This window comes from Rhipicephalus sanguineus, chromosome 6 (assembly GCF_013339695.2).
Source record: "Rhipicephalus sanguineus isolate Rsan-2018 chromosome 6, BIME_Rsan_1.4, whole genome shotgun sequence".
Classification (NCBI taxonomy): domain Eukaryota; kingdom Metazoa; phylum Arthropoda; class Arachnida; order Ixodida; family Ixodidae; genus Rhipicephalus; species Rhipicephalus sanguineus.
The window spans coordinates 165479455-165891739 of NC_051181.1; the positions used below are offsets into that span (position 1 = coordinate 165479455).

General features: G+C 46.8%; 4 protein-coding genes across 9 annotated transcripts in view; all 4 read right to left on the minus strand.

Moving 5' to 3' along the window:
• Positions 1-105798, minus strand: part of LOC119396995 (uncharacterized) — a 125704-nt gene extending 19906 nt beyond the window's left edge. For both annotated transcript variants that reach the window (XM_049417296.1, XM_037664400.2), the window contains exons 1-30: positions 105613-105798; positions 64483-64665; positions 62098-62238; positions 53459-53641; positions 52682-52825; positions 45351-45533; positions 42767-42898; positions 35788-35970; positions 34254-34385; positions 33091-33276; positions 32264-32395; positions 31462-31644; positions 30354-30485; positions 29365-29550; positions 24426-24557; positions 23814-23999; positions 22356-22496; positions 21503-21685; positions 20471-20608; positions 19140-19322; positions 18946-19077; positions 17868-18050; positions 16506-16646; positions 14233-14424; positions 12026-12163; positions 10542-10730; positions 6984-7115; positions 2761-2943; positions 622-762; positions 250-432 (exon numbers count right to left, since the gene is read on the minus strand). In XM_049417296.1, coding sequence (XP_049273253.1) covers positions 250-432; positions 622-762; positions 2761-2943; positions 6984-7115; positions 10542-10730; positions 12026-12163; positions 14233-14424; positions 16506-16646; positions 17868-18050; positions 18946-19077; positions 19140-19322; positions 20471-20608; positions 21503-21685; positions 22356-22496; positions 23814-23999; positions 24426-24557; positions 29365-29550; positions 30354-30485; positions 31462-31644; positions 32264-32395; positions 33091-33276; positions 34254-34385; positions 35788-35970; positions 42767-42898; positions 45351-45533; positions 52682-52825; positions 53459-53641; positions 62098-62238; positions 64483-64665; positions 105613-105784 — 4849 coding nt within the window. In that variant the 5' untranslated portion in view covers positions 105785-105798. The remainder of the gene's footprint in view (positions 1-249; positions 433-621; positions 763-2760; positions 2944-6983; positions 7116-10541; positions 10731-12025; positions 12164-14232; positions 14425-16505; positions 16647-17867; positions 18051-18945; positions 19078-19139; positions 19323-20470; positions 20609-21502; positions 21686-22355; positions 22497-23813; positions 24000-24425; positions 24558-29364; positions 29551-30353; positions 30486-31461; positions 31645-32263; positions 32396-33090; positions 33277-34253; positions 34386-35787; positions 35971-42766; positions 42899-45350; positions 45534-52681; positions 52826-53458; positions 53642-62097; positions 62239-64482; positions 64666-105612) is intronic.
• Positions 105799-137005: 31207 nt separating this feature from the next.
• LOC119396996 (sequestosome-1) lies at positions 137006-162986 on the minus strand. Its single transcript, XM_037664403.1, has 7 exons — positions 162756-162986; positions 159598-159757; positions 155665-155969; positions 149124-149307; positions 146310-146560; positions 140956-141067; positions 137006-137375 (listed from the first exon to the last, which is right to left on the minus strand). Exons 2-7 carry the CDS (start codon positions 159746-159748, stop codon positions 137245-137247), a joined length of 1134 nt encoding a protein of 377 aa, XP_037520331.1. The 5' UTR covers positions 159749-159757; positions 162756-162986; the 3' UTR covers positions 137006-137244.
• A 12406-nt stretch (positions 162987-175392) lies between these two features.
• On the minus strand, positions 175393-176962 carry LOC119396997 (uncharacterized). Of its 4 annotated transcripts, none has more exons than XM_037664407.2 (2): positions 176887-176962; positions 175393-176435 (listed from the first exon to the last, which is right to left on the minus strand). In XM_037664407.2, the coding sequence occupies exon 2, from the start codon at positions 176415-176417 to the stop codon at positions 175815-175817; it is 603 nt and encodes a 200-aa protein (XP_037520335.1). In that variant the 5' UTR covers positions 176418-176435; positions 176887-176962; the 3' UTR covers positions 175393-175814. The 4 variants fall into 4 exon arrangements, with proteins under 4 accessions (XP_037520335.1, XP_037520332.1, XP_037520334.1 ...); XM_037664404.2 differs by lacking the exon at positions 176887-176962 and adding an exon at positions 176725-176861; XM_037664406.2 differs by lacking the exon at positions 176887-176962 and adding an exon at positions 176705-176726.
• Positions 176963-187366: 10404 nt separating this feature from the next.
• On the minus strand, positions 187367-383042 carry LOC119396998 (unconventional myosin-VI). 2 transcript variants are annotated; one of them, XM_037664409.2, is made up of 27 exons: positions 382844-383042; positions 357605-357729; positions 343439-343508; positions 341913-341986; positions 341673-341802; positions 340458-340622; positions 325168-325265; positions 319971-320135; positions 302820-302985; positions 288546-288789; positions 283753-283910; positions 278107-278198; positions 277976-278048; positions 277695-277918; positions 273670-273958; positions 263335-263465; positions 256674-256881; positions 246772-246862; positions 242786-242936; positions 239758-239969; positions 225766-225835; positions 208457-208506; positions 208284-208391; positions 208128-208216; positions 201822-201953; positions 199226-199402; positions 187367-188435 (listed from the first exon to the last, which is right to left on the minus strand). In XM_037664409.2, exons 2-27 carry the CDS (start codon positions 357722-357724, stop codon positions 188284-188286), a joined length of 3639 nt encoding a protein of 1212 aa, XP_037520337.1. In that variant the 5' UTR covers positions 357725-357729; positions 382844-383042; the 3' UTR covers positions 187367-188283. The 2 variants fall into 2 exon arrangements, with proteins under 2 accessions (XP_037520337.1, XP_037520336.1); XM_037664408.1 differs by lacking the exon at positions 382844-383042 and adding an exon at positions 382591-382630.
• Between the last annotated feature and the right edge of the window lie 29243 nt (positions 383043-412285).

A 412285-nucleotide genomic window follows, 5' to 3' on the forward strand; every position in this document is an offset into this window, starting at 1 on the left:
TAACGCATAGCTCAGCCGCGCGAGCGTCGCGCCCAAACTTGAGCTTGGGTTCGTACTTCAGTTTTGGCTAGAGGCACTCATGAGCTTGTTCGTCCACTTGTGTTTATTAGTGTACAGCATATGCACGAGGATTAACAGCAAACCCAAGGCGAGCCCGTCTACATGTATCATTTCTTTGAGTGTATGTGGCACGTACTCCATTGTACATAGGCGCTGGGGCATCTCTATTTTGACAAGCTGTGAGCTTACCGTCGTAAACGACAGGGGTCTTCTTCCGAAAGTAGACCAGTGTCGGGAATGTCGACACACCGAACTGCATCGCTGCTTCGAAGTCGTTTACCTTCACGAAGTCAATGCCGAACACGTCAGCTTCATCGTCAATGTTTTCGAGCTCTTTAAGAACCTTATCGCAGTCCTCGCAGTCTTCTTCATCTGAAGCAAAAAAGAAATATAAAGGTCATCGTGTGAGCGCTAAACCCTTAGTTTGTGCCCTGAATGATCTGCATACAAATAAACCATCACATCGTCATGGCCCTGTTTTCAGAGTAAAACAAAATTTCGCGCAAGACGACCAGGGCCGCAACATATGACTCGTGAGACTGGGCAGGACATGCAACTTACAGAAGAGCACGGCCAGGAAAGGCGAGTCTTCGACCAGCTTGTCGAGCATCCTCCGATTGACGGCTTCTATTTCGTCAGCCAGTTCCCGGTTGTCGTCGTCAATGAGCCATTCGAGCACGGCCTCTTCATTCTTGATGTCACCTGGGCCACAAAGTATGTTTTGTTTTTTCAAGGACAACGCCATAGTGCGTGCATGCGCGCGCGTATACGCACTAGGCTTCGTTTGTTGGTGATTGACGAAATTTAAAATTGATTTGCAATGACTGTCACTGCGCAGACGGTGTTCCGTCAAGCCCCTGACTGCACTTGCACTTAGGCTTCTCTACCATGCGGCCTTTGTCCTGCAGTGGACATAAAATAGCTTGATGATGATGGTGAAGCACTGGCGTAGCCGGGGGGAGCAAAATATTTAAATTGTGCATGTGCATACATACACGCACTCATACAAACGCACGCACGAACATGCGTAAAGCATGGCTGACCCCCTCCCGAAAGAAATTTTTGCCTACGCCCCTATGACGAACGGTGCGTGGAACAAGACATTAAATCAGCACAATCACGTCAAACATCGCTCATGGCTTGGCAGTACACTAAGCATTTATATTTTGTACGAAGAAGGTGCAAGCGCGCTTAAATGATTAAGAGGCTGCGCTTGCAGGAGCAACGGAAACACGTCACCCTACTGGAAGCAGCTAGCTTGCAGTAGAACTGTACCAGCGCTCTATGTTGCGCAAGCTGCGCTCGCTGTGTTCCATCCTCTCCAGTGCCAATTCACTGGGTTACGCACGTGGACGGGTGTATAAGAGCCACGCTCTAAAACATGTTCCATACCAGACGCAGCGCATGCACGTTCCCAGTAAATAAGACACCAGAAGAAACAGACAGGATGTCATTAAATTTGAGTTTATCCTAATTTATGTAGGCAATTTTTTTTAACGGCGAAGCTGTTCTAGCTCGGCGTAAAATGTATGTCGTGACCCAAAAACGTCGCATCGCGCTGCCTAGCAAACATCCGCGTCGCAACTGGGCAACACCTGGCGTAGCCGCGCATGCGCAGAGCCAAGCCACACCTACCGACGGAGACACCGCGTGCAACCTTAGTTCCGCCGCGCCGAAGCTGGTCTGACGCAGGCCGCGCGTGCGCAGAGCCGGGTTTCACCGCGCCTAACGTTGCCTCGCAACCGGTAACACCGCAGCTGGCCTCGCATAACTGCGCATGCGCAGAGCTAAGAGAGGGAAGGACGGTGGGCTCAGGGACAGCGATTTCAACGACAACTTGTAGGTTTGGACGAGTCGGTTCATCTTGTGAATAACTTAAAGCAGCGCGAAAAAACGAGCACAACGAAGGAACACACACAACAGGGCCAGCGCTGGACTGCCAACTGAATTTTTATTGAAGATTCACCATTTGTACCTACGTCAAAAAAAAAAAATGCCTTGTCACAAAAAACGCCAGCATTAATCAAAGACGGTGGGCATGCGTATTGCTATACAGACAAGTGTTTTTCGGGAAAACATCTCTCCTGAGTGACGCCGCGCTGACACACTTCAGCTTTACTAATATAATATGCTTCCACGATTCCTCTTTCTTTTTTGGATTTTCCATACATCAAGAATCTGGTGTCTCCGAACTTGGGTGTAGTACATGTGCATTTTTTATGGTGAATATCGAGAGCCTAGGGGCACCAAAATGCCTGATAAGTGTATTGGGAGGCATTAAAGCTATTTCGGACGTGGCTATGACGATTTGACCTCTTGAGCGGAACAAAAAAGCATGAATTCGTTTTTTCGGACTGGCCGATTTTTCGGACGATTTCGCGGTCCCTAGGGAGTCCGAAAAATCGGACGTTGACTGTATATTGAATTATCACGTATCGCCAGCAAGTTCGACATTGCTGCGGAGGTGATCACGGTTACGTAAGAATTAATAGCCGCGTTGCTAAACGAGCGGTGCAGCCACACCAACGACAACAACAACAGCAATAATAATAATAATAATAATAATAATAATAATAATAATAATAATAATAATAATAATAATAATAATAATAATAATAATAATAATAATAATGTCAAAAGGACAGGATTCTCCTGCCATGTTGACGTTTTTTCTGAGTAACAATCAGAAAAGGCACCCACCGTCATATATCAATGGGTTGGCGTTGCGGAAGTAAACCAGAGCAGGAAATGTTTTGATGCCGTATCGCTTGGCCAAGGACGGGTCCTGAATTTTGACCATGTGAATGCCGTACAAGTCGGCGTCGTCGTCAATGTTCTCCAGCTCGTGCAGGGCTTGGTCACAAGCTTTGCAGTTGGGCTTGTCTGTCGACAAACGAACAAAAGAAGTCACAGTTTCGCCGAAGGGCGAAGCAATGAAAGCGACAAACTGGAGGTAAGGCTAGCAGCTAGCTCTTTTATCGTCAGCGCTCAACAAAGTGCTCGCTTCGGGAAATGCAGCCGCTGCGGCGAGCGTGCTTCTGTTGCTTCAACGCAAGCGCAGACCACGCGAGCCCGTGGCCATGGAGCAGCCGCTGTGCCCAGTGACAGACAAAGAACATTACGGAGAAGCAGCTCACGGGATCCACCCTTCCTTAAGCGATGTCTATTTTATCACTGGGCACAAATATTCTTTCTCATTTTAATGCGACGCGCTCTTCAGTAGCCATAGCTACTGTAATATACCGAGTCATCACCCACCCCTCCGTCAACTAAAATTCATTAAAAAGTTGGGTAAGCCATTTCTCGGAAACAAACAAACAAACAAGGAAAAGAAACGCCAGAATATATGCATTTTTCTGTGCATCGAGCGTGGCTTGACAAGAGATACACTCAACAGCACTTAAGTTTGTTCCATGACGCCGGTACCAATCGATGACATTCACTTTCTTCCCGAGTCTGCAGCTGTTCCCCATTGGGTATAAAAAGGCAGCAACACGACTGGTAGCGACAGACACAGCGGGAATACGGACTGCAATACTGTAACTAAAACTAGACTAATTTCGAATGAAAGCACCAGCTGTTGCACAAAACTGCAAGTATACCCATGGGTGCGCGAAGCTTCTGTCTGTCTCCTCTTTCGCTGTCATTCATATTTTTTTGCTGCGGTCGCGACTTCCTGAAGGGTACTTGTCGCACGTTGCGAGAGCCCGGGTTTACGTTCTGTAAGGGAGGCCGAGAGAGAGAGAGAGAGCTAAACATTTCAATGAAAAGCTGGAGATGTTTGCCTGGCTGTTCGCAGGGGAGGCCGATGACTCGGTTGTACTTATACAGTCGATGTTTTGCCTGAAGCGGGGGTGGGCGATCACTCGAGTGTGACGGTATAGTCGGATACAACTTTTTAGAAGTCTGCGGCATTTCCTCCTCAAAGGTGGATGCACACAAGCTTGCACCGATGGGCGTCCACTCCAGACTGACGTCATGGGCCAGGCGGCCAGTGACCCCGCCTTCCGACTATACGGGCTTCTGTCTCGAGAGCAGTATATCAGTAGAACTGCCATCGGTCACAACCCTTCACCATATTGATGTCTACCCGACGGCACACCGCTCGTGACACAGGAGCCGGAAAGACTAAAAGACACATGGCTGATCCATCCGTCATAGCAATCGGTATAACACGAAAGTGGAACGTGTCTTCACAGAAGTAGTTGATTGTTTATAGTGCGTTGATATATGAAAGCTAGTATAATGCCTATTGGTGTTTGGTAGGCATAGCACCACTTGATGTGGACGCACCCACGTTGCGCCTAGTGACACATCTCCGTCCCGACGACTAACACCCATAATCATGATTTAACCTTTGCGGTAGCAGAACTTCTTAACATATACCTAGACACCGCATATGGTGAATCCCACGCAAAGATGGCAGAAACAAGCACATAATAAACACTGGTACTCGGTATGCACTCCTTCAAAGCGTCGTGAAACGCGAAGAGAAATGCGACGCGCGTCGTGTCTTCCCTCTAGCCCGGCCGTGATTTCTCACAAGGCGAGCGGGGAACGCGATGTGACAGACAAGCGAGCATCAGACAGCTATTTTTTAATATGGATGAATGCTATGAGCGAGGCTTGGGCTAAAACCACCACGTTGCAGCGTGTTAAAACGTTGACAAAATTACACTTGCCCTATTGGAAACACGCCGAATGAGACGGTCGAAGCAACGACGCGTTTCCGTAGCTAATCGCGGAAGCCACGCATTACTTCACTCTCCCACTTCGAGACGGCGACATCAAGCCGCTAACAAGAGCACTGTGAGAGGAAAGTGTGAGAGATAAAAGACGCGTTCGTGCAGCCTCCTTCATGGTTTTGACGTGGCGCAGTGGATTGAACGCCCGCCAGCCATCGTCGTGGACCGAGGATCGTCGCGGCAACGGAGCATTTTAACACGAAAGTGTTTTATGCCGGGGTCCACCAAGTACATCCGTCACGGATATGACGTTGATAAAATGGACGCCAACGGGCGAGAAAGAAAAAAAAAACCAAGAAAAAGATCCCCCGATGGGAATCGAACCCACGATGTTGCGGCCGCGACGGCAAGCGCCCGACGCTCCACCCACTAAGCTAACTCGGCAGATGCTGGACACGGCGCGAACGCACCTTATATCTTTCACACATTCTCTTTCGCACGGTCCTTTCTGTTGGCGGTGTAGGTAGGCGGCGCGGAGAGGGGCGGTTCCGCCGTCTGTGAGAGGTGAAAAGAAGTAATGCTTCACGATCGACACTTACTAGCGCTCCCTCCGAGATTGCTTGCGATATCGGAGGTCATGGTTACAGCGTCTCGATACCAGCGAGGTACACTGGCCGCGCTGGCGTCGCCGAGGCACCCTTGACGCAGTTAGTTGGTTACGTTCTTTCTTTGCCTTTCGCTTCGTGTTAGCGTGCGTCGGCTCATCGGAGTAGTGCAGATTCCGCATGCACCAACGGGATTTCTCCGCCGCCGACTCCTTCGATTGCGAGAGCACTGACTAACAAAACTGCTGCAATACGCGTTGCAGAAAGGACGCGATTTCGACAGGCGAATGTCGTGCCTTGGTGGAGCGAGACTAGCGCCTGCGAGACAGAGCACAGCGGGACGCACGCGTTTGCGGCTCAGGCTACGAACCTCTATGCATGAGCGCAGGCGTCGGTCACCCATTGCTAGAAAGCGCACACCGTGCCGTTTCTCTCCTTAATTGACGACGCTTTGAAGAAGTGCATACCGGGTACCAATGTTGATTATGAGCTTGTTGATATCATCCTTACGCGGGATTCACGATTTGCTGTGCCCAAATATATGCTCACAACGTCAGCTACCACAACGGTTTAATCATGATCATGGGCGTTAGTCGCCGCGATAGAGACATGCCGTCAACATGGGTGAATCCACGTGAAAACGGTGCTGCAGCTGCCAAACACGAATAGACATTGTACAAGCTCTCATATATCACTACACAATAAGCATTACTTCTGCGAAGACACGTTTCACTTTCGTGTTATACCGATTCCTATGACGGAGGGATCAGCCATGTTTTTTTTACTGCTTTTTCTTTGCCATCTGATCGTGTTCATTTTGCTCACTTATTTCCGTGACAAAAATACGTCATGAAAGTTTTGGTGGACCCTGACATAAAACACTTTCGTGTTAAAAAAAAGAACTGTGCATAAAACAAGGGATAGAGTGTTACTTATTTGTTGCTTGCAATGATTTGCGTTACATACGTAACTTGTTTTCTAAACGCCGCCACACACCATGCACGGAGGTCATCATGCAATAATAGCATGCAGGTCTGTGTCTAGAAAGAACGCTGACGAAAAACAGCGGTATCTGCGGGAAAACGCGTAAAGGGGTATTCAGACGGGGGATAAATGCTCGGGGGATAAAGGCGGAGCCTAGTGACGTCAGCTCGCGAGGAGAAGTCTCCACAAATTCCCCCCACTCACACGGACGAGGCGAACGGAGGGGGAGACCAGTGTTACTGGACTACTCTGGTGGCTTGCACCACCCGTTTGACGAGCTGCTGACGACGAGCTGCAGACGACCATGCAGCTGCAGACTGTACACCCGCTGCCGCTCTCTGCAGGAGCAAGTGCAACAATGTGGCCAAACAAGAGCTCGAAATTTCGCTATATCCCCCACCAACGGGGGATTGTTTGTCCTTTCAGGGAAAAGGTCCCCGTCTCCCCCGAGGAGGCGCGGAGGGGGGGGGGGGTCACGCTTACTCGCTAATCCGTGGCGTCGCGGTCACGTGATCCGCAATCCCCTCGTCTCCCCCGAGCATTTCTCCCCCGTCTGAATACCCCTTAAGGAAACCTTATGCATGACCGGCAGATATTCATGATGTTCTCAGGCAAAAACACGGGCCCGCTCACACAGCGGCCAACTCACAGAAGAAAACGGCCAAGTACTGCGTTTCCTCAATGAGCCGATCCATCATGTCACGGTTCACAGTTTCAATTGTGTCTTCTGATTTTTGCAAAACGAGCCACTGGAGCACTTCCTCTTCGGCGCTGAGGTCACCTGCAAATCGCCAACAGAAAGGCGACGCACAAATGAGAGAAGATCTCTTCTACTTCCGCATCACCCTACGGGGGATTTGGGGGAGCCAAGTTTCATCCACGCACTGGACGAGTCCAAAAGAATGAATGAAAATTAAGCGATGGCGTGCTGCTCACAATGCCCTGCCTCTGCTCCCCGGATTTCAGGGGGTAAAGGTGGGAAGCAAACAGTTCTTGCAACAGTTCTACACCAGGGCTCCTCGGCCGCCATTATCGTCAAAAAACTGCGTGACCATAACCCATAACATAACATTGAGGGTACAGGCCCGTCTCAGTGAACGTGTGGGGTTAACTTGCCCCCCCTCCTCCCCAGATGACACATGCCCTGAAGTTGGCAATAAGAAAAAAGTTAACCAACAAGTTTTTGATAATTATTTCAGTGTACCTTTAGTAGAGGAGCGGCAAGGCATTTCCGCCTCGACGTAGAATTCGTGTGAGACGACGAGAGGTGTCTATTACGTCATATCATTTCTATATATATATATATATATATATATATATATATATGATGCTTTGCAAAAAGACCCTTTACAGGCTTGATGTCGGGAAGGAACCACAACATATGTAATGTAATGTGATAGAAGAGTAAAAAAATTGGCCGCGTATCTGCGTGCTTCGCTGCAAATGTCGTGTAAAGACGATAGAAGAGGCGCTGTGTGAGATATGGACGCCATCTGGCAATACGTCGGGAAACATGAGTGCTGTGTTGCGTGCTGGTAGTCCCGGCGCAGCAGCAGGCGAAGACCGGCGGTGACCAACGCGACCGGCGGGGACGCCAGCCAGCCCGAAAACGCGGTTTGGCGCGAAGCGCTGAAGCAGAGAAACGTCCGCACTCAACGAGTACTCTCCACACACTCTTTTATTTACACGTCGCCTGGGTAAAACAGGAACGCCAGAGCGGCACCCACAACCGGCAGCCTGAAGGCCGCCCACAACGCTGCTTTTTCATTTTTTAAATATTTTTTTTCACCTTCTTGGCCTTCTCAAAACTAAAGTTTTTCAACACCAACCCATGGCATTCGTACAGTGCAACAGAACCGAAACCGAAACACAACAATGAGCTCGTGCGAAGGGCGCGGAGGAAGGCAAATTTCAGCGCAGTCGCATTTTCAGCTTTGTTGAAGCAGCGCTCACTAGACGACGACGAAGTAAAAGAAGGCACAGGACAGGCGCTGCCTGTCCTGTGCCTTCTTTTACTTCGTCGTCGTCTAGTGAGCGCTGTTTCAACAAAGATGAACGCATACCAACTCGCTCAAGCTTCCATTCTTATGCATTTTCAGCGCAGCTTAAGAAACTAGGGTCCTTAAAATTACGTATGTATACATTTTCTATTAAAGGAACACGCCACCTAATGCTTACCTAGTGATGTTGCACCTCAGATATGCATGATATTTACTTTTTGATCGACAACGTTCACAAGTATGAACAGCCGTACCAGTTCAAGACGGCTGGCCCTTGGGCAAGTGGTTCAACTTTGGCCGAGTGGCTGAATCGAGGGACGTGCCGACAAACAGAAAGACAGACAGAAAGACAGACCAAAATTTCTGCGTTTAAGTTCCCCAAGAAAGACTATCGTCTTTAATAACAACCAGGAGTCACACAACGCGAATTCTGTAACCAGGCGTCACACAAAGCGAATTGCGCAACGGGAGGGTTGTTGAATGCTTCCAACCCATTACAAAAGGATCTGCCATTAATTCTTCATCGTCATCAGCCACAGGATCAACAAAGTGAACATAATGTCTTACAGGTATTTAGTGGGTACCACGGTTTTCCACAGAATGACGAAAAATTGCACAGTGGCTGCTTCCCTACTTCACAAAAATTATGATGATTTGTAGCGTAGTGGGTTTCTCGAAGTGCACTTCTATTGGTTGCCAAGGAAGCCCATAAGGCTCCCATGGTCCATTTGCTCAGGGTCTCAATAAAGTTAATTCCCTCTCTCTATCACTTTCTCACGTTAACGTATGTTATAAAGCGTGGCGGGAGAGTTCAATAAAGACCGGGCGTCACACAATGCGAATTACGTGACTAGTGGGTCTTTTAAAGCTTCCAACGCATCACAAAGGGCTCATCCATAACTCTTAATCATCATCAAACGTCGCATCAATAAAGTGCACATGATGAATAACAGATGGTACCTCGCTTCTCCTCAGAATGACGAATAATGTCGTGGTGGTTGCTTCCCAACTTCACAAAAATTATGATTTGTGGCGTAGTGGGTAAGTCGCGGTGGTTGCTTCTCATCTTCACAAAAATTATGATTTGTGGCGCAGTAGGTACGTTGCTAGTGTACTTGACTTAGTAGCCACAAGAGAGTTTATAACGGGCTCTAGAAATGCCGCTCTTCCAGCTTTCGCTGTGAATGGGCTGCGCTATCCGCGCAGGCCTGGCGTTTTTTGCATGGCGTTGTATGGAAGTGTGCGGCGTCTTTTGTTGATAGGACGGTTGGAGTGTCTACAGTGCGATAAAACATGTTTCGGAAAAAAGCTACGGTAATGTAAGGGGCAGTCTTTCTACGAAACAACAGTTAGGTGAGGAAATATTATCGACGTTACCAACACCATTCCATCGATAGCTGATGGGCAGTGTAAAAGCTGCACAGAGCAGCAACGGTTGCCAAAGTCGTATTCGTAAGACAAGATATATACAAAAAAGTCAGTGTCGGTTTATCTGTAACGGCGATAAGAATACGACGGCACGACGTAGGTTGACCGACCGGGTCGAACGTGATAATCTGTCTGGACCTCTACAGTTCTGGGTCGCGTGACCTGAGCAGAAACGACACGTATGACGTCATATGCCACCGCCGTACAATTTGAATGGAAGGCAAGGTTCTGCCTGACGGTGCATAAATACCGCTATATTTTACCGGTGTCAGTGGTTGGCCCGTGTCACTGAGGGGCCTACGGCGTGCCGCTTCGCTGTCACTAGTTCGTCAGCATCACTGCTGCTAGAGCCAGAGTCTACAGCGACGTGTCGTTCTGACAATGGCGTCGTGCATGACGCTTCTGTTCAAGTCACGTGGCCCTAAGCTGTTGAGGTGCAAACATACTCTCCCGGGGTTGAATTGGCCAACAGTGCCGACAGTGCTGGTTGGAGCCTTCGCAAGTCAATCCACGACAGTAGCGTGAAGAGAAATTTTCTTCGCGGGGGTGGGGTGTTCAACCACACTTTATGTATGTTCGTGCGTGCGTTTGTATGCATGCGCGTATATATACACCCATGCAAAATCAAAAAGTCCTGCAGAAACCCTCACCATCCCTGAGCAGGGTATGCACGGCGGTAGTGTAAATCGTTGGGAATAACTTGAACATTGTTAAAATCGTTTCTGAAGCTTTATAAGTACGAGGGTTCGCTAGCAGATGTATAAACTGACACGACTTACCTTCGTACACATTCGGTATTTGGTTCTCGAAATAGACGAGCGCTGGCATTTCCTTGACGCCGTACTCCTGGGCCATCGCAATGTCGGTTGTCTTGACGAACTGGATGCCGTGCCGGTCGGTGTCGTCGTCAATATTTTCCAGCTCTTCCAGTATGGTCTTGCACTCCTCACATTCGGACCCTTCCGAATCTGCGAATACAACGAGATATCAGTGCTGCCTTGGACGTAGAAAACGTCATTAACGTCGTGTGTCATAGAGGCCTTCGATTTGTTCCGCACTGGTTGTAACATGAGTTTTTAACTGTCTCTACTTCTTACGTTAACAGAAAAAAAGTCACAGTTTCGCCTCAAGGCCGAAGCAATGAATGCGATAGCAAGAAACTAATGCTATACGAAGTGAGGCTCGCCAATGGATACTCTCAGTTTGAACAGCGCTCCTGTTGCAAAGGCGGCCGAAGCAGCGAAGGAAACTAGCGTGCTTCAAGTGTCGAGCTGTGACACTTGATAGTTCGCGCTCATCTTCTGTTTGTTCGTTTAGCGGCGTCCCTTGAGCTCGAGTGACTTTCGTACGCTCCGTAACATGAGCGCGGACATCATGGTGAAAGCTCGAAACTTCCCTCTTCCCCTCACCACGAGAAAACCGCGCGAGCAGACAGCGGAAAGGCAAGGTTCTCCCTGCGCAAATATAAGAAGTGAGCGAGCTCGACGACGACTTTTAAATGCGCCCGTCGCGCTCCTCGCGCCATCTCGCTGGTAACGAAGAAACACTTATAAGCTCCTGCCGTCTCAGAGTCCTGCCAGCGGTAAAGGGTGTGTATATAACGCTCGCCGTTAGCTACTAGAAGGGTCTGCGCTTTCTGGCGTAGTGTTTAGCGCCACGCTCTGCGGAACGAGAGGTCGCTGGTTCGATACCGCGCTTCGGAAGCATTTTTCTGAATTATTTTTCTTTGGGACTTTGATATATATATACATACTTATACATATATGGTGCATGACGGCGGCGACGGCGACGGCAAAATCCAGCCGAGACTGTCCATATAACTGCTATCGCAATAGAAAAAAAGAACACGACGCAAGAAGAGCCGCAAATGAGTGTACTTCTTCCTCCATTCCATGGCGGTTTCATAGGAGGTACGGATGTCCTGACTGTACAAGCTCAGTATGGGCGCCGACGCACCATACTCAGCGTTAGGTATCAGCCAAATGCTGACAGCCCTCCCACTCTTCCTTTTTTCGAAAAAAAAATACTGTATCTGTCCTGCATTTATTTGTTTTTGGTTTCATTTTGCATATCACTGAAAATATCTTGCCATCAGACTCAATATTCCCATGTGGCTGACTGGTTTCTGCGTGCACATTCTTTGCTACTGCGTTAGTATTCAGCCTCGTCTCTAAAGAGTAACACGAATCGTAGAGCCTCCCCATGTGAAGTCCTTCATACATCTGACTATTGCTCTCTCATGGTGGATGGGTAAAGCACTCACAGAATAAAACCGCCAGATACTTGGCCGCCTTGATAAGCTTTTTCAGCCCTTCTCCGTCTACTTCTTCGATGATTTCACTTCCAGGGTTCTTCTGCAGTAGAATCCACTCGAGGATATGCTCGCCGTTCTTGAAATCACCTTGAAGACAAAACACACGATGGCATGCTCGCTTAACTTCCGAACGATGCCTTCTTTATCCTTTTCGTTTGCCACGTCTCATAACGACAGCTTAGGGACCGCAAGCAGCACCCTTGTTGGGACGTTAAAAAAGCTAGAGTGCACATCATGCAATGCGCAAAACTGGGACGTGCATCCGAAGTGAAGAGGGGAAGTTACAGATTCGCTTAGATTTCGTGCATGTTGCAAGACAAGTAGGAGATGGGGTTACCCGCTCCGTGTGCTTCCTGTAACGTCATGCTTTGCAGCGAGTATATGCTCATAAATAAACTTCAGCTCTTTCCTAGTAGCATGCTTCAACTAGGCTTGGCATTCACGTTTGGCCGCGTCATATCGAGGAAGCGTACAAGGGGAGAAAAGTAAAATTCCCGCAGATTGTGGGAACTGATGCCGTATGGTTTGGCTTTGTGCCTAGCGTTACTAGGCGGATCGACGTATATGAGTGCATTGAGTAGTAGTTGCGTGAATATCGTGGGCTTACTAGACACGTCGACTACAATGCGACGCCTATAAAGGTAGCTTATGGTGCAACATACCATCGGCACTCACGTTACAGCACAGGAACCAGTTTTATCGAAAAGAAATGCACGCTACGGTGCACCGATGCGTATATCGTAAGTAGCGTTCGCTGGTGTGTTCCAGTCATCGCAGGACATAATCAACGCTTATCACATTGTTGCAAGGGCAGATCACCAACACTAAAACCACGAGTGATGGTTATCACCACAACTGCTGATCCAATACATTTGTTCAACGTGGTTTTTCGCAGCGGTGTCGTTGCAGCACGTCTGTCTGTGGTTGTCTGCTCGTGTGCCGTATGTCTTTCTCTAGCTCAAGCCAGGAAAAGCACCCGCCGCGGTGGTCTACTGGTTATGGTGCTTGACCGCTGATCCAAAGGTCGCGTGATAGAATATCGGCCGCGGCCGCCGCATTTCGATGGGAGTAAAATGATAGAGGCCCGTGTGCTTAGATTTAGGTGCACGTTAAAGAACTCCAGGTGGTCGAAATTTCTAGAGCCCTCGAATACGGCGCCTCTCATAACCATATCCCTGGTTCTGGGACGTAACACCCCGACATATGTAACCCACGCAAAGTGTGTGCTTATGAAATTTACACTGACTATTTTGGCTGTTCCTGGGTTGATACGGACTGTAAAGATTAACATTTAATCTTGTGTGGCGCATGCCCGCATGCGCCGGGCTATGGTATGCGGAGTTGCACCACACGTAACGGGGAAGGGGTCTCATGACGTGAATGACAGGCACATCATGTTACTCAGATTGTGACCTGTAATTGCCCTTCGTCTACACTCACCCAGGCGTAGGCGGTTAGATAGATAGATAGATAGATAGATAGATAGATAGATAGATAGATAGATAGATAGATAGATAGATAGATAGATAGATAGATAGATAGATAGATAGATAGATAGATAGATAGATAGATAGATAGATAGATAGATAGATAGATAGATAGATAGATAGATAGATAGATAGATAGATAGATAGATAGATAGATAGATAGAATACTTCGCATTTATTGAGAGCATGCGCCATGCCGTTTGCATGTGTACTCACGCAGTTGGGCGGGGTGGTAACGTTTAACCCGGCATCGAGCTTTTGCTGGTGCAGTCCCTTTGAGAGCCTCATTTCTTGTGTTCCTTTCACACCCGCTTTGTGCAAAACACTTTTGAAACCTCGACTGAAGTCTCTGGCCCGACCACACTGCCTCGTGCATTTCATGCGGCACCTCACGTTTCATTGTTCTTTTCCAAGGCGCCAGATAGCTGCCTCTTCTTTACATGGCGAGCGTTCGGGCTAAAATATAGCGCCGTGTATGCTAAGTGCGTGCAATATGTACAATGTGTGGTAGTGCCGTGAGAGCATTAAAGTTGTTTCATCTCGCCTCCGTCGAAATGCGTTGCGTTGCACCACCGAACCCGATAAGAATGGCGGTTTACTTTTCTCCTCTGTGCGGCATGCAGCTACTGTATGCGTGCACACCGTCATCACCGGAGGAGAGCCACCGACCGGCGTAGATGACGGGCTCCTTGTCGTCGCTGCGGAAGAACAGGATGGCCGGGATGGCGAACACGCCGTACTTCTTCGCCAGCGCCATGTCGTCGATCTTCACCATGTTGATGCCGTGCGCGTCCGCGTCGTCGTCGATCTTCTCCAGCTCCTCGAGAACCTTCACGCACTGCTTGCAGCCCGTCTTGCTGTCTGCGTGTCGCACCACAGAGGGATCCTCACTTTGTGTCCGCGCTACAACCACTCCCATCGCTGTGCTTCATAAATGCCTATCGTATACGCTATCGTTAAAAATGAAAGTGAGGCGGGCACTGTTTTTATAAGCTAAGTGACCAATGGCCACTCCTCCTTCCCTCTTATTTCTTTCAATTCCCCCAGCGTAGGGTAGCAAACCGGACGCGCATCTGGTTGAACTTCCTGCCTTTATTCTTCATCCTATTACGGGAAATATATCGATTCCATACACTTCCATAAGAATCGTGTGGAAAACACGGAATTATTGGAATGACACACTGAACGCTTTAGTAGGGTATAAATGCCGTCCGGTAGGCCTCTGCTGCTGAGGATGAGCAAAAACGCTCGCCCCTTTGTGTGGCCTCTATTGAAGCTATTGCCAAACGCCAAGCATACGTGCGTCTCTTATAGCCCGTTTGCTGCGGTGAGACGCTTAACGACATCGATCGATAAATACTATGAATGCGTCATCTTTCTAAAAGCGAACACGCGATCACGTGAGGAGCGTGAAAACAAAATGAGATACTTTTCTAACGCGTTTCTTTTTTTTTTGGGAGGTGGGGGGTGTCAGGCTCGCAGATTACGGTGACTGATTAGGAAGCGCCGAATTTGAATGTTCTCGCACAGAGAGCCACAGTGTGTGACCGCAGTCGTCACATTCTCTAATGGGACTGTTTTCTCTCCATCTGCGATCGTCACCACCACCTTTATAATTCAAGACCCCTTCAAGGACCCTTGGCGTCGAGATTATTTCTTCCTAAGATACATATGCAAAATACAAAGGTAACGGTTAGTAGCCTAGCGAAAGAGCAAGAGTTCATGATTGGCAGCCAGCCTCTGGAGTGTGCACAAGAACGTGTACACCTACATAGGGCAATTAGTGACAAAGGGGCCTGCTCATGAAAAGTAAATCCACCGAAGAATAAGGATGGACCGGAGCGCTTCCGGCAGACGTTCCGAAATAATGACAGGCTCTCCACCGCCGTCCCCGAAGTGTACAACCATCGTATACTGCCAGTACTAATCCAACATTGGGGCGGTTGGAGGATAACAAGGAAAATCAAGAATAAGTGAAGAAACACGCGGCGGGCGATGGAACGAAAAGTGAGAGCAGAGTGAATAAGAGTAGCTGACATTCTATCTGACATCAAGGAGAAAAAGTGGACCTGGGCGGGCCACGTATTGCAAAGGACAGATAGCCGTTGGTCACTTAGAGCTACGGAATGGCTACCAGGGGTTGGGAGACGTAGCCGAGGACGGCAAAGGGTTGGATGGAGCCATAGACGTGCGCAGGTTTCCCCATCAGGGGGGGGGGGGGCGAAGGTTCATCGCAGCGCCCCCACCTCCTGCTAAGTCAATGTACGAGGCAGATTTCGCCCCCTCCTCCCTCTTAGGTGACTAGGGGTGTCAATATATGGGGCACATTTTGCGACCCCCCTCTTAGGTGACTAGGGGGGGCGCCCCCCCCTGTCCCCCCCCCCCCAGTGCGCACGCCTATGGATGGAGCGACGAAGTCAGGAAGTTCGCAGGCATAAAATGCAACCAGCTCGCACAGGATGGGATAAATTGGGGATCGTTGGCAGGGGCCTTCGTCCTGTTGCGGACATGACTGAAAACGATGACGATGAATTCTGACTCCTAACTGCGGCTCAAAGCACAGAACTTATTGTTCGCATTTTTTGTTATCTTAGGAATGGCGATGAATATTGTATGACACGACTTTGAGGCACCGGCTAGATCTTAAGATGCTGGTAAAATGCCGGATTTATATAGCTGAAAAAAAAAATTGAGGAGCACATAAACTTGCACCCCTCTGTGTTATTTTCTTTAGAACTGTACTAGTAGTCGTAAAATTAACAATAGATAAATAAAACCTTGCAAGTATGCGCTTCCGCAAGTTATTATTTGCGCTGATTTCTTTTGCACGATCAGGAGGTATTTTCTGACATCTCATAGAGTTAAATCGAGAAAGAGACACGCTGTGTCGCGATCGATTTCGAAGCCATTTCAGTTTCAAAATACTGCGGAAACCACCTTACAGAAGAACACGGTGAGGTACTCAGACTTCGCCAGGATCCTTTCGAACATTCGTTTGTTCACTCTCTCAATGGCATCGTCCATTTCCATGTTTTCTGGATTAGTGAGCCACTCCAGCACTTCCTCTTCGTCGAAAAGATCGCCTGTTGATTGAACAAAACACACACACACACTGTTCAGCGAATATGTAGAAAAGTCAGTTTCGCCGCAATGGCGAATCAATGAATCCGATAACAACAAATTGTAATATTATACGAACTAAGGCTAGCAGCTAACTCCTTTACCGTCCTATCTGACGTAGCTCAACAAAACTCTGGCGTAAGGGAACGCGGCCGCTGCTGCGAGCGAAGTGACCTTCCTGTTGTCTATCACTTCAACGCCAACTGGGCGGTGAGAACATAGCACGTACAAAGGTATGAGCCGTCTGTTAATTCCTGTCAGGACAGGGCACGCGCGGCCGTGCCCGGCACAGCAATGTACGCAGTTGCCGAAGCCAAGCAGCTCCTCCCTCCCCCAGCTCCCCGAGTGGCCTTTCACGCGACGGCCGGCACGTTTCATCCCCGCTTGTTCAGCGATCGTCGGCTGCCCTCGCACGCTTTCACTCGCACAGAGAAGATAGGATGCGCGAGATTATCGATTTTTAATTTATCCGGAACGTCACGGCGATGGCATAAAGGCGCCTGTAGTGTCTATATAATTACTCTTGCAATAATACGTGCTGTGCCTGTATAGGGCAAATATTATAAAGGCAACGTGCGCTCTGCTTCTGGGGCAGCCCCCCATTACAGAATTACATGGAAGCTCACCTTTCTCTTACGACCCGTGTATCTAATAATTACACGTGCGATTTGTCAACAGAGCTTGCAGGCGCAGCACACGTCTACTGACAGGAAAGAGCTCAAGTGTAAGATCTTCTCCATTCAATGAAATAACAAAACAAATTCCGAACAGTTGTTTTAAAAATCTTGCCTGTGTACATGAGTATACGAATGACTCGGCTCGCAAGGTTTTCCGTGCTTGTGATTGTCCAGCCCTTTAACCGCCGTTTGGTTCGTTCTAGCTTGGTGGAGCGTTATTGCGCAATGCGTATACGTTGTAACACCTGAACTCTATACAGACGTTGCTTCTTATTTGGTAGTATAACGAGTACAGCTGCAGGTGCAATACTCCATGTGAGATTTATTTCGCTTCATAGCACGTAGCTTTACTATAGCCACACCCTGTCCGAAATGAAGGAGCAGAGAGCTTGCGCTCGGCACCTGTCCTACACAATGAGGTTTGAAAAAAAAAATCTGGAGTGGAAGTTATGAGTCGAAAGTGAAGCCATCTTACTAGAGGCAGGATAAAACGTTAGCGTGCCTCACCGGTGAACTTCAGGTGTTTGCCGTGTCGGAAGTAGGCCAGTCCCGGCGGGTTCCGAATGCCGTACTTTTTGGCCATCAAGTTGTCCTGCATCTTGACCAGGTGCACCTCGTAGTCGCTGCAGTCATCGTCAATGTTTTCCAAGTGCAACAGCATCTCCTTGCTCTCGTCGTCATCTTCCAGATCTTTGAACAGAAATGCATTCGCACGTTTTGCTACAGTTAACACATGCCTTTGCGGCGGGCGGCCATCGATCAGTAACGCATGCCGTCCGCGAAGCATACGAGGAGACAACAATAGACCGATGCATTGGACGCAATAGAGGAAAGAAGCTAAAGAATCTATGTCTTGGAAGTCAACAGTACGGCTCATGCTGCTTGAAGTAAACCGTGCAGTCGTCAGCAAGCTTAACTCGAACGCTCCGCAGCGTGACCTGGACTGGTTTGACTGATGCCAGCCGCGAAGTCCTGGGCGCTGTTCTCGAGATAATACAACGGTATGCTTGGATAGTACGGCGGCATGCATTGGTAACATGTCGGCGACAGAACCCAAAGCTATGCGGCGCTAGCATCAATCAAACCGTCCCAGGACACGCTACGGAGCGTTCGAGTTAGGCTTAATTGCTCACGACTGTACGTGTTATTCAACTGGATTTGAGCAATTCGTGAAACGCATGAGCAGCATGCAGGTACGGAACAGCACATTGATCGTCGCTTGCGCGGCCTCTGACCGGACACGCGTAAAATTGATTAAAAGCAAAAACAGGCTTTTAATTAGTCTGCTGAAGTTGACATGTCTCAGCTCTGTCCTAACTTCTGGGCGAGTTTATTCCAGAAGGTGAATTATTAAATGTGCATTTAAAAGTCTGTTATTTCCATTGTGTCAGCCTTTACAATTACGGTGGACCTTCTATCACACACACACACACACACACACACACACACACACACACACACACACACACACACACACACACACACACACACACACACACACACACACACACACACACACACACACACACACACACACACACACACACACACACACACGCAAAAAATTTAAGCAATCATGGCTTACAAAAGAACACAGCCAAATAGTCGGTGTCGGCGATCATCTTGTTGAGCATGTCCCGGTTGATGTTCTCGATGGTGTCCTCGTTCTTCTGCTGGACCAGCCACTCCAGCACGTTCTCCTCCTTGGTCAGATCGCCTGCACAGCAGACAGAAATGTCATACGAGAGAGGCCATCGCAGAGTGCTTACAACCACGCACCCACGTAGATGCTGGGTGAGCCGTGCTCGAAGTACACCAGGGACGGGTACTCGGACACGCCCAGTTCCTTGGCGTACGCCTCGTCGTCTATCTTGACGAAGTAGATGCCCTGCTTGTCGGTGTCGTCGTCGATGTTCTCCAGTTCCTCCAGCACCTTGTCACACTCGGGACACTCGTCCGAGACTGTTGGAGACAAAGAATTTGCGGCGTGCGACGAAACCAGCAGAACGGTAAGAGTAACCAGCTTGACATAATCAAATACCGCCCTGTTGCAAATGGCCTCATATCCATCCGTCACGCTCACGGGCGAACCCAGAGGAGAGATTCGGATGTCCTGACCTCCCTTAATTTTTTAGTGTATAAGCTGACTAGGGGTGATGAAGCCCCATACTCAGCTTTAGGTATCAGATTTCTCATAAACTCGAGGACGAGGGTTTGATTCCTGGTCATGGTGGCATATTTCGATGGGGTTTAACTAAATGCAAGAACAACCGTGTACAGTATACTCGCGAATTGAACCGCGAATTTTTTTGTTTTTTTTAGCATGACGACTGCAATGAGCGATTTCTCGTGATAACAGCGTCATGTCGCTGCAAATATGGCCACTGAAGTTAATGTTGGCTCGGATGTAAGTGTTCGAGTCAGAATTACGCCGATATGATACGAACTGCAGGCTCTGGAAACGGAGGTACGTCCATTACTTAGCTTTAAATTTGCGCGGTTCAATCCGTGAGTACTCAGGTGCACGTTAAAGAACACCAGGTGGTAAGAAGTACTCCAGAGTCTCTCAGTACGGCGTACTGCATAAATATATCGTGTTTTAGCACGTAACACCCCATAATCAATCAGTCAATCAACCCACGTAATATCCACGTGGCAGTGTTGTAGTATTTTAATTGCTTAATTGCTTACGCATTCAGTCTTGCATATGTAGGTATTCTGCTAACAGTTACTCCGATCAACACAGCAACAAAAGTTTCACTATATAAAGAAATCGACAAGATTTGCACGGCCAGCTTGAGAAACTCGCCTGAAATATCCATGCAAGCGTGCCTTATTCCGCCGGGCCCGTGTACAGAACCAGATTTGTCGGATTTTCGTGTACCGACATTTTCACGCGCAGAAATAAGGCATTGTCTTCCAGACGACTCTGAGCCATTTATGAAGAAATGCCACTCTTTCTTTTTTTAATAAGCGATTATTACGATATTGACAACACACTTTGTCACGACTTGGAGACTGCTTGCATTAGCGCTCATATAACGATCGACAAAGATATCGCACGCAAGAATGCTACGGTTCGCGAAGTAAACATTTAAAGGTGCACTTACAGAAGAAGACGGCGACGCTCTCCATGTCCTGCAAAAGCATTTCCAGCATCCTGCGATCCACGAGCTCGATCTCATCATCGGACCTCTCCTTCATTTCAGTCAGCCACTTGAGCACTTGGTCTTCGTCCTTGAGGTTTCCTGCAGAAGAAAAGGCGCTATTCTATCCCAGGGACAACGCTTTCGTGTCATTTTTGGGAATTTCAATAAACGGGCTTATAGCGGAAAATATGCTCAGTAGAAGTAAATGAGAACGCATGCGAAGCTCGTAGTCGCGAGGATGGCTGTGCGAACATTTTTTTACGTCACCAGCTACCGTTCGCTCTGCGGCAATGGTTTCAGCCTGTATATTTTGCGCATCATTTGTATCGCCGCTTTCCTAACTTTTTGTCGATGTGTGCTAAGAAAGCTTAGACGTGTGGTGCGCTACCCGGGTCATGACTGATAGCCCTGAGAAAACGCGGTGCAAGCATTTTCATGTGTCACAGCTCGCGGGACAGAGCGCCTTGTAACAGCGAAGCAGTGTAAAGCCGAGGTAAATACCTGGGGATCCGTCGTCCGTACTTTCTAGCCCAGCTGCGAGAGCGAAGGCTGACGAGAGGGAGAGCATAAGTGTGTACGAGTTGCCTTAGGGGCGCGTGGTGGGTACTTGGCCAATTCAAAAAAAAAAAAAGGAAGAAAAAGGAAAAGGGCGCGTAGTGGGCACTTGGCAACTGTACTTGCAGTAGACATTCTAGGGTAGTTTCAAACGCTACGAACACAATAATCATTTTAATAGATGCAAAACTTATTATTGAAGCTGGTGTTTGTATAGCGTGAGTGCGGCATCCGTATCGCGGAAAGAACTGCTGTGTCTGAATGCGACTGCGGACCGATGAAATGTGCCAGCTATCCGCTATATACAAATAGCGAATTTTTCCGATTAAACACTGTTGGAAGTAGCGTCCCGTGTGTGTCTCTCTCTCTTTGCCCCGCCTTTCGCCTCGCAGCATGTAAGCCGTGAGTGCAAATCACGGTAGGTGCATTGTCGCTCACCATCGTAGTACTGAGGAAACTTCTTCTTGAAGAACACCAGGGCAGGCAGCGAAATAATCTCGTAAGCCTTGGCTATCTTCGGGTCGGTGACCTTGACGAAGTCGATGTCCAGTGCCTCTGCTTCGTCATCGATGTTCTCGAGCTCGGCAAGAACCTTGTCGCATTCCGCACACTTGGGCTTAGCTGCGTCGTGATAAATGATCGCTAGTGACATGCGTACAATAGCTTGCATGTTGAATCGCAGTGTGTAGTCGAGTCATTAATCAGTCGCACGTTACAAAAATAAACGATTTCACACATGCGCTCTCGACATCGTTAGTTAATATGGTCGGCTGCTGCACATTATACGGCGAATAAGAGCGCAGACAATAAAAGGCGTCAGCGAAACGAAGAAGACAGGAAGAGACAATGAGACGTACGTCCTTGTTTCTTCTTGTCTTCTTCGTTTCGTTGACGCCTTTTATTCACTGCTCAAATGCACCAACTGGCCCAACAAAAAGTTTTAGTTAAGAGTGCAGACAACGGTACCGGCTGGGGAAGTGACGGTTATTGACACTGCTGAAAAAGAAATTTTTCCAGCGAGTGCATGCTCTGAACGCTTAATTATCGCCCCTTTTGTGCTTAACAATGTGCCCCACACACATCGCATATTGCCCACACGCTGTAAAAAAGATTCCCATAGTCAAAATCACTGAGCTTGGTTGGTAATCCATTTCAATTACTTCTCATTCGAGCGTGATCAAGAATGACGTCATTCCCACATCGTACCCAGTATTTTGACGGAGCACCGCGCTAATTATCTGCAGGGAGGCCAACCCTGAACCGCGCAGTCATTACACCCCGCGACACTCACTGAAGAAAACTGCCACGTAATCGCTGGTGCTAAGCAGTTTCTCCAACATCTTCTGGTTGACGCTCTCTATTTGGTCCGGAATGTCCAACGTCTCCTCGCTTGTCATCCACTTCAGGATCTCATCTTCGTCCATAAGGTCCCCTGCACAAAAGAGCCGTGCGTCTCTTAGCTCAGCTTCGAACGCCGTCTTCGCTGACGAGGACGCCACTATGAATGAATGCACAAAGATACAGAAGACCATTCGGACCGACATGGCTTCGCTACGAGGAGCACCACTATCTTCAGAACACCTGACAACAATTAAGTACGGACACCGTCGTCGAAAGTTTGTAAAATCAGACGTTTCGGCTCGGGACCTTCTTCACAAAAAATATAAATGCGGGAATCGTCCGGTTATTTTTGCTTTAAGATGTGACGTAGGCAAAGTGCGTACACGTGTGGAAAAACTGCCGTCAATGCGGCAACCGCGCATACTAAGGGTATGCGCGGTTGCCTGGATTGTTAAACTCAAGAAGAAACCGAGCAAGTCCGGTTTTTTTTTCTCGTTTTTTTTTTAAACATTTTCAGCGGAGCTGTTATAAGCTATAGTTTCCAGGAGATCGCTGCGTGCGTAGACCAATAACTCGATTGAGCACTTAAACTGCGCTGGGGACGAGACACCAGCCTAACAACTCATTTATTGAAAGCACACAAACTTGCCTACTGGACCTAAGAAAATCAACGTGAAGAGATACACCGATGGTTCGCTCACGCGCCTATCTCGTTATCCACGAGGCCTCCAAGATGCCCTTGGGTCCTTCGCTCTTACTGCTGCCCTTATGAACGCTGCAACTTGGGAACCGAAATGTCATGTTTCACCGAAGCTTTTTTCAAGTCGCTGAAAAGACCTGTAGTGCAAGATCTATTGTCCACGCTCTTAAACATCTTTTCTTTAGTATGTATTAATGCCTACTCCGTGGATTTGCATATCTGGAGCCCATACTGAGCTTTATGAAACTCGAGTCTTGTATGTAAGGCACCTTCGAAAATTTTTGGAAAGAACCGGCGAAACGGATATCGGGCGGCAGTCCGATAATACATCCTTAGCACCCACTTCATAGATTGGTCAAACGACTTTCAGATTCGAAGGAAAGCTGCCACTCTATAACCTCTGTGAAAGAGTATTATTAGCTTTTATTTCATCAACAGCTGCACACATCAGAGATCTTTGAACTTCATAAGGAGTTGCAGGGGTAAGAAATAGTGAGTGCGGTAGCGTCTGCAATGGGTGAATCTTTTCCACCACAGGTTGTACTTATGTAGTCACCAGCGTTAACAAAATATTCATTCATGCCTGTTAGTGCTTCGGCATCTGTTTAATAATTTGCAAAAGCAGCGATATCGAACGGTGAGCCTTTCGCCTGACATCGCCATCTTGTCTAATTACACATTCTCATAGGCTGCTCAAACTGAGCCCACCTTTGTAATGAACAGGCTGTCCATTCCTGAACAAAACGATTGCCGGAAGGCGGGTCACTCCGGCCTGTTTTTTGGCCAACTTTGTGTCATCGGTAGTCACGATAATAATGCCGTGGTCGTCGGATTCGTCGTCAATTTTTTCCAGCTCAGCCAGGATTTTCGGGCACTCCTTGCAGTTGTCGGGCGCTGCGAAAAGAATTGAAAACGGATGTCTCTAAATGAGATATACTGCTCTGCAAGTCGCAACCCTTGGATGGCGTCTTTTGTACCAACATTTACAAGCGTCACAGGCATTGCGTCTTTTCATGTGTGCGACATTTCACCACTGACGCGACAGTTGCCAAGTGACAACGACTGGCGCAGTGGAACACGCCAAACATTTCTGCCTTCGGCACCAGTCGCTTGCAAAGGTTGTCATCACTAGGGGAAGAGTGTTTTAACAAATCTTAACGAAAGGTTTTATTATCGTCGTCATCATAATATGAATCCTTAGCTGCATGCCATGACACCTAATGTAAGTATCATGCGACTGCTTTAAAGGCAGGGACCGGTGCAAGTTTTGTATATATGACCAAAATATCAAAGCAAGAAGCACTGTGGAACGGAACGTACCGAAGAATACCATGACGTATTCTTTTTGGCGTAGCAACATTTCGAGTATTTCTTCGGTGACCTCCTCAATGGTATCCTCTGACTTTTGGTGTAGGACCCACTTCAGGACTTCCTCTTCATCTTTCAGGTTGCCTGCAAGTAATCGATAGCACTGTATTTATTTAACAGCATATGCGTGCCTATAGCAACAAAGTGGCAGCGACGGCCGTCCATGCAAACCACCTTCGCTTGAGACACACATTACTATCGTAGACGGAAGAGTGTCGCCGCCGACAGGATTGATCCACGCACACGTTAAACTCCAGAGAGACACTGCCACTCTCTTTAATTTCGCTGTACCTGTTGATAGGAAACCAAGGTCAAAGTTTCATTCTGTGACGATGACGTCAGTCACATCAGTGAGCATGAATGTTTTTTTTTTATTTGGGTTGCAAGAGTTCAGTGATAGTTTTTGAAGCTTGCCAAGTTCATTCGGCTGGTCCTCTAAAATGCAATGCATCTTTACTAACGAAACATAAAGTGGGACGTCAGAATGCATGGCGTCACGTCACTGGTGCGAAAACTTTAAGGTGCCGTCGCCATTCGTTTTATGTCTTTTCTGGCTTACCAGATCTCCCCTGGTACTGAATGCTTTTCTCTTTTTTTTTGGCACTTGAGAAAAGTAAATTATGCGTACAGATCGACTTGTTTTTCCTTTCATTGTCTCTCTAAGCAAAAGTTACACGGCAAGAGAAGTGAGACAACAGGTGAAGGCCGAAGAGTGGAAAGGGCACGATTTTGCCGCGCCACACTTCGGCAAAAAGCGGATAAATCGGTTATCGAGTAAAAAAACAATACTTCGTTTCGAAAACAGTTATCACGAATCCACGTGTGCGCCTTCAACAGCTTCGTCACAGACTTTGAAGACAATTCCGTGGGAAACTTAGCTGTAAAATGCTTATCCCTGAAAAGAAGAAAATTACGAGGGGCGCCCTACAAATAAAACTCCAGGCCTGCGCGGCGCACGCAGCACAGTCGCAATGTTAGTCGGAGGAGCGGCCTTCTGAGATCCCATTGTAGGCTCTCTTAGTGCACTTGCTGCAGGCACAGTTGCGAAATATCCACTACGTCGCGATTCATGATAATTTAGCGAAGTAGCGAAGTATCCACTACGCGTATGTAAGGCACCGATACAGCGGCGCATGTTGTTAATGATGTGGCTGCTGCTGATGATGATGATAAATTATAGCTGAGCCCTTTGTAATGCGTGAGCATTTTTAAACAGCAAATCGCTACGGAATTCACACTGTGTGACTCCTGGTGCGATTCTACACTTTTGCCACGCAATATTTGCCTAACTGCTAACGCGACTCCTCGCCCGACGTGACACGGTCTGAGGCAAATTCATGCCCTGGCGTGGCTATGTGGTAGAATACTTGGCTACCACTAATTGTGTGCGATAGCTGCGACAGACACCGGCGGCGACAACGGACGACATCGCCTCCAAGATCGGCTGTTGTTGTAAGCTCATAACAACTTGCGCTGCACAAGAGTTGGCTAAACGTTCAAATACAACATTTTGTCAATGCAATATTTTGTGCCTACATGTGCTCACTGAAAGTGTGCAATACTAAGCTTTTTGCGTGCAGAAAGCATTTGTTTGTATACCGGGACAGACAGCAGCGGTCAAACTATTCCAGTGAGTGAGTCAGTACCTACATATAGTTGTATAAGAGCAGTTTTTACTGCGTAAGCTGTTATGTTGATGACGATGTCGTACGCCGCCACCACCAGCGTGTCCGTCGCAGCAAAAAGATGGCTGATCCCTCTGTCATAGGAATCGGTATGACGCGAAAGTGAAACGTGTCGTCACAGTAGTAGTTAATTGCTTTAGTGCATTAGTATATCAGAGTTTGTATAATGCCTATTGTTTGGCAGATGTAGCACAGCCTGATGTGGAAGCACTCACGTTGATGCCTAGTGGCACATCTTCGTATCGGCGACTAACGCCCATGATCATGATTTAACTCATACTTTATGTATGTTCGTGCGTGCGTCTGTATGTGTGCGTGTCTATATACGCAAGCAAAATTGAAAATTGAGAGGGTTTGAACCCCCCCTCCCCTTGGCTACGCCCCTGCCTTACGGTAGCTGAAGTTCTTAACATATACGTGGACACCGAATATGGTGAATCCCGCGCAAATATGGCATCAACAAGCACATAATAAACACTGATACTCGATATGCACTCCTCCAAAGCGTCGTGAAACGCGAAGAGAAACGCTACGCGCGTCGTGTCTTCCCTCTAGCGTGGCAGTTAATTCTCACAGGGCGAGCGGGGAACGCGGTGCGACAGCAAGGCGAGCGTCGGAGAGCTATTTTAAATGCGAATGCATTTCTTAGTCGGGGGTTGTCCTGCGTCCCTGGCCGGCGTGCGCGCAGGTGTTATCTCTCCGCGCGCGCTCCTCCTCGCCCCTAGCAACAGCTGCGCCGCGCCTAGCAACCGGAGCAGGTGGTGAGCGGCGGAGGGTAAGGGAGAGGAGGAGCGCGCGGGCGTGTGATGGCGCTCGCATTGCGGAGCAGCGGAGGGTAAGGGAGAGGAGGATTGTACCCGGTGAGGGCGCTCGCATCGCGGAGCTCGCTCGGCGGAGAGAGAGCTCGGGCGCTCCTCCTCTCCGCGCTGGGACCTATATATATCATGCAGGGAGCGCGCACTTTGGTGTCTTGATAGCGATGGAAGTCGGTGAAGTCGAATCTCTCGCGGCAACGATACCAGTAGGACGAAGTGTAACACAATGCAACTCGAGCATTACGCCTCTACGGGCACACTCTCGTCTCTCTTCATTAATTAATCGCACACTCATCGGGTGCACCCAAATGCATTCGCATTTTCTCACGATCCCCTTCGGGGAGGTGCGGCTTTTTTTTTATATGGATGGATGCTGTGAGCGAGGCTTGGGCTAAACCCACCACCTCGCAGTGTGTTAAACGAAATTACACTTCTATTGGAAACGCCCCGAATGGGACGGTCGCAGCAACGGCGCGTTTTTTTTTGTTTTTTTTTCGCGCCTGTGGCACACATGTCACCACCCCGTTACAAAGGGGACGCGCATAGCATCCATCCATCCATGCACTGTGAGGGGAAAGTGTGAAAGATAAAAGGCGCGTGCATGTAGCCTCCGTTATGTATAAAGAAGAAAAGATAAGTTTGGTGGTAGCTCAGTGGGCTAAACGCCCGCCAGCCATCGTCGCGGACCGAGAGGTCATGGGGTTCGACTCCTGTCAACGGAACTTTTTCTTATAGTTCTTTTTTTCTTTGCCATTTGATGGCATTCATTTTGCTTCATGAAAATCTTGGTGGAGCCGGGCATAAAACACTTTCGTTGTTAAAATACAGGGCTTGAGCCGGGATCTAATCCAGTCATTATCCGTGGTAGGCGAGTATTCTGCCGCAGAACCACACCAGCTTTTTATTATTATTATTATTATTACAGGCAAGCAGAAAAGCACAATCTACTACAATTTACGTTCCAGGGAACAAAGAATCCATTGGCCCTTTGCCATGTCTTCACAGGAAGAGCAGATGTGTGCAGTTTAAAGAAGAAATCTTCTTTGTTTCCGGAAGCACGCACATCTGTTCGCTATTTAATACATCAGAGGACTGAGATTTTCCAAACGTAGTTCAACTAGTGGCATTGGAAAGCAGGGACGTAGCCAGGTATTTTTTTCCGGGAGGGGGGAGGGTGTTTCAACCATATACTTTATGCATGTTCGTGTGTGCGTTTGTGCGTGTTCGTGTATATATACACATTCGAAATTGAAAATTTTCGGGGGGCTTGAACCCCCCTCCTCCCTCCGGCTAGGCTAATGTTGCAAAGCAAACATCAATCACGTTCCGCATCAGCTCCTTGCCGCTTGCGCTAAATTTGTTCCCAAATGATCTCCGTTCAAGACACAATAATATGTGCTAAAAAAAACGGTAGTTTTCTCTAGAGATGGAGTACATTCTTGATCTTTCACTACATGGGTATCAAAAATAAAATTTCCCTGCCGTATTATTTTCGCAATCAAAATGTTCACTAACCTAGTACCCAAGCCAGTGCTTGAAACTGCTTCGGAAAAGCACCCTACATGTAGAGAAGTCATGTCGGGCGAGGAGTCACGTTAGAAGCTGCGCAAGTATATTGCGTGGCAGAAGCGTAGAATCGCACGAGGCCTAACACCGTGTGAATCCGCCTCTTTGACGATGCCACGGCGCATGCTCCCTTTCCCTAGCGGAAAAGTCGCGAAACACCGCCCTTTGATCTCGGAGCCTTTCTTTCTGGCGATACCGGTTATCCCGACCCTTACCACAATGGCAGAGGGGAGCACAGAAAAATGAAAAAGGCGGATTGCGCAACGTGTGAGTGATGTAAAGCTGCCCGCCCATCACAAAGGGCTCAACCATAATTCATCACAACACTAACAAAGTGTGCAGCTTCGTAAGTGCACGTATTGCCTTACAGGCGCGTAGTGGGTACTTCGCAACGTAAGTTTAGAATCAGAAAGCACACCTGACAGCATATAGATAACTGTGTACACATTGAAATACTACATTCTATGATCTGTACTTGCAGTAAGAGCCGTAAGAGAGCTTACAACGGGATCTTAGACGGCCGCTCTTCCAGCTTACGCAGGCCTGAATTTTTTTTTCGTGCAGGCAAACACATTAATCGCTTATTTATGGACCAATTTTCTTCGTTAAACAGTTCTCTCTGTGATTCTGTGCTGTTCCACATGCTCGTCTCATTTGCCTGTGCCGCCTGTTCAAAGACTTGAAGGGCCCGAATGACGCCCATGGTGCGTTCTGTCATTTAACAGCATTTTTTTTTTATTTCCAGTGGGTAGCAAAACAGAGCTGGGTGCAGCGCGAGATTTGTTCTCCCAATTGATTGAAGCGCCTTCGAGCGTGCAGACGCACCTTCGTAGACATTTGGGATTTTGTCCTCGAAGTACACGATGGCGGGCAGCTCGTCCAGAATGCCAAAGTCCTTGGCCACGCTGTCGTCGTCGATCTTGACGAAAGGGATCTTGTGCTTGTCCAGGTCGTCGTCGATGTTCTCCAGCTCAGCGAGCACCTCGGCACTCCCCTTGTGGTCTTTGTCATCTGCAGGGGCAATTGCGCGATGCCGCTCATACGACGTAGGTGCGTATCAATCAGTTTATGAATGAGGATCGCATTTTCGCTTTGGGCAGCTCCTGGGATACGTCACTGCCTTTCTCTTTAAGTACTCAACAAGTAGCCCTTTGTTCACCGCTTGTGACGCACGAAGGAAAGCTAAGACATGTGAACAAAATCGCGTACAATAAAAACGAGACATATTTGTTTACCTGGCACTGCACCGTGGACGACCCTGCTCTATTCAGGCGTCATGTTCAATGCGGCTAAAGAGAGGTGTTTAAGTTCACAATTGCCGGAAGTAAATAAAAATTGACCTGGATCGCATTTATCGAATAACCAGCGAACGAACAAAATTATGGTACCATGAGGTTAGCATGGAACGAGCGCAAATCATGTCACGCTGTACAAATGAAGGACAGGCTTACGTTTATGCGGAGGCTACATATTTCGAAGCTGCAATTATCTTCTTAGATCTGGACAGCGCTTCGTGCCTGACACGCATAATGCAACTTAACAGCTCTGCTCAATTCCGAGCTCTGCTTTCCGAAAGCTTCTTTTAAAGTGTACAATTTCACACAAGCTGTAGTTTAGTGTCAAATATACAGAGTATAACACTGCTTAATGAATGAGCTGCAACGGCAATTGTACGGGAGTTAGCTTCCCCCAATGCATTCACTCACAAAAAACCGCATTTCATAAGTCATGTCCACTTTTGCTGCTGCAAGAGGACTCTAGACGTGTCGTCTGTTCACGTGCTCTTGATGAGAACAAAGTGCACACGAACTCACAGAACAAGACCACCAGGAAAGGATTTTCGTCGATAAGCTCGAACAGCATCTTCTCGGTGATCTCCTCGATTTCTTCGGACTCTTTTTGCTTGATAAACCAGGCCAGGACTTTGTCTTCATCCATCAAGTCTCCTGAAAAATAAAATGTGCGTCATTCGCAGGATTGTTTATGGCCAATATACGCAAGCAAAAGACACCGCTGCGCGAGATCACTGTAGGTATTGTTAATAGATGAAGAGTAATGCTATTTTTGCGGCATATACAGGGGAAGGCAGTCGGTGCATGAAAGCGAGAGCAAACTTGAATTACGACCTCCGAGCGAAGACCTCCCATTCCAGCGAACGCGCCAAAATACTCTCCAGTTTGTTTCCGACGGACAAAAAAAAATAACGGTCCTTTTAGCGCAGCGCGGCACACATACATCGCGATCTCGCAGCATGCTAGGCCTTCGGATTAAACGTGGCCCCCTGGCATGCAGCAGCATACACCGACCACATCACGGACATTGCAAGTTCCGAAGAGTTGTTCGAATGCACTTGTGCCGCTGCTTAGTAAAGCGGTTCTGTCTGACCGGGGTGCATTCGATGGAGGCTGAGGCCCGTGTGCTTAGACTTAGGTGAACGTTAAAGAACCCCAGGTGGTCGAAATTTTCGGAGCCCTCCACTACGGCGTCCCTCATAATCATATTGTGATTTTGCGGCGTAAAACCTCAACAATTACTATTGCTCTTGCATGGACCTTTCCATGGGCGTGCGCAGGGTTCCGCATTAGGGGGGGCAAAGGTTCGTCGCAGCGCCCCCCCACCCTACTAAGTCAATGTATGGGGCAGATTTTGCGCCCCCCCCCCTCTTAGGCTACTAGAAGGGTCAATGTACGGGGCAGATTTCGCGCCCCCCCTCTTAGGTGATTAGGGGGGGGGGGCGCCTCCCCTGCCCCCCCTGTGCGCACGCCTATGGGCCTCTCTAAACCCAGCGGCTGCTGACCACTTGTCCAAAAGCAAAGTAATGAAGATCCTCCAAGCTGTTTTAATCGCAACCAGAAAACATACTTCTTTCCTGGGGTGCACTCGTGTTTCGACCGTAATTTGTTCTCATTCGCCAAATCTTACCGTCGTATAAATTGGGTATCTCGTTGTCGTAGAAGACGAGTTTTGGAAAACTTTCGATTCCGTGCTTGTCGGCTGCTTCGGGGTCGTTTGTCTTGAGGAACACGATGTCGTGCTCGTCTGCCTCGTCGTCGATGTTCTCCAACTCGGTCAGGATCTTCTCGGACTTCTTGTCCTTCTCTTGGTCTGCAACGGTGAACCGTGGCTGCTTTCAAATGTCACCGCTCATATAATCTTAGGCGTCGAAAGAGATCACTACTGGACATCTGCGTAATCTGCTTTGTGCACAATTGACGAATGCGAATAGGTTAGCGAACTGAGGAAGTTGGCATTGATTCATAAATCATTCGTGAGCAAAAATTCAGATATTCTTTTAATTAACGAACATTATAAAAGCTAGCAAGCCATTTCGTACTATGATGTCCCATGTCTCATGCAACATTGCTTCCTTGATGTCTGGAATTATGAATAAGGAAACTCAATTAACTACAGGCACCTTCCATCAGCTTTTGTTGAGCGCCCTTGACACAATTTCGTCTTTTCAAAAGTACGCAACAATTACGGTCGAATTACCTGAGAATTTCTTGACGTGAATGCTAATAATGCGTATCTTTATTCTTTCCACTCGCCTGAAAAGAAGTCACTATAGTGCAATAAAGCAGTTAGTTTATTTTTTTTTCTATTGCAATTGTTGCCAATGTGGCAAAAAAATTGCCTTCTTTAACAAGCATATTGATTAGGGTCCCATATTGTTGGGTTCCAGAATGTGTTTAAACGCGAAATGGCATTGAAAATGTAAGCTCACAGAAGAGCACGGCGACGTGCGGGTGCTTCTCGATGAGCGAGTCGAGGATCTTGTCGCTCACTTCCTCGATGGCGTCCGACTTCATCTGGTGCAGCAGCCACTCGATCACTTCCTCCTCCTTCGTCAGGTCGCCTGTTTCAGGCACATTTACAGTAGAAACTCGTTATAACGAAGTAGCATCAAACGCAGGAAAAGCTTCGCTATATGCACTCGAGACCGGGCAGCACGCATGTGCGCCCTTTTATGTCATATCCAGACGAATCGAGCCATCTTCAAATTACGCGAAGCACAGGCGCTGGGTTGTTGTCCAGCTTTGCGCAGCTGGCCACTTTTTTGCCCCTTGGGGGATTGAAGCAATGAATCAATTTAGACCGATAAAGTATTTATGAAAACTCTACTGTCGTTAAATTCCCCATCATAGGTTCATTAATATATGAGAAAGTTACGGTCAACGTTTCTCTTTTTTTTTAATTTCGCGCAAAAATCTCTCGGATTTCACGGATTATGGTCACATCGGCTCTACATGGTTTCCTCTGACCCCGTCGAACAACAACGTACTTGGTTTTTGCCGATTAAGAAGTATATGTAGGCCCCAGTAGACGCCGTCAAAACCTATGACGTCACGACGGGTTAGGTCGCGAAGAAAACGCGGGGAAAGAAAATGCAGGTGGCGACGCCACCTGCATTTTCTTTCTCCGCGTTTTCTCACTTACCAAGCGTCTCCGCGCTGCCTTTGGTCTGTGAAAGGCTAATAGCGCGAGAAAAGTGGCCCCCTTATAACTGCCCGGTTTGGATAAAAGAACGAGACAATGGCATAGGATGCTCGCCTTCGTAGATGTTCGGTATCTCCTTCTCGAAGTAGACGAGCAGGGGCAGCTCGTCATCGATGCCGTAACTGCGGGCCACCTCGTCGTCGTCGATCTTGATAAAGGGCAGGTCGTGCGCGTCGGCGTCGTCATCGATGTTCTCGAGCTCCTTGAGCACCTCTCGGCTCTTCGAGTCGTCCTTGTCGTCTGAAAAATGAACAGGGCCTTCCAATAGTTTTTGAACATCCGCAAGACTTTACTATACGGGTTTTTTCACGTGCGGGAATTGAGGCTTGCCCGTCGCCATTGCGCGGTTTTTTCGCCTATTTCTGCCGTCCACATGTCCGATCATGACTCTCCCCTCCTCCGCGGTCCTACGGTGCTGGGCGAGCGGTGGTGACGTTAGCCTCCCTCACCCGGAGCCGGATCTCGACTATGGCGCCGCGTGCGTGCCCTGGACATCGTAGGGTAAGCACATGTTTTTCTTCCCGTCCTTCGGCTCCTTTGTTTTTGGGGTTCGCTCGGACGGAGTTCGCTAACGATGCCTTGCGCCAGCGGCGAGCGCTTACCTTACGTTGTTCCTTCCGGACGCTTGGCCGAAGAGCGGTGCAGTGTGGTCATACTACGCCGAGCCGCACTTATCGAAAGCCAACGCGAACGGAGTTTGCCTTCCCTCGAGCGATCGGGCCCAGTGGTCGTTGATACTGAGGGTACGTAGCATGGTCGCGAGGAACCTTTTCTCTTAGCGGTGTGTCGCTGTGAGCCAATGCCCACGGAGACCTGCTAGCGGCGCCCATTGTTCTGTATTTCCGCCAGTGGCGTGGTTAAGCCTCTTTGCTTTTCCCGCCGCCTTTGGGAGCAGGCGTGGTACGTTTTCTTGTGGTGATGCCGCAGGCCATAAAGTGTTGCGGATTCTCGAGAGCTGTACCTTGCGGCGCTGCGCTCGGCGCCTTTGTCGCCCGAACGCACGTGTGCAGCGGCGCGCTAGTTCACGCGAGGCGACGGCAAACGCGGCCCTGTGGCTCGCTAAGGCCAAACGCACGCTAGTGGCCGTACCCCGGTGAGGTACTTGCACACTACAACCGAAAGCAGCGGAGACGAACCAACGTGTCGGCTACACGGGATCCACTGGAAGTCCCTCACAAGCTGTCTAACTGGCACTATATATATAAAGCAGCACTTACAGAAGAGCACCGCCAGGAAATTGGACTTCTTGATGAGCGTCTCCAGCACCTCAGGAGTGACATCTTCGATCTCGTCGGACTCCTTTTGCTTCAAAAGCCACTCCAGAACCTGCTCCTCCTTCGTCAAGTCACCTGCGCAATGTATCCAATGGCGAACGGACAGACACAAATCGTCACGAACGCCATGGAATTTTATGATAACATTACAAAGATGCGGACACTCGTCAATTGAAGCAGCGCGCAAAATGAGCGGAACCTGCAGAGCCCCTTTGAAATGTGAAGGCGCTTGCGCTTGACGGCAACAAAACTCGCCTCTAGGTACACACTGTCGCCTCCTTGTAGCGCAAAGAATATATGCACTTTTGTAATTTGATGTAAACCTGTCTCAAATTTCAAAACTTGTCCCCCCAGCACTTTTCAAAGTATACTCTTCACTATAGGAGTTTACTGCCTCAAGAATCGCTTGCGCATCTTGCATTTTATTTCACTTAATTCGTGCGCCATACAATAAAAAAAAAACGCCAGGCCTGCGCGGAGCACGCAGCAAAGTCACAGCGAAAGCTGGAAGAGCGGCCTTTCCAGAGGTCGTTGGAAACTCTCTTGGGACAACTAATACAAGTACCCTTGTAAGGTACCCACCCCGCCATAAATCATCATAATTTTTGTCAAGTAGGGAAGCAACCACTATGCCATTATTCGTCATTCTGCGGAGAAGTGATGTACCCGCTACACATTTGCGAGGAATTAAGTGCACTCTCTTTATGCTGCGGCATGATGGCGCCGAAGAATTATGGCTGGGAAGTATTATGGGTGGGAAGCATTCAACGACCCACTCTTGCGCAATTCGCATTGTGTGACGACTGGTTGTTATTTTACTCTTCTGCCACGCTATATAACATATGCGAACGCGATTCCTTGCGGACATGACGCCAGCATAGGGACTTCTTGCGACGGAGTTTGAAGCACCGGCGTGGCTCGGTGGTAATACTCAGCTGGGTTCCGAGTATTACCACCGAGTTCAAGTCCCATCCGATAACTGGATATTTTTTCTCATTTCAATTTTTATCATTTTGCGCGATAGCGGTTGCGGACACCGGCGACGGCAAACAACTACGGCACAAAAACCGGCTGTTGTGATCTCCTAACAGCTTTCGCTGTAAAAGAGTGTCCCACACTCGCCGTCATGGCTACGAGCTGCGCTGACTAACACTTGCATGTTTACATGCACAAAAATACCCGATAAAGCGGATGGGAGGACGACCGCCGCTGTAGCTCACTTGGTTCGGTCCCTGCCGGCAGAAGGTTGTCTTTTCGTCAACTTTAATGTCTTCACTTTTGTATCGTAATTACTACAAATAACGTCCCCTACAGCTTCCTTGGCTCCATTGCTGGTTGGTTTTCATTAAGGTTGTGTCTAACGAAGAAAAACAAGCCCTCAATTTTCCTTTCTTTCGTTCAATTATATATTAAGTTGTAGCTTTACTGCTTCATGCAAAGCTATACTGTTTACGAGGCCTGTCACTTGGCAACCCACCGGAATAGAAGTTTGGTATCGAGTCCTCGAAGTACACAAGCTGCGGCACGGCGTCGATGCCGTACTCCTTGATGACGTCCTCGTCGTCAATCTTCACGAAGGCTACGTCGTGCGAGTCCAACTCGTCGTCGATGTTCTCCAGCTCCTTGAGCACCTTCTCGCATTTGGCGTCGCCTTTCTTATCTGCGGACGCACCGAGGAAGAGAGGAGGACAAACAGGTGAACAGCTCTCGCGTCGTCGCATAAAAGTACATAGCGTCACAAGACAGACACGAAGGCTTCACGACCCAATGTGCTTCATCGGGCTGTCACTGAAGCCCACGCATAGAAAAAATTCTCTTCATCAGGAGGCGCTTTTAAATGCGAAGCATTTCTTAGCGAACCTTTGGCACTCTGAGCGTTTCTATCTATCTATCTATCTATCTATCTATCTATCTATCTATCTATCTATCTATCTATCTATCTATCTATCTATCTATCTATCTATCTATCTATCTATCTATCTATCTATCTATCTATCTGTCTGTCTGTCTGTCTGTCTGTCTGTCTGTCTGTCTGTCTGTCTGTCCGTCTATCTATCTATCTATCTATCTATCTATCTATCTATCTATCTATCTATCTATCTATCTATCTATCTATCTATCTATCTATCTATCTATCTATCTATCTATCTATCTATCTATCTATCTATCTATCTAGCCGCCTACGTCTGGGTGCTCTCACGGTCGCCTTTTTAAGACCAAAATTGGCTGGAGGGTACGAGCATTTGACGAATATGATTGTCCGGTCATGACATGAATAACGTGAAAATCCTGTCGCGTACGTCGTCAAACCCTTTCCACTAGGCACGTGTGGCACATACCCGTTTGCCACGGGCCACGGTGTACGGGTGTGCGCCACAGGTGATTGACAGTTTATATCTACCCAGGAGCGGCGAGAACAGACATTGGTAACTTAAATGCTAGAACGTTAAGGAAAACCAACTTCGGTAGCGTTGACTCGACGAATGGAAAAAATGAAAATTAGGACCCCAGCAAGAATCGAACCCAAGCATTCTGCTTGGCAATCAGCAGGGGCGTAGCCAAGGGGGGAGGGGGGGGGTTGGGGGGGGGGGGGTTCAACCCCCCCCCCCCGGGAAATTTTCAGTTTTGCTTGCGTATATATACACGCACGAACATACATAAAGTATGGTTGAACCCCCCCCCCCCCCGAAAAAAATTTCTGGCTACGGCCCTGCACGCCAGGTCTGTAAACTGGTTGGGAAAAACAGCCTACGCAGCCGTAATATCGGTGCAACGTCAATTGTGGTTGCGGTGCTTGCTATCTAATTTTACAAGAAAGCAATAAACACTACATGATACTCCTACGATATGTACTTCTACGATACATGCGTCATATCAGATTAGTGTCTGTGGTTCTAGTGTTGGGTACGCTTTTGTAGCAGTCTAATAAACATTACGTTTTTCTTCCTATTATTCAGCAAGCTATATTGAAGCATTGCCCGACCCCGGAGGAATACATTACCGAAAGTTACATATGATATCCACATCACCGCACCGTAAAGTGCACTTCGTCCGCCAGAACGACGCAGTGTCCTCTTCATTTCTTACGAGGCTGGGCGATGGCCTCATGCTGACCTAGGATGATGCCAGATTGATTGACAGCCGCTTTGTAGACTAGACTACGTAGGCCACATACGCCCAGGTAGTCTACGAATACGACAAGCACCATGCACTTATGTTGGTCTACGTAGCACTATCCAGGCCTACCAGCCTCGATGGCCTGTACCTCACCAACTCGAAGGGCGGCTTCAGGTTCCGACATGTCACCGGCTCTATCGACACACAATTTGTCGACGAAATGACCGAGGCATCCACGAATTCCAACAGCTGCACTATACCCCAAATCTCACTACACATGGACCCCTCGTCACCACCATCACGACCGGATCCTATAACAAGTCATGACCAGCTGCTGGTGCTCACTGATCACGGTGATGATGCCCTTGTTCAAGAACTGTAAAGAACGTCTTCCACACATGCACACGGGTTCATGAAACGTGCGTGCGTTCTGGGGACACGTATAAGCACTACATATCAGCTTACCGCTTCTGGTGTTGGTAATACCCACGTTGCCATTGGCAGCGTTACCCAACCGTAAACAACTGGTTATATAACACATATGCGGCTCTTCAACATATATGTGTGTGTATAAAATTTATACAAATCTTTAGCGTCATTTTCTAACGTGTCGCTCTGTAAAAAAAAAGAAAACAATACGCCACAGTCACCTTCCTGCCGCATGCTTCGCATAACATCGACTCCCACGGTATACGTGGGATCTGCCGAGTTTTTTTAAGTGCGAAGCATTTCTTAGCGAACCTTTAGCACTTTGAGCGTTTCTATCTATCTATCTATCTATCTATCTATCTATCTATCTATCTATCTATCTATCTATCTATCTATCTATCTATCTATCTATCTATCTATCTATCTATCTATCTATCTATCTATCTATCTATCTATCTATCTGTCTGTCTGTCTGTCTGTCTGTCTGTCTGTCTGTCTGTCTGTCTATCTATCTATCTATCTATCTATCTATCTATCTATCTATCTATCTATCTATCTATCTATCTATCTATCTATCTATCTATCTATCTATCTATCTATCTATCTATCTATCTATCTATCTATCTATCTATCTATCTATCTATCTAGCCGCCTACGTCTGGGTGCTCTCATGCTCGCCTCCTTAACTTGGTGTAGACTAATATTGGCATAGGAGGGTAAGAGGATTTGACGAATGCGACTTTCGGGTCATGACATGAATCCTATCAAGCACATCGTCAAACTCTTTCCTTCAAACACGTCTGGCACATGCCCGTCTACCATGGGCCGCGGTGTACGGGTATGCGCGACAGGTGATTGACAGTTTATATCTACCCAGGAACGTCGAGAATAGACATTGGTCATTTAAATGCGAGAGCGTTAAGAAAAACCGACATCGGCAGCATTGACCCGACGAATGGAAAGAATAAAGATTAGGATCCCAGCAGCAATCGAACCCAAGAAGCAATCAGGTATTCTACCACAGAGCCACACCAGGTCTATAAACTGGTTTGGAAATACAGCCTATGCAGGCGTAATGTCGGTGCAACGTCGATTGTAGTTGTGGTGCTGGCTATCTAATTTTACAAGAAAGCAATAAACACTACATATGTACTCCAACGATACAGGCGTCATATCAGATTAACGTCTGTGTTGGCTCCGCTTTTATAGCACTCTAATTACGATTACACTTGTATTCCTATGATTCAGCAAGCTATATTGAAGCATTGCTCGACCCCGGAGGAATACATTAATGAAAGTTATGTATGATATTCACATGATTGCCCCATAAAGTGTACTTAGTTTCGATAATACTGACGTATCTACTAACGTGAGGGCTGACGTTACTTTGCACCATAAGTTACCCTTTGAACGCCAGTGTTGTCGACGTGCCTGGTAAGCCCACGATGTGCTCACAGCTACTACACTTACAAAAACACGTCGATCCACCTCGTACCGCTTGGCTCAAAGCCATAAAATACAGCATAAAAGTACTCGCTGACTGCTTCGCATGAAACTGATTCCCACAACGCGTGGGATCTCCCGAATTTTCCTAGTATAATAAAGAGGTGAGACACGCCCTCGACAAGAGAAACTGTAATATCAGACAGTAGGCCTAGCCAGCGCGAACAGCAACAACGTTCAGCACGAGCACTTTCTGCTTAGCGCTGACGATCCGACTGCCTAGCTCTTCAGGGTGCACTTCTTCTTCATCACACTAGTATATAGCTGCTCCCCTGACCAGGACTCCTCGTCGATATAGATAGAACGCACTGGCATTCACTTACAGGCAGCTGTATCTTTCCAGCTGTATCACATAGGTTATAAAACGAACAGGAAAAGCCTTGCGGCGGCTACATTTTAAAAGGATACGGACAGGATGTTTTTTAAGTTCTTCATTTCAATGCCCCTATATGAACCTCCTAGACCTCTATAACTCGAGAAAGTCACTGCCAAGCCTCAGAGCGCGATAAGTTATTATAACTTATCTACACCAGCATGGTTTCGTTTCGCTGAGGTAATCATGTCATGACGCCGGTTACGTGGTAGCAGGGGATGGCGATGTTTTCTCTTGTGCTCGCTCGAACGCTTGCTACTGATTCTGCGGATATGTGCGGCAGACTAGCAGACAATTGAACGAACCGAAGTCGTAATCCCTTGCTCCCACGTGACCAGCGTTATGACGTCACGACACCTACCTGGAAACGAAACTAAAGCTGGCTGTAGAAAAGCTTGTTTAGTAATCTACTTAGGGTGGCTTGCCAGTGTTTATTCTACGGTTCTCATAATCGAGCTTTCAGTTCAAGCAGAAAGTTAACAGTCGGAAACATTGTCAGTACTCCCTTAAAAGGAGCTGTTTATACTTTTCTTCGTTATCTTGCTTAGAGATGTTTGACTTCTCTTCCACCTTTTCACGAAATGTATCTTGCGCACAGTCAAACCTATGTCTAAGAAATCTGAGCACTAACTCGCCCAAAAATAAGTTCTTCTGGAATTTCTTCGTTATCGGTGAGGAGATGGATGAAAGGCCGATCTCTCACACGGTGCCTGCTTGGACCGGTGGGGAATTCTGTAGTTTTAGATTTCAGCTAGCGCACAGGACATTTTCACACGCTGGTTTCTGTACGCAAGCTCTGGCTGCTCCATCCTCTCTGTTTTATCTTTCACCTAGACTTGACTGTACACGCGTTTCCCCGTAGTTACGAGTCTTACGCAATCAAATGGAACAGATTCACACGAGCTTTCTTTTCTTTTAATACGAAAGTGATGCCGGGGTCCACCAAGACTTAAGTGGCCGAAAAAATGCACATGATCGGATGGCAAATAAAAACTTTAAAGAAAACAGTTCCATCAACGGGTGTCGAACCCATGACGTCTCAGTCCGCGACAACATATGCCGGACACGCTATCCACTGCGCCACCGTCACACACACTAAAATACTTACAAACGCGCCTATTATATCTCACACTTTCCTCCCGCAGTGCTCTTGGTAGGCGGGGTGGTGCCAGGATAGTTAGCTAGTTGTCAGGACAGTTAGACAGTGGGCTATCCCAGTATGATATAAAACTTTGAGATCAAATGAACTCCTTCGTCCTGCGTAGTTTTTTTTTGTTTGTTTTTTTGCGCTCCAATTTTTATATCATAATGGGGTGGTGTCGTCGTCCGGGAGCGGTAGAGTGAAGTAATGCATCATGACCGTGGCCTTCGCGATTAGCTCCTGCAACGCGTCGTTGCTACGCGGCCATCCCATGCGGCGCGTTTACAATAGCATAAATGCAATTTTGCCTTAATAGACCGCGAGATGGCGGCCTTAGCCCAAGCCTCGGCCTCGCTCACAGCATCCATCCATATTAAAAATAGCTCTGCGACACGCGCCTGCACCGCGTTCCCCGCTTTCGCTCACCCCGAGAAAAATCTCGGCCGCGCTAGAGGAGAGACACGACGCGCGTTGCGTTTCCTTCTAGTCCGACCGTGGCGTTCTGTTTACTCTTTGACATACCGCCGGATGGTGGCATTAGCCCAACTTCATCCAATCAGCGACGATCTTCTGGCTTTCACACCGCTTTCTCTGATTACGCTCTCACCCTCAACTACTACAGCTACCACAAGAGTTTGTTTAATCATTGAATATGGACATTAATTGTCGGGATGGAGATATGCCACCAACCGTCAACTTGGGTGCATCCACGTCAAACGGTGCAATAGCCACCAATAGACATTGAGCAAGCTCTCTTATAGCAGTGTGCAGTAAACATTCAACTACATCTGTAAGGACACATTTTACTTTCGTGTTATACCGATTCCAATAACGGAGGGATCAGCCATGTTTTTTTTTGTTTTGTTTTTTTCTACCCACGGGCGTCTCACAATAACTTAACAGAACTTTCGGTGTGCACTCAAGTGTTTATGAAATCCTATTGGCCTTGATACCCATTTCGCGTAGCTATACTATCCACGCCCCCTCGAGTTCACAAGTGACTAATGAAAGTGGGAGCACTGCACCGCCGGAGACATGTGATTACCGCCATGTCTTAGGTGTGCGAAGTCCCAAACTCTCTGATTTCACGCTCACCCATACGATCCTCGGACCGAATAAGCCGCTGTTCGAGAATTGCTATAATTTTCAAATACATTTCTAATATTTCATATCGTCGCCTTTACACGGTCAAGCATGAATTCGAATCGAACCCTAACTAGGTTTTCTGTTTGGGGTCCCCTATACTAAAACTTTCTGACAGCGCAGTGCCATAATTATTACCGGCGTGAGGGTGGCTTATGAATGCGCTTAGGGAAAAGTTTATATCTCAGATGCTTAAGCAGCCACGTTCAGGTGCTTAAGCGCAGCGCTGCTGTTTCACGATCGAGGCCTGATCAGAAGGCAACGTTTATCTTATAATGCTTACAAGCGAAAATCTCTTAACTGTGCCAGTTGCAGAACCTTCTGTAGTAAGAGAGTCTCTATGTATCACAGGCCGATTAAAGCACTCAGGTTATGCGAACACTCCCATAAACTCTGTTGCAAAAAGAAACTAAGAAACGGTGAAAAAAAATTATTTATGGATTACGTGGTTGCGAAACTAAGCGAGGACAGAAGAAAAGACATGAAAGCACACAGACGGCGCCTTTTCTTGCATCCTCGTTTATTCGTGCTACCAAATAATTCAGAAATGCCATACCAACGAGCCCGCTTTGGGAAAAGAAACTATGTTACGTTTAATATTTGTATAGGTTAAATGCTTCTCGTGAAATTGGTTTCCTTACGAAGACAATCTTTTATGAGGGAGCTCAGCAAGTGGTACGGCAAAGTGGCCAGACTCGTGAGAGGGCGCTACGCGGGGCAGTATTAGACTGACTGAGAGTTAGAACCTACAAAAAAGTACCGCGAGATAGTCAGCCTTCTGGACGAGCTCGTCGAACACGTCCTCGGACACGTCCTCGATCTCGTCCTTCATCTTCTGCTCCACCAGCCAGCTCAGCACTTTCTCCTCGTTGGTCAAGTCCCCTGGAGAGAAGAACCGGTTCACCCAAACGACGGCACTCACTTCTACTCATGCTTACTGCCGGATGCTGATGTGTGTCATCGAGTCAAATATGTGTTCATCTGTCCGCGATCACGGTAACTGGTTCACACCATTATCCATAAACTGTTTGCAGCACTTTGACAAAGTGCTCGCGCGGCTAAGATTGATTTTTAATGAGAGCAGCATTCTGGGCAAGCTGGTAATCCATTACATTCATTATTTTTATATTTATATTTTTATTCCCTGTACACACATGCGCAGTCTATACTGTTTCAATATATGTAAACCGGTTCAGCGGCACAGTAAATTTAGATGAAAGTTCGCGCTGCGTGCGTACGTCTTCTCTTTCGCCCCTGTTTTTTTTTTTTATGCAATAATATTGCAGTAAAAGATCGATTATATCTAAAGGCGAGATACGTCCACCCACCCGAGTCAGTTAATTGCTCAAGGCTTTCGGCTTCCCGTTGAGTACAAAAAACGTCACATTATATGTAAGGTTACGTCTGCCTGCGCAATAATAGACAGTTTTAGTGGGGCGTACGCAGCCTGCGTCCGCAAAAATACCACGGTCGCGCAACTAAAACTCTATCATTACATGTTAGACCGTCATATTGAGTGCGGAAAGCATTAAAAAAAAAAACGGTGGAGCTCAAATATTTATCTACGCTACTGGCTTATTGTTACCGGCGTTTACTTTTTTTGAAGAAGCTTCACCGCAATTTGATGCGCTATTTAACTCTTTTGTGACCGTGGGAAAATCGGCCACATTTTGTATGTTTTAGTAATTATTTTTTGCTATGACTAATATAATAGCTATAGTGTAATATTACATATCAATATGAATCTAAGTGATTGTACTTTTTAATGATGTTACTTTGAAAAATTGATATTAAGATATAATATGCACGAATATTTATGAAAAAGTAGATTTACTGAACATTGCATAGAACATTTTTAATGTTATGCCCCCATAATGAAAGAAAAAAAAGAACGAAAAATAATCTGAGATATACAAAATATTCACTCAACAGCTTTCTATATTAGACGTAGGTTTTGATGACTTATCTCATAAAACGTGTGAGTTACAATTTTTTTGTCTGCCCTGTGAAAACTGCATTATTCCATCAGGTTACACGGTTATATTTTTGCCGTCTAAAATGTTTTAAACACAGCAACACAATAAGCATAACTGAGAAGAGGAATAAATTTGCTATTGAGCCATAGGTATTTTAGCAAATTATGCTAAATAGCAGCACAGAAAAAAAATTTTGATGCCAAAAGGTAGCACTGAACACGGCACCAAAACATCCTAAAGCATGGCTTCTCCATACACAATAAAATATTATACACCTGTAAGCTACAAAAAATGTCTTCACATTTTAATGCCTGACATTATCGAAACTGGTGGAAACGTGTCTGAAACCTCTAAGATGTAAAACAATTTGTTTTTCTAAGGTTGGTGTGCCGCTGGGCAAAACAGGCGTTACAACTGGCATTTATTCAGTCGTCAAGTTTCTTGTCCTCTTAGCACTTTTTGTATTTTCTCCGCTTCGTCAATGGGTAGGACTTGTTCTGAGTGTACTTGTCTTGGGGAGGTGCAGTCGTGGAAGCTCGACGATGCCCGTATAGATCAGCAGGCAAATGAAATTCACCATCTCTGCGGCCGTGACCATTTCCCAAGAACCATCATCTTTTTCTTAAGAATGCTTCTACAGGATTTGCAACCACGCACACTCATTTTTGTTAACACAAATCCTGTTTATTACCTCCGCTGTGAAAAAGATGCCCAAGACGCCGATTTCCCTTGTGACACATATCTCTTCACTGCGCAACGCTTCTCTGAGGTCACGGCCGGATAACCTTCTTGGGCTGAACATTATTACTCTCTACTGGCTCAAGATGATGTCACCAAAGTTTTACCATATACTGTTTAGACACTACAATTAAAAGATACAATAGTGCCAACATCTTCACGACATTTCAATCGGGGTAAAAATCAATGTGCCAGAAAGCGTAACGTACTGATCAACACCTGACTACGATCCGGGCTCGTTCTACAATTTTTATCATCCGAACTATATTTCCATGATTTGACATCGTCCTTGGAGTCACTTCTGCTTGAAACAGCAGAAAAATAGCTTGGGGACGCAATTCTCCAAGGATCAACATTTCTGAGAGGGTCTCGCTACCGTTTCGTCTGCCATTTTCGCGAACGAACCAAGCGAACCGCTATCTGTGAGTCGCTACTAAAAATCGCTGCCGCTCGGGAAAAAAACAAACTATGCAGGAAACGAAACATTAGGGCTTACAGAATGTACTAAATGGTGCAACCAGTTGGTAGGAGTGCCCGTACTTTTAAATTCTCGTTCCGCCATTACGGTAAATTCAAGTGTGCAAAGAAGGTTGTCGGGGTAGGAAAGTATACCCCCTCACCTTTGAACACAGTGGGCACCTCGTTCTCGAAAAATATCAGGACGGGCAGTGTGTCCCAGCCGTACTTGTTGGCAAACTCCACGTCGTCTGTCTTGACGAACGGGATGCCGTGCTGGTCGGCATCGTCGTCGATCGCCTCCAGCTCCTCCAGGATCTTCTTGCTCTTCGCGTCGTTCGCGTCATCTGCAGGTACAAGTGCCATTCATTTCTCAAGGTGGCTAAATATTGGCACAATTTATGAGAACCTCGCAGTCTATTCTTTCGGGAGCACAGGCCACAAGTGAAAATCGTTATTCACGAATCATGTCTATCTAACACTTGCTGAGGAAAACGGAAGAGCTGAAGGGAAATTGAAACGCATGCTTAGAAATAAGGCGGGTGCACTCATTGTAAAGGTGAAATGGGACAAAAGGGTAAGTGAACACTGTGCGCAAGATTCTATGACATATCCGAAGACGTGCGCTCAGTAAAAGCAAACTTGGAGCGTTGGCGTAACGGTGCACCATGCTGAATGATGCGAAGATGTTGCGGCAGCCCATATCGAAGATAACAGATGAACAAGGAATCATAGCTTTGCACAACTGGTTCGTCATATGACTGATTCATACGAGGTTAAGAGGAAGGTAGAGGCTTGGAGTACACCTGTGCGCCGGTCCCAACATCACCGGTGGCGGCGCGCCGGTGTTTGCACCTCCGGCGGCGGCGTGGCGGCGTGGCGGAAAGGGGGGTGGGGGGGTGGGGGGTATAGATTGGAGCGAGTTGGTGGGAAGAGAAATTTTACCCTTGAATTTTGAACGAAAATCTCTTTTACCGAAAGGGCGAAGCAGTGAATGCGATAGCAACATGCCGCACTGCAGGGGCGTAGCCAGAAATTTTTTTCGGGGGGGGTTCAACCATACTTTATGTATGTTCGTGCGTGCGTTTGTATGTGCGCGTGTATATATACGCAAGCAAAACTGAAAAATTTCGGGGGGGGTTTGAACCCCCCCAACCCCCCCCCCCCCTTGGCTACGCCCCTGCCGCACTGTTATATGAATGAGGCCGTCAGCTAACTGTCTTTGATCCCATCTCGCGTAACTCTACAAAACGCTGGTGTGTGGGAATACGGCCGCTCCCGGGAGATAAGCAGTTTTCGTGCAGTTTGTCGTATGAGTAGTCACAGCACGAAGCGTTGAGATCACAGCGCGTAGAAGGGCATACGGGCCGTTTGCTGATGTCTGCCGAGATACCGAGCGCTCACCACCGCGCCCTTTTCACCGCCCCCGGATGGCGGTGAAAAAGTTTGTCCGTTGGAAGAATCAAAATTACACCATCTCCTACTAAAGGGAACCATGAGGGAATGCGAAGCAGCATTGGGGGTGCACACCAAGTTTCCGTTCACGTTCACTCGGCGTTCCCGTTAGTGTGTGCGGTTTGTATTTAGTGTTTGTGTCATCATTACGTAGCGAGCCCTGCGCTGCTGCTGCTCCGCGACGATCTCGATCTCGTCAGAGGTTGGAGTGCTCCTACAACTGGCGCCGACGTTGACGTTACAACTCATCTGAACGGGAGCGAAGCGAGAATGACGGAAGCCGACCGAGCGCACGCGCTTATATGAAATGGAGGAGGGAGAGGAGAGAGTGGGTTACAGGCTGTATTTGGCTGCAGCGCGGCTGCATCGCACGGGAGGAGAGGCTGCGCCGCGGCTGCAGCGTGGGGGAGGAGAGGAGAGAAGGCGACCGACCACCTGCAAAAGGAGGAGAGTGGGAGAGAGAGTAGGCGCATGCGCAGTAGAGCGCGGACGCCACCGGATCAAGCTCGCTCATAAGATGCTTCGCATCTAATAATCCGGCGCCTTTTCCAGTGGTTTTGTTCTCGCCTTCATTGTCCTTCTTGCAGGCGATATCTCCTCGCCACATATTTCTTCATAAACACGCGTACAATGTCAGCTATCACTAAGCGTTGAGCCTATCAGTATTTCGCGCTGTCGGCTACACCCTGTTATCTCCGCTTGCGCAATCGGAAATGTACAAAATGGAGCCAAATCAGTTGATCGCGCACGATAGTCGCACGAGAAAGGAAGAAGGGATGGGTGACTGCATGGCAAAGCAGGGTGGAAGACAATTCACAACTGATATTTCTCGTATATGGACCAATCGAGAGCATGTGCCCTTATAATGTCATGTGAATCACCGTTCTGACGTCACGATGTGTGCCAAAAAGACGAGAAACGCCAAGAAAGAATAATGCGCTCGATTTTGTATTTCCAGAGGCTGTTTTGGGGCCCTTTAAAAAAAGAGGGCGTGCAAAACACGGACACAAGAGAGTGATCAAGACACCACAAACGCCGCTGACAACTGAAAAATCGTACAGCGGCGGAAAAGAAGGTAGACACAAATACTTATGTGCGCATCCCCAGGCAAGAGGCGATACCTAGGTGCGCGTGGTGGTCTTCGTGAGAGAACTGTTCACTCTCTTGACTTATCTCTTTGCGAATGAGTTCTGCGGAACCCCGCAAGGTGGAGGAAGGGTTAATTCAGTGTATAGAAATATCTAAAATAGAAAATAGGCCCTTGTACGTGGCTTTTCTAGACATTACTGGGGCGTACGACAACGTTAATCAGGAAATTTTGTGGGATATATTGAAAGAAATGGGCACAGGCGACGACTGTATACAGCTTTTGAGGGAGATATACCGAGAAAATACAGTTTGCATAGAATGGGAAGGAATATGTAGCAAAGAGAACGTTGCTATTAGTAAGGGGCTGAGACAGGGATGTCCTTTGTCCCCGCTGCTATTCATGTTGTACATGGTGAGTATGGAAAAAGCGCCAGAAGGTAGCAACATTGGTTTTAATCTGTCATACAAACAGGGCGGCGTGATGATTGAGCAGAAGCTTCCAGGTTTATTTTATGCAGACGGTATTGTCTTATTTGCGGACAGTGGAGATGAGATACAGCGGCTGGCGGATATATGCGGAAGGGAAGGTGAAGCTCTTGGACTAGGATTTAGTGTAACGAAGTGTGGATTGATGGTATTCAATGATCTCTATGATCAGGCGGTGTCACTACAAGGCCAAGAAATACCGAGGGTAAGCGAATACAAGTACCTCAGAGTATGGGTAAATAAGAGTGATAGATACATGGAGGTACAGGAAAGAGCCTCGGCAGTAAAAGGAAAGAGGAATGCTGCAATAATGAAGCACAGAGCATTGTGGGGATACAAGAGGTACGAGCTGCTTTGAGGTTTGTGGAAAGGTGCAATGGTTCCGGGGCTTACATTTCGGAACTCACTGGTGTGCATGAGGTCAGAGGTGCATTCGGGGCGGATGTTAATCAAAGGACTGTGGGACGACTCGCGTTGGGCGCTCACGGGAAGACGACAAATGAGGCTGTAACGGGCGATATGGGATGGGCAGGTTTTGAGGCGAGGGAAGCTCAGAGCAAAATAAGGCTCGAAGAGAGGCTAAGGAAAATGAAAGAGAGTAGATGGGCAGACAAGGTGTTCCGGTATTTGTATCGAAAGAGCGTGGACACACAGTGGAGAAAAAAGAACTAGGAGACTCACTGGTAAATATACGGCTGGTAGTGTAAGCAATATGTCAACAAAGAGCGTTAAGCGAAAAGTCAGAGAGGCGGAGAGGATTTACTGGACGGCAGCTATGGAGAAAAAGCGGCTCTGAATAACTACCGAAAAGGCAAAAACGAAATAAGGAAGGAGGCATTTTACTGATAACTCAAGGGGAAGCGCTTTACTGTTTGAAGCGAGATCGGGTTGCCTTAGAACGCGAGTTATAAAGCGAGATTCAGTAAAGAAGAACAACAATGCACATGCTGCGGGGAAGATAAAGAAACGGAGGAGCATGTTCTGATTGAATGTGGAGATATCCACCCAGGTGTACGTTTGGGCACGAGCCTACATGAAGCCTTGGGTTTTAGGGACAACAATGGAAAGCTGAACACACCCGCGATTGAAATAAGTAAGAGATGGTTAGAGTATTGGTGACAGAAAATTAGCGAGAAAGGACAAAAATAAATATTGGGGGAAAAAAATAAGGACATTCTGCCGTAAAGGGCAGAGAACTGAGCTGAGAATTTACGTTTTTTTTTTCCTGTAGTAAGATATATTTAATCGAAGTAGTAGAGGCATTAGACCAACATTAAAAAAAAGAAGGAAAAAAGGAAAAAATATTTTTTTGTGGAGCCTTGTGGCACACTTCTCCCGCCCCGTTATAAAGGGGACGCTCATAGCATCCATCCATCCATCCATCTATCCAGAAAATAGACAACCACCCGTTTGCAGCACGAAGCCACTAGGAAATCCACACGGATTTCTCAGAAATAAAACCTCTTAATTGCCGATTTCTTAGAAATCCGTGTGGATTTTTTGTGGCTTCGTGCTACAAACGGGTGGTTGTCTATTTTCTCTTTCTTGACTTCTCTCTTGCGTCCGTGTTTGCATGTCGTGTCTTTTTAGCATGTATACCCAACTAGCTCAGCTATCTGTTATTGTAAGTTCTTCATTGATTTTGCTTCTGTATTTATTTATCCGTTTGCTCGAGTAAAAACGAAAGGAAAAAAGTGTAATAACGCATCGATATATATTACCTATCTATTTTATTCATCTATGCTCAGTGCACTAGGTCCAAGGCTCCACGAATATGCTAACCAGCGAGTTGGGTCGGCGGACCTTCAAGGCCGGAGGACGCCACAGCGTTGAGGTCAGGCAATACCCGTGAGACTTCTGGAGGAGAGAAAGATACGACATCGTCCGGGTAGCTATTCTCGATGTGTCCATCTAAAGATGTCCATCTATTTCCGCAGAGCGCATTCAGTTACTCGAAAAAGAGGTGAACCGTGATATCACATCACTCTTGACCACGCCGACCCACCGAACACGCCAGCGCATTCCCAGTGTTAGAAAAAAAAAAAAGGTGGACGATATGTACAGAAACAGGAACTTGTCAAGTCTGAACTTGCATATGAATGTGTCCCAGATGTTTGAGAATAATGCAGGGAATGCGTACCGACATTCACAGGTGTGTTAGACGGGCGGACGCATTAAACCTAATTCGATGGCTGACGCGATCAGAGTTCATGCACGGCCTCCGAGATGTGCGCCCAAAAGCGGATCTCTGGGGCCTGCGTTCGTTGCGTTGAAGCGCATTCCGTCCCTCTCATTCGTGTCGATAGTTGTGAAAGCTTCGTGGCGTCGTAGAGACGTTGCAGAAGAAGTACCGGAAACAAAGGGCGCACTGCTCGCCGAGCTCCCGCCATTCAGTGGCGGCTGAAATGAACAGTCCATTACGTGGACACATCTAGAAGAGCTCCCCGGGGAAGTGACGTATTTCATGTCCAGATTCCCCTTTCATGTTAAAAGAAAAGACAAACGGCGGCGCGCCGCAATTATTGCGCGGCGGCGGCGGCGGCGGCGGCGTGATCCCTCTTGGGACTTCGGCGGCGGCGCGAGCAAAAACAGGCGGCGGCGGCGCACAGGTCTAGCTTGGAGTGATGAAATGGCGCCGAGCAAGAAATGTCGCTGTAACCAACGTTTCGACAAGGGAACCTGTTATCGCGATAGCAATTATACAGACATTCCAGGTGCATTTTTGCCGTCCACGTCGGCGTCGACGTGAGATTCCGTATAAAGTCTAAATGTACATCGCTCCGCGCGCCGTTCTGTGTTCGAGTGCGAGCGTGCGAGAATGGCCGACGATCGCGGTTCAAGAGGAGAGGAAACACCCCGGCCGTCTGCCGTCGCGCGAGAGGCCCATGGGGGTCCCGTAAGTTGGGCCGCGTGGCTTCAGCAGGAACTGCGTACTTTGACGGGCCGGGTGCGGTCACGCACGCCCTGTGTTGACAGGGATCAGCAGAAGGCTTTTGTACCTTTGTACGAGATGTGCTCTCACTAGAGACCAGATTTTAGGCAAATTCCTATTAGGGGCGAAGCTCCTAAAGCCGTGGCTCTGTCCCTCCTAGCTCGTACGTGACCGCCTATGCCGCGCGTATGTGCCAGTGGTGATGGCAACGAAGCAGCGCGAGTGTTCTTGGCCCAGCGCAGGGACGAAGAAGACGTTGCAGTTCTTTCTCTGATCGATAAAGCGTGTTTTTTTGTCGTGCTCCGTGTCCTCGTCGATCCCACGTCGTTACACTGGTGGAGGTGCGGGGTAAGCTTCATGCTTGGCACTCCATCGCGGAGCCGACAATCGAGCCCGGAATCGCCACCACGCGTCGAAACACCGGTCCACCGATTCAGTCGCCGTCTGCTAGTCGCCGTCATGACCGTGTACCTCGCACCCAACCTGTCTATCGGGGACGTCAAGTCGTTTATAGACGCTGCGTTACGTGACTACAACAACAAGTACAAGAACCGTCCATTTTTGCTGGTTGGGGACTTCAACGTGGACCTCATTGCCAATGACTCGATCGTGCAGCACATGCTTTCCAAATACGCACTCAGATGTATCCGTATGCAACCTACTACGATCCGAGGGACGTGCATAGACTTAGTGTTTGCAAACTTCCCAGTGCAGCCAGTACAAGAACCTCTCGCTTCATTTCACGGACCATAAAGCCGTCATAATGAAGGGACCTCGCAATCCAGCCGCCATGACAACGACGAAATGGAAAGAACAAACGAAGAAACGAAACAACAAACGAACAAGAACAAAATAAAAGTTGATTTTGTATAATATACGCACAGTCACGTCTTTCTAATGATGTAATGGGCTAACTTTCACGGGAGAGTTACGGTTTACCGATGATCTCTCCCTCTCGAGCTTCGCCCACTTATCATCATTCATTCCGTTGATATGGCGTGATTTTTTTTTTTTTGTTCCTTGCGCTTCTATCGCCCCACTTTTATATGAGCATGAATTAGAGGTTAAGAAGGTTTTTTATAGTGTTTTCATAGTGCCTACAAATGCCTATTCTTGGCGTTTGTGCCTAAATGCCTATAAGTGCCTAGAAATGCCTATTTTCAAAATCGGGGCCTGTATGAACACTATTTATCCTCAAGTTTCGCTTTCGAGTGCAGTTTGAGACCATTATTCATGTTACCGGGCAACACTGACTGCACGGAACTCTATGGGGTTCAACCCTCTATGGGGTTCAACCTAGTCCTCTAGTTCAGCCAACTTCCGGAAAACAACTGCTAGCAGCAGTGAAATGGAACGCGCTGGCCATCATACGCCGCTGCGCTGACATGGCGCGAGCGGTTGGCGAATGCCAAACCGCTCGCGCCACATGTTTATGTCCCATAACACCGACCGCATGTTCATGCCCCATAACGTGCGACCACGTTGCTGTCGTTGCTAGCATTCGGATGAATGCGCTATTTTGTAGAGACTCACATACGAAGACGGCCAGTATGTCAGTCTTCTCGATGAGCGCATTCATGTCGTCCGCAGAAACCTCCTCGATTATGTCCGTGTCGTCACCAGTGTCCATGAACTGCTGCAGCCACTTGAGCACGTCCTCCTCGTTCCTTAGGTCACCTGTGACAAGCACGATCGCAACGTTTACGCAAAAGTGTCGCCTTTTGAATTTCATTGTATCAGCCTATATTATTTCTACTGCAGAACGAACGCCTCTCCCAATGATCTCCAGTTTAGCCTATCCTGTGATTCCGTTTTATGCCGGCAAGCTTCTTAACTACGTCACTCCATATTTAGCCCACGGCCGTCGTCGGCTACGTCTCCCACTCCGTTGGTATCCATTCCGTTGCTCTAACTGACCACCTGTCCTACGCGCCACTTTATACCGGCCCCCCAGGTTCCCTCCTTTCGCTTAATGTCAACTGGAATGTCGGCTAATATGGGAACATGTGTGCAACGAGGACAAATGTGCCACGCGAGCTAACACAAAGCCACTGATTGTGCTGTCATCGCTAGTCGGAAGCTACGCTACTAACGCACGGTCCTTGTTTTATGAAAACTGTTTGTGGTATACGTTAACAACGTAAAAGAACTCGTACTGGCATGTTATGACACCGCATAGAACTGCATGGCGCCAGCTGACCGTGAATGGCTCTTAACGTGAAGTGCTTTGGGAAGAAAGCTGAGACATTATAGCGCCACAGCTGAATTCAGGGATTCGGTCTATAGGGACATGCTGGTGGTGTGGCTCACCGTCGTAGAGTAGCGGGATGGTCTTTCGGTAGTAGACCAGCGCCGGCAGCTGGTCTAGGCCGAACTCCTCAGCCACCTCGGTCTCGGAGATCTTCACGAAGCCGATTCCCAGTGCGTCCGCCTCGTCGTCAATGTTCTCGAGTTCTGCGAGCACCGCCTCGGACTCCTTGTGCTTTTGCTTGTCTGCACAGAGACACATGCAGCTGAGACTGTGCGCAGGCGTACGCTGATACCTCATGGCGGCGCACGTCTTTAGCCGATAGAGACCAAGGACAGCAGCGATACATTTCGGCGAGTTGTTCGCACATGCACTTAGTGGGAGTGTGCAAGCCGTTCTTAATTCATCGCTCTAGTCACACGGCTGATTGAGATAGTGTAGTCGGTAAAGCACGTCGTGAAAAACGCAAATGAACGGTTAGTCAAAACCCGCACAAAGAAGGCGTTGTTTGCCCGAATAATGTGCAGGCAAATTGACCTTTCTTTTATGATTATTGATAATTACTTTTCAAAACAAAAACTGAGGACCGTGACGGGAGTAGCCGTGCTGATACCGAGCACGCCGCCGCGCGAGAACTGCCACGTAAAACCCCTTGATATTGCCACGTGCGTTTATTGCTTTATTTTGATGTATTCGGGTTTCACCCACTGACTGTTAGCAACGCTCGGCGCAGACCACGCCGCGATGTTTGAGAAGCTTCGAGATTGTTTGAGATAATTTTGTTAGGATTACGCGCAAGACGCGAATAGTCAAGTTTATTCGAGAGCTTACGCGAGCACCAGCGATAACGCTGAAAGGTTCGATTGTATGTATAAGAGACGACGCGTTCCACCGATGGACAGATATTACTCGACGGCCGACACTGTTCTTGCCGCTATCAGTGTGCAGTTCGAACTGCTTGTAGTTTGACATTTCATTTTCCAGGCACAAGTTCGCCCAAATAAAGAGTTCCATATTTCCGAGTCCTGTGGGAGCCTTCTTCACCGTCACGGCCACGTGACAATATATTTGCTGTAGAAAGAAAACCGTTGCAATGTTTTGTTAATTACGCCGCGGTAAGGCCTATTCATTATCGCTAATTGTAATCGATTGTCTGTAATATTATGATAATAATTATCTCAAACAAGCTCACGCTGTCATGCTTGTGCCTCTTGTGCCACATCATGGTTTTTCTTACGCATCTGATGTCGGTGTACGGGAAGTATCACGACTCGACTCACGTCTACACCGACGGCTCCGTCCTACCGAGCAGTTCAACACCGGCGGTCGTGATTCCAACGATCGCCGCAACTATCAAGTTCAGGACGGCTCACCCAACAACATCGACGGCAGCAGAGCTCACAGCGCTTCGCGCCGCGCTGCTTTTCATTAACGACCAAATGAGAAAAAGGTGGACGATTTTCTGCGACTCCAAGGCGGCACTGCAGTCTCTACTGTCGACTTTACGCCGCGGTCTGCACGAGCAGTTGGTATTTGAGACTGTCGAGATGTTCCACCACCTAACCGAGAAAGGACACCGCATTACATTTCAATGGCTACCAAGTCACTGTGGCATTATCGGCAATGAACGGGCCGATCAAGCTGCCCGTTCAGCCCATACAGAGGACCGCGACCTGTCGATACCTCTTTCTAGGACAGACGCTGCTCGGAAGCTCCGCATGCTCGCTCGCCAATGCACCATGTCAAATTGGAATGAGCCACATTTCATGCATGCACGACTACACTCCTTTGATCCCACGTTAAGCCTTCGACTGCCATCAAGACTTCGCCGAGGTGACGCTACCGTTCTGTGTAGATTATGACTGGGCGTCGCGTTTACCCATGCGTATGCATTCCGCATGGGGATGGCCGACACCACCGCCTGTGAACACTGCGGCGACGAAGAAACAATTCGGCATGTTCTGTGTGACTGTCCGGAGTATAGCACACAGAGACAATCTCTTTGTCATGCTTTCAACAAGTTGGACGACCAGCCCCTATCAGAAGAAAGACTACTACGCCATCGTCCGGACATAACGTCGCAGAAGGCTTTACAAGCACTACTAGCCTTCCTGCGATCCACTGGCCTGTCAGAGCGCCTCTGAGCGGAACGCTCTCGTGTGTGTGTGGTTGTGATCGTTTTTTTTTTCCTCCTTATTTTCTCTCTCTCGCTTTCAACCCCCTATTCCCCAACCCCAGTGCAGGGTAGCATACCGGATACAAACTTCTGGTTAACCTCCCTGCCTTCCTCTGCTCTTTCTCTCTCTGATGTCGGTAGTCTTCGTATGCAAAACGAAGGCCATAACTTGGCGTTAAAGGCCAACTCCGGCGATTTTTCGAGGTCCACGGATCTCAATAAAATTCGCTGGGTACGTTCCTTTTCACGTTCCCGTTATATATACCAAATTACAAGCTGGAGACATACGCAGATTCATTGCAAATGAATTTTATTGATTGCCCCGACTCTCCCCACCTCGCTTCCCAAAATTATTGGCAACATTGGGCGCGTGACATCATTTTTGTTAAGCGGAAGTGACGGAACCGGGGGGCCCCTAGAGCGTCTGCTATCCGCAAGGCAACAATCGCGAGTGTTTGGCGAGCGCTTCGTTGGCTGGGCGTGTGAATTTCAGTTCCTTGTGGTAATGCGTGCGATGGGTGGCAAGTGGTGTCGCGTTGTGGGCTGCACACGATTCCCCGTTGGCAGTCATGAAACACTTGCACCTAACGAATACCCTGCGTCTCTATATTAGTGTTTTAGCTAGCAATGCCGGTTTACCGCACGGAAAGTACGGTAATACCGTACCGGCTAAAGAATGCACATGCGTGAACACCACGGAAACAATTCCCGTAGCATATACAGGGTGCACCGTGACCGGGCCTATATCGGTATACGGTGAGCTCGCATCGTGCGAAACAACGTAACCTAATGGTGCGAAAGGTGGCTCATACTTGGCTTATATTACATTCCTTCGGCCGTACCAACGCGATGTCGAACGCCGCTATTGCCAAACTTATACACTCTTCCCATAGCAATATTAAGAAGCTTTAGTTAGTCCGCGAACTTCTCAGCGATAGTATTTTACCCGATCACGGCCCCACAAACTTGAGCTCCCTGGACAGGTGGTGCCATCTGGCGGTGGAACGTGTAACCAGGCAAGCAAAGAGCTAAACAGGTGAATTCCACTTCATCGAAGAGGAATGGCAATTACAGTTGGCCTCCAAATGCGTCGGAATCGCAGCTGTCATTTTCCGACAGCTCAGCTTGTGCACGTGACACGGTCAGTCACACACAAGATTTCCGACGGAGTCACTTTTCAAATGAGCGTCTGCTCTTCGCCGCTTTCATACTACGCGCTGGCGGGACCGGCGTGCCTTGCATGATTTCCGGTTTTGTAACCACTTATACGTCACGCGAAGATAGTATGCCCGGTTGGGTTTCGGTGTTGCGCTTTTTTGCTTATTTAAAATTATTCTCCAATTTGCCGAGTGTTTCTGCTATCGGACCCGTGACAGGAGCGTCTCAGGAATATAAAAGCACCATTACTTTGACATGGCCGAAAAATCGCCAGAGTTGGCCTTTAACGCTCCCTGATACACTCGAAGGGTGACATTAAAACTTGTGGGGATTGAGGCTTGCCCGTCGCCATTGCGCGGGTTTTTCGCCTATTTCTGCCATCCTCATGTCCGATCATGCCGCTCCCCTCCTCCGCCGTTCTACGGCGCTGGGCGAGCGGGGGTGACGTTAACCTCCCTCACCCTGGCGCCGGATCTCGACGGTGGCGCCGCGTTCGTCTCGCGTGCTCGCGAGACGTTTTGCGCGGCGGGAGAGACCCTCTCTGGACCTCGTAGGGTAAGCACGCATTTTCTTTCCTGTCCGTCGGCACCACGTTGGGCGCCAGTGTAGTGTGCACGTATCTCACAGGAGTACGGCCACTAGCGTGGGTTCGGACTTAGCGAGCCACAGGGCCGCGTCTGCCGTCGCCGCGCGTGCACTAGCGCGCCGCTGCACACATACGTTCCAGCGCAAACAAGGCGCCGAGCGTAGCGCGGCAAGTACACAGTACTGCTCTCGAAATCCGCAACACTTCATTGCCTGCGGCAACACCACAAACGCAGTACAACGCCCGCTCCCAAAGGCGGCGGGAGAAGCAAAACAGGCTTAGTCACGCCACGGGCGAAAGTACAACACAAAGGGTGCCGCTAGCACGTCTCCGCGGGCAAAATGGCTCACGGCGACACGCCGCTGAGGGAAACGGACCCTCGCGACTACGCTGCGTACTCTTACGATCTGCGACCACAGGGCCCGATCGCTCGAGCAAGGGCAAACTCCGCTCGCGTTGGCTTCGATAGGTACGGTTTCGGCGTAGTATGACCACGCACGAATGCACCGCACCGCTCTTCAGCCTAGCGTTCGGAAAGGACAACGCAAGGTAAGCGCTCGCCGCTGGCGCAAGGCACCGTTAGCGAACTCCGTCCGAGCGAGCCAAAACAAAGGAGCCGACGGACGGGAAAGAAAATGCGTGCTTACCCTACGAGGTCCAGAGAGGGTCTGCTCCCCCGCCGCGCAAAACGTCTCGAGACTCGAACGCGGCGCCACCGTCGCGATCCGGCGCCGGGGTGAGGGGGTTTAACGTCACCCCCGCTCGCCCAGCGCCGTAGGACGGCGGAGGAGGGGAGCGGCATGATCGGACATGAGGATGGCAGAAATAGGCGAAAAACCCGCGCACTGACGACGGGCAAGCCTCAATCCCCACCAACTATACTCCTTTCTTCACAGATAAACGATGGTTGAATAACTGTACATAATACAAATGCGCTGCAGTGCGCGACGCTCCTCAAGGGACAAGGTCACGCCGAAGGCCCTCATCGAAACGTTCACTCCACCATCGTCGTCCTGTCTCGTGTCTGCTGCGGGACGAAGGCCACTCCCGCCCACCCAGTCCGATGTGATGCCTCCGTCGCTCCAAATCCCGTGGTATTCCTGGGAGTGACACTCACCGGGCTGCGTGCACCCGATAAAGACGACGGGAGGGCTCCGCTATCCGCCTCGTGCGCTGCTGCTTTGAGTTTTACTGCTGGCGCCACCAACGGTGAACGGTGGCGAAAGGTGGATACGCGCGGCTCATAGAAGCCGTGGGCGAAGCGCCCGTTACTCGCCGTTTTTCTATTCATTTTTCATTCTGGTTTGATATTTGTACTGCCGACGCTGCTCCACTAGACAACCATGCGGTTTGTTACGTCGATTGTTCTATATTATTTGTTTTAAAATGACAGGCCCGTTTTTTTATGCGTGCGCGCGATACACTGCGTACGTTTCTTACGTGCATGTGTCCAAGTTGTTTGCGTGATCTGTTAACACAGATGAAACAAAAACTGTTGCAGTACAAAACAGCATTCTTGTTTTATTGAACACCCCAAACAGTACAACAATGACTATTACGGCTGTATGCCTGCTTAAGAAACGCACAAAAGACACGCGTTTTAAATGCGAATGCATTTCTTAGTCGGGCTATGTAAGGCATCCGGCGTTGTCCGCGGCGCCCTCTCCCATAGCAACAGCTGCGGGCGCGCGCGCTTATCCTCGCCCCTAGCAACCGGAGCATGTGATGCGAGAGAGTGTAGGAGAGGGTAGGTGCAGTGCTTCGCCGCTCCTTCTCTCGCCGTTCGCTCTCTCTCCTCCCTGCGCCCCACTCTCCCGTCCGCTCGCGCCTCACTCTCGACCGTTCGCTGGCTGGGCGCCTCTCAAGAATATCCGGAAATGTGTGCTCCAGACGCCGCTGTGAAACGCCAACGCCGAGCCGAGAACGCTGGCGTCCCACTATACCGTCCGCTCGCGCCTCACTCTCGACCGTTCGCTGGCTGGGCGCCTCTCAAGGCGATGGCAGAAGTCGGTGAAGGCGAATGTCTGACGGCAACGGCACCCTCTCTCGGCGCAAGAAATGCATTCGCATTTCCTCACGATTCCCTTCGGGGAGGTGGGGGCATTTTTTTATCTTCGCCCAACACTCGTAGCACTCAACTAGGCCAAGAAAACCAAAATCTAACTTGCTGAACGTTTTTACAGCAGTCAGACAGCTGCATAATAATGCGTGAACGTACTTTAGCAAATGACCAACAAACATTCACACAGCGTTTTTTTTTCTTTTTTGTTCACAGACCGTGTTAACATATGAGAAAGTTCTAACTGCATTGCAATCACATATTTCGGAATATCTAATCACTTTCACCATTGAAGCCACAATCCTCTAACACATGCGCTTTAAATTGAGCATGGCATTACTCAGACTTATATAGGAAATGCGCACGCGTGGCATTACTCACATTTATATAGGAAATGCGCACGCGTGTAATGTATCTCGTATGCTAGATTCTCCTTTGGTACGTGCAGCTCAACATAAAATGCGATTCTAGAAATAATGTTCGTGGAGTAGCGAGCATATAGAAGGGCAACTACTTACAGCTTCACTTACCTTTGCAAAAACGGTACTCCAATTGCAATTCAATATTAACCGACGCAACAACGATAACAACACTTGTTGCACACAGGCGTACCAGGTTGACGCGCGAGGCCAAGCGCGGTATTTTAAGAAGCACAATTGTGCGCGTACAGTACGCTAGAATATTCTGGCACAATGTCGTCAAGCTTGCAGTCACTTTAGCGGTTCCCACGATGTAGCACCAGTTGACGTCCTCGCGTCATCAAACTGCTACGACGCCGAGAACTACACACAGCTGACTTGGAAAAACGCGGTCTTGCAGGAGGCCATCTTGTCCAGCAACCAACGGACAAAAGTCCACAACTGAGGCGTCTGAAACATTGCCGTTGATGAGATGGCAGCTGAACGAAATCAGGGCTCATCGTCCGACGTGTGGCCACCGCCTTAACACAATATTAACGTTGCAACGTTCAAGGAAGACGCGACGAAAGCGACGAGCCCAGCCGGTCTTGTCGGGTGCGCTACTGCACAGTGCACAGCGCGCGCTCTCACGGCCACCGAAAGAAATAAAAGAAAGTGGAGAGAGGGGTCACCTTGGAGCATGGCATATCGGTGGAAGCAAGAGGATGTGTTGCGTCGTCGGTGCGACGTATTGTCGAGAGATGGCGCTAGTTTGTTTTTGCGCAACGGAATCGCAAACTTCATTCAAAATGCATGGGATCCTATGAAGGGTTGGGAGAGCTTGCAACCGCCTGAGCCGAGCGGTGGCGCCACCGTACCGATGCACGAGGCGGATACTCAACTGGTATATAGAGCATCGGGCACGCTGTCCCAAGGTTGTCTTTTCGTCCACTTAAATTTCTTTACATTTATATGATAATTACTACAATACATTTAAAAAATCACAGCATATCCACGGGGTGAATGATGATGAGTGGGGCGAAGCTACGGAGGGAATCATCTGTAAACCGTGAAACTCTTCCGTGAAATGCGCCCAGTACATAATATAAAGAGTGTGAAACATCGTGTATATATTAAACATCAAACTTTTATTGTACTGTTGGTTTACGTGGTCCCTTCATTATCACTTGTGATCGGTGAAATGCAAGGAAGAAGTCCGCTCCCGAGCGAAAGAGCGCCGAGAGCGACCGCATTCCCCGCTCGCCCTGTGCGAATTAAAGGCAAGGCTAGAGGGAAGACAGGACGCGCGTTCCACGACGCGAGGTCGGTAGCATGCCCAACGAAAGCCAACGGAACGCGATCGTGCAAGTGCTCCGGCTTCTCATCGCCTCATGGTTCCATTTAGCGTCCCAAAACCAAATATATTGCTCAAGGTGTGCCTTGCGTTTTTCGTAGAAATAATTTCTTTGTCATGTACATTAAGACGAAAAGTTGAAAGCTCACTAGAGTGTATCGCCCGCAAAGTATGTCTTTTAGTGTGATTTAACTCTCGTACGGCAGGGTCCTCGCGCCGTTGCCGGTCCACCTCGCCCGTTGACGATCGGGCGAGGTGGCTACATACAACTACTACTACTACACTTTAAGAAAAACATCTGGCGTTCTTTCGTTCTGCTTTTACAAAACATCTGGCGTCTTTCGTTGGTTTATTTCATCAATCAACGGCGTTTTGAACAAAATTTTTATTGTTTAATCACGCACAGGAGAAATCTCACCAGGCACTACCTTGGAGGTAAACAATGGCTGCTAATGGGAATGAGAGACAGAAGAAGTCGGCTTTTAGCTAACACTTACACTTCTACTTCTACTAACGTTTCCTACTGGAACATGCCAATGGCTGCTAATGGGGAATGAGAGACAGAAGAATTCGGCTTTTAGTTAACGCGCACGCTGCGAATTTTTTATTGTTCAACAACGCACAGGAGAAATCTCCCACCGGCACCACCTTGGAGGTCAAAGCGTAAGACTTGTTACGGACTACTACGACGACGACGACGACTACGAGGGACGAACGGGTGCCGCCTTAAGGAGCTTCGCCCCTAAAATACTACAAATGACGTCCCCTAAACCTTCCCTGGCTTTACTGACTGTTTTCATTAAGGCTGTGTCATAACAAAGAAACACGAGCCCTCAGTTTGCCTTTCATATTTAGCCAGGCGCACATACGCCTTCAAGTCGTCTTGGGCAAGGGCATAAGGGACTCCTGCAATTCTCTAATTTTTCTTTGAGCGATAAAAATATAGCCAGCCGGAAAAGAGAAAACTCACAAAAGAGGACGGCCAGGTATTGACTCTCCTTGATGAGGCTCTCTAGAATCTTTCCGTTGACCTCTTCTATCCGGTCCGGCAGCTCCATGGCCTCCAAGTTTGTTAGCCAGTCGAGCACTTTCTCTTCGTCCATCAGGTCACCTGCACGCGAAACGCGCATCAGTAAGGACTGTGCTTCGATCGAGGCACGCCTCCATCTCCTGTCTCTACAGCACTGTGGCGTCAGCAAATCTGCAGTACCGACCTCGGTGGTGCGAAGCTGGCACGAACTGCTTGTGAATGATTTATACACTCCCGTCCACGATGCAGCAGTCTTGTCGGATAAGATATATGTACGCCCTTATTTTCGGAGGTCCGCCGTGCTTACAAACGAGACCACTTCGTAGACTGTTATGCAGTGTAAAACACTCGTGGTTTACATTACTTATATAATGCTACGGCGCTGCACGGTATTTCGGAGGGGTGTGGGGGCGTTCACTGGGCGCTAAAGTTAACTTGCAGAGCAAGGAACGGTGCAAAAGCAAAGAAATGCACTGGACGATTGTTTTCCGTTGCCCCATTTTGTTTTATTTCCTTTATTCTGTCTTTACTTCTCGGTTCGCAGATTATTGGTAGCTGTTTTTTTTTTTTCTTTCCTTCCTTCGGCTGAACAAGGGGCTGGGACAGAATGGGAAGCTTATTTTAATAAATCACTTTCTTTTTCACTTCGTCAACACGCTCGGCTCTCTCTGAATGCACACCTCAAGAGGAGGAAGAGAAAAGAGATTCGCTCTATCTCGGCCATAAGTCGCGCGTGGCCGCCGTACTAGCAATACCATTGAGCAACTCGAACTGTCGCTTGTTGGATGAGCGGTTCTGACATGATAATCACGCTGCTGCACTGCATGTGCGTGCGTATGTGTTCACTGTGTTCGGGGTTACTTATTTTGATTGAATAAATGGCGACTTCTTCGATATTGCATGCAAGTAGAGATGGCATCCGGTCAAATAAACAGAAATCGCTCTCAGCCTGTTCGCTGTGGAACTGTTTACAGAAAGCGACAAAATGAAAAAAAAAGAGAGAGAGAGAAAACGGATCAACAAATACGTAAGTCTGCCCACTATCCAATGATGTGGGACTGTACACTCACTGTATAGGCGGCAGTCGGGCTTAAGGAAAACAAGATACGCACCGGCGGTTGGTTTAAACACTCGAGGCGTCTGTTGAACCAGCGCTAAGCGACCGTTTAGTCTGGACAAGGTAAAGTCAGTAAACTTGCGCCACTGAGGTTTACGTATGCAGAAAGCGTGCCAGTGGTACGATGAAAATACAAAACAGACATCGCAATCAAACTTCGAGGGAGATAGTGGAGACCTTTTACATTAACAAGCAAAAATAAAAGTGTGTTAGCCACCCCTCTGTTGCCTTGCTTGAGAAAGAAATTTTGCTGTCGTCGTCTGTACGTTAAGGGATGGGATCACGAGTGCCATGTGAGCGTTTGACGAGTTTTCTTTTTTTTTTTTTTTTACCTGATCGCGCAGATCGGAGGGTTGTTAAGCGACGGTTTTCGAAAAAATGAACCAGTTGTTAGATTGCGCTCGTAATGTGCATCTCGCCTTTGTCTCCGTGTGCTTGCGCGAATCCGTGAAGATGAATATATTCCAACTAGGCCGACTTGCAGTATCGCTATTGTGTGCTTTCCTCATGATGAAACCCTGGGATTTCCTGTACATCAGCGTGTAAACTCTCGGACCTCGTTATAACGACGCGTGGTATGAGAAATAAATGAGATGGAAACCTCATTGCATGAACCTCATTACATGAGGAGTGCTGCGGTGCTGAAATCTATTGAAGAAGACTGATGGCAGTTCTGGAGTGGACGTGGTCTGTGCAGTTTAGCTCTCGAGACGCTATATGTACAGCAGGTGGTGCTGAACGTTTTTGTATGAACAAGCTGGGGATAAATCGCATTCGAATGGTTGATAGAACTAGTTATCTGGACCTAATCAGGTTTCTTGTAATAATATTAAATCTGGATTTTTTTCAACAATGAGACACGATAAATCTGTGGAAGCTGAATATATATATATATATGCTGAGAGAGTGTAAAAGAAGTTGCGATGAAAAAATTCGCGCTACATTACGACGAAAAGCTAAGGTTTTAAGGCTTCTGAGTGTTCTTGAGAAGACCTTATAGTCGTAATTACGAGGGATAACTCTGGCGGCAAACTGATTAATGTGTGCTGCTAACGTTTGCTTGTTGAAGTTGTGCTTGTAGCGGTACGTGTGAAACTTGTTCTCAATAGCATTTTCGTCCCGTTTAGCCTGAATAGCGCAAAGCTGTCCAGATCAGTCGAATCGTGCATGGCAATAGCAAAAGGATGCTGGTTAAAGGACAGCCTTGCCTTCGTAGACAGTGGGCTCCTTGTTCCGGAAGTAGACGAGCGACGGGAACTTGGTGATGCCGAGTTTCTTTGCCGTCGGCCGATCGCTGTTCTTGACGAAAGCCACGCCGAACTTCTCCGCTTCGTCGTTGATGTGCTCCAACTCGGCCAGGATGGCATCGCAATTTTTGCATATCTTCGTATCTGTCGGCAGAAAAGGAACGTTTTGAAATGTAAGAGAGAACCTATAATGGACTTAACGCCAGGGCCACATGTTCCCTAAATATACAAACACAGACACAAATGCAGTAAACCGGACTTGTTCGAGCGAGACGTTTTAGTATGCGGGGAAGATGGCTGTCATTGGAATCCCGGAATTCTCCATTCTGACTCACCTATAGTGACTTTTCTGCGCTCAACGTTACACCACGTCTGCTAGCAGCAAGCCGGTCGGACGTATGCGCCTTTCGTTGTGGATTTCAGGCATCGTGTCAGCTTATATAATGCATTCAGCGCTACAATGCTGCGACCTTTTGCTACAAACACGAAACTGCCAAACCTGCGATATGTGGGGATTTTTCTTTTTGCAGCCTGTTTTACATTGCTCGTGACAGCATGCTCGGTATTATATTGCAGCCGAATTAATATCAAATGAGGAGTGCATTTGGCTGCGAAAACAATGAAACGATACGCATGCACCGTCAACGCTCACCATGCTCGGTGGCGAAGCGAAGGCAACGTTCTGAATGCTGGAGTGCAGACGAACGTTGTAACTTCACTAGCGCTCATGATGAGCTAATGCAGTGCACGTCAAGCTAAGGTTAAGGCTTTATATGTGTCATGCGAAGGTGTCCTTGAACGAGATCAAGGCGTGATATCGAAACGGGCGCAAAAAACATCACGTGTACGAAACAGAAGAAATATACCTCTTTGGCCTACCCCGCCATCCTCTAGATATGGTGTGGTCACCCGTAGAGGTATGCAACGGCGGAGGACGCTCGACAAGTACAGCCGGAGACACGACGAACCAAATGTCTCTCAAATGGCGTTTCAGTCCATCGCTTTCGCCCTCGAGTCGTCTTAGGGATAGTGTAAGAGACCCTCGGAATGTTTTGACATGTCTAAAGTAGGAGTGCGCGAATATTCGAAACGTTGAGCGTTCGATTCGATTCGTAAGGCACTTTTACTATTCGACACATTCGAACACCACAAAACTTGAGAACAATGATTAAATTCAGCACGAAGAATGATATAACTGTGCTAAATTTCACAATGTTTGATGCACAAATAGGCAACTTAGTTTCATCTGCCACATTAACCCAAAACAAAGAAAAACGTGATGAATATTTAAGCAGCAGCATAAGCTTGGACGTCGGCTATATGCTAATGACTGAAAACTGAGAAGCCCCATGTGGTGCCTCTAAGGCAGTGACATGCAGCAACCATTTGTGGGAAGCCTGTCAATAAAACAACGCCATATAGTGACGCATATAACGCCGAATTCCGTCATGTTGTCAAATTCGCCATCTTGTCAACTCTGATTGGCCCGTAGGGCTGCGACAGACTCTATGATTGGCTTAATATGCCGCTATTACGGAACTTGACAGTATGGCGAAATTGGACGGTGTCCATGATAGCGCCCGGATCGCGGTGGTTGCCGGAAATTACTTTGATGAATGGGCCTGATACGAGTTATTGTTCTGCACGAATTCGAAAGGTGCACGACGTTTCATAGGAGAGTATATTTCCATTCCGCTCATAATCGAGAAGGAAGCCATACAAGCTTTTCAAAAAGAATCCTTTCTGGGCAATCCATATCACGAAAGCAATAAAAACAAATGAGTTGTATTGCCGTTTGTTTTTCGCTGGTAGCGTACCGTCATTTCTACCTTAGCATGCTGAAAGAGATGACGCGCGCTTCTTTTGCGTGTTACGTTTCTTTGGAAAGAAAAGGCGTCCCTGCTTCGGGACAATATTTAATACGGTAAGGGATAAGGCAGCAGTACAGAAGTGCTTTGGTTTGGGCAATATGTTGTGACATCTGCAAAGACGAAGACGCGAGGAAACAGGACCAGTGCTGGTCCTGTGTGCGCATTGTTTTTTTATGTGTTCGTCTTCGTGCGGTTTAACTTTGCAGAAGCAGTGCAATCCGCGTCGCTGAAAGATGAAAGAAAGGCCTGCCCACATGCGCACCCTCCTGGCGGAGCCAGCGGTGCGATCCTTCGTCGCCTCGAAGGCTCGGCGCATTCACGCCTGGACGAGCTCACGCCGTTTCGGGTGACTGCGCCGCCTTTAATGAGAGAGCCTCACTGTGAGCTGCCACCAAGGGAGCTGACGGTGCAGTTTTACAGGATGCAGTGAACTGAATATAAAATGTTTTCTGATGCACTGTAAGTTATGCGCAGTCATTTCATCCACGCGCCGCACATTAGACTCGCAGTCGTGCGCGGATCGCAGCGACATAGCGCCTTTTCGGTCGACAACTGAGAAATACGTGGCGCTAATCACCTCACCGTTTTCACGGAAAGCTTTTCGTAACGCTGGAATTATTACTCCAGTTTAGTGCGGTAAAGCCAGCTTTGAGCACGTCTTGGGGACGTGCCTTGCAGTGAGGCTTAAATGGCGTAATGCGCCATGTCCTACTAGGGCGATACGTTCCATCGAAAGCGCGTTTGAACAAGCGTCGGAAAGGTTGTGCATCCGAGCACACCAGCCGTCTTGATTCGGAAGGAGAGTTGCTGCACGTTAGCGTGAGTTCGTTTTTATTGCGATAGCAATTATATGGACAGTCTCGGCTGGCTTTTGCCGCCGCCGTCGTGCACCGTATATATATATATATATATATATATATATATATATATATATATATATATATATATATATAAGTAAAAGTCCCAAAGAAGAATAATTCAGAAAAATGCTTCCGAAGCGCGGAATCGAACCAGCGACCTCTCTCTCCGCAGCGCGTGGCTCTAACCACTACGCCACAAAGCGCAGATCCTTCAGGTAGCTAACGGCGAGCGTTATATACACACCCTTTACCGCTGGCAGGACTCAGAGACGGCAGGCGCTTATAAGCGTTTCTTCATTACCAGCGAGATGGCGCGAGCAGCGCAACGGGCGCATTTAAAAGTCGTCGGCCAGCTCGCTCGCTTCGTCTAATATTTAGCAGGGAGAACCTTGCCCTTCCGCTGTCTGCTCGCGCGGTAGTTGCTGCCGGGGGACCGCTTTTCTTGCTATTACATTCATTGCTTCGCCCTTGCGGCGAAAGTGTGACTTTTTCTCCAATAGTTGACAGCGCCGTGTGTCCTTTGTTCGTATCTAGTCATGATGTTGCAGCCATGTCCTATATTTAATTGAGTAGAACGGAACGTTTCTGCGAGTTGGCGTGTATTCAGTTTTTGGTTTAAAGCAAAGAACGAGTTGCGAGATTAAGTACCTTTCCTTTGTGACTTCGTCGATTCTGAGCGCCGGAATCCACTAGGAAATAAGCATGTCCTTTTAGCTCACTTATTAAAAAATTAACACCTTAAGACCTTTAATATTCATTGTAATCACGGCAACATTACGTTCCGGTAACCTTCTTCCGTAATGAATAGTATCCATGCATGCATTATCCAGGACCGTATGTATGTATGTATGTATGTATGTATGTATGTATGTATGTATGTATGTATGTATGTATGTATGTATGTATGTATGTATGTATGTATGTATGTATGTATGTATGTATGTATGTATGTATGTATGTATGTATGTATGTGTGATTTCCTTGATGGATAAAATCTTGAATACTCAGGTTCTTGGACCTGAGCACTCGTGTTAAGCACTCCTGTTGGACTTATTCGCAAGATCACTCAAGCCACTCTTGGTCAAGAACGGGATCGCTTTGTCATGTTTGGGTTTGGCTCTGTGCAGATCATGCCCTCACATGGTGCACGATGCCTTCTCTAACCAAATTAGCCGACATAGGCTGTCAAACTACACTGATGAAATTTGAGGCCGCCTAAGCTTTTGAAGAAGTTAAAATTAGAACGTATAGGCCCAGCCTGTCGCCCATTCACCGCACTTCCCATCGCTTGAGGGCCGGTTTTGTATTTTTCTCAGCGAAACATAAGCAAGGCGGTGTCTGCGCAGCTGTAGATAGGAAGAGTGAAGGTTTGACCATATCGAATGGATTAATCGCCGTGACAAGGCTGTTGACTGCGATAAAGGTGTTGTCTACGAGGTCTCTTTGCGGTAAATCGTACATTGGCCATACTCGCAGGTGTGTCAACAACCGCCTGATGAATCATGGAGCTTCATTAAAAGGACAGCCCTCACCTAATCAATCATTACGATGCAGAGACTGCACGTGCAAACCACTGCTGTCGGACACGAAGATTTTATGGAGGCATCACGACCGGACAACACCGGAGCATTCTTCGTTCGCAAGTCGGGCGACACGAGGCCACCAGTGCCGTTGCATGATTCCCAGATTGTCCATCTGGCTACGGATATTTAGGTCACATTTTTATTGTTTGATATGGTGCTTATATTTCCATTTATTCTGCTATTAAAAGCTCAGTTAGAATCGCGCCGTGTCGTCTACTCCTTCTCGTCCTTCATTTCTTGCGCTTTTCCGGCATGGATATCCAATTTGCCCACTATTCAGTTATTTCACGATATGTTGACATCTATGTCATTCATATCATGACACATATGACGTGCATGTCATGTCATTCATGTCGTGGCATGTCGTTCATTACCGCTTGTTGGTCATGCATGCAGGCTAATTCTCGTATATATCAACGAAACGAGAAGCAGCGCAGGACAGTGAAAGAGACGGAGGAAGCGCTGTCTCTTTCCGATGCCCGTGATGGTATATAGGGCGCAGCACAGCCTGAGCTGCTTTTGCGCCATTAAACCCCAACTAACCAACCAACCACGATAATGAAATGACCACGACGATTTCCCGACGCGTGCATCATGTCATATGTGTCACTCATGTCATGATATACACAATATTAATGAGCACTCACAGACAATAATGCCAAGGAAAGTATAGGGGATGTCATTAGTAGTAAATGTAATGTAAATGTGAAGAAAGAAAAGTGGACGAAAAGATAACTTGCCGCGGGCAGGGCAAGTTATCTTTTCGTCCACTTTTCTTTCTTCACATTCACATTACATTTACTACTAATGACATCCCCTATACTTTCCTTGGCATTATTGTCTGTTAGTGCTCATTAATATTGTGTATAACAAAGAAAAACGAGCCCTCAAAATTTACTCCTTCCTTCCTGTCATGATATAGATCACAGGCATGTTATGAATTTTCATGTCGTGACATGTCATCCATCTATGTCCCGCACGCAGGCCATGTGATGCACTGTCTGGTATATATTCAAGGTAGTGAAACCACGGATAGATAGATAGATAGATAGATAGATAGATAGATAGATAGATAGATAGATAGATAGATAGATAGATAGATAGATAGATAGATAGATAGATAGATAGATAGATAGATAGATAGATAGATAGATAGATAGATAGATAGATAGATAGATAGATAGATAGATAGATAGATAGATAGATAGATAGATAGATAGATAGATAGATAGATAGATAGATAGATAGATAGATAGATAGATAGATAGATAGATAGATAGATAGATAGATAGATAGATAGATAGATAGATAGATAGATAGATAGATAGATAGATAGATAGATAGATAGATAGATAGATAGATAGATAGATAGATAGATAGATAGATAGATAGATAGATAGATGCTGTCAAAGTGTATTTGGTTCGTTAATAAATGTTTCGTATTAAAGAGGAGGGTTCACCTGTAAACCAAGAGCCTGAAACTGACAACGTGCTAGCGAGCGCAAAAGGCATAGCGACCTTCAAGCGAGACACAAAAAAAGGTGCGAGTGTGCCCGTTTCCTTAAGTTTAACGATCCGCCATGCATCGTCATTTGATGTCCTGCCACGAAAGCGCGCGAACACCGCCTAGAACGGGACAAGCTTTTTCTTCGCGCACGCATTTTTATTAAGCGTCCAAACTGTACACTGTATAGGAGACAGTGCCTTAACGGCCACAAAAAAGAAAGAAAAGATCACCCGAAGAAGAAAGTTAATGAAATTACTTTTTTTCTTTTGCTGCGGTAAAAGGATATATTGCCTTGCTCGACACACGTAATATATGATTATTTCTTCAGACAGCGTCTAAATGAAAACGAACTACTCCCGAAGGTGTAAACGTGCAGGTCAACAACAATGCAGTGAAAGACCCTCGCTGCGTCGCACAGTATTTGCTTAGAAGAGAGTGACCGAAAGGAAGCGCCCCGAGGATAAACCACTGAATTCAGTCGTCGGAAAGCAAGAAACGAGGAAACTCAGCTTCCAGTCGGTGCGAGGCAGAAACGGGACATCCGAACGTCGTGATAAACAGCGCAGAACTTTTCCGAAATTATGCATCTCATCAACTACCAGTACAAGCTGCCATTCGTCCCATATGAAACATACAATTTCAAACTGCTCAAAAATGAGTGTAGGTGTGTGTCGTTCGCGTTTTGAAAAACAAGTTATTGAGCTTCTTAACTTTTCTGGGCACTCAAGTACCCGTCTGCTTGTTCTGGAAATCAACGTTTATTTCATTTTCCCTCTGTACCAATTCTTTTTCCATGTGAACCATTGTTTACACAGCTCTCAAAGTAGTTCCATGTGGCATCTCATTCTGCTCTTTCATTTCAATCGCTTTTTGCCGACCTCAAAAGCCATTAACGCTTGTAAGCCTCGATTACGCCTCCACATGGCAGCATTGAATCTTTCGCGAAACAACGAAGGCTCTGTTTTTATAGCAAGTTGTATTCCTGCAAGTGATGTCCGCTCTCTCGTCGACCACGCAGCGTCGCCCATTCGATTGCAGCCTGTTGGACGCTCGTGTCTTCGAGCAGTATCCATGTTTCTTGTGCATTTCTCGAATACTCGTCTGTATTTTTTATTGCTGTAACAATTATGTGGACGCTCCAGGCGCATTTCTGCTGTGCCTTCGCCATGAGGTTTCGTATAAGTCCGAGTTGCGATAACATCGCCCCGCGCGTGGCATTTTCTCGAGCTATTGCCTGTCCATCGAAAGCCTATTGATAGTCCAGCCGCACATTTTTATATACAAAATCGTACTCACTGAGAGGCCCATAAACAATGAGATGTGCAGCGTAACCGACCTCCGGATCGGTTCCTCTATTCTAGGCACAATAAAGTTTCACTAAATCAATCAATCAATCCCGCGAGGCACTTGGTGATGGGAGTAAACCGTTGCTGAAGCGTCAGACGATGACGACCTGCCTCCGCGGTGGCTCGGTGCGATGCGTCCCTTCGCAATGTGTCTTTCATTTCCGTAGCAAAATGAAATGAATGATGAAACGAGGTGTGTTTTGTGCACTCTTCCGCCATACGAACGTTTGGTTATGTCTATAGACGAGCGACATCACCGAAGGGTTCGTTCTGTACTGCGGCAGCCACTCCGTGCTGAGAAAAGTGCTGACGTGCCTGTGTGGGCTGCATTGATTGGGGACGGAAGCGCCGTTCGCCGAGGACGCTGATTACGTTGCGAGGGAGACCTGAAATAGCCCCGCGGAGAAGCGGCTGCTCGCAGGAAGCTCGTTTAGTCACCGTCCCTGCAAGTCTGCTGTGAAAGGAGCCACATTCGCTTGCTTATTTCTCACTCTTTCTCCATCAGCGCGCTCGTTATTTTTTGTTTAGCCTTTCATACCACCCAGCGGCCATTTAGTTAGCTATTCAACTACTTCAGCATCAGCGGATAGTAGTGCGAAAGGCAAGCCAGCAAGGAAAAAGAAAGGCCAGCACCACGCCTGGGAAATCTGAGTAAACAGCGTCGCTGGCAAGCAAGCGCCACCACCGATCGGCTTCTTTTGTCCCTTTCTATATTGCCCGTTTCTTCTTCTTGATTTCAACGATGATATCCTTAACCCCCGTTTGCTCCCTGACCCACTCTGCTCTCTTCCTGTCTCTTAAGGTTACACCTATCATTTTCCTTTCCATCGCTCGCTGCGTCGTCCTCAATTTAAGTTGAACCCTCTTTGTAAGTCTCCAGGTTTCTGCTCCGTAGGTAAGTACCGGTAAGATGCAGCTGTTATATACCTTCCTCTTGAGGGATAGTGGTAGACAACCATTCATGATTTGATAATGCTTGCCGAATGAGCCCTATCCCATTCTTATTTTTCTAGTTATTTCACTCCCATGGTTCGGCTCCGCGGTTACTACCTGTCCTAAGTAGACGTACTCCTTTACAACTTCCAGTGTCTCGCCACCTATCACAAAGCGCTGTTCTCTGCCAAAATTGTCCGACATTACTTTAGTTTTATGCATATTAATTCTCAGACCTACTCCTCTACTTTCCGTATCCAGTTCAGTAATCATGAGCTGTAATTCGTCCCCGCGTTACTCATCAATGCAATGTCATCAGCGAACCTCAGGTTACTGAGATACTCTCCGTTAACTCTTATCCCTAATTCTTCCCAATCTAGGAACCTGAAAACCTCCTGTAAGCACGCGTTCAATAGCATTGGAGAGATCGTGTCTCCCTGCCGTACGCCCTTCTTTATTGGGATTTTGTCGCTTTCTTTATGGAGGACTATAGTAGCTGCGGATCCGCTGTAGATTTCTTCCATTATGTTTATATAGGCTCCGTCAATGCCCTGATTCCGCAGTGCCTGCATGACTGCTGATGCCTCCACCGAATCAAATGCCTTCTCGTAATCTATGAAGGCTATGTATAGGGGTTGGTTGTATTCCGCGCATTTCTCTATCACCTGATTGATAGTATGAATATGGTCTATTGTTGAGAAGCCTGTACGAAATCCTGCCTGGTCCTTTGGTTGATTGAACTGTAATGTCGTATTAATTCTGTTAGCAATTACTTTTGTACATAGCTTGTAGACAACGGACAGTAAGCTGATGGGCCTGCAATTTTTCAGGTCCTTGACGTCCCCTTTCTTATGGATCAAGAAGAAATGGATATGGGCCGGGCACGTAGCACGTCGGCAGGATAACCGATGGTCATTAAGGGTAACTGACTGGATTCCAAGAGATGGCAAACGCGTGAGGGGGAGACAGAAAATTAGGTGGGTAGATGAGATTAAGAAGTTTGTAGGTATAACGTGGCAGCAGAAAGCACAGGACCGGGTTGATTGGCGGAACATGGGAGAGGCCTTTGCCCTGCAGTTGGCGTAGACAGGCTGATGATGATGATGATGATGATGATGATGATGATGATTTTCCTTGGACAGCTGTACCGCTGCATGTTGAACCCCGGCTGCATAGTCTGGTCGCCTGGTCCACCTAGTCTTCTCAAACGTTGCAGGGTGCTATCACTTTAGAGTAATGGTAGGAAAGAAGATGACTCTTAAGGGCTCGTTTTCTTTGTTAGACACAATATTAATGAGAACTAACAGACAATAACGCCAAGGAAAGTATAGGGGGTGTTATCTGTAGTATTTAGAATATAAACTTGCCGTCGGTCCCTGCCGGCGGCAAGTTATCTTTTCGTCCACTTTACTTTCTTCACATTTATATTGATTTATATCTTCACATTATAAAGAGCACGGTGTTAACACCGTGCTCTTTACCGAATGACTTCACACTACATAAAATACAACAAGCCCCGAATACACCTCATTGCCAAGTGTGCGGTTCCATACCGACTCTATCCCACACATACTGGCACTGCCCCAGAGCCAACACGCCACAACGCCATTCACTCTGCTCTAACGTACTTACATGGGAGGCCTGGGTTGCGAATCTGGGCGAAACCACCTCCTCGTGGGCAACTCTCCTTAACCACATACTAACCATCTTAGGGGAGGTCAGTACAGCCTCAACCTAGAGCCCAGACCCGGACTTGGGTTTCGAAAATAAAAGTTTTTTTTTCTCTCTCTTCTCTCTCCTCAGCGTCTGAGGTGAAAACGTAAGGAGCGCGCGCATCTGCTGGCAGAGGAGCACGCGAGCGCGAGCGTCTGTTGGTGGTTTAGTGGCCTGGCGTTCTTGTCCACGGAGACGGAACCGTTGCGGAGTATATAGCTTCGCTGTAGTATCTATGAGACATGTTAAAAAAAAATTCACCATCTCACACTATAGGGAACCATGTGGGGATGCGAAGGAGCGTATGGGTCGACTTAAAGTTCCGTTCATCACGGGCACCTTGGCCGATGTTAACGCGTCGTTGCATGTGCAGCACACCATGAATTCAGTGTGGTTGCTGTTGCTGTTACTCGTCCCGAACTCTTGTTGGAGCACGCCACGCGGGTTCATCGCGCGGCTGCAGAATCTCGTTCGCCGACGCCTTCACATGATTACTGGGACAGTGTAAGGGGGAGAGGACACAGCGTCTTACCCAGCCCCTTACACAGGCCCGAACGCGCTAGCGCGTGCCAGCACACGTGGTTTTTGTCTGCGTTACGCCAAGCTAGGAAAGCATACGGCAGCCCGGGCCCCTAAAGTGCTCTGCACGTATCATCATGAAGGCGGTTGAAGAGCAAGACAAAGAAGACTTCTCCTTGGCGCGAGCGCGCGCTCAATATGTTACTGATGGCTATGGTAGGTTTTATAAAGCGGACGGTCGCCAATGGAACTACGGACAAAGCCCAGCGCAAAAGCTGCTTCGCATCTAAAACAAGGCGTGCAAACACGGTCACATGTAGAGAGCAAATCGGCGTTTGTGGTGTCTTGACTTCTCTCTTGTGTCGGTGTTCGCGCGCCCTGTCACTTTAACATTAATACCTACCAACTAGCTCAGCTGCCTGTTATTCTATGAGTCACCCTTAACAATACGCTTTCATGGAACAATCAAATAACATTTGCGCCTCCGCCTTCACAAAAGTATGCCTTTTAAGGTTCGGACTTATGAAAGCCCCTTCCGATGTAAAATTGCTCACGAAATTCGTCACGAAATTGCGTCACGAAATTTGGCGCTGTGTGACGTCATGATGACATCGTGTGATGGCAAGTTTTCTTCAGCTCACCTGGTTTTGCACTGCCTCCGTGATCGGTCGCCGATCACGGAGGCAGCGCAGAGAGGCGATGTCATGAGATGGCGTCACTATGACGTCACAAAATTTGGCTATCTGTGACGTCATGTGGTGACTTCATCACGTGTTGATTTTTTGCATCTATCGTGTTCACGCCGCCGACGGTCAATTTTCGAGTTTGATGAGGCATCTAAGGCTTTCGCCTTAACAATGTGAAGTAAGCGGTTAGCAGAGCCCGAATCGGAAAGTGAGCTTAGCATGATATAAACTAATCGTGATACGTGCTCGTAAGCCCGGACGATTGCAGCACGAATGCAATAACGTGCACTGGACCGTCAGAGCAACACATGGACGCGATGGCACTACGTTCAATAATGTGGCCTGCTGCAACGACCTCGTCGCCTTCAGCGAGACACCTGACACTGTCCCCAACATGGTTAAGAAGGGTGCTCAAAAGCAAGGGCACTGGAAACGAAAAAGATAACTCTTATTAGCCTCACAACAGGCGACAGGCGCATATTTTGCGGTCTGATCAAGCACATGCTTTTCGCATCGATGCATTTACGAAATATAGCGATTCACGTTACGAATTTCCGTTGCAAAAAGCAAAGAATAAGATTTTGATAGGTTACTCACCGTCGTCGTCAACTTCCATCGTAAGTTCGCGAAGCACGAACGCCGCGTACAAATGCTGCTGAAGCTGCCACGGCTGACCGACATCCACACTTCGGGGTTTCGTCCGTTCGCCGCTAGGCGCCGACTCAGTTCGATCTCGCGGCCAATTGCTACCTCTCCCTAATTGGACGTAAGCAGGGATATATGCATGCATAGGATGGAATCCATACACAAGAACGGATATCACTATAGTCTCGAAATAATATAGCGAAAAGCGATCAGATTTATATTTAACCAGTTTTCGAGATTCGATCCCCCCCCCCCCCCGAATTTATGAATATTAACAACATCCAACCACTCCAGCTAGCTTAGAAGAAAGAAGAAGATGCTAGAACTCGTTAAACTACTTTGCATTAAGAATTTATCCTTATATCTATCTCTATATCGACAGATATTAACCAGAACTCAACGCAATGCTGGACATGGTGCATTAAACCCTTACTCTGAAAGAATGAACACAGTATTTTTTTTCCTCGTACTACAACCGAATGTAATCTTATGGCATCCTAATCTCTCATTAATGTTGCTTTCTTTTGCCAAGCATATTCAATGACTGTGGCATTTGTCGCTCTTCCTGCTTGGATTGTGTGTCCGCAGTGTTCGATAAATGAATAAACGTAAATGAATAAATCGGTTCTGCAAGCGCTTTTGTTTTCAGAGGCGAGCGTGTCGTGTTCCATGATCGCGCTGAGCAGCTATTGTTCCCTGCAGAACCGCAGATAGTGCGCAAAGAAGTGTATTCTGACTTGTGTCCGAGAAAATGGATATACACGGTGAAGTTTGTGACGTGGGAAGATCTATCACGCATAACAAAGCACGCAACAGGAAGAGAAGAATGAAGACAGTTGTATTTAAAGCGCGACGATTGGCAATTTGCAAGTGTCCTGCTGAGCGAACATCTTGCTTGAACGCTTCCGTTACGTGTGAACACTTCGGTTGTGTGAATATTTGTAATTTGTGAACTCTTGTCATGGGTGGACATTTGTTGGTAATGGGACTAAGCACGCGAGTGTTCGCCCATGTGCCCGTTTGTACACTTTTGTGATTGTACGCTACTTCACGAAAACAAGTAGCGTTATGTCAGAGAATAGTAGGAGTAGCCGGCACCACACATGAACTCTCATTAAACACATTTCATTAAAAAAAAAGAGTGAAGACACATAGGACAACGATCGAATGGCTTTCTGTCCAGAAGTGTTGCGATTAGGATCTAAAGAGTCGGATAACGAATAAAACGATTTTCGGAAACAGCGCGGTTGTGTGATAAAGCCCGTCCTGCCACGTGGGCTGCTCGCTGCGGGTGCCTCGCTGACTCGTTTTGAGCTCAGCCGTGCTATAAATAAACCGACTCCCTCGCCTTTCCGCGGCAGAAAAAGCGCGAGAGGGCCCTCTTGTTTTACGTCCGACAACCGGGCCACCGGAGCGCGCCCCAGCCCAGACCCCTTGCCGTGTATATATAGATGTATAGACTTTTTTCTTTCTTTTCATTCACCCCGTCTTGCCGCTGTCGTCAGATGTTACGAGGTGGCTTATTCTTGCCAACCGCAGGCGCGGCAAGTCAGCCATCAACGGAGGGAACGTAGATTCGGCTCGCATTCCCTCTCCCTCTGGCGAAATTTTACTCGTTTTTATTTTTCATTTTACTCATTACGTTTTCACTCATCCCCGTATCTCTCGCTGCTTGTGTTTCGCTGCTTTACTTCTCACTGAAAGGAAGGCAACCACCTTAATTGGCGTTCGTTCCGGAGTCTAATTATATTACCGAAATGGTGTATATCGCACATAATACGCTTTTTTTTAAATATTATTTCCAGTCAGACCTTAGTTCCTTTGGCATGTACCTTATTCGTCTGACTGATGTCACTTCATATTCCGACATAACGTTGCATGTCAAGCGAGGGCTGTCACCAGCTTCGTGGCCAGCCGCACTATGCTACTTTATTTCATCATTGTCCTCTTCGGTGAAACTTGGATCACAAATGACAGTCGGGCGCCTTGGAGTGGAATAAACCACGAAAAGGCCAGCAAGGAGCAAGCTTTTCCTTCGTCTCTTCTTTGCAAAGAAGCTGCCTACATCTAGCGTATCCGCGGCAGGAAACTGCTAGCGGGCCACAGAAACTGGGCAAGCCCCACTGCTCAGCACTGGCCCACTAAAAATGAACAAGTCGACCGCGGGCAAAAACGTGTGTGCCGTAGACATTAGACAAATCCTTCTGCTCACCACTTGTCCACTAAACTAAGAAAGACCTTAATGAACCGACGTGTGTTTTACTGCCAAAATGATTTTCCTCGTCGCTAATAATATCGGCACTAATTCACTCCTCATTTATGGTGACTACGCGACGATAAACGCTCAAAGGTCGGAGACACATAAGCAAACGTTTAATGGAAGCGGCTTCGCTCGTCAATCATCTTCACGGAATGCCGATGATTAGTTTTTTTATCAGACGGTGAAACTTGGTCCCCGCTAATAGAGAACCCTGCGCACGCACTCCACAATTATTATTCCGTGCTTCATTGCGCATCTATCAGTCCCACTAGCAATGCTGTTGTTTAGATAAATGCACGCATTCCGTAGTGCGGTGCTAACTTCTGTTCAGTGACTCCCGAGACAATCGGCTTTTTGCGAGCACGTCTTTATGAGGGAAAAAGCCAACGCGACGACGTTCCGCCTATTAGCTAGCAGCTTATATGCCACTAACTGAAGCTAGTCCTGCCCTAAGCGACGCGCTATTATCTCATGGTTTCGCAACTATGACTAGTCTTCAGATGAACTTGAGTTTGGCCTAGTTTGTATATACTGAGTGACCGCTAAAAATGACAGAGGGCGAAACTAATTATAGTTCTATACACAGAGCTGCTCCCGTCCTCTCCGGAGTAAGGAGTCCTTCCGAAAAATCAGGTGTTTTCTATACTATCACACTAGCGTCATCCGATAATAACCATTGCCCAGCATATATATATATATGTACAGGAGCGTGTATGCACAAGAGTAATGCCGCCCTCTTCTTGGTCAGGCCACACTGGTAGGAAGAGTTGCCAATGAATTGTTCGCAGGCAAACGTTCCGTATTAATTCCGCTGAGCCACGGACATGTCTCGCACGAAGACGCTACGTCAATATGAGTGCATGGTTGTCATGGCGATGCACTGCATTTCGCGCGCACAATATACTACACAAAATGGTCATTTCATTCTCTTCCGCTATAGTCTTCGTCCGCGGCTTCTCGCCTCTATCTCTCCACGATCAACGCATTCATTCGTTCCGGAGCTCAAAACATGGTGCACGAAGCGCGAAAGGTCGATTCCTTGGCTAATTCGTTTGCAAAGCAACAGTTTCAGGATGGAACACAGTTAGATGCATACGTGACATGCTAACTTTTATTTACAGCCGTAATCACACTTGTCTAGAACGGTCGCGCGTGGCTGTGGACGCTGGTGTGGCCCGCAGCTACTACCTTAGGTTAGCTTCTGCGCGTGCTTGTATTCATAGGCGTGCGAAAAGGGGGGGGGGGGGGGCGGCCACCCCCTCTGTTCACCTAAGAGGGGGCGCAAAGTCAGCCCCACACATTGACGTAATAGGGAGGGAGGGCGCTGCGACTCGGGGGAGGGGGGGCGCAATGTCAGCGCCATACATTGACATAATTGGGGGGGGGGGGCTGCAACGAACCTTCGCCCCCCCCCCCCCCGAAGGGGACCCTGCGCACGCCTATGCTTGAATTATAGCACAAGGATGCGGTATGACTATGTCTGGTATCGTTACGGCGCTGGTCTTCGCACGTTTCTGCAAAAACGGCAACGGAGACGGCCGACTGGGCGCTCTAGACAAGTGTGATTCCGACTGTACGCACTATAAAGCACGTCTTACAGGTCGTCTGCGATCGTGGAGCTTGTTACGATCAGCAGCGAACCACTGGCGTCGCATTAATAGCTTGCACGTGACGTCATGAACGCAGCTTCATAACATACTGGTACTCGTATACATGGCAGCTTTGATGACGTCATAATCCTGCTTCCATAGGCGTGCGCAGGGTTCACCATTAGGGGGGGCGAAGGTTCATCGCAGCGCCCCCCCACCCTACTAAGTCCATGTATGGGGCAGATTTTGCGCCCCCCCTCTTGGGGTGCCTAGGGGGGGGCGCCCGCCCCCCTGCCCCCCCTGTGCGCACGCCTATGCCTGCTTCTATGTGATAACGACGCGGCCAGAACGTTGTTGGCTTCTGTGCATGAATAACGAGAGAACCTGCATGTGACATTCTGATAACATTACAGTGACATCACAAACTTCGTGCCCTACCATGCTGGTACACCAATTAATATGGGTGGCCGATTGAGCTAGTCGGTATTCCATACCCGAAAAGCGCAAAAAAGGGGGCCGTAGACAAGTGTACTTCCAGCTGAGGTTAATGCATGAAGAACGATGAAACCTCACATATTTCAAAAAGGCACTTTCACGCGAAAGCATATAAAGACCAGTGTGGAATACATAATCACCTAACCATGAAATGAGAACAGACGTGCGGATAATAGTGTCAGGCTAAGCCGTTGTGGCGCCTATCACACTAGCCGACTCCTTCGAAAAAGTTCAGTTCCTTGCCAGTTAATGGAACGGAAGGTTTACTCGCACATGCGCACTCTTCCCGTTTACAGTGATGCTACGGAGGACTTCTGATTTGGAGCAATTTTTGGAGCAGCAAAATTTTCATTTTGGAGCACTTTGGAGCAGCAAGAATTTCCTTTTTGAAGCACTTTGGAGCCGGTAATTTTGCATCTGGGAGCACCCTGGAGCAGGTAATTTCACATGTTGGAGTACATTGGAGAGCAAGTTGCATTTACATCCAGACATTAGAATAATTATTGTAGGGCTGTTATGATTGGCTATACTCGGCGACAACTTTTCTTGACAGCACTGTGGAAGCTACAGAACCAAAGCGCATGCCTGCTACCGCGCCAAAAAATAGTACTTCAGTTTACTGATAATTCTCCATTTGCCTTGCTGAAATAAATGCTGATTTATTTATTATGAGACTCAAACAGTTGCGGGAAGTCGTAAATAAAATACAGTTATTGTTCACTTTGCAAGAATGCTTTCCTTTTCTTTCCATTTCTTAGAGAGCACCACCTTTTCAGCACGCCCGTTTTCCAAAGTAAACATGGCGTCCATGACGTAGTGGGTCATTGTGCGGCCGCAAACGCGCTGTTGAGTTCTCCAAGAAATATATACTCGCATTATGACTCGAAAATGTACACTGAACAATCGAAATGCCGCCCCGTTGACGTTTTTCGTGTATATGTTTTTTTTAACCGCGAGCGAGCAAAACCGAAATCAGCCGCAAGCTGCCGTACTACTTGGGGAGCAACACGAATGTGCGGAAGCCCCGCCTCCGTAGCCTCCGCTCCGCTGACAAGATAAGTTGTCGCCGAGTATAGATACAGATATCGATTGGTTGCGGTGAAAAAAGTTGGGGCGGCTACGCATTAGTGGTGCGAAGACTCGGGAAGCAGCGGAGCTGGTGGCGTTCCGCTCCTCCTTTTGCTCCTCCCAACCCTGACTTCCTTTTCCCACCCCTTGCTGCAGTATACAAGACTATGCTCTCCCCTCACCCTCACATCCCGCCTTACCCACACTTCCCTTTCCAGAATAGTGCTAAGCCGGGCTGGTTGGTAAGCGTTCATAGTAATGTTCAGAAACAGAAGTGACAGACATTGTAGCGGCACGCGTGTAGTTATTAGTGAACATTGCCTTAATAACATGCCATGAACCACTAGAAACGAGCTACGAGCAGCGTTTCTGGAACAGCCGATGAATCGCCGCCACACTTGATCGTCCCCGATTGGCCTCGAAGTCACGAGGCTCTGCGGAGATTGCACTTTGCCGTCGATCCGACTGTTACAGAAGCTGCATCGACACCGTGCACGGCGTCATGGCTGAATTAATCAGGATCGACGCACATGCAAGCACTGTTTCGTTTGCGGAATAATCTTTGGTCCGTGATTGTAACTTTTGTGGCCTCAAGATCATGCTTCACATATTTTGACGCGCCGGCAGAGCGAATGCGGGTGATGGACACAGTCAGGCCCGAGGCTCTGGCGCAGTTTGACGCAATTTAAGTAGATTTTATCAAGATGGCTCAGTAAATCCAATTTGGCGCTGAGGTGGAATCACTGCGTTTCATTTCAGGAGATTGTTTGTGTCCCTATTTTTCGCGCTTTTTTCGTCGATGTACAACAATATGGAGGTTTCAGTGACGTCAATGCAGGCTGCTGTTCCGTTTTATTCAACCAGCGCGGAAGCGGCGCTTTCTCTCTATACCGTGTTTCGTTAGAGTGCTGTCATGTTCGCTGCCATGATGTGTGAGGGGGTTCGTCAAGCTGCTGCCTACGCAGCTTTTATCCCGTCTTGCCCGCCACACCTTGTACATGCACGGTACTTGTTGTGGTAGATGAATAGACTGAAAACGAAACAGGCATGGGGGGGGGGGGGGGGCAATGGGGGCTTGTTGGTATTGCATGATACTTGATGGTAGTCTGCCATGGCTCCATCACCACAACACAGGGCTAGTGTTGTGCCTGGTGTGCCTTTCTTGTGTCCTTAGCCTTAGCCTGCGGTACCACCAAGTACCTAAAGGCGGAACCGCATTTTTTCGCGAGCGAAAGACGCGACGTGCAGAGAACGCCCGCGTTGCAGTGGTCGCAAGTGCACCCGCACAAAAAGAAAGAAGCGCGTCTTGGCGACAAGAGAAGGCTTGCGCACTCCCTCCTTGACGTCACAAACCTTGCCCGACGGATAGGAACGCTGGAACACTGCGATGGTGTTCGTCAAAAAAACGCCCGCGTCCCTGCAAGCACGCGTCAATCGCGCCTGAAATCGCGCCATGCGGTTCCACCAAAGGCCTGAACACACGTACGCGTTGCAGCGTGTGACTTTTTGATGCGGCGCCACGTCAAAAAGTCACGCTCTGACACGCTGCAACGCGTACGTGTGTTCAGGCCTTAGGGGACCGTTGTGCCGCTGCAAGCCGTGGAAGCCGTTGTGAGAAGTCTGTCATCGCTTCATTTTTGCATCCACTGATATATGCTTGCCTTCTATCGGATTCGGCCTAGTGGGGGGAGGAGGGATGCGCTGCAGTGAAGCTTGACTCCCCCTAAAGGAAAACTGAATCAGAGGCTGGGTCCGAGCTAGTTGGTACATTGACATTATGAAACCGTTAAGCGCACAAAGACGGGAACAAGAAAACGACACACAGAGCACTACTTCCAACTGATATTTACTGCGACACAAAAACGCCATATATGTATTCTCTTCACTCTTGAAATGGTAACTGCTCATGTTTGAGAACTGGGCTATCAGTTTCTCTCTTATTTCTACGCTCTCCTTTTATCCTTTTTCGCGCTAACAATAACAGGCTTTGTTAGCGCGCGCATGGGAACTGGGCGACACAGAAAGAGCACTTGAATCACGCAAGATTCCCTTAACAACGATCATAAAGACGCTCGCAAAGGCAAAATAAACAGGGTGAAAAGGTGACGTACGAGAAATGAACAAGGGTGTAACAAAAGCTGGCCAGCATAAATGAACAGGAATGAAAAACAAAAGCGGGGAAACAATGGAGGTCGTCAAAAGGTAAAACGGTATAAAAACAGAAGTCGTAAGAAGGTAAAACAGTATAAAAAGGTAAAAAAATGGGACCTTCAAAGGGTTAAAACCTAAAACGTAAGAGCAAAATTCAGTAAAATTCACTGGTTTTGCAAAAACGCCAGCTCTTTCTTCGAAAGCGATACAGAAGGCATGCTAACACAAGTGGGTCCGAGCTGTTCTATATATGATGCCTCGTGAATTTCCCGAGCAATCTGGTCTCGGTATTTCCTGATCACGACAGTCTGCTCAAGAAAGGCAGAACACCCGCAAGTTGCACAATGTAAGGCCATGTTGCAGCCTGACTTTTGCTTCAAATTGTTGGCATGTTCTCGTAAGCGATCACTGATACATCGGCCAGTTTGGCCGATGTAAACACGTCCGCATGAGAGCGGGACCTTGTACACGACTCCGCATTTGCAGGACACAAACCGCGTGGCGTGTTTCTTGCTGCATATGTCAGGCTTTCCGTTGCTCACGTTCACACGCTTGCACAGGCCTCCAAGTTTGTTGGGGGCGGAGAACACCACCTTGACACCTGCGCGTCCTGCTGCCTTCTTTATCCTATGGGGCACTTGGTGTACGTACGGAATAACAGCAGTTTTTGTCCTGTCGGAGTTTTTCCGAGACACATCACTGGTTTTCTTGAGCTTGCGCAACAGGGTTTCAGCAAGGTCGCATAGAAGAAACTCGGGAAATCCAGCTACTTTTAGTCGATTGATTGACGCCCAGTTTCGATTGACGCCAGGTCGATTGACGCCCGGTTTGTTCACAGATTCACGAAACATGCAAAGTCGTACTGTTTCTTTCCAACCAACGCGTTGACAAAAGGGCTAGCACAGCCTAACTAGGGAGCCGCTGCTGGTTTGTCGTCTGCTAACCCTCCTCCTGACATCCGCTTGGTCGTCCTGTCTCCTTCCTACCTGTCTGTTGTGGGTTTTTTTTTTTTTTTTCGCGCTTTTTAAAGATGAACTTGAACCAACCCTCCCAACTGTCCCTGCTAATCCGCTTGGTGACGTGACAGTCTATGGGCATTGCGAATGGTGCGCTTTAGATGACAGCATGATGGCGCCGCGAGGACGAACGTGCAAAGGATATACGGACGAACGCAGGAACCCGCCATTTTTGTTCGCGCGCAAGGAAATATAGTCGGCGCACCTTTCTGGCGGTGTCACGTAAACTTACGCAAATTAATTAAAACAGTCTGTTGCTAAATCATGTCTTCTGCCAGAGTCGAGCGCTCTTAGCTCGTGTTGGAATAATATGCCTAACCAATGTATACTGCGTGGCTGTTTCTCTGTGGCCGCACAACGACATCGCTGGGCTTGCGCGGTCGTTAATCGGGTGCCGCTTCCAGCGCGAGCTGAACTACCATTATCGTTAGGCCTAGCTCACACAGCAGGTCTCGACGCATTGTCCCTTCGATCGGTGCTTTGTAGTCTCGTGCGGCGCCATTCAAGTCCCACCTGCGGTTTAACGCTAGGAACATCCGTCTGTGCAGCGCGCGGGAGCAGCGGTAAATGGGGCAGCGTGTTCGCAGCTCCACGGGTAAACAAGATGAGCGGTTTTCAATCTTGTAACCGCATTGCACGCACTAGCCGTGCGATACTTAAGAATAAAATATTAACTCGAACCAAAATGGAAAAGATATGTGCAGATCCAACGCACGTATACGAACGTATACGTGCGTATACCGCCCCCTTTGCCACACAAGAGGAGGGGCTGATGAGGAAGCCTGCTCACGCCTATGGTCACGAGGACGACGGCGAAGCGCTTCGCTTTTCCAGGGACACGCAGACACAAATTGTTACATTTAGGGATGCCGTACTCCTTGAGGCGTTTGTTGCGGAGGATTCGGGGAGTAACTATTTTGTGTTAACGTGACCCTCTAGAGAGACATTGGTTCTCAGGCTCTGACGAAAAACTCGATGTTTCATAGAAGATAGGCCCGATGTCCCTGACGAAGGACGAGCATGGTGCTGTCATCTGCAAAGAGCGCATAGTGTTTTCTCGCTTCCTCGCGAAGGCAACATGCCTACAATCCCCACGAGCATGTCTCACGAGCGACGAAAAAGGCATGCTGATTTCGATCATTGATAACGGTTCTGATTGAAACCTTATGCCGTATGCTTAGAATATCTATTGTTTACAGTACATTTCAGCACAGTCTTTTGACTAGCTTTCTGGCACACACTGAAGTAAACGTCCCGGTATGTGTGTATCGGGTCCTTTAAGTTCTTGATTGATTCCACATAATGAAGATATTTTAGTAAACGCACGCAGCTTAGATATTAAAACAATCCTGTTGTTTACTTCAGGTCGATTCATAAGCGAGGTTCAGGAGGTAATGCCATCAATTTTTCATGGTGCTAACTTGCGCATATCTAACTCGGAAGAGGAAGATAATTATGCGTATGTGGGGCATGTTTTTCAGACACCTCGAAATTGTTGTCACTGAAATCGCAGTTGGTTGATTGTATGAATACAAAAAAGCGGGGCAGCTCCGCACTAGACTGCTGCGGAGCTGGTGGCCTTGTCTTTCTCTCTCTCGGCCTTTCTTCCATCTCCCTCTCTGTATTTCTCTTTTTATTTCTGCCTTTCGTTCTCTCTTTTTGCTCCCTCCCCCTTTCCCACCCCCTTGCTGTACTGCGCTATGCACGGCTATGCTGTGCTCTGCTAGCCGCTCGCCTTCGGATGGTCTGTACGCGGGTTCGCCTCGGGAAGAAATTTCTTTCCCTTAGAATTTCTCTCTTCCTTTCTCTCTCTCTCTCTGCACTCGTTCTCTCGCCCATCAGAGTTATTGCATCATCCCGCACCGGAGAAATGTGTTTTGGGAGCGAAGCAGAAGATGAAGAGAAGGACGAAAAGAGCACGTGCCGGTTCATGATGATGTTTTTCTGGTGACGCCGCACAGACAACGGATAGCTACAACAGCGTCACTGTTCAGTTTCCCAAATCGACCCTGATGAAAGACTTGGAGGTCTGGGAGCGGCACTCGCACCGGTTCTTGGGTAAACTTGCGTAAACTGGGCAAACTAGTGTAAATAGACAGTGCGCCCATTCTGTCGCATATGACGCTCCAAGGTATAAAACCTTTAGCTTACATCTTTTACAGCGAAAGCTGTTATGAGATCATTTCACCGGCCGTTTTTGGCGCCGTAGTTGTCCGCCGCCGCCGCCGCCGTTGTCCGTAACCAATATCGCTCGAAATAAGAAAAAAAAACGAAATAAGAAAAAAATTCCAGGATGGAACGAGGTTCGAACCTAGGCCCTCTGCGTGGGAGCCCAGTATTCAACCTCTGAGCCATTCCGGTGCTTGGAACTGCTATGCAAAAAGGTCCTATACAGACTTCATGTCGGGAAGGAACCACATTAGCATATGCAATATAGCGTGGTAGAGAGTAAAATAAGCACCAAGCGTCGCGCAACGCGTCGCACAACGCGAATTCTGTAACCAGGCGTCACACAATGCTAATTGCGCAATGAGTAGGTTGTTGAATGCTTCCAACCCATTACAAAAGACTCTGCCATAATTCTTCATCGTTGTCAGGCACAGCATCAACAAAGTCCACATAATGCCTTACATGCGTTTAGCAGGTACCACGGCTCTTCGTAGAATGACGAAAAATGGCCCAGTGCCTGCTGCCCTACTTCTCAAACATTACAATGATTTATAGCGTAGTGGGTTCCTCGCAAGTGCACTTGTAGTGGTTGCCAAGGAAGCCCATAAGCACATGATCCATTTCCTCGGGGTCTCAGATAAATTACAGTGATTTAGAGCGTAGTGGGTTTCTCGCAAGTGCACTTGTATTGGTTGCCAAGGAAGCCCATAAGCGGATGTTCCATTTCCTCGGGGTCTCAGTAAAATTACAATGATTTAGAGCGTAGTGGGTTCCTCGCAAGTGCACTTGTATTGGTTGCCAATGAAGCCCATCAGGGCATGATCCATTTCCTCGGGGTCTCAGTAAAATTACAATGATTTAGAGCGTAGTGGGTCCCTCGCAAGTGCATTTGTATTGGTTGCCATAGAATCCCATAAGCGCATGATCCATTTACTTGGGGTCTCAGTAAAGTTCTTCACCCCACCCCGTCTCTCTCCCACGGCAACGTATGTTATACAGCATGACGGGAGAGGGAAATAGTAACCGGGCGTCACCCAATGCAAATTACTTAACTGGTGGGCCGTTTAAAGCTTCCAACCCATTACAAAGGGCTGAGCCATAATTCTTCATCATCATCAGTCGTCGCGTCAACAAAGTGCACACAATGCCTTACAGACGTGCGGCTGGTGCCTCGCTTCTCCGCAGAATGACGAATAATGGCTTAGCAGGTGCTTCCCAACTTCACAAAAATTGTGATTTATGGCGTAGTGGGTATCTTTCTAGTGTGCTTGTATTGTAGCCCCAAGAGAGCTGACAACGCGCTCTAGAAACGCCGCTCTTCCAGCTTTCGCTGTGACTGTGCTGCGGTTTCAGCGCAGGCCTGGCGTTTTTTACATTGCATTTTTTTTTTAATTTTTAGTAGAGAGGGTCATCGGTGGTCTGGAAGATCGCACTCGGTGCTCGTGCCACCAGAAAAAGTTCTCACATTTCTCTGAGGAGGTTTAAAGGGGAAAGAAAGCCTTCCTTCAAATAGCGCGCTTGCGTACAGCCACGGACTCCTGTCATTCTCTGTATGAACTTGATTGATCGGACATGTGCACAAATTGAAACGCGTAAGGGAAACAAATACGTCATGTCAGTGCGAATAACATAACGGCGACTGGGTAAACGTTGTGAAAACGCGCCAAGCGTCCTAGCTTGCACGAATGAAATGACTGAAGAAACCATCGGCGCTCGAAAAAAAAAAAAAAAAACACACATTCTGAACGCGTATGCTTACATGCGGGCACGGTGCAAGAGCATGTATCTTACACCGTGCACGTGGGACACGTTATAGTTATCCTGGTGGTGGGGGTCTTAGCGTTAGGGCAACGCCTCTTCTATTTCCTTCTCTGGCTAGAGCATGGGGCTTCCAGACTCAGAGTTGAGATCCTGCCGTCGGAACATTTTATTTACGCCAAACAAGAGTGCTAAGGGCTTAAATGTAAACGTTTCGACAGAAATCTGTCTGGCTGGGTAGAAGATTTAGGAAGTTGAAATGACTCCAGCCACAGTTAGAAGAGAGCTCGACGTTGTCTGGACTTGTGCAAAGTGCCCGTTACAATACAGAATGAGTTAATATCGTCCCAGCTTGTGTGATAATACTACAGCTTGTGTGATAATACTACGCCAGAACATTTGTGCTCCTGGAGTTGAGCCAGCGCAATTCAGTCCCGCGTCGGTGGCGTCAACACGAGCGATGCAAAAAATCATCACGTGATGAGGTCATCAAATTGGGATCGACTGAGAAGCTTTCGCCTTCGAGTCGTGTTGGGTGAATGCATAAAGGACGCTGCGAGTATTTACACGAATGTGCGCACGCAGTGAGAACACACGTCCACCATGCACGGATACAAACGAGCCAGTTCGCTAATTATGACCAAACGCAGCAGGAGCGTGCTGCCGCTCTGCAAAACAGGCGTATTGTTAAAGCGGCACGTCACGCGCGGCTTAAATTTAGGCGCCGCCAGACGGAGCGTGAAGGCTGGCGTCGCTTGTGTCGTCGACACTCAGCACAAACGAGTCCCGCTCTGCTGGCTCTTCTGCAAGATGACTGTCTGCGACGCTGTCTTCAATGTAGAGGTCGTTCGTTGCTAACCAAAGACAACAGTAAATACAGTGACAGATTTCCAACAAGAATAATTTAACAAAAGAAAACAATGTCATCCACCCGTTTTGTAGCTGCAAGAAAATCTGTACGGATATCCTTGCAGCTTCGCGCTGCATCACAAGCTTTCCCTTCCAGCAAGAACTCTATACTTCGCCTTGCGGGTTTGTGCAGAACTGAGCGTTTTAGCCTTACTTTTGAGCGGCCTTTTCTACACTACACTGTGTTTTGTAGAGCTGTACAAACAGCAAAATTTTGAGTGCGAAGCAAACTCAACTATTAAAATGTGAGTGCGAGTCGAATCGAATATTTTTCGAATAGTTGTCGAATACTTGTCGAATATTTTTCGAATACTTCGAAGCGAAGTTACAGAAAAATGTTGCAGGGGATCCCTAAGCATATTCTTATGAGATAGCAACATGAAAGCGTTCCTCTTGGCTAGTCGGTGAAGCGCTGGAGGGTGGTGTTCCTTAGTTGTCTTATCAAGAACGAGGTGATGCAGAGGCCGAATTGCATTTACTCACACGATTTGTTGCAACCTACGTGATGCCGACAACACTTTACACGCGAAAGTAGAAGACGCCGTTTCCTCTTTCAACTTCTGCGGAGGCCCAACTGCATAAGGGCGTGCCCCACTTCGAGTCCGGAGTTCCTAATCTGCCCCATAGAGGTTAAAGTATAAGAATATCTGAAACGCTGAAACTCTTCGGCGTCCGTTTTTTTTTTTTAGATTTTCTGCCCAAATTTCCTGTCCTAAACGGCATTAATTAAAGCCCCCACCTGTGCCGCGTCTATAATCTCGTCGGTTCGAACCAGCGCTTTCGCAAGTCGATCTGCTTGCGGAGAGTCCGAAAGGCAGCTTTGTCTCAATGCCGAATGTGATGGGGTGAAGCATATTGAAACTCTGAAGGGGCCACTGTAACGGCGCAGTGCGGCGATGTCTTTGTGGATAAGCACCGGAAATTCACGGAGGCGCGATAGCAGCAGGCGGCAAACGCGCTCAACCTTTATGATAAGCTTCTTCAGCTAACTGCTGTGCAGTTCATGTGGCCTAGCGCAGTGGTATGCGTATACCCGAACGCGCCGCGCCGCTGTTAGCGACTTAGCGGTCTCTTTGAGCGAGACCGCTAAGTGCGCCGCACAGACGCGTTGCCTTCACGAACGAAAGCAGCTCGCCATCGCCGCGCCCGTGCGCGAGCAGGAACGGAGTGGGCATCACGAACACTTTCATGACAAACGCGTGCGTAGGATACAGCAAGTGCCCCGGCAGTGACGGCGTCAGCTTAGTTGGCGATGTGCTGCACACAACTAGGAACGATCGGCTTCACGCAGCAGCAAATGCTGCGTATAGGGAACCCAAGCTCAAGTTTGGGCGCGACGCTCGCACGGCCGAGCAATGCATCACTGGGGGCAAACGCTGCCCGCGACGGCCGTATTTGGCAGCGGCGGCAGCAAGGACACGTGTGCGCATGCGCTCCTCATTCGTCCCGAGCACTGCTTGTCAGCAAATTACATTGTGATGCACCACAGGTGTAAACCGAGAGCTCTGCGCGTGCGCGGAAGCGGGGACGGCAGCGTTGTGGCCGTGGACATTCCCACTTGCGATAAGAGCAGGCTCGACGTTGCTTTGGATCGTTCACGTGCGCATCGGGGAAAGCGGGACGTCCGCCACAGTCTTTGTGCTCCGCGTCATTGTTTCCAAACGCTCCATGGCGAGAGAGAGTCTATTCCGCGCTTTGCTGGTATTAGCGGCGCTCATCACGAGACGCAAATTTGCAATTGGCGGTTGGCACGTAGTTAAGCGGTGTTCGCGGCAGGTACCGAATGTATTCACGAGAGGCTGAGCTCGCACCAAAAGGCCTGATGAGTGTACTGGGAGGCATTAAAGCGTGGCCGGAAGTTCGAATACTTCGAATAGTCAAATTCCGGCGCGAATCTAATTGAATAGCAAACACTATTCGAAAAATACTCGAAAGTTGGAATATTCGCACACCCCTAGTGTTCTGTTTTTCTTGCGGGCCATATGTTTGCGCGCATGTCCGTACAAAGTTACAAAGTTGCTCATTTTTTCGTAAGTCTGCGCCCGGCATGTACAGTGCATCTGCTTCTGCCATTGAGCATAGCTTTAAGGCGAAAAGCCTTAAGTAACTCACCATACAGTGCCTTAACGCGGAAAGGGAGCGTCATGGGAGAGCCAGGGCGATGGTGGCCCAAGTTATGCAACGCCAGAGGAGGAACACGAAATGGGGTGTGACGAGCCAAACAACTCTGACGCGACGTTTCAAGTGCAAGAGATCCTCGCAATTTTTTTTATTAAAGGTCGACGTTATTCTTTCGTGTCTTTACCTATGCTAGGTCGATGTTATGACGAGACCCAACTCTACAATAGCGTCAGCCAGTTTTTGTGTAACACCTGTTTAACCCTTGCGCAGAGAGAAATGGTGGTGCCATTAAGAATTGACGAAGCCTCCCAAATGGGCCATCGCTACAGCACTCTATGGTGCGCCATGAAGAATAGTTCAAGGAACAGCGCCGCCAAAAACGACACTGTCGTTCTTCGCGCTGTTCCTTGAAGCAGGTGGGACATGAAAGGAACAACGCGGCGCGCTGTTTTCATCACGCTCTGGCCTTGGTGGCAATCAAAAGATGCTAGGATGGATGTATCATGGACGACTCCGGTGGCTTTTTATCACCATCCAGGCTACAACCGCTTGAAAGAGGATGCTGCGTGTTCGCGTTTCTTTCCATCCCCACTGTACAACCAACAAGCCTAACTATCAGCACTTTCGTAAAATAAGGCATGGACAGGTAGAGAACCCTGTATTAAAATGCAATAAAAAAACGAAGAAGCGGCAAGTGATCCAGTAAATCGCTGTGCCCATTCGTCTAAGGCTTAACACTGGGACAATGTGCGTAGCTTAAAAAAATTGCAGCAGGAAATGACTGGTATCACTTATGATTGAATATGCGAAGAGAAGAACTGTGACTTGACGACACTCCGTGAGTGTGATGAAAAAAAGTAATATTCAAAGAGCCCTTGCCCTATCGGAAAAATGGGGGCAAGCGGAGCTTGGCGTGTGCCTGCGTGCTTGACGTCCTCCTCCTTTCTTTCTTTCTTTCTTTCTTTCTTTCTTTCTTTCTTTCTTTCTTATTTATTTATTTATTTATTTATTTATTTATTTATTTATTTATTTATTTATTTATTTATTTATTTATTTATTTCGCATTGCGCAATGCTCTCTCCCAACTATTTGTTTCCTACATGCCGGGAATTGAACCTTCATCCATGTGCTTAGGAAAGCAACACTTCAGTTGCTACAGGCAACAATGGCGTTCATGCGTTCATACCCAGACAAAAAAGAAACGCGTGAAATGACAAGACAGAAACGCTGGTCACTGAGAGAGCGTCCATGAATGGAAAACCCTTCGAGGCCCGCGTTTTTCTGCACGCTCGCCGGTGCCGGGTTTTTCGCGTCGCCGCCACCGAAATCTGTGAGTTATAACACGCTTTCCTTGAAAAGGTAAAAAAACTCCAGGCATGCGCGGAACGTATACAGCACAGTCACAGCGCAAGCTGGAGGAGCGGGCTTCATCGAGCCCGTAATCAACTCTCTTGGGACGAGTACTGCAATGCGAGGTGCCCAATACGCAATACGAGCCCATAGTCAACTCTCTTAGGACGAGTACTGCTATGCGAGGTGCCCACTACGCAATACGAGCCCGTAGTCAACTCTCTTAGGACGAGTACTGCTATGCGAGGTGCCCACTACGCAATACGAGCCCATAGTCAACTCTCTTAGGACGAGTACTGCTATGCGAGGTGCCCACTACGCAATACGAGCCCATAGTCAACTCTCTTAAGACGAGTACTGCAAGTAAGGTTGCGAGGTGCCCACTACGCAATAAACCATCCCATTTTACGAAGTAGCGAAGCACCCACTACGCGTTCCTAAGGCGCACCTGCGTAGCTGCACACTTTGTTGTTGCTGTGCTGGATGATGAAGAAGAGTTATTGCTGAGCCATTTGTAATGGGAGAGAGAGAGAGGGGGGGGGTTTATTTACAGAAAGGCAGAGAGGTCGGCCTGAGCGATAGCATGCTCTTCTAGCCTGCTACTCTACACCGGGGGATGGGAAAGGGGAGAAAAAAAAGAGTGATGGATGACGATGGTAAGTAAGGGAGGTGAGTATGTACAGTCCCGTCAAGGTGACGCAGTGCTATAGCCGCTCATCCAGTCCAAGTGGCCTGTAGGAAAGCTGTGACCGCTCGTACGACCACAGTTCTACTGTTGGCGTCAGGCCAAGGGCCCAACACAACCTCATCAGTTAAGGGTATATTATGCAATCCTTCAGTAGCGGAAATCGATTTGTGTCGTTCGCATGCGTATGCTGGGCAGGTACAAAATATGTGCTAGAGTGTTTCTGGCACTTGGACAAATGGGATCCGGAAATGAGGTGCTGCATGCCTCGTAAATTAAAACGACACAACACAAGTATAATTCACCGAATTCGTCTTGGTGTGGCCTTCACAAGTCGTTATGCACATATCATCGACTGCAGTGGCACCGGTAATGGGTGGGAAGCTGTAAGCAACCCACTTGTTACGCAATTCACAACGTGTGACGCCTGGATCGATTCTACTCTGCTGCCACGCAATATTACATCAGTTAACGCCATTCCTCGCCATGCACGACGCTTGGATAGGGTATTTTTCAGGAAATGTTTTGAGCAATGGCGTGGCTCTGCTGTAGAACGCTTGCTTGCCACGCGGAATGCCTGGGTTCTAGTCCGCCTCGAACGCTGGTTTTCTCTTCTATTGTGCGCGATAGCTGCGACGGACAACGGACATCAGAGTTCAGCCTTGATTCTGTGACAGTGTCATCGTCTGTGATGACTGTTTCCAGCATTTCTTTTTTTTTTGGGGGGGGGGGGGGGGGAATTCGAGCCCTATATAGCATGACACTCATCGTGTGAAACGTTGGGCTTCTTGACGGCGAATGGCTGGTCGGGGAACGATGGGAAAGTGGAAGACCAGCGTTGCGAGTTGATGGCTACTTTGTTAGTTGTACGACTGAATCAGATTCAGCGTCATAAACAAACTGCTTGTCGTCTATGAGGAGTTCGTCAAAGTGGATTTTGTACTGAGAACAAGTTTGTACACCAAACGAATGTAACTTCTTTCGGGCTGCGAGCACGCACGCAGAGTAATTCTGTCGAACCGCAAAAGAGGAGCCTTTAAGTTCGGAAGCTACTTGAAGGATGGCGGTTTTATGTTTAAAACGTGCGAATTTGGCGATTACCGGTCGATTTTTGTTTTTCTGGAAGCGGCCTAATCTGTCTGCGCGCTCTAAATCAGCCGCTGCAATGGAAATGTTTAGCTTCTCCGATAAGAATCAGGTTGCACGCAATTCTGATTGCGCCCTGATTTCGTTGTTTGCAACGCCTCTGTCGGTTTTCCGCATCGTCACATCTGCTTTTAATGGGGAGACAAGATGAGCGACACAATCGCTTGCGCCAGAAGAAGGTTGTGAGTGCAACTCTTTTTTCGAAGATTCCAACTCGAGCACAAAGTGCACTGAACGAAGCGTCGCTGTTTGTTTGGGGAGTAGTGCGGGTTCATTGAGCTTTGGGATAAGTGTAGTGCTTTCGAAATAGAAACAGAGCCGGAGTCAGGACCGGGCTTCAATTCTACGTCGCCTGCTAGTACAAGCAGAAGTGACACAATATGAAAAGGTATCAGGAGCGCAATAAATTGCGACAGCTGTCAGTCGACACCTTAAATTGAGGACGACGCAGCGAGCCGTGGAAAGGAAAATTATAGGTGTAGCCTCAAGAAGAGAGCAGAGTGGGTCAGGGAACAAACGGGTGCTAAGGACGTCTTAGTCGAAATCAAGAAAAAGAAATGGGCATAGACGGGGCACACAGACTTAAGCCACATGTTTAAGTCTGCTCTAGTGGTCATGTGGGAGGAAATCCTCTGAGCCTGGAAGGTCAGGCACTTCGCCGTTTCGAACGTTTATTCCTCACGCATGCCTGAGAGAGAGAGAAAAAAAAAGCTCTCTCTCTGTCGAGCGACGTGTCCGAGACAGGCCAGCAGCAGCGGTGACCGTGGCGGAGCAATGTCCTCGACGGCGCGCACGGTAACCAAAAACCGCGGGCTGGCGACGCGGTGCCCGCCGTGGCTGACTCAGTGGGCCGCTTCCTAAACGGGTGCGCCAAGCTGCAGCGGCTCCTTCACTCTGGCGCCAACACGGTGCGCTGCGACACCGCGCTGTCCTTAGACGCCGCGTTTTGCTTATTACTCACAAAGCGCTGAGGGAATCGATGCGGGTGTACGGGTATAATAACATATATGAAGAGGCAGCTAGATTTGCTGCACATACAAGCGATGTAGAAAGAAAGAAAGAAAGAAAGAAAGAAAGAAAGAAAGAAAGAAAGAAAGAAAGAAAGAAAGAAAGAAAGAAAGAAAGAAAGAAAGAAAGAAAGAAAGAAAGAAAGAAAGAAAGAAAGAAAGAAAGAAAGAAAGAAAGAAAGAAAGAAAGAAAGAAAGAAAGAAAGAAATAATCTTTCTATTGAGCCTAATAATCTCAGCCCATTTATATCGCAGCGTGTTTAGTGAAGTCATCCGAAAAATTATAGGAAATTAAGATACTTTGTTTTGGTTCTTGCTGGATGAATATAGGACGATAAATTCTTCGAACAGAGGTTATAGTTTAAGCGTATTTCGTCACTTGGAGCCAGCCCATAGCGTGCATATGCACCACGTCTCGGTACAGTCGATTACAATTCATTACTTTGCCAAGTTCCTCTCTACAGCGGCCTCGCGGCCAGTATGGCCGCGAGATCGACCTATGGGTGCCATCGCCGTCGCCGCATTAGTGTGGATAGGCGGTCGGGAGCGCTTATACAAATGCACAAAGCGGTGCTTCGTTGTGAGTGGTTTGAGCCAATTATCGGCGAATAAAGTGCGTTGACTGCAGCTTACTGGTTACACTCTTCATTGTTGAATCGATGCACGAAGATCATCCAACGTTACTATTACTAGTTGAGAGAAGCGGAATCTGCCGATGAACGGGATGCTCGCCCTGGATGACAGTCTGTGCTTACGCACTATATGACGTTTTTTTGCTGTTTTCTCTGTACGTGTTTAGCTTGTGTTCTGTGTACTACGCACTGCTGTAGCACGACTGAACTACTTAAGTATTTACTTCTTGTTCATTTGTATGCCGGCCCATATTCCTGTGCACTGAGTTCAACAGCACTGTTCGCGCGGATACGCCTACGCATTTTTTTTATTGTTCAGTTTTCCATAAAATCTAGGACAGCTGATAAGTTTAGTCAGGAAAGCTACGTGGTTGACAGCGCTTTAGCGCCACGTAGACGTTCAACGCATACGCACTTGTTCTTGCTCCAGTAACAGAATGAAAAGGTAAGAGTTTAGCACAGAGCTTTCATCGATTGATTACGTGCACCACAGGTCCGGTTATTTTATGTAATAAGTGTTTTTTTTTTTTCAGACTGATAATGTCCGCTGCCTTCCATCAATTTATAACAACTCCACACAAACGCTCAAGATAATGTAAAAAAAATGATGAGGTTGTGCGTGAAATTATACGACATAAATGTAAGGCACGCCGTCGGGATTAATTTTGAACATCTGGGTTCTTCAAATCTGGGTACCTAAATGTAAGCACACGGGTGGTTCTGCATAAATTTCGCCCCAAGTTAAAATTGCGCGAGGCAACTCCGTTTTATCACTGCCGTGTCATTCCATTAATTGTCTGTTTTTTTAGGGGACAGTTTGAGTACCGAAGTGTCAGACTTCACTTGATAGAAATATTTCGCTGTAGTGGGACCACGACCGTACAATAAAAGGACATCTTTAAGCGCACCTAAAGCTCAACGCGTAACCGATGAACTACAGTGCCGCAGTTTTACACCTAACAACAACGCGAAAGTGCATGGCCTAGAGCCTCGTTTTTGTTTACCACCGAGTCGGTAAAACGTTGCATTCACACATTATTTAATGCTCCTCATGCTTGGGACTATGCCAAGCGCACTTTACAATGTGCTTGGACCAGAATGTGCACCAACACTGATATGATCCTGGCGAACGAAGGGTACGACTCCAATACACAGCCCTCTCGAAAGTCGCACTCAATGATCTTATTGCAATGCGTATGCAGCCGAGCAAGCCCATTTGCTTCTGTACACCATATTAGGTATACGTACAAGCAGTTAAACTCCCGCTAACATAACAGAACAAACCGCCCTTAGAGAACGTGCATGATGTACGCGCACATGCAAACACGACGTGGCTAGCAGACGACGCAAGGAGCTATCCACACTAGGCGCGCTTCAGCCAGTAGCCGCCAGGCGGCGACTCCGCTCGATCTCGCGGCCAATATAATACGTTGCCGATGCAATTCCTGAAGGCCTGGAATGCAACAAGGGAAGGCAAAAATCTGGCACCGACCGACAGTGGCGTAGCCAGGGGGGAACACCGGGCCCGTGCCCCCTCCCCCCTCCTCTCCCGATTTTTTTTTTTTTGCCATGGCATACAGAGCTCAAAATGGCACTCGATCACATCTGCCTGCCCAACCCCCCACCCCCCCTTCATATCAAGGTGGTGCCCCCCCCCCCCCGCGCGCGAGAAAACTTTCTGGCTACGCCCCTGCCGATTGATCGCGATGGTAAAAAATCGTCAGAGCAAAGACAGCTTTGCCAATTCTCTGCATTTAGTTTTGCCTACATTGTTTCCCACGGTTTTTCTTTATTTCTTTCTTCTTTTTTGCAATGTTTCCGAAGCACGCAATGGTAGGAGCCGGCAGCATGACCTAACCAAAATAACCTCGTGCGTGAATTTCGCATTACTTTATTGTTATTGATAACTTCATGACACAAATTATTACGCGAGAGAAGATGAGTAGCCGGAGCCACACCCAGACAGCAACCTCTCCTTAAATACATTTAATAAAAAAATTAGTAAACCAAATCAAGGCATATAACGACGCCTATATAGCACTGCGCAGAGGAAAGCAAAGAGTTGCCACACGCTTACGCAGCTTTGTGGCGTTTCTTCACTTCCAGGCATAATATGTGCGGAGGTATATGGTCTGGAATGCATTCCAGTAGCGACCGTTGAACGTTATCCCTCGGGCTGTTGCACCGTCGTCAAATGCATATGTGCCCGAAAAGCACCGGCGTTTGACCTTGGGTATTCATTTGTCTGAAAACGCGTCTTGGCGGTGTCTCATTACTATATCATTGTCAGCTCGCATCGTGGAAACAGGACGACGATGGGCCCTCGGGCCGCTCTAGGTGGCCGGGCACTTGTGTGCTTCGGAGGAGGAGGAGAGGTTGAGGAAAGGAAAAGGCGCAACTTCTGCAACCCTAATCGGGAGCATTGCTCAGCGCTTCGGCGACCCAAAACTTTGCTGTGCACAAGGTGTGCACCAAAAACCCCTCGGAGCGCCTCGCAACCGCTAATGCCACAGCTGCGCCGCACCCGAGTCCGGCACGTGCTCTTTTCGTCCTCTTCTTCTACTTCGCTGTCAACACACGTGCGCCGATTGCTCCAGCGCGGGATGCAATGACTCTGATGGGTGAGACAACGAGTACGGAGAGAGAGAAAAAGACAGAGAAATGCTAGGGGGAAAAGAAATTCTTCGCGAGGCGATATTCGAACCAGCGTGTACCCACAATGCGAAGGCGAGCGTCTTAACCACTCGGCTATCCAGGCACGTTGGCAGAGCCTTATACGGTATACTATGGCAAGGGGAGTGAGGATGAGGAGGGGAGAGCGTAGCATAGAAAGAAAGTGGAAGAGATGACTGCAGAGAACGAAAGACAGGAAGGAAAGGAAGGAGAGATAATCAAGGAAAGAAAAAGAGAGCGACAGAAAGACATAAAAATACCGAGAAAGAGAGAGGGAGAAATATAAACAAACTGAGGCAAAAAAGAAGACGCAAGAAACAGAGAGAAGAGAGAAAGAAAAAGAGGAATAAAGAGAGAAAAAATTTGCAAAACTTAGCAAAACAGCGACCTTCAGGAGGTGCCCATAAGCTCCGCTCTCTCTTTAGCATTGCGCTTCCAGTGCAAGCTACGCTAATTTTCTTTTTCTATTTTTTTTGTACATTCGCATTTCTCTACATTCGCCGGCGCCGGGTTTCTCGCAAAAGATGCCGCCGCCACTGAAATCTGTAAGTCATAGAAGCTTCGCTTAAAAAGGAAAACATGAGAAACGCCGGCCAAAATGAAGATGTCTAAAAACACTAAGACGTTTCAGCTTCAGTACGATAATGTTTTTAAACCTCTCTTCATTTTGGTCGGCGCTTCTGACGTTTTTCTTTTGTCATCGTAAAAACGCTATTGTCTTGCATTGCACTGTCGGATGTTATGGGCAGCGAAAACGCCTTCCATCGATCGAGTCAAGGCACGCGCGCAGCGTGGATTCTGGCGCTTTCTGAAGATGTGCGGCTTTTCAAACATCGCTTTCTTTCTATCCTGTCCCGGGGAGTACTGACAGGATTTTGAGGCGTCGAAAAAGCTCCATCGAGGCAGACGCGCCTGCAGCCACGCGCCACACAGCGTCCTCGTTCCTCTTGCGGCCGTCCCCATAGTATGTAAATGAAAGCCGCGAGAATCGACATATCTGCTCGGTCCAGAAACACTCGACTGTGTATGTCGTTTGCATAATTCTGTCCCGAGTGAGGTTATGTTGTCGAGGGTTCCGCTCCTTTGCCGCGTGGAATCTAATGACACAAGACGTGCCTTCCTTGATTGACGATCTTTACGAAGTCGTTTTAGCTTTTTGGTTAATAATCGTCTCCATTGTGTGATGGAGCACATCGATTATCACCGGTCGCATCCGCAGACGCTTCGAAACATAGTGTCGGCATTACAAGTTCGTTTCTTCCGTGTTGCTTGTGTCAGCAGGTGTCCGTGGACTGCAGCAAAGCTGTACGTTGTTCCGACTCTTCGAATAAGTGTATTTGAAAGAGCGAACTGTAAGGGGCTGCCATAGGTGTGCCAGTGTTTGCAATATGTGCTATAATTAGGCGTTTATGGGAAACCTGCAAGGTTTTGTCAACCGCGCTTTGGAACTGCAACAAGACGCGTCTTGTCAAAAATATGGAAGGTATCAACACGAAATATCGTATTGAGCAGCCCAATCTTTAGATTGTGTACAGTGAAGGACATAAAACATCGCGCAAATTGGCCAAAACGGTGCTTTTTATGCGCTTGTAGAAATGTTAGCGCGGTTTCTGTTTGCTATAGCGAAGCGCATAGATATCGAACGTGGCAGAAACGAAGCTTGTGCTCTGGAACACATGCTAGAGAAATTCCAAATTGTGGGGACATCATAATTTTCAGAAAGGTACGCTATGAAAAGGTTTTTTCAAGCTGCTTGCGAAAAAAAAAAAAAACTTCACGTTTCACCGTTAGACCTTTCTAACGCGAAAATGAGACACGATTGAAGTAAACCGTTAAATGAATTTTTTTTCCCAAGTGCTAAAGCAATGATTTAGGAACAAGAGCTTGCGCGATCAACGCCTCCAGCGCACAGTGGTTCGTGGCTCTTTTTTTTTCTCTCCTTCTCTTCTCCTTGAGATTTGATGCTAAAATTTCGTCAAGGACATCGCGTTAAAGAATGCGTTATGTTTTAAGGACACTTGTGGAAACGCAATGAAGGGAAATTTCTGCAGCGAGTAAATACAGCTTAAACATTTAAAGGCAAGAGGAATGCTGACGAAGGAGTGGCATGGTGCACTCACGGGGACTGCTGGTATCATCGTCGTCATCCTCATGTGACCACCGTGCGAGCACCTGTGCAGGTTCTCAACCCTATAGTAATTCATTTGAAAGCTGCGTGTTGTGACCTGCGCTTTCTTTCTGTTTCGGTCTCAGAACAGCCAGTTTCCGTTGCCCCCTTGCATCGCTGGTCTGCTCTGTGGCGGCGTCCATGCTTTCGGGTCGCAGTAGTGAAGGCAGCACCGCGATGTTCGGCGACACGGCGTGTGCTTGGGGAATACGAGCGGCGCGTGTCATGTGATCTGGATGTGTATACATTCAACGAAGCTTTAGCGTAATGGAGTTACTACAGTGCGGGGCTCAATGCAACCTGGTTCACTTTCTGTCCCATACAGCACATGCTGTTAATTGAATTCAGTGCTTTATTTATATTTCAATGAGTAGTGAAAGAAGGGAGCAGTCACAAAAAGCTACTGCTGTGAGTGGCTTAACAAGGTGTGGCCAAGCGAAGCATCCGAAGGCTAAATAAGAGAGCGGCTCAGCGAAAACAAAACGCGCAGCATGCATGTCGTTTTCGAGTACGGGCGAGCCACGCGGTCAGGGTCGGCGCCGTTCCACAAAAAGAGCGTGTTCCCGACAGCATGCCACGATTAATTTGGACAGCGCGGGCGTCAATGTATTGCTTACTTGTCATGCGCGCACTTTTCATCCGCTGACATTTATCTGATAACATCACTCGCTGCCTCCACGCAGCAAGCGGCGCTGCTACACTGCAAGGCCCAAACATCGGTACCTTTCGTCATACGTCGTCATGCATGGTCGTCACATCGCTACCTTCACTGCATTTCACTGCAACAGCGAACTTTTGTGCCGAAGAAAACGTTCGTCCTTCAGTCTAGACCAAGGCATCGCACCTGATGTGCCTGATCGCATGCCTAATTACTAATTTAGGCAAACAATGAATTTAGAAATAAGGTGGCTGGAAGAACACAAAAAATGTGTTTTTGCGAAAGTTCTCGAAACTTGACCGCAACGCCACACACAATGACCAAATAAAAATGATTACGCGTAACGTGCCAGGAATGTAAACAGTAAAATATTCGACCGCTTTGTCTTATATACAAGAAGTTCCGAGGTGCTATTACCGATATCTCCATGTCTATATAAATGCACTACGCTTTAGATGGAAATAAAGTTACCTATACGTCACAAGCAAGAACAACTTATTCATCTAATCCTCACTAATATTTCTGGTCTATAATTATCGTTTAAATATACCCTGAAACTGCCCTAGAATCGTCAAAGTGTCCAGTTTGTCGTACAGTGGGTGAATGCACTTATTTTAGATAGAGGCAGGCGAGCAAGGACAAGGTGGAGACCTTCAGTACGCGAAAATGTTACTGTAGCAGCAAACCAGTGCACAGTCAGAATCCGCTGCATGTGTTTTTCTACGCCCAAGCTCGGCTTGTCACGTGTACCGGCTCATTGTCGCTGTCTTCATTTGATTCGCTGTATAATATAAAATATGAACATTTTCGTGCCGATCACTTCCCTTAAGATTCTCCCAGGATCTTCAAGTAATAACTGGACTCGACAACGGCGGCAATTCGGGCTACCTCTTTGTTCATCATCGTCTAGAACAATATGTAAATAAGAGACGAACAAGTGAGTCCCTTTTAATAAATGTGTTTCAGGCTCAGATATGTTGGTGCCTGTGTGTGACTACGGTTGCTCCCCTTCTCTTGCATGATAGCTGCCATCGTAATGTTGTCAACAATCACAAAAATATGCAAATAAACAAACAAACTAACATTCACACCCTCAGTGCTACAATGAAAAATGTTCGCGACACAGGAGAGTTCACATAGCATCGCAGTTCACATAGAAGTCCACAATGTAGCCAAGAATACCGGTTAATAATAACAATGCGAGCAATATTTTCTTTATCTCATTTAGTACCTCCGTGATATTTCTAATTCCTCTATAAATTGTACTAATGCGCGACTCGCCACGGTGGTCCAGTGGTCATGGTGCTCGACTACTGACCGGAAGGTCGCAGGATCGAATCCCGGCCGCGGCGGCCGCATTTCGGTGGAGTCGGATTGCTAGAGGCCCGTGTGCTTAGATTTAGGTGCACGCTAGAGAACACCAGGTGGTCGAAATTTCCGGAGCCCTCCACTACGGCGTCCCTCATTATCATATCGTGGTTTTGGGACGTAAAATCCTAACAATTACATAGATGTATATAAATGTACTAATGCGCGCGCAGCGTTGTTTTGAAAGTTTCCTGATTGCCATGGGCCCAAAACTTTGCTGATGATAGTGACCGCCTATCTAAACCACGTAGCCTTTCCGAAATTTATTACGGGGAGTATCAATTTTTAAAGTGCTGAAGAAGGTGTCTTGTTCAGCACACGATCATTGTTAGCTTTTGTTACCCTCTACAAAAAGCTCTCAGTGTAAGCGACCCTGTTCCAGACGACCGCTGGGCACAGAATGCCAGCGTCTTATGCTGGCATCTGGCGACGACGAGCAGTTCCCGCGAAACTGTATAAGGTGCGCTTGGGAAGCTTGAAGCGCCGCCAGAACGGACTCTGACACCGCTCTTAAGCTTCGTGCAGGTTATTGGGCAACCCGGGCGATCATCGCTGCCTGTATACGACGGGCAAGGAGAGGAAAAAAAGGACGCTGTACTCGAGCTGCACAGACCGCAGAGAAAAGCCAGTGTTTACCAGAGCCCATCGAGATTTTCGGACCGTCGTGTCGCCTTATTTTTAGAGCGCTCCCTGCTCGACGGCACAGTTTCGCCGCTGGGACCCGGCGTGAGCAGGGCCCAGGAGGAGGCATTCCTTTTAGAATGGCGCATGCCCGGTGGTCGCTCTCGAACGCCCCGTCCTGGAAGTGCTCGCCTCTACCGAAACCGAACGCAGAACGTTGCATCGACACGGGGCGACCAGCCACGTAAGGTGTCGCGCTGCTAAGCTCAAGGACGTTGCTTCGATTCCCTGCAACCGCATTTCGAGGGAGGCGAAACGCAAAGAACACCCATGCGCTTGTATTTAGGCGCACGGTAAAAGGACACCGGGTGGTCGAAATCAATACGTAGTCCCCCCACCATTCCCCATAATTGCGGGTTTGGCACGTGAAATAGTTACTCTTACTAGAAGAGCTGGGTATGGATGCCAGCACGTCACGCTTTACTAAAAAAACTGGCTGTTAGTGAACTTGTGGAGAGCCTATAGTGATGGCTGCGTAAAGTGGCTCGTAGTCTCCGTATGTTATTCATCTTTTAAAGTGCGCTGTATCTGGCTAACGGGCCAGGTCCACCATAAGCCGCTATATAACGGATCATAAATGTGATGCTTCGCCGAGAAAAAAAATGGAGCGCCTCTTAATGCCTACTACCGATTGCCGAGAAAAATACCGGGGATCTTAAGTTAGCAGAAACGAAAGGTAGCGCAATCTCATTCGTCTAGTCTCAGTTTTTCGTTTCTAGATCAGCCCAACACCCGATATCCTTCAGGTCCCATTAAGAGGCTCGACATTATCAACACGGGTGACCTTATTTATCAAACGCAATTTACAAAAGCCGTAATCGAATCGTTAAACACTTAAGGTCCAAAACTTACACGATAAAATTATGTGTATTAATCAAAAGCCGCAGTGCAGCTGTTGGTACCACGCTCACTCCGTCATATTAAGCCTTCCCCTAATATCTTGTTCGTCCGCAATAACCAAGCATTGGTTACAGTCAAGTTGTATAAGAAGCAAGAAAAGGTGCCCTTTGTGACAGGCGCTACCGGCGCGCAAATTTGAACGCATAATCTTCTGCGAACTCTCACAATGCTACGATTCAATATTGGCCTACAGTACCCGAAGGAACGATTCACGCCGAGAACAAAAGTCGAATGCAGTGTAAGCAAGCGGTTTGTAAGAAAGAAGTGGACACGTAAAATGAAATCCTGCACTATTGTGCAAGGTTTCGGCGAAGGGTAGCTCGTCGTTAAATGAAGCAAAAAAAAATATAGACAAACTGAACCCTCTAGGAATTCTACGCGACAACGACAAATCTATGGACGGCTTTCGCTTTGGTATTTAAATGTGATCACCTTAGCGCAGCGGTTGCTCTTCAGTAAATACCGCGTAAGCCCGCGCCAATAATGGAGAACTAACTCGCGCTAATTTTAACCACGTCGTAATGGGAACTGACGGAGCCAGAGCATTCGCCGGAGCAGTGGCCGTGCAGGCACGTACGGCACCGTAACCGGGTCAGCCACCACGATGTAACCAAATGCCACTCACAGAAAAAGACGGCGAGGTATTCCTCAGTCTGCAGAAGACTCTCGAGCTGTTTGCCGCTCACGTCCTCGATGACGTCCGAGTCGGCGGTCTGCTTCGCTTTCTTGGCCCCGCTCGAGTGTTCCGGGAGGAGCAGGAGCAGGAGCGCCAGGCTCAGGAGCACGCGCCCAGCCATCTTCCCGCGCGCGACTGCCGGCCGCGACGGCTCCGCTCCTTCCCCCGCCCTCCCCTCGCGCCGCCTGGTGCTTTTTCTTTTTTTTTAGTGGCCGTACTCTGTTCGCAGCAGCCGGTGGGACTTTCCCCGCAGATGCAAAGGTGCAAGGGACTTTATCCCAGCCGAGTTGCGTGTCGCCGCCAAGCTCTTCGAGATGCGTGTGCGCGAAAGCTCTAGGGCTTCTTAAAGGGACGCTGAACAGAAAAGGCGATTCTTCTCGTATTAGTAAATTGCAATTTAACAATGCCGAAACCGCCACTTTCACCGCAAGAAGCGAGAAAAAGAAAATGCGCGTGGCGAGGCCGCCTTCAAGTTCCCGCACTAGCTAGACGTGACGTGATAGATTCTGACGGTGTCTGCTAGAGCCACGATGTGTTCCTGTGAACCCAAAATAATAACATAGGAAGTTTCAGAAATTTTCACTGAATGTGGCCAGAACATGCAAAAAGGCTTTGAAATTCATGCCGTCACGGCACGTTCACATGCTGAAGTTTCGGCGTGAAATCCAAAACTGAAACTTCGACCTTGAGCCTATGATGGCCAGATTAATGACAATAGAGTTCCGAAAAACAAACTCATCTGTCTTTAACGTTTCAGATTAAGGTTTTGATGATAGTGTTGGAGGAGACTTGGGTGTGCGTTCGCTCTCATCTCATCGAAGCGGGGAGAGGCGAAACAAACCCAGCACCCGGAATGCGACATCATGCACATTCAAAGCAAGCGATGGGAGTTTGTGCGAAACCGCTCTCCCCGTTGATCAAGTTCACACCTCGAATCTTATCGCAGAAAATACGCTTACATGCCCGGTATAACAAGCTCTCGTGACAATGTTTCACCGCTTCGTCACTCTATCAAAGCGCAAATTTTGCGATCCCTGTACGGGAACGCCCTGAACGTTTTCTTACACTAAGTTCTGTTTTGTCAGTGGACGCTTTCCGAACCATCCTGGAGTGTTTTTGCGACGTATAAAGAGAAAAATCAGCGACACCGACGGATTCCGTATGTCCATGTGATGTACTTTTCATTCGTATGTCGAAAAGAAATTATCCAACGTGTTTTTCCCTAGGATCATGTTAGTTCAAGTCCAATAGGCTTAATCTAGAATTTTTAAAAAATCAATATTGAAATTGGTATCCGAATATACCCAACCCAACTTGTCGGAACAAACCCTCTTATTTCTGCCTGCGCCAAACAGTTTGAAAATCCCACTTCTCCTCATAAAGACGATTACAGCGGTGAAGCTCGCTTCTGGGGCACTGACAGTAGTGACGCGCATATAGAGGCCATAGTGAAGCAGCAGGAGAAGCACCGCGTGTATTCGCGTGCTGCCGCGAGAGAGCTCCTCCTCTGTTCGGCGGCGACCGATGATCTTTCATGTCCGCGCTGGGGACAACGTGACAGATATCGTGGCGAACGCAATTATGCACTGAAACAACAAATTCTTCCTAAATATGCAACAAAATCATGTAGCATCAATAGCAGCATGCCTTTAAAGAGAGCTCCAAAGCAAATTTGGTAATGGAAGTTGACAGGTTTTATAAATGTAGTATTTGAACGAACGAACTATTTTTAAAAGTATGTTTATTAGCGTAGGAGCGACAAGAAACTGAAACGTCCTGTTAGGATGCCGAGGGAAGGGAAGCTTCGGCGCCAACGAAAACGCTCTCCCACTAAGGTGGCCACCATACTCCCACTTCTTTCGTGTACGCCGCCATCGCCGAGGGGCCGCGTCTCCGTTTCGCATTGGACGATTACCGGAAGTCACGTGCCACGGTCGCCGTGACGCAGTGCGTGTTGCGTAGGGCAGGTATGCGTGCGTAGTCAGTCGAAGCGCGGCTCCCTCGAGAGGAATGACCTTGTGCTTGACCATGCAGCCTTTTCTACACGATCGCCACCGAGTACCGCACTCGTTTGCAATGCCCTCTTTTTAAATGCATTCAGCTATATTGGCATACATCTACAGTCATCGTCGGTGCTTTAGTTAACACAAACTTTCTCAAGGAGAAGTTCTCGCGAAATATTAAGCCAATTTATGCCACTAAAACGAATGAAAGAACAAACAAAAGCGTGCGTGTTCCTCTTTGAAACACACGTGTAGAAGGATTCTGCTGTTGTTCGCACCGGCGCTTCGTAATTTTTCTATTAAACTATTATTGCGATAGCGTTATATGGACACTCCAGGCGTGCAGTTTTGCCGTCGCCATGATGTTCTGGATAAAGTCCACATCGAGAACATCGCCCCGCGCGTGGAATGTTTTGCGTGCGAGTGAAAGCGTGCGAGGGCTGCAGACGACCGCGCCGAGAGGAAAGGCGCACAGGAAGGCGGTGGGGGCTGCGTGGCTCTGGGAGAAAATGCGTGCTTTGACCGACAAATAGGGTGTGCCGTATCTTTACAGGGAATCAGCAGACGGATCATACCTTTGTGTACGTGCTGTGTTCTCATCGCAAAATTTGCGTTGAAGCTATGGACAGCAAGAAGGTCACTTCGCTCGCTGCAGAGGCCACGTTTCTTAACAGAGTAAGCATGCCAGCCTTATTTCGTATGACATTCCAATTTTTTGCTATCACATTCATTGCTTCGCCCTTGCGGCGAAACTCTGACCTTTTAGAAGCTGCGGTACAGCAGTTCGTGAATGACCTATAACTTGATGGTGGAGTAAACCAATGTTTGCATTTGGGCTTTGTCGTGGACCCATTTCATCCAACCATGCATACATTGAATGGAACCGTGTCTGGTGTGGATATCAACAGCGTATTACTTGTCCAGTAAACGTATTAAGCCTTGCATACTTAAGTTGGACTCTTTATTAATATATAATAGCCTGCTAGTGCCTATTTGCACGACCATCTAACGTCACTCACGTGTAATAAAAAAATTCAACCTTGCCTTCATTTAACGGCATCGGTTAATTAATTCCGTTAAGCACGATATTGCATCACGCATACCATCTATTAGTTTCAGATAAATTGGTTTGTTTTTAGATAAAAGTTCACTTGTGATTGGTTAATGTTTACTGATCACAATAAAATTTTAAACATATGTTCTCTTCGGTACTATGGTAATACATACCGGACAATACGGCTGCAAGTCATTTAGTTTTTTTTTTTTACAACCTGAACTTTACCGAACAAAGTGAACCGGTAGACGCAGGATGAACCACTGCGGCTTAAGCGGTCAGCGAAGGCATTATGCGATTCCTCGTCGTCACTACGTTTTAAGTGAATATAAACACACACACACACACACACAGAAGCATCAAACAGACGCGCGTGCGAAGCAACTTTATTAACGTTTCGCTCGGGGCCGGAGCGAAACGTTAATGAAGTTGCTTCGCACGCGCGTCTGTTTGATGTTTCTGTGAATATTTCATCGGACCTAGAAACCCTTTGTTGTTTTGGTGTGTGTGTGTGTGTATATATATATATATATATATATATATATATATATATATATATATATATATATATATATATATATATATATATATATATATATATATATATATATATACCCTCTTGAGGCCCGAGTAAGTTTGTGGCCAAACAGGTGAAATCAAAACACATTTTTGGGAAAGGAACAACACTCGCCTATAACAAACTTTTCCATTTGCTCGCGAAAAGCACTCATTTGTTGTGAAAGAGCTTCGAGCAGTTTCGCGCAGATGTGGTGCAAAGAAAGATGTTTAACGTGATGCACCGGAACTTTGTTCGCTGAGAACATCCTGAGTTTCGGCACCTCGAGGAGGATCCCTAGTTCCCAAGCTCTGGCATGTGGCTTGCTGGTTCTCGGTTCAGGAGGTAGGGGCGCGACCTTGGCTTCCAGCAGCTTCCGTAGTGACTCATTGTCAAATTCTGCACCACACCTGTCTTTCGACAACAGGTATGACAATTCCAAGTCCAAGGTGTCATTGCTGGTCATTGCCTCAAGAACATGTTTCTTTCTCACTGATTCCTAGGTGAAACAGACGCCAAAGCTTAATGCCATAGGGTAACCAACCGCATTAGATTGGCAAACATACCCAGGAAAAAGCGCATATTGAGACCGAGTGTGCATTATAATGCGCATTTGAAGAAAACAGCTTGTAATAACAAAAATACTCGCCCTTAGGTGTTACATGACGTGCGGAAATCATTCCTAAACCCTTCCTTGGTAGACTTAAACAACAGTTAAGAAATATGACTCAATGATTATTGAGCAACTTGTGAATTACTTGGACGCCGTCAGTAGAACGTCGAAGACTAGAATGACGCCATGTTTCAAAGCGGGAAAACGTGGCTTCCACTGCTTCCTGTATTACTGACCAGATGTCACCACATGATAGAGAATGCGATTGCACTAAGAAAGTTGGCTGTAATGGTGGCGCGAATTTCGAAAACCCCCGGCCGCGGTGGCCGCATTTTCGATGGAGGCGAAAATGTTTGAGGCCCGTGTACTTAGATTTATGTGCACGTTGAAGAATCCCAGGTGGTCGAAATTTCCGGAGCCCTCCACTACGGCGTCTCTTATAGTCATATCATGGTTTTGGGTTAAACCCCAGATATTATTATTAATTTCAAAAACCGGGAAAGAACATATGTGCATTGCAATGCACGCGGGGTCTGAAGAGGATATGTAAAATGCCACGTGCGCTTCTTTTGTTATTTTTATGTAACAAGTCCGTCGCACGCGTACACGCTGGGAACGTCGCACGCGTCCGTCGCACGCGTACACGCTGGGAACGTCGCACGCGTCCGTCGCACGCGTACACGCTGGGAACGTCGCACGCGTCCGTCGCACGCGTACCCGTCGCACGCGTTCCCAGACATTAAGGACTTATTCTATTCTTTGTCGCAGTCTGGCGTGCTTTCCTGTGTTCAAGATTGTATAGGGTCATTCCAAGTGAAACGCCCCAGCCGAAAATTCGACGACCAGCGCTTCTATTGAAAAAAATTCAGCTAGTGTGAGAGTGATTTTAGTAAAGAATTTTCGTTCAGAAAAATTATCTGGTCACGTGACCGCCCTTTGAATGTTCTGGCGAGAAGGCAAAGTTTGGTGGGAATAAATTATGCGTATTCAACCTTCAAACTGGGTACAATGGCACAGTGTGTTTTAAAGAATTCTATTGTCGTTGTTCTTTCACGTGACGTCACAAGAAAAACGATGTTAATTTTCCGGCTTAAATAGGCTTAGCAAAGAAGCAAGAAAACGTGAAAATTCAGACAATTTTCGTAAAACCGGTGGCAGTGTTTCATTCGCAAAAATTTTATAGCTCTTTTACCAGTCAACTTACTATCTGCTAAAAAATATTTTCAACCTTTGTAAACAAGCATTTATTGAGAAAAATGCTTGCAAAGTTGACAAAAAAATGACTTTTTTAAAGGGGCCCTGCAACACCTTTCTTAGTTATATTAGAATAGTCTCATTATTGACGTATGACTCTTCACGAGTCATATGCCGCAAAAATTTTTCGAATCCGTCAAGTCTAAGTGGTGTTACCAAATTACAGAGATCACGTTCCGCAGCTTTCTCGCTCAACTCAACGCAGCGAGCGCGCGGAAAGCTGCGCGCTTCGTGAAGGGAGGGAGGGCGGAGGTGCGAGGAGGCGACGTCAGCGCCGGCGGCATTTTTTTTTCTTCATTTTTTTCTCTCTGGCGTCTCGGCGCAACCACGTGGTCTGTGGCGCCACTTCCGGTCGGCTCGCGCGGTCGTCGTCGAGCGGCGGAGCCCATGGCTAGAGTGACCTAGAATAGGGGGAGTGTCCAAAGCGCCGGCTCCCGCGTGGGCCTTTTGCCGTGAACTACCGCGCCGCGCCGCTGCTGCGCCGGACCCGTGGGCTTTCCGCGCTCGGGAAGCGCGCGGAAAGCGAGGGGCGTCTGCTACGCGCTGTAGTTTTTTGCGCCGCGGTTCCACACAGGGCACTTGAAGTCTACTTAACTTTTATAATGCGGTGCGGAATGGAGCTTATTCATCTTTAAGCGTTGTGTTAGTGCTGGGGCAATAACAGAATGCAAAAAATAATGTGTCAAGCGGCATCACCGTGGCCTAGTTCCGGTCACAAAGTTCGAGAACGTTGTGCGTGTGTAAAAACGCTAAAAATGGACACGCACAAGCAAAGAACGAAAAAAAAAACCCTATTCGCACGAGTAATCGGGCAATAGCATCACGCATGCACGAATTAGGAGTAATAAAAAAAGTAAATTGAACGCGCAGTCAGCTGAAATACTTGCGCGCAGTGACTTCACGAGCTTTTTACTCATAGTCGCCACTGGTTTGCTAGCCATATGCAAACCGCTTTATTTGACAGTTCATTAGACTCCACAAGCTCTTTATTATGTACGGAGCACACCGGGAAGACGCAAGGGAAACAAAAAAAAGATTAAAAAGAGTAGAGACGGCCATACGACCGCAATGCTGTTGGCTTATTTTTGTTTCTGAGATAGTGTACAACAAGGCGCGCCGTGCGCAAACATTTTAAAGAAAGCAATGCTAGGTAAACTAACCTTATTCCACAAGTTTTTGCATAAAAGGCGTAATATAGAAAATGCTTTACAGATATCCAGATATCATGAAACAAAGTTCCAAATGCCCCCATTCTTGCTGTACAAGCTGCCTGAACGAAAATACGGTAAGAAATAAATACATATTATATATATATATATATATATATATATATATAATATATATATTATCGCATGTTGCATTGGATCCCTGAACGTCAGTATGAAACGTTCGCGCGAGATGCATGCATTGCTTCAAGGCATCACGGCTTCACCATACGAAATGAAAACAGTTTCAAACAACTCATTCTCAACTTCAGATGTTTTCACGGTTCTCGGAGGTTAGCGTTCGCCCGGTTCAGAGAGTTTACGATAAGATGTGTACGAGTAGTTACATAAAATACAATTGTTTCTGCGGCAGTTGAGTGCGCGCCAACAGGGCACCCAACCACAATTTCCCGCTTTTTCCTGATGACGTCAATATAGCGCCCAACACAATTTCGTGCTGAAGCTCCGGAGTACTCAAATAGCGAGTCTGCTCATCTCTTCAATAAATATAAAGAGATGACCAGACGGGTAAAGCACGCCTCTTTTGTCCCGCAGGCGCGTGCAATCAGGTGCTCTGCTAGTGAGGATCACGTTTGTTTTCGGGCGATCGCTCGTAACATGAAGTGAGGCATACACGATGTTGCACTGTTATCGTTTCATTTTCTTTGGTTTGTCTCTTTTTTAACGCTAAACCTTAGATGCCTCATCAAACACTAAAATTGACCGTCGGCGTCCCGCGTAGCCAACACGAGTGATGCACAAAATCATCACGCGATGACGTCGACTGAACTTGTGACGTCATATATGAGGACGCCATCACATGACATGGTCGCTTTCCATTGCCTCCGTGATCGGCCCCCGATGTAGGCAATGTAAAAGCAGGTGAGGTGCAGAAAGCTTGCAATGCCTTCGATCCTGTGGGCACTCCGAAACCACGTTATGTGCAGAAAGCTTTCGGGAGGGGCGAGGGAGTATCAGTGCATCCACTGACGAAAAAGATGGCTTTCGTTTTCGAGTCATCTCCGGCGAATTGATAAGGGACCATGTTTTTTTTTTCATGTAATTTTTTCGCATAAATTTTACCTACGTCAGTTCTTCAATATGCATATGGGTAAGTCTAACATGTTGACATCTATATTGGTGACCACCACGTTTTTTATAACCTGACGGAAACAAATGGTCAGACCACACATCGTCAGAATTATTTCTGGCTGAACGCTGGTTTGCGCGCTATGCACCATATTATTATTGTTAGTCGTTACGCAAATGGCAAGCATGTCAAGTTAGTGATGCCATGACCTATCGGTCGTCCGTGTCTGTTTCGTCCGTCGTCTTAGAAAAAATTTTGCGCAAGAAGTAGTGACTATCGGTCGTGTTGGGCATACGTACATTCGTCCCCTCCGCAAGTGAACGAGACGCGAGTTACGCGAGTAATTTTTTACTTTTGGTACCGCGGCCCCGCCGACTGACACATTCGGCTTCGCATGAAATCGCTTGAAACAGCAGAGCGCCGGAGGCAGCCTTGTAAAAGAAATCGAATGCACGAAATAATAGATAGGATATGAAGGGTGCAAACGCGTTAGCATTCATGAGCTAGTTACTACGTGCATATGTGCTACGTTGTTCTGGTTATGTCCAGTTTATTCTCTCCTGCAGCAAGTTTACGTTCGTCATTCCACACGGAGGTAAGCTAAGCGCCTTTTCTTACGATGAAGTGCGCGCAGGATGCATTCCTCAAACAGTCGCGGAAGTGTGGACCAATGCGGTGACAAACCAGCTGCAAGGATATATACAAAAACCCCGTTTCACAACACACAAACGCGTTCTTTGTGTGATGAGTCGCTGCAGTATTATGTTGCAGTGACGCAGTATTAAATGTTGCCCAAATTTTCCCAATTTTAGCTAATAGCGGCCAAAATATCACGCGCGTAGCAGACGCTCGCCGCTTTGACGCGGCTTCCGCCGCGGAGAAAGCCCACGGGTCCGGCACGGCAGCGCCGCAGCGCGGAAGTTCACCGCAAAAGGCCCTCGCTCCTCCCATGTATTCGCGCGGCGCTTTGGACACTCCCCCTATTCTAGGTCACTCTACCCATGGCAGTGGCACCGTGTATCGCGCGTGCTTGAAAACTGCGAGTCGGTTTGGTAATGTTGGGTGTGCACCTCGAACTGCCGTAGTGTTTTCGTCGCTCTGCCAACCATGGACGCAAACTTGCGTGCGCGTTTGGAACGAATGACAGCTGAGATGGGTTTCGACCCACACTCCGATACACGCGCTTGAATCGTATTCAACACGGGGAAGCTGCGTGCACCCTTCTCCCAGTGGCGGTACTTCGATGCTGTTTGCTCTTCGAATGCGGGCGCACAGCGAGTGCGGGCTGACAACAAAGAACTAAAGACCAGAAGAAAGGATCGTGGGGCATCGGGCCGGTGCGGACCCATCCCCCGGCTGTCTGCAGCTACCGTGAAAATGCGAGTCTGCTTGGTTGCTGTGTCGCGGTTTCTCGGGAACCTGAGACTACGGGGAGGATACGCCGAGGTACGGCTCGATGACATACTGAACAGACAGCGAACGGGACTCTCGCCATACAGCGAACACAGGTATCCTAAGCTAGCCGGCGCCAGCATTGTTATCGGAGAAATGCTGCACCGCTGCCTCGGTCGGTCGTGAGAACGTGCCGACGATGCAGTTTCCAGCTGACGAGGCAACACTCGAACGGCTGCGACTCTCAACGGCAACCGGCAATGGTCAAAAGCACAGAAATATTCACGATTTCGGCACTGCACATGGTGAAGAAAACGCAACCACGCAACTACGAGTAGACGAGCTGTCGGTGAGACCGGAAGTGCTAATATTAATGTTTGTTCGGTGTTTTAACGGCATAGCACAATATAAACATACATATTATCTACTTATTGAACTCAAAATTAACAACTAAGGTAGTAATGAGGGTGTTATCGTGATTATAACATCAGCCAATGGTGGAACTGCCGACAATCGCGTCATATAGTGCGGACTAATACATCATTTGTCGAGAGAAGAGGGAGCGATTTTCAGCTGACTTTGAGAATTTATTGTAAATTCCAGGCCGCTCGCTTCGCTATAATATTTGGCTCGCGTGTTCTCGGGAGCCTCGACTACCGATTGGCAGCGCTTTTTGACCCTGCTCAAAAAGTGTTGCAAGGCCCCTTTAAGCACTGAGGGCCTCGCGATAAAATTATAAGAGAGGGTTCTTTATATGCTCCAACGTCTTCTCTTGTGACTTGGAAATTTTTATTCCTATAAACTTTGTTTAAAGCGAAAAAATAATTTTTGATGTCCATAACTGATATCAGTGGTATATAGGCAGTACCGATGTCTGTCTTTACAGAACGCGTGCTTGCAGAACGCGTGCTTTTTCTCGGCGATATTTTTGGGCTTGCATAAGGACTCCATTAGTTTTTCAAGCAAGCTCTGGCAGCGGGATGTCGCATCAGTGTATATATATATCGAAACTAGCTTACTTTTGTGCCTTCATTACTGGCTTTCTTGGCAATAGGGCAAGTCAGGCAGACGAGCAAAGCATGGGCATTAGCGTTTGGCATTGGTGTTTATTGGCTGACGCTGCTTCATTTTATGCCACACTGATGCGCTGATGCGTGAATCACATGATTCCTTGCTCTCGGGTGTTTCCCACTAGCACAGGAACAGCGTTTCATGGTTTACCAACACTTGCAAAAGGAAATTATGGCTTCAAAACGTAAATTTCTTGTCGTTCAGGCCTTTTGCTTTCAGATGTACCGTCATCTGTTCGCATTTTCTACACCTTAATCGTTACTGTCAAAGTAGGCTACCTTGTCATTCCCACCGGCTTTCTCACTTGAAGTTCACGAGTGTTGGAGAATGATGTAATCCCACATGAAGTGCTAAAAGAGTAATAACAGTATCTATAGGGTTTTACATGCCATGGTTTTACCAAGACATGATTATGAGGCACGCCATAGTGGAGGGCTCCGGAAATTTCGAACATCTGGTGTTCTTTAACATGCACTGACATCACACAATACACGGCCTCTAGCATTTTACCTCCATCGAAACGCAACCGCCCGTCCATCGAACCCGCGACCTTCGAGTCAGCAGCCGAGCACCGTAACCGATACACCACCGCGGCGGACAGTGTTGAAAGAGTAGGCGGTTCGAAATGGTACAGTTCCCTTTGACAGAGATCACCATGGCGAATCTGTGAGCGAGCTGGGTTCTCTTTTCTTGAATTGTGGAATGTGGCACCCAAATCACTGTAACACCCTTGCATTACTTTTGGCCTCGCCAAACAAATCACGTGGTATATGAATCTGACCACCATCCTTCGTAGACTTGCTCTTGCTGCCAGACGTTTCAGTGGGCCGCCAACATCGTCGCATGCGCTTTTGCCATGTGAAGTGGCAAATAAGTTCTACTCTGCTGATAGGTTGTGGTCCTCGTCGTGGTAGCAAAGGTTCAAAAAGTTATTTCTGTTTTAAGTGTGTAGCCCTTTAGGGGCCCGGCTTGTCGTTCATCTAATGTCTCATGCCTCATGGTCCCACAGTGGTCAATACAGACCTAAAACAAGGCTGGCAATGCTCAAAAGCAGTGCAAATAGGCTAACAAGGTCTAAAATAATATGAACTACAGAACTAACCAAGAATAAATCGCAATAATTTACCTAAAATCATGGGAAACGCTTCTGTTTGCCAGTGCCTACCAGCGACATTGGTTGTGGACATCAAAAATTATTTTTTCGCTTTAAACAAAGTTTATAGGAATAAAAATTTCCACATCACAAGAGAATATGTTGGAGCATATAAAGAACCCTCTCACATATTTTTATCGCGAAGGCCTCAATGCTTGATTTACGAGTGAATCTCCCGCAAAAGTCTTTTTTTTTTTGTCGAATTTGCAAGCATTTTTCTCAATAAACGCTTATTTTTAGCAGATACCACGTTGGCTGGTAAAATACCTAATCAATTTTTGCGGCTGAAACATTGCCGCCAGTTTTACGAAAATTGTCTGAATTTTCACGTTTTCTTGCTTCTGTGCTAAGCCTATTTAAACCGGCAATTAATATATGGTTTTATTTGTGACGTCACTTGAAAGAACAATGACAATAGGATGGTTTAAACATAATGTGCCATTGTACCCAGTTTCAAGGGTGAATACGCATAATATATTCCCACCCAACTTTTCCTTCTCGCCGGAATATTCAAGCCGTCACGTGAGCAGATAATTTTTCTGAACGAAAATACTTCACTCAAGAATCTCTCACACAGTTATCTTCTAGCTCAATTTTTTTCAATAGAAGCGCTGGTCGTCGAATTTTCGGCTGGGGCGTTTCACTTGGAATGACCCATAAATAGATACGGTAACTTAGCGTCTAGCAACGGTTTTTCGTAACTTCTTGGTCATAACCTCCGATCTACATTTATACACTGGGATGGTCAGTCATATCTGCAAAGAGACGGAGTATGTATAGATAAACTCGTGTATAGCCCCCGTCCTCAGTGATTTGTTCTTAGCCCAATTAGACAGGAGCCTCAGCGGCCGCCTCGCTGATTTTAAAGTTTTTAGATACGTGGACGAGCTCCGACTTCTTGGAATCGCTAGCCAATAACTTGCTAACCCTTGTACGCTCAGGCCTAGCGCCGCTAGAAATAAACAATGAAATGCCATCAAATGACAGTATTAGATTTCTTGATATCAGACTTTCATTTAGTGACAAGCGGGTGTACTGGAAGTACGAGCCTCGTGCTAACAAACCATTGCTCCCCTATGGCTCCGCCCATTCAAAACTAGTTAAGAGGGGCATCGTCAAATTATGCCTTTCTAATGGTGTAAAAAATGTTGGAGCATGTTTACTGGCCCTTTAACGGCATCAAGCTCTCGTCACATTTGGCCGCAACCCGGTTAATTCGGACGATCCTTGGAGCGCGCCCAGCGCCGCAAATGTACGATGCAACAGAGTGAGAACCGCCTCCGCAGTCAACCATGACGAGGTTGCGATGCCCGCATCGCTATCTTCATCAGTTAGTGACCACGACAGCACATTTTGTCCACATGTGGATCCGGAACTCAGCAGCTTCGTTTTAACTTGATGCAATGCGCGCGCAATGTCACAAAACGCAAACATGGCCGAAGCTGTTGAAGAGCTTTCAGCCGCGGTCGGCATGCTGGCACAAAACTCGTTTGCTACATGGCGGTGGACGAGCTAGCAGTTGCCGGCCATTTTACCTGCCAAAGAACTATCGTCAGTGCGTGTGGTGGTGGTGGTGGTGGTGGTGACGGTACGTAATAACATGTGGGATAGAACCGGTTCAGAGCACGTCTGGCGCCGTTGTCGCATTGTAAATGAAGTCGCAGGATGACGAATATTGCGGCTTTTACACTGCTCCGATGCAAAATAAGTACAGGATTTTCGTAATCATCAACGAAATGAAAATGCATTGATGTAATGGACACCAGTTTATTGTTTTCCTGATGCTTTCGATAATTAGGCATTCGGTTAATTCGGACATTTTTTTCGGCACCGTGAAATCTGAATTAACGAGATTTTACAGTGTATATATATATATATATATATATATATATATATATATATATATATATATATATATATATATATATATATATATATATATATATATATATATATATATATATATATATATATATATATATATCGGGGGTTTCAAGAAATGTGCCCAAAATCCTAAAAAATCAGGAAAATGCGACGCTGGCTGCCTTCACAGTTGCTTTTTCTGTAGCGGCAGGCATCTTGAGATGGTTAAAGTCTTCATTTGGGAGAGTAAAATATAAATTAACTTTTCAAATCGTGGAGTTAGGCGGGCATGTGAAATAGGAGAATTGAAATTATTTATGCGAAGAAACCATTGCAGCTTTGAGATTTCGAAAAAGCGGCCTCTATCAATTATTCTGGTGTAATAAAATTCAGCCGAATTCAACGGCAAAACCGAAACCGAAGCACCGATGAGCGCAAAAACCAGACGACCAGAATGACGTCACTGTTCAAGATAATGATTACAGAGTTCTTCCACGTTCGTTAACGCATGTGCGCCATGCGTGCTATAATTGCAAGTGCAGTCGTTGATGGTTGCTCATTCTGACGTCTCAGAAGAATATGGCAGTTGCGCTCTTCCGCGCTTCGGTTTTGCCGCTGAATTTGGGTGAACTTCATTACGTCGCATTACCTGTCGACTGCCCCATTGTAAAGAAGAGAGGACCGAGACAACGCCCGTACGCTGCTCTATTCTCTGACCTTCCTTGTTCCCTTCTTCGCGCGAGCCGATCGAGCACGCGTGAGTGCCAGAGTCCCGGTTTCGCTTTTTTGTCATTACATATATATATATATATATATATATATATATATATATATATATATATATATATATATATATATATATATATATATATATATATATATATATATATATATATATATATATATATATGCGCGTAAGCGCTGGAATCGCAATTCGCTAACAGTTCAAAAGCACATGCTTAAAGGGGCCATGACACCCAATTCTCGATCATAACCTGTGTTATGTAGATTACTCCTTGTGCATTCACAAATAAGCTTGCGAAATTTTAGCGCATTTGGTCGAGAACTTAATTTATAATCGAATATTTTTATAAGCACGCGAGCGGCCCGAGAGTCAGGCAACACCATACTCGGGGACAACTTTCTGCGGCAATGAAGGGAAAGCTACGGGGGCGGAGCGTCTGCACATGTTACGCGAAGTATTTCGGTTTGGCGCGCGTCGCGTAACGCCGTGGAAAGTGATGGCTAGCGTTGCATCCATCAAGGTACGGGTAAAAGGCGCGACTTTTTCACGCACGCAAAAACGCAAAGTGACAACGTATAAAGTAAAAGAAATACAAATATCTCGCTTGTGTGCGCTGCGTTCCGTCTCAAAAAGCTACATGTAGAAAATGAAGGAGTATTTTATGTATCTCACGCAGAAAATACGGACGCAATTGTGGGACTACATTCATTAGCGGTAGGATACGTGCATTGTGGCTCTGTAGCTTTCCCTTCATTGCCACAGGCAGTTGTCCCCGAGTATAGTGCACTCGCGAGCCGTGACGTAACAAGCAGCTAGCTGTGCAAGCGCCCAAGCTCAAGTTTGAGGCGCGACGACAGCGCCGCGCTGCGGCTCTGTCGGGAAGCTCTGGAGTGCATGCGCGGCCGACTCAGCCCCTTTCACGGTAGCGGTAGCGCACGTGTTCTTCTGTCGGTGCAGGTAACTGGGGGGGCCGTCAGCTCGGCACGTTGAACCGAGAGGCTTGCTGTGCGAAGATGCGCATTTCCGCGATGGCAGAAGCGACCCCGCGGAAGCGCAAGCGAGGTCCGAAGTACTGCTGTGTCGTGGCCTGCCACAACAGTGCAGACAACACCAAGGCACACGATTCACGTGTGAAACTGTATCGGTTCCCGGGCGTGTCGCACGAGAAATAAAGGCGGCAAGCGTGGATAGCTGACAGCGCTGTCTCACCTTCTATTTTGGCTGTCTGAGTTCATCGCTTTCGTTCGTTTCGACTATCTGAATCGGTACGTAACGCGGCGCATGCACGCAGCGACTACAGTAATTACTCGCTGTCTTCTCGCATTGTGAAAGTCCAGTTACGGTTGTAGGTGAAGCAACTTTGTGTTTTGATTACCCGTGTTCGTGAGACCTACCCGTCGTTTTTGAACGTTCACACTCGCATTATACCGTTAGCGTTGCGCGGTTGGTTGAATTCAACTGAACTCGGCACATTAGGCAGTTTTAGAATAGCGTACGCAAAGCTTGTAATAAAGATTTTAGTTGTATCAAAATCTTGCGTTTTATTACAACCAGCACATTTGAGCGATATGCAGGAGGGCTCTGCTTGGTGATGATTAAAGGGGTCATGAAGCACCCCTTGGGCTTGTTGTGAACTGTGTGGGAATTCAGGCGTCCGCAACCATTTGCTCGACGCCATCTTCCCTTGGAGAATTCTCGTGTCTCTCTCCTCTCGACCGGACGGGTGGCAGCTGGTCATAAATCGCCGTCACTTTGCTGCCACCCCGCCCTCGAAGGTTAAACACGGTGTCCCATTGGCCCAATTTTGGCGGGATTCGGACCTTGCGTGCGCTCGCCTAGGAGCGGGGGCGCGCGACGACGTTCGAGGCGAGACAGACCACTTGGGGACCTCGAAGGGTGCGTACGCGTTTTGGCCGCTCCAGCCGGCGGCGATTCTTTGTTCTTCTTCTTCGTCGCCGGCCGGCGGTTACGTCGTTTTGTCGGGGCCCCGGCCTCAGCGGGCGCGCGCTACCCTCCGCGGTCTCGAAGTCCCGAGGCAGCGCCTCGCGATCGTGCACTGTATACGTTTCTTTCAAGTGTTGCTTTGTCTGTTCTGTTTCTTCTGCTCTGGGGTGCGAGATCGCGGGAGCGCTGGCCGAAGGGTAGGTCGGCTCTCCAAACCTGGTTTCTTTGTTTGTTTTATAGGTGTGCCATTCGCGGCCACATTTGGTAACTTGTATTAGCTAATTGGTGTCATGTGTAATTGTCATTCGCGATTGATTCTGGTGTAAAACAATTGATCTCTTTGTAGTCCCAGGAATAAACCACTAATTTGGAGAGTGTCGCCTAGGGTCTCCCTCGCTGCGTGCGACGGCTCGCCGTCCCTTCGCGGTGACGGCCGAGTTCTCGCGCGCAGCAGTTCGAACGGTACACGGCGCGGGTCGAACGAGGACGCGGCAACCTGCATGAAGCTCCCAGTGCTCGAACCCGCGGTGGTGTTTGGCGCGTACGGCTATAGTATACAGTGAGGACCGTGCGCGCCGGGATTGAGCGAGGACACCACAAATGCTCAGCCAAGTATTTGCAGTCGTGCGCGCCGCGTAAAGCCCAAACCCCATATGCGCGAAAATGCACGCGACAGCGACGAGCGATGCTATGAGCGACGAAACGAGCCGTTCGCGCGACGTGTCGCGTGGTCGATTTCGCGCGATCGCTCGGTTTTTCAGATTTGGAATCCGTCGCTCGTCGCCCGGAAGTGCTGTGCTCAAGCAGCCAATAGCAAAACACCGGAACAAGATGCATCAGTGACGTACTGCTGATTGTCGCCGCTTTCTTATCGACGCGCATCAACAACAACGTACAAACAATTCATCAGCATGGCCAACGGCGACGAGCGCAACGTTGACGTTGTTGAACGCGAACGTGCCCTCAGGGACGGGAACTACACAAGTCCCGCGCCGTCTGCGACGCGGCTTGGCGGCACGTAGCAGCAGTGATGGGATCGAAAAAAAAATGCCGCAAGACAATGATAAACATTTTATGTACCATTAAGCAACAAAACATCGTATTTTACATTGCATACCGCTGACTACGGGCCACTTTTGGCACGAGTAAACGCCCTCATGCCAGCAACAGTGGAGATCGCTCGCTGAAGCAGTCGCGTGAATGGGGTTTGCCCATCCAAGCGACCGCTTGCGCGAAGACGATCTACGTCGCGTCGCTCGTCGCTGTCGCGTGCATTTTCGCGTATATGGGGTTTGGCCTTAAAGGCTACAAGGGGAGCGCGAAGTTTTCTCAGGCGCCCTCTTTTCAGAGGCCGGTTCTCACTCTCGTTGGTGGGCGGGGCGTCTGCCGGTTGACGTCGCGTACCTGCTTCTCCGCGTCGCAAAAGACATAGCATCCTCATTGGCCGATAGCCGACATAAATCGAGAGCGGCGTTCGGATCAGGTGCGCTTCTTGCCACGAAGTGCCGCCACTTGCCGGCGCCGCACTCCTCAGTCTGCTAACTTCACACTGGCGTTCCATGACGCGCGCTGACGTAACTTCTTTCCCCCTTGCCATCCCTCCCTGTGTAGCTCCAGTGCGCTCGTCGTGACAAGAAACGAGAGAAAGCGCTGAGAGCGTGCGCCAAACCACCGTAACTCCGCTCATTCTTGACGGATTCGAGAAATTTTTGCGGCAATCGATTCGGGAGGCAGTAAACTCCGATACTGAGGTCATTAGATCATTATTTAGAAAAGTGGTTCATGACCCCTTTAAAGACAAAGTCACTGCTGAGGGTACAAGCCCATAGGCTTCATGAAGGTAATTTATTCGCTGGGCAAAAAGTATGACGACATCGCTTGAAAATGGCAGGTATTATAGACATCTGCTGGAGATAATCCTCATCTGCTTTCCTCTGCAGCACACTCAGAGCACAACCACGTCTTCTGTATTGGAGCGCGCTTGATTCCCAGGATGCTGTAGTGAAGCCATTTATATTTGCATTGCCTCCCATCGCACGCTAGCATTTTACCGGCTTCAGGTCCTCCACAGTAGCAGAAGGATTCTGCATCACTTCTCTTTGCAGGGTCCACAGTCCCCTTTCTTGAGAAGTACTGTGCAAAGAGCTCTGGTAAGATAACGTGGGTAAAGAATTTCTTTGACAGTGGCAGCACAATGAAAAAAGGTGTCATCTCTAGGCACTTTCGATGTGAAGAAATGTAAGGGACCATACCACAAAACCACAGTACGCAGCCTCACACACAGTTATTTGCGTCTGGATTTGGTAATAATAGCTGTGGGCCCGTTTTAACTGCAGATTTTCACTGGAATATTTGAGGCAAAAGTCTGCTTTACTGCATGCTGCCTGAAGCCCAGCAGTAACCAGAGTCAATGGGCACATTATTTCAACAGTGCCCTTACCGCAGCAAGTGCATTGTACCAAGGCATCTGGGCTTGCAGCCAAGAATGGATTTTCTGTGCATAGCCAGACAGCTGTCTTGGGATACGAGAAATCGAGGTGGCGCTGTTTCCTTTTCTCAACATAGCTGCACAAGGCATCACTTTCGTGTTGCGATCCCCACGTTGAGAAAACTATTATTTAATCTCCAACCAAAGTTACAAAAACAGGTAAGAACCCGACGTTTCGGAACCGGCTTGGTTCCTTCCTCAGGGGGGACTGCGGCGACTTTGCAGAAGCGTCTTGAAAGCGCTCTCGCAGCGGTCAATGACCCCACGCATTACCGCGGAGCGAAGCCCATGCGCATACACCGGGGGAGGGTTCCGAGGGAACGGTTGATGTTTTGAGTGGTTCGCTGAATGTGCCACGACTCCAGTAGTAATCTCCTCCTCCACTTGGTTTCACTTTCAAGGATGGCCGTTCCGTTGAAGTCTATTTTGTGGTCAAACGTCTCGGCGTGTTCGGCGATGGTGCTGCGCTCTTTGTTGAATTTCCGGACGTTGTTGACTTGTTGTCCAATTCGTTCGTGAAGGTTTTTGGTCTCGCCGATGTACAATGAGGGGCACTCGGCGCACGGTATTCGCCCTGTCCTTTGTTGGTCGGTCTTTCGGGTGGGGAAGGAAGCGGCCCAGCGTGCATGAAGGCACATGCGCGATGTGCACACCTTTTCTGAAAATCCGGGCCAACGCCTCACTGGCTCCCTGGACGTATGGGACCGACACGCGTTTTGGAGAGCTGCCCGTCAATGCTGGCTGGGAGTTGCGTAACCTCTTTTTCTCTGCGCGGCGGGCGACGGATCGAATGAAATTTTTCGGACATCCGTTTTTTCTGAGGTCCGCAATTACGCGAGCCTCTTCTTTCCGGCGTTCCGTGCCAGTGGAGCATATCTTTTTGGCTCTCTGAAGTGGTCACAACGGAGGCCTTGTGGGTGGAGGGATGGGACGAATCATATTGAAGGTATCGGCCGGTGTGCGTCGGCTTCCTGTAAAGAGCTCCAAGTCCCTGCCCCTTCTTGCCACCTGGACGTCGAGAAAGGGGGGGGGGGGGTGCGGTCGCGTTCACACTCGACCGTGAACTGTATGGCTGGGTGAACGGAACTTAGGTGCTGTCTGAAGTTTTCAATTTCAGATGTCTTCATGACACAAAAGCAATCGTCCATGTGGCGAAGAAAGAGCTTGGGTCGCGGCGAGAAGGAGCCGAGTGCTTTTCCTTCTATATGCTCCATGGTCAGGTTTGCCATTGTGACAGAGATGGAGGCTCCCATTGCGGTTCGACTGTTTTGCCTGAAAATCGTTCCTTTGTAGGAAAAATACGTGCTGGACAGGCAGAATTCCAGTAGGCCTTCCGGTTGTCGCAACTCCGTGAACTCTGTGCTTCTCGGCTAACCGCTGTAGTTGCCGTGCCGGCCCGTGCTCGTACGAATCGTGCCGGTATGGACCCTGTGTTGCGCGCACGCCTTCAAAGGATCACAAACATGATGGACCCGTACGGTGACACGTGTCACGTCTTTTCGTTTTCCCTGTCGGTGCTTTTGCAGCCAAGCGCCGCACACTGATGCGTGAAAGCCATCGCAAAACACTGTTGTATTCAGACAGCTAGGCTAACTCTGCTGGTACGCTAGCGATTTGGCAGTTGCCGATTCGCAAGCGCGCACAACACGACAAAGAAGAGCAAGGAGCGCGGGCAGCTGCTTGCACACTAACCGGAAGTCGTAGGTTCTTATTCGACTAATCGCAGCATCGCCTGCATACTGCATAACAGATTTAACACGTAACACACGTCACTAGACAGACCGGAAGGGCCCGGAGAGAAGAAATTGCTTCTTGGAATTCGTGGCGCGCCCGCGGCTTGTAATGCAGCCACGTGTGGCATCGTTGATCGTGACGGCATTCTGCACACGATGCGCGTGTTTACTTGAAATGTTTGAAAAAATATCGGGTGGTGGTTTAGGGGCCCTTTAACCCCTTGAGGGTTTTCGCCGTACATGTACGGCAGAAGCTTCCTGGTACCAAAGGGTTTTCGTCGTACATGTACGGCATAGCGTTTATTTTTAAAACGCGCGCCTTTTTCGATCATTTCTCTCGCTTGGCCTGTACTTCCACACTTCGGGAATACGTGGAATTTTTTTCAAGCGCCGATGGATCTCCGTTGTTGCTTTTTTTATGCTTTGCAAAACGGCGCGCCGGCTATCGCTTGCGCAACCGAGCGCACCCGCGGAGTGGTTGGTTTCAAACGCGCGCCTTCTTCGATCATTTCTCTTGCTTGAAATGTGCTGCCACGCTTCGGGAATACGTGGAATTTTTTAGGGGCGAAGCTCCTTAAGGCGGCACCCGTTCGTCCCTCGTAGTCGTAGTAGTCGTAGTGCGTAACCAGTCGTAACGCTAGTACCAGATCTTGACCTCCAAGGTGGTGCCGGTGGGAGATTTTTCCTGTGCGTTGTTGAACAATAAAAAATTCGCAGCGTGCGCGTTAACTAAAAGCCGAATTCTTCTGTCTCTCATTCCCCATTAGCAGCCATTGGCATGTTCCAGTAGGAAACGTTAGTAGAAGTAGAAGTGTAAGTGTTAGCTAAAAGCCGACTTCTTCTGTCTCTCATTCCCATTAGCAGCCATTGTTTACCTCCAAGGTAGTGCCTAATGAGATTTCTCCTGTGCGTGATTAAACAATAAAAATTTTGTTCAAAACGCCGTTGATTGATGAAATAAACCAACGAAAGACGCCAGATGTTTTGTAAAAGCAAACGAAAGAACGCCAGATGTTTCTAAAGCAAAACGAAAAGACGCCAGCTGCTTAACGAAAGACGCCAGATGTTTTCTAAAGCAATGGTTTTCTAAACAATGAAAATTCACAGCGTACATGTAAAATTAAAGTGAGCTGCAAGTCGTCATAACTCATCGAACCTTTAGTATAAACGCGCCCGATCTCACGTCGGTGATGATGTACTGGGCAGAATTCACGGAAGATTCACGGTTTACCGATGAACCTCCGCAGCTTCGCCCACTCATCATCATTCACTCCGTGGATATGCTGTGATTTTTTTTTAACACGAAAGTGTTTTATGCCGGGGTCCACCAAGTACATCCGTCACGGATATGACGTTGATAAAATGGACGCCAACGGGTGAGAAAGCAAAAACCAAGAAAAAGATACCCCGCTGGGAATCGAACCCACTACGCTGCGGCCGCGACGGCAAGCGCCCGACGCCCTACCGATTAAGCTAATACGGGAGACGCTAGACACGGCGCGAACGCGCCTTATATCTTTCACACATTCTCTTTCGCGGCGGGCGGAGCGGGGCGGTGCCGCCGTCTGTGAGATGTGAAAAGAAGTAATGTTTCACGATCGACACTTACTAGCGCTTACTCCGAGATTGCACGCGATATCGGAGGTCATGGTTAAAGCGTCTCGATACCAGAGAGGTACACTGGCCGCGCTGGCGTCGCCGAGGACACCTTGACGCAGTTACGTTCTTTGCCTTGGCTTCGTGTTAGCGTGCGTCGGCTCATCGGAGTAGTGCAGCTTCCACGTGGACCAACGGGATTTCTCCGCCGCCGCCGACTGCTTCAATTGCGAGAGCACCGGCTAACAAAACTGCTGCAATATGCGTTGCAGAAAGGACGCGATTTCGACGGGCGATTGTCGTGCCTTGGTGGAGCGAGAGCAGCGCCTGCGAGACAGAGGCCAGCGGGACGCATGCGTTTGCGGACGAACCTCTACTGCCTCTACCTCCCGTGTTGCTGAAGCGCAGTGTGTGTTATGTATGCGTGAGCACAGGCGTCGGCTACCCATTACTAGAAAGCACACACCGTGCCGTTTCTCTCCTTAATTGACGACGCTTTGAAGAAGTGCATACCGGGTACCAGTGTTGATTATGAGCTTGCTGATATCATCCTTACGCGGGATTCACGATTCGCTGTGTCTAAATATCTGTTCACACCGTCAGCTACCACAACGGTTTAATCATGATCATGGGCGTTAGTCTTCGCAATAGAGACATGCTGTCAACACGGGTGCATCCACGTCAAACGGTGCTATAGCTGCCAAACACGAATAGACATTGTACAAGCTCTCATATATCACTACACAATAAGCACTACTTCTGTGAAGACACGTTTCACTTTCGTGTTATACAGATTCCTATGACGGAGGGATCAGCCATGTTATTTTTTTAATGCGCCGATGTCTCTCTTTGTTTTTGTTTTTTTTTTTTTGCTTTCCAAAGCCGCGCGGCGGCGTTCAGTTGCGCATCGGAACGCGCGCACGCGGTGCGGCTGGTTTCGATTTCGTCCTTCGCGTGGTTTTCGCTTCTTGCGCCCGCAAGAAGCGAAATTGCACCCCGGGGCGCGATTACATCTGTTTCCGTGCGGCGCTAAATTACACAAACGCCGCCGCCGTGATTGCGTTTCCTGTTTTGGGGTCTCGGAAAAACTAACTACGTCTTGTTGGCGATAAGGCGAAGGATTACTGTAGATTTTTCACTCGTTTTGCTTTCCGGACGGGCGCACAACCATAGTTTTCTTCCGTGCGCTCACTGACGCAGTTCGCTTACGCTATGGAAGCGCGCGCCGGTTGCTCTGCTGCCGGTGAGTCGAGCAGCTAGCGATTCTTCCAGTGCGGACTATTCCCCAAATGCCGAATCAGAATCTGATTAATTGGATATCAGTTTGTCAGACAACGGTTTTTTGAAGAGTTTAAGACTTCGATGACGATCATGGAGCGACATCTGAAAAGCGTGTACGGCGAGCCATGCTTCAATGACTATCACACGCTGAAAAGTTTTTAGTGTTAGAGCACGAACATTTTTAACTGGAAAAGTACTCTGGTGCGCTTATTTTTGTATGTCTGGGAGCTATGTTTAATACAATGCATAATTTTTATTTATAAAAAGCTGTTCAGTTTTTTTTTTTCAGGACTTTGCTTGACTTTACTACGAATAAACCATGTGTATGTGACAACAAAAATGATTTTTTTTGCCACTTTGCGGTCACGAAAAAGCATTTTAGACAATTTTTTTCTTAAATAGAATCGTCTGAAGAATTTATTTCAGCAATAAAATAATTACACATTTTTGGACTGGATTTCGCGAAAACATTCGACCCTCAAAGGGTTAAGGTACAGTGGCTAGAATAGGGGAAGTGTGGTGAGCGGCAAGCGGCGCCTACGGAGCGCATTGAAGCCGCCGCGAGGGAACCGCGAGGGGGCGCGCGCAGTCGTTTATACGTTGCTTGCACGCTGACCGGCGGTGAGTAGCGCACGCTCGTCTTCGTTTCTTTTTGTAATCTGACATTTCTTCGCGGTGCTAAGGATGCAAGCCAGGAGCTAGAAGCACTGCTGGACAATGGCAAAGTTGAAGAAGCTTCTAACATGATAAAGAAGGCTGCAAAACTCCCTGACCATGACTACCCTGAAAAGCATGAGCGACTCGCGGCTAGTCTTTTTCATAGCAGGTTATGTTGCAAGCAAAACAATCCTGAAGACTGCGTGTAAGGAATGCTTAGACGAGCTCCTCGTTCCACCAGACGAAGCTAAGGAAAACCTAGCGATGTTCACCAAGTTCGGCGACAACGGAGGCCTCCTTTACCCTTCGGAGAAGCTGTTCTCGTTTGTTGACGCCCTTGAAATCACTTTTTCAATGTGGTTTAGTTACAACGAGCTGCACAGCGACAGCTTGGAAGAGCTGGTCTCCTGCTTGCAAAAAAAAACGACGTCACACAGGGCTGCGCAACACGTTGTCCGAGCCTACCAAGCAGGTGACAACGTTTTTTCTGCTCACCCGCTTGCATTTCTACACGAAGGCTCTAAACAAGGAGAGAGCGTCTTCCCGTGAAAAGAAGAAGCGCCTGAAGCACAGGCGCGTCACTTAGGTTTACAGCCCAAGGCAGATAACGTCCTGTGATGTGCTTGTGGACTATAAAACGTTTTTTTCCTGGATAAAAACAAAAGATACGTGCCAGCTCATATGCATCGCGCTCAGCAACATCGATGAGCTAGAATGTATTGTTGTGTACCGATAATGAGTCACCATTCCTAATGTGTTGTGAGACCAATGTGTAGAAAATAAAATGTTTTCTTCCGAGTTACCACTCGGAATTCTTGTGTTTCCATTTGGTTATGTGTTAGCAGAAGTAGAGTGGCTATAGCGAGTCATATATATTGTTACGAATGATGGGTGTTTATTTACAGACGAAAGCTTGAAGAGATGATGGTTCACCGAGGTAGCCGTCAAGATGTTGCAAATAATGGCTCACAACTGAGTTTGTCGTTCTCTTTACAACCCCTTTGGTCCCATCGCTAAAATACTTCAGTGGCGTCGCGCGCTCACTTGGAGTTCCAGAAGCTAGCATAATTACTCCGTCGCCATTTGAATCCATGCACGACCAACAATACTATTTAAAAAGTCAAAGTTTCGCCGCAAGGGCGAAGCAATGAATGCGATAGCAAGGAACTAATGCTATACGAAGTGAGGCTCGCCAATGGATACTCTCAGTTTGAACAGCGCTTCTGTTGCAAAGGCGGCCGAAGCAGCGAAGGAAACTAGCGTGCTTCAAGTGCCGAGCTGTGACACTTGATAGTTCGCGCTCATCTTCTGTTTGTTCGTTTAGCGGCGTCCCTGAGCTCGATTGACATTCGTACGCGCCGTAACATGAGCGCGGACATCACGGTGAAAGCGTGAAACATTCCTCTACCCCTCGCCACGAGAAAACCGCGCGAGCAGACAGCGGAAGGGCAAGCTTCTCCCATGCGCAAATATAAGAAGAAGCGAGCGAGCTCGCCGACGACTTTTAAATGCGTCCGTCGGGCTCCTAGCGCCACCTCGCTGGTAATGAAGAAATGCCTATTATCGCCTACTGTCTCCGAGTCCGTCCAGCGCTAAGTGGTGTGTATATAACGCTCGCCGTTAGCTACGTGGAGGATCTGCGTTTCGTGGCGTAGTGGATAGCGCCGCTCGCTGCGGAGCAAGAGGTCCCTGGTTCGATTCCGCGCTTTGGAAGCATTTTTCTGAATTATTTTTCTTTGGGGCCTTTATATATATATACATACTTATACATATACGGTGCATGACGGCGACGGCGACGGCAAAATCCAGCCGAGAGTGTCCATATAATTGCTATCGCAATAAAAGTTGCGCACTGCCTGCGCGTGCGGATGATTCCAGTCCCCGCGCAGCGCATTTGCCTCCGCGGCCGACGTGCAAGCGTGTGCCAGCGCCACCTGGCGGCTTCCTTCCAAGGCGGCACGCGCTAGCCGGCGCGTTCATCACACTTCCCCTATTCTAGCCACTGTAGTTAAGGTCCGTAAGCGCGGAACAACATGCTTTTTGATTCCCCACGAGCGCGGCGCGAAGGCGCTTGGCTGCGACGTCACGATGACACGGTGTCACGGACTGCGATTTTTGCGACCCGGCGTCACGGCGAATTAACGGGCGCCGCTCGTCCCCGCTGACCGGCGGGAACCGCGTACTCTTGAAGGGAGCCGGGAAGTGCTGAATGGGTTGTCCTTCTTCGAACGTCGCCGCGGACGATTGATCCTTTGTACCTACGGCGGCGGCGGCAGGATCTTGCAAAGGCCGCGAGGTACTCCGAACAAGCTTTTGACTTCAAGACGCTCCGGCTGAGAGCCAAGCAAACTGACCGTTCCCACGGGAAAAACTTCTGGTGGACAAGCCGTATGGCAGCACCCCAACAGATTGTCACCCTCGCTCAGTTGAGGACCCTCTCCTAATTAAAAGGGGGTGTGGTCAGTGTAATTTTAGGGCGGAGTTTCGAACGATGAAACGCGCATGATTGGACCCAGGAAGAGGTCCCTTGTTCCCCCAGGAAAAGGATGAGGGGACACGAGGATGATTTAAGCGCAGGATTTGGCCCTGCTAAGCAGTCTAGTCGCTTACCAACATGGTGTAGAAGCAGATCAACAAGTATCCCTTCTGGAAGTTTTTAGTGTGGCTCTGTATCGGCTGGCCACCTAAACTTAGCCGTTCGTTTAGTTGTGACGAGAAATTAACGTCCGCATCGTAGACATCGGAGCTTCCTCTCGGGTTAGCTCAACCTGCCCGAGATCGCCTTCAAGCACTAGCCTCCCGGAAACACCAGCGTTGCAACACCACCGACATCGCAGTCGTGCCAGAACTCCGACGACTTCTCGCATCCGATCGTCGTGGACGCAACGCTGCCGGTCATCACACGTATGCCTTCACCTGTTTATCTCTTCGGACTTTCGCATCAATAGTTTTAGTGTTTGTTAGTTTTTGTGTAGTTCGTAATCATTCTCTCTCCTGTATCTGATTTATTGAGTTGTATGTAGTTGTTAGTTTGTAATAAGTGCTGTATTAGAGTTCTTGTGCCGCCATATCCTTAGAGTAAAGTATTTTTGTTTTGTTTTTCCACGTCTCTGATCTCTTCACTGTCTCTGCTTGCGTGCGGAACGAACTAACCTGCTGTCATTCCCGTCGCCGACTTCGCGCCGGCGACGCTGGTGGCAGCTTGTAACAAAACTGGCGTCCGCGACGAGGACGTTCCGTACAAGAGTGTGAACGAGAACCGTGCGGACACCGTAGCGATAGATCCGCGCAGTTGAAGCGGTTGCGTCCTGCATGCGTATTATGAGCGCACTGTTTTTAGAATGGTAATATAGTGATACTTTGTAGTATTGAGGTAATGGATTTTGATAAGTGGATCGCGTACGGCAAACAGTTAGGCCTCGAGGGCGCCGAACTGAGACAATGGATTAAGGAGCAGCAGGAACAGGCGCAGGCGTTAGCTAGAGAAGAGCGGGCACTGGCCCGGGAGGAAAAGGAGAGAGAACGGGAGGAAAAGCACAGGAAGAGGATGCAAGTATTAGACGACGAGTGTGAAAGATTGAAACGCGAGTGGGAACGACTGGAACGCGAGCTAGACAGAAAGCAGCGGAGTGATGAATCCGTAGATGTAGCGCACGAAAGGTGCGAGGAACAGTCGAGTGCGGTGCAATTCAGAGCCGCAGAGAAGGCTAGCACGAGCGAAGGTAGCAGCATGTTCAAGAATGAACCAAGGTTGGAAGCTGCGAAAGATGCTGCGCTAAGAGGAGAGGCCGCCGAAGACCACTGTAAGCGCGACGAGGTGCTGTGTCAGTGGAACGCTACAGAAACAGCTAATACAGTTGTGGAAAATCTGGCCCAAACACCAAGTGAGTGTGTCGCGGCGCTGGATCTTGCATGCGGTGTCCAAGGTGAATTCGACCCGCTAGGCAAGAATGCCAGAGCAAGGTCAGGAGATGGCGCCAAAGTACAGAGTACTGATTACAATGCAGTTGTGGACAGCTCCCAGGCGCGCGACCTAGGTTGTTTCTCAGAGGAAAGCAGCTGCATTGTTCCTAAGCGCGTTAAGCTGTCCGCCAGTCTGCCGGGCAAAGAAGACGATGACTTGTTCGTCAGTCATTTAGACTGTGCGGGCGAGAAAGCTAACGAGAGCTTCGAGAAAGTTGATGAGCATCAGCTGCAAGCGGGATGCTCGAAGGTGAGCCCCAAGAAGAGGCATAGACGCAAGCGGCGCCGTAGAGCGCGCAGGGCAGCAAAGAGCACTACACGTGTAAAGAAAGGCTCGAAACGTTGGAGCATTGTAGGCGGAGTGAGGCGTTTGTCATCTTTGACAAGATTGTTTTCCACGCGTCTGCGCCGCCAGACGAAAAGAAAAAGGAAAGCGGGTTGTGCGCCAATGCAGCCAGCGGGAAGGGGTCGGCTCTCCCGCCGTTCTATCCACCGCACCTTTGATGGGGCACGGGAGTGCGGAATCCGTGGTTCCCAAGAAGTAGCCCAACGAGGGGAAGAACGCAGGCCTCCAGCGAAAAGCTTGGTGGGCTTCGGAGGCGAAGCGAATGGGTTTCGCGATTGTTGTAGTCCCCGTCCCACAAGAAAGGCCCAGAGGGGGCGACCGCCGCGTGTACGTCTCAGAGGTGAACGACAGCCGTAAACGTTTGGAAAGAAGGTGGCTATCGGATTCGTTGCTTTGTTTTGAACTTATGTTTTAATTGTTTATTTTGGTTTTGGCATGTTTCCTTTGGTGTATCGGCTCCCAGATATTGTTTGGGTAACTAGTTTTGAGGTTTTGTTTATTTCTTAAGCGTTGTATGTTTTTCTTCTGGAGAAAAGCGTTGTGCAGTTGCATCACGATACGCATCGGACACAAGTCTAGGAGCAGTGCTCATGCAGGCCCACGAAGGCAAGCTCCACCCCACAGCTTATGCCAGCCGAAAGCTGCTTCCACGGGAGGCTGCCTATAGTACCGTCGAACGCGAATGTCTCGCGTTGGTATGGGGAATTCAGAAATTCTCCATGTACTTGTATGGAGTACATTTTTGTGTCCAGACAGATCACCAGCCACTGAGTTATATCCAACAGGCAAAACAGCTGAACGCTCGAGTACTTCGGTGGAGTTTACTACTCCAAGAGTACCAGTTCACCATTACGCATATTAAGGGCAGTGAAAACGTGGGAGCCGATTACTTGAGCCGGATATAGTTCTTTGAGGTCTGGGGAGCATGTTATCATTTTTTTTTTCCTTTCGTCGTTGTTATATTTTTGTATGTGCGTATTTCATTGTATAAGAAGTGTATCTTGAGTTAATATTTTTGCTTGGTGCACCGGTTGTTCTTACATGTTGTAATGCACATGGAAGGATTTCACTAATGTAGAGGAGCGCAATTGTTCCGTTTTGTTTCGCAGTATACATTCGTGCAGTGTATTCTGTATTGATGGGTGCCGTGTACGGCTATTTCTTTTCTTGTTTGTATGGCGCATTGACATTGTTGTGTGTAACTGAAGCTGGTACTCTAATAATTGTTTTTGTTGTTAACTTGATGCACTCTGCCTATTATCTTGTGTAAGAGAAGGACACTCCTTATTTCTCCATTGTTGGTGGGGTTTCCGTTCCTTGTTGTCGAAAAATTGCCCTCCGTGTGAGCAAATGTTATGAATAACATTCTGAAAGTGGGGGGCAATGTCACGGACTGCGATTTTTGCGACCCGGCGTCACGGCGAATTAACGGGCGCCGCTCGTCCCCGCTGACCGGCGGGAACCGCGTACTCTTGAAAGGGCCGGGAAGTGCTGAATGGGTTGTCCTTCTTCGAACGTCGCCGCGGACGATTGATCCTTTGTACCTACGGCGGCGGCGGCAGGATCTTGCAAAGGCCGCGAGGTACTCCGAACAAGCTTTTGACTTCAAGACGCTCCGGCTGAGAGCCAAGCAAACTGACCGTTCCCACGGGAAAAACTTCTGGTGGACAAGCCGTATGGCAGCACCCCAACAGATTGTCACCCTCGCTCAGTTGAGGACCCTCTCCTAATTAAAAGGGGGTGTGGTCAGTGTAATTTTAGGGCGGAGTTTCGAACGATGAAACGCGCATGATTGGACCCAGGAAGAGGTCCCTTGTTCCCCCAGGAAAAGGATGAGGGGACACGAGGATGATTTAAGCGCAGGATTTGGCCCTGCTAAGCAGTCTAGTCGCTTACCAACATGGTGTAGAAGCAGATCAACAAGTATCCCTTCTGGAAGTTTTTAGTGTGGCTCTGTATCGGCTGGCCACCTAAACTTAGCCGTTCGTTTAGTTGTGACGAGAAATTAACGTCCGCATCGTAGACATCGGAGCTTCCTCTCGGGTTAGCTCAACCTGCCCGAGATCGCCTTCAAGCACTAGCCTCCCGGAAACACCAGCGTTGCAACACCACCGACATCGCAGTCGTGCCAGAACTCCGACGACTTCTCGCATCCGATCGTCGTGGACGCAACGCTGCCGGACATCACACGTATGCCTTCACCTGTTTATCTCTTCGGACTTTCGCATCAATAGTTTTAGTGTTTGTTAGTTTTTGTGTAGTTCGTAATCATTCTCTCTCCTGTATCTGATTTATTGAGTTGTATGTAGTTGTTAGTTTGTAATAAGTGCTGTATTAGTTCTTGTGCCGCCATATCCTTAGAGTAAAGTATTTTTGTTTTGTTTTTCCACGTCTCTGATCTCTTCACTGTCTCTGCTTGCGTGCGGAACGAACTAACCTGCTGTCATTCCCGTCGCCGACTTCGCGCCGGCGACGCTGGTGGCAGCTTGTAACACACGGCAACGCCACTGGCTGGAGGGGGTCCTCTGACGGCTAAAAGCCACCTTTTTCTTGACTTGCGCCAGAGCATAATAAACTTTTCAGTCTTCCTGCTTAGATGTTTGTTACATGTATCAAAGCTTTTTGTGTGTTTCATGGATAGAAGGCAATCTTATACACTGATGGTCTTGAAGGTGGCCGCTTGCCAAATATTCATGTATTGCTGTTGGAGCTCCAAGCAGGTTCGCCCCTCTTGTCACTCTAGCAGCTGCTATACTTATCGCTAGCAGTCTTCCCGTGTCAATTCACTGTCCGGCCTCAGTCCCCAAGAAAACCATACCAGATGTAATAACTGAAGCCAATTACAGAAGGCAAATATATGATGTTCGTGCCGAGGGTGCCAGTCAGTGTGAACCCTGGTGACACGTGCTCGCACAGTGACTTGGTGCTAGGAGAATCCATTTGTGTGAGAAAGTCTGGCGCATTAACCATGTACACCACTGCTGCCACTGGCGTGCCACAGTTCTCAGAGATGAGCTGGCTCAAGGCCAGCACAATGCTCGAGATGGGGGTAAGGGGAGGCACCTCGATCCCCACATTTTGTACGACAGAAGCACAAATTCCACAAGGCATCCAGACCCTCTCTAACAATTCAGCCTTTACTGGCTGCCCAGACACTCCCCACCTTGTTGCACACACATGTCACCTGTAGAAAACTGACTGTAGAGCGGGGAGGCAAAGACAAGGTTGCAGGTGCACACTCCATTCTCCTTTATTCTTGTAAAACTGAACTGATGACGTATCTGTTTTGTGATCTCTAAAGTCCTTTCGAAACACCACCAATATGGAAGCACTGCTCACCAAGAGAATATAAAACATTTTTATTTGCACTTTACATATGCTTGTCAGAGATGTCTCTACATGATACAGTGGAACCCCAGTTATGCAACTTTGAGGGGAGCACAATACCGCCATAAAATCGAAAAATTAAGAATACTGGCAGTGACACTTTGGGCATGCACATAAGACACTACCAAGAACTCTACCGAAGTAATGATAGGAAAAAAAATTTAATCCAACCACGGCTCCAGTGGCCTCATTTGGGGGAGGGATGCAGTGACTCGAGGACTGCTCCAATGTCTCCATGCTTGACTTCAAGCAGCTGACGCAGCCAACCGCCCTCATTGTTGAATCCCATGGCCAGCATCTGGCCCAAGGCAATGTCCACTGCATTACCAAATGTTCCACAACATGGCTAGAACCAGCACAAATATGTGCAAAACACACAGCAGCAACATGGCTAGAACCATACAAACTTAGCCCATGCCAAAGCACACTTTCTTTAACGACTCCTGTAAAGAGACATCCGTGTGATGGTGCAAAATGTGTTGCACACTTCAATGTCCTCCTGCCTTGAGTGAAGCAGCAAGCATGCTACTCTTGACTAAAGGTGTTGGAAACGTCCTGTCATGGACCTATAAATGGCAAAAACAAATGACTATTTGGTGCAATCTATCTGCCATTACAAATCACCGGGTCTCCACATGCAAAGCTACCGGCGACCGACAATGCTTTCTTTCTATAAGCCATGCGTGTAGTAAAGTGAGATCTTGTTACTACAAATGCAACATTAAACAACTTTTTAGATTAAACTTTTTTTTCATTTGCACACCAACGTATCATAAAGCACTACAAATATATAGCACTGCACCGCCAACTTTTGTATGTCTTCTAAGGTAACATCATTCACTTACTGAAATGTTCGTGCACCATATTTTTGGTTGTTATGTAATGAAGACAGACTAAGCAAGCAAAATGTTGGTGGTACTTATTCAACCTGGATTTTGACTGCTTGGCGTTCCTTGATTATCCATGTCAATCACGCGTGGAGGTGCTGGACGTGCTTTTTGAACAATTACACCTCGCTACCGATTGTCTTCCCAGAAAGAAAAAGGTACCCCAAAAAAGCCTCAAAATAAAAGCATGCACATTTACATAAAATAAAGCCAGCCTTTCCTGCCACTGCAATGGCCTTAAAGGGACACTAAAGCAAATAACAACTTATGTCAGAGTGAAAGGTCAATGTATGAGAGTGTCTCAAAAGGTCAACAGCATCAACAACAGTGCTCTAGTACAATCAACTGCCGATTTTTCGGACGCACGATCTTCCCAACATGCTCGAAAATTCGGACGCTTTCGCGGCACCGTCACCAGTCCCATAGACGTCAATGTATAAGAACGTCCGAAATTTCAGACGCTGAAACTTTTCGGCGTCCAATTTTTCGGACTTTCTGCCCAAATTGCGGGTCCAAAAGGCATTAAGACCCCACCTCTGCCGTGTCTATCATCTCGTAGGTTCGAACCAGCGCTTTCGCGAGTTGATCTGTTTGCTACAGTAGCAGAGTCCGAAAGGCAGCTTTGCCGCAATGCCGAAGTGTTATGGGGTGAAGCAGACCAGAAATTCAAAGGGGCCGCTATCAAAGTGCCGTGGGGAAATGTCGTTGCAGAAAAGCAGCGGAAATGCATGGAGGCGTGATGGCGGCAGGCGGCAAACGCGCCAGTATGACTTAATCGCTGACAACCCTTACGATAAGCATCTTAAGTTAACTGCTCGGTAGTGCATGTGGCCTAGCGCAGTTGCATGCGTGCTGCACGCATTCAAAAAGCCAGAACCCAAACGCGCCGCGCCGCCATTCGTGCTGCCTCTTTGTGTGAGACCACTAAGTGCGCCGCACAGATGCGTTGCCTTTATGAACGAACGAAACCAGCTCGCCATTGCCGTGCCCGTGTGCGGTCAGGAACGGAGTGGGCATCACGAACCATTTCATGACAAATGCGTGCTTACGGTGCAGCAACAGTACAGTGACGGCGTCAGCTTATTTGGCGATGTGCTGCTCACAACTAGAAACGATAGGCTTCACACGGCAGCAAATGCTGCGTATCGGCGGAGATTCGGCGATGTGTGTGCGAGTTTTTACGTGCGCACAAGCATTGGGGAAAGCCGGACGAGTCGTCCGCTCGTCCGAGTCGTCCGCTCGTCCGCCACAGTCTTTGTGTTCCGCGTCATCGTTTCCAAACGCTCCATGCGAGAGAGCAGTAATCTATTCTGCGCTTTGCTGGTATCAGCGGTGCTCATCACGAGACACAAATTTGCAAGTGGCGGTTGGCACGTAGTTAAGCGGGATGCGCGGCAGGTACTGAATGTATTTGCGAGAGCCTGAGTGTGCACCAAAATGCTTGATAAGTGTACTGGGAGGCATTAAAGCTATTTCGGACGTGGCTGTGGCGATTTGACCACTTGAGCGGAATAAAAAAGCACAAATTCATTTTTTCGGACAGCTCGATTTTTTGGACAATTTCGCGGTCCCTAGGGAGTAAGAACTATCGGACGTTGACTGTAATCGAGAAATTAAGGTAAATGTAACACACGATGTGCACCACGAGTGGGACATTTTGGAAATGATCCCGATGACTTCAAAGAGTCCCGAGTATAATTAACCACTACTAATCAAACTAGCTGCAATAAAAAAAAGAACCTTCCGTGCATCACAAGACATAATAAAATGCTGCTTGTTTGTTTCTGTTTGATTCATGGAAAAAAGAACCTCTTGGCGCTCCCATGGGAAACGGCGCGAGTGGTTCAAAAGTTCCGCTTTCGCCGAGCTGCGCGTCTCAGTGGTAGTTTCAGTATCGCGTACTGCTGCGTGTGCTTGGCTCTCACTATTTTTGCCCTGTCGATACTCTACTTCTGCTGCAGCTGGCCAAGCTAAGCTCAGTTACAGTGAACTATACAGTTTTGGAGTGGCCCGTGGCTGCGTCTTGGCAAGCTTGACGGCCGCTGTTGCGCAAGAAACCGTAGCTTCGGCGACCGGGCAGTAAAGGCGGGCAACGTTGGGCACCGCAACTGCAACGTCAGAAGGTCCGTTCGGGTGATTTGAAGTGCGCTAACGCCATGCAGACTACTAAAACGTGATTTTCTTTCAAAATAAGCATTTCCTTGACATGAAACAAGCCCTACGAGGTTTCTGCAACGCTATTGCAACAATCAACGTCGACTTAATATTTGCCTTTAGTGTCCCTTTAACGTCATGCGTTCCTGGCTGCCTTTCCAAACATGAATGACTGTCCTATCATGATCCCATAGTGCCCTGTGAAACGTAAGCTGTGGGTGCAAGAAAAGACGTACAATGGTGAGCCAGGCAGGATGCTGGAAATGCTAGCCCTCTTACAGCAATGATGGGAAGAGGCATTCATATGAAAAGCCCACACTTGGGTGTGGGCTTTTCTTACAAAAGACAACAAGGGTCTGAAAAGCAGTAACCGGTGCGATAGTTGGTGCGACATTCTAGGAGGACCGCCAATGAATAACTACACCAACAAAAGCAACCTGTGTACCCTTGTTCCGTCTGTCGGTGAGGTTATTCGTTGACAATTCTCTGCTCTTGACCCTAGACTGAGCTGCAAAAGTCAGCTTCACAACACAGTGGCGATGTCTGCAACATATCTCAAAGAAACATACCACGAGTGAAAGGGGCCACTGTCACAGGGCTCCCAATACAGTCGAACCCCTTTATAAGAGACAGTGATGTAAGAGACAAGGGGTATAAGAGACACCAGTGTGCCAACAATTGAAACATGGGTTGAGCAGAAAATGAGAACATGGTACCCTGCTTATAAAAGACACCTCACATAAGGGACAAGAATTGCTCCCCAGTGCTTGTCTCTTACAAAGGGGTTCAACTGTAGTACATGTGAGCACAAAGATGCCTATCAAGTTTACTGGCATCAGACCAAACTTTGCTCTCACCAGGGTTGTCTCCAGCCTGAGCAGCCAGGCTCACGGGACGAGGGAGGTCATCACCCAGATGGGAGTCCCGCAGTGCATTCAATAGAGTCCAGCCAGAGGGCACCTCAACCTCCTGCATCAGAGTGGTTTCCCAGAATGCCGTGCTAAAGTATTTACAGTAAAAGCTCGTTTATTCGACACTCGATGATTTGGAAATTCGAATAATTCAGGCGTGTCCTCTGGTCTCAGCCAGCATATGCGTTGTTTAAGGGGCCCCTAAACCACCCAGGCGTGCAAGTCTTCAACAAGCATGTAGCCACAAGAATTTTTTGATATGTTGCCATGCAGTAATACCTTGTTCACTCGAAGTAGTAAAAACCAGAAAAAATTTCGAAATAAGCAAAGTTGCGCAAATTCCATTGAGAAGTCCAGTTCTATCTAAAAACATTATCACTAATGACGAGTTTCTTAACGGGAGCGCCTAATTCGCTCTTTGTTAAGGTTTTAAAGAAAAATGACATACCAGAGCTATCAACCAGCCGTGTTTTTCGGCACTGCCTTTTTACTGAGTGCAGAAAGACCTAGTAAGGCTGGTCTGCCTCTCAGTAACACTTGCATTTTGCAAAGCTTTCTCGAGTTACTTAACACATCGCATGTGGCGATCGTCCGCGCCGTTGCACTCAACTTTATTTAGTTTATTTCGCATCAAGCAAAGCATGTTTCTTGTTTCGGCTGATGTCGTCACTCCTTGAGTAGCTGCGTCGACACTGCCGCGATCACCGTGCGTGACGCCACATTGTTTCGCTTAAGAAAATGGTCAAAGCAGCCGATGTTGCAGGAGAGATCGGTGTAGCCCACCGTTAAGTCCAGAGAATTGGCCTTCTCTAAGGGGCTCCTCTCGCACGATGCAGCCACACAATCAGCGCCATTTTGATGTCCAGAAACTTCGAGCCTCGAATCTGCTTCTTTGATAAGGGCGATCTTTCTTTGCAGCATCAGTGACTTGCTTTGCTTTGGCGGCGTTATCCTCACCACATCGCACAGCCAATGAAAAAAAACACGGTTGATCCCTCCGTCATAGGAATCGGAATAACACGAAAGTAAAGCGTGCCCTTACAGAAGTAACTGAATGCTTACTGTACATTGATATAAGAGAGTTTGCACAATGTATATTGATGTCTGGCAGCTAATGGTGCCTTTTAACGTGTATGCACCCACTTTGATGATTGGTGGTACATCTCCATCCCGACGACTAACGTCCATGTTAAATGATTAAACAAACCCTTGTGGTAGCTGTAGTAGTTAACGGTGAAAGCGTAATCAGAGAACGAGGTGTGATAGCCAGAAGAGCGTCGCATATTGGACGCAGAACTTGGTCGCCATCCCGCGGCATGTTAAAATGTGATTGAAAACCACGGCCGGACTAGAGGGAAACGCAAAGCGCGTCCTGCCACCCCAGTAGCCCGGCCGCGATTTTTCTCAGGGCGAGCGCGTGAGCATGGAACGCGGTGTTACAGCTAGGTGAGGTAGGCGCGCGTCGCAGAGCAATTTTGGTTTGTATTAGCGTGATGCTGAGCGAGGCCGACGCTTTTACGACGCTTGGGCAAAGGTCGCCACCTCGCGGTATGTTAATGCATTGACAAAATTCAACTTCTATTGAAAACGCGCCGAATGGGACGGACGCGTAACGCGTTGCAGGTGCTAGTCGTGGAGGCCACAGCAATGACAAATTACTTTACCTTACCGCCCCCAGAAGTCACCACCACCCAGCCGACCGGGAGAGTGGTAGATATAAAAGGCGCGTTCGTAAGGCATCCAGAGTGCCCGGCATCTGTTGTCGCGGACCGAGCGGTCGTGGGTTCGATGCCCGTTGCCAGTACCTTTTTTTCTTTGCCATCCGATTGTGTATATTTTTTCGATGTCGTTTCCGTGATGGAAATACGTCACTGAAGTCTTGGTGAACCCCGGCATAAAACACTTTCGTGTTAAAATCCGTGCCAACATGCCTTGCGTAAATAAAATACTTTTGCAGGGCCTGCCTCTGTGCACGTCTACAGCGTGACATGATGTGACACAGGGTTGCTTGACAAAGTTGTTATGCCGCTAGGTTCCGACTTGACATTCGGGAACAGTGTCAGCTTTGTCATAAGTGCGCCGGCCTCATGCGAACCTTATGAAACGTACGAAATTTGCCGCTTGTATCTCGTGAAACGGTTCGGCAGCGAAGCTTTTGTTCCACTCTCAGTCAAGATTTCGAGATAATGAAAGTGGGCACCGAAATACTTCGAGTAAAAGGCAATAAATATATTGCACCTATGGAAAATCGTTCGGTACCGTGGAAAATTTCAACTTAGCTGATTTTTCGAGACATTCGAGTTTGAGTTAACGAGGGTATTACTGTAATTGCGAAGTTGCACATGTTTGATGATCCGCTTTTTCCTGCGCTATGCTCCGTTCGTCGGCTCGTCTCTCCTCCTGGCAGAGTGCTCCTTCTCACATGTGAGGAGGAAGAGCGGTGAGTGCGCGTACAAGCAAGCATATAACAGGTTCTTTTTGTGGATGACATTATCCAACACGAATGTTGACATCAAAGCCAATGCTGGGGATACCGAAAGGGCCGGAGAGGACACTGGATTATTTGTTATTTACTGGTGCATCCGCAGCCCATAGCACTTTCGCGTTCAGCATTGTTGACCGTGATGGCCTTCTGAACTCTATGCACGCATTTACTGGAAATGTTAAAAAAGCATCAGAGGTGGTTTAGCAGCCCTTTAAGTGTCTGGTAGTGGCACTCACACATGTTTATATGCCCTCCTTGAGTTGGCACTGTGTTTTGCATGCTGCCGAAGTGGATTTCGGAGGTCACATAGAAAGAAGGTCACCGTGAAATCCCGAGCAAGCCCTCCCCCCCCCCTACGGTGAAAGATAATCCAAGTAAGGTGGATAATTGGGCAAGTTGGTAAATCTTCATCTTAACACAGTGCACACACACGAACACAGCGCTCGTGTCGTCGTTTCCTTATTCTTCTGTGTTCGTGTGTGTGTGCGCTGTGTTAAGATGAAGATAATCCAACAAGATTTGGAGGGGGGGCCTTGCTTGGTCAAGGATCAGAATTCAAGGTGGTGGCGGAAGAGCCACTAAGAATAAAGAATGCACCCCCGTGCTTCTAACGAAATACTTTATTGAATAAGTGTTCGTTAAATGTTTTTATTTCCCCTCGAGGGGCGAATAATAATGGCAGGAACGAAGGGTGGTGTGCACTTGCACGGTCATTGGTGTATATTTCAAATCTCCCAAAAAAGGGAGGGGGGCGCTTGCTTGGGATTTTACGGTAGTTGAGATCTGCTCCGCGAGGTGCCGCGACAATTCCAGCTGCTCACAATGTTTCAATGAACTCAATTAATTTTCATTAATTATGCTGACAGTTATTTGGACCTTTAAGTAAAGCTATGCCCTGATATTGTATTGCCACACACGTTTCTTGCTTTATTTTGGTTATTCGGGTCTCACCCGCAAAAACTGTTAGCAATGCTTGGCGCAGACCGCACCGCAATGTTTGGGAAGCTTCGTGATTGTTTGAGATCATTCTGTTAAGATTACATGCAGGATGTGAATAGTCGAGTTTATTCGAGAGCTTGTGTGAGCACCAGTGATAACGTTGGAAGGTTTGATGACTGATGTCTAAAAGATGACGCATTCCACCGATCAGATTACTTGATGGCTGACGACTGTTCTCGTCGCCATCAGTGCACAGTGTGAATTGCTTGTACAGTAGACTCCCGTTAAGACGAACTCGTAGGGACCGCGGTCATCTGTTCGTCTTATCAGGAGTTCGGCTTATCAGAAGTGCCCCCATAAAGAGACATGCTAACATGCCAACTGCATCCAAATATGTTACTTGAAAACACTGACTGGAGTAGTCTTACAATGGGGGCAAAAAGACAAGAAAAAGCATTTATTTGGCTCATCTAGGTAAAAACTATGCCTTCAAGCAGAGTATTTACATGAATCGTACGAGCACCTGATTTCGCGGGTTCAAAAATTTAAAAATTCATTAAGATACTGCTACCATTTTAATGATAAAACTGTAGTATGCTCATATGTTGACGATTACAAAAAAAGAAAGAGAGGGAGAGAAGCACAATTTTCTTTCAAATAATGTAAATTTGTTGTCCTGGCAGTTCCTTTTCTTCTGTGAGCCTGTTTTGCTGGCTCTAAGATCACTTCTGGACACGCCTCGGTCGCATGCTGTTGCCTTGACAAAGTCATGATACGCTGAGTTGCTTAAAAGAAAGTCTGCAAGGTTTTATTCGAGGTCCGGATATTTTCTCGTTTTCGGCCCGTCGTAATTTTTCCTGATCGACGTGCAGCTGAAGATATCCCATTGTGCTACTCACGGTCACCAGCCTCGCGCACACGAAAAAGACGACGCAGCTATATTCAGTGTACAAAACAGCCTCCCCTTGTCGTGCATTTCCATAATCAAAATGGCTCTTCACAATTTGCACTTCACTGGGAACAGATACAACGCACACAGGTCCTACACCAACCAACGCGAACCGACCACAAAATGTGGCCGACATTGTGTGATGGCAATGACAATGCATCTGATCCCTCTGGCAAACGGTACTCGATTGTAATGCACACACAATTTTTGTTTCCGTTGTCGCTTTTTCTTTATTTATTTTTCCTTCACTCCCCTTGCTTTTGTCCCTCAGACCACAGTGGAGGGGTCCCAAGCTCCTGTGTTTTTCTGTTTCCTTTGTACTTCAGCTGGCAAACCGGAAGGGGAATACAAAAAGACGGGGTTGTAAATGCCCCTACTCTTTTTGTTGCTTTCTTTGCTGTCAAAGGCCCCACCTCCCCCACTTTGCTCTAGGAAGCGCTTTTTCCTTTTTGCTTTTTCTTGGTCGCCTGAATGTCCCACCAAGACTGCAGTGATCGTTTCGCAGAATCGCCAGCGTTGTCGATCACCGCGAAAGTTCGTCTTAACAGAAGAGTACAGTTGGGCGGCGAATTTCTTTTTTGCATTGAGTCTATGGGAAACCAAACAAACGGTTCTCTGTTGTTCGGCATAAGCGAGAATTCGTCTTAACAGAGTTCGTCTTAACGGGAGTTCACTGTACTTTTACTTTCCACTTGCCGGGCGCAAGTTCACCCAAATTAAGAGTTCCATATTTCCCAGTCTTGCTGCAGTCTTCTTCACCGTCACAACCACATGACAATATGTATCCAATATAACACTTAACTCGAACCAGAAGCATCAATTTTTACTTTTAACAGACTTTTTCTGAATATTGGAAAAAGTGGCAGCACTTGGAGGAGAAACAAAAGTGCCACTCAAAATGCAGCTAAATGCAGTTGAGCCACCCACCGCTGCAGGCTCAGAAGCCCTGGGTGCTTCCTCCTGGGCTTCCCCACTGTTGGTCTCGGCCATTGTGAATGGTCCCCCCAGCACACTGCTGTTGGCCACTGCTTGAACAGGTCTCTGTGGCTCTGCAGCATGGCTCTCGCCAGTGGCCGCTGATGTGTCCATGGGCTCTGTGGCACTGTCCTTCTTGGGCTGCTGCTCTGGTGGTGGTGAAGTGTTGCTGGCCATGTCGTTCAGCACATCGACTGTGATGCCTGCAGCAGTTGCAGCAGTAGTGAGCAAATTTGACCATTCTAGGGACAATCAGTCTTAAAAGGCACACCGCACAAATCACAGAAAGCGAAAAAGGGTGAAATTTTATAGCGCAATCAGCAAAGGTCAGAAACTTCCTCATACTGACTGGCACAAACAAAAGAACTTTGTAGCTGCTATGTTTTCTTTTTTATGCTGCTATGTTATTTTTTACCAGTCCCAGCGTAGCTCCCATACGACCCAATGCATGGGGGAACCTGCTGTTACATTGCAACTGAAGGGTAGTATGACACATCACAACACAACCTCCATCCTGCCCCCATGCACATAAAACTACTAGCATATAAATCGCTCGTCAGATTGAGTACGCATCCACCAATTGGAGCCCGCAACGGTCCTACCTTGCCTCTGCCCTGGAAGCAGTCCATTCCACCTATCATCACCAAGTCTTTGGAAGCACAATCCGGCTTCTCTAATCTCTCTCTTCACCATCGCATTGCCACGCTGTCTTTATTATAGAAATTTCTTGCAGTGATCTCGGCCATCCGCCTTACATCGTTCCCCTTACCCTCACTGCGGCAGACATGAACCTCAAGTGTCATGCCCTACGTGTCCACACCACTCCATTTTCCTATTCATTTTTTTCCCATGCAGCATCAGATTGGAACGGCCTTTCCCACAACATTGCCGCTATCCCTATTCTCATAGGCATATGCAGGATCACTCTTCAGGGGGGCTGAAGGTTCATCGCAGCACCCCCCTACCCTATTAAGTCAATGCATTCGGCAGACTGTTGCTGGAGGTGCCTTGTCACACCATTTTCTTGAGAGTCATCATGGTGGTCGTGCAAATGTCCTGCGAGTGCTTATTTTTTACCCACCTCCAACAGTCGTTGCCAATGGAATTGAACAGATTTCTGTGGATGGCTCACCTCCGCCATTCTACCTGTCAATGAGATCACGGATGTCTGTGCAGAGAGATCAAGTTTAGGAACAGCTAGATCAGGGCCCTATTCTCAGATTTTGGAAGTAGTTTCACTTTTTCAAGGTGTTCAGCCGTACACTCGCCGCAGTGGCCTATGCTGACCGGGCACTGTGCCAACCATGCAAGAACATTATCACTTGGAGCTGCCTACACACACGGCAATAACCTTGCAAAAAGTGAAAGTACTGCCACGGGTGGTCACTTGAAAACACCACAGTAGGCGCTGATGCCACTGTCTGCATCAGTCATAGAGGCACTAATATTATTTCGCAGAAATGCAAGTTCTGATGATGGCAAGGGCCATATGCTGCTGCTACAGGTGCTTGAACAATGCCTTGTTCTGAATGGCCATGAAAAAAAAAAGCACCAGCTGCATGGTTTCTTTTCAGCGAAAGCCCCCCAATTTAAAATTGCGTGCATTTAACTGAGACTCATTTCTCCATTTTTCTCACTTCTCAACTATTGCGTTTCCTGGCTTTTAGCATTCCCAATTCCTCATGGTCCCTTGAAAAAGGTATCACTGTTGGTACTACAATAAACTAGCACAGTTTTAACACACCAGCCACTTTGGGAAAGGTTTCCATCATGACTGCTTACCGTATTTACTCAATTCTAACGCTCTCTCAAATCTAACACGCAACCTTAACACACCAACCCCTCTGGCAAAGGCTTTCATCTGGACGCCCGCCGACGCCTGTTCTAACGGGAGTTTCACCTCCTAAATATTTCTTCCTCCATGGCCCAGGTTCATTTCTTTCGCTTGACGTCAACAAGGATATCTGCTGCCCGTTTGTTCCCTGACCCATTCTGCCGTCCTCCGGTCTCTTAATGTTACGCCAATCATTCTTCGTTCCATTGTACACTGTGTAGCACTCAACATTTTCTCTAGTTGCTTTGTTATCCTCCATGTTTCAGCCACATATGTTAGAACTAGCAGTATGCAATGATTGTATACTTTTCACTTTAATGACAGTGGCAGATTTACCGTAAGCACTACTAGTTCGGACGTAATGAGAAATAGACTAACAATGAGGAATTTGGCCAAAGCTTTGATAAAGAGACTTTGCCAGGGCTCTATATTATTGCTGCCACATGGAAGACAAGTCCCCTAGTCGAAATGTTGGCAACCACATCAATCTTCCCAGAGTTTGATCTCGTTTAGTTCAGACACAGTATCCCAGCAATGTTTTATTATTACTTAAACACACCATTTGCACTAGTCGCAGAGCGATTACCGTGGCTGATTTCATCAGAAGGCCCCAAGTGGCTCAGTGCATGCCGAGCTGATGAGCCCATGTTTGCTTGTGACTCAAGTTGAAAGGCAAAATGATGGCACATATAGCAGTTCCTCCATCCACAGCTGCCTGATAGGAGCTTTGTAGTGCTGGCATTTGGGAGTTGATGGAATAACACCTCATAGCTTTCCCACCTGGTGCAGGATGGCCGGGAAGAATACCCTCGAGAATGCACTGTTCCTCAGATACCAGAACAGCTCGTCAAGCAAGCAGAAGCAGCTTTGCTGGCACACATCCAATGGTTCTTAACATGGCCATTGTTCATATTGTCGATAAAGGAGCTCACCAAGAGGTTCAAGAAAGTTGGCCACAGTGTCTCCAATGCCACGCAGGATCTCTTGGTACTGCTGTTTCTGGTCTGGCCTGTGTGCCATGCGATGGGAACCTCCTTGGACTGGGCAGCCTCCTCTTCGAGGGTTGCCACAATGGCGCCACAAGCGCTTCCAGCCAGGAAATGACCACACAGGACGCTGAAAAACAAGGGCACTACTTAAAGGGGCCCTTCGTTATGCAATGGAACTTGTTGCATGCCCAATAGAAAGCATTCTCCGACAAAATTTTTCCGAAGTGGTTCATTACAAGCAGAGATAAAAATTATTTTGAAATGGCGCACAACCATGATGTGAGAAGGCGAGCTTGCCACTTGCCATCTCACCATCGCAATCCAAACTCCTTCCTGGCATTCTCCCATACCGGAGGATCACAAGATCTTCCTTTCCCTGGAGTTTATGCTGCAGTAGAGAGCCTCGATGCCTTCCTTGCCCCCTGCTCCATGCGGCAGGTGAGGAAGACATCGAGGCCCTCTTTGCTGCGCGTCGCAGCACCTTCATCAACGTAGACACACTCGGTGTTGTATGTTATTGCCCCATCTTAGAGCATGGCACCCACAAGGAGAAAGGCAAACGATGTTCAGTTTGAAATTTGAACTCTTTCTGCAGCACGTAGCAATGCAACTCTAGACACGATTGTGAGCGTGCAATGTCAGCATTGCACTTGCCAGCTCAAAATGGCCCGACTTGATGAGAGGCCCATTTACCAGAATAACAACAATGCATTCAATCATAGGTTTGATGGTACATGTCTTAACACCAGTACTAGTTTCAAAATTTGTTGCAAGTGTTGCAAGTGGCTGTGCATTGAGTAATTACTGGTTTCAATTTATAAATTGCAATGTGCCTCCTAAAGTAGCAACCAATTTATGAAGTTGACTAGTGAAATTTGCTTTATGAGAAATTTCAGTTACTTGCAATATTAATGTCTGCCTTTACAAGCAATCCATCTCAGAGATTGAAGCTGTGCTATCTACCACAGGACTATGTATACAACCTATTCTAAAACACGTCTTACACATATACGGGCAGAATCCTACTCCACAAATGCTCAATGTCTTCACATAAAATACAGAAAAGAAGGGACACTACACAGTATTTGTTGCAGTGCTATGGGTTACGTATACAACCTTGTGGGGATTCGAGGCACACCCGTAGCCTTTCCGCGGGGATTTGCCGTCTGCTAACCCATTTTCTCCCCGTTCCCTCCCGCAGCAGCAACGTGGCGCCATCTTGCGCCATGCGCCGCCGAGTTCTCGTGGTGGTGCTGTACGTGATCTCGGAACTCGCGAGATTCAGTGCACGCTGGGACGGATCTCTCTCTTGCTCCTGGGCCAGCGAACGGTGAGGTCACGTTTTCCTTGCACTCCGACGTCCCCTTTGGGAATCGCCGGACTGTAGCCTGCCTGGGTGCCTTGGCATCCTTGGCGGGAGTGTCTACCGTTGCGCTAGCTTCTGTTCCGTACACTAAGCCAAAGGCGGTGCCAAGTGTTCATGCGTGGTCGTACCATGCTGAGCCGCACTTGCCGGAGGCCCATGTGTGCGGAGATTTGTCCTAACTCCCACGACCAGGCCCAGTGGTCATCGCGATAGTGTGCAGCATAGCCGCTCAGTACCGTTTCCAGAGCGGCGTGTCAAAGCTTGCCATTGCGAGCTGCGACATGCTTCGCGGAACCCCTTTGTGTATTCCGTCCGCCTGCGGGGGCCCTTTGCTCCCTGTGTCCCGGGAGTGGACGTTGTGCTTCGTTTGGGTGCCGCCGAAAAGCAAATAAAGTGTTTGTGTGTTGTATTTGATTGAACACTGTGTTTCTGTCGCGCGGCGTTCGGCGCCCTCGTTAGCTGAACGCGCGCTGAGCGGTGCGCGTACGTAAGCAGGCAACGGCACACGCGGCCCTGTGGCTCGCTAAGCCTGAACCCGCGGTGGTTTCTACTCCGGTGAGTTTTGAGGCTACCACAACCTACTCTAAAGCACATCTTACACATACACAGCGCGTCTACTAAATTTCGCAACTGGCGTCATCGAAAATTAATGCAGAAGTGATTTGCCCCGATTGGCTGTTAATCTTCAATATATGATCCTCCTTGTTGTATACAAGCAATAGCACGGCTGTACAGTTTCTGGATTCCTTTCTGAAAGTCCTGTTGCCCGACAGAGTTGAGTTCCTTCATCACTACCCTTTGGATGTTCGAAAGTGAGTCGAAATGTTTTCCTTTCAATGTCATTTTGACTTTTGGAAAAAGAAAATAGTCCACCGGGGCATGGTCAGGTGAATAAGGTGGATGGTTGAAACACGTCACCTGTTTCTTTGCCAAAAAACACGTCACCTGTTTCTTTGCCAAAAATGTCTGTACTTCAATTCTGTGGCACGGTGCATTCATGCAACTAGAAGCAGTCACGCGAATGAACGATTGCCGGCTAGAACCGTTGCATTCTCTGCAGCAAGCGTGCTAAAATGTCTTTGTACGTTGTACCATTGACAGTTTGTCCTCCTAAAATTAATTCTTTATGCATAACACCTCACCAGTCAAAAAGCACCGCAAGCATTGTCTTCACACGCGACTTCTGGATGCGAAGTTTTTTATGGTTGTGGGGAATCCTTCCCCACCCATGCCCCCAGGCTTGATTGTCTCTTCATAGCAGGATCGTATGCATGGAAGAGTTATTCATCACCAGTTATAATTTTTTAAACCATTCTAGGTCTTTTTTGGCCAGTTGAACCAACTCTTGACACGAAGATACCCGGTATTCTTTTTGCTCAGTTATCAGACTGGGAGGCACAAATTTGGATCAAATCTTCCTCTTTTCTAGATCTTGTTCCACAATCTTCCTGACAGTATCCTTGCTTATGTTTAGGTCCTTCACTATCATCCTCAGGGACTGACAGCAGTTTTCAGACAGCCTTTCCCGACTTTTTCAGCATTTTCATCAGTTCAAACGATTATCGGACGGCCAGGCCTAAGGTCGTCCCGTGACCGCCTTCGACCCTCAAGAAGCCGTCGATACCATGCAAAAATGTTCACTTGAGAAAGAGCATCATTGTTGCAAGCAGTCTGAATCATGTCCATGGTCTCTGTGGCTGTTTTGCCAAGTTCTACGCAAAACTTCATGGCTTCTCTCTGCTCCACTTTGCTATCCATGATGAACAAACGAAACACTGTTCACTGAAATCACTGTAACTACAAAATTCCGACCACAACTTCGCGAATTCTTCGCACAATGTACAGCACACTCTCCACTAAAGGCTACAGACAATAACCGCTTGGTGTCTTCATTGGCTATCTTGCAGCGTTGCCAGTCTCGAAACTTAGTAGACACACTGTGTATACAGGCAGAATCCTACTCCACAAATGCTCCATGTCTTCACATAAAATACAGAAAATCAGTATACGTTGCAGTGCACACATGTATAGAGATGCTGGCATGGACAGAAGGGCAGAACACCAAATCTTAGAAACGAGACAAAATTGAGCTAGTTGGTCATCATAATAGATTGTAGGGTGCGCAAACAGGGATGTATGAGAAGAGCACAAGACAGCACCAAATCCTACTTCAATCGGCCGTTACCCTCCAGGTTTGTGTGCGGACTGTGCTAAATGATTAGCAAGTTGTCTCCAGCTGAGCACTGCATAAATTAGCGCCCCTGCACCTTTCTATGGGAGTGACGGTAGAGTGATAGGACAGCACTGCAATGAGAAAACATGCTCTAAAGATAAGTGCATTGTCCACTGAAACATTTCCTGATAACCTTCACTTTCCGTCAGAATCGCTAGCCCCATCGTACAGGTCGCTCACCACTTCGTCATCTTGCTCACACAAGTGGTCGCCCTCGCTGCCGTCCAGCGCATTTGCAATTCCAGTCTTCTTAAAACTCTTTGCGATCAAATCAGCTGGCAGCGAGCGCCATGCGTTCAAGATTCAGGAGCACACCAGCTCGACGGACGGCCTTTTAATCTTGCCGGTCGGCGTCAGGGACAGTCGGCGTCAGGGTTGGCCCATGGAGGGCACATCCATGGGCCATCCAGACTGTATACAACTGGTGCACACTGTCTTTGAACGGCTTGTTTCACACAAACATCAAGGGGCTGCAGCACCGAAGTGAGTCGACCTGAAATGATGGCAATCTTGATGCGCAGCTCCTTCAGTTCCCCGGCATAAGCTTTCTCCCAGGTGGCCGCGAAAACTGTCGAGCACAAGGAGAGACGGGAGAAGCAGGGCGCCAGGGCACCGCCTCCAGACTGTCCAGACCCAATCAGCCAACATCCATCCTTTCTCTTGGGCTCGCACATGTATGCCTGCTGGGAAGCTGGCACGGTTTTCCGTTTGAAGATAACGTATGGTGGCAACTTTCTGCCATCTGGCGTGATAGCCAGCATTACCGTGAAACACTGCTTCTCAATGCCTGTCGTTTTAACAAACACGCTGCACGCTCCTCTCTCATTGACCGTCCTGCTCATTGGCATGTCGAAACTGATGGCCGTCTGGTCCGCGTTCCCGATTTGCGAGAGAAAAAATTCTTGGTCCCACCGCAGGCGTATCACGAACTAGTGAAAGTCCACTACCTTTTTTTCGTAGCAATGAGGCAGTCGCTGACAGAGTGATTGTGCCTCAAGCACAGTCTGTTGCGCCACATAAAGCGTGTCGTCCACCCATTAGTCGCTTTGAAAGCGGTGGTCGCGAGGCCATGCTTCGTGGCTGTGTCTCGCACAAAAAGCATGCTCTCTTTAAATTTATGAATATTTATTAGACCAGCTGAAACTTTTCCTGTGTACAGAAAACACTCGACTGGTTCCATGCTTAGGTGTTAAGCATGGAGGATTAATGCTCAGGCAGTGTGCCTTGGCACCATTATCAACTGTTAAACGTTGTTAAACTGCGCGAAAAGACCAGGACAAGCAAGAAAACACAGAGAACACCACAAGTGCAGAGCTATGTGGTGTTCTCTGCGCTTGTAGTGTTCTCTGTGTTTTCTTGCTTATGTCCTCGTCTTTTCGCGCAGTTTAAAACAACGTCTAACAGCAATGAACTGACTAGCCCGCCCGCCAGAACGTATTACTCCAGTACAGTCGCCGACCGTTTATTCGGACTCGGCGGGAACCACCGAAAAGTCCGAATAATCGGGAGTCCGAAAAAAAGGATTCACCAGACAAAAGCACTTTTATTGGCCCGGCGCCCGGAAAAAACTTGTCAGTGCGTGTCTCTAGACATGTATGCTTACGCGCGACCAAGTCGGCCTGTATTTCAGCCAATGTTTGACCAACCCTGCGGCTCGGCAATAGCACTGCAACAGCCCACGCTAAATATGCATTTGATGGGGAGGTGCGTCATCACGGCAGTCACAGTCCACATGCGCTGGTTCGAGTACCTGACGGATGATCTCATCGCCCAACTCGGCGAAAACTCCCAAGCAACTTTCACCTGGTGAATATGTAGTCGCCGCTTTTTTCGCCATCGTCAGGGCCTCGTAGTTGCCGCGTTTCTTTAGTTCCGACGACGCACATGGAACGGGCGGCATCGGAGCAACACCTCTCACGCCAAGCAACAAGGGAGTGAGACAAAGCTCGGGACGCAGATCAGGCCTAGTCACAGAAACATCTGACAACGCAAATCCTCACACGCCAAAAGGAAACGACGTTGGGCTAGTTGATGTTGCAGCGCTTCTGTTGTCGTACTCTCTTTGTCCGAATTAGGATCCGCGTCGTACTCGTACGCGCTGTCATTCGCCTCAAACGCCGCACCGAGCCGATTCCAATCTTGGCTTGGCCTGCTGTTTGGCCGTGGTAGCCGGTCAATGGATACTTGACTGGCTAAAGCCAAAAGGCAGCCGTTACATGTAGCCAAACAAACATAGCCTTCGAGATTGGTAATTTCCGCATGGATTTTTGACACTGGCACGATCTCCAGTTATAGCCAGTGCAACATTTTAGTGCTGGCAACGTAGCAAAAATATTGTAAACATTGCTGACAGCTTGTCAAGGCGTTCAACGTCGCACTCGACCAGCCAGCTGGAGTCCGAAAAATCGAACGGCGGGCTGTGGGGCATCCGAATTTTCGGTCGTGAGTTTACATTACTTCAATAGGACGAGTGGCGGTGCCGCGAAGGTGTCCGAATAAACGAGCATGTCCGAATTTTCAGCGTCCGAATAAACGGTCGGCGACTGTATTATCAAGCAAGCACTGCAAATTCTGTCCTAAGCACTACCAATGTCATCCTATTTCACTCATCTAAATTACAAGCGCTCAACTATGTTGACAAGGAAAACTTTCTGCCACCAACTTGCACTGGTTTTTGTAGCTTCATGCTACATCTGGATGGATGGCTCCTTTTCATGACCCTGAGTAACAACACGAGCACATTTGCACTCATGCTGGCGCACAGCTTCGTGCCTCAAATTCAAGATGTACTGCTAAGCTAATTTTACGTGGAGATCCCAAAGGGCTGTACCTTCGTGTTGTCACACAAGAGATGCAACACCTCAGGGAGGAAGCAAGAAACTTACAATGCCAGGGTTGACAAGCTTGAGCAAGTCATGCTCCTCGTGCACCTTCCTTCCATGGCATGGCCCACAGAGGTCGTAGTTTTCACACTGCAGGCACTTGTAACGCACGCCACGAATCTCCTGGTCACAAACGTCACAAACAACTCCAGCGTGAAGCCCCTGCGTCGATGTGCTGGGAACAGCTCCACCTCGCTTCGTCTGGTCAGTGATGGTCACAGAAATCCTCAACAGGCCATCTTTCATGTTCTGCACAGCCTGCGCCAGTTCTGCATCACTGGACATGACAATCTCGTCTCCCTCTGAATCTGCAATAAACCAATGCAGTGCCTTTCAATACAAGAAGGAATCAGTACAAGCAGCACTGCATACACCGACAACAATTCTCTATTATACGGATCACAGCACGTATAGGGCATGAAAAGAGCGATTGGGCATCAATCTCTTTTTTTTTTTTCAGCACCCAATAAAATAAGTAGCCTATATCGAAAAGCGAACTGTGGCAATTTTGTGTGAGAAATATGCACCAAGGAGCACACAAAACCATTTGTTCATAGGTGAGAATGAAGTGGTCTATGAGATTCCATTATGTTATAGACTCGTAGTACGTGGGACAGAACTGTCTCAATGATTGCCTCCGTGTAAATTATTATATTTTAAACACAAATGCAAAATGACACTAATGGTTTCAGAGGGCCACCATGAGGTGATTTGCGATAAATCTCTGCAAGAGGTGATTGACCAGTGGCATTACTGGGAAAGAATGAAATGCATTCCCTCACGTCATCTGATCAGGTCTTGAAGGCTGTAACTTCAGTTCCTGTGCACCAATTTTTATAATTCTTTTTGTGCTTGCCAACAGTATTCAATACCACACACACTCTACTGCAACAGAAGGCGTTAAAAAAAAAACCCCTTTGCAGCACCCTTTTCATGTCTTGTTAAGTAATTCAACTAAGTAACAGGCTATTGCATGACATGCTTGCAAAACAAATGCCGTGCCATCAGGCCCACATGCAGACTACTTTCAGTCTGCAATTTAAAAATTAGCAACTTCTGAAAAACTTCAGCTCGAGCCATATGTAAACTGCAAGAGTGACGTTATCTGGGACATGATATTGTACACGCTCTATGATCGAATGGAATGTAAGGTCACGAATGAAAAGGAGCAAACAGCGAGGTGAAGGCGAAGCCCCCCCAGAAGAATGCGTCACATTTTGATTGTCTGCTGGGGGACCGCAACTTAATATCAATATTTGGGGGCATTTGCTTTTCAAAGTTTGAAATGGAAGAGTGCGATGTAACAATTTATTTGTGTTAATGTCTTCATTGGGTGCTAGGTGGTGGTGCCACAATTTGAAGAGACGTTTGTGGGGGTGCTGGTCATTCCCCTGTAAAGTCGTTCGCGCCTCGTGGAGCATGCGCGTCTCGCATATTAGTTGCAGTTAGGTTTAATGGGCACCGAGTGCGAGGTGGCACTGTGCTCGCGCAATGTAGGCTTAGTGCGGTGGCAGCGGCAGCGCCGCCTGGCGGAAGAGAGGTTAGGCCGGCACGCAGAAAACAGCAGTGAGGCTCTTTGGGGTTTGGCGGGTGCATGGGGACGATACTGCGGCTCGTTTCCCGTGGACCTCTTGTAGTGAGTCGAACGTAGGTGACGCCGCATTCGAGGTACCTTGTGTATGCGTTATGTTGCTTGGGTTTGTTATGTTTTTCATGTATTGTATTGGCATTGTAAGGTTACTTAGCGTGTTACTAGTTATGTATTAGATTCAGCTGGCGAACTCGTCCTTTGTAAAAGCGTTTAATAAATGTACACATGTTTGTTGCCCGACAGCGTGACTGTCTCCGTGTGTTTCAAGAGAGGCCTATCTTCAGACCCCACACATTTGGTGGTGGTGCCTGGTGGCCATTTTCACAAATTGTTCGTGCAGGATTGGATTAAGGCAGACACAAAGCAGGCTAATTCACTTCTCCGGCCCGAGCGCTTACGTTTTCATCAAATTGAAGTCATCTGGAGACCACTGTGTAGCTCTTGTATCGGACGGAATGGCGTCTCCATCCGTTCTTTGCCTAGCAGACAACAAAATGACTGACAGCACTAAATCTTCCGGTTACTGTTCTCACATCTGACTGTCAGACGTGTACGCAGGAGCCTCGACCAATCCCGTGTAGTGCGATAGAATGTTCTATCACAGAACGTGTACAAGGTCGCGCCCCTGGGCAACAATTAATCAATTTTAATCAAGCCTTTAGTATATAAGAGAACGGTTTAAGACTTAGCGACTGCTGTCACAAAGTAAGATCTAAAAATGAATGCACACGTTCACAACTTTAAAGGGGTACTGACACCTTTTTTCGAAGGCGAGTTTAATCTGCCATACATATCTCCTATATGCAGAGATGGCTCTGAGCAAGTGTGAAGCTCAGCAAATGCTGATAAGATATTTTAATTTGATATTAATGTCAATTTTTCCACGGCGCACCTACTGACATCGACACTAGCTTGACGTCAGGCTACAGTACAAATTCTGGTGACTTCACGCAGCAGTATGGCTTGTTGTGATGACGTTAGGTACCAAAACTTCCAAGATGGCCGCTTGTACGTCATCAAAACTTCCAAAATGGCTGCTCGTGCGTGGAAACGTCACTCCATATTGTGCGAGCACGTGACGAGAAGCTCATACCGTGTTGTGACGTCAGGGTACAGTAGGAACCGAAACTAGCTTTTAAAAACATACTGTAATTACTTTTTCAGGGCACACTCACGCTTAGCGCTACCTTTTCTAGGCACTTGAGGGCTTGAACTTTCATTTGGCGCAAAAAAACGACAACTGAAAATATTCGTGTCAGTACCCCTTTAATAGGACAGACAACTGCTCAGAACATGAATTGAGATAACCCCACAAATGGAAAGATTGGTTATCTTATTGGCTAAAAGAAACCCTGTTTTTCTCATTAAAAGTGGATTTATATTTTTATTTCTTCACAAAAGTCGCAAAAAATGACGGCTGGCACCCTATGCATAAAAAAAACGGATGCATATGATGACTATCATGCAACCTTTTACTCATATACGCGGTTAACAGTTTCTACCATATGATCCCTCTCATGTGAGCTTTAACGGGTGTACGCGGTTAATGGTTTCTATATTAGTGTTGAAATACAATACACTTTTTTATTATAATCTCATCTAACTTAAAAGATAGGCTTTAAAAGATAAGAAAAGCACCGCCTTTGTTTGACGTAAGATCTGATGCTCATGAGTGGCAGCAAGTTGTTAGCTGAGGGACTGGCGGCACCTGCCAACAAGTTGAAGAAGTACCAGGAGCGCCTGGCTCACGAGTTGGTAAAGGTACTTCACGTGATGACGAGCATTCGGAAAACTTAATTCTACCTGCTTCTTATGTTCAAAAATGAGTGAAAATGTCAAAATGAAGGAGGTTAAGCATACAGTCGCACTCATTCCTGTGAAAGCAGGTCGTTGAGCGTAATGACCAGTTTGCGAGGAGGGCTACTGGCATCGCTATAGCTTCTCAGCATTGCTGGAGGAGGAACCTTTTTTTTAGAGGCTTCTCAGACCGAAAAATTCTGCTTACACAATATCGACGTGCTTTTGGAATCAACCACTGCAGGTTTAACCACTACCGAGGGGAAGTTTTTCGTTGCACCATAAAAAACTGGGTCGAGAAAAATGGGTTGTCAGTCCCTTTAATAAAAACAAGATACCACTCTGTAAACTTTACTGATGCCTAAAGTAGATGAAACTAGGAGAGCTTGGATACAGGACTTCTCACATACAGTAGATTCTGTGCAAATGGTAAAATAATACATTTTGCCCACTTATCAGATGTATTTACAGAACACGGTGCTTTCAATTTCCTTTTAATTTACTAATGTCCAGAAACCACCCTGCAAGGCACTTGTCAATGTACGTACCCCTCCAGGAAAGAGTGAACTGCCTGTTGCCAGCCAAGGCTGGAAAGGCAGACTGGATTCTCTCGTGAAGAGTGTGATAGTCCCGCAGGTCCTCGATGACAAATCGGCGGATCTCTCCATCTTCCAGATAAGCCTTGATCGTCACTGCCATGATGCACACCTGCAATTAACACCCAACTACTGGCTAAAGTAAGCTTTTACCTTAACCCACGACACCTTGCGATCACCTTCTGAGTGAACCCCTATTCTTAGCAATAAAAGCTAGCTTTACATGGCTGAAGAACATGCGAGCTGCTCACAAAGGTTATTGAAGCATGGCAACCTAGATGGCTGTACAAAGTCATGAAATCTGCCCCTGTATAAACGCTAAGAGTTTACTAAAACTACAAAATGAGTATGAGAAGTAAGGTGAGCTACGTACGTAAAATAGACTGTGATAACAGCTGAAACAAAACTTGGTAGCAGTAGCTCTTTGGTAGGTGGCACTAATGACCTAAGACAGGATTGACAGCCACATGATACAATACAGTGGTAGCAGCATTCGAGGAATTGCTGAACGACTTCCAGGATGTCCGCATGTTCAAAAACTCTAAAACCGACTTCCTGTCAAAAATAGGGTCCTTTCCAAGAATCAATGAAAAGGGATGAATTACCTTTCTTGAAGATTCAGCTTTCATGCAAGACATGGAGGGCAGTCTATAGTTGGCCATATTTACCCCAATTAAGAAGTTCATTAACGGTAAACACTGTGCAATATATGGCTCACCTATTCAAGTAAACAAAAAATTAGCTCAGTCTGACATATTTTTGTTGGTGGCCAGTTTCCAATGTGTTCTTTAATAAGGTGAAGCTAATTTGAAGTTCCTGCGTAAAAATGGCTTTAGGTCTAAGGAAGAAAATGCTATAGAAGAGTAGCTAGCTTTTGCTGCAGTACATGTGGCCATCTCATCTGCGAGCACGTTGCCTTAATTATCATCATCAGCCTGATTAAGGCCTCTCCCAATAATCTTCAATTTGCATGAGCTGATTCCGTTTTGTTCCTGCGAATTTCTTAATTTCCACACTGCACAAAACTCCCGCGCCAGCCTCAGCTGCATTTTCCATCTCTCGACATCCATTCTGCTCTCTCCCTATCTCTCAATATTATCCATAGAAGTAAGCAATGCGAAAAGCAAGACGACACACACAGGGAGGAATGACAAGAACAAGCGCTGACTTTCAACTAAGCTTTTTTAATCAGAAGTAAAACATATATACATCACACCGCCGAACGGTGCATGCACAAGAAAAATTTTTAGACCATTTTTTTCTTCCCTCGCTCAAAAACCAAAGCACACACATGACACATGCTTCATGTTATTCCAAGATATGAAATTTCCTTGTCATGTTGTGTCACCGATGCCTGACTGACACATGATGGTGACAGTTTGGAGATGTGTGCGGCCTCAACAAGTTCACATGCTTTCTGGCTTTTGTGTTTGTACAAAATGGATGTAGAACCAAAAACAGGAGTACACCTAAAATGGCGGCAATGCAGTGATAAATGTGAACTTGCCGGGCCTTTCAAGGAATTGTAATGCTCCATTAATCGCACATTAAGGCACCTCCCTGTCTGCCCCACATAAACGCGGTTACATGACACAGGGATTGTGCATTGAATAAACGCTGGAGCAGCTTTGTCCACGATGTTTATTCAGAAGCAGGGCATCTAGATTTCATAGAAACTGGGATTTAAAGCGGATGAGACATCTTCAAAGAGAAGAGCTTCTTTCTTTTTCTTTCATACCTTTTCAGTGCTCTTTCTTGTTACCTATGCCATTTTTTTCTCCTTTTACCTCTTACTTTTGTACTTTTTTTAAACCTTTTGTCGCATGTTTAGCGAACATGCACTTGTGAATATTTACTAATTCCCATGCAAACAGGTGCTTGGACGAAGAAGGACAAGATCGGAGAGAGCCGAAAATCCTTGAGTGCAACACAAACGTCGCCTGGGGAACTGCTTCAAAATGGAGATGCCTTATCACTACAGTGTTCGGTTGTCACAAACACGGCACTCGAAAAAGTAGTTTTTTATGTCCGCCTGTTTTTCTGCACAGCGATTGACCGTGACGTCGTCTGGGTTGCCACCTTACTACCAGAAAAAAAAAAAAAAAACCGGCTATTCGGGGCAGGGGGAGTACTGTACAAGTTTTAAGATAGATTTACCAGCGCAAAAAGACGAAACAGTTAAGAATGTGTTTGTGTGTTCCTTAAGTGTTTCGTCTTTTTGCGCTGGTAAATCTATCTTAATCATGAACCAACTCGCTCAAGCAGCAGTTTTAGCACTGTACAAGTGGTTGAATTTATGCTGAAAAAAAAAAAAAAAAGACGTCATGTTCACTTATTGACACGCAATGTCATCTATTGTAACATTGTTTGCCGAATCAGAAGTCAAAATAATGTACATGTACAAAAAAAAGCTAACCAACCACTCTGTTGGCATAAAAATAAATGCCGTCTACATATGTGCTGTCCATTTGGGACGCAAAGGTCCAGCAATTATGTCGTCCTCGGCCAGGAGTACGCTCTCGTTCTCAGGGGCCGATCTCTAATTTTTCGGAACAGATATTGACGTAATTTTCACTGCTTCGTAGGCGGAGAATTTACGCTCATGATGCAAGCACGTAACCACTGATGTTGATTTCCCGATCTAGTTAAATTATCGGTATAACTGGAAGGGTCCATTATTACCTCCGAGTCTTTAGGGGCACAATATAGAAATTGATTGAAAATTGCCTGAGAGTTTTGGTGCCGGAATATCTGGTATTTTCGAATTTGCTGAATTCACGCTTATAAAAAGAAATAATAATCGCGATGGAATGGCCAATAAACCGGCCAATGATGGCCGGTCTTAGGGTCCGTCGTACACAGGCCCAAAGCCATCGACACGACAGCAAACGACTGCGTGCTAACTGCGCAAATCAAGACACCACACAAGAGATCGAGCGCCGTTTCTCTCTCATTGTCTGCGTCCAGATATGCGCATTTAGCAGTAAGCCAGTAGAACATCTAGAAGCAGACGAGCTTATACTGAGCTTAAATTGGGTTAGATATGGACGACGACGAACTGTGTCGCGCACGGGAAGCGAAAGCTGAAGCAAGGCCTAAAAGATGCTTACTTGAGGTTTGCGACGACGTCCAAGATGTAGTACTCCAAAGCGACGGCGGGTGCTCCTCGGTGGTTTATATGGTATATATATGCTCGCTCTCAAATGACTTGCACTAGTTCAAATGTTCTCGACGATTCTATCGGCTACTTCCCTATGCCCCGCTTGGCCCCACTGCAAGGAGTCACCATTTTGTTAGTAAACATTGGTCCTTTCTCGTCATGTGATCAGTTTCCTTGCTGTGATTGGTCAAGAGCACTCGTCAAAGGGCATAGAGGAGGGGAGGAAGCATTCATACGATGAGTGCGAGGAGCACGTAGCGGAGAGAAAGAGTGGGCGATGATTTCATCTCGGTGTTGCACGAGAGAATGTAATCGGAGTTGTCGGAGTCGCGAATGTGACTCACTACTGGTTGAACGCTGATGCAACGTCGCACTTTGGTTCGCGATGGAACAGGACAAAGCTCCTGTTCACGTTTGCCCAAGCTTTTCTCTCTCATCAGATCCTGCTGACAAGGGAAACATAAAAATCGACGCGGTTTATGCCATACGGATGTACACACACCCCACCTTACACCTTTCTTAGCTCACGGTCACGAAACTTCGTGGCAGCGGTAGCTTACCATTGTTCATTTTGAAGTTTTTCGAAGAAATTCTGCTGGCGACCCTGATGTGCACGACATATACGTTGTAACTACGAAATGGTGCACGCCATTCTCTTTCCAATGTACTTAATTGTATTTATGGACCGGTCATCTGCATGACTTGAAGAAACACGTCGGGTTTTCTTTCAAAATAGACCATATTGAAGCCTTGGAAATGTGCAGTGGGTCGTCCTCCCAGCACCCTCTAGTGGGTCGCTCTCTTCGGCTCCTTTCGGAGAGAACACAGCTCGTGCAGAGAGTCGGTCCCCGTCTTGATCGACTGTCGCTGTCGTGCATCGTCACCGAGTGCCCGCCAATAAGCGTCTTTACAATTTGGCGGAGAGTGCTGTGCCCTTTAAAGGGACACTAAAGGCAAATATTAAGTCGACGTTGATTGTTGAAATAGCGGTCCAGAAACCTCGTAGTGCTACCTTTATGCTAAGAAAGTGGTTATTTTGAAATAAAATCACGTTTTAGTGGTCCGCTTCGCGTTAGCGCACTTCAAATCACCCGCCTGAAAGTGGTATTTCGCACGTCACTGTTGCCGTGCCCAACTCGCGAAGCGAGGGCGAAGCCACGATTAGTTTTCCGTGCCCGAAGGGCGCTGAGGGCCTTCACTGAGCAACAGGAAACTAATGTAGTCACAAAACCAGCGAGTTTCTATGTTGAAACCTCGAAGCATAGCGTCAGTGACACGGTATTCACGGACTTCTCGACGCAACATGGCAATTCAGCCCCGACACTTCTTCTTACCAGCGCGGATGCACGGACGTCTAGGATGCACGCGATTTCGTGCGACCATAGGGAGAGGACAAACGAAACCTGTTTTTCACCTCGCGGGTGTAGCACTCCATATGGTCACCAGCACCCTATTCCGCTCGTCCGCTTTCAGACCGCCATCACCGACGTTTTGGCCGCCCTGCCGTTCGTAAGCTGCAAGCCGAACAGCGTTTACGTGAACGAGCCCAGCAGTCCGGCGAGTATTTCACGAGTTACATTGAAGACGACCTCGACTTGTGCAAGAAAGCCAACGCGACCATGTCTGAGTCCGACAAGATCGGGAACGTTTTGAAAGGCAGTGCATCGACGGACCATGCTTGCCTCGGGCCATCAAACCCTCGCACTGGTGGCAGAGGTCTCAGCACACGACTGTGCCAAAAGCTACAAGGAGCTGCGCCGGCAGCGGCTGATGACGCGTCGACCTCCATCACGCGACGCCGATCTCGCTGGCTTCCCAACTGAAAAAACGACCTCGACTCTATGCTGGCGCATGGCCGACCTGGCCGGCCATGGCCCGGGCTTGCGAATAGAGTTTGGCCGATGTTGGGCTTGGTCATAGCTTGGTTAATGGCCTTACACCGGCCAACCTTTGGCTGCTAACATAGGCCCAAGGCCGTAGAGCCGTGAGCCGACCTTGTAGACATCAGGTGGTGCACAGCTGGGTTAAATAATCTTGTGCGAATAATCTAGTGCAATCTAGTGACAGCCGGCGCTGAACGCTCAAACAAGAAATTTTTGCTTACCGAGAAATAATGCGTGCGGTGTAGGAAAAAAATTTGCACCTACAGATCTAATGTAATGTCGGCTTGTCACTGGCTCATAGTTCCGCCTGGCCAACGTGGTAGGTATCAAAGCATGGCCCTACTACGGAGGACTACGTTTGGTCGCCCGAGCATTGGGTGCCGACTCTATCCCTATCATTTGCCGATCTTTGGCTGAACGTTTCGGCCAACTAATAACCAGCATAATTGGTTGCCAATCAGGGCCCCACATAGGCTGCCATTGGTCGGCCGACAATACCGGTTGCCGAGCGCTGCGCAGTTGTTTACCAGCCATTGGCCGTCGACCAATTTCAGTTGGGTTGTCGGCCACTTCGAACCACTCTGTCTTACTCGCCGAGATCAAGTCATTCGTGCACGAGGAAATTGCCCGCCAGTTCTCACTACTGGCCTCCACAGCATGTTGAACAGCCGTCGACCACACTGCTGCCTCCCCTACGCCAGGCTATTGAGCAGGAAATCGCGGAGGTCATGCCGCGGAATACCACCGGCCCCCTCCAGTTATGCGCAAGTTGTAGCAAGGCCGCCCCCAGCGCCCCCTGTGGTGCCCCCGCTAACTTACGCTGGAGGCGTCGCCAGGCCACAGCCAGTGCCCAAAGTATTCACCTGACTGCAGTGTGCACAGCCCGTGTCATCATTCAGGACGCTCTGTATGCCTTCGAATTCATCATAATTTCTTCATGCTCTCACGATGTCATCCTGGGATGGGATTTTCTCGCCTGCCATGACGCCGTAATTCGTTGCGCACCAGCTGAAATAGAGCTTTCACCATTCTCAGATTTGACGCCGGCGAACAGTCCACCAGCTGCTACCAAGGTACTTGTCAAAGACGACACCACAGTTCCTGCAAACTCTTCAACGGCTGTGTCAGTCTGTTGCACCGGTCCTGCCCACACCGTTGCACTCCTTTCCCCATCTGACCGCGTTTTCACTAGGAAAGGCTTGCTGGTGCCATTTGCGACTGTGCAGGTCACTCAGGGTGACCGATATTTTTGTTACGAACCCATCCCCATACATTGTTACGTTGGTGCAAGGGGAATGTCTCGGCAGAGCGGAAGCCCTCGAAGACGCACAAGTTATAGACGCACTGGGTGACGCACTGCACCAGCTCCCGTCCGCTCAGTGCTGTTTCCACATCTGATTCGTCACCCGCTTATGTATTTGGTTCCTCGATTGCTGACAACCTTACGTTGGTCGAGCGTTCCCAGCTTCTATGCCTGTTGGAAGAATTTCATTCTTCGTTCGATGTCGTGCAAACTTCTTTTGGCCGCACCATCTGCTGTCACGCATTCGCATCGACACTGGCGCCCAATGTGGGGCCTTTACAGCGCAAGGGCACCGAAGAGAAAGCACAAGGGCTGGTTTACTCCATACCACGTGCCGATCGTGATGCTTCTTACGTGAGGGAAACAAAGAACTTCCCCGAGAGGCTGCGACAGCATAAAAACGACGTCCGGCAGTTCGAGTGACAAAGGAGTACACTCACTGAGCACAGCGTGGTGAACGACCACTGCATCGAATTTCGACAACTCTCGCGTTGTCGACCTAAGAGGCCAATTCGTATAAGCGGCTTTTTATGGAATCCTGGCCCATCCAGGTGACAGCCGGTAACGTCAACCGGTATACAGGGGCACTGCCGATCAAGAGTCTGAATGGGCGTGACCCCACGGCAGGAAGAAAACCCTGAAAAAGAATGCGAGTGGGACGCAAAACGTCAGATTTTTTCTTGTAACGTAAAAAAAAATTCTTTTTACGCACTACCTTGGTTGGCGTCCCCTGTTTTAACCAAAGCCCACTAATACCGCTGTCACACAAACATAGGTCGGCAAACTCACTCATGAGTCGACTCACTCAGACTCAGGTCAAGCTGTGAGTCTGAGTTTGAGTGAGTCCGGCTGAGTAATATGTTGGTGAGTCCGAGTCCGATTGAGTCCGGCTGAGAAAAGGTTTAGAGAGTCTGAGTCCGAGCGAGTCCGGTTGAGGGAAATTTTGATGAGTCTGAGTCCGAGTGAGCCCTCGGAGCAATATATATTACTTGAGTGAGTCTGAGTGAGCTCCAATTTTTTTGCCGACCTATGCACACGAACAGCCTTAACCACGGTTAAGCCAACTACAGTTACGGCTAACCACGGTTACAGGTAGCTACATGGCAGATATAACCGCAATTAGTCTCCTAACCGTGGTTATTGCAAACGAGTGACTCCACGAGAGATCGACACGGATTCAAAAATGAATATTTTAGATTTGATTATTTTATATTTTATGCACATACCACCCAGTAGCCCGAAAACAAACTTAGTTTTCTTATTAACTACATAATTTACGAGGAAAAAAAATATCGAGCATATTCAATACGAAAGGACCAATATCATTACCTGTCATTCTGGAAAGTTCACGACGATGTAGAACACAAATATTACAGTTACAAAGCAGACATTTTGTGCATGAAATGCGTGTGCAACAAAGTAAAGTAACGTTTGAAACTGGTAGAGCAAAGAAAACTATTTTTGAAAAATGTCTAAATATGCGACTTTTTATTATAGTTGCTACATAATAGTCGCTATGAAGCTGACAAGACTTATCAACTTTGCTTTGAAAATAAATTTTCCTTCTTTCTATCTGCAACTGCAGCTAAGTTTCTGGTTATTGAACTCCTGAGCGAGCGAGGCTGATCTTGAACGCCCTCACATAAATGCTCGCAATTTTTGTGGTAACTATACAGGTTAAAGTGAACAAAAAATGTTGATGCACAGATATTTTTTTTCCGTGACTAGGCCTTTAAAGCATTTCTTTACTACTACAAAATTTGCGCATCTATTTTGCTAGTAGAAGCATGCCATCAGAACTACTGTAAATTTCTTGAGAGTTCAGTGATGCTTTCTTTGCGGATAGCGTTCATGATTGAATCTCATATTGTGCATAATGTCACATTCAGAAAAATGGCTTCACCATGCGCCAGAGTCAGAAGCCATATCACGTGTAACTCCACAGGCAACTTTAAGCCACTATAACGTTGCTAAGGTCTGGTACATTTGTGCAAATAATTCTCGTTAAATCAGCATTTTGGGTAATCGTTGTTTGGGTTAAAAGTTTTATGTGAAACATAAATCTGACATTAAAAAAAATTATATTGTGGGTTCCTGCAGCAAAGAGACATTGATTAAAATTTATGATTGCAGAGTAATGGCAGAGGTAACGTGCGTTACTTTTTTTTCTGTAACGGTAACGGTAACGCATTACATTTGTTTGTAGGTAACGTAGGGCGGTAACGCGTTCCTTTTTTTATAGTGTAACGAGTACCCGTATAGTTACTTTTTTTCTGTAACGCCTACAACACTGAGCACTAAGAACTGTGTTTCTAGTTGATAAGTGTAGCGTAAAACGTACTCTTGCTCAGTACTGATAAGCAAAATCCATACAACCACGTTTCACTTTGTTTTGCCAGGGACAAGAACCATCTCGGCTGACTTGAGTGTATCATTTGAAATAGAGTCTATTTTGAAATGGGCAGGAGTGCCATCTCGATGTGGCTACAGCACACATGAGCAGATTCTTGTCAAACGGGCCTTGCAACATTGCTTTACTACTTTCTATTGCACTGGAGAGTGTGAAGTATAACGCTGTGATGAATGCAAAAGGAATCATACAAATCAGTGGATGAGAACTCAAGTTGTTAGTCTTCAAAGTTGAACATCTGAGCAGATGACAAAAGAGCGTTTCCTTTTGGATTTTACTCTGCCAGTGACTTCACTGCCCAGTTGTGTCCAGTCACCGCGTGGCTCTTATATGGAAACACCAGAAGTAGGGTGGCTAGTAGTGATGCAAAACTATCGGCAAATTGACTATCGATAGTATCGATACTTTTTTCTGAACTATTGTTAGTGTAAAGAAACTATCGATAATGCTACTATCAACAAAATATCCATAGTATTATCGATAGCACAGTCAATAGTACTGTCAGTATTACTACCGACATTACTATCAATAGTGCTGTGAATAATTATGCTGTTGCTGGCCGCAGGCACGTAGGCAAGGGGGGGGCCCGGGGGGCCCGGGCCCACCCCCGAAATTCGTCCAGCCTTATATTCCCGGGCAACTTTTTTTTTTCTTTTTGCCATGAAAAGACTTTCATTCGAATAATTAGGCCTTGGGCCCCCCCCCCGAAAAAAAATCCTGGCTACGTGCCTGGCTGGCCGGCGATATTGCCAAAAAGCATTTGTGATAGCCTACTATCAGCAATACTCAGTTTACTTAATTTATGAGCAATTTTTTGGCGAAATAAAAATGATTTCAACAGTGAAAATGCAAGAATATGTCCATCAATAAATTCATATTCAAAAGTAACCACTTACACCATACAATTAGCAAACCTAGTTCTTGATATTCCTATTTTGAAATCACAAAATGCAATATAATTTGAAGCCTCACAGTACCGTCAAATGTAACGATCTAGTTTCCTGTTCACCTGAATAATTCAACCTAATTGTCATGTGTCAGCCAAAAATTCTGGTGAAGGAGCGCAAGCATGTGAACTTTCTTACATTTCAGCCTAATAATATCTGGGGTTTAGCGTCTCAAAACCACGATATGATTATGAGAGACGCCGTAGTGGAGGGCTCCGGAAATTTCGACCACCTGGGGTTCTTTAACATGCACCTAAATTAAGTACACAGGCCTCAAACATTTTCGCCTCCATCGAAAATGCAGCCGCCGCAGCCGGGATTCAATCCCACGACCTTCGGTTCAGCAGTCGAGCGCCATAACCACTAAACCACCGTGGCGGGGCGCATTTCAGCCTGCTCCTCCTGCTACCACATACTTGGGGAACCAAGTTTATGCTGCAAAGAGTTCGCGCGGTTGATTTTATACTTTCAGTAGTATCGCCAAACTTACTATCGATAGATTTTTTTTTCCATCGATAGTACGATAGTGAGTGAACCATCAATAGTTCTGCATCACTAGTGGCTAGCCACCCTACCAGAAGTCTTGCCTCATGGTGGCCATTGTACAGCACACCTGGTGTCGTGCTGAAATTGTTTTCAAAATATGATATTTAAAAACAAATATTCTTGTATCTGACAATGTACAAAGAATGTTTTATCATTTTTAGCGCAAGATAGCATGGCCAACCTGGGACCATACGAATGTCAGGTGCAACTTGGTGTGAAGCCAATGCACAGCCATGGCTTCACTGTCACAGAACCAAACATCACTTTTGATGCCAAAAATATCTCTTGTGTGTAGTCTGAGAAAAAGTTAATTTCTTCATTAAAATAAAATTACAACTGCTTTGTTTTCAGCATTCCTAGTTGAGTAACGATATAGCCACATCTCACAGTAACACAAGTGGTGAAAACAACAGGCTTAATTTGTATCACAGGGCCCCTCCTTCTGTGCTGCTTGTTGAGAGCGTATCTAAAAAATGGAGTTATCAGTAGTACATGGTTGGCAAAGCATCATTACTCAAATCTAAACCATAAGTCTTGAATGAATAAGCTTTCTAGTGCAGGCAAACGACTCTAAAGATCTGTCATAGACAGCTCTCTCTGATAGGCACCACCATCTCACCCTACAATGAAACTCCTTGCATGCGTTTGCAGCTGAACACTATATTTTGAAACTAGTGCACATATTTCTCGTTCATGTAGATGGATTGGTGAGCTTTAGTACTAAGCATGTAGCATCCATTATGGCATTGCATATGTAAGAATGCCTCATGTTTCACATAGTGTGCATGTGCAGAACTGATAATTTTTAAATTATCTTTACAGCATGATTCACCCAAACTGATCAGTGACGGCGATTGCTTACTTGATCGTTGCATTTAGATGCATCCGGCGGTGCCTTGTGTCATGATGGTTCTGTGGCATAGTTTCATCCACAATAAATATGGGTGTACTTTAATCACTAACCTCATACGTCAGAGCAGCTTACCTTTCATAACTGGAGTCATCGGTGGACTGACATGTCATGTAGCCAATGTTTAGCATGTTTGACCAGGAACTGTGTTTCTGGCTTGTTTAAACTTTTTTTAAATAATAAACTATCACCACATCTCATGTTTCACCTTTACCACCAGACAGGGACACTCCCTTGCTACAACTCCACTTACTGCACTTGTCTAGAGCTTCAAGTATCAACGTTTTTTCCCCAGAACTATAGTGTAATGGAATAAGCTGCCTGATAAATTGGTGACGCAGGACTCGTCACCACACTTAAAAACATACCTTCGTTGAAAGCACGGCTGGTGTGTTTGGTTGTTTGACTTGACCATTGCTGTTGCTCGCCTTGTTGTTTTGTTTTTTAAGTGCATGTGTAAAGGAACTTATTGAGCACAGTTCCTGCTTTTTGTTTTATTCTGTATACCTACACACTAAGATCTTCTATAGGACTGCTGTATTCATAAATGAATAAACAGAGACTGGGCAGCTGGGTACTAGTTGCGCGAAGACTGAGAAAAGAGCGGAGCTGGTGGCCTTTCCCTCACTTCCTTTTCCCACCTCCTTGCTGTGCTATACTATGCATGGCTATGCTATGCTTTTTTTCTTTTGCTCTCTCTGTTTCTACTTGTTTCTCTCTTTCTTTTTCTCGTTCTCGCACCCATTGCAACGCAATCATATGGTTCCCATAAACGCTTGTTCTGCTAGTGTGCCTGGATAGCCGAGTGGTTACGACGCTCCCCTTTGGATTGTGGGTTTAGCATCCAAAGGTTAGCATCCCGCCTCGCCAAGAAATTTAGAATATTAGAATTAAGAATTTCTCTTTCCTCTCTCTGTACTCATTCTCTCGTCCATCAGTTAATGCATCCCATGCCAGACGAGTCGGCCCATGTGTTCAGGGAGCAAAGCAGAAGATGAAGAAGAGGACAAAGAGAGTGCATGCTGGTTCATTAATGAGAAGTAAATTGGGAGAATGGCCAGTGAATCAACGGTGGATAAACAGGATGATGATGATAATTTGTGTGCAACTAATGGGGCTTCTCTGAGCTTAACCAGCTCTGCTGTTAAAATACTTCACCAATACAGCTTTGGTAATGTTCTTTTCTTGGCAAAGAGTAAGGGAGTAGTTTGCCATTGCTTCCTTCTTTGCTGAGCCTTTAAAGGGACCGACAACTGATTTTTCTCGACACAATTTTTTACGGCGCGACAGGAAGCTCACCCTTCGTAGCGTTTGTAGTTGCAGTGGTTTATCTGAAAAGCACGTAGGTATTTTATAAGCAGTATTTTTCTATCTGAAAGGCTCCAAACACGCATGGAGGCTTGCTCCAGCAACGCTGAGAATTGACAGCGATGCCGCTAGCCCTTGTGAAAGCTGTCGTTGTTCTGCTTTTGCAGGAGTTACTGTAACTATGCTTAACCACCTTTATTTTGAGCTTTCCAACCATTTTTGAAAATAGCCAGCTGTTACAATGAGATGTGTGGCTTTATACACCTTCCCGGTATTTGTACAGCGTTGTGTGCGCCTGCGCCCAAGGTTGCCTGCGCCTGTGTCATGGATGGCTTGTCCCGGCGTCGTTACTCTCTCGATACACTAGCCAAGCCAAGTAATCGAAAACGTAACTGTGCATATGCACGGCCGCACCGAGTAGCAGCGCGCGTCATTTCTGAGACGAAGTGTAGGTAGCAAAACTATGTTGTCCAAAATCTTAGCGACCTGGAAACTGCGTGCACGGTTGCATGAGCACGCTGAAAAGTTGCTCAAGACGCGCTGACGAGCATGGGATCATTACGTCACGCGAAGGCAGCGCCACTTTAATGCATACTACTAACGCAGGCCTATATGTACATTTTATGGAGTAATACCTTTTAATGTAAAGAAACAAACAATATTTCAATACTAACAAAAAAATCGCCGACCGCGTAGAGCAATCAACGGTCACGTGGCCGTCTTCATCGAATCATTCATGTTTTTGCCGCCAGAGGCGCCACAGGTCATTTTTCGTGACTTTCAATTGAGAAATAAAAATATAAATCCACCTCTCACGAAATAAACAGGGTTGTTTTGAGTCAGTGCGACGGACAATCTTTACATCAGTGGAGTCAACTCATTTCATATTCTGGGTAGTTGTCGGTCCCTTTAAAGCAGTGCCTGTGAATAATGTCACTCAGTACTTAACAGTATGTGCACAGAACAACCACTTGGTCTGGCGCAGCCAGCCGGTTGCTCCATGCAGCCAAGAATACACTCTATCGCGTAATCTGTGGCAGTTCAAAGGAGCCGATGATGGCTGGTTGTTTCATGTGCGCTGTCTTCACCAACACTCCCGGATCACCGTGCATCTCTCGTCATCTAAAGGAATTGGGGGGCCAGTCTTCACTGAATATGAGCAGTTACTGTAGGGTAGCTTCGTGGCCCTACACAAAGGGCACTTGCTGCATGGCTGTGGCCAATACAGTTATGCATGTTACCAACTAGCAAAAAACTGGATAGGAGGAGGCACACAAGGATGTCCTTGTGTGCATAGCATGCAATGCAAATGGTAGCAATGCCATGTGCAAAGCATCCTGACAAAGCCAGTCAAGATGCTACACCAAAAAGCCCACATTGCTATTCTCGTTAAGAAACACTTCATATGCCACATGTGGCACCTTCATACTTCATTCCGTTCACCTGAAAATTCATCAGGAATAAACTAAGCCTTCCACCATTAACCTCCGTTATGGACGAGATTCTTCCCGCATCTGCATATTCAACGAATGCATTTAGTGACACATTCAATTGTTGGTACAACTCTTTTGTTCTAATGGTAAGTTAGCAACTATGTGCTTTTGGCAGATTGGAAGATGCAGTCATTCACACTGTTCTGGTAAAAGCTGCAGGGCTTGAACAACAGTTCCCAACACATTGCAGCCCCAGTGGAATTTTGGCAGTTCCATCCACTGGCCCGTTTTGTCCAAAAATCAGATGGTGCTAAGTTAACGCAGAAATGATGTCATTGATGAAACAGAAGGACCATGACAGTGTGACAGAAATACAGCAAAAAATAAATGACAGGCAAGGACTGAAAATTATTTCGTATATTCAACAGGGAAGTGAGCTGAACATAATAAAGAAATCCTTCATGGCTGTGCAAACATCCATAGGATGCTTTCACTCATCCTTTCTTCTTGCGTTTTCAAGTGTTCCTTTGTTTCGGGGAAAGATATTCAGATAGGTAGACAAATTTTCTTTACTAAAGGACCAGTAAATAACAATATCCATGCATACCGCATTATTCTTGGAACCAGCAGAAATGCCACACCCAACGATTTTATTTTTACCTGCACACTTATGCCACACCTTCAATGGGCGTTCTGTGCTGCCAGCGACTCAGATTCTTTGCGATTTCAGGTTGAGTTCTTAGAATTTTCCTAGCATTTGCTTACCAGATATACTTGTGCATATATATGTGCTATGAATGTAACAACAGGGCATATATAAACCGCGCATGTTCACTGCAGAGCAAGTGAGTGCCCTCTTATTCTGCAGTTCCTACATAAAACTTAAACACGCCAGTGCATAGGCATCTCTAAAGCACATTGACATTTACTGACATTGGCATTTTACTGCACATACATTACATTTAGCCAATCAGTATGTGCGTGCTCACATTTCTTCCTCTGGTGCACAAGCATCATATATATTTACAGGTCAATGTGACACAAGGGATACAGACAGCTGCAGCACATAAACATAGCCACTGCACAAGATGAAAGTAAACACAGCTATGCTCTTAGTTGTATAGCATTTATTTAACTGCCTCACGAAATATGTTTCGGACTACATCTGCATGTTTATGTAATTTTTTACCATACAATTCATTTTCATCAAATTATGAAATCATACACCACAAAAGCTAATAAAAATTTTTCCTCTAAATTTGTCTGACATCTTTTACCAAAATACTTTGCTTTTTAACTTCATTTTGCAAGGCCGACTACTGCACATTCATTTCTATATTCAGTTATTCTTTATAATGCCGATTTTTTTGCCACCATTACTATCAGCACAAAGTTCGGCACGAGGCACCCTTAGTATTTATATGCAGAAGGATGATCAATATGCAGCTGTGGATTTCTTGGTCAGCTAAAATTAAGGCAGCTCTTTGTGAGAAGACAGTAGTCTAATAAGTCTGCTAATCCTGCAGCAAGTATAAAAAACGAAGGACAATACTTTACTTTGGCTGACGCAACAAACAGCTCATGAAAACAGTCATTTTGCAAGCATACTTGTGGTCATGATGCCAGTGTAAACATCTGAACAAAAATTGAAGAAATGCACAATGGTGCAGAGGGTTTCTTCGAAGCCATTCCCTAGGTGGTTTTACATTAAACTTTTTCAAGCAAGACCAATGCTTGAAGGAAATCTCAACTATTTAGAAAGGGCTCCACGTTGCCAAAATTACTAAACATGCACAAAGCATGGGATCTCGAAAGAGAAGTTTTTTTGCTTCTTATTTGTGCAGTCGGATTGAAGGTTTAAATTGTCACCACCTGTGGTCATTGGTCTAGATAAGGTGAAGTGAGCACAACAGAGTACTGTGCCAACACTTTTATTCCTTCAGCTTGGGTGAAATTAAAGGGAAACATCCCAGAACAGTGAGAAAAATGCGGCCGCAGCAGCACTATGTAAGGCCATCATGCTGCAGCAACCACCGTTCAGGTACAGAGAGCCCTTTGTATGCTTGACCCCAAGCAGTTCTGTTCATTGACCAACTTAATTACCTGCAAAGCTCGATCAAATGCTGCAAAAAGTAACAAATAAATAAATAAATAGCCTAACCACCTATGTCAAAAAGTGCGTTCCAGAGGTTTAGAAATTCTGAAACCAAGAACACCACGCATCGTAAAAAAACATTTTTTCATCTGAAACAGCCCCGACTTTGTGGTGCTAGCTGAAATGAAGATTGCTTATTTTACGTGACACTGTTTCAATGTCTGCCCTGGTCCCACATGCCTTGGCACCGCACACTTCCAGGTCGTCCAGTGACTTCGACCGGACAATGCCTGCAGCAGCCACAGTCAACTTGGACGGACTGCCTGGGCTAGACTTGTTCGTGCCGTCACACGAAGCTTCTTTTGTCCTCAGCATTTCCATTAGCCTTTGCCGCCACGGGTAGTCGTACGGCTGGTAAAAGTACTGTCGCCTGCGAAGGGCCCGAACACGAGGACGCCGTAAGGTCAGGAGTGGCACAGTCTCCGAAGGGGGACTCTCTGGACTTGACGCAGCCACGAATGAGAAGTCTGCAATGTAGGCAGAATTCATGGCTAGCACACAAAGCCCCGAATGGTTTGGGCCAGAGTCACTACTGTGGGAAAGCTTTTCGAGCAGATAGTCCTGTCGCGAGTCTGTGACCGCACTCAGCATTCCCAGTTCGTGCAAAGACGCATCCAAGGCATCTGACGAGGTGCTCACTACTGATGCAGGCTGCCGTGCTATCGGGCAGCAGTAGCAGCCACGACTATTCGTTTCATGATGCAGAATGCTTGCCATTTTCTTGGAATAAACATTCTGAAAGAAAGGGAACACAAGTAAACGTTTTGTACAACAACAACCTTGCTCAATGGAAGTTAATATGTTTCTAGTTTAAATTTTGAGCAAGACTAGACAAGTGAAGTGGCTTTCCAGCCATGAGGGACATCCACCGCCAAGAGAGGAAGCATGCTCAAAATTATTCACATGCAGTTCTCAGCGCCACTTGAACATGTGCAGCAACCGTTCGCATGAGCCCAGAAATCGCAAGATGTGCGTACGCAACATATCATCGTTTGCAGGCTTACGATGTTAAGGTGTAGCGTACCAATAGTGATCACGGCGTTGGGAAGCCATTGCCATGGGCATAGCCATGGGACACACGGCATCCAATGGCATCCAACGAGCATGTGGAATTGACTTTAAAATAACAGTTGCGTATCGGAAAAATAGAAAATGGCATGGAAATATAAAAGGAAACGCTCCGCACCTATTCGACTTCAAGCCGACCAGCAGAAATTTAACAAAATATTAGAGGTGGGAGACCCCCTTGCATCGTCGGAGAAATCAGGCAGTGATGGCCTCCAAGATTGCATCCGCGCGCACACCGCTGACTCGATCTCGAAGGCCACAAGTAGCGCAAGTGGCGCAAGGCACACTGTAGCATAGGCGCAAGTAAAGCCCCTCCATGAGTTTTCCGCCAGTCAGTAGACGTGATGGAGGGGCTTTAGGCGCAAGGTCCTCGGCGAGTTTCATAATATTACACACTAGAGGAAAATCTGGCGCTGCGACGCTGTTTTGAGTAGAGTTACTGTATATGTTAGTAGCATATACAGTAATTCTAGTTTTGAGCAAGGTCTTTAGTTTTGAGTAGAGTTATATCATATATGCTTGCAGTAACTCTAGTTTTGAATACAAGTATCCCGCGTGGGCCTTTTGCGGTGAACTCCCGCGCCGCGCCGCAGCTGCGCCGGACGCGAGTTTGTAATATGCAGAGCGCTCAACGCATGGCAACGGCAGCGGCGCGCTATTGGCTGCGCGCACACAGGGACGCCGCTCCGGACTTCCGCCTAGCAACGGCTGCCACGACGAGACGACGCCGCTCTCCTTCTCGGGGTGCCTTTCGCGGGAATTTTAAACGGTGAACGCGGCCGCCGGGCCCCGTGGAATTTTCGTCGCCGCTTGTGAACTGCTACTACTGCTCTCGCGTTGACCGAAGACGCCGTCGTCGCCGTAGGGTTCGACTGTGCTTTGTGCATTTTGTTTTGTTATAACGGTCAACACGTTCGCCCATGAACATTTGTGTTGTCGCCACTGTCTTGGCGCTGCAGCAAGACGCGATCGGCCGTTGTGTTCTACTGTGCGTTTCTTTTTTTCTTTTTTTAACAGTGAACACGCTCGCCCTTGAATATCTGTGCTGTCTGCTGTGTCTTTTGAGCCCTCGCGTTGTCGCAAGACATAATCGTTGTTGTGTTGGACTGATTGCGTTTGTTTATTTTTTTAACACTGAACACGCTTTCACGTGAATATATGTGTTGTCGCCAGTGTTTTTTTGTGATCTCGCGTTGTCGCAAGACGTGATCGCCGTGGGTTCGAGTGTGCCTTGTGTTTTTTTAATTTTTTTTTTTCGCTGCTGTTCTTGCCAACGCATTTCGCAGAGCCCTGCAACGCCGGTGTTGTACGGCTATGACCACGGAAAACAGCGCATGTGAGACGTCGGCGCGCCGCGCGATCGAATGCGTTGAAGACAATGACAGTTCATCGCCTGACGTTGACGTGGTTCGGGCGAACATCACTGATGAACAAGACGCCTGCAGCTGTGTAGAAGGTTAAGACAAACAGATCGTGGGTTGTAGATTTCGTGAAGTCAACATCAAGGTGTGAAAGGTAATACAAAAATGGTGTTTCATAACTACAAAATAACTTGCAGCATCTTCTGTGGTGATTTAATTGGCGATAATGTCCAATGATGAGCTGTCTCAATTAGGTCGTAGTATGTGCACTTGAGCCGTCTCAGTTAGGTCGTATTAGCTGTGCTCGTTCTACTGCCTTAATTGAATTTTGTGTGTATTTCTTTTTTAGTAAACTGGCAATGTCAATCTGGCTCCCAATCTCTGGCCGATGCAACCTTGGGTCCTTGCTGGTTGTTGTTTGTAATTTATCTATATTCTGTCAGTCCAGGTGCTGGCAATTCTTTCCAACTGAGCTTCAGTCAATCCTTCTAAGGTGTTATGTATGCCCAGATGCGTTAATCTCTCTATGCTGGTGCTTTCGAGCAAGCCTAGGGTCTGCTTAAAAGCTTTCCCTTACGAACATATTGATTTTGTCCTTTTCTGTCTTGTTCCATTTAAGCCTAAGAATGCTAGCCTCCTTCATTCCGTGATACTTGTTTGTGATTCTCCTGATCAGCCAGTTGCCTTAGTGACCTTAGTCACTATTTTTATAAGAGTATTGCTGTTATTTCCCTTCGACTCAATTTTGAGTACAAGGACCCTATAACTTGTTCAATGATGGGGATGCCCCCCACGTTTTTCGTGCAAGTCTGTATCTCTGGGCCACCTGCTGGTTAAGTATGGGTCTGTAAAGGAGTTCTGATTTCTCTGGTGAAAATTCAAGCCTAGTGCCTGTGAGGTAGACTTCCACTTTATCTACCACTTCCTGTAATTTCTGTTCTATTTACCCATCACTGCCTTGCGAGATCCATATGGCAACATCATCCGTGTATACGGAGCAATTGATTCCTTCGATGTCTTCACGTTTTTCTGACAATCCTGTCATAATGAGATTAAGAGCATGAGCGATATCATGGAGCCCTGAGGTGTAACTAAACTGTCCATGCTCCTCACCTCAGACTCGAGTTCCCCCATGTTGAAGGTAACATTCCTATTCGTTAGGAAGTATCGGTTGTAATTGTATGATCTTTCTCCCAGGTTTAAGTTGGTGACCTAAGTGAGTGGGGCCAAATGTGCAGGTTTGTGGAATACTTTCGTGAGATCCAACCATAATGTAGCTCTGGTTCACATTGCGTTCTGATTATTTTCCCATCCTATGGTACCTACGCCATATGATAGGAAAATAACTAGAACACAATTACTTATGTGGCTGCGGCAATTTTCGATTTTGTTTCGCCAACCGCTTACGCCACGTATAAAGAGGGCCAAGTGCACACATAATACAACTTAATTGAGACGGCTCATCATTGGACATTATCCCCAAAACAAGAAGTTAAATCATCACAGAAGATGCTGCAAGTTATTTTTGAAGTTATGAAACATAATTTTTGTATTACCTTTCACACCTTGCTGTTGACTTGACGAAGTCCACAACCCACGATGTGCTCGTTTTCAAGCCGTAATCTTGTACCCAGCTGCAGGCGTCTTGTGCATCACTGATGTTCGCCCGAAGCACGTCAACGTCCGGCGACGAACTCTCACTGTCTTTAACGCATTCGATCGCGCGGCGCGCCGACGTCTCACATGCGCTGTTTTCAGTACTCATGGCCGTCCAACACCGGCGTTGCAGGGCTGTGATATGCGTTGGAAAGAACAGCCTCGAAAAAAAATAATAAAAGACAACAAACGCACACTCTAACAAAGCAAAATGTACAAAGCACAGTCGAATCCTACGGCGACGGCGGCGTCTTCGGTCAGCGCGAGAGCAGGCAAAAACTTTCTTTAGGTTGGACGACACAAAATCAAGACGTCCGCTCTGTTTGAACGCTTCACGAAGACTGCTTTATTTGTTCACTATTTACAGTGCTCTCGTGGAGAGGGAAAATGAAAAGGAGAATAGAAATAGAGAAACAACAAGCACAGTCCAAAAGAGTTTTCTCTGCACCCCGCACGTGCAACAGACTTGAAGAACAGAGGGAGAAAAGGCCTTCCCTGTGTTTTGGGTTACGGTCCCTGTGGCTTTCACTGTTCTTTCACGGGGTGGAGGTGTAGGTCGTAAAACGACGATGTCAAGAACGTTCCCCGCTCTTGCCGTACGCGTCGTCGCCTCCAAACTGCGGGCCGCTGCGGTTGCAACCCCGAAAACGCGCCCCCCCCCCCCGAGTTGCCCTTCTTCCTTCTTTTGGCCGCGGGGTCTCCCAATTAAAGCTGCCCCGAAGTGGGGGCTGCTTCCAAACATTGCGAAAATAAAAGGCGAAAGCACAGGCGGCGACGAAAATTCCACGGGCCCCGGAGGCGCACGTTCACCGTTTAAAATTCCCGCGAAAGGCATCCCGAGAACGAGAGTGCATCGTCGCGTCGGCGAGGGCGAGGCGGCCGTTGCTAGGCGGAAGTCCGCGACGGCGTCCCTGTGTGCGCGCAGCCAATAGCGCGCCACGGCCGTTGCCATGCGTTGAGCGCTCTGCATATTACAAATGCGCGCGCCGGACCCGTGGGCTTTCCGCGCTCGGGAAGCGTGCGGAAAGCGAGGGGCGTCTGCTACACGCTGTAGTTTTTTGCGCCGATTTTCCACACAGGGCACTTGAAGTCTACTTAACCTTTTTAATGCGGCGCGGAATGAAGATTATCCATCTTTAAGCGTTGTGTTAGTGCTGGAGCAACAACAGAATGCAAAAAATCATGTGTCAAGCGGCATCAGCTGTGCTTTATTTTGCAAAAAATGTCTATTCTTGATCTTCTCGTAAACCAAGACGTTTATAGCCGTCCTGTAACCGTTTCGAGGCGTCTTTTAGAGGTTTCGTGTTACATGGGTTGTAGACTTCGTGAAGTCAGTTATAATAGCAAGGTGTGAAAGGTAATGCAAAAATGATGTTTCATAACTTCAAAAATAACTTGCGGCATCTTCTGTGGTGATTTAACTCCATGCTGTGGGGATAATGTCCAATGATGAGCCGTCTCAATTAGGTCGTATTATGTGTGCACTTGAGCCGTCTCAATTAGGTCGTATTAGCTGTGCTCGTTCTACTGCCCGAATTGAATTTTGTGTGTATTTCTTTTTTAGTCAATTTGCAATGTCAATCTGGCTCCCAATCTCTGGCCGATACAACCTTGGGTCATTGCTGGTTATTGTTTGTAATTTATCTATATTTTGTCAGTCCAGGTGCTGGCAATTCTTTCCAACTGAGCTTAATCTTCTAAGGTGTTATGCATGTCCAGGTGCGTTAATCTCTCTATGCTGGTGCTTTTGGTTAAGCCTAGGGCCTGCTTAAAAGCTTTTCTTACGAACATATTGATTTTGTCCTTTTCTGTCTTGTTCCATTTAAGCCTAACAATGCTAGCCTCCTTCATTCCGTGATACTTGTGTTTGTGATTCTCCTGAGCAGCCAGTTGCCTTAGTGACCTTAGTCACTATTTTTATAAGAGTATTGCTGTTAGTTCGCTTCGACTCAATGTTGAGTACAAGGACCCTAACTTGTTCAATGATGGGGATGCCCCCACGTTTTTCGTGCAAGTCTGTATCTCCTCGCACTCTCTCTCCATGATGTATATATATCTCTTGGGCCACCTGCTGTTAAGTATGGGTCTGTAAAGGAGTTCTGATTTCTCTGGTGAAAATTCAAGCCTTGTGCCTGTGAGCTAGACTTCCACTTTATCTTTCACTTACTGTAACTTCTGTTCTATTTACCCATCACTGCCCTGCGAAATCCATATGGCAACATCATCCGTGTATACAGAGCGATTGATTCCTTCGATGTCTTCACGTTTTTCTGACAATCCTGTCATAATGAGATTAAGAGCATGAGCGATATCATGGAGCCCTGAGGTGTAACTAAACTGTCCATGCTCCTCACCTCAGACTCGAGTTCCCCCATGTTGAAGGTAACCTTCCTATTCGTTAGGAAGTATCGGATGTAATTGTATGATCTTTCTCCTAGGTTTAAATTGATGACCTAAGTGAGTACGGCCAAATGTGCAGGTTTGTGGAATACTTTCGTGAGATCCAACCATAATATAGCTCTGGTTCACATTGCGTTTTGATTGCTCTGATTATTTTCCCATCCTATGGTACCTACGCCATAAGATATGAAAATAACTAGAACACAATTACTGCGGCACTTTTTCGATTTTGTTTCGCCAACCACTTACGCCACGTACTAAGGGGGGCCAAGTGCACACATAATACGACCTAATTGAGACGGCACATCATTGGACATTATCCCCAAAGCATGAAGTTAAATCACCACAGAAGATGCCGCAAGTTATTTTTGAAGTTATGAAACATAATTTTTGTATTACCTTTCACACCTTGCTATTATAATTGACTTCACGAAGTCTACAACCCACGATGTGTTTGTCTTCAAACCGTAATCTTCTACCCAGCTGCAGGCGTCTTGTTCATCATTGATGTTCGCCCGAACTACGTCAACGTCAGGCGATGAACTGTCATTGTCTTCGACGCATTCGATCGCGCGGCGCGCCGACGTCTCACATGCGCTGTTTTCCGTGGTCATAGCCGTACAACACCGGCGTTGCAGGGATGCGAAATGCATTGGCAAGAACAGCCGCGAAAGAAAAATAATAAAAACACAACGCACACTCGAACCCACGGCGATCACGTCTTGCGACAACGCGAGATCACAAAAAACACTGGCGACAACACATATATTCGAGTGAAAGTGTGTTCAGCGTTAAAAAAAAAATAAAAGCAATCAGTCCAACACAACAACGATTGTGTCTTGCGACAACGCGAGGGCTCAAAAGGACACAGCAGACAGCACAGATATTCAAGGGCGAGCGTGTTCACTGTTAAAAAAAGAAAAAAGGAACGCACAGGTAGAACACAACGGCCGATCGCGTCTTGCGGCAGCGCCAAGGCACAAAAAGACAGTGGCGACAACGCAAATGTTCATGGGCGAATGTGTTCAGCGTTATAACAAAACAAAATGCACAAAGCACAGTCGAACCCTACGGCGACGACGGTGTCTTCGGTCAACGCGAGAGCAGTAGCAGTTCACAAGCACAGGCGGCGACGAAAATTCCACGGGCGCCCGGCGGCCGCGTTTCACCGTTTAAAATTCCCGCGAAAAGCACCCCGAGAAGGAGAGCGCAGAAGGAGAGCGTCGTGGCGGCCGTTGCTGGGCGGAAGTCCGCAGCGGCGTTCCTGTGTGCGCGCAGCCAATAGCGCGCCGCTGCCGTTGCCATGCGTTGAGCGCTCTGCATATTACAAAATTACAACACGCGACTTCGCAATCGCGGTGTCGCGGAACGCGAGAAGCAATGAAGTTTGCCCGGCACCACGCTCAACTGCCGTGAATTGCAAGTCGTGCAATCCGGAGAAAGAAAGTGCAAATCCCTGCTGTTCCGCTTATTCTTGACGTATTCGAAAAATATTTTTTTTAAAGGGACCGACAACTGATTTTTCTCGACCGTTTTTTATGGCGCGACAGGAAGCTCACCCTTCGTAGCGTTCGTAGCTGCAGTGGTTTATCCGAAAAGCACGTAGTTATTTTATAAGCAGTATTTTTCGGTCTGAAATCCTCCAAACACGCATGGAGGCTTGCTCCAGCAACGCTGAGAATTGTTAGCGATGCCGCTAGCCCTTATGAAAGCTGTCGTTGTTCTGCTTTCGCAGGAGTTACTGCAAGTATGCTTAACCACCTTTTGAGTTTTCCAACCATTTTTGAAAATAGCAAGCTGTTACAATGAGATGTGTGGCTTTATACACCTTTCCGGTATTTGTAGAGCGTTGTGTGCGCCTGCGCCCAAGGTTGCCTGCGCCTGTGTCATGGATGGCTTGTCCCGGCGGGAGAGTATTTCGGCCGCGCGTTAAAAAAGTGCGGCCGGTGCGGCCCTCTGGCGGGGGTCTGGCCGTTGCCAGGCGAGCGAGACCGGCGAGACGGAGACGCGTAGACGCGGTGGCTGCGGTGGCTCCGGCCATCGTATCGATAGTATGCGCTCCCCTTCTGCGGTAGTGTTATGTTATTTCGGCAGAGTAAAAAGCTGGGCTTGGTGTTCCCTGACTACTGTGCGATGGAGTTAGGAGAGGCCAGGATAGACGCACATCATTATCTTTGTTTATTGCTAGCGTGCATGCTTGTTCTTGACATCCGACCGTCAGTTCGTACGTGTTGCATATCGTGCTTTAATTGTGGTGTTAATTCTAATGCGGCCGGACTGCTCGCACTGAGCTTACAAGAGTGTCCCCTACCTCTAGGCCGCACACCTTGATTTAACAGCACTAACATTGTTTCATTTCGTTGTTGCTGCAAGTATAAATTCTGAGTGAACAATTAGCAGTACAAAAGCGTGCACTGTCGGCGCAGAGCATTACGACGTTCGGCGACGAGTATGGCGAGTACGAACAAGGTTCTGTCTTCGGGAGAAGAAGCGGCGCGGCGGGAAATATGATGGGAATTCGCTAGAGCATATGGGCCCAACGATGACGGGCCGACCCCGAGTTTCGAGTGAGAGAGGCGTGTCGCCGCAACTGCACGACAAAACTCGTCGGGAAGAGAGACGTCGGCCGCCCAGCAACGAAGGGAATCCGATCCTGACTGCGAGTGGCCAAAGCAGGAGCTCACGGACCGTTTAGCGGCGTCATATTACCATCGCTGTATCGAGAGCTAAAATAGTACTTAGTAAAAAACGCACCCCAAAGCCAAGGAAAAGGCACCAGCTCCGCAGTTTCATCAGTCTTCGCGACGCCAAGTCAGTGAAGCTGTGCTAAATTTTACCCTTGAATGTTGCATTTGTGCGCTGTGACGTGCAGCTCATGCAGTCACTGCTTCATCGCAATGCCCATTGAATACGTTGTAATACCAAAGGAAGCATGGCACTGCCGCAGAACCCAACGACGGTCGGAGTGCCGCCGCGGCCGCGTCTTCGTCGTCTAGGCAACCGCGACCGCCGCGCGCGGAGCAGCTCTGTGTACCACGTGACTTTTTTAACGCGCGGCCGAAATACTCTCCCTGTCCCGGCGTCGTCACTCTCTCGATACACGAGCCAAGCCAAGTAATCGAAAACGTAACTGTGCATATGCACGGCCGCACCGAGTAGCAGCAGCGCGCGTCATTTCTGAGACGAAGTGTAGGCAGCAAAACTATGTCGCTCCAAAATCTTAGCGACCTGGAAACTGCGTGCACGGTTGAATTAGCACGCTGAAAAGTTGCTCAAGACGCGCTGACGAGCATGGGATCATTACGTCACGCGAAGGCAGCGCCACTTTAATGCATACTACTAACGCAGGCCTATATGTACATCATTATGGAGTAATACCTTTTAATATAAAGAAACGAACAATGTTTCAATACTAACAAAAAAATCGTCGACCGCGTACAGCAATCAACGGTCACGTGGCCGTCTTCATCGGATCATTAATGTTCTTGCCGCCAGAGGCGCCACAGGTCATTTTTCGCGACTTTCAATTAATAAATAAAAATATAAATCCATCTCTCACGAAAAAAAAAAAAAAAGGGTTGGTTTGAGACAGTGCAACGGACAATCTTTACATCAGTGGAGTCAACTCATTTCATATTCTGGGCAGTTGTCAGTCCCTTTAAAGCCAATCGATTCGTCAGGCGATAAAAACAGACACTGAGGTCAATCGATGATTACATATAAAAGTGGCTAGAAACCCTTTTAAAGTCTAGCTCCATCGAATGGAGGGGGGGGGGGGGGGCTCTTAGCGATTTGGGCAAAGGAGGATGGAGAGAGAGAAAAAGTGGCTTATAATAGAAGCTTTCGAGCCAGAACAAAAAATACAGAATGAAATTAAATAGAAAATAACACAATGTAGTGCAACAATTTCCTCCTGCAGGGGGCAACGACAAAAATAGACAGGTTTTAAATGGCTATGCTGCCTTTTTTTTTTTAGGGAGGCTGGAAACTTTCTTTGTGAAGCTTGGTGAGTAGAGGCCGTTTCCCACTGTTCTTGAGTAGCCTTGGAGCCAAGTGGTCAGGGCTGGACCGAGCCAGGGAAGAAGCCGAGTTTTCCTTCAAAACTTTGTGTAGCGCTGCTCACTTTTATTGTGCTCAGCCTCCGGCTACGATGATTGCTAAAATTATGGTGGAATTTTTAAAACAATAGAGAAAAAAATGTTCTGAACACCATTGAGGAGGAGAACAAAATATGGTTGCCCACCTTAGATTCACGTAGTCCCTACATTGTAGTGAGGGGTGTCTCAGAGCTCTGAACAACACCCCCTCTGAACAACCCACAATTTTGCTGTTATGTATTATTATGCATTAATTTTTTCAGCTTAACTGAGGAGGTGGCAATACACCGTGAATTTTAACTTCTCAGTTGCACACTAAGACATAACCCCTTTTTTACCAATCTGAGATTGCGAGCTTTGTAGTGCACGTAGGGAATCACTGCCACACTCCTGCGGTCATCCCGGCCTCTGTCTAACATTAAGCCCTGCAACACTTTTCCAAGCAACCACCAAATGGTAAGTCATTAAAGGGGTTTATTGCCCCACGAATCGACCACAGCAATGGAGATTTGTCGCACGCTGTAATTGCTTTCTGTCGTCCTGACGAGCTGGCTGGAAGCTCAACAGGGAGGGATGGCACGGGGGTAAGAAGTTGCGTCACGCGCGCATCATGACCTTGAGCACTTTTTTTTTTCTTCGAACGCGCTGCTTACTTTCAGTGTGATCGCGAACCGTGTGCGGGCATGTGGTGGCCTCCAGCGGCGGGCTCTGTAACTATGCAGCTCACGATGCTCAAACCAGCCAATGGCTGTGAATTTGGGTATAGGGTGTGGTCATTTGGTTATATGGCATCATTTGTAGAAAGACGAGGGAACAATTTCTAGTTGACTTTGGAAATTAATTGTAAATTCCAGGCTGTGTGCTGCTCTATAATGTTTAGCTCGCGTGTTCTCAGGAGCCTCAACTACCGATCGACAGCATTTTCTGACCATGCTGAAAAAGTGTTGCAGGGCTCATTTAATGCCTCCTTTCATATGCATCTTGGTAACACACAGTATCCGGGCCTCAGGCATTCCACCTCCATTGAAGTGTGACTGCTGTGACTGGGAAATCTAGCTCTGAAAGTCCACACACACACAGATCATACATCCAACAGTTCTTTATTTTGGTCACACTCGGAGTGAGTCCGTGCTGACTGAGGAAGCACACCCTTCGTGCATTTCTTCCACTCAGTGATGGCAGCTCTTATGTGACAACATGTTGAACATTACACAAGAGGCAGTAGCAAGGCCACGCAGTACTAAAGCATTAACGGGGTGTCACTTAAGAAATGCACAAATAAATGTGGGAAAACAAAGGGGACCACCACCACAACCGAGTACAACAGGAGCATGTGCATGCATACATATCCTTATTAAAGACTATAATCAAATAATCAATTGCCCTAGTAATTAAGCGACATAGCACCGAGATTCAAAACGTCATAAAATTGTTGCAACAAATTACCGAGCTTAAACTTAGGCATTTAAATTAACGACTTCTTGAAAGCACTGAAGTTAAAGGAGCGCACTTAAGGGTGTTAGCTGCGCAGTAAGCTACCGGCAAAAGGGAAAAAGAAAACAGCAGTGCTGCTGTTCCTCACAAATGGGGGAGGGGTGGGAGAACACAACAAGACTTCCATAGCTCAAGGGTGGTATGGATACCCTGTCAATTTTGGCTGAGTGATTCGTTATCTGGTACCTGGCAAATACAAACAGCCCACAAAGAAAAAGGTTATGCACTAACATAGACAAAAAAAAAAAGAAAATACTGCATTCATGCAAGCAGTAAACCACTGCTTTTCTTTTTCAAGCACTGGAAGCAACGAGAAAAGTAGTGCTGAAACCAAATGTTCAACACTTCAGTGGCCTACAAACTGCTCTGAGCTATCCAAGCTGTTCTATCAAGACAAGCAAGAGAAGACATGAGATCAAAAAAATAACTACACACAACCTTATAAATAACATGTTTGATCTTTCAACTGCTGCCACCAAGCTTGCCCTAGTGACGACAGATGCCGCTCTACCGCTGCCTTGTGGACAGCGGAACATAGACTGGCCCGCCATGCTTTGCCCACTCGGCATCAAACTCGTGCTCCAGGATCTCAGCTCCTCGTTTCCGAGCCAGGCCGGTCTCTTCAAGCTTGAGTTCACACATTTGCATGTCATCACGCCCTGGACAGAATGATGGTGGACAAAACAATTGAAGACAGAGCCTTAAAGGGGCCCCACATCACTTCTCGAACATCCTGAGAAAATGCTGCCAAGGCTCAGGTGAACATGTGAGCCAAATATTATAAAAATTATTTGAGCGCAAACACACGGCACTTTTACATACGCACACACCCACACACTCAAGCACCAAACACGTACAACGCTCATTCTTTCTTTTGTACCAAACTAGCCCTGTTCTTTTACAAATATTATAACACTGCACGCTGCAAGGAATTTAAAATTACGTCTCAAAGACAACTAGAAAATGCTCACTCTTTTCTTAGCAAATTCTGATAGACTGGCCCGGCTACGTCGTAGTTGGAGACACATGGCCCTTGGCTGATTTGAGCATTCCTGTGCTGCATAGTTACCGCAGCTACTACGGAGTGCCGCCATGTACCCCCCCCCCCCTTCCCTATAGTGCCACAACTACACACTACAATATTCATCATCATTTATTAACACTTAAAGGCCTATACAAGACATTACATAAAGGGGGGGGGGGGGAAACAAATAAATATCATAAGGACATGTCATGATACAAATGCAGTGATTGAAGAATAACAGTTAAAGTAAGTATACAGCAGACAGTGTTGAATATAATAGATAAAGTAAATTGGGTAATAGTGCACTCTTGACAATAGTGCACTCCTGATTACTCTGAAAGTGAGCCAATCTGTTCAAAGAAAAAACGAAAAGAAAGTGCTCAAGGTCACGAAAGGTGCTGAAGTAGCTTGTGAGATCTAAGAGAGAGCTGGTCACGGAAGACGCAGTTTGTACCTCAGTGTAATGAACACATGGACATTTGTTGGCACCTTTTACACAATGGTGAGCCTGCCAGCCGAATCTTACAAAGAACTAAAGCAATATGACAAATAACTAGAATGCCCATATAACACACACAAACAACATAACACATACAATATACTGCCAATGTGGCATCGTCAACGTTTGACTCACCACGGGAGTCCGCGGGATCGAGGCGCGAAATTGCTGCCCCAGACCTCCTGTGAGAAATGATCATCGTTCCACAGTACCTAACTCCAAGGAGGTGGCGGCACTGATGCCACCGCGGCAGCACAGCGCCAACTCTGCCGACTATGCTAAGACGTGTGGGCACCATGAGGTGAAAATGACTTTACAGGGGGTGCTAGCCTTTTAGTCATCCCCCTCCCCTCCTGTGTAGCTTTCAGCGTGCTCATTCAGCATGCAATCAGAAGCTGTACAGCCTAGGAAATTCAAAATTCCAGAAAGAAAAAATCCCTGCCATCAGCTCAATTTTCGTGAGGGCACATATCCCCATTTCTCTCACATGCTGACGTAATGCAGAGCTGCCAAGAACAGAGCTTGAAGCACTTGCATAGCAGAAGTTAGCACCCCGTTGCATTGAAATGTATCAATCATGCAATAAACACAATCACAGACTCCAAGTAAAACAGTGGGACAACAACAACGCGCCGAGGAGATGAGAAGCGTTCCCCTTGTAAACAACACTCACGAATGTACAGCATGCACAAAACAAGATTGTTAATGACAAGTGGCAGCTTCCATGTCGAGATACAGCTCATGTGCACGCTTCTATAGGAAAGAGGATTACTTTTAGAGCTCGTTTTTCTTTGTTAGACACAATATTCTCATTAATATTGTGTCTAACACAGCTACTTCTGCGTCACTGGGGTGACACCATTACTCAGTGTACAGTTCGTACAGCATGCGTGAACACGGCACTGCCTGCACGTGTTCCGTTACAACTACTAGCCGGGTTTCAGACTGTTGATGTCTTGAATGCACATCCTTCAAGGCTTGAATGAAGATCCCTAAAGGACATCCCTAAAGAATGGTCTACCGAGTCACAGACAGAAGTAGTGAGCAAAGCAAAGAGGCTGCCCTCTCGGAAGGAGTGACGTGTTTGAAAAAGAGTATTGGGTCAATCCCTGTCTCAAAGATACCCTTAGTGAAGATTTCAAGAGCCCTTGAGGAACATCACCTCATTGTTGTACAGGATGACAAAGAATGTGGGCATTCCGTTCTGCCTAAGGCAATGTTTCAAGACAAGGCAGGCTGTGCCATTGGTAAAAATGTCAAACAAGTAACCTTTGACCCAAAGAAGCAGAAAAAGAAAGCGATAGATATGCTGCAAGACCTTGGAAGCCTTGCAATTCAAGTAAAGAAAGAACGAAAGGGCTTCCTCGACGTCTTTTTCACCCTAAAGACTCACAAGCCATGGGCACTATTTTGTGCCATTGTTTCAGAAAATGGCTCTTTGCAACGCCTCATCGCCCGCTGCCTCCAAAAGCATCTGCAACTGCTGGTGAGTGGTGATCCCTTTTTGATAAAGAATTCTTCAGACATTGTTAAATTCTTTGGTGAACTGTGTGGGTGTGCTATCACTCCTTGTAAAGCCGTTTGCGCCTCATGGCGCACGCGCGTCTCGCGGATGTCCCGCAGTTAGGTTAAATGGCCGCCGAGGGAGATGTGTCGTTGTGCTCGCGTGGGTTAGGGTTAGCGCAGTGCACGGGCAGCGCCGCAGCAGGGAGGTTAGGTCGCCGTATAGAAAACAGGAGCGACACTCATTGGGGTTAGGCGGCATACGCAGGCGGACATCTCCCACAATGGGTCCATGGGGATGATACCACGGCCTGCTTCCCGTGGGCCCCTCGTGGTGAGTCGAACGTTGGCGACGCCGCATTTGCGGTTCATTGCGTGTGTGATGTTTCCTGTGTATTGATTGGCAATGTATAAGGTTATTTAGCAAGTTAACTAGTTGTGTATCAGATTTGGCAGGCGAGCTCACCGTATGTAAAAGCAGAGGTAAATAAATGTACACATGTTGTTGCATGACCGTGTGAACTGTGTCTGTGTTCAGAGAACGGCGATCTCTTCAGACCCCACAACTGTCACCTGGTTCAAAATAGGTGTTTTTCTGTTGACACAGAGGACTTGCTTTATTCTGTACCTTGCATTATTCTGTGAAAGAGATTAGATGGTGTACAGCACAAGTACAAGGTCCAAGAAAGGGTTACTTCCAGTTAACAGTGTGCATTCCAGGATTTTCACGTAGAATACCTGACTGCCACTCAGAATGCTTGGGTTCGATTCCTGCTGGGGTGTTAAATTTTATTCTTTGCATTCGTCGGATCAACGCTGCCGGTGTTTGGTTTTCTTAATGCCCTCGCGTTTAAATTACCAATGTCCGTTCTTGCCGTTCCTGGGTAGATATAAACTGTCAATCACCTGTGGCGCATACCCGTACACCACGGACCATGGTAAACTGGTATGTGCCACACAAGTCTGGTGGAAAGGGTTTGACTACGTACGCGACAGGATTTTCACGTTATTCATGTCATGACCAGACAGTTATATTCGTCCAATCTTCTTACCCTCCCATGCCAATTTTGGTCTACACCAAGCTAAGAAGGCGATCACGAGAGCACCCAGACGTAGATTGATAGATAGATAGATAGACAGATAGATAGATAGATAGATAGATAGATAGATAGAGAGATATAGATAGAGATAGATAGATAGATAGATAGATAGATAGATAGATAGATAGATAGATAGATAGATAGATAGATAGATAGATAGATAGATAGAAAGAAGCACTCAAAGTGCTTTGGGTTCGCTAAGAAATGCTTCGCATTTAAAAGCTGCAGTTCCTTGACCTGAAGTTGCTTTTTAAGGATGACCATATAGGTATGTGGGCAGTACAGTCCAAGAAAGGGTTACTTCCATTTAACATTGCGCATTCCAAACTTGTAAAAATTGCATGAATTGCCTTCATTCTGCCCTAAAGAAGACGCGTGTCCGCTCGTTGGATGAAAGCTTCGGCACCCAGATGGCGCGGCAGGAAGAAGCCGGGTATACGGCGGTGCTTATCACCGCAGTTTCAGAGGCTTTGCTTCGAAGGATTAAGTGCCCGGACTTAAAAATTAGCCATGACAAGCAAAAGCGGCCCGTAAATGTCATTCCATATATTTATCAATTGTCACACAACATCCAGAAGATTGCCTCGAAGCACGGTGTTCAAATTGTGTTTTCTGCACCATGGAAATTGTCAAAAATATGTGCAATGACAAGATAAGCTGCCACAGTGCACAACAAAGCAAAACAGATTCACAGTGTGTGTGGCAAATGTGGTGTATGAGATTCCCTTGAGTTGCGGTCGCCGATACATTGGCCAAATAGGAAGGTGCTTCAATGAGTGCGCCAAGGAGCATAACCTGAATGTACGAAACAAGTCCGGAGGCTTTTTAGCAGAACATTGCAAGATGTGCGGCTGCTCACCAGGATTTCCCGCTACAAAGTTTTTAAGGAAATCAAATGACAGGACGGAGTGTGAAATTATTGAAGCTTTTTTTATTAACCAATCCTCTGACAACTGTATAAGCAGGCCTTCTGTTTTATTGAATGACGCCAATATCGAGTTTCTTGATAGTTTTATTTTGTTTCATCATTGGAAATGTTCATTACTTTTCCATTTCTTCATGCATCTGCGTGTTCATTGAACATACAACTGTGTGCTTTGTGATAATGCCTTTAGCTGTGAGATTTAGAAAACAGTTATTGATAAGCGTGCATTCTTTGGTTTTGTTACTTTGTTACCTTGGTCAAATGGTTCTTGAAAAAAGAAAAAAATCATGCTGTTGGTGTATCTTGCTTGATAAACTCCGTACAACCATTTCTATTTGATGACTGATGTGTCATTTGTCAAGTTTATGCGCATATATAAGGCTATCTTGGTGTAAAATAAATTCAGTTGCAACTCAGCGCTGGTGTGTGTTCTCAGTCCCTTGTCTTAGTCGCACTGTGCTTCCTATAGCTATTAACATCCCTAAAGCCATGCTACTCTAAAAAGCATGTCATGTCCAAAATGTTAAAGAATTGACTCAGCGGACAGATGCAAGGTTGCTGAGGCCGGTGGGTTTACTAAACGAGGACCAATGTCACGTCGAATACCTGTCAATATAAATAGTAAATAAGGGTTTTTATCTGCCAGATTTCCTTGGCTTTATCCAGCTTTCCTGTATCGAAGCTCTCTGGAAACAAATGTGTCCTTGACGCAGTTGACAAATGCAGAGTAGACATCTAGGTGGCAAGTGTAAACATGCCGTGGCACTTGCCAATTGTAAGCGAGTCATCCGAGAGCACAGGTGTGCCGAATGTAAGGAAAGAATGCCGGAAAAGCCCAAAGATAGGCTGGGGGAAAAAAAGGGGGAAAAAAAAGAGAGAGAGAGAGAGAGACTTACTGGTATTGTTAAGCTACGTTGCACAGATTAAACTTAGCTTTGTGCCTTCAGCTAGAAATGTAAGTGGCACTGGAATTCGAATGCTTTGTCTGTGCTGGTTCAAATATCTGCTGATGTGTGAAGTCCCCATCACAGTGGCTGTAAAACCGGTGCGAGCTGGCTGTCCTAGCCTCCTTGTAAACAAAAACACAAAAGTTTTTGGGAAGCAAGCAGACTATGTGGTGCTCTTCAGAGGTCTCAGTATCGCTGTTTTGTTGTGGGCTCCCAGCCTGTTCTATCAACGCTGTGCGTTATAAATAAGAACGAAAATTGAAAAACGTCCCCGCAGTTACTGATCAGCAAGGCAACACACTGCGAATTGGAAGTGGAAGCCTTGCAGTGACTGCACTGAAAGTACGGCTGATCTGGCAAGTTCTCCACGTCCTGCACAACTGACCATGCCCTCAGTCAAACACAAAAGACTTCTTATTTGTCACGACAGACGAGCTGAATCCAACGTGGACGTCTCTTCTTTGGCTGAACTTTTGAGAAGTGGTAAGACTTTGTTCGAGGTGAATCATTGGAAATATTGTGGCTCCCGGAGCACAAAAAGTCATGCTGCTACAACGTGGGACCATGAAATGATCACGGAAACACATTCGTTCAGCAAAAAGTGAGCAAAATTGCAAGCAAGCTGGTGCGAAGATTGCTGCCGCTAAAGACGCCCTCGTCAGTGCAGAGTTACAAGCGCAGGGTGCCTATAGGACAGCCTGCCACGTTTTACAGTTGCACAGCTTCACTTCTTTCTTTATGATAGTATCTACAAACAACTGCCAATTTTTCGGTCATGCCTGAAAATTTGGATGGTTTCACGGCACTGCCACAAGTCCCATAGAGTCAATGTATAAGAATGTCTTAAATTTTGGACTTTTTACACAAATTGCAGGTCTGAAATGGCAATAATTGTAGCCGCCACTGCTGCCGTCTCGCAGGCTCTAACCAGCCCTTTTGTCAGTCGGTCGGCTTGCGGATTCCAAAAAATCAGCTTTCCCGCAATGCCAAAATGTTATTCAGTTAAGCGTATCGAGAACCTGAAGGGGCCGCAGCCATGGCGCAGTGCGGCAATGCCTTTACGGATAACCATTGGAAATGCATGAAAGCATGATGGCAGCAAACGCGCTAGGACGATTTGATTGCTGACAACTCTACTGTGATAAGCATCTTCAGCATACTGCTTGGTGGCACATGTGGCCTAGCACAGCTGTAAGCATAATGCATGCTTTTAATGGGCGGTGCATTGCCATTCACTGCGGCTTCTTGTGCGAGACTGCTAAGTGCACCACATGCTTCCAGGAAAGGAAGCAGCTCGCCATTGCCCATGTGCTCTCGGCAGTGGCGTGGCATGATGAACACTCCTGACAAATGTGTGCATGTGGCACAGCAAGTGCCCAGCAGTGACGGCATGTGCTTAGAAGGCAACGTGCTGAGTTTCAATGAAGCGGCAGAGATTTTCGTAGAGTAGCACATCATTTACATGTGCGCATGCATTGGGGAAGCAGCAAGAGTCATCTGCTGTCCCGCCAGAGCCTTTGTGTTCCGTATTATCATTTCAGAATGTTCCTTGGTATGGCAACTGTGCGAGAGAGCCGAAATTTTTTCTGTGCTGCAGCGGTGTTCATCACGAGACACAATTTTCAAATGGCAGTTGGCACATAGGTAACGTGTTAGCAACCAAAATAATGCAACTGTTTTTTATGTAGGATGGTGGATGACATCCTTGACTTCAATCAGAGGGATTTAAAAAAAGAAACTAAAGCGGGGTGCCCGGCAGGTACCCTATTTACTCGAATCTAAGCCAATGTTTTTTTCGAAAAAACAATGTGCGAAAGTGGGGGGGGGGGTGGGGTCGGCTTAGATTCGAGTACCATGATTAAGTTTTTTTTTCTGGCTTCGCGAATTTTGGGGGTCGGCCTAGAATCGAGGGCGGCCTAGATTCGAGTAAATACGGTAAAATGTATTCATGAGAGCCTATGCAAGCACCAAAATGCCTGACAAGTATACTGGCAGGTGGTGACTTGACCACTTGAGCGAAGCAAAAAAGCATGAATTCATTTTCTTGGACTGCCCGATTTTTTGGAAGACTTTTCGCAGCCCCTAGAGAGTTCGAAAAATCGAATGTTGACTGTATTATTTTAATATAAAAATTACAGCAAACAAAAATAAAACCGAATCTCAAGCAAAACTGTGTGGAAGTAAAATGGTCATCTGCAACATTGTTCTTAACCAATTATGGAAGAGTGCTAGATGACATCACTTACATAGGAAATCATTGTGGTGTGTGCCACTATGCGACATAGTGACTTCTTCGCGTGAAAGTACTAAACATTTTTACATCAATGTGGCACTGACCCATCTCCAATTATACTTCTACCAGAGTCCTTCGATGCTTTTCTGGTCACGAAACTCCACCTGCAGTTTCATACAGGGCAGAGGTGGCCACTAGGGTCGCCGCGGTCAACGCGGGGGTGTTCGTGCACGCGTACTGCGCTCGGCTGAATGCTGTGCCGGTTCGAGGCAATGGTTTAACCTGCACCAAACCACAATATTTCAACTACCACTCATACTTCACCTGACATACGACGTGTCAGTAATGTAAAAAACTTACTTTCGTATTTTTATTTTTTAAATATCAAGGCTGCGATGGATACAGTCGTGCCGATGCAGCAATATTACCTGTATATGTTGTTCCAGCGAGGTTCCCTACCTCAGGCAGTGGAGCACAAGAGTATTTATTCAGGCACTGGGATATTTACCTAGACTTGTGACACTACACAAGCCTTACAAACCCACCAACTCGCAAACTGAAGTCTCGTAGCGGGAGTTGAGCCAGCGCCGATCGCGCTATTTACAAGCAGGCCGTCTACGCAGCGGGAGTTTGACACAGCCGCATTACAAAAAAGGAAAGCTCTACGATTCCTGTGTTTACAGTTTATAAAAGCTAACTTCCCTCCGCTGCAGCCTACCTCACAGAGCTTCGGCAACACTTGAAGATCGGGAGTGACGAAGCTTCCGCAAGGTATAACGTCCGTGTGCTGCTGTGAACACCAGCTGATCTCTAGGACCCAACCTAGCCTAACTCCGAGTTTGTAACCACATTTTGTCCATTTTCTACGAGTAACTTTGACATATTTCATGTTACGTGGACATTGCACGAGAGAAAGTGTGTCGCACTTTACATTGTGCAGCGTCGCAAAGGCACTCGGGTATCTCCAATCTTTGTGCTCACAATAACAACATGCGTAACAACCTTCACAAATAACAACGTGCGTTACATTGACTGCTTAGATGGACTACATCTGCACCGCATGATGCAACGATTTTCTTAATGAAGACTGCACAGGGGAGACTTGATTAACTGAAACGAAACTGCGTTTCGCTAATCTACAGAAAATAAGAACATGTGTTCACAAGCAGAGCTCTAATGCACTTTCAAATTATTCAGAACGTGGAAAACGTAACAAAGGGCAAAACACCCTAGAAACGTGTCAAGCTGAGGAAACACTAACGCTCTTTGTGTCCATACTTCACTATAATTGCTTATTTCAATGCACATGTTTGAGAACATCCCACTGTCGAGCCACTAATTTACAGTAAGCAAAGCAAGAATGCTACGATTGAAAGAGAAAGATAGAAAGACTTTTATTAGAAAAATACCTCAGAAAACAGAAAGCTACAAGCGACAGTTTCCTAGCGCAGCGTAGGGAAACTCTCTGCACGGCCAGTACATGGAGGGAGCAAGCTAATGCAAGAAACAAGGAAAACTCTGAAGTAACAATTAAAAAAAAAAGCTTAGTTGACATTCAGTGAATAAAAATAGAAAAAAAAATGCTTTTTTTAACAACGGCAAACAAGGAACAATGCAGAGCATTTAATAAGCTGGTAAGAACATAAAAAACTATTCAAAAAAGACAGGGCGTGCAAACACAGACACAAGAAAGAAGTCACTGACACCACAAATGCCACCCACAAACGGCGTACGTGGTGTCGTGACTTCTTTCTTGTGTCCGTGTTTGCATGCCGTGTCTTTTTAGAATGAATACTTACCAACTAGCTCAGCTCTCTGTTATTCTAAAAAACTAGCAAGCTGCAAAAGAAACAGCGCCGGCCCGCAACTTTGCCTTCTCGCGTTGCAAAGACACATTTTTTCCATTCACTATGAAGTCGTCCGTTCAAATAACGTCGGTGGCATCAAAATGTTTCTTGCACACTCTAACGTGTTCAGAATCGAAATTAAATCCGCCAGCTTCCTGTCGCGGTATTGCACGTTTCTATTCATCCCTCTCATCGCTGTCCCTCGGCAAACTATAAACAAGGACACATTTCCGCTCGTACCTCTGTAGCCGGAGCAACAAACTGGTACACAAAAGTCTTCGGCATCAGTCACTCACGTACACCATCTGTGTCTTCGCACACACTTCCCACACCCATCAGTCACACAAATTAAGAAACAACGAAGAAAACTGAACGCCAATGCTACCGGATTCGTGGGCCCCTAGCTCTCCCTACGCAGTGAAGCTCTCTTCAATGCCCCCCGCGCTCTCCCAGCGCTGCCGCGTGGTAGCTGCGGCTACATAGCAAGCTCTCCCCATAGCGTTACGGAGGAGTTTCGTGACCAGAAAAGCATTGAAGGACTCTGCTTCTACATAACCCACAAATAAAAAAACGGGGTTACAGGACCCCTTTAAAACAAGCAAGCAAAGGAAGCTTTGTGGACGACTGTTTTAACAAACTGTGCCCCTAGTCTTGGTCTGGAACTCTTGAACTTCATTAGGTGGTCATCGTGCCACCTGGCTTACCACAGGGCACGCAGACGGCAGTGTGAGGACGAATTCATTGACAACCACTAAGACATCAAATATGTTCTACATTTCAGTTCTGTAAAAGCCATAAAGGTGGCTACAAGTTCGCTGTCATTTATTATGATTTGCTTCTGCTCTATAGTGCTGAAAAAAAGAATTTCTCCTATGCTTCTCTTGCATTGATGTTTGTTGTGTTCACAAAATGCGTGAGCAGGTTTCTTCAATATGAGAGTTGCGAAACTCCCCATAAGGCTCCATGTATCAGAATCCCGACACGTCATTGGCCGAAATCACAAGGGTGTGCTGACTGTGGAATGTGCCCAAAGTGTAAAAACAAGCTAATAAATGGCATTTTTGTGTGGCTGAATGCACAAGCCACCAAGCGGTACCGCATTAATGAAGTGAGCTGTGCATTTATGCTTATGGCTTACACTGTGCAGAAGATACTGCGGCCATAAAAGTATTTGACCTTTCTTGCAAGCACTCGTAATTTTTGTTGCGGCAAATTATACAATGACAGAGAAGATTCGGCACTTGTGGTGATGTGGTGTTTTGTGTTTTCACTCACAGATGGCACTATGGGGGCCTGCAAGTTTGTCCATGGGCATGTTTAAGTTTCCAAATTCCACTGGTATGATTCAAGTGGTGCTTGAAGATGTCTCACCAGCTATGAGCAGAACGGGCGGCCTGCCTGGGTGCAGCTCCATCTGCCGAGCAATGTACTGACCATCAAAGTGAGCAAACCAGAGGCCACTGCTGCTTCCGTCTTTACGGAAAGGGATGCGGAAGTAACGCTGACGATTCTCCTCGCTTGACACATGGGGTCCTGGCGAGACGGAGCCTGCAATAGCCCGACATTTTCAAATGCAAGAAGGCAACATTTCCAGCCAAGAGAGCATTTAAAAAATGGGCTGACCTGTGGTTCCTTGGGAAACAAGCAAGTTTTTGATAAACAAAGACCAACTGCTAATGGGAGCCCCATTTCCACTACTGCTATGCCCAATGATGTAGGACGTCCACCCCACACACATAGTATTCAACCACTCACCATAAAACCAAACAAACATTGCAGCACGTTGAAAGGTGGCATAAAACGCTACCTACACTCAAACCTCGTTATAACAAAGTCGCATCTGCCATGAAAATAACTTCGTTATATCTGAACATTCGTTATAAACGTTTATTTGTAACACTGTATCTATGACAAGACTATTCTTCATTTACTTCGTTATAACCGATAATTTGTTATATCCGTGTTTGTTATATTGAGGTTTGAGTGTATTGATAACCCACCGTGGCCACTTACATTGAAGACAGAGGTGGCCTTATCTCACAGGTGTGACATAACATGCGTCAGTGGATGGAGCTTCGTCAGCTCACTACCCTTATTCTGGTGCACTTCAATAGGGCTCACTTACTCACATGGCGTAAGCATGCCTTACTGCACAGTGGTTAGTTTCTCTGCTAACAGTACTTTTCACCATAACAGACAAATGTGCTGTGGTGAAGCTCATTAAAATTCATTATTACAGTGTGTGAATAACATCCCTGCTGTGACAAGCCATCTGTATTTTGAACAACATTGCTTGCCCAGTTTCCTCTATGACTGGCACTGAGATTAAGTGCCCTGATTGATGGCATCTGCCATAACAGTGCCATTTCACTGGCATGAATATTTCCGATGCAGCCTATCACAGGCCAGCACACCTCCACATATCAAATAGGGATCTGAACGGGAGATTGATATACTGTGATGATGTGCATGAGCGGTGTAGAGGAAGTAGAAGACGACGACGACGAAGGTGACACGCAGCACCTGCGGCACGTGGCAGCATGTGGGAGACTGAACCAATGAGCACCATCCACTGGTGTTGGCGAAAAAGAAGAACGGTGGAGCACGTCAGACGTGGCTGGGAGAAGATGGCATCCAGGGCGCGGGAGTAGCGGCCTGCCGAGTTCCTGGCTCAAGGTCACTGCAGGCTCCCACCTGGACGCACACACTACGTCAGGATTCTCCTCATAGCCTAGCGTTGGCGCAACGACGTGCAACCCAGGCGAAACCAGCGTCTCCAGGACGACGACTGAGCTTTGGCTGGCGAACGCCGAAAGGGCGTCCGGCCATTGCCCTTCACCGTGTCAGCGTCTTCTACTGTCACCACTCGTGCAGTGCCAGTGTGTCCTGTACCGTTGCCACCCCCACGTCAGCCTCTTCTCCACGGCGTCTGCGCCTTTACATACCGAACATTTAAAGACTGCATTCTAACTGATCATCCCTGCTCGAGTTTGCGCTTTATAGCTATGTGTATGCTCGTTCCCTCTTTCTTTTGTGTGCCTTGTACTGCCTTTCCTTACGCTATTTTTCTTTGTGCTCTGTAAATATAATGAGTTCGTCTTGTGTGTGAACGAAAGGTTTCGTTTCTTTCTATGACTATTAAGGCATTGCTTTCTTTCTCTAAAGCGAAGCGGCCTAGCTTCGTGACATATACGCAGTGAAATGATACCCTCTTGTTTAGGATGGATGCTAAAGCTGTTGCAAATAATTCAATGAATGTATCCAGATTTGACTGCCACAATGAAGCTTTGGTACTAGCTTAGCAGTTTACCCATGTGACCACAGAGATGAGCAAGCTGTTGTAAAGTGCGGCACACTTACTAGTACTTATCTAACCACATTTCTTATATATCACATGTCCCAATTTTCCGTGAATATTGCAATTTTGGGATGCTTACAAGTGGCAATGCAATTACAGAAATGACACTGCACTGTGACACACATGTCTGAGCAAGAGACAAATTTCTTACTCTGTGCACCTTACAGTAGTGCAAGCTGTACTCAATGCATCACACAAGATGCTTCCAGGCACAGCAGCACGGCGTGAATCTTGCTTCCAGAAACATGCCTCGGCTGGCTAGAAACTTAGCTAAATATCTACCATGACCAAATAAGTTTGACAGGAAGCCATCTATCTATCATTGTAAAAACAACACGGCTGTTTTCAAAGTACCAACATAATAAACAAAATACTAATTTGTAGCTGCTACATTAGTTTCATGCCAACACATGCTGCACTACTACATAAACATAATGAAGATAAATTCTCATGAAAGACATTGACATGCAATGACAGGATAAGGCAGTCTGGCCATTAGTTCTGTAGCAAAAATAGAGAACTTGGTACAACAAAGATTGGTTGCATTTAAGCCCGAAAAAGATATGCCAGGAAACACGGTAATTGTTAGAAGAAACTGGATTGGTGTACCTCCATTCTGGAGTGAAACTGGAACTCTGCTCTGTGGGGCATCAGCCTTCTTGGAATTTTTGCTCTTCCATGCATGGTACACTTTAAGCCTCCTGTGGAACTCTTCACGGCAGGCTGCCAGAAGCTCCAGGTCTAAAAAATACAAGGCTTGTTTATTATTGATTAGAATGCACCCTGGGCAATGCAATGCTTGAATGAGGATTAAAAATAACATGACATAAGTAATGCTATACCTCGAGTTTGCAGACAGCAAACAGTCAATACTGGGAGCATGCAGACGTCTTATTGAATACAAACAAATATAAAGTGGTAAAATGATATCACTGAATTTTCACACACCTAACATCTAGGCTGCAAATTGTATACTTGCCCAAAGCCCACTTGAGTTCTGGCAGAAGTGACCTTGCACCATCTCTTTATGTAAATGCATCACAAGCAGACTTGTGTGAAAGCGACTGATCACATTTTTTCATATTTTTGTAAAGGATTTTTTTTTTACTTGGACGTTTTAACTTAAAAATGTTTTCTGTGATTGATTACATGCGACTAGTAGTTATTTAGTGAGAAGAGAAGCTGTAACAGGATATGCAGCTTTCAGCATTTGCCTTCGGCATGAATTACAATAACCTGTCTGCCCGCAGTATTATAAAGCGGCAGCCTCGTAAATGCTTTGATGGGAGTCATTCAGTCAAGAACTTTTAATCATCCGTCCTGAGGAGTTTAAGCCGCCGGGGGATACAGGGGGGACACCCTAGCAGCCGCTACCGTAGGCGACGCCCGAGTCGGGGCGGGAACGTGATGGCGTTCCGCCAGTTCTTGGGCCCTCTGGACTGCCTTGAGTTGTTGGTGGAGCGCGGAGCTCCTGAGTGCCTCTTCCCAGTCGGACTCACTGGTGGGAGGTCCCTGAGGTAACGCGGGACATTGCCATAGCATGTGCGAGAGTGAACAATAAAGTTCTCTGCAATCTGGGCATTGGGGAGTGATGTCTGTGTTGTAATGGCTCAGTCGGCCCCGTGATGGGTACGATCTCGTTTGTAGCATGCGAAAGGCTACTGCTTGCGCACGTTCGAGCTTTGCGTGTGGTAATGGGTATTGGCTTCTGTTGTTGCGGTAGTGAGAGGTGATTTCGTGGAAGGTTAGTAAGTGGTCGTTAAACTGTATGTCTGGGCCCAGCTCTTCGGTGGCTGATTGATGGTCGCGGCGGGTGAGCTCTCGCGCTTGGTCATGAGCCGTTTCGTTGAGGTTGGCTTGTTGGGAGTGGACGTCTTTGCCCATGTGGGCAGGGAACCAAGAGAGGTAGTGCGAGCCCGTGTGCTTTCGTGTTTGTAAAATGTGGGCTGCTTCACGCGCGATGTTGCCGGTTTCGTAAGCCCGAATGGCGGCGCGGGAGTCTGTGAAGACGCTGGTGTGCAAGGGGTCGGCCATCGCTAAAGCTATGGCGCTCGTTGCTAGCCTAACCGAGGCGGCTGAGCGTAGGGCTCCATCACCATCTACTACTGCGAGTGCAAAGGTGGAGGAGTTGCCGTATTGCGCCGCATCGACGAATACGGTAGAGCCGCAATTCGCGGCGGTACGGTCGAGGATAGCGCGAGCGCATGCCAGGCGTCTGCCTTTATTGGGGGTGGACGTTTCGCGGGAATGGGGTTACCACGTAGGTATCTCGGACATCTCTCGGGAGGGTTACTGCACGTTCAAGGTAGGGGTGTGAGGACGTGCCGGCTTCGTGTAGTAGTCGACGGCCTGCCTTGGAGGAGGAGCGGCGGACCACTTGGGCTGTGGTCTGAGCTTCGATCACTTCATCGATGTCGTTGTGCATACCTAGTTCAGTCGAGATGGGAGGTACTCGTGTTTTGGGGTAGGCTGAGGACTTGTTTAATGCTTTTGCGCATGAGTGCGTTGAGTTTAGTCTTTTCCACCTTTGTCCAGTTGTGAGCAGAGGCGACGTAAATGATGTGGCTCATTAAGAACGTGTGGTATATGCGCAGGAGGTTGGCCTCACCGAGGCCTTGCCTGCGACCCGAGGCTCGCTAGATGAGTCGGAGCATGTTTTCCGTTTTAGTTGCGATATGTGTTAATGTGAGAACCTCCGTATTTGTTTCCTTACCTTAGTAGCAGGTCACACAGCCTCTGACTGCATTCGGCCTCTTGGAATTTCTGTTTTGATATGACAACTGCCAACTAGTGTTCTACAAACTCGCTGCCTGTGCCACAGTATATGTGACAGCGATAATTTGTGGCATTGAGGAAGAACATTGTGTGGAGACTACGTACATGCAACCCTTCAAGCAACACAAGTGCATCTCCACATGTTACGAAAAAGGTTCTATGTTGCACTTTTTTTGTCTTTTGTGCAAGTGGTTGATGTTTATTCATACCTAAAAGGGACCGCGATACCAAAATTTTAGGCTTGTGCGAATAGTAAATTCTAGGTCCGAAGCGAATTCGAAGCGAATTCGAATAGTTGATATCACATATTATAAAGAAAAATGGGCATATTTGTCATGACCCAACTAACCAGCGCAATATTTTTAAAGTTGAAACAAGGCATATGCGTATGTCATTCTTTTTGGTTCAAAGGGAAGTGGAAGCAACTTTGAGTAATAGCAGCATTTGACTTTCGGTAGAATGCAAGTGATAACCTGTAAGATATGTTACGCTTTAAAATTTACTATACTTGGAGCATATAAGTCGGTATAACAAGTTTCTAAACTTAAAAAATGATGAATTGATGTGAAGGTAATACAGTAAAACCTCATTAATTTGAACTCTGTTATTTCGAAATCTCGCATAATTAGAAGGATTTCTTTGGCTCCGTATTTTGCAATGTAAATCTGAGTGGATAATTTGAAGCGGCAGTGAGTACCAGCCCGGTTAATTCAAAAACTTTGGGTGCCATGTGCCAATTCCCCGATCCCGATTTAGCCGCAAATCCGCAGAAACGATGGCCCTTAGGAGCCACAAGGCAGTGCAGTGTAGCGATACTAATGAGTGACAAGTGAAGCATCCCAGCCTCGCTGCTGCCAGCGCAAGAAAAAAATCTAAACAAAAGGCGGTCTCGGGGTCAACTGAAATGCGCGCCTGCGAAAAAAGACGTGCTTCACTGCAACACAGCGGTGACACGCGGGGAGCATGACGCATGCTTCTCTCAACGTCAGCGCGTCATGATTTACCCATTCTTTCTGGGAAAATAGAGAAATTAATAAAGGGCGGTCTGACGGAATTCGCGATGTATGCGAACCTCCGAATGGCGGTTGTTCCGGCAATTTGTGCACTTGCACTGCTGGCGGAATACTTGCCTGCAACGCCTACTTCGAAAACTCGGTTCGAAAACTTCAATGATCATCTTTTACACCCAGAACACATAGCGAATTCCGTCACACTGGTCATTATTAAATTCTTTATCTCACCAGAAAGAATGGGCGAATGGTCGCATCATGACGCGCTGACGCTGCCAGGAGCAGGTGACATGCTGCCCGCGTGTCACCACTGTGTTGCAGCGAAGCACGCCTTTTTCGCAGGCGCGCATTTCAGTTGACCACGAGACCGTTTTTTTTCCTCTTTCTTTTTTTTTCTTGCGCTGGCAGCAGCGAGGCCCGCCGTTTCCCGGTTTAGCGGCAATATTGGGACCAGGTATTGCGGGAAGACATTACCCTCGTAGCCGCAAACTAGCAGGAACAGCAAACGACCACCTCTGATTACTTCCAGTAATTCAAAGTTCCTTTAATCCCGCTTTTTGTATGTTTCGTTAATTCGAAACCCTGCTTAATTAGATTTTTCACAGTCCCAGTGACTTTTAATTAACGAGGTTTTACTGTATGTTCATTTAAACTTGAAGTGGAGCTTCGCGGCAGTGCGGATTTCTCCTGGAAAGGTGTATTCACGGTAAAGCACACCTCCACTGCAGTGAAACCACCTTTACAAATGTTACATACGGTTTATATGTCTATTCGTTCATTTCGAATACTTGGAAATTTCCTAGAATTTAAATTCGTTTCGAAGCGAATTCGAATATTCGCACAAGCCTACAAAACTTCCAAGTTGAATTAAGCATTACGACTTGACCCATACACATCCTGCAACCAGTTGGCAAAGTTTGAGAGCATTCAATGGGGTAGAAAACTGGTATATGAACTTTTTTATTGTCACATATGGCAACCATGAGCAGTGACGGAATCACCCCCGAGAAACGACTCCGTTTGGTCAGATTTCAAAGGCCATAGTTTTGTTTCTGGAAATAACTTCCAGAAACAGGAAGTTATTTCAAGGGCTGAGAAAACGCCATGGCTCCCATGCAGAATTTTGATGTTTAATGTGCATCTCAGCAGTGTGCTGCAGTATTTTACTGTGTGAAGAAATCGCGGAACCTTTTCCTGCCATTGGTTACAACAGCATGTGGAAGAAATACATCCAGTGTGGCATCGCACAGTTTCACAGCAGCTGGCACAGCAGTAGGTCCTTATCTTTCTGATGCCACACAGTGCATTAAAAAAAAGGTTGCTGTCGGTGGGAGGAGCTCAGAGGCAGTGTTTTCTAATTTTGAGTTAATGTGCTCTTAGAGTCCAGTTTATTACATGACTAACTATACTGGGCCTTCTACTACAGTTTCATTGACAAAGTGAGATTAGCAGGGTGACCATTTCATGACTCCTTTAATGACCTGTGCACGCGGCATTATGGTGGAGATCTCTGGGACAATACATGAGACTGTCAGACTGCATGGTTTTTCTAAGTGTGAGCTGTTCCATTTCATGCAAGAGAATATCAAAAATGACTTTTTGTGCGAGTAGGCAAAGGAATGCTTGGCACATAAATCTGAATCAAAGTAAAGTGCAGTTGAAACAGCTTTTAATAATATTCAAGTGCCACAAAAATTATATTGTTATGACTGATAAAACAAGGTTGCACTAAAAAATAAAGAAAGAAAACAAAGGAACAAAAGGTCTCGTTTCTATAATGGCAATGTGGCCAGTACTTTCCACACTCATGCTCCTATCATGTGCAGCAGGCTTTGACTGCTAGACAGGGCCCTTGGCAGCACTATCTCCCCTCTCTCCCAATGTCATTGTGTGCATGGTCAGATAGTGCACATTTACAGCATCCTTCTTAAAGGGGTGGTGCCACCAAATTTGTGGCTTGCGCGTTCTTTGCTGTAAGCGTTTCCTATAGCTCCAGGAAGCATGATGCATGCACCAAAATTCACGTATTCTCGCTAAATAATTTAATATCACCTTTTTATTTGGACAACTTTCGGTTTCGGTTTCTGGGCGCCGAGGTTGGGCAGTGACGTAGAAGTGTAGGAGGCGTGGTCGCGTGACCACACAAGGCTGTGACGCACATGACCAGGAAGCGATCGAAACTCGGCGAGTGATGTAGCAACCGATGCTTTGCCGGTACTATAGTGAACTAGAATGTATTCTAGTTCACTACAGCCGGTACGTACGTTGCGGATTGGCGGAGGTCCGGAGGTAACTCACGTTACTACAGCAGATTTGGTGTGACGTCACTACAACTTTCGTTGCCCATCCTACAGATCTACGTCAGTGTTGGCGCACTAGTGATGGGTTTCGATCGGGAGAATGAGCATTTAGGTACACTTTGGAAGTGAATTAAAATATATTCTAACCGTTTGCTGTGTCCGACCCTTCGTGTGGAATGTCCTTGCATACAAAGGAAACCCACAACAGGCTTCTTATAGCCTCGAAATTTGATGGCACCACCCCTTTAAAGCACCTGTCCTATTCAGCTCACATGCACAGCTTGTGGCTCGTGGAGCGCAATAGAATCATTCGTACAGAATGTTGTCGTCATTGTCCAGTAGTGTTTCGAGGGGCAGAAAGGAGACAGGGGCATAAGGTTATGGGTGTGGAAAAGGCTGGAGAACTAGCTCTATACTAAGTGGTGCAACGGCACCACTTCTGGCATGTGCACGTGCATACATATTCTTTCCCAGCATTTCTGGCTTTACTTTTTTCTTTTTGTGTAGAGACACAGCAGAGCCAGATTTAATTGTTAACACTGATAATAATGTAGCATAGCAACATTGTAGTAAACAGTTTATATCACACCAGATGACATTCAATAACTCACAATTTCACTGTCAAGTGGCTGCTCATTGATATGTCCAATTTAGTGTTAACACTGGGATCGTTATAAGTGGATTTGACTGCAATTGCTTACGCTTAAGTAGTTAATAACTGCTTTCATGAAGTTGTAATCGGTAGCTGCAATCAATTTCATTTTTGCTGTCACATGTACAAGTCTGGTTACAAGCAGTGGTTCATACTCATGCGAAAATCTTGTACTTACCGCATGATGTGTTGATGACATCCCGTAGCTCAGAATACTTCCACTTTGACAAGTCAAACTTGCCTTCCGATTTAGCCCTGACCTGTGACCTACCCACCAAGGAGACAGTTATCAGACAAAGTGACGCAGAGAAAATGTTTACAAAGAAACACGCACCTGACTGGCAAGACTGGAGTTCCCACATCTTCAACTACACTGTTGTTCTCTTGTGCGAGACGAAGGGCAAGCTCATGGTCACGTGACTCCTGCTCAATTTGTTGGTTCCTGCATGATAAGAAAATGGCTCAGAGCTGAAGGTTCCTAGACTTGTTAAGATGTCAGGGACACACCTCATGTGCTCTTCCTTCTGTTCCAGGAGGAGTTTCTCTTGCAATACTTGCTGGATGGAAAAAGACGCATGCTATCACAACACACTCGCTCAATGATATCACACAAGGCAAGAACACTTGTCATGTATCGTGCACAGATGGTAGCTAGACGAAAATACCATCTCTAAGGCCTACCAATACTGCACTTCTGCCCTGCACTATGCATTGCTAAAAACTTGCACATGTTGAACGTTCTGAGCTGATTCGTATGACTAAGCCTCAGGGCATCTTGTCCTTATCTGTCATTTTCCTTATTGTTTTTGTGCCCTCAACGTGTGTCTAGTGCATAAAAACAGTAAGCAGGGCAAAAGTTACCGAGGTTAATTCGTGAAGCGTGTTAAGAATGAAATTGAGATATAAGGACAAGATTTGTTTGTGAATACAGGCTTCCATGTCCTATGAGAGAACTAACCCAGTGAATCCAGCAGACAAACAGGCCACAAGGCATAGGGGACATTAATTGTTGTTTTTAGCTGTAGTGTAGTGACGCCAAATGAAATGAATTAAAGGGGACAAAAGAGAAAAAGACAACAACACCATTTCCGACGGTGGGATCTCAACCCACAATCTTCGAATTACGTGTATGCACAACCTTTGAATTACATTAACACACCCAGGGATTATATATACAAAAATATCCAATAAGTGGACAGGGAAGCGCCTCCCATTGTAGCTAAATTGGTAGAGCATTGGACACGTAATTCAAAGGCTGTAGGTTCGGATCCCATAAGCAGAAAGTGTTGTTACAGCGAAAGCTGTTATGAGATCACAACAGCTGATTTTGGCGCCATAGATGAATAAAAAGTGTTGCTTGTAATACCATTACAACTATTACAGCCCGAAAAATTTTGACCAATCATAAACAGCTAACAACCAATGCGGAAGGAAACAATGCGGGGTAGTTTAACATTACAATCGCCCATATTTTCAACGAAAATGTGTGCTTACACTGTTAGCCTAGGCACATTTACTTGAAGGGGTCGGAAGGCTCTCCAAGCAACGTTGCAAATGCAAATACGTTGAGTATAAAAGAATGCACTACTTCTCTAATACCACCAATTCGTACATTTAAAGGGAAACCTGTGGTTACCAAGTTAACAACAATGGTAATATAAAAATAGTAATGTAATAATAGTATAGTAATAATTACGCACTAGAAACACTATTTCGACTAAGAGCAAACAAGGCAAAATATAATGTATGCAAACCTGAATACAGTGAAACCTCGGTGATACGATCACAGCTCATACTGAATTTCGGGGTGATACGAATTTTTCGTTGGTCCTGGCCAAGGCCCATTGGCCTGCAATGTAATGGAGTACGGTTGTTGCGAACCGATTTTCACCCAGGAGACGTTTGATACGAACGCACGCTACCGCCCAGGTATGAAGAGGTTTCGTCCGCGCAGTCGCGGAAGACGCGGCCAAGCACGTGCGAGCGCGGGAACGCAAGCGTGGGCATGCGCGCCGCACCGCCAAATCGTCAGAATCACGGTGTAAGAAAAACACTTTTCTTACGGTCATAATTAACCTTCAGAGACAGCGCCACGGCCTCCAAGATTGTGTGCGCAAATCTTTGAAGCTCTTATGTGCCTCCGTGTGCCTTCGCGTTTAGATTACAGAGGACATTAGCGCCATGCTATTTTTTTTCTAAGGCGTTGACACTGGCTGCTGTCGTTGTGCTGTTTACGCGTGCCTGCCTCGTGCATCAGACATCCTATGAAAGGAGGACCGAGGACCGAAAGAAGGCTGAGGACGGTCTTGGCGAAGGAGTCAGGCCTCACAACGTCAACATGCGCGGACCGCTGAGGTCGCACTTGTGCGGGCCCAGCCGTAAATCTCCCAAAAAACATCCCCAACACCTCCGCGATAACAAAATCATAACACAGAACCGTGGTTCTGTCGTTTTGTGGCCTTTATCCATCGCGTCAAAGCGCTTGTTTTGTGACTTTTGCTGCAGTACTCCGGTGTCATGCAAAAAAGTATACTAAAATTTGGAAGGGGCTACTGCTGTCGCGGGTCGCAACGCATCTGGTCCATTAATTAAATACGCACGTACGGGCCGTATATTTACGAGTGCTGGTATGATTGCCGACAACTAAAAACTTGACTGACAATCATTCAGGGTTCTTCCTGACGTTGCTGCGGCCCTGAAAAACAATAAATGAACATGTACGCCTGCTTTCTTTTGTCGCATGCTAATTTTCCATGCTTTCTGGTGATACGAATTTCGGATGATACGAATATTTTTGGTGGTCCCATGAGATTCGTATCACCGAGGTTTCACTGTATGTACAAGAAAGTGCAGTATTAATTAATGAAAAGAAAAGGTGCACTCATTGCTACCTACAATAAAACCAGTCTTGGGCAGTAACGAGTTACTAGTAACGTGTTACCGGTAACTAGTTACTTTTTTCAGTAACTTGTAACTGTAACTAGTTACTTTTAAGTTAGAGGAACTTGTAACTGTAACACTGTTACTTTTTTACGTAGTAACTGTAACGGGAAATAGCGTTACAGTTACTTTCCCATATCCTCTCCACCTTTCACCTTTCCACAGCACCGCTCCCCTCGCAGTTTGGGAGGGGAGGTCGCTAAGTTCAGGTCCGTTTTTTTTTTTCGACATATATATCCTTTTGGTCACTTGAGCTGCTAGCTCTGCTCTTGGTGTACCGGTGAATCATTAGGACGCCAAGTTTAGTCTCCTTGGTCCGAAGCTCCGAGCTAATCGTGTTGATAGGCGGCTAGACAGCAGCAGAGCGTAAAAGGGTTGAGAGTCAGAAATACCGTGAACTAGCGAATCATTTTTAAAACACCTTTGGAGTTTTTTCTCGCCACTCAACTTCGTTCGCGAGCCAGCGTCATCGCACTGTTTAGGTCAAAGCTATGTCCACTTGTCCAGCAGTGTCCAACAAGCCCCGTTTTAGAACGCGTTGCATCAGTTGCTTTAGCAATATTCCGTTTGTCGATTCTTTCCTGCCCATTTCGCCGATGTTAAGTCGCGTCGCAATCCCCGCATCGCGCTTGTAATTTTCACGAACACTTGTTATAAGGAGAGCTTGCGCTCAGCGGACGCAGAGCCCCCCGACCAGGGTCTGATACACCTTGAACGTAGGCAATAGACACAATGGGCGTTGTCTTGACTCGTGACGCACTCCCCGCTCTTTTTCGCATGCGCTTCTGGGTATCACTATAAACGTCCTAGGATAATGCTGTCGTTCCAGTGCATCAACTATGCTTTCCACTTCTAGTGTCCAAGGACGTTTATTATTTGCAAATAAAGTCCATTTTCACCAGCGGTGCATGAACGAATAAATTGATGCAACAAAATGAGGCTTACACAAAGAAGGCTGGTGTTGGGCCATCTTTTTGGTTTCCTTCGTCTATGGTTTTACAACGCGCAATTTTGACTACCCGCGCATGCCGCCGTATTTTTTCATTAAATAAATCCTATCATTTGGTTTGTGATCTATTACATATTCTATACAGTAACGGAAAAGTAACGACGTTACTTTTTCAGAGTAACTGTAACTGTAACAGGTTACTTTTGGAAACTCTGTAACTGTAACTGTAACAGAGTTACTTTTTTGGCTTAGGTAACTGTAACTGTAACACTGTTACTTTTCACTGGTAACGTGCCCATGACTGAATAAAACGCAATTATTAATGAGCAGCTTTTAGACATTAACGAAATTTCATTGAATGATACAAATTTATACTACTGCGAAAGCAGCCATGGACATAATTATATTCATGCAAAAAGTTGTGCATTTAATGTATAAAAAGTGTTGCTTGCAATACCATTGCACGCATAACACGGATAGAATATGTATGGTTGTCCCAATGCGTGCTGCGTAAAACCGACTGTACTTCTTCTAATGTTAATAACACAGCTACGCAATTATCAAAATGCACATCAAACTGAGTGCTAATGCAGAAGTTCTCTCTCTCCCTGTGTGTGTGTTGTGTGTGTGTGTGCGTGTGTGTGTGCGTACTGCCGATGGAGTGGAGGATGCTTGCCCCTCCACTCGGGAACAAGTTGGTACGCCACTATATGCGGGCCTGTTACGTAGTTAGGCTTGGCAAAGAACCACTTCATTTTTCGTTCATGTACGCTTCAACACGATTATTGGCCAATATGCTGCTTCAATATTGAAACAAAAATCATAGTTTCATGCTAGAACTACTTCTCTCAAAATTGAGAAAAGAAGAAACATACCATAAATCTAGAACTTTAGCTATCTTGCGTGCAATGAAACAACAGTTTAGAAACATTTTTACAGAACAAAACAAATTGAAACTTAATGTATCACTGATACCACGTATAGTAAACGTGTGAAATATTTTTTTCGTTTCCTAAATGTTTCTGACCAGCGGCAGCAGAAAATCATAGCACTGATGGTGACGCGCAGCGGCAGAGAGAGCTTCTACTGAAGAAGAAAAAGTGGGACAGATTTGTCCCATTATCCCTCAAAGGGTTAAAACTGCAAAGAAAAGCCTCTCACTCTGTACCAAACTCTGAAATACTTGGCAGGCAATGCTGCACATTGCTATGCATAGTAGAGAATCATTTCACACTAAATGCCTAAGACCGTGCACATACCTTTTAAATGATCATGAATTTTACTGCACTATTCTGCCTAGTGACCAATTTTTGAAAGAAACGATTGAAGACACATTTGAATATCACTGAGGTGGCTCAAACCTATGTCGCAGAATCTGTGAAGGTACAATAACACACAGACCGCCTTGGAAAAAATGGATGCTCTCTCGTTACAGCCCATTACTTTGCCTCGCAATGTGCTTTGTGACGAAGCACTGTACTGATTCTGGGCCATTTATTAAATTTGTTACAAAAATCTGAGTTTTCCAAGCACGTACAATACAATATATTTGGCAATAATGTGGCAAAAGGTATTAATTCAAGTAGATGAGTGAGTATTAATGAAGTGTCAAGCACATTAAAGGGGTGGTGCCACCAAATTTGTTGCTTGCGCGTTCTTTGCTGTAAGCGTTTCCTATAGCTCCAGGAAGCATGATGCACGCACCAAGGTTCATTTATTCTCGCTAAATAATTTGGTATCGCCTTTTGATGTGGACATATTTCGGTTTCGGTTTCTGGGCGCCGAGGTTGGGCAGTGACGTAGAAGTGTAGGAGGCGTGGTCACGTGACCACACAAGGCTGTGACGCACTTAGCCAGGAAGTTATCGAAACTCGGCGAGTGATGTAGCAACCGATGCTTTGCCGGTACTGTAGTGAACTAGAATATATTCTAGTTCACTACAGCCGGTACGTGCGTTGCGGAAGTGGCGGAGGTCCGGAGGTCACTCACGTTAATACAGCAGATTTGGTGTGACGTCACTACAACTTTCGTTGCCCATCCTACAGATCTACGTCAGTGTTGGCGCGCTAGCGATGGGTTTCGATCGGGAGAATGGACATTTAGGTACACTTTGGAAGTGAATTTAAAATATATTCTAAACGTTTGCTGTGTCCGACCCTTCGTGTGGAATGTCCTTGCATACAGAGGAAACCCACAACAGGCTTGTTATAGCCTCGAAATTTGATGGCACCACCCCTTTAACATAGAAAATTGAGTTAAATTCTTCATGACCAGCTGCTTAATATGGTCATCCAAGAAAACACACGAGGTGTAATGGCTGGAAAGTGTATTATACAATTTATTGTTTGGTGACAAACCAGACACCGGTGTAGAATAATCATGTTTTTCAAAAAGCGTGAAGCAATGAATGCGATAGCAACATATTAGAATGTCACACGAAGAACAGCAAGCAGGTCTAAACTTGCAGGCACAAAGGACGCACGAAAAGAACACACACAGGATGAGCGCGAACTAACAACTTTCACAACCCAGTGATACTACTGAGGACTTCTGATTTGGAGCAATTTTTGGAGCAGCAAAATTTTCATTTTGGAGCACTTTGGAGCAGCCAAAATTTCCATCTTGGAGCACTTTGGAGCAGCTAATTTTACATCTGGGAGCACTCTGGAGCAGCTATTTCACATCCTAGAGTACACTGGAGAAGCAAGTTGTATTTATATTCAAGCACCTGAATAATTATTATGGGGCTCTTACGAAGAGCTACAAATATTTCGATTCATTCCAAACCTCATCGAGAAAATCATCTCAGGAGCACTGTATATTTCACTCGATAATACAAAAATATGGGTATCATGCAGTTGAGTGTTTGGAATAATCCCTTCAGCGATTACTTTCGACACTATCAAATAAACAGAATACTAGATCAATAAAACTAACACACTAAATACATTTGTGTGGTTATCAGCAGACGTGGTAGACAAATGCCGCGACGTACAACAGTGCCTCAATGCTAAATAGTTACAATGTCCCTAATGCATTTCCCTAAGACGAATACAAAGCGAAAACCATGTTCTTTTTCTTCTCAATCGACTGTATTGCTGGGTGCAACATGACGTCACTTAGCTAGCCTCAAAAAGCCAACTTCCTCTGACACTCCCTTCCCTCTTTCTGAAGCCTCTCTGTGCTGTAGCAAGAGCGTTCTCATAATGCTTCCAGACCATCGTTCGCGCATGCACCGGGTTGCCTGGAAGATGGAGATCTGCTTCAATGTCAAGCTTCCGCGAAAGTGTCCAGAAGTGCATTTAATGGGGGACTACATGATTTAACAAACTTCGTTTTCTTTATACAGCGAAGCTGTATATAGCTAGGACATTCCGACTGTACGCTGAAAAACCCCTAGTGCCCTCTAGGGAGCAGTGCGAAAAGAAAAAAAAGAACTCGCAGGGTCCCTTACGCATTCGCCTAAGACAACTCGAAGATGAAGGCCATCTTTTTCTTCTCACTTGATGTATTTATCCTCCCCCGCCCCCCTCTCGAAGCTTTCTGCACCTAACGTGCTTTCGTACCGCCACAAGGATCGGAGCAATTGCAAGCTTTCTGCACCGCACCTGGTTTTGCACTGCCTCCATGATCGGCGCACCGATCATTAAGGCAGTGCAAAGTGACGATGACATGTGATGACATCATCATGTGACTTCACAGTGTATAACGTCACAAGTTTTAGCGATCGATGATATCATGATGATGTCATCACGTCATAATTTCTTTTTTGCACCACTCCCGTTGATGCCGCTGATGCTGACGGTGAATTTGCATGTTTGATGAGGCATCTAAGGCTTTCACAATAATAACGCTAACAGCCTGGCCTTCAGCAACCTGGCCTTGCATATCAAACTGGCCTCCACCATGTCACCACTGTGCCGTGCACTAAACAGCTTCGCTGGTCATCCAACTCACAGAGTGGAATGGCTCCTCAATTTCTTTTCTTTTAATTGCGACAGCAATTATACAGACATCCTTGATGAGTTTTTGCCGTCGCTGTCATGTTCCAAATTGATAACATCACTCCGCGCATCGTATGTTCTACCCGCGAGTCGATCGCGAAAGATATAAAGCTATGGAAACGAATGCGGCTGAAGCGGAGATGAAACGAGCTGGCGTTCTCCGTCGCACGGAGAGCGCATATGCGATAACATCACCGCACGTGTGAGGGCTGCCGTCGTTTGCTCATCAAACAAACACGAAACGTCCCATACGTCTTTCGTAAGGTGCATAAAGGGACGCCAGGGGAGGAGAAAAGGGGGGGGGGTGCGTCGCTCGAAGGTCACTGGCATGCGCGCTATCTCGAGGCATCAGGAGACGGCTCGTAAGCTTGTGTTCTCAATGCTCAATTTGCGTTTAAAAACTGACAGCACAAAAACAGCTTCGGTCCCTGGAGCGGCCATATTCAACAGGTGGATAGCAAAACGGCGCATCGTCTGCTACGGTACTTCCGGTTCGAGGCCTATGTCTTCGCTGCTTCAAGGTGCCTGAGGTTCAGTGTAATGGGGAAGGAAACTGTGACTCGCGCTACTGCGAAACGCACTTCTGCGACTCGTTTGTTAGTGGTTGTCCAGTGATTGTATTTTTGAATTATTTTGCGAATGGTTAGAAGATATTTCGTAGTTTAGAGAACGAAGCGAGAAGGAGAAACAGGCAAACACGAGGAACGGTGAGAGGTGGGTCTCGAGCGCATACAGTTATGCTTTAAAATATGCAGTAATATTTTGAACAATTAGCTTGATGTAGTATTTTCGGGCACAAACGGTGGCTACCTCAGAATCACTCACACATACGAACACATGGTGACAAATGTCAACATACGTACGTTCCCAAATCACTTAAAGATTTCCGACAAAAGTATGTGTACTCTGCCCGATCGAGTATGCCGATACAATACACTTGCATTGTATATACTGCACTGCCTACTTTTTGTCAAATATACTGCTGAGCGCGTAAGAGGCCAACACAAAAAAATGGCCTCTCAGTTAGTGGTATCGTAGGACGTAAAACGACTGAAGTGCTTTTGAAGCAACGAGTTGCATATGGTTTTAGTATTTAAGAGCCTTGCAAGGGGGAAGTGCCAATACCTTTTAGTGGAAAACTTGAAAGACAAATGCATGTTGAGTGTGCAAAATTTCACATGCATTGAAACACAATGCCCGAGCGCACGAGGGAATGACATCTCACGTAAAGGAAGATTAAGAGGCCCAAAAGAAAAACCAGAAAACAGCGAGAGTTAATTGTTCACTTTTAGAGTGAGAAACATTTCACTACTGTGATTCACTATATTCGAACCTGAGATGGTATATTTGCCACACAAAAGTAAGTAAATAATTTTATACGAGTTTGCAACATGAAAACAAATTGGACGGATATTTCATGACGCTATGATGTGCAACAAGTCTTTACAGGTAACAAAACATGCGTGAAAACACCCTTTGCTGCGAAACAACATGCATGTGCACATGTCCAGAGGTACATGCCACTTGGATGAAGAAATGACCGTTTGTACCTTTACAACAATCTCGTAGTGATTGAATTTGTTATTCAGCTAAGCTGCACAGCAGTCCAAAGTATTAAGCAGTAATTTGTGAGAAAAGGGGACTGCGACTGCTAGATGGAACACACAGAAAGCGACGGCACTAGCAACAGTGCGTGTTTGGCGGCACGACGTCTGGAATCGGAAGTCGATGCAGACGGGCGCCGTAGCCCACAATCCTTTGCGAGAGCCACGATTTTGCTATCCACCTATTAAACCAGCGTTTTGTTGAGTTACGCGAGAACGGATCCAAAAGAGTCAGCTGCTAGCCTTACTTTGTATAACAATACAATTTGTTGGTATCGCCTTCATTGCTTCGCCCTTAAACGAAACTGATTTTTTTCAACCGTCAGCTATGGACTCTGGAAGGCGAGGGGAGGATGTGCAACATGGCGTAGCCGCTTCACATTGAGCATTCCGATGTCAGGGCAGTCAGCGACGGGCCCACTACAGACGGCTGAGCGTATTAAAACCGAATAACGGCTGCTCCAACCAGGAGGCATGCTTTTATTAATGAAATTACATTTCTTTTTAAATCAAGCAAAAAATTCGAATTGGGAAGTACCCTATCTCTCACGAGCTCGAAAGGGCAGGTCCTTTTAGGGGGTGTTTACTGCAAGAGCGATTACGAACCCGGGTGTGCTGGTGGAAGGAATTACGAAAAAGCTCTTCTGGATGAAGGTACATGGATAAAGTACATTTTTCATCGTGATGTCCAGAAACAGGAGTGACAGACATTTTAGCGTCGCACGTATAGTTATTAGCGAACACTGCTTTAATTACGCGCCATGCGACGCTTGAAATGAGCTATCAGCAGCGTTTCTGGAACAGACAACGTCCACCGATGAATCACCGCCACACTTTCTCGTTACCGATTGGCCCAGACGTCACGAGCCTCAAAAGTTCGTTTTGCTGTCGAGCCGACACGCACAACAGAACCTGCATCGGCAACGAGCATGGCGTCATGGCTTACTCAGGACGCAAGTGTGAGCTATTCAGCAGAATAATTCTTGGTCTGTGGTTGTGACTTTGGCAACGCCAAGATCAAAAGCAGAAGATGTTTTGACATGCCGGCGGTGCGATTTGAAAAAAAAAAAAAAAAAAAAAAAAAAAAAAAAAAAAAAAAAAAGCTCGAGAAAAATCTCACTTCTAAAAAAAAAATTGTGACTACCAGAATTGTAGTTTGGCGGTAACGCGTTACAAGTAATGCCGTTACCGGTAATGCGTTACTTCTTTCGGTAATGAACTGGTTACCATTGTGTAAATTTAACGGGTAACATACTTACGTTGACATTTTTCGGCAACATGAGGTGTCACGTTACTCGTTATTTTTTATTCTGATTATCCCGGGAGTCTTACACAAAACTCCCTCGTCTCGTATGTGCCACATTCCCAGAGCTATTCTTTTGTAGCAGCTACGGACCGCTATCGGCCTGTTAGGCATTGACAATAGGAGTATCGTTAATGTGTCCGTCGAACATCTACCTATTTACCGTAGGTGCGGACGTGTTCAATCACAAGCGAGGCAAGTTGTTCAACGACAGCTTTGAAATAAGGCTCTTGCTTAAATTTTCCAAGTTGTAGTTGTCAGAAATTCGTCCCTGCAATACTATGACACTGTTTATCAGTTCTGTTTTATAAATAAAATTTGCTTCTATTGCTTCTAAGTGCAGGTATAAGTTTCTGGTTGTCGAATTCCTGAGTGAGCTAGGCTGACCTTGAATGCCTTTGCACAAACACTTGCAATTTTCGTGGCGATTATATAGGAGGGGCAATAACACTGCAATTTTTTTCCCTAGACCATGCAATTTAAGCATTTCTTTATTCCTACAAAATCTGCGCATACGTTTTGTACGCTAGTAGAAGCATGCCTCCAGAATTACTGTAAATTTGTTCAGAGATCAGTTATGTTTTCTTTCCGGAGAGCATTGACGATGAAATCTCCGTTTCTATTTAATGTCACTTCGAGAAATGGCATTACGATGTGCCACAAAGTTATAAGCCATCATATGCAACTGTATACAGTAAACATTAGGCCACTATAATATTGCTAAAGTCCAGCACACTCTTGCAAAGTTTTCTAGTTATGTCAGTAATTTAGCTAAAATCATTTTTGTTAGGGGTTTTATGTGAAATATAAAACGAGCTTTACTAAATTGTTATTCTGGTTTCTGCAGCGAGGGCGCACAGATAAAATATTTTGATCGTGCATTACTTTTTTTCAGTAACGGTTATGCGTTACCTTTTCTTGTAGGTAACGTATTTAGTTATTTTTTTTCGGTAACGCATACAACACTGCATAGCAGTAGGCTTTTGCTTAAGACCAGTGATATGACTTGGCAGATTATTGCTTTGGCTTTCTGTAGGTCTGCTTATTTAGCTTTTCAAGCTAAACATCACAATAAGAGCCTTCTGTGTGGCCGCGCGGTTGGCGTAGCTTCAACTGTACTGCACGCTGCACCGCCGTCCACTGCCACCTCGTGCGGGACCAGCCTTCAAGAGCGCAACACGGGCGCCAAGAAATCTCACTGCACTGACACTATCTCATCAAAAGTGCGCATATGTTACTGCAAGCGTAGCGCTGTTGTAAGTGTACTGCACGCTTTTAACAGTGGAGCTGCCGGCTGTAATCTGTCCAACGTGAACAAGTGCTGTGACCAAAGGAACACGCAACACTACAAAGAACCTGAGAGTCAACCCCGCTATACGCTTGCAGTGGTGCCACTCACGAAGTGAGATTTGGAGCAATTTTTGGAGCAGCAAAATTTTAGTTTTGGAGCAGTCTTGGAGCACCTAAATATGACTTTCAGGAGCATTTTGGAGCAACTGCATGCACACTGCTAGACTTGTAACAGATATCGAACATTTAGTTTAACAAGCATCACTCCAAATAATACTAGCATACTTAAAAGCAATAATGCTGTGCCTCTAAATACAAAAGGTGATAACTAAATTTGTATGTTTTCAGTTGAAATGAGAACAACCAACCTGTTCACATCGCCTGCACTTTTATTTGAAAATAAAATTGAGGAGCTGCCGAGATGTTGGCTTCTACAGCTTTTGAAGTTTTGAATTCACCACTGCTAGCTTGGCCATATTTGTGGACAGGCTAGAATTAGCTTCAGCCAGTAAAACCTGGCCAGACTCAATGTCATTGATGTTGGTCTGAGCCAGGCCAGCCTTCATGAGTCCCTGGGCACGCTCAAGCTCAGGGCGTTTTTCAATGGTCTCTTTTTTCCTCACAGAGCTTCGTCCTCTTCTCGGCAATTGGCTGAATCTCAACGGACATTTTCCTCTTCTCTCTCTTTTGCTCCTCAGACTCCAGTTGAAGCCGCCTTGAGTAGACGTTATCAGAACATTTGACAGCCTTGACAAAATCTCTGGTACATGGCACGCTGCATGGGTCACTGCTGAATCGCTTCATGTAGCTTTTCACCTGGCGGATACCATTGATTGTCGCAATTCCTAAACTTGAGCGAGTGTCAACAATGCGTTTGTTTTCACTCAAGCCGTGCTCACAATCCGCATTCCCGTGCGGCAGGGCCAGCAATGCACGAACCAACACCAAGAGTAGGGGGTACTTCCGGCTTTCAGAGGCGAAGATCACACACTCTTGATAAACAATATGAATCAAAGGTTCTTGCCTTTGGAAAATTGCCTGAAATGCGATAAAACGTTCTGCTGTGCTTCGCAGGAAAAGCATCTTGGCTTTGGTTTTCTTGTCCAAAAGTGCTGTGACTAGCCTGTTCCTTAGAACAGCTCCACTTGGCCGAACTTCAGCTTCACTCCTGAAGTATGCCTTCAGCACATTGTATTGCTCAAGCACTCTTTCCAAACTGTCTAAAAACGTGAGCCATTGGTTGTTCACATGCTGCAAAAAGACGTGCTCCGGAATGCCCAAGTCCTTCTGGTGTTCTTTAAAATTTGAAGACCAGACAGCATGTTTAAAATAGTACACATCGATAACCAACAACTCCATGTCACTTCCAAAAGCATTCAGACCTGTGCTGAACGCATTGTGAACCTTGTGCAAATTGCACTCCCCTATGCTCCAGATGCTCCCGCCGAATTCTTGATTCAGTTTTTTTTTTCAGACTTTTCATAGTGTTCGGCCCATCACTGAAAAAACAAAGTAGCCTCTCTTTTGACATTTCAGCCAAACTTCTCTCAATGCAGTCCACAACAATGGTAGCTGTTGCTCTGCCAAGGTTGAATGATTCAAGGTGCTCAATGACTACCTTCTGTTGACTCTTCGAAAAGTAACGCAGCAAGATGTCTAGCTGTTGGACATGTTGCTCAGGCTTTGGCGTTTCATCAATTTGGATTGTGTAATACACATCCGGCCAGCCAACCTCTTCTAAGACATTCTGTATGAAGTATGGACCCAGTCCATCCGATATTAGATACGTAGCCTTTGTCCTACCACATGAGAACTTTTCAGCAATCCTTGAATCAGGAAACGTCGCTGGAAATGTTTTGGATGCTGTTTCTGCATAAGAAAAAGGTGCTCCCTTCACCACTAACGAAAGAGCAAACAATGCTTCTGCTCTAGCGACATTGTCACTCAATGAACATGATGCTGTCCCCTCCCCAGAAAGGTTGACAGTTGCTTGGACTGTCTTCAGCCTCAACAGCTTTCCATCGGCATCACGGTGTTTCTGAAGGGATCTGAGATGCATTTTTGCAGCTGCATGTCTTTTGATGGCAGATGTTCCATGTTGTGCGCACGAAATTATAATGTTGCATAGAATACACTTCGCTTCAGAGCTTTTCAGACCAGCCTGGCACCACTACTTGATTGGATTCCCATTGCTGTCGGTTTCTTCAAGCACCGATGGATTGAAAGTTGTGAGTCGAGCTGCGTAAAAAGCAGAACAAAATGACTTGCCACATTTGTAAAAATCTGAATCGTGAATAAAAAGTGGGAGTGTGCGAATACAGAATTTTAAATTTAGAATCAAATGCAGAAAGAAAAGCCCAATGTTGAACTGAATATTATTAATGCTCACAGATTTAGGACAAGACAACTATGGTGTTGCACACGCTCGGCAGTCTTCTATCTTTAAATAAATATCAAGATATACAGTGCAGTATATTCCCATTAAAGAAAACATCAAATTTGTATACCAGCCCTGAGTACAGCTTAGTTCTATTAAACGAAGATCTGTAAAATATTTCTATCTATATAATTTCTGCTGCATATAATCATGCTTTTCTTTTTTTTTCACGGAAGCTAATGAATTAGTGGCATTCCTTTGTACTAAATACCAGTGAGGTTCTCAATTTGATAGTGGACCTTCGTTTTGCGGCAGTCTGACTGCATAGAAAATTTTACTTTCCACTTAGTCTGAAGAATCCATAAGGGCAATCCGAAATTTACAACACGTGGGTTATCGTAAGGTCAATCAGCGCAACAGAGAAAAGACCGCGCACCGCGTGACAAAGAACGCTACATCAGCCGGCACGGCTTGTCTGCGTCGAGCGCAGCGTTTCTTTTGCGCCGAAAATGAAGTGGAAACACTAGCTAGGCGACCTCAAGCACAAGGGCTTACTGTTATATCCGCTGTGCACACGACCTGTGGCACTGTGCAAGCCTCAGCATCGAATATCCTGCCAATCGTACACCACATAAACCATTCACGATTCGAACGATTTGTGCACTCACTATGAGAGTATGTGTACACCCCTAGTAAAGAGTAATCTTAGCAGGACAATGCTTTTCAAGAGTGTGGGATTAGCCACACCGGCGATTTCAAATACGTTTCATTGCAGAGAAATGCGCTCTCAAACGTTAACCATTTGTATCGAACAACTGCGCAAATACATAGCATGCGAGGGATCGGTCGACTCGTTAAACGATCTGCTAATACAACACGGCGGTGCCAGCTTCCGCGAATTCCTACAACAGTAAGCCCATTATGTTTAGAAGACAGAAATTACATTTTTGAACGGAATCCCGGCAGTGAAGGCTGACAACTGCGCCAAAACAATAGGTTACTGCGGTGCAAGTTTCCGCGAGTATACTGATAACAGTATGACCATTTAGAGTAGAAAAAAAAACATTTCCGAACAGAATCTCTTTGCAGTGTTTTTAACAAGGCGAAATGTGGCGCTCTACGTGACGCCAACGCTATACAAACATGCACGTGCGTGCAAGGAACACGACAGTATCTGCATGAAAGCTTACCTTTCTTCATTGCATCGGCGCAAACTGTCTGCTTAGAAGTTGTTCGCACTCGGCAAGAGTTGTCCCACGCAAGAAAAGCGGCACAAAACAATTGACGCAGGCAAGGCATTACACTCAGGCAAGAAAAACGCGGCCGCGAAACCTCATAGCACTCACAGTGCTAAAAAAAAATGGCACGCAATAGCCAGTGCCCTCGCTCTGCCAGTAGATGGCAACAGAAGTTTTGTGTTAAAGCTATCACGCAGCCGTTGCGCGCATGGCGATGTTTCCGAGGAGGCTGGCTTGTGGAGGCTAGGTGCGCTCCTTCCTAAGCTTTTCTCTCCTTCATGGATGCGCACGACGGACCGCCAGCAAACTACAGAAAGCACGGTTTGATGACGTCTCAAGCTATAGCTAATGCAAATTTCGATAACGGCGATCGCAATTTATAAAGCCACTTCGTCTAACACATCATGCGCAGTTTGCAGACTAATACTGCCGCACGCATTACGCGCTGTCATTAATTTTGGCCATGACCTCCGAGATCGGGCTGCCCATACCGTCTCGGAGGCAACGTTTCAGCGCATTTAGGCGCAATATCGTGCCTTTTTTATCAGGATGGCGCAGAAAATCTCGTTTGGTGCAATTTGGCGCATTTGGCACAAGAGTGGGACCACTGCGCTTGCCTGTCGATAGTTTTCGCTTAGCGACATTAGTGCCGGAACGCATAGCCTATAACGAGTAGAAGCAGCACGCTCAGGGCACGATAGCACATTTTTGTGGGGTCACACATATTTACAGAGTGACCCAGAGGAGATTATGGCGGCACCATGGGAGCCTTCATTGGAAAGGTACACAGAAGAAACATGCTTGGGTGCGTCTATTTGTTCTGCGGACGTCTCAGTTTCTTGGTATCCCTGGCGCTGCTTGGAAAATTATGTCAACTCAGCCTTTTTTCCCTGCTGAAGCTGACGTGGGCATCAAAACTCTTGCTTTTGAGGCTGTTTTGGAGCAGCTTGGCGCAGGAAAATGGAATCTTATCAAAAATGCGCAATATGCGCAGGCTGTCTCACCCTTGGTCCATATAATTGCTATCACAATAAAATGTAGTCGTGTGCAAAAAGAAGTGTAACTGTATCGGGCCAGTTTATGTGTTCTCAAAAGCGAACATTGGCGCTGGGGAAATCGTAAGAAATGAAAATGCATTAGCGAGGTTTTACTGTACTTGTTGCCATAGTTAAAACAGATAAACCCCGTAAAGTAATGGAACAGCAAAAGGCATGATGACATTGTCTCTTTCATGCGAGTGAAAAGAAACTCAGTGCCACAGTGCATGTTCAATGGCTCCTCTATTTTTTTCATTGCCAGCCATTCAAAACCCTCTCCTCTAGCCCTTTCCTACTCTCCCCCCGTTGGCTAGCCTTCGCGTCTGCTTTGCATTTATGGGGGAGAGTACCCTTTAGGTGGTGCCTCAGATTAGGTAATTTTTTGTTCAGTTGTGTTCAGATCTGTGGGGTGGCGTCTTGCATCCCTGATGATCACTATATTGGCTGTCACGCTGGCTCTCCAAGAGACACGGAGTTTTGAGACGGCGCGTGTTCGTTCGTGGCTCTATGCGGGCTACCAACGGGGGTGTGTCACTACGACGCTGCTGCATGTGCTGGCTTTAAGATGTGCCATTTGAGTGCTGTGAGGCGGCAGCGGCGGCATTGGTTCGAGCAACAAAAAGAAGGAGCACGAAGGAACAAATCTTATATTGGAGAGGGACAGCGCGTCTATCACATCCCCTTGGGAATGCGCTCAGATGCACGTGTGATGCAAGCAGTCGTACCCTTTAGGTGGCGTCGCATCACGACCACTCCCTGAACCAAGGCGGATCCATTGGTTCCTGTTGAGGAGCGAGCGTTTGCACTGGCATTGAAAAAATAGAGGTGGCGTTGGCATGTTAAACGAAGCCAACAGACATATCCACATGCTGTAAGCTTCATATTTACGAAATGGCACCACGAAGTAAGACAAAAACACTGAAGGAGCACACGAAACACAAGCGCCAAAGCTGTAAGCTTGTGCAGTGAATCAACATTCTTTTTTCTCCACTCAATATGTGCATTGGCATGAATTTCTGTATTTGCAATTTTTAGCACGTCTTTTTGATATGGTGACCATCATGGGTTGCTTACCGCCATTCTAGCATCTTCCAGCTGCTTTGCTTTCTCCTCAGCCTTGCGGGCAGCTTCCATCTGAATTTTCCTGAATAGACAGAGCAAAGTATTTTCTCAATCAATGGGTTAATTACAAAGGGATTTATGGTGCAAAATTAGACAAGCACTAAGACAGACACAGACAGTCCAGGTCTTATTATGCCCCAAACACCTTCTAGTTCCATTTCGAAGGTATTAAACAGGGTACAGTACACAACGGTATTAAGTTGTAGTTTTTTTTTTCCGTCAAATAGAAGGCCAGACCCTTAAGAGCCTAAAAAAATGTACTACTAAGCATAGGTCGGCAAAAGAAATTTGAGCTTACTCAGACTCACTTAAGGAATATGTTTTTCTCTGAGGGCTCACTCAAGACTCAGACTCGCCAAAACTTTCTTCAACTAGACTCTCTTGGACTCAGACTCACTAAACCTTTTCTCAACCGGACTTGCTTGGACTTAAACTCACCAACATATTACTCAGACACAGACTCACAGCTTGACCGAGCCTGAGTGAGTCTACTCATGAATCTGTTAGCGTAAAATTAGCATGGTGTCAATGCTCTTTAACGCCAATATCTCACATAATCGGTGCCCTTATGATACACCTTTTGATGTTGTACATTTAAATACATGTTAGTATCAGTGGTTTCAATCGAGTAAGGACATTTTTATGAAATGCGTGACTCACACAAGAACTTCTCGTGAAAGAGTTTGCTGGGGGGAGGTCATGGTACCCCCCCCCCCAGCTCATGACTCTGACAATAAATATTCAGGTGGTGCAAGAACGCTTGTGCCTTGAGATATGTTTGAAAAGACTTCAGTATAAATGTAAGCCGATAGAACACTGATAGAAATGCTGAGATGAGTAGATAGGGCCATTGGTCGGCAATAGGAGGTGGAACTCACTCAGACTCACCCAAGAAATATATTTTGTGCTTAGGGCTCACTCGGAGTTAAACTCACCAATATTATTCTCAACCGGACTCACTTGGACTCAGACTCACCAAAATTTTCTTCAGCCAGCACTCACTCGGACTCAAACTCACCAAGATATTACTCACCCAGACTCACTCAGGCTCACAACCCAATCTGAGTCTGAGGGAGCCTGAGAGAGTTACTCATGAGTGAGTTTGCCGACCTATGCTGGTGTCAGTACAACCTGAAATATTAATTACATGTTTTTAAAGGCTAACTTTGGTTCCTACTGTGCTCTGCTGTCAGACACAATATGAGGTTCTTTTGTGCAAGATATCGTGACATTTCCGAGATTGCTCCGCTCCGTGGCTCCATTGGTCATATGTGGGCAGCCATTTTGTATAAATACACACCGTGCCTGCAAATATTGCTGTACACCCATGTTCAATTACAGTGTCTAGCCAGATGTGAGTAAGGATTGCCTACTAGTGAGCATTTATGTTCCTGTAATCTAATATACAAACAGCGGCCGTTTGGCCTATGTAAACATGGCGACACGAGAAAGTGTATTTTTGCGCGTGCGGATCAGGCTACCAGAGAAATTATGGAAGCTTTGTACATTCACAAAAAAAAAAGGCCCTAGTTGTGTAAGCGTGCCTTCTATAGCCCTTCTATAGACAGAGAAATTTCTTTCTTGGATAGTTTTGTCACATGATACCGTTCGTTCATGGTTAGTCCTAATCTTTTGCATTTATCCTCTGTTTGACGTGATCGGCGTGTGGTCACGTGGTTAGAGGTTGTGCTTTAAAATACGTGTTACTGTGCTAATAAAGTTAGTTGTGAGAACAGCGTTGGTGTCCATGTCCCTTCTTCACCTCTGTACTCGTTGTATCGTGCTGAATCCACTCAATATGTTTACAGAATCCAACTCGCCCAAATTTCAGTTCTTCTCTGAGATATAAATGCTAGCTTCGAGTCTAAAATTAGCCCTAAAAACTTATGTTTCGCCTTAATAGGCCAACACTGACCCTGCAGGTCATTATCAGAATCAGGGTGCAGGCTCTTTTTCTAGAGAAAAGGACGCAGGTGCTCTTTTGGGGGTTAATCTGCAACCATTCATGTCAGCCCAATTGGAGACCTAGTTGAAACCAAGCTAAACCTGACACTCACAAATTGTGCGGGAGCAGGATTTCAATTCTATCTGCACATCATCAACATACGTTGAGTAAAATATGTTACGTGGGACGCACAACTGAGCACCCCACTCAGTGGCACTCCAATTTCCTGCACAAACTGTCTCGATAAAGCATTACCCACTCAACATGGAATGCGCAATTCTACAAGTAACTTTCTGTCACACTTAACATGTTACCACATACACCCAAGCATGAGAGATCTTTAAGTATTTTAAACCACCACGTGGTATCGTAAGCTTTTTCCAATGAAGGAATATAGATAAAAAGAACTGTTTGTGGACAAATGATTCATGAATTTATGTCTCAATATATGCTAAATGGTCAGTCGTGAAACAACACTCTTTGAACCTGCACTAATATTGGTCGAGCAGTTTGTTCGATTCCAGGAAATGTAGTAGCCAGTGGTTCATCATTTTTTCAAACACTTTGCCAAGGCAGTTTGTTAGTGCTATAGGCTGGTAACTCGAAACAGAAGATGGATCCTTGCCCTGTTTCTGAATAGGAATTATAATGGCCTCTTTCCAAGCAGAGGGGATCTCACCGGAAAACCATACAGCATTCTAGAGGCAAAGAGAGTTATTCGTATTTCAGGAGGTAGGTGCTTCAACATTTTATGTATTATACAGTTGCTACCTGGGGCAGATTCATTGTAACAATTTGTGCTGCCTGCAGCTCAGCTAATAAGAATGGGTGGTTGTATGCTTCGTTCTTTGCACATTTCCCTTTCGATTTCTGTCCCTCTATCCTTGCTTTGTATCGCTTGAATGTTTCAGGGTAATGTGACGAACTGGACGCACGTTCAAAATGCACGCCAAGGAAGCTTGCTTGGTCTTCCAGGCTGTCTCCCTCTGAGTTTACTAATAAAAGTGAATATGCTTCTCGGCCTCTTACCCTACTTACACTGTTCTATACATCAGCCTCATGAGTGTAGGAAGGAGTTCATACCCAATATAAACTTCTGTCAACTCTCTCTTCTAGCTTGCCACCGCGTTCTCTTTTGTCAGGACTTGACCTTCTTAAAATCTGCAAGATTCTTTGCAGTGGGTGAATCGCGCAGGAACCCCCACACTTTGTTCTGTTTCTTTCGCATGTTCCGACATTCCTTGTTCCACCACAGGATATGGTGTTTGCATGCAACACCACTTATAAAATCTTTAAAATATTCAACAGCCCCGTCTATTTCTAAGGAAGATACATCAGACCACGAAATATACTCAAACCTCATTATAACAAAGTCACATCTGCCACGAAAATAACTTTGTTATATCCGAAAATTCGTTATAAACGTTTATTCGTAACACTGTTTCTATTACAAGACTATTCTTCATTTACTTCGTTATAACCGGTAATTCATTATATCTGTGTTCGTTATATCGAAGTTTGAGTGTACAAATAATAGTTGTTAACTGCTCCCAGTAGGCTGTATCAACCTTCCAACAAGGAGCATGAGGAATAAAAACGTACGGGTTTGGTGTTCTCAGCAGCATCGGGAAGTCAATCACTCCCGTAAAGATTTTTGACCACTTCCCACTTAATATCAGGTAGACGGGTCAGTGAAACAATGATAAGCTCTATAGACGAGTATGTTTTGTTAGCAAGATTATAATATGTACGCTTTTTATAGAATAGACAAGCGACAGAAGAGAAAAGAAACTGCTTCACTAAACGACTTGGGCACCGCAGTGAGTCGCCCCATGTTGTGGGCTTTAAAACCTCCAACTACCGTATTTACGCGATTCTAAGCACCCCCCCTGTTTTCACTATAAATATTTTGGAAAAAAGTTTGCTTGCGAATCTAAGCACCCCTCTTTTTTTTTATTATTTCTTTTTTTCCTTTCTGCGAACACGGCGCAGTCAGGGCCGCCAAGCGCGCCCTCTCGTCGCTAATCTCGGAAGCCGCCATGTCGTATGTTGCTAGGTTCACACAAGAGATGGCGGCACAAGAGTCGGCAGCCAATCCAATCTGCAAGTCCGGACAGGTTGCGCTGGCTTCGCGGTGGCGGGTGGCGTGCGCACGTTTCTTTGTCAGTTGTTCGATAGCCCTGACATCGGTCAAAATGAGTGCAAAGAGGGCATCCTACAACTTGAAGTTTAAGCGAGCTGCGATCGCGTTTGCCGAGGACAATGGCAACCACAGTGCTGCTGCAGAATTTGGCGTGGACCGAGCCTGTATCATCAGGTGGAGGAAGCAGCGGGACCAGATTCTCAAGGGCGCCGCGACTCGCAAGAAATTCATGGGACCGCGCAAGAGCCGACACCCAGAACTCGAAGAGGAAGTCTGCGAGTTTGTTCGCAGCGAAAGAAGCAGGGGCTTCGCTGTCACTGCCGATGCCCTACAGAAAAAGGCGACGGAGATCGCGAGGAGAATGGAGATTCCCTGCGCCGTGTTCCGTGCGAGCCGTGGCTGGGCGGAGCGCATGATGCGAAGGAATGGATTTTCTTTGAGACGCCGGACCACGATATGTCAAAAGCTGCCAAGTGATTTTGATAACAAACTCGTTGCTTTTCAGCAACATGTGCTGGATCTCTGCAGATTAAACAGCTACGATTTCGGCCAGATCGGCAACGCCGATGAGACGCCCGTTTTTTTCGACATGCCGAGAGCAAGCACCGTTAACGAGGTAGGAGCCCGGGAAGTGAGGGTGAAGACTACAGGGTATGAGAAGCAGCGTGTCACAGTGATGCTGTGCATTACAGCTGACGGCCGCAAGCTTCCGCCCTACATTATTCTGAAGAGGAAAAACATGCCCAAAAATGAGTGTTTTCCGAAGGATGTCATTGTCCCAGTCCAGGAGAAAGGATGGATGACAGCCGAGCTAATGGAAGATCGGATCCGGGTTGTGTGGCAGCGGCGCCCCGGGGCACTGCTTGGGGAAGCTTCAGGTACGCGGTCCATGCTTGTCTTAGATGCTTTTCGCGGCCACCTCACCCCGGATGTGAAGACCAAGCTGCAAAAGAGCAACTGTGACTTGGTCGTGATTCCAGGAGGCATGACACCAGTACTGCAACCCCTGGACGTTTCGGTGAACAAGCCGTTCAAGGCCCACCTTCGACAGGAGTACGAAGAGTGGGTCCGGAACCCTGACCGAAAAAAAAAACGCCGACGGGAAAGTTGCAGAAAGCGTCCCCGTCCACCGTGGCAACATGGATTTCGGACGCATAGAAGCGAATCAAAGTCAACGTTGTCGCGAAGTCGTTCAAGAAATGTTGCATCACGAACAACCTGGACGGCACCGAAGACGATGTGCTGTGGGACACAGAGAGTGACGGGTCGAATGGTGCGATGGACTCGAGCGGTGCGACGGACTCGAGCGGCAGTGATAGTGACTGACCTGATGCACAAGTGGTGAGTTCACTGTGTGAACCTATTTTTCTTTTCATTGTTTTTGAATTAAAATGCGATTTCTCGCGTCAGCCTCGTTGATATGTTGTCGCAAAAGGGGGTGGGGCTGTGCGGTCATTTTTCGATTTTTCGAATCTAAGCACCCCCCCTAACTTTTAATATCGCGATCGTGAAATAAAGGGGGTGCTTAGAATCGAGTAAATACGGTACATAAGGTTCTGGTAATTCAGCTATCAGTGATTGGAATTCATGTGTGTGGAGCTGATGATGAGCGGTTATCTAAGGAGAGCAGATGGTTACTAGTTTATTTAAAAGTAAAGCTCTAACGGCCATCGCTTCGAGGAGTGTTTGGAGATGTAAATGTTGACATGCTACGCTTTTATAAAGTATAATGGCTACACCACCTATGGTGTATGTAGATGAGCCGCGCTCTTGGAAATAGACATGTGCGCTGGTCCCAAAATCGCCGGCAACGGCGCGCCAGTGTTTCCACCACCGGCGGCGGCGCTTGAACGGCGCGGCGGGGTTGATCGGATCGGCGGCGGTGTGGAGAGGAAGGGGGGGGGAGAAGGAGGAGATTTAAGAGGTGGTGGGGAGAGAATTTGGCCTCTTGATTTTTAGAAAAGATCCGTTTCATCGCAATGGCGAAGCAGTGGACGCGATAGCAACATGTCGTTATGTTATACGAAATAAGGCTAGCAGCTAACTCTTTTTGTCCAATCTTGCATAACTCTACAAAACTCTGGTGTATGGGAATATGGCCGTACCCGGGAAAGAAGCGGTTTTCGTGCATTTTCTCGTATCAGTGGACACAGCCCGAAGCGCTGAAATCACAATGCGTAGAAGGGTATACGAATCGTTTGCTGATGTCTGCTGACATACCAACCGCGCCCTTATAGTCAAAGTTCACAGTTGCTGCTTAAGCCCCGCAGCCCCTCCCCTCCCCCACCCACCCCGGCATCCCTTTATGCTCCTTCGCCCAGCGAAAGATGGGTGGGGCGTTTCCTTTCTGGTTGAAGAGCAATTAACGGCAGGCCTCACACGCGGGTTGATGTTATCTCATGCGCCCTTCGTGCGACAGAGAAGGCCTGCTTGTTTCATACCTGCTTCAGTTGTGTTCCTCGCGAGCGCTTTTACTTGCGGGTACAACATACGATGCGCGCAGCGCTATTGTCGATTTGGATTTTATATGGAATAGTACGGCGACGTTGGAAACCTGTCCAAAGTGTCCACATAATTGTTATAGCAATAAAAAAAATATAGAAAAACCGTGGAAGAGGGCTCGCCTTTTTTCTGGAGAGCTGCATCATCTCCACTGTAAAGAGTTCGTCCGTTGGAAGAATCAAATAATCCGACGCCTTTTCCATCGGTTTCGTTCTCGACTTCACTACCCTCCTTACAGGTGATATCTCCTCGCGCCACATATTTCTTCATAAAGCACACGTACAATGTTGGCACTAAGCATTGAGCCTATCAGGATTTCGCACTTGTCAGCTACACCATGTTATCTCCGCTTGCGCAGTCGGAAACGCACAAAATGGAGCGAAATCAGTTGATTGCGCATGATATATAGTCACGCGAGACAAGGAAGAAAGGGTGGGCGACTCCATGGCAAAGCAGGGTGGGAGACAATTCACAACTGATATTTCTCATATATCGAACAATCGAGAGCGCGTACTCTAATGATGTCACGCAAATCACTATTGTGGCGTCACGAAGTGCGCCAAAAAGGCGAGAAATGCCAAAAGAGAATAACGCGCTTGAGAGCAGTCAAGACACCACAAACGCCGCTACCAACTCAAAAATCATACAGCCGCGGAAAAGAAGGTAGACACAAATACTTATCTGCGCATTCTCAGGCAAGAGGCGATACCTATCAATCAGGTGCGCATGGTGGTCTACATGAGAGATAATTATTCACTCTCTTTATTTCTCTCTTGTGTCTCTTCACACGTTGTGTCTTTTGAACCATGAATACCTACCAACTAGCTCAGCTGTGTGTTATTCTAAGTTTTTCATTGCCTTTACTTCTATATTTATTTATCGATTTACTCGAGTAAAAAGGAAAGAAAGAAAGTGTACTGACCCATCGATATATATTAGTTATTTGTTTTCTTTATCTATGCAAAGTGTACTGGGTCCAATACTCCACGAATATGCTATACAGCGAGTTGCGTCGTCGCCCTTAAGGCTGGAGGACGCCGCAGAGTTGAGGTCAGGCAACACCCGGAAAACTTCTGAAGAAGAGAAAGATACAATTTCTGGAGAGCTATTCTCGATGTGTACATCTAAAGGAGATGTCCACAACCCATTTCGCCAGAGAGCATTCAGTTACTTGAAAAGCGCTGAGCCGAGATGTCACCTCGACCTTGACCACGTCGACGCACTAACCCGCCAGCACCTTCCCACCATAAGAAGAAAGTGGATGAAATGTACAGAAACAGGAACTTGTCAAGCCTGAACTTGCATATGAATGTATCCCAGATGTGTGAGAACAATGGACGGAATGCGTACCGACCTTCACAGGTGTGTTAGACGGGCGGCTGAATGAACCTAATTCGATGGCTAGTGCGATTAGAGTTGATGCACAGTCTCCGAGATGTGCTCCCAAAAGCGCATATCTGGGGGCTGCGTTCGTTGCGTTGAAGCGCATTACGTCCCTGGGGTATTACGTTCTGGGGTTTTATGTTCCAAAATTACGATATCATTATGAGAAACGCTGTAGCGGAGGGATCCGGAAATTTTGACCATTTGGCGTTCTTTAACGTGTATTGACATTGCACAGTATACGGGCCTCTGGATTTCACCTCCACTGAAAATGCGACCGCCGCGGGCGGGATCGAACCACTGCTCCACCGTGGCGGACCATTCCGTCCCTCTCATTTGTGCCAAGAGTTGTGAAAGCTTCGTCACACCCAAACGACGTTACGAAAGAAGAACCGGAAACAGGGTGCGCGCTACTTGCTGAATGCCAGTCAATCAGCGGCAGCCAAAATGGACAGTCCACTAGGGGGACACACTGAGAATAACTCCCCAGCTACAATTCCCCAGCCATAAAGAATGAAACGAGGGACGCTAGGCGCACCCCCTCCTATTTTTTTTTGTCTCCAACGTTGAAGCGTAAGGTTGAAGCGCATTCTGTTCCTCTCATTTGTGTCGGGAGTCGTGAAAGCTTCGTGATGTCAAAATGAGAAAAGAACTGCAACCAGAGGGCGCGCTGCTTGCCGAGCTCCCGCCAAGCAGCGTCGGCTGGACAGTCCGTTACATGGACACATCGAGCTCCAACGGTGATGTGTTGTATTTTATGTCGAGATTCCCCGTTCATAATAGAAGAAGAGACAAACGGCGGTGCACCACAATTATAGCGTGGCGGCAGCGTCATCCCTCTCGGGACTTCGGCGGCGCACACCTCTACTTGGAACACACAGACGCAGCTCACGCCGTCATGCAACCAACATGTGTACATTTATTAACCTGCTTTTACATATGGTGAGCTTGCCAGCCGAATCTGATACAAAACTAGTAACACGCTTACATAATGCCAATACAATACACAGAAAACATAACACCCACAATGTACCGCGAATGTGGCGTTGCTGACGTTCCAACTCACCATGAGGGGCCCGCAGAAAACGAGCCGCGGTATCGTCCCCCACGGACCCACCGCGGGAGACCATCCATCCACGCACGCTACCTAACCCCAAAGGGACTCTCTGCTGTTTTCTGTGCGCCGGCTTATCCTCACTGACAGGGCGGCACCATCGTGCCACCTTACACCACGCAATCCCAGTGCCACCTCTCGTTTGGCAGTTGTTAAACCTCACTGCGGCTAATCCGCGAGACGTTTAATTTAGTGTAGGTGCGGATGTATTCATTAAGAAGAGAGGCAATCTGTCCGATGACAGCTTTGAAATGTGCAGCTGTTGCTTTATTTCTATAAGAAGCTGTAGTTATTAGAAAATTCTTGCAATAATCTAGCGATGGTTATGAACTTTGTTCTCAAAATGAAATTTCCTTCTTTCGATCGGTAACTGCAGGTACATGTTTCTATAGTTACCCAAATTTTCAGCGAACGAGGCTGACCTTGAACACATTCACATAAACGCTCGCAGTTTTTGAGGCAAGTGTACAGATTTTTAAAGGGGAAAGATGCATATGTGTACAAATCTTTCTTCCTTGAAACTAAGCCGTTTAAGCATTTCTTTATGACTATTTGATCATCTGTCTTGTTAGTAGAAGCGCACCATCAGAATTCCTGGAAATTCGTTGAGAGTTGTGTTTTCTTTAAGAAGAGTGTTGATGATAAAGTCTAATTTTGTGTTTAACGTCACACTGAGAAAGTGGATTTACCATGTCCACAGAGTTAGCAGCCATCACATGTAACTGTAGAGGCGACTTTAGGTCATGACTCCACTATTGCCAAGCACTGGCGTTGCCGGGAAGGGGGGGGGGGTGTTCACCCCCCCCCCCTTCCCAGAATCTTTTAATTTTATGTGGACTATATGTACAGACACACATACAAATGCACGCACAGTCATACATAAAGTCTGGCCTAATGCCCCCTGCCCCACCCGCGAAAAAAAATTCTGGCTAAGCTACTGTTAATAATTATAATAATATTTGGGGTTTAACGACCCAAAACCACAATATGATTATGAGAGACGCCGTAGTGGAGGGCTCCGGAAATTTCTACCACCTAGGGTTCTTTAACGTGCACCTAAATCTAAGTACACGGGCCTCGAACATCTTTGCCTCCATTGAAAATGCAGCCGCCGCGGCCGGGATTCGATCCCGCGACCTTTGGGTCAGCACTGGAGCGCCATAACCACTAGACCACCGTGGTGGAGCGACTACGCTACTGTTGCCATGGTATGACACATTTGTGCAACCTATTCTCGTTAAATCGGTACTTCACGCAAAAATTGTCATTCGTGATAGAAGTGTTGTGTGAATTATAAATATCAGCTTTTTAAAACTGTTATTTGGGGTTCCTGTAGAGGAAATGCTGTGAATAAAATTTCTGACCATAGAGTAACGACAGAAGTAATGTATGCTACTTTTTTAGGGTAACTGTAGCGGTAATGCGTTATTTTTTTTAAGAGGTAACGTAGGGCGGTAACGCGTTCCTTTTTTGTTAGCGTAACAAGTAGCATATTTAGTTACTTTTTTTCAGTAACGCCTACCACACTAGTTCTAATGCATGGCTCTTTCGCAGAGATAAACTTTGCTTTGGTGATTGTGATCCCTTGGGGGCACGTAACATAAGCCACTGCAAAGGGCAAGTGTAGTGCTACTGTGTAATGTTTTACAGTCGCCGACCGATAAATCGGACACCGATAATTCAGTCATGCTCGGTAATTCGGACAGTCGCGCGGCACCGCCGATGATCCCATAGAAGTAATGTGTAAAGATGACCAATATTTCGGACAGCTGCGAGATCTACATTCGATAATCCGGACCCTGTCCGAGACTGTCGCGCACGCCGAATCGCCAGCCATTATCTCCTCCGGCACCCGTACCATACAAAGTATGGCCTCAGAGATCAAAATGAAAGCTAATTGGTGATCTATGAGGCTTTATTTCGATCGCTACTTTACGCCTCAGAGATTTGTGATTGGAAATGCCGATCTTGGAGGCACTGGTTTACTGTGGGAAATCGTATCGACATCGCGAACATCCTACATTCCGGTTCCTGTATCCCCGCGCTGCACTGCTATCGCCGCCATTTTGTCGAATGCGTCTGCGGTAAAGCGTTTTGCGCGCGCGTTCATTTTTATCTTGAGACTGGCTTTATTTTACGCTCTGCTGTATGTATCAAAAGAACTGAGTTAAATGGCGCCAACGGTGCCCTCACAGCCCGCGCCGAAGGCCACACCGACAACAACGAAACGCGGCAGATACAGTCAATGCCGATTTTTCGGACGCCCGATTTTCCGGACATGCTCGAAAATTCGGACACTTTTGCGGCACCGTCACCAGCCCCATAGACGTCAATGGTCAAGAACGTCGAAAATTTCGGACGCTAGAACTTTTCGGACTTTCTGCCCAAATTGCAGGTCCGAAAGGCAATAACTGAAGACCCCACCTCCCGCCGCGTCTATCATCTCGTAGGTTCGAACCAGGGCTTTCGCGAGCCGACCTGTTTACGACAGTAGCAGAGTCCGAAAGTCAGCTTTGTCGCGATGCCGAAGTGTTATGGGGTGAAGCGGACCGGAAATTCAAAGGGGCCGTTATCACGGCCCCGTGTGGCGATGTCTTTGCGGATAAGCAGTGGAAATGCACGGAGGCGTGATGGCGACAGGTGGCAAACGCGCCAGTACGGCTCAATCGCTGACAAGCCTTATGATAAGCATCTTCAGTCAACTGCTCGATAGTGCATGTGGCCTGGGGCAGTTGCATGCGTAGTGCATGCATTTAACAGGCAAGAACACAAACGCGCCGCGCCGCCATTCATGCTGCCTCTTTGTGCGACCGCTAAGCGCGCGGCACAGACGTGTTGCCTTCATGAACGAAACCAGCTCGTCATCGTACAGCGATCACATCACATTGGCGGAGATACAGGTGGACTTGGTGGCACGTAAGCGGAAGTGCGGGCAGCAACGCATTAACAACTTTTTTCGGCCACCGGGACCCTGAAGTGTCAATAAAAGTTTTTTTTTCTGATGCATTCGTTTTTTCGGACATTCGATAATTTGTAGAGCTGTGCGAATAGCAAAATTTTGGGTGCGAAGCGAATTCGAATAATAAAGATTGAGTGCGAATCGAATCGAATAATTTCGAATAATTTTCGAATATTTCTCAAACATTTTTCGAATATTTCGAAGTGAAATTACAGAAAAAGTTGCAGAGAATCCCTAAGTATGTTCTTGTGAGATAGCAACATGAAAGTGTTTCTTTTCGCTAGGTTGATGAAGCGCTGGTGGGGTCATATTTCATAGTTGTCTTTCTTATCAAGAATGAGGCAATGTAGAGGCCGAATTGTATTTATGTACATGATTTGGTGCAACCAAAGTGTTGCCGACAACACTTCACACGTGATAGGCAAAGATGCCACTTCCTCAGCCTCTCCTCCTCTTTCAACTTCTGTGGAAGGCCAACTGATGTGGCGGACAAGGGTGTGCTCCCTTCAAGTCCGGAGTTCCAAATCTGCCTCGTAAACGTCGATATGTAAGAACATCTGAAATTTTGGATGCTAAAAAGCTTCGGTGTCCGATTTTTCGGACTTCCTGCCCAAATTTCAGGTCCAAAACAGCATTAATTGAGCCCCCAACTCTGCCACATCTGTCATCTCCATATTGGAACCAGCATTTTCATGAGTTAATACATTTGCGACCGTAGCGGAGCTTGAAAGGCAGCTTTGCCGCAATACGGGAGTGTGATGAGGTGAAGCATATTGAAAATCTAGGGACCACTTCCAAACGGACGTTGACTGTCTCTTGGCTAAGTTCGACCGTAACGGACCTTGAAAGACAGCTTTGCCGCAATACGGGGGTGTGAGGAGGTGAAGCATATTGAAAATCTAGGGACCACTTCCAATAAGACGTTGAGTGTCTCTTGCCTAAGTTCGACCGTAACGGACCTTGAAAGGCAGCTTTGCCGCAATACGGGGGTGTGATGAGGTGAAGCATATTGAAAATCTAGGGATCACTTCCAATCGGACTTTGTCTCTTCGCTAAGTTCGACCGTAACGGAGCTTGAAAGGCAGTTTTGCCGCAATACGAGAGTGTAATGAGGTGAAGCATATTAAAAATCTGAAGGGGTTACTTTCAACCGGACGTTGACTGCATTTGTCTTTGGGAAGTTCGAATAGTTCGAATAGTAAAATTTCAGTGCGAATCGAATCGAATAGCAAACACTATTCGAAAAATATTCGAAATTTCGAATATTCGCACACCCCTAATAATTTGGACTTATTTACGCTCCCCGTGGAGTCCGAATTATCGGTCGTCGACTGTACATAGAGAGCCTGTACAACAGAAAGTGAAAGTGATCTAAAGGGGGCAATGCAGTTTTACAATTACAGAACTGAAGGCACCACATGCAGTGTAGGATGGCGAGAGAGTGAGAGTGCACATGGGGTTTACGCTTTGACTTAATACCTTTAACGAAGGTTTCTAGCTTCATATGGAGGCAAGAAGCCTTGTGGTCATGCCAATGCTTCTGCAGCTGAAGCTTCTACCTCTGCAGATAAGCTTCAATAAATTTAAAGCTCTTTCATTTCTTAATTTACGAATTAACTATTAAGTTATGTCTCATGCCTTTGTCTTCACAGGATGTGCTTACTTTTTGTTTTGTTTTAACGAACTGTCAAGCAAAATGAAGTTGGTGCTTCGGTGCTGTCTGAATAATCGGCAGGTTTCATTTGCCATAAGCCAAAGCATAGTCCCAAGTGGGCTCGTCTGTGTTTATCTGTGTCTTCTGTCTTCGTCTAAATCACGCTGCATTTGTCCAAGGTATGTACCAACTCGCCCAAGTCAGGGCTTGAACGAGTCACACCAGAGCTGACCATGATGCATACCTGTGCCTGTTTTCCTCGTCCTCCCGCTGGCGTCGTTCCTCTTCCTCTTTGCGCTGGCGTGCCTGCTCCATTTCTAGCTGCACGCGGCGCATGTGCTCTTCAGCCACCTTCTGCAGCTGGATGCGCTGGTTCAGGGCATTCATCAGCTGGGTGGCTGCCGTGATCAGCTCATTCTGTTCCTGCTCCATGTCCTCGGTGCACATTCTCCCTTCCTGTAATTTGTTTCAAAGGTAAACATTTGGCAGATACCTGTATGGTTAGGGAGTTTAGAGGGTGTGAAAAATGTCCAAAGTTCATTTACAAATTCAAAGTTTTCTTACACTGCTTTTCATCCACTGCCAGGGCCTGTGACAAGTGTCTGCGAACCTTGCCACATGCACGTCAAGAAAGAGTCTACAGGGAACGACAGCTCAAGTTTCTCCGCCGACACTAGCACCAGCCATTCCTCTACTGGAGAAGCGGTAGGGGAATATAGTACTTAACTGATGTGTACAGGCAAGACCTCTCCACTCCCCTTCCTTCCTGCAGCACACACGCACTGCACGGGGCCGATTTTGTGTGTGTGTGTGTTTGTATTTTCATAAGCTCCCCTCAAGGTTGCACTTGCGAAGCTCACACTGCATGTGAAATGCCTTCAGAAGTTCAACAGCTGAGATAAGATTTGGAGCAATTTTCGGAACAGCAAAATGTTGCTTTTGGAGCATGAAAATCCAAATTTGGAGCAGTACTTTAACAAAGAAAGCTTACCTTTAGAAAAGAAAACAAAAATATGTACAAACCATTCAACACCACCTAACTTGTGCACAGTGCACTTGAGCACACCTACTTCTGTAAAAGTAGTGTGCTGAACCACCCCACAGTGCAAACAATGACGAAGTCTACGTGAGCATATGACAGGCGCTGCAAACACCAATGTGGACCTGCCAACCTGGTGACCTTGAAATTCGGGAGATTCGTAAAGCAGGAGTGAGTGGCAATAACTACACCATTTCCCGCTAAAGGGGACCATGAGGCGATGCGAAGCCGGTGCACTTGCACGATCGCGTTCCGTTGGCGTTCTTTGGGCATGCTACCGACCTCGCGTCGTGGAACGCGATGAGGAATGCTACGTGCGTCTTGTTTTCCCTCTAGCCTGGCCGTTAATTCTCACAGGGCGAGCGGGGAACGCAGTTGGCAGGCATGCGAGAGGGGGGCAGCATAGGAGAGGAGAGAGAGGAGGAGGGGATGCGCATGCGCTGGTGCTCATCGCGGCGTTGCGCAGGAGAGAATTTCGGCATGTCTAGCCTGCGTTTCAGAGGAAGAGTGGAAAGGGGGAGGGGAGAGGGGAAGTGGAGAGGGTATGCACATGTGCAGTAAGGGTGGTCACGCCGCACACACCACCTCCGTTACGGTCGAACTTTGCCAAGACACAGTCAACGTCCGATTAAAAGTGGTCCCTAGGTTTTCAATATGCTTCACCTTATTACACGCCCGTATTGCGGCAAAGCTGCCTTTCAAGCTCCGTTACGGTCGAACTATGCCAAGAGACAGTCAACGTCCGATTGGAAGTGGTCCCTAGATTTTCAATATGCTTCACCTCATCACACCCCCGTATTGCGGCAAAGCTGCCTTTCAAGCTCCGCTACGGTGGCAAATGTATTAACTCAAGAAAACGCTGGTTCCAACATGGGAGATGAAAGATATGGCAGAGGTGGGGCCTCAAATAATGCTGTTTTAGACCTGAAATTTGGGCAGGAAGTCCGAAAAATCGGAAGCCGAAGCTTTTTAGCATCCAAAATTTCAGATGTTCTTATATATCGAATATATCGACGTCTACGAGGAAGATTTGGAACTCCGGACTTGAAGAGAGCGCACCCTTGTCCGCCACATCAGTTGTGCTTGCACAGAAGTTGAAAGAGGAGGAGAGGCTGAGGAAATGGCATCTTTGCCTATCACGTGTAAAGTGTTGTCGGCAACACTTTGGCTGCACCAAATCATGTACATAAATAGAATTCGGCCTCTACATTGCCTCATTCTTGATAAGACAACTATGAAACACCACCCCGCCAGCGCTTCATCAACCTAGCGAAAAGAAACACTTTCATGTTGCTATCTCATAAGAATATGCTTAGGAATCCTCTCTAACTTCTTTTTCTGCAGTTTCGCTTCAAAGTATTCGAAAAATATTCTAGAAATATTCGAGAAATATTCGAAAAATATTCGATTCGATTCGCACTCACACTTCAATATTCGAATTCGCTTCGCACCCAAAATTTTGCTATTCGCACAGCTCTATTAGGAAGTCAAGAGTTGGGCGGAATCCCTCCTGGCCGGGGAATGACATGGACGAAGAAAACACAGCGCCCACCAAAATAAAAACATATTCTTAAAAAGACGTTCCGGCTCCCACATGGGAGCCTTGATCATAATGGAGCATGAGCAGCAAGTTCACTTATTTATAAGCTTGTCAAATCATGCCATAACAGCACTGTATACAGAAAAAGGGGCGGGGGGGGGGGGGGGGAGGAGGAGTTTGTACAAAATGTCAATCAACGTTGCCATTTGAAAGAAGGCCTTTCCCGTATCTCATATATGGATCATTTCTGAAAGGGATTTGACGTCAGGATTCGAGTTTTTGAACTGCGGTTATGCTTCAACACAAGGTGACCGCATGGGGTGCTTAAAAAAAAAACACACTACGATTAGATAAGTCTGTGTAGCTTACTCGAACAAAGCGTTATGCATCACGATAGGCAAGAAAATAATGCGGGCACCATTTAGCAATGTGCCAAACAGCCACGAAGTCATAAAAAAGACATGGGACGAAGACTGTCATGTGTGGGCTGTGGGCCACAAGCGAAAGGTTGGCAGGCCGTGCGTTTGAGACCCCTGACATAACTGTTCTCAGTGTCAGGCTTGTAGGTGCTCATGCGTACCTGCTAGTCTAGCATACAAATGAGTGCGAACTCACCCATGTGCAAATAAGTAAACTCAAATCATACTGCATGCTTGACTAAAGCCTGTTGGCAAGGAGGCATTTTTGGCACACCTTTATGCGCATCATGGTTCCACTGATCTTGGCTTCCAAGGCTTGGATCTCTGCTTTACTTTGCTGACCGTCCCTCTTGAGTTGAGCAGCAAGGTTGGACATCTGCAGCACTTGCTGGCGGAGGGCTCTAAGCTTCATCATGCACCGGTACCTGCAGGCAGTGTGGACATAAGGGTGGTTGTGTTCATCCCAGACCAGCAAACAGCACCTGTAGCAGCCAGCACTAAACACGAGTTCATAGTGCCCCTAAACAGGGTCATACACCAAGTCACTGGCCAAGGCAGCCAATTAAATTGTTGGGGCGTCTCAAAGCAGGCCATGACGATTAATTTCAACCACCTGGGGTGTCCTAGTAACAAAGGCTAACACCACCATAGTGCAGTTCGTTGGTGTTTCTATGAAGAATGAGCTTCAGTGAGCTACGCTAAGAAATTGGGATCTTCGTCAGTGTCTGACACTGATGCCTAATTCACGAGTGCAGTCCTCCACTGCAAAGCTGAATGGGAATTATTGCAGGGTTGCACCAAGACAAGTGTGCTGGTGGTTTTCAGCACGTTCGTGCCTCCAGTGAAATAGTCAGGAATTGAACTTATGACTTTGCCGTTTGTGAAGGACATGGCTAATGCCCCTGTAGTGAATGATGCAGGAATTTCAAATGGCGTGCAACCATCACAGTCACAGCAGTGAGACAGCTGAAACTGAATTGGGAGTAGTTTTTGGAGCACAAAAATTTCCAATTTGAAGCAGAAGAACCTTGATTTGGAGCAGTTAGCAGCATTTAGTATGTCGTGCTGGGAGATTGCAAAAAATTTTTTTAGCAACTCGGGGCCGCAAGTTTCGCCGCAAAGGCGAAGCAATGAATGCGATAGCAAGAAATTCGAATGTCACAAGAAGGACGAGAAGCAGCTCGATACTTGCAGCGCGCCGCTGAAGCACAAAGAAGGACGCCCGAAAAGAATGCACAGGCATGCACAGGGCAAGCATGAACTAAAAACTGTTGCAGTTGTTTCGTCTTTGTGCTTGAGCAACGCGCTGCAAGTGTCGACAATATAGGGTTTGAGAACTGGGGCCCTAAAAAGCTTGGGGACCAAGGAGCTTGCGAGCCGCCAGGGCGCATGCGCAGAACCCAAGCCACTATTGGGCTCTTGTGCTTGCGTTGGCCCAAGACCCAAACATCGAAAACTAGCGTGGGTCCCCAAGACGTCATGGGTCACCGCGAGACTATGTAGACGCCGCGTGGGCCATGACGCTGTACGGCCCGCGTCCCGCATGATTTTTATTTCACCACGTGTGGCGCCCTGCACATCTGCGCCAACGCAGGTTGCGTTTGACCCTGTTCTCAAGCTCTGCTGATCCTCCGAATGCTAGAGCACCCTACCCAATGCAGCTTGGTGACCCAGTGTCTTGAGTCCCCAATTCTCAAACTCTCTAATGGAGAATCAGATGCTCTTAGATATTTCTTCTTCCTTTAAACTGCGCCGCGTGAAGTGACCCCCTGCGTTTCCTGCCAAACGGGGGCGTCTGATGCAAGGTGTGTCCGGTGTTCCTTTTTTTTTTTCCTACATCACGAATGGGTGCAGAAAAGGGCCACTTTGTTGTGCGCATCTCAAGGGCAGTTATCAAACTGAAAGAAAATTAGAAGCGTTGCGCGATAGAAAACATGCTCAAGCTCCTCTGAGATTCGCTTACCACCAGCGGTAAATGGTGTATATAAATAGCTCACTGTTATTTCGCCGGCGCATGCATGGGGCATGGTTGAGTTGTCTAATGCAGCAATCTGAGGAGTGAGGGGTCGATGGTTCGAGTCCTCGGTTGGGTGCTTCGGAATTCTTTTCTTCTGCTTTATTTTTCTTTGTGCCTGTTTTATATATATACATACATGTACATATCCGGGGCATGACAGCAATGGCAAAAATCAGCCGAAAGTGTCCATATAATTGCTATCACAATAATATAGCCTAGCAGCTCACTCCAGGAAACGCAGCTGCTGCAGTAAGAGAGGTGACCTTTGTATGTATGGCTCAGAGGTGGATCCAGGTGATTGCCTTTGAGGTGGGGGGGAAGTACAAACGCTGATGCCACTGCCTACGCAGTGCATTTTAGGGGGGTCACGCAGATTTACAGCAGTCCAGAGGCGATTATGGCGGTGCCTAAGAAGCCTTTGTTAGAAATGTGCATAGGAAAGCAGGAAAGGGTGGAGCGATGAGGGGAGAGGTAGAGAGTGGGGACAAGATTCTCCTAATCCCTTTTGGGCAGTGGTGGGCAAAGCAACCATTTTTGAAAATATAGGGGGCAAACTCAATAGGCAGCCTGAGAAAGGAGGTGGACGACAGGCACTGAAGGGAGGGGGCGGGGGCTGCAGGCTTTGGGTGGGGGGGGTGAAGGGAGGTATTACTCCTACCCCCCCCCCCCTATGGATCCGACGCTGATATAGGGCTTCAGCGGAAGTTTTCCAATAAGAGCACAGTACCTACAAAGGTATGAGCCGTCTGCTGATCTCCTTGAAAGACACCGCCGCACACGTGACGACACCCGGTGGTACAAAGTATGCACTTCCTGTCGGACTCACGCCCCCTCCCCCTCCCCAACCATCCCGCTCCTATCTCCATGTGCCCATCACGCGAAGGAGATGGTCGGCTCGTTTCATCTCTGCTTGAGCCCCGTTTGTCGGCAGCGCTCGCATACTTTCACTCACACGGGGTGATGTAATCTCGATTTGGACTTGATATGCAAGATCATGGCGAAGGCGAAAAATTTGCCTGGAGTATCTATAGAAGTGCTATCGCAAAAAAAAAAAGCACAATAGGTGTGGGATAAGATCGCATGAAAGCACGGCAACAGGCTGAATTACGGCACGTCCGATTATGCTAGCCACGTTTCTGCTTTCCGACATCGTGCGCCGAATCGAGCAAGTGGGACCTGTGCCAGTGTCCCGAATTTCGGTCGTCGCTATACATTGGCCCCGAAGAGTCTTGTAATTCTGCTTTGCAGCAAAACATCCACATAAGCAGTGGTGCGGCTGGTAATTGCGAGCTGCAGCCTCAAAAAATAACGGTCGACTGCCTAAAACTTGTTTCAGTAGTGCCCACAGCGAAAAAAAAAAAAAAGGCTTTCACTTGCTGTAAATGCGCCTGTTAGTTACGCTCGCTCTCGCCTGGAAATTTATTCTATTCTTCCGAGTCCTATATAGCATCTTTGAAGCTCGGCATTAGAGCGAGTGAGCTCTCCAATAACCGCCGACAAGCGTCGTTGTTGTCTTTTTGCTCGCCGAACGGGATGGCTTGCAAGATACCAGCCTTGTCGATGACATCCCCTTCCTGAATGATCGCGATCGCTTGTAAGATAAGGCAAGCTCGTTGCATCTACTGCTGCCGCCTCTACAACTAATCATACTTGATACTTGACAAGTGGCGACAACAAAAGCACCATATCAGGCGCTAATGCACAGCACGTGCGACAAAGAATACAGAACTACACTACGTAGTCACAGAACAGCCTGACAACATTGCGCGATACGATGTGCCGTGGTTCATAGTTCCCGCACGCCGCGCATTAGCCGGATGCTCTCCCACTCAATGCTCCGAAGGCTAGGAGAGCATTGAGGTGCGCCCTTTCCCCGCAGCCGCAGCGGCCGTTCGATTTGAAAAAATGCATTCACAAAATCTACAGCCAGCGTTACTGTGACTTTCGTTGCCTTGGATTTTACCGTGAATGTTACTGTGGATTTTCCCTGATGGGAGCACAATTTCCCTGTGTTTTCCCCGAGTATTTCCAGACTATTCAAAATCCCTGAGAATTCCCGATTTTCCCGGTCGGTAGACACCCTGAATAAAGAAATTCTTGTACACATCGCACAGGAATGCGCAAAAACATGCACCTTCGTGTCAACCGCCTGTTCAGCATGCAGCCTTCAGCACAATAACAAACACCAACAAGACAGCCTGATGATGGCAGTAACAATGACAAGGTTTAATGAGTAAACTTACCTGGGCCTGTACTTTCGTTTCACCAAATGCATCTTGACTGTCTTCTGAATCACCACAAGGTTCTCACGTCGAAAGATGATCTTATTCTTGACTGAAATGTTAAAGCAAAGATGTTTTTAGCTAAACTGGCTGTCTTCAGCCATGTGTAATGCCAATATGTTCTATCATTGTGGCAACAGGAACTTGTATTTCAATTCACCGAACATTACTGTCCGAGAAAAACTTGCGTGTTGAAAAATTCAAATTTGAATTCCATTACATACAGTGCACCAAATGGTTTAATGTTGCCCTCGCTGAATGTAAAAAAAAATGTTTATATATATATATATATATACACATACAGTAAAACCTCGTTAATTCAAAGTCACTGGGACTGTGAAAATCTTTCAAATTAAGCGGGTTTTCGAATTAAAGAAACATACAAAAAGCGGCATGCAAGGAACTTTGAATTACTGAAAGTAATCAGAGGTGGTCGTTTGGCCTTCTAGTTTGTGGCTCCAAGGGTTGTTTTTCAGCAATACCTGGTCCCATTTTTGCCGCAAACTCGAGAAAACGGCAGGCCTCGCTGCTATCAGCGAAAAAAAAAGAAAAAAAAAAAGAAAGAAAAGAAGAAGTCTCGTGGTCAGCTGAAATGCGTGCCTGCGGAAAAGAAGGCGTGCTTCACTGCAGCACAGTGGTGACACGTGGGCAGCATGTCACCTGCTTCCTCGCAGCCTCAGCGTGTCATGATGCGACCATTCGCCCATTCTTTCTGGTAAAATAAAGAATATGATAATGGCCAGTGTGACGGAATCCGCAATGTGTTCAGACTGGAAAACATGATCATTGAAGTTTTCATTGAGTTTTAGAAATAGGCGTTACTGGCAAGAACTCCGCCAGCAGTGCAAGTGCGGAAATTGCCGAAGCAACCGCCAATCGGAGGTTCTCATACATCATGAATTCCGTCAGACCGTCCTTTATTATCTTTTCTTTTCCCAAAAAAAAAAAGAGTAAATCATGACGCGCTGACGTTGCGAGAAGCATGCGACATGCTGCCCGCGTGTCATCGCTGCATTGCAGTGAAGCACGTCTTCTTTTCCGCAGGCGCACGTTTTTAGCTGACCATGAGACTGTGTTTTGTTTAGTTGTTTTCGCTAGCAGCAGCGAGGCTGGGTTGCTTCAACTGTCACTCATTAATATCGCTACACTGCATTGCCCTGGAATTGGCACATGGCGCCCAAAGTTTTTGAATTAACTGGGCTGGCACTGACCGCTGCTTCGAATTATCCACTAAGATTTACATTGCAAAATACGGAACCACAGAAACCCTTCGAATTATTCAGGATTTCGAAATAACCGAGTTTGAATTAACGAGGTTTTACTGCATATATATATATATATATATATATATATATAAGAGTAAATCATGACGCGCTGACGTTGCGAGAAGCATGCGACATGCTGCCCGCGTGTCATCGCTGCATTGCAGTGAAGCACGTCTTCTTTTCCGCAGGCGCACGTTTTTAGCTGACCACGAGACTGTGTTTTGTTTAGTTGTTTTCGCTAGCAGCAGCGAGGCTGGGTTGCTTCAACTGTCACTCATTAATATCGCTACACTGCATTGCCCTGGAATTGGCACATGGCGCCCAAAGTTTTTGAATTAACTGGGCTGGCACTGACCGCTGCTTCGAATTATCCACTAAGATTTACATTGCAAAATACGGAACCACAGAAACCCTTCGAATTATTCAGGATTTCGAAATAACCGAGTTTGAATTAACGAGGTTTTACTGCATATATATATATATATATATATATATAGATATATACACACATACATACACACACACACACACACACACACACACACACACACACACACACACACACACACACACACACACAGTAATACAGTAAAGGCTCGTTAATTCGGATTTCACAGGACCGGAAAAAATGTCCGAGATAACTGAATTAGAGCACTGCACGGGCCGGGCCGGGCCCATGATCTTCGGTCTCGGGCCTGAGCCAGGCCCGTATTAGGCCCGGGTCTCACAGGTATCTGTATAATTGCGTGTGTACATTGCTTGGCTTTGTTTTTTGCGCTGGGCTTTGACCGTAGTTCGATTGGCGACCGTCCACTTTCTAAAACCTACCATAGCCATCTGTAACATATTGAGCGTGCGCCCGCCAAGGAGGAAGTCTTCTTTGTCTTGTTCTTCGACCGCCTTGATGATGATACGTGCAGAGCGCGCGCTCACACCAAGGAGAAGTCTTCTTCGTCTTGTTTTTTGACCGCCTTGATGATGATACGTGCAGAGCACTTTAGGGGCCCAGGCTGCCGTACGCTGTCCTAGCTTGGCGTAACGCATACAAAACCACATGTGCTGGCATGCGCTAGCGCGTTCGGGCCTGTGTAAGGGGCTGGGTAAGACGCTGTGTCCTCTCCCCCTTACACTCTCTCAGCAATCATGTGATGGTGTCGGGGAACGAGATTCTGCAGACGCGCGATGAACCCGCGTGGCGTGCTCCAACAAGAGTTAGGGACGGAGTAACAGCAACAGCAACTACAGTGAATTCATGGTGTGCTCCACATGCAAGAACGCGTTAACATCAGGCAAGGTGCCTGTGATGAAGGGAACATTAAGTCGACCCATGCGCTCCTTCGCATCCCCCCATGGTTCCCTTTGGTGGGAGATGGTGAAATTTTTTGTTGTTTTGTGGGGTTTAACTTCCTGAAGTGACCCAGGCTATATGAGACGCCGTCGTTGAGGGCTCCAGGGTAATTTAAACCACCTGGAGTGCATTGGCGTGCACAGAAATTGCACAGTAACAAGACGTCTACAATTTTGCTCCATCAGTATGCTACACGTAATTTCAAGAAACGCTTAATACAAGTTTCCACCATTATAGTGAGTGAAGGACGTTCTTGGGTACTGTGTAAGGAAGGCAACGGTAAGCTGCCTAGATTAGTGCGTATAAGATGTGTGCATTTGTATCTAGGGAAACATTCCGGTCCCTGCGGGGGATCACGCCCCAGACACCCGACACGTCACGTTCGACGGGGAGCGCTAAAGAGGCCACCGGCTGGTTCACTTTGGCACTCTAATAGACAGTTGTTTTGGAAGCCCTTAGTTCGGTATGGCTTTAAGGCGTAACATTTTCAAAGATCGAAGGCGGTCATATGAAGACGACGAGACTGCCATCTTCAGGGAACAGCGAGGACAGTGGCTCGCTCGCTAACGAGTGTGCCTCGCTTTGGCAGATCTATGGCACTGCAGTGGCGGTGACTCGGGGAAGAAGGGTGGGGCAAAAAACCTTCTTGTTTTTAACACGAAAACGTCGAGTACGTTGGGTGCAGTTGACTTCCGAGGAGTCAACACGACAGCTTTAATTTATGTAATGCTGCCCAGCCTGGTGTATTCCTCCCAGAAGCAGCTAAAGCACGTTTCTTTTTCATTGCATTGTGCAATAGATGAAGTATGCAGGAGACTTGCTACCGTGCCCGCGTAGCGCCCGTGTTGTGCACCTTCTTTTTCTCTGTCCTCGTCCGTCAGTGCGCTACTTAAATCATGATGAATCCGTACCAACTAGCTCAAGTTTCAAGACTTGCTACTTTCACTCAACAGTCCTAGCTCGCATGCAATTGATGTAGACTCAAACTAAAAATGTCTGCCATGTTTTTCTTTTTTTCACTTTATGGAGGTACTATATTTTGTAGTCGTTCTTTGAAATGCAGAAATAAGATTGCGCGGTTAGCACTGGGTGCGTACATGAAACAGCCAGCTACGACTCCAATTATATTTTATATTGCCCTGCAATCATTTCGCAAGAGTGTTACGGGCGTAATTAACCGAAAGTATACACAGTATCAGTGAAAGCCGTGACACTGAAAGAAGTTCCTAAAACAATCTCTGGAAAAAAATATCTCGTGTGCGGCAGGCATCTTCACAATAACCGAAGGTTGGACAGTGCCTCCTTTATGCTCAAGGCATAACTAGCTGAAACGGGCCGGGCCGGGCCCAAACCTTTCGGGCCCGGCCCAGGTACGGGCCACATTTAAGAACACCGGGCTGGGCTCAGGTGGGCAGGAGCATGGCGTTTTCGGGCCGGGCCGGGCCTGGGCCGGAAAAATCGGCCCGTGCAGTGCTCTAAACTGAATGCCAAATTGTTGAAAGTATCAAAAATACAATAAACAAATGTCTGTTACATCAATATGATTTCATTTTTTTGATGAATACATAACTCCTGTACTGATTTAGTTCTCAATGCAACCACGGCACCAGACTCCCATGTTTAATTAGCCAGCAACACGCTCTGCACCCCCCCCCCTCCTCTTATGTGCCGCTACCACCACTATGCGCACATGACGATAGTTCTTTCACAGATAAAATGGCTGGCAACTGATAGTTCGTTCATCACGATGTAGCAAACGAGTTTTATGCCAGCATACCAACCACGACTGAAAGCACTTCATCTCCAACAGCTTCTGCCATGTTTGAGTTTAGTGGCAATGCGCGCACTGTATCAAGCAAAAATGAAGCTGCTGAGTGCCGGATCTGCACATTGACAAAACCATGGTCACTAATTGATTAAGATAGTGATACGGACAGAGCCACCTCGTTTCAGTTGTCTGCGAACGCTGTTTTCACACGTTTGCGTCGCACATTCGCGGCTCTTCACACTCTGCACGCTCCAAGGATTGTCCGAATTAACCGGGTTGCGGCCAAATGTGGCCGAATTAAAGAGTTTGTTGCCATTGAACAATGCATATGCTGGCCGGGACCAGGAAACACGTCCGAATAATCCGATTTACTGAATTAACAAGGGTCAAACTTTTACAAGCTTTTACTGTATTATTTTATTAGAACACAATACATTGAGTATAACATAAGAAAGAAAAGTAACTTGTCAAAAGCAAGATACAGAGATAGCAGTAGGCTGCTTTGCAGCAGTGCTATAGTCATTTCTACTTTCTACGCAAGAAGAGTGTCCTTTGGATGCAATAAGAACTTCTTGAAGTGAAGGCTACGTGCTGCTCAAAAATGTGAAGAACATGTACAGCAGCAGCCCTTCTGTGGCTGCAAGCAGTTCCAGATGCTCTGTTTTCCAGCAAGATGAGCATCTTCATGTGCTGTGTAAATATACATTGCCTTTATAATTAATTGTACAATACAGTAGAACCTCGCTGTTATGACACTGTTATGTGGTAGAATACTTGACTGCCACGAAGAACGTCTGGGTTCGATTCCAGCTCGACCTGCTATTTTAAATGTGAAGTATTTCTTAGTGAACCAAAGGCACTGTCTGTTCGTCCGTAGACTGTGAATCACCTCTGGTGCATATCTGCCTTCCATGGGCCGTGGGTATGCGCCACAGGAGACCGAGGGAAAGGGTTTCATGACGTACGTGACAAGCAGGCCCGTAGCCGGGTTGGGGCCCAGGGGGCACCCCCCCCTCGAAATTTAGCAATGTCCTCCCACACTAATTTTGGTACAGTAGAATCTCTGTGATACGAATCTCACAGGAAGCGAAAATATTCATACAGTATTACCCGAAATTTCGTATCACCACAAAACTAGCAAAATCCGTTTTCAAACCAGAATACAGTAAAACCTCGGTAATTTGTACTCGGTTAATTGGGAATCCCGGATAATTTGTATTATTTGCGCGGTCCCAAATTTTTACATGTAAATTTAACCGGATAATTGGTGTGGCCAGTCTGCGACTTCCCGGTTAATTGGCACACTTGGCCGCGACTTCCAAGATATGCAAAGGGTGTTGCGAATCTCGGAGGCTGTAACTAAAACATGCATTTTTTTTTGATGTACGGATCTCGAAGGCCATGTTTTTTTTACCGGAAATACGTCGTAGACGCCATGTTTTAGCAATTGCCAGGCGGCGATGCGTGCGGTTGCGATCATGATCATCATCATCTCAACAGCGATGTTAGCCACTCTAGCGAAGTGAATGTTTTGTGGAGTCTTTGTGCCATTTGGATGTCGGCTGGCGAGCATTGTGCGATTCGGTGCGACTGCTCCATTTGTCTCCTGTCTCCGCTTGAGTGTCTTCCCTGTGAATTAGTTGATTGAGGTGTGCTTGGAAGGAAGATGCCGAAGTACAAGAGCTTGTCCCTGCACGAAAAGGTGTGCTTAATTGAAGAGGCCAGCAAGTCGACGGCGTCGAAAACGGCTCTCGCCGAAAAGCACCACGTGCCTCTGTCAACGCTGTGCAACATCATCAAGAATAAGGAGAAAATTCTCGATGCTTACAGCAAGACGCACTCGTCAAAGCGTACACGAGTACGCCCGCCTACGTACGCCGACGTTGAAGCAGCTCTGATCGACTGGCTGCAGAAAGCCAACGCAGCACACCTTCCTGTGAATGGGACCATATTGCGTGAGAAGGCCAACCAGCTGGCGCTGCAACTTGGACATTCTGAGTTTAAATGCGGCAATGGATGGTTTTGCCGATTTAAGGAGCGCAACAACCTGACATTCGTGACTGTTTGTGGCGAGAGTGGCAGCGCGGATCAGTCTGTTGTCGACGGCTGGAAGCAGCACACCTTGGCTCCACTACTCGCCAAGTACGAAGCAGCAGATGTTTACAACCTTGATGAAGCTGCTCTGTTCTACAAAATGTTGCCTACGAAGACGTTCGCTTTGAAGGAGGCAGACATTAAGGGGCGGAAACAGAACAAAGATAGAATCACTGTTTTGTTTGGTGCAAGCATGTGCGGTGAGCACAAGCTGCCACTGCTTGTTATTGGGAAGACAGAAAAGCCTCGTTGTTTCAAAAATGCACGACTGCCATCCAAGGATGACCTGATCTATAAAAACAACAAGAAAGCTTGGATGACGGCTGCACTCTTTGAAGAATACGTGCGGCACCTTGACCGCAAGCTTGCGGCCGCAGGGCGCAGCGTTTTGTTCGTCGTCGATAATTGCCCAGCTCACGGCGACATTCAGAACCTGCAGGCAATCAGGCTGGTCTTTCTACCCCCGAACACGACGTCGCTATCGCAGCCGATGGACCAGGGCGTCATACACCATACCAGGAAAATATATCGCTACAATCTGTTGAAGCGAATGCTCCTTTGCTATGACAACGGAAAGGAGTATAACATTGACCTCCTCGGTGGTATTTGCCTCATTGTTCACGCATGGAGGCAGGTGGAGGCCACCGTTATTCGACGGTGTTTTGAGCACGCCGGTTTTGTGAAAGAAGAGGCAACCTCCGCTGAGTTTGCTGTCACCGCTGTCACTTGCCCGTTTGATGAAGAAGGGGAGACTCTCTGCGCTCGATATGAGGCTTTGCACGCGGACGAGGAGTGCACTCCAATCGGATTCTCCGAGTACGCAAATGTCGAGTGCACAGTGCAGACGTGTTACGCCGACATCGACAGCGAGATAGCTGCGAGATCGACCGATTCGGCCTCTAATGTTGACAGCGATGACGAGCCCTCCCGAGCACCCCCTTTGGCGGATGTCATCGATGCCTTGAGTGTTGTGCGCAGCTTCGTCGAGTGCAACGGCGGCGAGGCTGAGATGCTGCGCCTCATTGACAGGCTGGAAAATATGACTTTCAGTGCTGGGAACTACCGAACGCGTCAGTCACGCATGGAGGAATTTTTCTCCAAGTAGGCTGACTTGCCACAATAAAGGTGTGACTTCTGTACATCACGTTTTCTGGCTGATTTCTTTGATTTCGCGTTGTTTCGGATAATTGGGAATCCCGCTTAATTGGGATATTTTTCTCGGTCCCGAGGCCTTCGAATTAATGAGGTTTTACTGTATATGCAGAAAACATTCATTGCCGTCGAAAGAACTCGCTTATGTCTTTCTGACACCCATGAACGGACCAATAAAGGACGGCAAAGCTGGCTGCTGCAAACGTGCGCGTCAAGGCTTTGCTTATGGCCAACTGAAAACTAAGTGCCGAAGTCCACTCCACCACAGTCATAAGCGAACGACAGAAATGCTGAAATGCTTCGTGCCTTTTTACGACTTTATTGCCTTTAATCTACCGCTGCGTTAGCTGCATACCTTTGGAGCTACGCAGCCGCTATCGATGATTGCACAGATAGTGTGGGGGTGCTATCACCCCCTGTAAAGTCGTTTGCGCCTCATGGCACACGCGCGCCTCGCGGATCAGCATTGACAGCCGCCGAGCGAGATGTGGCGCTGTGCTTAGGTGATGTAGGCTTAGTGCGGTGGCGCCGACAGCACCGCCTGGGAGGTTAGGGTGCAGGAAACAGCGAGTCTATTTGGGGTTTGCTAGTGTGCGTGGATGGACATCTCCCGCGGTGGGCCCACGGGGGACAATACCGCGGCTCGTTTCCCGCGGACCCCTCGTGGTCAGTCAAACGTCGGTGATGCCGCATTCGCGGTACATCGTGCGTGTTGTTTTCGGTGTATTGTGTTGGCATTGTACAAGGTTATTTAGCAAGTTAACTAGTTGTGTATCAGATTCGGCAGGCAAGCTCGCCATGATGTAAAAGCAGTTAATAAATGTACACGTGTTGGTTTGCTCGACAGCATCTACTGCCTCCGTGTGTTCCACGAGCGCAGTTTCATGCGCAGCAGTTGTGGCAAATAGTGGTTCCGTTTTCAACTTGTGTGCGCTGGCCATGCATGTGCCTTCAAAACTACAGTGGACTCTCAGTAAACGAAATCCCTTAAATGAAATTGCTGCTTAAATGGAACAACTGTTTTTAGCATAATTGTTTTCGTACCTGAATGCTTCAACTTGGCTCATCTCTCAGTAAACAAACTCCTGTTAAACAGAACATATTTTCCTTGTCCCTTCAGGTTCCGTTTAATGAGAGTCTACTGTATGACGTTGCTATCTACGATCGCATCTACCATGGTTTTGACTGCAGCGGTTCCGGCAAGCGACATCACTTTGACTCGGCGCGCATTGGATGCATGTGCATCTTTTGAAGTTTTGTCGTCGCCATACATGATAGTGTCATGGTTGCTGCGTTACTGGCAAACGACGTAGTTCTGTTTGCAATCCGTATGCGCTGGCTGCGCACATGCCTTCAGAACTACGTCGTTGCTGTCTATGATCGCGTCTACCGTGGTTTTGCCTGCAGCGGTTGTGGCAGGCAGCATCGCTGCCTGCCACAACCGTTGAATGCGCATGTACTTTTGGAGTTTCGTTGTCGCCATGCATGATCTCATCGGCAATGACCGCGGCTTCATCCACAGCGGTTGTGGGAAATGATAACCACAGTTCTGACTGCATGTGCGCTGGCCGTGCGTGTACTTCCGAAGCTTCCGGAGCACGCTTCTGTCAGCCGTCGCTTGACGGTTTTGGTACCCATGTTCGTATCACCCGTCATGGCGCTGAAAAGTGTTCGGATTATCCGAATTTTGGCTCATTGAAAACAATGGAATTTGGCCGGGGAATTTCACGAATTCATATCAGGCTAAAATTCGTATCAGCGGGGTTCGTATCACCGAGATTCTACTGCGCATATAATGTCAAGGAGATGGCAACGAGAGCACTAAGTCGTAGACGGCTATATAGATATAGAAACGGCCAAGGTGCCTTTGGTACATTTTTAAAAAGAAAGGGCCACATCACCCAAAAATTTCCAGATTAGCAGGGCGACGTCAATTTTGGCAGGACCCACTCAGCACATTGCGTTGAACAGAAGCCAGGCTCAACCCAGTGAAGTATAACTTACCGTGAGCACAAACAGCCCTAACATAAAAACATTAAAATCCGTGAAAGTGCAATGACATCCTGATATGACAAGGTTCAAGATGACCTTCTGTCGCCAAGATTTTGGCCAGGAGAATGTAACACTTTTTCAAATCTCTTGATAACATAATTAATGAAGCCACATTGAGATAAAAACAGAGGGCAATATTTTTGCTTTGTCCCGGCATTGCTCAATGGGTGCAAGAAGTGCTCACGTTTGATGACAGCCAGGGCACACCACTGGGCCTTCTTCCACCTTGAAGCAAGGAGCCATTTCTGCACTTTGCACACGAGCTGGGCAAGGTTCTCCGGGTCAGACTTCATAATCTGGTCAAACTCGGCAAATTTGCCAGGCCGGAAGAACACCTTGGTCAGGCCAAACTTGAAATCCTTCTCATTTAGACCCAGGGCCTTGAACAGGGCCTGGTGGGGAAATGACCCAAGCCATGAGCGAACTGATCCACAGAAATACAGCCATCATTGATTTCAATATTCATTATAAGCAAGGATAAGTATTCATTCTAAAAAGACAGGGCGTGCAACCACGGACACAAGAAAGAAGTCAGGACACCACAAACGCCGACTAACAACTGAAGAGATGCACAACGGCTGAAAAGAAAGAAGGCACGAAAACTTATCTGCGCATGCCCATGCAACAGGCGAACCTATCAGTCGTGTGAGCACAAAATGAGTGATAGCTTTAACGCACAGGTTACGCGTCTTTTAGATGTAGGGTATCCTCGTGATGCAGTGGCCACGGTCGCTGAACGTTTAAAGAAGTCTATTGTGTTAAGTCCGAGCATGGTTGCAGGAAGCGATAGGAAGAAACGTGTCGTAGGTATACCGTACATTCATTGCGTATCTCACAGGCTAAAGAAAGCAGGAAGTAGATACGGCGTTAATGTTGTTTTCACGGCTGCAAATAAGCTAGGTAAGATTTGTGCCGCTGTGCAGAGGAAGAATGAGCGAGTAAAAGACAAGAAGTGGACCGATATTTGTTTCGTAAAACACACCAACAAATTCACTGATTGCCGTACGAGTGTGGTGTATAAGGTCCCTTTCAGCTGCGGCCGCTTCTACATAGGACAAACGGGCCGATGCATTAACCAGAGATTGTTGGAACATAAGCGATCGCTAACAGGAGGCTCACCTTCTAACCTATCTTTACATTGTCGAGATTGTAAATGCACGCCAAAATTCGATGAATGCGGAGTGTTGTACCGTCATAGAAATGAAGAAACGCGCCTGATGATTGAAGCATGGCATATCGAGAATAGTGGTAGCGCATGCATGAGCCAACCGTCGATTAACTTGCATAAAGATGAAATCAAATGCCTTAACAGTTATCTTCCACGTAGACCGCCACGCGTGCCGGATTGATAGGTTCGCCTGTTGCATGGGCATGCGCAGATAAGTTTTCGTGCCTTCTTTCTTTTCAGCCATTGTGCGTCTCTTCAGTTGTTAGTTGGCGTTTGTGGTGTCCTGACTTCTTTCTTGTGTCCGTGTTTGCACGCCCTGTCTTTTTAGAATGAATACTTACCAACTAGCTCAGCTCTCTGTTATTCTAAGCAAGGATAAGCTTATGCAAAGCAAAGCAGGGTGCAACGGGTCGCCTGCTGGTTGTGATGATTTGGTGGCACCTTATTGCATCAATGAGGCATGGGAACATGCATGAGCCCTATGGCAATACAGCGTCAGTATTATGTCAGGGTGCCATGTCGCAAACGCCAGCATGACGAATGCTATGAATATTGTGCTCACAATATGCGCAGTCATGAAAGTGTTAATGAATGTGAACGATGTGGGACACATGGTGCAAACGCTCTTTGGTCCAATGCCCTACTAACTAGCTGTCGAAGTGTTTCTGACAGCTATGACATGTTTATGTCTTAAAGACCGTAACATTTGAGATTGCTGCAACTGTTTATGTGCACTTAATAGGTGTGGACGGAAGAGGACGAGACAGATATATATAGCACAGTCAGAAATGATAAAGTGAAGAAGAGGAGGAAGTCATTTATAACAAGCAATGTCAAGACATGAACAAAATGAAGAGAAGGACAAGGTGGCCTGGGCACGGCATTCCAGAGAACGACAGCTGCTGAACACCCCCAGTAGGTTCCGAGAAGTTCGCACTTGAGTACCAGCCTTGGCAAACAGCTGTCCCCTAATTCCAGCACCATCACAGAAGGGGAACACATCAGCTATCGGCTGTCCCGGCCCCATACAAGGACCGTAGCTGGGCCAGTGCACACCAGGAGCACTGGTCAACAAGGGTAGTGCACTGCCACGTCAGCTGGGGATATGGCAACGACCTACCACTACTTAGAGACAACGGACAGAACACTGAAAGGGTGGTGATGACACGGCAGTACTGTACGCTCCTTGATAATCAATACCCCATAGTCGCCCAGACAGTTATGGACGTGGGGGTTGAATCGCTTGTGAGACTACTTGTTTTCTTTCTGTGAGTGATCGTGTTGTTGACTTTATGTGTAATGAAGGTCGTGTAGGAAAGACCATTACCTTCAAGGTTGTTGCAACTGTTTATGTGCACTCAACAGGTGTCGACGGAACAGGATGAGACAGGTATAATGCATACGCTTGTTTAATTTAAGTATGTTTGCACATCGAAAGTGCTGGCCTAACTAGCTCTACCGTTTTTACTACCGTATATTGCCGATTATAAGTCGACGTGTTTTTCATAAAATGACCTTCCAAAGTTCGAGGGTTGACCTATACGCGGAATTGTAAAGTCGACTTATCTGTGGGGTCCGACGAAAGGTCGTCGTCCTCGGATTTCCTGCTATTTGACGCATTGATAACATAAGCTGCAGAGGCAGCGGAGTCGCGGCAACAGCTATTTCCCAATGCGTGCACGCCGCTTTCGGAGCTGGACATCTTTGCGATCTGCCACGACGATCGCGAAACTATAGCGAAACCAGGCGAGGCGAAAACTACGGAGCGCATTTTAAAATCACTGCCGCGCGGCATTAATGCGAACTGCTTGGGAAACACGGTCTCGAAAGCAGCATTTCAAACCTTTAATAGAGGGCAAACGATGCTCTATGAATAAAGAGGAATTTATCTTGTGATGCGCCCTGCAGTCTTGTTTTCATACAATAGAAACGATTCGTTGACGAACCATCGGTGTTCCACAGAAAAGCTGGCAGCGCCATGTGGGCTGGCAACACTTCGCGGGGAACTAAACCACATGACCAGTCACATGTGCCCACAAGCGTCTTTGCGTCTTTTTGCACTCATGCCTGTTCGCCATTTCTGCATTTCGCTTCACTTGCGAGCAGTGGTGTGCGCGATCTGTGACGCTGCCAAACGGACGCCAAGATGCCACCGCTACGCTGGCAACAGTACAGAGCTGCTTTTAAGAGGCAAGCGATCCTCTACGCAGAGTCGGAAAGCAACGTTGAAGCAGGGCGCAAGTTTGATGTGTCGGAAAAGTGCATGAGGGAACGGAGAAAACAAAGGACCAAGATCTTCGCGTGCACTGCTACACGCCATTCCTTTCGGGTCAACGATGCCTGGAATCGTTGGGTCAATGATGCCTGGTATGAACTGCCAACCGACATGGTCTGCGCGGCGTTTTCCACGTGCGGCATCTCAGTACCACCGGCACCCGTTCCGACGGCGAGCAGCAGCAGTGGCTCACACGATGGCAATGACCGTCACTGCGTCCTTCTCTCAAGCGACGATGAGTCACAAGCAATGTTTCACGGGCAAATAAATGTTTCTTTGCATCATTCCCTCTTCTGAAAAACTTACTGGTGAGCTATGGCCGCAGCATGAGGCTGTGTTGGGAGTCAACTTTTTTTCCCCTAGAAGGGGTTGCAAGTTGGGGGGGTCGACTTATAATTGGCAATATACGGTACTTTAAAGATGCAGTCACTTGAAACTAAGTACAGTTGAACGTCGATATAATGAAGCAGTACATGCAGAAAAGAAACTGTCATACAGCGAATGTCACTGCGTCCCTGTTATGGCATTTCAGTCGTGTCAATGACGTCTCACGTTCCTAAAGAATTCCAGTCTACACTTTGTGTCGAGCATTCATGTAACCATCTATCTGGAATTTTCTGACCAAATTCTGGATACCGTGAAACCTTGACGGTAGATACCAGTAGATATCTGGAATTCGGTCGAAAAATCCCCAACAAATGACTGGCGGTTGTGGGTAGAGGATGCTTTCCCCGCACGGCACCCGTGTAAAAGATGGTGCAGTGTTCCTGCTGTGGAGTCATGCTCTCTCTCCTTGGAACTGGTTGCGATTTCGTGGATGGCGACTTCCTTCCGTTCTCCAAAATGTGCCTCCCTTCGCAAGACATGAACCACGGGCAACATAATCTTGGGTCTCTCCCACTGTCTGGTTGTACAATTCCGTTAGCAGGCTCACTATGTAAGTACACTGGCATGCCATTATTTGAATAATTTGGGTAGCGGGCTTGCTATGTAAAAGGTGCAAATAAATGCCCCTGTTTGTTTGCACTACAGTGTACTTTGACCTCTGCTCTATGAGCAGTGAGAGACGCCTACAACACACAGAAGCAGGAAGACTCATACACCATTAGAGTTTTTGGTGTGAACATGCAAACAAACTGCAACAGCTGCCTGTGCATCTGAACTTACGCTCAGACACTGAACATGGTGACACCTTGACAGAGCCTGACACCAGCCACTGGCTGCTCGCCTAAACAGCACTGCTTTGTCAGCAACAAACCAGAGTTGTGGATTTAGAACAGCATCACAAATTTGCGCAGCACATTCTTATGGGCACTTTAGTATATTGTGACAAACACGCTGCCTTTTAAGCTCATTCAGGTTTTCAGCCTTTAAGGGGAGATGTGGCTCAAAGACACTTTTTTTTAATATTCATCCTAGAGCAATGAAACTTGGGGTATTTGTAGAGATTTTTATGCTGATTGCAAATATATAATTAGTTTTCTAGTATACTTTTTGTTCTGCACCATGACAAATGTGTAAAACATAGGCCTTGTAGCCCTCCTATTTCGATCCTTAAATTTCTATATATTTTGACAATTGATGGCTCATATTGCTCCAATTGAACTGTAGAGTGCTGAAAACTATCCAGAAAGTGCATATAAAATATTTACTAGACGTGAAAAATTCAAACATGGGAAGTCCATATTACCCAGACTCCAGTAAATGTTTGCTTGCAAATTTTCTAATATGCATAACATAATATTGAGATTTCAAGCAGATAACTGCACTTGTCACACATTAGAGAAAATTTGGGCAAAATTTCATGCAGATCTGAGAACCAGAAGTACCAAAAACAAGACGGGCACGTTGAAAAAGTTGTCAAAAAGTGTGTTTTGAGAAGAACGAAGTTTAATGTTAAAATTGGATGTTTATGAAAGAGGTAACGAAATCCGATCAAAATTGCACACAAAAGCGGTAAATTGTTCTTCTAGTAGCCACTGCCACTAAAATGGGCCAGCACCACAAGTTTCTCCTTCACGGCTCTTTCGAGCAGAGTAGCTATTGCGCGAGCTCCCGCTGCCGTAGGTTCTGCTTGCAATCGGTCCGTCATTTGTCGCCCCTACGCTGGCCTTCTCGCTCGAAGTAACTCGCCACAACGTATACGTCATCGAAAAAATACTTTCGAGGCACTCGCTGTTCTCGCATTGCAGTTCCAGAAACGACACCTTTGCATTTGTAAGCTGGTTCCCGGACGCGTATTCCCGAACGGTGACACGTTGGATACACTGCACCTATCTCTGTCATCACGAGGATGTTCAATGCTGTTATGTCAGCGATCAAAGAAGACTCTTTCTACCGCGATCTTTCTTCGTCGTCGAAGAGTGCGATCTTCTCTTTGAGAGGCACTGACATACTCAAACGCCGTGGCAAACTCGTCGGAAGCATCGCCGTCGCTAGGCCTCGCGGAAGCAGACGCACTTGCTGTTCGGCAAGTGTTTGGCTACGACTTGCGCCGATGTCCTCGAAATTTATTTACCGAGTGATGCTTCACTGGTCGGTGACTGCGCTTGCTACGGTTCTCTTCGTCCATGATTAAAATAAATACGCGAGAGAAATGTTCACCTGCGCAGCTCAGTGAAACACAAACCCTGCAAGCAGGCTTCACAACACGCAAGGCGTGCAGCGGCCAATGGCGGTCCCCGATCCGTACCACGTGATTTAAAAGCCAGTCACAGCGCGCGAAAAGCGCGGCAAAGCATGCTTTCTTTATTATTGCTTGCACTTCTGCAGCGCGGGAAACTGTGGTTATTTGGAGATCTCCTTATGCGATCACCAATGGCGAGCGGCCGCGCGTTATCAGCCGCGAGGCGCTAGAAGACATCACAGTTTCGGTCAAGATTAACAGCCACCTTGTGCTCTTTAGATGCAATTTCCAGTTGAGTCTCGACTTTGATTTTTATTTTTGGAACAGTAGAGATACTAATCTTAACAAAACAGGTGAAAACAAAAAATCGATAATTTTTGAAAAAAAACTCATGTTTTTCGACCCGCATCTCCCCTTATATTGTATTCTAGCATAAAGGGCTCTTTTACTCACTCTAATATAGACTTGATAATTTTTTTTTTATCAATAGAGTTACCTGAAGTAACATTCATAATTTTACCGCAGTTAATCACAGTGTTCTTTGGGACTGCTGTTCCCATCACCAATGTTACAAAAGGCAGTCCGGTTTCAAATCGGTGAGCTTTGCACTCCCACACGTTAATTCGAGCACGTTAGACTTTATAAATTATAAAGTCTAACGTGCTCGAATTAACGTGCCTTTTGTAACATTGGTGCTCCAGACAGTTTGAACAACTTTATGCCTGCCCAGCCGTACCTCATTGACAACAAACTCAGCAGTAATGGTGGATTTTTACCTTGCAAAAAAGCCGGGGGTCCAGGCGAGCCAGTTCAGGAGGCAGGTACTGTTTATACATGTTGTAGAGATCCGAGAAGGGTGCCCTGGATGGGTAGCCCTGCTGCATCAGCTCAAGCACAGAAGTCATTCCTGAAAGGAAGCGAAAACATGCACAGCTAAATGCTACTGCTCTACGTGGCTTTTGTTTAAAAGAACAGTTCAAGTATCCCCACATTGCAGGACGTGTGGTGAAGAGACAGAGAAGATGGCATGGCTTTTGATTCTGGAGAAAATTAGGATTTATGCAGCCATAGGATGCATTAAAGGATACACATTCATGTGTTAGCAATCCGTGAGTTGTGTCGTCAGTGTTTAATGTGACGGCAACATCACTACAACTTTGGATGGCCAATGAGGTGATATTGTCCTTCTTGTTCACTGCATACAGTCAACGTAAATTTTTCAGACCCCCTAGAGACCGCACAATTGTCCGAACAAAAAGTTAACGCTTTTTTACTTCGTCCAAGTGGTCAAATGGCTACAACCATGTCTGAAATAGCTCTCAAGGCCTGCCAGTACATTTAAAGGGACACTAAAGGCAAATAATAAGTCGACGTTGATTGTTGAAATAGCAGTCCAGAAACCTCGTAGTGCTACTTTTATGCCAAGGAAGTGCCTATCTTGAAATAAAATCAGGTTTTAGTGGTCCGCATCCCGTTAGCCCACTTCAAATCACCCACCTGAAATCAGACCTTCATACGTTACTGCTGCCGTGCCCAACGTTGCCCGCCTTTACTGCGCGGCCGCCGACACTAGTAGCAGCAGAGCGAAAGTAGCGGGACCCACAGCAGCAACAACGGCCATCGAAGCCATCGAAGCTTGCCGCAATCGTGGCAATGGATGTGGACGGAGAACTTGACAACGAGACACTGGCTCGTGACGCTGGGCTCCAATTCAGCGCCTTGAGCCCCGATGAACGCGGTATGCTGCTGAGGGCTCGTAGTGCCAGCGTCGTTGCATGTGGCATTTTGTCGAACTTTCTGTCAGAGCGACTTTCACGAGCACGCAAAACACACGTGGCAGTACGCGATCCCGAAACTACCACTGAGGTGTGACCGCGTGAGTGAAGCAGGGCGCCGGGCGAAGTGCAGTTTGGCGAAAACGAAACCTTTGAACCATGCGCGCCGTTTCCCATGGCAACGCCACAGAGGTTCTTTTTTCCATGAATCAAACGGAAACGAACAAACAGCATTTTATTACGTCTTTTGATGCACGGAAGGTTCTTTTTTTATTGCTGCTAGTTTGATTACTAGTGATTTATTGTAGGCAGACTCTCATATGTCATACGGGATCACTTCGAAAATGTCCCACTCGTGGCGTTCATCATGTGATACATTTAGCTTAATTTCTCGGTAAGTAGGGCACTGCTGTTGATAATACTGCCGTTTTAGAAGTTGTCATACATTGAGCTTTCACTGTGACATAAATTGTTATTTGCCTTTAGTGTCCCTTTAACAGGCACATCGGTGCTCACACAGGCTCTTGTGAATACGTTTTGTACCTGCAAGGAACCCAGCTAATCCTTCCTAGTTGCGTGCGGCACGTCTCCTACTAAGCTCACGCCATCACTGCCAGGGTGCTTGCTGTACCATGTGCATGTGTTTGCCTTAGCGTTCCTCGTGCCTACTCATTCCGGACTGCACACGGGCGCAGCAATGGCAAGCTGCTTTTATTCCTGAAAACAACGAGTCTGTGTGGCACACTTAGAGTCTCGCACAAAGAGGCAGCAATTAATGGCAGCACAATGCGTTTGGGTTGTTGCCTATTAACCCTTTGAGGGTCGCATTTTTTTCGTCAAATGCGACCTCCCACAGTCGATATTTTTTATTGCCAAATTAAATTTTTCAAATGAATCTACTTCAGAAAAAAAAAACTGTTGTAATTTTTTTAGGGCGACCAGGTGAAAAAAAACTAAAAAGTCCCAGTTTCGCCGCAAGGGTGAAGCAATGAATGCGATAGCAAGAAAAGCGGCCCCCCAGCAACAACTACCGCGTGAGCAGACAGCGGAAGGGCAAGGTTCTCCCTGCGCAAATATTAGAAGAAGCGAGCGAGCTGGCCGACAACTTTTAAATGCACCCGTTGCACTCGTCGCGCCATCTCGCTGGTAATGAAGAAACGCTTATAAGTGCCTGCCGTTTCTGAGTCCGGCCAGCGGTAAAGGGTGTGTATATAATGCTCGCCGTTAGCTACCTGGAGGATCTGCGTTTTGTGGCATAGTGGTTAGCGGAGGTCTGCGGAGCGAGAGATCCCTGGTTTGATTCCGCGCTTTGGAAGCAATTTTCTGAATTATTTTTCTTTGGGACTTTTATATATATATACATACTTATACATATACAGTGTATGACGACGGCGGCGATGACGGGGATGGACAAAAACCAGCCGAGACTGTCCATATAATTGCTATCTCAATAAAATCGTTTGTGTTGTTATATACACATGGCTTATACATGAGTAACAGCATGATAAATTTTTAAAAAAGGATTGGCGACAGGAAATTTGGAACTCCTGTTTTTTGCTCTTAATCTATGGCTACCGACTCGTTAATAGCAACGAAACTCATTTGCCCCAGTGCGAGACGAATGTTTAATTATATGCTCCTATGCTACAACTGGAGGCAGTTTCGATTTCGAAGAGCACTCGGGGGTTCCGTGATGTAGTCTGCCTACTCGTTAACAAGTACTGTCAGGTGACCGTGAGAGCCAGTGACGTCACTGGCCAGCTTCTGCCATGTTGTCAGTGCTGCTGTTTCATCTGCTGTGTTGAGCGTTGCGAGTGCTTGTTTACTTGATAGCCAAACTATGTTGCTCATCTAGTGCATCGATGGATGAAGGAGCTCGGAGGAGCGTAAAAATCCCTCAGGAAAGCTCGATTAACTTTGTGAATCTTGCTGGAGGCTGCGATTTTGTTCTTGTCATAGTCGTTCAACTGAGGCGGTGTTTTCCGTGAGGCTTGGAGCAGCCGCAGCATTAGGTGTGCTGGAAAATTTTTGCTCCGGTCCTTTGTAAAGTAGACGGTTGAGAAGTGACAAAGCAAGCAGTGAAATCACAACACTGGTGCTCTATAACAGTGTGTATGTGTAACATGCAAGTGGTGTGATGTACGCTGATTTGTATTTGTATCGGGCAACGCTGCGTTCTGAAGGCATACCAATCCCACGTACGCACATCAGAGCAACAGCAGTTATCTGTCCACTACACAGTACGATCACGGCAGTAGAGAGCTTGTGAGGTCGTATGCGCAAGCCAGTGCCTTCAGCGCGGCGCCTCGGTTCATATGTTTATGCAGGCAGCGGCGAGAGGGGTTGTGTTGGAAGGAGGCATTTTGCCACCGCCGCTGCCCTTCGTGCCCTGCACTCGTTCTGCAGCCAAGACTGCAGCAGTTCCCTCCTTCCCCTTTTGTGGGGAGGTTCTTTCCTCTCAACCCGAGAACGTGCGTCGCTTTCTCGGAGGCCTCTGGGTTTTCAGTCTTGGGAGGTGTGACTGGCCACATCTCAACCAAGCCGGGAGCACCGCTGCCGCCATCAACCCCTGCAGCGCTCTGGCCGTGCGAGGCGAGCTGAGCAGTTATCACTCTCTTGACGTGGGCTTTCTATTTGTTAATTGTTGTTTGCCCCAGTAGTGGGGAATGCTCTGCTGCTGAGGTGTTCTGTTAAGTTGTTGTGCTACTGTATTTGTTGCAATTGGCAGATATGTATCTGAGGTGAACAAACACCTTCAGTTGAAAGACTTGTCTCTGTCCCCACTGGCCTGAAACCCACTGCGGTTGTGACTTGACGCGAACCACGGGATAGGGGGTCACAGCTCGGACTGTTAGGGCTGCTGCTCTGATAGCAAGAGTGACTGCCACTCCGATAGTGCGCGGAGCGATCCAAAGGAGGGACAGGTCCGTACGCGTGGCTTTGTTGTGTTATTTCAATTAAGAACCCCTATAAGCTTTAGTTTGTCTGTAGACTTCCTAACATTTGCGGATACCAGGTTATCGGAGCCGTTGACGGCAGCAGCAGCAGCCGCGGATGGTAGTGACAGCTTGTGGCGTTTTGTCCAACATCAATAATTTTTTTTTCTGTTTTCTCAGTCACGTCACTCTTCTTGCGAAAAAAAAGACCAACAATGAGAATACCACGAGTTGCTAATTATCTCATTGCCAATGCTTTACACAGAGTCAGTAAGCAGGTAAGCGGGGCACATTTTTGCGGGGTCACGCATATTCACAACAGTCCAGAGGAGATTATGGTGGCACCATGGTAGCCTTGATTAGAAAGAAGCATAGAAAAAACATGCTTGGGTGCGTCTATGTGTTCTGCAAACGTCTTATTTTCTTGGTATTCCTGGTGCTGCTTGGAAAATCATGGTGTCAACTCAGCCTTTTTTCACCACTAAAGCTGACGTGGGCATCAAAATTTTGCTTTTGAGCCTGTTTTGGAGCAGTGTGGTGAAAACTTTTGCGATTTTTATGCTTTTGGAGCAGCTTGGTGCAGGAAAACGGAATCTTTTAAAAAATGCGCAATATGCACAGCTGTCTCACCCCTGCTGATATCATGGGCGCTACAATGTTACAACGAAACGTTGTGGTGATCTTTCTAGAGTGCAGCTCTTAGGTGCCCCTTCCTGCTTTGAGCGGCATCGCCGTCGGTGGTGTAACCATGCGAACGAGTATGTGCCACAGGAATCGGGAGAGTCCCACTACCGTGTACAGCAGGCGCGAGTGTCAAATGAAAACGAAGTATATGTGCCACAGGAATTGGGCAAGCAAAGAAGCCGCAGGGATGTCTGCTCTACTGCGTTAGATTACATAAATGAAAGAAAAAGATAACCATATTAGTGAATTTTTCTCTGTTCATATTCTTGGCTTGAAATCCGTCATTATTTCCATCAGAAAGCTCAAACGATGGTCTGACCACTTGCTCGTTAAGCATTTTCATTTATTCAACGTTAAATTTTTAATCTAAATTTTCAGCTTCGTTTAGATTCATAGGTGTTTAACTTAAGCAACCTGCTGCCTGGTTCTTGGCCCATCCCCCTTTGTGGGTGAGTGCCATCGGGAAGAGGTCATTGTCAACATCATCATCAGAAGACGTGCGTTGGTCGAAGGGACAAGTTTTAGAGCGCATCTACTTGCTAGAAGTCTTGCTAGCTTCTCCAGCATTGCACGTGATGTGTGAAGTGGAGTATACAGTAGAACCCCGCTGTTACGTTCCTTTCTGATGTGTTTTCCCGGCTGTTACGTCGTTTTCCGCCGGTCCCGGCATAGCCCCCATAAGGTACAATGTATTGGGATCCCCGCTGTTACGTCGTAACTGTGGGACCATTCCCGTATGATACGTCGCGAAGTGTGCTCCGAGCCGACTGAGTGAGTACCTAAGAGAGCGGCCACGGTGACTTTTCACGCAGCTTGGCCTGGTTTGATTGTAACATTAGCCGCACGAAAGGCGCAAGCGACAGATACTTTCGGTTGACACAAACAAAAAGCACAGCCTTCGAGATCTGTATTGCAAAGATGGCGTCTATGACGTAAGTGCTCGCGAAAGCAAGGCCTCTGAGATAGGCCTTTACTTCTGCCATCGCGTTGGCATTTATTTGTCGGAGTTGTTCGAGCTGGTTGAAGTTCACGTGGTCGTGCGCGCGGTTCGCTGTTGGACTCGCTGCGCTGGTCGTGCTTGCGTGTGCTTAGTTCTTTCACGCCTACAGCTGTTGGTGCTAAAAAAATCACATACGTTGATTACATTTCTGTGGATGACGCCGTTCCCAGCTCCACGTTTCTATCTGTCGACTAGACCGTGGCTGATTGTGCCAATGTGTGCACCAGTGATGAAATTTAGGATTTGGTGGAGCCGCTTTCAAGGGGTATTTCTACTTTCGCGAGGCATTAAACCGTTTACTACAAGCCACGGTGGTCCGACACTACGCCAATGGTCCTATAGTATCGCTTGGCGACACCGACGCAACCGGCGACAATCTCGCAAAGGTATCACCATAAGCGATCGCTTGTCAGATGTAGGCCGTGGTGGCACTAGATTTATGAAAAGGATGCGAGACTGCAGGTGCTCGAAAAACTTTTTGTGCTGCTCGGACATGAGTAAAAGCACCAGGCAACGTTACACGGTTTTTTCACGTGTAAGCATTGAAATAAATTTAATAAAATAAACCACTATTTTTTCGTTTTTCCTGTTTTTCGGCTCTTGCGTTTCCCGTCTCTTACGTTCATTTCCTACGGTCCCTTCAAAAACGTATCAGTGGGGTTTTACTGTATATACTAAATAGTCTAAGCCGTGCCTCAGGGAGCTGGCCTTCATGCATGGCATACCCAACATCGTGCAGTACTAGGTGAAACGCAAGACCTCTTGGCTATGATGTGCCAGTTGGGTAAGCCTACTGCATTGCTCACTCTGTCTGCCTCGGAGATGCACTGGCCCCACCTGTTACAGTTGCTTCAGCGTCTCCGCCTAAACCCTGGCGAAACCGGAGTGGCCGTAGAGGAAATGAACAGCATTTATCGAGCTCAGTTGGTGAATGACGATTTTGTAGTCTGTGCTGTCTACTTCGACCAACTGGTGTGTGTCATTCTCAACATCCTCCGGCGTGGGACAGCTGTACATACATACATGTCTCTCTCAAATTGTTTGTCTCAACTTATCGCAAAATCACAACAACTAAACAGCTGCGCTCAGAATTCACACTAGGCAGTATCGTAATCATTGGTGAATTCTTAAATTTATTGCCTCAGTTCTGTGGTTTTAATGCTTCATTTAAGAACAAACAATTCGAACAGTACAATAGTGTGCGTAATGGTGGTGGCTTTTATTGCGGCCGAAATCTCTGTGGTCGCCACACTGCTTGAGCAGCAAGTAGCTGACATCTAAGACAACACCCGCTTCATTGTTATAACAAGATTAGATATCTTTTTACGAATGCTCTCATGCTAAGTTTATCGTAGTCGCGAATGAAATACACTGAAACCTCGATATAACGAACAAGGATATAACGAATTATCAGCTATAACAAAGTAAATGAAAAATAGTCCTGTCATTAGATAGTGTTGTGAATGCATGTTTATAACGAATTTTCGGATATAATGAAGTTATTTTCGTGTCAGATGTGACTTTGTTATAATGAGGTTATAGTGTACAGACATGTTGGTCTCGCAGAATTGCGTGACTTGTTGCATATACTATAAGAAGCACCGTGGTACAACATGCACAAGCGAAAATATCGGAATAAAGGTGCATCTTAGACTTCAGAAAATATGGTAGTCATATAATTTACGAAAGCAGGGAAAAAACGGGAAAGTGTCTTTAAATAGGACCAAGTATGTCATTTATTTACCACCATTTACAAGGTCATTTCTTCAAAACTACATCTCGCAGATGGCCTCTTTTTACATCAATGCGTTGTCACAAACGCTTTTCGAAGTCATACACGTGCCTCCGTAAGTCCTCATAAATGGCTGCAACTTCGTCATCAATGGCTTGTGATTGCCATCAACAGCTTCGTCACCAATTTGAAATGTGTAAGTTGGCTCCATGCCACACTGTATATAGCTTCATAAACTTTTATTACTGGTGAAAAGACTGAAGTTGAACGCACTGTGGTAATTTCTGCTTCAATGCCGGCACAACCAAGACACAGACGTGTGTCACCCAGTAACTCGATTGATCAGTGCAGTTGTGAAGCAGGAATGAACTCTGGTTATGTCCAATGCTTCATGCAGATACTCATTTTCTCTGCACGCGTGAATTGCGACCATGCACTGCTAGTACATGCAACAAAATTTGTTTACCTTTTTCAGTGCACTTCAGTAAGTCATGCCTGTCTTTTTTGGTGCCACCTATTTTGGAATGAGTAGAATTTCACGGGTGAAATTAACCCCTTCGTGTTTACAATGCTGTTATGGCAGTTAACAACACAGCAGTAATTACCAGTCCCCCGTCGGGGCGGCATCATAGACGTGTCACGTGCAGTGCGAGCTTCGCAAATGCGTGGGAACCAAAGGGAGCGGAGGGGTCGTACCCGGCGGCTTACCTTCGCTTTCTTCAGTAGGGGAATGGCAAGCACTGGCGTCAATGGAGAAACTTGAGTGGGTCGCCCCTATGAACCAACACCGTTTCACTAAAGTGTGGTACCGCCACAGAACCCGATCATCCCTGGCTAGTTGCGTGCAGTGGGTCACCTACTCGACTCACGCAGTCACTGCCGGCCTGCTTGCTGTATGTGAACGTTTGTGCGTTCTTCCGTGCCTGCTTCCCTGTGGACCGTGCACGGGTGCGATGAGTATTTCAGTGCAGTGAAGACAAGCATTTTGCAAGAAACGCCCACTCTACGTCTCCATGATGCTCTGGCAGTCCTGCAAGATGACGCGCGGCGCTTTTGGGTTTTCGTCTAATAAAACATGCAGTATACACTTGCTGTCAGTGCATAGACACTTCTCGGTGCCCGCGCCGCTCAACACCCGCAAGCTACTTTGGTTTTTACGCGGAGGTGGTCTCGCACGACGCGGCAGCGGCATACCTGCGAATGGCAGCATAGCGCGCTTGCACAGCCGTCAATCCGCAGTTTACGCCAAATGCGTAGCCTAGCATATAGGTAGCTGCAGATGACTTTGATAAGGTTGTCGGCGATAAGTCATAAATGGCACATTCATCACCGGCTGCCACCTCGACTTTGCTCTTTTCCGATTCTTAACCGTGAAGGCATCGCTGCAGCCGCACAGAAGTCGTATTCGTTGATCGACTGGTCTCTGCTGTTACCGGAAAGAAGGCAGATGTTTTGCGGCACCTTGTGGCATCGACAAGTTGAGGGGCGTAGTGAACTTTTATGAGACAGAAAGTTATCGCGGTTATTGCTTCTTGCGTTCCAAGGCATTCTTTGGTTCATTGTAGGCAGTCGTTGCTGCAGAGAACGGCGTCAGAAAGGGTTGCCGTGCGAAATCTGACTGCAAGGCTTCATGCTACCTCTTATTTGTTTTTTTTTTTTCTTAATGTCATTCTGACACCAAAGAAACACCTGGAAAGTGAGCGCCCTCGCTCACAGCGTCCGAAATCTGCGTGTGGTGCTTGCTGATCTAGGATACCTTTGTTGCAAGTAAACTGGAGATGGGCACATGCGAGTGGGTGCCTCTCTCATACTACCTGTTTTAACTTCTGTTCACTCCGTATGCACGATATTTTTCCCGCAACCATGTCTGAAGTGTTCATTGTAAAAGTAGGAGGCTCTGAAAAATGCTCGCTATTATACGTGGGCACAGTTTCAATGGGTCGCATAGGAAAATCGTAAGTGCACCGAAGTATGGCCGTTATACCCAATAGATCAATATTCTGGGATCGTTATAGGTGGGCTCGACTGTAGCATGCAAACAAAAAAGTAGAACATTCCAGGTCAACAATGCCACTGATGCTGTGGCAAAGAGCAAGAGGATTCAATGGTGCTAAAAGATTTACAAAAAGGGTCGCCAAATACTTCCGTGACAGTTTTCTGTAGAGAAAGAAGAGAAGTGTACCAAACTGTCATGGCATCAGTTGCATACATTTTTTTCACCAAGCAGTACTTTGTTGGCTAAAGAACAGAAGTTCAAGATTAGACTGACACGAAAAGAAAACACACTGAGGAATGAGAATGGGCTGGGGCACTTATGGCAGACATTCCCAAATCGTGACATGCAATTTAATGCTGTCGCTCAAATGAAAAGTGCACGACCATTTCATTGTGCCACTGTTAACACACGAGGCAGAAACTTGGGGGATAACAAATAAACGTAAAAGGAAGTAAAGAACCACGTGATGGAACGAAAAATGATAAGTGTAAAACATTGAGAGAAGGGTGGATTAGAGAACAAACGGGGGATTCTAGCTGACATTAAGAAGAAAAAGTGGGCAGGTCACATAATGCGATGGACTGATGGACAGTGAGAGTGAAGGAATGGGCACCAAGGAATGGGAAATGCAGCCCACGAAGGCAGAGGGTTACACTGAATGGCGAAATTAAGAAGTTTGCAGGCATAAAATTGAATCACTCATTGGGGGAGGCCTTTATTCTGCGGTGCAAATAAAAAAGGCTGAAAATGCTAATGATGATGACTTTGTTGGACTAAAGTGCAAGGCCAAGCGAATGGCCCCGTGCAGCCACTGCTGCAATAGTGTGTAATGTGCAATTGGTGTTTTACAATGAACTCGCACAACGTTTGTCATATGTCTTCATCTGATGGTGCAGAGAAGGCTTGTGACAAACAGTGCCGACACCCTGTGAATGGGAAAAAAGGGCGCAAGAGGGAGACAAAGCACACTTCCGCAGTGCCCACACACCTGAGCACTTGATCTGTGAGAGAATCTGGCCGCCCTCAAAGCAGTGGTCCACCATGCGCAGGTTGGGCTTGATGCAGCGCACAAAGTGGGTGCCCGTCTGCTGCAGCTTGTGCATGAGCGCCTGCAGCTGGCTGCGGAACTTGCTGCCCACACTGATGAAGCTGAGCTTGCCCTTGGTCTGCTTCTCACCCACATCAAACAGGGCTCGCAGGAAGCTGTTCTTGGTCTCCTGCACAAGGCCCTCCAGGGACGCATGCAGTGCATCGTTGTTCTTCTCCACAAACTTGGCCTGCAAGACACAAATACCACAAAGAAATCTACATGCAGAAGGAAAGCTTCACACTTGTCCTGGTCTGGAGATCGAACCTCGGACCTTTCCAGGGTGGTCGCACTACCAATTGAACCAACCAGGAAGCTAGCAACCTGGTAGCGCAAGGGCGAATTAATGGACAACTTGAAGCATGTGGACACATATACTACACATCAGTTCTGAGGAATTCCGCAGAACTGATGTCAATAACTGAAATCAATTGTTGTAGTGGTGCCTCAAACTTTGCTGCAGCAAGTCAGTGATTGAAGGACATGGTGCACCGTTTTATTTCAGAGGAGGCATTGTACTGAAATGGGCACGAAAAGATGCAGATGGCGAACTGTTCCTGTCAATGAACAAGATGGAAGCGCCTCAGCCGCTGCGGTGGTGCAGTGGATGCAGTGCTTGGCTGCTGACCCGAAAGACTTGGGTTCAATCCCGCCACGGCGGTCACACTTTCATCAAGGCAAAATGCTAGAGGTACATGAACTTAGATTTAGGTGCACGTTAAAAAACCCTAGATAGTTGAAATTTCCAGTGCTCTCCACTATGAAATTGAGAACTGGAAAAAATCTCATCTGGTCCGGAAGTAATGGCATGGTAGAAATAAAAACGAAACACCAACCAAAATGTGAACAGGGCTAACAAAGCTAGCAAAATGTGAACAGGGTGATAAGGCTTCTATGTGAAAGCCAAAACGTTATTAAATGCGAAGCATTTCTTGGTGAACCCAGGGCACTTTGAGCATATGTATGTATGTGTGTGTGTGCGTGTCTGTCTGTCTGTCTGTCTGTCTATCTATCTAGCCGCCTACGTTTGGGTGCTCTCCTGATCACCTCAACTTGGTGTAGACCAAAACTGGCATGGGAGGGTAAGAGAGTTTAAAGAATATGACTGTCTGGTCATGACATGAATAACGTGAAAATCTTGACATGTATGTTGTCAGGCCCGCGAGGTGGCGGTGAGGCAAGGCCTCGACGTCCCCACGTGGGAGACCTAAAGCCCAGTCGGCGAAAGCTCTGCCGGACCACCAATAAAGTTGTTACCAACCAACCAAATGTTGTCAAACCCTTTCTTCCAGACACGTGTGGCACATACCCATTCACCATGGGCCGCGGTGTACTGGTATGCATGACAGGTGATTGACAATTTATGTCTACCCAAGGACGGTGAGAACAGACATTGGTAATTTAACCCTTTGAGGGTTTATGCCGTACATGTACCGCATCACCTAACAGGCACCAAAGGGCTTACGCCGTACATGTATGTCATTGCCTGTATGTTAAAATGCGCTCCTTTTTCGATCATTTCTCTTGCTTGACATGTGCTGCCACACTTCAGGAGTACGTGGAACTTTTTCATGCGCTGATGTATCTCCGTTTTTTTTTTTCTTTCTAAAGCGGCACGCCGGCTTTCAGTTGCGCATCCGAGCGTGCGCGCGGTGTGGCTAGTTAGGGTTTCGTCCTTCGGGTAGTTATCGCTTCTCGCTGCCTGCAAAGCTGATGGCTGTCTGGTTTCTCATCTCTCAAAGGGTGACTGCTTGTTGCTCTCTCGTTTATTGCTCCCTGGGGCGGCCATTACATCTGTTTCTGTGCGGCGCTAAATTACACAAACAATGCCACCGTGGCTGCGCTTCCTGTTTTGAGGACTCGGAAAAACTAACTCCATCTCACTGGCAATAAGACAAAGGATTATACCTTTTTCACTCGTTTTGCTTTCCGGACGGGCGCACAACCATACAATTTTCTTCCGTGCATTCACTCACACAGTTCGATTACACTATAGAAGTGTGCGCCGGTTGCTCTGCTGCTAATGAGTCAAGTGGCGCTTCTTCCGATGTGGACTATTCTCCAAGTGCTGATTCAGAATCTGATTCACTGGATGTCAGTTCGTCAGACAAGGATTTACTTACGAGTTCAGATTCGGATGATGATGGAGCAACATCTCGACTATCACATGCTGAAAAGCTTTTAGTGTTAGAGCAAGAACATTTTTTACCGGAAAAGTACTCTGGTGTGCTTATTTTTGTATAATTGTGAGCTATGTTTAATACAATGCATAATTTTTATTATGCACGATTTATAAAAAATCGTACAAGTGTTTTTTTTAAGGATTTTGCTTGATGTTACTCACAAATAAACTATGTGTATGCAACAACAAAAATGATTTCTTTGTCACTTTACAGTCATGCAAAAAAAATTTTAGACAATTTGTTTCTTAAATAGAATTGCCTGAATAATTCAGCAATAAACAAAATACACATTTTTGGAGTGCATTTTGCGAGAAAATTGACCCTCGAAGGTTAAATGCGAGAGCGTTAAGAAAAACTGACATCAGCAGGGTTGACATGACGAATGCAAAGACTAAAAATTGGGATCCCAGCAGGAATCAGACCCAAGCATTCTGTGTGGCAGTCAGGTATTCTAACACAGAGCCACGCCAAATCTAGAAACTGCTTTGGAAAAACACCCTATGCAGGTGTAATGTCAATGCAACGTCAATTGTGGTTGTAGTGCTGGCTATCTAATTTTATAACAAATAAACACTACAGATGTACTCCTATGATACAGGCACATGTCAGGTTAACATCAATTGTGGTTCCAGTGTTGGCGCCTGCTTTTATAGCAGTCTAATAAACATTACATTTGTATTCCTGTGATTCAGCAAGCTATAGTCAAGTGTTGCTTGACCCCAGAGGAATACGCTAATGAAAGCTACGTATCATATTCACATCATCACACCGTAGCGTGGAACTTGATTTCGATAATACTAATGTATGTGCTCTAACGTGGGTGCTGACGTTACGTCAGACCATTAGTTACCCTTTAAACGCCAGTGTTGTCTATGTGCCTGGTAAGCCCACGATGCACACACAAGTACTACATTTACTCAAAGCCAAAAAAATGCAGCATAGAACTACTTGTTGACTGCTTTGCATGAAACTGATTCCCACAAGGCATGGGATCTGCCGATTTTTATTTTTTTTGACATTATACCATTTTGGTCAGTGTTTCTTTTTTATTTCTGTCATGCCCTCCCCTATCACCTCATAATCATATCGTGGTTTTGGCACGTAGAACCCCTGAAATTATTATTACATGGAAGTGCTTCTTCAACCATGAAACTGGATATTTGTCACATCGTTGTGACAGTGAAAAAGGCGACAGTCAGACTGTTAAAGACAAGACCCATTATTGGGCAAACTTGTGCCCAGAAAATCAAGTAACAATCACGGTACAAGCGAGTAGCACAACAGTACAACGATAGTGGAGAGTACAGTTGTCGATCGTCAAATAATCTGATGGTTGGTAAAACGCGTTGGCTTTTATAAATGCAGGACAGAAGGTTCCAGCGTTATTGTTGGTGCCCGCATTAGTTCCAAAATAAACTCCACTACTTGCGTTGTGCGTGCAATCTTATCAAAACAGTCTGCAACAATTGGGAAGGTTCACAGACATTTCGGTGAGGCTTGTAGAGGAGGTTACACATGTAACAGCCCTGTCACACAAAAATAGAAAGAAGCACGCGAGGCAACATATGCAGTTGCGATCATAAAAGAGCAATGACAAAGGTTGCCAGTATAAAACAAGGACAATCTGCTAACATGAAAAATCAGTTTGTGGGACCCCATGTTTATAGATTTGTTTACTTCCAGTGAAGTACCCACTCCTGCTGGGGCCCCACAGGTAAAGAGAATGCTATAGAGGACGAATACCGTTTCGTAGCATACGGCCCCTGCAAAGTGTCTGATGAGAAACCCTTGGTCGTCGGTGATTTCTCGGTGGTCCCTGAGCTTGGATTTGCGGGGCACAGCCAGCCGGAAGTGTCGGGGATGTGTGCTGTGCAGCACTGAGGTGAAGTGGGTGTGGCTGGAACGCGGAAGCTTGCTCTCCTCGTCCAGCAGGTCGAAGATGCCCGTGCCCTTGCCCTCGAGCAGGTCTGAAATGTTAGCACCCCAATACCAACTGCCGCTGACGACACCACGCGAGCACTCACCAATGCAGTCCTGGTTGTCTACATACTCAATCTTCTTCACAGACAGGCCTTCTCTTTCATACAACGCTTGCTCCTGAAAGTGTTTGTTGTGGTGAGAGAGAGAGAAAATAAACTTTAATCAAACAATTCACCTCTTTGAGGATCCTTTCATTGAAGAACTGCTGCAGCTTTTCATTGCAGTAGTTGATGCAAAACTGCTCAAAGCTGTTCACCTGGAAGTACTCTGTAAACAGAACACGTATTAATACTGCAGGTTTCCCTCAGTGAATACCTAAATCAAGGTTATAAGAAATAAAATGTGGCCCCATACATGTTTTAAAAGGACCAATGAACTGTAGTGCCTAGAATATACTGACTAGTGTGGCGACTGCAGTTTTCCGGATGGCACCAAATGCAACAAATGTCAATGGCTGTCACTTGGAGCATTGTAGCGCAGGTGATGACAGTGACACTGCCCGCTGCGTAACCCACTGTGTGTTCACAGCATCGGCAAACGGGCTGCTGCTGCTGTTGGCCTAACCCGCAGCACAGGGCAGACTTCTACAGAAGGCTTATCCAGTGTGTATCACTAAAATGTAAGCTTACCAGCTTGGCTGGATGTTGTATTAACGTAAGGGCTATGAGGAACTAGTATTGTAGCACTACTTGCACGGTGGCTTCTATCTTTATTGAGGAAGTACTTATTTGGTTGCTTTATCAGTGATGCTACCGAGGACTTCTGATTTGGAGCAATCTTTGGAGCAGCAAAATTTCCGTTGCAGAGCACTTTGGAGCAGCAAAAGTTTTCATCTTGGAGCACTTTGGAGCAGATAATTTTGCATCTGGGAGCACTCTGGAGAATTTTACATCCTGGAGTTCACTACAGAAGCATATTGCAATAACATTCAAGCACTGGAATATTACTATGGGGCTCTTATGAAGGCTAGAAATATTTCGATTCATTGCAAATCTCATGGAAAAAATCATCTCAGGAGAACTCCATACTTCACTCACTAATGAAAAAATAAGGGCTCATGCAGTTGAGTGTTCTGAATTAACCTCTTCGGCAATTATTTTCGACACTAGCAAATAAACAGAATACCAGATCAATAAAATTGCACTTTATGAAATAACACTCTAAATACATCTATGTGGTTATCATCAGACGTGGTAGACAAACACCGCGATGTACAGCAGTGCCTCAATGCCAAAAAGCGACACTGTCCCTAATGCATTCCCCTAAGAAAACTCCAAGGCGAAAGCCAGGTTATTTTTCTTCTCGATCGACGGGTTGATTCTCCCCCTCCCTGTCTACAAGCTTTCTGCACCTCACCTGGTTTTGCGCTAGCTCCATGATCGGCGCACCGATTACGGAAGCAGTGTAAAGCAATGATGCCGTGATGGCGTCATCACGTGACATCACGATATATGACGCCATGATGACGTCACAAGTTTTGACGATCTATGACGTGATGATGACGCCATCACATGATTATTTTTTGCATCAATCGATTGACGCCGCCTACGGTCAATTTTCGTGTTTGATAAAGCATCTCGGGCTTTCGCATTAATACTGCGTATTGAACGTTAACAGCCTGGCCGTTAACAACCTTGCCTTACATACCAAACTGTCCTTCACCATGTCACCTCTGTGCCTTGTGCGAAACAGCTTCGCTTATCATCCACTTCACAGAGTGAAATGGCTCTGGAGTCATTACAGTAGAGTCATTACACAGAACTGCGCATAGTTTGAAAAAAGTTGGTTCACGGGATGGTGCAAACATGCTGTTCTCAACTCATAATAAAGTGGGCAAGGTGTGCTCTTTGGTAGATAAAGTGTTGTGCCAGAAGCCAGGGTGTCTCCAGTCATTTGCACAAATATGTACCTTGCACTACTGGTGTGGTATACGTCATTTCACTCTCATGTGGCAGCAAATACATGGGCCAAATGGGGTATCGCCAAAACGCATGCCTACGAGAGCATGAGTCGACTCTTTCAGGTGCTGCTGTCACGTCTCATTTGGCAGCCCATTGCAGATCCTGCCGTTGTATGCCCTACCTTAAGAAAACCACTATAACATACAGATATTATATAATTGCAGCACACGCATGAAATAGCCAAAGCCTTTTCATAAGATTCAGCAAAAATTGTGTAAGTCATCCATCAATCACTCTACTAGATGAAGAGTGTAATTATCTGTTGGGCAAGACAGGATTCGTGTTGTTTGGCAACACATGTGCAGAGTTTTGGTGACCCATTGTTATATATATATAACAATATATATATAGAACACACACACATATATATATGTTCTTTTTCGAAAATAAACTTGGTGTCTTTTTTAGCTCCAGAATGCAGTTATTTTGTTGTGTACTGCCGTGTGGTGAGATGCTATTTCACCCACTATTTGTTTTAGGTAAATACAGTGCATAATATTTGCAGTAAATGCCTGCTGCGACTATAACGAAATATTGGTTATAATGAGCAAACCGTGGTACCCCTTCGATTTCGTTATAACGAGGCTTAATTGTATTCAATTTTACTTCACCGAAAACATTTTTTTCCTTTTCACGTTAACTAGTAATGCTGCACTTGTGAGATTGTTTTTAGTTTCCGGAAAATTGTTGTACTGTCAAAGTAAATGGCCAGCAACTTCTGGTCACAGTTGAGTATTAACCATCAGTGAGAAGTGTTTTAAGACGAGTTCTTTAAGCTCATCTAGACATTTCCCTGTGGCCTACAACCATCTAATGCATCTTTCACTTTGGCTAGCATTAATTTTTCTCCCCACTGAACCAGTAGCTTGCATGGCATGACCAAGATAAACAAGTTACCTTTGCTTTGAAGTTTGTTTGTTTGTTTGACAGCCCATAACTCTATGCCAGCACCACGGCTAAAAATTATACAGCTTTATTCTTTCGTACTTCTGCAAAGTCTGCAACTCCCATTACCATAGGCTGTTACCACATGCAGTTTGGTTTCATAATGCTTGAAACACCCATAACTCCCTTTCCTAATGCTACTCTAGGCTGTATTTCTTACATAGAGCAACCGTCAGCATCTATTCCGACTTGGTCTGATCCCAGTTGTCGAGGTCGCTGTATCCGACTAAATATTCTGTGTGGTAAAAGAATGCACCCTTGTCCAACTCCTCCTTGAACCTCCCCCCAGTCTGTTCCTGTCAGCACTTCCTGTATGGCACAGAATTTCTCAGTAGAATGTTAAGGTGCATGGGAATGCACAAGCAGGATATCTGATTTGGTACTCTCGTATGGCTAAGCAATCAGGTGCAGCTGTGTGCTGGAAGCTCTTTGTTTGCATACATATCAATAGTCCTTTGTTTTTAGGTATAGTGTATAATCTGTGGGGACAATGTCCTGCTGTGAGCTCAATGAAACTGCTGTCAAAAGCAAGTAGCTGCAATTTCTGCCATCCTTCCTCGCCATTCTGTGAAAGCATCAGACAACACAATGAACATGATACTTTGCTGGAGCTGAACAGCCCAAGTCTCACTGTGGATTTTGACACACAGCCCTTAATGTGACAGCCATTCGAACATAAAAGTAGTACATTCACTCAAAGCCTTGGCAACGCCAAAATACCGAAAAGGCAGACTTATACGTCCCCAAGACCACTGCGAAAGTGCTGTGCAAAGCAGATGACATGCGCGGTTGGCACACACCTAGGCTGCAGCCGTAACCATTAACAAAAGTTGGCGCCATGTCCTTCCATTGTGAACAGTGGGCGCTAGGCACACTAGTTAGCATTCTAGGCACTACTGTAGCACAACACTTAAAGGGGCCCTGCAACACTTTTCCAAGTAGCCATGGAATGGCTTCACTAAAGGTACTTTTTGCCTCACAAATCGAATGCCGTAAAAATTTTTAGAATCCGTCCAGTACGAGCGGAGTTACTAAGATTTGTCGCACGCTGTAATTGCTTTCTCTCTTCTCTCGCCCCGATGAAAGCGCTGGAAGCTAAGCGGGGGAAGAAGGTACGTCACGTGCACCTCCTGACATTGAGCACATTTTCTTTTTTTTTTCTTCAAACACGTGGCATATTTTCAGTGCGATCGCGCGTGCGCAGGCGAGTGGCAGCCTCTCGCGGCGGCCACAGTAACTACCGAGCGTGCCATAGCCTGTGACGCCGTAAGCATAATTTTATGTCGAGAGAAGAGGAAGCGCTTTTTAGCTGACTTTGCGAATTTATTTTAAATCCCAGGCAGTGTGCTGCGCTATAATGTTTGGCTCGCGTGTTCTCGCTGCCGATCGGACTACCGATCGGCAGCGTTTTCTGACTATGCTGAAAAAGTGTTGCAGGGCCCCTTTAAATGTCCAATGTCTTAGTTAGATAGCTGGCAGTATGCCAGTTGCACTTTTCCCCGCATTATCCCATACAGCTGTAATCAGGCAATACACGAAAACATCTCCACAAAAAAGAAGGTAAGATGACATGCAGACAGAACAAGACACCTATCAATTGAGAGGGCACCCTTTCAGCAGACAGTAGTCTGTTCTCTAGCCTTCTTTTATGATGACCAAGTAGCTTAGCCTCCTGTCATCCTAAACATGATGTTGGTGATTCAGCTCAACCCTGGTGGAAAGCAGAAGCTAATTGGTCTCACACCAACTTTGTTGTATTGTTGTATGTTCTGCAAGTCACCACACAAGTGTTCACAGTGCATATTATTTTTTACTGGTGCAACTGTGCAGCTAAACCACTGCACAGGATACAAAATGCATACAAAGGACATCAATATTACCACAGATGGCTGACAGGCACCTCTAGAGACATACGTAAGAGAACCTTTCACTGGATTCATACCAACTCACATGCAGGGTGCTGTTTTCATGCAAAAAACTTCTAACACTATCGTGCATCTTGACAGCATCAAATATCGTTGCCTTCCTCATCGCTTGGCTATTGACGTGTTGACACTGAGAACATAGGCCCAATATGCGTGAGCTAACCATCTATTGCTGTGCTAGACAATATTTTAAAAGAACCTTGGTGCCGTTGCCCTGGACTGGTTAAAATGGTGCTGTTTTTCTTTGCACCCCTCATTCTTCTGACCACATTACTGAATGTCATTAAAAGCCCCCCATTTAAGAATAATGAAGGGGAAAAGTTAAAGGGACACTAAAAAACACTTGAGAATATATTCTTTCAAAGCACCACTTTCGATATCTTTGCTACATTGGATAGATTATTAAATGAGAAAATCAAAGCAACAGTTGCACACACCGAGCTTCAATATGCAGGCCGGCTGTTAGTACATTGTAGTGATACCAGGCATTTCAAGGGGCTTTTTTGTGGCCGAGTAAATGTAGCAAAAACAAAAGATCAGAGCTCCCTGATAAGGCACGAGCAGATGCCAACTAGAGTCCCTCATCAAGGTTGCTCTTTTTAGTGTCCCTTTAAGCATGGTGTAAGAGCTGGCTCCCTTGCTTGGCTCCCTTGCGAGGCACGTTTGACCACCAAGTAGCAATGGTGCATGCTCGTTGGTCTGGTGACAGCAACTGATATCTATCGGTGGGACGATGCAACTTCGAGATAGAAAAGGTTTTAGGTACCACTGCTATAGCAAGTGGCGTGTTCAGTGGCAACGCCAGCGCCATCGATAGACATCTGCTGCCTTCACTGGATTGACAAGTGCATGCCATATCTACTTTATCAGGTCGACCACATCTTTCGAGTGTCCTCGCCTAAAGAGTGTGCATCTTACACCGTTCCTTTATGCAAAAAATACAAGGGCAAAAAAAAAAAAAAAGAAAATGGCAAACAAAATGATGCCTACCGAATCCAGCAATGTCAAGCACACCAATGTAGTGGGATGATGAGCTGAATGGAATGCTCTGGTTAATGCGCTGCACAATCAAGTCAAACAGCTTAGAGTAGACAGCCTTGGCCAAGGCATCACGTGCATTGTTTGCTTCATACGCCTTCAGGGGCACCCTGGGGGGGATCACATCAGCACACATGCATCACTGCATCAGTCATAGCCACTCTGTGCATGCAGCACAGTGAATGAAGCCTTATGGTGCAGCCAGATTGCGTCTCGAGAAATAAGGCTTACATCATCATTCATTTGGTACCAGATGGGTAAGGAATCAACAACTTTTGCCATGCTTCAGAAGCATAATCGTGTGGCCCAGCACATACATGAACACAACAGAAACCATTCTCAATGCAGGAAGGTCACGGAGCACTACAAACATGGCAGCATATAGTACTGCCAGACATGTGCATGCAAACTAGGAACATCCTCTGTCTTTCCCGTGAAAAGTTACTAGCCAAGCAATGCATTTTGTTCAGCATGCAAGCTATTCAGAAATGGACAATAAATAGATCTGAATGTGCTCAAATACAACTACTATTTCACCAATGGTGCCCATAAAAAAACTTTCCATCTAAAAGAACCGGAAGACTACATGGTTAAGATTGGCAGTTCTTTTCATGGCATTTTCATGGCACCCTTAATGGATGTCTTACAGCAGGTACACATTGCCAGTACCGCCACGAAAGTGAGAGCAGTGAATAGATGCATCAAGGCAGCAAACTTTGGCTGAGTAGATGTCCAATAATATTTCTAGGTGGTACATGCAAAATTTCACAGCTCAACACAAAAACTGACTCTAGATAAGTTGGGTCCTAATAAAATTTCAAGGGCCAGCAGCTTTACAAAGAATGCAAGACTAATCCTTGGACTGGCTGTTTCACACTGCTTACAAGGTCCAAGGTTTACCTCGATTCTTGCCCTCTCATGTGCAGCAATCAGAGGTAGTTATTCAATTTGCGGCCACTCTAGTCTGGAGCAACCTTGTGCATGCTAGATGCCACGAAGAGCTCAGGTGCACGTTAAATGTTTCATGCAATGCGACAGTTTTAATAATCCACATTTCAGGACAGGTTACATAGAAAAAAAAAAAGTTTCTCTGTTTGTTTTAAATCTAGTTAAACCTCAATATAATGAAGTCAGTAAAGTCGCTGTCATTATATCAAAATACAACCTTTTATGCAAAGTATATAGTAAATGAAAAATTCTTTTTGCACAGAAAGTACTGCAAAATATTTAAATAATCTGGCAGTAAAAAATTTTGTTGTTGTTGAAGCTGGGATCCAGCGACCACGACATGATGCCACCCCAGTGAAGTCCTCTGCACCATGTCATGCATGAAGCCATAAGAAACACAGGTCCAATGCTCTGCGCTAATTATAATCCTCCTGTTGCTGCTGTTCAATAACACTTTTATGACGCTGAGGTTTCTTCGACAAGAAGTTTATTAACATAATTACAACTGCAGGCAAGCTATTGGGCAATGTTTCTTCTCTGGGCATCCTGACTGGTACCAGGAGCCCCTATGGCGCTCGTTCTTCCTTTCTCCCTCTGTCACTTCACCTTGCTAAACAGAAATGCAAGAGTCGTTTTCCCAATCTAAGGGATAACAAGCTGGACCTTGCAAGGCCTTGCAAGGTCCCCCCAAAGACAGCTTAATGAGTAGAAGTGTCCCATCTGCCAATTTGAGATCCGTTGGTCCAGCAAGATGAGCTACGTCACCCGGTAGCACCACTTTGTCATAGCAGATCCCCATGATCTCGAGAGCTTTGGTGTGGTGTTCCTTGCGGCTGTGTTGGCTCCTAATGGTGCATTCAGACGACAGACAGAATCTGGATTTGTTGTGGACGTGGATGACGATTCCACGGATAATCCGCCTGCAGGTGCATCCACACGACGGACGAGGTCCTAATGGACGACAGCACCAGTGAGCTGGATTACTTTCGACCGCCAAATCTGCGCTGGCTGCCAGAAGATCGGTTTGAGAGTATTCAACAACACGAAGGCCAACAGAAAACGACACTTGCTTTGTCGAGCGTCGAGCACTGACGAGGACTGCAATTTGTTTCAATGAAAACAGCATTGTTGGTGGGAAGGCTGGATTGGAAAAAAAAAAACCTGCTGTACAGAGAGCTGCTGAAGACTGGCCTCATTGCTGTCATGTGTGGGGCCCCGCATACGAAGGGAGGATACAGTGATGCACTGATCTACATCGGCAGTTTTTTTTTCTGTGGATAACAGGTACTAATTGTGCACATTGCTTTGCTGCACATTGCGTTTTTATATCTTGGTTCACATCCTTACCTGAAGTGCAGTGTTGAAACGCGGGCTGTATTCTGAGACAGCCACTCTCGGCGACAGCACCCCTTTGCCTGCCATACAATCTCGCATGTGCAATGATTAAAGCGCCAACTTACCCGCTATTCTCCAACCCATCAATCAGCGTGCATTGAAAGTGATGGATGTCTTAACGGCGGTCTTAGAATACAGCCCCAGAAGTGAACTGAACCATATGCCAGCAAGCGATTAACTGATGTTTACAGTGAAGACAGCCGTACGGCTTGAGCAGAACAAAAGTGTACTGGTTGCCAGACACTGCTGATTTGTCCGCTGAAACTGCACCGTTCCACCGCCAGAAGCCCATATGAAAAACAGGTTGGCATTATTCGTCCATGAGCCGCACGGACGAGGTGTGGATGAGGACAATCACCGACGCACTGTTTACCCCTCCAAACCCGAATCGAATGCACCATAGGCCACACCCGGATGAGATGTCACTTGCTTTTCATAAAGTAAGCATCCCCACCGAACAGGTGAACGGTCCCTCTTTCGTCATCAAATTTAGCTCTTGAGAGAGGTGCTTAGCGACTAATGAGCCTCAGACACCTCCACCAGCCAGACAGCACACAAGGTGCTCCTTGCAAGGTCCCCCCCCTGCTTGTGCCACTTGTAGCAGAGCAGAATTCAATGAAGCGATACAGCTCCTTAGAGGCCTTCTCATCAGATTGCAGAGCAGAAGACACAACGCGGAGTAACGCGACTGCAGCCACTTTTTATGCAACGGATAGACCAATTCTTGCACAGTTCGGTCACATGTCCTCTTTATTTTTGTGCAACGCTAGCACTTTCTTTGGCTCTGGAGCCTGGTTTTCTTTATTGGGATTGTGGCATTGCACACGGCCATCTGATGTGACAGAGAATCGCAAATAGGGCACCTTGTCATATTTGGCACCCACATCGTGGCTAGCAGTGGAGCACTTTTCCCTGATGTAGCCCAGATGCTTATCGTTTGATAAGTGACTCACTGCAGGTTGCTTGTGCATTTCCTGCACACAGTGGGTGAAATGAAGTGAGAGTGACATCGTGAGTCAAGTGCATCAGTGCTGTACACAGGAACATGTCCATATCTGAAAGGGTTTCATGGACAACCTGTTGGCATTGTTCCCAGAAAGGCTGCCAGCCAAACAGGTTGCTGCAGAACTTCCATAGTCCAAGTTTTGGAGGCACCTTGCACTTGCTAGCGGACAATATGGCTGTTGCACTTTCATTATTGGTTCCTCCGCCGTACATACTCATTCATTGCAGGTGCTCGAATCCTGCTTGGTTCTTTGGCCCGCCTCTGTGTTCCTCTGCAAGGGCCTCCAGCGTATCCCTTATTTCAGCGATGCGGTTTTCTTGAGGCTCCAAGGCATCCGTAGTCTTCAGTTGCATCGGCTCTTCACTAAGCTTCTGGAGCTTGATGAGCATCACTGTCGTCTTCGCCTACAGCTGTGTCATTCTTTGTTCAATGCAGATGTCTCGGTTATTGACTTCTTGTACCTGCTGAAAAATCCTGGGTTTCGGGACCAAAATACTGCTGATGCATAATAATGTTTTGATGATGCTAACATTTCTTTACATAATAGATACAGAGATAACTATTATTTATTCTCCAACCAAAGTTACGAAAAACGTAAGGAGAATAAATAATAGTTATCTCAGTTTACTTACCCAACCAGACAGACTTCCGTCTAATGTTTACCTTCAATAATAGATACAACTCTGACTGCAGAAAGACTATTGGGCTACGTTTCTTCTATGAGTGTTTGATCGCTTCTGACCAGTGCAGCTCCTTGGTTGGGTAACCCTTTCCTTTCCAGCACGGCATCACTTTGTCTCATGAAAGGGTAGTGTGGCACCAGTTTTCCAGATGAAAGGGATACTGAGTCACTCAACAACGTTAACCTGTTTTGTGGGGTGCTGCAAGAACTGAGCAAGACATGGTATGAAATCACGAATTCCAACTGCTGCTATACTTTGGTTCAACAGAAGTCTCGCAACATTTGTTCAATCGCAAAACACCGACACAAATTCGTAGAGTTAATATGGTGTGGTGGGCAACTGTTTCACTGCAGTTAATGTGCTTGTTAGTTCAAACTGCTTCCACTGGAAATTTATCCCATTCCTCAGAGTCCAGAATAGCTTCTTTTGATCATGGAGTTCTGCAATGTCCTGAAACAAGCAGCAATGTCTTTTTCCCTGTCAAATGAGGCAAAAAAAAAGGAAACCATGTTTGGTACTAAAACCAGAAAAGCACTGCCATGATTGCTTTCTGCAAATTTCACAAAGCGCAAGACAGGGTGGCTCTACATCTCAGAGGTGTCGGAGTTATGCCTTATCATCAGGTGTGTCTGCTATGCTGTTCATGAAGAATTCAGCCCCGATTGCTTCAATGCTCAATGGTAACAAATTCAATGACTGTTAACCCAGCTCACATGTACACAGTGCCTTTGAGGCCGCCCTTGCTGGTCTGCATGACACGACTCAGCAGACTTTGGCGTAGCTCGTCCGGGTCGACACCCATCAGTGCAGCGGCAACGCGCAGCGACTGCTCCGACTCGGGGGTCACCTGGCTGCCCCCGCGGCTGTCATCAGGGCTCTCCTCAAAGGTGACATTGCCCAGGTGCAACACAGCAGCTACCGCCACGTAGATGTTGAGTCGCTCCTCGTCAGTGAGACCTGCACGTCAAGAAAGCCCAGCCTCAGAGGCGGAGCACTCTAGTGGCAGCAACAGGGCACTAACTGCCATAGCAAAACTACAATGTATACATAAGCGAATTTCATCAGACCTGCTTTTGTCATTACACGTTTTTAACAGTGAAGCTGTTTAAGCTAGCTGTAATTTGTGTGTGCGGCCTAACAGAAAACTATCATCATCACGAATGGGTATGTGCCACACAAATTGGGCAGATCCCACTACTCACCGCTAGGGCGTGGTCTGTAATAACTTAGAGTTATTGTATATGCTCCCTACGGGAGCAGAGTTGCACCTTGTGCCGCCATTATGTGCAACGGCTGCGCAGTGAAGCCACTCACCGCACGCACAGGAGACGAATACGGCGCGATGCTCCGGCATGGGCGACATGCTTCAGATTTATTAGCATGCGCTAAGCAAGACTGCACTTTTGCAATCTTGCTGGTGTATATGGCTATAGACGAGAAAACCTGGGCCAGGTGGCGCTGCTGTGCCTCTCTGAAAATCTCGGAAATCTCGTTATGCGGTCACGCACGGCGCTTTGCCGGCGGTTTTTTTACATTGCTGCTGCGTGCATTCCGTCTCGCTGCACGCGCGTGCTTTCTCTCTCTCCCCCTCTCGTTTTCTGCTTGCGCTACACGTGCGCTCATCAAGGCGCTCGTGCACGCGTTCTCTCGTGCTGTGCTGAGCAGCAGTGTGCGTGCTCTTGCTCGTGGTGCTCATATGAGCATGCTTGCACTCCAACCTCGCGCTGCGCTGCTTTAGCGTTATATTGAACTGCAGGTCGTGGTCTTGCGGGGTCGGTGGAGATGGTGTCGAGCACGTTTGTCAAAAGAGCCACCCTTTTGGTGACGGTAATGCCCAGATGGTCGAGAAAATGAAAGGTCCAAAATAAATTAGTGCACCATGCTTTTATAACGGTGAAAGGAAATGGCACCATGATCGTGCAGAACATTTATGGCGAGAATTTCTGCAACCTTGGTATCAAAATAAATGCCGAAAAAAAAAAAAGTCGAATTAGTCACCTTGCTTCGAAACGTGTGTGCATACGAGAAAAGCGTTCATGAATGACACAACCAGCATGGACTAATTCATGCTAACCGGAGTTTGGCACGAAAACCACCCAAAAATGGGCGTGTCCCCGCTGATAATGCATTTTAAGCTGGGCTTCTTGGTAAACGATTCTTGGGGTGAACTGCACTTGGGCAGAGGATGAAACACCACGAAGAAAACGAGAGCAACAAGGGGATGAACACGATAAGACAAGACCTTTGTTGTCCTTGTTCTCGTCGCAATGCTCTATTCTCTGCGCTAATTATGAAATGACTAGCCCTCATCAAGCTCTTACCAATGCACAAGGGCAAAACAAGAAAGGTGCATTCACATTTGCTAGCTTCACTGTTCCATTTTTGCATATAAGTTCTCCCGAAGTTTGACGTGGGCTGTTTTCCTGGTCCTGCAGTTTCCGAAAATATAACAGTGTGAAGAAGACACGACTGCTGTTTATTTCTTTCCAATGTCATTTCAGAGCAACATAAAAGCCCCATTGCCAAAATTTGTGGAAATAAGACGCGTATACACAGTACACACACACACGCACCACGCACGCGCGCACGCACGCACACACACGCACACACACACACACACACACACACACACACACACACACACACACACACACACACACACACACACACACACACTGTTTTGGCAAGCAGCACTTGAGCCAATGGTAACATTTGTGCTGCTTTGCCTCAGAAACACGGGCGAGAGTTTTTTGTAACCAATAGACCTTTTTCAAGCAATCCCAGAACTCCCCGCAGGCGTGCAAAGCACTATAGGAAAAGTGTGTACGGCAAGCCCACCGGCTGTTCCGTCGCTCGCTGCTCGTAGGCGCCGTGGGAGCACCAAACGAAAAAAACACGTCGCCGCTGGTTGACTATTATTAAACCCTAAATACTACACATGTCTGAACGCACCTGCATGTATCTCTACGCATGAAATGTGAAAAGAATGATGTAGTCAGTGTAGGTATTACCGAGCGGATGTATACCGCAAGTAGCAGTTAAGAGGCATGCGAGTTATCACATACTACGTGCCAATACATGCAGTCAAAACGTGCTTTCGTGAGCGATGTGAGCTGGAACACTGAATTCGTATTTATTCAATGATTACTTGTTCACAAGCCGCTATGGCATTTAATGCCATAGCGGCTCGTGATAGGGTTTAACCAAACTGTAGAGAGGTGCTACAATGTTCAGGTATACAGATGATTATTTGGTCTTAATTGACAATTAACGTGCTGTACGAAGACGTGAGACATTCTAAACGTGTTTAAAAAAAAAAGGGATGGGACTAGAATTCACTTGTGAGATGCCTTACTCTGATGATTTGCAGTTTCTTGATACATGCTTTTAAGTTTCACTGCGGAGCACGTTTGCGGGCAGTATAGCCTGCGTTCAGCTAAATTGGTGTTTAATTTCGTTCGGCGCATTTGAATATTGTTAAATGAGGAACTGTTATGTCATGATTATGCACGGCATTGGAAAAAAACTTGCGCACATAAGATTAGCAGTAGTTTCCAGTTTTACGCAGCGTTGTAAGCACCTTGAAGCACATCGCTGGCATTGGCGTTTACATATTGGTCTCGCAGAATCGCATGACTTCTTGCGTATATAAGACGCACCAGCGAAAATATCAGAAAAAGGTGCGTCTTATACACCGGAAAATACGGTAGTTACTGTCAACATGCCAAAGTGGTATAGTGGTTATGGTGCTCAACTGCTGACCAGCAGGCTGTGGGATTGAATCCCGGCTGCTGCGGCTATATTTTCGATTGAGGCAAAAACGCTTGAGGCCTGTGTGCAGTAGACTCCCGTTAAGTAAACTTGAAGAGACCACGGTCATTTGTTCGTCTTATCAGAAGTGCCCCAAAGAAAGACATGCTAACAAGCCAACTGTATCCAAATATGTTACTTGAAAACACAAAATGAAGTAGGCTTACAATGGGGAGGAAATGAGAAGAAAAAATTTATTTGGCTCAACTTGATAAAAACTATGACTTCAAGTAGAGTATTTACATGATTCTAACGAGCATCTGATTCCGTGGGTTCATAATAAACATGCTCATGAATATATTGCTACCACATTTTAACAAAAACTTGGAGGAAATCTTGAGCTTCGCCTTCAGGAGTCATGATAGCATAATCGGGCCCCGTGCGCGTCGCCTTCTCAATTACTAGCCTGGCTTCAGTTCTCGGTGCATGCCTCAACCGTGCCGTAAGGATACAAACGAATGTGTGCTTAACTTTGACCGTTTCAAACAATCCTAGAATGCCTACTGCAAGTACAGTTGTCAAGTGCCCACTACGCCATAATTCTTCCTTTTGCAAATCAGCGAAGGGCCCACTACGCGTCCGCAAGGTGATGCGATCCTATGCAGCTGTTCACTTTGTTGACGCTTTTCCTGATGATGATGATAAGTATGTCTGAGCGCTTTGTAATGGGTGGGCCTTTAAAACATCCACTCGTTGTGCAATTCACATGTTTTGACGCCGGGCGTGATTCTATGCTTCTGCCACGCAATGTACATGCATTTAAGGAGACCCCTTCCACTACATGAAATTCATGTAGTGTTTTTCTTCCGAAGCAGTTTCAAGCAATAGCGTGGTTCTGTCAGTGATGCTATCCAGGACTTCTGATTTGGAGCAATTTCTGGAGCAACAAAATTGTCATTTTTGCGCACTTCGGAGCAGCAAAAGTTTCCATATTGGAGCACTTGGAACAGGTAATATTGCATCTAGGAGCACCCTGGAGCAGCTAATTGTACATTCTTGAGTACATTGGAGAAGCAAGTTGCATTTACATTCAGATACTCCTGATGTTAATAAAATGTTGCATTTTAAATAAGCAAAAGCGGCAAGAGAAATACTGCAAAATACAGCAGTGCCTCAATGCTAAAGCTACCCGGCCCCTTCTTATGCATTCGCATGACTCGAAGGCGAAAGCAGTTTCTTTTCTCCTCAGTCGATGGTATTGATCCTTTTTATTTATTACTGAATATTGTCTTAATTAAATGCAATGCGGGGCTTTATTTCTTCAAGAAAAGATGGAGGAGAAATATAGAGGGAGAAAGGAAAGGACAGCTATTAGACTGTTTTACACATCATTTTATACAAACAGGCAATATAATTTTTAAAGGTGTTTTTTTTCTTTTGCTCAATTTATGACGCAAAGCTGAAACAAACGATCTCCAAGCTCTGCCATGGTGCTCGGCGGCATCCGAAGTAAAAGAGCTCAAAGTGAAACAAGGCATTGGCGCTTCTAACATATGCAGTACTGTTCGCGAAACCACTATTTTATAATAATCATGACATCAAAGATAAATGTAGCTTTTCTGAACAGCCTTGACAGTCTGGTGTGACAGAGACTTGCGCAGGAAGATTCAAGTGTGCCCTCACAGGCAATCTCAGCGCCAATCTTAGTAGCGCAAGACACATCAAGCAGGAAGCCATCCACACCGAGTAATGACGAGCAAACCGCCCGTGCTTTTTTGCATGGACACATTTTAAAACACTGGACGATGGTGCACCTGGCAGGCTGTACATTTTGCAAACACACAACTCTACATTCTGGCAAGGGGAGTCTCAGATCCCTCAGCAATATTGGTGGGGGGCCTGAGAACCCCGGAGACCCCCGATTTTAAGCGCTACACAAGAGAGGCTACATCAGCACCGTGCATGACGTCGTGGCCTAATCGGTACGCTTGCACGAGCAACGTTTATAGCATCTATAAACATTACGTCTGTAGTACGGCTGCATGTAGTACAGTGTCCTATAAACACTGCACGCGAGCGTTGTTTCGCTTGCAGAATAATCCTTGGTCCGTGGCTGTGAAGTTTGGTGGCCTCAAGATTGAGCCTCAAGTGCATAGACGTGCCTGCGATGCGACTGCTGGTGATAAACACAGTCAAACCTGAGACTCAGGCACAGTTTGGCGCAATTTACATTGATTTTACCAGGATGGTGCAGTAAATCTAACTTTGTGCACTTTGGTGCATTTGGTGCAGGAGTGGAATTACTGCTCTGTCGTAGAACACCTGCTTGCCATGCAGACGGCCTGCGTTCGATTCTCACTCGAACCCAAGATTTTTATTATTTATTTTATTTGCATTTTTCTCGATTTTTCGCTCACAACCAATGATGCCAACACCGATACCAAAATTTCTGCGAAAAGAGCTCTTTAAAGGGGAACTCCGGTGCATTTTCGACCATATTGAGATAATGCCGTTTTCAAATAGTATTAACAGTCTTGTAACAGCTAGGGTTGTTAATTTTGCTGAGAGACTCATCAATAATTTTAAATATGCAATCAACAATGTGTCAAAACCGAAACCGAAATAGGGAGCTGCTTCAGCTGGGTAGACCAGGTAGACGATGACGTCACGAAGTAAAACGCACCTGCCTCCACCCATCGTTTTTACCACATGCAACTAACAAAAAGCAATAACTGTGCTAGCGTCGTCGTCGCCTCGATGAAGAAAGCGTGCGCAGCGTCCGTCTGCTGGGTGAGGCGGGGTAGAAGAGGGAGTAGAAACGATGTGTCACGTACACAGGGTGGCCCGCATTTAAAGGCTTGATTCCAGAATTGGCTACCAATTTTAAAATTCGTTTTCTAAAAAACTAAATGAGTTAGGGTTGTATAACTTGGCACATATTATTAGGGTACCGATCAAAACATATCTTGAAAGTTTAATTGAAATCAGTGACTATCGGAAAATCCCCGGAGTTCCCCTTTAACACTCTCGCGTTAAAACTGCAACACGCTCCTGTGTTGACGATTAGGAAAAAGAAAAAAAAATGAAAAAAAGGGGGAGAGAGAAGCACAATTTTCCTTCAAAGAATGGAAGATTTATTTTCCTGGCAGTTCATTTTCTTCTGCAAACCTGTTCTACAGGCTTTAATTTCCCATCTGATACGCTGAGTTGCTTAAGAAAGTCTGCAAGCTTTTCTTCGAGGTCTGGATATTTTCCCGTTTTCAGCCCGTAGTAGCTTTTCCCAATCGACGCACAGCTGAAGATCTCCGTTCGTGCTACTCACGGTCACAAGCCTCGGGCACACGAAAAAGACACGACGCAGTTATATTCAGTGTGCAGAATAACCTTCCTTTGTTGTGCACTTTCACAATGAAAATGGCGCATCACAATTTGCACTTCACTGGGAACAGACACGAAGCATGTGAAACAATGCGGACTGACCACAACACGTGCTCGGCCGCCATTGTGTGACGGTGATGACAATGCATCTGACCCCTCTGACGGGACTGCTAGCACCTCAAATGTACGCGATTGTAACGCACAGACAATTTTTGTTCCCATCGTTGCTTTTGTTTGGCTCCCCCCCCCCCCGCCCCCCAACTCCCCTCACATTCTCCTCTCAGTACTCAGCAGATGAGATAGCCCAAAGCTCTTCTGTTCTCCTCCAGTGGGGAACAATACAAAAGGATGCAATGGCTTAGTAAATCCCCCAACTCTTTTTGTTGTTTTTTTTTGCTAATAAAGCCAGCACTTTCCCCATCCACAGGCTGGGGGTGAGAGAGATACCGGCTTCACACGCTCACCTTCTTTTTCCACTTATCTCGCGCCCTCCCTCCATGTCACCCACGATATGCTTCGGGTCTTTGTGCCAGGAAGCACTTTTTTTTTTCTTTTTGCTTTCTTTCGTTCGCCTGAATGCCCCACCCAACAAGACTGCAATGTTCGTTGCGCAGAATCGCCGGCATTGTTGGTCACTGCAAAAGTTCGTCGTAACAGAAGAGACCTGTTAGGCAGTTCGTCTTAAGCAGACTTTTTTTGCATTGAGTCTATGGGAAACCAAACAAACGTTCCCGTGTCGTTTGGCATAAGCGAGAATTCGTCTTAAACGAGTTCGTCTTAACGGGAGTTTACTGCACTTTGATTTTAGGTGCACGTTAAAGAACCCTAGGTGGTCGAAATTTCCGGAGCCTTTCACAAAGGCGTCCCTCACAATCATATCGCGATTTTGGAATATTAAACCCCAACAATTATATATTAGTAGTTACTGTCACTAAAAACAGAGTTTTCATGTGGCCTCACACTTGCAGTGAAAAAATCCGTAAACAGGGGGTGGGTGCTTGAGCCAATGTTTTGACAAGTGGACTTGCCTTCTTCAAGGCTGGAAGACAAGTCCACCTGTCGAAACGTCGGCTCGAGTAGCCACCCCTAGCTGTTTACAGCCTTTTTCATCGCAAGCTTCCATCTTCCTGCCGTTTGTGCGGCTTCAGACGCGTTGTTTATTTCCTTCCAAAAGGACTTCTTTTTTGGCGAGTTGGTGCTTACATTGCTCAGGTATGCTTGACTGTGGCGCAAAATACATTACACGAAAAAGGGGGCGAAGAAAAGAGAAGCTGGCGCTTCACTTTCCTCCTCTTTCACGAAATGTATTTTGTGCCACAGTCAAGTAATGTTTATTCCTCGTTTATTTGACTTTTATTTATCGACTTTAACGCTGGATACAGATTGGTTCTGAGAACTATGAGACGACTAATGTGTCACTGCCAAATGAATCCTGTCTGAAACGAATATCAGTTTGATATGTTCAAGATAAAGTAAGTCAGTTTCTTGTTATTACAATACTAATAAAAAATTCGTTAATGCACTACACAAACATTAACATTAACAAAGAAAAAACCGTTTCCATGTCAGTTACTAAGAAAAAAATTCTGCTCAAATTCACTTGTGGTTCCTGACAGCACTACACTGCATTCTGTTAACGAATATACCATTATCTGGGTATTTACATCACATCCGATTTGAACTGGACAACGCACGTCCAGCATGTAGCAAAAAAAGCCATCAACAAGCTCTTCTTTCTTAAACGTGCCTTGAAAGACTCACCCCCCGAGATAAAACTTCTGTCTTATCTTTCCCTTATACGTCCAATATTGGAATATGCGAACATTGTCTGGTCCCCATACACGTCTACCTGCATATCAACACTGGAAAGGGTGCAGCGCAAAGCAGCACGATTTATCTGCACAACTCATTTAGGATTAAAGCATCAGACCACATCAATATAAGTCAGTCTAGGATCACTCGAAACAAACACCCACTCACTCTTGAAGAATTTCTTTGCAACAACAACGCTTTCTTTTATTCCTTTTTTCCGTTATCCGTGCGTGAGTGGAATGCGCTAGATGCCTCAACGGTGTTACAAACAACAGTACAAAAATTTCTAGAACTCGCCGAGCTGTCCATTGCAACACCGATTTAGATGCTTGACATTGTCAGATTGATTCCTAAATAGTTTCCTGCTTGTTTTTCGCTTATCCTATGCCTGTAACATAAGATGAATCCTACGATGCTGTAACCTCAGTGAATATATTGTAACCTATGTATATTTCTGTGTTTAGCATGTATGCCATCAGCGACTTATCTGTCAAGACATCTATGTAAGAATTGTACAGACTTATGCGATTTCGTCTTCATGTACATTTTCACTGTAACACTTCTGTGTGTTTGCTGTTTTTCTCGAAATATACCCACTCCTGTAAAAACCCCATTTGGGGTTGACAGTATACTGAAATAAAATAAAATAAATAAAAATACAATACAACACAACAATACAGGAACAATAGAAACTAAAAGCACACAAGACGAGGACAGAGAAGAGGCTTGAGACACACGAGTGCTCTTTCTTGGAAGGAGCTATCTTTCTTGGGTAAAGGTAGGAAGTATCTGCGGGCGGTGCACATGTGATGTGTCACGGGTTTTTTCATCATATAAGAGGTTGCTTGTTTCAAAATAAAATATTGCAAGTCAGCACCCACATGTCTCAAGCCTCTTCTCTGTCCTTGTCCTGTGTGCTTTTAGTTTCCATTATGTTTTACTAACATGCCCAAACAGACGCCTTAGCAAAGAGAAACAGTATTTACTGTCTTCAGAACTACTGCTGGTTTGTTAACACACACACACGCACGCACATGCACATGCGTGTGTCATTGTTACTATTACTAGTGATGGAAAATTACAGGTCGAGAAGTATGTCCGTTTCCGAGCACGTTACTGAAAGATTAACTCACTGGGAGGACAGGCTGAATAAAAAAAGCAAAGTTTATTGACTCTTTCTGCAACACCGTGATATTTTTTGCAGATCGTCAGCTTCAGCGTGCCCGATGTGCCTGCAGTGTACAGTACTCATGAATTGAAATCTGACAATTTAGGGCTAAGTAACGCATATACTTTCGTTTCTAATGCCTTCAGTTTGGGCCATATCGGCATAATTTTGACTCGAACACATAGGCCTACATACTCTAAACACATACTATATATTTGACGTCACGTTTGAATTCGGGAGCACTGTGCATCCCAAGTGACCAAAACGGGGGACACTGCACCGCGTATACAGTATAACCTCGTTACAACGGATCTGTTTACAACAGACATTCGGGTACTACATACCAATTTGCGGCGTTATGCCGACCTCCATGTTTGTTCCATTGATTGAGCTTCGTTTACAATGGATTTTGGTACAACGGACATTCGGATATACTAATTGACTAAAATGTCAGGCCAGCAAGGTGGTCAGGACTCCTTTAGAGCGGATTTTTCTACCACGGACATCCCAAATTCAATAACTTCCGACTTCAAACATCGCTTAGCATACTTTCGGGGCAGCAACAGTGCGCCGCGGATATCGACGTACAGATTAAGAATGAAGGCCTGCCGATCTCTGGTCTGTCAATGATCAGCTATGCCTAGCTGTAGTGACAAGAAATCGGCATACAGCATGCTTGGTGTTGCGTTTTGGGACGCTGACACGCGAAATTTCTAGCTGCTGCCACCGCTTCTCCGAGTGGTCGCTGCGCGGCGAGCTTGGCTGGGGGGTCCGCCGCCGATGTGCAAAATGCTCGTCCGCGGTTCTGAGGACCCAGCGGGCGATGCGATTCGTTGCTTGCGACAAAGGACGTTGCGGGTTCTTTGCTTTCGCATGTCCGCTAGCACAATGTTCTTGACCGCAAAGTTTGGATTCGTCTCGTACATCGGCACCGTGAGCAGAGTTAGGCCTAGCCACGACATAGAGAAGAAAGCTCGGTTGCGACGTACGTGGCCGTGGTGCCCGATGTTTCAAAGTACGTCATGCTCGATCGCGAGTACAAAAAGTTGTCCCACGGTGGTCTTCGTCATAAGCTCCGAAGTGCTGATAAGAAGAACCTCTAACAGTGGGTCCAATGAGTCAACGCTATTACAGTCGCATGTCTGCAATGTTCTACGCACGTCTGCGATGTTCGCGACGAGAGCGGCGTGCTCTCGTAATCTGATGAATTGAGCTTCCGCTTGCAACTTCCAAACTAAAGCGTAATTACCGTCGACCCGTGAACACAGAATGAGTGCGAACGTGCCACTAAGTAGCACAATTTTTGACAGCCATGGCCTCGCGACACACAAGCAGCAGACGATGCTCCTGAAGCAAGCATCACGGCAGAAGCAGCCAATCGGAGGCCTTGAATTGAACTTAAAACATGTGCTTTTTGCATTGTTGTTACTGAATGGAGGAGCTAGCTGAAACAGAGAACTTGAACACGGAGAAATGCTCTTTACGACAAGCCCAAAATGGTGGTGCCTGGTTGCATCGTTGCTAGGCACCCTACCGCTGCCGAGCTATAATTTTGGAAAACGCAGTTTTGTTCTTGTTCTTTAAATTTTCGCCAAGTCGGCAGACGCAAAAATTTTTTTTATAGCACTTGTATGTAGTTTTCAGTGAAGATATTTTGGAATCGTATAGAAAAAGGGCTACAGAAACTGATAATGCGATTTTAGAAATCGCTTTTTTTTTTTTTTTGGTCCCCCGTTTAGATTAAGACCATGTTTGTGACTCTTAATTCTCTCCGATTATAACAGACACATTCAGTGTTTACATAAAAGTCTGTTGTAACAGTACTTGGATTTTAAGTACAGTAGAACCCCGCTGTTACGTTCCTCACTGCTGCGTTTTCCCGGCTGTTACGTCGTTTTCCGCCGGTCCCGGCATAGCTCCCATAGGATACAATGTATTGGGAACCCCGCTGTTACGTCGTAACTGTCGGACCGTTCCCGTATGATACGTCGCGAAGTGCGCCCGGAGCCGACCGAGTGACTACCAAAGAGAGCGGCCATGGTGCATTTTCACGCAGCTTGGCCTCGTTTGACCGTAATATTAGCCGCATGAGAGGCGCAAGCAACAGAATCTTTCAATTGATGCAAACAAAAGCATGGCCTTCGAGATTCAAATTGCAAAGATGGCGTCTATGACGTAACTGCTCGCGAAAGCAAGGCCTTCGAGATTGGCATTTACTATTGACAAAAGCATAGCCTCTGAGATTTGCATTGCACAAACATGGCGTGTATGACGTAATTGCTTGCGAAAGCAAGGCCTTCGAGATTGGCATTCACTTCTGCCATCGCGTTGGCGTAGACTCATCATCATCGTTATTTGTCGGAGAACGGGAGGAGTTCGAGCTGGTTGGAGCTCGCATGGTCGTGCGTGCGGTTCGCGGTCGGACTCGCCGCGCCGGTCGTGATTGCGTGTGCTTAGTTCTTTCATGCCTACAGCTGTTGGTGTTAAAAAAATCACATACGTTGATTACATTTCTGCGGATAAGGCCGTCCTAAGCTCCGCGTTTGTATCCATTGACTAGATCGCGGCTGAGCGCGCCAATTTTCGTGCTGCTCGTAAGAATTGAAATAAAATTCTGTACCACTAAATATTTTGCCGTTTTTCCTGTTTTTCGGCTCTTACGTTTCCCGTCTCTTACGTTTATTTCCTACGGTCCCTTCAAAAACGTATCAGCGGGGTTCTACTGTACTCCCTTTACAACAGACCAATATCCTCTTCACTATGAAGGTCTGTTGTAATGAGGTTATACTGTACAATGGTCACTGCAGCGTTCACTTATAGTGTGTGCTTCACGCCATTTCTGCCCATTGATGCTCAATGTCACCGTGAGTGCTTTGCAACAAAATGCTTAGTAGAATTCGTGTTCACTTGCTTTCCAGTGCTCAATTGCGTCATCATGGTGTATTTACTTAATTGTACATTGCAGCCTTTAAAAAGTATATTTCCCTTTCTAATATAGCGTAATTGTACTCACAAGTTAGTTGCCATTAAAACTGTATTGTTCATTTTATTTTGCACACTCTTTTTCTGTTCTTCGAAAGCTGAACAATATTTAAACAATTGGTGACCTTAGTGACCTTAGCTTCTGGAAAGGATATTGCTCCCTGTGGGCAAAACTCTTTTTGCTCAAAAGACTCGAGAGCATGTGTGGCAGGGTATACAGTCGATCCCGGATATATCGAACTCGAAGGGGGTCGCGAAATAGTTCGATATATTGATAATTCGAAATATAAAATATGCGTACTTGAGGCTTATATTAATGCATTGCAGGGCCTCGAAACAGTTTCCGAAATTCGTAACAAGCGCTAACATGACGATTCGCTCACAACTAGTATGTTAAATGAGAAGATGGCAACTTCTTTTGCAAGTTACCGCACTTTATTTCGCACAAAAATAGTTCGTAAACTTGTCTTGCTTCTTGCGCGCCGTCAAGTTCATCAAGTTATCCTAAATATAATTGAAGCTTTCCAAATAAGCAAATTCAGCACTTTCGGCCACAACAGCGGTGACCGACGCTGAACGGCGATGCAAGCTCTGGAGCACTGTAACCGCATGGGTTCGCTTCCGCGACACTGGCAACGTCAGCCTTGATCGCGGCATCGATGCAGTCATAAACAGCGACAATTTCATCTGCACCGATGAAGTCGCTTGCTGTACTTCCGTCTGAGAGCGCACCCTGAAATGCTAAGTCGCAAAATTGACTGAAACACCGTACGCCGTTGTCAGAAGTCGTGACGCTCCCAAAGTCGTCACCTGGCACCAAAGCCCGCAAGGAAACGGTTCGTGACCGTGCTTTGCTTGACGTCGTTCCAAGCACCAGTCAACATTTTATCGCTACGAGCGGGTCAATGTTTAGTTCAACTCCCGAATGAGGATTTGTCAAGAACGAAGTGAGAAGTACTCAAATCCTCAAGCCACAAGAGACAACGCAGCGACGCAGCCCACAAACAACGAACGAACAAGTCCCGACCGTCGGCATCTTGGTGATGGCGATGGCACTTGTAGCTTTGTAGCAAGCAGCTGCTGCTTTGGCGCGAGAAGGAAGAAAAAGCGTAGCCTCTGAGATGTGTTTTATAACCGAAAACGCCAAAAATACGTCACGACGTTGCGGATCTCGAAGGCCATGCTTTTCGGGCCCGCATGCCATCGTACACGAACAGAGAAGGGAATGCGAACATTGCGACGAGGCTGCCAAGTATCTCCGCATTCATCTCATTTTGGTGCCTTTGGCAATCGGCCCCTTTGAAAAACACTATGCACGCGCATTACAACCTACAGATCGTGCATCAAACAAGCCGGTGCACTCGCAAGCGCTGCGCAATCAACTAGATCAATGTAATCCAACGACACCGCCTTTTCGCCACCTGCGCACGAAGAGTGGTCGGAACTTGACAAATCGCGGCTGAAAATGACCAACACTTGTTAGGAAAAATGCACTCCCTGGAGTTTGGCGAGGCACAGCATTCGATATATCGGACGTTTCGCTGTGCGGGAGTTCGATATACGTGTGCACCAGCCCTATACTTTTGCATGGGAAATTCAAGGGGATTTCTCAACTGTTCGATATAGCCAATAATTCGATATATCCAGGTTTAATATATTCGAGATCGACTGTAATTACATAGTTTTATGTGTTAAAACTTACCCATTTTGAGGTGTGCACTCTTGGATCGGTACCCTCTTTAACCTGCACATTTGCAGAAGCGGTGCCACCTCGACCTTCAGCTCAGCAGCACTGTGTCACAGCTGCTGAGTTAACATAGTGGGCTTAGAATGTGCAAAATAAAATGAGGTTCCCCACTGTTTCATGTCACACTGTGTTCAAATGTGGCACACGTACCCATAAGCCGCAGAGCTCGATCGAGGTTTGAGAAGTCCTTGGCATCATCTATAACTGGGTCACGCAGCGGTCCTTTGCTTTGGTGTTCCTTGGATCGGGAGTTGTTCTTGAGCAGTTTCTCAGACTCTGATGAGCAAAAGTACTGGGTGCATCCATGGCGCAGGTACTGCATCAAAAAAATGTCAAGGGCATTTGGCACAAATTCAAGGATGATGACATCAATTTAAATGTCTTCAGTCAGGATGCACTATTATTGAAGTAAAGTCAAACCTTGATATATTGAACTTGTTCCGTATAACTTCGAAAATCGCATGCATTTTTAACCTTTTATTTCGAACATTGTTGAATGTAAAATGGATACATTATACTCCACCACCCCAGAGCATGTGTGCTTCTGTGGCAGCAAGCAGGTTTTCCCGCAACACCCTTGAAGATGGTGGTGGTGGGCGTTCCCAACTGCTGTGCACTAGGCTGTGTAGCATAGCAAAGGGTGATGGCTTCACTAGTTTGACAATGCAATGCAGTTGAGGCACTGATGGGGACTTGCATAGGCGCTTGGGGACTTCAGTTTCGGTTGTCATTCTGCCAAACATTATCTCTTAAAGCCCGTTCAGTCATGAGCGATGGTACGTTTACAAGAAACAACATTTGATGCTTACTTTTTGTTGCCTTTTTCAGTGTCTTGTGAAGTGTGATTCCGTATGTTGCATGGCGAACTCGTTCCTGTTGACTGCGTCATGTCTCGAAAGTTGTAGACATCTGTGCGCACACACTGAGGTGCCTTATGGGTTTATTTTTGTGTGGTGGTATCTACTTCCAGTTAGAAGAGACAGTTGTTATTGCGAGACGTATAGCTAGCTATTTCACTCCATCAAATATGCGGATGCATGAATGCCGTTATAGCCATGCGGCATCTGGTTGCCAACAAGAGGCAGGCTATGCTACTGCAGTTCCTTCATCCAAAGGAATAAATACTTTGTTTGAAGCTTCAAGGGAGTATTCACTGCACCACAAATGGTTCATTGATTGACGTGCACAAGATTTTGTCACACTCGACGATCGGCAACCATGTTCACCACACAACCCTTTATTCAACCACATCACATGTCCGACTGCTTGTGTCTCTCTGGCTCTCTTCTCCCGTTTTCCTGTGCATCCTCTCAGTGTTCACTTGACACTCGCGCCATCTAGTTCCTCTCCCGGCAACTACACACAGCCTCCGGGACCCGCACCCAACACATGCGCACTCTTCACTCCCTCCCATCTCACAATTTTATATACTGAATTCTGGCTATACTGAACTGCTTCGCGATTTCTGCACTGTTCAATAAATCGATGCTATTTTTATTCTTTGTAGAAGCACTCACATACGGTACGGTCTCAATAATTCAAACTCGAGGGGACCTCAGGATTTTGTCTGAATTATCAGAAGTTTGAATTATTAGAAGTTCTCATAAACATAATTCAAGGCAACGTACCAACTAGCATTGTGATGTTTATTGTTTTCCAGTGCTGCAGACAAATCATAGACAGCTCTGCATGATTGCCGGTGAAGTTTTCAGACATCAGCGATCATACTGGTGCTCGTTATTATACAATGCGCGCACATGAAATAAGGGATGAAACGTGTTGTGTCCAACGACAGCTTGTAGCCCCTTTCCATTCTTATGACACTTTCCCACATGACAGCAGTGTACTGCAGCGAAAGTGAGCTTAAGAAGTGTTCGGTAATGATAGACCAAGGCCAGACTATCTTGGTTTGCTTTTTTTTCCCTCAGTAAGCATGCGATTTTTGGTGCGCACAGTTTGGCTCGTTTGGCTGTTTCGTAGGCAGGCAATCGGCTTTATTTGAGACAGTTAGTGACATGACAATGCGCCATAGCGTTGCATGGCGCATTGCCAGAGTTAATCACGGAGGCCACGGTCTAGCGAACCCACGGTGTGGTGCAAGATGACAACGCATGTGACGAGTCGACTTCCAAAGATCCCTCGTCGTCTCGGACAGTTTCCACGAGCGCCTAATCTGACATCTCGGTAGTGACAGCACAGTCCTCAGAAAAGACTTTGTGGGAATCGGTTTCATGCGAAGCAGTCAACGAGTAGTTTTATGCTGCATTTTTTTGGCTTTGAGCCAAGCGCAGGCGAATCGATGTGTTTTCGTAAGTGTAGTAGCTGTGGGCACATCGTGGGCTTACCAGGCACGTCGACAACACTGGCGTTTAAAGGGTAACTTATCGTCTGACGCAATGTCAGCACTCGCGTTACAGCACATACATCAGTATTATCGAAACGAAGTGCACATTACAGTGCGATGATGCGAATATCATAGGTAACTTTCGTTAGCGTATTCCTCTTGGGGTCGAGCAACGCTTGAATATAGCTGGGTGAATCATAGGAATACAAATGTAATGTTCATTAGACTGCTACAAAAGCGGAGCCAACACTGGAACCACAGACGTTAACCTGACCTGATGCCTGTGTCGCAAGAGTACATATGTAGTGTTTATTGCTTTGGTATAAGATAAGATAAGCAGCACCACAAGCACAATTGACATTGCACCGACATCATGCCTGCATTGGTTGTTTTTCCAAAGCAGTTTTTAGACCTGGCGTAGCTCTGTGGTAGAATACCTGACTGCCACACATAATATTTGGGTTTGATTCCTACTGGGATCCTAATTTTTATTCTTTTCATTCGTCCGGTCAACACTGCCAATGTCGGTTTTTCTTAATGCTCTCGCATTTAAATTACCAATGTCTGCTCACGCCGTTCCTGGGTGGATATAAACTGTCAATCACCTGTGGCGTATACCCGTACACCCCTGCTCGCAGTAAACGGGTATGTACCACGGGTTTGACGACATACGCGGCAGAATTTTCACGTTATTCATGTCATGATCCAGACAGTCATATTTGTCAAATCCTCTTACCCTCCCATGCCAATTTTGGTCTACACCAAGTTAAGGTGTAGATAGCTAGCTAGCTAGCTAGCTATCTATCTAGCTATCTATCTATAGCTAGCTAGCTAGCTATCGAAGAATTTCCTAGCAAACCCAAGGCACTAGCAAACCCAAGCTAGCTAGCTAGCTAGCTTGGGTTTGCTAGTGCCTTGGGTTTGCTAGGAAATGCTTCGCATTTAGAAAAAGAAAATGAAAGAAAATCATGAAGCTGCACATCGACAGGGGCTGCTCCATGCATGTGCAGTGACATCACACACGTGCGCACGGTGTCGAAAACAAAGACCGAACGACACTGACACCACGGAATGTTCAGACAAGCGCTCTCCATATGCGGTACGAACTTAAAGCGTGACACGAAGCAAGAACTTTTTCTTTAACACGAAAGTGTTTTATGCCAGGGTCTACCAAGACATCAGTGACGTATTGTCACGTGGTCGTGACATCGAAGAAGGCAGCAGTCAGCACGTCCGAGATGAAACTCTTTATTTGGCCGAACTTGTGGCCGAGGAACTGAAAGTCAAACTACAGCAATACACTGATAGCGGTGAACAGAGCGTCAACCGTCGATCAATTGACAAGCGGTCAAGCGCGTCGGCTTTTATACAGGCGCTATCGAATTTCCCAGCGATATCGCTAGGTGGCGGCGTTATCTCTCGATAAAGCTGGAACATTCGCGTGCGGCGCGAAATCTTAAAACGATCTACTACAATCGAGAAGCTTCTCGAACACTGCTTCGCGGAAAGCCTCAAGCGTTGATAACCGTCCTCGCTCGTCAAACCCAAAAAACATCAAAATAAAACAAGAAGTGGGCGTGGCATTGCCCCCTCTGAAAAAGCATCGTCCCGATGCTTTGAGTGGGGTGAAGCTCCGGAGGGCATCATCGGTAAACCGTCAATACGAGTAATTCGCCCCACTAAAGTCTGACGACACGCTTCGGCCTCTCTTTCACATACGGCAGGATCTTGGCGCTGCTGCCGTGCTGCCTGGGCCTCTCGTTCTCGACCGGCAGGATCTTGGTGGCGGCGCCGAGCAGCCCCCGCCTTGCGCGCTCGCCGCTCCGCAGCAGCCTTATCCATCCGACAACTCCGAGTGCGCACCAAGAGCGAGTGCCTTTTATGCTCGCGGGCGTCCAATGGCAGGTGCCATATGACATCATTCATATTTTCATAACATCACATCTTTTCATCATATTTCATCATACTACAAGTATAGTTTTATAACATCTCGCATCTCGCATCGGCTGCTCAACAGTACCCTGTGAAGCGCCGGCGGTGGCCATTTCTCCTAATGTAGGGCTTGGCTGGAGAAGTTCCAGAGGGATGGCCTCGGGACTAAGGCCTCGCAGTCGGCGACTGTAGCGGTGGACAGGAGTATCCATTGCAGGAACGGGTTGTGGGATCGGACTGGCAGAACCGCATCGTGAACGGGTGGTGAGCATCAGGCGTGAAGTCCGAAGAACCGAAAACCCGAGCATCGTATTCCTCAGAGAAATCGTGGTTGCTGCTCGAGCTTCCCACTTCGTCGTCCTCAGTTATCTAGCCGGCCTTGAACACGTCCGAAGAACCAAAGACCCGAGTGTCGTCTCCTCAGAGAAATCGTGGTTGCTGCTCGAGCTTCCCACTTCGTTGTCCTCAGTTATCTAGCCGGCCTTGAGCAGTGTTTTCATCATATACAAGTACCGCCATCTAGCAGACACTCCACGAACTAAACGAGAGGTGGCTACTACATACATCGGGGACGCACGACCCACGGCTTAAGGAGCTTCGCCCCAAAAAACAAGTGCATACATAAATAAATTACAATAACAAAGGTAAAAGTAGAGTCCCCAGGTTCGCTAACATGCAAAAAACCGCTTAAGGTGCACGACATGGACGACTTCAGGGAGTTCGTCGCTGGGAGTTCGTAATGCCGTCCGGGATGACCTCATAGTCAAGAGCGCCGAGACGTCGAAGAACCTTGTATGGTCCGAAGTATCGCCGAAGGAGTTTTTCGCTAAGCCCACGTCGGCGTATCGGCGTCCAGACCCAGACACGATCGCCGGGCTGGTATTCCACGAAGCGTTGTCGAAGATTGTAGTGACGGCTGTCGGTGTGCTGCTGGTTCTTGATGCGCAGGAAGGCGAGCTGTCGAGCTTCCTCGGCACGTTTTAAGTAAGCGGCGGCGTCGAGGTTTTCTTCGTCGGTGACGTTCGGTAGCATGGCATCGAGCATCGTTGCCGGGCTCCTTCTGTAGACCAACTTGTATGGCATCATCTGCGTCGTTTTTTGGACGGCCGTGTTGTAAGCGAAGGTCACGTATGGAAGGATGGCGTCCCACGTCTTGTGCTCAACGTCAACGTACATGGCCAGCATGTCGGCGATGGTCTTATTTAGACGCTCGGTGAGGCCATAGGTCTGCGGGTGGTAGGTGGTAGGCGGTAGTGCGGCGGTGGCTCGTCTAGCTGTATTTTAAGATCGCCTGAGTTAGGTCCGCAGTAAAGGCGGTACCTCTGTCTGTGATGAGGACCTCTGGGGCACCATGACGCAAGACGATGTTCTCCACGAAGAACTTGGCTACCTCGGCGGCACTGCCTTTGGGCAAGGCCTTCGTCTCGGCGTAGCGGGTGAGGTAGTCAGTTGCTACGACAATCCACTTGTTGCCGGAAGCCGACGTTGGGAACGGCCCCAGTAGGTCCATCCCGATTTGCTGGAACGGCCGGTGAGGTGGTTCAATTGGCTGCAGAAGTCCCGCGGGCCTAGTTGGCGGTGTCTTCTGTCGCTGGCAATATCGGCAAGTCTTAACGTAGTGGGCGACGTCGGCAGCAAGGCGTGGCCAGTAGTATTTTTCCTGTATTCTGGCGAGCGTGTGGGAAACACCGAGGTGTCCAGCCGTCGGGTCGTCGTGTAGGGCCTGGAGGACTTCTGGTCGCAATGATGAGGGCACGACAAGAAGGCAGTCGGTTCGAAGTGCCGAAAAGTTCTTCTTCATGAGAACGCCGTTCCGTAAGAAAAACAACGGCAGTGCTCGCTTGAATACCTTCGGAACAACGGCGGTCTTGCACACGAGGTACTCCATAAGGCCTCCCAGTTCCACGTCGGCTTGTTGCCTTTCGGCGAAGTCGTCGGCACTTGTAGTTCCGAGGAAGCAGTCGTCGTCGTCCTCTTGCGGCGGCGCGTCGACAGCGGCACGGGACAGGCAGTCGGCGTCAGAGTGTTTTCGTCCGGACTTGTACACGATGGTAATATCGAATTCTTGAAACCTCAGACTCCATCGTGCGAGACGACCTGAAGGGTCCTTCAAGTTTGCTAGCCAACATAAGGCGTGATGGTCACTGACAACTTTGAAGGGCCTGCCATAGAGGTAGGGGCGAAACTTTGACGGAGCCCAGATGATGGCAAGGCATTCCTTTCCTGTTGTGGAATAGTTGGCTTGTGCCTTGGATAGTGACCGGCTAGCATAACTGATAACCCTTTCAAGCCCGTCAGTCTTTTGCACAAGGACGGCACCGAGTCCTACGCTGCTTGCGTCGGTGTGTATTTCCGTATCGGCGCAATCATCGAAATGCGCAAGTATGGGTGGCGTCTGCAGGCGTCGTTTAAGTTCTTGAAATGCTTGAACTTGCGACGTTTCCCACCTGAATTCGACGTCGGCCTTCACGAGTTGCATCAGTGGCTCGGCGATCCATGAAAACTCCTTGACGAAACGTCTGTAATAGGCGCACAAGCCGAGAAAACGGCGTACGGCCTTCTTGTCAGTGGGCGGCTGGAAGGCAGCGATGGCAGCTGTTTTCCGCGGGTCTGGGTGAACACCATCCTTGCTGATCACGTGACCCAAGAACAAGAGCTCCTCGTATGCGAAGCGGCACTTTTCAGGCTTCAAGGTCAGTCCAGAGGTCTTGATTGCTTGAAGTACTGCCTCAAGCCGCTGGAGATGCTCGTCGAAGGTCGAGGAAAACATGACGACGTCGTCCAAATACACAAGGCATGTTTGCCACTTCAATCCGGCAAGCACGGTGTCCATGACGCGCTGGAACGTCGCAGGTGCCGAGCAAAGACCGAAAGGCATGACGTTGAACTCAAAAAGGCTGTCGGGTGTTATAAAAGCGGTCTTCTCTCGGTCTCTTTCGTCTACTTCGATCTACCAATAGCCGGTCTTGAGGTCCATCGACGAAAAGTATGTCGCATTGTGAAGTTGATCCAGGGTGTCGTCTATCCGTGGGAGGGGGTACACGTCCTTCTTCGTGATTTTGTTCAGGCGCCGATAATCAACGCAGAAGCGCAGTGTCCCGTCCTCCTTCTTCACTAACACCACGGGTGACGCCCACGGACTTTTGGACGGCTGGATGTTGTCGTGTAGCATCTCGTCGACTTGTTTCGTTATTGCGTTGCGCTCTCGAGTCGAAACTCTGTAGGGGCCCTGACGGAGGGGCCTCGCACTTTCCTCCATTATAATTCGGTGTTTCGCCACCGGACTTTGCCGAATTCGTGATGACGACGAGAAGCAGTCCTTGTATCGTTGGAGCAGGGATTTGATCTGTTCTTGCTTGCGCTGGAGAAGACTTGGGTTGACGTCAAAAGCAGGTTCCGGCCCTGGCGCTTTCGCGGAAGCTTCGGTTAAATCTGTGAGGGTGAAGGCATTGCTGGCTTCCACAGTTTCTTCAATGAAGGCGACTGTCATACCCTTGTTCACGTGCTTGTATTCGAAGCTGAAGTTTGTCAGCACTACCTTTGCTTTATCGTCACACAGCTCGGCGATACCTCTTGCGACGCAAATTTGACGGTTCAGGAGTAGTTGCTGATCGCCGTCGATTATGCCTTCAAGGTTCGCAGGTTTTTCGGTGCCAACGGAAATAATGATGCTGGAGCGCAGCGGAACGGTCACCTGCTCTTCTATCACATTCAGTGCATGGTTCCCTGGTGTCGCATGGGGCGTGAGCGCTTTGTCCGAGGTTAGTGTTATCGACTCAGACCTCAGGTCGATAACGGCACCGTGGTCAGTTAGGAAGTCCATTCCGAGTATCACATCCCCGGAGCAGTTTTGTAGGATTACGAAGCTCGCAGGATAAGTCCGGTTATTGATGGTGACTGTCGCCGTGCAGACACCAATCGGCGTTATCAGGTGGCCTCCAGCTGTCCAGATTTCGGGTCCACTCCAAGTGGTCTTTACTTTCTTCAGCTTGGTGGCGAATGGCCCACTGACGACGGAATAGTTGGCTCCGGTGTCTGTCGGTACTGGCAGTGGCGGTACGTGTGGCCGGCCTCCCTGCAGTGGTAGCAGAGCGGGCAGTTGTCATGTGCATGCCAAACGTCGGTCTTTCGGGGGGCGCATCCTTGTCCTGTCGGCGGGCGGTATGGCGTCGGTGGTGGTGGCAGCGGAACTGCTGCGGCGGCATGGCGTCTTGACGCGGGTGAGGAGGGGAGGCGTTGCGTCGGGCTGCAGCAGCATAGCTCATGGCTTGCGGCTGAGCCTGCGGTGCTTCGGGAATTCCAAGGGATTGCCGGACTTCCTCGCGGACAACGTCGGCGATTGAATGCACTTCATGCTGCAGCGGGGGTAAAAGCTTTCGCAGTTCCTCCCGCACGATCACTCGGATCGTTTCACGCAGGTCGTCGGAGCAGAATGATTGGACTTCTGCGTGAGCTGGCGTCGAGTGGCGATTGAATTGTCGGGTGCGCATCTCCAGCGTCTTTTCAATCGTCGTCGCTTCGGAGATGAATTCCTGGACAGTACTCGGTGGGTTCCGCATCAGACCCGCGAACAGCTCCTGCTTTGCTCCTCGCATGAGGAAGCGAACTTTCTTGTCTTCCGGCATTTCGGGGTCGGCGTGGCAGAAGAGTCTGGTCATCTCTTCTGTGAAGAGCACCACATTTTCGTTTGGCAGCTGCAAATGGGTTTCAAGCAGTGCTTCGGCCCTCTCCTTGCGGATGGCGTTCGTGAATGTAGTGAGGAACCTGGTGCGAAATGTGTCCCACGTTGTCAGGGTTCGCTCTTGGTTCTCGAACTAGATGCGAGCGGCGTCTTGCAAGGCAAAGTAGACATGCCGTAGCTTGTCTTCGCTGGTCCAGGCACTGAAAACGGCGACTCGGTAGTAGGCTTCGAGCCAGCTTTCCAGGTTTTTGAATGACGATCCATGGAAGGTTGGCGGTTCCTTGGGCGTCCGGAGAAGAATCGGTGCGGGCGGCACAACGTCTGTCATCGTCGCTGTGGTCGAGGTCAGGGTCTTTGTTTGCCTGGTCTTTTCAGGTAGAGGCCCGTGCTCTGGCGGTAGACCTTGTTGCCTGCGGCTTGCTCGGCCTTGGCGTCGACGTCTTCTTTGCGACTCGGGCTTGGTTCACGGCTTGACGGGGGCGTCCGGAACATGGACGAACAGCACCTCCACCAGATGTCATGTGGTTGTGACGTCGAAGAAGGCAGCAGTCAGCACGTCCGAGATGAAACTCTTTATATGGCCGAACTTGTGGCCGAGAAACTGAAAGTCAAACTACAGCAATACATTGATAGCGGCGAACAGAGCGTCGACCGTCAATCAACTGACAAGCGGTCAAGCGTGTCGGCTTTTATACAGGTGCTATCGAACTTTCCAGCGATATTGCTGGTGGCGGTGTTATCTCTCGATAAAGCTGGAACATTCGCGTGCGGCGCGAAATCTTAAAACGATCTACTACAATCGAGAAGCTTCTCGAACACTGCTTCGCGGAAAGCCTCAAGCGTTGATAACCGTCCTCGCTCGTCAAACCCAAAAAACATCAAAATAAAACAAGAAGTGGGCGTGGCAGTATTTTCGTCACAGAAATGACGTTGAAAAAATGCACATGATCAGATGGCAAAGAACAAAAAGTTCCATCAGTGGGAGTCGAACGCATGACCTCTCGATCCGCAACAACAGATGCCGGGCATGCTATCCACTGCGCCACGGTCACACACTCTGGAGGTTTTACAAACGCGCCTTTTATATCTCACACTTTCCTCTCACAGTGCTCTTGGTTGGCAGGGTGATGTCGCCCTCTGGGAGCAGTAAAGTGAAGTAATGCATCATGACCGTGGCCTCTGCGATTAGCTCCTGCAACGCGTTGTTGTTACGCGTCCATCCCATTAGTTAAGGTAAAAATGAGCTTGACGTGATGATCTGCAAGTGCGGACATCTCAGTGTTTGTGCTGTGTGCAGAAAAAAAAAATGTGCATAATGTCTGGACTGAAAGGCGAGTCTACGCATCAACTCCCAGCGTGTCTTAGCATTGCCAAAGCTGCATGTACGGTTTGCCATGGCGAATACACAAGCCCGTACGCGTATCGCGTTTTATCGGAGATCTAGTACGTCTCAATTGAAACAGTGGAGGTTCTTGTTTGTCATATCCTTGTTAACTTACCTTTACGGCTCAATCTTTATGAAGTGAAAATGCACATTCTGAGTTTGTGTATCAAGTCTAAAGCAATGAAGTAAGTACACAAACACGTTGTAGGTATAAGATACAGCAACATAACCGCTCAAGGGATCGATAGTTATATCATTAAATTATTGCGTTTAAAATCGCAAGACTGCTCACTGGATTATGAGGAACGCCGTAGGGGAGAACTTCACCTTAATTTTCACGGGGATTCTTAACATCAACCGAACGCACGCCAACAAGTGTTTCCTTCTTCGTCTTTTTTTAACACGAAAGTGTTTTATGCCGGGGTCCACCAAGTACATCCGTCACGGATATGACGTTGATAAAATGGACGCCAACGGGTGAGAAAGAAAAAAACCATTACCCCCGCTGGGAATCGAACCCACGACGTTGCGGCCACGACAGCAAGCGCCCGACGCGCTACCGACTAAGCTAACTCGGGAGATGATAGACACGGCGCGAACGCGCCTTATATCTTTCACACATTCTCTTTCGCGGCGGGCGGAGCGGGACGGTGCCGCCGTCTGTGAGATGTGAAAAGAAGTAATGCTTCACGATCGACACTTACTAGCGCTTACTCCGAGATTGCATGCGATATCGGAGGTCATGGCTAAAGCGTCTCGATACCAGAGAGCTAGACTGGCCGCGCTGGCGTCGCCGAGGCACCCTTGACGCAGTTAGGTTCTTTGCCTTTGGCTTCGTGTTAGCGTGCGTCGGCTCATCAGAGTAGTGCAGCTTCCGCGTGCACCAACGGGATTTCTCCGCCGCCGACTGCTTTAATTGCGAGAGCACCGACTAACAAAACTGCTGCAATATGTGTCGCAGAAAGGACGCGATTTCGACGGGCGAATGTCGTGCCTTGGTGGAGCGAGAGCAGCGCCTGCGAGACAGAGGCCAGCGGGACGCACGCGTTTGTGGCTCAGGCTACGAACCTCTACCTCCCGTGTTGCTGAAGCGCAATGTGTGTTATGTATGCATGAGCACAGGCGTCGGCTACCCATTACTAGAAAGCGCACGCCATGCCGTTTCTCTCCTTAATTGACGACGCTTTGAAGAAGTGCATACCGGGTACCAGTGTTGATTATGAGCTTGTTGATATCATCCTTACGCGGGATTCACGATTCGCTGTGTCCAAATATATGTTCACACCGTCAGCTACCACAACGGTTTAATCACGATCATGGGCGTTAGTCGTCGCGATAGAGACATGCTGTCAACATGGGTACATCCACGTCAAACGGTGCTATAGCTGCCAAACACGAATAGACATTGTACAAGCTCTCATATATCACTACACAATAAGCACTACTTCTGTGAAGGCACGTTTCACTTTCGTGTTATACCGATTCCTATGTCGGAGGGATCAGCCATGTTTTTATTCATTCATCTCCGATCAGGATTTTGTGCTGTGAGTGAGAATCTAATCCGTAACCTCGCACACAGTAGCTCAAAACCATGTTGCCGCTAACGCTGTACATTGTTTAAAACTGCAGCGTAGATGTTGAGACGGAAATTGAGTACATTCACATCCATGCTATGCTAATATTTCTCCAAACGCCAGTCATCGTGAAAAAGTATGTTCGCTTTCAAAGAGCATAAGATTTGTTCATGATTATCATTCACAACGAGCAAATCACTATATGTCGACATAACAGAATTGTGCATTACAGGCAGTGACTTACTTTTTGCAGCTGTGAGTTCAGAAAATAGCGGTTTGCAGAAACTTCTATTGAAGGAACGCATACACGCGCAGCGCTGCTATGCAGAGAGATCCCGCCGGTGGAACTCTTTTGCCAAGCAGCACCTGCTCCTAGGGCAGGACTTATGGGTGGGGCGCTCACAGTGACGTCACACTGTTTGCGAACAGGGAGAAATCTATTGGCAGCACCCCTCTAGTACTTCATCAACATAGCCAAAAGAAATGCTTTCATGTTCGTTCCTCGTAAGGATATGCTTAGGGATACTCTGCAACTTTTCCTTTGTTATTTCGCTTCGCAGTACTAGAAGAATATTAGAGAAATATTCGAAAATTATTTGATTCGATTTGCACTCAATCTTTATTACTAGAATTCGCTTCACACCCAAAATTTTGCTACTTGCACAGCTTTACTTATATCACAATTACTGCGCTACAGTTGAAAGAGGACCAAATAATGTTCCCTGAATCTTCCTAAGCTTCACTGTCTGTCGATTAGATTAAGGTGTGTCTAAGAAAGAAACCGGGCTTTTGATCCATTCCCCTTCTTGCCTGTAAGACATAATTCTTGATGTGCATATTTGTATTATATCTGCGCTGTAAGGCTTGTGTTGTCTATGAGTATTGTAGAATTCTGCGAGTGCCAAGAACTAGGCTTGTGCGAATAGTAAGTTTTAGGTTCGATGCGTGATAGTGATTTGGTTGAATAATTTTGAATCAAATTCAAATAGTGTATATCACACATTATAAAGAAAAATGAGCATATTTGTTATGATCCAACTGACCTGCACAATACTTCATAAAAATTGAAACAAGGCATGTGCAAATGTCATTCTTTTTGGTGCAAAGGGAAGTGGAAGCAACTTTGAATAAGATAGATTTACCAGTGCAAAAAAAGACGGAACATTTAGGAAGAACACACACACACAGCGCTGCTGTGTGTGTCCTTCCTAAATGTTCCGTCTTTTTTTGCACTGGTAAATCTACCTTAATCATGAACCAACTCGCCCAAGCAGCCGTTTTAGCAAACTTTGAATAGTAGCAGAATTTGACTTTCGGTAGAATGCAAATGGTAACCGGTAAAATACGTTACATTTAAAAATTTACTTTACTTAGAGCATATAAGCCGTTATAACGAGCTTTTAAACTTAAGAAATGATGAATAGATGTGTGGGTACTTTGATCATTTAACCTTGAAGTGGGGCTTCGCGGAAGTGTGGATTTCCCCTGGAAAGGTGTATTCACGGCATAGCACTCCTGGACTGCAGTGAAACCACCTTTACAGGGGGCTTACATGCGGTTTATATGTCTATTTATTCGTTTCGAATACTTCAAAATTTCGGATAATTTAAATTCGTTTCGAAGCGAATTCGAATATTGTAATATTCGTTCGAAGATTCGGACTGCTCGAATATTCGCACAAGCCTACCAAGAACTAATTCAACTATGTACATACCATTTGTTTCCCATTAATTTATACAGTTTGTTATTTTAGCAAAAAAATGTTGCACTGCAGTTCGGATTTAACAAACCCACTGAACACCACATTCGCACGAAAGTAGCTGACAGGCTACAAAAATGCAGATACGTTCCATGCAGATACGTTGTGCTCACAGGCTACAGATTGAGAGCAGTGAGTGAACCACGCGAATGCGGCGCTCCAGACTTGTTGATGTGTGATTTGCAGACACACGGTGGCCATGCTGAGCATGCTCACACGCCTAGCTAATAATAAGTGCAAGCTGGGAATCACTTGGGAAGCTGTTCAGGTTGAGAGCGACTTAATTGTCTGGCCTCCTTTGGCGACTGACGAAAATATTGGCTGTTTAAAGGGGGTTTTATACAGCGATCACGTGAGCACAGTTACACATTAATTGCTGCTCACCGTTAGTGTTTGCATGGCTCACTTTCTAAGCTCACTAGTTTGCCAACACATTATGCCGATTTTGCAATCAAGACGCACGAAAAGCACTTCAACATTCGCGACCAGCAGCGGCACCACTTTGTGCTGTATGCGTGCGATACATGGCCATTTATGCTTAGTATTACAATCAGTGTGTCAAAACACCTTGCGCAGCATGACTGATATGGCACATTTTTTGCCAAAATATCAAACGAACTTTTGCATGTCCAAATCTTCATTTGCAACAAGACGCTGTTTACAGCATGTGGTGCCTAAAACAGAGGCAGCATGGCCAGCGTGCATTACACAGCATCATAGTGGATCGAAAAAACAAACAAAAAGATCACTAGCCAGCGTGTTATTCCCAGTTCCTCATCAAGAGCAATAAGCTTCGAGACTAAAAACAACATTTGGTATATCGTCAGTAATGGAGGTCACATGCACAAGCTTTGGTTAGGCCGATTATAGTAAGAAAAAGCGCATCTGTGGAAAGAGGAAGAGCGCAACTGTTTCCATGGCAATATAGAAAAGATGCGTCAGTTAGAAGCCAAAACAGGAATATTTTGCGCCATAAATGCTCTATTCCCGTTAAGGCAGGTGGAATAGCGAACATGAGTGCACTTGGCTCAAGCTCCACTTGAGTGGGCACAGTAAGGCCAAAGAGATAGGACTGGAGCAAAATGGCACATATGGCACTGTTGAGCCACCACTGTTGTTGACCTGGAAGTACTGGTTGTGTAGCATTATAGCCACGTAGAAGATGGTTATTATGTAACACACCAAAGAGGTTGCCGCTGTTTTAGATGCGAAAGCATCTTATGCTCGGGGCAGTGTCCGTTCTGCGGTGTCCGCACCCATACTGCGCATGCGCCAACTCCTCCCCCCCCCTCCCCTTTTCACGTGAGCACGAGGAGGTGGCGTGAGCGCTGCCTCCACTTTGTTTCTCCTCTCCCATTTCTCTCTCTCCACCACAGCTGTGCGCTCGTATATAATGCGGCGCGCGCTCGCTTCCGTTGCACTCTCCTTCACAACGGCGCTATGGACGCTCGCGAAGCTTAACGTAAACGGCAATGCTGGCAAGCAAATCTCGAAGCTGCGAGGCTGCAAAAGCGCGTGTTCGCTGTGCTTCCGTCATTCTCTCGCTCTGTGCAATGGTGTGCGAAACGCCATGAACAACGTCAACGTCAGCGCTGGTTGCAGCAGTAGCGCCACCGCTGCAGAGCAGAGGAAGGCTCGGGAAGCCGAATGTAATTCAAATGCCTCGACAACCGCCATCTCATAAGTCACAAAAGAGAAACGGAAACTCAATGCGCACCCCCCGCGATGCTTTCGCATCCCACCATGGTTGCCCGTAGGGGGAAATGATGTGTAATTTTTAAGAGTATATGAGCAGAGGTGCGACAGATGGAACAGTTTCTTTAAACAATTTTTGGAGCAGCAAGTTCATGGCTTTGGAACAGGGTAAAGGGGCACTAAGGGCAAATAACATTTTACGTCAGAGTGAAAGGTCAATGCTTGAGAACATCTCAAATACCCATATTATACGCAGCAGCGCCTTAGTAATCAAGAAATTAAGGTAGTGAAGCTTGCTGGGCAAGTTGGTGAATCATGATGGCAAGAGCAGCGCTCATGTCGTTGTGTGTGCCTTCCCCGTCCCGTGCTTTACGTTTGCGCTGTTCTGACCATCGAGAAATTAAAGTAAATGGAGGTCACGATTTGTGCCACCATTGAGACATTCTGGAACACACGCCCAATGAGGCAGTAGGGCCTCAGTATAATTAATCACAAGTACTCAAGCTACCCATGACAAAAAAGAACATTTCATTGCATTAAAAGATGGAATAAAATAACATTGTTGCATCGCAGTCTAATTCTTGCAAAAAAAAAAATAATAAACCTGATGTTATCTTTGAGACCGACGCAAGTTCCATTTTCGCCAGGCTGTGCTCTGCTAAAGAGCCTTGTTCTGCTATGCACTGCACCGCAGTACTGGCATGGAGAACGCTATGTCAGAAGGCTGTTTTTGTAGGCGGGTACCTTGAATTGCACGAACGGTATGCGGAGAACTAAAACATGAGTTTTTTTTTTTCAAAACTAAGCATTTCAGTGGCACGATCCAAGCACTAAAAGATTTCTGGAATGCTATTTCAACAATCCACGTCGATTTAACCTTTGCCTTTAAGTGTCCCTTTAGGAGCGAAAAAGTGACATCTTTTGAACTGACAATTTCAAATATAAAACAGCTTACTTGAAGCAGAACGCTAAATCTGGAAGTAAGCAATAGCAAATTTTAGTCCTTCCTTTTTGCAATCACTCCTGCAGCCGTAGATGTGCCTTCAGAGGAGGCAAAGACTGCCATGTTCTATGGCGGGCAGCCTACAGCATTATGGCTGCAAATTTAATCTGTACTACGTGATGGCAGTGATGATCCAAAGCCTGCACTGAGGGCAGAACATATCACAGCGTTCTCTGGAATTGTACTGCTCTGCATGAGCACAGAACCATGAGGTTCCCGAAGCTCGGGGCTTATCAGAGTGGTTTAGTCAAGCAGATGAACAAAGATGCTTATCATGAGAGTCGATAATAGGTCATAGAGGTGCACTTGTTGGTAGCTATCTTTTGGTGCTAAGGTTAGCACTATACATTTGTGTGATTGCAATAGTTGCCCATTTTACATAACACGACACTTGTGCTGCGATTACCAAGTCTCTGTACGTGTTGCAATGGCAGAACTTTTGAGAAAAGGCATGTCATCAGCCACACCACAAGTCAAGATGGAACAATTAGCGCCTGTGCAAGAAAATAGTGATCTTGGCATGCACTAGCCGGTAGGCATATGACGAGCCACTATGGCTTAATGGTCAGCCAACATGACATAAGCTTTGCAGAACAAAAATTCAATGAAGAATAAATAAAAAAAGAGAAAAAAAAGTAAGGCACGCACTTACAGGATTTCAGCAGGTTCTACATATGCATGCATATTTTACTGAAAATTGATAAGTAGTGTTCTATAATGTTTAGCATATTGCCTGCATGCCCATTCCCGATAGATCTAAAAGGACTCTCCATGTGCACACACACAGTAAGCTATGACGGAAGACTGCTTGTGAACAACTGTGAAGCAGGAGCATTAAAGCGTGGTCCTAAATGAAAGCTTGCTATGTTTGTGATACATTTTGCACAGATGAATGAGTTCGTATGCTGAAGTTCAAGGACAGTGCTCACATGGAAATCATCTGGGCTGGTGATTCGAAGCTGCTGCCTGAGCTCAATGGGTGCGCCAGCGCAGAGTTGGTAGAAGATGTGGTAGTTCCGTTCACCCTTGCTCTGGCCACAGATGCGAGACTTTTCCAGCAGGTAGTGTGAGATGAAGCCACCCACTACGCTGCACTGCAACCACCAATGCATCGAGACAACACTGTAAGACACGCTCTCGTTCAGCATCATCTCTATGACCTCAGTCAGGTCTCAGTGGAGCTGAACGTGAAAGCCTGCAGTTCAACACTGTGCCTGAGACAGACAGAACAAACCAAGTGCAAAACTGAGGTACTATGGGGGCCTACATCAACATTTTCTGAATTCATTTATATCAAGCAGTGCCACAAACTGAAACCACCTCGTTGCCTGCATCGCTGCTTTCTGCTATGCTTGAGAAAGTCACAAATGTGTACAGTGACTACACATCTTACAAGCTGGTAGCAGCAGGGTGGAAGCTACGAGGTGCAAGCAAACTACATGCTTGCGTAGCGAAACATAGTTCTGTTTGTAGTTGGAGAAGGTTAAAGGACCCCTGACACCAAATTTGGAAACTCGAGATGCTTGTGTTGTTTGATAGGCCTGCATACGTGGGCACTTCTGACCGATTATGACTAATGAACGTTGCCTTTAAGATATTTTCATTTGGTTTTAAAGTAAGCTTGAGTGCTCGTCTGACTTTTCAGCACCTTGCGACATCACCACTAGTATGACGTAGACAGAGGCCCCTTGTGACGTGACACAAGAAAAGTGAGTATTGTCGACGTCGCAGAACATTCACGGGGCGCACACGGAACCACGAATGGCACCCAACGAGGGCTACTGTTCCTTGCCCATCTTGCTCTGTTGTCAGGCTGCTCTCAAAGTAGTTTTGGCTGCTTACGTCAGGAATGGTTTTCTTTTTCCTAAGGGGGACACACTCAAAGCCCCCACATCGTTTCATTCTTCACCGCGCGCAGGTCCCCCGATTTGCAAATGTGCCTTCAGCGTCACCGAAGCTCGAGCGCATGTGGTCTCAGGCGCTCCCCTGCTGTGGGGTGCTAGTTTCTTACAATTTTAGGTGGGTGTTTTGAAGGGACGCTAAAAGTGGTCACAATTAATAATGCTAACATTAATTATACAATACATTAGAGCATTTACAATTCAATTTCAGCATTACCAGACACAAGGCTACAAATTACAGTAAAAAAGTCACAAACAAAAATTTCGCTGTCAGGGGTCCTTTAAGACAACTGCATTTGTTTGGAACACACTACATCACAGCAACGCGTGATACATTAATCACGATTCGCATGTTCGTCATAAGTGTTTGACTATTGTATCAGTAGCTGTTAATAATTGTGATGGCGAACCAACATGGCAGTGCCCATGCAGACGCAATTGCCCACTTCGATCCGAACTTACACCTGCTACTTGCCCACTCTCCCGACAGCAATAAATGAACGGTGGAATCGGCTATCGCTTTGTGTCATCTCCCGCTGAGGACAACGTATAAGGCACGTTTTGTCCTTATTATTGAGATGAGCTCTTTGCTCAGCCACGCCTGCTAAGCTTTGTCCCAGAGAATTTGAAAGGGAATGCGGGAAATATTCCAAAATAGACACGAATACATTGGTGTCGAAGTGTCAGGATACAAATATAAGGCAAACACAAGCGTCGGTTTAGAACTCATGGGCCACACAGCTGCTCATGACAATGACTTTATAATCTCCAGGTGCAAGGAACCAGCTTCGACGGGTGCCGCCATGTTTTTTTTTCCAGTGCTACCGTTGCTGCCGAACGCTAAGAGCGTTAGTTGCTACTGCTAATGTGTGCTTGCTTTACTCAACCAACGCATGTCATCGTTCTTGGGCGGCACTGCCGTTGCTGTCCAACACTAAGAGTTTTGGTTGCTGCCGTGTGCTCGCTCTACTCGTCCAACGTGTGAGCGCAGACGTTAAGGGGGTGCCGAGCAGACAACAGGGAGCAGATTAATGCATCATGAAGGGCGTTCGCTCCTCCCGTTAGCTGAGTAGTCGTGTAGCTACCACAGTGCTGCAACAAGCTTGCGAGATGGAGTATATACACCCTGACATAATTAAACCCCAGAATTTTACGCTGGTAGTACATGCCTCTTCCCATGGCAATAGATGCGCTGAAGCAGTAGCTTGAGAGCTCACCAACCAGGTACTATCGGAGGAACTGTCCAAGCTACACAATGCACCAACAAACCACTGAACCACACTGAAATGCTACAACATAACAGGCAAAGCAAGCAGTGATGTGATTGACCGAAGCCACTTTGGCGCAGCTTCTGGGGCAGCTAAAATTTCACTTTGGACCAGCACAACAACCTTTCAGAGCAGTTACAAAGCACACATATTCAAACACAAATATTTGACTCCAAGCTGGAGCAGTTGTGCCACATGTTTAACCCCTTAACTGCTTATGACGAGCTGAGCTCGTCATGAAAAATTGTCACATTTCTGCTTATGAAGCTCGTCATGGCTCTTCGGCAATGTTTCAAGACGCTTTTGACGAGCGCAGCTCGTCAAATGGTGTTTTCTTATTTAAAACACAGATGGTAGCACGGATTCTATGATTGGCGCTTTTAATGAATGAGAGTCTGCACACTAAACGGCAAAATGCACGCCTTGCGTCTCCCATGCATTTTAAACGAACATGGCACAGTGCTGTACTTTGAACGCTACCACAAGGATGGTAGTCTTGTCTAGTTTGTATTGAACTGTCGAGGAATAGTACATTTTGTCCACGGGAAGTCAAATGGAACCCATACTTTCTGGAGTTGCAGAAATTTCGTTCGGAATACCGACCAAATGCCCCAGGTATGGGGTATTATCAGGCCCGCAGCCAGGGAGGAGGGATGTCTAGCCCCACACCCCCTCCCCTCTTGAAACTCTGATGGAGGGGGGTGTTTTACCGAAAATAAATAATGAAAATATGTGTTTTTTAAGGCCCTCAGCAAGTGGGCCACCCGAAAAAAATTCCTGACTACGGGCCTAGGTATTACATGACGGTGCGAAATATGATGAATAAAGCATTTTTGTAAGCCATAAGACGTTTTCGCAAGTTTCTTTCTGTTTTGAACATGTTACTGAAGCACTTCTCGTCATAAAAAAATTTCGCAATTTTGGAACAATTTTTCGTAATTTAATCAGCACTTAAGGGGTTAACAAAATCAGTTTATGCACAAATATATGCATGTTTACTTAGAATACCCCAAAATACGATATTAAGTTACTGCTCTTCGTTTTTCTGCAGACAGCCCTAGGTTCTTTTTAGACCCATGATCTCAGTCCCCCTAACATTTTCTCAGAATCCATGTCATATTTGAGAATGAATATGACTTTCCCCGATGTTCAGTCAGAAGCACGCTGTCAACTGCATAATAAACATGGATGCATCTGGTACCACAGTTGAAGGTTTGTACTGGTAATTTTATGGTCGTAATGGGCTGTCATCGTAAAGCACTAAAAACACCTCTCGCCGAAGGTGCTGGTGCGTCCAGTGTAACAGTACATGATCTTCAATGTTATTGTACCATCAACAAGAGCCAACTGAAAATACCAACGATATATGCAGTCAATTCACCAAATGGGCCCTTTCTTTTATGTACTGTTTCTAATCGCAGCTTCTCTTCCAAGCTGGTGATACTCTGATGATGGCCAGGTTGTGGGCAACAAGGTGGCTATCGCAACGAGAGACCCACTTGCGCTGCTGGTATCACCACAGAACTTCCTTCCTCGTGAGTGTATGCGGTTTATGCACACTTGCTCATACTTGCTTACAAGCTTTCGTGTGCACCTGCTACAAACGAGTGATGCCATCTTTGTTTACAGCGGGAAAATGTGAAATCGACAACATAAACCAGAAAACTAAAAACAGCAAGAAACAAAAATGCTTTACGAGTTACCTTTCTTACTTGCAATGAAAAAAAAATCTAGAACATAAAGTGAAAATAGATAGGTATTATGTAGACTTGTGCGAATGGTAAATTTCTGGTCCAAAGCGAATAGTGATTTGGTCGAATAATTTCTAATCGAATTCAAATAGTATATATCACACATTATAAAGAAAAATGAGCATATTTGTCATGGTCCACCTAGCCTGCACAATATTTTTTAAAAATTGAAACAAGGCATGTGCAAATGTCATTCTTTTTGGTGCAAAGGGAAGTGGAAGCAACTTTGAATAGTAGCAGGATTTCACTTTTGGTAGAATGCCAGTGATAAACTGTAAAATACGTTACATTTTAAAATTTACCATACTTGGAGCATATAAGCCGGTATAACAAGCTTTTAAACTTCAAAAATGATGAATCGATGCGAGGGTAATGAGCTCATTTAACCTTGAAGTGGGACTTCGCCGCAGTGTAGATTTCCCCTGGAAAGATGTATTCACGGTATATCACACCTTCACTGCAGTGAAACCACCTTTACAGGGGGCTTACAAGCGAACTAATATACACCTATTTGTTCATTTTGAATACTTCGGACATTCCAGTATTTTAAATTTGAATTGAAGCGAATTCAAATACTGTAATATTCAAAGTGCTTGAATATTCGCACAAGCCTAGTATTAAGTTTTCCTTTACGTTGTGCAGTCATGACAGCGTTCGCAGACTAATGCAGCAGCGTAATAAAAAAGCTTCGGCACTGTAGCCTGAGCTGTGCTGCCACAGAAAATTGTCACCAGGCATAACTCCTAGGCTGTCCCCTTCTCCAATTTCCCCCATGCTGTTGCAGGTGTTCTTTTCCGTCTCTTCAACTTCTGACAATGTAAACAACAATGTGCACTGCCATGATACCGGTCACAACTGAAGAGGGCACTAGTGTCCACGGACTGTCTGCATTAAAACAGCCACTCAGAGATGCACCTCCTGGGTCACGACGTGCCTTTCAATTGATAACTGTCAATTGATAACGACAATAATCAGAGGATGATGATGGTGGCTAACGAGTCATGCCACCTATAGCTTAATTGGGAAGGTGACCACCAGTGCAAGAGCCGACCATGGTACAAGACTTGTGAAATCCCTGCATCATACATCACTATATTCAATTCACAAGTTCAGATGAGCCTAGTCTATATCTAGGCAATGCTTTCTCCTTATGTTCAGAAAAAGGTTTCCTGGTAGCTGCAGAAAAGCAAGATGTGTGGGACATACCTTGCTGTTGAAATGGATCTCAATGAATTTTCCAAAACGACTGCTGTTGTTGTTTCTCATGGTCTTCGCATTTCCAAACGCTTCAAGCACAGGGTTTGCTAAAAGAAAAAAAAAAAAAAACGAAAGAAAAGGAACTCGTAAACACTTATCGTGGATTCAAAATTGATTTTGACTGGCATGCAAAAAGCCCTTTTTTTTTTAACGCCCATTTGCATGGCACAAAAATATTGATACAGGCTGCTAATTAAGGTTTTCCATAGGAATCAGTGGCTCATAAGCCATGCAGTAACTGCATCAGTCCAGTGATGCAACGAAAGGCATATCTAGAGTAATTTCACACAATACCAACAGTGATGTGATTGACTGAAGCTGTTTTGGAGCAGGTTTTTGGAGCAGCAAAAAGTACGTTTTGAAGCAGGAAAAAGGGCTTTTGGAGCAGCCAAAAACACATTTTGAAGCAGGGAAAACAGCTTTTGGAGCCGCTAAACGCTCACTGCCAAGTGGAAAAATGGACCGTATGAAGCAAAACAGTCAAATAAGGAGGAACTCTTTTGAAATAAAAAGTTCTGTCCAATAATGGGTGTTTGCATAAGACCATTAGATCACTGAACAGCCCCGTAACCGAAAACATTGGCGTTGCGGTCTAATAACGGCTTAGAGTGGCCAAACAAAACGCAGGTACGGTTTCCCAACTACAGTAGAATCTCGGTGATACGAATCTGAAGGGGGAGCGACAATATTCGTATCACCCAAAATTTGGTATCATCAAAAAACTAGCAAAATCTGTTTTTAAACCACGATACATAGGTCGGCAAACCCACTCAAGAGTCGGCTCACTCAGACTCAGATCTGGCCTGTGAGTCTGAGTCCGAGTGAGTCCGGTTGAAGAACATTTTTGTGAATGTGGGTCTGAGTGAGCCCAGTTGAGGAAAATATTAGTGAATCCGAGTCAGAGGGAGCCCTAAGTGCAAAATATATTTTTTGAGTGAGTCCGAGTGAGCTTCACCTTTTGTTGCCGACTTATGGTCCTATGTACTCATGTTCAACATTACTATCAGCCTTATATCGGCTTACGTTTATACTCTAGTCAAACTACACATATCTCAGCACACTAGCATTCATGCGCCACCTCAATATTCATTGATAAGAGGCGTAAGTTAGGGGAAGGGGTGCCATGACCACCCTGCGCAAACTTTCATGGGAAGTTCTTGACAAAAATATCTAGTGTGTGTTGCGCATTTCATGAAAATGTCCTTACTTGATCGATATATGATAATGATGACATGTGATATACGATGATAACTCGTATTTGAATATAAAAGATCAAAAGGCGTATCGTAGAGAACTGATTATATGAAATACTCGCATCAAAGAGGATTGACGCCATGACTGAAAAAGCTAATTTTACGCCAATGGGCTCAGGAGTCGACTCACTCAGGCTCAAGTGACGCTGTGAGTCTGAGTGTGAATGGGTCCGGCTGAGTAATATGTTGGTGAGTTTGAGTCTGAGTGAGTCAGGCTGAAAAAAATTTTGTGAGTCCTGAGTCCGAGTGAGTCCGGTCGAAGAAAATTTTGGTGAGTCTGAGTCCGAGTGAGCCTTGCGAGCAAAATATATTTTTTGAGTGAGTCTGGGTGAGCTCCAATTTTTTTGTCGACCTATGCCACGATATATGCACAAAACATTTTATTTCCGCCAAAAGAACTCTCGTACGCCTTTCCGGGACACACGTGAACAGACCACTAAGGGACGGCGCAGCTGGCTGCTGCGAAAGCGCACGTCAGAGCTTCGCTTAGAGGCCAAACTAAGTGCCAAAGTCCACTCCACCATAGTGACAAGCGAAGATTGACACGAACGCTGAAAGGCCTCGTGCCTTTTTTTACGACTATATTGCCTTTAATCTACCACTGCGTTAGCCGCGTACCTTTGGAGCTCGTAGTTGCTATGGATGATTGCGTTGATAGCGACCGTGGTTTTGTGCGTGGCGGATGTGGAAAAACGGAAGTTTCGTTTTCAATCCGCGTGCGCTGGCTGCGCATGTGCCTTCAAAACACCGTCGTTTATTGCTATCTATGATCACATCTGCTGCGGTTTTGACCGCGGCTTTTGCGGAAAGCAGCGTCACTTTGACAGGGTGAGCGTTGGACGCGCGTGCACTTTCGGAGTTCCGTCAGTTTCATACATGATCGTGCCATACACGATCGTGTCAACAGCGACCGCGGTATCATCCACAGCGATTGTGGCAAACGATAGCCGCACTTCTGACAGTGTGCACACCGGCCGCACGCGTACTTCAGAAGCTTCCAGCATTCTGCTCTCGGCCATCGCTCGATGGATTTGGTACCAAAGTTCGTACCACCCACCGCGCCACCAAGCCAGTGGCATGCTGCGAGCTTCGCGTCCGAGCCTTCAGGTGTCGCCCCCATCGAAACGACGACAGCGCACCGCCGGCAGCAGTAATCGAAACGCCATCTAAGCCTTTTTTTCCGCAGATTTTATTTGTAAGACTTCAGATCAATAAGCACAAAAAACCGTTTCTCATTTAATTTTAGGCTGCCAGAAGCGTGTATAGCGCGAAGGCTAAAAAGATTTGAAAGTGACGCACTTCTGGTGGCAGCGCGAACCAGAAAACAAACAGTCATGCCGCTCGTGAAAGGGATGCGGATGTGTTTTATATCAGTTACAGACAGTTTGTTGAATACTGTGAACGAAGTGGTGCGACATCTTGAGCTGCAGAAGTGCAGGGGCTTTAGCGGTGTACCTTTCTTGTACCAGCGAAGATTTCGTGCAGTCCGATGTATTTATCATCCAATGCTGGACAGCTTCTGTGCTCCGGACATCTGTGGTGGGGCTATGCGTAGTACGTACCTTCCTTGCATATAAACGCTTATGCATGCATGTTGTTCACTGGTATACATGCTAAAACGCTACTTACGTGTCCTTCATTTTGTGTAATCATCGATGCAGTCGCAATAAAATCATTTATTGCAGCAACTTTGTGTGATCAGCGTTGTCATTTCACTCGGCCTTGTATGCGGCAGCACTACCCCAATAAAGTAAGTATGCAAGATACTTGTGAGTGTCTAATGAGTAATTGACTACAGTGTACATTATGGAAACGAGAGAAATTCAAGGAGGTTGGAGAGGGGGCTGCCGGAGTGAGCGGGGGACAGCGGCAACGCAAAGCAGACGACGACAGCATCGTCTGCTATGCAGAACGCCAGCCGCCATAGCAAAGCGCCCTTGTGCGCTTGAAACATATTTCATTTTATACACAAATATAAATTCTACAACCAATATTCGTAGTTCTTAAAACTAAATTGCATGTGAAAGATGATAAAAGCTTTGTCTGTTAAGAGCAAGATAACATTTTTAATTGTTTTTGCAACTACCGTTAGAATCCAGATGGCGCTACCATCGTGTCCAAATTTTCGTCCCCATTGGCTCTATGGGCATGTCACTCCCTTGGCGCCGCGGAAGAGTGTTCAGAACATCCAAATTTCGGCCCATTCAACACAGTGGAATTCGGCTGGGGAATTGCGTGAATTCGTATCAGCTGGTTACATTTACATCAATGCCTCCTAAATTCATTTACTATGTGTTCGCAAGAAGCCTGGATCGGATTGGGTTGCAATTTTTGTCAATGTGGCTAGATCACGCACAGAAATTTCGATTTCCGGGAGATTTTCCTGCAAACCATACCAAAGTAAGAAATGGTCGAAACCCGGGAGTCTCAAGGAAAATCCGGGAGACTTGGCAGGCATGCATATGTAGGAGGCTTCCATTCATTTGCAGGAAAACTGTTTAGTGGTTTCGGAGTCCGTGAACATCCTCGGAAATAGAGATGTGGCCGTATCTGCTCAAGAGAAAGGAATTTCTTTAAGAGTAATTCCCAGAACGAAGAGAGAATCTGCACGAACAACGTGGTCGCCTGCGAGCGTAGCTGAACACTGCGAAAAGTCCAAATACGTCTGACATGCAGGTCCTTGGAGTTTTCAGTACACCTGCTGAATTCCGGTGCTGCTTTGTGGCCTCAATGTGCCTCTTGCTTGTAGCATGCCGCTTTATCGCTACAAAACCATGCTGTTTGCAGTTCATAGTCTGACTGCAGACAATGCAAAATCCACTGGTATCGCTGCCTTGGCGACACCAAGATGACATAGTGTCACCATTTTCGTCCATCTTGTTCAGGATGTCAACATTGAACCTGGTGGAGTGACCTGAGGCTCCGAGACGGTGAGACATGAACAATGCAAGAAGCAATTCCCCTCAAGAAACGTGTAGCGATACGCTTTTTGCTAATCTCGCTGAAGACGGAATTGGGCGCGAGGACATACCGTGGCGCCGCCATGCGGAGGCGTCCGTGTGACGTGCAAGGTTGGAATGCTCCACCAGCCCTCTCCCGCTCAGCCCGCAGCCGTTTTTGGCGTTTCTTTTTTATTATTATTTTTGTACATCAATTTGACGAAATTAGTAGAATACTGCTGTGGCTTCGTCACTGACTGTACGAAATGCGAAAGAACTCCTCCCCAAAAAATATAACGTTCCTTAAAATGACTGACACCACCTTAACTGTGGGCGTCGTCTGCTACGGCCACCGATATGGAAGCAACGGGGGCCGAGCGCGCTACTTTTGTAAAACGTAAAGAACCATCTTGTGTCGAAACTAAGCATCTAATGGGCTTTAGCGTGTACTTGAGGCAAAGAAAAATATTTTCTCTGCCAGATATGCGTGCAACGTGACAACCGTGTAACTTTATTCATTGTCGGTTCGCATCTAAAAACGGGTTGCGGTTGACACGAGAAAGAAATGGCATGAGCAAATTTGCATTCCTGTTTAGTATACATAGTCTTATAGTTTAAAGCATGACGTGAGCGGTTTGTCCGCTCTGTGGGAAGCAAGTCAACATGCTTACAGCTGCTGGCCGCCGCAACCTTTCTCAAATTATTGGAGGCAAAGACACAAGAGTTATATGCATGTGCGCACCTCATTCAGAATTGTAGCTAGATAACATTTTGCACAAGCACATGTTTGTCTGCGGCACGATTTTAATATTTATCTGTTGCTCCTTATTGTGCAAATTTTCTACGGTTTTCACATGGTGCATTTTCGATTGCCATCGAGCCACATCGGGATGAAAACTTTCTACGATTTACTCCATTCTGCAGTTGGCACAAAGAGGCCAATCGCGATTGAAAAATGCGGTCCCGATAGGGCTCAATAGTGAAAGTAAATGCCCTGTGTGCCAACCAGCTGCACTACTTTGCGCATTTGAATGCAGTAGCATGCCGCAAGGAGTGGCTTACTGTGGTCTAGATGGCAATATCACACTTATGCAGCACGAAAAACACGGGACGAAGCAGAGATACACGCAGGACAAGCATTTGGCCTGTGTGTATCTCTGCTTCGTCCCTGTGTTGTCATTTTTTTTTTCGCGCTGCATAAGCAGGAACTGATTCCAACTAAATCAGATAGCTGTGCTCGCAATTTTATGTTTCAGTGAGAATACCGGTGTCAAGCATTTACAACTTCATTGATAAGCAGTATGACACTTCGCGGCTGCTGTCAAAAGGTGAGCCAATGCTTGAGGCTCGTGTACTTGAATTCAGGTACACAGGCCTCAAGCTTAATTTCGACCCCAGTGAGGTGTTCGAAACTTCGGGAGCTCTCCACTACGGTGTCCCTCATAATCATATCGCAGTTTCGGGACGTGAAGCCCCGCCAACTGTAGAAGGTGAATCAGCGTTTGAAGCTGCCTATGTCACTTGTACCGCAACATAAAAAAAGAAGTCACATTCAATGTGCACATTCTACAGACATGAGCAAGAAACCCCATGAGCTGGAAATAATAATAAAAGAATGTCAGGTGACAGTGGTACCATGCTCTTGCAAAGCATGGTAACGATGAAAGCTCACGCTAGGCTCACACTGTGGCAAGGAGCAGTATAAAGTACGATGTTGCCGATAACTTTGCACTTTCCCAGATTGTGTAGTCGCAAGGTGTCCGCACAAATAAAGTGAGAGCGAAACAACGCTTTTAAAACGAGCAAATGCCGAAAATTGAGTTTAAAAGCATTGCGTTCAACCATCCCCTTCCTTTCGCCAGAGCAACGTGAGATCACGTGATCCAACCCTGCACATCACAACGAACGATCGCAGCGCCCGCATCTCCAGAGGTGGGCCCCTCCAGCCCAATAGTCTGTTGATAGCCGTTCCACGACGAACCTCGTTTTCCACGAGTTTTGCTCCCCGACTGGAGTCACGTTCCGTGAAAAACACAAAGCTGCCAATTAACTGCGCCAGTTCACGGCTGGTGCGAAGCTTGTCCGCCATCTTGCCAGCTTCTCAGTTTGCGGCAACTGCAGTTAGGAGACTCTGCTGCTGTCTGCTGTAGAGTTACTGTGTAGCATATACAGTAACTCTAGTCTGCTGTGTAGCTACCCCTAACCGTAGTCAGCTTAACCGGTTAAGGCTGTCCGTGTGACAGGGGTATAATACTGGTTCGAGCAGCGGAACTTAAAAAAGGGGCAAGAACAAGACAGACCAGGAAGTTGCTGTACTAACAACTGAAATTGTCAGGTCGCAGCGAGCCGCTCCTTCCAAAGTGCATTTTTGGGGGGTCACGCCAATTTACAACAGTCTGGAGAGGATTATGTCGGCCCCCAAAAGCCTGAGCAAGCCAAACTAGCGCTTAACGAGCCTTCCCATCATCTGCGTATGGTCAGGTCCCCCAGAAAGCGACAGGCGGCGTGCCACGAAAAATGATGCACGAACCCATTCCTCTCGCGGCACGAAAATTTTGCTGTGCGGCAGCTTTGGAGTGTGCGTTTTGCTGCCAACGGCACGCTGCGCATGTTTTTAGCTAGTGTGCTTATAGTTTGGCGCAGTTTTGCCGCAGAACAGCGGAGATGTAGCAGGATGTAGCAGGTTTCACGTCTTGGCGCAGTTTGGCGCAATTGGCGCAGCTATCACATCACTGTACCAACCTAGGTTTATAAATGTGCATCAAATATCGGCAGTGGGTGCGGTGAACACAAACGTTTTTACAGCAGCTAGTCGTACAACCACACACTGGGCCTCCTTGATTTTTTCCACGCAACCTGTAAGTTGTCAGAGCCATTCCACCAGAGAGAAACAAACGCTCACTACAAGTGCATCCTGCCAGAGATGAATAACAAGACGCACAACTACCCAGTACCCAACATCGGCGCAATCATCAGAAAAAAACCTCTGCACGCTACCAAATAAATAATTCCCAACGGCGTGCAAGAGTGCAGCATGGGAATATGAAAAAAGGAGGATTACAGCTAACTTTCCCTGACAGAAGCACAAGTTCACCAAGTTTTGCATCAGTATTTCCCGACTAATCAAGCTCCCCAAAAATTCTTGGTTTTCCCAGTTGGACACTTTGTCAGGATTTCTTCAGTCACCACTTCAGCGGTGACAGCTGCCTCAGTTGTGTATGTTTTTTTACAGGCCATAACAAACAAAATGCCAGGCCTGCGCGGAAAGCACAGCACAGTCACAGCGAAAGCTGGAAGAGTGGCATTTCTAGAGCCCGTTATAAACTCTCTTGGGGCAAGTACACTAGCAACGTACCCACTACGCCATAAATCATAATTTTTGACATGTTGGGAAGCACCCAGTACGCCATTATTCGTCATTCTGCGGAGAAGCGAGCTACCATCTGTAAGGCATTATATGCAATCTCTTGATGTGATAGCTGATGGCGATGAATTATGGCTGAGCCCTTTGTAATGAGTTGGAAGCTTTAAACAACCCACTAGTTACGTAACTCGCATTGTGTGACGCCCAGTCGTTATTTCACTCTCCCATCACGCTATATACAATACGTTAACATGAGAAAGATCAAAAGGGAAAGAATTTATTGAGACCCTGAGGAAATGGATCATGGGGGCCTTATGGGCTTCCTTGGCAACCAATAGAAGTGCACTTGTGAGGAGCCCACTACGCTATAAATCATAATTTTTGTGAAGTATGGAAGCAGCCACTATGCCATTTTTTGTCATTCTGCGGAGAACCGTGGTGGCCGCAAAACACCTGTAAGGCATTATGTGCACTGTTGATGCTGTGGCTGATGACGATGAAGAATTATGGCAGAGCCCTTTGTTATTTGTTGGAAGCATTCAACAACCCACTCGTTGCACAATTCGCATTGTGCAACGCCTCGTTACAGAATTTGCGCCTGGTTCTTATTTTACTCTTCTACCACGCTACATTACATATGTTAATGTGATTCCTTCCCGACATGAAGCCTGTATAGGGTCTTTTAGCCCGCCAACGCACTTAAGTCTTTTTGCAAAGCAGTTTCAAGCACCGGCACGGCTCTGAGGTAGAATACTGGGCTCCCACGCAGAGGGCCCAGGTTCGAACCCCATTCCATAATGGAAATTTTTTCTTATTTCATGCGATAGCAGTTACGGACACCGGCGGCAGCGGCGGCGGACAACTACGGCACCAAAAACGACCCTTGTTGTGATCTCATAACAGCTTTCGCTGTAAAAAATTAGAGCAGCTTGTACTAAGTCGTGCAAAGCTGTGTCACAGCAGAGCTGGTGGGCACTTAGCTGGTCCTGCCTTGGCTAGGCTTTTTCCCTCTCACCCTCTTTCTTTCCCACCCTTTGCTATACTATGCTATACATGACCATGCTTGCTCTCTTTTTTTCTATTTTTTTGTGTCTGTTTCTTTCGATCTCTTTTTCTCTGTCTATTTTTTTTTTCTGTCGATCCTACTCTCACTTTCTTTCTCTATTTTTATCTTTCTCTTTCAATGTCCTTTTTTCTCTCTCTTGCTGTAGTCATTCTCTCACATTCTATCTTCTTCTATGTTTCTTCCCTTTCTTTCTATCTATTTCTCAGCTTCTATTTCTTTCTACCTATCACTCTCTTTCTCTGTACTTGTTTTCGGCCTGTCGTATGCTGTTGTAGGCTGTCATCGTATGCTGTCGTAGCTTGGCATAACGCAGGCAAAACCACGAATAGCATAGCCATCTGTAGCATCTTGAGCGCGCTTGCGCCAAGGAGAAGTCTTCCGCTTGTTCTTCGAGCGCCTTGACAATGATAAGTGCGGAGCACTTTAGGGGCCCTGGCATCACTTGACGTAACGCAGCCAAAACCACGTAAGGAAATAGAAAAAAAGAGGAAGCAAGCGAGAAGTAGAGAGAAAGAAACGGAGAAAATAGGAAGAAACACAGCAAGAAAGAGAAAGAAATAGATAAAGAGAGAGGAAGAAATAGAGAAATAAAAGACAGAAAAAAAAAACGGAAAAGAAAGAAAGAGAAAACTGAAGATAAACAAAGAGATGCTCTTTCTGCACAGTCTCTTCACGTTGAGAGCACAGCACGTAGAAGGGTATACGAGCCGCCTGCTGACCGCTGCCGAGATGGCGCACGTGCCAGAGATTGCGACCGCGCCCTAAGAATGAAAGTTCAAAGTTGCAGCCGCGTTCGTCGCTCCTGCTCGCGCACTTTTACTCGCGGTAGAACATACGATGCGTAGGGGGATGTTATCAATTTGTACTTTATACGGGACATGATGGCGATGGCAAAAACCCGTTGAGTGTCCATATAATTGCTATCGCAATAAAAACAAGAGGGCCTCACATCGCGTTCTTGCTAATGCTATGTCTTTAGCTCTTCGTGCTGTAGCAGTTCAATTGTACATTAGTAGGAGGACTGGTGCTAGATTGTCCAAAAGACCAAAATCACCATAACGTATAGTACACTACAGCGTAAAGTTGAACGCCTCTATAAGAGGCACTGATGTAACAGACCACTCACCAACATGGTTGGCCACCTTATCCCTCCCACTTAATTGTATCTCTTTTGTAAAATACACTGGATGTAGAAGAGAACTGGTTGTAGAGAACAAATTATTCTTTAATTTAGGTCAACAACCTTGCCTTGGCTGCTAACTGTAGTTGCATCCAATGTGGAAACAAAGTCACTGTATAAAGTGATAAAATGAAGACAAGTCCCTGCAATGGGAATGTAGAAAGGCACGTTGCCAGGGGTGCAAGTGCGACTGCATGGCACGCTCTCCTGTCAGTGCTACTTCCCATCATGTGTTGTACTTGCAAAACTTAAAAGGACCGACAACTGCCCAGAATATGAAATTAGTTGCCTCCACTGATGTAAAGATTGTCCGTTGCGCTGACTCAAACCAACCCTGTTTTTTTTCGTGAGAGATGGATTTATATTTTTATTTCTTAATTGAAAGTCGCGAAAAATGACCTGTGGTGCCTCTGGCGGCAAAAACATTAATGATCCGATGAATACGGCCACGTGACCGTTGATTGCTGCACGCGGTCGACGATTTTTTTGTTAGTATTGAAACATTGTTCGTTTCTTTATATTAAAAGGTATTACTCCATAATGATGTACATATAGGCCTGCGTTAGTAGTATGCATTAAAGTGGCGCTGCCTTCGCGTGACGTAATGATCCCATGCTCGTCAGCGCGTCTTGAGCAACTTTTCAGCGTGCTAATTCAACCGTGCACGCAGTTTCCAGGTCGCTAAGATTTTGGAGCGACATAGTTTTGCTGCCTACACTTCGTCTCAGAAATGACGCGCGCCGCTGCTACTCGGTGCGGCCGTGCATATGCACAGTTACGTTTTCGATTACTTGGCTTGGCTCGTGTCTCGAGAGTGACGACGCCGGGACAAGCCATCCATGACACAGGCGCAGGCAACCTTGGGCGCAGGCGCACACAACGCTGTACAAATACCGGGAAGGTGTATAAAGCCACACGTCTCATTGTAACAGCTTGCTATTTTCAAAAATGGTTGGAAAGCTCAAAATAAAGGTGGTTAAGCATACTTGCAGTAACTCCTGCGAAAGCAGAACGACAGCTTTCACAAGGGCTAGCGGCATCGCTAACAATTCGCAGCGTTGCTGGAGCAAGCCCCCATGCGTGTTTGGAGGATTTCAGATCGAAAAATACTGCTTATAAAATAACTACGTGCTTTTCGGATAAACCACTGCTGCTACAAATGCTACGAAGGGTGAGCTTCCTGTCGCACCGTAAAAAACTGGGTCAAGAAAAATCAGTTGTCGGTCCCTTTAAGTATAGCCAGAGTGCCTTTTGCATGGTCTTTTGTTAAGGACAGAGACAAGCAGTCAGCTGCATGGTGTGAACAAGCCATCATGCCTGCTTCCAAGAAATCCAGGCAGTAGCAAAGTTGAGCAGGAGAAAACATGGACTGTGTTCTCTGTGTAGCAATCGACCAAGCAAATTGCAGTGTTAAAGCAAACGGTAGATATTAAGCATTAGGTGCCTTATCAGACAGTGGCCTTGAAAATGCAGCAGGCGGTACAAAAACCTGTGTTTCCTTAATAAGAATCAGATAAAGATCGGGGCTAGACCCGGAATCGAACACAGGCATTCTGCATGGCAGTCAAGTGTTTAACAACAGAGTCATGCCAGCATAGATCGGCAAACAATATGGAACTCACTCAGACTCACTCAAGGAATATATCTTGCCATCAGGGCTCACTCAGACTCAGACTAATCAAAGCTTTTACCAACCGGACTCACTCGGACGCAGACTTACTAAATGTTTTTTTCTTCCGGACTCACTCCGGCTCACACTCACCAATATATTACTCACTCAGACTTACAGCTTGATCTGAGTCTGAAGGAGTCGACTCATGAGTCCATTAGCGTAGAATTAGCATTTCCAACCATGGTTTCAGTGCTCTTTAACATAAATATATCGTATAATTGGTGCTCTACATGGCACCTTTTGATCTCGTACCTTCAATTACGAGATATCAGTGGTTGCAATCTAGTAAGGACCTGTTTATTCAAAGATATGGCTCATGCAATGTGTTTTTATCAATATACCTTCATGTGAAAAAGTTTGCAGGTGATGTGGGGTAGAGGTCAAAACTTCTGCCTCGGATCAATAAATAATCAGGTGTCGTACGAATGCTAGTACGCTGAAGTATGTGTGAGTAGACGTGACCAGATGCGAGTATAAACGTGAGCTGACATAAGGCTGATAGTAATGCTGAAGTTAAATAATTAAGACCGTAGGTCGGCAAAAATATGTTGAGCTCACTCAGACTCACTCAAGAAATATATTTTGCCCTTAGGGCTCACTCGAACTCAGACTCACCAAAATTTTCCTCAACTGGACTCACTCGGACTCAGACTCACCAAAATTTTTCTCAGTCGGACTCACTTGAACTCAAGCTCATCAGAATATTACTCACCCGGACTCACTCATACTCAGACTCACGGGTCGAACTGAGCCCGAGTGAGCCTGAGTGAGTCGACTCATGAGTGAGTTTGCCGACCTATGCATGCCAGTGCTTCAAAATGCTTTGGAACAAAAGACTATACAGGCATCATGTTGTGCGAGGAGTGACGTTAACAGACGTAATACAGTTCAAACAAAAAACTGCCTATAACGAACCTCCATCCAACGAATTCCTCGATATTACGAAGTTTTTCTATTCCCCGCCGTTACTCAATAGAAACACATGTATTTGCAACCTCTATGTAACAAAGTGACAGTGGGAGACACCCTTGATATAACGAATTTTCGCCGCCAACAACCTAGGGATTAGGGATTTTGCCCTGAATTTTTTCATTCTGGCACGAGCAGGAGCCGTATGCATCTTCTGCGGTTTCCCCGCGACGAGAGCACAAAGCGGCGGCGTCGCGCATGGTGCGCTTGAAGCCCCGGCGACTGCAAGCGCTCGTTTGTGCGTGCGGTGAGCGCTAGGCGGGCAGGCGAGGCTTGCGCTCCTCGAGCCAGCTTTCTTGCCGCCGCGGGTGTGTGCACAGGCGTGCACCCCCTCCATCCAAACCTCATCCAGCTGCTATGGGTGTGACCACGCTAACCGCGCTGGCTTTCTTAAAAAAAAAAAAAAAAAAAAAAAAAAAAAAAGAAAATCGGCTTTGGCGTTGGCAACGCCACTGTTGTTGCAGTAATATCTGAACTGCACTTCGTTAACGTGACACCAGGTGACGGCATTAAAAAAAAACATCCTTGCTCTGTGTCATTATGCTTCGAGTTCTCGCCGCATATGTGGGGCCGTGCCGCATATGGAGTTCGCTCGTTTTTGACGCTGTGCTTGCATGCGTGGTTTCACTGCGCGCGCATGGAGCAGCCCCTGACTACGTGCAGCTTTAGCGATTTTTTTAATGCCGACAACTGTCGTTACTACCGAGGAGATGTCAAATTAGGAGCTGGTGGAAACTGTCCGCGACCACAGTGACAACGACAAATCTTCGGAGGTCGATTCGTCACTGTCGTCCCGCGCTTTGCCGTCTGGCGCCGCTCCCCGCGGGTTAGCGAGACCGTGGCCTCCAAGATAGTCACGTTGCCAGAGCCAATCTCGGAGCCCACGGCTAGACGATGACGGAGCAGCGTTGTACTGATGTCCTACGAACATTCAGTATTGCCATTCCTCACAAACAAGCAATAGAGCAAAATAACACAGTTTTCAGCCGCTAAATAAATGTTTTGGGTGAGCTCTGCCTTCAATTCCCCTTGTGTTTAATTTGTGCATTTCGTTTCTGAATTTTCATGCTGAAACTGGATATAACGAAAACCTGTTCATAATGAATTTTTGGGGGAATTTGCCAATATCGTTATGTCCAGGTTTAACTGTATTGTGTGGCAGAAGTGTAGAATCGCACCAGCCATTGCACCATGCGAATTGTGTAACGAGTGAGTGGTGTAAAGCTTCCCACTCATTACAAAGGGCTCAGCAATAATTCATCATCATCCTCAGCCACAGCATCCACAATGTGTGAAGCTACATAGCTATTGCCTCACAGAGCTGTAGTGCATACTCGGCTATAGTCTACACACCTCAGATGAAGACACACAAAATCCAAAAGCGCTTGAATAAGGTGTTCAAAGGGTCAATTTAATGCAAACGATATGTACGGTGTTCCCAGACTGAAACATGGCAATTGAGTGCCGACAACTGGTGTCCTCAAAATTCATCTTGCCATGTTCAGCCAGAACTTGGGATAATAGCATGGTACAGGCAAAGCTAGTGCTCAAATATGTGATATGTGGGCAACATCTTAAAAGAGACTTGTTTAATTACAGGTGAATTCATTACTCAAATGGGTCATGAACCACCCCTCGGGCTTGGCGAGAAAACACATCCTGCGAATAGCAGACACTGCTATGAACATCTCAATCAAATCATGCAGTCGTGCGCAGCAAAGAGAGCTTACAAGCGGAGCGCAAAGTCTCTTCGTACAGAGGCCCGTCCTCGCTCGCTTCAGAGCTGCTAACGTTACAGAGTGAGCCACACTTGCACACAAAAATAACAATGGCAGAGAGAGATCATGTTTCATCACATACGCTCAAGGTCATGATGCGCGCAACAGCTTTCCCCTTGTTAAAAAGCAGGTCACCGACCAATGTCAAAACAAAATAAAATGACGCTTTGAGATCCGCATGAATCCCGGAAAGTCATTTTATTTTGTATAGACATTGGTCGGTGACCTGCTTTTTAGCAATGCCTTTACCTGACCAGACGATATTCCGTTGAACTCTGTTAACATCTTTACCCCTGCCATCCCTCCCTGCTTAGCTTGAGACGAGAGAGGAAGCACATGCGACAAGCCACTCTAACTCCGCTCGTTCTTGAAGGAATAAACTCTGATGCTGAGGTCATTCGGTGATTAGTAATTGGGAAAGTGGTTCATGAACCCCTTAAAGCAAGTTCTTCAAACAGCTTTGCAAGAAAGAGGGCTCGAATTTTGCTATGTACACCAAGGTTGATGAAGCAGCGCACAAAAAACACGTTCACGCACACATAAAGAAAACATTAACACCAGAGCCCATGTTTGTGCCTTCTCTACATGTGTGTGAATGTGTCTTTTGTGTGCTGCTTCATCAATATCATGGCTCACCAACAAACCCACCAGTATATTTTAAGTAAGCCCAATGTTCAAGTCTTTTCCTAAGCTAACACAAATTGTTGAATATGGGAGTGACCTACTGAGTCCATGAATTAGGTCAGCAAGGGAAAGCAGGACCACTAGACTTGCTCAATGTGTCACAGGTCTAATACTGTGCTGTCATTCGACTTGTAAAAGTAGAGCGGGAAAGTAGAGTGTGCAATTAGTGCCCACAGTTATTTACATCTCAAGATGCATGGTTCCTGGGCCAGCAGTTGTTTGAACAGCGTAGCAGTTGACACGCAACATCGCAGAGCAACCAACAAGAGTTCAGCTGTCACATTGATGTCACCAAAGCGCAGCCAGCTGAGCCCATTTAACAAGGCTGACTCACCCTCGAGGATTCGCTGCTCGATAGGTCCTGCGTGGCTTCCCCACGACTCACAGAGGTAGCGCAGGATGTATTTGGTTGATTCGGTCTTGCCGGCTCCCGACTCTCCGCTTACGATGATGGACTGACTCTGCTTGAGCACCTTCATGTCTCGAAAGGCCTTGTCCGCTGCAAGCAATAATGCTCGAGGTCATCTTAGAGTCGCACTTCACCAGCACAACATTTCAGGACAGATTTACAAAGATGCACACCATTAGCAAAAAGAACAATATTCATTGCCAGGAAAGTACACAGAATAAAAATGGGATGTCCTTTTGATGCTTCAGTGATAGAAGCAGCCACAGGTGTTTTAGAGCCGGTTTGGAGTAGTAAATGTTCATTTTAGAGTAGAAGATGTGTGTTTGGAGCAGCTTCATATAGCTGAGCATGAGTGAAACACTGGCACATTAAGAAAGGGTATTCTTTATAGGACTTTGCAGAGCCCCGTTCAGTCACACACTGGCTCTGCCCACCAGGCTAATCATGGCCAAAAGATATTACAAGAACTTGAGAGCTTTACACGAACTGTCCCATTGACAGGCTCACGAGCATATCTTGTTGTTTGCAAAAATAACTAATATTCAAACTGAACCAGTGTAATTTTAATAACGATGAGGTGTAAATGCAAAGGTAGTGGAGGGCAACCAGATATAAGCAATAGCAATCCGTATAGACATAATCATGAAATTTCTAAAGGCACATGGGCATGCGGTCAACACAGTGTCACGTGCAGTGGTAAACGCAAGAACAAAGTCGATAAAGGTGCAAATAGGCAGCCTTCCCCTACAGTTGGTGCAGATGTCTGTGGCAAATAGGCCTGTCCGCACTGTCTTGGATGGACACTAGCATCACACATTTATGGTGCTACTGCAATAATTGGTGTGATGCCCTAATTAGTGAGAGTTTGATGCTACTGACTATTGCACATGCCTGAAGGGAGTTAAGTAATCTTTAAAGAGGCTTGAAAGGTTTCGCCATACTATAAGCCAAACATCAATGAGCTTGAAAAGTATGATATGATATGATTATCAGAGCTTGCACATGAAATAGTATGCACATGAATGGGTGCAGTGGTGAGCCACAGTGTTTTCAGGAGGAACAAACTCTGTGTCCTTTTTGGCATTAAAGCTATAAAATTGAAACAGTCGGCCCGATCTGCCAAATTTCACAGCAACTCACCAATAGCAAACACATGAGGAGGAAGCACACCAAGGGACTTTCCTTGATATTTCCTAATTGTCTCTGATGAGTACAACTGGGGCATCTCAAAGTATGGGTTCACAGCAATCAGGATGTTGGCCACATATGTCTGCAAAGGAAGAGAGAAAGTAGGCTGCATAACATGAGCTTTCTTCAGTGCTACTTAAAGCCACCCAAGTGACAAAGGTGCCAAATGTGGTAGAAGGTGCAAATATTTACATAGATCTTATCCTTGCCGTAGCGAACTTTGATGTTGTTGAAGAGGGTCGCCTCATTCAAATAGATCAGGGCACCTGTACAGAAGAAAATGTGTCTGTAATTAGTGCAGAAATGAGATCTAAAATTTAAAATACAGTGATGCTACTGAGAACTTATGATTTGAAACAAGTTAAGAGAGCAGCAGAATGTTCATCATCGAGCATTTCAGAGCAGCAAAAATTTTAATTTTGGAGAAACTTGGAGCAGATAATTTTGCATTCTGGATTACATAGGCGAAGCAAATTGCATTTTACACTCAAACATCCGAATACTTATTATGGAGCTCTTATGAAGAGCCACAAATATTTCGGCCCATTGCAGGTCCAATGAAGGAAATACTATCTGGAGCACTTATTCTCATTTGATAATGCAAAAGTAAGAGCATCATGCAGTTCAACGTTGTCTTCAGCCATTTTTTTTAGACAAGTAAATTAATACTGGATCAATAAATTGTTTTATAAAATAATATTCCCAATTCAATTATGTGTTTATCAAAATGCTGGGATCCTGCCACAAATCTGTAGTCTTGATGTTATTACAATATTGCACTTTAAATCAGCAGCAGTGGCAGACAAAGACCGCAACACACAACCGTGCTTTGCAGGGAGGAAGAGGCCACTTGTACACACAGCATGGGCTTTGTGTGGGCTTAGATTGCGTACTTCATGAAACCACGCATTATTTTGCATGCATAACACTCGTACACACGTATGCATTTACACACATTAATATTTTGAAACAATAGTTATTGCTAAGAAAGGGAAATGGACAATAATTCATTGTAGCACAAAACCACAAGGAAATTCATACGGATTTACTCAGAAAGAAAGCCTCAATAGGAAGGAGCTACCAACTGTCACGGAACAACACATTTTGTCCCTTATCTACACATGCGTGTGCACATTGTATAATAATGAGTATCAGTATGATCGCTGACATCTAAAAACTTTACTGGCAATCATGTAGACCTGTCATGCATGATGCTGCAGCAGTGAACAGCAGTAATTATCACATCGCAAGTTGGTATGTTGCCCTGAGTCATATTTATGAGAACTTCTGATAATTCAAACTCGTAATAATTCAAACAAAATCCTAAGGTCGCCTCGAGTAAGAATTATTGAGAGCCTACTGTACATGGTGCCAGCTGGACGGCATATGTGCTTTCGTGTTGCATGCATATCGCAGGAATTTACTTAACCGGTGCGTCACCAGATGGCTCAGGCAGCGACCACGATTGCTTTTTGAAGTAAAAGGTGATTGTTCCACTCCTTTCATCATCAGTTACAGTATTTAGTCTATCACTTTCGTTTGTCCAAACTATTTAATTTGAACTCATCAACCATCCCACAAAATTCTAATTAACAAGCTTTTGCTGTACACAGCAACCTGCTAAAGGCTGATCATGGAAGCAATTCAAGCGGTTAATCTATCATGACTAGAGCCCATGAAGGTTGTTTCATGCAAGCGGGAAACAGTGGCCCACATACAATTGTCGTCAACATCCTTGTCCGGGTCCTCCTCAGCAGCGTGGACACTTCTATATGGTGCTGTAATAAGCTGCAAATAAATAAATAGCAACCTGTATTCCGCCTCTGATTTGCTATCTAAATATCTCTCATCCACTTTTCTTTTTTTAACATTCCTTTACATTTCGTGAAAGTCAATTCGGGGCTGAAACAAGGTCTTGGCTCTACAGGACTAAATGAATACCAGTGAAGACACTGCCTTTCAATGTGCCTTTCTTTAAATCAGTGGTTCTGAAACTGGGTCCTGCAAAGGGCGTTTTAGGTTCCAAGAGCAGTCAAGGTTCCCCTTTTACTGACACCTAATATGTTGATTTAGACAAGAAAATTGCCCTTGCCATTCAACAAGGCCACTGCATGCCACATCTGCACATCGGGAGTCTGTGAGTAGCAAAATACCACTCATCAGTGGCATTTAAAACTCATCATCATTAAGTGTACCATAAAAATCAAGTGATTTGTGTGTAGACTTATGGTGGCAGCACACAAAGTGCTGGTACACCCCCCCCCCCCCCCCTCGTGCTTGCGAGCACAATTTATATCACACGCACAGAAATAAATTTGGAAATTTTGCAAACTGGGAGACGAAAGATTAGAGATCGGATTTTAGGCAAACGCCTATTTTGTTCCTTGTGTACCTATTGTGCCACTTCGATATATGAGCATGAATTAGAGGTTAGGAAGGGCTTTTACAGGGTTTTTATAGTGCCTATAAATGACTATTTTTGGCATTTGTGCCTAAATGCCTATAAGTGCCTATAAATGGCTATTTTCAAGTTCAGCGTCTATATGAACACTATCTAAGCCCAAATTTCGCTTTCGAGTGCAGTTTGAGATTGTTATTCACGTGACCGGGCCACAGTGACCTTTCGGGACTCCATGGGGTTCAGCCTAGCACTCTGGTCCAACCAACTTCCGGAAAACAACCGCTAGCAGCAGTGAAATGGGACGCGCCAGCCACCCTACAGCGCCGCTCCAACGTGACGCGAGAAGTCAAAAGAGGAGAGGTTGAGGAGAGGAAATGACGCTATTTCAGCAACCCTAAATAGGAGCACGTCTCAGCGTCTGCAGAGGACTGGGGAGAGGGAAATAATGATAGGAAGGGTAGAGGCGAAGAGGAGAGTGGCGTCCATGGCCGAGGACGCAGCGGGCGGCTTCTACAGCCGGTTGTCCAGTCCAGTGTCCCCAAGGAAGTGAGAAGGGAATAGGGGGTCCCTCTGGGCAGCTGGGGGAAGATGGAGAACGAAGGCGAAACCGTGGAGTGCCATCAGGGGGAAAGGAGAGTGTAGATCAAAAGAAAGAAAAATGTGATGTGCACAAGGCTTTTGTTTTGTTTGTAACTTACTTCTTAAAGGGCCCCTCACCAGGTCACATAAGATATTGTAGTTAGACACTGGAAGTTGTGTCCCAATCAAGAGCGTTTTACAACAATCATTTTTCAGACTGGTTCATTACAAGCTGCGAAACCATGATGCCAGCAGGCGAACCCTTGCCACTCACCCCGTGTAGCCTTCGCAAGCCAAATTCCTTCCCTGCCCTCTTCGGTATCGGAGCTGGAGGATCACATGACACAGACGTATCAAGACGTCATGCACACCCAAGGTCACGTGTGCATGACGTGCTCGAGCCAGCTCGTGCACGCCATCAGTGTTGTGCCGTTTCGGGGTTCTCAGTAGTGTACTGCCTGTTTTTGTGGGATGGATCCCTCAGTGCACGTACGTTTGGAGAGGTTGGCATGGATCATGTATCCTAGTCCCGATACACCACGTCGCACCGCTGGAATGGTACACCAAAAACACGTCAAGCGTTGTCAGGGCTGGCGCCGCCGGCACGACGTGGGAATGGCGGGAAGAGGAACGCATGTGAAATGGAGGCCAATTAGTCTAGTATCTTGCTGCGATTCGAGGAGGAGGAGGAGGAATAAGCTTTTATTGAAACCAGCAGTTTGGTTGGCTGGGCCTAGGCCTCCCACGTGGGGACGTCGAGGTCTTGCCTCTCCGCCGCCTCGCGGGCCTGAAGTAAAATATAATTAAAAAAAATGCACACACACTCAATTTGTGCGTTGTATTATTTCTCCCAACTTTCAATCATCTATTCAAGCAACAGATGATACGAATTACACATGTCACCTCTATTTCTCGCAGTGTCACGTGCTACTGTGAGCGACATCAGAACACCAACGTCTACATAGAGGAGCGACGTAAGAGCACAGATAGACATGCAGGACCATTCCTCGTTGTACGTCGCCCCCTCCATCTTGGAGCGCGCACCCGTGAGAAGAAGGGCAAATCTTGGCAGACATGATCGTGAGCGCCCAGTGCATGCATTGCACTTGTCAGCTTGAAATGCTCAAACCTGGTGAGGGGCCCTTTATGGTGTTCATCGACAAGGGAGACATTGACCCTACACAATTAGACCCGGCTAATACGACGTATCCCTCCCTTTTGGTCGTTTGGTGGTCTGGCTATATGCTCCTGTGTTGCCCTTCTCAGCGACGTTAAAAAGAAAGAGACCCAGGAGTGTGTTGATTCGACGGTGGACACTTGACTCACCATGCTAGACCATAAAAGGAAGGAGCGACCATGTTCTGCGAACCGTGTGGGAAAAAGGACAATTGCATGGCTATGTTCAACCGCCGGTGCCTTTGTGCCATCATAAACAATAACATTTTCTGCTTTCCTGTCGTAGATATAGGTCGTGCATGCCTTTATGTGAAATTATTTAAATTTATGTAAAAATTTATTGTGCCTATATTTACAATTTTGGACACCTAAAATGCTGTTTACCTGCCTATTTTTAGTGCCTAAAACAAGCTTTTTTAGTGCCTAAAAATCCGGCCTCTAATATTGATATTGCCTTTTTGTCACATTACCCGGAGTGCATTACCTCTGTCATAGCACGTCAGTGCTCAGATGATGCAGCTTCCATAAATGCTTCTTTGCTTTCGATACAACTTAAAGATCACTGGCTTGGGTTTCACAAAATTTGAAGAAAACAGCATGACATGGCCATGTTAAGTTGTTTTCCCTGCACCAAACAGGTTGAGCAGTCTTTGTCAAAAGACCAAGCCAGAGCGCACAGAAAGAGCACTATGCAATAAAAAGCATAAAGATATCTGGTGTGCAAACATCTGCTGTGTTCCTATGACATGTGGCACAGAAAACAAAGTTATAAACTTGATGGGTTCCTTGCAATTCACTGCAAGATGTACACATGCAGAGGCGCAACAGCCAAAATAGGATTTGGAGCAATTTTGGGAGCTCGAAAATGTTGCTTTTGGAGCAGGCAAATCCAAATATGGAGCAGGTTGAGAAAAAACTCCAATTTGGAGCACCAAATTCTAAATTTGGAGCAGTTTCACAAAGAAAGCTTGCTTTTGGAACAGTAAACAAAAAGATGTGCAAATCATGCGACATCGGCGCAAACATGGTTTCAGTGGATAACATCCTTAAAGTGACCAATGAATTCCACTGAAACCAGCAAGTACTCGTGAACGGTGAATCTGCACCAAGGTTGGCCCACCTGCTTGGTACTTATAGGTCCAAGCAAAGGAAGACAAAACAAAAGAATGGTATAAAAATGCAAACAATCTGTTTATTTCTCCTACAAAGTGCTGTTACCTACAAGTAGCATTTGACCAGCCTATAACACCACCAGCCCGAACTTAAATGCATATCAAAGAGCTCTTCTACCTGAGAAGCAGCTAACTACACTGGACACAAATAATACGATTGTTCTATATGACTAGAATATAATAATTGTGGGGGTTTAACGTCCCAAAATTACAATATGCTTATGAGGGACGCCGTAGAGGAGAGCTCCGGAAATTCTGACCACCTGGGGTTCTTTAATGTGCACCTAAATCTAAGTACATGGGCCTCAAACATTTTTGCGTCCATCGAAAATGAGGCCGCGGCGGTCGGGATTCGATCCCACGACCTTTGGGTCAGCAGTCGAGCACCTTAACCACTAGACCACCGTGGCGGGTTTATATGACTAGAAGTTAACTAGAAGTTCATAAAGCATTAATAGCCCGGACATCAATGACGTGATATCAACAGTGGGCCTTCTTTGACCTCTTTTTTTTTATTGTGTGCTCAAGCTTCTTAAAGGAGTCCTGACACAAAAATTTTCGCCCCGCGTTTTTTGCTGCAATGTGTTGCTGGGGGCCTGTTAGTCATAACACGGCACATCGTTTGCTGCAGCGCGCGACAAATAATTAATTACAAGCTTCTCATTACCGACACAGCCTCAGTTTCGGTTTGACAGAGCTCCATAAACGGCAAGCCGCCGGGTGCAGCTATCACCACCTAGCGAGTGAAACGCTCGGTCACGTGAGCACACAGAACAGTGACGCATTTCCGCGCGGTCTGTCGTCGTCGGGCTCATCGTCGTCTGATGGCGATGATTTTCTTGCGGCGGGGATCGAAGGAATTTTCGACGTGGCGAATCACTTCATGTTTGACCCGCTGGCGAGGAGCGATTTGTCGGGAAGCGCGTCAAAACAGAAATGGCGGCTACGACGTCATCGTAACTTGTACCCGCTGCAATGGTTACGTAGGGGAAGTAGCTAGATCGCGCTCGCGAACTTCAAAATTCATATAAAATACCTTCCAAGGTTCATTCGCTGCCGATATTTTGCAGATGGTACACGCACGTACACGGGAATCAATCCAGCAGGCTATCTCGGCCGCGAAATTTTGTGTCAGTACCCCTTTAAGTACCTGCTCAAGGCTTTAGTTCCCTTATGTTAGGAGCGCATGGCCACTTGCAACTTTTTTTTTATGTCTTTTTGCTCGACCCCCAAGTTGATTCTTTTTGCAGCACTAGTGAGCACTGCCTTACTGTCTGCTGTGTGGTCCTCTAATAATGCTTGGTCCAGCAGCAAAATCTTCATGGAGTCCCACCAGCAAACAGGCCAACGTCTTGTTTGGGTCTTGCCAGTGCAACTGGATTGGACTGGATTGGGTGACGTTGCCTCTCCCAACTGCAGGTTGCGAACACTTTGTTCCCCACTACAACTAGTGTAAATGAACAATTTTGCTGTCAGACGGCCGTTTTGGCACTGCGTGGTGCAGTTTCAACAAATGTCGAAGTTTTGGAGCAGCTCGGCGCAAAAATACGAAATTGTATCAAAATGCAGTAAAGTAGAGAGGTGGGCAAGTTGGAACTTATACATTCTTGAAAACTTTTCAGCGCGAACTGGACGGAGCACAAAGAAGAGTACACAAGACGAGCGCTCGTCTTGTGTCCTCTTCTTTGTGCTCCATCCAGTTCGCGCTGAAAAGTTTTCAAGAATGTATCAAAATGGCGCACATGGCACCCCCTCTTTGGTTGTGGGGATCGAGGACACCTTCCCTTTGCGCCTGGTCTCCCAGCTAGTGCGTTGTGAGCAAAAAAACAGTTGTCCATGACCGAAAAATCGAGAAAGCTGCAAATAAATAAAAGGCTTCAGTTAAAGTGGGAATCGAACCCAAGCCTTCTGCGTGGCAAGCAGGTGTTCTGCCACAGAGCTATGCCATTGCTTGAAACTGCTTCGGAAAAAAACACTATGAATGTCATGTGAGAGGAGTCTCCTTAAAGCATGTAATACACTCAAACCTCATTATAACAAAGTCACATCTACCACGGAAATAACTTCGTTATATCCGAAAATTCGTTATAAATGTTTATTTGTAACACTGTATCTATGACAAGACTATTCATTTAATTCGTTATAACCGATAATTCGTTATATCCGTGTTCGTTATATAGAGGTTTGAGTGAATTGCGTAGCAGAAACGTAGAATCGCGCCAGGCGTCAGAACATGTGAATTGTGCAATGAGCGGGTGCTTTAAGGGCCCACCCATTACAAAGCGCTCAGACATATTTAATCAACATCAGCAGTAAAAGCATTAACAAAGTGAGCAGCTGCGTAACTACGCGTGTTGCATTACGGCCATGTAGTGGGGCCTTTGGTGATTTGCAAAAGGAAGAATTATGGCGTAGTGGGCACTTCGCAACTGTACTTGCAGTAGGAATTCTAGGATAGGTTGAAACGGCCAACGTCAGGCGCACAGATGCTAGTTTGCTTGCAGCATGGTTGAGGCATCCATCGAGAACTGAATCAAGGCTAGCAATTGAGAAGGCATGCGCATGGGGCCCGATTACGCTGTCGCATTCTACTACTGAAGGCGAAGCTCAAGCGTCCTCCAAGTTTTTGATAGTAATGTAGGTAGTAATACTACCGATGGTACTATCGATTGCACTATCGATAGTTTCTTTACACTATCGAGAGTTAAAAAAGACTATCGATGCTATCGATAGTCGATTTGCCGATAGCTTTGCATGACTAGGTCTGAGCCAGATCCAACCAAGTGTGATATTGTCACATGGTTGTGACAGCGAAGAAGGCAGCGGTAAAGCTGGTAAACACAGAACTCTTTACTGAGTGAAGTTGTGTCCAGAAAAAGGAAAAATCGGAAGTACAAGCGATGCTTGCTGTAGTAAGCCCGTTATACCTTGTGGCATGGGCTGGGGCCCTTTTTCTTTACAGTTTTTTTTATTTCCCCACCATATTATATGTACACTGATAGTGGCGAGCTCAGTCATTGGACATTGTTTATCTGAAAGTCGGTGAAAACAGGTCAGCTTTTATGCATGCCCGATCGAACATTACAGCGTTATCACTGGAGCTTGCATAAGCGCCAGATTAAACTGACTGATCGCATTGTCTGCGCAATCTTATCAGAACTCTATAAGACAATTGCAAAGGTTCCCATGCATTCTCGTGCTGCCCACACCGAGTGGTAACACGTGTAACAGTTTTATTGAGTGAAGCCCAGTCACATGGAAATAATGAAACGAGCGCGCATGGCAATAAGATGCTAACTGTGCCATGGGAGAGATGCTGAAAGTGACAATAGACCTTTTTCAAGCGATCCCAGAACCCCCCGCGGGTGCGCGAAGCACTATGGGAAAGTGTGTACGTCGAGCCCGCCGGCTGTTCCGTCGCTCGCTGCTCGTTGGTGCCGTGGGAGCACCAAACGAAAAAAACGCGTTGCCGCTCGTTGACTATTATTAAATCCTAAATACTACACATGTCTGAACGCACCTGCATGTATCTCTACGCTTGAAATGTGAAAGGAATGATGCAGTCAGTGCAGGTATTACCGAGCGGATGTATACCGGATGTAGCAGTTGAGCGGCATGCGAGTTATCACGTGCCTATACATGCAGTCAAAATGTGCTATCGTGAGCAATGTGAGCTGGAACACCGAATTCGTATTTATTCAATGATTGCTTGTTCACAAGCCGCTAAGGGCCATGACATCCAATTTTTTATCATAATCTGTCTTATGTGGATTAATCCTTGTGCATTCACAAATAAGCTGGCAAAAGTTTAGCGCATTTGGTCGAGCACTTAATTTATAATCGAATATTTTTATAAACACGTGAGCGGCCTGAGAGTCAGGCAACACTGGTGCACTCGCGAGCCGTGACGTAACGAGCAGCTAGCTGTGCAAGCGTCTGCATCGTGGCGAACGATATTGTTCCGTGGTCAGCTGCTCTTGATATCGAGATATTTTAGCTTTCTTCAGCTTGGCACTGAAATTGAATGATTTGCAGCGGCTGAAACTTTGGTAGAAGACAACGGCTCCGCTCTGTGCTGCACGACGTCACACGCGCCATTGCAAAATTGCGGTCGCCGGCGGTGGGCGGGGTTTAGAGCCGGAGATACTAGGGCTTGTTTTGCACGGAAATATTTGTTTACAGCCCACTTTTGAAATCTGTATAGGTATAATAGACCCTCTACTTCTAGTTTTCGCTGAAAACCACAAATCTTTGGACGACCGTGTCATGGCCCCTTTAACCAAACTGTAGGTGTTACAGTGTTCAGGTATACCGATGATTTTAAATGACAAGTCATGCGATGTACAAAGAAGTGAGCACATTCTAAATGTGTTTAAAGAAGGGATGGGACTAGAATTCACTTGCATTGGAAAAAAACTTGCGCACATAAGATGAGCAGTAGTTTCCAGCTGCAAAGTGGTCAAAGAGGCGGGATATCCTGCGTATCGCAGTATCGGTTTGCGAAAATCTGTTCGCATGGCAAAGAAAGATTAACACGGACGTCCTCCATCCGTAAATAATGAAGAAACTAGAAATATTGCAGTTATTCCACATATGTATAAGAAGTCGCATGGCCTGGAGAACGTAGGGAAGCGATGTGGGGGTGAAGGTTGTGTTTGCCGCCCCAAATAAGCTTAGTCGCATTAAGGTCGCAGAGGTTTGCGATGGGCAAAGAAAAATGTGGTCAGAGGCATGCCAATTGTTTTGTAGATTGTGTAGGAGTTAACTACAAATTTCTCTTTCTTGTGTCCACATGTACATCGGCCAGACTGGACGATGTATTAATACGCGCCTCAGCGAGCATCAAAATTCATTGAATGGAGCCGTCTCATCTCACATCGCTATGTCAGTCAAGAAAATGTAACCCATCTTCGAAAGCACAGTAATTTTGTACCATCAACCTAATCGGACCACGCGAGAAATTTCGGAGGCATGTCATGTCACAAATAACGCCACACTTTGTGTCAGTCAACCTTCTCATTCGTTACAAGACAAGGAATTCAGCTTTAATAATCGACTGTAAGCACATGCCTTGGTTGTTTGACTTTTTGTGCCTCTTTATGACACGCGCGCAATAAACTTTCAGTTGTGTGTGAGCGCTGGTTTGTGCATTTCCTTCCTTGTATTGCTCCTTTCTTTTTTCACTCTAAGTATTATTCCAACCTGTAGTTATAGCACCAACGAAGATAAGTAGGCACTTATCGTTCATTACATATAGGGTGCGAGCGACGCAATGAATGTATCTCATTTCCCCAAATGCCGACTACACTTTCTAATGTACTCTTTAAATATCAGAACCTCACACTGTACTCGTCGACAGTGTTGATGGACGTTGATTCCAAATGCATCCGCGAATCATAGACCACTCCTGCACTTCATAGGCAACGGAGTTGTATTTTTTTTTTCATTTGGGCCGTAAAGCACGCTGGCGCCAAAAATAAATAAATAAATAAAAGGTGACGCTTCTGAGCCACTCAACTGGTCCAACAGTGGGACAGATGGAAATCGTCGAGAGGCCGTTGCAGCTAAACACTGAAGCAAGCGAGTGACATGTCCATAGAGCCAATGGGGACGAAAATTTGGACCCGATGGTAGCGCCGTCTGGATTCTAACAGTAGTTGCAAAAACAATTAAAAATGTTATCTTGCTCTCAACAGAAAAAGCTTTTATCATTTTTCACATGAACTTTAGTTTTAAGAACTATGAATATTGTTTGTAGATTTTATAGCCGTGTATAAAATGAAATATGTTTGAAACGCACAAGGGCGCTTTGATATGGCGGCTGGCGTTCCGCATAGCAGACGATGCCGTCGTCGTCTGCTTCTGCGTCGCCGCTGCCCCCGCTCGCTCCGGCAGCCCCCTCTCCACACTACCTGAATTTTTCTCGTTTCCATAATGTACACTGTAGTCAATTACTCATTAGGTACTCACAGGTATCTTGCATACTTACTTTAGTAGAGCAGTGCTGCCGCATACAGGCCGAGCGAAATGACAGCGCTGATCACACAAACTTGCTGCAATAAATTATTTTATTGCGACTGCATCGATGGTTACACAAAATGAAGGACACGTAAGTAGCGTTTTAGCATGTATACCAGCGAATAACATGCATGCATAAGCGTTTATACGCAAAGAAGGTACGTACTACACATAGCCCCAACACAGATGTCCGGAGCACAGAAGCTGTCCAGCGTTGGATGATAAATAGATCCAACTGCACGAAGCCTTCGCTGGTATAAGAAAGGTATACCGCTAAAGTTCCTGCACTTCTGCTGCTCAAGATGTCGCACCACTTCGTTCACAGTATTCAGCAAACTGTCTGTAACTGATATGAACATATCCGCATCCCTTTCACGTGCGGCATGACCATTTGTTTTCTGGTTCGCGCTGCCACCAGAAGTGCGTCACTTTCAAATCTTTTTAGCCTTCGCGCTATACACGCTTCTGACAGCATAAAATTAAATGAGAAACGGTTTTTTGTGCATACTGACCTGAAGTCTTACAAATAAAATCGGCGAAAAAAAGGCTTAGATGGCGTTTCGATTACCGCTGCCGGCGGTGCGCTGTCGTCGTTTCGATGGGATCGACACCTGAAGGCCCGGACGCGAAGCTCGCATCATGCCACCGGCTTGACTGAAGTTTGTGATTGAACTGTGCAGTAACAAGTTGCACCTTGCCAAATTCACTGTGTCCAAGAAGTCCTAGCACGGTGCACGCGGAAAGCTACAGCGCGAGGCCCGCGCGCTCGTCGCGGCGACTGCTGCGGCGTACACACTTTTCCCATGAGCGCTTGCGCGCCCGTTGGTGGCGCTGATGTGCCTGAAAAAGGTCTATTAGCCTCGCATGAGAAGCTTCGAGTCATGAACGGTGGTGCCCTCTGCACGGCACAAGTTTTAAGGGGGTATGGTAGAGTAAACGGGTCATCTTGGTTTCAGCTTATATCTTGGGAACTTTTTCGTATTTTATTGGGAAACTTTGCATGCTCAATAAGAAAGGTTCTGGCCTTGACAATGCATGATTTTGACCCTGTAACTTTTGTTCCTATTTTGTATTTAAGTGCCAATTTTTATACTGGGGTGTAAAATTAAATGTACCTTTTCTGAGAAATGAAAAACAGTATGACCATGAAATCTGGCACGCTAGTTCCACATGGCAGTGGCATTAACCCCTAGCTCTTAAACAAGGTTCCTACCTTTATCTCACGAGAAAAAAAATTATATTGTCCTCACATGTCCCGTGCCGTAAAAGAGACTTTCCAATTAATTTTTTTCTTAATTAAAACTCAAACAGTTTTTCAAAGTTGTAGGTTCAGACTATGTGGAAGGAATTTAAGCAGAGAAAATTTCAGCACAATTGGTGGGATAGTTTTCCAGAAATGGTACATCAAAATTTTAAAAAAGAACTGATCATGAGAAAAACGCGCCTTTATGTTTAAAAACACAGGTGGAAAGTGCTCGCAACATAAAGCAATGACTATGCTACAAAAACATTACCACTGGGAAAATTTGCAGTAATAACTTTGAAAATGGTAGGAAATGAATATATTTAACCGATCTAGCCATATTTACAACAAAAAGAAAATACATATATGCAGAAATGATGATAGAAAACAGCATGTCAACAAGCCCTTGCATCCGTCAGGAGGCACGGATTTTGGTGCCATTTCTGAATGGCTTCAACCGCTCCTACGCGCTCACCGATACACAGGTTTGCTCCTCAGAGTGTATTATTTTTACAGCGAAAACTGTAATGAGATCACAACAAGGGCCATTTTTGGAGCCGTATTTGCCGCCGCCGGTGTCCGTAGCCAGTATCGCGCGAAATAAGAAAAAGAAGCAAATAAGAAAAATATCCAGGATGGAACGAGGTTTGAACCTGGGCCCTCTACGTGGGAGCCCAGTATTCTACCTCAGAGCCCTGCCGGTGCTTGAAAGTGCGTTGCAAAAAGACCCTATACAAGCTTCAAGCCGGGAAGGATCCACATTAACATATGTAATGTAGTGTGAGAAGAGTAAAATAACAACCAGGGCGTCACACAACGCGAATTCTGCAACCAGGCGTCACACAATGCGAATTGCGCAACGAGTCAGTTGTTGCATGCTTCCAACCCATTACAAAGGGTTCTGCCATATTTCTTTATCGTCATCAGCCACAGCATCAACAAAGTGCATATAATGCCTTACAGGTGTTTAGCGGGTACCACGGTTCTCCAAAGAATGACGAAAAATTGCATAGTGGCTGCTTCCCTACTTCACAAAAATTACGATGATTTATAGCGTAGTGGGTTCCTCCCAAGTGCACTTCTATTGGTTGCCAAGGAAGCCCATCAGGCTCCCATGATCCACTTCCTCAGGGTCTCAATAAAGTTAATTCCCTCTCTCTCTCTTTCTTTCTCACGTTAACGTATGTTATAAAGCGTGGTGGGAGAGTTAAATAACGACCGGGCGACACACAATGCGAATTACTTAACTAGTGGGTCATTTAAAGCTTCCAACCCATTACAAAGGGCTCAGCCATAATTCTTCATGGTCATCAACCGTCGCATCGACAAAGTGCACATAATGCCTTACAGATGGAACCTTGCTTCTCCGCAGAATGACGAATAATGTAGGGGTGGGTGCTTCCCAACTTCACAAAAATAACGATTTGTGGCGTAGTGGGTACGTTGCTAGTGTACTTGTATTAGTAGCCGCAAGAGAGTTTATAACGAGCTCTAGAAATGGCGCTCTTCCATCTTTCGCTGTGACTGTGCTGCGCTTTCCACGCAGGCCTCGCATTTTTTAGTAATGAAATCAAGACGCTTTTTTGGTCGATCTACCCTACCATACCCCCTTATAGGGGCCCTGCAACACTTGTCCAGGTAATCATTGTATGACCTACTTGTCAAAGTTTATTGCTTCACGAATCGACTGCCACAAAACATTTGTGGAATCAATCAAGTATAAGAAACTTGATGCAGGAACTTCAAGGCGGCTCCTTTTCGCATGTTTTCATGATTAGATTCTGAAAGGGTAAATTACTAACACAAGGGTGTCCCTTTAACCACACTGCTTGTACAGCACAGACAACAGTTCTAAAATCAAGCTGGGATATGACGGCTCTTCAATTACATTATTTTTTGGGCAACTGACACACAATGAATGCATGAAAGGGACACTAAATTGAAACAATGAATCAGTCTGGACAGATAAATTATACCTTGAAAACTCTATTGCCATTAATTTCACCATCATAGTCTTATTAATAGAAGAGAAAATCAAGATCAAAGTTTCATTTTTAAATTTCCCGCTGAAATTGCCGCGCGTGACGCCACAGATTTCAAACTGTATTTTTAGTGTTTCGGCGACATTGGCTCATTGAAATTTCATGAACGTTAGTGTTAATGTTAAGTATATGGCCCCCTTAGAATGCAATATAATTCATTTTTACCAATTAGGGACCACGTTGGCCCTAGTAGACGTGATCAAAATCTACGATGTCACGACCTTTGGTGCAGGAATTTCAAGGTGGCCTCGCCACCCAGATTTTCTTTTTACGCGTTTTCTCACTTACCAATAGCCTTCTTGCTGCAAACGTGGAGATTTTGTAATTGTGAAATACTCATATGAGAAAAATCTATTTTCTCTTTAGTGTCCGTTTAAACTAGTATACCGAATCCTTTAAGCAGGCAATGGGAGTGTACTTCCCACCTACTATATGTGGGCAGAAAGGCCACTGGAAAATAAGACTTTGAGAAAGTTTGAGCTCCCCCTTCAAGAGTAGAACGCGACCGCGTAATCAGGCCCCAGATGCATCGCCTTCTCAATTGCTAGCCTGGCTTCGGTTCTCGGTGGATGCCTCAACCATACTGCAAGGAAACGAACATCTGTGCGCGCAAACATTAGCCGTTCCAAACTAACCTAAAATGCCTACTGCAAGTACAGCTGCAAGATGCCACTACGCCGTAATTCACCCTTTTGCGAATCAGTGAAGGGCCCACTACGCGTCCGTAAGGAAACACGCAAATTTACGCAGGTGCTCACTTTGTTGGTGCTTTTGCTGATGATGATTAAATATGTCTGGGCGCTTTGTAATGAGTGGGCCTTTAAAACACCTGCTCGTTGGGCAATTCACGTGTTTTGACAACCGGTGCAATTCTAAACTTCCGCCACGCAATGTTAAATGCGTTAAGGAGCCTCTTCCCACTACATGACATACACCTAATATTTTTTCCGAAGAAGTTTCAAGCAATGGCATGGCTCCACTGTAGAACACCTACTTGCCACGCTGAAGGCCTGGGTTTGATTCTCACTCGAACCTAAAATTTTTATTATTTAGGTTATTTGCATCTTTCTCGATTTATTGCTCACAACCAACGAAGACGACACCGACGCAAACACCAATGCCAGAATTTCTGTGAAACGTGCTCTTTAACGCTATCGCATTAAAAATGCTTAGACACACTCTTTAGAGACACATTGTGTTAAACTTCTTGCTCGTATTGGGTGCTGCATTCCCATACTTGAGCACATGCTCACCTGAGTGCCACCATTAAGAAGGACTGTGACTGTTTCGCCACCAATGTCAACAATTCGTCCCAGCTTGAAGCCTTCTTGCTCATCAGGGGCCCATACCAAGCCAGAGTCCACAGCCAACATTGTGCCTGCACACGAAAAGATGTTTCATCACAGACACTCGTGAAAGCATCACTGAGAGACATAGGAAGTTGCTAGCGTTTTTCACTGTGCGGATTCAAAGATAAAGCAGAGGTTGTGACATGCTCTAGCATCTTTTCAGGGGTTTTAGGATCCGTTCTTGAAAGAACTGGTGTCTTTTCTTTTAAATTTTGATTTTGATTTAGGTATCAGAGTCTGATTTAAAGGGGTACAAGCACAAAATTTCACAGCCGAGATAGCCTGCGGGATTGATTTCTGTGAACATGCATATACATCTACCACATCTTAATAGCGAATATAGCTTGGAAGGTAATTTATACAAATTTTGAAGTTGGCGTGCACTATCCAGCGGTATACAACCCACCTTGCAAGATTTACATCATCTAAGGTAACCTGAAGGTGACCCCCAACTTCCGAGATGTCACCCCTGCGGCTAAGCTCCGAGCTGGTGCATCTAGTATGATGACATCATAGTTGCCATTGCACTTTTGCTGTGCTTGCAATTTGTGGTTTCGGGCATAAGCAATGGTCCGCCCTTCAATAGAAATGGCATAGTGCGTCATTGGTTTACATGTGAATCGCGGTGAAAGCCTTGAGAGCTCATATCAGGCATTTTTCCCGGGCCCATTGCCACCACCTTGCAACATTGCCTTCAGAAAGGCTACAGGCATAGTATTGTGCAACGATTGCAAACCATTCTGCCCACCTTCTGTCAGGCTTCAGCCCCGCATCTAAGAGAGCAATATCTCCTTGGTGCTTCATTCGACCTGAAGTGCACTTCAGCGTACCGGGACTCAGAAAAAAACCTGAGCTCTCATCTCCAGTGCTGAAACAGATATCTCTGATTCTTTTGCACAAGAAGTACGCTGATCACGTGCATGTTTATACCGATGGTTCAACTACCCTCCAGTGTTCGTCCGGAGCAGTGGTCGTCCCAGCGAAAGTTATTGTCAGTTTCAAGACAGACCATCCAGCGACATCGACGGCAGCAGAACTTGTTGCTCTTCGCGCTGCACTTTGTGTAGTCGATTGCGAACAGCCTCACCGATGGTCAATCTTCTGCGATTCAAAGGCAGCCCTGCAATGTATGGCACGGACTGTATGGCACGGACCATACGAGCAGTTGGGCTTCAAGGTTAGGTATCTCCTCCATACTTCGTTATAGAAAGGACACCACGTGACATTTCAGTGGCTGCCAAGTCACTGCGGCCTGTTAGGCAATGAACACGCCGACAATGCTGCTCGATCAGCTCTTCAAGGTGACAGGCTTGAGATAATACCCCTATCAAGGACCGATGCTGCTAGCCAACTTCGAGTTGCCGCACAAGAAATGACTTCCTGCACTTGTAACACAGCAAGCAGACTGCACAAACACCACCGCCACTGCCCGACCACTTTACGTCTTCAGACCCCTACGGTACTACGCCGAAATGATGCCACTCTGCTTTGCCATTTATGGCTACGGGTGGTGTTGGGGTCGAACTTCGTACGTTCGCCGAATACCTTCATATTGTTACCCGCCCCGCGGCCGGCGTGCCCGCGCCAACCCGGAAACGGTAGTTCCGGGTGGTGGAACGACGACTGTCCGCTGGTCACAAAGGATGCAAGGACTCACGTCTCCCGAGGGGTTCAATTATGGTGCCGTACAGGAGACCATGGCCTAGCCGGGCTACAGGGACGGAAGGTACACTTGCGCCTTCGCTGTGACAGCCAAAAGCAGCGGCAATGATGCACGGGCCTATTGTATTGACGACCCGTCAACGCCTGAGGCCGAACATTCTGGAAACCGGGGTGAAATGGAGCTGAGCGGCGGCGGCGAACCGACGAGCGGGCGAGAGGCGGTGATTCCTGCGAGGAGGTGGCGAGAAAGAATCCGGGCCTGGTGTTTTCAGCGGCAGCCGACCGGGAAACAAGGAGAGAGTTATTCCTGCTTTCCGATTGGATTGTAAGGTGTTTGAGTGGGGAGACAGGGAATAAAACGAGGGGTGCAGCGACAGTAAGGGGGAGAAGAGAAACGAATAAACGTCTCTATCCAGATGATGTCGGAGCGGTCGTTTCCTCAAGGTGCCAGCAGATGAAAAGTTCTCATCTTCAGCTTCCTTGGCGGCAGTAACAAATGTCGCGCAACCAGCGAGGCGAGTGGAACAAACGAGAAGAACCTAACTGGCGCAGTCGAGCAGGATCTGCATGGCTGAACTGAGGAGGACAGCGGGGAGCGACATCGGCCGAGACTGACGACAACCACCTTCAACTGACTACCGCGCTGCGGGACCAACGAAGCAAGGCTAGTCCACCGGATTCCGAGGAGGAAGAGTGCACCGCAAGGCTACTTCAGGCGGGTACCTCTTGATTTTCTGTTGGGCGCAAGCGATGATAAAGCATTACAACTTGCGAGACAGAGAAAGGGACAACCCGGAAATGAACGGGGACGGGGCAGGAAACTTGCAGGCGTTGGGAGTCGCCGACAGCGGCACGGGGGGTCATGGTAGTGGCACGTCAGATACGGCGTCGGAACAGCAGCTAGCGCTGCTACAGCTTCAACTGAAAATTGCTGAGGCGGAAACGGAGAAGCAGCGCTTGATGCTGGAAAGCCAGCGGCTACGAGCCCGTGATCGGGCGGCGTCCAACGAGGGCGATGACAGCCTATCGCTCGGCAGAAGGTTGGAGGAAGACAGGCGACTAAAATTCGCAAGTTTGTTAAAGGGTGTACTGGCACCAATGCCGAACCAAGAGGCACTTGCGCCAATGTGGTTCGAGGATGTTGAGGCAACGCTCGAGTCGTATGAAGTTCCGAGCGAATGGTGGGCCGGGCTAGTTTTGCCACAGTTAAGCGAAAGGGCGCGTGGGCTGCTGTGCAGGCTGACAGCAGAGGAGCGAAAAGCTTACGTTAAGCTTAAGTCAAGCATTTTGGAGGGTCTCAGGCTTTCGGCGGCGGAGTACAAGAGGCTATTTGCGGGATCGAAAAAGGGAGAAAAGGAATCCTGGGATCAGTTTGCCGTGCGCCTTGAGAATTATTTCGACTATTATGTCCAGAGTTCAAAGGTAGGCACGTTCGAGGAACTCAAGCAGCTAGCGGTCGCGGATCGCTTGAAAGAATGTTTGAGCCCGGAAGCGAGAGCGCACGTCGTTTGTAATCAACAGGAGGCCTTTTTGCTACCCAGTGGTGTGGCTAGGCTCGCGGAGAGATTCAAGGAGAGTGAAAAGTGCAAGGCAGCACAAAAGAAGGCGAATGTCGAGGAGTGGCAAAAGAAAGCTAAAGCATCTATAGATACACCCACGGACGGAAAGTGGAAAAGGCGATGTTTTGAGTGCAAGGGAACCGACCACATTGCCAGGAATTGCCCCAATAAGGGCTTAGGTGCAAGGCAAGGCACTAGGCCAGCAGGACAACAAAACGGTCCAGTGGTCGCGAGAGTGACGGCTTCTGCATTCGGGTTAGGAATAGCAACGACAGACAGGTTGTGGCAGTGTAAAGAGCAGAAACAACCCTCACTGGAAACGGTAACGCTTAAGAGCTCGGGTCGATCATTAAACGCCGTGGTAGACTCAGGAGCAGAAGTGAGCGTCATTAGAAAGGCAGTGGTACCTCAGTACAATGGTACGGGTTCGCAGATAAAGTTGACGGGAGCGTTCGGGCAGCAGGTGACCGCTGAGTTGGCTTACGTGCCGCTCATAGCCACTGAAGGAAGTCCTTACGTGATGTCCGAGGCGGTGCAGTCTGCCGTGCTTTGTGCAATCACAGATAAGCTGCTAGACGGCACCGACGCGCTGATCACGCCCAACGATTACGCACAACTTCTCGAGGAAAGGGTTAAACGCGACATAGTGTCAGACAAGTGTTCAGCAGTCGAGGAGACCGAAGCCGCAGTAGAGCTGTCAGACGGGGCATGCGAGGAGCAACGGGCGATTGTGTGCGTCATAACCGCGGAGAGCAACAGCGGAGGTTCCGAGCCGGTCAAAAGCAAACGACAGGAGTTTCGTGAGGCTCAGGAAGCAGACCCGGCTTTGCGAGACGCTTGGGCGCAGGCAAAGGCCGGAACGCATGGTATGTTTGTTCAGGACGAGCTATTATATCATCAGGAACACCTCGCCGGTCGCATCTGCAAACAGCTAGTGCTACCATCGCACAGGCACAAAGAAGTGCTGAAAATGGCTCACGATTCACCATGGGCAGGTCATTTAGGAGAGCGGAAAACACTACAACGGGTGAAAAGCTCATTTTACTGGCCGCAGATGTCGCGAGACGTAAAGGAGTACTGTAGATCGTGCCATGGTTGCCAGGTGAAATCTCCGACGAGGCAGATAGATAGGGTTCCGATAACGCCCCTGGCCAGGCCCAGCGCGCCGTTTCAGACAGTAAACATGGACTGCATCGGTCCTATGGAACCCCCTTCGGCTAGAGGTCACCGCTATGCTATTTGTGTCGTAGACTTACATACCAGATGGCCAGAAGTGGTATGCCTCCGTTCACTAACGGCAAAGGCTGCATGTGACGCGCTACTGCAGATATTTTCTCAACATGGGGTGCCAGAGACAATTTGCTCAGATCAGGGCACCAACTTTACGTCAAGGTTGACACAGGAGATGTTGCAAAGATTGGGGGCAACACCGAGGTTTTCCACACCTGATCACCCGCAAAGCAACGGCTTAGTGGAACGCTGGAACGGCACGTTCAAAAGAATGCTTTCTCACATGGTCAGTGAACACGGGCGCGAGTGGGATAGGATGATTCCGTTTTTGTTATGGGCATATCGTGAGGCTCCACACGCGACTACAGGGCGGTCACCGTTCGAGCTCATGTACGGGCGGGTGCCGAACGGGCCCCTATCCATTCCCAGAAGGACTTGGTCAGGGGACTGGGAAATTCCGGAATCACTGGGCATGCCAGCAGCGGAATATATTGCGAAGCTTCGAAGTAGTTTGGAAGAAGCTAGCGAAGGAGCCGCCCGACAGAGTTAAGTCAGTCAGAAGGTCCGAGCGATAAAGGAGATCCCGGCTCCCGAAACGAAGGGACAACTTCAGAGTTTCTTAGGGCTAGCCAACTATTATAGGGACTACGTGCCCGAGTACTCTAAAGTCGTTATGCCTCTGACCAACCTAACTGGCCGACGTATTCCGCAGGAATTACCTTGGAATACAGAGGCGCAGGAAGCTTTTGACAAGGTGAAAAACTGTCTAGTGCAGGCGTCGGCGTTGCAAGCCCCAGATCCGAGGAAAGAATTTATCCTCGCCACAGATGCGTCCGATTACGCGGTTGGTGCGTGCCTGGCACAGCAGGATCGGGAGGGCAAGGAGCGCCCTATCGCTTTTCTGAGCAAGAAGCTTAGCCCGACTCAGACCCGATGGGCCACCATAGAAAAGGAAGCTTATGCAATCATTTGGGCACTGGGGAAGTTGGACGGTTGGCTTTTTGGCGCTAAAATCAAGGTGATTACCGATCACAACCCACTCAAATTTCTGACTCTAACCACTCCGCAGAGCGCGAGGCTGACACGCTGGGCGTTGGCGTTACAGAAGTATAACCTGGAAATTGAACACAAAAAGGGGTGTCTAAACGCTAATGCTGACGCAATGTCGCGGTTGGTGACTCCTAACGGTGATGCATAAAAGGGACAGCGAGTTAAGGGTGGGTGCATGCTTTGTCAGCGCGTGCGCGCGACAGAGTCAATGTGGTACGAGTGACAGTGGTGCCTCATGTGTCGAGTCAGTGAACATGTGTGAATATGCGGTTGTGTGTGTGTCGCATGTCATAGATACAGTGCAACACAGTTGGAGGGGAGGTGTTGGGGTCGAACTTCGTACGTTCGCCGAATACCTTCATATTGTTACCCGCCCCGCGGCCGGCGTGCCCGCGCCAACACGGAAGCGGTAGTTCCGGGTGGTGGAACGACGACTGTCCGCTGGTCACAAAGGATGCAAGGACTCACGTCTCCCGAGGGGTTCAATTATGGTGCCGTACAGGAGACCATGGCCTAGCCGGGCTACAGGGACGGAAGGTACACTTGCGCCTTCGCTGTGACAGCCAAAAGCAGCGGCAATGATGCACGGGCCTATTGTATTGACGACCCGTCAACGCCTGAGGCCGAACATTCTGGAAACCGGGGTGAAATGGAGCTGAGCGGTGGCGGCGAACCGACGAGCGGGCGAGAGGCGGTGATTCCTGCGAGGAGGTGGCGAGAAAGAATCCGGGCCTGGTGTTTTCAGCGGCAGCCGACCGGGAAACAAGGAGAGAGTTATTCCTGCTTTCCGATTGGATTGTAAGGTGTTTGAGTGGGGAGACAGGGAATAAAACGAGGGGTGCAGCGACAGTAAGGGGGAGAAGAGAAACGAATAAACGTCTCTATCCAGATGATGTCGGAGCGGTCGTTTCCTCAAGGTGCCAGCAGATGAAAAGTTCTCGTCTTCAGCTTCCTTGGCGGCAGTAACAAATGTCGCGCAACCAGCGAGGCGAGTGGAACAAACGAGAAGAACCTAACTGGTGGCTTTCCCAAAGTGATTCTCCTTTCGAATCGAAATGGTTGACAACCCATTTTGTGACAACTGTGGTAGCGAAGAGAGACTACAGCACATCTTCTGCGACTGTCCTCGCTACAATGCGCAGATAAAATCACTCGCAGTCACTCTTGCTCGTATAGATCCCAGACTGATAGTGGCAGAAACCATTCTGGAATGTCGTCCTGAGAGGTCATCGCGGGTGAAGGCGACAAAGGCACTGCTCAACTTCTTGAAGGCATCAGACTTGCACCGGCGGTTATAGACTAACGACGTTACTACGACTGTTAGATATGTGTGACTTTTTGTGCGTGCATGCTCTCCTCCCTCTCCCTATCTTTATATCTCCCCCATCCCTTACCCCAGTGCAGGGTAGCACCAGTCCCTCTAGGCTGGTTAACATCCCTGCCTTTCCTTTCTCTCCTGTTCCTTCCTTCCTTGCTGTGCTTGCGCCAGCAGGCTACTATTCAGTGGCTGCTCATGAGTCCGTGCCTGCAGTGAATGTGCAGAAAGTTTGGAAGCCTCACGAAGGTCATTGCCACCAGACGATGATGATAATGATGACGACGGCAATGATGACAGCACAGCACGTCGAGCAGGCGAAAGAACGCCAGCAGATGACGCAGGCAGTGCAGAATTGCATCACAGTTCTGTGTACCATTTCACATGCTAGACGGTGTTAGTTGCACCCGGCGGCTTGTTGTTCTCAGAGCTCTCCCATTACTTTCTGCCAGTGGGCATGGTGGCACTGCAGATGTCATGTCACCAATAACTCGTCTTCCGTTTCTTGAACAGGTGCTGTTGATCAGCACATATTGCCACGACAACGTATTCAACACGTGTATCACCAGACCGGTTCCTGATATGGCTGTTCTCAACTGAGAAGTGCCTGTCTGCGACGACCTTGGTGCCAGATATTACTGAAGGATCGTGGGATATTCATCCAGCCCTATACAGCCAGCGGATTCAGCAGCCTGCATCAGTGAGTACGGTGGCACCGCAGCAACCATGTCACCAGTAACTCGTCCTCCGTTTCTTGAACAGGTGCTGTTGGTCTGCGCATTTTGCCATGACAATATATTCAACACGTGTATCGCCGGACAGGATCCTCATAAGGCCGTTCTCAACTGGGAAGTGCCTGTCAGCGACACTGTCGACACCAGATACTACAATAGGATCGTGGGAAATTCATCTGCGAAAAAATGATATAGAAATGATATATAATGGGAAAAAATAATACATAAGTTAATATATAATGGGAAAGAATGATATATAAGACATACCTCTGTATAAGACGCATCTATTTTTAACTCTGTGAACATGATAAAACAACGACGCATGTAGAGTACATTCATTGTGAAATGCGTAGTCACGCACGGCACTGAATATCTGTAAGCAGCTGCATAAAGCATTTTAAATAATGCTGTCCTAAGGTGTAAAAAACCAACATTTATTCCAGTGGATTCGAAGCTACATCCTCCAGCAGACTGTTAAAAGTTCTTCCACCTCAGTTGGCATCATTGCTCGGCTGCCGTTGTCAGCGTCTGAGTAACTCTTTTACGCGGCATTGTAGGCACCTTGAAGCACGTCATTGGCGTTGCCTCTACGGCATTGTCAGGCTCAGCGGAAACACATAAACAACAATCGCGCCACATGGTTAACACCTACACACACGCATTCAAAACATAAATGGCAACCGGAAGCGGGAAGCTGCAACTACTGCTGGACTGCAGCGACGTCTCGCACGAGCACCACAATGAAACGTTGTGGTGCCCTTTTTTATTTACTGCCTCAGTTCTGTGGGTTTATTGCTTCGTTTAAGAACAAACAATTCGAACAGTACAATAGTGTACGTAACGGTGGTGGCTTTTACCGAGGCCGTAATTTCCGTGGTCGCCGCACTGCTTGAACAGCAAGTAGCTGACATCTAAGACCACAGCCGCTTCGTTGTTGTAACAAGATTGGAATCTTTTTACGAACACCTCGTGCTCAGTTTATTGTACTTGTGAATGAAATATGGACATATTGGTCTCGCAGAATTGCATGACTTTTTGCGTATATAAGACGCACCGTTGTATAAAACGCACCAGCAAAAATATCGAAAAAAAAAAGTGCGTTTTATACATCGAAAAATATGGTATATAAAAACTGTAGAAAACTAAAGGGAAATAGTATGACTATTGCTGATAACTACAGTAAGGAAACAGTTGCCAAACGCAAGCTTCTCTGGAATTCTGTGCAGGATGAACGAAAATGAGACCAGCGTGTATGTCTTGATTATGATAAACTGTTAATCGATACTGATATGTACAGTTGGGATGACGAAAAGAATGGTAGAGTCAAAGTCAAGCGTAATAGCAGCATGCTGTCACCAACAAGCCAGGACTGAACGAAACAGAGATGGCATCAGGAATTCCAGCTAGTCAACTTTAATGCTAGAAGTATTGTCAATAAGACTATGCAGGCTTAGAATTTAGTCACTTATGATCCTCATGTTGTTACGATCACGGAGACGTGGTGGCATTCAGAGATTCAAGATAATGAGATAATACCTCCCTGATACAAGATAGTGCGTCGGGATCGACAGTTTTGAGGAGGCGGCGTTGCAATAATAATGAAATGAAAAAAGATATTGAATTTAAAACACTAGGCAGTATCCTAGGACACGAAAATTTTTTGGTGTGAAATGCTAATTGAAGTGTCACCAGACCTCCTCAGTACAGTTTACCGAGCGTCAAACTCACCTCTTTCATGGAGTCGATACAGAGCTACTCAGAAGCAAACAAAAAGCGCAACTGCCAGCTGCTCCTAATCGGTGACTTCAATTTACCTGCAATCAACTCTGACATGATCACAGCAGAGTGTCAGGCACACTGTGATTCACTCCTTGACATTGCATTCACCCATGACCTTTCACAAGTTGCTTGCCAAAGTATGCGAAATAAGGGGAAAGAACATCTGATGTGGCATTCCTTGACAGGCGCTTTGATCAGTTCGAAGTGTCAGTTGATCACGAAGCTGTCTTTGTCCAGATAACACATAATGAAACAACGTCAAAACTTGAAGAGGTGATTACGAATGTTACCAACTTTTTCGAGGCCGATGACACAAGTATCATTGACTACATGTGATTTTCACTAGACAATTTTGATTCTCAAGGTGCCATCGATGCCATGTGGGAATTGTTCAAGCATATTATCTTCCATTGTATCACAAATGTGGTACCGCTCCGGAAAAGAAGGAAAGCTAAGCAGATCCGTTGGATAAGCAGAGAAATAATTGAAGTGAAGCATAGAATAAGCCGCCAGAGACGGAAAGTAACTAAAGACTGAACAAAAACAACCGAGTTGTCTGCACAACTGCGTTCTATGATTACTGAAGCCAAAAATAGACATTACAAGGAACTACTGACAGAGTTCATGACGACGTCTCCTGATATATTTTGGCATCACACGTCGAAAAAGGATAACGAGTCACTTAGCGCTGTAGTGGATAGCACTGTGGTTACTGATCCTGCTGTGATTGCTTCTTACAATGAGTTCTTTCAGTCTGTGTTTTCTGCTCCATCACAATCCAGTATCAAATCCACTCTCTCTCCATTGTCTCACTTGAAAAAAAGAGCCAGATGTTGAAGTCTCATATGAGGGAATTGTGGTCCTACTACTGAATACTGACATAAAAAAAATCAGTAGGCCCCGATAAGATACCGAACGCATTTCTGTGCAGGTATGCAGAATGGGTTGCTCATTATATTTGACGCATCACTTGCAGAATGCCGAATCACTGATGTTGGCTTAAGGCAAAGGTTATACCTGTGCAACAAGTCTGGCGACAGGCAGTTAATTTGGAAGGTAGTTAATTGGGAGATATTTAATTGCAAACTATCTTCCAATATCACTGACTTGTGTTTGCTGCAAGCTCCTAGAACAAGTTGTAGCCAAGTCAATTTACACGCACATTGAAAACGCCAACACATTTTTTTCCAAACCAACCTGGATTCAGACAGTGCCTTTCCACAACGCAGCTTCTTGAAACAATGAGTTTGCCATGATGTCAAACAAAAAGAAGCTGATATACGCGATCCGTCTTTATCTGCCGACAGGCAGATCAAGACAGATGCCGACATGCAAAATTGCTGGTGGAACAAACATTTATGGGAATAAATGGAAAAACAGTAAAATGGATAACCGCGTACCTTTGGGGCAGAACACAATATGTAGAAATGTGACACAATAAATCAAAGCCATTGAATGTGACGTCAGGTGTCCCACAGGAATCTGTGTTAGGCCCGGTGCTATTCTTAGTCTATATTAATGATATTGCCTATGAAATTGACGAAAGGATCATGGTACGACTTTTCGCCGATGACTGTGTATTGTACAGACAAATTAATAGCCTGGAAGATCAGCAATTCCTCAGTGACACTTTTAGGACTGTAGGAAAATGGTGCAACAAATGGAAAATGAAAATAAATGAGAATAATACTGTTTCATTGCACGTAACGAATAAAGTAAATCGTATCTTCGACTAATTACACAGTGAATTTTTCGATACTTTCTACTGTTGATTAGTTGTTAACAACTTTATTGTTAGTCCTGCAGAGCTTTTGCCGACCCGGCCTTAGGTCGAGGCCTTGCCTCACCACCGCCTCGTGGGTCTGCTGGACGGCCCAAAGTTGCTCACCGAGGCTGGGGCTGCGCAAGGCAGCGGCCCACCGCGGCGGAAGGGTTCCTTGCGGGTTTTTGTTACAGTCCCAGAGCATGTGAATTAATGTGGCGACCTCAGTGTGGCAGACCTTGCATAGATTTGTCGGGTATGTATTCAGGTAGAGTCTGTTACACAGTACAGGGTTGGCGTATGTGTGCGTCTGCAGTTCTCTGAGGGCCGCTGCCTGCGTCCTGTTCAGCTTGTTGCTGGACCAAGGAAAGGTTTGGCGGGTCAAGTAGAGGGCCTTGGTAATTTCGTTGTAGCTCGTCAAGCGGTCTTTGGTGTTGCCCCATAGACGATGGTTGCCGGTGCGGTTCGCGAGCTCGCGCGCCTTGGCGTGTACAGTCTTGTTTTAGGTTGCGTTGGGTCTGTGATACCTCTGTGCTGAAATATTTCGGCGTAAATATATCCACGAATTTAAGCTGGTCTTACCATGTTACAAAAATATGCGAAACTGCGGAAAAAAAGGTCTGTTTCTTGCAACAGAAATTACGTTTAGCCTCACAGTCAGTAAAACTAACAGCTTATTTAACCTGTGTTCGGCCCATGCCAGCATAATCTGGGACCCTTATCAGTCAGGGTTACTTCAGAGACTGGAAAGAGTTCAATGTCAAGCAGCAAGGTTTATGCTAGCACGATACTCTCATACAGATTCTGTCTCCAAAATGCTCAGTTTGCTGAACTTGCCCATGCTCGCTGAATGCAGGTGCATAGCAACGTTAACGACAAGGCAGAACATTGTGAAGAAGCAAAGATGGTACTTTCCAAATGCCTCCGATGCACATTTACACTTACGCATTTTCCTTCTACCCAAGAACCATTAAAGAATAGAATGAACTGCCACTATTAACATGAGAAAGCACCAATGCAGAATAATTTCAAAATAACACGACATTAAAGACGCATGCATGTATGCATGCTTTCCATTTTGTAGGCGTCTCTGAGCTCTATCGTTAGCACTGTATTGTTAGTTTTGTATTATTTGATTAGTGCACATACAGAATATTTCGCTCATGTACAGCTTTGTGTTTCTGTTCGCTCATGCTTGGTAACACTGCCTGTTAACTTTGCATTTATGGTGCTGTATAATTTCATCAATGTAATTTACGATTTCTTTTGTTGACTTGTTTTTGCTTATGTAGTTTTTTTTCTTTCTTTTCAACTGTTTCTTTTTTTCCATGTAATTTACTACTTGTAGAAGTGCTGCTTTTGAACCACTCTGTAACGTCTAACAGTATGAGTAAATAAAAATTGAAACTGAGACCAGTTGGTAATAAACAGACTAATTAATCACCTGTCACGTACTGCAGCAAGCAATGTGCCGCGTTACGACTAATAGGCCCCCCAGTAACATACTGCAGCAAAAAAAACTACGAACCAAAATTTTTGTGTCCCCCTTTAATCACTGGATGGGCATAAATTCTATAAATATGATGAGAGGCTTTGGAATTGTTCTTCAAGAGGCTCAACACACTGGTAAGCAGAGCAGGCAAGCTGCCTATCCCCTTTCCTCACCCATGCATATTCACAATGGCAGCCATCTATGCAGGAGACCAGTGAGTGGGCTATCAACTAGGTCTTATCACTTTGACAGACTTATCCATAACCTGTAGCGCTATAAACATTACAAATACAATTACATCATGCTCTTTTTTTCTTTACATATACAGGGTGTTTTAAGAAATGTGCTTGAAAACCATCAAAAATGAGGGAAACACATTTGCTCGCTGCTATTACTTTTTCTGTGGTGGCAGAAATCTTCAGATGACTACAGACAGTGATGGAAGAATTCAAGTCCTTCTACCAAAGAGACCATCGCCATCTTGATGTTTCCAAAAAGTGGCCGCGGTTAACTTCTCCCCTACCACCAAATACTCATTCTCCTACCCAATTTCTTTCTTGCTAGTTTTGCATTAAAGTCACCGATGAATATGATGCACTGGGTTTGGACGCTTTGCATTCAGCATCTACATAGAACTGTTTGACTTCTTTCTTGTCATATATGGCTGGACACTGGAATGCAGTTTTGTACTACTTCCAGTTTAAATTTCCTGTTATGACCCTTCAGGTAGCATTCGACTCCACATAAAATGCACCACACAGGGAGCCCTCAACTTGCATGAACAATGGCACAAAGCTTGAGCCGACAGTCATTCAGCCACAATCTTAAACAGAAGTCCAGTAGATGCAGGTTACAATGGCATGCATGAAGAAATAAAAAATTGAACACACAAGCACAGTACAGGCAATAGATGCTCCGTCTCACTTATCTTGTGGGCCACAGATGGCAAAATTGCTCCTAAAAGTAAATAACTTACATTACAATGACTTTTCAAAAATGTTATTAAATTACACTACAAAATATAGCAGGCCTAAAGTAATGACGTTGCTTTACTATTAATTCTGAAAAGTAATGAAATTACCTTGAAATTGCTCCAACAAAAGTTCATTCGTGCACTAACTATGGAAACTTTGCTTTCAGCATAAATACATTGAAATCTCTGAGATCTTTGCTCACCTTCACAATTGAGGTTTGGCACACAGATTACCTTGTCATTATTATTTTTATTTCTGTTTTTGGTCCATTCTTTTATGCCATAACTTAGGGGATGTAGACATGCTGTACTTTAATCAAAAGTAATTGGGAAAGTAATGAGTAATTTTCTTGAAGTACTCACTTTAAGTAATTCATTACATACTAAATTACCAGCCCACAAAAGTAATTTATCATCTTACTCCAGGCCCATAGCCAGGAATTTTTATCGGTGGTGGGGCAATTGCTGAAGGCCTTGATTACTTAAGGAAAGCACCTATTTTTCAGTAATTCGTACACCCCGCCACCCCCGTCCCTGGGCTATAGGCCTGCCTTACAGTAAAAAGTAATTTAGTTATTGTAATTTCATTAATTCCAAGTTTACTGGTTGCACCAAGAGAAAGGAGCTTATTTCGGTGTTGCAAGAAAAGAGATCTTTTGTGGTCAGCAGCAATCAAACTCCCCTGGCTTTAGAAAAACAGCAGCAGGTAGTTAGGCACTCCCATGGTTAGGTGGTTGCAAAGGCACTTCACCTCAAATGGATCTGCAGGCACTTCAACTTTGTCTCGATTGCAGCAAGTGTTTGGTTTGATGCTTGGCAGGAATAGTGTGCTTGACCTCCAAGAACACTTTAGTTCAGTTTTATTTGCAACATAAAGATTGTAAGATAATGGTGCCACTTAGATTGTTACAGTGTAAATCTCTCCCACGCTAAGACTGATTTTTAATTATCTCAGAGTTAAAATGATTTTAGATAGTTCCTCACATCAGAATAGGCCTTGCTTTTATGTACGTTAAAATTTTTGATAGGTTCCTCAATCTTAGTGATTCCAAAAAGAGTGTATAGTCAGATTTTTTCTCTCACGTATTTCCTTCATACAGTTCTTTGTTACCTGTGGCTTTTCGCAGTAGGATGTAGAGCTCTGCACGGGCCTGATTTGTCGGCCCAGGCCCGCTTTATGAAGCCCGAGCCCAGCCCGGGCCCGTGGTTTCAAGCCATGGCCCGGCCCGGGCCCGGTCGTACATAACGAACCCAGCCCGGGCCCGGGTGTGCATGACCGAACCCAGCCCGAGCCCAGCCCAGGCCGGTGGTACCAAGCTTAGGGCCGGCCTGGACCCGGGCGTTCATTACTAAACTTATCAAGCATGCGCGTTTTCATGACCAGGCCCGGCCCCGGCCCGCTAGAGGATATTAGTTGTTGATGATGATTATTAATGATGCCTTGTGCCAGGGTTGCCAATAGTGGCTACTTTTCGCCAAATTGGCGAATTTGAGAGGCCCATGGCGACCTAAAATTATGAATGGCGACATGGCGAATTTTTGGCGATTTTCGGCTTAGGTCTCCACTGAGTTATGCATCCTGAGCCCAGTGTCTTCCCAACGAATGAGCGGCAACATTCTCTGTATTTTTCTTGGTTTTGGACCCCTGAGTAGAATGTGCGCATTAAGCGTCATTCGGTATGTCCGTCCCGTAACTCGTGTGTATCTCCTCAATTCATCTAGATCCAGGAGGTACTGGAACGTACCCCAGCGACATTCCAGCAAAATTTAGGTCAGCGGACTGCCTTGCAAACCGCGAGGGGGCAGTGTATGACTATAAGTTTATGGCTATAGGTGCTTTAAGCTTCTCTAAAGTTCCGCTTCTGAAGGAGCTAGACGACGGGTTGGCCGCGTGCTCCGACCATTTGTTCCGCCAAAGCTCCAACTGTTCTGAATAGCTTGGCAACTTATTCACTCTTGCAGTACCCCCAACTCAGCTCGTAAAGACAGCTTTGGAATAGCGAAGAGAGGTGGATACGCGGCTATTTGTGCAGTAAACAAATATTTATTGGGGCATTTTCGACTGCTCTCGGTGAGCGTGTGCAATGAAAACAATTGGTATATAACATTTTACATTGTCTATATGTCCATTAATAACGCATTGGATTGACACGTGTAGATATTATAAGTGACTATATGAAAAGGTCGGTGGCGTCCGGTATCATATTAGTTCACACCGAAAAGGTGTAAGATCACTAATGATCGGTTCCTGTAAGAATTCTCTCGAGTTACCTTCAATAAACCTTTTAATCATTTTAATTCATATGAGGGTACGTAAAGCTGTCTACAAACAACGCTTTCACGGTTTTCGCTTAAGGTTTAGCACACTTTTACCCTTGAAACGAGCGGACAGGGATGGAAGGATATCATGAGCGTTTCATTCATTCACCCTTGCGCCACCACGCACGTCTTGCGGCTAGTCAGGGAAGCAGCACCATGAACTGCCATGGTGAAGCGTGCGATACGAGTGGCATTGAGAAACGTCAATATAATTTAAGGGTCTTGGATGGTACTGTATTCTACGGTGCTATACGTGAGTGGAAATTTTTATTACTAGTTATGCCGCACATATCTAGAATGGCGACTTCTTTGGCGAAATCTGTAAAAAAAATGGTGACTTTTGGCGACTTTTTGCTCGTCGTTTGGCGACATTTACTCTAAAGTCAGTGGCAACCCTGCCTTGTGCTTCGTCGCGGGCGATCGGACGGAAAATCCGGTGTGTACATGCATCGAAATGTTGCTTTGCGCGTGGTGGTAGCTCAGCGGTTAAGCTGTTTCGCTGTCAAGTCCTGGAACGCGGGTGCGATTCCCGCGGCGTCGGCATCTTGATGGGGGTAAAATGCAAGAACATCCGTGTACTTATCTTTACGTGCATGTTAAAGAACTCCAGGTGGTCAAAGTTAATCCGGTCCCCACTACGGCGCACCTCGTAATCATACCGTGGTTTTGGCACGTAATACCAAGGAATATAAATGAAATGTTGCCTATATGGCACATGGCAAGTCATTCAGTATAGTGAAAATAAAACACAGCAACAAAATTTATTTAAAAGAAGTGTACAACTAACATGAAAAAGCGGATAGAAGCAAACCTGGGACATTTTCTTTAATGCTCTTTTCTACACTCACGTTGGAAACATTAATTACACAATCTTTTTAAAAGAGGCTCCTGATTAATAATTTCTTGCAGCAAGATAAAAAACGTTAACGTTACATATGGTGAACAGCCCACCGAAAGCAGATCAAATATAAATCGTTCATATTATGTTGGGGTCATTTACGCAATGCAATAAATGACCCCAAAATTGTCCTCTGCGTAATGACCACTCAAGGACGACTACATAAAAAATAAGAAAGCACGCTATTTTCAATACGGCATATTTTTGGTCATTGGTTTTTCGCCGTTCGTCGAAAATTTTTGGTGTGCCTAAAATCACGTGCTTGTTACGAGACTTCACAAATCTGTGAAATCTAATGGTGTTAAAATGACTTGCGCACATTAAACAGCGCATTACTATGCTGAACAATACCTAAACATTATTTTTTTTTAATAGCCGGACAGTGTCTCATTCCGAATGTAATTCAAAAGGCTGCCAGCCAATCACATTGGAAGTGGCTACATATATAGCAGCTGGTGAGATGGTTTCATATGAGTATAATAAATATTTTCAGTTGTAGTATAACGATGTTGAGCTGTTCGTGCACGTGTACAACTCTGTGAACTCATTCTTGCTGAGAGCGATTAAGAGAGGGATAGAAATAAACAGCGCTGCGTGTGTGTGCTTCTTTGCTGTCCGAGTTGTATATTGCCTTGTAGAAGTCAATTCGAGATGACTGAAGACCAACTCGCCCGGCTGTCACTTCAGTGTCCTTAGTTCTGAAAACCCCGATGGCGGGAGCGAATCCCGGCTGCGGTGGCCGCACTTTTGATTGAGGCGAAAATCTTTGAGGCCTGTGTACTTAGATTTTGGTGCACGGTAAGGAACCCCAGGTGGTCGAAATTTCCGGAGCCCTACACTACGGGGTCTCTCATAATGATGTGATTTTGGGACGTTAAATCCCAATGATTATTAGTCCAGAAAACCGTGGACCTTGAGGATTTCCCTGGTCGGTATATAGATCAAGTTGTGGGACAAGCTTGAAAGCTGGGCTTCACAATGTACTCGAGTCGACTGCCTTGTTCCTCGCCTTGTACCGAGCCGCCGCGATCGTTGCAATGCAAGCTACCATGTGATAATGAAGGCCAAGGAAGGAAGACCTTTATTGGGCGAGTGACTTTGGGCCCTTTACGGAGCCTGGGCCACCGCACAGCTATCACATTGAGCCTATCTGTTTATAGATTAATCTAAATACGTTGGCAAGGTGAAGCAGATTAATTGGAAGCTTAAGCAGAAACATTCTTTAGCTCCCCCAATGTGGCCCAACTAAAAAATGGGGGAACGCTTAAGCTTTGCCTTTAACGGTTGAACGCGATAGCTATATCCGGCCCCATTCTCATCGCGCTCTGTTTCGCCTGTCATTATGTTCAGTCGCCCAGCCAGCCAGCCCCCCCCCCCCACCCCACACACACGTGGGGCAAGGAGGGCGCGCGCACACACACACACACACACCCTCTTCAACAGCACTTTCATGACCACAGTGTACCCACTACGTGTGTGTAAGAGAATGCGCGCACTAATATGTGTGCCCTTTGTAACATGTTCGTAAGGAAATACGCGCAGTAATGTCTGTGCCTTTTGCAACTGGTGGCCGGCTTTAAACCACCAACTCTTTATGCAATTCACATGCTGTGACGCCCTGTGGCAATGTATGCTTGCACCACGTTTTACTGCGATAATACATCTCGTACTGTGACGCCTGTACACAGGACGTGTAGGTTTGTGAAGCATGAAGGTTACTTTCAGTGCAGTTCCAAGAAGTGGCGTGCTCTCTGTGTTAGAACACCTCCTTTGTCATGCCGAAGGCCGAGGTTTGATTCCACCTCGGGTACATCATTTTCTTATCATTTGCATCCATGGCGATTTTTTGGTCATGAACAATGATGATTTTTCGCTCACAATCAATGATGTCGAAGCCGACACCGAAATTTCTGCGACACGGGCTCTTTAACGCTATCGCGTTAAAACATTCAACAATTCTACACACTCATTGACTCATAGCAAATTGGATATAGAGCAACGGTGATGCTATTTCTTTCCTATGAAAGAAAATGAATTTCCTGAAACAGGAAGAGCGTTTGATCCACCCATGAAACGTTTACTGGTTCCTTCCCGTAATTGCGTCGTCGATTATGTAAATTTCAGGCCAGGCAGAGCAGAATAAAATTGTGAAAGACTGCTCTAACGTTAAGAACCCCTAGTCAGCCTTCTCTGTAATGCTGTAGCGCAAAGCGTCGCAAAACGACTTCTTCAGTCACAGCCACGGTGTAAGAAAAATACTTCAGGTGTTGACACTCCCTGCCCGCCGCGACGGAGAGCGCGTCCAGATAATGTTCGGCTATAGTACATGCGCCTGCCACAGTTGCGTGAGAGGTGCTGCGGTGTGGGAGCCTAGGGCGACTGAGCGCAACGAGGCAGGGGCACGTTTTAGAGAGCAGCTCTTAGGAGCCTGTTCCTGTGTTGAGTGGCGTTGCCGTCATAACCACATGAACGAGTATGTGCCACAGAAATTGGGCAAGCCCCACTACCGTGTCCAACAAAAACGGAGTAATGTGCCACAGGAACTGGGCAAGCAAAGAAGAAGATGTGCGTGGGTTGAAGGCGCTCTTAGGCGCATGTTCCTGCGTTGAGCCGTGTCACCGTGCAGAAGAAACACATCGACAGCCTCCGAAACAAGTGCCAAGCCATGCACGAGGCCATGGAAATGACCAACTATGATTCAATGGTGCAGTTCTGGGAACATCATGGAATCATATAAAAAGCAGAGTACATTTCGGTTCTCCAAGTAGGTGCTCCTCGCACCCTCATGCTACCCTGCAACCTGCAGCAAAAGTGGGTGTCTTGAACCTATGAGTGGTGTCCACCCTAGATTCAAACATGGATCTTCAGATAGCTCTTGACATTTACACATGTGCCGCTTACGTAGTGGAATATGTAAATAAGGCCGACCGAGGTATGTCCAACCTGAAATGGGCAGTGCAAGAAATTGTCAAAGAGAAGGACGAGATGGATTACACACGGGCACTGAGACTTCTGGGTGTGAAGATGCTCAATGCGATTAAATAGTGGTATGCAACAGTACATACATACATCTCTTTCAAATTGTTTGTCTCAACTTATTGCAAAATCAATACCCCTAAACAGCTGCGCTCAGAATGTGCATTAGGCAGTATATCGTAATCGTTGGTGAATTTTTTTTCTTCTTTCACAGCGAAAGCTGTATATGGCTGGGCGAAACGAAAAACTGTTTGCCAGATGTTGTGATAATGGTCTCCATTGGCTGCGCCGTTAGTTACGTTGTTCTCTACGTCATGCCCAAGCGCACGCACTAATGGCTGCGCCGTCAGTGGCATCGCCTCTCCATCAGACCCAAGCATGCGCGCCAAGCACGCAGATGCTTGGCGGAGGTGGCAGTGTCGGCAGAGTAGCGTCAACATGGCAATGGCGCAATATGTTTGCCAGGGCCATGCCCGCTTTCAGCGGGAGTTTCCCGAGCAGCACTTTGGCTGTGACCGCCTATGGTTCGACAACAACCTGGCTACAATCTATGGGATCCAGTCTCAACAACAACGGAACAATGCCATGGAGGTACTGACATGATGGTTCCCCAGATGCTTCCGACGTCAGTCAGTTTCGGGTCTGTGGGACATGCAAGGAATCACTAATCAAAGGCAGTATGCCAAATTTAAGCCCCATTAACGGCTACGTTTACCCACTGATGCTTTCACATTTGCCCAGGCTCAACGTCATTGAGGAACGACTAGTGGCCCTGCGTCTGCCCAAACATGGCCCATTGCTGGCAGGAACGCAAGAAGGAGATGTTCGCAGTGACAACGTGACTCGGCAAGACAACGGCATTTCCAACTTCGTCTGCCCCCGAAGTTCATTGGGACCGCTTAATTGAGCTGCTCGAACGCATCAGGGTACACAGTGACGACACACAATGCTAGTTCGTGCAGGAGATGGCATTCCCCGAACTTTGGAACAATCATCCTGTGGTGTGTGCGATATACGTCAACAAGCTCTTCAACGTCATCCTCAACATCCTGAAAGATGGCTGGATTCCTCAGTTTCCCGCATCCTTGCGAGAATACAGGTAAAGTACTACTGGCTGCACCTTGCTGCCGCCGTCGCTCGCTAAGTAAGGCCATGCCGAGACTGCCAGCGATGCAAGACACCGCCGACATGACCAGCAGGCTTTTTTCAGCCAATTGAACCACCTCAACGACTGTTCTGGCAAATCGGGATGGACTTACTGGGCCCATTTCCGACGTCAAGTTCTGGTAATAAGTGGATCATCGAAGCTACAGACAACCTCACCTGCTAGGGCGAAACCCGGGCCCTGCCTAAAGGTAGTGCCGCTGAAGTAAAGAAATTCTTTGTTGAGAACATCCTGCTGCGTCACGGTGATCCAAAAGTCCTCATCACCAACAGAGGTACGGCTTTTACGGCGGACCTAACGCAAGCGATATTGAAATACAGCCAGACAAGTCACCGACGAACAACTGCCTGCCACCCGCAGACAAATGGCCTCGCCGAGCAGCTAAATAAAACCCTCGACAACATGTTGGCAATGTACGAATTCGACGTCGAACACAAGGAATGGGAATTCATCCCTCCATACATAACCTCCGCTTATAACCCGGCAGTGCAAGAAACAATGCACATTATGCCGTTCAAGCTAGTTTGCAGGAGCCCCTCGATGATGCTTGACTATAATAATAATTGTTGGGGTTTAATGTCCCAAAACCACGATACAATTATGAGAGACGGCGTAGTGGAGGGCTCTGGAAATTTTGACCCCCTGGAGTTCTTTAACGTGCACCTAAATTTAAGTACACGTGCCTCTAGCATTTTCGCCTCCATCGAAAATATGGCTGCTGTGGTCAGGATTCGATCCCACGACCTGCGGGTCAGCAGTCGAGCACCTTAACCATTAGACCACTGTGTCGGGTCGATGACGCTTGACGCCACGTTGCCGACCGTCAGTGACGAGGACAACCTGGCCGTTCCACTTAATGTTCAGTGCACCGAAGAGGCCCAACAGCTCGCCCACCTACGAACCAAGAATCAGCAGACGACCAACAGCTGCCATTACAATCTTCGGTGACGCTTCATGGAATGCCAGCCTCGTGACAGTGTCTGGGTGTGGACACTGATATGCCGACGTGGACTCACACTCCAAGAAAAAATAGAGTATTTGGGGAGTATTTCTGCCACACAACTATAGTCTTCATCCACCTTGCGTTAACACTGCACTCCCGGCACTTCTCGGTCACGAACGGCATGTGCTTTATAAACGTGACATGGCATTCTTGATAGGAAAGTGACGAAAGCCAAGCTTTCAAGAAAGGAAACGTGAGCAAATGAGATGACGATTATTGTAGTGTGGCAGAAATAGTCCCCAAATACTCTATTTTTTCTTAGAGTGCAGCGAAAAACTGGCGATACTTTCACCCACACAAGGTGCTTTGACCTCTTGTTGCTCTGTACTACGAGGTCATCCCGGATGGCATTACGAACTCTCAGTGGCGCCGCACACGACTTAAAGTCGTCCATGTCGTGCGCCTTAAACCGTTTTATTCACGTTAGTGAACCTGAGGACTCTACTTTTTATTACTGTCCTTTCTTTGTGTATGCATATTTTTTCCGCTTCCATGTACTGTTTTTTATCATCGGGACGATGCTTTATCAGAGGGGTTCAATGCCACGTGCGCTTCTTTTTGTATTTTTATGTAATTGGTCCGTTACACATATAACCACTGCCTTACGCAAACCACACCCAAATGCCTATTTATTTTTTATTCGTACAAATACCTTACGGGTTCCACGGTGGAACATTAAGTGAGGGTTAGTACATTTTGTTTTGTTTTAATGAGAGCGATCAAAGCAAAAGAAAAGTAAAAATAAATAAACAAATATCATGCTTTTACATAACCAATGCCTGCGAACCTTCCAGATTATTTTAAAATTTTCTGACAAGCTTGTACATTTTGTTTTGTTTTAATGAGAGCGATCAAAGCAAAAGAAAAGTAAAAATAAATAAACAAATATCATGCTTTTACATAACCAATGCCTGCGAACCTTCCAGATTATTTTAAAATTTTCTGACAAGCTTGAGCGCACAAAGCGCACAGGAAAGTTTATTCTGGAACTAACACTGGCCGCCTACGATAACACTAGATCCTTCAATGCCACAGGTATAAAAATGCTTATGGGCATTGCTGTTGATCAGATTACTCGACGGCCGACACTGTTCTCGCCACTATCAGTGTGCAGCTTGAATTGCTTGTACTTTGACCTTTCATTTTCCGGGCACAATTCGCCCAAATAAAGAGTTTCATATTTCCGAGTCCTGTTGGAGCCTTGTTCACCATCACGGCCACGTGACAATATTGGTACTGTTATTCCCTGTTGACAACGTGTTATGCTCAGAGATGAAAGATATAGGCTGGTGACCTGTGCACTTACTACACCTTACGATGACCTGAATCATAGAGATATCTGACGAAATGGTCAATCAAACTAGATTAGCTTGTTATGACTGAATTTGTTACATTTGAAAACTGATTTACTTCGAGCGTTTTATCTAATTTCTTTCCTGTGCCAGAAATAATCAGACCAGTATTCAGGTCACCCACCAGAACTAATCTGAAGCCATTGTCATCAATCCAACTCAGGTAGTTATAAAAAAAAAATGCAATACAGTTCCTTCCGGGGGCCAATAAACAACAACAAACCAGTATCACTGCGATGTGCAGTCCAGTGGCGTAAATCCAGAAAAATCACTAGAGGGGACACACATCTCGTCATGGCCATTTTGTTTTTATAAATACAGGTGTTATTTTTACTGATATAAAAAATTAGGCGAAATTTTTTATATCAGTAGGCGAAATTTTTTAGGCGAAAAATTAGGCGAAATTTTTTACTGATATAAAAAATTGGGCGAAATTTTTTAAAATAAAATTAAATGGCGAGCGTGGGTGCCCAGCTCATGTAATTGCACTGTTTTATTTACTCTTCTCTGAAAGCGGTCGAGCGGCAGTTGCAATTTCAATAGTCTCACACAGCTGAGGGGTATTGAACACAGGACCTACAGACTACAAAATAAACAGGCATTACAGAAACTTGAATGCACTATACTTAACTGCCAAGCAATTCAAACATATGATGTTTGAAAAATAAATCTCAAGGGGGGACATTTGCAAATGGTGTCCCCCCCCCCAGGCTGAACACAAGGGGGGTCGGGACCCCCCTGGATTTATTCCAGTGGTGCAGTCAGTAACTCCCAATTATCTTTTTTGTTGATGTGTGGTAAAGGTATCCATCCTGCCTTTAGCGTGCATCTCATCACATGCTTGTAGCCCTGTGTTTTCCTCGGCATATTTTTCTAGCTGCCTTTCCCACCAGGTCAGCTGTCGCCCATCCTGAAGAATAGCTTTTTTTTTTTTTTTAATGACAGCATGTGGGTGAGCACACCTATTCTGTATTAGAGGGGTCTTTAATGTAATGAAGCGGTGCAACTGTTTCCATTATCATGATTATCTCAACTAAAAATATCAAAAATTGAGAGCAAAAAAGCAATAAACTGATGACATTGCAATAATGAAAGCTGTACACAATGAATCACTACGCAAAACCTGAGAAATCTTGATGGTACTAGAATATGAAAAAGAAAACAAAATACTAGCAGAGACTTGCAGAAAACACAGTAATTAATTCAGGACATATGTGCAACGTACACCTTAAGAGCAACATTTTAACACCATGTTTCCCTTGCTTTGATCAGCATACGTCATCTTCCAAAGAAAGAATCTTCTTGTTCAAAACTGAAGCTTTCTGCAACGAATCATGGTGAAGAACGTAGAACTACGAAAGCTATCGGGAATGTTTGTAGGCATGACGTCCCTGGGAGACGCAACCTTGCTCTCGATTCGCAGGCGTTGCCAACCCCTCGGCCGCCACTTCGTTCATTAGAACTCAGCCATGCAGCGATGGCACAAAGCCGTTGCGCGTGCATTCCAAGCGTGAAGCTACATCCTAGGAATCCAGCTCATCGCCAGCACTGCACACGATTTTCAAAAAGCCTGCACTTCGTGTCTGTCGAACGGATATCATGCGGCCGCCCCCGTACATACCTGTTGCTCGATTTCCCTGTTCCATTCAGTGCGTCGAATATTTTGACGCAGTTCTCTAAACGTGTAACATTAATTGTGAACAACGCGGTTCGTCTGGCAGCAGTTACAACGCGTGAACATACTTATCGCTTTCTTTGGGTGAGCGCAGATCGAAGGACGACGGCGCAAGTGTTACCGCAAGCAAAGCTGTAACTGCGAATATCATCACGCAAGGAAAACCTCGGGACCGCACATTTCCCACGTATTTACTCACCACAGCGCCAGTAGCAAGCGCAGCTACAGCTGCCGATGTAATCGCGTGGCTTGCCTAGCTTGCCCACAGGTTTGCCCCCATGGATAACTATGGGAGCCGCCTGCGCTGGTTGCGCCTGTGGCCGTTGGTGTCGCCTTCACGCCTTTACGCAACAGGCAAGGCAACAGGTTCAAATACCGGACAGTTGGTGAAAAAGTAGAATGAACTATGAAAAGTTCATTGAAATGAAAGGCAAGGAAGAAAAGGATAACATTCGCTCGCTAACATTACATCTGTTGGCGATGCGGGCAGTAAAATTAAAGATAGAAACGTGGGCTGAACATACTGGCTGAGCTCTTGGGAGAATAAAATTTAGTTGTGAGCGTGTACTTGTCCGCGTCATATGTTATTCGTCAGTCTTCGGCCCTGTCCGAACATTTGCACCAGTAAATTCAAATTCTGCCTAAATAACATTTAATCTTTCCTAGAAATCTTCAAAATTAACATTAAACACTGTCCGCAAGTTTCTAATTTGTCAAAATGCCCGTAATGCCTGTAAAGGCAACAGTGACAATGGTGTACTGGAATATGATAGTGTGTCATCTGGCGCCGACAACGTGGTTCTTTGGCGACACACCGTACCACTGTGTCGCCACCTGTCGCCGCCTCCTGAAGTAATTTATGGTAAGCTGAGATACAAAGCCTCTGTGATTGGTAGTTGTAGTCGCCGCGCTGCGCTTTTACAATCCCGACCAACTCCAGCCGGCGACTGCAGTGCCGCGGCGCGGTCACGGCGTGAACTATCACAAGAGCGCAAGCTAGGTGCTTTTTCTGACGACCGCACGCGGCCTAGGCACCAAAATGCACGAACGTCCCTAGCCGTTTTAGTCCCTAAAGTCACTATACACGTCACGGCAGCTTTTTTTTCTGTTTTTGTTTTTCCATCTGAAGCCCGTTTGAAGGCGAGACAAGTCAGGGCGAAAACCGAAAGCACGCGGTAGATCATAGGTAGATGTTGTCCCGTGTTGTGTGGAAGAGAAAGCCTCGGATATCAACATTCCTTTCTCCGTGGAACATACGAACGTCGGAAAGAGCTCGGTCGCTGTCGGGCCCGTCATCATTCGATGTTGTTCGTGTGAGGAGGTGTTCGCCATTTGTTACGCGTCCATCTGCCATGCACACGAGCATGCGGTCATTTCGATGACAAAGCCGGTATGCTTCTTGTTTTGTGAACTTTCGTTGCTATGAGATAACCAGTCGGTGTCGTTATGCCCTGTATTGAGGCTTCTTTTTGCAACGTGTAAACGACTGCAAACGGCAAGCGACTGCATCGGCAGCTTCCAGTTGTTTACGGACGAGTAATGTACTGTACATACATGCCAATTATGTAAGTAAATTATGTTAGAGTGTTTCTGCGGCAAACACGATCCGCAATCGTTTCCTTGCCGTTCAGCAGACTGTAGTGTGGCAACAGGCTGTAGCCGCAGACGGGTTATTGCGTCGCTGCTTCCAATCATTTGTGCTTGGTCGGTTAATTTCGCCTGGAAAGCCAGTGCGAATGCATTGTGCGCTGTTTTGTTGAACTCCATCATTAAAAGCAAACTGGTATGTACCTTGATCACCGTGTAGATTCTTGTTTTCATCGTTTTCTCTTTCCCATTTAACAGCAAGAACGCGCGCAATGTTCAAATCGCCAAGACAGAACGTTTGGGCAGGTTGGTTCATTGTTGACGAGTAACCGCGCGAACACACCCACTAGGGCAGTGGTTCTGAACTGGGTGTCCACGGACCCCAACGGGTCCGCGACACTCATCAAAAAAAACTTTTTGGAGGCTGACTATTCCCTGCGACAGCGGCCCCTTTTCATTTGTGGTATGCTTCGCCGCGTAAAACTCCTGCACTGCGGCAAAGCTAACCTATAATTCCACTTCTCTATCAGATGGCTTCAAAGCTTCTGTTGCAGTTGTCTTCGGCATATGTGCGCGAGCACACTTTCTCTAGCTTTCAATATTTGAAGAACAAACATTGTTAAAAAAGAGGTTGAAGGTGGCTGCAGACAGCACAGCTTGTTAACAAGCTGTTGACATCGAATCGGTGTGGCACATTACTCTGACCATGCTTTGCCAGGGAGAAATAAAAGCCACCTGTTTCAGCTGCATGTTGTGTTAATTTATTACTCTGACCCTTTGTCTCTCACTGCAAGGGGTTCCCAGATCATCCACAGCTGAGAACCACTGCACTAGAGACGACACGGACACACTAGTGCTGACCAACAACTGGATTAAAGGAGCCCTGGAACGCCTTTTCATCTGCGAACTGCAGCGCTGTAGTGCGTGTAATGCTGAATACTGAGGTGAATGCAAAAAGAATGATCGAAATCAGTGCATTCCATAGTTCGAGAAGAAGCAATGAAAACTACACGCTTAATTTGTGTCGCAGGGCCCCTTTGATGGCAGAATGACACACCTTATATATGCCAGAGTGAAGCATGGGAAAAAAGGAGGGATACAAAACAAGGTTTAACACACAAAAACATTATTTTTATTTTCCTTTGAGATCCAAGATGTAACAGCCGCATCCAGAAGATGAAACTCAGCATTAAAGAGGGCAAGAGATGGGGCTAGTGCACTTATCAAATGCCTTAATATGATAGGCTTCTAAACTGATACGTGCAGTGCTGCCTTCACTCCTATCGCAAAACCGTCGACCCTTTAAACCGGGCCACACATTTTGCTGACATGAGCAACTAAACGTGCGTACTTGTAATCTACCTTTTGCAATTTTTGTGCGTGTTCCCCCAAATGGTGATTGACAAAGCGCCCAGTTCCGCCAACGTAGAACATCCCACATGACATGGGAATGCAATACGGCACTCCTGTGGAACACTTGACCAACAGCGTTTTGTGGTTCTTCCAGCATCCACATTTACTGGTGTTGCAAATGCATGGCCACAGCTTTCCCACCTTATTGGGAGTAGACAAACAAATGGTGACACCGTGCCTACTTCCCATCTTCTTAAGATAGTGGGAAACTATATGAACATATTGTACAACCTCTGGCCTAAGGGTCTTCCGGTGATGCTTCGTGGTTGCGCATCCTGTTCCACGTTTCAATTTTTAGCGGAGGGTTTCAGGAAGAGCAGTCAAGCTGAGTTGGGGAACCCTGCAGCCGAAAGACTGCATATGTGGTTCTCAAAATTGGGCACCATTTGATGTGGGCACGATTTTTTTAGAGCAGATTCCAGGCACATCAAAGCTGTAGCTCTCTAATTTGTCTTAAAATGTGCTGAATCAAAGGGAAGCAATCCCTTCTTAGCCCTCGGGTAGTAGCCCCAGCAAGCATGTCCTTCGCAGAATATCTTAAGGTCTAAAAACCGTAAAACCGAACGTCATCGAAGTTCATGGGTAAAATGCAACCCAAGTACTTGTGAGCTAAAAACAGATGAAACTTCACCTACTGTACAGGGGTAGGTGAAGTTGGTAGTTGCTGCACGAGTACAGAGCACCAACTCATCTGAGAGAGTTGCTATGCAATTGGCACCCACTACGTAATTGCATGTACAATTTCCATGTAGCACCACTCTGTATGACAGGTGTTGTAAAGAAACAATTGTGTTGAATGAGCGATAGATAAATAAGATTTTTTTTTTTTTTTTTATCTAAATGCAGTGTCCCTGAAATTTTGAACCATGTGTTAGTATAGTGATTCTAACAGAATGTTGTCCATTGTCACAGGGATCTCTTGGAGGCAGATAAAGTTATACAAACATAATAGCAGTCCTATATGCACTCTTGCTTCATGAATTACTTTGGTAAATAAATATGCTTTCTGTGTATACCTGTATGTACTTCCAGGAGCTGCTGCACTGTGTGCCATTTATTTAAGCCTGTGTTCAGTACTAGCATTGAGAAGTGAATGTTTACGCACACTTGGACACCATTGTGTGTTTCAATGGTTACATGTCTATGCATAGAGTCAGTGTTCCTACAACTAGTATATCAATAAATGGACAAGAGTTCAGTTGCCCACAAAGTAAGTGCATTGCAGACCATTTTGCCACATGCCTTGTGGAAAGTTATCAAGTCTCACAGAGCGAATTATTACCGCACCAGAACGTAGCATTCATTGAAATTTCGCACCTCACCCACTACATACAAATTTACCCTGTCACTTGAGCATGAGTCATGCAGTTGCGATATAAAAGTGCATCAACAATACGCCCGCATACAGCACCAGGCAGTGCCACAATACAAAACTGTCGGGCTTAGCTTATTTAATGGTTAGGGAAAAAGGGGGAGTCCAGTGAAATATGACAATTAAGTCACCTAGGAAATGATTTTCTCAAAGTCTGAAAGCAAATTCAATGCAGTATAGCTGGCACACTGAAGTACACATCTCAGAATATGGCTACTTGATAAAGAAAATGTAGTCAGTCCACAATGCCTGTTGCAAACAAACATATTTGATACAGGAAGTGACATTAGATGAAATATGGTGCACTATGGCATTCCCAAAAGCTTTTCCTGTGTATTATATTACATGGCCACCTGACATGCACTTTCCTGTGCGTCTGCGAGAGGAGTGCTTAAAAAGCAGCTAATCTCTCATCCAATAGCCCTTAAAGACCCTGGAGAAAAATGTGTAAATGTTACCATTTGCATTGTATCCCATTATCAAGTAAGAAATGCAAAAATGTTGGACTGGTCAATCCTAATGCGGGTCATTCTGTCTTCAGCAACAGTTCACAAACATTGCATTTGGGAGCATGACCTATTAATGCTTCAGAATCTAGCACAGGACACAACACAAAGGCAGACTAAAATAACACGATTGCCACAGTCTTGCTCAGTGTTTGTATTGCATCCTGCACTAGATGCTGCAATGGCATGTCCTTATTCAAACCTCCACCGTGGTTAAACCAACAGAATGCCCAGACACACAAAAATGGATAAATATGGTTAGTCTGGGTGTATGTGTAACGAAGTAGTACATCGGTGCTAAATATTGTAAATATTGCACTTAGATGAGTTATAACCACTACGGAAGGCTCCAGCACACGGTAAAATAGAACGCCAGCACATTTCAATAAAATTATCTATTGTAAATAACTTGCTTTGAAGCACCGTAAACGAAGTACTAGTACTGCGCCGGAATAATTTAGGGCTTTTAGGCAAGCATTAATGTGGCTGTGCAAAGTTGCAATATTCCAGAGCAAGAAGATAGAAGTGCCAAGGCCGCGCAACTGCCTCGGTCCTTTTACTAATGCAACCTTTGAGAAAAAAAATTGGCCGCGTATCTGCGTGCTTCGCTGCAAATGTCGTCTAAAGACGATAGAAGAGGCGCTGCGTGAGATATGGACACCATCTGGCAATACGTCGGGAAACACGAGTGCTGTGTTGCGGGCTGGTAGTCCCGGCGCAGCGGCACGCGAAGACCGGCGGTGACCAACGCGACCGGTGGGGACGCCGGCCAGCAGCGCTCCTCACGCCGCCAGCGATTCAAAAGTGCTCGTGTGACACCTGTCCCTGCTGCACGGTCCAAAGTAATCCGTAACAAATACCGCCACTCAAATTGCAAACCATACTGCAATCAGTCCTGATCGCACTTAAAAGCGACCACACAGCAGCAAGTACCCGTCGTCAGTGCGCATTCAACACTACCACTTGCACGAAACAGCCAACACTCACGTATCATCACATTCGCAGGACGCGCCAATATTACAAAAATACAAACTGGCGCACAACACACACAGCGCAACCATGGCGTTAACAATCGCTCCCCGCTCCAGCCACTGCTAGGGACTAAAATGGCTAGGGACGTTCGCGCATTTTAGTGCCTAGGCCACGCGCGGTCGTCAAAAAAGCCCCTAGCCCTGCGCTGCTCATAATAGTTCGTGCCGGTACGCGCCGCGGCGTTGCAGTCGCCGGCTGGAGTTGGTCGGGATTGTAAAAGCGCCGCCGCGCTGGTTGTGCGTCTACCTGGGAAACTCGTTGATTGTTCCCTTCTGTTTCTCATGACACGTTAGCGAATTTTTTCGTCTGCATGGCAGACTCAGTGTTTGAGGAAGTCTGATGCATTCTAGTTTTTGCAGACTGATTGGAATTAAGGACTTTTTTTTTTTTTTTTTCACAGAATGAATCCAACACCGCGAATACACATCGCGGTGCATTTAGCTGCATTCCTGCGCGTTGGAGCCTATTTGGAGTAAAATGTCTAAAGAAATCGAACAGCATTCGTCATTGAGCGTTATAATTTTCCTACCGAAAACCTTTCGGCTGCTCTGTTTGGCTCATGTAACTGAGGTCGTGGAACTCATTCGTTTGTTTCGTCGCGTAATTTCAAGTTAGTGTGATGACAAGCCATGGAATGAATATGCATGGGATGAATAGCGATGTGCTTTTTCATGCCTTCTGCAATCAATAAAACAGTAAGCATGCAGACGATCCGGTTCTGCGATGGTGCAAGCTCAGGCGACGCAGAAGCAGCTTTATTTATAGCAATAATACATCCAATTGCGTTGAAGTGTTTAAATCTTGCCAATATCTTTAGTTTCAATCTTGTTATGTGACCATTTTATTCAAAAACTGCAGAAAGATTCGCGTTGACAATTTAAATTTCGCGCGCCGGGCACACCGTTCGATCGTGGCGCCCTCTGGTGGCGCCATCGCAAAAGCGATCACCGTTCTCCCATTGGTTTGCCGCGAAGATGGCACACCCCATTCTAGTACACGGGTACACAGAATAAAATCAAACGTGACAAGCGGCATCCGAAGAACACATTACGCATTTGCAGCGTAAGTTTCCGGCCGGTATTTCGAATGGACATGCAAGGAAAATTTCTGCCGGTGTCACACTGATATTCGCTACATGCTTAAAACATTTTGGTTCACGTGTGCATGAATCATCTGCATTTTTACTTCGTAAAACATTCTTTACTGCACTTGGTTGATCATGTATCTGCCTTTGATTTTTGCTTTCGCTATTTTTGTGATGTGAAATGTATCATGGAATATATTATGCTTGTTTGTCTGCAGATCCTATCCTTCTTTTTTTCCTAATAATAATTATTTGCGATAATTTACGTCCCAAAAACCACGATATGATTAGGCTCCGGAAATTTTGACCATCTGTTGTTATTTAACGTACACCTAAATCTAAGTACACGGACATTTCACCTCCATCGAAATGAGGCCGTTGCGGCCGGGATTTGATCCCGCAACCTTCGGGTCACCGAGCATCATAAAAACTAAAACCACGGCGGGTTCTTGTTTTCTATATTCCTTTCAGTGTTTCAAGTACGCCTTCTGTGCTGGTCTGATATGCCCATGTATGTATGTGCAATACATGTTGGGCTAGTCGGTTCATGGTATATCGTAAAAGTTCAAACTGCGCGAAGAAGACGGGACGATAAGAGGAACACACACACACAAGCGCAGAACTTCCAACTGATTTTATTTGAGGAAAGCACGTGAATGCATACTTTCTCAGAAATAATGAGAACAAAGTACAAACGCGATGATGCGGTGAAATCCGCAACAAGGATGCGTGCGCATCATGCACAGGACAGTGCACATGTGACCGTGTAAGAAGTTAATTTCTTCCCTTGATAGCGATAGCGAGGGTGATCGAGCTTACGCAGCTATCTCTCCGTTTTGCGATAAAATACGCCTCTACGACTTCTCTTTCTGTTCTGGAATGAGCCTAATTCGATAAGAATTTCGTCTTATTCAGTTGAGGCAAACAGTTCTTGCTATCACATCTTTTACAATGTAATGCGAGATTGCTACCCGTGCCAGTGCGCAAAGATCTGTTGTCTGCCTGTGCTCGCTCATTGAAACAACGGCCGGTTTAGCATATGTATGACCGACCGCAAGATAGGGGTATCGCAATTCACCAGCTGTGTAACAACGGCGGCGGCGCGTGAATGGCGCGGGGTTCATCGGATCGGCGGCGGCGCGCGGGGGGAGAGGGGTAGATTTGAGAGTTCGTGGGGAGAGAAATTTGTCCCTTGAAGTTCGAAAAAAAAATGTTTCAACGAAAAAGCGAAGCTGTAAATGCGATAGAAATATGTCGTAATGTTGTACGAACTATGGCTAGTAGCTACCTTTTTAATCCGATCTCTTGTAACGCTACAAAACGCTGGTGTATTGGAATATGGCCGCTCCCAGGAAAGAAGCAGTTTTCGTTAAGTTTATCGTATCGGTGCTTACAGCACGAAGTGGTGAGATCACAGCGCGTAGAAGGGTAATCGAGCCGTTTGCTAATAACCCGAGATAGCGCGTACGCCAGAGCTCTCGACCGCGGCCTATAGTGAATGTTCACAGTTGCTACTCGAGCCACGCAGCCCCCCCCCCCCCTCGGCGTCCGTTCATACACCTTCGTCAAGCGAAAGACGGGCGGGGCGTTGCGTTTCTCGTTGAGGAGCAATCGACGGCCGTCGATTGCTCGACACGGGCTGATATGTTATCGCATTCGCCCTCCGTGCGACGAAGATGGCCAGCTTGTTTCATCTCTGCGGCAGCCGTATTCCTCGCCAGCGCTCGGCAGCTTTTACTCGCGGGTAAAACATACGATGCGCGGAGCGATGTTATGAATTTGGGCTTTATACGGAACATGACGGCGATGGTTAAAACCTGGTGTCTATATAATTGCTATCGCAATAAAAATATATCGAAAAACCGTGGATGCGGGCTCGCTTTTTTTTCTGGAGAGCTGCATTGCCTTCGTTGTAAAAAGTTCGTCCGTTGGAAGAACCAAATAATCCGGCGCCTTTTTTCATTAGTTTCGTTCTCGCCTTCACTACCCTTCTTACGGGCGATATCACCTCGCCACTTATTTCTTTATAAAACACGCGTACAATGTCACAACTAAGAATTGAACCTATGAAGATTTCGCGCTTGTCCACTACACCCCGTTATATCTGCTTGCGCAGTCGGAAACGCACAATGGAGCGAAAGCAGTTGATCGCGCACGATGGTCATGCGTGACAAGGAAGAACGGGTCGGCGACTGCATGGCAACGTAGGGTGGGAGACGATTCGCAAGTGATATATCTCGTATGTGGACCTATCGAGAGTATGTGCCCGAATGATGTCAGGTGAATCACCGTTCTGGCGTCACTAAGTGCGCCACAAAGACGAGGAACGCCAAGAGAGAATGAGGCACTAGTTTTTTAACAGCGAAACAGTTCTAGCTCGGCGTAAAGAGTTTGACCGTGCCCAAAAACCATCATCATCATGAACGGACATGTTCCACAGAATTTGGGCAGACACAACTACGGCGGGGCCTGTAAAACCCTAATGGGGGAGAGAACGAGTTAGAGAGAGAGGGAGATTCACCAAGTGGTGTGGTATCTGGTAGCTAGACGACGCGATGCTTACTCCTACTATCTTTCTAACTTTTTTTCTTTCTCTCTCTTTCGTTGATGCTGTCTCTGTCTCTCTTCCTTTTCGTTCTTTCGCTCTATTTCTCTCTCCTTCTTTCTGTGCTACGCTTTACTCTCTCCCCTTCTCCTTTCCCTCCTTCTCGCCGTCACATATCTCCTCCACATGCTCACTTTCTATTCCAACCGCCTTGCTACTCTATGTATACTGTATAAGGTTATGCTATGTTCTCCTAGCGTGCCGGAGAGAAATAAAGAAAGAAACAAACAGAGAGACGGAAAGAAATGTATAAAGAACGAGAAAGGGAAAAATTCTTCACGAGGCCGGATTCGAACCCGCCTACCCTCGATCCGACGGCTCTCGAGCGTCCCACCACTGGATCCGTCAGGTCGCCTTGCTCGTTGGGCTCTCCGACTTCAAGAGTATGACACCCGCGTCGTATACCGTTCCGGCCGCAAGCACGCCGATGCTGATGCGCTCTCGCGGTCACCCCTATCCACTCAGACTGCATCCATATCCTCTATAGACCACACGGTGTCAGATCCTGACGTCGACACCGTCTCCTCTGCCCAGCGTAACGATCCATGGACAGCTTCGCTTCTTGACGTGTTATCTGAGGCACCCACACTTCCAACCACTCGAGCCTGCAGCATTCGAGACGGCCTCTTGTACTGGCGCAACTATTCCCCAGATGGCAGGAAGTGGCTGCTCGTTATTCCCCGAACAATCTGCGCGTCCTTTCACTCCGACCCGCAATGTGGCTCACGCCGGTGTCTTCAAGACTTATGAGCGCTTACGGAAACGGTATTACTGGCGCGGAATGTTTACCTATGTTCGTCAGTTCATTCGTGGCTGCCACGAGTGTCAGCGACGGAAACAACCACCGCATCCCGCAGCAGGTTCCCTACAGCCGCTTCCGTGCCCAGACCGCCCATTCGACCGCGTCGGAATTGACCTTTATGGACCATTGCCATTGACCGCGGCAGGTAACCGATGGGCAATTGTTGCTGTGGACCACCTTACACGGTACGCCGAAACCGCTGCTCTTCCCACGGCCATAGGCGTGCGCAGGGGGGGGGGGGGGGGGGGGGCAAGGGGGCGAGAAGAGGGGGGGGCGCAAAGTCAGCCCTATACATTGTAGGGGGGGCGAGAAAAGGGGCGCAAAGGCAGCCGCATACATTGACATAATAGGGAGGGGGGCGCTGCGACGAACCTTCGCCCCCCCTGAAGGGGAACCCTGCGCACGCTTATGCCCACGGCCACCGCTCAGGACGTCGCATCTTTCATCCTCAATCGGTTTGTGCTCTGTCATGGCCCTCCTCGCGAACTCCTCAGTGACCGTGGCCGTGTATTTCTCTCCGATGTAATTCAAGCACTTCTCCACCAGTGCCATATTGTACACCGGACGAGTACTGCCTATCACCCTCAGACGAACGGTCTGACTGAGCGGTTTAATCAGACCCTGGGCGACATGCTCGCTACGCATGTTGCATCTGACGAAACAAACTGGGAGCTGGTTCTTCCATTTGTGACCTATGCCTATAACACCGCTACGCAAGTCACAACCGGATTTTCCCCATTCTTCCTTCTGTACGGTCGCCAGCCGACGCACACTATCGACACTTTGCTGCCATACGCACCAGATGCATCCAAGTGCACGACCGTGTCAGAAGCCGCCCGTCACGCTGAAGAATGCCGCCAACTAGCCAAGCATCTTACTACAACAAACCAACAACGCCAGAAAGAGGCCCGCGATGACGACCACCCTCCTGCCGCAACGTTCGCACCTGGAATACTTGTATGGCTGCATGTACCATCCTGCACACCTGGTTTGTCTACCAAACTACTTTCAAATTACCATGGCCCCTACCGCGTAGTCGAGCGCACATCACCTGTCGCAGCTCGGCGACCGTCGTCGGCGTGGACATGATATTGTTCACGTAGATCGCTTGAAACCGTACTTCGACCCGCTTGTTTCCACCTGTTAGATCACCAGGATGGCTTCATCTTTCTCGACGGGGGCAATTATAATGAAGTAACGAATACAATCACAGGGAGCTCAACGATCATCATCACGAGCGGAGGCACCCCGAGATCTGCGTTCGAACACCACCATCTTCTTGGCCCTGTGTTCTACCGCCTGGTTCTGAGGCTTGTCCAGTAAACCTCATTACAACTCTATCGTTTACGCCGACGACGCTAACGGCGACGCCGATCAACGCAGGAACGGGCGCCTAAGAGCTGCGCTCTAAAAGCACAGCGCGTTTCGTAGAACGTCGTGGACTCGAATCGGCGTACATCAACTCTAGAAGTTCGTTTCTCGATGATTTGGACATATGACGATTTGGACGATGATTTGGACCTCGATGTATTGAAATGTGGAACCTCATACCAGGTCGCATTCGATCTTTTCAGAAAGATGAATTTTTTAATGCATTAAAGGACGGTGTGCTGTAAACCTTGCTACTTTTCATTGTTCGTATAATTCTGTTTATAAAATATTTGAATTTCTACGACCTGCCAATGTACTTGTGTATTCACCTGTTTTTGTTTGTGCACTTTTTTATTATTTCTTGCTGTGTACCCACTCCTGCGATAGCCCCTAACCGGGCTGCAGTATTTGAAAATAAATAAATAAAAATAAAAATATTGTTCTCTCCATATTCTTCAATAAACATGTATTTAAATGTGCTTGCACAATTTCGCTTTCGTAATTTGTTCAGCAGCGCTAGATTTCACGCCGTGCGCCCGTCGCGCGAAAAGACGATATATGGCAGACGGCGCCGGAGCGAGGCGTGACGGCGACGTGAACGGCGTCATCACCGCGCCGCGACGTCACTGCTCCGCCCATTCTCCAGACTCTCTCCATATACGGCTCTGGTGCAAAGATCCTACTGAGATGAAATGAGAGCTTATCATTATTATTGCTGACATTTCTTGCTCACAATCTGTGACCACACTTATATCGGCACTCGAGTGATACCTTGAGTCCTTATCAGAACGATAAATACGTTGTTGTGTAGTATGCCACCAAACATTGCACACGCGCGGTATCTGTGCGTTTTCCATCTTTTTGTGTATCTGCAGTTTCTTTTAGATGCGAAGGGGTGGGGGGCATCTTTTTCTCGGGGCTGTGTCTGGTGGCGGTGGTGGCGTCCACGCTCCACTGCGCATGCACCTACTCTCTCTCTCCCGCTCTCCTCCTTTACGCAGATGTTCGGTCGCCTTCTCTCCTCTCCTCCCCCGCGCTGCAGCCGCGGCACAGCCTCTCCTCCCACGTGATGCAGCAGCGCCGCAGCCAAATACAACCTGTAACCCACCCTCTCCTCTCCCTCCCCCATTTTATGCCTATATACGCGCGTGCGCTCGGTCGGATTCCGTCATTCTCGCTTCGCTCCCGTTCAGATGAGTTGTAACGTCAACGTCGGCGCCACTCGTTCACTCGCCGCGTGAACGAGTGGAAACGCCGAGTGAACGTAACGGAAACTTAGTGCGCGCCCCCAATGCTGCTTCGCATCCCCTCATGGCTCCCTTGAGTGGGAGATGGTGTAAATTTTTAACACGAAAGTGTTTTATGCCGGGGTCCACCAAGGCTTCAGTGACGTATTTCCGTCACGGAAATGACGTCGAAAAAATTTACGCGATCAGATGGCAAAGAAAAAAGGTTCCGTCAACGGGCATCGAACCCACGACCGCTCGGTCCGCCACAACAGATACCGGGCACGCTAACCACTGCACCACGGTCACACCACTGACCTCCATAAAAAGGCTGGACGGCGCATCCCTGCTCTGCAAGGCGGGCGCTTGTGAGGCTACCGGAAGGTCCCCTGTTTGTCCCGGAAGCTGACGTCTTCTCTCCGTCTCAGTCGCGCAATTCAAATATTTTTGGGTGACAGCTGTTGTTACCATCGTTTTTCTTTTTTATTTTTTCAAACTCTGCGATTACGCCTCACTTTAGACGCTGACGAACGCTACACGAAAGATGACAGACGCCGTGCCGACACCGTCCGAATACGGCGGAGTGCTGCAACGTACAAAATGAGTAAAAAGTAATGCAACTTTAAGGTACTTACGCGTGAAATGTCTCCCCTGACGATTTTTCCGGTCGATTCGTACAGTTTACTGCGCTACAGGCAGGTATTTCCTTAAAAAAAGAAGAGAAAAGCTCTCTTCCGGGACAAAAACGGCGGCTTCCCGTGGCTTCACGCCCGCGTGCTCGACGCGCCATCCAGCTCCTCCTAGTGGAGATCAGTGGGTCACACACTCTAGAGGGTTTACAAACGCGCCTTTTATATCTACCACTCTACCGGTCAGCGGGGTGGTGTTGACCTTTGGAAGCGGTAAAGTAAAGTAATTCGTCATTATTGTGGCCTCCGCAATTAGCGCCTGCAACGCGTTACACGTCCGTCCCATTCGGCGCGTCTTCAATAGAAGTTCAATTTTGTCAATGCCTTAACACACCGCGAGGTGGCGATCTTAGCCCAAGCGTTGTAAAAGCGTCGGCCTCGCTCATAGCATCATGCTAATCCAAACCAAAAATAGTTCTGCGACGCGCGCCCGCCTCACCTGGCTGTAACACCGCGTTCCCCGCTCACGCGCTCGCCCCGAGAAAAATCGCGGCCGGGCTACCGGGGCGGCACGACGCGCTTTGCGTTTCCCTCTAGTCCGGCCGTGGTGTTCAATCACATTTTAACATGCCGCGGGATGGCGACCAAGTTCTGCGTCCAATATGCGACGCTCTTCTGACTATCACACCTCCTTCTCTGATTACGCTTTCATCGTTAACTACTACAGCTACCGCAAGGGTTTGTTTAATCCTTTAACATGGACGTTAGTCGTCGGGATGGAGATGTACCACCAATCATCAAAGTGGGTGCATCCACGTTAAACGGTGCTATAGCTGCCAGACATCAATATACATTGTACAAACTCTCTTATATCAATGTACAGTAAACATTCAGTTACTTCTGTAAGGACACGCTTTACTTTCGTGTTATTCCGATTCCTATGACGGAGGGATCAACCATCTTTTTTTCTGTATCTGCAGTTTTGCTTTTTGCACACCCAATTCCATGCACATGTTGTTGAGTGTTTGCAATAGCTGTTTTGCATTTATGCGGCAGATACACAGCGTCGTTTATATGCATTTTGTTTTATTAATAAGAATATCTGAGGTGTTACGTGCCAAAATTAGGATATGATTATGATGACCGCCGTAGTGGAGGGCTCCGGAAATGTTGATCATCTGGTGTTCTTTAACGTGCACTGAGATATCGCACAGTACACTAACAATAATAATATTAATATCAGGGGTTTAACGTCCCAAAACCACGGTATGATTATGAGAGACGCCGTAGTGGAGGGCTCCGGAAATTTCGACCAGCTGGGGTTCTTTAACGTGCACCTAAATCTAAGTACACGGGCCTGAAAAATTTTCGCCTCCATCGAAAATGCAGCCGCCGCGGCCGGGATTCGATCCCGCGACCTTCGGGTCAGCAGTCGAGCGCCATAACCACTAGACCACCGTGGCGGGGCATCGCACAGTACACTGGCCTCTGCATTTTGCCTCCACGGAAATGTGATCGCCGCGGCCGGGATCGAGCCCGCGACTTCCGAGTCAGCAGCCAAGAACCGTAACCACTATACCACCGAGGCGGACGGCTTTTTTTTTTTTTTTGCACGAAAGTATTTTATGCCGGGGTCCACCAAGACTTTCATGACGTATTTATATTGTAATAATGGGTTTTCCATGAGGTACTCATTGTACAACTTCACTTTGTTGGATTTTTTTACTGACATACACAATGCTGACTATAGTGTACACAGTGCTGCCCCGTCTTTTTGTTGCTTTCAGCGTCACGTTGAAGAACAACAGATGGTCAAAATTTCCGGAGTCCTCTACTACGGCGTCTCTCATAATCATATCGTGGTTTTGGGACGTAAATTCCGACAAATTATTAACGCGGACGCCTTATATGCCTCATCAAACGCTAAATTTGACCGCCGGCGTCCCGCGTAGGCGTCGGGCATGAGTGATGCAAAATGCAAATCCCTCGATCACGTCACAGATTGCAAAAATTTGTGACGTCATGGGACGTAACGCCAAATGATGCCGTTGTATAGCACCCTCCTTTGGGCGGCGAACAAAACCGGAGAGCGCGCGACCTCAAGAGAAGGAAATAAAGACGGCGCTTGGCAGTGGCACGTGAAGACACGGCTCGTGTTCCCTGCTGGCGTCGATTACGGTTCAGCCGTCTCGTTCCTTCGCCCCTGTGGCAAAAGCCTACACTGTCATCACATGACATCGTAGCTTGGTCAAAGGTGGGCTGATAACGGAGGCACTGCAAAACCAGGTGAGGTGCCTCCGATCCTGGAGGCAGTGCGAAGCCACGCTAGATGCACAAAGCTTTCGGAGGGTGGCGGGGCATACATCTAGGGAGCCTTCATGACCGGCCGTTCATATAGGCTCCCCAATAAATCGACTGAGAAGAAGAATAAGATGGCTTTCGCCTTCGAGTCTTTTTAGGTGAATACAAGGAACCCTGTGATTAAGTTATTATTAGAAAACAAGAAGGAGATCATCCGCAGACAAACGTGCATAATATATATTCCATGATACAGTTCACATCACAAAAGAATAATGGAAGCAACAATCAAAGGCAGATACAGGTCCAACCAACTTAGTGCAGTACACATACGACAGGACAGCGCTGTGTCCTGTCGTATGTGTGCCTTAGCTTTTTTCTTCCTTCTTGTCACGCTGTGACATAATGAACTAATACCAAATAGCCCAGTTCACTGTACTCTTAGGTGCAGTAAGGACTATTTATAACAATAATAATATCGGGTTTAACGTCCCAAAACCACGATATGATTATGAGAGACGCCGTAGTGGAGGGCTCCGGAAATTTCGACCACCTGGGGTTCTTTAACGTGCACCTAAATTTAAGTACACAGGCCTGAAACATTTTTGCCACCATCGAAAATGCAGCCGCCGCGGCCGGGATTCGATCCCGAGACCTTCGGGTCAGCAGTCGAGCGCCATACCCACTAGATCACCGTGGCGGGGCAAGGAATATTTACGAAGTAAAATGCAGGATTCATGCACGCGTGAACCAATATCTTTTAAGCATACAGCTGATAACAGTGTGTCCATTTCTTACGCAAGGTTGACACCGGCAAAAGTTTTGCTTGTATGTCCATTCGAAATACCGGCTGGAAACTTAGGCTTCAAATAGATGATGTGTTCCTCGGATGCCACTCGTCACGTTTAATTTTTGCTGTCCAAAGAAGCCTTCTTTTCGGGCCTTCTGGAAAACGATACAGCGTTCCTGGAATGATTGGTGCACCGCGGCACGCAACACCCGGCCATGGTGACGGCAGCGAGCGAATAAAAGTGGAGTGAAACGAGCACCGACCTAACAACGACACGTACGCCACGCACAAGTGACAGGGTGGAGGAATCTAAATGGCGGCCACGCTGCCGCCAAGGCCGAGGACACCTGCCCTTTCAAAAGTTGAAACGGGCGCGCGCCTCAAGGTACTCTAGGTCGTCGCCTCGCACGTTTTTTGCCGGAGTTGCGATGCGCGCGCGCCTCCTACCTGTACTTTCCCCAACAGGTATGATCGCCCGTTCGAGCGCATTTATATCGTTACGCGTGTGGTTTGTACATACGTCCTGTGCTTTCACCGCAAAGTTTGCGTTGAAGTTAACGGCGCACGAAGGTCACCTCCCTGGCTGCAGCGGCCGCGTTTGCAAAATGAGTGGTGAGCTGCTAGCTAGAAGAGCCAAAGTAGGGGCTAGTTGGCTGCGCATAGTCGACACTTGCAGCGCGCTGCTTAAACACAAAGAATTAGGAACAACTGTGACAGTTGTTAGTTGCCCGCCACGGTGGTCTAGTGGTTATGGCGCTCGACTGCTGACCTGAAGGTCGCGGGATCGAATCCCGGCCACGGCGGCTGCATTTTCGATGGAGGCGAAAATGTTTCAGGCCCGTGTACTTAGATTTAGGTGCACGTTAAAGAACCCCAGGTGTTCGAAACTTCCGGAACCCTCCACTACGGCGTCTCTCATAATCATATCGTGGTTTTGGGACGTTAAACCCCAGATAATATTATTACAGTTGTTAGTTCGCGCTCATCGTGTATCTTCTATTTCGTGCGTCCTTTGTTCTTGAGCAGCGCGCTGCAAGTTTCGAGCGACTTGCTGTTCTTCGTGTGACATTCCAATTTGTTGCTATCGTATTCGTTGCTTCGCCCTTGCAGCGATACTGTGACTTCTTGTCTATCCAAGCAAAATGTCTTCTGTGGCCAAAGTGCGTTGACGGGCTAGTTGGTTTATCATGCTAAGTTTGAACAGCGCGACTGAACGCGGACAGAGTAGACTACACACACACACACACACACACACCACACACACAGCGCTGGCTTTCAACTGGAAATGTTTATTTTTCATATGCACGTGACGCATATATATACATGCGCGCGCAGGTGAAAAACGCCAGACCTGCGCGGAAGCGCAGCACAGTCACAGCGAAAGCTAGAAGAGCGGCATTTCTAGAACCCGTTATAAACTCTTTTGTGGCTACTAATACAAGTACATTAGCAACGTACCCACTACGCCACAAATCATAATTTTTGGGAAGTTGGGAAGCACCCACCACGACATAATTCGTTATTCTGTGGAGAAGCGAGGTACCAAGATCTGTAAGGCATTATGTGCACTTTGTTGATGCGACGGTTGATGGGGATGAAGAATTATGGCTGAGCGCTGTGTAATGGGTTGGAAGCTTTAAACGACCCACTAGTTACGTAATTCATATTGTGTGACGCCCGGCCGTTATTTAACTGTCCCACCACGCTTTATAACATACGTTAACGCGAGAAAGAGATAGAGAGAGAAATAACTTTATTGAGACCATGAGGAAATGGATCATGAGAGCCTTATGGGCTTCCTTGGCAACCAATAGAAGTGCACTTGCGAGGAACCCACTACGCTATAAATCATCATAATTATTTGTGAAATAGGGATGCAGCCACTATGCAATTTTTCGTCATTCTGCTGAGAACCGTGGTATTCGCTAAACACCTGTAATGCATTATGTGCGCTTTGTTGATGCTGTGGCTGATGACGATGAAGAATTACAGCAGAGGCCTTGTAATGGGTTGGAAGCATTAAACAACCCACTCGTTGCGCAATTCGCATTGTGTGACGCCCGGTTACAGAATTCGCGTTTGTGTGATTTTACTCTTCGACCAAAGTACACTACATATGCTAATGTGGTTCCTTCCCGACATGAAGCCAGGGTCTTTTTGCAATGCAGTTTCAAGCAGCGGCATGGCTCCGAGGTAGAACACTGGGCTCCCACGCAGAGGGTCCAGGTTCGAACCTCGTTCCGTTCTGGAAATGTTTTCTTATTTCCTTTTTTTCCTTATTTCGGTTACGGACACCGGCGGCGGACAACTACGGCACCAAAAACGGCCGTTGAAATGATCTCATAACAGCTTTCGCTGTAAAACAAAACAAGAACGCCACAGGACAAGACCCAAACGCGCATGTTCTGCCGCAATCACAACTTTTTGCAACCAAACTAGGGTGACGGATCGAGAAATCTAATTTCCTTGTCGGACAGTGAGAAGGATGGCATGCTGACACACTTATCATTATTTTAACACGAAAGTGTTTTATGCCGGGGTCCACCAAGTACATCCGTCACGGATATGACGTTGATAAAATGGACGCCAACGGGTGAGAAAGAAAAAAACCAAGAAAAAGATACCCCGCTGGGAATCGAACCCACGACGTTGCGGCCGCGACGACAAGCGCCCGACGCTCTACCGACTAAGCCAACTCGGAAGATGCTAGGCAAGGCGCGAACGCGCCTTATATCTTTCACACATTCTCTTTCGCGGCGGGCGGAGCTAGGGTGCCTGAATGGTTTCCCTCGCCCGCCCGCTCCGTACAGGGTGGGGACATTCTTTGAGGGGGTGCTCGCCGCCTCGACCGGTTTTTCCCGGCTGTCGCCGCCATTGCAGATCTCACTTCGCAAGGCGACGGGAGCGAGCAAGGAGCTGTGGCCGCTTCCTTTTTCAGTAAAATGACTGGCTGCTGCGTGCCCATGTGCACGAACAATTCCAGAAGTGGTTGGAAGCTCTACCATTGTCCGACAGAGCCCAAAAGAAAGCTGCAATAGATCGTGAAGATTAAGCGAGACAAGTGGCAACCTACGAAGTCGTCGTGTGTATGCAGTGTGAGTGTCACGACATATGTCCTTTCTCCCCTCGAAAAATTTGATACGTATTTTTACACGTATGTATACGTGTCTGTGGGTCACTTTCTCGGTGCTGAAAACGCAGCACTTCTAAGTTCTTTTTTTTCTTTTGCGATCTCTAGACGAGCTGCGATGGAGAACAGGTGTTTGTAGGCCGCAGTATTTGAGGCTGTTGGCAATTTTTAGTCACTATAAACGAAAATGGCTGCTTGTTTGTAAACTGCGTATTCTTCCAAAAAAGGTTTTTTTGTTTTCGTTTATTGAAATTCGCAAAATTCATCGAAAGCTGTGTGGTATAATGTGCTTCTCACGTTACTGTTTTTAATGCTAATCTAAGCACGAAAATTCATGGTTCACAGCAAACGTACAGGCTCACTTTAAACCAAGCAACTTCGAGCAGCACCGCGCTGACCGGTGGAAAAAGCTGAAGCCGCACGCTGTGCCAACGGTGTTCCCTTTCAGGGATGAGTTACTGTTTCATTGTGCAACCCAACAGGCATTAACAGTACAAGGCTAGACTAAAATAGTTTCAAAGATTAAGATGAGACGTGGAGTTTCTCGTTTGTGGAGATTAGGAAAAGTCAGGCTACTTGCAACCTATGATACTCCTAGTGTCCAGGCCCGTAATTAGAGCTGACTGCCAACTGTAATACCTGCAGCTTGTGACGCTCCTTTTTTGTATTGCAGATTTGCCTCGCCAAAGAAAAGCGCCAAAGTATAGGGCAGGACCTGCTGTGTTGCCGGAAGCATGCCAAGAAACGCGCGATGACGATTCTACGGCCATTAATTGTACACCGCTCGCAAGCGAACAGGTGGATACAGATTCACTGGCAGATACCGTTGATGCGTGGCGACCACGGAGCTGCAGTCCGCAGACGCCCGATTCAGGAGATGTACCACAAATTATGGAAGATCAACAAGTTTTGACCTCTGCCGATGCACCTGGCGGGGCATGCGAAAACAGCTAGGCAGCTAAATAAGCAGCTCTCCGGTATGGGCAGGAAATACACTCAACTTCATCAGGTCAATAAGAAAACCACCTCCACCATTCAAGCACTAAAGAAACAGGTAAAAGATTTGGAAAGCAAAATGGAATTATTCGGACAGCGTTTGAAATTTCTCAATGATGACCAGCTGCAGGCTCTTGGGCGCCAGAGTAATAAGGGAAGCACTTGGTCCGCAGAAACGATCAAGCAGGCGCTTCAAATTAAGTTTTCGTGCGGAAAAACTGGTGACCGACCGATGTGGACGACTTTCTTTATAGTTTGCATCGTCAGCTTTTTCTTTCAGGTCACTTTAGCGTTTAATAAAGTGTTTTGAGTTCATAGAGATTTCTCTTATTCGTGATAAAATACCACATGCGCAGGTAAAAGCAGCATTGTGATCTTTGAGCTGACTAATGTTCTGATCTTTGAAAGATGGTTATTCCAAGTGAATATTGTTGTCGAAGCGATTCCGACACAGCGCCACGGAGGCGGGAATACGACAGGGATACCTCTGGACTGATTAGATCGCGCACTTATATATATATATATATATATATATATATATATAAACGGTGTTGAAAAACGCAGCAGATCTATGGCAGCAACAACATCGTTATTACTCTATTTCATCTCGTATTATCCAATAGATCAGTAAGAATCTTTTCTCTCAATATGGCCGCAAAAAAAAAAACAACAACAACAACGAGAGATTCAGTCATGTGAACGCTGTTTCACGACATCCATCAGCTATAAAAGAAAAAAGAGCAATGTAACAAACTTGAATCTTCCTCCCTCAGATTTGTCAGAGCTACGAGGGCACGCATCATAGGTGCCGAAAGAAAGCAAGTTGAGGTAGCTTCCAAGCGCACAATGAGAACACTACCGAGCGGCTGGCGCGCTGCACGGCCACAGAGGAGTGCGGTAAGCTTCGGTAACAGGAAATGGCATGCAAATACTGAATTAATGTAGATTTATCCTTCAAACAGTTTCCGAGCACAGATGCGCGTATTCAGACTGGTATCTATTGCGCGAAATGCCCTTGGTTGCACAAAACTCTTGCTATACGCGCGCGCCAGTAGTGCGCTCAGTTGGGGGTGAGATATGTAATGGCGGACGCAGTAGCAGACGACGCGGTTGTCCCCACCCTGTACGGAGCGGGCGGGCGAGGGAAACCATTCAGGCACCCTAGGCGGAGCGGGGCGGTGCCGCCGTCTGTGAGAGGTGAAAAGAAGTAATGCTTCACGATCGACACTTACTAGCGCTTACTCCGACTGGCCGCGCTGGTGTCGCCGAGGCACCCTTGACGCAGTTACGTTCTTTGCCTTTGGATTCGTGTTAGCGTGCGTCGGCTCATCGGAGTAATGCAGCTTCCACGTGCACGAACGGGATTTCTCTGCCGCCGACTGCTTCAATTGCGAGAGCACCGACTAACAAAACTGCTGCAATATGCGTTGCAGAAAGGACGCGATTTCGACGGGCGAATGTCGTGCCTTGGTGGAGCGAGAGCAGCGCCTGCGAGACAGAGGGCAGCGGGACGCACGCGTTTGCGGCTCAGGCTACGAACCTCTACCTCCCGCGTTGCTGAAGTGCAGTGTGTGTTATGTATGCATGAGCACAGGCGTCGGCTACCCATTACTAGAAAGCGCACACCGTGCCGTTTCTCTCCTTAATTGACGACGCTTTGAAGAAGTGCATACCGGGTACCAGTGTTGTTTATGAGCTTGTTGATATCATCCTTACGCGCGATTCACGATTCGCTGTGTCCAAATATATGTTCACACCGTCAGCTACCTCAACGGTTTAATCATGATCATGGGCGTTAGTCGTCGCGATAGAGCCATGCTGTCAACATGGGTGCATCCACGTCAAACGGTGCTATAGCTGCCAAACACGAATAGACATTGTACAAGCTCTCATATATCATAAGCACTACTTCTGTGAAGACACGTTTCACTTTCGTGTTATACCGATTCCTATGACGGAGGGATCAGCCATGTTTTTTTGCTATTTCACAGGCTTCAATAATTTCCCTTGTTAATCTATCTTTTGCCCTGTCGAGAATACTTGTTTTTTTAAATATCGGAATACAGCCGCATTTTTGACAGTGAATAGCAAGGTGCCCGGAAATGACTTTTGTCACGTTGTACTTGTGCTCCTTCAACCTTTGGTTGACACAACGGCCAGTCTGGCCAATGTGACCGAATAAATTACGTCTTTAACGCAATACACAAATTTCTCGCTATGTTTAGTGGAACAGGGGATATTTTCTTCTTCAACATTGACTCACCTGCAAAGTCCCTGCAGTCGCACATGCGCGGAAAAAAAAAACAACGTCCACACCGGACCTTCTCGCAACCCTTTTCAGATTGTGAGATATGGTGTGAATGTAGGGCACTACCGCACCCCTTTTGGCTCGAGTGGCGCTGTCACGCTCAATCGGGCTTGACTGGTACTTTTTGCTCAGGCGTTCCGCTACCGTTGACAATGGTCTCAAAGGGTAACCAGAGTCGCGCAGTTAGCCTGGCCCCACAAACTTTCTTCATTCTTATGTTCACATGATTTAGACAAAGAATTGTGGAAACACGACTAGATCACAGCACACCTGACTAACTTTCAATGCGAAGATGAAAATGGTAACACCGGCTTATTACCCCTGGTAGAGTGTACTAGAACAGGGGAGTGCTCGGAACGGCCGCAGCACGAATGTACAGAATGTGAAGCCCAAACAGGGTCTATCCACCTGCAGCGCTGCGATCGGTAGTCTGCAATGTGTCGTCGTTTAAGAGTTGCGCGCGGCTCCGCCAAAGTGGTGCAGGGGTAGAATGCCCGCTTCCCACTCAAAGGGCCCACTGTAGATGGTGGGTTTTTCTTCTCAGTGTCACCTTTTATAGCTGTGGTGGTTTTTTACTTTCTTTCTTAAAACTAGTTTCTGTTGCGACGTATTGCTACAAAAAGTAACGTAAAATGTGAAATCTTGTTTCGTGTCTCGTCTTTGCGAAAATCTCGGAGGCCATACTTTACGTTTTTGTTCAATCCCGGGCGGTGGCGCTGCAATTAACTGCACTCGCTCTCAAATTTCTTCTATTTTACTTCACATTTTGCGTTACTTTTTGAACCAACACGTAGCAACTTAAGCTAGTTTTAAGAAACAAAGGAAAACCAATACAGCTACAAGAGGTGATACTAAGAATAAAAACCCACCATCTGCAGCAGCGATTCGAACCCGGGCGTTTTGAGTGGGAAGCAGGCATTCTACCCCTGCACCATTTCGGCGGAGCCGCGCGTATCTCTTAAAAGACGACACATTGCAGACTACCGATCGCAGCGCTGCAAGCGGATTGACCCTGTTTGGGCTTCACTTTTCGAAGCTCGTTCCGGGCACTCCCCTGTTCTAGTACACTCTACCCCTGGGCTCGTAGCTCCAACAAACGCCTCTTGAACAGCAATACAGTCAAATGTCCAAAAATCTTATGAAATTGTCCTTCGGGACTTCATGCGTCAGTAAGAGGGGGGACAACACGTCAGGGTTCTTGTGACCCCCGAGTCGAAGTTGTTCGAGTCATTGCATAAAACATTTAGGTAATCGTCTACAAATCTGAAGACGCCAACGACGTCCGTGCTGATCAAACGATCGTCGAGGAGGTTCAAGCAGGGAGGACCCAATACATATGCCATTTTCTTGCTTCACAATGTTCCAAGTCGCGTAGGTTGAGTTAACATAAAAGTGAAGTAAAACTGTTCACAGGACAAGCCGGAAGCGTTCAGTCGCGCTGTTCAAACTTCTGATGGCGCAGCCCTGCATTCCGTGGTATGCGGATATGCGCCACGCATGACGTGCGCGAGAGGCATTCATGCCATGACCTGTAAGTCATGGCACTAATACCCTCGTACGCCAATATTGGTGTATGCGAAGTAATAGAGGCCATCACGATACCATCAAGACGTTGGCGGCTAGATAGACAGACCGACAGATTTCGCTTAAAATAGCATGCAGCAACCGAAAGAGACGCAGTTGGCCGCCACGCCGACTCTTCAGGCGCACGCAACGCATTGTTTTCCGACCAAATAGACGCCGCTTCTGGTGCATGCGCGGTTACGGAAGTGGTCAATTATTGACACATTAATATCCATTGTGGTAATCTCAGTCGCTCGATAGTTGCGCATCAGACAATAGTGAATAACTTCAATCTCTATGCCGCATAGTGCCCTGTATCCGGGTGATTGCGGATGGTCATGTGCGCACTCGCCTCGAGATGAACGCATCACCGATGTTTTTTCCACTACGTTGATGCCCTGAGCGAGCGCGGGCTTCTTTGATTTAAATGAAATCTTATTAAGGGCGCTTCCACTAATGACTTAGGCCCGGGGCATGAAGTATTTGGGCCTTTATGTTTAGCAGACTTAATGAGCTAAATGCTTCGAGACATCGCGGAAACAAGTCAAGATTTTGTCTTTTGTAATGGCGGAGCAATCGATGTTTGGCTTGAAGAGGATAGGAATGTATTGTTGCTTTAAAAAAGCGGCTTTCTCGGGTGGGAAGCTCGAGGCTGTAGTGCCGCTATAATCGTTTCTTTTTCGGGATCGCGTCGAACATCAACAATGGAATGACGGCATTAGTGAACAGTTTAATGAGAGCGGCGCGAAATGCTTTTCAAAAGCTGACAATGAGAGAAGTGGCCGCACACAAAGGGACACTTTTGTTTCCGTTACTTGCATGGCCTATTGTGGGAATGTGCACCAATGGCGGACTCGCTTCACACAAAGGAGCAAGCGTTTCATTTGTCCAGCCGGTTGGTTCAGCCTATGCACCCGTATACACTCAGACAAGTGAGACATATCTAATTAGAACGAAGGACCTTTTTGCGCTAATTAGGCATTTCTCAAACAACTAGCACAACTCTAATACGGTCAGGATTAATCCCAGTGCCCATAATCATACCTGGCACGTAATGTGCCAGGTGTTATTAATGCTACTGATCCGAAGGCCACGTAGCCTGTGTGCATATGAGACTTAGGTGCACGTTAAAGAACCCCAGGTGGTCGAAGTTTCTGCAGCCGTCCGCTACGGCGTCTCTCCTAGCCATATCGTGGTTCTTGGACGTGAAATTCCAACAATTATTACTAAATATATGGAGCCGTTCGTGCAAGACATAATATATCCGCCACCTCTTTCGAGAATCTCTTGCACATTTTTTTTGTCCGGAATGATGTGGTCTTGCAAAAGCAGTTTTGTATGCCAAAAGAAATGTGTTTTTACGCGCAAGGTTCTCGTCTGTGATATCGGTGGATTATGTCTGAGATGATGAGTATAACCAGTACTACACTTTTCAGCAGCGATTCGGCGCGACTCGCATCAGGGTGAAGCGCAAGTGTTTTGCAGAGTTTTCGTGTTATATCAATCTGAGCTATTTCCGCTGTATACTTGAAACAAACGATCGATGAGGCTGTGGTCACGCATGGCGATATAAGCAAGCACACCGGTAATTGAGGAAGCGTCACGTTTCTTGCAGCGACCATGCGAGTTGCCCAGGCAAGGGCTAAAAGACATTTGCAAAAACGGTAGCCTTTGTGAACAGCCTCTGCTAGCACGACATGGACACCCAGCTGTCGGAAAACGGAGAAGCTAGGAGACGCACAAGCGATCGAACACCATGCGAGGGCACCCTACCAAAACGTTCCCAACTGCGAGCGGCAGATGGCAGGGCAGGAACATGAAAGGCGGACTTCTCCACCCGGTCTGGAAGGGCCATGTTATTGTGGCGTTTACCTTTGTTGCCCAAGGGTGCCCCTGCGGCGACGTTATATTGATCGACTATCTGAAAATTTGTTCCTATCTGCGCCTGCCTTTTTCCTTGCGAGTTGAAGTACCACTGAGCTGGAGATGCAGAGTACATGCTGTTGAATCGGGGCACCTGCTCCACGGATGTAGCCGCTCTTCAAGCGAGTCGGTGCTCAAACAGTGCCTCTCTTGCTTTACCTCAGCTGGTGGCCCAACCTTTGTCAGGATGAACACAAGACCCAGGCATTATATTATGAGCGACCACGGTTGTACACAGCAATATTTCCGCAAGCCCGATATCACCATTGCCTTATATATACTTGAAGTTTGTTCCTAATCAAGAGGAGACGTTGTTTCATACAATTTTTCCAGGAAAAATCCACAATTCACAACTATAGATGGAAAATTTCTGAAAATATTGAGCGAATTTCTTTTAACAGCGAAGCTGTTAAATCGTTCCTTGTATCACGTATCACGAAACTATCATCATCATCATAAAGGAGTCTGTGCCACAGAAATTGGGTGAACCCCACTGCTCACCACTGGTCCACTAAAAAACAAGAAGGCAACAGTTAGCCCAACACAAGGGAACGGCTATGTGCCACAGATATTTGGGCGGCCTATCAGAAAACTATCACCATCATAAACGGGTATGTGCCACAGAAATTAGGTGAACCCCACTGCTCACCACTGGTCCACTAGAAAACAAGAAAGCAACAGTTAGCCCAACACAAGGGAACGGGTATGTGCCACAGATATTTGGGCGGCCTATCAGAAAACTATCATCATCATAAAAGGGTATGTGCCACAGAAATTGGGTGAACCCCACTGCTCACCACTGGTCCACTAAAAAACAAGAAGGCAACAGTTAGCCCAACACAAGGGAACGGCTATGTGCCACAGATATTTGGGCGGCCTATCAGAAAACTATCACCATCATAAACGGGTATGTGCCACAGAAATTAGGTGAACCCCACTGCTCACCACTGGCCCACTAAAAAACAAGTAGGCAACAGTTAGCCCAACACAAGGGAACGGCTATGTGCCACAGATAATTGGGCGGCCTATGAGAAAACTATCATCATCATAAACGGGTATGTGCCACAGAAATTAGGTGAACCCCACTGCTCACCACTGGTCCACTAAAAAACAAGAAGGCAACAGTTAGCCCAACACAAGAGAACGAGTATGTGCCACAGATATTTGGGCGGCCTATCAGAAAACTATCATCATCATAAACGGGTATGTGCCACAGAAATTGGGTGAACCCCACTGCTCACCACTAGTCCACTAAAAAACAAGAAGGCAACAGTTAGCCCAACACAAGGGAACGGGTATGTGCCACAGATATTTGGGCGGCCTATCAGAAAACTATCACCATCATAAATGGGTATGTGCCACAGAAATTGGGTGAACCGCACCGCTCACCATTGGTCCACTAAAAAACAAGAAGGCAACAGTTAGCCCAACACAAGGGAACGGGTATGTGCCACAGATATTTGGGCGGCCTATCAGAAAACTATCACCATCATAAACTGGTATGTGCCACAGAAATTGGGTGAACCGCACCGCTCACCATTGGTCCACTAAAAAACAAGAAGGCAACAGTTAGCCCAACACAAGGGAACGGGTATCTGCCACAGATATTGGGGCGGCCTATCAGAAAACTATCATCATCATAAATGGTTATGTGCCACAGAAATTAGGTGAACCCCACTACTCACCACTGGTCCACTAAAAAACAAGAAGGCAACAGTTAGCCCAACACAAGGGAACGGGTATGTGCCACAGATATTGGGGCGGCCTATCAGAAAACTATCATCATCATAAACGGGTATGTGCCACAGAAATTAGGTGAACTTGAGAGGGGCGAAGCATGTAGGGAAGGGTGTTTCAGCTCCACTAACGTGAAACCTGTGGAGGGGCGAAGCATGCAGTGTGCGCCGGTGTTCTCCACAACAAAATCACTGCTAATGGGCAATGAGTGACAGAAGAAAGATTAGACACAGAGACCCGCAGTCCGCTTTTAGTTAACGTGCACGCTGCGAATCTTTATTGTTCAACTACGCACAATAGAAATTTCCCACCGGCACTACATTGCACGTCAAGATCCAGGGCCGGTGACCGGTTGTGCAGCGCGACCAGTCGGTTTTTTCAATCAAGAAACTCGCTAGCAGACGCTGCCTGCGTCGGCGTCGTCTCTCGCGGGCGAGGGCGAGTTCTCGTTCCTTGCGAGCTGGTAGTGCAGCGTTCATTGCAGAAAGAGCGTTTCCATTAGAGTGACCTAGAATAGGAGGAGTGTCCAAAGCGCCGGCTCCCGCGTGGGCCTTTTGCGGTGAAGTACCGCGCCACGCCGCTGCTGCGCCGGACCCGTGGGCTTTCCGCGTTCGGGAAGCGCGCGGAATGCGAAGGGTATCTGCTACGCGCTGTATTTTTTTGCGCTGAGTTTCCACACAGCGCGCTTGAAGTCTACTTAACTTTTATAATGCGGTGCGGAATGGCGCTTATCCATCTTTAAGCGTTGTGTTAGTGCTGGGGCAACAACAGAATGCAAAAAATCATGTGTCAAGCGGCATCAGCGTGGTCTATAGTTCCGTTGATAGAGTTCGAGAACCTTTGTGCGTGCGTAAAAACGCGCAAAACGAACACGCACAAGGAAAGAACGAAAATAACTTATTTGCACGGGTAATCAGGCAAAAGCATCACGCATGCAAGAATTAAGAGTAATAAAAAAAATGTAAATTACACGCGCAGTTAGCTGAAATGCTTATGCGCAGTGACCGCTTCACACTATGAGATTTTTTACTCGTGGTCGCCAGTAGTTTGCTAGCCATATGCACACCACTTCATTCGACAAGTTGTTAGCCTCCCCTAGCACTTTATTATGGACAAAGCACGCCGGGAAGACGTAAGGCAAACAAAAGAAAGAGCAGAGACGGCCATACGACCACAATGCTGTTGGCTTATTTTTGCTTCTGAGGTAGCGTACAACAATGCTCACTGTGCGCAAACATTTGAAAGAAAAGCAATGGCAGGTAAACTAAC

Excerpts from the sequence above, each read along its gene's own strand:
- LOC119396996 (XM_037664403.1), bottom strand. The coding sequence starts at position 159,748 with ATGGCAGTGACGATCAAGGCTTATCTGGAAGATGGAGAGATCCGCCGA. Across the intron at positions 141,068-146,309 it reads GGGCTTCTGAGCCTGCAGCG|GAGGTTGAGGTGCCCTCTGG; the intron begins GTGGGTGGCTCA and ends ACTCTGATGCAG. Across the intron at positions 137,376-140,955 it reads TCAGGCTGGAGACAACCCTG|TGGACATTGCCTTGGGCCAG; the intron begins GTGAGAGCAAAG and ends TTGGTAATGCAG.
- LOC119396997 (XM_037664407.2), bottom strand. The coding sequence starts at position 176,417 with ATGGCAAGCATTCTGCATCATGAAACGAATAGTCGTGGCTGCTACTGC.
- LOC119396998 (XM_037664408.1), bottom strand. The coding sequence starts at position 382,615 with ATGGAACAGGGAAATCGAGCAACAG. Across the intron at positions 246,863-256,673 it reads TGCCCTGGCTGTCATCAAAC|TCAAGAATAAGATCATCTTT; the intron begins GTGAGCACTTCT and ends TTAACATTTCAG. Across the intron at positions 225,836-239,757 it reads GACGAGGAAAACAGGCACAG|GAAAATTCAGATGGAAGCTG; the intron begins GTATGCATCATG and ends CTGTCTATTCAG.